This window comes from Giraffa tippelskirchi, chromosome 11 (genome assembly GCF_054371585.1).
Source record: "Giraffa tippelskirchi isolate mGirTip1 chromosome 11, T2T-mGirTip1v1.2.pri, whole genome shotgun sequence".
NCBI classification, from domain to species: domain Eukaryota; kingdom Metazoa; phylum Chordata; class Mammalia; order Artiodactyla; family Giraffidae; genus Giraffa; species Giraffa tippelskirchi.
Window position 1 is genome coordinate 30,618,795 of NC_137285.1, and position 523,785 is coordinate 31,142,579.

Genomic DNA, 523,785 nt, shown 5'->3' on the forward strand with positions numbered 1-523,785 from the left:
GAACTAAAAGAGATACATGAATGAAAATAGGCTCTTTTTTGCAAATACTATATACATTATATAAAAACCATGCTAATGGCTTCTAACATGATAAGAAATGCTTTAGCCACAGGTCACAGAAAACTGAAAAAAAAAATAGTTTTCAATACATTTATGAAAAGACAAGTGATTCACCTTCAGTTGGACCAAGTAATGTCTTTTCACTGAACAAATTACTTTCTGGTGTAAATTAAATGTGCATCTGGAAACTCTATTAGCTCTTTAAAAATAACATAGAAAATTATATACATTCTGGAGTTGCAATATTGGTTTACTAAATGGGGTTTACAGTGGTGGACTGAAAGAATTTCATGCATACATAATGTACAAAGTTTTGTTTCTTGTTTCTCCCCAAAAGTAAATCTCATGTCAATTTAATCTCTTGTCATTTAGAGAAACCTAGCTAACCTAGGCGGAGAAGGCAATGGCACCCCACTCCAGTACTCTTGCCTGGAAAATCCCATGGACGGAGGAGCCTGGTAGGCTACAGTCCATGGGGTCGCTAAGAGTCGGACACGACTGAGCGACTTCACTTTCACTTTTCCCGTTCATGCACTGGAGAAGGAAATGGCAACCCACTCCAGTATTCTTGTCTGGAGAATCCCAGGGACGGTGGAGCCTGGTGGGCTGCCGTCTATGAGGTCGCACAGTCAGACACGACTGAAGTGACTTAGCAGCAGCAGCAGCAGCAGCAGCTAACCTAGGAAAGTAAGTTTTTATTCATCAGTTAATACACATGCATATTCTAGATTCTAAATTCAAACTCTCTTTAGGATTTTCTCTATCATTTGATAACAAACTACAGCTATGGTAAAAACAGTATTATTCTACCACCAGCTTTACTGAAAAGCTAGTCGTAATCTAAAATATTTCTCTCTTTATCCCTTTCTTCTTTAATTTTCTATTTCCTCCTTTTCTCACCTTGCCCCCCCCCAAAAAAACAGCTAAGAGTCCTTAGTATGATGATTCCATAGACAAAATATAGACCTCAGAGTTGCTAGGTGGCTATAAAGGGCTCAAGTCCTTTGAGATACAAAGACTAATATAGTCAGACTTCTGGCTGACTATACTAGGACCAGACCCAGGAGGCTTTGGGGATTTTTCACTTTATAATTGGAGGTTTGTACACTTTTTTACTGCCTTCATCCAATGCCCCCTCCCTATACCCCCCAACTCTCCACCTCTGATAACCACAATTCTGATCTTTTTTTTATGCATTTGTTCATTTGATTGTGTTTGAAGTATAACTGACCTAAAACGCAGTGTTAGTTTCAGGTACACAACATAGTATTTTGATATTCCTATATATTACAAAATGATCATCACAGTAAGTCTAGTTAGTTATGTCACCATACAAAGATGTCACACAGTTGTTGACTTTATTCTCCACACTGTGCATTTTACACTGGTGACTCATTTATTTCACAACTGGAAGTCTGTAGCTCTTAATCTCTCTCATCCATTTCTTTCCTTCCTCACCCTCCTGACCTCTGGCAACCACCTGGTTGTTCTCCGTATCTATAACTCTGATTCTGTTTTGTTATGTTTGTTCTTTTGTTTATTTTTTAGATTCCACATATAAATGTAATCATACTGCATGTCTTTCCCTGTCCATTTATTTCACTTAGCTTAATACCCTCAAGGTTCATCCATGTTGTCACAAATGCAAGCTTTCATGCTTCTTTATGGTTAAATTGTATTCTATTCTATGTATGTACAGCATCTTCTTTATCCATTCATCTATTTATGGGCACTTAGGTTGCCTCCAATGAACATAGGAGTGCACTTTTGTAATTAGTGTTTTCATTTTCTTCAGATAAATACCCAAGAGTGGATCATATGGTAGTTCTATTTTTAATTTTTTTGAAGCATCTCCATACTATTTCCCAAAGTGGCTACACCAATTTATATTCCCACCGACAGTGCATGAGGGTTCCCTTTTCTCCACATCCTCACCAACACTTGCTATTGTCTTTTTAATGATTACCATTCTGTCAGGTGTGAGGTGAATATCTGCGGTTTTCAATTGTATTTCCTTATTAATTAGTGATTTTTGACATCTTTTCCTGTGTCTGTCAGCCATCTGTATGTCATCTTTGGGAAAATGTCTATTCAGGTACTTTACCCATTTTAGTCAGGTTGTTTTTTTGATGTTGAGCTCTATGAGTTCTTTGTATGTTTTGAATGTTAACCCTTTATCAGGTATATCATATAAAAATATCTTCTTCCATTCCACAACTGACCTTTTTGCTTTATTGATAGTTTCTTTCAATGTGCAAACGTTTTTTAGTTTAATATAGTTCCATTTGTTTATTTTGCTTTTGTTTCTCTTGCCTAACGAGGCATATCCAAAAAAATTACTAAGATCGATGTCAAAGAACTTAATGCTTATGATTTCTTCTAGAAGTTTTATGGTTTCAGGTCTTACATTTAAGTCTATAATTCATTTTGAATTTATTTTTGTGTATGGTGTGGCAGAGTATTGCAGTTTGATTCTTTGGAATGGAGTTTCTACTTTCCCCAGAACCACTTATTGAAGAGATTAACTTTTCCCTATTATATAGTCTTGCTTCCTTCGTTGTAGACTAATAATTATATAAGTGTGGATTCATTTCTGGGCTCTCTATTCTGTTCCACTGATCTTTGTGTCTTTGGGCTTCCAACCTATACACTGGCCTAGTGAGCTGGGTGCAGGCGGCCACTCAGAGTCAGCCCAGGTGACAACAGCAATCACCAAGTATGACCAGAGAATAGAAAATGAATCTTTCCTTGCTGCTTAACCTGGCGACCTGGATTAACAGCCACTTCACATCACATGCTTCACTCTTAATTTGAGATGGCAGTGTGGACAAACATAGGAAGACAGGCAGTCAATAAAAAAAAAGAAGTACCCACAGGTGCCAATGTCCATTCGAACTCAATCATGGTGGGTTTGAGAATGGGAGAGCTCTACAAAAGATTAAGAGGAATTTATTAACTCATTCCTGATCGACATTTATAAGAGAAGAGAGGCATAAGCAATGTTTACTTGGTGTCAGAGAGACTCTTAGCATCCAAGTGGACCACATGCGACTCTTATCATCTCAGTCAATATTCATCCCGTGCTGCTTACAAGTTCATGGACTGTACAGTATAGATTCTATTAAATATATTTTTAGCACAGTTGTTAGTTACAATAGAAATTACCTGGATATTAAGACCAATGGACTAAAGAAGGGAAATTCACATTTAATACATGTGACTTATTTCCTCATCCACTGGCTTCATCTAATCACACCAAAAACCCTGGGAAGGAGTTTCACTATTCCCTGCTTTCTGGAAGAGGAAACTGAGAAGTGACAAAATCTACTCAGAGTCCACAGGGCTCAATGGGACCGCCCGCCTCGCAGCAACTACGCAGAACCTGCACTGGGCTTGTAGGCATGGTGTAGGGACCAAGCCTCAGGAAATGCTGAGTGAGGCCTGTGGTTGTGGTAACTTCAAGAAAAGGCAAAATCAGGAAAACACTGCTTTCCAATTTAAATGAGCCTGTTTGATTTTTGCTGAATTGATACTTAGCTGTATGGATAAGCATTACAATTAAGCCCGTGGTAGATGTCATTCACAAAATAACAGCCACATGGGAATTCTAAAAAGGAAGCAGTGGTCACTTAGTCTGCAGGCTGCAGATGTGTGATTGGCAAGTGTCCCTGCCCTGAGCTGCCCCGTAATGGCATTTAGAATCTTGCTCGTCATATATCCTCCCCAAATGGTAATATCCCCTCTATGCATCAGGAGACGTTTATATCACATCCAACAAAATCTTGTCCAACTCTCACAGCCTGAAAATGGCTTCGAAATTGTCCTTTGGGTTAAAGATGGAAAAATATCACAGACGCCAGTTCATAAACACACAGACAATATGGAATGACATATCTTATAAATAAATAATGCTTCTGGCATTTAAAATTCTTTGTCTCACTCCCATAATTTGAGAAAGCTTAAAGCAGACATGCATTATACACACACACATATGGTGTCCAGGTAATTTCATACTTACTCAAAAACTGTTGGTATGTATCCAAATACCAGGCAGCTAGGAACGAGTTAAATGTTCTTCACATAATAAAAATTCTAGGGAATTCCCTGGTGGTCCAGTGGTTCAGACTCTGTGCTTTCATTGCCATAGAAACTTTACAAAGTGTTTCAGCTACAGTAAGTTTAAAAAATTAAAATATGTACCAAAATTTTTTGTTATACTTTAAAAAACTTCAAATCCACAAAAATATGATAAAAGTAGTACAGTGAGCACCCATATACCTTTCCCCGGGCTTACCCATTAACATTTTCCCACATTTGCCTTTTCTCTCTCAACAAACTCACACACACACATATGTTTTCTTCAGAAATGATTTGAGAGCAAATTGCAGACACCAGGACTCCTCCCCCCTAAACACTTCATCCTGACTCTCCTAAAAATTACATTTTCTTAACCCCTGTATGCATTGGAGAAGGAAATGGCAACCCACTCCAGTGTTCTTGCCTGGAGAATCCCAGGGACAGCAGAGCCTGCTGGGCTGCCATCTATGGGGTCGCACAGAGTTGGACACGACTGAGGTGACTTAGCAGCAACCCCTGTATGATTACTAAATTCAAGAAAGTTAACACTGATAAAATAAGGCTATCTAATATAACATCTATATTCATATTTTATCAATTATCCTAATTGCATCCTTTATAGAAAAAAAATATTTCTTTCCTAATCACACTCTTGAACTCAGCAGCCACAGCTCTGTAGCTTCCTTTAAGCTGAAGACAATGACTTAAGTTTAGAACGTGGGCCCGTTGAATCATATACAATATTCCTCAAATTTTGGTTTGTCTGATGCAAACACAAGACTGCTACAGAAGTTGTCATAGAAATGCACCAGAGGAAAGCTCACTGCTGTGTTGAGAGAGGATCTCTTTGTAAAGTACTGTTCCCATTTTTGTTTCTTTTTCTTTAAAATTGTGACTCTCAAGACTTCCAGTTTTCACCCATCCCTCTTCTTGTAAATGTCCTCAGTTCAGTTCTGTTGCTCAGTTGTGTCCAACTCTTTGCGACCCAATGAACCACAGCACACCAGGCCTCCCTATCCATCACCAACTGCCAGAGTCCACCCAAACCCATGTCCATTGAGTCAGTGATACCATCCAGCCATCTCATCCTCTGTCGTCCCCTTCTCCTCCTGCCCTCAGTCTTTCCCAGCATCAGGGTCTTTTCTCATATCCTCAGACAATCCTTAAAGACTCACATTTATCTATCCTAACTTTCAGAGTCATCTCTGAAGCCTTACCCAAGCCACGCTTCAGCTTCCCCGGCCAGTTGGTGATTGTTCCCAGGTTCCTTTACCCTCAGAGTTCCAACATTCTTCTCCAGGTGGAGGGTCTCTATTGCTGTTTTCATCCATCCTTCTCTATCAGTGAGAAATGCCCTCTCCGTGCAACAAAGAGAAGGACCAAGTAACCATGTCTTAAACAGAGAAGAATTTATTTTTCTCACATTAACAGTCCAGCAGTCAGTGCTTATGGCACCAGATCAGCTCTCCAGCCATGCCATTAGGGTCCTGGGCTTTTCCTGTATTTCCCGCTCCGCCATCCACTGTGCTGGTTATCATATTAAAGGTTTATCTCCTAACTCATGGAAAGACGGCCACTGTTGCTCCAGACATCAAGTCCAAGTGGCATGTAGGTCCATCTTTCCACAATAGTTTTCCCGGAAATCCCATTAGAAGAATTCTGATTCTCAGATCTTATAGGTCAGGATTTGGTCCCATAGTCATGCCTAAATGCCAAGGCAGCAGAGAACCTGGGGAGCAAGAGTAGTCTTACTATTGAGACAGAGGTGTCTTTTTTGGTACTGAATGTACCATCAACACAAAAACAATGGGGATTCCAGTATTAGAGGGAAAGGGAAACGGACAGCCAGTCAGCAACCAACCGATTCCCTGACTCCTCCCAAAACTGTAGATTCACTCATTCCCTCCTGCTCAATCTTATTCCAGGTTTCTTGTCGGTTTTCCTTCATTTCTCTTCTCTCCTCTATGGCCCCTTGAAAAATGAACTTTCATGCATGTGTATTAACATGTCACCTTCCTCCTTGAGTCAAATAATATTACAACCACTGGTACTGTTTCCACCTTTAACAGGTGAGGAAAGCTGAAGTCCAGGAAGATGAAGAACCTTGCTAAAATTTGCCCATCAGCTGAGAGGCACACCCAAGAGCAAAACACAGCCCTACTGGCTTTCAGTATTGTCACATCTGCCTCTCAGAACCCAAGGTTCCTATCTTCCACCCCGCTGTTTGGCCCCTCTTGCACATACCTGAGGTATTTAAATATAAAGTTCTCCATGAGGCTTCATCAATTCAGTTGTTTATTTCTGGAAACTTCTCCAAAAAGGAAAAATAATGAGAGAACCATGTTTTTCCCTTTTTACTTTTTTAATTTACTCTCTAAATGTGAAGGAAGGAGAAGCCAGGGTGAAAAACCATTGCCTTCCTTGTAAATTATTGCTCTTCTGAACCCTGAGTCTAAATTTGCAGGGCTATCAGCTCCAATATGTCTGTCAAGAAGCAGTGGGACTATGTCTATTTAGATGCATCATGCTTGTCTTTGACCTTGTGGGGAAATATCTTGGCAACATATGCACTCTGGGCAAATACCCAGGGCAACATAAATATAAAGTACCCTGATGAAGCAGCTAGCACCTCATCCCTGCACTGAAAGGTTTCAAAAGAGGGACAGATCACCCAGAATAGAAATGTTCAGAGAGGGAGTCAGTTTGAAGTTGTAATTGACCTTGATTATGAAGGGCAAGACATGGGTGAAAATAAGATAGGCAGCATAACTGTCACAAGACAAGAAAGAGAAGCAGAAATATGAGTGGTTTTGAGGGGCTCCTAGGCTTGTCAATACATGGGGAGCAGCAGAGGGGCAGTGGTTAAAAGCACATGTTCTGAAATCAAACAGTCCTGAGTCTGAACCTCAGTTCTGCCATGTCCTAGTTGTGTGATCCCTGAGCAACTTATTCCTCTGTGCCTTACCTTCTAGATGGCAAAATCATGATAATATTAATAATGATTCAATGGCATTGTTATGAGAATGAAATAAAATATGTAAAGCTCTCAGTGCTAGTCCCTAAAATTTAGTAAATCCTCAAAAATATGAAAGGAAAGTCTTCTGATCAGAGTGAGAAGGTCTATACATTGGGCTCTTGGGTTTAAGAAAGTAGATTGTGGCCAGTTGTAGTTGCTTTGACTCTAAGACTAAATTTAATGCAAAGGAAGCCATTAAAAGTGTATCAGCCGGATGAACTTACTCACAAAACAGAAAGAGACTCACAGAATTAGAGGATGAACTTACGGATGCCAGGGGGAAGGATGGGGGGAAAAGGAGTTTGGGATGGACAGGTACACACTGGTATATTTAAAACAGATAACCAACAAGGACCAACTGTATAACATCGAACTCTGCTCAATGTTATGTAGCAGCCTGGATGAGGGGAGTTTGGAGGAGAACAGATACACATAAATATATGGTTGAATCCCTTTACTGTTCACCTGAAACTATCACTACATTGTTAATTGGCTATACCCCAATACAAAATAAAATGTTTTTTTAAAAAGTGTATCAGTCAGATGTGAGATAATCCAGATTGGAATCACAGCTGAGACAATGGGAGTGGAAAGGAGCTGCTGGGTAGAAAGGTCGTTAGAAAGTTGTTTAATTGCCCTTGACTTCGAGTCTGTTTTTTTTGCCGCACTGGCAGTGTCATCAATAAACTGCTCTCAGTCACTGAGCAGAAATCAAATCGGATGGTTGGACAGTAGACAAAAAATCGTGTCATAGTTTGAGACATAGGCTAGAAATGTAAAAATACAAGATTTAGGACTCCCAGCTATTCTGTGTGTTGGGAAGTACGTGCGCTCACTCAGCAAATGCTCGCTGGATGTTTATTATGGCAGAACCATAAGCCTTGAGCAATGCTTACAATAGCATCTCACCCAACTAAAGATCACTCACCCTAGAATCTCCAAAACTTTAATTCTTGAAAACCCAGGCATTAAAAAAGAAAAATGAAGTCTTCTTTTTCATGCCCTCATTCATAGCTCACTGGCTCACACTTTACACAGAGGTCTACATGTCATGTCCAAGTATCTGCATTTTTAGCCACAGCAGATTTAAGTAATAAATTAGAAATGGTAATGAGTGCACTGAGACTACAGAGCAGACACACTAACGATAGTTGAAGTGACAGCTGGTAAAGAACCGTGGAGGAAGAAACACAAGAAGCTGAAAGAACTCCAAAAGCACAGGAGTCAGTGGTCAAAGTTATAGGACACAAATGCCCTCAAGGGCCCTAACGCATCAGTGTCTTAGCAAGTCCAAGCTCATACTCCTGCCGCGTGACAGGCCAATAAATCGAGAGACGGGTCATTGGGATAAGGAATAGTGCCTTTATTCAAAAAGCCCCCAGACCAAAAAGATGGTGGACTAGTGCCCCCAAAACCTTTCCCAGGTTTCTTTTATAGAACAAAAAGGGGAAGAAGTAAAGTTAAAAAGGTGGTAAGTTGTTGCAAACCTTTTCTGGTTCTAGCCAGATTGCAGAAAGGATATGTTAATTTCTTCTTTCCTGTAGCCATTCACTGGAGGATCTGGTCAGGATGTTTCCTGTGAGTTTAACAAAGTTGTTACAGCTTAACCCTCAAGCTTAACCCTTAACCCTCAAGGTTCCCAGAGATGGGCCATTATGAATACTTTAAGCTGTAGGCAACATCCCTTTAGTGATTAAGTGTAGCAAAAGCCATACAAAGTTCAAAGTAAAAGAAGCCCTTTCAATATGGAATCAGAGTTGTTCTTCTCTGTTACAAACATGATAACCCAAATTCATTTGGTTTCAACAGATCTCCAAACTTTTAGAAGTTAAGTGAAAAAGTGAAAGTGTTAGTTGCTCAGTTGTGTCCAACTCTTTGCTATCCATGGACTGTAGCCTGCCAGGTTCCTCTGTCCATGGAATTCTCCAGGCCAGAACTCTGGAGCAGGTTGGCATTTCCTTCTCCAGGGTATCTTCCTGACCCAAGGATCAAACCTGGGTCTCCTGCATTGCGGGCAGATTCTTTACCATCTGAGTCACCAGGGAAGCCCTTAGAAGTAAAGCTACACACCAAAATAGAATCAGACACACCAATACAGACTTTTCTGACAAGTTTTGCTAAAAGGAGGAGATACAAAATAAAGATGCACCTGGTGTGAGGAATGAAATGTGTTTTCTTTCGTCTTGTATTTAAGAAGGGGGACACAGCACATTTCAGGAAAGAGGTACAGATGGACGTGGTTGAGAGAAAAGGGAGAATCATCAGATCCATCTGGAGCAGGAGAGAAGGATGGAAATGGGGGAGTGGTGCTGACTTTGGACTAGTGTGAAGAGAGTGCAAAAGAGGCACAGTGTGCAATGTAGGCTCAAGGAAAGAAGGAATGAAATCATCGTCTAGGGGACGGGAGAGTGCATAGAACAGAGATCTGCTGCCACATGGCATCAAGGCCCCCTCCCATTCTATTGGAAGGAAGAGTAGTGTGCCTGGCACATTTGGGGACCACAGACAATTTTGCTTTTGAGTCAGTGCTCTGTAAGCTCTGCAGTCAGACTGCAGTGAGGACAGTCAATAAGAGGGGCATAATTCTTGAGAAATTGAGTGTCTAGTTCATCTGGCCCTGAATGAGTTATAAGAAGAAACTGGACTAAGACAAGATCACGAAGAGATATTGAGTACCAGGATTTTGTCAGGATGTTGCTGCTGCAGCTGCTAAATCACTTCAGTCGTGTCTGACTCTGTGCAACCCCATAGACGGCAGCCTACCAGGCTCTGCCATCCCTGGGATTCTCCAGGCAAGAATACTGAAGTGGGTTGCCATTTCCTTCTCCAGTGCATGAAAAGGAAAAGTGAAAGTGAAGTCGCTCAGTCATGTCCGACTCTTCGCGATCCCATGGACTGCAGCCTACCAGGCTCCTCCATCCATGGGATTTTCCAGGCAAGAGTACTGGAGTGGGGTGCCATTGCCTTCTCTCGATGTTGCAGAAACCAGTAATCGAGAAACCAAGCACCATACTTGGAAAGTTGGAGAACTCAGGTTTATTATGCTGGCAGGCCCAGAGGAGTTAGCACTCTAAGCTCTGAGTCCCAAACAAAGGGGTTGTAGAGTTTTTATGTACCTACTAGAGTAGGTCAACTATATAGTAGGGCAACACTAGCTGCTAATAGGCTGATTTAAACTAAGGGGTTTCACACGCACGGGAATAGCAGTCAAGACAGGGAGGGGGATGCCTGACCTTTACACGGACAGGTGTGATCAAGCAGGTTTGCAGAGGCTGGGCAATTGCAAAGAGCAGGACAAGGGTGAGTGAGATAAACTCCAGTTCCTAGTATTGTAAGTCCCCACTTTCTGAGACTACGTGACCTACATGAACCAGACTTTGTAAGGAGCAAGCTGAGTTACAGAGGCAGAATGAGCAGGAGGTAATGTAAAATTTTAATGTTTCCTCTTCAAGGACATTGGTGATGTCATTATTTTTGTTTTACTTGTTTTTTGTGTTGTTTTACTGTTTCAGCTTTTTGAGGTATAGGCAATTGAATTTTTCAAGGATTTTTGTGTATTTCTCAAAATCTCAAATTTGACGTCTAAAACATTCCTTTAAATGATAATTTCTTTTATTTATCTGTTTATGTTATTCACAGATTGAGGGAATGAATTCAAGCAGCCTGAAAATATTTTGCTCCCAATTCCCTTGATTTTGGCAGAATACTCTTAAATTATCTATCCAATTTTTCAAAACCTCCAGAGATTGTCTCGGTAACCCCATCCACTGTTTAATGATTCCTGTAGCTAAGAGATGATTCCTTATAACTAACTTGAATGTCATCCCTGGCATCAGAGCACAGAATAAACGCAGCCTCTTCCCTGCGTTACTTGCCAAAACAACAGCAATAACAACCTTCCAAGAGACACAACAGCTGCAGTGGTGCCTCTGTTTGGTAATGTCCACCCACTTCTAAGATCTCATGAAAGCAACCAGAAAATCTCCACTAGGAGGTAAACAAGTCACAAAAGTAACAAACTGCCTGCCTGCAAGTGAGCACATGTGTTCTAGGCTACTGAAAAGGAATGCTTTCCCCACTGGTGCTTCATCAACACCTACTTTCGGGTTTCTCAATCTGGGCACTGTCGACATTTTAGGAAGAAAAATCTTTGAGGGAACTGTCCTGTGCATAATGGGATGTTTAACAGCATCACTGGACTCTACTTATTAGATGCTAGTAGCACTTCCTGCCAAGTGGTAATAATATAAAATAAATCTCCAGACTCTGCCAACTGTCCCCAGGCTACAAAATCATCCCTGATTGAGAGCCACTGGCTTGGTCCTACGTCTTTTCAAAAAGTCTAAAGAAAACCAGCTGATTACAAATCAGTGTTTTTTCATCTATAGCCAATAAACCAGATTTTCATGCATTTGAATGATCTGTAAATAGCTTCAGATTTTTTTAAGAAGAAGATATTTTTTACTGAAGTATAGTTAATTTATAATGTTTCCAGTGTACAGCACAGTGATTCAGTTATATAACACATAGCTCTGTAATTACATAATATATTTATTCAAGAATCCTCTATTACTACTGGTATTTTTATTTGTTTTGTTGTTGGATATCTGAAATAGTTATTAATAGTTAGCATTTGGGCTTCCCTCGTGGCTCAGCTGGTAAAGAATTCACCCACAATGCAGGAAACCTGGGTATTTAAGATAGAAATTATAAAATAAATGGGTTCAATATATGGCAAGTTTGTACTTGGTTTTCCCTGTTTTGTTTTTTTAAGTTTTACTTCCTAACAAAGTGTTTTAGCAAACTCCCACTACACTTTTGATGCTGTGGGTAGTTACTCCCAAAATAGGAATATTGCATATTTTCCATAGAGTATAAAAGGGATTTCAAATGTTGGTAATAAGACACAGAATCCAATAAAACTCTTATCTTAGTGTTTGCCAAGTCATGGCTATTCAGAAATACTATAAACAATTAAACACACCAATTATATTCACCTCCTTTAATCTGAATTTAAGTTTGCAGAACTGCCTTTAATGCAGTGAGTGCACTGATTCCAGAGCAACAAAGCTGACATTTTCCATATTAACATTTAATGTTGTTATAGAATAAAGGCTATAATTTCACTGAGTTTCTGTTTTCCATAGAAAATGAGTTCCCCTAGACACATCCATAAGTGGTTGTAGATTTCTGTCAAGGTCTGTCAAAAAGTAAAAGCTAACTTTTATTCAACTAAAGATAAATCACTAGAAACTTACCTTCCAAGTCATATTTATTGAAATATTTAAGATTTTAGTTTTGATAGAGGGATTCAAGATTTAAACATGACCCAGGCCAGATCATGTCGCTCCCTCCCAAATTATAGCCAGCCCCATCATAACTACTTTCTATATGGAAACATTTGAATGCAGAATTCCCAAGAAAACCAAGGAGAGATAAGAAAGGCTTCCTCAGCAATCAGTGCAAAGAAATAGATGAAAACAATAGTATGGAAAAGACTAGAGATCTCTTCAATCAAATTAGAGATACCAAGGGAACATTTCATGCAAAGATGAGCATAATAAAGGACAGAAATGGTATGGACCTAACAGAAGCAGAAGATATTAAGAAGAGGTGGTGAGAATACACAGAAGAACTATACAAAAAAGATTTTCATGACCCAGATAACTATGATGGTGTGATCAGTCACCTAGAGCCAGAAATCCTGGAATATGAAGTCAAGTAGGCCTTAGGAAGAATCACTATGAAGAACGCTAGTGGAGGTGATGGAATTCCAGTTGAGCTGTTTCAAATGCTTAAAGATGATGCTATGAAAGTGCTGCACTCATTATGCCAGCAAATCTGGAAAACTCCACAGTGGCCACAAGACTCTTAAAGGTCAGTTTTCATTCCAATTCCAAATAAAGGCAATGCCAAAGAATGTTCAATTGCCATCATCTCACACGCTAGCAAAGTAATGTTCAAAATCCTCCAAGCCAGGCTTCAACAGTACATGAACCATGAACTTCAGATGTTCAAGCTGGATTTAGAAAAGGCAGAGGAACCAGGATCAAACTGCCAACATCCGTTGGATCATTGAAAAAGCAAGAGGGTTCCAGAAAAATATCTACTTCAGCTTTATTGATTATGCCAAAGCCTTTGACTGTGTGGATCACAACAAACTGTGGAAAATTCTTCAAGAGATGGGAATACCAGACCACCTGACCTGCCTCCTGAGAAATCTGTATGCAGGTCAAGAAGCAGAAGTTAGAACTGGACATGGAACAACAGACTGGTTCCAAATCGGGAAAGGAGTACGTCAGGGCTGTATATTGTCACCCTGCTTATTTAACTTATATACAGAGCATATCATGCAAAATGCCAGGCTGGATGAAGCACAAGTTGGAATCAAGATTGCCAAGAAAAATATCAATAACCTCAAATACGCAGATGACACCACCCTTATGGCAGAAAGCGAAGAAGAACTAAAGAGCCTTATGATGAAAGTGAAAGAGGAGAGTGAAAAGTTGGCTTAAAATTCAACATTCAGAAAACTAAGATTATGGCATCCAGTCCCATCACCTCATGGCAAATAGATGGGGAAACAATGGAAACAGTGGCAGACTTCATTTTGGGGGACTCCAAAATCACTCAGATGGTGACTGCAGCCGTGAAATTAAAAGACGCTTGCTCCTTGGAAGAAAAGCTGTGACCAGACAGCATATTTAAAAGCAGAGACATTACTTTACCAACAAAGGTCCGTCTAGACAAAGCTTTGGCTTTTCCAGTAGTCATGTATGGATGTGAGAGTTGGAACATAAAGAAAGCTGAGCAATGAAGAATTAATGATTTTGAACTGTGGTGTTGGAGAAGATTCTTGAGAGTACCTTGGACTTCAAGGAGATCCAACCAATCAATCCTAAAAGAAATCAGTCCTGAATATTCATTGGAAGGACAGATGCTGAAGCTGAAACTCCAGTACTTTGGTCACCTAATGCGAAGTACTGACTTATTGGAAAACACGCTGATGCTGGGAAAGATTGAAGGCAGGAGGAGAAGGGGATGACAGAGGATGAGATGGTTGGATGGCATCACCGACGAGATGGACATGAGTTTGAGTAGTCTCCAGGAGTTGGTGATGGACAGGGAAGCCTGGTGTGCTACAGTCCATGGGGTCTCAAAGAGTTGGACACAACTGAGCGACTGAACTGAACTGATACGGAAACAAGGACAGTTTCCTCAAAACCACATTACTAAAATGCTTCACTTCACTTCTTCTTTGACTCTGGCCCTTGAATTACATTACTGTTATGGTTCAGTTACTAAGGTGTGTCCAACTCTTTTTGAGACCCCATGGAGTAGCCTTCCAGGCCTTTTTGTCCATGGGATTTTACAGGGAAGAATACTAGGATGGTTGCTATTTCCTTTTCTAGGGGATCTCGCTGACCTAGGGATGGAACCTGAGCCTCCTGCATTGCAGGCTGATTCTTTGCCTCTGAGCCACCAGGGAATTACATGGGGACTCACTTAAGTCAAGGAGAAGTTAAGATCACTGAACAAAGTCTGGACCATCTGTCTCTTCTTTGTGCATTACCCAGACCCACAAAATGCAGACAAGGCACATACATATTTTTAGTCATAGGAGAATAACAGTAATCTGCTCTTTGGCAGAGAAAAAGAAAGTCACTGATTTTCATTCAGCGCTGTGTCTCACTTGGCAATCAGCACGTGGAGCGCTCCCTCAGTTTTTCCATCCACTTAATCCCATGGATGGAGGAGCCTGGTGGGCTACAGTCCATGGGGTCGCAAAGAGTCGAACACGACTGAGCAACTTCACTTTCACTTTCACTTTCAATCTCATAGGGGGCTTCCCAGGTGGCGCTAGTGGTAAAGAATCAATTTGCCAATACAGGCAAACTTAAGAAACACAGGTTTGATCCCAAGCTCAGGAAGATCCCCTGGAGGAGGACACGGCAATCCACTCCAGTATTCTTGCCTGGACAGAGGGGCCTCGAGAGCTACAGCCCATGGGGTCACAAAGAGTCGGAAACGATTGAAGTAACTTAGCATGCACACAATCTCATAGGATTTCCAAGAAAAGGAAGACACTTAAGTGCTTCATCAAAAAAAAGTCTCTGCTGTTGCAATTAAAATTATAATGCATTTTTTCCAAATTGCTTCATATTTTGACTGTAATATTTATTTGAGTTCTTATGCACTAGAGTAATTTTTCAGTTAAAATATGAATTTTTCAGTTAGGGTGCTTTTTAAAAAAAAATCATTTATGAATTTCTTAAATTATAAGTGATTTTTGTATGATATGAGAGTATTTAAATTAAAAAGCTATAATCACAAAGATCTAAATTCAGGTATCTCGAAAAGCAAGATGATACATTTGTGCCAATATTAAGTACCAGCTTATCTATGCTGACAGAGCCAGTGCCTCGTCACTGCCCTGCTGTCACTGTCATCAGATGTCCCCTGCGTCACAAGTGCTCTGCTAGGTCTTTTTCATTCAGTTCTGAATCTATCCCTACACAGTCTCTGTTGAAATTATTAATATTCTGATCCCACTGCATAACCCCTCATAGCTCAGTTGGTAAAGAATCCGCCTGCAATGCAGGAGACCCCAGTTCACTTCCTGAGTCAGGAAGATCCCCTGGAGAAGGGATAGGCTACCCACTCCAGTATTCTTAGGCTTCCCTTGTGGCTCAGCTGGTAAAGAATCCGCCTGCCATGATTGACCTGGGTTCGATCCCAGGGTTGGGAAGATCCCCTGGAGAAGGGAAAAGCTACCCACTCCAGTATTCTGGCCTGGAGAATTCCATGAACTGTATAGTCCATGGGGTCACAAAGAGTCAGACATGACTGAGTGACCTTCTTCTTCACAATGCATAAATATATCCAGTGAAAGTGTTAGTTGCTCAGTTGTGTCCAACTCTTTACGACCCCATGGAATGTAGCCTGACGGGCTCCTCTGTCCATGGGATTCTCTTGGCAAGAATACTGGAGTGGTTTGCCATGCCCTTCACCAGTGGAATCTTCCTGACCCAGGGATCAAACCAGCATCTCTTAGGTCTCTTGCATTGGCAGGCAAACTCTCCACCATTTGAGCCACCAGGGAAGTCAGATATATTTAATATTTCATTTACTATATTCAGAAAGTCTTCAAAAACGTATTTAGAAATTCATCTACTCCTAAGCCACATACTTTCCCTGTTATTAATAGCAACACATGCACTAAATCCAATTTTCTTAAACTTTTCTGTCTCATCTGTTCACTCCTTATCTGAAAAGAGCTTGCTACCAAATTTAGGACTAAATTTAAAAATAAGCAAAAAATGATTCAAATGAAACCACTCAATGTCCTTCTGCTGCCTTTCTCTTCCTTTGATGCTTGGTGAGTGCATTTTACAAATTCACACACGCTCAAGATGAACGTAAACAGAGACATGAAAAGGTGTTTGCTTACTCCATTTAAGCTCCACATCCAGAAATGACTGAATCTTCCTTATTTGGATCCAAACGGCATAGAACCATCTGAACAGAGATTCAATGAAGAGGAGCGCATCAGGATTGTGGAATAGATAGTGTAAGGCATGTATGGCAAAGCAGACTCAATATTATAAGTTTATATTTGGAAAAGTCATTTTTATTCCTATCTTAATAATTTCAAAAAACAGAACTGGACCAAATTGTTTTAACTCAGAATGAATTAAAGACTTATATGTAAGACGGGAAACCATAGAGGAAAAATCATAGACGGGAAAACTCCTAGAACAAAACATAGGCAAAACCCTCTTTGACATAAATCATAGCAATATTTTTTTGAATCTGTCACCTCAGGCAAAGATAACAAAAGAGAAAATAAACAAATGGGACCTAATTAAACTTAAAAGCTTTTACACAGCAAGGGAAACCATCAACAAAATGAAATGACAAACAGGGACTTCACTAGCAGTCCAGTGGTTAGGAGACCACACTTCCACTGCAGGCGGCATGGGTTCAATCCCTGCTTGGGGAACTAAAATCTCACATGCCATATGGCATGGCCAAAAATTTTTTTAAAAAATTGAAAAGACAGCCTGCTAAATGGTAGAAAATATTTGCAAATGATATGACCGGTGAAGAGTTAATATCCAAAATACACAAATAGTTCATACAATTTAATATCAAAATAACAACTTGATTTTTAACATTAAACAGGTGCCACCCCCCCCTCCACCCTCACATATGAGTGAGCTCGGGCAATTCCTACAACCTGGCCTGTTCTCTTCTTCCCCAGTACCAAGCCAGCCATGATCCTCAGTCAACAGTAAGAATGCAAGAAAGTCCTTTCTTGACTGTTCAATCTATTCTGATTTTTCTTTATAATTGACTATTATTCTAGAAAGTCTCAAAGATGTACAAACGTGGGAAGGATAATAAGCAATGGAATTATCTTGGATTCTACAATAATCTTTGAGCTCATATAAATGGAGTTTTAAATCTAGAACCTCCACACCTAAAGGAAGTTCTTTTCCACAGCTTCAGAAAATGCCAGTATTCCCCGCTCTTTGCCTTTGTTCTTTGCCACGTTTCCTACCCGCAATGTACTCGTCACCCCTCTTTTCTGTGAAAGGTCTGCCCATACTTTTTGTTGAGCTCAATTCCCCTTTTCTTTTCAAAAAATTTTCATCCAATCATTTAAAAAAAAAACAAGACTTTCTTGCATTCTTACTGTTGACTGAGGATCATGGCTGGTTTGGTACTGGGGTGAAAGAACAGGCCAGGTAGTAGGAACTACTGGAGCGGGTTCATATAAATCTGGAGTTTTAAATGGCAAAAGTAACGTATGTCCCTCCACACAAAACCCCGCACACAGATGTGAATAGGAGCTTTATTAAAAACTGCCAAAGCTTGCAAGATGTCCTTCTGTTGGGCGAATCATTAGAATGAATCAATATGGTTCCTTCAGACAATGGAATATTATTTAGCACAGAAAAGAAATGAGTTAAGTCATGAATAGACATAGAGGAACCTTAAATGAAGTTTATAAGTGAGAGAAGCCCATATGAAAAGGGCAGGAAGCATTTGATTGGATGCTACATGCTACAGGGCACAGGCCTGCCCTCAGGAACCCGCTCCAGTAGTTCCTACTACCTGGCCTGTTCTTTCACCCCAGTACCAAACCAGCCATGATCCTCAGTCAACAGTAAGAATGCAAGAAAGTCTTGTTTTTTTTTTAAATGATTGGATGAAAATTTTTTGAAAAGAAAAGGGGAATTGAGCTCAACAAAAAGTATGGGCAGACCTTTCACAGAAAAGAGGGGTGACGAGTACACTGCGGGTAGGAAACGTGGCAAAGAACAAAGGCAAAGAGCGGGGAATACTGGCATTTTCTGAAGCTGTGGAAAAGAACTTCCTTTAGGTGTGGAGGTTCTTGGAAAAGCATTGGCCTCAGGCTAATGCTCAAGGTGAGGCAGCATAAGGAAGGTGGGACCTGCCAGGATGACAAGAAGTAGGTGTGTGGACTGTGGGGAGTCACTCCGTGCAGGGCCTTGTGTAAACCTCTCTCCCCTTCCACATCACAGTAGCTCCCGGCAGAGCGCAGAATGTGCCCTGCGACCTGGGCTACTTCCCCTGCGGCAACACCACCGAGTGCTTACCTCAGCAGCTGCAGTGCAACAGCGTGGTGGACTGCGAAAACCACGCGGACGAGGACAACTGCGGTGAGCAAGCTCCAGGGCCACAGCGGGGCAGGTGGGGTCACATCCTGGCAGGAGCAGGAGGTAGGACCAGGGGTCAGGTCACAGCAGGACCCAAGGGCAGGAGAGCCAGTCTCAAGTTGCTGGGACTCTTGAAATAGAAATGGGAAAAGAGAAATGAAGTTGAAAATCAAAATACATGTCACTTAAGGAAATCTTACGTTTATTTTATTAGTTTAAAATATTTATTCTTATAAGGAAGATGTGGTATTATATATAATACAATATACACACAACAGAATACTACTCAGCTATAAAAAAGAATGAAAGAATGCCATTTGCAGCAACACACGTGGACCTAGACATGACCCATACTAAGTGAGGCAAGCCTAACAGAGAAAGACTAAAACCATAAGATATCACTTATACGTGAGATCTAAACTATGACCCAAATGACCTTATTTACAAAACAGAAACAGACTGGTAGACATAGAAAACAAACTTATGATTACTGAATGCATAAGGAGATGGGGGAGAGAGCAATTAGGAGAAATGAACAGATACACACTATTTATAAATAAACAACATGGACCTACTCTATAGCACAGGGAATATATTATTTATCTTATAATAAACTATAATGTAAAGGCATCTGTTAAAGAATATATATATATAATCACTCAGTATGATGATTTTTATGTGTGTAACTGAATCAGTTTGCCGTATACCAGAAACTAACACATTATAAATCAACTATACTCCAACATATTTTTTTTAATCCATTCTCTTCTATGTATTAGTATCACAGCCAATATTTCAAGAAAATAGTGATTGTGGCACATGGTTAAATCTAAGCCATAGACCTGCTCAGTTAATGTCTTAGAGAAAGAATAGTGTAATTGTGAGGATGGGCTCTAGAAACAAGGTTGAGTAGTTGAAAACTGGTGCAAAAATAGCCAGTTATTAACCTTGAAGGCATTTCTTAACCTCTCTTAGCCTCAATTTCCTTGTGTTGAGAATTGTACCCACACTAATAGAATTTGAAAAACTCCATGGACAAGAGCAGCCTGGCTGGCTACAGGCCGAGGGATTGTAAAGAGTTGGACACAACTGAGCGACTGTGAACACACCCACAAGGGAATTTGAGCAGATTGAATCAAAAAAGCACAGATATGCAGCAGATACTGTTTGTCAGCTGCTGTTTCTTGTTCTTATCATTTACTTGGTACAATTATGAAGGGAAAATGAGGCCTCCTAAAACAGACAAAATCAGTAAGTCCAGCTTACCTCTCTCTTAACTAATAACCATATATATGACCTTATAAAGCCAAAAGTAGGGCTTCTAGACAGTTAAAATTTGGCTTTCAGTTGGGTTTTTGTTCAAATTTCTGAAGTTCTCAAAAACACAAATTTATAAAAAGAACTTCAATTGGCTGGATCTGGGGGAGGGAGGAGGAATGGGCCTTGGTTAATAGTGTAAAATAATGAGATTTCTCGCTCATGGAAAAATAAAGAACCATTTTTAGGGGGCAAAGACATGCATACACAGTTTTGCGCTGCATAAACAGCTGATACCTCGCGGTTATCACTCCCTGAAGTATTACAGGCCTTTCAATATTAATTTTATTTTATTTATTTATTTTTGGCTGTGCTGGGTCTTTGTTGCTGTGGAAGCTTTTCTCTAGCTGCAGAGAGCAGGGGCTCCTTTCTAGTTATGGTGCAAGGGCTTCTCACTGTGGTGGCTTCTCTTGCTGTGGAGCAGGAGCTCTAGGGCAAGTGGGCTGAGTAGTTGCTGCTCCTGGGCCCTAGAGCACAGACTCAGTAGTGGTGAGCCATGGGATAAGTTGCTCCACAGCATGTGGGGATCTTCCTGGACGAGGAATTGAACCCCGATCTCCTATACTAGCAGGCAGATTCTTCGCCACTGAGCTACCAGGGAAGTCCCTATTACAGACTTTTTTTTTTTAAGGCATTGCCTTGAAGGAATCAAACTTCTCGGTCTGGAGAACTGTCTCTAGGTGGTGGCAGTAACTCAGAACTGAGCACACTGTCTAAATCTGAGCTTAGGCTGCAGTTGCCTTTGTTTGGGATGGCTGTGCAAATGTTTTCCTTCTTTAAATATATGTATATATATATATCACCTTGTTAAAAATAACTGAATACTATGTTATTTTTCAGACTAAGAAAAATGTGTACTGCCCATTGCCAACCACTCCACCCTCAAGCTGCTCGCAATTTCATGCAGAGTGACAGGAGCTTTCCCCCCTCTATTGAAATGATGGCAGGAAGCAGAAGGAGCACTAAATTCACCCCCAAACAGCTTTGCAGGGAAAAGGATTTAGAAAGTTTTGCCTTTGAGTTAAATTTAAAAAGACCAAGTAACGAAAGTAACAATCTAAAAGTATTGAGCTTTCAACTGAGAAAACAAGCACACACCCACACAAAACCTAAAAGTTGAGAATTACATTTTAGTTTCTGGACATACAGAGGACTTAAGCCTGGGAGACAGCCTCTCAATAGCTCTGAGAAATTGCTCTGAAGACGTAAGGGAGGGGGTGGGATAAAGAGGAGTTTTTGCAACAAAGACCAGGTAGTTGGAACATCAAAATATTACTGCTAATTAGAGAAGACCGGATATCTCAAATTAATGAATTCAGCCCTTTTTTGTGTTTGGGAAGATGCAGGAGCCTGGGCTTATTGAAATCGTTCCTGTGATATGCACCTTGCCTATCTGGGGCCAGTATCCTGCTTTTCTCCATCCTGAACCCCCTCAAGGTACAAGTCAGGTGAGGGCTGCAGTGACTGAAGCCTTGGTGGCCACAACATCCTTTGTTTGCTGATATGGCAGGTGACATTCTTCATTCAAATCCTTAAACTCTAGCAGTTTCTCTGAATCTGGATGGAAGCAGTATCGCATAGGAGTTTTAAGATCAGGCTCCCAGAGACCCAGGCATAAATTCTGGTGAAACATTTTGTAAAATGGGGATGATAAGAGTATCTGTGTCTGTGGGCTGTTCAGAGACTTCAGTGCGATTCTGTATCTAAGATGGTGAGCAGAGCACCTGACAGACTGACAGATAATTTTGTTGTTGTTCAGTCCCCAAGTCATGACCAGTTCTTTGCAACCCATGGACTGACTGCACCATGCCAGGCTTCTCTGTCCCTCACCATCTCTCAGAGTTTGCCCAAGTTCATGTCAAATCCCTTATGATTATACAGTGGAAGCGACAAATGGATTTAAGGGATTAGATATAATGGACAAAGTGCCTAAAGAACTATGGACAGAGGTTCATAACATTGTACAAAAACAGTGATCAAAACCATCCCCAAGAAAATAAATGTAAAAAGGAAAACTGGTTGTCTGAGGAGGCCTTACAAATAGCTCAGAAAAGAAGAGAAGTAAAAGGCAAAAGAGAAAAGGAAAGGTACAACTATCTGAATGCAGGGTTCCAAAGAATAGCAAGGAGAAATTAAAAAAAAAAAAAAGCTTTCCTAAGTTATCAATGCAAAGAAATAGAGGAAATCAATTGAATGGGAAAGACTAGAGATGTCTTCAAGAAAATTAGAGATACCAAAGGAACATTTCATGCAAAGATGCATACAATAAAGGAGAGAAACAGTATGGACCTAACAGAAGCATAGATATTGCAAAGAGGTGGCAAGAATGCACAAAACAACTATGCAGAAAAAAAATCTTAATGGCCACAATAGTGTGATCACTCACCTAGACCAGACATCCTGGAACGCAAAGTCAAGCGGGCTTTAGGAAGCATCACTATGAACAAAGCTAGTGGAGGTGATGGAATTCCAGCTGAGTGTTTTCAAATCCTGAAAGATGATGCTGTCAAAGTGCTGAACTCAATATGCCAGCAAATTTGGAAAACTCAGCAGTGGCCACAGGACTGAAAATGGTCAGTTTTCATCCCAATCCCAAAGAAAGGCAATGCCAAAGAATGTTCAAATTACCGCATAATTGCATTCATCTCACACGCTAGTAAAGTAATGTTCAAAATTCTCCAAGCCAGGCTTCAACAGTACGTGAACCATGAACTTCCAGATGTTCAAGCTGGGCTTAGAAAACACAGAGGAACCAGAGAACAAATTGCCAACATCTGTTGGATCATGAAAAAAGCAAGATAATTCTAGAAAAACATCTACTTCTGCTTCATTGACTATGCTAAAGCCTTTGACTGCGTGGATCACAACAAACTGGAAAATACTTAAGGAGATGGGAATACCAGACCACCTTACCTGCCTCCTGTGAAACCTGAATGCAGGTCAAGAAGCAACATGGACATGGAACAATGGACTGGTTCAAAACTGAGAAAGGAGTATGCCTAGGCTGTATATATATATATATATATATATATTGTCAACCTGCTTATTTAACTTCTATGCAGAGTATATCATGTGAAATGCCAGGCTGGATGAAGCTCAAGCTGGAATCAGGATTGCTGGGAGAAATATCAATAACCTTAGATATACAGATGATACCACCATTATGGCAGAAAGTGAAGAGAAACTAAGAGCCTTTTGATGAAAGTGAAAGAGGAGAGTGAAAAAGTTGGCTTAAAACTCAACATTCAAAAAATTAAGATCATGGTATCGAGTCCCATCCCTTCACGGCAAATAGATGGGGAAACAATGGAAACAGTGAGAGACTTTACTTTGGGGGGCTCCAAAATCACTGCAGATGGTGACTGCAACCATGAAATTAAAAGATGCTTGCTCCTTGGAAAAAAAGCTGTGACCAACCTAGACAGCATATTAAAAAGCAGAGACATTACTTTGCCAACAAGTGTCTGTCTAGTCAAAGCTATGGTTTTTCCAGTAGTCGTATATGGATGTGAGAGCTGGACCATAAAGACAGCTGAGTGGTGAAGAATTGATGCTTTTGAACTGTGGTGTTGGAGAAGACCCTTGAGAGTCCCTTGGACTGCAAGGAGACCCAACCAGTCCATCCTAAAGGAAATCAGTCCTGAATATTCATTGGAAGGACAGATGCTGAAGCTGGAACTCCAATACTTTGGCCACCTGATGTGAAGAACTGACTCATTGAAAAAGACCATGATGCTGGAAAAGATTGAAGGCAGGAGGGAAGGGGATGACAGAGAATGAGATGTTTGGACAGCATCATTGACCTATCATTGACCTGTCTCCGTCATTGGGTCTGTCTCTTCATTCTTTCTGGTGTTATTTTTCCACTCTTCTCCCGCAGCAGCTTGGGCACCTACTGACCTAGGGAGTTCATCTTTCAGTGTCACATCTTTTTGCCTTTTCATACTGTTCATCTGATACTGAAGCTGAAGCTCCAATACTTTGGCCACCTGATACGAAGAACCGACTCATTGGAAAAGATCCTGATGCTGGGAAATATTGAAGGCAGGAGGAGAAGGGGATGACAGAGGATGAGACGGTTGGATGGCATCAATGGACCTGTACTCAATGGACATGAGTTTAAGCAAGCTCTGGGAGATGGTGAAGGACAGGGAAGCCTGGTGTGCTGCAGTCCATGGGGTCTCAGAGAGTCAGACACGACTAAGAGACTGAACAACAACAAAGATGTCCATTGAATCGGTGATGCAATCTAGCCGTCTCATCCTGTCACCCTCTTCTCCTTCTGCCTTCCATTCTTCCTAACATCTGGTTTTTTTCCAATGAGTCAGCTCTTCGCATCAGGTGGCCAAAGTATTGGAGCTTCAGCTTTAGCATCAGTCCTTCCAATGAGTACTCAAGGTTGATTTCCTTTAAGATTGACTGGTCTGGTCTCCTTGCTGTCCAAGGGACTCTCAAGAGTGTTCTCCAACACTGCAGTTCAAAAAGCATTGATTCTCTGTCGTTCTGCCTTCTTCATGGTCCAGATAATAACCCTCCATAAATGCTCCCTGGTACATCAATCAGTCAGCTGTGGGTATGTCACAAGCCCAGTGTCTTAGCTCAGATTCTGTGGCTCAGCAATCCCTGCTGGGCTCAACTGAGATCAGCTGCACCATCTTCCTGCCTCTGCTGGGCTTTCTTGATGCCTCTGCAGGCATCTGTGGGTGAACTTTGTCGCCATGCTTGCGACCTGGGCTGAGACAGCTGGGGACACTGGCCCTTCTGCAGATCACATCATTTGATCATCCTGCTGGCACCAGTCCTTTCCCAATAGAAGGAATGGAGCCCTCCTCCTGCCAAGAGCAGCTCAAAGTCAAGTGCAAGGAGCTCAGACAGAGGGAGGGCAGACTAGAGCTAAGCTTGCAAATTTTGCCACAGTCAGTATTACATTAGCTTTTCCTACGAACATTAGTATTGACTCGCAGTGGCTCAGAGCCCCCCTGCATGACCTTAGGAAGTTCTGTTAAACAATTTAAATATTTCAAGGAGTAACCATGATTTATCTGCTTACTTATCTTATTAAAACAGCAGCTGATGTTTGAAGAAGTGGTATTTTTCGACACTATTTTGTAGTTATGTGTGTATGTACAGTGTGTGTCTGTGTGTGTGTGTGTCCTTTTGATTCAGAGATATTTATTCAGGAGGTGTGTAAGTTTTCCCCTATCTCCTGAAAATATAACTGCAGTTTATTTTGGGGGGAGATAAATTATGCAGATTTCTATATTTGGTCCTTCAGAATACTCAGTACTCTGAAACCTGGTGAATTTTAATAGAATGTAATACTAGGAAAGATATTAAGGTCTATTTGTTTCTCTCTTTTTTTTTAATTGGAGTGTAATTGCTTTACAATACTGTGTTAGTCTATTCTGTACAATGAAATGAATCAGCTATAAGGGACATGGGTCCCTTCCCTCTTGGACTCCCCCCCAACCATTCCCCCATCCCACCCATCTATGTCATCACAGAGCACCCAGCTGAGCTCCCTTTTTTTATAGCAGATTCCTACTAGCTATCTGTTTTACACATGGTAGTGTGTATATGTCAAACATAAATCAGGAAAAGTCTATTTCTTCATATGTAGAATTTAATTTTGATAAAAATCATGGGCATGACTCTTGTGGAAATAACACTTAATGAGACATGGACACTGTCACGGGCTTCCCAGCTGGCCCTAGTGGTAAAGAACCCACTTGCCAATGCAGGAGATATAAAATATGTGGGTTCAATCCCTGGGTTGGGAAGATCCTCTGGAGGAGGACATGACAAGAATACTCTGGTATTCTTGCCTGGAAAAATCTCATGGACAGAGGAGCCTGGCGGGCTACAGTCCATGGGGTCGCAGAGTCCAACACAACTGAGTGACTGAGCGCAATGGGAACCAAAATCAGGTTGGAAATGGATTCCCTGTTTGGTTCCTTCTTTCCTCTCTCTTTTCCATCCTCTCCCTCCAGTATTTTTCTACTCTCTGCAGGTCTGTGACCCATATGGTTCCCCTTCTACTCCTCCTTTCCAGCTTCCCCCCTTCCTTCTTTTACTCTCTCTCCTCTTCCTATTTCATCCTTCTGTTGTCCTCCATTCTTGGCTCTTTCAAACCAAACACACCACAGTGTTCATAAATTAGACTTTATTATTGAATTCATTTCATTAAGTTCATAAGCTGCTCGTTTCAAAGATTTTAACACCTTTACTTCACAAGAAAGAATCCAAGAACTTGTTTTTAATTTCTAAGTAGCTATAAAAAGATTCCTACCACCCCTACCCCACCCTTGGGCTGAGTAACCCAGAAGGGTGGTTTGTATCTTATGATCAGTGGATTCTTTGAGAATCAAGAAAATCTTCAGTGTGTGTTAGTCACTCAGTTGTGTCCAACTCGTTGCGACCCTATGGACTGTAGCCTGCCATGCTCCTCTGTCCATGAAACTCTCCAGGCAAGAATACTGAAGTGGATTGCCATTTCCTTCTCCAGGAGATCTTCCCCACCCAGGGGTAGAACCCATGTCTCCCACATTGTAGGCAGATTTTTTACCATCTGAGCCATCTATAAATCCCCTGAAGACTATAAAATGTTGTGTATTTGTGTACACATGACTTTTCAATGAGAAAAGTGTCTGTAACTTAATCAGCTTTACAAAAGGTATAGAGTTTTTAAAAGGTAAAAAGCTTCCTTATTCCTGTTATTGGCTAAAACAGAAATCTCCTAAAAAGTAACAATTTCATTATGAATTGGAATCAGTTTCTGCCAATTAGCACTTCAGATTTGTTCCTATAAAATCAATAGGTTGTGTGCATAGTTCCAAATAATTGCAACAGTAACAACTTTTCCTTACCTTCTTTGATTTCTTTTTAAAATAGAAGCAAAGTTGTAGGAAGATTCCTTACCCAGGCACCAGAAGGCTCAGACTCAGAACCTGGAAGTGCCTCTTGCTGTCTGTTACTTGGGTGAATCATTTCTTTAGGCCCAGTCCCCTTTCTTACTTGTGAAACTGGAATAATAAATTTGTTGTGAGGATTAAGTGAATTATCTGGGTAGAAATGCTTGTCATGTAACGAGCACACAGTAAATCTGGGCAGACCAGAGTATTGACTACCATGCTTGGCAATTACTCTGGAAATTCACATCTTTGAAATTCTGTCCCGGGAACTGTTTATATTTGACTGGACTCCAAACGTGCTTCCCTAGTAGCCCAGTTGGTAAAGAATCTGCCTGCAATGCAGAAGACCCGGGTTTGATCTCTGGGTTGGGAAGATCCCCTGGAGAAGGAAATGGCAACCCACTCCAGTATTCTTGCCTGGAAAATGCTATGGATAGAGAAGCCTAGCTGGCTACAGCCTATGGGGTAGTAAAAGTTGGACACGACTTAGTGACTAAATCACCACCCACCCACCACACCAGAAAAGTTCTGGTTTGCAGTTGTGAAGGGAAGTATGAAGCAAGTTGAGACAAGGTAGTATAAGCAATCTGTCCCCAAGGTTCTGATAATATGTCATCTTAGGGATCTCTGACATGAGCAGGGAATTGTGTATACCACTAACTTTTATGAAAAAGAAATATTCAGAGCATGGATCAAATAACTTCTAGCTACATGTACATATAAATACCTTAAACCTTAGCATGTGAAGATAAACAGCATTTAGTTTAATCAATTATTATAATTATTAAAAATACAGGTGAGATTTGAAAAGCAATTAATATCTGAAATTTTTATTAGACAAAATAAGAGTATGCTCTTTTAAAATCTTTGTTGTTCATCATTGTCAACATTTAAAAGTCCACACGTTCAGTTTGGTAAATATGGGAAAAATCATGATCCACCCTTATGAAGACATGTATTTGTAACAAATACTGTGTTAAACTATTACTGGTCTTCTTATGCCAAAATTAGATAATGCTCATGAAATTCACCTAAACCAGAAGGTCTCCAAATGTGTTTCAAAACCAAAGTCATCGGCAGCACCCAGGAAGCTGTTAGAAAGGCAGATTCTCAGTCTGCATCTCAGCTCTACTGACTCAGAAATTCTGCCACTGGTTCTGCAATTGCTCTATAAGATCTTCATGTCATTCAGGGACACAGTAGACTTTGAGCACCACTGACCTAAACCCAAAGGAGCAGAAAGTAAGGCATGCACTGGAAATAGTAGCCGCAGCAAAACTAAACCAAAATCAAGACTTCAGTATGGCATGCAAGCATTCTTACTTGCTAAGAAACTCCGTTATCACAATCATTATGAATTTGTTTTCATTTCTGTAAGACAAATTGCCACTCTGCTAGTGGCAGTCATCTAGAAAAACCAAAAAACTGAACTATGCTCAAAACCTCAAAGATGGCCCGTTGGGATGCTTCTGCTGTCCACACGTGGGTGGGTTGGGACTTCCCGAAGAGGATGTCAGAAGTTCACACCATCTTTACAGTCCAGGTGATAAAAATTATGAGATGTAGTTATTTCTTCCTGCTTCTTATTAATTTCCTTCACCAGCTGTATTTTTTCTTTGTTTTATAGTATCTAGATAATTTACGCTCCCTAGCCTGTCCATTTTTAAGACATCCACATTTAAATTTGGTCCAATGCTAATTAAATCAAGCCAGAAAGTTAGTTCTTTTCAGAATATGTAAACCTCATGCATACTTGAATAAGCAGCATTAAATGTATTTGTAATCACGTAACATATAATATCTTAGATATAAATAAAAGGAAAACCCACAGATACAAATCACTTTTAGAGTGATTATTTACAGCTTAGTATTTGTAGAATAAAAACAATTTTCTAGCAGAAGGGGGCACATTTTTCTTAACTAAACATTTTAAAAGATACATCCTTTAAAAAGTAGCTCCAAAAACCTCTCCTGTATTCCCTTAAACAGTTTAAACATTGACACCATTAATAATTATTAAAGTGGAGAAATAAGTCAAACAGAATTAGTGACAAAATTTAGAGAAGTCGCTAAAAAAATGAAACAGCATCAAATAAATTAAATTTCCCATGGATTGGAAATCCATGATTTCCCATGGATTGAACTACAATATAAACTGATTATATTTAGAAAGAACTGTTACTTTTGTATTATCACAGATATTCTAAACAAGAAGTCTTATTGGGCAATAAGTTCCCAGTTCTTTTAGAAAACCTATAAAAAAAGGATATAAAATATTAAAAAATAAAATATCTCAGTACAACAAGCATAAGATATCAAATCACTGAACATTTTTCATGGACCCAATGCATGAAAAAAAATTAACCAAGTTTTTGATATAAAATGACAAAAATTTTCACTTGAATTCATAGGAATCCCTTTCTTTCTAAAATATTTGGGCAATACAGAATTTGTATACATATGTCTACTAGATGGTTATGATGAAGTTCACATCTTTTTCATCTATCCCAGGAATTGTTTACATTTGACTGGACTCCAAACCAGTGAAGTCCTAGACAAAATTGAATGTACCATTTTTATAACTTTAATCCTTTCTGATAAGCTCCAACATGGAAATGTACAAACTACTCTCATTCATGCATTATTTGGGGAAACTTCCCTGGTGGTCCAGTGGTTAAGACTCTGTGCTTTCACTCCCAGGGGGCATGTGTTCAATCCCTGGTCAGGAAACTAAGATTCCCACATGCTACAAGGCGTAGTTAAAAAAAGAGGGGAAGAAAGTTATTTTCGTTCATTTCAAATTGAATTCTCTAAATTTGCAGTAAAAATGAAATATTAAAATAGCATCAGATTCACAGATGCTTTGCAACTTATTGATTACACCAAAATTTTTATTTTAAAGGAACTCTTTGCATTTCCAGATTGGAATTTGCTAGCAGTTCTTCTGTCTTATAAATAAATGACAATACAAAGAAGGCTCCCCATCACAGTCACACTCACCCAACTTCATCCCCCTTGGAAGCAGGTTGAATCACTCTACCATGAAGACCCAAGTTCAGATGCTCACCTTGATAGACTCAGAGCATTGGCCCTGCTCTGCACTTTAATAGCCTTTTATACAGGAGAAGGATGAAAACGTGGTTCCTCTGTTTCCATATTTGTATTTCTTTGCTCCACAGGGAAAATGGAAGCTTCCTCTAATACATGTTGGGTGATGAAGTAGGTTAGCCTGCACTAAAAACTGATGTCCACTCAGAACCTCAGAATGTGATCTTACATGGAAATAGGGTCTTTGTAGATATAATGAAGTTGAGGAGTTTCTGGTTTCCCTTGGTGCAGCCCAGGCAGACCCTTCTCCCCTCCCTTTCTGGTCCAAATCTCTTGTTCAGTCCGGGAATACTAAAGCCTAGCTCTTCTTTTTGTTTTTCCACAATCATTGTCAATGCTCAAACCTGGGCCTTTGACAATTAAATACTAAAAATTTGATTCCTTTGTTTCCTGCAGACATCTGCTTCATTTCTTCTGCAAGGCAATGAAAGTGGAAAAACCTAGCCTCTTGCTGCAGGAAAAGGGCAGACTGCAAGGCATTCAAAGGAAAGGAAACTAACATCCCAAATATTCGCCTGTCACTGGCTGGCACTAATCTATAAGAATTAGATAAACAGTATTTATTTATGGGTATGATGGTGATGAGATATACTTTTTAATAGGATTATAAGAATGTTTGAAGTGTATTCAAGTATTCTTTTAATTTTTAATTGGGCCTTCATTTAAAATTCTGAGTTGCTAAATATTCCTTCATTTCTTCAACACAACTTTTTACAGAGCTGTCAGAATGATGGCAATGCCAGTCCGTTTGATGTAGAACTTAGCTGTTCTCATTTTAGAATATTTCATCAGAGTTGTGGGTTTGTCTTTTTTAAGGCTAAAAACACAGGAGGAAAAGTGGCACACATCATAAATACATGTATTGATAAACAACTATGCATTGCATGTTCAAAAATGGCTGTTTTTCTGTTTATTATTCTCAAAATAGCATTAGAAAAACCTAAGTATCTGAACCCTTGGCTTTTCTTTAAATACAAACCTTTTTAAAACCTCAAATATGTTTATCTATGTTTATCCAACAATTCTTCAAAGTTTGAGTTAACTACACAAAAACTCTCAGCTTAGAATGCTTCCTTTGAGATAGGACACAAAAGGCAGTTTCTGTAGTGGTTCAATTTCCTTTAAAATATCCCCACAATAATATCACACTCAATTTCTTCAAAGAGTTGCCTCTAAAGGTACTCAGAAATAGAGTCACAGATGTAGAAAACAAGCTCATGGTTATCAAAGGGGAAAGGAGTGGGGGGTAAATTGAAAGATTGGGACTGGCAACTGATACACTATTGATATAATAGACAACTAATAAGGACTTACTGTGTAGCACAGGGAACTATACTCAATACTCTGTAATGGGAAAAGAACCTTAAAAAAGAGTGGATATATGTATATGTACACTGATTCACTATGCTGTACACCTAAAACTAACACAACATTGTAAATCAATTACACTTAGCAGAAATTAATTTAAAAATGAAAAAGAAAACTATAAAAACAAGATGAAAAGACAACCCACTGAATGGGAGAAAATAATTGCAAATGAAACAACTGGCAAAGAATTAATCTTCAAAACATACAAGCAGCTCATGCATCTCAATATCAGAAAAACAAACCCAATCAAAAAGAGGGAGGAAGATCTAAACAGACATTTCTCTGTAGAAGACATAGAGATGGCAAGTAAACACATGAAAAGATGCTCAACATTGCTCAGTATTAGAGAAATGCAAATCAAAACTACAATGAGGTATCACCTCACATGCACTAGAATGGCCATCACCAAAAAAAATCTACAAAGAATAAATGCTGGAGAGGATGTGGAGAAAAGGGAATCCTCTTGCATTGTTGGTGGGAATGTAAATTGATACAGCCACTATGGAGGACTGTATAGAGATTCCTTAAAAAACTAGGAATAAAACTACCATATGACCCAGCAATCCCACTACTGGGCATATACCCTTAGAAAAGCATAATTGAAAAGACACGTGTACCTCAGTGTTCATGGCAGCACTATTTACAATCGCCATAACACAGAAACAACCTCGATGCTCATCGGCAGATGAATGGATAAAGAAGTTGTAGTATGTATATACAATGGAACATTACTCAACAATAAAAAGGAGCACATTTGAGTTCGTTATAATGAGATGGATGAACCTAGAGCCTGTTATACGGAGTAAAGTAAGTCAGGAAGAGAAAAAAATATATCATATATTAATGCATATATATGTGATCTGGAAAAATGGTACTGATGAACCTATTTGCAGGGCAGTAATAGAAATACAAACATGGAAAACAGACTTATGGATACGGTGTGGGGGGAGGAAGGAGAGGGTGGGAGGAATTGAGAGTATCATTGACATGTATACATTGTACACATGTGTTAGTCACTCAGTCATGTCCGACTCTTTGCAACCCCATGGACTGTAGCCCACCAGGCTCCCCTGTCCATGGACTTCTCCAGGCAAGAATACTGGAATGGGTTGCCATTCCCTTCTCCAGGGGATCCTCCCAGTATGTAAAATAGATAGCCAGTGGGAAACTGCTCTGTGGGCACAAAGTTCTCAACTCGGTGCTCTGTGACAACCTAGAGGGGTAGGTTGGGGTGAGGGGTGGAGGGGAGGTTCAGAAGGGAGGGGACATATGTGTTCTTGTGACTGGTTCGTGTTGTTATATGGCAGAAGCCAACACAATATTGTAAAGCAATTATCCTCCAATTAAAATAAATTTGAAAATAAAGGTACTCACAAAGAAGCATACCTATTTCTTCCAGCAAACTATTGTCATTCAAATTCAAGGAGCTCTCACACTACTGGTTTGATGAATTGGTCTATCTGACCAGGTGAAGTCAGGTCTAAATACCCCATGGTCTATTCTAATGGCCCAGGGACCATTAGAATGGACCTCTACTCTAGGGATCATTACTTCCTGAGAAAAAGATGCTCCACTGTGTCCCCCAGAATGGGTGCTGAGAATTGAGGAAGTATATGAGAGTCAAGAATGTTCCACTTAGCATAAATCTAAACTGAATTAACTAACCACCTATTCATCCATTCTGGTTTTCCTGGTTGGCTCAGATGATAAAGAATATACCTGCAATGCAGGAGACTCGCGTTCGATTCCTGGGTTGGGAAGATCCTTTGGAGAAGGGAATGGCTACCCATTCCAGTATTCTTGCCTGGGTAGTCCCATGGACAGAGGATCCTGGCTGGCTACGGTACATGGGGTCATGAAGAGCCGGGCATCACTGAGTGAATAACACTTATTTCAGCCATTCATCAGTGAGACTACATTGTAGGCAATAGGACTTATGCCTTCAGTTTCATAAGACAAGAGGCATGGATCCCTCAACTTTTGAATATTCAAAATCCATACTTGAAAGGAACCCAGGAGTGGCCCCTGCAAATCTACAGGATGGTTTGGAAAGCATGCTCTGGCAAAGGTGGCCCTGCAGGCTGGTGAAAGATGCCGAGTCCTAAGCTCCACCCCCAGAAATGTTGGCGCGGTAGATAGGAGCAGGACCAAGAAATCTGCATCTTGGGTATATAGAACACTTGTTAAAGTTTTGAAATGACTCACTTCCCGATGCAGACAATTTTATTATGGAATTCAGAACCTATTGAAAGTGATTTATTAGCCTAGAGCAGTGATTTCCAAACAAGAGCAGACATCAAATCAGCTGGAGGGCTTGTTAAAATGCAGAATCCTGGGGCCCATCTACAGAGTTTTTAATTGAAATTCCCTTGAGTAGGGTTCAAAACTTTGCTTTTCTTTGAAGTTCCCAACTGATGCTGAACTACTTGTCCTGATCTGCACTCTGAAAACCACTCAACCAGATATGTCTTGTGCAAACGCAAAAGCAAACACTTCCCAAAAGTTATTAAAAGATAGAGCTATGAAAGGGTTGGGCTTCCCTGCTGGCTCAGATGTTAAAGATCTGCTTGCAATCTAGAAGACCTGGGTTTGATCCCTGGGTTGGGAAGATCCCCTGGAGAAGGGAATGGCAACCGACTCCAGTATTTTTGCTCAGAAAATTCCATGGACAGAGGAACCTGGCGGGCTACAGTCCATGAGGTCGCAGAGAGTCAGATGTGACTGAGCAGCTAGCACTTTCACTTCACTTTCATAAAAGGGTTAAACAAAATTAAAGTTATTTCTTTGAGCCTGAGTTCTCCTTTCATTGTATTAACCTGAATTATTAATTCCAAGGGGGGTACAGGATCCCCAAGCATATTTAGCCACAGAACTCTCTTCTCAAAGAGAATCCTGGGAAACTGTTTGAGGACAACCTAATATAGCACCGTCACAAATTATGCAGTGCCTTCAAGAAACTTAGACCTTTCTCATCTCCCTCCAGACCTCATCTCTTGACACCCCCTCCACCCCACCCCTGATGCCAAGGATGCCAGGGAATCTGAGAGCATGGAGAAGAGAGATGTATGCTCCAGAATTCAAGTTGATGGGTCTCACCTACTTTTTCATAAAACTAAATTGTAACTAATATTTGATGCTAATGAAATAGTAATTTACTGTTTTATGTACTTTATGAGAGTTAGTAAGAGTCATATTTTAACTATACTAAAAGGACCTTAGAAGTCACTGAGGCAATAAAATACATAGGCTAAGATTAATTCCTATCATATTCTCATAAGGAGATAAAATACATATATAAATAGTCACAGTATGAAGCAGATTACAATAAGTGTAACAAGACATATGAGCAGTGTGCCCTTAAATTACAGACGACTTGCATTAATCTTATTAACAATCAGCAACTTTACTAAGGAAAAGAACGTGCTCATTCTGATTGATAGGCCTTTTCCATTGTTAAATCTAACTCTTCTCCACTGCCATGTGAGAAGTGCTCGAATCAGAGAAAATCCCATAATTCAGTTCTCCCAAAACTCGCTGCAAGACCCCCCCACAAGGCATTAATAGAAAATATAGACCCCCTACTGACCAAATAAATCAGAATCTCCAATAGAGAAAGAAGCCTGAAAATCTGTGTTTTTGTTAAGAGCCCCAGTTCTGAAATTTTATTATAATGTAAGAGAGACTGGGTTTTCTCTGAAGTGTCTTTCAGGACAGAGACCCATTCATTCATTCATCAAATTAATAAATACTTATTAATGCAGCATGCAAGACCAGGTTTTTCTTGGTCTATGGCACTCATTTTTATTCAGAGCATCATTACATGTTTTTAGCTTTAAAAAACTATTTTTAGTAAATATATATATATCTGATCAATTGTGTTCATATTTCACTACCCACACATACTGGAAACCATATGCCCTAACACAGTATCTTCTTAGTACAGTTTAGTTTACTCCATGATACTTCAAGAAACACCAGAGAATCAATTTCAGTGGGATCATAACTCAAGCATGAAAAACCACTCTGCTCACTGTCTCATACATCCTTAAAATATGAAAGATATAGGATTTAAAATATAGAAACACATATGCCAAAACCTATTTTCTTAAAAATGCTAACTTTCCAACCTTGCAATTTTGGCTACGTTTTCTATTCCTGCCTTCTGGTGAGAGGAAGTAATGGATGGGAAGAAGAAAATGCTTTGGGAAGGCAGGAAGGAAGGTAAATGCTAATTATGAAAAAGCTTGTTTGTTTGAAGACGTTACTATTTAAAAAGAGAACTCCCTACAAAATATATGCTCTGACTTGGGGAAATATTATATAAGCCGTCTTGTCCTGTTTCCTTCTGCATTCTCAAATTCCACATCACCTCTCTTTCTCTTTTCCCTCTATTTTCTGTGCTCGCTCTCTCTCTCTTTCTCTCTCTCTCTCTCTCTCTCTCTCTCTCGTGTGTGTGTGTGTGTGTGTGTGTGTGTGTGTGTGTGTGTGTGTGTGTGTTGAGGTAGAATGAGATAGAAAAGGAGAGAAAAGAATAGGATTAGAAAGGGACAGAGCAGAGAAGCAGCGTAAGTACTAAATTGTTACAAATACACCGTGTATGGTGAACCCCTTTAGGACAGAAGGGTGAGAAAGTGATGCTGAAGGACAAAGTACTAGGAAAAGTTGCTAATGCCTGTGATGTGAAGCATTGCACCACCTATTAATGGTAAAAGTGCCGCAAGTTGAAACAGCTCACTTGTAAAAGCTCACTTAACTATAGGCCATGCTGAAGAACCAGAGCAGAGGAAAAGCAGCATCTTCTGGCTGTCATCCAACCACCCCGTCTTAGGAATGTCATAGCGGCAGTGAGACACCACCAGTGGAAGCAAGCCTGGCTCTGCCATGCCTTCACGTCACCTGAGTCCCATCGTTGTGTGCTGAGGTCCAGGTGGGTGGGTCAGGACAGGAACGTGAGCATGGGTGCCCCAGACAGGTCCTGGCAGCCTGTGAGGTTGAGTCGTTCAGACTTCCACCCTCCAGCTATAGATACAAAAAAACTCTTCCATAGAATAATCAGTGCCTTGACACATCCAAAGCCAAAGGAGTTCTCTTACCCATGTGTTTTATCTGTAACATTTATAAATGTATAAAATTCATAACATTAGTATGAAAATTCAGTCAGTCAGTTTAGTCGCTCAGTCATGTCCGACTCTTTGCAACCCCGTGAACCACAGCACGCCAGGCCTCCCTGTCCATCACCAACTCCCGGAGTTCACCCAAACTCATGTCCACTGAGTCGGTGACGCCATCCAACCATCTCATCTTCTGTTGTCCCCTTCTCCTCATGCCCTCAATCTTTCCCAGCATCAGGGTCTTTTCAAATGAGTCAACTCTTCACATCAGGTGGCCAAAGTATTGGAGCTTCAGCTCCAATATAAGTATTTCAGCTTCAGCATCAGTCCTTCCAATGAACACCCAGTACTGATCTCCTTTAGGATGGACTGGTTGGATCTCCTTGCAGTCCAAGGGACTCTCAAGAGTCTTCTCCAAGAGTCTTCTCCAACACCACAGTATGAAAGTTAATCTACTTTAAAAAATTTTTTAGTTATACCTTGCATGCATGCTAAGTCACTTCAGTTGTGTCGAAACTCTGTGCGACCCTATGGACAATAGCCCACCAGGCTCCTCTGTCCACGGGATGCTTCAGGCCAGAATACTGTAGTGCGTTGCTCTGCCCTCCTCCAGGAGATCTTCCCGACCCAGGGATCAAATTCGTGTCTCTTACATCTAACTTGCATTGGCAGGCGGCTTCTTTACCACCAACACCACCTGGGAAACCCAGTTATACCTTAATGATTCACAATACTTCCATTGATTCCATGGCTAACAGTAATGATGAACTTAAATGCTGTTTAATAACAGCTTCTGATTGTCATTTAAATGAATTTTTGTATAATCCACACAGTGCTGATGTAAGAGCCTGTAGAATGGAAGTGAAACAGGCAAGAGAACAATAGGTAACAGCAACAGCTAAATATTTCAAGGCAATGTTGTATAAAAGTTGAAATTTCTATAAGGAAAATATAAACTGATTAAATCATATTTGAGGCCTAGAAACGTTTACAATAATTTTATTATTTTAATCCTTCAGTTAGTCTTAATAATTCTCTTTCTTAGCCGGATCACTTAAACTTCTCAGAATCAGTTTTTCCATCTGTAAGTGGAGCTGGCAATAATGACCAAATAGAGATACCATGAGAATAAAATAAAAGTAGAATACAGTGTAGTATGTACTTACTAAATGCCAGTTCTTTCAGTGCTAAGTGCTAATATTCAATTTCTCTGTTAAAAGATCAGAGAATTTAAATTTCTCACAGTAGCATCCTTTCTTGTGTCTAAAGACATAAACTCAGTTTTTAAAAGTAAAAACTTGCCTAAAAAAATCAAATGTAGCTAACTCAGGACAGGGCAACAATCCAATGCCATAGACTTCAAAACCTGACAACCAAGGAAAGAAATAGATGTTTCTGGAGCCCAGTAGAGCAGAGCATTCTGCAAGGCTCCTGACCCCATCCCCAGAACCCATATGGGCGATGCAGTAAGATGCTGGAAATTATCCCCACCATCCCTGCAGGGAGCCCACTGAACCACACCACACTGAAGTGCACGCGTTCAGAAAACAAACATCACTGCTTTGTTTTCACTAATGAGATTACACCTGAGTTCCCCCAAATGGTTAAATATCCAGTGCCACTTAAACCATGTTTTAATTCAATAATTAAATCAGTCTCTATATCTATCAAGGTCGCATACAAGAAACTCAAGGTATGTCAAACAGAAATTAGATGCTTACAAAATTCTCAGACAGGCTGGAAATGTAGGCATCAGCAAAGCCCCTACGATAGCCCCTAAATAGCCACTGAATCCAAGAGCACAGCATCAATGATCCTATCTGGAGATAGAGACACAGCTGGTCACATCCCCAATGCCCTGCCACAGTTATGGCAGAAAGTGAAGAGGAACTAAAGAATCTCCTGGTGAAAGTGAAAGAGGAGAGTGGCAAAGTTGGCTTAAAACTCAACATTCAAAAAACTAAGATCATGGCATCTGGTCCCATCACTTCATGGCAAATAGATGGGGAAACAATGGAAACAGTGAGAAACTTTACTTTGGGGGGCTCCAAAATCACTGCAGATAGTGACAGCAGCCATGAAATTAAAAGACGCTTGCTCCTTGGAAAAAAAGCTGTGACCAACCTAGACAGCATATTAAAAAGCAAAGACATTACTTTGCCAACAAGCGTCTGTCTAGTCAAAGCTATGGTTTTTCCAGTAGTCATGTATGGATGTGAGAGTTGGACTATAAAGAAAGCTGAGCACTGAAGAATTGATGCTTTTGAACTGTGGTGTTGGAGAAGACTCTTGAGAGTCCCTTGGACTGCAAGGAGATCCAGCCAGTCCATCCTAAAGGAGATCAGTCGTGAATATTCATTGGAAGGACAGATGCTGAAGCTGAAACTCCAATAATTTGGCCACCTGATGCGAAGAACCGACTCATTGGAAAAGACCAAGGAAAAAAGGAGGAGAAGGGGATGACAGAGGATGAGATGGTTGGATGGCATCACTGACTCGATGGACATGAATTTGAGCAAGCTCCAGGAGTTGGTGATGAATAGGGAAGCCTGGTATGCTGCAGTCCATGGGGTCGCAAAGAGTTGGACACAACTAAGCAACTGAACTGAACTGAAAGTAACTAGCAAGCCTCCAACAAACAAGTAACCTCATTGGACAGGGGAAGGCAGCTGCTTATGCTGGCCAGGGAGGTTCAGTGGGATGGGGATTTAGGGGGATGCAAATGCAAATTCAACTAAACATGTTCAAATATCTCATTACAATTCCCAGGGTCCCTCTCTTTTCAAATCAGAGTCTTAGTGTTCACTTAAAATATAGGACAAGTGCTTCCCTTATGGCTCAGTGGTAAAGAATCTGGCTGCCAATTCAGGAGACATGAGTTCGATCCCTGATCTGGGAAAGTCCCATATGCCACAGAGAAGCTAAGCCCATGAATCAAATATTGAGCTTCTGCTCTAGCACCAGAGAACCACAACTACTTAACCCATGTGCCATAATTACTGAAGTCCACACACCCTACAGTGCGTGCTGTGCAACAAGGGAAGCCACTGCAATGAGAAGCTCAGACACCGCAGCTAGAGAAAATCCTGTGCACAGCAACAAAGACCCAGAGCAATCAAAAGTAAATAAATAAATAAAAGAAAGGACGAAATGCGAATTCAGCTTATGTTGTAACCTTAGCAACCCATTAGATTTGAGTCCTATCTGAGTCCTGAGGCCCCAAAAGATAAAAGGTTGTCTTAGGGTAGTTACGGCAGCTCCCTGGTTCTCTGAACCTTCTTGAGCTGATGACATCATACCCTAAGATTGTCATTTTCTCTCTTTAATCTCTCCAGGGCTATCCTCATAGTCACTTCATTCCACAACACTTGACATTTCTTGTTTTCATTCTGATGAGTTACCATAGCAACTGCTTTGCCAGAGTTTATCTTTTGAAGAGGTACGTAAGCCCAGGAAGCCATAAGTGATCATTTAAACAATCTTTTTTGTCACACTGTGCCATAGACTATGAGAGTACAATTTGTTATCTTCAAAACCATTCAGGTCAGATAACCAAACCAATGTTATTATCCTTGAGATTGTTATCTGCAAACCCTTCTGGAAGGAGAAAACAGAAACCACTGTGGAGTTTGGGAGGCTTAAGAAAAAAAGAGGTTTCACACGGAGAAAAACGTGTTTATAGAATTATTATAAAGAATATAGAAGCAGGAGTGGGGAGAACACTACCATACTTGCAAGCCCAAAATTAAGAAGCATCCACTATTGCTCATCAGCCGGAACGATGGTAACCGTACCACCTGCAATAGGCACCCACAAGATGGAGTCTACAAACTTCCAGTCTCGCGAGAGTGAATCCCACTGGTAGAAATACATCTGTAAGAACTGAACTTCCTGGAGTCTGGAAAACAGAACTAAGTTACCGGCTTCTGAAGAACGACAAAGCATTCTAAGCTGAATGGTGGGAGAGCAAAAAAAAAAAAAAAAAGGATGCGTTAAATCTTCACAGTCGCAACAAGCTACCATCTCTATTCACCTGAACAAACTCAGTCTTTAAAGTTTCCTTCCATTCCTCCTGTTACTCTACTCACAATGTCAAGGGTCAGCGAGGCACCTGGTTTCTGGTCGTTCAGAAGCTAGAATTTGCTGTTTCTGGGATGTATCTTTGGTCCATCCAATTACTGGCACTCAGTTGGAGTCTCAAGCTGATGTCTGCAGATGGTAAACTTGAGGTACATCAATCATCTCCTTCTAAGATATCATAATGATGTCACTGAGGCCTTTGTTCCACCAGAACAAGCTGATGTCTGCAGATGGTAAACTTGAGGTACATCAATCATCTCCTTCTAAGATATCATAATGATGTCACTGAGGCCTTTGTTCCACCAGAACACTGGCCCCCGTGTCTTTCTTCATTTCTCTCTCTCTCTGTCCCCTCCAGGCGGCTCAGCCTCTTTTCTTCCTTCTTTTACTTTCTTACCGGTCGACTCTGTACCCCCAAGTTCCAGCCCATCTAAAGGGCCACAACAATTGGCGTGCCAGAACAGGGGCTTGGGATATGGCAGGTCGGACAGGGTGACCCCGGAAAAGCTCTTTGAAGCTGGTAAGTACTAAAGACGTGGGTATTACGGCGAGCCTATTCAGGGTGTTAAATATTTTCGACATAGATTTTTACGGCGGGAAAGCCCAATCACTTTTTTACTTTACTTTATCACTTATTTAAAGCTCAGGGATTTTTAGTTTTGCACCAGGAAATAGAGACTGGCCTTCAAACAGTGGTTGAATGTAACCCTTCGTTCCCTGAGGAAAGCGATATTAATTTAGAAATTTGGCACCAGGTCAAAAAGAATATTAAACAAGCCGCCAGAAAGGGAAAAAACATTCCTACAGATTTCTGGCCTTTAAGGGCTCCTATTGAAACTATGATTCTGCCACTTCAAGCTAATCCTGGCCCTCCTGATATTCAAAAACAGGCAGAACACTTATTACATAAATATAAACTAAATTATAAAACCTTACAAAAGGCCCAATTAGAACAACATAATATATTTACAAACCCTCCCCAGGTTGTTCCAAGCTCTCCCCGTATGCCAGCAGACACCAATTTAAGAGCCTCTCCTTTGCTAGAACCTAATGATTTTAAGCAACGACTCCCCTAAGCAATCTCCTTCGCGACAGAGGTTTTCTGAATGGCTGGCTTCTCAGTCACAGGTCTCTGAAGCCGATGGTTTTTCCATTTTTCCAGTTTTAAAAAATTCTGATGCTCAAGGGCACATAATACCTCAATAATAAGGCTATTAACTTTTATCACATGCAACAAATGAAAAAAGGCTATAACTATGTACGGCCCACATTCTCAAATACAGTGCCCTCCTTTGTTGCATGAGCAAATAAAAGCAGTGGCCCTTAAGGCTTGGGAGTGAATTACTCCTTGAGGGGAGCCTACAGGTAGCTACACTAAAATATTGCAAGGACCTAATGAAACGTATGCTGATTTTTTAGTTAGATTACAAACTGCTATTTCCCGTACTGTAATTGCAGAAAAAGCTAAAAGACAACTAGAGAAACTACTTGCTTATGAAAATACAAATCAGGAATGCCAAAAAGCCATAGCTCCTATTCGGGAGGCAGAGACTATTATACATTATTTGAAGACTTGTTACAATCTAGGATCAGAAACTCAAAAGATGCAAATGCTAGCTGAAACAATGGCTGCTGCCCTTAAAAAGAGAAATGAAAGATGTTTTACATGTAGAGATAAAAGCCATTTAAAAAGGGATTGCTCTAAGAAGGTTAATAATAACCCCCCCAAAATCTGCCCTCGTGCTGTAGAGGAATGCATTGGGCCAAAGATTGTAAATCTAGATTTCCTATTCCAGGAAACTCCAAGCAAGAGACGCCCCCAGGTCGCCTCCAACAATAACCAGGGACAAATTCCATCTTTTCCCTCAAACAGTCCCCTCTCCAATACCTATTCTTGTACCTCCGCAGAAGGATCCAACAAACTCACATAGCTTCCTCTTCAGAAAATTGGACTCTAGGGGGCCCCCAGCCTTCAAAACAGAGACGAAACAACAAAAACCCCTGGAGGAAGAAATTCCAATACAGGTCATGGCAGCTCTAAAGATCTCCAGGAAGCGCCACCATCGGCGACATCCACCTTATAACCTCCCCACTTGGGGACAAATAAAAACCCTTACTAATCCGAGCTGAAAATTTGGTCTCTCAACAGGGAATGCCGCAGAATCCAGAAAACATTTTCCTAACCATGCTTAGCTTGGTCGCTTGTGCCACCCCTTTGCCCGAGGCAAATTAATCATTCATACCCAACCCCTTTTTTACTACAGGTGATAAAATGGATGGAGAGAAGATCAATTGTTTCTACTAATGACTCTATACATATGCCTTCTTCCTAGAGCATTAAAGGGCCCTCACACCCTGAAGTAGAAGAAAAAATGAATTAACATTTCTGTAGGTTATGAAGTCCTTCCTTTGTGCATGGGACCAACAGAATTCCGACAAATTTGGGCTTTCGCCCTGCCTCCCAAAAAAGACTTTGGGACTTTGCTGAAATTGTAAACCATGGTTACACTACAAAAACCTTAGGGAAAGAATTAGGGAAAGAATTCATTACCATGACAAAGGACTTCTTGAGTGACTTAACAGAAAAACCTCCCCACCTCACCTTCAAATCAATAAACAGATTGGGCCTAAACTACGAGACACCTGGAAACCTGTTGCGAGCACCTAAAAACTTGAAACTTGGAACAGACATTTTACAAGGACATGCTAGTAAGACTTTACCTCCGTAACCTGTATTAATTGCTAACTATATACTTGTTAAAAAGTGATTCCCTTTTGATTGTGATTGAGATCCTACTCAATATTGTGTTACTCCTGTTCAATCTAATTATAGTACCTACAACTGGGTACAAGTCAAAATTCATTTATGAAACATACATAATAATGCCTCACTGTATGTACAAAAAGAACTCCTTGTTACCTTTATTAAAAACATCTGCCTTCTTCCACTTATCTAGAGACTTTAGCTGAGCAACTAGCAGTTTAATTATCTAGGCTATACCCACGAGGTTGATTTCAAAATATTATTCACAGCATCAGGTCTGAAACTGTAACTTTGGTGTTTGTCTTGGCAACTTTATTTGTTGTTTACCATTGCCTTTCTATGAGATTGGTTGATACTAAACAAACTCATATGGTCAGGACCTTTTTTACAAATGTAATAAAACAGAGGGAGTTGTCAGGATACATTTAACAGGAGGCTTCCTGTGTGCTGTTTTCAGTCTTGCACGAATTCTATGTTCCTTAACAGCATCTGAATACAGGTGTCAGAGAGCTGGCAAGCCAGGTTTTGGGGACAATAGAAATTCATGTATCTCATTCTTATGGAAATTCCATACGGTGAACAGCAGCCATTTACAACTCTCTTCCCTTTATTAAAGTAAAGTAACTTTTACAACCCCCTCTCTTGAGAATGATTCTAGCCTCTGGCTTTCTGGATGACTTGTTAAATTTTTCCCTGTCTCTGCTAAAAAGGGCTATCTTGTAAGAGAGTATATATATTATATGCCCACAATAGGTTAAATAAACGCCTTTGTTCCACCAGAAAAAAAAATAATAATAATAATGATGTCATTGAGATATCATAAAAATATCATCGGGATATCATTATACTGCCTTGCTACTTGTGTTTATTTTGAAATCCTTCATAATAAAGAAGTGTTCAAACTAATAAGTAATACTAAAGGATGGAAACAGCTATAAATATAATCTTTAAATAGCATAATAGCATATCTTCTTTCCAATTTACTTTTAGTGAAACTTTAAAAGGAAGCCTGATTTTACAAGCGTACATAACACTTATGTTAGAATACCTTTTCTTTCCTAACATAACACTTATGTTAGTAATCTTCATGAAAGAGTTAATGAGCCGTGGAAAATAAGAAAATAACCTGGAGATGGAGGAAAATTGTACAAATTATATTTAATCAGATAAGAGCATATTCAAAAAATTTTCTGATTTGAGCAGACCATTCACCAATCCAGAAAATTTAGGAGAAGTAGCAAGATTATATGGAGAAAGATGATGAGTTCAATTTGGTGAATGTTGTGTTCTAGGTGCTTGTAGTAAGCTGACTCCATGTTACACAGGATAAAGAGCAGGCTGGAAATGTAATTTGGAAGTCCTCTGATTAGAAGGAAAACCATGGATGAGGTTAAGTTCACCAAATCTAGGCAAAGTTGCACTATCTGGACTCAATCTCAGGTTTGAATTATACATATGCAGCAGAAATAACTTATAAAATAGATGCCAGACTTAAATTTAATCCTAACTTGCATAAGATAAACTTTTATCACTTCTATCACCTGTTTATATGTTTGAAAGTTAGTGTTAGTCCCTCAGTCGTGTCTGACTTTTTGCGACCCCAAGCTCCTCTGTCCATGGAATTCTCCAGGCAAGAATACTGGAGTAGGTAACCATTCCTTTCTCTAGGGGATATTCCCCACCCAGGGATTGAACCCAGGTCTCTTGTTTATGTTTATGCATTCTTAAAGAGTCCCAACAGCATCCTGGAAAAAGCTTAGTACCTTTGGGAAGGATCCCCTTTAAACCCATCCCCAACCTGCAATGGGATAAGGCTGGTACCCTCTGCAGATGGTACAGAGAAATTGCTCCTGCACCCCAACTCACATCCTTTCCATCTCATGACTGGCCTCATGGTCTCAGGTTCAAAAATAACTGCAAGTTCATGAGGAATTTTGTGAGGAAAAATTATTTTTTTCCTCCCACCAAATGAAGATTTTTTTTTTTTTTTACTATTTTTGGTCTCATTTTTTTTTTAATGAGACAAGAGTTCATATCAAAATCAGAAAATATAGATGAGAAAATATGTAAGCCTTCAGAGGATAATCACTCAACATTATCCATGATACCACAGTGCCTTAAAAACAGAATGAGATCATGCTGGTCATGTTATTTTTCCTTTTTCTGTTTAACAACTATGGCTGTCCAGCTCCAATATCAGTCTACATGATTGAAGAGACTGAGGGAAGTTAAAATGAAGATGCTAAGAACAGTGTGCTGTGTTTCAGTACATCTAAAGTACTGTTTGTTACAGTTATATTTAAAATAGATAACTCACAATGACTTATAGCACATGAAACTGTTCAATACTCTGTAAAAACCTAAATGGGAAAAGAATTTGAAAAGGGATAGATACATGTATATGTATAACTGAATCACTTTGCTGTACATGTGAATCTAACACAACATTGTAAATCAACTTTATTCCAATATAAAATTAAAAACGTGTGGCTCAAACACTGTTCTGTGAAGAATCACCTCTAGTGCCTATTGAAACCAGAGATGAGGGGACCTGTGAAATCAGGATCTGTAGGTGGGAGGCCAGAAATTCTTCTTGTTGTCAAGCTCCCAGATGATCTTTCTCTGTTTGTCAATCACTCATTTCTTTTTTAAATTAATTTTTATTGGAGTGTAGTTGATTTACAATGTTTCATTAGTTTATGCTGCACAGCGAAGCAATTTAGTTGTGTACAGGCAAATTCTTTACCATCTGAGTCACCAGGGAAGCCCTGGATATGTGTGTGTATATATATATATATATATATATATATACACACACATATATATCTACTTTTTTTAGATTCTGTTTCCAAAAGGTCATTAAATTATCTTAAAGAGAAGACCTGTTTTCCCCAACACTCCAGAATATTTCTATTCTTGAACCTTTCTGTTCTCTGATCTTTATTTTAGGAGACATCAATGGATGGTCTACACAATTTGACAGATACTATGGCAATAACTACAAAATGACTTCCTTGTATCCCAGTATTGTGGCAGAAACATCTGAATGCTGTAAGTAGTTAGAAGGGCTGAGCATTCTTGTCTATGGGCTTATAGTAAGACATCATGTTCTTAAAAGTTGGATGCAACGTTTTAAATGTTTTTATAAAGTTAATTGCAGTTTTCTATTTGCAAAATTATAATTTTCTATTAGACATACAACCTGAAATTGAGAATTTTATTTTTAAATGACTTGGGGATCATAAGTCCAACAGGACTAAATCATGCTAGGTACTGATGTGAACAAAATTAATGTCAGTGCATTGGGGTTTCTATTTTACATGTCCCCTTTTCACAGTCACTGTAAACTCTGATATAAAAGCAACTCCAATTTAAAGGAAACGGAAACAACAGCAGAGAAGCTGTTGGGATTTTCACATTTGTAAGTGAAAAAGCTTCTGGGGTCTAAGCCACACTTTACAGCTACCAAAAAAGCTTTATTTGTTATAATCTACATTTAGTCACATACCAAAAACTTACAAAAACCGTGGAAAGGATTGTAGGAGGGTATAACATTGAGGATAACTCTGTAATTTCTAAAATCAGGAAGATCGATATACATAATTCTTTTTAAATAAATTGAGTTTAGTCTAATAAAATATTCATGTATAAATATGTGCCTTAAAGTTGTAATTTCAATCATAGCTTTCAAAACCCTGGTTAAAAGGAAGGGCTTCGGGAAAAGAATCCTTTACTACATTTTCCACTTTATGTTCTACCACAAATTGTAAAGTGCAGCTTTTTAATTTTTTAAAAATATTTTTTGCCTTTTCTCCTCAAATAAAACTAATAAAAAACTATCAATCCCCACTTTAAGTGGATATAATCCCTCCTCTTAATCTCTCAGGTCACTCAGCAATCTATCTTAGCCACATGTTGTCTTCTTGTCAAAATATGGAAACCACGGAACTTCCTTGGTGGTTCAGTGTTTACAACTCTGCACTTCCACTTCAGAGGGCATAGGTTCGATTAGGGTTCAGGAGCTAATCTGTGGTCAGGAAACTAAGATCCCACAGGCTGCATGGTGCGGCCAAAACATATATAGAGAGAGACCGGATTACTTGATCATGAAAAAGCTTTTGGAAAGGGAAAAAGTTAACGGATATAATTTACTACTAATATTACGCATAAAACTAATGGATTAAGCCATACAGTCTCAAAATATCATTTTTATTTTTGCTTTTGATTCATTCTATATCCTTTTCATTTCTTAAATTTTAATTGAATCTCTTTATATTTTATATTATTCCCAAAAGGATGTTAGGCAATTTTCAATAAAAATAAATATGGCTATGAACAGACTTAACCCATTAACAGACATAAGAGACAAAAATTCAATGGTAAATGGGATAAGGAATAGAGAAGGAAAATTATATAAGAAATCCTCACTGAGAAAAGTTACTACCTAGTTCTTAATTTTGTAGTCATTAGGTCAAAGAGGGAAAATAATGGGTTGCATAACTTTCATAGACTGGTCTGTAAAGCAAAAACAAACAAATGGGGAAAACAGATCAAGTCAGCAAGAGAAATAAATTTTTTACCAGATGATGAGCTCTGGGAGAAATGTTCCCTAAGTATTCTTACATAAGAGGAATGCAGCTACACAAAGAACGATGCTTCAAAAAGTACAAAGGCAGTTTTTTATCTGTTCTTAGAAATGAGCAAACATATAATTTTTAATTAGAATTTTCAAGAAAGATAGGGGTGGGGTGGTAATTTAAAATTCAGTATCTTTTTTCAAACTTAAAACCAGTGTAAAAATTAAATGTAAAGCATAGTGTAAAATTAGGGGGTGAAACTTAAATTAAGGTTCCTACTATATCACTTTATTCAATTTTATTATAAAAAGTATTTATTGGAAACTTAACTGAGAAATTTAACTGGCTTATAATACTTTATGACTGGATGAATGTGAGGAACTCACATTTATAAAATCACCTCTCAAGAAAAATATATCCATCATAACAAATATATTCATAAAGCTTAAATTTGAGGAATATGGAAAATATAGAGATTTGGAAAGAATTATTTACTTAGCCATAATTTCACCACTCAGAAGCTACCAGCATTAACTTTTATTTTTATTTTATTTCCTTCTTTTTATTTTAGCATAGTTGAAATTTCCTGTGCATCAATTCTTGTCATATTTTCAGGTAGCATTTTAGCATAGTCAGGTATTCATATTATAAATCTTTCAAAATACCATAAAATTTTAAGTGATATAATTTGCTTCATGCTTCTTTCCTGGTAGGATATTTAGGTGCTATTTTTTCACTTTCCTTATCAACACATATGAATTATCAATCTTAACTCAGCCTATAAAAATAGGGAAAAAAACACCAGATTAATGCTATCTTCTCCACCTTCTATTTTTACCCTTTGTACCAACTCCTCAGGCCCTTCACCTCCCCTCCAAAAGCTCCCTGTCCCCTCCCAACAATACACATGTTAGCACAGGAATTTAGATAGAATTAGTTTTTAGGGATCCATTGCCAAAATGGTCACTTACAACCATAAGACTATTCAAAACTTCTTGGCACAGACTCTGCTGACAAACAACACAAAACCTAAATTATGATCGTAAGCTCTCAGGATTCTATAGGGAATCTGCAGAGTTGTTTGAAAGGAGACAAAAAGCACCTGTGCCCACATATCTGAGCAAAGGAATACCTGACTGTTTCCAAGGCTGGAGCCCGCTGTGCACATTTCCCACCATCATCCACCATTCTTGCCACCAGAATGTCGTCTTTGCCATCAAGATGCTTTTCCACTCTCCAGAAACTTTCCTGTAAAGGTTCTACACTAAAAGTCTGCAAACAGAAAGTTCTCACAAGAAGTTTTGTCTGCGCTACGATGGTTTAAATGTTTTTAAGTATTACTATTTTTAAGTAGGTAATTATATAAAACGTATTGTCTTTCTGGCTTCTTTGAGGAAGTTGGTTGACTTGGCCACACATGCTCCTATGGTAATAGGGCAACAGTTAGGAGAAGCTGTCCCACTGGGACTCCAGGATGTGATCTGTACCATCTTTGCCTGCCTCTGTAGATATTCAGGTCTATAAGTTCTGCTCTAAGCACAGGATTTCAAAGTAAATGTAAAAGAGAATATGCCCCATTGCTCTTGATGAGGAATCGTCCATTCTTCATCAAGTCAGGGATCAGACAATGTCTGTAACACTGAATAATACTCCCATTTAAGCTATATGAACACACCACCCAAGTCCCTAATAAACCTTAGCAATATCAGGTCACATCTTTGAGGCTATTGCTATGGCTCACATCCCATTTTCCCTCTCTTTCAACTCCCATCAGTGAAAACAGAATAGCTATGCATAAAAAATATTCACTTCCTTAAGTGAAGCAGTAGGCATCCTTACAGTCCTACATAAACGAAAAGAAGTCCTTTGAAGAGTTTCTGAATTTAAAAAGAAAATCTACCAGCACCGTAGTTCACAGTCAAGTTCTTTTTCTTGATAGTTAAAAACAGCTTAGTATTCCATTAAAATGAACACTTTATTCTTAAGTAGCAGCTTTAAAATGAACATTAAAGCCCATCACACACTGTCGTGTCACCTTTAGACATAGCTACTCTCCAAGGATAAAATAAGAGCAGATGACTTCATTTTCCAACAAATGGAGAAGAGCAAGCTGCTACTTTTTTTAATGCATGGGCTGTTAAATGTGTATGTTTCCTTATTTTAAGGTCCTAGTATCATTTTAATGTTTAAAGCAAACTTTTGGAACCTTAATTTAAAGCTTTGCACAAATTGCTTACATAAGACACGACATACTTTTGTGTATGATTTTCTCATAGTTTTCTGTTTCTTTCTTTTCATTCCCCTCCTGTTCCTGGTCCTTCATTATCCCCTCTCCTTACTACATCCTCTTTATTCAGTGGTTGGTTCTGCACCCATCCAATGTATTTGCCAAGGTTTAGAGCTTGAGTGTGATGAGATCAATTTACGAGCTGTTCCATCGGTTTCTTCAAATGTGACTTTTATGTAAGTAGAAAAAAAATGTTTTCATTCTGACAACCAGTACAGCACCTGTAAAACTGTATCATAATTAAGGCATAATCATCATTATTAATAATGCATTGTCATTCAAGATGATATCATTGTTCCTTGGTCAATTATAATGATTGCTGATATTTATTTGTATTTATTAAATGATAGATCCTACTCTAAGTTATTCTCTGTACCCACTGATTCAGTCCCTCACAACAATCTTATGAAGCATTTAGTACCACTATGTTGTATCTGAACAAAAGATGCCATCAAGTGTTTGTGCTACTAGAGAAAAAAAGCTACGATCAAACTATTATATAAAGCTTTCTTAACACCAGAATTGACACATTAAAAGAGTCAATTTTTTAATTATTGGAAATAAATTTTAATACACTCATGTATAAATAAAAATATAAAGCAAGTAAAATAAATTGGCATCCAACCCCATTACTTCATGGCAATAGAAGGGGAAAAGGTGGAAGTAGTGACAGATTTCCTCTTCCTGGGCTCCAAAATCACTGCAGATGGTGACTGCAGCCATGAAATCAGAGGACTATTGTTTCTTGACAGGAAAGTGATGACAAACCTAGACAGTGTGTTGAAAAGCAGAGACAGTACTCTGCCGACAAAGGTCTGTATATCAAGGCTATGGTCTTCCCAGTGGTCACGTATGATTGTGAAAGCTAAACCATAAAGAAGGCAGAACGCCAAAGAATTTTTGATGCCTTTGAACTGCAGTACTAGAGAAGACTTCTGAAAGTCCCTTGGACAGCAAGGAGATCAAACCAGTCAATCTTAAGGGAGATCAACCCTGAATATTCACTGGAAGGACAGAGGCTGAAGCTGAAGCTCCAGTGTTTTGGTCATCTGATGCAAACAGATGACATTGGAAAAGTCCCAATGCTGGGGAAAGATTGAGGGCAGAAGGAGAAGAGGGCATCGGATGATGAGATGGCTGGATGGCATCACCAATGCAATGAACATGAACTTGGGCAAACTCTGGGAGATGGTGAGGGACAGGGAGGCCTGGCATGCTGCAGTCCATGGAGTCATAAAGAGTCAAACACGGCTAGGCCACTGAACAGGAACAACAAAATAAATTGGATAAAATATTCCATCACTTCACATTTAAAATCTAACTCTTCTGAGTCACATTTCATCCAGAGACTTGCTGTTCATTTTTTCCCTAAATAACTCATACTTAGCCATGTAAAAGAAAATTATCCTCATAATAAACAACTTATTGATCCAGTCCTACTTTGAATACAACAAACTTCAGCAACACAAACACACACATTTGGCTGAAACTTTTAAAAGAAATTAGCAAAGGATAGACATTTTAATCCAATACTTCTGCTGAGTTTTCTGTTTTCATACAGATGTTTTAGTGCCTTACAGCTCTGACTTTTGTATATATGTGGATGCTGCTGCTGCTGCTAAGTCGCTTCAGTCGTGTCCGACTCTGTGTGACCCCATGGACAGCAGCCTACCAGGCTCCTCCATCCCTGGGATTCTCCAGGCAAGAACACTGGAGTGAGTTGCCATTTCCTTCTCCAATGCATCAAAGTGAAAAGTGAAAGTGAAGTCTCTCAGTCGTGTCCGAATCTTAGTGACCCCATGGACTGCAGCCTACCAGGCTCCTCCATCCATGGGATTTTCCAGGCAAGAGTACTGGAGTGGGTTGCCATTGCCTTCTCCAATATATGTGGATGAGATAGGAGCAATTCTTAAGGTGACAAATGTTGGCAAGTCCTGCCCTTTTCAACCCAAATCACACAACACTGCAACTTATATGCTTGACATATTCAAGGAACAGGGAAGAACTCCAGCTCAGAGTTCCCGTACACAATGGTATAATCAAATTAACAGAATCTGGGGAGCTTACCCAATTTGTCAATGAGCTGAGAACACCAGACAGGTTAAGCCACAAAGATATGTTTTCCAAAGGAGGTGACATTCTCCTGTATACTAAGGACAGCATTCAGTCTCACCCTAGACTCATCATAGCTATTTTCATAGTAACTAGTCCTACCAGCGGAGAAGGCAATGGCACCCCACTCCAGTACTCTTGCCTGGAAAATTCCATGGACGGAGGAGCTTAGTAGGCTGCAGTCTATGGGGTCGCTAGGGGTCGGTCACGACTGAGCGGCTTCACTTTCACTTTTCACTTTCATGCATTGGAGAAGGAAATGGCAGCCCACTCCAGTATTCTTGCCTGGAGAATCCCAGGGACGGGGGAGCCCAGTGGGCTGCCGTCTATGGGGTCGCACAGAGTCGGACACGACTGAAGCGACTTAGCAGCAGCAGCAGCAGTCCTACCAGAAAAAAGATATCTCCCTCCCCCCCAAAAAATGTCTGAGGTCTTGTGGAGAGTTTCTGTGATTTAAATTATGACTAGAACTCCTAGGTATAAAAATTTATGATGAGTTTCTTCTAGTTTTAAAGAAAAAAATTATCACTAATACTGCTTGTATGAAAATACTAGCAAATTCAAATCAATGAATACTCTGACGTTGGCAATCTCATTTTTTGTTTTCCCACAAGTAGAATTTGAATATATTTTTCAACAATTTAATTAATTTTTGTAAAATAAAAAAGAGGAAGAGGGCTGGAGGAATGGAAGTAGATAGAGCAGTGACTAAGAAGAGAGTGTAAGTGCCCCTGGAGGCATCCTAATTCAACTTAGAAAAGGCTGTCCTGGCTCAAAATACATATACACATGCACCCAAACATATAGACATTTATAAAGAGATGTATACAGATCTGTGAGCTGCCAATTTTCAACCCTTGATATAAAGAAAAGGCTGGAATCAGACCTTTTTTTCAAATTGAGGCATAGTTGCTTTACAGTATTATGTTGTGTGCTGTGTGCTAAGTTGTTACAGTCATGTCTGACTCTGTGCAACCCTATGAACTGTAGCCTGCCAGGCTCCTCTGTCCATGGGATTCTCCAGGCAAGAACACTGGAGTAGATTGCCATTCCCTTCTCCAGGGGATCTTTCTGACCCAGGGATCAAACCGGCATGTCTTACCTCTAACCTGCATTGGCGGGAGGGTTCTTTACCACTAGCGCCACCTGGGAAGCCCATAGTTTTGTGTTAGTTTCTGCTATACAACAAAGTGAATCAGTTATATGTATACATATATCCCCTCCCTCTTGAGCCTCCCTCTCACTCCCCATCCTAGCCTTCTAGGTCATCACATAGCACCAAGTTGAGTTCCCTGGGCTATACAGCAGCTTCCCACTAGTTATTTATTTTATACATGGTAATGTGTATATGTCCATCCCAATTTCCCCCCACCCCTACATTCACACATCCATTCTCTACATCTGCATCTAGAATGGAATCTGATCTTCATGAATGATTGGGTACAGAAGGCAAAAGAGAAGAAAGGATTCAGGGTGACTCCAAGGTTTCTGTCCTGAGTAACAGGGTGATGGGGGAGACTTGGTGACAGTTATTGGAGAAGGCAATGGCAACCCACTCCAGTACTCTTGACTGGAAAATTCCATGGACAGAGGAGCCTGGTAGGCTGCAGTCCATGGGGTCGCTAAGAGTCGGGCACAACTGAGCGATTTCACTTTCACTTTTCACTTTGATGCATTAGAGAAGGAAATGGCAACCCACTCCAGTGTTCTTCCCTGGAGAATACCAGGGACAGGGGAGCCTGGTGGGCTGCCGACTATGGGGTCACACAGAGTCGGACACGACTGAAGCGACTTAGCAGTAGCAGCAGCAGTGGGAAAGATTAGAACTTCAATTTAGTTGTCTTTTCAATGGAAGATTAAAGATCACTCCATGGAAATTGCTAACAGGCATTTGGAAATGTAGGAGTCAAGCTCAGGAATTCATGTCTATAACATTTCATTAATATTAAAATTTAAAATACAAGGCTCTACTATATTAAAAAGTATTTTGATCCATCCTGTAAAGTGAGAGAATTAACACCTACCTCTTTTTATCTCAGTAGGGTATTATAAAAATACAGAGAATGCTACTTGTGAAATATTCTGCATCATTAGAAAGAAGTAGTCTATAAGTTCTAGGCACTATTAATAAAAAACTTAACTTCCTGAAACATTATTCAGTGTTGGAGTCCTTTAATGGACCGGAACCTGGTGGTACGGAGTTGATGATAAGAAAGTAAAAGAAAGAAAGAAAGAAGCTGATATTCTCTGGTTTACGCAGAATACCAATAGGGCCTCTTTGCTCCAGAGAACTAGCCTGAAGGAGAGAGAGAGAGAGAGATGAAGAAAGACACGGGGACCCAAGCTCTGATGGAACAAGGATGTTTTATTCAACATAGTGTGGGTATATATACTGTCTTACAAGGTAGCTTTCTCAGTAAAGATAAGGATCAAAAATCTTACAAATTACCAAGGAAACATCAGGCTAGAATTCACCTCAAAGAGAGAGTGTCGTAAATAATCACTTTCCCTATCAGAAACGAAGAGGGTCGTAAATAGTTACTTTTCACCATATGGAAAAGCTAAGGAAGGAAATGCATGCATTCCTCAGTCCTGGGAGGGCTTGCCGGCTCCTCTCCCCCTGCATACAGGAGCTAATAAGGAACAGAGGATTTATGCAAGACAGAAAACAGCACACAGGAAGCCTCCTGTTAAATGCTCCTTAACAATTCAGGAGTCCTTAAAGGAGCCACCCCTCCTTCTAGAGTCACCCTCTCACTCAGGAGCGATTAGCCTCTTCCTCCTGGGTTCTCTCGTAGAACCTCATTTGTATCTCCTTTAAGTATATCAAATGTTCTCCCGCATGCTATAGTAATCGGGGTCCTAATCTCCACCAGAAAAAGGAGAATGCCATAAGCTCCATGGGGGCCCTACAGTGTGGTTTTTCTACATAACTTCTAAGTTCCTAACAAGTACAATAAGCTCTAAACAGTGTTTCTGAGTTGAATTTACAAGTGAATCATTACAATAAAAAATAGTCCTGAGCTATTATCCAAAGAAGCATCTTTATTTGTAGATAAAGTATGTTATTTGTCATCCAAATAGAGTATAAGCTTATCCAGGACAAGGATGTTATCTTTTTCCAAAGTACAATGTAAGGCATTCAACCCAGGTTTGTTGAGAAAATAAATGAATGAACGCAATTTTGGAAGCACACTAAACTTTCATCAATAACCTTAAATCAAACCCAAACATTTAGCAGTTAATCTTTATGCAACACAAACATTTAAACAGGATATAAAGCAGAATTGAAGCTCTAAGCCAAGTGAGAAGTCTTAGTAGAAAAAGAATTTTCAGTTAGCTGATATAAGGAATGAAAGACCATTTGGTGATAACCCAGCAGCTAAGAGTGATTTCAAGAGAAGGTTACTAGTTAATCAACCTTTGACATTCAGTCATTAAAAAAAAAAAAAAAAATCACTAAATGACGGATATGTATAGTCTAGAACTGTGTTTCTTAACCTTTTTTCTTTTCTTTATTGCCTCCCTCCCTGAGGCTTTTTAGACATTTTTGTCGTCTTCTGTGATGTTTTAATACTTCAGATATACTGTGTATATGTTTACATATACTAGTTCTTTATCTATTAAAAAAGTAAGATTTTTTTCACTCCCTAAGAAATTATTTTCTTAATTTTCTAATAATACTCATGTTGAGAATACATGGTTTTCTATATTCTAAAATAGGTTTTTCTCCAAATAGTTTCCAAAAATGTGTTCTCAAGAGTCTGAGAAGCTATTTTTCTTTAAGAAGGATTCATTATCAAGTTCAGGCAATACTGGTCCACATCAACACAAGTAACACTATTCATGTCTTTTGTATGAAGTTGTCTCTCCACTGAGTCCTTTATGTTGACCATTGTTTCCAAATGTTTGTCCCACAGCAGATCAAACTCCCGTCAATAAGGTGTATTGCTCATTTCTTAATGAGCATCTGCTCCATCATAATAGACAAGTGCAGTAATAACAGTGGCACCATATTATTAGAGGTCATGTAGTCCAAATACATTCTTTCACTGTTAAAGAAACTGACATGGAAATATTGTGTATGTTTCATGCCAGGGACCATCAGCTTCAATGGTTGGGATTTTTTGTTTGTTTTATTTTGTTCCTACCATATTATATTTTTTAAACAATTAAAGGTTAGGTCCTTTTCAATACAACCAAAATTATGTGAACCTGGCCTGTGTCAAGCTGCTTATAAACTGTAATACAAGTAGAAAATTTTTTTTTTACAACTTATTAGAAATTGCATTGGGATTACTTCTTGAATAAAGATGGTTCAACTATATGGACCAATGGACAGTTTCCTTTATAAATAATTTTTAAAGGAAGCAAAGGTAGTGGAATGTGAAAATTGAAATATTGAGGAATATAATATTAGGTTCTTGAATATGCTTTAAACAAGAAAACACTACCCTTATTGTCACTCAAAAACTGAGATGCGTTCTGTTTGTTAAATGAAAATAGAAAAGAACATAACTGAAGATTATTTTTCCAGTTTTATTGTTTCAAGTTTTTGTCAGAATTACAATATTGTAACTTAAATTTAAGAAACTTATCTCTAATAATTCAAAATCAACAGTTAGTCCTAGTTCAACTGGCACTATGAAGAGAAGCAATTCCTAAGACCAAAGGATGGTAAGACCCTGAGCTCACCTCCTCTCATGGGCACAGCAAAACCCTCATTATCTGCAGAAGAACCATCTGTGAAAAAGACTGGAACCTACCAGGAAAGACCATCTACAACTAAAGTCAGAAAGAAGTAACTACAACAAGAAGGGAAGTAACAGCAGAGACTTCATATAATCAAGACCCATAACCCCAGGGGATGACCCACAAATGGGAGAACAACTGCAATTGCAGAGATTCTCCTAAAGTGACCAAGGGGTCCAAGCCACACATCAGGCTCCTCAATCCGGGAATCCTGTAGCAAGAAGACAAGTTCCAAGAACACTGGTCTTTGAAAGCCATCAGAGCTTACTTTCAGGAGTCCCAGAGGGCGGTGGGAAATAAAGACTCCACTCTTAAGCAGTGCATGCAAAACCTTTCCTGCTCAGGAACCCGGGGCAGAAGGAGTAATTTAAAAGGAACCTGGATTAGTCTCACCTGCTGATCTTAGAGAACCTCCTGAAGAGGCAGGAGGCAGCTAGAGCTCACTCTGGGGATGTAGACATGGGGGCAGCCATTCTGGGAGCTCATTCTACCAAGCAGACCCTGGTGCTGGCAAATGCTATTTTGGACTTGGAAGCAACCTAAGTGTCCATTGACAGAGGAATGGATAAAGAAGATGCGGTACATATATACAATGGAATACTTCTCCACCATAAAAAAGAAGGAAATTTACCATTAGCAACAAAATGGATGGTCCTTGAGGGTATTATGCTTAGTGAAATAAGTCAAAAAAAGACAAATACTATATGTTTTCACTTATATATGGAGTCTAAAAAATAAAACATATTACCAAATATAACAAAACAAAAAGACTCACATGTATAGAAACCAAGCTAGTGGTTACCAGTGGGGAGAAGGAAGGGGGCAGGGATTAAGAGCTACAAACTACTGTGAATAAAATAAATGAGCTACATCACAGGGAATATAGCCAATATTTTCTAATAACTATAAATGCAATATAGTCTATAAATATTTTGTATGTCTATGTTGTATACCTGAAAGTAATATAATGTTGTAGATCAGCTGTAACTTAATAAACCACTAATTAATTAAAATAAAATAAAAATATCTCTCAAACAAAAATCTCTTTAAAAAATTTTAAATGATATGAATACAAAAGTGACATTATGAAGCAAAGTGTTTCCTGAAAGCTGGTCTTAAAGTAAATAGAGTTTATAATTGTTCATACTGTTGTTAAAAGTAAAGAAAAAAACTTTAAAACCCAAAATTTACATTTATTTCAGGTCACTCAAACGGAACTTAATAAGAAAGCTTCCTCCTAATGTCTTCAAAAAGTACCATGGTCTTCAGACTCTGTAAGAAAAAATTTTAATTCTTAGTATTAAATTGACTAATGTTTTTTGGCATCTGTTTCTTCCTACTTCTGCAGAGACCAACACTACACCTCTGCTTAAGTCTAACCACTCTTTGGGGAAGTATTTAACTGTTAGCTGGAGACTACCAGGTAACATTGTTTTTCTGACTGCTTCTAGAAGCCACCTTAGCAAACTCTCAGATACCTATCCCCAAAGAAACCAAAGCATGTGTACTGTGAATTCTCTTACCACCCTCCCCCAAGTGAAGACACTCAAGAGACTTTGCTCTCTGCACCTCAACGTCAATCTTAGAGAAAGAGGTTAGTACCCTTTACCAGGCCTGCCCTCATGATTAGATAGGGAAATTTTTCTTCCATATGTTTGCAAATCCAGTCTCTACCTAAGATAGCAAGTTGTTGTGGTTTGAAACCTCCAAGCATGTTGTTTTGTAGAATTAATTCCATGTTCACATCTACCTCACTGAGTTTTATCTGACCTGCTGGCTTCCTGTCAATCTAAGATTACCTACGTACTCTCAAAATCTGTAATGGGTTTACATGTGTTCCCCTTCCCATGTAAACCCATGGCTGATTCTTGTCAATGTATGGCAAAAACTATTACAATATTGTAAGTAATTAGCCCCCAACTAAAATAAATAAATTTATAAAAAAATAAAATAAAATAAAATAAAATGCAATTGTTAAGCAAAAAAAAAAAAAAAAAAATCTGTAATGGCTCTGGTGATGGTTGCCTGTTATTTAGGTCAGTTTTGTGGCTTAATTATATTGCCATAGGCTTAAACTGCTGGGTTTAAGTATTCTATGCCTGAATTACACTATGTAGAAAACATCTCAGAGTTCCTGGTTTCATTTTCACATCTACATTGGTTTTGGGTTTGTGTTTACACCATAGAACCCTGGTACATAGATATCATCTATCGGTACTTTTTCTTTAAGATAATAGAAATAGAACAGAATCAGAAGAAAAATTATCCATTTTGTTTGATGAAATGTTCTCAAAGCTCAGATTATCTAAAGAAAAAGATTTCACATCAGAAAACTGAATTCCAACAAAAGACTTTTCAGAACTATATTCTAGATATTAATCAATCAAGAGAGAAGAGGTTTTCGAGTTTAAGCCTGATACACAAACTTGAAGAGGACACTTTCTTCCTGTTTCCTGATCTCTGGAGTAGGAAGAATTTTTCTGATCTGGAGCACCATCTTGTGTTCACATGGTTTAAAAGGAGTCAGGGCTTCAACTCTCAATATCAGAATTCAGTATGTTGGCATTTTTATACAATGAACTTTAATTCTTGAACAAGCAATTTGTTCCAAGTAATAGATCAAAATTGCTTAATTACCAAAAAAATTGTAATTGGTGGCTAGAGATATACTTTGATTCCACCTCCAGGCAATATATGGCTTGCCAGGTGGTGCTAGTGGTAATGAACCCAGACTGTCAATGCAAGAGACGTGAGAGACATAGGTTCAATCCTTGGGTCAGGAAGATCCCCTGGAGGAGGACATGGCAACCCACTCCAGTATTCTTGCCTGGAGAATCCCATGGACAGAGGAGCTTTGTGGGCTACAGTCCATTGGGTCACAAGGAGTCAGACTCAACTGAAGCGACTTAGCATGCACTCACACCAGGACAATGGTGACCCGCATCAGAAGAAGGAAAGAAGTCAGGCTTAAAATCCTTACTTCCTCCTTGCTACAACCTGGGGCCGCTGCTTATGAATGTGTGGAGCTTAACTGGGTACACGGGATGCAAGGGCTTGTGGTCCAGGTTCTGTTTCCTGACTTCCTGTTAATTCCAGGCCCAACCTTCAGCATGACTTCAGTGAACTCTGCAGCCAGCATCCTTGCTTGGCCTTCCAAGCTCATGTATAGTCTTCTAGACCTGATTTTTTTGTATTTCTGTTTTTCTCTTTTGTGGTATGTACATTTGATACATTTTCTCAAACACTTTTTGGAGCAAAACTTCGGTGTCAAATAAATACGATTCAAGTTGACTTGCTTGGCCAATCTATGATGAACGTGGCATATGGTTTGGGGTCTTAGTAATGTCACAGCCTTGTAGTTTTGCCAGGGTTGTGCTGAATACTATCAAGTTTATAGAATTACAGCAGGAAATATCAGAATGTTAAAAAGGCTTCTAGGCCTCTTTGATTAGTAAGTATCTTGCTAGGCCCTAAAACTGAAGTTTCACTCATTGAAAATTCAACTGTTAAATTTTAGGCATCATATGTCTAAATTTACAACTAGAAGCTCTAAATATACCAGCCCAGTAATTTATGAACTTAATCAAGAAACAAAATTACATATATCCAGCTTCACTATTTTGTCATGTTTACCTTTTTTAATTTTTAAGAATTCTTGACATTTCCTCTTTCTTTTTTAATTTTTTTTCAAAAAATGTATTGAACTATAGTACAATGTTGTGTTAGTTTCAGGTGTACAGCAAAATGATTCAATTATATATATATATGTAAACATATATACTCTTTTTTTACATTCTCTTCCTTTATAGGTTATTACAAGATGTTGTGGTAACATACACAGGACATAAAATGTACCACCTTAACCATTTTTAAGTGTACATTCAGAGGCATTAAGCACACCCGCATTTTTGCACCACCATCACCACCATCCATTTATAAAACTCTTTTCATTCTTGCAAAACTGAAACTCCTTTTCCTCATGTGTTCCCTTTAATAATCATTTTCACAGGTGCCTGCAAAACCATAAGATCAGATCCATATCTGTCTATGCTTTCCGAGGACTGTACAGTCTTACTAAACTGTAAGTACCAGGGCCAATTAGTCTTCCCATTCTGTGGTGGCCTGTGGACCCAACCCATCCCACTGCACATGGCCCTGCCGCCCATGACGGCGTTCAGGGCATGTACAGACAGCAGACGTTGCTGCAGAGCATTGGGGCCAAAGGTGTGGGACCCTGAGTCACATATGCTGCACCACTCACTGGGGTGTCAACTTGAGAACTTATTTTCCTTTCTACGCATCAACTCCCTCTACCGTAAAACTGAAAACTACAACAGTACCTACCTCAGGGTTGTTGCGAGGAATGATGAGAAAAATCAGAAGAATTAGGCACACAATATGCATCAGCCATAGTGATGGGAATGAGGACTGAATGAACTTTATCAACCTGAGAAAACCTAGTGATAGCTAAATTTATGAAGGAGAAAACCCAAAGTCGTGCTTTTCCCACTAATTCTCCTTGTACAAATATATAAAGCATGATAAGTTTGAAAGAACAAAGTTTTTTTAAAAAAATTATGGTAAAATATATATAGGAAAGTTGCCATTTGAGTCATTTCTAAGGATATAGTTCAGTGGCATTCAGTACATTCACACTATTATTCAACTATCCATCTCCAGAACTTTTCAACTTCCCAACTAAGACTCCACATCCATTAAACACTAACTCTCCAAGCCCCTCTTCCAGCCTCTTGCAAATACCATTTGACATTCTGTCCCTATGAATCTGACTACTCTAGGGACCTCACAGAAGTAGAAACAGGTAATATTTTCCCTTTTGTGTCAGGCTTATTTCATAACATCTTAGTCTTAGCATTATGCCTTCAAGTTTCATCCATGTAATATATATCACAATTTCATTCCTGAATGTAACGATAATAAGGCTGGATAATATTCCATTCTGTGTATCACATTTTTTATTTATTGACTTTGATAGATGGACACTGAGATCATTTCCACCTTTCAGCTGTTGTGAATAATGTTGCTATGGACATTGATGTACAAATATTTCTTTGAGCCCTTGATTCCATTCTCTTGGGTGAATGCCCAGAACTGGAATTTCTGGGTTATATGGCAATTCTACATTTGATTTTCTGAGGATCCACCTCATTGTTTTCCACAGCATCTGCACCATTTTACATTCTCATCATCAATGCACAGCTTCCAATTCTTCTACATCCTCATCAACTCTTGCTATTTTCTGGGATTTTGTTGTTGTTTTGAGCTGTGTAGTTTTTAATAACAGCCATCCTTACGGGTGTAAAGTGGTATCTCACTGTAGTTAAGAGCACAGCTTTTTAAAATAGTCCTTCTCAGAGTTCCATTTCATTGCATTCTACCAAGCAGCTGACTCCCAGGAGTTATTGAAGGGAATTATGACCCAAAATCACATAAATAAATGTTTCCTGTATTTCTATTTCTGGCCCCTTGCTTTCTATTCTATCCCATTTTTTAATTCTTAACCTAAGAAAGTGGTCAGATTCCTCACTGGTGGTATCAGAGTTTGGGGTTGAGTCAAGAAGGCCACCCAATCACTTAGTTGCAAAATGGAAGAGAGTCACTGGACTTCCAAAGTCTTAACAGTAACCCCTGTAGCCGTGTCCTCTTCCCCTCCGTCCCAACCCTGCTCTTGCGTGTCATAGCAAATTACCCGAAGTCAGTACTGGACTCACCCTTATCCTATTTCTGACTACCTTTCTTTACAATCTGTCATGAATCTATTCAAAACTTTTAAACATATCTGCTTGGTATAATGTTCAATGGATATGGAGGGGGCTCTTGAAAGATACTGGAGAGTAAATGCAAGAGTGTCTTCCATCCGCTCCTTGGCTTCTTCCTGCCACTAGAATACCGTCTGCGTGTAAAAATGTCACACGGTCCTGGGTTTTCATGGATCACCACCAGATTCTGCTCGTCACTCATCCATATTCATTACCCTTCAGAGTGTGCTGGTTCTTCAGCTAGACATTCTAGAGGGCGATACAGAGAATGAGAAGTCAGACCTGCTGGCTTTCAGCACGTTACACTCTGGTATTTCAGATAGAACCGCGTGCTTCCCCTGGGGAGAGGCACCCTTGCTTTCCAGAAGCTTACAGTCTATGTTGGGGAAACAATGCCCACATATACATCACAGTTAGAGAATGGCGAGGGATTTACTTTCTTAGGACCCAAACTTGTGTTGTTCAGACCACAGCGGCTATGATGGTTGTCTGAAAGCAGTGATCATTTCAGGCCCAGAGCAGTGGATGAGGACTGAAGAGGACTGGGTGAAACAGACAGCACAGGGCTTTGGGGGTGGGGATGGACCAAATACATTTACTTGGGGGACTTCCAGTGACTCTTAAGGGAGCCTCTGAAATACTTTCCATCTTCCCATGCCCAACTGGGGCTCCAGGCTTGCAAGGGAAGGAAAGAAGTGGCTAGAATGTGGGGATGTTATCCCATGCTACTCCCAAGCAAAAGTCAGATCTGCAGGGTGGAGGGGGGAAAGGAAATTCTCGACAGGAGAGATTTCATAGGATATCAGCTCCCTGATCTGTCAGAGTGGAGAAAAGAAGAGAAATCAGTGCAGTTCACATATCAGAAGAAGTGGAATTGGGTTTTCCTGGTGGCTCAGACGACAAAGAATCTGCCTACAATTAAGGAGACACAGGAAGTCTGGGTTGGGAAGAGACCCTGGAGAAGGGAATGACTACCCACTCCAATATTATTACCTGGAGAATTCCAAGGACAGAGGAGCCTGGAGGGCTACAGTCCATGGGGGTCACAAAGAGTCGGACACCACTGAATGACTGACAACGTAACACACACAACTGCCCAATTTGTCAGAGTGAAGAGAGAGTCAATGTGGTCCATGTATCAGTAGAAATGGAATTGAATGAACACTTGCATAGGAATCACAGGCAGTGAGGAAACAGAGGAGACAAGAAATTGATGTGGGAAGTTGAACAGAGACATGGTCCTGACAATATGCACCAAGCACTTCTGACACGCCTGGCCTCAAATGCTCAACAACCCAATGAATTAGGTCCTGATGTTATTTCCACTTCAGAATTGGGGAAAATGAGGATTTCAAAAGTTGTTTGCTTCAGGCCACACTGTTAACAAGCAGCAGAGCTAGGAACCAAACTGTCTGACAGCAGATTCAGAGCAGAATTGCTGAGCCAGAGAAATTGATACAGAAATAAACATGTAAGACAGTTTCTCTGCCATTTTAAGCCAAAATGGAAGGAGAGGAATTTTGCACACATTTCAGTCCTGGACTCTTGCTACCACTGGCAAGCTTAGGTATTTTGAGAGTTTCACCTCCACTTTCCCAAATCAAAAGGACAAAGTTAAATGGAATTAGATTAAATTAGTTTGATTAGATTAAACTAATTTGATTAGATTAATTAGTTAAATGGAATTAGATTTTTGCAAATATTTCCCTTTATTTATTTATTCTGTTGGGTTATGTGTGTTTGTGTGTGTGTGTCTAGAAGTTTTCTTCAGGGGAAAAAAAAAACACATAAAGACTCTAAGGCCTCTATAAAAGAAGAGAGGTGATTTTTTTTTAATGTTTTTTATATTGAGGTTAAAGTTACAAAATATAAAACATACAATTTAATCATATTTAATTGTACAGTTCAGTGGCACTAAATACATTCACATTGTTGTGCATTCTCACCATCATCCATATCCCTAATTTTTCACCTTCCTAAACTGAGACCCTGGCCCCATTAAACACTAACTCGCCATTCCCCTCCCCACCCCTCACCCCTGGCCCTTGGCATCTACCAGTATACTTTCTGACTCTATGAACTGACTATTCGAGCTTGATTCCACTTATACAAGAGGTGATTCTGAAAGTTATTAAAAGCCGGTGTTTGCTCTTGCAAAAAAAAGAAAAAAGAAAAACGCATAAGCAATCAGTACAACAGAAGGAAGAGAGCATTCACTCTGCAGAAGAGTGAGAAGTCAAGTCTCCTCAGAGTACAGTGGGTCAGACTCCCCGCAGCTGCTCAGTGTCTTTTCTCCAGACCCGGTCCCTGCCCGCCCCCCCGGGACGTCTCCTCTGTCCCCTCTCAGCCTCTTCACAGTGACCCCTCAACTTGTCACCCTCACACCTCTTGCCTTTGCATAAGTCATTTCCTCTGTCTGGGACTCACTCCCACGCATACTTTGTAGATGACACACCCTCATCCAAATCTCTTCTCGGTTGAGCCTCTTTCCATTAGGACTCACTGTCCCCTTTCCCCTCCAAACTCCACAGCCCCAACCAGCAGTCAGCGTCTTCTCTGCTGGAAAGTCAGAGTGACTGTATGTTCTAGCTCTTTCCCTTCGCTGCTGTACTGTTCACCTGCTCAGATGTTATCTTCCTCAGAGAAAGGGATTAGAGACCAGCACACTGTCAAAACAATCTGACAAATAGATGAATAGATAGATTGATTGACTGACTGGTTGACGGTTGATTGATACTCGAGAAATTAAAAACTGGATATGAAAAGGTAAATGATAAAGAACTTAAAGAGTTCCAAAGGCAGGAAAATGGCCTGATGAGAACAGCATATAAGAAACTTTAAGATGAATGACTATTGTTCCTCCTGTCCTCACTGTAAGATATCAAGAAGATAACAGATTTACTGTTATCATTTCTCTGTTTTCAGGTATCTCAGTCATAACAGAATAACCCTCTTGAAGCCTGGTGTTTTTGAAGATCTCCACAGACTAGAATGGCTGTATGTTTCATTTCTGTGGCATATTATGGTATTAGTCTTTATGTTGGAAAAATATATAAAATGAATCCATTTTTTCTTCTGGCTGGCAGGATAATTGAAGATAATCACCTCAATCGAATTTCCCCACTAACATTTTATGGACTAAATTCTCTTATCCTCCTGTAAGTACTAAAAATTTAAGCAAATATTTCAACTGAAGGAAAATACATGAATAAAAATGATGACTTTGAGTTTAATAGCATTTTATTTGGAATTAGAACCTGAAAAAGACCTTTCCAACTAAAAACCATCTCCTAGTCCTATTCTATGAGGCTATTCTATAGTCGTAACAATTTTATAAGATCTTCTGTCTTCTAGAATGTCAGCCCATCGAAACTGAACTCAGCCTCACAGTCATGTTGCATTCCAATATTCTTAAGCACACTAGTACTATGCTATAGAGTAAGTCCCCTACATACAAACCTTCAAGCTGTGAACTTTTAAAGATGTGAACATGCGTTCCGTCAACATCAGACGTGAGTGACATTGCAGCTTGTCCTCCATTTCCTGTTGCTGATAATCCTTCAGCTCTACCATCTCCCACCTTCTTTCCCTCCTCCAGACAGTAACTCTTCTTCCCTGTTCAATGCCAGCCTCTGTACGCCAGCTGTAGTACTACACTACTATACTTTTCAAGGTACTACACTATAAGATCAAAAATGTTTTCTTTATCTTTTGTGTTTGTGATGTAGTATTTGTGTGAAAAGTATTATAAACCTATTACAGTACAGTACTATAGAGCTGATCGTGTTAGTTTTTGCCTAGGCTAACTTTGTTGGACCTACGAACAAATTGGACTTAAAGAACATGCTCTTGGAATGGAACTCATTCATATGTAAGGGACTTAGTATATTAATCTTGGTAAAGAAAAATAACGTTCATTGTAAATCACCTTCTTTTCACTACCCACAATTGAAGGGTACGGGTGTTTTCTTCAGTCTGCTGGTATTACTGCTTTTTCCATATGACAGATATCATTTGTCTAATTTTATTACTAACAAGCACTTAATTATAACAATACTTACCAAAAAATTAGAGTAAGAATGTATCTAACTTATTAGATGTTCACAGCTTCCTAAGAATAATGATAAACCCACATTTCATTTCAGTTGAAAAATGAAACAAAAATAGGACTCCTTTCTGATTCTCTTTTTCAGAGTACTGATGAATAACGTCCTTACCCGCTTGCCTGACAAATCTCTTTGTCAGTACATGCCCAGACTGCACTGGCTGTAAGTTGCTGTATCTTTCTTTTTTAATTTTTATTAAAATATAGTTGATTTAAAATGTGTTAGTTTCAGGTGTACAGCAAAGTAATTCAGCTATATATATGTGTGTGTATATACATATACATATACATTAGATTCTTTTCCATTATAGGTTATTACAAGTTATTGAGTATAGTTCCCTGTGCTATTCAGTAGGTCCTTGTTGGTTATCTATTTTATATATAGTACTGTGCATCTGTTAATTCCAAACATTAATTTATCCCTTCCTTCCCTGCTTTCTTCTGTGGTAACCATCAGTTTGTTTTCTATGTCTGTGAGTCTATTTCCGTTTTGTAAATAAGTTCATTTACATCATATTTTAGACTCCACACATAAGTGATATCATATGATATTTGTCTTTCTCTGTCTGACTTACTTCACTTAGTATGATAATCTCCAGGTCCATCCATGTTGCTGCAAATGGCATTATTTCATTCTTTTTTATGGCTGAGTAGTATTCCACTGTATATATGTACCACATATTCTTTATCCATTACTCTGTTGATGGACATTTATGTTGCTTCCATGTCGTGGCTGTTGTAAATAGTGCTGCTATGAACATTGGGGTGCATGTATCTTTTCAAATTAGAGTTTCTGCAGATATATGTCAGGAGTAGTGTTCCTGTATTATATGGTAGTTCAATTTTTAGTTTGTTGAGGAAGCTACATGCTGCTCTCCATAGTGGCTGTACCAATTTACATTCCCACCAACAGTGTAGGAAGGTTCCCTATATCTCTTCTTACAGAAGACAACTAACTTTTCTGTTTTTGCCCAGCTCATTTTGGATATCGGGCTTTTCTCAAATGGTACTTGTCAATATTGTGTCACAATTCCTCAAAAATTTTATCATGACTTTTATTAAACATTCCTATTATCTAAACTAACTCCCCTAAGCTTAGTTCACTTTGGAGCTCAGTCATGTCCAACTCTTTGTGACCCCATGGACTGCAGCACGCCAACCTACCTGTCCATCACCATCTCCAGAGCTTGCTCAAACTCATGTCCATTGAGTCAGTGATGCCATCCAACCATCTCATCCTCTGTCGTCCCTTCTCCTCCCACCTTCAATCTTTCCCAGCATCAGAGTCTGTTCCAGTGAGTCAGCTCTTCGCATCCAGTGGCCAAAGTATTGGAGTTTCAGCTTTAGCATCAGTCCTAACAATGAATATTCAGGACTTATTTCCTTTAGGATGGACTGGTTGGATCTTCTTACAGTCCAAGGGAATCTCAAGCGTCTTCTCCAACACCACAGTTCAAAAGCATCAATTCTTCTGTGCTCAGCTTTCTTTATAGTCCAACTCTCACATCCATACATGACTACTGGAAAAACCATAACTTTGACTAGATGGACTTTTGTTGGCAAAGTAATGTCTCTGCTTTTTAATGTGCTGTCCAGGTTGGTCATAGGTTTTTTTCCAAGGAGCAAGCATCTTTTAATTTCATGGCCGCAGTCACCATCTGCTGTGATTTTGGAGTCCCCCCAAATAAAGTCTCTCACTGTTTCCATTGTTTCACCATCTATTTGCCATGAAGGGATGGGAATGGGTGCCATGATCTTCATTTTCTGAATGTTGAGTTTTAAGCCAACCTTTTCACTCTTCTCTTTCACCTTCATCAAGACGCTCTTTAGTTCCTCTCTGCTTTCTGCCATAAGGGTGGTGTCATCTGCATATCTGAGATTATTGATATTTCTCCCAGCAATCTTTATTCCAGCTTGTGCTTCATACAGTCCAGAATTTCACATGATATAATCTGCATATAAGTTAAATAACCAAGGATTCAGTATACAGCCTTGACACATTGCTTTCTCAATTTGGAACCAGCCCATTGTTCCACGTCTGGTTCTAACCGTTGCTTATTGACCTACATACAGATTTCTCAGGAGGCAGGTCAGGTGGTCTGGTATTCCCAACCCTTTAAGAATTTTCCACAGTTTGTTGTGATCCACACAGTCAAAGGCTTTAGCATAGTCAATGAAGCAGAAGTAGATGTTTTTCTGGAACTCTCTTGCTTTTTCTATGATCCAATGGACATTGGCAATTTGATCTCTCGTTCCTCTGCCTTTTCTAAAACCAGCTTGAACATCTGGAAGTTCTCGGTTCACATATGTTGAAGTCTAACTGGGAGAATTAAGCATCACTGTCCTAGTGTGTGTGATGAGCGCAACTGTGCAGTAGTTTGAACATTCTTTGGCATTGCCTTTCTTTGGGATTGGAACGAAAACTGACCTTTTCCAGTCCTGTGGCCACTGCTGTGTTTTCCAGATTTGCTGGCTATTGAGTGTAGCACTTTCACAGCATCATATTTTAGGATTTGAAATAGCTCTGCTGAAATTCCATCACCTTTACTAACTTTGTTCGTAGTGATGCTTCCTAAGGCCCACTTGACTTTGTTCTCCAGGATGTCTGGCTCTAGGTGAGTGATCACACCATCATTGTTATCTGGGTCATAAAGATCTTTTTTGTGTAGTTCTTTCGTGTATTCTTGCCACCTCTTCTTAATATCTTCTGCTTCTGTTAGGTCCATACCATTTCTGTCTTTTATTGTGCTCATCTTTGCATGAAATGTTCCCTTGGTATATCTAATTTTCTCAAAGAGAGCCCTACTCTTTTCCCATTCTATTATTTGCCTCTATTTCTTTCACTAATCACTGAGGAAAGCTTTCTTATCCCTCCTTGCTGTTCTTTGGAACTCTGCATTCAGATGGGTATATCTTTCCTTTTCTCCTTTGCCTTTTGCTTCTCGTCTTTTCTGAGCTATTTGTAAGGCTTCCTCAGACAACCATTTTTCCTTTTTGTATTTCTTCTTCTTGGGATGGTTTTGATTACTGCCTCCTGTACAGTGTTACAAACCTCCATCCATAGTTCTTCAGGCACTCTATAAGATTTAATCCCTTGAATCTATTTGTCACTTCCACTGTATAATCATAAGGGATTTGATTTAGGTCATACCTGAGTGGTCTAGTGGTTTTCCCTACTTTCTTCAATTTAAGTCTGAATTTGGCAGAAAAGAGTTCATGATCTGAGCCACAGTCATCTCCTGGTCTTGTTTTTGCTGACTGTACAGAGTTTCTCTATCTTTGGCTGCAAAGAATATAATCAATCTGATTTTGGTATTAACCATCTGGTGATGTCCACATGTAGAGTCTTCTCTTGTGTTGTTGGAAGAGGGTGTTTGCTATGACCTGTGCATTCTCTTGGCAAAATTCTATTAGCCTTTGTCCTGCTTCATTTTCTACTCCAAGGCCAAGCTTGCCTGTTACTCTAGGTATCTCTTGACTTTCTACTTTTGCATTCCAGTCCCCTATGAAGAAAAGGACATCCTTTTTTGGTGTTAGTTCTAGAAGGTCTTGTAGGTCTTCACAGAACCATTCAGAGTTCTAGAAGGTCTTGTAGGTCTTCACAGAACCATTCAGCTTCTTAGGCATTAGTTTTTGGGGCATAGACTTGGATTACTGTGATACTGAATGGAAACTCTTACTAAAATAAAATATCTCCAAAAAAATGAAATACTTTGGAGGCAGGAAAAAGACAGAAGGGATGTTGTGACATTGTATAACATCACCTCTTCTCTTTGTAAGTCTGTTCACCCATTCATTTGGTATAGACAGACTAAGTGACTTTAGTTTCATCACTTCATTCCTACATGTTGTGTAACAAGAATATGATATTTAGAATTTATTTTTGAAGCCTCATCACACAGAATATTTTCCATGGAATTTTTCACACAGTAGCTTTGCTGGTGGTACTTAGCATCAGTCCACCTATGCAAAATTCAATTATCCAGTAAATGTGGCTAAAAGACAGGTAAAAAATGAAGAAGTGAATCCAAAATATCTCTTAAAAATTTGATCCATAAATTGCATATACTGTGTCATATGAAAATACCCTCTGTCTTTTATTTTATAGGAGATTCCAAAAGTTTGGTTGACGTTTTAAGCTCACAGCAGACTAGAAGCCCCACCTTGAAAGTAGAAGGGGAAGTTAGTAAGTTTTGGTTTTAGTGAGAAGTAACAACTATCAACCTAATAACAAAGTAGCAGCAAGAAATGCTGTAAAAAGCAGACCCTGTAATTCAAAACACACTAGTTTGGAACCATCTAGGGAAAGAGAAACATCTCCTAAAGCATTAATTACTAAGTCCAGAGGGCATCTGTGTATGACAGTATAGTATCCTCACTAAAGACAAAGAAAAGGGCAAATTAAGTGCAATATCCTTTGTGGTGATTAAATTTGGGTTCAAAAGAATTCATTAACTGCTATTACATATTCAGTAATCTCAACTTAATAATTAAGTAAAATTGAACAATATTTACATGAATAAATTAGCAATTAAAAGTGCATGCATTGATTGAAACGAGAAGCAAATGTGGGAGATTTTATAATCATAGAATAATAAAACTTTCCTTTGCTTTTAAAAAGGTAGGAAAATGTACATTTCAGATAAAAATAAAATGATCAAGATTTATTATTAAAGAGGTAGACTTTCAAAACGTTTATAATCTTTATAAAAATTATAATCTCTAAATTTTAGCTATCCAAAAAACTCACTCCACATGCATCCCTGATAGTGAATACTATCCCAATTTTAATGCTAGTAATAATTTTTGCTTTATAAGTATTCATTTTAAAATTAATTATAATGTCTTTATCTTGCACATGCACTTTCATTTAGCAAAGTATAAACTAGAAAATCTGTTGGATGTGTTAGCAAACATTAAATATAAATAAAATAAAAAGAGACATGACAGCCTAGGAGAATATGCCTGCAAGACATACGACAGACAACAGACTAAAACCTTTAATATGTGCATGCATACTCAGTAGCTCAGTCATGTCCGACTCTGAAACTTCATGGACTGTAGCTAACAAGGCTCCTCTGTCCATGAGATTTCCCAGGCAAGACTACTGGAGTGGGTTGCCATCACCTACTCCAGGGGATCTTCCTGACCCAGGGATAGAACCTGTGTCTCTTGCATCTCCTTCATTGGAAAGTAGATTCTTTCCCAATGTGCCACCCAGGGTTGGCCAAACCCAATAGCTCTTTTAAAGCAATAAAAAAAAAAAACAACCTATAAACACCACAATAAAAGATGTGAAATTCAAAAAGGAAGAAATATAAGTAGTAAACAAGCATATGAACAGATGGGGCAATAGCCAAGGTTGAGCTGATGATCCCAAGAGTAAAGTAAACTTTCATTTTGGGATGAGACTAAGAAAATTTATACATAGGGAGAAGAAGCTAATATAAAGAATTTGAAAATATAGAAACCAATAAGGATGTGTTATGGAGCAAGGCCCTGGAAACCATGGAAAGGACAGACAATTAAGATGTGATGAACACACACAGGTACAGTAAAGATGAATGCACCCGCCCTGCTTCCATCAACACAGTGCAATTTCAAGATCATAATATGAAGTATAGAGAAAATATAAATATCAGTTATATATATTATATATTGTAATATATAAAATATATATAAAGTATAATATAAATAAAATAGATATTATAGATATATATTATACAGTATATTTATGTTATATATATTATAAATATATATATAAAGAAAATAGTATATATTACAATTCCATTCCAACAATGCTGTGCTGAAGGTATAGAAAGCCCCAAGACAATATTGCTCCCTCTCTACCAATGAGAAAGAACTTTACAATCTACACAATCATAATTTTCTCAAGCCCATCAGAAAGCTATAGTCATAAGGCAAGCAAGTTAACTGAATTCTAAGGCATGACCAGGAGAGATAGGACATCTACAGTATTTTGCCTTTAGCAGAGCACAAGGTGAAGACCTGATTGTCATAAAGCAGGTACAAAGAAAACTGCTAAAACTGTAATAAGCCTGTAAAGGTTAAGTGTGGGATAGTGTAACCCTCTGGATTAGCTGTGAACCCCAGACTCAGGGGAGTCAGCTACTCCTAACAGGCTCTTTTCCTCTGGACTCCACCAACTCACAGCAAAGCTATGGGTGATTAAAGGAACTAGACAGTCTTCTTTGGTGGCCCACAGGCACAAACCACTCCTTCTCCCTGAGATGCTTCCCTCTTAGGAAGCAAAAGCTTTATGATACTGGTGTGTGTGTGTGCTCAGTCATGTCCAACTCTGCGACCCCATGGACTGTAGTCTGCCAGGCTCCTCTCTTCATGGAATTTCCCAGGCAGGAATACTAGAGTGAGTTGCCATTTCTTCCTCCAGGGGATCTTCCAAAACCAGGGATCAAACCCGCAGTTCTTGCACCTTCTGCATTGGCAGGCAAGTTCTTTACCACTGAGCTACCTGGGAACCCAAAAGGGTGATAGAAGCCAAAGCTCTCTACTCCAGCAACAGGGGCAGATAAGCCTCTCCAGCCCAGGATCCTGTACTGTTACAAAGTAGGCTGGGGCTTCTGGGTCATGATTGATAGCAATGCTGAGAAAGTCCAGTCCTCGAAAAGAGCAAGAACAATCCTTGTCACATTATAAAGCAATCAATAGAACCAGACCTAGAGATAACTCAGATGTTACAGCTACCAAACAAGGAAATTAAAATACTTATGATTAGGACCTCCCCAGTGGTACAGTGGTTGGAACTTCCCCTTTCAATGCAAGGGGTGCAGATTTGACTCCTGGTTGGGGAGCTTAGATCCTACATGCCTCATAGCCAAAAACAAAACAAAACATAAAACAGAAGCAGTGTTATAATAAATTCCATAAAGACTTTAAAAATGATCCACATCAAAAAAGTCTTTCTTAAAAAACCCTATGGTTAATCAGTTAATTGATTTATTGGAGAAAGTAAGCAACATACATGCACATATGGAAGATGTCTGCAAAAAAGATGGAAGCATTAAAGAGAATCAGGGAATTACTTCAACAGGCTTAGCAGCAGGCTGAATACAGCTGAGCAAAGAATCAATGACCTTGAAGATAGATCAATAGAAAGCTTTCATTTGAATCAAAAAGAAAAAAGAACATGAAATACAAAGCCAAGAATCCAGAAGTTACAGGATAATATAAAATTGCCTAAAATTGCATTAAAGGGTCACCAAAAAAAACAAGACAGAAGATGTCATCAAACAAAGCTTGGGTCTGCTCTCCAGACGTATAGCAAGGTCAATCTACTGACACCGGAGGCGGTCAAGGAAAGTCCAACATTATTGCAGGTATCAAGCAAGGAGAACAGACAGTTCATGCTCAAAAGACCCAAACTCCCTGATGGCTTTCAAGGAAGGGTTTTTAAAGGCAAGGTGAGGGATAATATTGCAGAGTGCATGATCAACTGAGGTTCAATTCTCTGATTGGTTGATGGTGAGGTAGCAAAGTGGTGTTTCAGGAATCTCAATCATCAACCTTCCGGTTCCTGTCAGGCTAGGATCTATATGCTGGTGGTCAGCAGTTAACTTCCTCCACCTGGTGGGGGTGACTATCTGCAAAACAACTCAAGGACCTGGCTCAGGATGTTATCTACAGCCCTTGAGGAGGAAATTAATGTCCCTGACTTTGTTTTATGGCTAACAGTCTTGCTTGACTGTTTTCCTTTGTTTCTGCATTTTCTCACTTCTCTAATTAAATTTGTTCCTTGGAATTCGAGAAAGAGGGTAAAACTTTTCTAGAAACAAGAGGCAAGTCAGGAGACAGAGGGTCCTGCTCAATTTTAAAGAAATATCTAAAGAGATAATGACCAAGAATTTTCTAAAATAACATAATGAACCCCCAAAAATCTAAGAACCTCAGAGAGAAAAACAAACAGAAGTAGAAAGGAAAAAACTTGATAAATGATAATCAAGTTGCTGAAAACCAAAGATAAAGGAAAAAAGCTTGTGGCAACCAGAGAAAAAAAGAGATATTATAATACATGCTGCTAAATGAAGATAAGAAATGCAGCAGTAACTTTTTTAAAAGCTGGAGGGGCTGTGTTAACATTGGAGAAAAAGAGCCTTTTGAACAAAGACTATCACCAGGGATAAAGAGAGATATCACATAATGATAAAGGGCTCAATTCAGGAAGAGGACACAATAACTTAAAAAGGAAGGCAGTTTCAATATGAATAAAGTGAAACCATTAAACTACTAAGAAAAATAGCTAGGTGTCAAAAGATGTCATTTAAAACTAAGAAATCTACCAGTATGTGGATATTTGATATTCCTAAGATGAACATTAATAAATAGCATATAATTGATCGAAATCCTATGGTGAGAGACAGATGGAAGGAAAGACAGGAAGACAATATATACTAATTTCATCATTTGTAATAATAGGAATTGTTAAGTACTAGTGTTACTCTCTAAGAAAAAGAAGACAGAGTGTATTGGATAAAGTTATAAAGGTAACCAGTAGAATATACAAAGCTCTTTAAATATTAGAAGAAATTTAAGCCATTTGTTCAAAGATTTTTTAACCTATAAAAACAATGTAGGGAGGCCGCTGGCAACAGGCTTGAGTCTGGTTTGCATTTCTTTGGCGAGGTCGAAGCAAGAGAAGCCTGCAGGGGACGGGAAGGAAAAGGGGCCTGTTCCTAAACAGACGAAGGTGGAGGCAGCCGGTGGGCCTTCCCCTTTCAACTCTGACAGCCCATGTGGCCTCTCTGAAAGTTTAATCTCGCCCATCAAATCCGAGACTTTTTTCAAGGAATTCTGGGAGCAGAAGCCCCTTCTCATCCGGAGAGATGACCTTGAACTTGCTGTTCACGCTCTCAGATCTGAAGAGTCTGTGCAGCCAGGATATGTACTATGGAAGATTCGAAAATGTCTACAGGTGTGTCCATGGGAAGAAGAAGGTTTTAAATCAAGAGGGCAAAGTGCACTTTCTTCAGCTGAGAAAAGATTTTGATCAGAAAAGTGCAACCGTTCCATTTCACTAGCCTCGGAGAATTAAGGATGAGCTCTGGAAGGTCTAGGAGAAGCTGGAGGAAGTGCTACTTTGGCTCCCATGTGTACATAACCCCCGTGGGAGATCTCGGCCTGCCGCCCCACTGCGATGATGTCGAGGTTTTCATCCTGCAGCTGGAGGGAAAGAAACACTGGCGCCTGTACCAACTCACGGTCCCCACCGCGGGCGCGGGAGTGAAGCGTGGAGGGCGAGGACAGGAGTTCACTTTGAAGCCGGCAGATCGGCGCTTTCCCAGAGGGACCATCCAGCAGGCGGACACGGCCAAGAGGCTGGCCCACTCCATGCACGTGACCATCCCCACCTCCGGAGCAGTTCGTGGGGAGATTTCCTTTTGTACGCCGTTTTGCGGCTCGTGTTTGATACCACAAAGGCAGACGGGGAGCTCCGGCCTGGCATCCGCCGGCGGCTGCTCCCACGGGTGGAAACCACAGCTGTTGCAACAAAAAGATAAGATGGCTTTCTGAGGATGCCTGCAAACCAGCTAGAGGACAGCAAAGAACAGCCTTCAGCAGACATGAGGAAGGATGTTGCCATGAATGGATTCTCTCCTTACTATATGGGAGGTGGAGCAGAGCTTTTCAACACCAGGTGGACAGTTACCAGGGTTGGACAACACAGTGAGACTGCAGCTTAGAGACCACGTTGTCCTCACGGTAGGACCTGATCAAGATCCATCTGATGAAACTGGAGAAAAGATGGTTTACTCTATCATTCCTGAAAGAATAGGCGAGAGACACACAAGATGGGAAATGAGGAAACAGAGTCTCATGGACTTTGCTTTCCTTTATTACGTATGGATGCACTGAAGGAAATTTGGAACAGTTCAGCTAGTTCTGTCAAGGGTAGCTTACTACAGATGAGGAAAAGCAAAAGCAAAACCTAGTATTATCCCTCTGCACAGAGTGTTTAATCCAAGCAGTCTGGTCCTTTCACTGCTTTTTAATATTGATATGTATATATAAAACAGTAGACGCTTGAGTCTGCCAAGATTTGTGTGCTAAGGAGACCCTGCTGCTTTGAGCCAAGGACAACTTTTCTTACCTGTGTATCTAATAAGATTAGACATAACTTTTACAGGTGATCAGTTGGCCATATGTACTAACAGGTACATAAAAGAAAGAACAGCAAATTACTAAATGTCCCAGAAGGTGACAAAAACCATACTTCAACAAGTTTATTTAATCCAGTGTGGTAGAAAACAGCTCCAATAATTGTATTATTTAAATTAAATATATATATATATAATAATATTTTTAAATAGCAGGCGAAGGTCAGATATATTAGCTTTGTCAATGAATGTAAGTGGCCTAAAATTACCTACTAAAAAGAAAAAAAGATTTGCAGATTGGTTTGCAAAGCAAAACCTAACTCAACACTATTTACAAAAAAAAAAAAAATGCAACTGTAACTAAGTGATTAAGTGATTAAGAAAGATTAAAAATAAAAGACTGCTCCAAAGTATGCCATGTAAATGCAAACCAAAAAAAACAAAACAAAACAAAAAAAACAGGTTTTTTTTTTTTTTATAGTAGAATTCTGGCCAATTTGGATTAAGCAGTACAAAGAAGGACATATAAATGCTGTAGTGTGGGACTTTGCTGATGGTCCAGTGGTTAAGAATCACAATTCAGGGGACTCAGCTTTGGTCCCTAAGCAGGGAACTAAGATCCCACATGCTGTGGAACAACAAAGCCTGCACACCTCAGCCAGAGAGTCTCTGTACTGCAAGGAAAGATCTCGTATGATGCAATGAAGATCCCATGTGCCACAACTTAAATCCTACACAGCCAAAGGAATAAATAAATATTTTTTAAAAAATAAATGCAATTTCCAATATAAGCTATTATATTAGGAGTATATAGAGTTGGACACGACTGAGCGACTTCACTTTCACTTTTCACTTTCATGCATTGGAGAAGGAAATGGCAACCTACTCCAGTGTTCTTGCTTGGAGAATCCCAGGGACAGGGGAGCCTGGCGGGCTGCCGTCTATGGGGTCGCACAGAGTCGGACACGACTGAAGCGACTTAGCAGCAGCAGCAACAACCAAAACAAAAGAAAAATAAACATATATAATTGGTAAGAGATAAGAATCCACCTCTTTTATTCCATGAAAGATCAAGTAAAACCAAAAAATGATAGGCAGAATTAAATAACATTGTTAACGAGTTAACTCTGATTGGCACATATCAAACTGCCAAGTCCCTTCTCAACAACAGAACTGATTTGTTTGGGGTGGCCGTGTACCCAGCTGAAATATTACTTTCCCAGACTTCCCTGCTCCAGACAGAGTCACATGACTAGGTTCTAACTAATGAGAAGGAAGAAGTATCAGGTGGAACTTCTGGGAAATCCCCTTATAGAGAAACAGGCAGACCCTTCCTTTCTTCTCTTATCCAGAAAAGATGGATATGATGGCTTGAGCTTTAGAATCTTCTTGGACTATGAAGACAAGGGCATATGAATGGTGAATATGAAAGATCTTAGGTTTCTAGCAACTTGGTAAAATTACCAGTCTAGCCTTGGACTATATAACCTTAGATTTAAAAAAAAAAAATCCTTGTGATGTTATGCTGTAATAGTTGGTTCTCTGTTTTACGTGCATGCCTGCACGAATGCTTGTTCAGTCGCTAAGTTGTGTCCAACTCTTTGTAACCTCATGGGCTTCTCTGTCCATGGGATTTTCCAGGCAAGAATACTGGTGTGGGTTGCCATTTCCTTCTCCAGGGGTTCTTCCCGACCCAGGGATCTAACCTGTGTCTCCCCCATTGGCAGGCAGGTTCTTTACCACTGAGCCACCTGGGAAGCCCTCTATTCTATGTAGCTGCACTTAATCCTAATAGATATAAACTTGAAACTGAAAAAAGGCTGAAAAACATTCACCAAAGTTGACCATATATTTTAGGACATGTTCAGTTGCTCGGTCATGTCCAACTCTTTGCAACCCCATGGACTGCAACAGGCTAGGCTCCCCTTTCCTTCACTATCTCCTGAAGTTTGCAAATTCACAAACCAAACTCAGAAAACATAGGATTAGCCCCAAACAAGAAGAGGGTCATCGCACACTGGGTGTAGGAGACCAGGTGCCCATACAGGTAAATTACAGATGTCAGGCAGGTGCCCATACAGGTAAATTACAGATGTCGGGCAGAAAGGCAAAGGCTTTTCCTGCCTTCATTGCCTAGATTTTCTCCGTGAAAGAAGAGCCAGAAGTGTTTAAAAGGCGGGGAAGGAAGTAGAGGTAGAGGAGATTTGCATGTTTACAATGCCACTAGGGTATGAGAGAGGGAGCTGAGCAGGAAAGATTGTTTTTGTTTTCTGTTATTGTACTTCAGGTCCAAGAACCAAATTTTCATTTTCAACCAGTCCTGCTATATATAAAGGAAAAAATAAAATGGTTAGATTCAGAGGTTCATTAAGTTGGAAAATGATCCAGTAATTAAGTAAGCAAAACACCCCCTTGAGTCACTTAGAGCTTGAAGCCCTGGCACAAGCAGCAGATTTTTATACCTGAACCCTGAGTATCAAGAACTAATACCTCTAATTTTAGGAAGAAACCCAAAGCAAATTCACAAATAAACATTGAAATAAACTCAACATTGAATGTAACAATTTAATCAAAATTCCCTAGTTTATGCCTCTTACAGATTTTTACAAATTAGTAAATTAATATGAACATTAAATGAAATATTTTTGCTACTTTAATAGAAAAGAAAGTTATAAGTGTAGCTAACAAGAAAAGAACATCAACTGTCCTAAAGATATTTTGTGAGGTTCAATAGAGACTCACCCCCTTGGTGGTAGATTCATGGTAACAACAACAAAAACAGGAAAAAGAAATGAACAGTTTTTGTCACTGACAGCCTATGTAATGGAAGGCCAAAAGCCTTGGCCAAACCTAATGACCCAATATATGTGCTTCATTTCCAACTTAATAAAATAATATAAGTTTGTCTTTAAAAGGGTAATCTAGGATCAACATTTAAGATTTTAATACAATATTCCATATAATACAGAAATCCTGTTTATAGAATTCTTACGGTATGTTATGGTATATGCCCTTGGTAAATCACTACATCAATAAAAAGCTTAGTCTCTGTACACCAGGGCTGTGAGCTTAAATTTGAAATGTTTCGTGTCCTTCAACCAGTAAATCTGATTTTGCAATCTAATGCCAATGAGAAAAACCCTATGCCTGACTTCAAATATATCTCTCTGACTTGCTCTTCTCTGTGATAAATACATGCTTTCATCCCATTGACTTGATTTCTAGAACCTTTACATGCTGGCCTTCTGGATTTTTCAGATAGACTTTGATTTGTCTACATCTATTTTTATTGCAGTGTCAAAATAAAACTGACTATCCCAGATACAGCCTCACCAGCGGAATAACGGCACGGCTATTAATGCTCATGATTGTAGTAGCTGTGTCATAGTTCATCTCATGTATTTTAGTCCCAGTTGTTCCTGAATGGCTATACACGGTATGCTGACCAGTCAGCAAAGTGTTTGGGTAAAAGGAATAGATTTAAGAGCCAGCATCTATTTCTGAAAGTGTATTCCTGAGCTCAGCTTACTCTGTTCCACAAACTTCCTAACGATAGATAAAAGACAATAGAAGAATACCTTAGTGATAACTCTGAAGTAGAGATGATAAAACATCAACTATTTGACAAGTTTTGATGTTCAGACCAGACTCCTGTTGGTGACCTAGCATCACACAGCAAGGGAGCTCAAATCAAGTCTGCACACAGCATCCTGAATTGGGAGTGGACAGCCAAGGGCAGCTGTGGGTCTCCGTCTGCACTGGCCTGTGTGGCCATACACTAAGACAAGAGAGGGTGCTCTCAGTGGTAAAAGGCTGTTCAGAATTTTTTCTGGGGAGTGTTTAGGCAAAGGAAGTAGAGGTTAAACTTTATTTTGGCAGTGGCAACTTCTGCAACAATAGTAGGATCTTCTGAGCAAATAGAGGCACGCCACTTAGAGTGGTCATGGGTACCTCTGGACCTCTGGACAGATGTTTAATATGGATCACCATTTAGTATCTGTTTATATAGTTGGTGGGGCTTCCCTGGTGGCTCAGTGGTAGAGAATCCACCTGCAATGCAGGAGCCTCAGGAGACAAAGTTTCGATCCCTGGGTCAGAAAGATCCCCTGGAGAAGAGCATGGCAATCCACTTCAGTATTGTTGCCTGGAGAATCCTATGGACAGAGGAGCCTGGCAGATACAGTCCATAGGATCACAAAGAGTCAGACATGCCTGAAGTGACTTAGCACACATGCATGTAGTTGGAAGTGTTTCATGTGATTTTTTCATTCTCTTCACATTAGTTAGGATAACATAGGTATCCATATGACTACCTGATACAGATGCCACTCAAAGCATTTTTACTATTAACACAGAAAAAAAGAAACATTATATACAAATATATCATTTCAGCTATTAGGTGGCTACATTTACATTATATGAGAATTTATATGAAACAAACAGTATGTGGGGGAAAAGATATTTTATGAGAAAACTTAAATAATTCTTAACCAATTGATTTCTGTCTGATTTAGTTTTGTCACTTTTATTTTTATATTTCAGGGATTTTGAAGGCAACCATATCCATAATTTAAGAAATTTGACTTTTATCTCCTGCAGTAATTTAACTGTTTTGTAAGTAATGTTTTGTCCTTTTGAAGTAATGTTTTATCTCTTTACAAACAAAATGAATCATTTATGTGAACAGGCTCTGGTATACACATGCATAGTCATTACAGCAAATGTTCCCTCTCAGTTTGAAGTTGTTTGAAATGGAAGCACATTGGCAAAATTACTGAAGTTCAAACCAGACGTAACCACAGATTTACAACATATCAGTACATGAATCATCACAATGGTACTATCTTACATGAGACCTACTTAAGTAATAAGTAGGTCTCAAACTTCAGTAATACCCAATTTAGTGGAAAAAAATTCTCATAAACCACCTAAAATCTGTCCTTGGGTGGCAGTTTGAGAAATACCAAGATCAAGTCCTACTCTATGAGAATTATTACTGCAAAGATTGTGGGAAAAAATTAATTATAATTTTTTCAAAACCTGCAGAATATTCACATCTGTGAGGATATGACTGTGACACCCACCAGGATAAACCTTAGAATGTTATCAAATATAATTTCTCTTATGCCACTCGGTCTTATTTTAAATCCATATTGCTAGCTCATAACACAAGATCGGTGCAGAGATGAACTGTCAGGCCTTCCAGTCTGATTCAGCATCGCAAATCAGAGATCTTCGGAGTTGGTCCAGCTTAGCGTAGACATCTTCCAGCACCTCCACTTGAAATCACAGCAACTACCCAATGCGCACGAGTGCTATTGTGGTGTTGGGGGCAGGGGTGTATTTTGTTAGACAGACATGCCACGGAGACTGCACAGGCGACTCTAAGACAGTTGTGCTGATACTCAGACTGTATTCTCAGGGGTCGAGATTTTCATTCTTACCCCTGTGGAGCTCTTCCCTAAAACACTTTAAAATGTGAACAATATTTTACTTTTATCATCATTAAAAGATTTGGGAAATTTAAGATTAAAGCGAGCTTGGATAATTTATCATACTATTTCAACGTATCTTGATATGGAAATGCATTATACATAATTATCTTTGTTTTTGCAGGTTGTTAATCTCCTCTCCAATAAATTACCTCCAGAAGCTACATCTTTTTTCTTTTTACTTTCAGGGTAATGAGGAAAAACAAAATTAATCACCTTAGTGAAAATACGTTTGCACCTCTCCAGAAACTAGATGAATTGTAAGTTTGATTACACACATATTTTGTAAGTTTGATTACACATATAGCACTATTTCTGTATACCTTGAGCCACAAGTATTTCAGGAATTCTGAAAGCTTAACAAATATGTGTTAAAGGAAACTATAACTATTTGAGGAAAGTGAAGCAAAGGAAACAGCTGTGGAGGCGAATAAAGCCAGGGGAAATTAATAAATAAAATATATCCTACATCACTTTAACCCTGCTGCTAGAGACGGATAGCAAATTTATCTTTAAGTTTTTTAGAGAGTGAGGATTCAGAGATCAGAAGATAAAAAGACATCACTTTGCTGGTTCTGAAACCAAAGGATAATCTTGGATCTATAAGATCAGACACTGCCATGGATAACAACATCCAAACCTGTAATAACGGTCAAGAGAGCAGCTTGAGGTAGCTATTTATAACGTCCCTTTTTAAGATCAATGACACAGTTCCAAAGGGCAGTAAAGCAAGTCTCTGATGAATCAAAGCCTTGTGGTTAAGCCACATAGTAGTTGATTCTCCAAATAAAATATACTTAAGACAATGGAGGAAGTACATGCTCTTCAGACAGTTTTTTTTTTTAATGGCTTAATTTCTTCAATTGGGGTTTTGTTAAAGTCTGGGCTAGCCACTAGTTTGATTTTGTGTTTTCTGAAAAGAATCTGGAGTGTGAACAGAACTACATGTTTTGACAATTAGCTGGGCAGAACTTGGATTCATTAAAACTTTTCCATAAAAAATTAAAGAATGTAACTAAAATGTTGCTCAGGACACCTTACCTGCATACCAAGACAAGTGGAGGAAACACACATGCCACAGGCGAAAACATCCCTCAGGAAACAATCCAGCATTCTGCTCCAAAACTTCAATAAACAAGCCATTGAAACCCCAACATTTTTTTCCATAATCATGGGCTTGAAACATTTTATGGTAGACAGTACCAATCATTCACAAAACACACAAGAAAATCTCAGTAGGTATCAGAACCAAACATCTGCTATAATGACTCCCGGTGTCTGGCAAATGAACTATATCATCAGCACATAGGAAATTATTTTATTCTCAGCAGTGGGGAGCAGTGCATGCAGGTGACTCAAAAGGTATTATCTAGCCATTAAAATACAAGCTAGTCAAGGGGTCTGTACTTTTCCTTGTTTTATCTTGCTTGCAACTCCAATCTGAATACCAGAAGGCAGTTTCTCCGAATTCTAACTTGCACAGTGGCCCTAAGGTGTGGGTGCAAGAAAGAATAAAGTCAGGGGAAATTAACAAATAAAATACATCCACACTGCTCTAACCCACTGCCAGAGAAGGACAGCAAATTTATCTTTAAGTTTTCTAGAGAGTTGGGATTCAGAGACCAGGAGATAAAAAGATACCATTTTGTTGATTCTGAAACCAGTAGTGAGCATGGGGCAGGACAGCTTAGTCCTCAGTCAGTGCTCATCCAGGTTCAGAGGTAAAAGAAAGAGCAACAAAGAGGCAGAGAAGGTCCCCACACCAAGAATTAGTCCTACCTAAATCCTGTCAAATCTCATGCCTGAAAAATCAGATTTACAAGGATGAAAATGGCATGTTTTCTAGGAGGTAATGGTTTTAAATGAATGAAAGTGAAAGTGTTAGTTGCTCAGTCTTTTCTGACTCTTTGCGACCCCATGGACTGTAGCCCATCAGGCTCCTCTATCCATGGAATTTTCCAGGCAAGAATCCTGGAGTGGATCGCTATTCCCATCTCCAGGGAATCTTCCTTACAGAGGGATCAAACCCATGTCTCCTGAATTGCAGGCAGATTCTTTACCATCTGAGTCACCAGGGAGGTCCCTTAAATGGATGGGTCTAGACCTAAAATGAGTGACTCTCCCTTTGAAAGAAGTTGTGCTACACTCTGTGCCCCTCTTTGCTTGATCCCACTGACAGAATTAATGAGGGCAAAATTAGCAACAGTCAGATTCACTCCTCAGAGTAGAGTTTAAACAGTTCTGGTGAGACTTCCTGGTGGTCCAGCGGTTAAGACTTGGAGCCTCCACTGCAGGGGGTATGAGTTCCATCCTCTAGTCAGGAACTAAGATCCCACATGCCCCACTGTGTAGCCAAAATTTTTTTTTAATTTAAATAGTGGCGGAAACTTTGCTACATGTTTGATTTATTATTACTTGTGCTTTTTTAGTTTTCTTTTAATAAGATTTTTGTATTTGCTGACTGTGGTGGGTCTTCTTCACTCCGTGGGCTTTCTGAAGTTGTAGCAAGTGGGGACTGGTCTCTAGCTATGGTATGTGGGCTTCTCCTCACTGCAGCTTCTCTTGTTGAGCACTGGCTCTAGGCACGTGGGCTTCAGCAGTTGCAATGTGTGGGCTAAGTAGTTGCAGCTCTTGGGCTCTAGAGCACAGGCTTCAAGAGTTCTGGTGCACGAGTTTAGCTGCTCTGAGGCATGTGGGATCCTCCTGGACCAGGGATCGAACTTCTGTCCCCTGCGTTGCAAGGTGGGTTCTTAACCACTGAAACACCAGGGGAGCCCTAATTTGTGCTTTTTTAAAAAAAATTATTTATTTTAATTGGAGGCTAATTACTTTACAATATTGTGGTGGTTCTTGCCATACATTCACGTGAATCAGCCATGGGTGTACATGTGTTCCCCATCCCGAACCCTCCCTCCCACCTCCCTCCCCTTAATTTGTGCATTTAAAGCAACTACTCAAGGTGACAAAGTGTTTCCTGAGTCCATTCAGAAATGGACCTCAAGTCCAGTTAAGTTTAGACCAACTTTCCTAAAACAAAACTGTGAAAATTGTCTTTGTTCTTGTCAGTTAGGATCTAAGCCAAATGGTCCCCATTACATGACTGATGATGAAAGAACTATTTGCCAGAATTTGCTTTAATAGCCAAAGCCAGCACTCTCACCAGAAAGAGCTGAACATGGTAGTTCAAGATTTAATACTCTAGTGGACTCTTCTAAATCTGTGTTTCACATTGCCTCACTAGCATGATCGATTTTCACTTGACTTCCCATACAAGGAACTGGAATCATCCTGCCCCTTTTACTTAAATATGAAAACAGATCTTCAGTCTGTTAATAGTCTGCCAGTAGGGATGGAAAGAATAGCTAGTCCAAACTAAGCTAGATGCTGGGAAATCCAGATCTTGCACTGAAAGAGCTCACACCCTTCAGAAGAGAATGTAGGGACAGGAAGTTTTAATATGATGCTGTAAGTGCTGTACATGTTCTCTGTGCTGCACATGGCAGAACAGAGACAAGAACGCCTAACTCCCCCAGTCATGAAGGAGTGACATGTGAAAAGAATCTTTTTTAAAAAATATAGTTGGGCTTCCCAGGTGGTCCAGTGGTTAAGAATCCACCTACCAATGCAGGGGACACGGGTTCAGTCCCTGGTCCAGGAAGATCCCACATGCCAAGGAGAAACTAAGCCCATTGTCCACAATTACTGAACCAGTGCTCTAGAGCCCATGAGCCACAACTGCTGAAGCTGGCACACCTAGAGCTCATGCTCTGCAGCAAGAGAAGCCACCGCAATGAGAAGCCCAAGCACTTCAACTAGAGAGTAGTCCCCACCACCAGCACAGCTAGAGAAAGCCTGTGCGCAGCAACAAAGACCCAGCACAGCCCCCAAAAAGTATAGTTGGTTTACAACGTTGTGTTAGTTTCAGGTGTACAGCAAAATGATTCGGTTTTGCATATCTATTCTTTTTCAGATTCTCTCCCATTATAGGTTATTACCAGATATTGAGTATAATTCCCTCTGCTATACAGTAGGTCTTTGCTTTTTTTCTGAGCAGAATCTTGAAGGTGTTCACCCAAAGAACCAGAAGTAAAGCTTTTTCCAGGTAGAAGGAGGCACCCTTGCAAAAACCTGGAGGTTAGAATACTGAGGTACATTCAGGTCCTGGTGAAAGCCAATTTAACTGAACAGAAAGTGGTAGGAAACTAAGCCGGACAGTACAAAATATTTAAAGACTTTTTCCTATCACACTAAGCAGTTTTGATTTTATCTATTATGCAGCAATGAGCTATTGAAGAATTTTTAAAAGGAGATGAAATTTTTGAAAGATTCCTTTGGTTTTCAAATCAGAGAATCTATCCACATAGACAATTCACCCATAAATATGTAAATAACAAAAACTGTCCAAGGATCAGGTTACAATTTGAAAATAGAACATTTACAGCAAAGACATTTATAATTTTGATTATATTACTTGTTTTTAGTTTTAAAACTCAATCTAAAACTGCCTTGCCCTTTCAAATTTAATAATCTAACTTTTGATTTATAAGCACTCCAATTTACATAGCAATTAGATCTACATCCTTACCTCTCCCTGTGGCAACTAATACAACTTGAGGATAGATAGGGAAAGTGGGTAGACTTTTTCTTAGTTTCTAATGATGACATTGGAGAAATCAAGCCTATCTTGTTTAGAAGAATTCTAGGCCTTCCTCACGAGAGTTGCTACTGTCAAAGCTACCATAAGAGCTGGTACTGTCCAAAATCTTCTCACAGCTAAGCTACAAAGTCACACCACAGTGGACAGCCCAACCTCTATACATATATGAAGTATCCTGCCCCAGGAGGATGTAAGACCTGGTGTATATCAGCTATGGAAGAAACTGGAAACTAAAATAATCCACTTTCAGTTAAAAACCATCATCAACTGAAACAAAAGAAAAAATTAAGTCTCCAAACCATATTTCTACTTTAGCACAGAAGGAAGGAAAGAAGAATGGAAGGGAGGGAAAGAGGGAGGTGGCAGAGGGGAAAACAAGAAAAGAAGACAGCACAATATTAATTAAATTAGAAAACTGGATCTATTAGAACCAGATCGAATACCATGAAACATTGTCTTTGAATGATGAATAAAATGAGGAAATATTTTTATCTTTTACCATTTCATTCCCTTGTTAAAGTTTTGGCTTCTATTAGTTTCCTGGTGGCTCAGTCAGTAAAGAATCAGCCTACAGTGCAGGAGACCCGGGTTCGATCCCTGGGTCGGGAAGATCCCCTGGAAAAGAACATGGCAACCCACTTTGGCACTCTTGCCTGGAAAATCCCATGGACAGTAGAGCCTGGTGGGCTACAGCCCATGGCGTCGCAAGAGTCGGACACAACTTAGCAACTAAACCACCACCACCAATTAATATAACTCACTAATAGCATTGTTTGAAAGTTGTATAATGGTTTTCTAATAAACCACAGAGCTATGGATAAAGTCTTAAGAAAATAACATGACATGTTTGCAATTATTTCCCTAGGGATTTAGGAAGCAATAAGATTGAAAATCTTTCTCCACGTATCTTTAAGGATCTGAAGGAGCTCTCACAAAGGTAAGATTTTTGTCTTTTAATTTGTTTTATTTTCTAAAATTGCCATTAAAATGCACATCAGTATGTGTGTTTACCATTTGAACCATTTTTAAGTGTACAGTTCAGTGGTATCAAGCTCATTCACGCTGTTGTGTAACCATCACCACCATCCATTTCTGGAACTTTTCCTACTTTCCAAACTGAAGCTCCATACCTATTAAACACTAACTCCCCATCGACACCCCTCCCCAACCAGCCTCTATCACTATCTGATCTCTATGAATTTGGCATCTCTAGGTACCTCATATAGATGGAATCATACATACCTTGTTCTTTTACAACTGGCTTATTTCACTTAGCCTAATGTCTTCAAATTTCCTCCATGCTGTAGCACGTGTCAGAATTTCTGAATATTATCATCCATATTAGCAATCCATTATGTGTGAATACCACATTGTATTTATCCATTTTTCCATCGATGGACACTTGGGTTGTTTCCCTTTTAGCTGTTATGAGTAGGGCTGCTATGAACATGGTTGTGTAAATATCTGTTAAAGAACTTGCTTTCAATTCTTCTGGGTATATAGCCCCAGAAACAGTATTACTGGATCATATGGTAACTCCATTTTTAATTTTTTGAGGAAGCATCATACTCCTTTCTATAATGGCTGCACTATTTTACATTCTCACTAACAGTGCACAAAGATTCTAATTTCTCCACATTTTCAACAGCACTTGTGATTTTGTATTTTTTTTTTTTTAATAATAGCCAACCTAATGGATGTGACATGGTATTTCATAGTGGTTTTTATTTGCATTTCTGTAATGATTAATGATGTTGGGCATCTTTTCATGTGCTTATCGGTCATTTGCACATCTTCTTTGGAAAATGTCTATTCAGGTCCTTTACTCATTTTTAAATTAGGTTGCTTGGTTTTTCATTGTTAAGCTGTGCATGCGTGCTGAGTCACTTCAGTCATGTCCTACTCTTTGCAACCTTATGGACTGCAGTGTACCAGGCCTGTCTGTCCATGGGATTCTCTAGGCAAGAATACTGGAGTGGTTGCCATGCCCTCCAGGGATCTTCGGAGAAGGCAATGGCACCTCACTCCAGTACTCTTGCCTGGAAAATCCCATGGATGGAGGAGCCTGGTAGGCTACAGTCCATGGGGTCGCTAAGAGTTGGACATGACTGAGCGACTTCACTTTCACTTTTCCCTTTCATGCACTGGAGAAGGAAATGGCAACCCACTCCAGTATTCTTGCCTGGAGAATCCCAGGGACGGGGGAGCCTGGTGGGCTGCCGTCTGTGGAGTCGCACAGAGTCGGACACGACTGAAGCGACTTAGCAGCAGTAGCAGCAGCCAGGGATCTTCCTGACCCAGAGTTCAAACCTGCGTCCCTTATGTCTCCCGCATTGGCAGATGGGTTCTTTACCACTAGTGCCACCTGGGAACCCCTGTTAAGTTGTAGGATCATATATATTTTAGATAGTAAAGAATTTCAGATATATGATTTACAAATACATTTTCCTATTCTGTAGGTTGCCTTTTCACTCTGCTGATAGTGTTTTCTGATGCACAAAAGTTTTAGATTTAGATGTAATCCAATTCTTATATTTTTTTCTATTGTTACCTATGCTTTTGGTATCACATATACAAGAAATCACTGCCTAATCCAATGTCATGAAGTTTTTCTCTTATGATTTCTTCTAAGAGTTTTATAGTTTTAGCTTTTATATTTAGGACTTGGATCCATTTTGAGTTAATTTTGTACATTGTGGAAGCTAAGGGTCTAAGCTCTTTTTTTTTTTTTTCGGCATGTGAACATCTATCTGGTTTTCCCAGAACCATTTGTTGAGAAGTTTGTCCTTTCCCCATTGAACAGTCTTGGCATGTGTTAAAAATTATTTGACCACACATACAAAAGTTTGTTCCTGGGCTCTCCATTCTATTCCATCATCCTATAAAACTGTCTTTATGCCAGCACCACACTATTACTGATTACTGTAGCTTTGTAGTAAGTTTTGAGTCAGAAAGTAAGACCTCCAACTTTGTCCTTCTTTTTCAAGGCTTATTCAGGTTCCCTTGAGATTCCAAACAAATTTTAAGATGGATATTTCTATTTATTCAGAAAAACTGTCACTGGAATCTTGATAGACATTACACTGAATCTTTAGATTGCTTTGGATAGTATTGCCATCTTAATGATTTTAAATCTTCCAGTCCCAAAACACAGAATGTCTTTCCATTTCAGTTCAGTTCAGTTCAGTCGCTCAGTCGTGTCTGACTCTTTGTGACCCCATGAATTGCAGCACGCCAGGCCTCTCTGTCCATCACCATCTCCCGGAGTCTACCCAAACCCATGTCCATCGAGTTGGTGATGCCATCCAACCATCTCATCCTCTGTCGTCCCCTTCTCCTCCCGCCCCCAATCCTACCCAACATTAGGGTCTTTTCCAATGAGTCAACCCTTCGCATGAGGTGCCCAAAGTATTGGAGTTTCAGCTTCAACATCAGACCTTCCAATGAACACCCAGGATTGATCTCTTTTAGGATGGATTGATTGGATCTCCTTGCAGTCCAAGGGACTCTCAAGAGTCTTCTCCAACACCACAGTTCAAAAGCATCAATTCTTTGACGCTCAGCTTTCTTCACCGTCCAACTCTCACATCCATACATGACCACTGGAAAAACCATAGCCTTGACTAGACGGACTTTTGTTGGCAAAGTAATGTCTCTGCTTTTAAATATACTATCTAGGTTGGCCATAACCTTCCTTCCAAGGAGTAAGCGGTGTCTAATTTCTTTCAACAATATTTTGTTTTCACACTGCAAGCCTTTCACCTTTATTCAGTTGACTGGGGCTTTTTGGCTGCACTGGGTCTCCACTGCTACATGAGCTTTCTCTGATTACGGCAAGCAGAGGCTACTCTTCATTGCAGTATGGAGGCTTCTCATTTCAGTAGCTTCTCTTGTGGCTCAGTAGTTGCGGTGCATGGGCTTAGTTGTTCTGTGGCATGTGGGATCATCCTGAATCAGGAATCAAATCCATGCTCCCTACATTGGCAAGCAGATTCCCAACCTCTGGACTACCAGGGAAGCTTCTATTCAGTTTATTCCTAAGTATTCTTCTGATGCTGTTGTAAATTGAATTATTTTCTTAATTCTCTTTCTGGATTGCTCAGGGTTGATATATAGAAATGCTTTTGATTATTCATCATTGTCTGATTATTGTGCATTTGTTTTTTATTTAGCAATTTAGTTGAATTTGTTTATTAGTTCCAACAGTTGTGTGTGTGTGTGTGTGTGTGTGAAATCTTTAAGGTTTTATACACATAAAATGGACTTCCCTGGTGGCTCAGATGGTCAAGAATCTGCCTGCAATGCAGAAGACCCGGGTTTTATCCCTGGGTTGAAAAGATCCCCTGGAGAAGGAAGTGGCTACCCACTCCAGTATTCTTGCCTGGAGAATTCCATGGACAGAGGAGCCTGGTGGGCTACAGTCCATGGGATCACAAAGAGTTTGACAAGAATGAGTGACTAACACTTTCACTTTTCACACATAAAATAATGTCATCTGTAAACAGAGATAATTTTAATTCTCACTTCCTAATTTGGATGCCTTTTATTTTATTTCTTGCCTAATCCTTCTGGATAGGACTTCTAGCACTATCTTCATCTCTTTCTTCCTAGCCGTAAAACCGTTTACTTTTAACTTCATGCCTCATAACTTGCTAACAAATATGCCACTATTTGACATGATTTATTGTAAAAAGCATTCAATATGGTTTCATTCCTTCAAATTTTGACTAAATGAGATTCTTTTTCTTTTATTTAAACCACACCTGATGATAGGCAAAATCTGAAGTGGTGTAGCTTCCCTTTGGGAAACCTGCAGGTTCCCTGGCGGGACCATCCTGGGCCACCCCACCTTCATGATCATGTGCTCTCAGCTTTCTCTCTGTCACTAAGACACTTGCTGAGAGCCATGCGTGGTTCTAACAGTTCTATCTACATTAATCCATGTGAATGTCTGATGAGCCCTATGGTACAAATGTCACTGATGCACTTTTTTGCTAATGTTTACAAGCAACCCTCAGTCAACAGGTATACTTCCTCTTTACTCAAATCCTTTCTAGAAATGACCAATTGCTGCTTTTTTTTTTTATTGAAACAGGAATCTTTCCTATAACCCAATCCAGACAATTCAAGCCAACCAATTTGATAATCTTGTCAAACTCAAGTCTCTGTAAGTATACACCTATGGGGATAGTTTTATGATACATTTTTTACTTATATACTAATAGCTAATAAATTCTATAAAATAAAATTAATAGAGTCTTGAAGCAGAAGAAGCTTTATTCCCAGAATGTTAGTTAAACTCTACAGAAACTATATGAGTATGTGCTGAGCTATAAACAAACAGATGGCTATTAGTTTAATCTTTCATATCTATGAGCTAAAAATTAGATAATCACTTTCTATGTTTCTATAATCATTAGGAGCTTATATTGGATTGTTTGTTTTGATCCTCTGAAGGCATCTATGCATATTTATTCCTTCATTAGCACAGGAGGTATCTAAGAGTTTATTATAACTATTGTTATCCCAAGATAGAATGCTCTAGATTATATAAATCTTTACTTGCAGCACACACGCACAAACACACATACATAAATTATATTAGGATCTATGAATTGCCTTAAGAAGGTGTGCTTTGGTTCTTTTAAGTGTTCCCTCAGTAAAATGTCATTTTATTAGAAAAAAAATTATTAAAAAATTATTAGAAAAATTTCAAGAATGTAAAATCCCCCTCTCTGCTATTGCAATATCATCAAAAGGCAATGTTTATTCATTTATTTCACAAATATTTGTTGAGTAGTTACTATGAAAAAAGCATCGTGCCACAACCTACTAGAAGCCAAAAATTGAAATAGGAAAGATATAGACTCAATGTAAGTATTTAGATTGTGTATAAATAGCAGAATCAAAAAGGTATTGGGGGGAAAAAGGGTTATTATGGGATCACATGAAATCATGTGTGTGAAACTTTGGAAAATTGTAAAGTACTATAGAATTTAAAAAATCTTTCATGCAATGAAAGGAACTGGGAAAGTGCCTAGGGAAGGCTAAGTATGAATGTTTAGTTCAGAATAAGTGTTAAATAATTGTATATTAAACGGTCCTTCACAAAAATTCATTATACCCTGCATAACATATGTTTTTTGATAATTTGATATTTTAGCAGCCTAAACGGAATTGAAATTTCAAATATCCAACAAAGGATGTTTAGACCTCTCATGAATCTCTCTTACATGTAAGCAGATGTTTTTCTTGTTCTTCACCTTGGTTTTAATCTTTTAGGTTTCCACCTGTATTGTGCTCACACCCCCATATGCAGTGCATCCAGTTTATTAACATTTCCTACTGACTAATTTGCCTAAACAATAACTAACTTTTAAAGCATAGATATAGGGTGAGGTGATTTTTAGTTGTCCATGGTTTGGTCTGAGAGAATGGAAGGAGATTTGTTTGGGTGTCAGACAACAGGAGTGTGGAGGGAACCCACTCAGGCTTGTAAGCTCTAATGACCTCTTGTGACACTCACAGATATTCATGTTTGTCCACTGAGCTAGCAACTGGTGCACATGGCATAAATGCAACCAGATGAGGAAGTAGGAAGTCACATAAACAACATCAAACAATTATAAATAATTCATGTAAATGGAGGAAGGAAGAGAGAAAGCCTCCTCAGTGAAAATCGCCCACAGCGTCAGTGCATGATGGAGCAACGGTGTACGGATAAAATGGCAAACTTTGAAAAATCTTTTATTCAAACATCATGTCTCATCACGCCATCATTACATGCTTTAGAAACATTTTCTTTAGTTCAATGTAATATATAGCAGTATACACACACACACACAAACACACACACACACACAATAATAGAGTGATCTCCATGCCAAGGTAATTAATTCTCAATAATCTAGAAAGTGTCATGGCAGCCACCACCACTCTATAATCTTGCTTGTATTTTAAATCTAACAGAGGACACTGATTTTTTTTCCATAATTCCTCGGAGAGCAAAGTTTCCTTGGTTATGCACAATATAAAGGACTCTGAATAAATCGAGCAAACAGAGTTTATTGAAAGAAAATGGTGTAACTCATAAAACCCAAGAAACAACTCAAAGACTAGACTTGAATTGAGCAGATCATGGGATCCAGGCAGCAAGAGTTAAACAACAGGACTACAGACTGCAATTGTCAAGTTTTTATCTTATTGCTACAACTGTTTATACTATAAAGATCATTTATACTTTTTGCCAGAGAACATGGTTTTAGGGCAAATGGATCTAATTTGAATACTAAATTTTTGCACTTAGTAGAAAGTTTCCTAGCAGATAATTTGCCCCCATTAAAGATCCATCTCCTCATATGGTGATAGCAACACCAACCTCATTGAGCTGATTTAAGAAGTTATTCCTGATTTGAGAAGTTATACTTAGAAGATGCTCAATAAATGGTGTAGGTGTTGGTAGTACACAGTAGTAATTACTGATTATCCAGGTGGAGTCTTTTATTAACAAGGGAGGTCTCTCTACTGATGAAAGAATTCATTCAACAAATATTTATCAAACACTTTATCATGTACCAAAATCTAGTGTGAGAATAAACGTGTTAGCAAGTAGTTACAGATCATACAACTTCTATAATAGAAAAGCCATAGAAGCACAGAGGACAAAGCCTTTAACTCTCTTTCTCCGGGTTTGAAAAAGCAAAATCAATTGCGTCAACACAGGAGTTATACACCAAGCACTGAAAACCCAGTAACAGTTTCCTTCAGTGGATTATCTTGATCACGTGACAACAATTGATTTACATTCTAAAATATGTCTAATGCTTGTCTGTTCATTATGCCCATTTACTGCTCTCACCCACACATTCTTTTATAGTAAAATCAAGTTAATAAGAATTAAACTTAAGTTTCTTAGTAAAACTTTAGTGTCCCTAATGTTTTACTTTTACTCCTCTGAGACTGATGTTTAGACGTTTTCTTTTTACAGAGGAAATGGAGACAATAGATATTAAGGTAGAGTGACACTTCAGTTTAAAGTCTTATTTTCCCTTCTCTTTGCACAACAGCTATTTTAAGAGATTTCAGTACTGTGGCTATGCACCACATGTTCGCATCTGTAAACCAAACACTGATGGACTCTCATCTTTAGAGGATCTCTTGGCGAGCATTATTCAGAGAGTGTTCGTCTGGGTTGTGTCTGCAGTTACGTGCTTTGGAAACATCTTTGTCATCTGTATGCGACCTTATATCAGGTCTGAGAACAAGCTGCATGCCTTGTCAATCATTTCTCTCTGCTGTGAGTATTTCCTGGCTGAAGAGGAATTACAAGTTTTGAAATATATAAAAGTGTTACTATTAGAAAATAAGTAACCAGAGTACTAGAATCATAGGATGTTAAAAATTTCTCCCCTTTGCTTAGATGTTTTCTAAGCATTCAATGAATTGCTACATGAAAATAAAGTGATAAGAAAGTTTTTAAAGTAAGAAAACTCAGTCACCTTACACAGATTAATGAAGCACTCATTCATTAATTTTGTCTGATAAGGAAGCATTTGTTCATTTGCTTTCTTCTCTAAAGGTATAGTATTTTGTGAGTTAGCCGCTCAGTTGTGTGCGACTCTTTGTGACCTCATGGACTGTAGCCGCCAGTCTCCTCTGTCCACAGGATTCTCCAGACACGAATACTGGAGTGGGTTGCCACTTCCCTCTCCAGGGGATCTTCCTGACCCAGGAATGGAACCCAGGTCCCCTGAATTATAGGTAGATTCTCTACCAGCTGAGCCACCAGGGAAGCCGGTGTAGTATTTTATGAAAGCATGTAAAATTTTTCACTGTGAATAACCTTGAAACCTTTCATCGTCACATTTTCGCTCCCAGAGCTCTGTTTATTCTTTGTGTGTGCGTCCAGTTTGGAGACACTGAGTTCAGACATTATTGTTCTTCTGGTCTCTGAGCTTCTAACATCTTTTCCATTCATAATTTGAAATATTTAAATAAGAAAGTGTTTTAAGTAGTATTAAATTTTTTAAGTTGTTGAAACGTGATTGCAAGGTAGTATGTTAAATGAAGAATATAAAAAAAAAAGAAATAAAAGCAAGAAACTAGTCTTCCAGTTGCTTATAATCTGGGTCAAGTGGCCTATAATTCACCCATACTCCCTCAAGCAAACATCCATCTACGTGGTGTTCTGCTTTTTATGAGTGCTGCGCTATGTCTTACCCCTATACTCATTCAAAGTCTAAAGCTGAACTGGTTTTTCATTGCAAACTGCCTAAGAAACAGAACTCAGAAATTGTTAACTACTTTGCATTGTTAGCTATAAAATTTTGAGTTCACTCAATTTCCCTGGTAAAGGCTAGAATATAACCTCAGTATTTAAAGATTAAGGCTAGCCTTGTGATTTATACCGTGATGTGATTTTAGGATCACTGGGTAGAATGCTTGCATGGTCAAAAAAAAAACAAAAAAACTCTCTTTATGATATGCAATATTTACTTAAAAAAGAAAATACACCAAGAAATGTATCACATGAACAGCTGATCTGGAGGAGTCTGAAAAGAGACAGAGAAAGATGTTAACATGGGAAGAAAGAATCAGAACAGTTTTGCTTAGACCACCTCTGGAGAAGGCATTTAAGCCCCTTAAAATTATACTAACTACAGAGCACCTCATAATTACTCATATCTTCTAAATTATAGACCTCAAAATTCATAGTCATTACTCTATCATAGCAGGTTCTGAAATACTTTCTCTGGGATTTTGAATGACTTCCTAAACTGGGAGAATTTCAGTGGAAGAAATGAACCAAATTATAATACCCCTATCTTGTCCATAATTGAATGCAGAACATAGTTGCATTTTACTCATTTATTCAGCATTTCTAGGTGATGAGACTAGGAAAGAAAACAAAACAGACAAGAACCCTCCTCTTACAGACCTGTGTGTTAGATAAAAGCAGAGACATGCTTACATATTTAGCTGCAGAGGATGCTGTAAGCATGGTTATCAGAGAGTTGATGAAATGGTCCTCACCCATAAATGAATTCTTAGAATACATCTTACCTCCCCCGAAGATAGAGACACTTGTCTATTTGGGGCTAATGTTAAAAATATTACTGTTTAATGATAATTCCATTTCACCTATTTATTTCTCTCCATTTGTTAAATTTACTGATTCCTGCAGGTGCCGACTGCTTGATGGGAATCTATTTATTTGTGATCAGAGCCTTTGACCTGAAGTTTCGAGGAGAATACAATAAACATGCTCAGCTGTGGATGGAGAGCATTCATTGTCAGCTTCTGGGGTCCCTGGCTATCCTGTCCACAGAAGTATCTGTATTACTTTTAACATTTCTGACACTGGAAAAATATATCTGCATTGTGTATCCTTTTAGATGTTTAAGACCTGGAAAATGCAGAACCATTACAGTTTTGATTCTCATTTGGATTATTGGGGTTATCGTGGCTTTCATTCCACTGAGCAATAGGGAATTTTTCAAAAACTACTATGGCACCAACGGAGTATGTTTCCCTCTTCATTCAGAAGATGCAGAAAGTACTGGAGCCCAGATTTATTCAGTGGCAATTTTTCTTGGTAAGAAATTCTGTATTAAAAGCGTTTTCAAGGACTTGGCAGTCCAGTGGTTAAGATTTCCCTTTCCAATATAGAGGGTGCAGTTTCAATCCCTGGTCAGAGGGACTTCCCTGGTGGTCCAGTGGTTAAGAATCTGCTTTGCAATTTGGAAGATGTGGGTTTGATCCCTGGCAAAGGAACTAAGATCTCACATGTTGTGTGGTGCCATCAAAAAATGAAAAAAAAGGATAGCAAAAACAAAATCAATCCCTGGTCAGGGAAATAAGATCCCCCATGTCTTTCCGCCAAAAAAAAAAAACAGAAAAAAATATTATAGCAGATTCAAGACTTAAAATTAGTATTTTTTAAAAGCCCCTTTATTTAAATGCTAAAATAAGTCACAATATGAATCTCATTATGCCTTTTAACATTTACATTTTAATTTCAAATCTTCTAGCCAGAATGGACACTGGGGGTGGATTTTATCAAAACTCCCTAAAGGGAATTTTTTTCTAAATTACCACTTTATCATATTAATTCACATATGATGTACTTTAATAAAAGACAAGACACTAAACACTTGCATTTTCAACTGTTTGCCTTTATAATATGAATAGATTCAAAGGAGCAACACAGGTCTTTGGCTTGGGAGTACACAAGTTGTTTCCTTTTGAAAAAATATTCTCAAAGTATAATTTAAAGTAACTGAATTACAAAAAAATAGATTAATTTAATAAGCCCAGGATATTCACTGAATCACTATAATCACTACAATCTAATTTTAATGTCATTTTAAAATTAAGCATTTCATCATCCTTATAACTTCAACAATATTTAAAATTTTTAATTTATGATTTTTGCACTTCAGTAATTTTTATAAAGAACAAAAAACACATTGTGGTCTGTGCCTTCTCCTTTATAATAACAGCTAAGGGTATGTTTGTTTTGAAAGAATGCTCACATTTATTAATAATAATCTTTGTGTTCTTATTAGGTATTAACTTGGCAGCATTTATCATCATAGTTTTTTCCTATGGAAGCATGTTTTACAGCACTCATCAAAGTGCCGTAACAGCAAATGAAGTACAGAATCAAGTTAGGAAAGAGATGATCCTTGCCAAACGGTTTTTCTTTATTGTATTTACTGATGCATTATGCTGGATACCCATCTTTATACTGAAATTTCTCTCATTGCTTCAGGTAGAAATACCAGGTACAAATTTTTTCTTCCTTTAATGAAATAATAAATCTGTTTCTACAGAATTCCTCTAGAAGAATATTAAGATCCCTAACAGTAACTCATTTCAAGAATCATAAGTCAGAGATACATGTAGTTAAAACTCTGTTCATTGATCAAATGCTTACTAGGAGAATGTTGCCTGGTTCTTTTTTTCCTAAGCCATTCCCTTTTATTTTTAATGTTATTTACTTGTGAATTAAGTTTTTTTCTTAAATGAAGTGAGAACTGGGTTCAATTCCTGGGTCAGAAAGATCCCCTGGAGAAGGGAATGGCCACCCACTCCAGTATTCTTGCCTGGAGAATTCCATAGACAGAGGGGCCTGGAGAGCTTCAATCCATGGAGACAAAGAATTAGACATGACTGAGTGATTAACACTTTCTTAAATGAAATAGTTTTCTTTTTTAAATGTTCAATGTGTTGAAGTGTAGTTGACTTACAATATTACATTAGTTGCAGGTATATGACATAGCAATTCAGTATTTTTATAGATTACACAACATGCAAAGTAAATATAAAATATTGACTATATTACCTGTACTATTCAATACATCTCTGTGACTTACTTATTTTATAACTGGTAGTTCATACTTTTTAATATTGTTCACCTATTTTTTCCTACCCCCAGCCCTCTCCTCTGTGGTTACCACTAGCTTATTCTCTGTATCCATAAGTCTGTTTTGTTTTGTTATATTTGCTTACTTGTTTTGTTTTTTAGATTCCACATACAAGTGAAAACATACAGTATTTGTTTTTCTCTGACTTATTTCACTATGCATAATACCCTCCAGGGCCATCCATGTTATTACAAATGGCAAGATTTAATTCCATTTTGTTAAGATTGAGTAATATTCCATTGTGTTTATATACCACATCTTTTTTATTCATTCATCTGTCAATGGCCCGTTAGGTTGCTTCCATATCATTGAGAATAGTGCTGGAATGAACATTGGGATATATAAATCTTTTTGGATTAGTGTTTTCATTTTCTTTGGATATATACCAAGGAGTGGAATTGCTGGATTGTATAGTAGTTCTATTTTAAATTTTTTGAGGGACTTCCATACTATTTCACATTGAGGCTACACCAGTTTATAGGTCTGAGCTTCCCTGGTGGCTCAGATGGTAAAGTGTCTGCCTGCAATGTGGGAGACCTGGGTTCAATCCCTGGGTCAGGAAGATCCCCTGGAGAAGGAAATGGCAACCCACTCCAGTATTCTTGCCTGGAAAATTCCATGGACTGAGGAGCCTGGTGGGCTATAGTCGACGGGGCCACAAAGGGTCGGACACAACTAGTCGACTTCACTTTTTGTTCACTGCACCAATTTATATTCCTATCATCAGTGTACAAGGGTTTCCTTTTCGCCACATCCTCACCAACATTTGTTATTTCTTGTCTTTTTGGTGATAGCCACTCTGACAGGTGTGAGGTGATATCTCACAGTGGTTTTGATTTGTATTTCTCTGATGATTGGCATTGTTGAGCATCTTTTCATGGGCCTGTTGACCATCCATAAGTCTTCTTTGGAAAAATGACTATTCAGGTCTTCTTCCTATTTTTAAACAGATCTGTTTTATATTGAGTTGTATGTGTTCTTTATATGTCTTGGATATTACCCCTTGTCAGTCACGTTTTTTGTAAGTATCTTCTCCCATTCAGTAGTTGTCTTTATTTTTGTCAATGGCTTCTTTTACTGTGCAAAAAGTTTTTTAATCAGGTCTCATTTGTTAATTTTTTGTTTCCCTTGCCTGAGGAAATAGAAACCAAAAAATATTGCTAACACTAATATCAAACAGTCTACTGCATATGTTTTCTTCTAGTTTTATGGCTTTAGGTCTGACATTTAAGGTTTTAATCCATTTTGAATTTATTTTTGTATATAGTATAATGTGATGTTCTACTTTTATTCTTTTCAGTGTAGCTGTGCACCTTTCTCAACAATCACTTATTATAGAGACTGCCTTTTTCACATTGTATATTCCTGCCTCCTTTGTCATACATTAACTAACTATAAATGTGTGGGGTGGGGCTCTCTATTCTGTTCCATTGACTGTGTCTTTGTTTTGTGCTAGTGCCATATTGTTTTTTAAAAATTGTGTATTTAATTTTGGCTTTTCTGGGTCCTTGTTGTAGCACATGGGCTTTTCATACACAGGCTCTTCATTGTAGTACATGGGCTTTCTCTAGTTGCAATGAACAGGGGCTATTCTCTAGTTGCTGTGTATAGACTTCTCATTGAGGTGGCTTCTGTGTTGTGGAGCATGGGCTCTAGGGCATGCAGGCTTCAGTAGTTGTAGCATGCAGGCTTAGTAACTGTGGTGCATGGGCTTAGTTGTTCCATGGCATGTGGCATCTTAGTTCCTGGACTAGGGATTGAAACAATGTCCCCTGCCTTGGCAGGTAGATTCTTTTATTTTTTTATTTATTTGTCTGTGCCAAGTCCTAGTGCAGCATGCAAACTCCTGGTTGCAGCATGTGGGATCTAATTCCTGGGCCCACTGCATTGGGAGCTCAGAATCTTAACCAATGGACCACCAGGGAAGTCCCAGCAGGTAGATTCTTAATCACTATAGTACCAGGAAAATCCTCATGCTCTTTTGATTATGGTAGCTTTGTAGTATAGTCAGAAGTCATGAAGTATGATACTTCCACTTCTGTTCCTCTTTCTCAAGATTGCTTTAGCTATTTGGGATCTTTTGCGGTTCCATACAAATTTTAGTATTCTTTGCTCTAGTTCTGTGAAAAATGTCACGGGTATTTGGATAGGAATTGCATTGAATCTGTATATTGTACTGAGTAGTGTGGACATTTTGACAATATTAATTCTTCCAATCCATGAAAATGGTATATCTTTCCGTGTATTTGTATTATCTTCAATTTTTCTTATTTCCTGAGGTAAGCTTGTATTGCTGGGCTTTCCAGGTGGATCGGTGGTAAAGAAACTGTATGCTAATGCAGGAGACATGGGTTCAATCCCTTGGTCAGGAAGATCCTCTGGAGAAAGAAATGGCAACCCACTTCAATATTCTTGCCTGGGAAATCCCATGGACAGAGAAGCCTGGCAAGCTACAGTTCATGGGTCACAAAGAGTCAGATACAACTTAGTGACTGAACAACCACCACAAAGCTTATATTGATATAACCTGTCCTCTTAGAGCTATTTTTGTTGCATCCTAGAGATTTTAGATCATCTTGTTTTCATTTACATTTGTCTATAGGTATTGTACTTATATGATATCAATTGTAACTACTTTGTCATTTCTAATTTTATCATTTTGATTCCTCTCTTTTTTCTTGATGAGTCCAGCTAAAGATCTGTCAATATTTTTTTCAAAAACAAACTCTTAATTTCACTATTCTTTTCTATTGTTTTTAGTCTCTATTTCACTTCTTTCTTCTCTGATCTTTGTTACTTCCTTCTTTCCACTAACTTAGGCCTATGTTTGTTCTTTTTCTAGTTCTTTTAATTAGAAAGTTAGGTTGTCTATTTGGATTTTTTTATTTCTTGAGGTAGTGATGAATCACTATAAACTTTCCTCTTAGAACTGCATTTGCTGTAGCCCATAGATTCTGGAGGCTTGTGTTTCTATTTTCATTCATCTTAAGATATTTTTATTTCCTCTTTGATTTCTTTGTTGACTCATCAGGTTTTTAGTAGCATGTTGTTTAGACTACACGTTTGTGTTTTTCCACTTTCTTCGTGTAATTGGTTTCTAGTTTCATACTACTGTGGTTGGAAAAGATGCTTGATATGATTTCAGTCTTATTAAATTTATTAAGACTTGTTTTGTGGCCTAGCATGTGATTTATCCTAGAAAAGGTTATTTGCACATTTGAGAAGATTATTAATCTGCTGTTTTTAATGGAATATTCTGTAGATATTTATTAAGTCCATCTGATATAATGTGTGGCTTAAAGCCACTGTTTCCTACTGATTTTCTGTCTGGATGATATAGCCATTGATGTGAGTGGGGTATTAAAGTCCCTTACTATCTTGTGATACTGTCAATGTCTCCCTTTATGTCTGATAATATTTGCTTTATATATTTAGGTGCTTCTGTCTGTGTTAGGTATCAGTTCAGTTCTGTCGCTCAGTCGTGTCCGACTCTTCGCGACCCCATGAATTGCAGCACGCCAGGCCTCTCTGTCCATCACCAACTCCCGGAGTCTACCCAAACCCATGTCCATCGAGTTGGTGATGCCATCCAACCGTCTCATCCTCTGTTGTCCTCTTCTCCTCCTGCCCCCAATCCTACCCAGCATTAGGGTCTTTTCCAATGAGTCAACTCTTCATATGAGGTGGCCAAAGTATTGGAGTTTCAGCTTCAACATCAGTCCTTCCAATGAACACCCAGGATTGATCTCTTTTAGGATGGATTGATTGGATCTCCTTGCAGTCCAAGGGACTCTCAAGAGTCTTCTCCAACACCACAGTTCAAAAGCATCAATTCTTCAGCACTCAGCTTTCTTCACCGTCCAACTCTCACATCCATACATGACCACTGGAAAAACCATAGCCTTGACTAGACGGACCTTTGTTGGCAAAGTAATGTCTCTGCTTTTAAGTATGCTATCTAGGTTGGCCATAACCTTCCTTTCAAGGAGTAATCGTCTTTTAATTTCATGGCTGCAATCACCATCAGCAGTGATTTTGGAGCCCCCCCAAAAAAAGTCTGACACTGTTTCCACTGTTTCCTCATCTATTTCCCATGAAGTGATGGGACCAGATGCCATGATCTTAGTTTTCTGAACGTTGAGCTTTAAGCCAACTTTTTCACGCTCCTCTTTCACTTTCATCAAGAGGCTCTTTAGTTCTTCTTCACTTTCTGCCATAAGGGTGGTGTCATCTGCATATCTGAGGTTATTGATATTTCTCCCGGCAATCTTGAGTCCAGCTTGTGCTTCCTCCAGCCCAGCATTTCTCATGATGTACTCTGCATATAAGTTAAATAAGCAGGGTGACAATATACAGCCTTGACGTACTCCTTTTCCTATTTGGAACCAGTCTGTTGTTCCATGTCCAGTTCTAACTCTTGCTTCCTGACTTGCATACAGGTTTCTCAAGAGACAGGTCAGATGGTCTGTTATTCCCATCTCTTTCAGAATTTTCCACAGTTTCTTGTGATCCACACAGTCAAAGGCTTTGGCATAGTCAATAAAGCAGAAATAGATGTTTTTCTGGAACTCTCTTGCTTTTTCGATGATCCAGTGGATATTGGCAATTTGATCTCTGGTTTCTCTGCCTTTTCTAAAACCAGCTTGAACATCTGGAAGTTCGCGGTTCACGTGTTAGGTATATATGTGTTTATAAATGTTATATCCTCTTCTTGGGTTTACCCCTTTTCATTATATAAGTGCTCTTCTTTGTCTTTGGTCTCAGACTTCTCTTTAAAGTCTATTTTGTCTGATATGTATATTGTTAAACCAGCTTTCTTTTCATCTGCATGGAACATCTTTTTCAATCTCTTCATTTTCAGTTTATGTGACTCTTTGTTCTGAAGTGACTCTCTTATAGATAGCATACAGATGGTGCTTGTTTTTTAATCCATTCAGTCACCCTATGTCTTTTTTCTGAAGCTTTTAGTCCATTTACATTTAAAGTTATTATTGGTGGTTATGTACTTATTGCCATTTTGCTACTTGTTTTCTGGTTGTTTTTATAGCTTTCCTTTTTATCTTTTCACATCTATCCTTGATTTTCTTTAGTGCTATGTTTGGATTCCTTTCCCTTTGTTTTTTTGTGTATCTATTGTTGGTTAATGGTTTGTAGTTTCATATATATATATATACTTTTAATTCTACATTTTGTTATTTCCCTGTGAATTTTCATTTTGATATCTATTTTACAGCATTAACTGTTTAAGTTATACTTGATCTTTATTTTACAACTTTTGTGTTTTAATCTTCATACTAGTTCTTTTAAATAGTTGATCCACTGCCTTTTCTATATATTTATGTTTATCCATAAGATTTTTTTCCTCATTTATATTATTTTTTTATTATGGCCTTCTTTTTTCACTTGGAGAAGTCCCTTTAACAATTCTTATAAGGCTGGCTTAGTAGTGATGAACTTTTAAATTTTTTCTTTTGGGGAAACTCTTTAATGCTCTTTCAATTCTGAATGATAACATTGCCAGGTACAGTATCCTTGGTTATAGGTATTTTTCTTTCAGCACTTTTAATACATCATGTCACTCCCTTCTGGTCTGCAAATTTCTGCTGAAAAATCAACTTGTAGGCAACTCCTTGTCTTTCTCTTGCTGCCTTTAAAATTCCCTCTGAATCTTTAACTTCTGCCATTTTAATTATAGTATGCCTTAGTGTGGATCTCTTTGAGTTCATTTTGTTTGGGGCTTTATGTGCTTCCTGGATCTGGATATCTGATTCCTTCTTCAGGTGAGGGAAATTTCAGCCATTATTTAATCAAATACATTTTCCCACTCTCTCTCTCTCTTTTCACCTTCTGGGACCCCCTATAATGCAAATATTCGTATACTTGTTGTCTCAGAAGTCCTTTAAACTATCCTCATTTTTTAAAATTATTTTTTCTTCTTGCTATTCTAATTGGGTGATTTACACTATTCTGTCTTCCAAGTTCTTCTGTATCACCTAATCTACCATTGACATCCTCTAGTGTATTAATGGCTCAAATAAATTACACTCAGTGTGCTGAAATTCTAATAATTCCATGCTTGAGATGACCAGAAGGGAACACAGGTCAAGATGATTATCAAGTAATTGCTTCATTTTTTCCAGAACATAAGAAATTTTTATTCCTGGAATACATAGCAATTTAAGGAACATTATCCCAGAGTGTGAGAGATGATAAGGCACTCTTGATATTTCAAAATAAGGTGCACCACACTCATTAGGATGGTTGTTCTCAAAAACAGAAAATAACAAGTGCTGGTGAGGATGTGGAGAAATGAGAACTCTTTTACTAGTAGAATGTAAAATGGCACAGCTGCTATAGAAAACACTATGGTGGTTCTTCAAAAAATTAAACATAGAATTTCCATGGGACTCAGAAATTCTACTTCTGAATATATACCCAAAAGAACTGAAATTAGGGAGCCACACATTCATGCAGCCAAGTTCAAGGCAGCATGATCCACAGAAGCCAAAATGTGGAAATGAAGCAACCCAAGTGTCCCTCACTGGACGAATCTTACACCAAACATGTTATATATGCACATAGTGGAGTATCACTCAGCCTTTAAAGAGAGGGAATTTTGACATACGCTACAGTATGGAGAGATTTTGAAGACAGTATCCTACTGAAACAAGCCAGTCACAAAAGGACAAATACCGTACGATTCCACTTATATGAGGTAATTAGTGTAGTCAAATTCACAAGGACAGAAATTTTGTGAATGGTGTTGACAGGGATGAGGGGGAGGAAGGTATGGGGGGTTATTGTTTAAAGGCACAGAGTTTCACTGTGGAAAGATGAGAAAGCTTTGGAAATGGATGGTAGTAATGGTTCCACAACAATCTGAGTATAGTTAATGCCACTGAACTGTACACTTAAAAATGGTTAAAATGGAAATTTTTATGCTATGCATACTTTACCACAATAAAAATGTATAATATGGCAAAAAAAACCCACTACAATATTGTAAAGTAATTAGCCCCCAACTAAAATAAATAAATTTATTTTAAAAAAAATCCTGCTAACTGTATGTGTATTGCAATATACACTCACACTTTAAAAATTTATAAACATACAATTTTAATTTTGCTTTTTCCAGGGTTAGTGGTGATAGTGCCTTACATTTTACAAGTAAAAGAGGGAACATAGCATAAATTAAATCATAAAGAAAATCTGAGTATTTGGTAGTTACATATATAATACAGCAATTTTAAGATAAGTTTAGCCAAAGATGTTTTTACTGAAATAAATATCTAGTCAAAAGCCTAAAAATGCATACCAGTTTTTCAAACCAAATAAATAGCAGAACTATACTAAAGATAAGTCTATATATTCTGAGAAATACTACATGCACTACCTAGTAATTAAAACACTTGCAAAGGTATGATCTAAATACTAAACAATATTGTTTTTCCTAAAATTGAATCATATCAGATAATATGTAACCACCCAGTTTAAAAAAAAACAAAACACATTTCTAGCTACTAGAATTCTTTTGTTGATGTAGTCAGGAAATTACTTAGCCAGAAACCTGTTCCTTGAAATGTCAGTTCAGTTCAGTCGCTCAGTCGTGTCCGACTCTTTGCAACCCCATGAACCGCAGCATGCCAGACCTCCCTGTCCATCACCAACTGCCGGAGTCCACCCAGACCCTGTCCATTGAGTTGGTGATGCCATCCAACCATCTTATCCTCTGTCGTCCCCTTCTCCTCCTGCCTTCAATCTTTCCCAGTGTCAGGGCCTTTTCCAGTGAGTCAGTTCTTCACATCAAGTGGCCAAATTATTGGAATTTCAGCTTCAGCATCAGTCCTTCCAATGAATATTCAGGACTGATTTCCTTCAGAATGGACTAGTTGGATCTTCTTGCAGTCCAAGGGATTCTCAAGAGTCTTCTCCAACACCACAGTTCAGAAGCATCAATTCTTCGGTGCCCAGCTTTCTTTACAGCCCAACTCTCACATCCATACATGACTACTGGAAAAACCATAGCTTTGACTAGATGGACTTTTGTTGGCAAAGTAACATCTCTGCTTTTGAATATGTTGTCTAGGTTGCTCATAGCTTTTTTTCCAATGAGTGAGCATCTTTTAATTTCAAGGCTGCAGTCACCATCTGCAGTGATCTTGGAGCCCCCCAAAATCAAGTTTCTGTTTCCATTATTTTCCCATCTATTTGCCATGAAGTGATGGGACCAGATGCATGCTCTTCGTTTTCTGAATATTAGGTTTTAAGCCAACATTTTCACTCTCCTTTTTCACTTTCATCAAGAGGCTCTTTAATTCTTCTTCACTTTCTGCCATAAGGGTGGTATCATCTGCATATCTGAGGTTATTGATATTTCTCCTGGCAACCTTGATTCCAGCTTGTGCTTCATCCAGCCCAGTATTTCGCATGATATACTCTGCATATAAGTTAAATAAGCAGAGTGACAATATACAGGGTGAAATGTTAGCATCCCCTCAAATACTGGCACCCTGGAAAAACATCCTGGAAATACATGTAGACTTGGTATTTAACTATGTGACATCGGGGGAAAAAATTAATACTAAAAAGACAGCTGGGGGAGAACTAAGGAAAAGTTGTTTCCATACCTTGTGACCATCCACAAAAACTCAAGGAATTTCATTTTTCTCTTCCAGGAACCATAACTTCTTGGGTAGTGATTTTTATTCTGCCTATCAACAGTGCTTTGAACCCGATTCTCTATACGCTTACCACAAGACCATTCAAAGAAATGATCCATCAATTTTGGTATAACTACAAACAGAGAAGATCTATAGACAGCAAAGGAAGTCAGAAGACATATGCTCCATCATTCATCTGGGTAGAAATGTGGCCTATGCAGGAGATGCCTTCTGAGTTAATGGAGCCAGTTCTTTTCGCAGACCCCTCTGAATTATCACTTATTTCTCAGTCAACTAGACTCAATTCCTATTCATAACTGATGGATACCAATTTCTACACAGAGAATACTGTGAAATGTTTCATGATGGATTTATGAGTATAAAATAAATGCCACAAAATAATTTATAATAATGGCTAAAATCAATTCGCTTAGAAGGACATGAGGTTATTTGGGAGAAATCAAAATGACTGATGCCTGTGTAAAGGGAAATAAATTATATTGATAATGTGTATGTATTAGTACATATTTTGGATAGGAAATTAAGAGATATATATTTCAGAAAGGTCCATTTGTTCTATTAGCATGCATTTATTGAGTACCCACTATGTGCATGGCACTGTGGCAAATTCCTGGGAGCAGATAGTAAAAAATCTTATCAATTTGCAATGTTAAATTGTATAACCACAAGAATATATTAATACAAAGTCCACCTGCAACTCTTAGTTTAAGGTACAGCTTTGCCTGTCTTGAAAACATAAGGCTCATGGACACTTTTAAATAAAAGTTCAATGTTTTCTAATAATCAATATACTAACATCAGAGAAAATGTCTCATTATTTGCAAAATACAGATGGTTTGAGAACTCATTTTACCTCTCTTCAAGTCTTCATACATTTGAGAGGCAATACACATTTATTCCTATGGAAAAAAAGATGCTCTGATAATAACTCAAAACAGCACCTTTCTATCAATTTCCTGCCCAGTTGTCTTTTTGCTTTAAATGAGTACCACTATATGAGATTCTAAAAAGGTGATAAAAGTATTGCAAAGGAATGAATCAGAAAAGCTAGAATGAGATCAGTGGAACAGAACTGAGAGTACAGAAATAAAACCCTCATATTTATAGTCAATTGACATTCAACAGATATGCTAAGATAATCAAATGGGGAAAGAACAGTCTTATCAATAAATGATGCCAGTACAACTGGATATTACCATGCAAAAGAATGAAGTTAGACCCCTACTTTATACTATATATAAACTTACTCAAAACAGATCAATGATAGAAACATAACATAAACCACTTAGAAGAAAATATATGGTAAATCTTCAAAATCTTGGATTTGACAGTGGATTTTTAGATATAACATGAAAAGCATGAGTAAGAAAAGGAAAAAATGGATAAACTGGACTTCACCTAAATCAAAAACTTTTGTGCATCAAAGAACATAAACAAACACAATGAAAATACAACCTTCCAGAATGAAAGGACATTTTTACAAATCATATATCTGAGAAGCGTTTAATGTCCAAAATATATAAAGAACTCATACAACTCAACAAAAGACAAGCAACTCAATTTTTCAAATGGTCGAAGGACTTGAATAGATATTTCTTCAAAGATATACAAATGGCCAATAAGCATGTCCAGTATTACTAATCATTAGGAAAATACAAATCAAAACCACAATAAGATAATACTACAACTAACTAAGATCATGGCATCTGGTCCCATCACTTCATGGGAAATAGATGGGGAAACAGTGGAAACAGTGTCAGACTTTATTTTTGGGGGCTCCAAAATCACTGCAGATGGTGATTGCAGCCATGAAATTAAAAGACGCTTACTCCTTGGAAGGAAAGTTATGACCAACCTAGACAGCATATTAAAAAGCAGAGACATTACTTTGCCGACAAAAGTCTGTCTAGTCAAGGCTATGGTTTTTCCAGTGGTCATGTATGGATGTGAGAATTGGACTGTAAAGAAAGCTGAGCGCTGAAGAATTGATGCTTTTGAACTGTGGTGTTGGAGAAGACTCTTGAGAGTCCCTTGGACTGCAAGGAGATCCAACCAGTCCATCCTAAAGGAGATCAGTCCTGGGTGTTCATTGGAAGGACTGATGTTGAAGCTGAAACTCCAATACTTCGGCCACCTGATGTGAAGAGTTGACTCATTGGAAAAGACCCTGATGCTGGGAAGGATTGGGGGCAGGAGGAGAAGGGGATAACAGAGGATGAGATGGCTGGATGGCATCACCAACTCGATGGACATGAGTTTGGGTAAACTCTGAGAGTTTGTGATGGACCAGGAGGCCTGGTGTGCTGCAGTTCATGGGGTTGAAAAGAGTCGGACACGACTGAGGGACTGAACCCAACTGAACTAGGGGGTTACAATTTTTTTTTTTAAATGGAAAATAACAAGCATTGGCAAGGATATGGCGACTGAAACCTTTCTGCTGCTGCTGCTGCTGCTAAGTCGCTTCAGTCGTGTCTGACTCTGTGCGACCCCATAGACGGCAGCCTACCAGGCTCTACCATCCCTGGGATTCTCCAGGCAAGAACACTGGAGTGGGTTACCATTTCCTTCTCCAGTGCATGAATGGGAAAAGTGAAATTGAAGCCGCTCAGTCGTGTCCGACTCTTAGCAACCCCATGGACTGTAGCCTACCAGGATCCTCCGTCCATGGGATTTTCCAGGCAAGGGTCCTGGAGTGGGGTGCCAGTGCCTTCTCCGAAACCTTTCTACATTGCTGGTTTTGTTTGTGCATGCATGCTCAGTCATGTCCGACTCTTTGTGACCCTATGGACTATAGCCTGCTAGGCTCCTCTGTCCATGGAATTCTCCAGGCAACACTACTGGAGTGGGTTGCCATGCCCTCCTCCAGGGGATCTTCCTGACCCAGGGGATGAACCCACATTTCCTGAGTCTCCTAAATTGCAGGCAGATTTTGTACCCACTGAGCCACCTGGGAAGCCCCTACATTGCGGGTGGGAATGTAAAATGATGCAGTCACTGTAGAAAACCATTTGGTTGTTCCTCAAAAGTTTATCATAGAATTCCCATATGATACATCAATTCACTCTTGGGTATAAACCCAAAAGAAAACAGGACTCAGATACTTGTTTGCAAATACTCATCATAGCATTATTCATAGTTGCCAAAAGATAGAAGCAACCCAAGTGCCCATCAACTGATGAACAGAAAAACAAACTGTGGTGTACACACACAATGGAGTATTATTCAGCCACAAAAAGGAATGAATTCTGACACATGCTAGCATATAATGAATGTGAAATAAGCCAGACACAAAAAGTTGAAATAACTGTATGATTCCACTTACATGAAATACCTAGAATAAGCAAATTCAGACAGAAAGTAGATCAGAGGTTACCAGGGTAAGAGGGGTTAGAGAGAAGATGCCTGAAAAGTACAGGGTAACTTCTTGGGCAAAAACAAGTTCTAAGGGCTTCCCTGGTGGTCCAGTGGTTAAGAATCCACCTGTCAATGCAGGGGACATGGATTTGGTCCCTGCTCTGGAAAGACCCCATGTGTTGTGGGGCAACTAAGCCTGTATGTCATTACTGAAGCCAGATCTGAGTCCTTTGTGTTCTTACATGAAATAGTACAAATAGTTTTTTACATGAAGAATGTCATACTTTCAACAAAAATATATATATTTACATATTCAAAGAGATTTATTATAAGGAACTGGCTCATGAGATCATGGAGGCTGGCAAGTCCAAAAACCTGCAAAGCCAATATCCCAGTTCAAGTCCAAAGGCCAGAAGCTACTATAGAACAAGGAAAAGTCAATGGCCCAGTTCAAAGGTCACCAGGCAGGAAGGTCCATGGTTCTATTGATTGCATGAGGCCAGCCCACATTATGGAGGGCAATCTGTTTTATTCAGTCTACTAATTGAATTGTTACTCTCATCCAAAAACACCCTCACACAAACACCCCGAATGTTTGACAAAACATAAGGGTACCCTGTGATCCAGTCAAGTTGACACATCAACTATCACATATGGGGAAAGTAAGTAAAATCACAGCCTTTAATACTAATAAGCTTAACCAAGAGATAGGTAGCAAGGCATAGTATAGACAAGCATATTAGTTTTGGTGTCGGAGACCCTCAGGCAACTTATTTCACCTCAGCCTGTTTTCTATTCTATAGATAGGAATAATATCACTTTCCTCAAAGAGCTAACATGGATATATGAAATAATGTTTATAAACCTAACATTGGCATATATTTCATACTGACAATTTTTGAAACTAAACACACTATTTTAATACTAAAAATTCCATTTTACTGACATCATCCTCTTGAGGCTCTTAAAAGTTTACATCAGTCAGAACATTAAGTTGTCCTCTGAGGTTTATGTAGATCTGGCAATGAACTACCAAGTTTAAAAATCTTTTGTCTTTAAGAAAATGTTTGTTTTGACCTCCTTCCCCACCTCTCCCATGAAGTTGAGCAAAAAGAAATATAAAAAGGGATGATTTTTTTTTTAAGTCACTCTTGAAAATAAGATGAACTTCTCTGTGGACGACACATGGCAACAGAAACTGTGATCAGAGCTGAGCTGTGGGCCTGTGGGCTCCAAACAGTAGCAGCTATGCGTTTTTCAAGAGCAATTAAGTGTCCTCAGAAGGCTCACTGCCTGAAATCGGGCTTGTTAACTCAAGCAAATGGCAATTAAATAAAATTAGAAATCAATTAACATGATTTGTCTACCTTAGAAAAACATGTTGGCGGGTGGGGCAGGCAGGGAGAGGAACTCACACAAAGACCAAAGTAATACAGATCACATTTATGATACAGCTAAACTAGGGGAAGTTACAGAGAATCTTAGCATGAGATGAAGCAAATAGATCAAAAGAATGAATGCAGAGCTCAGACCCAGTCATATATACAGTAACTGAATGACATATAGCATCTGAAACATGGTATTTGGAGGAACAGCTATACACATACAAAAATAAATAAAACCCAAGAACTAAACCACAAGCAAGAAATTCAGGTGGATTAAAACATCTAAACATTAAAAACAAACCTTTTTTAACTTTTGGAAAGATGTACAGGAGAATACCTTTATGACATTTCCTAGACAAGACTCAGAACACACTATTATGAAAGACTGGTGAGATTACATTGAAATTAAAAATGTTTATTTAAGAAGACTCTATGATCAAATACAAGGATACACCACAGACTTCAAGACAGCTGAAACATACGTAACAGAGCATTATGTAGTATGCAAAATATGTAATAGCTATAAATCCATAAGGAAAAGACCAAACATAACAGAAAAACGGGCAAAAGGTATGGCCTGCGAAATCACACCGCATTTTCTCAATGTCCTGTACTTACACGAGGCAGCACTATTCAGTGTGGGGGACTATCTACAAGAAATGAATATCAGAAGAAGACCATTGGGGCCCTCTGGACGCTGGTTACTACACACACAAAGTAGTATTTTTTTATTTGACATACAGTCCATAATATTAGTTTCAAGATAGTACTTTTAGTGTTTTGATAACACATATATGCATTAAAAACATAAAAACGCAGACTAGAATATGCAACCCCTCTAGGACAGAGGTTATCTCTGGGGAGAAGGGATGGAATCAAAAGGTAATAAAATGAGTTTCAAATGCATCTAACACTTACCTATTAATATGTTCATAGATCTAAAGAAAACATAACCAAATGCTAACATTTATTAAATCTGCATGGTGGAAATAAATGGGTGTTCTTTAAGTGATTCACCTTTCCTCTTAGGTTTGAAATATTCAATAAAGTTTTAAAATAATGAACCTGAAGAAATGAAAACAACATTTGCTTTGAACAAGCTTATTTTTATAGATTTCAAAAATGGCAATTTTCACAACACATAAGAAAAATATTTTTCTAACATCAAAATAAGCTTCTCTTTGGTATAGCAACACACCACAAGTGTTATCTTTAACATAAAAAATTAATCAAGAACTGTGACTTCATATGTTAAATAAAACTATCCTTTGCCCATCCATGTGTCCCCTTTCACAGGCCCATTGTGGGGCTTGGAAGTGTAGTTCTGTGCATACCTCCACAGCTACAAAGAATTAAGATGCTGCATCAGATACGTCCAGAAGTCACACAACAGAGAGTAAATTGGCTTAATCACTGACACATATCACACAAACTCACCAAAAGAGAGCACGTGTGCACAACACAGGATATGAGACAAGTAAAACTGAGCACCGTCATGAAGATCAAATAATACGAAAATAATTACATCATTTAAATTTGATGCATTTTTTAAAAGTACTTGTTTAGAATTATTACATTCAGAATTTAAAATTATTACCTGCCAAGCTCCAAAAGTAATAATACAGAGCCATAATTTTGAAAAGGCACTTTAAGGAGAACAATTAAACATACAAAACAGTGAATATGAGAAATATCCATAAAAGCAGCTAACCTCAGAAACAGAGGAAAAAAAAAATGTATTTTTTCAAGATAGGCTTCAGTAAAAGTTTTTTTGAACAGCATCATAGAGGGGCAAAAAATATTTATCATATATTTTTAAAAGTTATCAAAGTTCAAATTGCTGTTAAAAAAAAAGATAACATTTTCCTTCAAGTCAGCGAGGTTCTGACTCAAAACACTTTTTCAAGAAACAATTAACATCTTTATGCTAAAATTAAGAAGAAAAAGCAGCTTTTAATTATGCTGTCCACTCTTATTTAACAAACATTTAATGACTGTTGTGTAACAGTGTTTTAGGTTGCTGGAAACATGGAAGTAACTAAGACACAATCATTGGTTCTAGGGAACTTAGCCCAGTGGAGCTAAATCTAACATCGGTAACATGAAAGTTTACCTTCTTTGGGCCATAAATAAAGCTCAACTTCAAATTCTGCTACTCTTGGCATCTTCTTGTAAATAGAAGAGCATAATGGTCCACCTAGTTTGCTACTGGTAACACTGTGGCATTATTATCTACTGACTAACTTTCATAAAAGATTCTTTGAAAGTTCAGAGAACAGAAAGTGTTTAAAGATAAACAAATATGAATCAGCCTCAAAAATAACATCAGCATTCTGTTTTCACAAAATGAAGAAAACCAAGAAAAATTTCATCTCCAGTATCCAGAACCGTGCGATTATCCAGTCCCCATGGTATATGTGCAAACATCATAAATGAGGAGGTATGCATTATTACAGTCAAATCAGTTGTCAGGCTTCAAGGAATCATAGCCTTCTTTCAAGAGGTCCCGCCATGTTTTAAGGAAACGTGCATTTTCTGTACATTTGAAGGCAAGCTCTTCCACTTGAGCTGATACTGCAGATGTGGCTTCCAGAAGTTTGGTTAATGAAAATAATGCCTGAAAGTTTAAAAAAAAAAGTCAAACAATATAAGTTTATTTTTTAAATTCTCTCCCTATTTTATGAACCTGTCTGAAAATAGCTTAGACTCTAATGCCCAAGTTCTTTTCTTTAAAAGTTAAAAATCTTCAGACTAAGACACGCCAGCTCTTCAGTGGAACCTAAAAAAATTTTCTACATTAAGTAAGCTTTGAGGACATATGTCTACTAGAAAGATATAATGTATGAGACATGACCAGTCAGCATCTTTTTCGGGTGATAATACACTAGAGTCTCATCTAGCTCAACAAGACGACTTGGGCCCGTTGACACCAAGTACCAGAAGTATTTGAAGGACTTATGATACAGCTTTTACTGATGGGAGGAAGGGACTTGCTCTGCTATTTTTATCTGTTTAACACTGCAGACCATGAAATCGTATGAACCAAAGAACAGACACTCTGAGCTCACAATTAACATCAACAAAAACAACACCCATGCAGAAAACACGGCACTCTTGGTGGTAAACTCACTTCTTGATCAAATGCTTTCTTCACCCACCGTATAAAATAACACTGTTCCTGGGTAACAAACACATCAGCACTGCATTCTACACGCTCACTTGGAACCAGCCTGGTTCAGCAAAGATGAAGCTGTGTCAGCATTTCATCCATCTTTTTTAAAACAAATACTTGCTGAGGAATGAGAGAATAACGGAGTTCAACCCGTGGTTTGCAATCTGCACAGGAGGATCTCCCGGTTAAGACGACACCCTACAGACTTCATTCACTTGACCTTAAATCGAGAAACCCGACTGTGTGTGATGGGTGGCGGGGTGGGTGGGTGGCTGTGAGTGTACACGCGCGCCTACAAACTGGAGGCTCAACAGGAGTCGTCCAGACCAGGAATCCCGGCCATCAGAGGGACGGGTCTTTGTACCGTTAGGGGAAGCAATCTGGACCACGGGGCGGGGACTAACCCATCATAACTGGGTCCGCCCAGACGGATAATCGCCTAGCCAGCAGGCTCTGGGCAGGCGGCCAACTAAACAGGGCGAGGGGGAGGGAGACGGCTCAAGTCCCAGCAGAGGAATCCCTGTCTGGCCCTCAGCCCCGCAGACGAGGCAGGGCGGTGGGTTTGTGAACTGCGCCGTTTCGGGTTACAGCGCGAGAGCGGAACCAGACCTCCGGGTACAAAGACCCGGCGCGGGCGCGGAGGGAGAGGGATGCCCGCGACTCCCGACGCGGATCTCGACTACGAGCGGGACGCGGCCCAGACCCGCCGGCCGCACTCACGTCTCCGATCTGCAGCTCCACCTCTTCCAGCGGGTCCACCAGTCGGCCGCTGCTCATGCTCGGAACCGGCCAGCCCAAGCCCCCTGCGGCACCGGGGGAAGATGCTGAAGACGTATCTGAAGACGAAGGAGAAGGGGGCGGCGGCGTCGGGGAAACCTGCAGCCCTTCAGGGTTCGCCATAGAGCGGGGCTGGGCGACTGGACCGGACTTGGGAGGCCGAACCAACACCAACCGTCTTTCAACCGCTCGCGCCCAAAGCCCAGCGGGCCCGCCTCTTCTCGGCTCTCCGCCGGGGACCGCCAAGCCTTGTCACTTTCTCGGGACAGCCAATCAGATACCAATGAGTTCGCCTGCGGCTGCTCTCAGCTCCAAGGGAAAACCTCCCAACGGGCTCCCAGACGCCGCAGCAGAAGACCACAGCTCCCAAGGTGCCATGCGCGCCGTCCCGCCTCACCGTCTTGGGGCTCTGCGCGCGATTCGCCCTAGGATCTGTGGTTTCCCCCTCCCCAACCATTCCGGCGCCCTTAGCGCACGCCGGGTGAGAGGCCGCGCAGCCTGCAGCCGCGGGCGGCGCTGGGACTTGGAGTCCCTTCCCTTGCCTCTTCGGCCCGTGACCCGGAAACGCCTCGGGCGTCGCATCGCGTCACGTCACTCGTGGCGCCCGCGCACAGCAAGATAGGCGGGAGCGTGGTGGAGCTGGAGTGTTCCGCAGAGCAGGCAGGTGGTGACTGTTCGCGTCCCGGCCGGCGATGGCGCCCCCAGCGGCTTAGAGGTCCTCCGCCCAGACGAGCCAAGGCCATCCTCCTCCCCGGCGTCCGCCGGCGTCCTGTCTGCTGTGAACATGCAGGTGCTGCTGGCCAGGTTGGCCTGCCCGGGTGAGCGGGGTCTGCGGGCGCGGGTTAACAGAGCAAGGTCGCGGGGCAGTCCGAGCCCGCCTCGCTAGGAAGGAACTCGGGCAAGGGCGCGCGGTCAGCGCCAGGTGGATCCTGGGTTCCTCCCCGGGCTTGTCCCTACTGAAAAAGTTGACAACTAGGGCAGAGGTCACGGGCGGAGGAAATTTGTCAACGCGGCTCCCGAGCTGAATCTTCCCCGAATCGCGGTGCTGACCCTCTTCCCAAAGCCCAGATGTTGTTCTAGACTTGTAACAGCCTTGTTGGAAAATGGGTAAATTAGCTATTACACAGGTTTTCTCCTTGGTCCTCGCCTAACTTGCGTCTTGCAGCCGTCCTACTCCTTTCTTAAGAATTTGAACTGTGTTTTGTCACACTGACTTTTATATGGTACCCAAGTCATCAGGTTATCTCTGGAGCCGGGAATTTTTCTGTGTTGTCTAAAATTAACCCTACGGCGTATCGTGTTATGGTTGCCCCTAGAACCATCATGATGATTTGGTAAAATACCTCGTTACCTCCCCTTTCACCTTAAAAAAAAAAAAAAAAAGTAGAATGATGTTGTTGAACGGTTTTTGTTTGTTTTACTTAAAAACAGTTTTAAAAATAAAAAAAAAGTTTACTCCAAGACATCTCTCAAAACTGACTTAATTTTTTTCTGTAGTTTATTGGAATTAGACTTTGGTTCTAGAATAAACAAGTGTACATATTGCAGATTCACAGTTCTTATGTAAATTTCACAAAAGTAGAATTTTGTCAAATTTGTCTACCATGTATTAAATAATTAGAATTTAAAAGTTTCTATGGCACCCCACTCCATTACTCTTGCCTGGAAAATCCCATGGACGGAGGAGCCTGGTAGGCTACAGTCCATGGGGTCACTAAGAGTCCAACACGACTGAGCGACTTCACTTTCACTTTTCCCTTTCATGCATTGGAGAAGGGAATGGCAACCCACTCCAGTGTTCTTGCCTGGAGAATCCCAGGGACAGGGGAGCCTGGTGGGCTGCCGTCTATGGGGTCGCACAGAGTCGGACACGACAGAAGCGACTTAGCAGCAGCAGCATTACTGGTGCATGTATTACAACACCTAATGTGTAAATACTGTGACTGAAAAAAATGCACAACGTTAAAGGTTGAGGATTATGTTTTACTCAGCAGGCACAGGGAGCACTCAGCCCAGGAGACAGCCTCTTAAGATAGCTCTGAGGGACAGTTCTGAAGAGGTAAGGTAGAAGCCAGGATACATAGGAGTTTTTGCAAAAACAAACAAGCTGAAACACACAAAATAGGTAGTTGGAACATCAAAAGATTACTGCTAATTAAATATATATATATATCTCAAGTTAATGAATTTAGTGCTTTTCTGTGTATGGGCAGATGTGAGAGTTTGGGCTCACTGAAATCATTCCTTTGCTGTGCATCTCCACTATCTAGGCCCAGGGTCCCGCATTTCTCCTTCCTGAATCCCTTCAGAGTACACAGTCAGGGACGGCTGCAATAGCTGAGAGCTTGATGGCCACAACATCCTTTGTTTACTCATACAGCAGGTGATATTCTTTGTCCACAGTGCCTCCTCTAAGTCATAAATTTGACCAACGTTTGGGAGTCATTTCATGACCAGTTTTTGTCCCTTGGTGCTAGGAAGGTTCATTCCTAGATCAGGAGAAGATTCTGTTGATAGGCCACCCAATGTGTTATTTTTGGATCAGGCCCTGTTGATAATCTAAAATTCTCTGGAGTGCCTGTCTCACTAGTGTATGATGATCCAGTAGATGTTTTCCCTTGTCGTTTCTTCCCATATCTGAAGTTGCACTGTTACAATTATTCTGTGTAGAGTTAATCTATATGTAAATTGTCTTAAGACATTAATTTTGTTGGAAGCCTGGTTAAACACTGGATGATGCCAAAGGAAATCTTATGAAATAGAAAGGATATAAGTTATTCAGCTAATAACATTAATAAGGTCATAGTGCAGCAGAGAGAGGGACAAGTCGTAAGTAATTTGAATCCAACAAGAGAGCAAATTAAAACAATGATTAGTATAACTAGCTGTAGTCTGGTTGAAATAAGCCATCCAGTCCACAGGAGAACCAGCTGAACAAGCCAAATTTTGGAGGGATCACGTAGAGAGAAAGATTATGTTTCATCTTCGTTTACAAAGGTATACTTTATCAACTTGTTATAGATAAGTGTAAGAGGAAAGGTTTTTCAGTTCAGTGATATCATCTGAAAGTTATCAGGAATTTGTATTTGCCAAAAAGTCATTTTTATAAATCTCGAAGATTTTCATTTTACAAAAGCATCAGAGTGAAGCAATGATTGTCTATAAATGACAAAATACTTAAAATGACATGGTTAAAGATCTGATTACAATGCAGTTGACAAGAAACTTGGATATTTCTGTGACAAACAGCATTTTAAGATAATAACTAGAATTACGATTGATAGCATTATATTGATAACTGGACATACCAGACTTCTGCGAGTTCTTTATAAATTTTAGAATATCTGTATTAATGACATCTAACCTTAGATGGCTTTACCACCACTTATGTGACAATGTTTCCCATGTACGTTAACATAAATAAACCTAATTAGTTTAATATCGGAGAAGGCAATGGCACCCCACTCCAGGACTCTTGCCTGGAAAATCGCATGGACGGAGGAACCTGGTAGGCTGCAGTCCATGGGGTTGCGAAGAGTCGGACTCGACTGGGCTACTTCACTTTCACTTTTCACTTCCATTCATTGGAGAAGGAAATGGCAACCCACTCCAGTATTCATGCCTGGAGAATCCCAAGGACAGGGGAGCCTGGTGGGCTGCCGTCTATGGGGTCGCACAGAGTCAGACACGACTGACGCAACTTAGCAACAGCAGCAGCAGCAGCAGTTTATATCTCTCTTTGTGCTATCAGGGTTCCTTTGAAGTATCCCAGAGTTAGTTGAAGGTGAAAAGGACTTTAGTTAGAATTTGCTATTTGGGAAGTTTGCCAAAAATATCAAAAAGGTTTCAAAACACTGGTCAAGTAGGATCATAGGTCATTGTGAAACAACACTTATTCACTTAACCAAAGTGACAAAATATTTCAAAAGCAAAAACAGATCATTTAGAGGCACAGAAACTCAATCTGTTATCAAAAGCAGGGAAAATGTTGTTCTCTTAACAGAGAGAGAAACCAAGACCAGTCCTACTCCAGCCTACTTTTAATTACAAAATCCATTTACGTTATTAAATTTAATCTAATCCTAGCCTGACCATTTCCAGCACTCCTTTTTCAGGGCCCCTTTTCTATAGACCTTCCACAACTTTCTCTATTCTTATTAGTTTGTTCCTTAATTTTTTTATCCAGAAATAACTGACTCTAGGACAAAATCACCCTTACATTTCCAACAGGTTCATTTCTATTCTTCAATCTTCTTTTGCCGAAAACATACATCCTACTTTTCTTATACACTGAAATACTTCCCTTGATAGTTTTAGTAGCTTTGATTACATGTTATAGTTTTAACCCTTAAAAACCTTAATCTTTAGCAGAAACCTAAAAGGAACAAGTGATTGTGAACTGTTTGTGAAACCAGCATTTCCCATTTAGGATATTCTATAACTTCTAGAAACATATATCTTCTCATAACACAATTTCTTTCTTCTATGTGATTCAAGACGTGTCCAATAAAGCCAAAGATCTTTAGTTTCCCTCTTGTGAGGAAACGAAAGTAGGTCAATTTAGACCTGTTTAGCAATTAATGTTCCAATATTTTATCTTATTTGAAATGACCTGGATATTCAAGGAATTCCCATCATTTAACTTATCAAAATTAAAATTACCAAAAATCTGAAGAAACTATTTTAAGATAAACATACCCAAAACAAAAGAATTCCTAAAGAGTTCACCAGAAAATTCTTATCTCATTTACCTTTATTTGGTAACTTAAAGTCATATCAAGTTTTACTTTTTTTTTCACATTGACAAACTCTATTACAGAAATGACATGAACTTACTGACCTTCAGTAAACTTAGGTATAATAAAAGTAAGACATGTCTGTATTGACTAAACCAATGAGCTTAAGATAACTTTAATATCAGATATTAATTTAATATTGAATATTTTCTAGACCATGTGAACCCCAAATTCCCTCCAACAAGTTTATTTTATATTTAGAAATATTTAGTTTGTAAGTACTTACTTGAAGTCAATTAAATAGAGCTCTTTTATGAGTTTAATTTTGTTCATATTTTCCAGTTAGAGAGATCTCATATGTGATGTACACCCAGACACATAAACAGACAAAACTAGAGATCGCATAGCTTCACTCTAAAGACTTAGTTGTGAATCAGGTATTACCATATAAACTCACAAGTTTATAAGTAACAGTTGTTTGCTCAGATTAATACTTCACTATTTGTGGAAAGGTCTTCAGATTTATATTTGTCCTTGATAAACCCTTAAGGAGACTAAGAATTAGATTTTGGGTGAGGGAACCTTTCCAACAGTTCGAGTTTTAAAAGGTCTTTTTCCCATTTTCCCCCCTCCATTTCAGGTTTTATTTGAGTGAGCTAATTAGGCTCAGTCTCAGTTCTTTGGGAGCTGTATTTACATTTCTGATCTGTAGAGACTTGTAAGATACAGTAGTTCCTGATATTAAAAGATTGATTTGCCCAACTATACTTACTTTGATTTGCTTTTGTATCAGAGTTTTCCAGCTAAACTGAAAATCAAAAAAGAGTCCTGGGTTATAGAACTTTAGGATTTAATTGGTCATGCCTTCAAAAACTTGCATAAGGCATTGACAAAGCCCTTCTTCCTGAGTACACAGGTTAGACCCAGAGCAAAATGTCTATTATTATTTTTTTAGTCTCTGAATATTAGTTCCCAGTTTTTACTTTATATTGTCTTGGCTCAGGTAACCCTATTGGTTTCCTTTCATACGTTTAAATAACATTTCCTGAGGGCCAGATTGATATACCCTGTCTTATAATACCAAGCAGAGGAAGCTCAGTGAAACATGTCTATCCCACAATATAATTCAGCAGAAGAGATGTAAACATCTTATATAAAGCCTATTTAGATGTACGAATTTTTATAAACTTTCATCTCAGTTCTGTCAACTTATATACCTTTAACTCTGGTTCCCATTAGAACCTAGTCAACAAGCTTTGGTCTTAAAAGGAGTCCTAGAAGCTTTCCTTTCTTTTATTCTCCAACCATTTTATATATTTTGTATAAAAGACTCTCAGATCCCTAGTGAGGAATTGAGCCAAGGGACACAAGCCCTCTTGTCAGTCTTGTAACTTGACTAATATGTCTAACTGTTGCCCCAACTAATTGTTGGTCAGGTAGCTAAGTACAGTTTTTTTCCCAGCCTTTTAAGGGTATATATTTTTTAAACTGGCTAAATAGAACAGACTTGTTTGGGGCTCATTAATACTGGGAACCAACAGGGTGTCCATTTGGCTCATCCATCTTTACTTAGTGTTGCATCAAATCCTTTTGCTTTAATCCCGTTAACATCTGTCTTATTTATCCCATTTATTAATAATCATCTATATATTTCTTTATTTGGGGGGAACAAGTACCTTAAAAATTTCCACCTTGTTGAGAAGAAGTCTGTAGACTTCCCTTTCAGTTTTTTTTTTTTTGACTTTCATCTTAACATTAATTATTCTAATGCTTTTATTAGCATCTATAAGACCCTTTGAGGGGAAGCAGAGACCACAAATAAGTCTTCCCAAACCTTTTTTCTTTGTTTTAAAGGAGTTCTTAGGTTAATCATTATATATGTTTTCTCACCCTCTAATTTGCTTTTTTCATGGGTACCAATAAAACAGTGCTTGTTATGAGAGCTCTCTAAAAATTTACCAATTTAAAAGTTTTTCCAATTAAAAGATCATCATGTGGCCATTAATGAGCTATATCTTAATAGTTACTCAAACCTATAAGATGCAAGAGGCTTCCCCACAAGAGAGTGTGGAGAATGCCACCTAAACAAGATCCAGAAGCTTTACTCCCCAAAATAGTCTAAGAAAATGAAGGCTGACACAATAAAGGTAAGATTGCAAAGTCCCTGAGAGTTGGCACAGTGGACAACTGACTGTGCAGAATCTCAGTCTGTTTGATTAGTTGACAGATGTACACCATATGTGTACCTTCTGGATGGCAGAGACCAAGTTTCAGGACACACACACACACACACACACACACACACACACACACACACACACCCATACAACACCAAAGATCACACACACACACACACACACACACACACACACACACACACACCCATACAACACCAAAGATCACACACACACACACACACACACACACACACACACACACACACACACACACACCCACACACCCATACAACACCAAAGATCACACACACACACACACACACCCCCATACAACACCAAAGATCAAGTAGGCGTTTAGGCACAATAGGCAAAGACATAGAAAGATGATGCAAGTTCCTCCTAGAGGACTTTTGTTTCTTTAAGGTTATGTTTTATTCAACAGACATGAGTGCATGCTCAGTTGCTAAGTCATGTCTGACTCTTTGCGACCCCATGGGCTGTAGCCCACCAGGCTCCTCTGTCCATGGGATTTCCCAGGCAAGAATACTAGAGCAGGTTCCCATTTCCTTCTCCAGGGTATCTTCCTGACTCAGGGATTGAACCCGTGTCTCCTGCATTGGCAGTCAGATTCTTTACCACTGAGCCACCAGGGAAGCCTGATATGATCAACAGACATGCTGAGGACTTAAGCCCAGGAGTCAGCCTCTGAGATAGCTCTGAAGGACTGTTCCCGAGAGTTACAGGAAGAGCCAGGATATATAGGAATTTAAGGCCGAGAGAGTAAAAACAGAAAAACCAGGTTGCTGGAACATCAAAAGGTCACTGCTAATTAGAGAAAACTAGACATCTCAAATTAATGAATTAAGCACTTTTCTCTGTATGGGAAGATGTGAGAGTCTGCGTTCGTTGCAGTTATTCCTTTGACAAGCATCTTTACTCTCTAGGGCCAGCACCTTGCTCTTCTCCATTCTGAATCCCCTCAGGGTTGTACTGTTGGAGGCAGCTGCTATGGCTGATGGCTTGAAGACCACAACATCTTTTGTTTACTGAAATTAGCAGGTGACATTTTTTGTGCACAATATGCTTTATGTTTTTCAAAAATATCAGAGTAATCAGGTGCAGTCTGCCCTCCTCTTAATTTAATTGAAATCATTCTTGGGTCAGGTGCTATCTGAATCCCACCAAAATTACTATTTCTATTTCCATTGGGTCTCTAAATCATTGCTGTTTTCATGGCCTCATGTTAGGACTACAGACATCAAAGAGATGGACACAGAATTGCCATCAGTGTGATTCTGTATGGTAATATCATGAGTTCTCTGAACTTTTTGACCTCACTTCTCTACCAAAATTTAGCCAAGGTGTCTAAGTATTTAAATCTCTAAAGTTAAGTGTCAGATTTGTATTCAAAAAAGGGGTAAAGATTGTGACTTTTTTTAACCCCCTGAAGGAAATTAGACTACCCAGTTCCAGATATTTTTAAGAAAATTATTAGCTGTATAAGCAATGGAATTACAATTTTGTCTGGTACCAAATCAACAGATTCAAAAGCAAATGATAACTTCTGTATACTGAATTACAATGCATCAAAAAAAACTTGTTTTTTATAATAAATAAGTATTCTTTTAAATGGTGATAATACTCTATTTGAACTCTGGAACTGAGCTCTCCCATAATATCTTTATTTACCGTTTTTTTTAAGATTTAGTAAAGGTGAAGGGATAAGTAGATTTTAAAAAGTTATTCCCAATATTATAGTTTTTAATATGCTGTTTGCAAATAGAGAAAATTAATACCTTGACTTTTTTTTGTAAAAGAGTGACTCTCAAAAAACAGATTTCTAGGCTTTAGGGTTCAGTGCTTCAAACCTCTTGCCCTCCTGCGTTCATTGTAATCTAATTGATTGTCTGATGCTAGGTTTTACTTTTAAAAAATTCATTTTATTGGAAAGAATGAAGCATAAAAATAAATCAGTTATGCAGTTGAGTGCTTAAGAATATAAATAATTAGCCTTTGCCAGGCTGACATCTCCTTTTAATCAGAAAAGAAGGAAAGTGAGAGGAGGAAGGGAGGGAGGAAGGAAACAGCTTGTTTCAGGTCCTATAACTTCAGAGACCAGGTCAAGTCCAGTTGTAGCCTCAGAGTTGGACTGGTATTGGAAGGATAGAGACTGGGTTGGCTGGGGTCACCTGAATTTCTCTCTCTCTGCTGTAAATGAGGATTGTAGCTGCCCCACATGTCTCATAAAGTCATAAAGAGTACCGAGTGGTAATAAAATTAAAAATTCATAACTGTTCTATATGCCCATGAAAATACATTTTATTATATACTCCAAATCCAAAATGCAAAAACTTTGTTGAGATTTATTGTTTGTTTATTGTTCCATGTTTAGAAACTCATTCACATGCAGACAGATGCTTCACTATAAGAGACAAAAACTGAGAAAGGCCTCATTGTTATCATTATAATCCAGGAATTAGTTTTAGGAAAATAAACCAGAGATTTGAAAATTCCTGGATGACAATTACAATTGTAATTAGGGAGGTACCTATTGGGTTAACAAATGTGTATTAGTCACTTGTTATTAGGAAGGTACCTGTCAGGTTAACAAATGTGTATTAGTCACTTGTTATTAGGAAGGTACCTGTCAGGTTAACAAATGTGTATTAGTCACTTGTTTTGTGTGAGACATACTGGGTCCTGCACAATAGTGTTTTCTAGGCAAAGACTGACAATAAACTTCAGAGCTGATGAAGTAGGGAGAGTTCATAACTTGCTGAATTCAAACACAGAGTAGACAAACTCCAGAGTCTGTTCACTTAGCCCCTGCCTTATTCTGTGTTGTCTTTTTTGTTTGTTTCTTCAGTTATTAAATGTTATATCTTTCAGCAGCTTTAGATTTTAAAAAAAAAATCGAGCAGAAGGTACACAGAGTTTCCTTTTAACTTTCTCCCGTTCCCTGATAACATCTTGCATTGGTGTGGTACATGGGTCACACTGGGGGGGCCGGTGCTGATACATTAAAGTTCAGAGTTTATATCAGGTTCACTCTGTGTGTCGTCCATTCTGTGGGTTTTGACAAATGTGTAATAACACATATCCTCCATTAATAACATCATCATGCAGAATAGCCTTGCTGCCCCACAGATCCCCTTTTTTCCACATATTATCTATCCCTTCCTCCCTCTTTTTGAACACCTGACACCCACTGATCTTTTACTGTCCCTTTTCCAGAATGTCATGGAGTTGGACTCATAAAGGATGTAGCATTTTCAGTATGCGTTTTCATTTCTTCCAGGGTCTCTTCATTTCTTTTTAGCACTGATTGCCATTCCATTGTATGGGTGCACCACAGTCTGTTTATACACTCACCTATTAACGGACATCTCCCAAGTTTTGATAGTTATGAATAAAGTTGCTATAAACATTCAGGTGAATCTTTTAAATTCTGGATATTTTATTGTGATAAGAACACAACATGACATACACACTTTTGACAAAATTTTAAATATATGTTAAATCCCATGGACGGAGGAGCCTGGTGGGCTGCAGTCCATGGGGTCGCTAAGAGTCGGACACGACTGAGCGACTTCACTTTCACTTTTCACTTTGATGCATCGGAGAAGGAAATGGCAACCCACTCCAGTGTTCTTGCCTGGAGAATCCCAGGGACGGCGGAGCCTGGTGGGCTGCCATCTATGGGGTCGCACAGAGTCGGACACGACTGAGGTGACTTGGCAGTAGCAGTAGCAGTATTGACTATAGGTACAGTGTTGTACAGTAGAGTTCTAGAGTTTGTTCATCTTGTTTGTCTGTGGATTTTTGTATGGATGTTAATTTTCAACTTATTTTGGTGAATGCCAAATGCAATAGGAATTGCTGGATCCTATGTTAAGAGTATGTTTAGCTTCAGAAGCAAGTATCAGAGATACAAAGGAGTGTAGGAAGAGTTGATGGACTACTTTCTTTGCTCAGCCCCTGCAACGAGCACTAGGTTTTCAGGATAAATCAGACCCTCTCTGCCTTTGAGGAACCCGTGAACTGAGAGGAGACAGATAAGACAGTCCTGTACAATGTGTTACAAGAGCAAGGAGGGGCTTAGAACTATCAAGAAGAATTTTCGTAATTTCCAAAGGAAGTTTAACCAGAATAGAAAGAAAATTCCAGGCAAAGAGGGGATTGCCCGACAGTTCAGTGGTTAAAGCTCTGTGTTTCCACTGCAGGGGGCACAGGTTCCATCTCTGGCCTGGGATCTAGGATCCTGCATGCCTTGCTGCCCAGCCAAAAAAAAAAAAATTTTTTTCTTAAAATTCCAGACAAAGGAAATAGCAAGTTGTCCACTTAAGAATGGCTAAGATAATAAATCCTATGTTATGTATATTTGACCATAATAATAATTTAAAAAAACAGCAAAATAGCAAGCAAAGGGCCCAGTGGTGTGAAAAAAGACAATATTTGGAAATATGTTTAATAGATTAATTCTGGAAAATAGTTTCAAAAGATAAACTGGGTTCAGATAGTAAGAGATCTTGTATGCTCTTCTAAAGAGTATATAATTTATCCTGCATTCATTCATTTTTTTCAGAGTATCAAATGATTTAATTATAAAACTTAAGCTACTTATTCACCTTCTAAAAAACACAAACATGAGAATAAAACAAATACACCCAAGACTCACTAGCCCTTGCAGGATAGAAAGAAGCCCTGGACAGAGAGTCTGCAAATGTTTTTCCCTACACCCAACTCTGTATTTCCTCATCCATTGGAGGGTCCCATGTTTTGACACCTCTTACAGTGGAAAGGAAGCAGAAGCTACAAGAGTTACATAAAGTGGGTGGCAACAATCTTATAACTATCTGGCGCTAATAGCTTGTACACTCTGATTTGCAACTTTGAGAAACAATATCAAATAAGCATTGTCAAATACCTACTCCTGGCCAACCTTTACTATCATTCTTTTAAACTACATCTTTGAGACTCATTGTGTTAATTCATTGTAGCTTCTGCTTATCCTGAAGCACAGATGCTAAAATCCCTACACAGTCTCTTAAGTAACAAAAGTTACTTTCAGGACAACCCCAAGGTGCTGTGGTAGTTCTTAATATAGCTGTAGTGCCTGGTGGGTGTCATCCCCTAGGACAGGCTGGCCAGATGGCAGCACCATGCGGGGGCCCACACAGTCACTTTCCTACAGCCCTGCTTGCTCCCTCTCCTATCTGAACACCACCCCACAGTCAGCGTTGAACCTTGAAGTCAGTGAGGACCTTGGCTTCTCTTCATTCTGAAGTTGAATGAAGTAACTGTATCCAGTTCTTCACCATTAATTCAAAGGAGCTTCTAAAATATGTCAGGCATGTTCTAGGGAAGCCTTCTGGGATGGAGCTGGAGGGTCTTGGCTTCCAGGCTCGGGGAGGTTGGGGGGCAGGGGGCAGCACTGGCACAACTTCTTTTTTCTGGGCCACCAGGAATTCATGAATTGCTCATTCTGTTTGTGGCCAGAAGATATGGTTTAGTTTGGGATCCACCACCTCAGAAAGAATTCTGTGCACTCCAGCTTCCAACATCCCTGACTGAACCACACTCTGCCTCAGACCATTTTACAGCTGGTTTTTGTTCATAGTAGGACTCCATTCTTGCTTATCCAGATGTGTTGACAACAAAATTATCCGCTTTCTGCCTCAGGTTTTGGTAAGCTGGCTTGATGTCCATCTGGGCCAGGCAGTCCTGGCAGAAGCTGTCAGACAGGCCCTGGCTCTTGAACTACTCCAAGATGAGCGTGATGAGTGCGAGGTCCCGGAGAGGCACTGAGGCCGGGCTCACGGGGCCGCCGCTCCTGACAGTGCCCGTCACGCCATCGCAGTGCCCATGGATGCTGGCCCGCGCTGCCACTGCCCACCGCGTGTGTGTCCCCACCACCTGCCACAGCTGTACCTCGGGCCTGCGAAGGAGACCGAGTATGGCTTCCTCTCAGAGACAGAGGGCCTGGGTCATGTAGAGGTGGCAGAGGTGGAGGAAGGGCTGGCGGGGGGACCGCAGCATGGCCTCATTTATTCTCTTTTTTCAGATTTATGTATTTGGCTGTGTAGGGTCTCAGTTACTACAGGCAAGATTTGGTTGTGGTGCACAGACTCTCTAGTTGTGGCACATGGGCTCAGTTGTGGCATGCAGGCCCTCTAGTTGTGTTGCATGGACTCCAGTTAGTTGTGGCACATGGGCTTCAGAGCACGTGGGCTCAGTAGGTGTGGCATGGGCATAGTTGCTCTGCAGCATGTGGGATCTTAGTTCCCAAACCAGGAATGGAACCCACATCCCTGCATTGCAAGGCAGATTCTTAACCACTGGACCACCAGGGAAGTCCTGCATTCATTTATTCTTGAAACATTTTGAGAAGGGGCATTTTCACTTTCCCTTTTATTCAACATTGTGTTATTTTAATACTTACGTTGGATTATAAAGTATTTATTTAATAAAAGAGTTTAAAGGAGGGGGAAAAATGAGTATGTTTAGCTTTGTAAGAAACTGCCAAATTGTCTTCCACAGTATCTGTACCATTTTGCGTTCCCAAAAGTAATGAGTGAGTTCTGCTGCTCCACCTCCTCAGCGGTGTTCTCCATGTTCTGGGTTTTGGCCATTCTGATAGGTGTTTCTGATAGGTGTTAGTTTGCAGTTTTAATTTGCAATTCCCCGATGAAACGGGGTGTTTAACATCTTTTCCTATACTTATTTTCCATCTGAATATCTGTTTTGGCCAGATGTCTGTCCAGATCTTTTTGCCTGTTTTTAAATTGAACTGTTTATTTTCTTGTTGAGTTATTGATATATGAGTTCTTTGTGTATATTGTATGTCAGCCCTTTATCAGCTGTGTTTTCTGCAGATATTTCCTCCCAGCCTATGGCTTAGCTTTTCTTTCCTTCTTGTTGGCCTTTTAATGTAAATAATGTCTTATTTAACAAATAAGACACTAATGTTTATGTCATTTTTTGGTCTTATAGATGTTTGAAATTTTAGTTAAATGATTTTATGATTTTTGAGATTTTTGAACTATAGTTAGAAAAACTTTTCCAAATCCAATTTTCTTTTTAAAAATTATAAATGTTTTTCCCATAATCCCATAATGTCTTTCCCATAATAGTTTTATTGAGATGTAAGTTATATACCATGATGTTACATCATCTGAAGTATACCATTCAGTGGTTTTTAATATGTCCACAAAGTTCTGCAACCATCACACAGTGTTAGAACATTTTCATCATCCCAGGAAGAAATCTCATATCCATTAGAAATCAATCCCAACTCTCCAGTCCTAGGCAACAACTAATTTATTTTCTATTTCTATAAATTAGTTTATTCTGGATATTCTATATACATAGAATCATATAATATGTGGTCTTTTAAAATATATATATTTATTTGACTGCACTGCGTCTTAGTTGTGGCAGACAGGATCCTTAGTTGCAGCATGTGAACTGATTCATTGTGGAATGTGAACTCTTAGTTGCAGCATTATGGAATCTAGCCCCCTGACCAGGAGTTGAATCTGGAACCCCTGCAATGGGAGCACAGAGTCTTAGCCAGTGGACCACCAGGGAAGTCCCTAATGTGGTCTTTTTGTGGCTGGCTTCTAGTCACTTTAACTTAATGTTTTCAAGGTCTGTCCATGTTTACTTCTTTCTATTGCTGAATATAATTTCAGTATCACTTTTTATTTGTCTATTCACTAATGGACATGTGGTCATTTCCACTTTGGAGCTGCTGTGAATAATGTACCTATGAACATTCATGTAGAAGTTTTTGTATGGACATGTTTTCTTTTATCTTGAGTATATACCTAAGAGTGAATTACATGGAAACTATGCTTAACATTTTGAGGAAATGACGGACTGTTTTCCAAAGTGGCCACTCCATTTACATTCTCATCAGTAGTGTAGGGGAGGGTTCCAGTTTCTCCACATCCTCACCAACACTTGTTGTTATCTATCTTATTGATTATAACCATCCAGTGGATATCAACTGGTACCTTATTGTGGTTTTGATTTGTATTTCTCTGATGGTTAATGATACTGATCATCTTTTCATGTGCATATTGAACATTTGTTTATCTCCTTTGGAGAAGCAGCTATTCAGGTTCTTTGTGTGCTTTTAATCAGGTTATTTGTCTTTTTATTACTAGAAATAAGTTCTTTGTATATGTTAGATACAAGCCCCTTATTAGAGATATGATTTTCAGGTATTTTCTCCCCTTCCATCAGTTATCTTTTCTCTTTCTTGATAGGATCTTTTGAAAACAAAAGATTTTAATTTTGATGAAGTACAGTTTTTCCATTTTCTCTTGTTGCTTGTGCTTTGGTGTCATAGCTAAGAAACCATTGCCTGATCCAAGGTCACAAGCATTTATACTTTTTTAAAATCTTTTCTGATAGCATGAGGAATTCTCAATAATATATCCTTTATCCAACTTAACTTCGTATCCATAAAATAATCATCAAATGTAAAGAAATTAACACTGATACAACAGTATTCACTAAACTGCAGATTTTATCCGGATTCTTTTTCTGTTCAGGACCCGGGCCTGGTCCCCACCTTGCTTCAGTTGTCGTGTCCTCTCATGTCACGTCTGCTTCAGTGTGGCATGTCCTCTGTCTTTTGTTGTGTCTCATGACCTTGACACCTTCAGTGTGGACTGGTCAGGCATTTTGTTGGACGTCCCTTGATCTGAGTTTGTCTGGTGATTTCTCACAATTAGATCAAGGCTGTAGACTTGGGGGAGGTGTGCCACAGAGGTGAGGAGCCTTTCATCTCTTATATACGTATACATACCTTTCTCATCACATCACATCATGTGATACTACTATGTCTTATCGTGGTAATGGTAAACGCGATCACTTGGTCAAAGGGTCTGTCATAGTTCTCCACTGTGAAGTTAGTATTTTTCGTTGCCACACTTTACTCACTGGAAGCTCAGCCCACACTCAAAAGCAGAGAATCAAATAATTTGTGGATTTATCACTGTAATCCTTTATACTTTTTTCTATTAAAATCATTGATCAAATGAAATTCATTTTGATATTAAGAAAGAGCTAACTTTCTGCCAGTCTCTGACCGTTTAATGAAGAACTATTTCTTCTTCTTGATTTGAAAAGGCATCTTTAGCATATCCAAATCCTTATGTGTAGTCTACCTTTTTATGAACTCTATTCTGTTCCTTTGATGATTTTATTCCTTCTCCCATGACAGACTCCCATAGCTCCATATGTAAGTTTTGGTAGCATTCAGGGCTATTCCCAAGGAAGGATTCTGTCTTTTTATTTTTATTATTATTAAGGGAAGGATCACTGTGGAGAGGAGTACTAGTGAAGGGAGTAAGAAATTGAAGATCCAGGAGTAAAGGAGGGTATTACTATGTAAAGTAGGAATATTTCTAAGAAGATGGGAAGGAAAAGCATCATTGTCCAGGTGGAAGGATCCGTCTACGTGAAGAGAAAAGACCTTTATTGTAACCTGAGTGAATGAACAAAGGTCCAACACAACACAGATGACTTTAGAGCTTCTTGCCGGGAGCTGAGACAGTCCCACCTAACGAGTTCTCTCTTTCTGTGAGGCCTGCTGTGCTCGGTCTCAGTTAGGCACGGAGGAGAGAGAGGTGCAGGTTTAAGGACAATGGAAGTTGAATCAACATTCTTGCAGAGAGATCTTGGCACACTTGTGTTTACTTCCATAAAATTCTTATTTGCTAACTCAAAGAATATATACAATAAGTTGGAAGGTGGGTCCCCTTAATTTAAAATGGAGCCAACCCTGAAGTGCAGTTTGCCCACATGGTCCCAGTATAACCATTAGTACCTCCTCTTGGTGCTCACCACTAAGAGCTTCCCTTGCGGCTCAGCTGGTCAAGAATCTGCCCACAATGTGGGAGACCTGGCTTCGATCCTGGGTTGGAAAGATCCCCTGGAGAAGGGAAAGGCTACCCACTCCAGTATTCTGGCCTGGAGAATTCCATGGACTGTATAGTCCATGGGGTCACAAAGAGTTGGACATGACTGAGCGACTTTCACTTTCACTGTAGTGCTCTCCAAGTATCTGGTTTAGGTGGTAAATTATACGGTCATCCTATTTATAGGTGAAGCTTGACATAAGGTAAATTGAATAGATTAGTTTATTAAAAAGCTTTTAAAATGTTCTAGTTTGTGAACATCGCTTTATGAGGAAAAGCCAACTGAATTGTCTACCTTGGAAAGAGAACAATCTGCTTCAGTCCTCTCCCAGCTAAGGGCTCTGCAGTGTAGCTTTAACTGTTCACTGACTGAATGTCTGCAGTGTTGATGTGGCCAGAAGATAAACAGGTTTCCAAAGAGAAGGTGTCACGTGGACTCTCACAGTTACCTTAGTGGGGGAGTTTCCTGGCAGTCCAGTGGTGAAGACTCAGCACTTTCACTGCCGTGGCCCTGGGTTCAATCCCTGATCAGGGAGCTAAGACCTTGTAAGCTGTGTGGCAAGACTAAAAAAAAAAAAACCAAAACAAAAAAAGATGGTACTTTAATGATCACCTGGTAACCCTTTACTTTTTGAATGAAGAAACTGAAATCTATAACAGTTGAGTGATTCTTTAAGGTTTTAGGGCTAATTAACGGAAAACTCCAGTATTCTTGCGTGGGAAATCCCATGGATAGAGGAGCCTGGCAGGTTACAGTCTATGGGGTTGCAAAAGAGTTGGACATGACTTAGTGACTAAACAACAACAAACAGAAAACAGATCAGATCCCTAGTCCTAGATTTTGTGTGTGTGTGCTTTAAAAATTTTTTCAAACTACTTCTGAGAAAAACTACTTGAAAAAATAATACTGTTCATAATTTTTGTGCAGCATACCAGTGCTTTCATGCCATAAAAATTAAGAAAAATTACCTACCTCTGTGTGCTACACAATGGTGTTCAACTTCTGTTGTGCCTCGAATTACTACCCACTATACTGTTTATCCCCGGGATCAGGACAAGCGATGGGAAGGTAAGTCATCATTTCTGTAAAATTGTTGAGATCTTTCTAGAAACTTTGTATCATTTTGTGGAAGTAAATATTGATATTATATTTTTCATAATAGCATAATATTTTATAACTTTATCAAATCTGTTACCTATTAATATTTAGATAAGCAAATATTTGCAAAGTTACACTAATAGATCTCAGTAATAAAAGTTGATTTATGGAAGCTGAAGTGAGATAACACCCTCAACAGAACTAAGAGAACATTCTACTGAAACAATAATATACTTTGTATAGCTCTCGCAGGAAGCAGAGGGGCAATTTATATAAATAATGCTGTAACTCACAGACTTAAAGAATGAACTTATGTTTGGATGGGGGTGTGAAGGGGAGGGGAGAATGGGGGGAACAGATAGTTAGGGAGTTTGGGATGGTCACGTACACACTACTATATCTAAAATGGATAACCAACAAGAATGTACTGTATAATGCAGAGAACTCTGCTCAATGCCTTGTGGCAGCCTGCATGGGAGGGGAGTTTGGGGGAGAATGGATTCGTGTATATGTATGGCTGAGCCCCTTTGCTATTCACCTGAAACTATCACAGCATTGTTAATCAGCTATACCCCAATACATAATAAAAAGTTTATTTAAAAAAATAATAATGCTATAAAGGATAGTGAGTACTCATAACCCAACCTTGTGATTTTATCAGGTCGTAGTCATCCCAGAATTGTCATGCATGTTTAAACCCTCTTCACTCCCAGGAGTGAACATGGAGCGGTTTGCGGAGGAGGCAGACGTGGTGATTGTGGGCGCCGGCCCTGCGGGGCTCGCCGCGGCCGCACGGCTCAAGCAGCTGGCTGCCCAGCACGAGAAGGACATCCGCGTGTGTCTGGTGGAGAAAGCTGCTCAGATAGGCGCTCACACCCTCTCAGGGGCATGCCTGGATCCACGAGCTTTACAAGAGCTGTTCCCAGACTGGAAGGAGAAGGGAGTATGAAAAGCTGTTATTTATACCGAGTCTCATCTTGACTGTATTTCTGTGTCCAGATGAAAGGAATATGGAGACCCCTTTTCACCTGGTTCTAGCTCTTAGAGGATAACTGTAGATAGGTTTTTAATTTTAAAAGGGCCAAAAAAATTGACTAACATCAAATACAATGAAAGATTTTTAAATTAACTCATTTTCACATAATGCCTTTGACATGTTGTGTTTGTGTACTAGATTTATGAAAAGCATTATCTTGAGAAGGTCTTTGAATAGAAAACAGCTTTTTGATTTTGAGAGTAGTTCCTAATTTATTCCATAGGTGTTTATGTCATTGTTCTTATGTTTATGTTCTTAATAAAATGTTCCATAGCTTTCCTATTTTTTTTAATATCTAAAGCCAAAGAGGGTAATTTAATCTAATTTTCTAAAGAAATACAGTAGTAAAGACCTCTTATAACCTAAGCAGACACGTCACTGGTGAGATATGCAGAGAACTCAGTGCTAGTCTGACTGCACTCATCATTTGTGTGACCTTGGTTACCATCTTATACTCTGCGTATCTCGGTTTTGTCTTCTGTGAGATGAGCTATGTTATTCCTGTTCAAAGTATTCAAGGTCAGAATATTTAGTATCTGTGAATACTAAATATTCTATATAAACAGTTGCGAAGACTGTTAACAAACAAAATTCACCTGAGTAAATCTAAAGGGCAAATCGGCTCCATTTAGTGATTCTGAGCAACACCCCATCTAGCAAACAGAAAGGAGCTCCAAAGAGCAGCAGAAAAGGAGAGGTTTTGACAGAAGAACGCAGATGGGGCACAGAAGTCTTAAGCAAAAGCACTGTTTCAGGCACTGTTGCCTCCCAGGCAGGGGCTCCAGGAGGACGCCTCATGCCTCACGAGGACGGGCGGAGAGGCTGAGACTGAATGAGGTTAGCGCTGCAGCTGGGTGTGCTGGGGCTTAGCACAAGGGACAATGCTCTTCCTTCTAAGGTGGCAAACTCCTTGAAACTTGACATGCTGTAATTATGCCTAATTTCTCTCTTCATTGTATTTCAGAAATAGACATCATTGACTTAGTATTGACAAAATAGCAATTCTAATATTAATAGAAAAAATTTTCATATCAAAGCCTTTTATAGCCAGGCAGATACAATCCATTCCATACCTGTTAGTTGTCTTTATTCAAAGAAAAATAAAGCCTGTCTTGCATGTCTGTTGAGCACCGGAGCCAGTACCTCGCCTGACCTTCACAGAGGCAGGAGACAGGAGGCCAGCCTCCTTGAGGTTCACTTCAAAGGTGGCTCCGAGGCCCGCAAGACAGACAGTCCTGAGATGCAAACTGGCTTATTTAGTTTTTAAAAAGATTCCCATGTACCTCAAAGAGACAGAAGGTTTATAGTGTCAGGTTTTCCAAAGGAAGTGATGGAAGAAAAGTAAGAAAGACAGTTCTCTTTCCTTTTTGACACATTATGTTATTATTTTGTGTTTACCCTTACAGATATAAACTCAAAACACCCTTTTCTCTCCTCCTTTTGTTTCCAGGCTCCTCTCAACACTCCTGTAACAGAAGATAGATTTGGAATTTTAACAAAGAAATACAGAATTCCTGTGCCAATTCTTCCAGGTAAAGAATGATAAATATTGTGGACTTACAGAATTCCACGGCAGAAAGGAAGTACATTTCATCTGGTTAAATCCTTTCCTTTTTATGGATGAGAAAGCAGAGGCCCAGAGACCTGAAGGACTTGCCCAAAATTAAACAGCTAGCTTGTGGAAAGGAAAGCAGGACCAGAGCCCAGTGCTTTTTTTGTCTTGCAGTCTAGGAGAATTGAGATAGTCTTGTAAAGCAACCAGGAATTTCTGATTTAGTTCTGTAACGTTGTTTTCAATTTAATAGTTTGAACTCTAGACCAAAATTGTTAGGAAATAAATTGAAATTATGGCCATAAGATGATGTGTGTATATAATGCAGAAATTAGACCTTAGAATTTCTAAATTTAGTATTTAGGTTTTTGAGACTTCCCACTAAAAAGTCAGACTTCTGAATCCAGCATCTGTCTGTAGGTCTCCCAATGAACAATCATGGCAATTACATCGTGCGCCTGGGCCATCTGGTGAGCTGGATGGGGGAGCAGGCCGAAGCCCTGGGTGTGGAGGTGTACCCTGGCTATGCGGCCGCCGAGGTTTGTGCTACTGTGTTCCTAATGCTGATGGGAAGTGGTCTCTTTTTCTTTTGAAACTAAACCAAGAATGATACAGAGGTAAACAGGTAAATATTTTCAAAAAGCCATAGGGATATTAGAATTGTAAGATCAGAAGAAATCTTAGCAGGATCAATCCAAAGAGTACTTGAAGGCCTGGTGTTGTTCCACATCAGGTGACTGGTCAACATAGGATGAAAAAAGCCTCTGATGTACGGATTGTTGCTAATGCTCTCTTCTGTAAATTGAGTAGACATTTCTTTACTTTCTTATAGTGTGTAGAACAAATCTGTGCCTCCTCCAAGGACAGCTTTCCAATTATTATGCCCTGCTCTCCTGCCCCATCTTCACGGGTGATTTTTTTTTCCAGGTTAAATATTCTCAGTTCTTACAACCGCTGTGTTACGTATTTTGAGTTGCTGCAGTATTCTCATTGCGCTCCTTTGAATGCATTCCCTTTTAGTGGCACCCAGAGTGATTCAACTACTTCAAGCCTGGTTACAGCAAGGCGGGTTACCATGTTCAATCTAGAAACTGTTCTTCCAATAATTCCTTCAAAATAACTCTGGTAACTACATCACACTAGAGATTCTCACTACTTGTTGGGGAAATTATTAAAAATAAAATCTCCTGCCAAACTAGAAAAAAATCACCTCTACAAATTATAAACAAGAGTGAAGCAGTTTTATTACTGAATGAGCATTAAACCAAGACTGCAGTGCAATTACAGGCCATCTGCTAGGGAGGTTGCCGAGACAGAAAGAACTCTTAACCTTTTACTCAGCCAGACAGATACAGTCCATTACATACATGTTAATCATCTTTCTCCAAAGGAAAAATAAAGCGTCCTATATCTTTTTGACCGGCAGCAAGTGACAACATGGAGGCAGGCACGTAGCCCAGACTGTCCCCTAGAGACAGGGAGACTGGACACTATCCTCCGTGGTCACGTGTCAGATGTGTCTCTGAGGACCCAAGAAATACTGCTGAGATGCTGACCTACCAGGAGTCTTATTTAGCTTTTTACATCATTCCCATGTATCTAAGAGAGACAGAGAAAGAATTTACAGTCAAGTTTTCTAAAGGAAATGCTGGAAGAATCTGGATAGGAGAGGGAGTTCTCCTTTTTGTCACCAGTGAGATTAAAACCTTCTTTGTTTTTCCCATTACAGTAGATGTAAGCCAAATAAAACACATGGCCTCTGCACTACACGCCCTGCTGCTAGTTTCTGTGTTCCCGGTTCATACACGTGGATGTGGGTTTGCATTTCTCCTGAATGCTGCTGCTGCTGCTAAGTCGCTTCAGTCGTGTCCGACTCTGTGCGACCCCATAGACGGCAGCCCACCAGGTTCCACCGTCCCTGGGATTCTCCAGGCAAGAACACTGGAGTGGGTTGCCATTTCCTTCTCCAGTGCATGAACGGGAAAAGTGAAAGTGAAGTCGCTCAGTCGTGTCCGACTCTTAGCGACCCCACGGACTGTAGCCTACCAGGCTCCTCCGTCCATGGGATTTTCCAGGCAAGAGTACTGGAGTGGGATGCCATTGCCTTCTCCGTTCTCCTGAATACACTGTTCTTAACGGGAATCACTGTCCAAGCCACAAGTAGGTGGTTTGTGGCATCCATGGTTCACACACACACACTCACGCACACACTCTCAGAGTCCCCAGCAGCTCTCTTCTCCTCCCCACTTTCCTGCTCGCCAAGGCCATCTACAGGTCCAGGCCACAGCCCTGTCCTCGCGGGGGTTTGTCTTCAAGGTGTCACGTGCATTGCCACTGGTTCTCGTCTCACCTTTTCACTCGCATGCTTTCTGGCCTGAGGTTCTAGTTCTTTCCTGTCCAAAGAGCATCTTCCTCTGGAAGAAACAGATACCAAGGCAGAGAGAGAATTGTTCCTTCTCATCTTCGGAATCACACTTTTGACCGTTTTCCCTCTTCCTTCGTGGTCCAGAAATAAGCTTTAATCACCCCCGGGCTGTCTTCAGCCGCACACTGTTTTGTCTTGTTCGAGTGTTCGCTTTTGGGGTCTGGGCTCCTTGGGGAAGAGGCTTTCCTGACACTGTCCTCAGCCCCCCCAACTGACAGTCCACAGTGTGTCACAGGCCCTGAGTCCCGGCTCTGTACATGTGCCCTTGACCTCTGAATGTGGCAGACGGCCTCCCATTGCATCTTCCTGGCTGCTTGGTGTCCTCTCTGTAGCTCTCCCATTCTTCATTGTCAGGTCAGGACATTTCCTCCGTTTCCAGCTGTTGGAGCTGAGTTCTGTTGCATCTTGAAGGGAGTCCCTTAAAAGCACATCTCTTGTTTTTGCTTGAACATTCTTAAGCCTCTGTCTCTATAATCTAGAGAATAAGTTCACCTTCTAAAAATTGAAGGCCGTTTGTTGTTTCTTTGCAAGGCAGTTATGAGTCTCTAGGTGATAATGAAATGTGTTTTCGTTTTAGGTCCTTTTTCATGAAGATGGCAGTGTGAAAGGAATTGCCACAAATGATGTAGGGATACAGAAGGATGGTGCACCAAAGGTGAGCCTGTGGACAGTTCTGTGCTCAGCAAACTGACAGTAAAATATAAAGTTAACTCACACTCAATGATCTAGTCTTGCTACAAACTGCACATTAATTAAGTGTATGTTAGTGTTTAGTTATTAATGTGGAATTTTGTCTCAAAATAAACATCTTTGATTTAAACATAATTTAGATAAGTAGATATAACATGTTTAAGAACAATATTCTTAAAAGGTAAAAACATGATTCATATAAATATAAAACAAACACGGGTCACAGATATTATTTCATTCATTCATTCATGAGGGAATTGGTAAGGTGTTATAGCTAGTTCAAGAAAAATCAAAAAACATACACACATGGGTCAGCTGCTCAGCTCCCCTCCACAGTCGTCCACTTCTGTGGACAAGAGTCATTTGCCTCACTACTGTCAGTAATGTTGACTGACAGTCAACATTTGACATCTTTTGGTAAATATAAGACTGATTGCCTTTCTCACTTTCAGAATATGCCTGAATGGCCTTCCAGTTTTCACAGCTCATTATTTTTGAATTCGTAAAAGAAGAGCTCTTAGTACATGGATCTCAGCTCTGTTAGGTCCCTTGGAAAGGACAAGGAAAAAAACACCTTCCTTTCCTATAACAAGAACAAAACACAGATTAACATCTTGATAAACAAAGTTGCCTATTCATGTTTGTTTTTTGTCTTAATTTCTCAGCTAGATTAGAAGCTCCGTGAAGGCTGAGATCATGGAGGGTTATGCCAAGGCTGGCACAGTGCCAGGTAATGCCAGGGCCTCAGGAAAGATGGGTCACCTCCAAGTTAGTCCTTTTCTCCCATTATACAACAGAACTGGGCATCTAGTCTAGCATTTCCCCCAGCAGGTCTTCCTGCTTCTCACTCCTTCATGCTTAGAGAGAAGCATGTGCCCAGGTTCTCAAGTCTTAATGCCTCACTGTTCCTCCTGGTGGCTTACCTGGCTGTACAGAATCATGTGAGGTCTTGGAACTCAACCTGTCCTATTGCAGAGCCAAGGAGCTGTCTTATAACTGGCCCCAGGGATTCTGATGCATAGCCAGGTTTGCCGACACCTGTCATCTCACCCTGCTTCTCAAAGTGTGGCATGTGCCTGCAGCACAGAAAGCCAAAACTCTGAGAACAGGATTTATGACAAAGTAAGGGTTTATTCCAGAATGCCAAGTAGCATGGGGAAAGAACTCCCTCAGATCCACTCCAGCTTGGTCTTTGAGCTGAGGGTGTCTTCAAGCAGAAGAATAAAGAAGTTAGAATTGGAAATTCCCTGGGGGTCCGGTGGTTAAGACTTGGCAGTCTCACTGCTGAGGGCCCAGGTTCAATTGCTAGTCGGGGAACTAAGAGCCCACAAGCCACAGGTGTGGCCAAGAGGAAAAAAAAAGAAGCTGGGATTAACCACTTCCTCTGACTGGGGAGTCAGGATGTCTCTGGGTTATGACTCGCTGGCCAGGTGCTCCGTGCCTCCAGGGTTTCTGGGCTCCTCTCGCACTGGAAAAACAGCCTGAGTTTGTACGTTAATGATGGATCTGTAACAGCAGTTGTAGTACATTAAAGGTATTTTTATAATAGCCACTGTGGTCACCTGACTCTGGTCGATTGGTGTTCAGAGAGCACAGGGTGAGGTCAGAGGCGACAGAAAGAGATAAAATTCTGGTTTGAGAAACTTGGTTAAGGGAACTCAGTTTTCTGTGTTTATTTTTTTTGCTTTTTTAAGTAGTACATAGTATTTTTTATTGACTGTTAGTGAAAAGAGTGTAAGCCTTGTCCAAGACGTAGTTTGGTAGAGAAATGACTGCTATTGTCTTTTTCCTTTTTAATTTTTATTGGAGTACAGTTGCTTTAAAATGTTAGCTTCTGCTGTACAGCATAGTGAATCACCTATATGTTTACATATATCCCCTCTTTTTTGGATTTCCTTCCCGTTTAGGTTACCACAGAGCACTGAGTAGAGTTCCCTGAGCTATACAGTAGGTTCTTATTAGTTGTCTGTCTTATACATAGTATCAGAAGTGTATATGTCAGTCCCAGTCTCCCAATTTATTTCACCTCCACTTAGCCCCTTGGTAGCCATATGTTTGTTCACTTCATCTGTGTCTCTGTTTCTGCTCTGGAAATATTGATAAGATCATCTATACCATTTTTCTAGATTTCACATATATGCATTAATAGACAATTTTTTTTTCTGTTTCTGACTTACTTCACTCAATACAACAGTCTCTAGGTCCATCCATGTCTCTGCAAATGGCACAGTCCCATTCCTTTTTATGGCTGAGTAGTATTCAATCATGTATGTGTACCACATCATCTTTATCTGTTTAGACTCTGTTGATGGACATTTGGATTGCTTCCATGTCCTGGCTGTTATAAATAGTGCTGCAGTAAACACTGAAGTTCATGTGTTTTTTCAAATTACGGTTTTCTCTGGGTATATGCCTAGGAATGGGGTTATTCATATGGTATGAATCATATGGTAGTTCCATATATGGTAGGTACCATATAAATGATATGGTAGTTCTATTTTTAGTTTGTAAAGGACCCTTGATTCTGTTCTCCATAGTGGCTGCACCAGCTTACATTCCTACTAACAGTGTAAGAAGGGGAACTTAGTTTTAAGGGGACTTAATAATAACAAAAGAATATTGTTTTTCCTACATTCTTTCCTGTGTTATGGCTATTCTTTTCTATATTATGATCAGTTAATTGTAAATTGCCGTTTACTGTTTAAAAATTTATGTATTTAGTATTACGATGACATTGAAGCACACAAATTCTCCCATTCTGATACTTTCTTTTTGTGTGTGTTCTTGTGGTATTTGTCCAAATGTATATTTTTGTGTTCTGTGCTTTGTAATTGTAAAAACACTTTTATATCTTATATATTGTATATATATAGATGTAACAGCATAGAGGAGTACAGTGGAATCTCAGTAATGTGAGCTACAGAGTCTAACTTTTTCAGTTTGTCTTCATATGGCCTTGTGGGAGGGGAAGAACCTCTGCTGTTCGGCTCTTTTATCCCGGCCTGGCTGGGCTTCCCCCTGCCCTTCTCATGGCTCACAGACAACTCGCCTGGCAGACCCGGTTCTCTGTCCTGTCACCCAGCCTCCTGGTGGGCATGCTGGCACAGCTGAATAGCTTCCTTCTGGAAACGCTTCCCTCTTTTCACCCACCTTCTCCTGGTCTTCCTGGTGTTTCAGAAGGGGTTCTGCCTTTGCCTGCTCATCCTCTGCCACCCCCACCCTGCCCATCCTCCAAGTATCTGGGCTCTACACTTCACTGTGGGCTCCTCTGCCTATATTTTCTCCATAGTGGCCTCATTTGGTGACACAGCTTTAAACACCTCTCCCCCAAGTCCCAGAATCATTGTCCAGCTGCTCATTCAGCAGCTCTAATCTTAACTCTGTCAGGCTTCTCACTGTCAGAATTCTTTTTTTTTTTTTTAATTTTTATTTGTTTGTATCACTTTGGCTGCTCTGGGTCTTTGTTGCTGCGTGAGGACTTTGCTCTAGTTGCAGCAAGTGGGTGCTACTCTTCATTGCAGTGCGTGGGCTTCTCTCGTTGCGGTGGCTTCTCGTTGCGGAGCACGGGCTCTAAGGCATGCAGGCCTCAGTAAGTGTGGCTCCCAGGGTCGAGAGCAGAGGCTCAGTAGTTGTGGCACATGGGCTTACTTGTTCCGCAGCATGTGGGATCCTCACGGACCAGGAATCGAACCCGCGTCTCCTGCATTGGCGTGTGGATTCTTTACCGCTGAGCCACCAGGAAGCCCCCTGTCAGAATTCTGATGTGGATGTTTTCACATTTCGGAGGTTAAGTGACCTGCCCAGGGTCAGACCCCTGTTAGGCAGTGGGACTGGGATTGGAATAGAGGCGGTATGGCTCCAGGACTGCCCCTTGCACACGCAGGGGTGTGTTGCCTCTAAGAGGAAGCGGAAATATACTGAGGAGTACTTTAGTTCACTGAGATTGAATTGTTGTGGTGTAAGTTAAGCTGGATAAAATGCATATCTATCTGGAAGCAGATAGGGTTGGACCTTCATTTTATAAAAATTCGGATGACTTCTTAAGACAAGAAAAAAAAGTTAGAAAGAAATCTAGATTACAATTACAACCTAGGTGTAAGGTAAGCCATCCTATAACAGAAATTGGAGACCTATAAGAAACAGGCCTTTTTTAATGACTTAAAAATTAAGCACTCTATACCAAAAATACCGAAAAGTCGGCAGATAAGCAGTAGATTGGAGGAAATGGTTTGAGTGCCAGTGATATCAAAGAGCACTTCTACATTAACAAGAAAGAAGAGAACACGTTAGAAAAACGGGCAGAATGTTAAAAAATTACAATGGACAGAAGAGCAGAACCAGGTGAGCACTGACCGGGAGGCAGGTCCTTAGACGTCTCTTGTCCAGGGTCCGCGCCTCCCAGAGACCCTTCCTGCTCCCCCAGTCACGCGGCTCTTCCCCGGAACCCCTGCCAGCGCCATGCTCTCCTCCATACGTGCAGTCGCACTTGGTCCTTGTACACCGACGTAGTTACTGATATTTAGTCCTGCCCCTGTGCCTCGCCCCAGGGAAGGAACGGTGTTTTTCTGTCATCTCTTCCCCAGTGCCTAGCGTAGAACCTGGTACACCAGATGCATTCCGTTAATATTTCTTGAATCAAAAAGAAAAAGATGCTGAAGAGAGTAATCAGGAAAATGCAAATTAACATAGCAGTGCGTTAGTACTACCCTTAGCAAAAACATGAGAAAAGGTATGGGCTTGCCAAGTGGCTCAGTGGTAAAGAATCCACCTGCCAATACAGGAGGTGCAGATTCGATCTCTGGGTTGGGAAGATCCCCTGGAGAGGGAAATGGCAACCCACTCCAGTGTTCTTGCCTGGAAGAAGCCCTGGTGAGCTACAGTCCATGGAGTCGCAAAGAGTCAGACACAACTGAGCACACACACACATCCTGTCACTAGCGGGAAATAGGGGAAGTGTCTTCTTACCTACTGCAGGCAGGAATGTGAATTGTTCAGACTCTGGGGAAGGCATTGTGGGGATAGCTAGTAAAATTAAAGTAGGTGTGTCCAGGAGTAGCAGTGCCACTCCTGGAAACCTAACTTACAGGAACAAAAGCACCAATGTTGTAAGGGCACGTATACAGGGTGTATGTTTTATAACATGCTATTCATCACAAATGACCGGAAACTGGGAATGTCTGTTACCCATTAGCAGAAGCACCAACCTGTGGTGTTCCCACGTGGAAAGATTTGAGCCACACAGTGACTTGGGAGATTTCCATGAAGTGTTATGGTGAGAAAAGTAAGATGCACAAAAGGTTGGATTGTATGATCCTATTTTTGTGAAATCAGGAACCAGAAAAGTTTGGGTGTATATGTAAGATCTCAGTATATAGGTGTGTGTATATATTTGGGTAACACTCTGCACGCTAGGTTTTTAACGTGGTTTATGGATGATGAAGTATAGTAAGAGGAAGACAAAAACAAATTCAGAGGTACTAAGCAGAGTCATTTATGGGGTGCATGTCCGTGTGGATGATGCACAAGACAAGCACAGAGTTACCAGCAAATGCGAAAGGTGTTCACACTCCCAGTAATGGAAGTTCCTGATTTACCCCCCGCCCCCACATTTCTCCTTTGGTAACCATAGGTTTGTCTTCAAAGTCTGTGAGTCTGTTTCTGTTGTGTAAGTAAGTTCCATTTGTAAAAATTAGATTCCGCCTATGAGTGGTACCATGTGATAGTTGTTTTTCTCTGACTGACTTAGAATGATCATCTCTGGGTCCATCCATGTTGCTGCAAGTGGTATTACTTCATTCTTTTTTGTGGCTGAGTAATATTTCTTTGTGCATATATACCACATCTTCTTTATCCTTTCATCTGTTGATGGACATTTAAGTTGCTTCCATGTCTTGGCTAATGTAAATAGTGCTGCAGTGAATATAGGAGTGCTTCCATCTTTTTGAATTAAGAGTTTTCTCCAGATATATGCACAAGCGTGGGATTGCTGGATCATATGGTAGCTCTATTTTCAGTTTCTTAAGGAATCTCCATGCTGTTCTCCATAGCGGCTGCACCAGTTTACATTCCCAGCAACAGTGCAGGAGACTTTCCTTTTCCCCACACCCTCTCCAACATTTGTTATTTGTAGACTTTTTGATGATGGCCCTGCTGACTGGTGTGAGGTAAAAAATGTTTTTTAATTATAGAAGTTTCAGGTATCCAGTGTTATAATTCAACATCTGTATACAGTGGAGAGTGACAACCCCCCCAAGCGTGGTCACCATCTGTCACCACACAGTTGACCCCCTTCATCCATTTTGCCTTTCCCCCTCACGTCTCACTATATTCATTTGTAGGTAATGGGAAGAGGGAGCATGCTCTATTTGTTTGTTTGTTTTAATTCTTACAAACTTAACCATTCAATCAAGTACTTTTGACGTGAAAAAGTAAGTATAGTAAAGACACAAGATATTGATTGACTGCCTTATAAATTTAAATTCCACTTATAACAGTAATTAGTTTTACTCCTAAAATTATATGTTTGTACCTTCTCTTCTATATCCGAATCATAGTTCAATTCAAAACCAACCAGAATGGGAACATTTTAAAAACTGTCAAATGTTGCAATTTAACATGTTCTTCTTTCTTAGACAACTTTCGAGCGGGGACTGGAACTACATGCTAAAGTCACAATTTTTGCAGAGGGCTGCCACGGACACCTGGCCAAGCAGCTGTACAGGAAGTTCGACTTAAGGGCCAACTGCGAGCCTCAGACCTATGGAATCGGGCTGAAGGAGGTACCTGCATTTGCTGGTGTAATTTTGATGTAGCAAGATGCAGCTTACACTCGTTTGTATTGTCATGTAATTATCATTAGTCAGAAGTGTTCATAATGACTGAAAATATTTGGGATATTTTTCAAGGGGCTTCCCTGGTGGCTCAAGACAGTAAAGCATCTGTCTGCAATGCAGGAGACCCGGGTTTGATCCCTGGGTTGGGAAGATCCTCTGGAGAAGGAAATGGCAGCCCACTCCAGTACTCTTGCCTGGAAAAATCCCATGGATGGAGGAGCCTGGTAGGCTACAGTCCATGGGGTTGCAAAGAGTCAGACACGACTGAGCAACTTCATTTTCTTTCAAGGGGCTAGAGAATATTACTAATTAAATTGCACTATTATATAAATTGTATCTGCATGTTCTGTTCTATCAAATATTGATTGCAATAAGGCTTGAATTTGAAAATATTTGTGATGTTAATTTTTTTTCATTGTAATTCCATTTCTCTAATAGGATTTGACCTGTTATCCATATGCTCTTTGTAAGATGACCACATCCTATAAGAATCGCTTATTCAAAATTATAATGTAAAAATAGTTTATGGAATACCCACTCAATATATTTAATCTGCAGCATACATTTTTATTAGGTTAAATGTATATTTTCTCAGTTTATCCAATCTCTAGTCTGTTTTCCCAAACCTTAGGTTTATTAACATAAAAGTTTCATTATAATTCTTTTGTTAAAAATATTTTTGGGGGTAAAACTCAAGTTCTGTACATAACTAGATTTGTTATATTGTGAATAAGGGCTTGTTTTGGCAGATTGCTTCCCTTGTGGCTCAGTTGGTAAAGAATCCACCTGCAATGCAGGAGACCCTGGTTCGATTCCTGGGTCAGGAAGATCTGCTGGAGATGGGATAGACTACCTACTCCAGTATTCTTGGGCTTCCCTTGTGGCTCAGCTGGTAAAGAATCTGCCTGCAGTGTGGGAGACCTGGGTTCGATCCCTGGGTTGGAAAGATCCCCTGGAAAAGGGAATTCTCCAGTATTCTGGCCCGGAGAATTCCATGGACTGTATAGGCCATGGGGTCACAAAGAGTCGGACACGACTGAGCGACCTTCCCTTGGCAGGTTGCACTTAACACTATGTGATGTCACATAAAATCTGATTTTTAGATAGTATTTCACATGGAAATTGTTGTATAAAATTTAGACCTTACCCTTCTGAAAGTAGGATGATTGATTTGCTTCAGTTGGGGAGAAGGCAGTGGAGGAGGAAATAAACTTTTCTACGAAAAATAACATCTGTCCTGTAAAGTAACAGCTTTGATATGCAGGGCTCAGTGCACTTTATGAGGCAAACACGCCCGCGTGGCCCCACCTGGATCCAGGCGTATGTGGCTACGAGCACCTCATCCCCTCCATGGCGTTTCCTACAAACGTGAACACTCTACCCGTTTGAGAACCTGATTAATGTCTTAAAGCATTCCTGACTTTCCTAACCAGCTTCTTTACTTCCATTCATCCCTGCAGTTTGCTGGGATGTTTGAAATGCCTTTTATGTGTTTCTCTTATTACAGTTTTCCACTGTAACTTCATAAATAAAACATAAAACTTAGCAGGCTTTGTACATGTGGTGACATAAAATATCTACATAATATACTAGGACTTTTTTTTTTTTTTTAAGTTATGGGTTATTGATGAGAAGAAGTGGAAACCTGGGACAGTGGATCACACCGTCGGCTGGCCCCTGGACAGACACACCTACGGGGGCTCGTTCCTCTACCACCTGAATGAAGGGGAGCCCCTGGTAGCACTTGGCTTTGTGGTGAGTCACATGCCCGTGATGGGCAGTTCCACTGTGAGAGTCAGTGCTCCTCAGTGTTACAAAACCAGGGTGTCAGATCTGGAGAATGTAAAAGGCTAATCACTTACAGCTTCCTTTCTGCTTTTATCCATGCATGAAATGCTGATGGCCATTGTCAACATCAGTCCACTTCTGCTACACGCCAGACCCTGTGCTGGCTGCTTCCCTGGGAATCCTGTTGCATAAGATTCCCATGAAGTCTGTCCATCCTTATTTTACTTATGGGAAAACTGAAGTTCATATAGGCGAAACAATCTTCTCAAACACACCCATTAAGTGACAGAGGCAGGACTCCCACCCAAACCTGTCCTACCTGAAGCCCATGTCCACTGAGGCATGCCATCACTGGAAATGCAGTCCACATCGGGTTTGAACCTGTAACTTTTTAACAGGAACCTTTTCTCCCTCTTGGTCACTTACATCACTTGCAATAAATTATATCTTGAACACTACAGGGAATGGAAAAGCAATATGAGTTACTGCACCTTGCCATTAGTTGCAACTTTATAGTTCAACGTCGATTAGACTTGTATATGATACGTTAAATTTGTGCACTACTGGTGTGTTCAGTGTATTCCTTTTGTTTATTTTTTATAGTGATTTAATCTTAGAGCAAAAAAGGCTTGGTTATTAATTTCAGCATTTTGTAATACCATGTAAAATATAACCTCTGATATTTCTTGCCCTCTTTATAAGTATGATTATATTCAGTTTCTTAATTTTTGCCTCAGTGTACTGCATAGAGCTTATTAGTTGATTTCTAGAGCTGGTGTTGATAAGTGAATAATAAATTATTACAACTCCTTTTGTAGACACATAATGCATGACACCTACCTACAAATATTTTTTAATTTTGATTTTGATTTAGAGAGTACAGTGATTTATTAATATGTTCTAAGTATTTTAAGTTTTGCAAGTTATAAAAACATGGCATCTATTGTTTGCCCTTCTTTTCCAAGGAGATTTTATTCCAATTATTTAATTATATTTGGATCATTGCATATATTTCTCTAAGTCCTTTGAGAATAAGAATTTTAATGTATATGTTTTCTGATAAATAATTGCTCATACTTCATCTTGATATAATTTGACATAGCAGTGTCTCATTTAAATATAAACATTTTAAGGTTGGTCTGGACTATCAAAACCCATACCTCAGTCCATTTAGAGAGTTTCAGAGGTGGAAACACCACCCCAGCATCCAGCCAACATTGGAAGGTGGGAAAAGGATTGCCTATGGAGCTAGAGCACTCAACGAAGGTGGCCTTCAGGTAACTCTGCCTTCTTTTTTATTCCTGTTTCTGTATTGGTGAATGCAATGTTGAAACATGAGGTCACAACTCTAGGTAAAGAATAGAAAGTTATCTCATAGGGAGAAAATTTAAGTAATCAAGCAAAGCACCCTAGTATTTATAAAACTGTACCTGGACACCAAAGTTAAATAAATTATACCATGGATTTGGTTTTAAGGATATACTTGTTTCTAGAGAAAAATTCATAGGCCGGTTTTGTTTGTTGGTTTGTTTTTAACCAGAAAATTTAAACAAGATCTTCTCCTTTATTCCTTAGCTAGCTGCCAGGAAACTCAAGGACAATAGTAGCTTTCAGCAAAGGTAATTAATTCATCTCAACTACCTAGTAATATCCATGCCCTTTAAGTGGCCTCTGTTAAGTTTTTACCCTTATTTGTCCTATTTTAGTATATGTTCAAAATTAGAACTACTTCAGAAATTGGATATCTTTTTAAATCTATTATAAAAGTAACAAATAGATCATAGAAAATTGAGAAAAGTTGATTTAACCTTAAGTGAAGTTCTAAATAAATTCATAAAGTCAAGTAAAATCACAGCCAAATTGTGAATGGAATTGCTAGAGTTCTGAAATAGCACTGTCCTTAAGTTCCATTGCTACAGGATTACCTCTCATGAGGTTTTTATTTCTAGAGTAGTTACTCATTTGCAGTAATTTTTGTTAAATTGCCTGTGTTCAAGCCCATTAAACTCTTTTGAATAATGTCCACAATAGCTACTGCCACCCTAATGCTACTCTTTAATTTGTAATATAAAGACTTCTGTATACTCAACAGTACATACAGATTTGTATTTACATCATCTGCCTTTTCGCATCAATGTCCCGGATGATCTTTAGATGTACAGAAAGAGATGATCCACCCCCGCCCCGCACACACACACACTTCTTACCTAAGTTTTCTGATTTAATTAGAGATTTGGAAACTCCTATTAAGTTTCTGAAGACCCTTAAGATGCAAAAGTTGAGAACATTGGATTTTATTTTGAGTATTACAAGTATTATTTTGAGTATAACAAGTATTACATGACTTTTTATTTCTCTTTCCTCAGTCTGTACCAAAGCTTTCTAATTATTTAGCCCTGCTCAACAGTTGTCCCAGGATACATTTCTCAGTACAAGTTTTCCTGGGCCCCTAGCTCCTTGACAAGATGCTCGGCTCCCAGTAACTCCTCCCACACAGGTTGGGGTCCTCCCGGAACTGAAAAACAGGCATTTCCCTTGGGCCATAACACTTAGGACTTAAGCACCCATTGGGAGGAATTTACACTAGCAATCCATGTCCTTTTATTAAACTTCAGTCTTCTTGTTCTTGAATCAAATTTAGGAATAGCAAGGCCACAACCTTATTTGAGAAAAGCGTTGTCATGATCCAGGTTCCTGACTGTTCTCTCTGTTTTCAGCTCCTGGCATTCTTTCTGTTGTCTGCTCTGTGATCCTGATTTTGTGCTCTTTTGTCTCCGTGGTTCTGATACTGAGTTGGTGTGAGAACCCCAGTCATGCACTGACCCCCACACGTACTGTGAAAGGCCCTGCCCAACCCTTCTTTTGCCAGCACTCCCTTTGCTTGTCACCACCTCTCCCTCGAGGTTAGACTTCTGTAAGTGCCAGGAGCTGGGGCAGCATGCCCTCGGTGTGGCGGCTGGTGGCAGGGGTCTCCCTATGGACCTCCTCTCCTCGGGGTCCCAGTCAGCCTCATCTGGCAGGCTGTCACCACCCACCAGTTTCTCAGCAGAGACTCATGGGGTACTTTAGGAAGGTTCCAGAGAAGGAAATAATACATGACGAGGAAAGAGCCATGCCACCGACTGTCTCTTTTTTCATTTTTACTCTGTAGATTAGATTACAGTACATTTTCCTGTGCTAACTATCCACAGCTTAGCTGCTACATTCTGGGACTAAACCAAAACATCACCACCTTTGATTACATTGTTTTTCATCAGAAATGTATACTGAGGGCCAAACAATCATCTTAAAATTTATTTTGGAAATTCAGTTTACTCTTAGGTTATTATTTTAAAATATATATATTATTATATATTTAATAATATATATATTTCTTATATATTTAATAAAAATAATATAATATATAATTATATATGTTTATATATTATGTTATAATAATATATTAATATATAATAAAATAATAAAAATATATATTTAATAAAAAATATATTATTTAGGGTAGTACCTAATTGTGGTGATGCCATGATTACAATCTCGGTTTCTATCCCTGAACATCAAGGTAAAATAAAAGGGCACGTAGAGTTAAGATAACATTCTTGGTAAATCCTGTGTTACCCAGAATGGCTATAAAAGCAAATCACAATTTACATAATGGTCTTTCAGGTTTAGAGACTATTTTTAATTATGACATGTATATGCATTAATATTTTATTTAAGTGTTGATGCTCTGGTCTTGCATATGTCTCATGCAGGTAAACACGGGGAGGGAGATGGAAAAATCCTTAATAGAGTGACAGCTCTGATCCTCATTTTCAAGGAAGGGGAAAAACTGCTTTTGCTCCGATTTTTCCTTTCATTATATTCATTTTCATGTAATTTTTTTTTTTCAGTTTTTCTCTACAGGTTTAAGAGAGTCTATAATGTGGAGTATTTAGTTTTAGAGTGTTTGTTGAATCTGAACTAACAAATGTGCTTTCTTTCTTTCCTCAGTCTATACCAAAGCTCACCTTCCCTGGGGGTTTACTTATTGGTTGTAGCCCTGGTTTCATGAATGTTCCCAAGATCAAAGGCACTCACACAGCAATGAAAAGTGGTATTTTGGCAGCAGAATCTATTTTTAATCAACTAACTAATGAAAATCTCCAATCAAAGACAATAGGTAAGAACTTCCTATGTATTCTCAGGTTCTTCACAGGGACATTTAAAAAGAAGCTATTTAAACATACACTCAGTGTGCAGATAGAGGAGGACATAAATACAATTAAAAATCTTGGTCTTTATGTTTATTTCACTGGATACTGAAAGATGCTTACTGTGTCTGTCCCTTTACACAAAGCACTAAGATGCGTGCTGCGCAAAGAAACCTGTGGCCCACTCACAGTGAGCGGGGTTTTTACGGCCACCTTCCAGTTTATGAACGTGGAAAGTAGAGCAGTGCCCGAGGTGTCCTGGCCCCAGGAACACAATCAGCATGAGGGCCCCACATCACATCACACGCGTGCCCAGGGAGACCCTCGCCAGCACCCCCAGATGTTGCTCCTGGGCAGGCAGAGGAATCATGGCTGCAAGCTCCACAGGCCTGGCCCAAGGACCCCTCAGGAGACCCTTCACCTGAGGACAGCCTCTTCTCAGGCAGTCTCATCTCTTCCCCAAGAACAGCAGGACCTGCCCCACCCTCTGCCTTCACCTCCTTTCACTCTCCTTTACAGTCCTGTTGCTGCTTCTCAGGTCCTGGGAGCGCCAGGCACCCCTGAGTTCCCTGCATCTCTGCTCAGATCTCTCTAGTGGCTCCATGTTGATCAGTGAATCTGCAGCACACACACATATGTACACATACACATATGTACACACACAGACAGCCCTCCCAGCCCCAGCCCCTCTTTCCGTATGGTATTTTCCACCTTTCGGCAGAATTGATCAACTTTATCTCCTGCCTCCTTGATGGAATGTCAAGAGCAGGGGCTTCATTCCCTGTGAACCACAAACAACAGTAGCAACTCAATACTTGATTTACGCTGTACTGCGTAGAGTCCAGTAACCTGATGCTTGCCCAAGTAGGTTGCACCTTCAGTGTCCTGGAGACGTGGCGGCCTGGGCAGGGGGAGGGGGAGGGGCTGTGGGGGACAGAAGCCTCACCAAGGGTGTGTCCCAGGGGTGCTCTCACTGCACACGGGGTTCCACACCGAAGGGTGGAGTGAGCAGGTCACTGAGACCAGGTGGAGGAGCAGTGGGGCTGCCCACCGTGGCGCTCACAGGAGGTAACCAGAACTAAGACATCCTGTTAGAGGTTAAATGCAAGCCCTGAGCTTTAGGCATTGTCAGGCATTGTCATTTCCTAGGGCTGTCACAACAAAGCACCACAGACTGGGTGGCTTGCTTATTCTGAGTCCCCCACACCAGCAACTGGAAGTGAAGGTGTTGGCAGGACCACTCCGTCTCCAGGTTGGTTTCCAGCTTCCGGGAGCCCCTGGCATTCTTGGCTCCTGGCAGAGCAACTCCAGTGCCAGAGTCCTGCTCCAGCTGGTCCATGGGTTCCCTCAGGATGGACGGCGTCGGCAGAGAGAAGAAACAGCGAGACTAGGCAGCTGTGAGGCAGCGTCTGAGCTTTATTTTTCAAAGGGAGCTTTTTATATCTTAAGTTGTACATAGAGGAAAATGTAAAATGTAGAGTCATGCCAAATTAGCTCAACGGGTCAGCAGTTTTTTGACCTTATCGAAACCAGGATACTTGTTTGTATATCTTATTTACAAAAGTCTCATGTTGTTTACATCATCTTCTGGCCTGGAGGCCTGCTAACATCTTATGACTCTTTATTGATAAGGGTTGATCAGCCAGAACACTATTTCTAAAAGTATTTTTGTATCAGGCACAGAACGTGCCAGAGCTACATTTTTTTTTAAAGAATACAGACACAGTGGATTGTGACAAAGAAAGGATTCATTAACTCAAAGTTTCAAAGTAAAACCTGTTTTTTTTTAATCTATCTTTTGCCTTGAGCTTAAGGGAAAAGAATGTGGTCCCATAAAGTCATGGTACGGCAGGCTGAAACAATGTAGCACCAATGTCAGTTCTTTCACAAAAATCACCAGCTAGATTAACAACTGTCTTATTATTTTTATATTAAGGCTAAACCTTTATTTTTATACGTCTCTAACTACTATACCTTTATTATATAGGCTCAGGGCGTTAAGAGCAAAAACAGAGCAAGTAAATATAGACCGAATAACAGTTTTATAAAGTAATATTTCTTATGTTTTTCTAATAGGCTTTCTCCCCCTCGAAGGGCTCTGTGCCCATTGGGGCCTTTTATGCGTTCAGGCTCTCAATGCTGTTTATTGTTGAGGAGTAGTCATGTATACTAGTTCTAAAGGTACAGGCACATTTGTCAAGCAAACTAAGATGCTAGCAAAAGGAGCTTAGATTAAAATACTCTTTTTTATGAATAATTTTATAGAGTGCCACCATTTGGGGGGGCATGTTGATTAGAGTTTTAAATTGACCTGGTTAGGAAAGGATCAGGGAAGGCCTCCTGCCTAAGTCACAGAAATTAGGGAGCAGTCTATTATAGCAAGCATCAGAAAGATATCATCTTTAAGGTGAGCGCCAAGGCAGCTTATCGAAATCCCTGAGGCCTGAGTTGCCTTGCTCGTCAGGTCTTCTCCTCAGGACCTTGTCATGGGTGGGATCTCGTGTGCTGGCTCCCGGCACTCCAGCCTCTGCCCTGGCTTCCCCTGAAGTCTTCTCTGTGTGTGTCATCTTGTTAAAACACCAGTCATTGGACTGAGGGCCCAGTCCACTCTAATATAACCTCGTTTTAACTCATTACATCAGCAGTGACCCTATTCTGACTCCATCTGAGACAACCCAGCGTGACCCAGTTGGAGACAGCTCGGGGTTATGACATCAAAATACCTTTTTGGGTGGGCACAGTGCAACCCATAGCAGGTAGAAGGGTTTCACTGATCAGTTCTGAAATTTCTCACTTTCATAAGTAGCTTCCTTTTCAGGTTCACTGAATTTTGAAACTTACTTCCCATGCTACCAGTGTGGCCTTACTGCCTTGCCTGTTAATACCACATCAAATGGGTATCTTTTTGGATGATGTCAACATTTATGCATAAAAGATTCTTCAAGTGTAGTCTTAACACGACCACTTGCTTTTTGTAATTATGTAAGATGCGTCACTTATTTTGGTAGCTAAGTACCTTGACAGTAAGACTCCTTGAGGCAATTTAACACAATATTTCATGTTTGTTTGTTTGTTTTTGAATAAAAAGGGCTTGATGTAACTGAGTACGAGGACAATTTGAAGAAGTCGTGGGTGTGGAAAGAGCTCTATGCTGTCAGGAACATCCGACCATCCTGCCACAGCATCCTGGGTGTGTACGGAGGGATGGTCTACACTGGAATCTTCTACTGGATATTCAGGGGGATGGAACCCTGGACTCTGAAACATAAAGGTAATTCTGGCCCCTATGAGCATGAGCATTAGTTATTAACTCAGGAACGGGATCCAGTCAGTGGGAAGAAGGGGAATTTTCTTACTTTACTGTTCTAAACTTGCCGTATGAGAGAAATGAATTCCATGTCATTAAGAAAACAGGGTAACGTTGCAAGAAGGCTAAAATCTTGCTTCTTCAGTATAATATTTTTAAGTTATTAAATGTCTAAGGAAGTACTTTAAAATTAGTTCTATTTTTACTAAAAATCTTCCTCAAAACTTTGGAAGGGTCTGACTCAGATCAGCTCAAGCCAGCCAAGGACTGCACACCTATTGAGTATCCAAAACCAGACGGGCAGATCAGTTTTGACCTTCTGTCATCCGTGGCTCTGAGCGGTACCAACCATGAACACGACCAGCCAGCACATCTGACCTTGAAGGACGACAGCGTGCCTGTAAGCAGAAACCTGTCCATATATGACGGGCCCGAGCAGCGATTCTGCCCTGCAGGTCAGTACGCTCGTTTCCATGTGTGCTCCCAGTATCTGCTGTAACACATCAAAAACAGGCTTCCGTTATTTTAAGCAATTTCTCCTCCTATTGCTTAGAAATTGTAAATGACTCCTACATCTAGATTCCTTTCGAAAACCATTATTCTTACGGTTCTTAGTCTCATTAGCAATTTAGAGTAGGGATTTCTTAAGCCTAATTTAGATGGCGTTTCTCAGAAAAAGCCTTTTGTTTACCCTCAGCCCAAGGTGAGGGTTGTGGGGAAAAGCACCAAACATCTCTCTCCATATTCATGCGACTTAAAAGAAAAATCATTTTTGTCACAGCTGCTCCCATCTGTATGTGTGTATGCTCATGTGTTGTTTAGTTGCTAAGTCATGTCCAAATCTGTTACCCCACTGACTGCAGCACACCAGGCTTCTGTCCTTCACTCTCAGTTTGCTTGAATTCATGTCCATCCAGTGATACTAGCTAACCATCTCTGCCACCCTCTTCTCCTTTTGCCTTCAGTCCATCCCAGCATCAAGGTTTTTTCCAGTGAGTCAGCTCTTCACATCAGGTAGCCAAAGTATTGGAGCTTCAGCTTTAGAATCAGTCCTTCCAGTGCATGTTCAGGGTTGATCTCCTTTAGGATTGATTGGTTTGTATGCTGACATAAACAAGCATATACACATACGGTATGTATGTAGATATCCTAAGATACTAAGATTTTGGCCACATGCAGCTGAGGGAAATGCTTCTAGACTTTAAATCCATCATACTGTATCTTTTAGTGCTAAGCTTTCAACTAGAATTATAGTAGGAACTGGTCTCCAGTGGTGGTGAGACAGTACTCAGGTGTGTGAAAACCAGTGTACTCTGGACAGGGACAGGGCCATGACTGTCTCTGACTTTTCACTTTTAACCCTGTCATCTCACTGGCTTGTAAATTGAGGGTAAGAGCTGATCTTTGCAGCTGTAGCCACATACATATGAGCAGACTTCATTTTATTGCACTTGGTGCATGTTGGGCTTTTTAAAAATTGAAGGTCTGTGGCAATCGTGCATTGAACAAGCTGACTGGCGCTGTTTTCCCAACATGTGCTCACTTCACATGTCACATGAAATTCTTGCAAAATTCCACACTTTCTCACTATATTTGATATTGAGATCAGTGCTCTCTGATGTTACTACTGTGACTGACTGAAGGCTCAGATAGTAACACTGTAATGTAACTGCTACATACACTGTAAACAAAACCCCCACGATGCACTCTCTTTGTATTGTGTTGTCTCCTGTGCAGGCCTGTATGTAACATCACATTCAGAAACTGCTCAAACCCGAGTTCCCTTGTTAGTTACACCAACTCAGCCACGTGCTGCCACACCTTCTGCTTTAATCGTTATCTGATTTAAAACAGCAGCAAATGTACACACCCAGATCTTTGTAATATTCTCTGTGGGTAAATGTTCCCTCAGCATACCTTGTGGGTTTCTGTGGCTAGTTTCTCCAGGACCTCAGCTTCTACTTTGAAGTTAGCTACTGCAGCGTGTTGTCTATTTTTCCTCACAGGAGTTTATGAATTTGTCCCTGTGGAACAAGGTGATGGATTTCGGCTGCAGATAAATGCTCAGAACTGTGTGCACTGTAAAACATGTGATATTAAGGATCCAAGTCAGAACATTAACTGGGTGGTACCTGAAGGCGGTGGAGGCCCTGCATACAACGGAATGTAAACTGCAGCTGGCTTCAGGGTCTCTAAAACAGACGGCAAACTAACTTCCAGTATTTGGAAGTTCGCAGGTGTCAAAATATCTTACAATATATTAGTGATCAGTATTCAAAAAATAATTGCCAGTGAAATCATTTTATACTATAATTGTCCCATAAAGATTATGAGTATTTCTCTTAAATAAAACTTTGTTAAGTGCTGAAGCATCTATTTACTTCTCCAATTCTTCCAAGATTCAGCACCAAAAGCAAGATACACCATCAGCCTGTAATGTACATTTGACTCGTCAAGTTCAACACTTCACATAAAGTGTGTATTATGTTGTAGACCAGAGGCTGGCATCCAGCCCATCACTCCACTCTTCTTACAGTGTTATGGAGCCCAGCAACACCTCCTGGTTTACATGCTGTCAGTGGCTGCTTCTGAGCTCCAAGTGCAGAACTGAGTAGCTGAGAACAGACAGTAATGTCTGACTCTTCAGAGATGCCTGCCAGCCCGGAGCCTGTACTGCAGAGAGACGCATCAAAGAACTGAGAAAAACAAGACACAGACTCAAGCTTTTGTCTGTTTATTCAAACACAATGTGTCTTTAGGAGTTTAAAAACAAGCTGGAGACACCATTATCCTTTGAATAATGCAGAGTCACTGAAAAGGGAATCGACGCCATTGTAGTTTAACACTGGTAAATTAAAGAGTAAGTCCCTATCCATATTCCTGGACTGTAAACATGGGGAACCGAAGTATCAGAGGGAGCACAGGAGGGATCACACAGAACAGACAAACCGTTAAACTGTCTTCCTCGCTCATACCATCAACGCACGCTTAAGCAAAACTGAATTCCTCATCAAGCAAACATTTTTGCATAAGCTGCCTTCTCTTTATCTTTCTGTGCCTTTATCTTTTGCTTGACTTTCAGCAATTCTGCCTGGATAGCTGCAAAATAAATATAAAGCATGAGTTATTTCTCAAAACATCCAAAAAATTAGGTTGACCAAACATGCTTTAGTATGGTTTAAAAAAAAGATAACACTCTTCTGAAGAGTAACTGAGCCCTATTAACAGAGCATAATTTAGAAGACTGTCCACCAAGAGAACTACCAATTACACACAGATGTGCCTTCTCCATCAGAGGCGGCTCTAAAGTGCCACCCCCGTTTCATTTTAGCAAAAGACTCAAGATATACTTCAACATCTAGACTGATGATCACTATTTTTAGTTGGTTTATTTGGAAAGCTTATTTTTGTTGCAGCTTTCTGAAACTTGCCTACAACATATCCAGTAGCTATTCAGGATATGGCCACATTCAGCTTAAGGAATGGTCCCAAACATTAATTAAATCTGCCATAAATACTATCTTCTAATGCTGCTCCTTCATCTAGCATTACAGGACAGTAAAGCATATAGTCCAGATACGTGCAAATGAGTGTTCTGGACAGAGACTAGACTAAGCTGAGGGCGGGGCCCTTGACTCATTCATTGCAGTGTGATTGGAGCCTGGCCCCATAACAGGCATCTGAACAAATAAATCTCTTTAATGGCAAAGGGTACAGTGGCTCACAAGCATAAATTCTTAAAAGACAAAGTGAACTTTACTCCAAAAACTGCCAACTTACCTTTATCTTCTGGTGCTATCTCCTGAGCTTTCTTAAGATCAGCCTTTAATTGGGAGAGAAAAAAAAAAATAGATTATGATTCATGAAAGTGGTTTTGTTTTTTTTTTAATTAAAATTTAGAACAAAGTTTTACCAATGCTTGATCATATTCTTTCAATCCTTGCCATCCTTGGGCTCTACGGTACAGTGCTTTGGTATTTGATGGGTCTATCTCAAGGGCCTACAAAAAAATTATAAAATCAGTATTTTTTAATCCAAACATTGAACACTAAATATATATCCTCGATTTCAATTTATTGCCTGTGAGCTCCAAATTGATTCTTCACCGCTTTGTGACAACAGCGCTAGACCCGGAGAGCCTCCTCTGCCTGCTGACACATTGTTTGGTCAGCAGAGGGTGCTAAGGGGATGTGGGCAAGGAACCTGTGTCCCTTTCAGGCTCCTGCAGGCAGGCTCTTCAAGCACCCAACCTCCCTGCCATCCAGTGAGGCAAGGCCACCCCTTCCATAAGGACTCTGGATCTCAGCCCAGCCCAGAGGGAGCGGGCACTCCTATGTTATACATACAGATGCATATATAAATACATATATACCCGCTGTTGCCCTATTCCTCAGGGTTCTCTTTACTAGCCAACCTCCATTACTCCAATTCCCCCTTATATCTATTCTATAGTAAGCTTTCTCTACAGAAATTCCTGTGTAATACCTATCTTCCGATTGGGCCCTAGCTGATAGGAAAAATATTCTGAATAAAAATTTGTATATACTCATTTAAGCTGACATCCAGGTTTTTTCCAGGAACATGAGTAACTTAATAGGCTTCTCCTCTGAAACAAACGTTTTAAAAATAATATATTTATTTATTTAACATCTTTTAAAGGTCAGCACTCGGATTTTATACTACTTGCCTCAAAAAGGTCAAAAAAGCAATCCAGAGTGAAGAACCACCTTGGCTTCTGCTGCCTACTCCCTTCTAAATATACTCTGGTACCTTGTTCCACCTACCCCATAAATTGGGACCTCATTTCATTTCTGCTTGCTTGGGCACAGCTGACCTGTGTACACTGATTAATGGGCAATATACATAAAAATGACTGGAGGCGGTCTTTCTGAAATGTATGTTCTCGTTTGAAAAACTTGATCAAACACACTGTCCTAACTGCTGTGCTTAAGGAGGGAGTGGGACCACTTTCCAGCTCTCTCCGTCAGCACTGCTGACATCTCCATGAAGGCAGGCAACCTTCCTGTGTGTTCCAACAGCACTCATCCCCCCTAAAAGAGTCCTGACAACCCTAAACTGAAACTGACTCCCTCCCCCACCAAGTAAATTCCTTGATGGGAGGGACTGTCTTTCAATCAAAACACCTAAGTGCCTGTCAGCTGCTTAATCTGTGCCCAACACTGCACTTAAAATGCTTTACACACATAACACAGTCTTTATAACAATCCCAGGAGGAAAGTAGTATTTCCACTTAACACAAAGAAATTAAGACTCTAAGAACTTCCTCAGAATCAAAAAGTGACAATGGTCTAAGAGAAAAACCACGTCTGCTGACTGACTCCACAGCCACATTCTCAATCATTCCTGGGTTTATCTTCCAATGTCTGGCACATAATAGGTGCTCAATAGTTAATAAATGAGCTGAGAAAGACAGTATCTTCATGGAAGTTAAGTGATCTCGTGTTATAAGCTAAGTGAATGGTTTGAGAGGAAGAACTAAGATCCAAAATATTTAGATGTAAGAACATCAACAGACTCACCTCCAAACAGCTATCGACTGCACCCTGCCAATCGGACATCTTCAGTTTGCAAGCGCCAATATTCAGCATGCAGCTCAAAGCGACAGGCTGCAGCTTTGCTCCATCTGCGTCCTCAGCAGCAGCCCTGGAGCCTTCCACATACCTGGAGAGCACCCCCGTACAAGCAGCAAGCAATACCCCATTAAGACACTCTGCCTTTGACTCACTCATAACTTGTGTCAGTTTCGATATAAAAGTTCACCAATGCTAATATTAATATTCTAATGACCATCTTTTTATTAAATGCTTTCCTTTAGAAGATTTTTTTATTCCAACTTTTTTTCCCAAAATGTTCAAAGACACCAACTTAAGAACAATCCCCAAACCTAAAGATTATATATACTATTAACACTTTTCTATTTGTAAAATTAAGGTTTTTATCAACCACTTTCCAATGTAATTAGGTTTAGGAACTAAGGTTGTCATTGCAGGAGAGGGACTGGACTGGGAAAGGTGAGGAAACCTGTGGTGGTAACTCTGACTCATCTTTTACTGTAGTTCCCAACTAAAAGGGGCCCTGAAACAATATATATACCTGGCCCCTATAGTCTAGTTTCTAGAGTCTCTCTCAATGAAAAGAATCTGGGCTCCTGACAAATTCAGATCTGGACATGAGGTTAAATAGAAGATGAACCATCTTCTGGCAGAAAAGCAGGCAAGTGCTCACAGACCAAGAGGAACATGTCAGATGGGTACAGCCAAGGGGCTTCCACTGGGCAAATCTGAAACCTTACAGCATCAGAAAGAATGATGGGGACAGTATCATAGGCTGAATTGAAAAAAGTAATCCACACATCTACAGTAATACTAAAAAAAAGGGTAAGGAGTCCTTCCAAACAGAAGAATGACAGCTAGTAACTGCAGAATGACTGGTAAAATCAGAAAAATCACAGTTCTGAAAGCCTCAGTGTAGTAACTGATTCTGGCAAAAGTCTTCAGTGATGCTGAGACCAGTGGATGAAAGCCTAGAAACTTACAGTCATACAATCTCACGGCATCACTGCACAGAGGACGTCTTATTTATTAAAAAGGTAAAGGTCTTTTATAATAGAGACGTATGACTAACACCACTTTAACCAAGAGCCAGAACTCAAAATAGGCCAAACTGCCATGTGCCTTCAGGACATCACACATAGGATACAGACACATCATCTATCCTCTTGCTAAAATATTTAACCTCAAACTAATCTGGTGGAAGCAATAAACACATACAGGTGATATTCCCTAAGACACCTGGCTTAAGACTCCACAAAATGGAAATGACTTAAAAAAGGTGGAGATTAAAGATTAGAGAAGCCTTAGAGACATAAAAACGAATGATACGATGGATATCGGAGTTAAAAAAAATTTGAGACAACTGGGGACATTTGCATATGGATTACATAGTAGATAACAGTATATCTATATTTGGGAGATGTTTGCATGCATTAAGGCTAAGTAAAAGAATGTCCTCATTTTGGGGGGAAATGCTGATACTTGCTAATATATTGAGGGGTAAAGTGTCATGGTATCTACAACTTCCTTTCAAAATGATTCTGCAAAAATAAATGTGACAGAAGTTAAAAATTGCTGAATGCAGATAAAGGTACATGAGTATTCATATATTATTCTTAATTTTTCCGTATTCTGAAATTTTTCAATTAAGAATCTGTAGGCAACTAAAAAAATGCAACTAAAATTTCAATATACCTGGTTAGTCTGCACCTAATAGGCCAAAAATACAAAAAGCAACTCTTGAATTTCACTTTGTAATTCAATTTACAAGTTCTTAAATGCAATTTATTAAAAATGTTTTATTACCTTAAAACTTTTGTGTATTTTTTAACGGCCATCTGCCAATTCTTGGATTTGAAAAACGTATTTCCAATGTTTTTTAAGTCTTCTGATATTAATAAAATTTTATCTACCTGTAAAAAAGAAAGAATGCAAATATGTGGGGTTTGAGTATGTAATGCAGTTTAGTGTTAAGTTCTATCTTTAAGAGAGATTGACAAAAAAAGCTCAAAATTTTAGCACTGGGAATTCCCTGGTGGTGGTCAGGACTCTGCGCTTCCCTGCAGGGGGCATGGTTCCACTCCTGGTCAGGAAGTGAGGATGCCACATGCCACACAGCATGGCCAATAAATAAGTAAATTAAAAAAATTTTTAGTACTAAACTTTCTTGGCAGTTTAATTAGTTTGGCCAATCTGAAAGTGTTTGTTAGCTGCTCAGTCGTGTCTGACTCTTTGAGACTCCATGGACTGTAACCAACCAAGCTCTTCTGTCCATGGGATTCTCCAGGCGAGTGGGTTGCCATGCCCTTCTCCAGGGAATCTTCCCAACCCAGGTATCCAACCCCAGTCTCCTGCATTGCAGGCAGATTCTTTACCATCTGCTGCTGCTGCTAAGTCGCTTCAGCCGTGTCCGACTCTGAGCCACCAGGAAAGCCCAAAATCTGAAATTACTCACATCTTTTAAATCCACATCTGCATCCTCAGGGAAATCTGGGTGACTGTCACCAGATCCATCCTTTGGGAATACTCCCCAATCATCCCCTTCTTTCAGTTCTCCACATTCTGCAATAACGCACAACTGTAAAAATAACCCTCAATTGTAGAAGCGCACTACTACATTAATGATGATTTTTAAAAGGTCTGGGTTTAAAAGCTCTACAGCTGCAAGTCACGTGCAACACTGTCCACGTCGCTTCCTGGTAGGCGCACCTGCTGTGACTGCAGTAACGCACTTTACACACTGGCAGGAGCACAGCAATGTCCATACGCTATGGAAGCACTCACTGCAGCCAGGAGCTCGGTGTACAGAGAGTGAGTGGACAGTCTCACCATTCCCTTAGGTACGGCATGTGCTTTCAACTGACTCTTTCCTTCGCACACTGAGGGACAGCACACCTCCCGCAGGTCTGACTCTCCAGTTTCCACTCCCAACCCTGTCGACGCAGGGTGTCTGATGGCTGTGTTGATCCACAGACATATACGACAAAAGGCTCTTTGGAGTGACAGGATCTACTCCAAACCCTTATGTGATTTATACAGGATGAGAAATCAGGCCAAGGAAAGTTAAATCATAAGAGCAAGGCTAGACCACAAGTTACATGGCAGAGAGGAGACCAAAGGACTCCTGGTCTCCTGCTCTCTCTGTACTCTGCACCCGGACACACACCGACTCAAAGTTCTGCAGGCGTAGGAGAGTCCAGTTATCAAAATCAGCAAGAATGAAGTTAAAATAATAAAAGTCTCTTTTTAAACTGCCCTCATCTTTCCCACAGTAGAGAACAGCTTCAAAGAAAAAGTGGCAGGTCCAGGCTTCTAGAACAAGAGCCTTCTGGACATTTTTCAGCTAACAATCACCCTTTTTTTACTCACCCTTCTCTAATCCAGCAGCTAAGATAATATTACCATCCTGTTACTCACTTTGGCAGGTTTTTCACCTTTCACCTCCACATTTTCCAGAATCTTTGCCACACCCATTCCTTTAATCACTTGGCCAAACACTACATGCTTCCCATCCAAGTGCGGGGTCGGAACGGTGGTGATGAAGAACTGGGAGCCGTTGGTGTTGCTGCCCGCGTTGGCCATGCTCAGCAATCCCTCCTTGTCATGCTGTGGGAATAAACCATAAAGAAAACCAAGATGAGAGAGTTCCCGCTCTACTCTACCAACCATTCACAGAAAAGTGGGGGGTGGCCGCTGGAACACCACTCAGAGCACACAATGTAGAGTGATTTCACTTCGTTATCAAGTGTGACTTTAATTCACAAAACATGAGAGTACTTGCCCACTTTTTAAACTTTAAGGAGAACTTATGAAACCACATTAAGATAACAGAAACAACAGTGGGGGCAGGGGTGGTACTCCTCAATTGATCATACCGAGAACATGCTTGGACTTCATCATTAACATGAAAATGCCACAGGAGGGAACTCGAGTAATTCTGCTTCACCCTGTCTTATGACTGAGGCACTTTTTTTCTGAAAGGCACTCAACAGTGCTCCCACTTTCGGGCCTACATTATGATTCTCTCTTCACACGTCAGACAAGTTAGGTCCTCTCCTACTCTCTACCCTTGTAACACTCATGTTAGCCCTCCCACCTGAAATGCCTTTTACCCCTGAACCCAAATCTAATCCAGCTTTCAAGACCACCACATGTGTCAAAGAACCATGTGTCCATGCAATAGCCCCTTTTTAAACTTTTATTTTTATTTTTGGTTGCGCAGGGTGTTTGTTGCTGTTGTGCAGGTTCTCTCTCGTTGTGGCGAGTGGGGGCTATTCTGCTGCGGTGCTCAGGCATCCATGCTGGCATCTCTCATCTCAGAGCACAGGCCCCAGGTGCACAGGCTTCCCTAGTTGCAGCACCCGGGCTCAGTAGTTGTGGCGTATGGGTTTACTCGCTCTGTGGCATGTGGGATCTTCCCGCGTCGGGGATCAAACTTGTGTCTCCTGCACTGGCAGGCGGATTCTTATCCACTGCACCACCAGGGAAGTCTACTCTCTTTCTTCTGATGAACTTTTCCATCACATAATCTAAGTTTTCATCCTTCTGATACTTTCTTTCTCCCTTTAAGTCTGGTGCTCTCCCCACAATATTAAATATTATTAACTTTATTTCCTCAGCTTCCTCATGCCTTCTTCCTTACTCACTCATATCCCTCCCTCAAAGGCATCTGTATTTTAGTTCTTTCTAACCAAATCTCAGCCACTTGTCAAGGTCCAGTCTGCCTAGTTCATGCACCCATTCCCTCTTGATGTCTTCCCTAGTAATCCAGACCGTAGGAGTCATACCTTTCTCCTGTACTATACACAGAAAGTCTTGGTCAACTTAGCATTTACTTGCATATTATTACACTATTCTCCAGTTGTCCTATGTGTTTTAATCTTGCCTTTTTGGCACAATTTTATTCCTTATCATGAAGGTCTTTCCTTTTTATAAATTCTTTGGTGCCAGTGACTATATTAGCTGTACAAAATAAACTGCTTAAAACATTGATGACATTTATTCTCAGATGATCCTAATCACCTTGCTCCTGTTCCCCATTTCCAAAAACCCATGTTTACTTTTGCTCTTACATGTCCATTGTCATGACTGAATGATACCACACACCCTGACCGGGACCCCAGGGTCACTGAAGTTAAGCAGGCACAGGCACTGAGGTCCCTTAGGAGCCTGGACATTAACCAGATCCACTAGTCTGCAAATGCTCTGATACCCCGGACATTAGCCATGGTTTTGCTGCTCTTCAAATTTAGGCATGAAGATGCACAACTTACCATCCCTCTAATGGGAACATTTTTCCTGGAAACAATTTTGCCATATGCTGGCCACCCATGAAAACTCACTGGCTTTACTGCAATGTATAAACCTGGATCACAATGAAATAGCTGTTGTATTTTTGCCAATAAAATCATTGCTGGATGAGTTTTTTTTTTTCATATTCAAGATGTATATTTACAAATATGATACCTTTCACAAATAAAGGAGATCTAAGCACATCTGCAGCATTTATCCTAACTTGACAAGAATCCCAGACACATGACAACCTTTATTAGCAACACACATTTTTGTCTACTTTACCTTATAATGGAAATTTTCATCTTCAAATTTTTCACCATAAATGCTTTCTCCACCTGTCCCATTCTGATTTGAGAAGTCTCCACCCTGAATCATAAATTTCTTAATAACTAAAAAAAAAAAGGAAAATCAGCATTAGAAATTACAGTACAGACGACTACAGCAATGTTAATTAATGAATGTGTGACAATAAAGACAACTTCTCTCCTGCTCTCCCCACCTATACGCACAACTTCAGACTCTTAAAAAAGGCTTTCCCCTATCCAAGTCTCCACTAACACTCAGAGAATTAGTTCGTATGGCACCTCCCCTACAACACTGTCAAACCTCAAGACTGGATCTACTAATTTTTCTCCCCTAGTACCTTGATTCTACCTTTCTTTTATAATATGGATCATAACGATCTGTCTCTTCTGGCAAACAATTAAGAGCAGCAACACCGTTTTTCTTCTGTGGTAACCATGTGCATGGCTGGGCACATAATGGTTACTCAAAAATGCCACTGAATAGACCAATTATTCCCAAGAGGCTTGTTACACTGTATTGGAATTCCTTCTGCAAATGTTATTACTTAACACTGCCACCACATTCAGATTCCCCAGACCTCTGTTATCTGCTTGTATGACACTAATGTAGTAAGGAGACACAGCTGGACGATAAAGGAAAAAGATAAGGCAGAGCCTGGAAGAATCCATGTGTTTCCTTATGCACCCTCCTTATGTGAAAGGTCACAGGGTGCCTTCTTCCCCCCAGCAAAGAAAATGCAGCAACACGTGTCAATGTTGCTCCCCAGGAAAGCCCTTGAGAAACTCAGCACCCAAGGTTTCTACAGGGGCTGATCAAGAAGACACCCTCTACCTAGCAGATACCAAAATTCCACCACATCCTCAAAAGGAAAGCAACTGCTCAGCATAAATCAAACTGTACAGTCTAGGCAGAGTAAGCCACCTTACGATTCAGAGAATGGTTAAGTGCTCTGACTTCAGGCAATTCCACCCTTGCAAGTAGACTTTATGGACAGCAGTCTCAGGTCTGCAATGTTAACTCTTCTCCACGGACACTTTATTAGAATACAGGCAACTCCTTGATTTACTGCACTTTGCAGATACTGTGCTTTTTGGGTTTTTTTTTCCAACTTGAAGGTGTGTAGCAATTCTGCATCAGTAAGTCTATCAGTGCCATTTTTCCAACAGCATGTGCTCACCTCACATCTCTGTGTCACATTTTGGTAGTTCTTACAATATTTCAAACTTTTTCATTATTATTTGCTACAGTAATCTGTGACCAGTGATTTTTGATGTTACTACTATAATTGTTCTGGCATTTTTTTTTAGCAATAAAGTATTTTCCGATTAAGATATGTATTTTTCTCCAGATACAATGCTACTATGCACTTTAATAGACTATAGTATCCTGCACCAGAGAAGGCAATGGCAATCCACTCCAGTACTCTCGCCTGGAAAATCCCATGGACGGAGGAGCCCAGTAGGCTCTAGTCCATGGGGTTGCTAAGAGTCGAACACGACTGAGCAACTTCACTTTCACTTTTCCTTTCATGCATTGGAGAAGGAAATGGCAACCCACTCCAGTGTTCTTGCCTGGAGAATCCCAGAGACGGGGGAGCCTGGTGGGCTGCCGTCTATGGGGTTGCACAGAGTCGGACACGACTGAAGCAACTTAACAGCAGCAGTAGTATCCTGCACACATAACTTTTATATGCACTGGGAAACCCGAACTTTGTAACTTGGTCTATTACAACATTCACTTTATTGCAGTAGTCTGGAACCGAACCTGCAATATCTGCCTGGTATGCTTATATTTGGGGCTTCCCAAGTGGCGCTAGTGGTAAAGAATCCACCTGCCAAGAAAGAGACACAGGAGACGCAGGTTCAATTCCTGGGTTGGAAAGATCCCCTGGAGAAGGAAATGGCAACCCACTCCAGTATTTTTGCTTGGAATATTCCATGGACAGGCGAGCCTAGTGGGGCACAGTCCATGCAGTTGCAGAGTTGGATCTGACTAAGCACAAATACACATACTTGTATTTTGGTATTTTATTAAGTGAAGTGAAGTCGCTCAGTCATGTCTGACTCTTAGCAACCCCATGGACTGTAGCCTACCAGGCTCCTCCATCCATGGGATTTTCCAGGCAAGAATACTGGAGTGGGTTGCTATAAGTAAATCAACAGTTTAAGTAATCTAAAATCAACGTTAATTTTTTCTTAATCAAGTTTCTTTAAATACTTCTATAACTACAAATTAACTTATTTGTTTATTCATTAAATAAATACTGAGTGCCTACTCAGTAACGATGCTAGATGCTGAGGACAAAATGGTGAGAAGATGCAGTTCCTCAAACATGGAGCTACTGCATGGGGAGTACCAGCAAATCATCACTAAACAAAAGTATGACAACACAGTGTGAACGGTCACCTTTTCCTCACATGTCACAGCAGGTATCCAAGATATGGAATCTTTAAGTCAGCAGCAGTCTTCCCAAGCAATCCTGCCCAAGAAGTAGGCATAACTTTTTGTCACCAGGCAGTCAAGCTACCCAAGCTCTATTTGTTTACCATGGCCTCATCCTGGTGAAGCAAGGGTAACCCATTTCTCAATAAATAAACCTTAGGACCCTCCCATAATTACTTCCACCTTTCACAGCCCAACATCTATGAAACTGACCTATAGTCTCAGATGTTAAAGCATCCTTTTGGAAACTAACAGCAATTTTTAACTCTCACCCTCTACTTAGCGTTTTCTTCCCTAACTCCCTAAGGAACAGGATTCAATTACCTCTAAGAAGAATCAGATTCACAAAATGTATACATACTTCTATGGAAAGGACATCCTTTGAAATGGAGAGGTTTCCCAGTGGTGGGTCCAATGCCTTTTTCTCCTGTACACAATGCACGAAAATTTTCTGCAGTTTTGGGTACAATATCTGCAAACAATTCTAAGACAATTCGACCAACTGAAAGAAAAAATAAAATTGTGTCAGTATGCAAAACAACTAAATAAGCACATGATAGAAGAATTGGCAAAATTATGGTGACTAAAAAATACCAAGTTCTTTTTGGTCATTTTTCCAATATTCTAATTTAGTCTACCTAAATTGAGTATCATATATCCAGATGACTTTAAAACAACTACTTTACTACATCTTACAAAGGATCATAAACACAGTAGCCAGAAGATTAGCAGCATATAAGGACACCGTCATCCTCTGTCGCCCCCTTCTCCTCCTGCCCTCAATCTTTCCCAGCATCAGGGTCTTTTCCAATGAGTCGGCTCTTTGCACCAGGTGGCCAAAGTACTGGATCTTCAGCATCCATCCTTCCACTGAATATTCAGGGTTCACTGATTCAATGGACATGAGTTTGAGCAAACTGTGAAGGACAGGGAACCCTGGCATGCTGCAGTTCATGGGGTCACAGAGTCAGACACGACTTAGTGACTGAACAACAAAGGACACCATCATCTGATTAATTTTCCCTGACACGTACGCATAATTTTAAGTCACCAAATGACCAATAGAAAAAAATGAAATAGCCTCTGAGTGGTCATGCTGGCCAAGTTTTAGGTATAGCTGTAGTCTCTGTGCTCTGTGGAACCTGCCTAGTGCTGCCTCTGCAGCAAAACCTGAAAAAGTTCCCACGCTAGACAATTCCTAATGCAGGCAATAAAGCTAGCACTAAATTTCAAAACAAAATGAATGCACACCTAAGTCTGTGTGTGTTTGCCTGCCTTCTCAGTAAACAAAGAATGTTGCAGCCATTAAGCCATCACATTATGCTGACCTGACGCTGCCGAAGAGCCCTGAGGGAGCTCAGTACGGAGACAAACAGGCTGCCCACTGCCAAGCCCACCTAGCAGTCAGTCGCTGCAGCCACCCTGAACAGTGCACCCTGTGGAGACTAAGGATGAGAAAACACAGGATACTGGCCCCAGATAGCTGAGAGGCACATCAAATGAATGATTTCAGGGAGCCCAAATTCTTACATCTTCCCATACAGAGAAAAGCCCTAAATTCCTTGAGATACCTGGTTTTAATTAACTAATTTTTTTTTTTGATGTTCCGACCACCTGGTCTTTGTTGCAAAAACTTCTATATACCTTGACTCCTTCCTCATCTCTTTGAACAGCGCTGATACTAAGTCCCAGGCTGAAGGCCTCAGTTTTTTCCTTTAGAGCAGTTGTAACGTGTTCCAGAACACAAGCAATTAAGCTACAAAGCAACGTGCTAATTCACAAGACCTGAGGCGCCTCCAAGCTGCTACTGTAGCCTAGGCAACCGCACCGCCACACAGATCTCATTTTCCCGATGCCAAAACGCAGAAAATGTCCACCAATCTGAATGGATCCCTAACTAAAGAATCAGTAGTAAAAAGAAAAACACGCAAAAGTCGCTTTAATTTATAGATAACATGGCAACTGCTGACATACATCACGTGGCAAAAGACACAGGGTGACGGGAGCCCACCAGACGCTAAACCTGGGGTTTTCTAAACAGGTTTTCGCCCTACAAACATAAAATCATCTCGTTTTGTGCTAACTTCACGGTGCTAGGTGGCGGGCAGGTGCGGCCAAGTCGGGACAGATAAACCCAAAGGCTTCCAGCATTCCTCGAACAGAAATTTCCAGAAACTTCTCATGCCCCATGGTACCGGTACAAGGTCACGGGCGCAACACAGCCCGGAGGCTGTGGACCACTCCAGGTCCCAGTGTGGGCAGCCGGCCCCCACCTCAGAGCAGCCCCCCTGCCCGAGCTCCAGCCTCAGGGACCCCCGACCGCGGGCGCCCCGCCTCCTCACCTTGCTCCCCGCCGATGTCCACGTCGAAGAAAACTCGGGGGTTACTGGGGTTGGAGGGCTTAGCCTGGGGGGATGGATGCGACATTGTGGCCTTAGGACGCGTGTACGACCGCCTCGTAACACCGCGTGGTCACCGTGCAGCTCCAACCCTAAAGTCACAAGGTCCGCGAAGAACGGCGCCGCTCGTGAGCCGCTTCCGGCTGGGGCCCCGAGTACGCGGCCGACTTTCCGGCGCCGCCTCTCAAGTTCCGGCGGCGCGGCCCGACTTCCGGCCTCGCTGCCCCTGGAGTCTGCTGGCGCTTGAGTTAGTGTGGCCGGCTCTGCGCTTTCTGAACCCGGTTTCCCCTTTTTTCTTGACCCCGGTTTCCTGTATTTTTGTCGTTCACTGAAGCTGCAGGCCCAGTTGTTTTTATTCCTGTCGCTCGTGTTTCGGGAGAACGCTGTCAGGCTGTCAGCCCGTTCCAGCTCGGGGCTCCGCTCTCAGCTGAGGGGCCGGCTGTCTGAAAATCCGTTTATCTGGGAAACAGGGCTGGAAATGCTCACATCGGGGGTCGTCGGAGAGTGGAGACGGTGGCCCTCAGCACCCACCTGGCGGCGCAGCTGGCGGCGGCGAGTCGCTGATCCCTGTGCGGTGGCGGCCGTGTTATAATTCGATTCTCGTACTTGGCCATGTGAGCGGTGCCAGGAGGCCGGGCCGAAGATTCCTGGTTCAGCTGCCTTGTAGATCGCCCGCTTTCCCTGGGGGGCTGTATTCAAGCTTCTGATTTCGCTGCATGACCCCACACTCACTGCTTGATAAAGCTTAATTCTGGAGAAGAGTGGTGCTGTGGTCCTTACCACTTCATAATATTCTAATTGTTTACCGACCTATTCGTCTGTCTTCTCCCATTGGAGTTAAACTCCACGAAGACAAGAATTTGGTGTTCTTTTTTCTAACCTCAACACTTCTCACAATGTCAGGCCCTGAGAATGTTTATGTGAAAATGTCAAGAAATTTCATTTTCATATGCCTTTATGTACAATGCAAGAAGAGTTTCTGTATCAGCTCCTCGTGCTGATCCTTTAAAATTCCAGCCCATTAAAGTTAATGTAAAATGTTACTTTTTTATGCATTGATGGCCTTCAGTTTCATGGTGTTTATCCGTTGTGGTTCCCTGAAGATCCAGAAGAACTTACTTAGCACATAACCTCTGGGCAGCTTGATAAGAGTCAAAATAAATTATTCCTTAATCCAGTCTCATTTCAGAACTACAAATTGGTAACTGACTTTTCCCCACAAATATCAAATGATTAAATAAAAATTTTTATTCTGATCTACGAGCTTAAAATCAGCTTTTAGCTTATTCCAAAAGTAGTCACTTATGCACTATAATCTTATGTTATTATGATTGATTATCATTACCATTAACTAGGCAGCATAGGTAAGCACTTCTACTTGGCTATCAGACTTTTGGGGTTGAATCTCTAACAGCGGTTTGTGATCGTCGAAAAGTTACTTAGCCTCTCTGTGTCTTAGTTTCCTTATCTGTAAGTTAAGATAATATGTATTTTCTAATGTTTTTATGAGGATTAAATAAGTTATTTAGGTGTTTTAGTTTCAGACACATAGTAAGTACTCAAGTGTAAGCAATTATTAACCATAAATAGCTAATACTTTATTATAATTAGTAATATCAACATTGATATTACTAATAATACTATATTACAGTACTTACTAATATCAAAAGTTACTAATATCAATTTTGAATAATACTTCAAAATGAAAGAAGCAGAGGTGCTTTGAGGATGCCTCTGCATTGTCAGAAAATGCAACATGATTCTTTCTGTTATACAGGTTTCTGGGTGTAAACTGCTACTGCTACTGCTACTGCTAAGTCGCTTCAGTCATGTCCGACTCTGGGTGTAAAAGATGAATCCAAATGTTACTCTCACTCTGTCTAGATTTTTCACAGTAAAGTAACAACTTTATATAAACTGTCATATTCCTAGAACCAACTCGATTAACAGAATCTACCTTTGAAAATCTTTCCAGAACTGATAAATCTTTATCCTAGAATACAACCTGTCTCATTGTCAGTCTGCTTAAGACAGGGCTCTGAGTTCTGAACTCTTGCCCAATGTGTAGGAAGGAACAGAGCCAAGACTATGAATTATTTATTTTATATATATATATGTATATATACATAATTTGTATAACTTTCTTTTTATATTGGAGTATAGCCGATTAGCAATGTTGCGATAGTTTCAGGTGGACAGCAAAAGGACTCAGTCGACTATGCACTATTTCTTAAGGCTAAGGACACAGTTTCATCCGGAGAGATGGAGGGATATTATTCCTAAGAGCCCTATTACTGTTTCTGTCTGTTCCTAGTGTGGTAGGATAATATTAACAGATTGCCTCCCCTAACCAGTATTATCTTCTTTTGATGTTTTTGTGCATGACTCCACCCTAAACAAGCAGCTAGGCATCCTGTGCTTATTTATTGCTTTAAGGGAAAGATGCAGAGAAAGAAAAGAAACCAGAGGAGGGAATAAAAGGAGTCCATCCTGGCTTTCATACTGCAAAAGGCTTGGCTTACAGGAACAACAACAACAACAAAAAACTGGCGGAGCAAGAGATGTGGATAAAACATGTTCTGTAAGAGCATGGCTTTCCACTCACAGAAAAAAACTGAAACAAACTCCCCTCTTGTGCTGGAGAAAGAGGAGGTTGTGGATGGTAGAAAGTGGGGAGAAAGAGGAAAGGTAGCAGTGGATCGGTTTAAATGGTCCCTAGCTTGGAGAGTGAGCAAAACAACATCCCTGTACTTGTCAGTGTGCCCTGGAAGTTGTTGCTGCTGTTCAGTCTCCCAGTCATGTCCAGCTCTTCATGACCCCATGGACTGCAGCACACCTGGCCTCCCTGTCCCTCACCATCTCCCAGAGTTTGCCCAAGTTGATGTCCATTGCATCAACTATGCCAGCCAGCCATCTCATCCTCTGATGCCCTCTTCTTCTCCTGGAAGAGGAGACACCTTCTTTCTTAGACGGGAGCTTGCAGAAAGGAACTCTGAGCCCAGTAGAGGCTGGGAGAACCAATGACTGGGTTAGCATGCTGAGTTTCTCACTGTATGCCCACGTAGACAGATGACATTGGGAACCAGAGGTCCCAACCTAAACACTTGCCGCCACACTGCTGCTGCTGCTGCTAAGTCGCTTCAGTCGTGTCCGACTCTGTGCGACCCCATAGACAGCAGCCCCCATCCAGGCTCCCCCATCCCTGGGATTCTCCAGGCAAGAATACTGGAGTGGGTTGCCATTTCCTTCTCCAATGCATGAAAGTGAAAAGTGAAAGTGAAGTCGCTCAGTCATGTCTGACGCCTAGCGACCCCATGGACTGCAGCCTACTAGGCTCCTCCGTCCATGGGATTTTCCAGGCAAGAGTACTGGAGTGGGTTGCCATTGCCTTCTCCTGCCACCACACTAGACATTCTCAAATTTAGATCCAACCCTGGTGTTGGGAAAGGTGAGGTACCAGAAAGTGGCAAAGATTATGGTATCACCAACCCTTTGGAATAGACGATTCAAAATTGAACTTAAAGGTGAGTTATCGAAAAATAAATTTATGTTTATATGTTTGCATGGTTATAGGCTGTGACAAGGACACAGACAACTTTGGAGTAACACCCAAACATGTTGTCAAAGACAAGAAATCAGGAAGGACACCAGGGTTTGGGGAGAAAGCTTCAGGATCTTAGATGTTTAAAGTCAGGCACTGACAGCAAAATCGGAACTGGTCAACACGTAACTCTTTAAGGAGACAACACAATTCTGCTCCTGAAGGGGAGGGCTGGTGTTGATGAGGTGGTAATATGCGGGAGAGAGAACTGACTTAGCGCCCCTGCTCTGAACCACATAGAGAAACGGCTGATTCCACTAAAAGAACAATCAAGAACGGAAGAGCAGTTCACAGACTCTGCCTATTATTATATGTATGACAACTGTGGGTTTTCTGACCTGGAACATTGAACCAATGGAAGACAGCAGAGGCCACCAGGGGACAGCAGAGTCTATGCCACAAGCAGAAATTATCCCACAGGCAGAAATGGTGCCTGGGACTCTGGGCCTCAGGACTCACAGTGTGACAAGATTCTTCTTCTAGGTGCTGGAGGTGACATGCGAAAAACAGGATTGATGATCAGTCGACAATAACATCAAGTAAGAGGGCTATGTCTGTTCCTCTTCTGAGGAGAAGTAAGATTAATTTTAACTATTTTCAGTTGCAAAATGTGTAGTTCTCTGATAGACCAGAACCAATGATACACTGATGTGAACCCACAAAACCACTGTTGAAATCCAGCTTACATTTATCTAAAAGGACTTCCTAGACATGGATTTTATAATTATCACAAAAATAACTTAGCACCTACTGTTCACTGCCATATGCCAGGCTCTGTGCTAAGTGCTTTACATAATTAATGTTACTCAGTTTTCAACATAACTGTGTCATAGGTGATCTTAACCTCATATTATCAAGCAAATAAGTGCCAGTGAGGTCACAAAAGTTGCCCGATGTGACTCCAAAGCCAATTCACTATGTGTTGGGTTGGCCAGAAAGTTCCTTTGGTTTTTTAAGTAAAAATAAAAGACACATTTTTCATTTTCACCAAAAACTTTATTGAACAATATAGTCACTGTTTGGTTCCACTACCTTCTGTCACTTTTCAGGCAACTTCGTAATTCCATATTCCCAAAACTTTCTCTCTTTTTGGGCAAAGAACTATTAATAGCAAGCCAGGGCTCTCTGGCTTAGATGGTAAAGAATCTGCCTGCAATGTGGGAGACCCACATTCAATCCCTGGGTCGGGAAGATCCGCTGGAGAAGGGAATGGCAACCCACTGCAGTATTGTTGCTGAGAAAATCCCATGGACAGAGGAGCTTGGCTGGCTACGGTCCATGAGATCACAAAGAATCAGACACAACTGAGTGACTATTAATACCAGGTGCCTTTTACAGTATTCCAGGGAATTGAAATTTTTTCCATTAAGAGAATTTTGTAAAGACCAAAATAAATGGAAATTCAAAGGCTCAGTGAATACAGGGGATGAATTCGTAGCCAAGCTGTAACAGTTTTTGCCTGGTCATCAAAGAAATACATGGCCTTGAGTTATCCTGATGGAAGATTACGTGTTTTCTGTTGACTACTTCTGGGCACTTTTCATGAAGTGCCTTCAGTTGGTCTGAGGGTAGTACTTGTTGGAATTAATCCTTTGGTCTTCCAGAAGGAGTTCATAATAGAGGACTCCCTTTCAATCCCACCATATACACAATATCACCTTCTTTAGATGAAGGCTGGCCTTTGGTGTGGTTGGTGGTGTTTCATTTTGCTTAACCCACTATCTCTTCTCTTCCATATTATTTTTAAAATGTATTTTATTAGTTTGGGCTGTGCTGGGTCTTTGTTGCTGCACAAAAACTTCCTCTAGTTGTGGCAAGTGGCGGCTACTCTTCATCGTGGTGTGTGAGCTTCTCATCACAGTGCCTGGTTTCTCTTGTTGCAGAGCACAGGTTCTAGGTGCGAAGGCTTCAGTGACTGCAGTGCATGGGCTCAGGAGTTGGATTGCTGGACCACCAGGGAATCCATGTTCCACATTGCCAAGGTAAAAAATAGTCAAGACCTAAATGTTGAGAGTTATGTTTTATTTGGTGGCAACTTTAGGACTTTAACCCCAACAGACAGCATTTCAAGTGACCCTAAAAGAACTGTTCCAAGGACGCAGGGGTAGGGTGAATCAGGTTATACAGTAGTTTGTAACAAGGGGCAGGTAGTCTGAACATCAAAAGATTGTTGTTAATTAAGGAAAACCAGATATTTCAAGTTAAGGAATTCAGTGGTTTTTTTTATGTATGAGTCTGGGCTTACTGCAATCATTTCTTTTATGCGTATCTCAGTTATCTGGATCAGTATCTTGTGATTTGATTTTTTTACATCTTTAGTTTTTCATTTGGTGTAGGGAGGGGTGGCAGCTTGAGGTGGTTCGCTGGCTGCCAGATGGCAGGCATTGTTCTTCCTGGGGGTACTCTGAGCCCAGAAATTTACCTTTGGAAGGCCAAGGATAGCCGATGGCTATGGCATCCTTATTTGCAGATACGGCAGGAAATACACCATTTGACAACATTATGTGCATTATCCACTTTTCATTGCCCGTCATGATATATTTTAAAAGCAGAACATTGTCACTGTCTTTAAGTAGAGAATCGCATGCAGAAATACAGTCCAGAAGGTTTTTTTCACTTGTGTGGCAACCAAACATCAAAGCAATTATTAATAACATAGCCAAGTTTGTGCAAACGATTTTCAACTCTTGATTTGGGTACTATGAGTATGTCAACTGTCTCCCGCATGGTATAATATTGATTGTTCTCAATTAAAGATTTGATTGCTGTCAACTTCAACCGGCCTACCTGACCGTGAAGTGTTATCCAGAGAGAAATCTCTGGGATGAAACTTCAAAAAGCACTTTTGACATGTTTGACTAGTCACAGCACCTTCTCCATACATGACACTAATCTTTTTTTGTGTTTCAGTTATGTTTTTAGCTTTCTTCAAAGGATAAAGTATAAAATGCCAAAATGTTGCTTTTTCCTTCAATCTTAAAATGGGTACACAAAAATTCACCAAATCTGGTAAGTTTTTTTTAATGCATGCTAATATGAGAGCTATCACGATACCATTTAACAAAATTGTTTTGAATGAAGTTAAAGACAACTAAACACTACTAGAGCCATTTTCAGAAAAAAACGAACAACATTTTGACCAACCCAATACTAGAAAGATAAAACCTAACACTCTATCTTTAAACCTATAAGTTTTAAATATTGTGTAAGAAACACCAAGATATATAAAGGGCTTTGAGCTCCTCATGACGTTGATGCCGGACTTGGTTTACTCCTGCATAACTCAGTTTTGACCTGATATTATAAAGCAGTTTAGGCTCCTATACATTTTGTAAGTTATTCTGTATCTATAGAATATGTTGTTGCTGTTCAGTCACTCAGTCGTGTCCAAGTCTTTGCAACCCCGTGGACTGCAGCACGCCAGGCTTCCCTGTCCTTCAACATCTCCCTGAGTTTGCTCAAACTCATGTCCATTGAGTCAGTGATGCCATCCAACCATCTCATCCTCTGTCATCCCCTTCTCCTCCTGCCTTCAATTTTTCCCACCATCAGGGTCTTTTCCAATCAGTCGGCTCTTCACATCAGTTGGCCAAAGTACTGGAGCTTCAGCTTCAACATCAGTCCTTTCAATGAATATTCAGGTTTGATTCCCTTAAGGACTGACTGGTTTGATCTCCTTACAGTCCAAGGGACTCTCAAGAGTCTTCTCCAACACCACAGTTCAAAAACATTAATTCTTCAGCGCTCAGTCTTCTTTATGGTCCAGCTCTCACATCTATATTTGACTAAAGGCATTCCTGATAATACCAAAAACACAGAATGAACTACCTCCCAATTCTTTCTCTTATTTTGACCCTCAAAAACAAATAAACAAATGAACATACTGTTATGTCATTTTTATAGGTGGCCAGAATAGTACAATCTATTGAAGGGTATCAGTTCAGTTCAGTCGCTCAGTCGTGTCCGACTCTTTGTGACCCCATGAACTGCAGCACGCCAGGCCTCCCTGTCCATCACCAACTCCCGGAGTCTACCCAAACCCATGTCCATCGAGTCGGTTATGCCATCCAACCATCTAATCCTCTGTCATCCCCTTCTCCTCCCGCCCCCAATCCTACCCAGCATTAGGGTCTTTTCCAATGAGTCAACCCTTCGCATGAGGTGGCCAAAGTACTGGAGTTTCAGCTTCAACATCAGACCTTCCAATGAACACCCAGGATTGATCTCTTTTGTGATGGATTGATTGGATCTCCTTGCAGTCCAAGGGACTCTCAAGAGTCTTCTCCAACACCACAGTTCAAAAGCATCAATTCTTCGGCGCTCAGCTTTCTTCACCGTCCAACTCTCACATCCATACATGACCACTGCCATACATGACCACTGGAAAAACCATAGCCTTGACTAGACGGACTTTTGTTGGCAAAGTAATGTCTCTGCTTTTAAATATGCTATCTAGGTTGGCCATAACCTTCCTTCCAAGGAGTAAGCATCTTTTAATTTCATGGCTGCAATCACCATCAGCAGTGATTCTGGAGCCCAAAAAGATAAAGTCTGACACTGTTTCCACTGTTTCCCCATCTATTTCCCATGAAGTGATGGGACCAGATGCCATGATCTTAGTTTTCTGAACATTGAGCTCTAAGCCAACTTTTTCACTCTCCTCTTTCACATTCATCAAGAGGCTCCTTAGTTCTTCTTCACTTTCTGCCATAAGGATGGTGTCATCTGCATATCTGAGGTTATTGATATTTCTCCCTGCAATCTTGATTCCAGTTTGTGTTTCTTCCAGCCCAGCGTTTCTCATGATGTACTCTGCATATAAGTTAAATAAGCAGGGTGACAATATACAGCCTTGACGGACTCCTTTTCCTATTTGGAACAAGTCTGTTGTTCCATGTCCAGTTCTAACTGTTGCTTCCTGACCTGCATACAGGTTTCTCAAGAGACAGGTCAGATGGTCTGGTATTCCCATCTCTTTCAGAATTTTCCACAGTTTATTGTGATCCACACAGTCAAAGGCTTTGGCATAGTCAATAAAGCAGAAATAGATGTTTTTCTGGAACTCTCGTGCTTTTTCGATGATCCAGCGGATATTGGCCATTTGATCTCTGGTTCTTCTGCCTTTTCTAAAACCAGCTTGAACATCTGGAAGTTCACGGTTCACGTATTGCTGAAGCCTGGCTTGGAGAATTTTGAGCATTATTTTACTAGCATGTGAGATGAGTGCAATTGTGCGGTAGTTTGAGCATTCTTTGTCATTGCCTTTCTTTGGGATTGGAACGAAAACTGACCTCTTTCAGTCCTGTGGCCACTGCTGAGTTTTCCAAATTTGCTGGCATATCAAGTGCAGCACTTTCACAGCATCACCTTTGAGGATTTGAAATAGCTCAACTGGAATTCCATCACCTCCACTAGCTTTGTTCGTAGTGATGCTTTCTAAGGCCCACTTGACTTCACATTCCAGGATGTCTGGCTCTAGGTGAGTGATCACACCATCGTGTGATTGAAGGGTATAGCTTCCTAGATTTCAAATTAGAAGGATTTTGAATTTGACTATGTTTCGTGAAGCTAGCGTTTAATGGTTATCATATTCTTTATGCAATTCCTGCTGATTGTTTTGTGGTTTCAGCTAGGCTTTGGTGCTGTGCTGTGGCTTCATCATCAAGATGGCAAGCAACAATGGGAAAGGAAGGATTTCTATGATGGTGAGAGAAGAGTCATTCAAGTGCCCTGGACTGCACACCAGAAGCAAAGAGTTGACTTTTTTTGCCCACAGAATGGAGTATCTCACCTTCCTAAGAAGAAAGGTTTCAGAGAGGGTTTTGACTTTTTTCAGATCACAGCGGTGGAGCTATTTAAATCCTGGAACTATGATGATTGTTCCATAAATTCACACAACAAAGCACCATCCAAAAAAGGTCAGCTTTTACTGTTAATATAAAACTGTGAGGCTGGTGTTTGGATCCCTTTTCACAGAGGAGGAAACTGAGTACAAGACATTAAAGAAGTGCCCCAGACCATGATGTTGAGCTGTCAGGCCATGAAACATGCCTCCTAGGTCCCCAAGGGCATTGTTCTTCCTCTATCTGGATGTTTGGGAATATCTGCCAATAATAACAATTTTGTTTTTGTCATTAGTGATGACAGTTTTATCATTGTTGCTTTTGAGAAAAAAAAATGAGCCAACAGATTCAGTCACCTCTTGAATAATCCCTTAAAAGTGACTATTGGATCACATTGTTGAAAGGAGGCCATGTATTCAGGTCATTAAAAAAATAAAAAAGCTTTTAAGCTTCAAATGGAGAATTTAGATCATAATTATTTAGTGCACAGCTAAACTGCAGCTAGATCTAGGAAAACAGAATTCCTCTGTACTCAGAATCTTGATACATGTTGGATGAGGACTCTATTCCTTTGATTTACTTTTATAGCTAATGAGATACTCAGATATAATAGAGTGATAATATTTGCTGAAGTATTTCCACTAGTAGTACAACATCTACTGGGAAAAAAACTATCGTTATTCAGCCAACATTACTGAGTACCTAATACCTGCTGGGCTAGCATATAGTTATAAGAACAACAGAGTTGTTGTTTTTAAGGAGTTCACTGTTTTCTAAAAGAGACAAATCATTATAATATATGTACAGTTTATGTATAATAATTCATATACATAATAATATGTATTATACTCAAGACACTGTGGGAAAAAATCGGAAGATTAGACTTTGGAGATCTCTAACAATCTTATAGGGGAGGTGCCATTTGATCTAAGTCTTCTTAAATTCCAGAAAATACTTCACCAGGCTAAGAGACTAGAGTCTGGGGACACCTGTTAATATTATACATATAGCATGGCCTAAAAATGATTTCCATTTAAGAAATTAAAAGCCAGAGAAAGAAGAGAAGCTGTTATTCCCAAAGCATGGGGGAGAACATGGTGGAAGGTTAATAGCAGAACATCTGATAAGAGTAAGACCTAGATGCTCAGTTCACTGAGGAAAAAGATAGTACAGACTGATGGTCTAAATATATCAAAGTCAAATAGAAAAAAAATTCTCCATGTACTCACAATTTCACCCAGACTTGCTCAAAACACAAATATAAGCAAAACTTGGCTATATATAAATACATAATTCTAGAGTACACATAGTATTTTCATTCCTTCTCCAAAGTCTAATAATGTTTGAGAGAAGTTTAAATAACACCCAAACTCTTTAATTGTTCAAAGACTAACTCATGAGAAATTTTCATTTGTATGTGGAAAACTTTTCCTTCTAGTCATGCTCTTTCCCTAAGGAGTTTTTTTTTTTTAATAATTAATTTTTACTGGAGTATAGTTGATTTCATTCTGTCTGTCCACTGATGGATGAGGATAAGAGGCTTATGGAAGCTTCCTGGTGGGAGGGAATGGCTATGGGGAAAACTAGGTCTTGCTCTGGTGGGCTCAGTAAATCTTTAATCCAATTTTCTGCTAATGGGTGGGCCTGTGGCCAAACTATGGTAGGGGCAATGGCAGTAATGGCAACTTCTTTCAAAAGGACTTATGCCAGCACACCGCGGCTCCAAGGACTGTTGTAGTCAGTGCCCCTGACCCCGTGGCAGGCCACTGTTGCCCACACCTTTGCTGCAGACTCCCAAACACTCACAGCCAAGTCTGGCTCGGTCTCTTGTGGGGTCACTGCTCCTCTGCGTCCTGGTGCACACAAGGTTTTGTTGTGCCCTCCAAGAGTCAGTTTCTCCAGTCCTGTGGAAGTTCTGAAACCAAATCCCACTGGCCTTCAAAGTCAAATTCCCTGGGGGTTCTCAGTCTCTTTGCCGAATTCCCAGGTTGGGAAATCTGTTTTGGGCCCTAGAACTTTTCCAAAAAGGCAAGAACCTCTTTGTTATAATTGTTTCCCAGTTTGTGGATCGTCAGCTCAGTGGCTCTACAGTGGAGCTAACAGGGATCTCCTCCAAGAGGACTTATAACCTCAGATTAACAGATGACACCACTCTTAGGGCACAAAGCAAAGAGGAACCAAACACCCTCTTGATGAAGGGGAAAGAGGAGAGTGAAAAAGCTGGCTTAAAACTCAACGTTCAGAAAACTAAGATCATGGCATCCGGTCCCATCACTTCATGGCAAATAAGTGGGGGAAAAATGAAAAGAGTGACAGACTTTACTTTCTTGGGCTCCAAAATCACTATAGATAGTGACTGCAGCCATGAAATTAAAAGACACTTGCTTCTTGGCAGAAAAGCTATGACAAGCCTAGACAGTGTGTTAAAAAGCAGAGACAATACTTTGTTGACAATGGCCCATATAGTTAAAGTGAAAGTGAAGTCATTCAGTCTTGTCTGACTCTTTGTGACCCCATGGACTGTAGCCTACCAGGCTCCTCCATCCATGGGATTTTCCAGGCAAGAATACTGGAATAGGTTGCCATTTCCTTCTCCAGGAAGGAGAACCATACAGTTCTCCTTATAGTTAACCATATAGTTAAAGCTATGGTTTTTCCATTAGTCATGTATGGATGTGAGAGTTGGACCACAAAAAAGGCTGAGCCCCAAAGAATTCATGCTTTTGAACTGTAGTGTTGGAGAAGACTGTTGAGAGTCCCTAGGACTGCAAGGAGATCAATACCTGTCAGTCCTAAAGGAAATCAATCCTGAATACTCATTGGAGGGACTGATACTGAAGCTGAAGCTCCAATACTTTGGCCACCTGAGGCGAGGAGCTGACTCTTTGGAAAAGATATTGATGCTAGGAAAGATTGAAGGCTGGAGGAGAAAGGGATGACAGAAAATGAGATGATTGGATGGCATCACCAACTCAATGGACATGAGTTTGAGTAAGCCCCGGGAGTTGGTGATGGACAGGGAAGCCTGATGTGCTGCAGTCCATGTAGTCAGTAAGAGTTGGACATGACTGAGCGACTGAACAACGAACAACAAATAGTTGATTTACAATGTTGGATTAGTTTCTGCTATACAGCAAAGTGATTCAGTTATACATATACATGTATCCACTCTTTTATATTCTTTTCCAATATAGGCCATTAAAGGGTACTGAGTACAGTTCCCTGTGCTACACAGCAGGTTCTTATCTATTTTATGTATAGTAGTATGTATATGTCAATCCAAATCTTCCAATGTATCCCTCCCCCACTGTCCATCTTGGTAATGATAAATTTGTTTTCTATATCTGTGATTCTATTTCTATTTTGTAAGTAGTTCATTTGTACCATTTTTAAAGAATCCATGTATACATGATATCATGTAGTATCTGTCTTTCTCTGCCTAGCATTAGTTCATTCTTTTTATGGCTGAGTAATATTCCATTGTGTATATGAACCACATCTTCTGTATCTATTCCTCTGTCAATGGACATTTAGTAGATTTTTAAAACTGTTGTTTTTGTTTAGTCACTAAGTCATGTCTGACTCTTCGTGACCCCATTAACTGCAGCAGGCCAGGCTTCCCTGTCCTTCACCATCTTCTGGAGTTTGCTTGAACTCATGTCCACTGAGTCAGTGATGCCATTCAACCATCTCATCCTCTGTTGTCCCTTTCTCCTCCTGTCTTCAATCTTCCACAGTATCAGGGTCTTTTCTGATGAGTCAGCTCTTCACATTAGGTGGCCAAAGTACTGGAGCTTCAGCATCAGCATCAGTCCTTCCAAAGAATATACAGGGTTGATTTCATTTAGGATTGACTGGCTTGATCTCCTTGCAGTCCAAGGGACTCTCTAGAGTCTGCTCCATCACCACAGTTCAAAAGCATCAATTCTTCTGTGCTCAATTACCAGATAGTTATGGGGGGTGGGGAGCCCAAGCAAGAGCTGAGGAAGAGTGTCAGCTCGGATGCAGGCCCAGGCTCCCCATCTGCCCCTGGCACCCCAGCACATACCCCAGACCTGTGGTGCATCCACGAGGCTGGGCTCCAGGGAAAATACCCGGGTCACTGAGGCTCTTCTCCCGGTGCTGGGTGAGGCAGTGACGGTACTCAGGCACCTGATGCTCTACGTGAAGCCTCTTATCCAGGTAGGTCATGAGCAGATCCCCCCACCACTGGGACCAGCATGCTGGGGAGGAAGGTCCTCTGCCCGCCAAGCTTCCTCATCTACACCGTGGACCCTGTGCCAGCAGATGGGAAGCTAGGCTCTTCCCAGGCCTGAGCCCTTGGCTGACATCTGCCACCCTCCCCACCGTGACCTGGGTGGTATGAGGAATGCTTTTCCTCTGGCTGAGATGGAGATGGTTTCCAGCACAGATGACACAAGGACTCCTCTGAATGGAAGTGGTGAAGGAGACCCCTAGAGATGCCAGTGCAGGTCATGTCCCACATGCTGGCCCGCCCCTCTGCCTGTCATCTCCATGAGCTGCACATTTGGTTCTGTGGACGGAGGGCCAAGGACAGCCCAGAGTTGAGCCCCACGGGGAAGATTTTCGTAGAGAGGGGCTGCTGGGATTCTCTATGGGCTTAACCCCTCAACTCCTGGGAGATGCGGTTTTCCTGTGGACCTGCTGGCCACTTCATCAATGTCTACCTGGCAGGTGACTACATGAGGGACACCCCAGGAGGGCTGGGCAATGAGACCACAATCCAGGTTCCCAGTTTAGCCTGGCCCTGGCCATCCGGAGCCACCCTAAGTTTGTGATGGGGGTCTCAGTCAGCATGTTGACCTACCCCTTCCTGCTGGTCAGCGTCTCATGGCTGTGAATGACTGTGGGTTGCATGCCAGGCTCCCTGCTCACTCCCCAGTGTTCCAATCCTGGACCCACTGCTGGAAGGACCTGAGTGTGCAAGGCCAGCATGTCTGAGGCTCCAGTCTGCTTTTCTGCTGGATGGCATCAGGATCGTGCTTTGTCCTAGAGTAAAATGAATCATGAGAAAACAACAGAAGGGTCTCCGTTCATTTCCAAGGCAAACCATTCAATATCAGAGTAATCCAAGTCTATGCCCCAACCACTAATGATGAAGAAGGTGAAGTTGAATGCTTGTATGAAGACTTACTTACAAGACCTTCTAGAACTAATATAAAAAACAGATGTCCTTTTCATCATAGGAGACTGGAGTACAAACGCAGGAAGTGAAGAGATACCTGGAGTAACAAGCACGTTTGGCCTTGGAATACAAAATGAAGCAGGCAAAACCTAACAGAATTTTGCCAAGACAATGCAAGATACCTGGTGATAGCAAGCACCCTTTTTCAACAACACAAGAAACAACTTTACACATGAACATCACCAGATGGTCAATACCAAAATCAGACTGATTATATTCTTTGCAACCCAAGATAGAGAAGTTCTAGTCACAAAAGCAAGACTGGGAGCTGACTGTAGCTCAGATCATGAACTCCTTATTGCAAAATTCAGACTTATATTGAAAAGAGTAGGGAAAACCACTAGGCCTTTCAGGTATGACTTAAATCAAATCCCTTATGATTATACAGTGGAGGTGACAAATAGATTCAAGGGATTAGATCTGATACACAGAGTGCCTGAAGAACTATGGATGGAGGTTTGTAACGTTGTTTAGGAGGCGGTGATAAAACCATCCCCAAGAAAAAGAAATGCAAAAACACAAAATGGTTGTCAGAGGAGGCCTTACAAATAGCTGAGAAAAGAAGAGAACCAAAAAGCAAAGGAGAAAAGGAAAGATATATCCATCTGAATGCAGAGTTCCAAAGAATAGCAAGGAGAAATAAGAAAGCCTTCTTAAGCAAACAATTCTAAGTAATAGAAAAAAACACTAGAATGGGAAAGACTAAAGATCTCTTCAACAAAATGAGATATACCAAGGGTACATTTCATGCAAAGATGGGCACAATAAAGGACAGAAATGGTATGGACCTAACAGAAGCAGAAGATATTAAGAAGAGGTGGCAAGAATACACAGAAGAACTATACAAAAAAGGTACTAATATAACCACAATGATGTGATCACTCACCTAGAGACAGATGTCCTGCAGAGTGAAGTCAAGTGGGCCTTAGAAAGCATCACTAAAAAACAAAGTTAGTGGAGGTGATGGAATTCCAGCTGAGCTATTTCAAATCCTAAAGGATGATGCTGTTAAAGTGCTGCATTCAATATGTCAGCAAATTTGGGGAAATCAGCAGTGGCCACAGGATTGGAAAAGGTCAGTTTTCTTTCCAATCCCAAAGAAGGACATGCCAAAGAATGTTCAAACTACCACACAGTTGCACTCATTTCACATGCCAGCAAGTAATGCTCAAAATCTTTCAAGCTAGTCTTCCAAAGCATGTGAACCGTGAACTTTCAGACGTTCAAGCTGGATTTAGAAAAGGCAGAGGAACCAGAGGTGAAATTGCCAACATCCATTGGATCACAGAAAAAACAAGAGAATTCCAGACAAACTTCTGCTTCATTGACTATGCTAAAGCCTTTGACTGTGTGGATCACAACAAACTGTGGACAATTCTTAAAGAGAGAGGCATACCAGACTACCTTTCCTACATTCTGAGAAACGTGTCTGCAGGTCACGAAGCAACAGTTAGAATCAGACATGGAACAATGGACTGGTTCAGAATTGAGAATGGAGTACGTCAAGGCTGTAATTGCCACCCTGCTTGTAACTTACTTGCAGAATGCACATCGTGTAAAATGCTGGGCTGGATGAATTACAAGCTGGAATTGAGACTGCCAGGAGAAATATCAACAACCTCAGATATGCAGATGACACCACCCTTATAGCAGATCCGGAAAAGGAACTAAAGAGTGTCTTGATGAGGTGAAAGGAGAGTGAAAAAGCTGGCTTCAAACTCAATATTCAAAAACCTAAGATCATGGCATCCAGTCCCATCACTTCATGGCAAATAGATGGGGAAAAAATGGAATCAGTGATAGACTTTATTTTCTTGGGCTCTAAAATCACTGCTGATGATGACTGCAGTCATGAAATTAAAAGATGCTTGCTCCTTGGAAGAAAAACTATGACAAACTTAGACAGCATATTAAAAAGCAGAGAAATCACTTTGCCAATAAAAGTCTGTATAGTCAAACCTGTGGTTTTTTCCAGTAGTCACATATGGATGTGAGAGTTGGACCATAAAGAAGGCTGAATGCCAAAGAATTGATGCATTTGAACCGTGGTGTTGGAGAAGACTCTTGAGAGTCCCTTGGACAGCAAAGAGATCAAACCAGTCAATCCTAAAGGAAATCAACCTTGAATATTCATTGGAAAGACTGATGCTGAAGCTCCAATACTTTGGCCACCTGAGTTGAAGAGCCAACTCACTGGAAAAGTCCCTGATGCTGGGAAAGATTGAAGGCAGGAGGAGAAGGGGACGACAGAGGAAGAGATGGTTAGATGGTATCACTGACTCAATGGACATGAGTTTGAACAAATTCCAGAAGGTAGTGAAGGACAGGGAATCCTGGCATGCTGCTGTTCATAGAGTTGCAAAGAGTTGGACACGACTGGGTGACTGAATAACAATGACAACAAACATAAATCTCCCAAAAAACCATGCTGTCTCAGCCTAGTCACCGTGGTAAGGCCCGACCATCTCCAGGCACCTGTTAGACCAATGGAGCAGCACCTAGAAGGGCTCCAGACCAGCTGGACTCCGGTTTCCATATTCCCTCTGTGTCTGTCAGGAAGCAGGGTTGGGTGGGGTTGAGGCTGTGTCCAATGGATTGATGACTGTTAGGCCCAGGGAAGTTGAGGTAGGGCTGGGGAATTGTGGAAGAATCCCCTACTTTGCAGATTTCCTGAGTGTGTCTTGTGCAAGGGACCAGAGAATGGCTTGTGGAGGCCCAAGTTGGATGAGCAAAGGGTTGTGAGGTCAGGTGCCACTTCCCCCATTCACATCTCTGGGATCAGCCCCGGCTCTGATCCTGCTGGCCAGCTGGGACCTTTGCTCTCTTGCTTTGTAAATAGAATGTGATCCCCTTTCATGAGGCCACCAGCCTGTCCAGGTCTTTGCTGGAAGCTCACTTTATTTTTCTCAACACTGGTGGCACCTTCTGAATGGAACTCATGTGACTGCTCAGAATGTGGTCCCCTCGTCAAATGCTTGTCTGTTTAATGGTGATACCTTTCATGCAGGATATGGTTACCTATGCAGTTGTGAATACCCAAGGGTTAGGCAGATCAGTGACTCTAGTCCTATCCAGTGTAAAGCTCCTGGGACTTCCCTGGTGGTACAGTGGATAGTGATCTGCCTGCCAGTGCAGGGGACATAGGTTCAACCCCCGGTCAGGGAAGATCCCACATGCTGTGAAGCAGCTAAGCCCGTGTGCCACAACTACTGAAGTCCATGTGACTAGAGCCCATGCTCTATGCAGAAAGAGAAGCCTCCACAGTGAGAAGCCCGTGTACCTCAATGAAGAGTAGCCATGGCCCAGCACAACTAGAGAAAGCCCAGGCTCAGCAACGAAGATCCAGCACAGCCAAAATAAATAAATAAATAAATAAAGTTCCTAATAAGATTTGACCCTTTCTCCCTCAAATAAATATATTGATGATGATTTAGGGAAAAAAATAACCAGATATTTTAACACCTTTATGCGAAATGTAAATGATAACGGACTCAGACTATGGGACTTCATGAGCTAAAAGAAGCACCTTCATAATTTATAGTAAGGCACATTTTATTGTTTAAAATTATTTGTATATTATGAAATTTGTAGTATTTAAAATTTTAAACAGCTGATTTTAAAATTCTTTGGGCATCTTTATTTTAGTGGAAGATAGTTAATTAACATTAAATTGAAATTTTATTTTTTTAATTAAAAAAATTTTAACTTTTTATTTTGTCTTGGAGTATAGCCAATTAACAGTGTTGTGATAGTTCAGGTGCATAGCAAAAGGACTCAGCCATACATATACATGTATCAATTCTCTCAAACTCAATTGTCTCAATCAATTTCCTCAAACTCCCCTTTCATCCAGGCTGCCACATTATATTGAGCAGAGTTCTCTGTGCTCTACAGTAGGTCCATGTTGATTTATCCATTTTATCTATATTTATCCATTTTAAATATAGCAGTGTGTCATGTCCATCCCTAACTCCCTAACTATCCCTTCCTGCCATCCTTCCCCCCTGCCAACCATAAGTTCATTCTCTAAGTCTGTGAGTCTGTTTCTGTTTTGTAAATAAGTTCATTTGTATCATGTCTTTTCAGATTCTACATATAAGGAATGTCACATGATATTTTTCCTTCTGATTTACTTCACTCAGTATGACAATCTGTAAGTCCATCCATGTTGCTTTATTTTAGTGGAAGATAATCAATTACCATTAAGTTGAAATTTTAAATAAGCACTACTATTTGTTGCATGCTGATGTGTCACAAGTGTTCTGTATACTTTATTTACTTTTTAAAAAGTAAGCTGTACATTAAACAGAGTGAAGTAAGTCAGAAAGAGAAAGACAAATATCATATATTAATGGATATATATGGACTCTAGAAAGATGGTACTGATGAACCTATTTGCAGGGCGGCAATGGAGAGGCAGACAGAGAACAGACTTGTGGACACCGTGGGGGAAGGAGAGGGTGGGGTTAGTTGAGAGAGTAGCCTGGAAACATATACATCTCCATATGTAAAATAGACAGCCAGTGGGAATTGCTGTGTGACGCAGTGAGCTCACACCTGGTGCTCTGTGACAACCTAGAGGGGTGAGAGGGCGGTTCAAGAGGAAGGGGATGTATGTATACCTATGACTGATTCATGCTGATATACGGCAGAAACCAACACAATATTGTAAAGCAATTATCTTCCAATTAAAACAAATTAAAAAAATTAAGTTATACATTCAAAGAGTACAATCAAAAGTCGGAAAAGACATACTGAAAAGTTATCTGGACACTCAAGAAATTCTTTAAAATTTCCACCAGGAAATTGCAGCTTTAGAGAAAATCAATGCTATTATTTTCTTGAGTGTTTTTCTTGAGCTTTTTTGTGATTATACAAACAAATATGTGAGTGTATGTGTATCTTTATTTCCATCTTGTTTTTACATACTGTTCTACATCTTATTTCTCCTGATTAGCAGTATATCCTGCAAATATCCCATTTGGGGACATAAATATTTCCTTGTTCTTTATTACAGCATGATATTTGATTGCATGAGTCCATCAGAACAAACCTTTATAGATGGAAATTTAGTTTTTTTCCACTCTATTCTTATTATAACAGCACTGCAATAAATATTTGTATACAGTTATCAGTTTGCTCATTTACAAGTATATCTATCTATTTAATAAATTCCAGCTAGAGGAATGCTTGTCAGAGGTAGGTATATGTATTTGATAAATATTGTTAGATATTGCCAAATTGTTTTATGTGGTGGTTGGATAAATTTACACTCCCCCAAGCAATGTATGAGAGTATCTGTCTCCACCAGACTCTCACCACCAAAGGTGTTATTAATCTTTTTGTTATTTGCCAATCAGATAGGAAAGAAGTGCCTTATTTGTGCTTTAAATGGATTTTCTTATTAATCCCTATAACAATAAGTACTATTACTAACACCATTTTATATATGAGGAAATTAAGGCTTATGGAAGTTGGGTTACTTGCTCAAAGTTACTCATATAAAAGGTAGAAGAATCAGGATTAAACTCACTCTTGTCTGTGTCTTAAACAAAACTCCTAACCCTTAAGGATCACAAGCCAATAAATAACCTTAAAACTTAAATTATATTTCTCATAATTATTTTTGATGATTCAGAACTTAATTCAAAAGGTACAGCAGAATATCACAGTATTTTAGTGTCAGCATTATCAATATAATTATCACTGAACAATAGTTGTATTGTCCTGGTTTAAAAACCATCCTTGTGGATAGATGCCAGGTAAACCGGCTTTAGTAGTCTCATATGCCATCCCCAAACATGAAAAATTTCATCCCATCCTCCAAAACTTCAGCCCTCAGAATCCACACTCAGTGTCCTGGTTTCATAGCTAGTTGAACACAGAGGAAAGAATTTATAAAAATTGAAATAAAACTTCATTAAGCCTAAAATGTTGATGTCACAATAACTGGAATCTAAAAGGTAACACAAGGATTCCACAACACCTTTCTTCTCCATAGTCAGAGTATTTGGCAGGTATAAGTACAGGTCTTCCTCACAGATTGATGGTGTAAGTCCGCAAAATGAACAACCGAAACCACATGACTATTCCCTGCCAACTTTTGACATTATTAGTGAGAATGTGCGTGGGGTGGAGAAACCAACTAGATGAAAATCATGTGCTCACAGCGTTTCAGGCTGCAATTTGGAGACGTCACACGTGCCCGTCCTGGGTGTGGGCTCACAGCGTGTGACAGGTCTGACTTGTTTGCAGCTCTCAGTGGTGTGTGTTTGAGGTCTCTGCCTGCCCAGAGAGGTTTCGCAAAGAGGAAACACTGTTACCTCAACCTCAGCTCAGAAGCACCAAAGTCTGCCCTAGAATCTTCTGGGTGGCGTTTCATGTCAACAAAGACAACAAGGAGCACTTACTAAATGGTGTGGAGGCAGATGGGGGTCCATCTAGAAAAACAACAAAGTCAGACATATATCTTACGTCTTATACCCAAATGAATTCCAGATGTATAAAAGATTTACATGTAAATAAAAAGAAAATTTACCTCAAATGGGAGAGGGCTTTTATGACACGACACTCAGAACCCATAAAAGAAAATATTAATGAAATAAACTTTCAATTTTTAAAAATTCTGTATAGAAAAATCCACCATAAATAAAGTAAAAAGCAAATGATAAACTGGAATTATTTTATTTTGTCGACTGAAAAGAAATACACAATGTGAGAGTTGCAAGGTAAGTTTTATTTCGGGCAAAATGAGGACTATAGCCTGGCAGAGAGCATGTAAGATAGCTCTGAGAAACTGATCCAAAGAGGTAGGGGAAGAGGTCAGTGTTATATATGACTCTGGTGGAAAAGGGTACACAATCAAGCACACATTTTGGCAGAGGGTTACTGCTAGTCACAAGAAGCAGATGTCTCGGTTAATGATTTTAGTGCTTTTCTAGATATGAAATGCAACCATCAGGCTCATAAAGTCATCTCCTGAAAATATCTAACTCTCTGAAGGCCTTTTCTGGCAGTTTTTCCTAGCACAGAGAGTGCCTCATTTCTGATCTCCACACTGAACTCATTTCAGGGAGTGTTGAAGGTCAACAGCTGCAGCAGCACATGATATAACCTTTGTTAAAAACTGCCAATTTGTAGTTGAGAATTCCAGCTATTATCACAAACCAAGTACTCGCCAATTTGTAGTTGAGAATTCCAGCTATTATCACAAACCTAGTACTCATTTCTGTAATGTACAAAGAGTTTCTACACATCAATAAGAATAAGAGCAATACTTTTAGAAGAGTGGATGAGGAATATGAACATCCAGTTCTCAGAAATGGAAATTCAAATGGCTCTTATACTGATATTCAAATTCTCACATGAGAAAAAGAAACACAAATTAAACAACATTGTGATTGTCAAAAGATTCAAAAGCTCTTAATGGCCTCCATTGGCCAGGCTCTATCGGAAACTTGTATGCTTATGCATTATTAGTGAAAGTAATTTGGTCATATTCTAGTATTTATCAGAACTCAAATGCTTATTTTCTTTTACCCATCAGTACTTCTAAGGGAGTGTAGTTCTGAAGAGAGCAGTCAGGAAAGGACTCCATGAAAAGGCAATGCCTAAAGAAGTGAGGGAATGAGCTATACTGATGCGGTGGAAAGACTATCTGAGGCAGAGTACCAACTGCTAAGGAGGTGGAGGAGGGCAGGAGAGGAGGGTGGGGAGAGGGAGGCAGGCCAGTGGTGGAACCCCAGGAGAGCCAGCGTGGCCAGCCTGGAGAAAGCAAGCTGGGGAGAATATGGAGTACGTGGCAGAGGAGTTTTGGAGAAGCAGGACAGAGAGGATCTCACAGGTCATTTGAAGGACTTCAACTTTGACTGTAAAGAAATGGAGAAATGACTAAGATATTCTGAGCAGGAAAGTGACCTGATGAAACCTACATTTTTTTAGCTGAAGTTGATTTACAATGTTGTGTTAATTTCTGGTGTAAAGCAAAGTGAGTCAGACATATATTATATGTCATATATGATATTGAGAGTCGATTCTTAGGTAGGTTGATAAGAAGTCCCGGGGTCCCCGAGGAGGAGGAGGAGGAGGAGGAGGAGGAGGAGGAGGAGGAGGAGGAGGAGGAGGAGGAGGAGGAGAGAGGAAGGAGTCTGGAGTTCTCAAGGAAGAGAAAAGGGCAAACTTTCTTTTCTACATTGCTTTGTCTTGGTCAATATAACAGTGTATCTTGCTCGAGGACATGTTTCTCCTTAACAAGAACCTTCTGACTAACCTTGTTATCTTAAGATATATGCTGTGGGAGTGGGTCTGGTGAGACCTTTCTATTGTTAATTCTAATCTTATTAATTTAACATGTATGTTGTGAGAATGGCTCTGGTAAAAGTATATAAGGCCTTGATAAGACTAGTGCGTGGGGGCCACTCTGCGTCCCACTTCTGACGTCTATGTCAGAAGTTTTCTCTGTCCCTTTTTCACTTTAATAAAACTCTGCTACACAAAAGCTCTTGAGTGATCAAGACTGGTCCATAGTCCTAAAGCTAAATCTTCTTTGGAGATGACGAATTCAACACAGTTCATCATAAGCTATCACTATATCATATATTACATTATATATATCTTTTTCAGATTCTTTATCATTTTAGGTTATTACAAGATATTGAGTATATTCCTCTGTACTATACACTAGGCCCTTGTTTATCTATTTTATATATAGTTGTGTGTATATGTTAACCCCAAATTCCCAATTTATCCCTCTTTCACTTTCCCCTTTGGTAATCATAAGATTGTTTTATATCTCTATGTTTTGTACATAAGTTTATTTGTATCATTTTCTAAGATTCAGCATATACAAGTCCATTCATGTTGCTGTAAATGGCATTATTTCATTCTTTTTTATGGCTGAGTAATACTCCATTGGATATATGTACTACATCTCTTTCATCCATTCATCTGTTGATGGACATTTAAGTTGTTTCTGTATCTTGACTACTGTAAACAGTGCTGTTATGAACATTAGGGTGCAGGTATCTTTTCAAAGTAGTGTTTTCATTTCCTTTGGATATATGCCCAGGAGTGGGATTACAGAATCATATTGTAGCTGTTTTTTTAGTTTTTTTTAAAGGATCTTCCATATTGTTCTCTAAAGTACCTGCACCAATTTACATTTCAACCAACAGTGAAGGTGGGTTCTTTTTCCCCACATCTTTGACAATGTTATTTCTGTTCTTTCCAATCATGGCCATTCTGACTGGAGTGAGAGGGGACCTACACTTTTGATAACTCACTCCCGTTGCCATGCTAAGAACAAGGGAGTGGGATGGAGCAGTTAGGAACAATGGTGTGAGGTTAAGAGACAACAAAGGGTTGAATCAAGATGACAGCAGGAGAGGTGTGGGATATATCCAGAATGTGGGTATATTTTGAAGGTAGAGTCACCTAGATAAGTGACAGATTCTATTTGGGGTCAACAGAAAGAATCTAGAATGACTCTAAGATTTTTGAACTGAAAAACTCAGAAGAATGGCATTGCTATCAACTGCAACGAAGGCATCTAACAGAGGAACAGGTCAGGAAGGAGCTCAGATGTCAAATCACGGACAGGACCACGCTGAGGTGCTCATTAGACACAGAAATGGAAATACCAGCTCAACAGCTGGCTACATGAATCCGGGGTTTGGAGGAGAGATCCGGCCAAAGCTATACAATTAGGAAATCAGCATGTATAAAATGGCCATTGAAGCCTGAGAACTGGATGAGAGCACCAAGTTAGTGCACACAAAGAAGAGAAATGAAAAAGAATCCTCTAGCACATGGACGCAGGAGTGGTCAGAGGAGCCACAAAACAGACTGGGAAGGAGCAGCAAGTGAGGGAAGAGTGGAACCCAAGTGCCGAGGCCTGTGAACCAGACAAAGGAGGTCACCAAGGGGGTGGAGCAGGAGGAGGAGCCGGAGAGTGGGTCACTCCAAACGTCGGAGTGACACGGGTCATCAAGGAACCTGACCACACACAGTTTTGGATGGCAATATAGTCAACATGAGACTGTGATGGATTCCAGAAAGCAGAGAATCAAGCCTTAAGATGTTTCTACCACTCATCCAAAAAAAAAAGAATGAAATAATGCCATTTGAGTGGCATGGATAGACCTAGCGATTACCATACTAAGTGAAGTAACTCAGACAGAGAAAGACAAATATTAATATATGATATCACTTACATGTAGTATTTAAAATAGTGTTAGAAATGAACTTATTGACAAAACAGAAATAGACTCACAAACATAGAAAACAAGCTTACGGTTATCAAAGGGGAAAGGGGGGAGAGAAAAACTAGGAGTTTAGGATTAACAGGTACTTAGTATCACACATAAAATAGGTAACCAACAGTAACCTACTGTATAGCAAAGGGAACAACATTCAGTATCTTCTAATGACCTACAATGGAAAAGAATCTGAAAAAGAATATTTATTTTTATTATATGACATAATATTTATGTATAACTAATATTTATATGTATAACTGAATCCCTTTGATGTATATCTGAAACTAACACAACACTGTAAATCAACTTTGACTTTTAAAAATTATTTAAAAAGTGCTTATTACTACCAACTTATAAGAAATATAGGTGAGAAAGGAACAGACTGGACAAAGTCATGAGGATGCAGGCAATCAAATCCAGAACATGGGGACTTCCACAGAAAAAATGACCTTTGTAAAACAAAACAAAAAAATTTACAAATGGCATGAAAGAAGGGGAGGTGGAAAAACTGTGAGAGATGAAAAACTGCCTCTAAATACAATGTGTTTAGAGACTGAGTTGAGTCAATCTATTATTTAAAAATATTTTTGAGACAATCTAGGAAATTCAAACTCTGATTATGTTTTTAGATTTGTTTTACAATGTTGGTGCTGTGACTGGGATTTTTTACAGTCATTATCTATTAGAGATGTATTCTGGAATATTTACAGGTGAATGATATGATGTCTGGGATTTTGGTTTAAGATTTTCCAGATTTAGGCAAGGAGGGTGCATGAAATAAGATGGACAAAATGTTTACAATCACTGAAACTTGGTAATGATATATGGGGGTTCATTATACTATCTCTCTACCTTTGTGTATGCTGATATTTTTCAAAATAATTTAAGAAGACAGAAGCTAAATTCAAGAAATATAGATAAACAGGAACAGAGAGATAAAATGATAGCCAGAAGGGAAGGACATTTGAAAGGACTTTTGTATTTTTTCAAGGTGGGAGAAATGAAAAAATACTTGTACGTTCTGGGGAAGGTGAAGCAAAGAGAGAAAATGTGATGATGCAAGAGAGAAGGGAGGATGGCTGGGGCAAAGTCTCTGAATAGACAAGGAGGGATGAGGTGTAGTGCAAAAATGGAAAAGTGGACAGGTGACCCTCAGTAACAGGAGGCAAAGCAGCACGGGGCGGAGGGCAGTGGGGGGTGTGGCACAAATGTAAGAGGCCAGACAGACAGGAGGCAGGTACTGCTTGAAATTCCCTTCCAGAGCTTTCAGCTCCCTCAGTGAAACAGAATGCAATGTCATCAGTCAAGAGTGAGGCAATGGATTAAAGATCTAAATGTAAGACCAAAAACTATAAAACTCCTAGAGGAAAACATAGGCAAAACACCCTCTGACATAAATCATAGCAGGATTCTCTATGACCCACCTCCCAGAGTAATGTAAATAAAAGCAAAAATAAACAAATGGGGCCTAATTAAACTTAAAAGCTTTTGCACAATGAAGGAGACTATAAGCAAGGAAAAAGACAGCCTTCAGAATGGAAGAAAATAATAGCAAATGAAGCAACTGACAAAGAATTAATCTCAAAAATATACAAGCAACTCCTGCAGCTCAATTCCAGAAAAATAAATGACCCAATCAAAAAGTGGGCCAAAGAACTAAACAGACATTTCTCCAAAGAAGACATACAGACAGCTAACAAACACATGAAAATATGCTCAACATCACTCATTATTAGAGAAATGCAAATCAAAACCACAATGAGGTACCATCTCACACCAGTCAGAATGGCTGCTATCCAAAAGTCTACAAACAATAAATGCTGCAGAGAGTGCGAAGAAAAAGGAACCCTCTTACAGTGTTGGTGGGAATGCAAACTAGTTCAGCCACTATGGAGAACAGTGTGGAGATTTCTTAAAAAACTGGAAATAGAACTGCCATACTGTTGAGGTCCTTTAATGGACCGGAACCTGGTGGTATGGAGTTGACAATAAGAAAGTAAAAGAAAGAAGGAAGAAAAGAGGCTGATATTCCCTGGTTTACACAGAGTGCCAATATAACTCTAGGACAAAGAGTTAGCACCGTCTACGTAGGCTCAGGGCGCCCTCCTGAAGAGGTCTTGAAAGCCCGGGCAAGTAAGTAGACACAGCGGACACTTGTACTCCATGGAAGCAGCCTGAAGGGGGGGAGAGAGAGAGAGAGAGAGAGAGAGAAATGAAGAAAGACACGGGAACTGATGTTCTGATGGAACAAAGGCATTTATTAAACATATTGTGGGCATATATATACTGTCTTACAAGATAGCTTTTTCAGCAGATAGGGATCAAAATGTTACAAATCATCCAGGAAACTTGAGGCTAGAATCCGTCTCAAAGAGAAGAGGTTGTAAATAGTTACTATCCATATCAGAAGGGAAGAGAGTTGTAAATGGTTACTATTCAGTGTATGGAAAGGCTAATGAAGGAGATGCATAAATTCCTATTATTCCGGGAACCATATGCAGCTCCTCTAGCACCTGCATTCAGGAGCTAATGAGGAACAAAGGATTTATGCAAGACCGAAAACAGTATACAGGAAGCCTCCTGTTAAATGCTTCCTGACACCATACGACCCAGCAATCCCACTGCTGGGCATACACACCGAGGAAACCAGAATTGAAAGAGACACGTGTACCCCAATGTTCATCGCAGCACTGTTTACAATAGCCAGGACATGGAAGAAACCTAGATGTCCATCGGCAGACGAATGGATAAGGAAGCTGTGGTACATACACACAATGGAATATTACTCAGCCATTAAAAAGAATACATTTGAATCAGTTCTAATGAGGTGGATGAAACTGGAGCCTATTTTACAGAGTGAAGTAAGTCAGAAAGAAAAACACCAATACAATATATTAACGCATATATATGGAATTTAGAAAGATGGTAACGATGATACTATATGCAAGAGAGCAAAAGAGACACAGATGTAAAGAACAGAGAGTTGGACTCTGTGGGAGAAGGCGAAGGTGGGATGATTTGAAAGAATAGCATTGAAACTTGTATATTATCATATGTGAAATAGATCGCCAGTCCAGGTTTGATGCATGAGGCAGGGTGCCCAGGGCTGGTGCACTGGGATGACCCTGAGGGATGGGATGGGGAGGGAGGTGGGAGGGGGTTCAGGATGGGGGACACATGTACACCCATGGCTGATTCATGTGAATGTATGGCAAAAACCACCACAATATTGTAAAGTAATAAGCCTCCAATTAAAATTAAAAAAAAAAAAAAAGAGTGAGGCTGGGGGACTTTCCTTTTCTCTGGCTGGATTCCATGAATGAGCTCAGGGGAGGAAGAGGTAGGATGTTCAGGCTTGTGGTCATGCCAGGTGAGTATTGAGATGCGAGGGAGAGCCCAGGGCATTGAGAGTTATATTCTTCAGAGCAAAGCTAGGCTGCGGCAACAAAGCAATCCAACATTAATTCTGCGACTTAAAGCAGATTTTATTTCTATTTCAGGCAACAGGCACAAGTGACCATTCCAGGTCACTGGGTCTCAGCTTCAGATGATCCTTTAGGGATGGGAGGGAGGGGCCTTCTCTTGTTTGTCTTTCATGACAGGGCTTTATTCCCTTCTGAATCCTGAAGACTGAGAAGCTGCTGCTGCTGCTAAGTCACTTCAGTCGTGTCTGACTCTGGGTGACCCCACAGACAGCAGCCCACCAGGCTCCCCTGTCCCTGGGATTCTCCAGGCAAGAACACTTGAGTGGGTTGCCATTTCCTTCTCCAATGCATGAAAGTGAAAAGTGAAAGTGAAGCCGCTCAGTTGTGTCCGATTCTTAGCGACCTCATGGACTGCAGCCCACCAGGCTCCACCGTCCATGGGATTTTCCAGGCAAGAGTACTGGAGTGGGATGCCACTGCCTTCTCCAGACTGAGGAGCAGGCACATCTTTACCTGTTATATGGAGGGGGAAGAAAGCATGGGGAGGAAGCACTGCCCTTGCTTTAAGGACCTAGCCTGCAGGGGCCGCACATCACTTAGGCTCACTTTGATGTTCTTGTTTAGTCACTAAGTTGTATCCGACTCTCTGTGACCCCATGGACTGTAGCCTGCCATGCTCCTCTGTCCATGGGATTCTCCAGGCAAGAATACTGGAATGGGTAGCCATTTCCTTCTCCAGGGGATCTTCTGGATCCAGGAAAAAGAACCACCCACTCCTGCATTGGCAGGAGGATTCTTTACCACTGGGCCACCTGGGAAGCCACATTCCATTGGTAAAATGTTAGTCCTATGGCCACATTTAAATCAAGGAAGCCCAGGAAATGTAGTGTGTATGGCCAACTACATGCTCAACTACAATTCTATCATTTTGGAAGAAAGAGAATGGATACAGCAGGTGGATAATGACAATATAGTGCAGGGGAGTGATATACTAGCTGACCAAGGGGTGCATCTAAGCTAGGAGGAGTAACAGGCTCCAAGGGGATGAGGCATGACTAGGTGGGTCAAGGGGCTGTGGTTGTCAGTGCAATGACAGGTGTTAGGGACCAGAGGTGGCAGGGGTGGTACCAGAAGATGCTGGCTATTGGGAATATGAAGGACTTACTATTACAGGTGAGGTCAACCTTTGATAAAGTCAAAATCCCAGAACAAAGGAGGTCAAGGAGCCGAGGGCTAGGGAGCTGCAGGCTGAGCCAAATGGACATTAAAGTGACTTCAGTCATGACAGGGACTGCTCTTGGAGACGACTGGGCGCAGCTGCTAAAATCTCTGTGAAATGAGGGCAAAGGACAGTGAGGCAAATCTAATGACGTCAGATTCAAAGCTGGGTGGGGGGAGGGGAGCACTTTGAAAGTGGCCTCGAGGGGCAAGGAGACCCCAACTCCACCTGCAGGTGGAAGGGCACAGAGGACGGGATAGAATAAGGCCCCCGGGAGAAGGCTCGGGAAGCCATAGTCCCCTCGGGAGGCTCGGGTTTGGGCGCAGCAGGCAGCGGAGGGACAGGCTGGGTTGTGCAGGGGGAGGGGTGCGCAGTGAGCACTGGCGTGGGTGCAGCGGAGGGAACCTGGCTCAGAGCTGCCTGGGATTAGAGTCCGTGAGACCCCTCGTAACCTGGGGGTCCGCTGTCTTCCTGTGGCGGTGACGTAAATACGCGGTGAGGAGGGGATCATAGGATGAATATTGATGGTTGCAGGGTAGTAACCTGGGGCGCCTGGGGTAGGGAGAGTGAGGTCTTTCCAAGAATTCCGGGGCCATCTCTTAGCTCCTGCCACTGCCCCCAAGGTGGGAGAAGGGGGGCCCTGAGCACCCTGCAGAGGGTGGATGCCTCTCTCTCTCTAGGAAGGGTGGGGCTCTCCTTCGACTCCTGGTTCACAGTCACTGAGGATTTGGTGGCATCTCCCCAGCCTCCCTTTGGGACTGAAGCCTGAAGGACACGGACCCACCAAGATCAGGTCTACACACCCGCGTGCGCGCGCACGCACACACACACACACACACACACACACACACACAGGTCTACACAAACACACAGTGTGCAGAGGCTCGGGCTGGTTTCTAGTTCACGGCGACACCCACCAGCCTCTCTGACCGTCCACCATGGTGGAAAGTGGGGAAAGGAGGATGGGCCTCCATGTGAGAAAGTTCTCCAGGCAGCTGGACTGAGCCTGAGGGGATGGACAGACAGATGGACCCAGGGCCTCCACTCGCAGATTCCTTCACCACTTCACCACCAGTTAGTCTTTGTGTTTAACCTGTTCCCTATTTAAAAGACCAGCTAAGTTCTTGACATTTAGGCAGTAGACATCCTTTTCATTATTAAAACAATTTTTTTTTTTTTTTTTAATTTTGGCTGCACAGCATGGCTTGCGGGATCTCGGTCCCCTGACCAGGGACTGAAAGTGCCAAATCCTCACCTCACCGCTGGACCGCCAGGGATCTCCCCACACATCCTTTTTAAAAGAAAAATTTAAAAGATCCCTGATGTTCAGTGAAAATAGTATTTCAGGAATCCTCATAAGTGGAAAAATTTTAGCATTTTTCTCAGGGACTTAGGAAATCAGAAGCATAGATTTATCTCCTCTGGCTCTCTGAATGCATCCACACTGGGAGAATCTGTTTAATATCCAGGTCATTTTGTCTTCTCTTCAGTTAATAAAAAAAACAAATCAAACAGCTTGTCAAACCTGCCATGAGGTATAATCAAGCCACACTTTATCATCTAGTTTTTAAGGAACTATAATTCCTTTGAATCTTTTCCAGGAATCTACCCCCAATTCTTCCTGTTGTGTTTCCAGTTTATGAATCAGGTCTTTCATTCATTTATTTATTCAGCAAGTTTTCTTTCCTTAGCAATGGTTCCAGCATAGCTTCGTCCTAGGCACTTAGGAGGTTATAAAGGAAGTCTATTTCCAGTTTGGCAAGGGTTTACAATCTATTTTGGATGGCAACAGAAAAAAAAAGGAAGGAAGGAAGAAGGGAGGGAGGGAAGGAGGAAGGAAGTGTGGAAGAGGGGAGAAAGAAAATGGTCAAAATATATGTGTCTTAAGTTCAGAAAGAAACCCATGTGAAACCCATGAAACAAAACCTGTAAAACTTCATTGTGGGACATGAAACAAGCCTTGCAGAGACAGACAGATGTGCTGAGTTCCTGGATGGGAGGACTCAGTATTGGAACAATATCAAATATGCCCAAATTCATCTAAAACTCAGTGTACAGCAATAAGAATCCCAACCCAGATTTTTACAAAATTGACAAGTTGATCATGAAACCTTGATTTGGGAAAAGTAAATAGGAGCCAAAAAAGTTTTTCTTAGGAAAATGAGAGTGAGGGACTTACCCTTGACAAAAAAATCAAAATCTATTGAGTTGGCCAAAAAGTTCATTCTGTTTTAAGTAGAAGTAAAAGACATGTTTCTTATTTTCAAGAACTTTACTGAACATTGTATTCGCTAACCGAATGAACTTTATGGCCAATCCAGTACAGTAATGAGAGGGTCATGATTGACTGGAAAGGAAAAAAAGAGCATAGAAGAGAATAGAAAGACTATTAAAAACAGTTGGAAGTTAATGCTAACTTCTAATAGTGAGTTTTTCACATGCGGACACCAGTCTAATTTTTAATGTTTAGAACACAGTGATTTTTAAAAATGACTTGGAAGAAATTATAATGCTGTAACAAAATTCCTTCCATTCTCACCTACTTATGTCAATAGCGTTTCTCAGTGTTTACATCTATAAAAACGAATGAAAAGTAAGTTTAATGTTGAATCTGTCTCATTCGTGCAATGAGTAATTTTTATCCATAAGAGTGAATAAACTGAATCTTTCCTTTCTCCATTATTGAGAAATACATTTATAGTAGAATTTTATTTTTTATGTTTAAGACACAAATCTATGTCATATTGATAAATTTTGTATTAGCCCAGATAATTAATATAAATTTATACACATATTTTGTTACAGAGTATAGTAATTGAATAAACAAATATTTTCAAGTATAAATGTCTTACATTAAGATAAAATTATGTGGGAGAAATGAAATGGAAATATTAGTTCAAGGATATCAAAGAATGATACAAGATCTTTGGCTGTTAAAGAAAAGGTATCATATTTTGGGGACATAGATTTCATTTTTATTTTTTTGTATATTGATGTAATTGATTCTGTGGCTTTTTTTCTACAATAGTTTCTATTGTGAAACTATAGCATAGTAGTTAAAAAGATAAAATACCAGTGCCAGACTGGTGGTTTCCAATCATTGCCTAGTTGTACATTAGCTATGCTCAGCTACTCAGCTGTATCAGTTTTCTTATCTGTAAAATGGGAGTAATAACATGACTTCCCTCACAGGGATGTTGCCAAGGCTAAATGAGCTAGTAACAGGAAGATGCTTAGGACAAAGCCTGGAACACAATAAGTGTTATGGATGGACTTGCTATTATTTTTAAGAAATAGTGTGCCACAGCTAAGAGTATCAGAGATGACTGATCTTTTAATAAGAAATATTTGATATGTGAATTGGTGTTCAATCTGCTTAAATAACTAATAATAGCCATGCTATATGTTATTATTTATTCAACAAATATTAATAGTAACTTGGCTGTTGGTTTGTGTTGGTCTATGTGATGCATCTTTTTTAAATGCTTTATATTTTTTAAAGATATTCACTCTATTTATTTATTTATTTATTTGGTTGTACCAGGTACTGTGCTTCCCTGGTGGCTCAGACAGTAAGGAATCTGCCTGCAATTCAGGAGACTTGGGTTCGATCCCTGGCTCAGGATGACACGCAGGATCTTTAACTGCGGCATGTGGGATCTAGTTCCTTGACCAGGGATCAAAACTGGGCCCCTTGCATTGGGAGTGCAGTCTTAGCCACTGGACCACCAGGGTAGTCCCTTTTATAATCTTCATAGCTACTAAAATAAACAAGTAACTTCTCTAACTGCTTAACGTATAATATGTTTAAAGAAAATATACGAATCAAAATTTAATTCCTTCCAGCAATTAATCTGAAATCATATTTTACTGCCTACTTGAATCCAAATCTTCCTTTTTTTTTTTTTTTTGCATTCCAGTCCCCTATAATGAAAAGGACATCTGTTTTGGGTGTTAGTTCTAAAAGGTCTTGTAGGTCTTCATAGAACCATTCAACTTCAGCTTCTTCAGCATTACTGGTCAGGGCATAGACTTGGATTATCGTGATATTGAATGGTTTGCCTTGGAAACGAACAGAGATCATTCTGTCAGTTTTGAGATTGTATCTAAGTACTGCATTCGGACTCTTTTGTTGACTATGATGGCTATTCCATTTATTCGAAGAGATTCCTGCCCACAGTAATAGATATAATGGTCATTTGAGTTAAATTCACCCATTCCTGTCCATTTTAGTTCGCTGATTCCTAGAATGTCGATGTTCACTCTTGCCAACTCCTGTTTGACCACTTCAATTTGCCTTGATTCATGGACCTAATATTCCATGTTCCTATGCAATATTGCTCTTTACAGCATCGGACCTTGCTTTCATCACCAGTCACATCCATAGGTGTTCTTTTTTGCTTTGACTCCATCCCTTCATTCTTTCTGGAGTTACTTCTCCACTGATCTCCAATAGGATATTGGGCACCTACCGACCTGGGGAGTTCATCTTTCAGTGTCCTATCTTTTACCTTTTCATACTCTTCATGGGGTTCTCAAGGCAAGCATACTGAAGTGGTTTGCCATTCCCTTCTCCAGTGGACCACATTAGGAGATCAGTCTTGAGTGTTCTTTGGAAGGACTGATGTTGAAGCTGAAACTCCAATACTTTGGCCAACTGGTGCAAAGAGCTGACTCATTTGAAAAGACCTTGATGCTGGTAAAGATTGAGGGCAGGAGAAGGGAACGACAGAGGATGAGATAGTTGGATGGCATCACCAACTCAATGGAATTGAGTTTGGGTAAACTCCGGGAGTTGGTGATGGAAAGGGAGGCCTGGTGTGCTGTAGTCCATGGGGTTGCAAAGAGTCGGACACAACTGAGCGACTGAACTGAAACTAAACTAAATCCAAATCACAACTCATGAACTCCTCTAACATTCTATAGAGACAAAAACAATTTTTGAAAGATTGAAAGGTGAAATAAATTTAAGGAAGGCTGGCTTATATCAACTTACTGAAATATTGAATAAAAGTACAAAGTCGTCAAATCACCTGCATTAAATTTTCTAGTTGGACTCCAGTACTATTTATGTGGCATTATTATATAAAGATAACATCGAATGACAACATAGACACGCTTTTTCAACTGAATAAAATTTAACTATATGCTTGGTGAATGCCATTGTAGGTGCCAATGGATCCATGTTAACTTTTTGAAGCCACTAGTTTTCTGTTTTTTTTTTTTAATTGAAGTATAGTTGATTTACTATATTTTGTGTTAGTTACAGGTGTATCAAGCTACTCAATTTATATTCAATGTACTGCAATAGTAAAGCACTGGGGTACTCCTTGGTAACCTGCTATGGACTGAAGATTCAGCCAGTGCTTTCCAGTCTATACCATTAATGAGTTTTACAAAGTGTTTTACTCACTACAAAGATAATTAGCTGTGCTTTTTTAAAAATTACTTTTTATTTGTCTGCTATTGGGTCTTAATTGGGGCACATGAGATCTTCTTTGTACCGTGTGGGATATTTTTGTTATGGCTGGAGGGCTCAGTAGTTGTGGTATGTGGGTTTAGTTGCCTCACTGCATGTGGAATTTTAATTCCCTGACGAGGGATCGAACCTGTATCTCCTGCATTGGACAGAATCTTAACAACTGGACCACTAGGGAAGTCCCTGAGCTGTGCTTTTGACCTTAAATAATGAATAGAACCTCAATTATTTTTGGAAGGAAGGCAGACAGAGAACAGCAATGCTTAAACTCTTTTGGGTTTGGGGGCATCAAAGAGAATGGGAAAAGTAGGGACTCTCCCCCAAATAAATGCATATTCTTGCAAAACTTTGTGTAGCATTTCAGGGGATCTGAGTGATGTTTCTCAAAGTATTGTCCACGAACCCTCTGCATCCAAATTTCTTGCGATTCTATTTAAAGGTCATTTCCTGAGTCCCACTCTCACTAGATTGGAATCTCACAGTATCAGGCCCAGAAATAGGACATTAACAATGTCCACAAGTGAGACTGTTTAAAAATAAACTTTATTTTTTTTATCAAAGGAAAACACACACACACACACACAAACACATTCATATGTATCATTTAAAAAGTCAAACAGTATTAAAAGGCTTATAATAAAACCCAGCAACCTCCTACTCCACCCTTCCCCTCACCCAGGTCCAGCCCTATAGGCTGCTGCCTTCAACTTTTCTAGCTAGTTTCACTGATATCTTCCTGCATAACTTAAAAAAATTATATGCTCTGTCACTATTTCTTGATTTTCCAATTTAAGACTTTGTTTCTTGACCTCCTACTATTGTGAAGAAATCGACTCTCTCTCCCTTACCCCAACTCTACTTTTTTTCTTCCCTCCCCCAATACAGTCACACATGATTTTTGTTAAATCAATAGCTGATGTTACAGTAGTGGGACTACACAAATACTGTTCACTCAGTGACCAAGAGCCAAGTAACCCATTGCAACCACACTTTTTCTTTTCCTGCCCAAGCATACTTTTGTTTCTAAATTTAATAACTGCCTCATTTTATCACTTATTTGGTTTTCCAGCTACCATTGTTCATTTTTCCCCAATGCTCCAGCATCCGTGCACATACTTATAAAGAATATATTCCTGGACTTCCTTGGTGGTCCAGTGGTTAAGAATCTGCTTGCCAATGCAGGGAACACGGGTTTGATCCCTGGTCCAGGAAGATTCCAGGTACCATGTGGCAACTAAGCCTCAGGGCCATAACTACTTAGCCCATGTGCTGCAACCACTGAAGTCCAGGTGCCCTAAAGCCTATGTTCTGCAATAAGAGAAGCCACAGCAATGAAGACCCAGCACAGTCAAATAAAAATTTACATAACTAAGTAATTTTTTCAAAGAATATATCCCTATGCTGGAATATTTATGTTCTGTTTTTCATAGCTGCCTCTTCCCTTCTCCTTCCTGTCCTGGCCTGGCTGTTTTCTAGAACCCTGGGTCGCTCCTTCCTGCCACCTTAACTGCCTTTCTTCCTAGTATTATCTTGCCTTATCTTTCCTTTTCTTGTTTTAACTCCCTATTTTGCTAACTTACCTCTTTCATCTGCCTGAGCAAGAACAGAGGTGCCATGTTTAAGAGCGCGTGTATCTAAAAATGTGTGTATTCTACACACAGTAATACTGAGTTATGGTTTAGTTTGGTCAAGGGTCCTAGGATGAAAACAGGCTTCCCTCTGAAAGTTTAAGGTGGGGCTCTGTTGTCTGCCACCATCAAGAGCGGCCAGGAATGACTCGATGCCGTTCTGAATCCTGCTCCATTTTTTCATGATTAGCTTTTCTCTCTGAAAGTTTTTACAATTTTCTTCCTTACCCAAGATGTTTAGGATTCAAGAAAAATGTATTGTTCTAGGTGGGCCCTTATCCATATGGGGACGCCTACCCTTCAGTTATGGGAAATTTTATTATTTCTTGGGTAATTTACTCCCCTCTGTTTTCTCTGATCTCTTTTCTGAAGGTCCTATTAGTAAGTTCCTGGATAAATTCTGTAACATTCTCATCTTCTTTTCGATTTATCATTTTTTCCAACTTTATCCCTCAGTTCCTTTTACTGAGTGTTTTGTTTACATCATCATATATTTAATTTTTGAGAGCACCTTCTTGTTGAGTGTTCTTTTATTCATCGCTTGTCATTTTTGTGTTACAGGCATATCTTCCTTTGTCCCTCAGATGCTATTCATCAATTACAGGGTTTTTTTTTTAATTAATTAATTTTTGGTTGCATTGGGTCTTTGATGCTTTCTGAGGGCTTTCTCTGGTTTTGAGGAGTGGGGGCTACTCTTTGTTGCAATGCTCAAGCATCTCATTTGGCGGTTTTTCTTGTTGTAGAGTACAGGCTCTAGGGTGGGCAGGCTTCAGTAGTTGTAGCATGTGGGCTCAGTAGCAGTGGCGCATGGGCTTTGTTGCTTTGAGGCATGTGGGATCTTCCCAGACCAGGAATCAAACTCATGTTCCCTGCACTGTCTGGCGGATTCTTACCCACTGTGCCACCAGGGAAGTCCCATCAATTACAGCTTTGAAGTCTCCATCTCCTTGCATTCTCTCTGTTTACCCCAGAACGCTTTTTCGCTTCTGTGTGTATTTTCCTTACCATGTTGCAGGTGTTCATCACACAGTTTGTGATTCCTGGACTTTTGTTCATACTGAAGAGTGAAACTCTAAACATTTTACGAAAGATTGTTGGTGTGGAGTACTGATTTGTGAAATCCATGAGCAGATGCTCTAGTAGAACACTGGCCTTCCACTGGGCTCCCACCATCGCAAACGTCGGGAGAGCTTTTCTCTGCCTCCATCTCTCTCTGTGAGCCAGGCACTCACCTGATGCCCCTCTTTGGTCTGTGGATGGATGGACAGGGCCTGGCTGTGCAGGGTAAGGACAGAAAGGACCTGGGGTCTAACTAGTTCACATGGAGACCCTCACCCATCCTTCAGGGACCTTAACCTGCCAACGGCAGAGGCTTCAAGAATCTCTAGGGGGACAGGCATCTTCACTCTTGGGTTTGAACTCCTCCTCTGATCAATTAGTTACTCCTCCTTCATCCACTTTCCACCTTCAAACACTTGTCCTTGGCCAAATGTTTGCGGAAATCTCTCCCTCCCTTTGTTTTTGTTCCTCACAGACCAACACCTTTGCTATCATTTTAGTGAGCTTTGAAAAACTGAGGAGTAGGGCAAAACATTTACTGGCAAATCATAATTGTAAGCAGAATTCTAAAGTAATTCTTGTGCAACAAACACTGGCAAAAGCACAGGTGGATTGGAAAGCTGGATGACTACTGGCTAACTACATGAACTAGATAAATTCCGATAGAATTAATGATTTAAGAACAATAAACTATACTGTTTGTTGAATTATTGACTTAGGTGTTCATCAGATCCACAAATAAAATCCCTCTGAAACAAACAAATGAACAAAAGAGGGGAAAATAAAAGAAAAAGGAAGGAAGGTAACAAATATATTATGTGTAGCTATTTCTATCTACCCAGGTTGCTGGATGAAAACATGACTATATTCATCTTTGTACTTTCCTGCGTTCTCTAAAGTTTATGCACTGTGTTTGAGTGTGAATGAGTGTATGACAGAGGGTTTCTATATCTCTCCCAAGACCTCACCTATGGAGGTGAAATAAAGTCCACAGAATCTGAGATAAGTGCATTAATTTAAGAGGCTTTTATTGAGTGCTGGATCAAAGCTACATACCTTAGAGGCATTAATAATCAGGTAAGTGTTACCTGAAAAGAAGCTATCTTTTTAAAGTTTGGAAGAAGGAGGCATCTTGTGGGCAATTTTTTAAACCAATAAGTAAAAATATCACATCAACATTTTTACATTTAATTTGTTCAAAAACCCACATGCCTGATGCCCACTATCTCACAAGATCCACGAATGGAGCTGGAGGTACAAAAATCCATAATCCTCTGTTTCATTAATAGTTGTATTCAAGGGACCTGGTCCATTTGGGTAATATTCCTCCAAATGTAGGAAAATACGGAATAAAAAGTTGACTTTTCTATCTTTAAATTTATAGTAAAATTTATTTCAAAATTATTTTTACCATTCCTTTATTCTTACCTCCTGTAAATAATTTGAAAAAATTATGACAAAAATATGAAAACAACAGAACAGGTCCATTGGTGATGACTGTTTTATGTGGTACACTGAGGGTTAAGCAGGTAGGGTCTCAAATGATAAGCAATCCAGGACAGAAAACAGGACCCTCTCTTATATGCTGCTTTTGGCTTCAGATACGAGAACCATTTTCTCATCAAGTGGGGAAGGTTGGGACTACTATCAAATGAGGGACAAGGATTGTGCCTCAGTGATGTTATCAAGGGCCACACCTCTCTGCTCTGGCTGGTTTCATGCTCAGGCTACAGAACAGCTATAGTGTTACATGTAGACACACAACATCCAAAAGAAGAAAAAACCCCACCTCTCTCCTTATAGCTCTCTAGAAAGAGTGAGGAGACTTCCAGAACGTCTCCTTCTCCGCCAGCTCCTTTCCCTCTTGCCTCCTTGCCAGAATAGCCTCCCATGCCCCATTAGCTCACCTTGCAAAAGCAATGGGATTACCTGTAGATCATTCAGACTCAGTTTGGGCATAGTTGGCTTGACCTGAGGCACCCTGGGCCGGGAGAGGAACAGACACCTGAACAAGACTGGGCTTCTATTGGGAAGAATGGGTTAACAGGTATTGGGTAGGCTGCTGCTGCTGCTGCTGCTAAGTCGCTTCAGTCGTATTCGATTCTTCACAACCCCATGGACTGCAGCCTACCAGGCTCCTCCGTCCATGGGATTTTCCAGGCAAGAGTACTGGAGTGGGGTGCCATTGCCTTCTCCGTTGGGTAGGCTAAGGGACCACAACAGTCTAATTGTAGAGGCAACACACCTGAAGCAATTTACAGAACTCACACTGATGCCAGGGAATGCACGCCAGGACTCAGGATGGACTAGGACAAGGAAGTCAGCCTTATCCACCTTAGTGCTATTGTGTATCTCCAAATGTTCAGGATATTGTTTGATTTCCTCCTCCTCTTGATGCCTACAGGAGCAGCCAGTGGATGTATTTTCCAAAACAGAGTGCGCAAGGTGGGGTGGGTGTGATGAATAGAAGGACCAGTGCTGGAGCCTGGGATGATGTCAAGCCTTAGGAAGAGGCAGTGATCCACAGATAACAAGGGGCTCATGGGACTTCGAAAAAGGCCCGAGACGGCCAAGAGGAGAAATAATGAAAGTGAGGTGCTAGAGCTGTCCAGAGTGGCCTCCCAAAACTCAGTTCATTAGGATTTTTATAACACTTTAAAAACCAAGGCAAGAGAAGTGTGGCCAAAACTAGGATGAGGAACAATGTGGTGTTGAGAGGAAGCAAAGTGAGAAAAGGGCACCATTTCAGTTCCTTTTTTCTCCCCTAAGAACGTCCTTAATAGCTTTAAACGCACACTTTTCTTTTAGAGCTGCCCAGTCAGGTCCAAAATTGAAGATAATGGTGGGACAGGCTGAGTTTTTAATTGCCTCTGGTGAGTGTTCCTGCACCCTAGGATGAGGCTGGGACAGAAACGGCCCTAAAAGTGAGGAACAAAAGTCATGCCAAATTCCTCTACAGTATGCTGTTGCAAAAGCTGCTATGCACACCGCAGTGTCCAGGTTTTACTTTCAAGAATAAAAGACTTGACTTCCCTGGTGGTCCAGTGGATAAGAAGCCACACTTACCAGGTCACTCAATGGTAAAGAATCCACCTGCCAATGCAGGAGACTCAGGTTCGATCCCTGAGTGGGGAAGGTCACCTGGAGGAAGAAATGGCAACCCATTTGAGTGTTCTTGCTGGGAAAAATCTCATGGACAGAGGAGCCTGGTGGGCTACAATTCACGGGCTGGGAAAGAGTCAGATGCTACTGAGCACACTCAGCCAATGTAGGGGATACAGTTTTCCCTGGTCTGGGAAGATCTCACATGCTGCAGAGCATCTATGTCCCTGCACCACAACTACTACTGAGTCTGCGCCCTTGAGCCCTCAAACAGCAACTACTGAAGCAAGAGAGCCTAGAGCCCATGCTTCGCAACAAGAGAAACCACCACAATGAGAAGCTCGTGCACCTCAACAAAGAGTAGCCCCTGCTTGCTGCATCTAGAGAAAGCCTTTGTGCAGCAACCAAGAACCAGCGCAGTCAAAAATAAAACTAAAAGAATAAAAATTAAAGAAAAGAATAAAAGACTTTTTCTGACCAAGGACATGGTAAGGGAGGGTGGTGTTTTGCAGGCTATGTATGACCCAGACCTTGTCTTTATAATAAAGTCATAACAAATGAGACCAATACCTGGAATACCAGATACTGACCAATACTGGCAGTCCTGTGGGGTACATGCTTTCAATAAACAGAGAGAAACAGCAGAGCTGCAAATCAGGGGTCTGTGCACACTCCATGGTGTGCAAGGATGAACCAGCAAGAACACTGAATCCACCATTTTAATGGTAAAAATCTGAAGGAAAAAAACAAGTTTCAATTTCTACCACCTTTCCCTTACCTTTGTGAAATTTCATCGCATCTTCACTCACAGCTACTATCCCACCAAGGCTAGAAACCTATGCAATAAAAATTGATAATGCAAATTAAAATGGGCCCAGGAGAGATATTTTGAACTATTTCTATTCATGGAAATACATTTGAGTCTTTTTAAGTCTCCAGTAGTTCTCCCTCAAACAAGTCTGAGGTGAAGCACTGAGAGTCTGCTGCTCACGCAGGACATGCAGGAGGCTGAGTCGGATCTCAGCTTCGTTTTTGTTTTTTCAAAGCTGTGGAGCCAGCGTTATAAGGCTAAGGTCCTTCACACCCCCAGGCTGCAGTGCTCACGGACATCAGGTGGGGCCGAAAGGTAAGTGAATTCAGGTACCATGGTAAGTTCTCCCTTCCCCACATCAAACGTCGTCTGCCGTTGGTATCAGACTAGGATGTGGTCTGTTAAATATCAGGAGTGCAGTTCCTTGTTATAAAATAGCGTAAATTCCTAAATCCATGTAGTGAATTCCACGTGCTTTTTAATTTCACGTGCAACTTTTTATGTAACTATGGAAATGGTGGCCCAAGACGCCAAACAGCAAATTATACGACCACATTTTTTTAAATCAATTAAAAATAAAACACTCACAAAAGCAAGCCCATACGGCAGATGTACCAGTACCCTGGGTGTGGTGAGAGTCCAGTCAGCCCGCAGAGCCGCGACCTGGTGCTCCCCCAGCGTACGCCTCCGGTGAACGAGCCCGCGCACCTGCACAGGCAGGACCCAAGTTCAGGGGCTTTGTCTCCAAACAACAAAGACCCGCCCAGCAGCTCTCCAGCCGCTTCCAACTGACCTCTGCAGCCGCGGGAACCCCCGCATCCCGCAGAGCCGCGCGCCCCCGCCCCACCCCCACGGGCCGCTGTTCCCCCCGCGGCCCCGCCCCCCCCGCGCGCCACTACCACCGACCCGCCTCCACTCCGGGCCCCGCCCCCGGCCCCGCCCCCTGCGCCCCTGCCCCGACCCTCCCGGCCCACCTGAGCCCTCACCCGACTGGTCCCCCTCCCCCTTAAGCACTGCGCCCCTCCCCCGCTAGGTCCCCTGTAAGCGTCGTGCCCCACCCCGTGGAGGCTCCCGCCTCCCACGTCCCCCCGCCCCGGCCCCTTTAAGCGCCACCGCCCCCCCCGACCCCCGCCTCCCGCGCCCCTCCCCCGGTCCCCGGTTCCCGCCCCCCGGTTCCGGGGCCGGGCGGGGTCCCGGGGCCAATGGCGGCCGCGCGGCGACCGCGCTCCTCCTGCGCTCCTCCCGCGCCGGCGGCGGCTCCTCCCGCGGGGAGAACTGTCAGCGCGCGGCGGCGGCGGGCCAGCCCCGTCATATGACCGGCCGGCGGTCCCGGCGCCGAGCACAGCTCCCCGCGCCGCGATGGCCCCGCCGCCGCCCCCGGCCGCGCGCTGAGCCGGGCCGAGGCCGCGGAGCCGCAGCCGCAGCGGAGCCGCAGCGCCATGGCCCCGACCCTGCTGCAGAGGCTCTTCAACAGGAAGGGCGGCGGCGGCTCCGCGGCGGCGGCTGCCCCGGGCCGGGCGCCCCGGGAGGGGCCGGCCTTCAGGTGAGGGGCCGCGGACAGGCGGGCGGGGGGCGGAGGGGAAGGGGATGGGGGAAAGGAAGAGGGGACGGGGTCTCCCGGGCCGCCGCCGGCCCCGAAGCCCCCGCCTCCGGCACCGCAGGCCCTGGTCCGCGCGGTCGCGGGCCCCCTTCCCGCTCGCGGTTGCCGGGGCTCCCAGGGTGCCGCCCGGGGGTCTGGGGGCCGCGGTGGGGGCCGGGGCGCCGCTCCAGCTCTATTGTGTCCGTGACTCTGCTCTGAACTTGGAAGCGTTCGGCGGCACGAGCGCGGCACCCTCCTCCTCCCTGGCCGGGGGACCGGTTCTCGGACGCGTGGATGGGAGCGTGTCGTCTCCCTGTTGGGGGGGCCGGCGGCGCGTGGTGTGTGCGGGGCCCGAGATGCTCTAGGAAGTGGCCGAGGGAAGGGGGCTAACAAAGCTGGGGCGTGTGTGCTCGGACCTGCCCTCCCAACACGCGCCCCCGGAGACGCGCCGCTCGCCCGGGGGGCGCGCTGGCATCTTGGGTGCCTTAGGTTGATTTCTCTGGTTCGTTTCCCCGACAACCTCGTGCGGCGGCTATGACCATAATTCCCATTTTACAGCCAGGGAGACGTAAAGTCGCAGAGAACCGAGCAGCGTGTCTGGTGTCTGAACTTGCATTTCATCCGAGCTGTGTGACCAGACAGTCCAGTCTGAAATCTCTAGGCTCCTCTGCTTTCAACGGCTCTTTTAAAAGAGGCCTTCTTATATTGCCTTTCAGCACGCTTACGTTGAGAAGTTCATTTCTTTCCCCGTAACTGTTTTCCAGCAAGTATTTTAGTGAGCATCTACTTCCAATCCTGACCCTTTTCGGCTAAAATGTCTTGCAGAAAGAGTTGAAAGTCTTTCTATCTGTGCACTAGGTCTAGAGTTAGTGTAATAAGCCTTTTAAAAGTTTTAAGTGAAACTTTGAATACATTTTGGACTAAGTTTTATGCTCTAGATTTTGCTTTTCTTAAATTCCACTAGCTGAAAGCACACACAGCCTCTGGTTGCAGTTATGTGAATATTACCAGTATTTAGTGTCTGTGGTGTGTGTGTGTGTGTGTGCGCGCACTGTTGTTTGGAAGGTAAATTGTGAAGACTTGACACACCTTCGTTAAATTCTGCTGTGTCCTGCAGGTGAACTGAATCGTTACGATTCGAGTAGGGCATACCCCTTTCACTGCTGTGGGTCCCAGTGATGCTCTGTTGCTTCTGGGAAGGGTAGAATTACTTCAGGCTCAGGGTGTGTAATTTCTTCTCTTCCTCCCAGTAACCCAGACTTGGGGCAGGGGGCAAAGCCTGGAGGGAACAGGGCATGAGTTACAGCTATCTTTGCTTGAGCAGCCCTTGTCTAAGGTGTGAGAGCCCCAAATGCCTGGCCATGGTTTGCCATGCTCTCTGCTCGCTTGCCCAGCAGTGTTTCCTCCATCCACAACTGAAACGGAGTGTATTTTGAACCAAAAAATACTGTGGCTATATTTAGGCCCTGGCCATATTAGGGAAACTGATTCTAACTTGGTGGGAACATTTTCAGTATAGTGTTCTGACTTCCTGTCAGTGTCTAGTGAAGAACACAAAATTGAGCCGGGGACTGGTGATGGGTTTTGTCTTTGTTGACTGCCTTAGGATTTTCTGTAAGTTTTGGAGGTAAATGTGTTGGGGAGAATTGGTGATCCCAGGACCCTTCAGCAGTGTGTCTGCTGTGGGCTCACCTTGGAAAAGGTGAAGTAAAGACACAGGAAGATGAGGGCAAATCAACCATGACACGTCACATTGACCCGGGGCGCCTGGGCAAGTCTTTCCTCCTGCTTTCTCACCTGACTTAACTCTCAGATGCTGTGAAGCTGTCCTGGGAAAGCCTCCTGGAAAATGTTCCCCTCCTGTCCTGTATAACATTTAACCAAATAGGAGCTGGCTTGTGCTTTCAGGGGAACAGGTACCTCAGATAGGCGATGAGCTGCCGTTGGGGGCTCTGTGGTTGTATAGATTTCCAGAAGTTAAGGTGTAAACCTTAGCTTAAAACTGTAGCACGCCTAATATGAATTTAGTATTTTTCAGTACGTTTAATTACAGGAGGTAACTTGTAGATCTTGAGAAGGAAAGGAAGATTCAGGTAGGCTTTGGGGGCAGTTTTGTAGCATAGATTGCTATATATTTGGGGGAAAACCTATGTAAAAATAAGGTCCAGTTTATATATATATATACATATTTTTGTTTTAGAGGTTTTCTCTATCTTCTTGCAGTGATGGACTTCCGCTAGTTATTTTAGACTTTTCCCCTCTCCTCCGCGGTCTTGCCCTGGATAGTGCTCTTTTAACCCTGGGCCTTGCCACGGCCCTGACTTCCCAATCTTTATGTCCCTCCCGTTCTCTGGAATTTATTAGAGAGCAACTTTGAGGACCAGGGTAAGCTACTTACCTTGCAGGTCTTTTTCAGATCTTTGTACTTCCTGGGGCTCCACATGCAAAGAATCATCACATTCGAGATTCCTTCTTCCGTGTAGTTCTCTGAGGATCCTGACAGGAAGCCCTTTTCATAGCTTTGAGGAAAGAGCTTGCTAGGAAAACAGGAAAAGAATCAGAAGAGATTGAGTTTATAAGTTTGAGAGAAGGAATTATGATTATGGTCTTGAAATTGGAAAGAATTCTTTTTTTTGCTTTCACTTTTAACTAATACACACACACACACACACACACACACACACACACACACACACACACACACACACACACACACACACACACACACACACATACACACACACACACACACACACACACACACACACACACACTTTTGAATTTGTTCCAGAAGGATAAATTAGAACAAAATGAGGTTATGTGTCTGGCAGCTCAAATAAGAAATAGAATTGGGTTCCTGGTTGCCTTGCATCTCAGGTCAGCATGTTCATTTTAGGAACTTTTAAAAGCCAAGGTGTGTCCACCACCTTCTTGGATGTCTGGTTCAAGTGTGAAATTTTATCTTTTTTTAAATGTTTCTGGTACATTAGTGGACCAGTTTCCGCCTCAGATGTGTATGCAAGATGGAGGCAGAAAAGATCATGGATTATCCAGTGTCTTATTTGGGACTAGGTAGATAAAGTAAGCATGTGGGTCACCTGGGACATGAGGGGTCAAGAGAGCACCTCAGCCACTTGGCCAGTGACTGTGTAAGTGCTGGGAAGAGACCCCACCCTCACACCCCTCCAGTCCTGAATATTTGAGGTCACATTGTCTAGTTCATGCTAATCCACGTCTTCCACGTTTAAGTCACCTGCTCCAGGGTTAGTATAATTTAATCCACTTATCGTTATCTGAGAGGGTCTGATGCTTAGCTCCTGGGTGTGTGACTTTGAGTTCCACCTGTACATACCGGGGTAGGACCTCTAAGGACAGCAGGTCCTACACCGACATGCATCAGCAGCAGAGAACACACTGGAAACTGTAACAGGAAGATAATTCAGACGCTGATAAGGAGCACACTCTTGCGTTAAGTACCGCACTGAGGACACACTGTTCTCATCCTCTCTGTGACAGAGGGCCTGGCCACGAGTTACTCTTCCCTCTAGCAGGAGGGCTTCTTCTCCCCACCGCCCCTCGCCCCCCGCCCGCCCGCCAGCTTCCAGGATGCTAGCATCTAATGAGATTTTCCTGGGGTAAGGGAGGAATCAGAGAAGGCAATGGCACCCCACTCCAGTACTCTTGCCTGGAAAATCCCATGGACGGAGGAGCCTGGTAGGCTGCAGTCCATGGGGTCGCAAAGAGTCGGGCATGACTGAAGCAACTTAGCAGCAGCAGCTGCACCAGCAAGGGAGGAATATTCTGGAAAGAACACAGATCGCTCCACTACACCACATTTTTAATGATCTTTTTAATAAGACATGTGACGCATAAATTATGCAATTCGTCAGCACACCCACCCCACCATATCACCTGGTGCTGAGCTGGGCCCTGGAGGGTGTTAAGAATTTGGGGTCAGAGTCCAGCTCATATGGTGGGTTCCGTTCAAATCACCTGAAGGAGGCCGTCATTTTCATCCTGCTTTGTGCCACCGTGTGTGTAGAGACCCACGTGGCTCTCTGTTTCTCTGGGCCTCAGTTTTTGTCATTTGTAAGTAAGGTGATTACACCCTTCCTGTGTAATAAGGTTGCTATAGGGAGGTAATATATTTGAAAATCTTGTGAAAAGAGTAAAATACAGTACATAACGATTTTAAGTATTACCAAGGGCCTCTTAACTCATGGAATTCAGTATTACTCATATTGAGGCCTTACAAAAACTGAACTGTTTTTCGGAGGCTGATTTCTCCTTTACTTAGTTGGGATACTTGAGACAGAGCTGAAGCAACTTGTTATTCCTTCTCTTTTTTACCTTGATGGTGTTGGTCATGAAACAGATTGAATTTTCAGAGGAGTGCTAAGACACTTATCAGACCTGGATGAAGGTGGCTGGGTGATCAGTATTGGCTTTAGGAGTGTGGTGTGTTTTTCAGAATTATTTGCAAGTTTTTCCTGTCAAGAATAAAATCTTCTTTAAGTGGAAAGGAAAAATTTGTTAGGTGAAGTGATACAACTGGATGGCGGATGGCACTCTGCAGCTGCCAAATCTTTATTTTTTGACTCTATGTACACATACATGTACATGTGTATTTATGTGTGTACATGTACGTGTATGTGGGCATGCAAAGGTTTTCTCTAGAAAAAGTAAAAACAGTATAAGCTTGTGAATAGTATTGAAGGTAGGTGTGGGACCACACACGTGGGAAGAGGGTGAGCAGCCCTGCCACCAGGATTTTAACAGCAGGGGTCAACCAGTGGGTGAAATTTTTATTTGATTTTTCTCTGTTTTATATTTGGTTGGTATTTTGGGTTTTGCTCTAGTGAATTTGTGTTACTTTTGTGATTTAAGTTATAGTAAATGTTAAGTAGGCTCTGGGGTATTTTCCATTGTGAGGTAGGGATTAAGTGTAAGATTTGCTGAGAAACCCAATTTGGATAAAAAGTCTTTATAGATTTTCTCCTCTTTGCTAAAATAACTGGTAGTTCCTGTTATTAACAGTAATATGCTGTGAATTTTAATACACTTAACACCTAAGTTCTTGATGATCCTTAGGAGGCCAGTTTAATTGGTGAAGTTGATAATTGAAGGCGATATTCGTGTGCACAATTTTTACTAGTGGGGCAAGGTTCCTGCCTCCCCCAACCTCAGCCAGCATGGTGTCCACCAGGGCTCAGGAGCCGCAGTCAGGTCCTCAGGTGATCACCTGGATCAAGAGAGATCTAATTAAGGTTTATTTGAAGTGTGTTTGGAAAAAGGTGACACAACCTTTTAGATTTGGGGGAAGCTTGAGTAAGTTTAACGGGCTGGGATTGGATGTTTTTAAAGCTGAGAGACGTATTACAATTTTAAGTTCTGAATATGAATTGATCATGTTACATGTTGTCATTTGACTTAGCAGGTGGTCTTGAGAGATGGGCTGGGCACACAGTCTTTTAAAGCATAGAGTGTAGAGGTAAAGAGGGGCTGACTTCTGCCACCATGGATTTGGGTTGTGTTTCCCATGGTCTGCCCATCAGATCGGCCTAAGGAAGCCCCTGCAGTTGTTTTTCCTTGGCAAAGGAAGTCGTAAAAGATTGTCCTTGTGCTCCTGAAATGATCTGGCTGTTGGTGTGAACTCCTGGTGGGTGAATCTGATTTGAGAACTGGTGCTGTTGCGATTTCCCCAGACACTGTTTTTCTTGGTGTGGGCACAAAAGAACACACGTTTTATCCTGATTGTCCAAGTCCCTCGCTGGCATGAACGATCAGGCCTGCACCATGAGATCACGTCCTTGGCCGTAAAAGTCAGTCTTTCCCTTCATGGATAAGAATGCTGAAATATCTGGTGAGTTCCTACTTTTCAAGTGTTCTTCTTATCTCAGGTTTGTGAGAAATGATTATTATGTAAAAGAGGAAAAACAGGATGGACTTTTCCAGCTAACTGGGCACGTAATGGTGACTTCCCTCAACCCCACCCTGTCTGCAAGTGGAACATCCATGACTCACCGCTCAGGCCACACAGACACTCTTTTGCAGCATGTGCGGGTGGGGGCAGGATGGGGGTGCAAGGGGTGGGCTGCCGGCTGCCGTCCCTCTGTGTTCAGCCAGAAGTGTCCAGCTGCCTCTGTGATGGGCTCCTGGGAAGGACAGTGTGCCGTCTCACACATCATGCTCTTTTTCTTATTGCACTGTATGTTTGTGCCGAAATAACACAATATATTAAGTGCAATAAATGCAACCATTAATACTCCAGTGTTTTGGGTATGTGTTAAATGGCGGGTGCTTTCTGTTACGTAAGATTTCAGTATTAATGTGAGTCTGGATCCCTCGCTGTCATGTTTCTCTCTCTTTAACTGTGTGCTTTTCATTCATAGATACATTTGGAATATTTTTTCTAGTTTTTTGTCCCTGAATCTTGCTTCATATGTAGATCATGCTCTGGAATTTGCACCCAGTGTTGTGTTATGAAGAGATAGGTGCCTGCTTTATGAAGATGACTTTATCACCACACTTAAGACATTTTCATCATCATATAGGAGCATTCCTATATTTGAGGTAATACACCTTTAAATCAGTGACGACTAATGTCTGATTATTCACGGATATCTACTTGAAAATGACTACCATTTCATGCAGAGTGGTCACTGGAGCAGTAGAAATTCATCCCCCAGAGCTGATGGGGTTTGAGGGAAAACCTGCATATCTGGTGGAACCTCAGCCTAGTTTCTAGTGAGGATAGTTGTATGTTGGATATTAATAATGTAACCATGCATCACATGTGGACAGCCAAAGTAAACTGTGTGTTGATGATAGAAGGATTTTTCTAGGGAAATTGATAGTCCATTTATTTGAATATCCCCTAGGTTACATTGTGTAATCCAGCAGTCCCCAACCTTTTTGACACCAGGTTTGGAAATCGCAGAAGGCAGTTTTTCCACGGACCAGGGGAGTATGGGATGGTTTGGGGATGATTCAAGCACATTACATTTATTGTGCACTTTATTTCTATTATTATTACATCAGTTCAACCTCAAATCATTAGGCATTAGATCCGGGAGATTGGGGATATCAGTAATGGATATCAGTAGAAATGGAACATATACGTGAATTTACTTGACAATTTAGCACGACCTAAGAAATATACTAACTTTAGAAGTATCTGGTTTTCCTTGAAGAAAGTGTACTCAAGACCCTGTAATGCTAAATGCTACACTCCTGAGATTTACTTGTCAAACAATCACTGTTTCATTTTATATATTTGTGACCTACTCTGACAAAAATGTGTGTATTTAAATGTTTTATCCATGGAACTTTTCACAGAACATATTTTCATTTATTTTGATGGTTTAACAAACAGAAAACTAGCATTTGCTTACAAGTACACATATGTCAGTTAGATGGAATTTGGATTTTTGCATTTCATTGGTGAATTTTGCTCACTAAACTTTTTGTTCAGTTGTCATGGCAACTGTATTCCTTCACAAGTTGGAGACAAGTTAGACGTAAACCTGCATATTCCTCAGAGATGAAACAGGTGTTGATTTAGGATGTGTTAGGAAGAAGCAGCAAATCACCAGTCTAATCAGTTCTGCCTTTAACACCTTACGCTTACTTCAGATTGCAAACCATCTTTCCCTGGTGTACCCAGAAAATTGAGCGTTTTCTTCTGTCTTACGGTTGAAACCTTTGGGGTAATGGGAGGACATTAGTGCGTTTTATTTCATCTAGCTCTTATTTGAGTATCCTCATTTATTCAGGTTCTCCTCTAAAACAGGATTGAGGAATAGCAACAAAAATAATCATTTAGCCAATTTAAGCATACATTTGAGTAATTGAATGAAACAAGAAAACATCCATGTTGTGGTTAGATATGGGAATTCTAATCCTAGCCTTCGGTCCTAGCTGTAGTGCTTAGTGCAGGGCTTGGCAGGAGGGTGTACTTAAATGCTTGTAAGAGGAATGAATGAATGAGACTTTTGCAAGCAGACAATCCTTAAAGATTCTCTGGTATTCCAGAACCTGATCTCTTGATATACTATGTTTTTTTCTTGATGTTTCTGATATGCGTTGTGTCATTTGTCAAAGGAATCTTGTTATAGACAATGCAGTTTCCTTCTTTCCATTAATATGAATGAATTCTTTTTCTGTTATAAAAATAATGAGGTAAATACTCTAAAGGCACCTGCCCTCTCCTTAAAAAACAAAGAAACATAAAAAAGACACTTAAGGGACTTCCCTGGTGGCTCGGTGGTAAAAAAATCTGCCTGCCAATGCAAGAGACATAAGTTTGATCCTAGATCTGGGAAGATCCCACGTGCCATGGAGCATCTAAGCCCATGCACCACAACTATTGAGCCTGCGCTCTAGAGCCCAGAGATCGCTGCTGAGCCACGTACCACAGCTACTGAAGCCTGTGCACCCTGGAGCCCATGCTCCACAACAAGAGAAGCCTTGACAATGAGAAACCCACACACTGCAGCTAGAGTGTAGCCCACACTCACCACAACTAGAGAAAGTCCACGTAGCAACGAAGACCCAGTGCAGCCAAAACTAAAAATAAATAATAAAATGATCAAAATGACACTTAAGTAATATATCTGAGACTCCATAGTTGTTGAAAGCAGCCTATAGGAAAAGTATTTAATAATATCTGTACACCTCTGAAATTACTAGCAAACTGTTTGCTATAAAACTGTTCTATGCTGTTTAGCATTATTAAATTTTTTGTGTGGCTTGGTAAAACTGAAATACATGATAGAATGATAAGCTAAGTGGCTCTTTCAAACAGAAGATACAGCACGTGTGGTCAGTCACTTCAGTCATGTCTGTCTCTTTGTGAACCTATGGATTATAGCCCACTGAGACCCTCTGCCCTTGGGATTCTCCAGGCAAAAATACTAGAGTGGGTTGCCATGCCCTCCTCCAAGGGGTCCCCCAAGCCAGGAATGGAACCTGAGTCTCCTGCATCTCCTGCCTAGCAGATGGATTCTTTACCACTGAGCCACTGGGGAACTTAATTCTAAAAACAATGTTGGTATTCTAAATCCTCAGAGATGGTGTCTGCAGGCTGCAGGAAGTAAGTGCTTTAGAAAAAAAAAGATGGCATCTTCTTTGCATTCCATACGTGATGTTTCCAGCTGAAAAACTCATTTAAAATAGGTTTATAAACCTGGCATGCCCTTTAAGAAGAGATGGCCCAGACTGATGTGTCATTGGCGATGGCCTCGGTGAGTGGGGAGGGAAGCCACCAGCAAACATTTCCCTGGCTTAGCAGGCAGTGCTGTTTGCTTTAGGCTGGTGCACTGGTTGCCAGGGCCGCACGAGCCTGCAGAGGGCCAGAAAGCTGCCTGGTCCCTTCCGTGTGTGCAGGGCCCCGTGGAGACCCTAGGAACACCCAGTGCCACGCGCTCCTGAGAAACAGCGCACAGATTAAATTACGATTGTGTTCAAGGTTGACTTTCAAATGCACCTGATTAAAAATCAAACAGTATAAAATGGTATACATTGAAATACAAATAATTTTCTCATTTCACACCCCTAATCTCTCTTTCCAAAGGCTGCCCTTATTATTTTTTATATTTTTATTTCTTTTTATTTTGGGCTGCACTGGGTGATTGTTGCTGCATGGGTTTTCTCTAGTTGTAGCAAGTAGGGGTTACTCTTCATTGTAGTGCGTGGGCTTCTTGCTGTGGTGACTTTTCTTGTTGCAGAGCACGGGCTCCAGGGTGCTGTGGATTCAGTAGTTGCAGCATGTGGGCTCAGTGTGTGTGGATTCCTGGGCTCTAGTTGCACAGGCTCAGTAACTGTGGCACATGAGCTTAGTTGCTCCTTGGCATGTGGAATCTTCCCGGACCAGGAATTAAACCCATGTCTCCTACACTGGCAGGTGGATTCTTTACCACTGAGCCACCAGGGAAGTCCAGGCTACCCTTGTTATACCAGTTTCTTTTCGTTTATCCTTCTGGAAATATTCTATGCAAACACACAAAAACATCACCTTCCTATACACACCGTCCAGCATGTTGCTAATACCTGCCGAGTTTCCGCTGACTGAATGCACATGGAGGACTTTATTTAACCCAGTGGTTCTGCAGTCTGGCTGGGCATTACAGGGCCCCAGGAAGATTTAAATGCCCAGACCATTCTCTGAGATTCCAGTTTCATAAACCCTGGTTGTCTATGGTCTGTCTTTATGAACACCCTGCTTGGGTACTTTTAGTCTGCAGCCAAGTACACAGTCCTCTATTGATGTATGTTTAGATTGTTTTCAGGCTTTTTTTTTTTATTAGAGATGGTGAACTTCCTGGTCAGAAGATGTTTATGCAGAAGCTCAAGTATCTTTCTCGGGTTAGGATCCAGGGTGGAATTTCTGCCAAATCACTCTCCGGAGATGCTGCACCTGCCTACGCTCCTAGCCATGTAACTGTGTGTAATGCTAGAGTGGCTGTCTAGTGGAGGTAATTGAAAGTGCCCTGAAGAAACCGTGCCTGTGGGTGGACTGTACCTTCTGCCTGGGAGTTGTTGACCCCCTGTCTAGCTTGTACTTTGGGGTCTGAATGATTTAAAAGAAAAATGTTCCCTGCGTTAAGGTGTTAGAAAAAGCAAAAAAAACTTTCATACCTGGAGATATTCTTTAAACATGATTCTTATGATAAAAATCTAAAAGAATTATGATAGTTGTGTAACAGCTGGAAAGTAGCTAAATTGTGATGTTAGCTTCATAGGATATTATATGATGATGACATGATTATGGGGACTTTATTAATATAATTAAATTAAGTATTTTAATACAATATATAAAATATATTAACGCATATTTAATATAGCAACAAATACATAAAATACTAAATATTATATATCATATTGATTATAACATGCTACATAATATACATAAATAATGATATATAAATATACATGTAAAATGTTATAATTAATAACATAGCATTATTATAATCAAATGTTAGAATATGGTAAATAAAAAACTCACATCAGTTCGTTCCTACAATATGAATATATTAGTAAAATAGGTAAATGTATGACCAAGGACTAGAAAGAAAAACAGAAAAATACGAAGAGCTGATGTGATGGGATAATGACCTTGTGGATAAATATTCTTTTTAAAAAAGTCCTTTACTATTATAAAATAGCATGGGCAATAAATAGAAATTAAGAAAAATTCTTTTATAATGCAAATAGCCATTTGTGGTATTAAAAATATATTTTCGTACTCTAAACCTCGTTAACTGTGGACTGTCTGTGTAGGTGGCGTGTCTGCAGTCTTTTAAGACGCCTGTAAGTAGCTGCTTCTCCGGAGTGTTAGAGGAGCCCCTAGTGTCTGTGGAGGAGGGACCATTGCCTGTGCACTAGGCACCATGCTGCCCCGTCTTTGCTTACATCCTCTTGCAGTTACCCTTTGACAGTGGGTATTTTATTAGCTAACTTCTAGATATATAAAGTTGTAATAATTTACAGATAAAAACTGAGGCTTGCTGGAGATCAATGTCTGGTTAACTAGTGGCCCTGGGAATTTAAAACCCAATTCAGTACATGGTCTGTATTCCTTTTCTACAGGTTAACATTTGAAGTTCCTAAGAAGTTTATAAGGAAGTGTGAGGTCTAATATTTCTAGGGAACTTCCCATTTAACTGTGCAATGATAGATACCAAGTTTAAAGCTAACTGGTAGTACAAAGCAGTTAGTAGATCAGGACCAAGTGTACTGTCCTGTTCAGATGGCAGGAAGGGCTGAGGGCTCTTAAGTCTGGCTGCTTAGAGGCTGCTTCACCCAGGAGTTAAGACCTGAGGGGTAGGACTCAGGCTGGAGAGGCTGAAGATGTGTTACCTCGGTGGTGTTCCTGGGTTAGTGAATGGACCAGATTCTTTGAAGTTGGAGTGCTTCTGGGAGGCAGGATCCACTGGCCAAAACATGCAAGGCCTAGCAAGCATTATATACATGTTCAGTTTTAAATTTTGGTGGCCGCAAAGAATAAGTGGGGGTCCTCAGTCTATACTTGGAGGGTTAAAAGAAAGATTAGGGAATCCGTTGTGGGTTTGTATTCTTGAGTTCAAAGCCAGCTTCCCCCACATATATTGTAGGGCACACCTGTCTTAGTTTTTTCTTCAGTAAAATGAATGTAAAATGGCTTTTCTTGCAAGGTCTCGAGGACTAGAGAGTGCACGTCAGTTACACCTGCTGCACAACACTTAGCGCCTGCCAGGCCTTCCATTCACAGCAGGTCTTGTCACGCTCAGAGTCCAGTGTTGTCTGCTTCTGCTTCCAGCTCCTCCAGCTTCTTCCCTGTGTTAATCCCGACTCTGGGTGATCTCCAGACTGTGAGGAAGTGGCAGGTGGCTTGTCTTCATCAGGAGGTGGTGTTCCTTCCCCGAAAGCACTGGGGAGCCACTGTAGGTGTGAGCAGGGGGGGTGGTGAAGCAGCACAGCACAAATACTTAGGCTTAAACTTTGGTGCCGGATCCAGGTCAGTTCAGTTTTACTGTGTGGGATATTCCTTAGTCTCCCCCGCATCCCCAGCCCCAGGCTTCCCATCTCTGAAGGGAAGAACAAAATGGATACAAGCCGGTAATGTCACGGTTCCCCTTTATGGTTCCCCTCCCAGCTCGTGGCAGAATCCATACGTGTAGGGAGTTCACTCTGTCTTTTTTTAAACTCTTAAGAGTCTGTTACTCACATTTTTTTTTTAAGATTTATTTGTTTATTTTCGGCTGTGCTTGGGTCTTCATTGCTTCTCACGGGCTTTCTATAGTTGCGGTTACCAGTGACCGGGGGCTGCTCCGTTTTGGTGTGTGGGCTTCTCACCATGGTGGCTGCTTTGTTGAGGAGGAGCATGGGCTTCAGGGTGTGTGGGCTTAGTTGCCCCACGGTATGTGGGGTCTTGGTGGACCAAGGATCACACCCATGTCATCTATACTGGCAGGCGGATTCTTAACCACAAGACAATCAGGGAGCCCCACTGTCCCCCTTTTGAAGTAAAGACTTTTTCAAGAGCAGTTTTAGGTTTACAGTAAAACTGAGAGGAAGGTCCAGAGGTTTCCCCTTTACCCGAGTGGTACTTTTTTTTACCAAGGGCCAACCGACCTCCACACACCATCATCACAAAGCCCTTAGTTAACTTTCAGGTTCATTCTTGGTGTTGTATGTTCTGTGAGTTTGGACAAAGGTGTAATGACACATTTCCATCGTTGTAACATCATACAGGGTATTTTCATGGTCTTAAAATCCTCTGTGCTCTGCCTCCTCCTCTCCCCTCCCACTCCCAGGTATCTCTTTTCATAGCCCAGGAGTTCCTTTTTTTCCCAAAGTCATTTTCCAAGTTTTGTGAAGAGCTGAAGAGTTTCCTAAAATTGCAGACCTGTGCCAAGGAGAGGAGATTGCATTTGAACACAGGTTAGATTTTTACAAATAGGAAAGGGGGTGGACAAGGAGAAAGAGGAATTTGTCTCAGAAACTAAATGAAGGGAAAGCTTGCAGTTGTCTATAATCTCACCTAACTGAAGCGCTAAGTACTGACCCTAATTGCAGTGGTGGTGGAGGTAGTGGGGATCTTAGTTTCAAAAACCCACGCCCTCTGCCTCCTCAAGCTGACACTGTTACAGGATACCTGGTGCCTGGAGATGCAGCCCAGCCACAGTACACAGCCTGTTCAGCATCCTTTCTTCCTTCTTCGAAGCCACCTCCTTCCCACCCCGGTGGTGCTGGACTTTGTTCTCACAGCTGATGACTGCCCGCTGCTCCGAATGCTGCAGCGAGGATGGAGTTTTACAGCCTGGACCATAAAAGTCAATATTGTGTTTAACACAACGGTAGCCACGTGAGTTGTCCGAAGCTTGCCTTGACCGCTAGCATGTTCGGTAGCTCTTTTAACAGCAAAGTTCTTATGTTGAAATGAGCACTGGATTATCAGGATTGTCATGGCCCAATCAGCAGACTGTGGTAGGTAGCATCCTGGAGGGAAGTCTTGCCGTCTGTCCTGTGTTAGACTTCCACTCTCTCCCCGTGTTTTAGAAACCTTTGTGTGCAGAGCCCTTGGGCTCCAGGACCCAGAGGTACTGTTGGGGAGGGTGGGGGTGGGCACAGTTATCCTTGAGGATAAAATAACAGGATTGCTCCTCCCCATCTGAACAAATCCAAAGTATCGTTAAACTGTCAGTTACTACCCCTCTGCTCAGAAGATTCACCTTTTCTTCTCATCCTAGAAATATCTGAGCTGTGGGACCTTGACCACCTCTGCCCTGAGCACTGGGACAAGCAGGCTTAAAATTTTTTTTTTTTTTTTTTTTGCTGGCTGACATTCTCAGTGAAGGTCTTTCCTCACCATCAGATTAATTCCCACATGGCCTTTTGGGGTCAGAGGAAGAGGTCGCTGACCTACATTGGTTTAGGCCCTGAGATCCGCACAGCTGGGTTTCTCCATCAGCTCCTGTGTGGTTCAGAGCCCGGCCCAGTCCAGCTTCCCAGGATTTAAGGCTGAGATCAGGCATCAAAGTTTGTAAGTAATTATGGGCTTATCTGTCTTGCACTGCGTTCTCTGCACGTAGTTTCCAGGGGGACCTGACTGGTATGCATGGAGGAATGTGCTTGAGGCATGTTTCAGAGGAAAAGGGAGACGATGTGAAAGGGACAGGGAATTGTCAACAAAAAGAGTAAGTAATTCTTAAAAAGGAGTAACATATAACATTACGTGTAGGGTTTGAGCCTAAGTAACCCGGGCAAGTGGTAGCATAATTAATGCAAGCAGAGAGATGACTTGAAAAAAGGAAATGTGTCTGTTTGTTTTTGCACATGAACTTGAGGTGCTGCTGAATACCCCAGTCACGATGCTCAGCAGACAGTGATTGTCAGGGGATATTTTAGGCCAGTATTTGCCGAAGGGGCCTAGGAAATCTACATCTCTCTCTTTAGACTTTTCTTCTTTCTTTTTTTGTAATTAAAAACATTGAGGAACTTCCCTCGTAGTCCTGTAGTTAAGGCTCCATGCTTCCAGTGCAAGAGGTGTGGGTTCGATCCCTGGTCAGGGAACTAAGATCCCACATGCCTCATAGCCAAAAAATTAAAAAGCTGTGAAAAAATTAAGGTATAATTGGTATATAACGTTTTATTAGTTTCAAGTGTACATCGTGATTTGATATTTATGAATACTGTGAGGCAATCACAGTAAGTGTAGTTAACATCCATCAGCTCATGTAGTCATAAAAATTGTTTTTTTCTTATCACGAGAACTTATAAGACCTATTTTCTTAGCAACTTTCAAATACGCAGTACAGCATGAACTGTAGTCACCATGCTGAGTCATAAGACTTCTCTTTCTAGTCCCTCCCTCAAAATTACTTTTGTCCAAATTCTATTTGCTCTTCCCAACCCAGTTCAAATGCTTCCTTCACAGTTTTGCTGAGCCCCAAGTGGGCACACCCCTCCCCCCAGCCCCTGCACTTACTGTTGCTTTGTTTGGTCTTTATGCCACTGACAACATTCTACCAGCTGGTTTTCTAATTAACCAGACATGACCAGATTATACCTTGCATGCAGGAAACCTCATATGTCCCTGTAGCGCACAGCACAGAACTGAGGATGCTGATTGGAGCTCAGTCAATGTTTAAATATACTTAGTCAAGCCTGGCTTTTTTTAGGTAGTATTACTACTTAGAGGAATATAAATTTATGAGCCATTCTATGGAAGTTCCTTTCTGTGCATAAACTTGCCTCTTTAAAGCTTTTAAGGACATCTCCCCGGGCTTCCCTGCAGAGTTTAACCAATAAGCGCGTTTATCCTGTCTGTGTCTGCGTTTCACCTCTTCTCTTCTTTCTTTCCAGTTACGGGGTTATTTAATTTTTTTTCAACCTTAGAAACTCTTTTCTATAGACCATTTTATCTTTTTCTATACTAGTTCCAGCTTAGATTTCTGAGGTTCATCGCCAAGAAATGTATGATGTATTCTCTTAAGAAGATACTTTCGTTTGAGAGCTTGGGTTTGTCATCAGAATAGCTTGAACGCCATCATTCCCTAAACTGACCAGACCTTTGCTCAAACTGAAACTCATATACTTATCTGATGTTCAGAGAACCTGAAAGAGCTTAGTGTGTGTTCCCTTTAGTTGGACATTTTCAGCAGGAGAATGTCTAGTGCTGTCGACACGTGGCCCTGTCCCTGGCTGTCTCTCTCTAGATGAGCCATGAAGAGGTTGAGTTCACTCTCCACCCATCACTGAAAAGACCACACTGTTTACACTGCTCCTTCCAGAGAAATGTTTGCTTATCCCTACTTCTGTTTTCTAGTCCTAATCCAACTCTCTGTCCAAGATAAATATTCTGCTGGCTTCACGCTGTTTTATCCTCGTTAAAAATGAATGACCAGATACCTGCAGTTCATAGGGTGAAAATGTTAATCGTGATTCAGACTCGGATGAATAAATGAATGTTTGTTTTGCTTTCTCATGTCATAGTTTAAAAAAAGAAGCCGCCTAAGTTTACTTGTGCATCAATGGCATACACTTACAACTTCAGGGGGCTCTCAGATGTCCGTTCCTTCCATTTGAATTTTGTGGATGTCAGTTTTGAGATAAGTGGGCTGACTAGCACTTGAGAGTTATGTATTTCACCCATAAATTGTGGCTGCTTTCATATGGTATTGAGTTGACAGTGGTTTTTAAGTTTTTTTTTATGATTTTTAAATTTATAATTGAAGGATAATTGCTTTATAATATTGTGTTGGTTTCTGCCATCCATCAACATGAATCAGCCACAGGCATACATATGTCCCCTCCCTCTTGAAGCTTGCTCCCACCTCCCACCCCATCCCACCCCTCTTGGTTGTCAGAGCACCAGATTTGAGCTTTCTGAGTCATACAGCAAATTCCCTCTGGTTATTTATTTAAAATATAGTAATGTGGTTTTAATTTCCCAAAGAACATAGCTGAGTTTGGGAGGAAGCTCCAATAGTCACCCTCTGCAGCCTTTATTCCGTGAGAGTATTGCCCCCTGTCTCCTAGTGACAAGTTACCCAGCATCAGAGGAGTTGCAGTTTTGATCTTCAGGGCTTCACTTCTCCTTTTGACTTTTTGTGGTTTCCTCCTCCTGATGCTATACCCTTAATTTGCCACGTTAATTAACTCAGATGAGGTGATTTCTTAGTGGGGCATGGGGACAGGAGGCCCAAGGGGGAAAGATTATTTTCTGAGTACTGCTTCTCAAGGCCCTATGGTCGCTCTTATCCGCATCTGTGATTTGATCTTTGCACCTGAGGCAGAGGCACCTTTGGGTCCAGATGCCTCGGGGCGCGAGCCCGTTGGGGATTGGAGCAGCTTGTGGTTCGATGTTCGATGATACCGAGGAGGTCCTGCCATGAGGTCCTGTTAATGGAATCATCTCTCCTCCTTGGCAAAGACTAAGAAAGACATGTTTAGCCCAGGAAATGTAGTGGTGGTGGTTTCAGAATAGTAACAAGCCACGCTGGAGGGTTAGGATACTGAAGTTAGGAATCACATTGAGACATAAACCGGTTTCCCTCATGGATTTCTTTTCTAAAAATCATGCTGAGAGAGAGGTGAGTATTGGTTAAATGTGCTGTTGACTGTTGAAGACCAGTGTTTCAGAGAAAGTATCATTACTTAATTGTAATAGTTCACATTTATGTGGATTTTATTTTCTAAGTGGTCACATGAATTTCACAAAACAGGACGTGGGTCCCCTGGACTAGGAGGTAGGTGCCTGTGCAGGGTGAGCCAGGTTGGGGACACTGATCTCTGGGCTCCTGCATCGTGCCACGGCCAGTGTTTATCCCTACAAGTTTGGCCAGGTCCCTTGTTTTTTTTTAATTTTTATTTTATAGTGGAGTGTAGTTAATATACAATATTGTATTAGTTTCAGGTGTATAGCAAAGTGATTCGGTTATATATATACGTGTATCTATTCTTTCCTAGATTCTTTTCCCAAGGCAATGGCACCCCACTCCGGTACTCTTGCCTGGAGAATCCCATGGATGGAGGAGCCTGGTAGGCTGCAGTCCATGGGGTCGCTAAGAGTCGGACACGACTGAGCGATTTCACTTTCACTTTCCACTTTCATGCATTGGAGAAGGAAATGGCAGCCCACTCCAGTGTTCTTGCCTGGAGAATCCCAGGGACGGGGGAGCCTGGTGGGCTGCCGTCTATGGGGTCGCACAGACTCGAACACGACTGAAGCGACTTAGCAGCAGCAGCAGCAGCAGCATAGAGTATTGAGCAGAGTTCTCTGTGTTATATAGTAGGTCCTTGTTGATTAACTATTTTATGTATGGTCGTGTGTATATATTCATTCCAAACTCCTAATTTGTCCCTCCCCCACTTCCCCTCTGGTAACCATAAGATTGTTTTCTATGTCTGTGAGCCTGTTTCTGTTCTGTAAATAAGTTCATTTGTAACATTTCTTTAAATTCCAAGTGTAAGCGGTATCATATGATGTTTGTCTTTCTCTGTCTGACTTCACTTAGTATGATCATCTCTAGGTCCACCCATGTCACAGATGGCATTATTTCATCTTTTTAGGGCTGAGCAATATTCCATTGTATGTATGTACCATATCTTCTTTATCCAGTCCTCTGTTGATAGACATTTAGGTTATTTCCATGTCTTGGCTGTTGTAAATAGTGCTGCTGTGAACATTGTGGTACATGTATCTTTTAGAATTTTGATTTTCTCTGGATATATGCCCAGGAGTAGGATTAGAGGTGGGAATAGACGGTAGATCTGTTTTTAATTTTTTAAGGAACCTACATACTGTCCTCCACAGTGGCTGCACCAATTTACATTCCCACCAGCAGTGTAGGAGGGTTCCCTTCTCTCCATACCCTCTCCAGCATTTGTTTGTAACAATTCCCTTGCTTTGCACTTGTTAAAAATTGTTATGAATTTGTAACTGAAATGCATGTTATGTTTTTTAATTATCTTGAACAGGTATTCTTTTGTGTGTCCTTGGACATGAGGCCTGTGCTCTCTCTGGTATTGAGGTGCTCAAAGCTATTAGCATGTGACTGTTCAGATTCAGGCCTAGATTTCTGGGTGTGGCTGGGCTGGTCCTGCTTCTCCTCGCTGGCCCCCTGCCCCCACCCTCCTTACGCCAGTCAGAGTGAACCTGTCTCAGTTCCTCCGGCACTTTCGAGCGTTCTCTTTGTAAAGCTCTCCTTGGGCGGACTTGCCTCCTGCCTCCACCTCTCAGCCGTGGGCTCGTGCCCAGTGCAGGGCAGGAGCGGCCGTGGGCTCCGCAGCCCGACTTCAGCTCTGTGGCACCGACGCTGTCGCCACCACACAGCTGTGTGGTCTTGGGTGCTTTCCTGAGCCTTGCTGTGCTGGGCTGCCGTTTCCTTGCTGGCCTGGTGGGACCAGCACGACTGCTTCGTGGTGCAGCCATGAGGCTCAGATGGGGCTGCCCTTGCAGGGTGAGAGCCATGCCTGGTCTCTGGTAAGTGCTCTGACCACCACCCCATGGGACAGCACAGCCCTGCCAGGTCGTGCCCATCACCACGCTCAGCACCCCATCCTGCTGGGGTATGGCTTTCTGTGCCAGATTCTGCCGTGACCCCGCAGGGTCGAGGGGACATGCTGCACCTGTGGGCGGTTCATGCCCTTTATGGGGTGGTGGGGGGGCGGGGAGGACAGTGCCCAGCGCATTTGTACATTCGTAGGTCCTTAGGAAATCAATAAATAAGCAATAACCCTGTTTGTTTAATGCCTTTGACCTCGGCCTTTCATCCCTCTTGTGAAGATCATCTTAGCATTTATTGGTAGCTTTGGATGAGGAGAGAAATGATAGAAAAGACCAGCTTCTGGTTGGGACTGGGATTCTTTGGGAGCTTCTGGGGTTGGGACTTTGCTGTTTTGGGCCCCTGCTCCCTGGGAAAGAGACAGTGCACATGGACAGGCTTCCGGAAGAGGGGCTGTGTCCTCGGAGCCAGGGTTACAGTGGGGTCTTGAGAGAAGCACCAGGGCTGGGTGTCCCTCATGGGGTCACGGCCGCCCCGTCCAACTTGCAGGGTTTTCTGCCTTCAGCTTCTGTCAGCTGTCAGGGGTGCTCCTATAGCCCGGAAGCCACTTGACTTTAGTCAACAATGAAAGCAATGCAGAGGGAAAGCTTATGCAAGGAGAAGAGTTTCTGGATGCAAGTAACGGGAGAGAAGCGTTTTCAGCTCCAGGGATGGTGATGGTTCACCCTGGAGCCCCACTGGTGTTCTCGGTGCACAGAGAGCCTTTCTTAGGGGGAGGTGGGGGCTCACTGGGCTGCCATGATTCCTTTGTTCAAGGCCATTGGAGGTCTGGCCCCTGATTAATTGCTGTAAGGTGTGTTGGATCTTCAAGGCTCAGTGGTGAACAGCAAAGACTGACTCTGGACAGGGCTTCCAGGGCAGTCACTTGGAGGACAGGTTCCATCTCTGAGCTCGCTCCAGCCTTCCTCCACCTGCTCGCTGGAGTGGCGGTAATAATCATCCCTTGTGGGGGGCCATTCACTCCACTGTCCTGTGGAGGCAGCTGGTGTGTGTACACTGCTTACAGTTTGTTCACACAGGGGCCTGATTCTTTCCAAAGAAAGTAAGGTGGGATGTGTAGCAATCACGAGAGCCTTTGTGTGTGTGTGTGTGTGTGTGTGTGTGTGAGAGAGAGAGACACAGCAGGCTCTTACTGCTTGGAAGTCCTTTTCACATAGTTACGATATTACAGATGCTATTCTGTTATGAAAAACAGCTAGTTCATGTGTTTATCAGAATAATGGGTATATCCTAGGGTGACCTGGGTTTTGTACGGCGGCAAGGTGCCCTGACCACCCTCTATGATGATGCCTCTGTGTGTGTCCGAACTCTAAAAGTTAACTCAGGAGCAAGCTTCACATCTGTTCCTCGTCTTCCGTATTTTGGGTATGGTGAACAGTTAAGAGTACAGAAATGAATGAGGTACATCCTGCCCTTGAGCTGTTCAGTCCATGGAGGTTTATTCCGCAGGTTCTGTTGTAACACGTGTAACAGGAATTCACAATGTGCCAGAGAGCAAAGGCTGGGGCCTCACAGAAGCACCCAATAAACAACTCTTACATGACCCAAGATCTCTAAGCTCGGTAGGTTCCTTCATTTTTCAAGTGTTTTTTTCTTTTTAGCACTTTTTTAGGTTTTATGTCTCCATTTGGAGAGTTAGATACTGAATATATATATTTAAGTCATTTTGATGCTTGAGCTCATAATTTTTAAATTTTTGTTGTCCTTCCATCTTATCTGCAGATGATTGTCTAAAAGTAAAAACCAAGTTCTCATGATTCGAATGCGTTCACTATGAATAAATAGTTCCCTGCAGACCTGACTTGGGGCTGGATGGGGTGGGGATGAGCATTAGGTGGGCCACGGCAGTGGACTGGGACGTGGCGTTTTCTGCAGGACTTTGCGGTTTCTCCCAAGCCCCTCAGGCTATGTTGCTTCCGTTCCCCTCACTAACCTCGTTTTTACTTTTTGGGACCCCCAGATACCCCAGGCTTCAGATGTTTCTTTCGCATTGAGAGCCTGTAAGGACTTCTTATGTTGGTGTGTTTGCGATACGAGGAATTTTGCTAGTTATAGCCCGTGACGATTCAGATGCAGGAAATGCTTTTGGAAGGTCACTGCCTCCATGGGTTCACGGGGCACCAGGCCTCCCAGCCCCACCTGGCACATGACCTCAGTAGTGACCTTCGCACTCTGTGCCACACGCCCCCACCCCACACTGTGTGGAGTGAGGGCTGCAAATGTCTGTCACCTCCCTCGCTCTGGATGTCTTACACAGAAGTGCTGCATGTGATGAAAGCTGTTTGTGTGGGTGGATGGGGGGTTCTGATGGGGCCTGAGCAGGTGACAGAAGACACTGAGGCCCAGACAGCAGGGCCTTCCAGTCTTTTCCTTCTACTAGAGGAGGCACAAGTGAGTATGGGCTGGGCTCTGGTTAACAAGCATTCACCCCGCACCCGGCTAGTCTTGGGGACACACGGAGGACTGAGACACGAGCTGCCTCTGGAGCTTGTGGGGAGCAGAGGGGGTGGCCATGGAAACCACATCGGTACCAGGACAGTCGCTCCTCATCGCTCTTGGATTCCGTGTGTGCAGGCTCGCCTGCTCACCAAAACTTGTTTATAGCCTTCAGGTCAGGGCTCAGGATGTTTTTCTGGTCATCTGGGGACACAGGCAGGTTGGCAGAACCCTGCAGCCACCCGGTGTGCGCATTCCCTGCTGAGGGCAGATGAAGCAGTGCTTGCCTTTCCTGCCTGCTCTCATACTGCAGACACATGAAGTGTGCAGTCAAGAGTCCAGGTAGGGTTTTTTTCCTTTGCAGTTTTGTGCTTTTCATTGGTGATATTTCTTTTCGAAATGGCCCACGTGCATTGTGCCTGAGTGCTGTCTCAAGTCCTCATGCAGGACGGCTGTGATGTGCCTCACGGAGAAACTGTGTGTTAGGTGAGCTGCGTGCAGGCGCGAGCTCTGGTGCTGTCGGCTGTGGGTTCAGTGTTAATGAAGCAACAGTGTATATTAAATAGTAGAAACACACATAAAGTAAGGTTCGGTACTAATCAGTTGATGAAAATCTTGTGGCCAGAGGTATGCAGGCACCTAACCCTGTATTTCTCCTAAAAGCAACTGTTCATCATTGACTGATTCCGTCTTCATGGAGCCTGTATAGAGCTCAGGCACCATGAATGACCTATCTCCCACACCGAGAGGTGGAAAATGGGCCTCAGATTCTAGAATGAGTTGGACTGATGAGGTGGGGTCAGAGCCATGGCTTTGCAGGGCTTGAAGGATAAAAGAGTAAAGCCCAGATTGGGCTTGTACAGGGAGACCCTGGAAGATGCCATCGTCCAAGTGCAGGCCTGGGGGACGGGGTGGCTGTAAGGACAGGGCTACAGGCACAGGCTCCTGGGAAACTTCAGGGCAGATGCAAGGCTACCAGAGAAGGCAGAGCCCCAGCTGGGCAGGGGTGGCGAGACCAGTGCCCAGGCATGTGGCTGTGTGCTCATTCCCTGAGACTTCATGCGCTCTGAGACAAGATGGGGAAACTGGAAAGTCTGGGTGTAGACGCGGGTGTGCAGAAACTGCTGCACGTGTCTGATGAGTGACCGGTTCTCCCCAAGTAGACAGGTGTGCTGTTCTGGTTTACAAGCCCCGCCCCTTTGCACCTGCACAGGATGGGGAGCCAAAATAAGCCAGGTTTATGGGTTAGATTCAGGGAGGGGAGAGGAGGAGGGCGGTGAGCGAGTGTGGACTGGGTCACAAGGTGCCCCATCTTCTGCAGAGCAGGCTGAGCTCACACTACCAGCTTCCTTCACGCTCGCCCAGCACCCACGGTCCTGCAGTTCCCAGTTCCCTCATCCTGTGACTGTCTGGGTGGAGGCCGGGGGCGGGCACACTGTGGTTCGTACAGAGGTACCAGCTGCTCTCGGTTCTCTTGCGAGGGGTGGGGATGAGTGGCTTCCTCTGATGGTCTGAGAGGTTCCTGCACGAGCCTGGCCTTCCAAATGCCCCATGTCTCAGACTAGGTTTCCTGCCTTTTCTCAGGGTTGGAGCTGGAGGAGTGGCTAGTCAGACACGTGCGCACCACCGGTCATGGGCCAGCCTAAACGGAGACATGCTGGTTGTAAAATCCACCGTGGAGTCCAAGGACAGGGTGGATTATTAGAATTCAGCTCATCTGTTCCTTTTGTGCTTTTCTGAAATGTGAGTCTTAGAAAATTTTAAATTACATATGTGGCTTCCCATAAATTTCTACAAGACAGTGTTCCATTGCCCTTTGAATTTCTCAAACATAATTTGAAAGCACTGTTCAGTGGTACTACTTCTAAAGACCAGATTCTTGGGTCCACTTGTGTTTGTTAATTCCATGGAAGTTGTACCCGAGTGTAGCTGTTGGAAACAAAAGTACAGTCGTGAGTACAAAAAAATCTCTCTGGGAGGGGAAACTTCTCCCTAAGAAGTGTGTTCTTTCTTTGTGGAAATTCTTGTGTAATTCTGTGTTACAGTTAAGATTCACTACAGTTGTACTGGATGCACCGTAACTGACAATCTTTAAGAACTGACATAAAGGTTAGTGTTGTCTCGTGCTTTGGATTACTTACGTTTAGTCAGATTTTTAAATATGTAATTATTCTTAAAAGGTCTTATTTTTTACCTTTGAAAATTATTTGCCCACTTATTTATTCATTTATCATTTGTCTGCTGTGGGTCTCAGCTGTTGAATGCAGAGTCCTTGTTGCAGCACTTGGGTGTCTCTGTTGTTGGGGCTCACAGGCTTAGGTGCCCCTCCGTATGTGGGATCTCAGTTCCCCAACCAGGGAGGCAACCCGTGTCCCCTGCACTGGAAGGTACATTCTTAACCACTGGACCACCAGGGAAGTCCCATAAATGTGTGATTATTTTTCACAGGAACACCTGACTCTATGCCGCTTTGAGCCATAATGAGGTTTTCTTGTCCCTGAGAAAGTGACTGTTTTCAGAACCTGTATGAACAGCGGAGAAGGCAATGGCACCCCAGTCCAGTACTGCCTGGGAAACCCCATGGACGGAGGAGCCTGGTAGGCTACAGCCCATGGGGCCGCGAAGAGTCAGACACGACTGAGCGACTTCACTTTCACTTTTCACTTTCATGCATTGGAAAAGGAAATGGCAACCCACTCCAATATTCTTGCCTGGAGAATCCCAGGGACGGGGGAGCCTGGTGGGCTGCTGTCTATGGGGTCGCAGCGTCGGACACGACTAAAGCGACTTAGCAGCAGCAGCATGAACAGCGATGTGTGAGGTAGCCTCAGTGAATATGACAGAAAAGAGGTTATTTCTGACTTCAGAACCACTTACCAGGTGCCTTCTCTCTGCTGGGTGTGAGCTTAGCTCCACAAGTAAAACACAAAAGAAACGAAAGTGTTGCTGTTCACATTCTCAAGGAGTTCCTCACCTGGTTTAGAAGTTCGTAGCCAATGTTAATATCCTGATGCATGGGAGGAGGAGAGAGGAATACCTGACTCTAACAGCTAAAGCATTACAACCTGAAGACTGTTCATCACAAAATGCAGATCCAGGGTTACTTGTGTAAGCACCACTTGCCTGTGTGTTCCTAATGGGGACTGCGCACTGCTGGAGCCTCTTGTCCTGCACCATGACTGTTACCTGTGTGAGATGCAGGGGCTGTGGTTCACGGTGCAGCTGAGGGTTGATTGCAGCAAGGTTGTGGGAGAAATTCTGAGCTGCTGGAAACGGACAGCCTCTTTCAGGGGCACTGTCACTGAGTCCGTCCTGCCTTCCTGTGTGGTTGTTGAAGTATCCTTAGGAAAAGAGTCCTTATGAGGAGTGTTTACAGGATAGATCGTCCTTGGTTTGGGTCCTAAAAACTCTCGCTGGATTTGACTGTTAGGAGGGGCGGTCAGTGTGGTTGGAAGGACCTAGGAGGTGGAAAAGGACTTGATCCATGGAAGAAAGAATGGCTTATGTTCCCTTGAAAGCTAATTAATCATAGATTTCATTTTCTAGCTGTTACACTAATTTGTTCTAGAGTTTATCGTTCCCAAGGGGCTCTGCAGTGAGTTGCTTTGGAAGGCTTAATCGCCTGCAGCTTCCAGAGAATTGGCCCCGTTTGGGAAGGCGACTGACTTTCTTGGATAAAACTATGATTTACCAGATGTCATTGTGGCCACAGTTATTCATCTTTGCTTCATGTTGAATAATACAATGCAGTCATCCATGAGCTTAGCTGCCCAGACAGGACAGTGAGTGCTCTTGGGCAGGCATGTAGAAAGTAGGACACCCCACATCCATCTGAGCAGTATGGCTTTTCAGGGAGACTTTCACAGGCTCACAGTGAGCATCCTTAGCCACCTTCCTATGAGTAGAGTGAGTGTCAGCATCACCATTATTTCCAGCTAAGGAGACAAGCTCACAGAGTCATGTGGCCCAGAGTGATGAGGCCACAGCTGAACACAGCCCTCTGCCCTGCAGACCTTACCTCGTGAGATCATCCGGCTGCCATACCTCCTGGATCCTGGTCCCCAGCTCATCATGAGGAGCTGACTCAGAGAAATGAGAGGCTGCTGAGTCAGAGCTGACAGCCTTTCTCCAGCTCTCTCCTCATAATTGACTTCTGTCGACTGCCAAGCAGCCCTCTTAGTCGGCAGCTGGTAGAACTCTCAGAGCACTTGAGGAGGCTTATGCATGTAACTCGCCAGTGATCCAATTATGTGAGAAGCGTTTCATTTTAGCTCTGTTACAGTATCACTGTTTCATCTCTGGCCAACCAAACCAAAGAATCGGCGAGAAGCACCTTCTGTCACTAAGTTAACTCTTTTTTAAAAATATATTTCTTTATTTGACTGCGCCGGGTCTTAATGGCAGCACCTGGGATCTTTAATCTTCCTGTGGCATTGCGATTTTTGTTGCGGCATGAGAACTCTTAGTTGTGGCATGTGAGATCTAGTTCCCTGACCAGGGATTGAATGCGAGTTCCCTGCATTGGGAGCCCATAGTCACTAAGATAACTCTTAGCCTAACCTCTAATAGGTTTCCTTGAATAACTCTCATGACCTTTATTTTGCACTGAATGGATATGTAACCAGCCAAGAATGAGAGGGATGCTGGTAAGAAAGCTGTTACAATAGTCTTGGCAGACTCCAGGCTTGTACCCTGAGCAACCCAGCATCTGCTTCAAAGCGTCAACGGAAAAGTTCAGCATTATGTTCAGATAGAAGGGAGAGGAATATAGATGCAAGTCCTTTCCTAGGTACTTTTTGAGACTTGTTTCTCATGAGTTACACAGTTTGGGTAAGAATTACGCCAGTTTTGACAGGGAGATGGGAGGGAGCCCTGAAAACTTTGTCCTGCAGAGCTGGTTTCAGTCAGATACGTGGAGTGAGCCGCCGTGCTGGACAGGAATTCCTGCAGCTGCCCGTATGCCCTGGTCACATGCTTTGGGGGGAATGATTCTGAGCCAGTGCCTCAACCCTGGGGCTCAGGCCTTTACCTCTTTCCCGACCCTGGGCTGCCGGCACTTTGCTCAGGTCCACATGCCAGTGACAGCCTGGCCTGAAATCACAGTTAAACTTTACAAGTTGTGTAATCTCGCTTTGCTAATATGTTTCCAACTTCTGGAAGTTTTCAAAGGAATAGCATGTGGTAGGTGTTAATTTCAGAGAAACAGGGGTGTGAGCTGTAAAAGTCATAGGGAAAAAGGATTGTAGACTGAGGTCTGATACTGGATCTTAAAAAAAAAAGTGATGAAAGTTTTTATCTAAATTACTGGTTATCTAGCTGATTCCAGAAAGAAAGAAATCATTTCTTAGGGATGAAAAGACAAGCAGCACTCCTCTTTGTGGGTGGAGAGCTATCCTGGAGAGCCTTCCGACCTGGCATCAGTGCGCATGGCCTGGCCACCTCTCCTGGTAAAAGCTGAGATATGAAGCAGTTAGAGCCCCGGCCTTGCTATAACCCTCCTCCTCAGAGAAGACTTTTCACTTACTACCTAGGGGGTCTGCTGGAGTCTCGTCTCTCCTTTCCTTATCTTTATGTTGTCAGCATCTTGTACTTGGTTAGGTACATAGCCTTTAAATAGCGCTTCTTTTGAAAAAAGTGTCATCCTCTTGGGGTGGCAGGGGGTGGGAGGGAAGCTCAAGAGGGAGCAGATATATGTATCCTTGTAGCTGATTCACGTTGTTGTACAGCAGAAACTACAACATTGTAAAGGAATTATCCTCCAATTAAAAATAAATAGAAATGAGGAGCAAGGAACATTGGAAACAAGGCAGGAAAACGTTGAATTATTTCCAGGAGATATTCTATGTAATATAATTATATTCCAGAAGATATATCCAACTGGAGATACCAATCCCAGTTTGTTTATGAGAATGAACTGAAAGATTGTTAGGATTATTTAAAAACTTTCATAAGGTAAGAACAGGAGAGGACCATGAAATCTAACAGCACTTGCAACAGAAATAGAAAATGCTTGAGAATAATTCCAAAAAATGTTTAGCATTATGAGAAGAAAGAAACCCAAGAATTATTGAATAATGTAGCAGAAAACTTAAATAAGTGGAAAAATATATCTAGTTCCTTGGGACATCTTAATATTGTGAAACAAGCTAAGCTATTGGTATTGTGAAACAAGTTAAACTATCAATTTAAGACTAACTCAAATAAAATGTCAGTGGTTTTGTTAAAAAATTTGTCATTGTTATGTGTGTTGTATTGCTGCTCGGTGCTAAGCTGAGTCTCCAAATAAAGGGAAACTGGGGGGTTTTGTTTTTAGTTAGATGTTTTAACAGAGTCTGTAGCTACAGCTCTCCTTTTGCTGGTTCATGTAGATGTTAATGGTAGCGATCACTGAAGGAAAAACTGTGAGGAACCTAGCCGTCTCACAGGGTGTGTGCTTTGCTTTTCCTTCCAGCCGTCTGAAATTGTTGGGACTCTGACAATTTCCTTACCATAAAGCCTGCAGCATTGTTACAGAACAAAGAAGTCAAGTGATCATTACTGGTTTGGCAGCAAGAATTTAAAAACATCAAGTCTCTTTACCCATGGTTTGTAAATAATGCATAGCTATTGTCGAAAAGCAGAAAACAGAGACTTTTAAAAGGAAAAGCGTGCTAAGTCCTGCTATGCAAAGACATTCTGATGTTTTTCTTGTTCTTTTTTCTACTTTTGGTTTTTGAAAAGCACAGTAGTTATCAAAGAGCATACACCATTTTGTATTGTATCCTATTATCTTTATTTAGCTTTGTAGCATAAGAACTGTTCTGTGTTTCACAGATTTCATGAAGACATGAGCCATGCATTCATTCTTTCCGTTGCTGAGAGCCTTTTATTGATTGGCTGGTTTTTGGCTGTGCTGGGACTTCATTGCGGTTTGTGGGCTTTCTCTAGTTGCTGTGAGCGGGGGCTACTCTTCGTTGCATTGTTTGGGCTTCTCATTGCGGTGGCTTCTGTTGTTGCGGAGCACAGGCTCTTGAGCATGGGCTTAGTTGCTCTCTGGCATGTGGGATCTTCCTGGATCAGGGATCGAACCCATGTCGCCTGCACTGGCACGCAGATTCTTATCCGCTAAACTACCAGGAAAAGTCCTGAGAGCCTTTTCTGTGCCTCAGAGTGCCGGGACATGGCAGGGGTAATAACCTGGATCACGATCAGGGCCACTCATCACCACGAACTCTCAAGTGACTTTATATCTGAATCTGAAAGCTCCATTCTCTTGCAGCTGCTTCCTCATTTTAAATCAAAGCAGTCGTATGGGTTGATTTTATTGTCTGTTTCACCTAACTTTGTAAGGATCAAAAAGTCCCTCTGTGTAGGAGTCAGAGCCTCAGCTGGGCATGGTCAGAAGAGCGGGGCAGTTCACGGTAGGCAAGGGGACCCACGAGAGACCTGGCCACCGGGGTGCATGGAACAAACCCCAGCCCCACCGAGGACAGAGTTAGTGAGAACCTGTACCTGTCAGTAGCCTGCGGTTGATCCTGGAGGAGAGACCTGGACTTGACTGATGAGCCAGTGACATCTGGCTGCTGCACCTCCTGCTCGTCCCCATCGGTCCTCAGGTGGGGTGAGTGGTGTGGCTCACCTGTCACTGGCGGGGATGCCTCAAGTCCCAGCCCCGCCTGGATGCGTTCCCCACCCGGCTAGCCTGGTCCCTCGGCCCGTCCATACTCCGTTCTTCCTGGCTGCTAGAGAGATCAGTGCTGCCCGCTCCAGGACTGACAGAATGCTGCTGGAGCTGTGCTTGGCACGTAGCGTTGTGAGACTGATCAGCCAGTGAGTCACCCCGTCCCAGCGTCTGTCTGTGCTCTGCCGGCCTTCCCCAGCACAAGCTTGTCAGGTGGGCTGCTGTGGTGTTAGGGTGGGGCTGCGGGCTGACTGCTGTCCTGAGGACGTGCCTAGGCTCAAACGGCCGAGTGCTGAGGGACATGGTCTCCATCCTGCATCTGTGTTCAGAGCCTGTTTCTGGAAGGCACACTGCCTCACTCCCTTACCTGAGTCCATGTTCTCTAGCCCATCAGGGGCCTTCTTTTCTTCAAATTTGATTCTTTAATTAATTTTTTTAATTTAATGAAGTGTAGGTGATTTACTGTGTTGTGAAGGTTTCAGGTGTACACCGAAGTGATTGAGTTATACATACATACATGTGTATATATTCATCTTCAGATTCTTTTTCTTTATAGATTATTACAAAATATTGACTATAGCTCTCTGTGCTATATGAAAAGTCCTTGTTGTTTATCTATTTTATATGTTGTAGTGTGATTCTATTAATCCCAGACTCTTAATCTATCCCTCCCCCATCCCTTTTCCCCTTTGGTAACCATAAGTGTATTTTCTGGATGTGTTAGTCCGTTTCTGTTTCACAGATAAGTTCATTTTTGTCATATTTTAGATTCTACACATACATGATATCATACAATATTTGTCTTTCTCTGACTCACTTCCTTTAGTATGATAATCTCTAGGTCCATCCATGTTGCTGCAGTTGACATTATTTCATTCTTTTTTATGGTTTAGTGGTATTCCATTGTATATATGTACTGTATCTTCATCCATTCATCTGTTGACGGACATTTAGGTTGCTTCCATATCTCAGCTGTTGTGAATAGTGCTGTTACATATATTGGGGTGCACACATCTTTTCAAGGAGAAGGAAATGGCAGCCCACTACAGTATTCTTGCCTGGAGAATCCCGTGGACAGGGCAGCCTGGTGGGCTGCTGTCCATGGGGTCGCACAGAGGCGGACACGACTGACGTGACTTAGCAGCAGCAGCAGCATCTTTTCAAATTAGAGTTATCTCTAGATATATGCCCAGGAGTGGGATTGGTGGATCATATGGTGTTTCTGTTTATAGTTTTTCCAGGATCCTCCATACTGTTCTTCATAGTGGCTGTAGCAATTTTTCATTCCCACTAACAGTGTAGGAGGTTTCCTTTTTCTCCACACCCTCTCCAGCATTTGTTATTTGTAGACTTTTTATGATGGTCATTCTGACCAATGTGAGGTGATACCTCATTATAATTTTTATTTACATCTCTCAATAATTAGCAATATGGAGCATCTTTTCATGTGCCTGTTGGAGGCCTTTTTAAACAACTCCGTGTTGAATGAGAATGTACAGATGGAAAAGTGTACATGGTCTGCCTGCTGCATGGTCACATTAGCAGATCAGGAAACAGAGTTTACCACCATCCTGTAACTTTTCTGGTGTCTCCTGCTGGGGACCACCCTTCGAGAAGCCCTGGTAGGAAAGCTTGCCCTTGGTCATTCCTGGGTGTAGGAAAGACATCAAGGAGGGAAGGAGTTACCCCATCGGCGGCGGGGGGTGGTCTGTCCTGTGGGTCCGGAACCCCGCCGCCTCCTCTTGGTTGATTCTTTCTTCCTTTACATCAGGGTAGCATGAAGAGGCAGAGGGAGATCCACTAAATAAGAGTCATGAGACTGGACGTTTGGGGGAGCTGCAGTAGACCTTCACTTTTTCTCTCTCTGAACCCATCTCTCAGCTGTGGTTTGAGTTGATTTTTCATTACACACAGTGATCACTGTTCTTTGTCACCTGACGGGCATGCTGTTTAGGGTTGCAGAAACGCACGAATACCTACCTAGAAACTTCCTGACCTTCATTCTCCCAACTCTGAGTCAGGGAAGGGGGTGGATCTGTCCTCAGCTGCCAGGTCCTATGGGTCAGAGGTGGCCCTGGAGCATCGTGCTGGGAGGACTGGAGGGAGGTCCTGGCCCTGGGCAGAAGGGCTTCAGTGGGGGTCTGGAGTACCAGGTACCTGCCTCGCATGATCAGCGTGGCTCTTCTGCTCTTCTCCTGGATGGCTCAGTCCTGGGCTGTGAGAGTGGAAGTGGGTACAGCTTACAGACTTGCACCAGGGGTCTCCCTTCTTCACACACATCCGTGAGTTCACGCCCCCACTCCACTCCCCACTTCCTTCCAGTGGGTGGAACTTCAGGAGGGCCACGAGAGCCAGCTAGTGACCTTGGATTCTTCTCCCAGCGTGTGAGCACAGCTGGACCACATGGGCAGACGGAGAGCTTGGCTGCTAGAAGAGCCCATGATAAGTGGTCTCTTGTGTAGTACTTACAGCTGACGAGCAGGATGTCTTATCCAGTGTGGTGGTGGTGTTCAGTCACTAAGTTATTTCTGACTCTTTACAACCCCATGGACTGCCTCACACTAGGCTTCCCTGTCCTTCACCATCTCCCAGAGTTTGCTCAAACTCTTGCCCATTGGTCAGTGATGCCATCTAACCATCTCATCCTCTGTCTCGCCTTTCTCCTGCTGCCCCCTTTCTTTCCCAGCATCACGGTCTTTTCCAATGAGTCAGCTCTTCGCATCAGGTGGCCAAAGTGTTGGAGCTTCAGCTTCATCATCAGTCCTTCCAGTAAATGTTCCTAGTTGATTTCGTGTGGGATTGACTGGTTTGATATCCTTGCTGTCCAAGGGACTCTCAAGAGTCTTCTCTAGCACCACAGGTCGAAAGCGTCAATTCTTTGGCGCTCAGCCAGTGTGTTAACAAGTGGCTGTGGGGGAGCCCATAGAAGAGGGTGCTCCCATTTCAGGAAAGAGAAGACAGAGGTCAAGGGAGGTGGGGCTGAGGCGGGGAACAGGGTGCTGCCTGTCTCACCCACTCATCCACTGCTCACATGGCTTGAAGAACGGATGTGACGATATCATTACTACTTGTCTTCCCATTTATTGAAAAAACTTTAAAGCTCCTGTGTACATGTAAGGAACTTGAGAGCCATAGACAGGCATTCCTTTTAAGTACAGTGGTGGTGGTTTTGATATATATCCCTGCTTTATTACATACAATCTGGTTTTAAACTGTGGAATTAGGGTTATTTAGGGGGGGACAGGAGAAGGCAATGGCACCCCACTCCAGTACTCTTGCCTGGAAAATCCCATGGACGGAGGAGCCTGGTGGGCTGCAGTCCATGGGGTCGCTAAGAGTCGGACACGACTGAGTGACTTCACTTTCACTTTTCCCTTTCATGCACTGGAGAAGGAAATGGCAACCCACTCCAGTGTTCTTGCCTGGAGAATCCCAGGGATGGCGGAGCCTGGTGGGCTGCCGTCTATGGGGTCGCACAGAGTCGGACACGACTGAAGCGACTTAGCGGGGGGGGGGGGGGGGACATAAAATGTTAAAATACCATGAGTCATATTGATTGGCGTGAACACAAGATGTTAAAACTTCTAAAAGACCTTGTGCTGTAGTAGATGAGAGAGAGGGAGAAAGAGGGTGTTTGGAGTTTGAGCAGAAGTTCCCTCTGGTTAGAATACCTGCACCACACTGAAAGAGGCAGGTGGCTTATTTTAGCTGGATTCATGCTCCAGTTTTTTTTGCGGGGGGGGGTGGGGGTGGAGGGTGGGTCTGGGTAATATTTATTTACGTATTTATTTGGCTGTCCCAGGTCTTAGTTGTGGCACATGGGAACTTTTCTACCTTTGGTTGCAGCAAGTAAACTCTTAGTTGTAGCATGTGGGCATCCAGTTCCCAGACCAGGGATTGAACCTGGGCCCCCTGCACTGGGAGTGTGGAATCTTAGCCACTGGACCAGCAGGGAGAGTCCCCCATGTCCTAGTTTTAATGTAAATATTAAGTGATATTAAGGCAATTAAAAGGTCATATGTAAGATCTGCACAAATTAACATCCAGACCCAGTTTTTCATCTTCAAAATTTCTAGTTAGGATCGTGAGATGCATACATTTCTCTATTGGAAAGAAGTTGTGTGTTAGTGTTAAAAGGGTGTTTTTAGAAAATCACGCAGAATTTAGGCCCAGAACATCTTCATGGAGAGGCTGGGAGTCTCGCTGGGGAAGTGGTTCTCCAGCGGGTGGTTCCCAGGCCAGGAGTGGCTGCATCCTGGGAACTTGTGAGAATCACATTCCCAGTTTTTAGCCCAGAACCAAAACCACTGAATCAGAAATGGGCTGGGGGGGATGGTTGGCCCAGCCCTGGTTGTTTGTGAGCCTATGAAATGTGAGCACCACCCTGCCAGGGAGGTGGAGGCTAAAAGCTGCGCTGACCAAATTAAGGCAGAAACACTGACTATTGAAGACACAGCTCAAGTCTTGATAGAAACACTACAAGGGCCCGTCTTGGTCGCTCCTCTCCCTCATCCTTGCATGTTAGTTACAAGCTGAGTGAGAGGTTAGAGTTTATGTTGGAGGGAATTCTTTCCTAATGCAGTTCCTCCTTGTTTCATCCTTCATAACCATGTTGTCATTTTCTTCTCTTATTATTCTTGTCGTTTAAAAATGTTCACATCATCCTTTGGATCGGGGATACATATGCATTGTTTTAACAGTGTTTGAAACCTTGGGAAGATGTAAAATGTTGGAATGAATGAGCAGCTTTGCAGCTATCTGCTGGGAAGGTGTATATACAGAATACATAGTTACAAAGGGTTTTGTCCTTTCCTCAGGGCCTAGATAAATATCTTTCAGAGACTGAAGTTTTAAAAGTGAAATGTGTTTTTTAATACGTAAAAAGTGGGTTGTGTTCCCTGCAGTGTTTGTTCTACATGTTTTATAAAATCTAGTTACTTGGGCTTTTTCAAGGCTCCACCTCATCAATGTAGGATGATGCTTTCATTTCCGCTGTGATTCTGGACAAGGCGAGCCAAGCCCCAGGTGAGTTGAAGGCGTTGACCTAGGGCCTTGCCCACGTCTCAGGTGGGCGTGGTGGTAAAAGGGGCTTCCTTCTGCCCCTGCCCGCTGGGACAGGTTGGTGCTACACGGGTGCTCTCTAGTCCTCTTGTGAAGAAGAGAAAGTTATTTTCCAGACAGTTGAGAAGAAAAACAAAGAACCCCCGATCTCACTGAGGCCATGAACTTAAGCCTTGAGCTCAGAATGTGTTTGTCTTCCTGCAGAAGTGGCTTTACTTTCTCCTAACCTGGCCCTGTCTTGGCATTTGAGCCTGTGTCACAGAGGAGGTGGTCACCATTGTAGATGCATTACAATCTCTCTCTCTCCAGAGGAGGGTGTGGTTAACATCTTCTGTGGGTTTGTCGCAAAGGAACGTTAAGGTCACATACACAATAAAGTCTTAAGGTAACTGAGACCTCTGCCGTGCAGTGTTAGACCTTGTCACATCGCTGAGTGGAATACACGTGGCTGCCATGTGTCAAGACACTTAAAGCCCTCTGAAGCCTGTCGATGAAAAATTAATCAATAGTTGATCTAAGAAAGAAATGGAAAATTTTATTCGAGCCAACCTGAGGATTATAACCTGGGATATGGTCTTTCAGAAAGCTCTCGCATCATCATCCGGTTAGTGGTCAAGGCACAGTTAGATGTGTTTTTGAGACAAATGGTTGAATGTCAGATGATGTGTTGATAGTTTGCACAACCCAGATCCACACATGCAGAGTTAGTTGAGGGTCATTCAGACCCCTCACGGGATTAGGAAGGAATGTCGTCTCCTGAGGAGGTCTGGTCGGTGGAGACACACCATGCACTGACGGTGAGCGGGGAGGTCAGCACAGGCAGAGGAGCTTTTTTAAGTTTTTCTTGTCTCGCCATGAAGTATGAATTTTATTTCATCAAACTAAAGACCCAGCCAAGGGTTCATCAGATTTTAGAACTTTTAGTGTTTTCTTCACCCTGGTTTCAGGATGACAAGAGGAAAATGAATTGGGACAGTCCAGTTTTAGTGACCAATGCTTTTTATTTCTTCTAAAAGAAAAATCTTACCCATAAATTCACAGTACTGTGGAAAAATATTGATATGCATGATATATCAATGTATATCATATGAAATATAAATGTGTATCACATAAAATAGCATATATATCATAAGACATAAAAAATGTAAAATATGGAAATGTGTCATTTATCAATGCATTTTATGCATACTTATACTTTATATAAGTATGTATCATAAACTATAACAAAAATATAAAATGTTTCATAAAAATCATAGAAATAATGTGCTATATCAATATGTCATTAAATGCATAAATATAAGTAAAGTATATATCATGTAAGATATATCACATAAAATATAACCTGAAAATATAAAATATGTATCATGAAATGTTGAAGTATGTGGTATATTAACATATATCATAGCTACATCATATTGATATATAATACCATAGTATTATTCTCATTTTACAAATGCAGTACATTCATGTCATAAGTAGAAACTGAACTGCCTTTGTTCTTGGATTCTGCTGGTTCGGGGCTCTCTCAGTTTGGATGTGCTTAGGAATTAGGAATCCAGTGCAAGAGTTTTGGGGGTTTATGGCTTCTCGGTCATTACTGTTTTTCTTTCATAAATAAATTAAATTCGACATTGGTATTAAAGCCAGGATGTATCCCTTCCCTCACCCCACATCTGCCCCTGTGCATCAAGCCCTGCAGTGGGTTTGCTGAGGGCCGCCGTCTCTCACTTGCTCTGGGCAGGATTTTCAAGGTTGCAGAGCAAGACCTGTCAGCTGACACTTGCTCACAGGAGAGCCATTAAGAGGGTGGTGGCCAATGTCAGGACAACCTTGCAGCTGCAGGCCAGTCACCGGGTTTCACCCCAGCCATGTGAGCCGTGTGCGGAGATCTTGTGATCAATTAATTGGCTACTTCATAATCTCCGGCAGGGCCACTACGGAGTGAGTCAGTCCGAGCCACTCAGTCTGTTGAGAGTCTTGTCTTTTGTAACCCGAGCTCCAACCCAGTAACAAAAGTAGGAAGTGGGGCTTGGACTTGTTGGATTCTAATGGCTTTGCTGAGAGCCTGCTTTACAGAGTAAGGCATGCATCTGACTTCCTAAATTGAGGGGCTTCGTTTACGTAACAAGTGAATGTTCCTTTTTTTTTTTAAACTTCTAAAAGAGGAAATTAGAGGGTTGCTGCCAAGAAGCTAGTGTCACCTACCTCCTCTGTACAGGGAGTACGGGTATCATAGGGACAGCTGATCACTGCGGAAACCCCTCCAGCCATAGGACCTTCCAAATTCCATGAGGACAGTCGGAACCACCTGGAAGAGGGCTGACACGCGGGGAGATGTGCGGTTGCTCGGCCAGGACCACAGCCCAGCCAGGGCGCTGGCGGGACGCAGGCCGGGGTGTGAGTGATGGGCGGCCACACAGGACGCTTTTCTGCACAAGGACTCAGAAGCATGCCAGAGTGGGCAGGAGCCCTGATGCCCCGGAACTCAGCAACAGGTTTGAAACTTGCGTTCTGTCTCAGAGTCTCAGAGAAATCCTCACTGGGCACTGGGGAGGTAAATCATGGTGATCTGAAACTTGGGTTTGCAGACAAGCCCTGTCCTTGACAGAAAAGGTACAGGCTGGGTGTTTTCTAGCAGCCGTTTGGGTCCTGCTGCCCATGTGCTCCTGAGCCTCCCGTTGCTCCTGTTGGAGCCACCAGGAAGCAGTGGGTGCTGCCTGTCCCGTATGGAAGCTTGAACAGTGCAATCTCAGGGCTTACTGAGAAAAGGAGGCGCAGCCCCAGAGGACCAGCACATTGACATACAGGGCCCAGATGCCTCACTTCTCAGTCTGGCTGGTGGACAGAGGGCTGGGCGTTTCTGGCTGGAGGTGGGGTGGTGAGGGAGAGTCTAGGCTTCCCCTTCTGGAAAATCCTCTCCATGGGAAGGAAGATGTTAGGATGAACCAGTGTTTGTAATGCAGCCCATCAAAGGAATATGTATTATACTTGCTGTTTAATTGCTGCTTAATTGTTTCATTCATTTTGGAAGAATTCACAAATTTTATTAGTGATGACTCTTAGTTGAAACATTAAGGAATTTTAGTGCATATCAGTGAAACAGAACAATACTTTGGAAATTTCATTTCATTCCAAAATATTCAATAAGGCCAGAAAAAAGAAAGCTCTGATTCTCGTGATTAGTACAAAAGTAAGTTTCCAAATCCACTTAAGTGTTGTTACTTTTTTCCTTATAGAATTTTTCTCAGCATTAACATGGCTCATCAACTGTTTACCCCATAAATATAGTTCTTGGTTGTTGACTAATAATCAGGATATGATTTCTGTCATGTAAAAATCATGGTATTTCTTCAGTGGAAACAATAAAATGGTACAGAGTTCACTGCAGGATAAGTGTCCATAGTTGGAAACCCCGTGCTGTCCACTCAGTATAGAGATGTGACTGTTCAGATTAGAATCTCACTGTTACACCATCTGTGGTGTTTCCTGTGTGGAAAGGATGGCTGAGTGACAGCAGAGCGTGGTGGATCCACACTTGGTCATCTTGGGTGTGGATCCAAATCTGATCCTGATCCCAGCTCTGCTGCCTGGAGGCTCTGTTAACCCTGGCTGGTCCCCTGCTTTTTCTGCATCTCATTCTCACCTGTTCAGATGTGTCGCTGGTTCGGATTGCTTTTGAAATTCTCTCCTCCTCTAAGATTCTACAGGGTAGCTTCGGGACATTCTGAATTTCCTATTTTTGTTATTCAGACAATTCTCGATTCCCTGAGTAGGTATGTGGAGCACTGGGGGTGGCACCCACATGAGAATTTGACACTCAGGGCGTCACCAATTCTTGCTGAACTTTTTAAGTTTCTGGTAGGAGCTTCTGCTTCTCACTCTCGGTGAATTTGCTTTTTTTCAGTAGGATTTTAATCATTACTCTTTTAAATGACATTTTAAACTTAACGAAACCTTTTCACATGCATTGTCTCCTTTCCTTAATTTTAACTTCCTTTAGATTTACTTCCTAGATGCTGAGATGGTTTTAGACTTCTGTACACTGATGATGTGTGTCATTTAGTTGGAATTCATCCCTGGTCACACCAATTGTCTTGGCCCCGTTTCCACTTTGTCTTCCCCTTTTACAGTCTTGAAAAGGTGGCCGTTGTTTGCAGGATGGTGCTTTTTTTCCTGAATTTCTCTAGGAGTCGGGCCGGTCTCGGGTGGAGTGAATTATTGATAGGAGCTTGTGCCCCAAGGATCTGGCTCCAAGTGCTCACGAGGTACCTGTGTGGCCAGGTCAGGTGGCAGTCAGCCAGGTGTGACTCCCAGTGCCCGCTTTGCTCTTGGGTATCTTAGATCAACAGTTTCGAGTGGTTGTCTTAGCTGAGCACACTGATAAGTAGTTTTCTTTCTTTCTTCTTCATTTCTCATGGTTTTCCACTTAGTCAAAGGTGAAGAGATAGATTCCATAAATGCAGTGGGAAGGTTCCAGGTACCTAACAGTGGCACCCAGTAAACCTGGCATGATGCAGGGCAGAAAGAAGCACTGGATCTTCCTGCTGTGGCTCTTGTGGAATGAGAGATATCAGGATAGAAGTCGTCCCACCTAGACCTTCACTTCTACTGTCTTTAACCTCTAGAATGTCAGAAATTGGTTTTCAGTATATTTCACAAAATTCCAAAGTCAGCACAAACCTGTAGAGTTTGATGAGGCATCTTAAGTGGTTTGCCAATAAAACATCCCTTGCTGAAACTCAGTTCAAATCTAGAACTGTGAACTGCAATGTGGGGCTTCAACTGCAATGGCTTCCAATCTGCTCTCTTAAAGATGCTAATAACTTGACTTTTCAAACTTTCCTAGCAAATTAAATCCATCCATTGAGCTGTTTATATGCAGAATCTGGGAGGACTTGGCTAGCTTATCTTGTAAATTGCCTAGCTTATCTTGTAAATCTTATAAATTGCTGTTTCTCCGATGGCATGAGAAAAATTGATACAGCCTTGCCTTAAAAAGTGTGTCCCCAAATGGATAACCAACAAGGACCTACCGTATAGCACAGGGAACTCTCCTCAATGTTATGTGGCAGCCTGGTTGGAAGGGGAGTTCTGGGGAGAATGGATACATGTTTATATATGGCTGAGTCCCTTGCTGGTCCACCTGAAACTATCACAAAATTGTTAGTCGGCTATCCAATTCAAAAGTAAAAGTTTAAAAAAAAAAAAAAACATGCCCCACAGGTGGAGAGGAACTGAAACAGCCCTTCAGAGTCAACGGTGCTTGAAGTTTCACATCTTGACATTTGGGTTCAGAAGAGACCCACTGTGGCTGCTTTAGTACCACCAGGAGGGAGGGAGAGAAGGAGTGAATATAGATCTCTGATAAGTCTGATTCAGATGAACCTATTTTATTAAAAAAGATAGAGGCTTCGCTTGTTTGTGGAAGATGCTTACGGAGAAAACAAGTAATAAACCAGGGTGGTTTTCCCCAGCACATGCCTCATGGAGATGAGCTGCCCACAACCATAAAGCGGTCTATGTTTAGAGTAGTTAAGAGTTCTGAAGGTTTTAATAAAAGGCTTCTAAAGGGGATATAAGGCAAGGTGGGCTGAGGCGGGGAGTGTTTGTATCACACTCTTCACTGAGAAACACTGTGCAAAACTTCCTGCTTGGGAAATGAGCTGCTGGACAGGTTGAGTGCAGGCGCAGGCACAACCCCGCCTCCGTCAGCTGACGGCCCCGTGCTGGTGACCAGCCCCACAGGGAGGCTGTGGACCCGGGGTGCCTCTTCCCGATGCCCTGGGCGTCACGACCGCAAGCTCCCTGCTTCCCTGCCCTTTCCGCTGACTTCATGTGCCACGAAGAGTTTTCTTTGACTCGTTAAGAGAGTTTATTTCCACTGGTTGATGGTTGGAGTTTGGGGATGTAATCTGAGGATGAGTGAACGGTGGAAGGAATGCAGTGCTAACGTGGTGTTGGGCAGAGGCATGTTGCCCTAGGTTCAGAGAACGTTCATCTTTTCTCTGATGCCCATCTCTCGGGGGTGAGTCAGGACAGCCTCGGGACGGGGGCTGCTGCGTCCACGCTGCCAGCTAACTGACTTACACTCAATCTGGGTCTTATTTTGAGGACAAGCAGGGTAAAGCCCTGTTAGTCACTGTAGGGAAGTGTGTTGAGAGTGCTCCAGGCAGAAGACAAATCACTTTGGCTCTGGCGCCCACAGGCCAGATGCTGGGTGGCCGCTGAAGGGTCCTCCCCTCCCTTCGCCACTGCCTCCTGCAAGCTCTGCTCAGCCAGATGGACAGGGGAGGATGAAGTGGCCACGACTGCGGGGTCTCCTGTGACTCCTTTGTGGGTCAGGCCATGGCTCAGCCTCATCCTTTCATTATTACAGTAGCAGAAGCTGCATAACCTCTGAACAAGGGGAAGCAAGCCCTGGCGGGAGTCCGTGAGAGCCATAACCCGTGACCTGCGGATACTGTAATTAGACTCCCAGCTAAGACTCACCAAGGGAACCCAGCCGGCGGGATTCCCGGCAGCTCTCCCCCACTTTTACGGGATCCCGAGTGTATGTGGGATGTTGCGTTTCAAGTGTTCATCCATCAGTCAGACTTCTACATCTTGCAGGGTTTGTTCCTCCTCTTAATCTCTCATCTTTCTTAGTTTAGAAAGGCTTTTCTAAAAAAAAAAAAAAACAGCCCACTACTCTCAGGTCTTCACAGAACAGATGTGAATTAGAATGCTCTTTTTTTTTTCTCACTATGTATAACATTTTCTTTCACTTTCATTTCTTACCCTCCCCAAAGGTAAACAAAAGAAAAAAATTAAAAAACCAAAACCTTGGTAGAGCTAAGCTAGTTTTCCCACTTAGTGATTTTTTTTTTTTTTTAATTAAATCTCACCCCTCATGTGAGAACGTAGACTGTGACACCAGACTTAAGGCGAGTGCCTGTGAGCTGGGATCTCTCTGCCTTGCTCTCACGATCTTAGGGCTCATCTCCCCTGAAAGCCACTGTGTCTTCGGGACATCACCTCCTCTCTGCGTGTTTCTATTTTCTCTTCTAAAAGAAATTAAAGTGGTAGATTAGGTGAGTGATTCCCCAAAGATGTGTTTTTTAAAGTGCAGGTTCCTGAGCCTCACTTCAGAGCCACTGGACCAAAGTCCTAGAAGTGGAGCTGGGGAAGCTTTGTTTACTAAAAAGGAACACAGAGATTTTCTGGGGTGGTTCTAGTGATGAGTCAGGTCTGCCGCCACCAGATGGGGTCCCCTCCAGCTCCGGTATCCTGATTGTCAGGGACCAGTGGGACCCAGAGATGTCAGACAGATGTGAGGACATCCCTTGGCAACCACGGGAGTCAGAATGATCTCAGCGATCGTTTTTTTCTATCTGGAGAGCAAGCTGTGTGGGTATTTAAGCAAGCGTGTTCTCAGCAGTGGGAGGAGCAAGTATAGAGATCCCAAGGCAGGAACATGCATGCTGTGCACCCTAAACAGTGATGCCCGAGGGATGCAGATTGCATGCGGTCCTCCGTGGGGCAATGAACGGGCGGAGGTGTGCGGGTGGTCCAGGCTGCAGCTGCACACATGTGGGCGGGAGGCGGGGGCTGTCTGTCCCCCAGAGTCTTGCCCACTGGCCTTTGCTTGATAACAAATATTCCTGCTATTGGAGCCTCTCTTCTTTGTATCTAACCATTGTTCTCTCCAGGCAGTGACTACTGCCTCAGTGTCAACTGCTTTTACGACAGCTGGTGGAGGACGGGGCGGTGCTGCCGAGCACGGACAGGCCCCAGGGGAGGTGGCTTGCACTTCTGCTGAGCAGGGACAGAGACCTTCAGTGGCTGCATCCAACACTCAAATAACGTGTCCTTGGTTCTTACTGTCACAAGAGATTCTCTAGCAGAATACATGATCCTCAGAGAACAATGCTATAGCAAAGTTTAAAACCAGTCCTTATTACTCAAAGTTCCTACATTTTGAAGTCCCCTTGAACATTGATTTTTTTTTTTAAGATAGACTGTGTTTCAGAGCAGTTTTAGGTTCACTGAAAAATTAAGCCTAAAGGACAGAGCCCCTGTCTCCTCCCTGCCCCACACTCACACCTCCCCTGCTGTCAGCATCTGACACCAGGGTTGTATGTGTGTTACAGCTGAGGAGCCTGCAATTGACATATCATCCTTACCCCAAACTGTGCTTTACATATGAGATTCACTCTTGGTGGTGTTCGTTCTGTGAGTTTGGACAAATGTATAAGGATGTGTACCCATCCATATGCTTCCCTGGTGGCTCAGTGGTAAAGAATCCGCCTGCCAACATAGGAGATGTGGGTTCGATCCCAAAGTTGGGAAGATCCCCTGGAGAAGGAAATGACAACCCACTCCAGCATTCTTGCCTGGGGCAGAGGAACCTGGTGGGCCATAGTCCATGGGGTTGCAAAGAGTCAGACACAACTTAGTGACTAAACAACAACCACAACAACCCATCAGTATAGCTTCATACAGAGCAATCTCACTGCCCTAAAAGTCCTCTGTGCTCTGCCTATTCCTGTCACCCATCACCCACCCCCAACTCTGGCAGCCACTGAGCTTTTCACTGTCTCTATAGTCTCGCCTTTTCTAGAGTGTCCTTTGGTTGGAATCATAACAGTACATCGCTTTTTCAGATTGGCTTCTTTCACTTGGTAATTTGCATTTTAGTTTCCTCCATGTCTTTTCATGGCTTAATAGCTCATTTCTTTTTAGTGCTGAGTAGTGTTCCACTGTCTGGATGGACACAGTTTGTATATCCATCCACCTACTGAAGGATGTGTTGGTTGCTTCCACGTTTTGACAGTGGGATGACTAAAGCTGCTGTAAACATCCACCTGCTGGTTTTTGTGTGGGTATGTTTTACTCCTTTGGGTAAATATCAAGGGGTGTGCTTCCTGGGTTGTAAGGTAAGAGTTTGTTTTGTTGTAAGAAACCACTAGCTTCTGGACTGGCTGTACCATTTTGCATTCCCACTGGCAATGAGCGACAGTTCCTGCTGCTCCACATCCTCTTAGCATTTGCTGTCTTTCAGTGTTCTGGCTCTCGGCCACTCTAATAGGTGTGTGGTGCTGTTTCGTTGTTTCAATGTGTATTTCTCTAATGACATACGATGTGGAACATATTTTTCTTATGCTTATGTCTTTTGTTCTCTGTCTATTCAGGTCTTTTGCCAGTTTTTAAATTGGGTTGTTTGTTTTCTTATTTTGAGTTTTATGAGTTTGGGGTATATTATGGATCCACTAGTCCTTTATCAGTATTATCTTTTGCAAATATTTTCTTGCAGTCTGAAGCTTGTCTTCTCTTGTTGTCTCTCATGGACCAGAGTTTTTAAACTTAATGAGCTCCAGTTTATCACCTATTCCTTTCATGGCTTGTGCCTTTGTGCTGTCATAACCATGCTCAAGATCATCTAGATTTTCTCCTGTGTTTTCTTCTAGAAGTTTTACAATTTTGCATTTTGAGTCTGTGATCTATTTTGAGTTAAAATTTTGCAAAGGATTAAAGGGCTGTGTTGAGATTCTTTCTTTGGCTTATGGATGTCCACTTGTTTGGTACCATTTGTGGAAAGACTGCCTGTTTTCCGTTGTGTTGCCTTTGTTCCTTTGTCAAAGGTCAGTTGAGTGTGTGCGACTCTATGAGTCTGTGTCCTCTGCTCTTCTTTATCGATCTGTTTGTCTGCTCTTTCACCAGGACCACACTGTCCTGTTTACTGTGACTGTAGTAAGACTTCAAGTCAGGTAGTGTCCTTCCTCTGACGCTGGTCTTCCCCTTCAATATCATGTTGGCTGTTCTGGGTCCTCTGCCTCTCCATGTAAGCTTCAGAATCAGTTTGTTGATATCTAGAAAATAACTTGTTGGGATTTTGATTGAAATTTCATTGAATCTATAGATCAGCTTGGGAAGAACTGATGTCCTGAGTCTTCTATTTATTTAGAAGAATAAACTCTATCTATGAACAACTCTGTCTATTTACTGCTGCTGCTAAGTCACTTCAGTCGTGTCCAACTCTGTGCAACCTCATGGACAGCAGAATACTGGAGTGGGTTGTCATTTCCTTCTCCAAGGCACACATGCATTCTCAGTCACTTCAGTCATGTCCGACTCTGCGACCCCATGGACAGCAGCCCACCAGGCTCCTCTGTCCACGGGATTCTCCAGTCAAGAATACTGGAGTGGGTTGCCATTTCCTTCTCCATCTGTCTGTTTAGTTCTCCTTTGATTTCTTTCTTGATTTCTTGGCTTCTTTCTTAATTTCTTGCTTCTTCCCTCCCTCCTTCCTTCCCTCTTTTATGTACCACAAGTCGGGTGGAATCTTAGTTCCCTGACCAAGGACTGAACCTGTGTCCCTTGCAGTGGAAGCATGGAATCTTAACCACTGAACTGCCAGGGAAATCCTTCCTTTGATTTCTTTTTTTAGACTTTTGTAATTTTCCTCCTATAGATCTTATAGGTATCGTGTTAGATTTATACCTAAGAATTTCTTTTGGCAGCTGATATAAATGATACTGTTTTTTATTTTTAAATTCCACTTAATTGCCAGTATATGAAATGTTAAAGTTTAACAGAGCATGACTGCATTCATGTCAGGCTAGCTGTTTCCTCCTTTTCCTTATAAATGCCTCCATTTTTTCTTTTATATTGTTACTAAACTTACTTTTAATATTTTTCTTAAATATTTTTTCTGATTATCAAAATAATACAATTTGTTACAGAGCATTTAGGAAATGCAAGCAAATATAAAAATGAAAACCCAACTTAGCAAGGGTGCTGTCATACAGATTTTTACTACTATTAATAATTTTATTTGTTTTCTTGCAGTCCTTTTTGGTAGGTGGATATAAGCTGCATTGTATTAACTGAACCATATATGTGTATTATATGTATGTATAATTTGTTTTTTCACTCAGTGTTATACGATGACACTTTTACCATGTCATTGAAATGTTTTTAAGACAGTTTTTAATGATTTTTTAAGTATCTTGAATGGACAACCTCAAACACTTTGGGTGTGTCCTATAGTGGATATTAATATTTATTAGTTTTTGCCTGTTACAATGCAGAGAACAATCTATCTTTGTTCAAATTTCTGACAGTTTCCTTGTGAGAGAATTTTCCTTGGAGATGTTCCTTGTAGGAAATTTGAAGGAGACCCATTTTCCTTCCCCAACAGAATTTGAAAATTGAGAGATAGAAATTGGTTAAAATAAGTGGGAAATAATGTTGTGTGTGGCAACAGAGGCCATGGGCTGTTGACCGCAGAGTCCGTGCCGCCCGCCCACCTGGTCCTCCGTATCCTGGGACACCCCGGGCCTCGGCCCACAGGACAGTCCCTGTATACCTGATGCCGGGAGCTGAGGAGCAGGTCAGCGCGTGCTCTGCAGGCGGGTGGATGCCAAAGAGGGAAAGACAATTGTCCATCAGAGCTGATTCCTCTCCCCTGAGAGGAGCAGTGGACAGACAAAGCAGTCAGAAGTGTCCTCTCGTCAGAAGTGTCTTCTACTTGGAAACTTGAAGCAGAGATAAGGAGAACCCCCCAGTCCTAACATCTTACATAGATTAAATCGCTTCTTAGAAGATATGAAGAAGAGTTTTTTCCTTAACTTTTTTTTGTTGTTGTTGCTGTTTTCGCCATTCATTCCTCACCTGTTTATTTAAACATTTATTTGTTTGGCTGCTCGAGTCCTAGTAGTGGCACATGGAATCTTCAGTTGTGACCTACAAACTGTTAGTTGCGGCACGTGGGATCTAGTTCTCTGACCAGGGGTTGAAGCCGGGCCCCCTGCATTAGGAGCACAGAGTCTTAGCCCACTGGACTGCCAGGGAAGTCCCTTCCTTAATGTTTTGAAAAGCATTTTATCCATGTATCTTCAGAGATTGTATATTCACTTGGTTCAAAAGAAAAATATCTATCTGAAACTTTTTGCTCCCCACCTCTTGTTTTTTCTTTTCCATCTCATTCCAGTAATCAATTTTATTAGTTTCTCACAAATTCTTTTTTCCTCATTTAAAAAACCCTTTTCCACTTTCATTTTGTTATGAAACATTTCAATCATACCGAAAGTACAGACTGTGCTATATTAACTGTATGTGTAACCGTGACCCGGTTTTCTTAAATCTTAACATTTTGCCACTTTTGCTTCACATGTATAATTTTTTTTAAAGAACCGGACCATTAGGGAAGCAGGTGATGATGCTTCCTGTATCCTCCTTCCTGCGGCTCCGTCTCCCTCTCTTCCTTCCAGAGGTAACTGCCATCTGAGCATGATGGTTCTTATTCTGTGTATCTGTTGTTTACTGGCTGTGGTGCTCAGTCGCTCGGTCGCGTCTGACTCTTTGTGATCCCATGGACTGTAGCCCGCCAGACTCCTTTGTCCGTGGAATTTTCCAGGCAAGAATACAGGAGTGGGTTGCCATTTCTTCCTCCTGGGAATCTTCCCAACCAGGGGATCGAACCAGGGTCTCTTGTGTCTCCTGCATTGGCAGGCAGATTCTTTACCACTAGCACCACCTGTAAGCCTATTACTGGCTATGATGTATCCATAAATAATACTGGGTTACATGTATTTAACATAAAATGGGTATCATACTGTACATGTTATTTCAGAACTGATTTTTTTATACAGCTGGGTGTTTTTGAGATTCATTTGTATCAATCCATGTAGCTCTACTTTGTTAATTCTGAATTCAGTATAGCATTCCATTCTCTGAATAAGCTATAGTTTATGTATCTGTTAGCCTATTGATGAGCATTTCATTTTTTTTTTTTTACAAATTTTACTATTATAATCAATGCTGAAATGAATGTATCACCATGTCCCTGTCTGCACGTTGGCATTAATTTCTTAGGGTGAGTGCCTACAGAGGAGTAGAGTTTAGGTTTTAGGGCTTAATGACTCTTGTTTTATTCGATGTTCTCCAGAGTGGGTGTCCCGTCTCCTTTCTCACCAGCAATGCGTGGCATCCTCACTGCCCCGCATCCTTGGAGGTGGGGAAGGGGAAACAGAATCTCATTTTCTTTTATCTCATTACTGACCAGGGGATTTTTGCAGAAACTAATGCCTATGGCCAAAGATTTTTATTTTGGACAGCCAAAAATTAATTCTGTTATTTCACTAACACTTTGTGAGTTATTAAATTCAATAGTTACACACTGTAAAGTCTTTACTGACACACCTGCAAAGTCTTCTCGAGCATCATGAGTTTCATGTTCACCTTCAGTGTCAGAATCAATCACTAGGGTTTTTTGTCATTTTGTTAGTCTAATATTCACATCATCTGAATCAAAACTATATTCTGAAGAGCTGTCATCTCCTGAGACACTAGTTATATGTCACTCAGTCAGAGAAAGTACCTGCATAAAATTCACTAAAAAATTCTTCTTCACTTAAAAGTTTATGATGTGTCATTTTTGAAAATTTTACATAATAAAGCTTGTGTGTACAGTATACACAAGGTTGGAACAAAAACCTAACAGAACAAAATACGAATAAGAACAACAAACATTAGTTGCATTATGAACACTTGATCCCTTTTATGTTCTAACATCTTTCACACAGTGATTATAATTGTATCACTCTCTAAAAACATATTGATATGTCTCCAGTCAATAATTTTAAGGAAAAAAAAGGACGTATTAATATGTCTCCAGTCATATTATCAGGATATAATTCATGTGCCATACAACCCACCCATCTGAAGTCTTTCTATACCTCAGTTAATTTGCTGGGTCCACAGAGTTGTAAAGTCCTCACCACATCAGCTTCAGAACATTTTCATTAACTTTAAAAGAGACCACCCACCAAAGTTAGCTATCATCCTCTAGTCTCACTACAAATGGTTCTAATCAACGATGAATTTACTGTCTCTATAGATCTGCCTCTTTCTGGACATTTCCTGTAAGTAGCATCATACAACATGTGATGCTTTGTGGTTATCTTCTTTCATTTACCATCATATTTTCAAGATTCACCTGCATTCTGGCATGTAATGGCACTTCATCCCTTTTTAGTGCTGGATCATATTTTATTGATCATGGGCTTCCCTGGTGACTCAGGCGGTAAAGAGGAACAATCCAGGAGACCTGCAATCCAGGAGACCCGGGTTTGATCCCTAATTGAGAAGATCCCCTGGAGGAGGGCATGGCAACCCACTCCAGTATTCTTGCATGGAGAGTTCCAAGGACAGAGGAGCCTGGAGGGCTACAGTCCATGGGGTCACACAGAGTTGAACACAACTGATCAACTAACACTTTCACTTTCAAGCTGGAGTTTGTTCAGTGATGGAATAGTTTTGGCTCTCATGACTAGAGCTGTTATCTGGACTAGTTTTTATAGGGACTTTTTTTAATGAAGAAAGGGTAGTTTAGATGCCAGGAACAGTAGGCAAAGGTCCTGGGTGTCCACCTGGAGCAGGCAGGTGGGTGAGAAGTGGCAGGGGCCCTTTCTCCAGCCCCGTTGGCCACATGGCTCAGGGTTCCCCACTGCTGTCTTGGGGTCACAGAGAACTTGTGGCAACAGACATGAACCACGACCCCTTCCTCACTCAGGGCCTTTCTGCAGCATTCTTGCATGTTCTAGCCTCAGGTACCAACTGCTGGTCTCTCTCTAGGACAGTACCCCAGTGCTGTCTTTTGCAAGGCTTGTCTTACCCACCTGGCCGTTTCCAGGCCGGTTCATCAACTATCTTGGCCATATAGTTAAAAACCAAGCTTAGGAGGTGTTGGTGCAGCTCCTGACCTCAATTGTCTGCTTCATCCCACACATGTTCACAGCCGGGAGTGGACCCTAAGGTCAGGAACTCCCTTTCAGAACCAGTGGAGCAAAATCCCACTTCTGTTGAGCTAACCTAGCTCCTTCCCTGGGAGAACTGAATATTCTTGTGAGTTTTGCCTTCAGTGCTCAGAGCTATCCCTCCTCTTCCTACATTTTAAAAATTCAATTTGCGTAAGTGATATCTTTTTACATTTCTTTTGTGTGGAAGTCAGCCAATATGTATCTTTCTTTCCCCTACAGAGGGCAGCCTGCCTGTCCCAGGATCCAGGCCTGCCCTGTGAATTTGGCTGTGGGCACACACCCACCGTCTGCGGCAGCTGCTGGGGTTCCATGGGGTGGACGGAGAGCGAGGGGTTTAATTTGCCCCATCCATGTCCTCTCCACTTGTTTCCAGTCTTCTGCTTTTATCAAACACACTGCAATCACATGTTTGTGTCTGTTTAGTTCCAGAAGTGGGGTCAGGGGTCCAAGGCTATAAACACTGGGGACCCTGAGAGCTGTGATTAGTTACCCTCCATCTGTGGTCGCACCAATTTGCACCTCCGCCTGCATTTCTCTTGTGTGGGGTGTCTTACCTTTGAGTTTGTTTTTTTTTTAATTTGCTTTTTTCTTTCCAAGAGTGAGAATTAGCATCTTTTCCTATGTTTAAAGACCATATTATTTTTGTTTTTCTGTAAACTATCTGCATTTGTTGCCCACCTTTCCATTGGTTTGCAAATCTTCATTGATCTCTGACTAGTCTCGATATGTTAGGAAGATGAATCTTCTGTTATATGAGCTGCCGATTTTGTGTGTGTGTGTGTGAACCCTTTAAAAAATTCTTGATCACATTTTTCTACATAATCGAGGTCGTACTCTATACATAACCCTGTGTTCTGTTTTTCAGTCCTAACACTGTGTCATCAGCATTTTTTATTTTTCAAACATAGTGCATTTTTACCCTCAGATGGAAATACAGAGGGAGGTTTTAGGGTGCAGAGCACATCACCCCGAGTTGTTTGCTCGTGATGTGGAGCTGATGACCCAGCAGCGTTGGAGGAGTACAATTTGGGGTCAGGAGACACTAGTTTGGGTTCCATCTTTGGCACTTACTGGTTCCAACCTTATTCAAGTCTCCTAACTTCTGTGTAAAACAGAACACGGGACACCTGTGAAGGACACCTATGAAGGCCAGCTCAGGTACCTTCTGGAAGGAGGTTAGGCTGGTATTTCCCATGTGCCATGCAGCTCTCATCACGAGCCTCTCTGTCTGCACCCAGACCTCAGGCCTTCTGGACTCAGTGTCTCAGACTTCAGACCTTCTGGAACCAGCATCTCTAGGCTCTGAGATTATGCAGTAAAAAAGGACAGTTCGTTAATACGGCGGAAATCAATTCAATACGGGCCTGAACAGTAATAGCAAACTGAAATCTGTAAATGGGTTTGATAAATGAGAGGGGGCGTTACATTCTTGGAAACTTTGTCCTGTCCTCAGGGGAGGCAGGGGTGAAAAAGAGCAGGAAAGTGTGGTCTGTGGATGCTGAGAAGGGAGCTCAGTAAATGCCATTGTCCAAGGCCAGACTATGAGCTTCCCTAATGGCTCAGCGGTGAAGAATCTACCTGCAATGCAGGAGACGTGGATTTGATCCCTGGGTCTGGAAGATCCCTTGGGCATGGCTACCCACTCCAATATTGCTGGCTGGAAAATTGCATGGACAGAGGTACCTGGTGGGCTTCAGTACATGGGGTTACAAAAGAGAGAATGACTGAGCAGCTGAACACACACAAGGCTGGACTACATATTTGAAACTGAATCGGACTGCTTATAATTCAGTAAGGTGGTTTCCCTGTGGAAGTCCACCCACTGCCTTGGGCTTCAGCTACCAGAAGCTTTATAGAGCAAACTGTCATTGAGGTTATTTGTCTTAAGACAATACTAGACTCTTTGATGGGTTTTAAAAGAATGAGTGTTCCTGCTGTATTCCTGTTTCATTATTTTAAGTTTTTCAAGAGAGAGTGCGGGGAGGGACTTGCTTGCCTCTCCCTTTCAACCACCAGCGTCCTACTCCAGACTCCACCAGTCTCACAGTTACAGATCTTCTAGACAGACTCTGTGGGAATACAGTGAAATTCAGAGTTTTATCCCTTTTAGAAATGCACATGGCAGCGTTCTGTACACAGTACTCTGTACTTCTTTTTTCCAGTTAAAGGGACGTCCTAACGCATACCATGTTACTGCCTGAGGAGCATCCCCATTCGGGGTCGTGTCCATGTAGCCCCCATTGTAGGGACGTACCATCCCACACGGACACTTTGTTCTGGTCCTTTGCTGCTCTGAATGGTGTTGCTGTGCATCGCTTTTTGTACATAACCATTTTGGACCAATGCAAGTTGATCTGTAGGATTAATTCCTACAAGTGGAATATCTAGGTCAAAGAGTATGTGACTCTGTGTGTTAGCACCTCTCCCCGCCCCACGTCTCTCGTGCTCTTTCCCACCTCCTCTTTTCCCTTATTTTGGCCTCTGCCCCGCCGCCCAGCCTTCAGCACTACTCTCTGAAGGCTCCCCCACCTACTCACCTATACCCATCTCTTAATAGGTATAATATTTTATACCCCCAAATAGGGACAGTTTGTGTTTAATAATGTTACTTTCCCATTTTGTAAACAAAAGATCTTATGGAGAGTCATACTTTCAACCTCTGAAAATCTAGGAAAATTGACCTTGAGAAGCCTCTAGGGAAAAAGAATTATTTCCTTATCAGTGTGCAAGTTAAATGGATATATGAGGCTGTGTCTTGACTGTTTGAAATTCATTCACCTACCTGTTATGAGTAGAGAGTTTCCCTGGGTGGAGGGGAGGATGGGAAACCTTATGTTCAGAAAAAGATATGCAATCATGTTGATGCAAGGTAGCTCTGAACAGAGCTGAAAGTTACATCTCAGCCCTCCTGGAACACAGAGATGCGTGTTGATGGTTTGGGTTATGCTGTCAAGAGCGTGAAAGAATTAGCTCAGGAAATACTGAATTCATGCTTGGGGATGGATCACAAAGCTTCTCCCCCCCCCGCAAAAAAAAAATCGGATAATTTGTAGCTTCTAGATACAAGAAAAGAATTAGTGCTCTTCTAAGAATTAAAGGAACCCTTTTGGAAAATATGAGTCATAGTTAGAGATTCTGTAAGTTTTTAAAGAGGAGAAAAAGTAGACCCTGTTAATAATAACAGAATCTGAGAAGCCAGCCGGGTGGCATGCTGGCTGGACCAGGGCCCCTCGGTGACTCCTGCCCACTCGATGTCTCTGTAGCCTTGAGAGAACTTGGACTTTTCACCTTCGTATTTTGCCAACATTTTTGGAACATTCTGTCTGTTAGAGATGTGTTTGTGCTGAGAAGCCTGCTTCTCTATCACAGTGCAGAGCTCATCAAGGAAGGCCAGGGTGCCATGCAGTCATGAAGGTCAGTCCACGAAGGTGGCTTTTCTGTTTTCTCTTGTCCTCTCTGGCTGAGGACACCTGTTATGCTTTGTACACTGCACACCTGGTAGATGGTTTGTGTCAGAGTTGGAGGGCTTGGAGGTCATTCTGGCTGCAGCTCATCACTTACGAAGAGGGGGTGCCAGGTTGGAGCTGAGGATGTTGCCTGGGTCAGATGCTCCATCCCGCCTGGGGGCCACGCAGGGTGGCCAAGGCTGGAGGCCTGGGTGGCGGTTCCGCGGGCACCACACAGACTCCACTTGCTTCCGAGTTCCACCCGACATGACCCTGATATCAGGAAGGAGGGACAGGGTTGTCTTTCCTCTTGTGTCTCATAGTTCCGTTTATAGGTCCCAAATATGCTGTATGATGACTCATGACGTTCTGTCATTGCTGTGGGAACCTAGTTGGTGAAGACTGCGGTTTGAGCTTGTGACAGGAGTGGTCATTCATAGTTCTGTCTTGGCGGGAACCACGCTCCCAGCCACCAACAGCCTCCCCAGCTGCCAGCTTGCTGGAGCCACTCATATCCAGGGTGTTGTGGAGACTACTGACCTGCCCTCAGGCATGGCAAGCATCACACTGGACAACAACCTTTTATCCTACAGTCCTTGAATCCTGAGATCTCTGAAGAAAACCTTTGGGACCCACCTGAACTATATATAAGACTATTTATAGTCTCTCGATAATCCACTTGGCATAAATAGTCATCACTTGGACTGGTGAAATATTAATTTGTTTCATGTTGGTGTTTGATTACAACTCAGACCCTGGAGAAGTTGTTATATAATATGTGGTATAAACGTCTTTTGAAAGATAAAAAAGTCTGAATTCTGAAACATCTGGCCCCACCCAAGGATCTCAGCTAAAGGACTGGGTATCTGAACACACTTTTGATTCTCCGTTACAGTTTTGCAAGTACTTTCATTCTTATTCTCTGTCTTCCCAACAGCTTTGTGATGCGGGTGAGGGCTGCGTTTTAGAAGGGCTTAGCTCTGGAGTCAGCGCTTTCCCAAAGTCACCTCCAGTGAAAGTAGCCAAACTAGGTGGGAGCTCAATCTTTCCTGAAGGGTAACCCATGTCCCAGGCATCATGTTGTCTGTGACTTGGACCCACTTCTCACCCCTACTAGGCAGACTCAACCTCTCATTCCTTCTAGGGATGTTTGTCTATATTCCTGTGACAGCAGCATTTACTGATTGGTTTGTACGTTGACCTTCCCCTGTCAGATTGTGTTTTGAAGTGGGCACCGATCTTGTTGATTTCTCTTCCTGATGTCTCTCATGGCACCTGGTCAAGCCAGCACCCAGTGCCCGGAGCTGCTGGGCAGATGGACAGAGTTTGCCAGCCTTTGTTATCATCGTGGTCGGCTTTGTTGGTTCTGTGTAGTTTCGTGTTCCCTTTTTTTGAACCATTTAAAGTTCCCTAGCATACCTGACTCTTTTTTAAAAAAATAATTTCATTTGTTAATTTTTGGCTGTGCTGGGTCTTTGTTGCTGTTTGAGCTTTTGCTAGTTATAACAAGGGGGGCTACTTCCTCTTCATTGCGTTTCATGGGCTTCTCAATGCAATGGCTTGTCTTGTTGCAGAGCACAGGCTCTAGACATGTGTGCTCAGTAGTTGTGACTCCTGGGCTCTAGATCATAGCCTTAATAGTTGTGGTGCATGGGCTTATTACTCCAAGGCATGTGGGATCTTCCCAGACCAGGGATCGAATCCCTGTCTCCTGCGTTGGCAGGCAGATTCTTATCCATTGCGTTCCCAGGGAAGTCCCCACATACCTCAGTCTTAAAACATCCACATTCTGAGATCACAAGACGGCTCTGTCAGCTCTGCCTGTGACCTTTTCTTTGATGATCTTTGTTTCTTCATGTGAGAGTCAGAGGAAGGGCATCTCCGAAGTGTCCTTCTCTCATAGACTGCGGTTCCACTGGACATACTGAGCCCACCTCCAGCCTGGTCCCTGTAAACATTCAGGCGAGGAATCAGATGCCCAAGCTGTGGGTCCCAGGGGACAAATTGGTGCAGCAAACCGGATACCTCCCACCCTGGTCCCTGCTGGCTTGACTCCTGGAAACCCTGGTGTGCTGGTTGGGGCCCCTCTCCACTTCCCAAAAAGTGGTTTTCTCAGGTAGTTTTGGATCTCTCCTTAGACGGGTCCGATGGCATCCTTCACTTTCTCAGAAGGTTGAAATAGCATTCAGCTCAGTGGTTGTGAAGCCAGTTCATTCCTTGACATGGCAGTCAGGGTCCTCGTCAGGTTGTCCTCAACTTCCCAGGTCTGTACAGTCCTCTTGCAAGAGAAATAGTCCAGCCACCCGACGCTTGAATGCTGTGCCTCTCGACTGTGTGTCTGTCCTGCTCCCGGCTGAGGAGCCCCCTGCTCACGACCGTGTCCCATCCTGGCCCTCTGCACCCTTCGTTCCTTCCCCGGTGCAGACGCTGCTCTTCCGGGTTGTCTCCTGGTTGCTCTCCTGCGGTCTGTGCCCTGCCTGGTCCTGTTGTTTTCTGTGGCTACCCACGTGGTTGCTTCTTCAAGTTCCTTGAGAACAGGGACATTTCTTATTTATCGTATCCCCCTGAGGGCCAGCATCCTTGGACTTCCCTGGGCTTGTCACCACAGCTCGGACCTCTGTCCTGTCATCGCAGAGCCGTCTTCCCTGAGTCTTGTGTCCAGATTCCCCTCCTCCCCGGAGGACACCTGTCATTGGATGAGGGCGCAGCCTGGTCCAGGATGGCCTCAGCTCAATGACATCTGCAGAGACACTGTTTCCAAACAAGGTCATATCCACAGGTACCAGGAATTAGGATCTGGCCATCTCTTTGGGGGGAACACAATTCTGTTTTCTCTACTCAAAACCATTTGAACTACTACTGCTTGTCACCTTTCAAGTGAGTCGTTGAGACTCTGGTCACTCGCCTCCCACTCTTGATCAGCAGTTCCAGAGATAAGACCTGGTCCAACCGGGCAGATCTTCGCATCCTGGAATTCTCGAACTGAAAAGGGTTCATATAAGTCCTTTTGTTTAAATTTTATGGTTGGAAAAGGTAGACAAACCAACTTATTTTCTTGTGCTTCAGGTCTTACAGCTGTGACCATAAAGCAGACATGTGCTACTGTGTTCCCTGATGCTAGGGGCACTGTTTCTCCCTTGTTTTTAGCAAAAGTCAAGAAACAAGGTGTTTCTGATCAGTCAGTGCCTTTAAAGTACCAGACAGATATTTTAAGGCAAGGGCCCAAGGCTTGTTTTCACCCCGAGTCCTGCAGAGAGTCACCCTCAGCAAAGTGCCAGGAGCTGCGGCTGGTGCTTCTGGAGGCTGCATGGTAACTGGAGGTTGGAGTGAGTGTGGGCATGCAGGGAATATGGATGGGTTGTGGTCACAGGTAACTCCATGGTGGCAGGGAGGAGCCCTCGGGGTGCTGGAGGTTTCCACACATCCTCACGACAGGGGATGCAGAGCCATAGTGTGACCCCAGGCCTCCTTCTGAAATACCATTTCACCTACGTTTCCTGTCCCAGGTGACTCTCAACTATTATTCCCTCTGTAGCAAGTCACCGACATATGAACGAGTTGTGTTCTAAGAGCGGGTTCGTAAGTCCAATTTGTTTATAAGTCCAACAAAGTAAGCCAAGTAACACAATCGGCTGTGTAGTAGACTGTAATAATATATATTTTATATATATACATACATATATATACAGTAGAGGTTTATAATACTATTCACACAAACACATGAAGAACAAACATAGAAAATAAAACATTTTTAATCTTACAGTGCAGTACCTTGAAAAGTACAGTAAGTAGTACCAGCTACCTCACTCCTGTTTTACACCTGCTTGTGGACGTCCTGGGCTTGAAATAAATATACAATATATACTCTATACAGTACCATACAGTAAGGTACACAAAAGCACAACCACTTGTAGAGAATGCGTGCAGGCGACAATGTACACCAGATACGTGAACTCACTTACGTGATTGGACATGTGAAAGCACAGTCACATCTTTTGAAAGTTCACAACTTGAAGGTTCATATATAGGGGACTTACTGTACTAAGTTCAGAGATGGGGAATGTCAGAATTACAATTAGGTGTTAAACCAGTGACAATATTCATGTGAAAGTAGAATAGAGTTTTCCTTGTATTTTAGAAAAAACTTTTTAAGGTATTTGAGTCAATAAGTCGGATAATCTGACAAACATCTTTTCTTCCCATATCTTTTCATCTTTTTAAATTAAAAAGCATGAAACAATTTATAGGGCATTATAGTGAAAGTGAGAGTAGCTCAGTCTTGTCCAACTCTTTATGACTCTGTGGACGTAAAGTCCATGGAATTCTCCGGGCCAGAATACTGGAGTGGGTAGCCTTTCCCTTCTCCATGGGATCTTCCCACCGCAAGGATCGAACCCAGGTCTCCTGCATTGCGGGTGGATTCTTTATCAGCTGAGCCACAAGAGTCTTTATGAAATTTTAGTTCTTCCAGAGGGGCTGTCTTCAGTTTGATTGATATTTGAGTCAGTGTTACCCCTCAAAAATAAGGGCTGAACAAGTTGCTCTGTAATGATAATTTACAAGTTGTAAATGATAATTTACAAGTTGCTCTGTAAATGATAATGCTGTCTTGGCAAAATATCATTCTTGGGGGAAAATGGATTGAACAAGAAAATACAAGACAATTAGATCTTTGTCGATTTTCACTTTTAATGACTTCAGCCTGTGTGCTGTGTTTTTAGTAATTGCAGAGGATGTTTTTAATAATGATCTCATGTGAAATGTTGTGGTTTGAGTTACAGGCACTGGGAGTTGTTGGGCTGGGGTGACAGAGAACTGGCTGCAGGAGCTGTGCTCCCCAGGAATGGCTGCCTGACGACTCCCCTCTTTTTCCTTCTGTGACCAAGTCCTCAGGTCGGCTCTCAGCTCGTGATGGCAAAAAATAGGCCCCAGCCGCACAGCCCAGGTGGGGGTCAGGGGACATGTCTGACCAGCCAGGCCTGGATTGAAAGTGGGAGACAAATGATTTCTGAATCAAACTCGCCATGTTGTATAAAAACTAGAAGGAAAGATGCTGGGCCTGGCAGCTTAGAGCTCGGGCTGTTGAGAAGGTGCAACTAGAACTTGATACTTTGGGGGCTACGGTTTAAGACAACAAATCTGCTCCCTGAAAAGCACGTGTTCGTTATTACCAGGGCCTGAAAAGGAAAGGACCAGTGATGCGCAGTTTGTGGTTGGGGACCAGACACTGTAGCAATGTCCTTAAAATACCGTGACATCAGCAGTTCTTCAGGGAATAACCGCCATTCTGGAGCACTTAGCTATGTCAGGCTCTGTGTGAAACACTTTCACGTAATCCCTGCTTCAGCTTTGTGAGCTTGGTGTTAACACTCTTATGCTGATGGAGAAATGGGATCTCGGAGAGTTTGAATCTGAAACCGTGTGTGTCTGACTCGGCCCTGCCATACCATCTCTTAGTTTTACAGTGTACTTTGTCTGTCCATCAGTCCTCTAATTCTCCATCTGTCCCCCACCCTCTTAGCTCAGTGCTGTCAGCACCTGGCACCCTGCTGGCCTCCATCCACACCGAACCATGTCGGTTCTGCCTCTAGATGTACCTGCCGCCAGCGTCTGTCCCCCCTTCCCTCTGCCTCAGTTGCCATCACGCTAGAGCCTTCATTTGAAGGCCCTAAACTCTTAGAATAAATTCTACTTGGCCTTCCTGCTTCTAGTCTTAATCTTCGCTAGCCCTGCTTCCCCTCTAGCTGTGGACCAACCTCTCGAAAGTGTAGAGTGAGTTTATGGACCTGTTGGCCTTGGCCACTCGCTGTCCTCGGAGATGAGCTGGCCTGCTGTCTCCCACCTGCCTCTCCAGCTCTGTCTCCCTTAAATCCTAGGGACTTCCCTGCACCTCCCCCACCACGTAAACCTGAAAATATGAGTCTTATCACATCCTTTTCTTTCTTGCACTTAGTCAATCTGTAGTTACACATTTATAGATGACGACTCACCCAGTATTCCTCACTGAACCATGTCCTCCCTGAGGGCAGTGATCAACCCTGCTTAGTTAACCAGCTGCTCAACCTCTAGCTTCGAGCACAGTGACCACAGGTACCCAGATCTGTGTTGAACAAATGGGTTAACAGACTTATATCTGAAGAGACCAAAGCAGTGCAGCCCTTTGTTAGTCTTCAAGTTCTGATTTCACTTGTGGCTCAAGAACAAACCTGTGTTTGGAGCCGTTTTGTCTTGATGGCTTTTGGTTTGCTTAGGAAAAAAACACGCTCCCTTGATGGCTGATTGTCAGTATCAGCAATTCAGTTCCTGTGCACTGATGCACTTGGTTTTCCAAACTTCCATGTCAGAACCAGCCACAGTAGAAGAAAAGACTAAGTTCCAGGCGATGTAATTCCTCTCGGTCTGGCCTGAGACTGGGCGGGTGGGAGAGGAAGAGCGAGGGCTCTCCTGACTGCTTCCAGATTCCCACCTGATGGTGCAGAGGTGGGAACACTCCAGGCCCTCCAACCTCGGCCATGCCTCCCCCCTTAACCCAGGCATCCGGTTCAGCTGTCTCCACACACCTGTGCCACTCCTGCCTGCCGTCTTTGAGCAGAGTTTGCTTTTTTTTTTAATTTATTTTTGATTGTGCTGGATCTAGTTGCGGTGCACAGGTTTCTTGTTGCACCGGCTTCTTGTTTCAGAGCATGGACTCTAGGGCATTCAGGCTTCAGGAGTTGCAGCACTGAGGCTCAGTAGTTGTGGCGCACGGGCTTAGTTGCTCTTAAGTCATGTGGAATCTCCCCGGACTAGGGATCGAACCTGTGTCTCCTGCACTGGCAGGCAGATTCTTATCCACTGGACCACCAGGGAAGTCCCCAGAGTTGCTTTGGAAGGAGAAGTTTTCTCTCCAGTGATTTATTATCTCAGTAGCCCTCCCAGCCCTGGTCACGGGCACTGGCTGGTCAGAGTCTGCAGCCAGGGCTGTGTGCCCACAGTCTGCGAGAGCTCGCCTGCTGGTATCTTCCACGTGCACGTGCATGCCGGCTGGGAGCCTCGTCTTCCTGTGACCATCCTGAGTGTTGCCACTAACACTACTCCTTTCTCTCTTGTTAATCCACAGTTGGTCATGTTCAGAGCTGGACCTGAACGAGATTCGCCTGATCGTTTACCAGGACTGTGAAAGGAGAGGCAGACAAGTCTTGTTTGATTCTAAAGCTGTTCACAAGATGGAGGAGGTGGCAGCTCAGGTAGGAAATGTGGATTTGCTTTCCTCTTTTGCAGCTGTGCTTTAACCATCTCTCTGGTCAGTCCAGCATCTGCTCTCTGGGCTGAGTCATACAGCCTCATTAGTGATTCAGAGGAAACGGGCAGAGGTTCCTCAACCACCCCAGTTGCATACTTATTAATACACACAGGTGAGACCATCAGCCAGTCATCATGCAGAGCTAAGCAGCTACTATAGATGTTACCAGAAGTGAATTTGCTAGTGAGTCACAATCCAATAGGTTTTTGATGCCAAATATGTGCTGTATAATGAGAAAACTAAGAAATCTAAAATTCATGAAGCATTTGCCTGTAGAGAAGGTCTGATATTTACCATAGACAGTAAGAGGTGATATGTAGCACTGGGATAAGCAGAAGTGGGGAGCTTTCCTCGCCACAAGGTTGCAGGATACTAGCAAAAGGGCCTGCGTCTGCAAAAGGGCCTGTGTCTCAAGCCTGCTTGACCAAGGAAGTTTATTTATTTTCTTTTTTTAGTGGAGGGCAGAGTGGTGGTAGTGGTAATGGAGGTGATGATGGTGATGGTGGTGGTGATGGTAATGATGGTAGAGATGATGATGCTGGAGATGGTGGTAATAGTAGTGGTAGAGATGGTGATGGTGGTGGTGGTGGTGATGGTGAAGATGTGGTAATGATGGAGGTGATGGTGGTGGTGGTGATGGAGGTGATGGTGGTGGTGGTGATGGTGGAGATGGCGATGCTGGTGATGGTGGAGATGGTTGTCGTGGTGGGGATGGTGGTGGCAATATGATGGTGGGGTTGGTCGTGGTGATGGTGATGGTAGTGGTGATGGTGATGATGGTGGAGATGGTGGTGTTGATGGGGCAGATGATAGTGGTAATGATGATGGTGAGGTTAGTGGTAATGGAGGAGGTGGTGATGGTGGTGGGATGAGACATAGGGCATCTGGGGGTGGTAAAAATGAGGACAGAGTAGCCCTTGATCCCTTGGAACCAGAATGGGAACTGTAGAGCAACGTGTCTGGTGGGAGCAGAGTCTGGTCCTCCCTGTGAGTCTTCAGGATGGCTGTCCAGTGTACTTCTGACTTGTCGCCTTTCAGCAGTTATCCAGATGTCTACAAATTACATCCTTTTCTGTTCCTTCTTTTCATGTTCAGTAACCTGCTACCTGTATTGACTGAATCCTGGCACTTTAGAGAATGTACAGCTAAGTAACTGAATAGTTTATGTCACAGTCTACGTCTCTTCAGGGCTGAGATCTCTTCCTGCTTCTGATAAGGTCATTTCTATAGGAAGGAAGTGTTTGGTTAAAGGCAGTTTAGCTGGGCAGACCTCATGGTGCTCTCACGTGGAAGTCGGCCAGGTAGCTAATCATTACAGTAGTTGTCAGGCTTGTTAGGTAAGTGGGGGGCTGGGGATGAGAAGTCTCTCAGGTGATTCCCTGAGGCTTTCATGGTAGATTCGTATGGAAGGTCAGGCGAGCTGGTACTTGGCCCTTTGGTGAACAGCACGCGGTTTCCCTCTGATTTCCCGCATCATTTCCTGTTTCCCTGAAGGCATTGCACAGATGGTATATTTGCACATCCACACTCTGCCACCTGGGCTCTTGATGGTGGTAACAGGTAGAGGGAAAAAATTCTCACTGGTTGGCAAAAGGAACCGGAATCGTGTCTGTAGGGTCAGTGATGACCCTGGGATATCAACAGAAGTGTCCTGGAAAGTGCTCATTTATTAATAATTACAGAGGCAGCTGGGCCCGGGTAGGCTTGGAAACTGGCTGAGGCTACCGAACAAGTCCAGTCTGGGCTCTGCTTACTGGACTGGGTGCCGTCACCACCCACGGATGCTTGGCCAGAGGGCCTGGTGGTGTGGGACAGGTGTGGGTCATGTGTCGCTGCAGGATCATGTGCCTGGCTTCAGCGGCATGAGGCAGCGGGTAGACCTGAAGAGACCACTGACTGTGTGCATATACTCAGGGAGGACCCCACATCCTGGGCCTCCATCCCTGCCCGTGACCACTGGGGACACATGCTTCCTGTTCCCCTTCTGCCCTCCCCATCTTCAGCCTTCCCCCCCACCCCCCACCAGCAGGCACCAAGCGTCAGCAGTTGCCAGCAGGCACATGACTGCAGGCATTTGCATTCGACCACCAGTGTGACTGTCACATTGCAGATTAGATAAGCTGCAGTTGCATTCATGGTTGTCCAAGCAAAGCTGCACACAAAAAGCAAATAAGACTGAGGATAGAAGCCACGCATCACAGAGGGGCAGGCTGCATCTGTAGGGGGAGTGTGTCTTGGCACAGGAGGATGGAAAATGTTAGTACAGGTGTATCTTTATTCCTCTGTGTCACTGTCATAGAAACTGGCCCTGGACTCCATGTAGGAAATGTGTGGAGCTCATGCCCCACGAGCCCTGACCTCTAGAGGCCGTGTTGCTTCACGTGCTGGGTGATCATAGGAGCCCCTGTTCAGTGCTCTGCCTTCATCTTTCACAAGCCCGACCGCGTGACTTTCTCTGAAGCAGTGCAGGAGGGTGTGTCATGAAAGCACATGCCCGGACTTTCCAAATGAATCCTTCTGCCTTCCTAATTCCATTTGCCTGGTGAAAATTTAAATTTGAATCAAGGACTGTATCCTCATCAGTGTTCTAGGCTATGACTCTACAAAGTACTCCAAAATCCTCTAATAATCAAAACAGAGGTCAGGTCTCATCGATGATTTTCAAGTATGAATTGAAATGTCAATAACAGCTGCATTATTAAAAGAGAATATTCTTGGGAAATCCCCTGGTGGTCCAGTGGTTAGGACTCAGCACTTTCATGGCAAGGGCCCAGGTTCAGTCCTTAGTTGGGGAACTCAGATCCCTCAAGCTGCACCATACCTCCAAAAAAACATAATGACAATAATAAAACAAAGAGAATGGTTTTTTAAAAGTAATTTTATTTATTACATTTTTGGCTGTGCTGCGTCTTTGATGCTATGCAGGCTTTTCTCTAGTTGCGACAAGTAGGGGCTACTCTTTAGTTGCAGAATGGTTTAAGGAAGGGCTCCCCAGCGAGTGTGTGTGGGGAGCCTGGTACACTTGGTGGTGGTGTGTTCACCCTGCCTCTCCCTCTTCACCCAGAGAACGGAGGACCTCCCTGCGAAAGTGCCGGCCAAAAGCTGCCCAGGAGGCGGCCCTGCTGCTCATGGCCCTTCAGGGGGACCTTTACCACATGCCAAGGAGCAGCTTCCCAAGTACCAGGTAAAGCTGCCCCTGTGACCGCAATAGCCCGAGGGCTGAAGTCACTTACTGTCATTTCCCCATGGGGATCACGGTGCTGGAGGTGCCCGCTCCTGCAGTAGGAGTCTGGATCCAAAAATGTGTCTCAGGTGTTTTAGGTCAGTGCTGTGCTCACACTTTGGCTTTTATCTCTCCGTAAAAACTAGAGAAAAGTGGAGCAGGGGGGATCCAGTTGTTAACACAGACCACACGAGGAAGGAATATTGCAAAGGGAGTGATCCCTCCTGTTTTTCTTGCCCGGTTGTCAGAACTGGGCTAAGGCACGTGTTTTCCAGTTTTGTCAGAAGATTCTGAGGAGTCTGGGGATGTGGGTGGACATCTTGAGAAAATAGCTCTGGCCAGTAGAAGGAAGAAAGCTGCTTATAGGAGCAGATGGAAAGGCAAGACCTAAGTTGATTGTGTTCCTGGGTGTTCATTGGAAGGTCTGTTGTTGAAGCTGAAACTCCAATACTTTGGGCACCTCATGCGAAGGGTTGACTCATTGGAAAAGACCCTAATGCTAGGTAGGATTGAGGGCGAGAGGAGAAGGGGACGAGAGAGGATGAGATGGTTGGATGGCATCACCAACTTGATGGACATGGGTTTGGGTAGACTCCAGGAGTTGGTGATGGACAGAGAGGCCTGGCGTGCTGCAATTCATGGGGTCGCAAAGAGTCGGACACGACTGAGCGACTGAACTGAACTGAACTGAAGTTGATTGTGAAGAATAGAGGACTGGTAGCATTTTTATGTTGTGTGTGTGTGTGTGTGTGTGTGTGTGTGTGTGTGTGTGTAAGTAAGCAGAGGATAAGGGTTATTGCAGAATATTGGCCAACCAGGCATAAGGGAAGTTGTTTCATAAATATGACTTGCAGTAGGGTACTACTTGTGGAGGATATATCAGTTTTTATTTTTATTTTTCTAGTCATGTGAGTTTTTCCACCATGTTGCTAGAACAGCAAAGCCAGGGAAGGTACCAGCAGCCACAGGCATATAGAATGTTGTTCTTTTCACGACCAGGATGGTTGCATGCGTCCGCCCATATTTGACAGAATCCCGGGTCTCAGAGCAGTGTGTGTGTGTGGTTACAACGGCGCAGAGTCAATTAGCAGTGAGTCGAGAATCACAGTTTGCATGTGGACCTTGAGCTTCAAGAGAAAGCAGATTAAGAAATGGAGGTGGTGGGTCGAAGTTACTAATGAAGAACGTGAAAGCCTGTCAGTTCTGTCTGCATGTAGTGAGAAGGGGTTGGTAGGAGCCTATTAAATTAGATGGATTGATTTCTGTTTCTCTTTCCTTCTCTGCAAATACGTGTAAGTAGATGTATGTGTGTGTCTCTCTGTGTGTGAATATATATGTGTATGTGTGTGGATTTTAAGTTAAAAAAAGAAGGGAGTGTTAAGGGTGATGCCACGTTTTTGCTTGAGTAGAAAGCAAAGCAGCCAAGAATCTGGCTGGTGGCCCGAGTCACAGGAGGTGGTGGTTTGGTTTTGGTCAGGCAGTGCGGGTGCTGCTGGTTTGGTTGACACTCATATCCATCCTCCTTATCGTGTGTCACCAGCATTTACAGTAGGAGCTGAGCATCCTCTATTCAAGTGCATCCACTCACATACCATCATATTTCACAATATACAGATTTTGTGCCATGTGAGTGAAGGCATTTGGCTGCTGGCTTCCAGAGTCCCAGGCAAGTCAGGGTCCAGAGATGAAGGTGTCGGGGTTCCCACATGTCAGATAGAACCAGAATCGCAGCAGTGATTGTGGACGTGGGCAGTGATAGGAGGGCCCTCTAAGGAACAGTTCTGTCCAGGGGATGAGTCGGGAAAGCAGAGATTTAAGAAGGAGAGCAATCAGCACATCAGATACTGTGAGACATTTAATAAAACAAACTGGGAAGTGCCCACTGGATTTCACAGAAGGCGAGGCCATCACTAGAGCTGTATGAATAGTTGTGGGGGGAGGCAGTGCTGTTCACCCTCTGTGCTGGCAAAAGGGATGCAAAAGACTGGTCAGAGGTAAGGGTTCAGATATTTTAAAAATATTTATGTAAAACTTTAGAGGGATCAGACTGTCTATCATCTCTTGGACCTCACCTGCCCCAAGGGGCATTTTGTTCAGCAGTGTTAATTTTGGTCAGATAATCCTGGACTGTTATTTCTTTTCAGGATGTGTTCTTAGTACCAAGAGAGCAATCACCTTGTCTCTTTCATCACCTGATCTTTCTACTTAGCCTTTGTAAATGGAGATGAGGAAAACCTTTGTTTCTCGTAAAAAAGATTCAAAATGAGCTTCAGTAAAATGCTTGGGTCCTGTGTGAGGATATCATGTATAAAGAAGAAATCATGAACATTAGTGATTATTTGGGGAAAAAAGTAGGTCACCATTTTTACAATCACTAAGGTTGTAAAGCTATCAGGTGCAGCTTTGAGAAACAGGTCTAATTACCAACAAGCTGAGCGTTATTCTCTGTCACACCATGCATGATGCTGTGGTGGTTCCTTTCACTTCCAATAGTACACGCGGCCCGCCTCTGATGTCAACATGCTTGGGGAGATGATGTTCGGTTCGGTCGCCATGAGCTACCAAGGCTCCACCCTGAAGATTCACTACATACGGTGAGTTCTGGCACCTTCAACCACACGTGAAACATAGCGTGGGGATGTTGACTCCTAATTCAGACGTGCTTAAAGAAACTTACACAGTTAAACACTAGACTGTCATCTGATATTGTTAGCACTTGATATTTTTTATGCATCTTTAACAGTTAAAATAGACTTTTCCTACATGACTCTGACCTTGAATCAGCTTAGCAGAACAAAATTCTAAGCTTTAACTAAGTACTGTAAGTGAAAAATGCGTACCAAAGTCTTCTGACTATCTGCAAGATTAGTAGTAGCAACACTTTCTATCAGAATTATTCAAATATTTTAAGTTTTTCAAAATCTCATAAATTTTCCATTTTCAGATTAAAATTTTAGTCATGAAGTTTTCCTTTTGCTGAGGTACATATTTTTTTCTTATTTTTTATAAAATCATTGAATGAATACCAAGTTTATTTTTGTTTCTAGGGAACGGTGTCTAGAATAAAAGCTTCTGCGAAAAACAAAATGCGACTCCATTAAAGAATATGTCCGTTGTCTGCATGTCAGAACAGAATTTAGCTTGCTTGAGGCACAAGCTATATGATTTATGAAAGAAAGCCTTTCCCGATCCTGCATATCTAACCGTCTGTCTGTTCATCCTGTGCCATGTGGCAGATGAAAAATGTAACCTGAGAGAAAACAAACTTTTACTTTGAAAGATTCCTGCTAAGTGAAGTTTGTTGATCTGAAATACTTGCTCCCAAGGAAAATGTCCCCCAGAAATCTCTCCATGTCTGTCTTCTAGGGTTTTAACATCCTTGGGATTTTAAAATGATAAAATTAGAAAAAAGAAATCTAGGCACCCCATTGATACAGTGATTTGAAAAATACGTGTCTCATTCTTTGTCAAATAAAATATAAAAATGAATAAATGCTTCAGAAAAAGCAGAAATAAAAGCAAACAAACAAAAAAGCATCTCTCCCTGCCCTGTTCTTTTGTCTTTTCCTCCAGTTCTCCTCCGCAGCTGATGGTTAGTAAAGTCTTCTCGGCCAGGATGGGCAGTTTCTGTGGGAGTACAAACAAGTAAGTGCGGGTTGTCCCCCCACCCCACTGTTCCAAGTGGCTGTTTCTGGGGTGTCCCCCCTCCACCCCACATTGTTCCAAGTGGCTGTTTCTGGGGTGTCCCCCCTCCACCCCACATTGTTCCAAGTGGCTGTTTCTGGGGTGTCCCCCCTCCACCCCCTGCTATTCCAAGTGGCTGTTTCTGGGGTGTCCCCCCTCCACCCCACATTGTTCCAAGTGGCTGTTTCTGGGGTGTCCCCCTTCCACCCCCCATTGTTCCAAGTGGCTGTTTCTGGATGGAGTCACTCCTTGTGACTCTTCTTGAGATGAGAAGCAGGACGAGTCCACATTAACACAGGGTTTTCAAAGTGGCTGTTGTCCAGTACAGAGTGAGTGTGAAAAGACCCTGGACCTAATCAGTTGGCCTTGAAGACAGATACTGTCTATACATATATTTGGGTTCTCCACCTGTTACCCTCTGTTCCTACTGACAGACACCAAGTTTTCATTTCCTGCAAAATGAAATGTGAAGGGGAAAAAAGGAGGGGCCACAGTAATGGGCTACGGTATCCCCAATATTATTTTATTTTAAAGTCTCATCGGGACTTTTCCCTGGTGGTCCAGTGGTTAAAATTTCGCCTCCAATGCCGGGCGTGCAGGTTCGATCCCTGGTCAGGGAGCTGGGACCCCGCATGCCTCATGGCCAAAGAACCAAAAACATTGTACAAAAGCAGTGTTGTAACAAATTCAATAAACACTTTAAAAATGATCCACATTAAAAAAAAAATCTTAAAGCCTTGTCTGTTAGTTTCCTCATTTATTTATTTCTAAAGGAATGAGGCATAGGGTGAATTTGCCAGGCTGAGAGGCCCCTGAGTGGCAGAAGGGGTTGTCTGTGCTCACTGTCTGAGCCATCTGTGCCACCTCTGCGGTTGGTGGGGACTTGGGTCAGGCAGTGTTTTGATTTTCGCTCCTGAGTTCCTCCCCCAACTCTTAATTTTGCTCTTCTGTGTAGACTAAGAATATTTCAGTGTCTAACTTAACTCTTACCTTGGCACATTTGTTCATGTATTTTGAATTTTCCAAGCAGAAATATTTTATATACTTCTTTTTTTGAATGAAATAACAAAACATTTGTTATACTTGGGTAAGTTTGAAAGAAATGTTTGTTATAAATTAAAGGGGTATTCTTAGGGGTCAGGTAAAGGCTGTATTTTTTTTTTTACAGTCTTCGGAAATTAAAAGTATGTTCCTCTGCAAATTTTGGGTGCCTTTGAGTAAGTCTGCTTACTTTTCAGCCCAGTAAAGAACTTATATTTTTGAGCATTTTAAGACTGGATTGTCAAGACTTAAGCATAGGAATTAATGTTTCTTTTTTTGTGAGATATTCTTTTTCAGATCTTTGCTACTACCTGAACATTTATTATACTAACTCCAATAAAATACTGAGCTCAGATTTAAGTAAAAATGATTTTTGCCTCATTATGCTATATTATCCTCAAAATCTTTTTTATTTCACTTCTTAGTAAATACAATAAATTATTAAAATCTGCTTCTCTCACACATATGTTGTTGTGTTAGTCACTCAGTCATATCTGAGTCTTTGTGACCCCAAGTCTTTGTAGCCCATTAGGCTCATCTGTCCATAGCATTCTCCAGGCAGGAATACTGGAGTGGGTTGCCATTCCCTTCTCCAGGGTATCTTCCCAACCCAGGGATAGATCCTGGGTCTTTTGCATTGCAGACAGATTCTTTACCATCTGAGCCACCAGGGGAGCCCTCTCACATGCTTATTTATGAGTGATTCTGATTTTTTAGTTGTGGAATCAGACTCCTATAAAAATCATAATTTCCATTATATGGTCCTCCTGAAAAAGGTTGCCGAATTTCTCATGGATGTTAACTAAGAGTTAAAATGAATTTCATTTTGAAGGTTTATGTGAATTTACCCTTGAAATAAATAGCATTAGCCTTCATCTTAGTCACCAAAACAAGATTTTAGAGTTTCTTATTCCCCGTTATATAATGTGAAATTGTATATTTGGATTGTAAATGTTTGGACTGTGTCATTTAGTTTTATAGGTTGAACTACCTCCCACAACCTTTCTTGTCTTCTAACAAATTCCCCTGAAGATTAATTCCCTCCAATAGATCTGAGAATTTATTAATTTATAAAGAAAAATCTGACCAACTGGTGGATATTCTGTACCTGAGAATCTGTTAGCAAACAGCTGTATTTATCTCTTGATGTTTCTCTCCTGTCTCTCCCTTCCATCCCCTTCTGGACTTAGCTTGCAAGACAGCTTCGAATACATCAACCAAGATCCTAACCTGGGGAAACTGAACACAAATCAGAATAACCTGGGTCCCTGTCGGACCGGAAGTAACCTAGGTAAACTCGACCACATAGATGGGTCTTGCTTTCTGGGCCCCCCTGCTGCGGGTGTGTGTTTTGCTTTCTTTTGAGTTTGCGGTGTTGTTTTGTTCTGGCAGTATCTTTAATCTGTGTTTATTTCTGTGTGTACCTTGTCCGCCCCTGTGTTGTCTCCGCCGCAGGTGCGCTGCAGGGATGCGGCAGCAAACTGCCCCCAGGGGCGGCCGAGGGAGGACCTCTCCGGCTCAGCCGCAGTGCCTCTTTCTTTGCAGGTTTGTGTGGAATGCTGAGCACGGTGTGACCTGCACACATTAATAAATCCTGGGCAGGTTCTTAGAACCAAATCCTGTTTGGCACCTCTCTAGAAATCCAAGGGGCTCTTGAGATAATTAGTTCCAAATGCTGCCAAGTTCCCCATGTTCTGAAACTTCCACCCGTGAACCCCTATTGTAAAAGTCTCTGTTAATACCCCAGTGTAAGCTGATTTTGATCCAAAACGAGCCCTTTGTATTTCTAAGAGGATAATATCTTCTGATCTTCCTCGGCCTCTTCTGCTGCTGTGAACTGTTTTCTTTATCATGGCATCTTTAGTCCATTTTTCACCTGCATCCTTACCTGCACAGTCTCTTCAAAAGTCACTCTAACAACAGCATGGAAGACCAACCTCACTCACTTTCTCTCTCTCTCTCTGGCACTTAAGTAGCTCAAATGCATTTTCCAGCTTCTTTACAGGTGTAATTGTCTCCCATTTCTCTGGGTGGGTATATTCTGAGCAGAGCCTGGTCTTCTAGCTGAGGCTGTCTGCTATCTGCTGTAGGCTGGCATGATTTAAAAGTGTGGAAGTCTTCACTGCTAACTTTAAAGGTTGTGTTTATGTCAAATGGTATGCTTCATTCCGTTTTTCTTTGTAGCCCAAAATATGCTAGGCACCCTATTTAACTGACACACACTCTCCTACCTACTTCAAAGTGAGGATAACGTGTTTGTTTATACACTCTCCTTAAAATTATAAAAATAAGCAAGCTTCACAAAATAGCTAGCAAATATAACACTCAGGCAGGGCAACCTTGTGCACTATAAAGCTAACTAGAGCCACATGTCAGCTACCTTCTAACTCAATAAGGAAATAGTTAAGACCGATCTGAAGCATTCCTAGAAGCCTGTAATCCTTTACAGTGTTTTCTTTTTTTTGTTAATTTTTTTTGCAGTATTGTTGCTTTATAATGTAGTGCTAGTTTCTACTGTACAGCAAAGTGAAGCAGCTTTATGTATACATATATCACCTCTTTTCCAGATTCCCTTCCCATTTAGGTGACCACAGAGCACTGAGTAGAGTTCCTTGTGTATACAGTGGGTTCTTATTAGTAATCTATTTTACTGTTGATACTGTGTATAACATAGAGTGTTTTGTAAGTATTTTGTATAACATAGAGTGTTTTGTAACACTCATAGAGTGTTTTGTAGCAAGGCTACAATAATTCTGAATCTAGGTATGTATGGAAAAGAGGTGGAGGAAAAAATAGTTGAAAATAAATATGTGTTTTCTATCTACCACCAGAATGAGTTATAAAACAGAGAAACATTTTTCAAATTTATGAAATGGTTTTCACGTAGTTCTCTAGGTTGCCAATAGTTGTTACTAAAACTGATTATAAAGCATTTTGAAATTTCTTAATATTTTGAAATACATCTTAATATACTGAAAATACTTAAATACTATTTATTTAAGTAATTTACTTAATATTATTAAGTATTAACTAATGAGGAAAATGCCTCAAAATACCTACTGGAGGATGCGGTTCACTGTATCAAGTGCGCACATAGTTTATGATTCAGTTAGAGGTGAGTATCACTCAGAAAAGTCTCTGTGCTGCAGTAGGACAGGCACCCGATCCTGCCTCCTCCCCCTCGCTCCTCTCCCCTCCTCCCTCCTCTTCTCCCCCCACTCCTCCTCCCCTCTCTTTTCCACTCCCTCTCCTTCCTTCCTCCTCCCCCTCTTTTCTCCTGCCCCCCCCCGGCCCCCCACCTCCTCTTTCCTCTTCCCCCCTCTCCTCCTCACTCTTTCTCCTCCCGCCCTCCTCCCCTCTCCTCTCCTCTCCCCCCTCTCCTCCCCCCTACTCTCCCCTTCCCCCCCTCTTCCTCACCCCTCTCCTCTTCCTCCCCCCTCTCTGTCTTTGCTGCACTGAATTCTACTTTCCCGTTCTTCTCTATGTACACTCACGCCGGTCCTCACTAGCCATCATAAAAATGAGGGTAGTTGATTTGAACAGCCGGGTGACCAGGTTTCCTTGCCTCCCGCAGCACACAGCACCCCAGTTGACATGCCGAGCAGAGGACAGAACGAAGACAGGGACAGCGGCATCGCCCGGTCAGGTACGTGCATTTCTCCTCGTTTGGCATCGCCCGTGGGTGAGCACTCTAAGCTCTGGGCCTTCAGGGGCAGTGTCCAGGCATGATGTGCACCAGGATGAGCCCTGGTGGTGAACACGCACTGAAAAGTGTCCCTTTAAAAAGAGAGACGCCTCCTTGAGCCAGTGGTCCTTGCTTGCTGAGTGCTGAGGATCAGGTCAGGGGAGGGACAGCGTCCGTGGGTGTCACTCTGACCATGACTGTGTCAGGGCTGCCTACTGACCCGTTCACTCCTTCTGTCCTGGAGACATACGGCTCTAGATTTTATCTCCTGTGCCTTTTCTCCTTATGTCAGGCGGTTATTGACCAGGGTTCTTGGCCTCCTTAATCAGTAGAAATTGACAAGAGACCAGATACAAAATTCAGAAAAGGCTTTATTGGACCCCCGCTGCAGCAGGGGGTAGCGAGAACAAGTAACAGGTGCCCTAGCTTGCTCCAGGAGAGGAGAGGGGAGTGAGTTGAGCTCGGTCCTTACATGAGGTGAGGGTAGGAGTGCGTCGAGGGATCAGGCTGGAGGGGTGGCTTAGGTGGTCTGCCCACCCCTTAGGTGGTGGTGCGTGCAGAGGGCATGCACAGTACCCTGCTTTTACTGCCAACACTCTGCTTTTGTTCCTGGATCTTCAGAAGTTGCAGTTAGATTTTTTGGTCTTTTTGTGTCTTTTGTTCATAACGTGCCCCAACCTCACATGCACGCAGTTATTTTTAGCCCCTTCTAATTTCTTTGTATCTGTTGAGACATTTGTCCAGGCCCGAGCACTACAGCAAAGGGTCCTGGGTTGCAGCCTGTCTCAAAGCCTTCAACTTTCCCAAGACTGCTTTTAAGAGCTCTTGGTTTCTGCTCTTATACCTGATCCTGCTGTTGATTTTGATTTGTGGTTCAGATCAGAGATAGATTCCTGGCAGTGAAAGAAGGGTGGTGAGTGAATGGTGTGGAATTTGAGGGTTTGGGGGTGTGTGGGCTGTGCCCACTGCAGACTCGGGGCTCCTGCGGTGGCCGGTTGGCGCTCCTTGTGCTGAGCCTGGGCTGGGCTTGCTGCCATGAGTCATTCCCGTCTCTCCCCGGTCCCTTCCGTGTGGTGCCGAGCCCCTCACCTGCTTGGTATAGCCCTGCTCCCAAGTTGTTAAGTGAGATGGAATTCGTGACCGAGTCCACCTGTTTGGCTAATATATGTCATGTGATGAAAAGTACACAACATTCTGCGTATGATTGGTTTCAGTGCGTTGATTTACTTTGGGTTTCCTGATCTCATCTTAGGTAAACTTGGTCAAAGGTGTAACTGCCATTAGTTAGACCTGTGTTGTTTTTCATTTGTAGCAGTTTTTACACAAACGTAAAACCTGGGATGCGGCGCTTATGGAGTGGTAAGAGAATCATCTGACTTTGTGTTCCACGGGGCTTGGGATCTTGGGATGATCTCCATCCATAGGGGGCGCGGTCAGCATCAGGAGGGTCTTTGAATCACATCTTTCCATCCGCCTCTGGAGGCTGAGAGTGTGCGGTGTGATGGTCTTAGTGTCCCAGAGCCCAGCCCCTGGAGCCTCTCCAGTCAGGCCTGGCCAGGGCTGGCTTTTGTCTTGGTCGAGTCTCCAGGCAAAAAGAAGCAGGAACCACAGTAGAAGCAAGGCCATGCTCCATCCCAGTTGCTGCCTTAGCAGCTCATAGAATTTGGTGTATTTGTCTTTATGTGGTGAACACCCAGGTGGCACTAGTGGTGAAGAACCCACCTGCCAGTGCAGGAGATGTAAATGACATGGGTTCGATCCCTGGGTCAGGAAGACTCCCTGGAGGAGGGCATGGCAACCCGCTCCAGTATTCTTGCCTGGAGAACCCCATGGACAGAGGAGCTTGGACAGTCCATAGGGTCGCCAAGAGTCGGACACAACTGAAGCGACTTAGCACGTTTGCGTGCACACCTTTGTGTAGTGAACACTCTTTGCCCAAAGATGACTAGTATTTGACCGAGTCCCACTCTGAGCCCCGAGGTCACAGGGTTCCCACTGTAACTTTCTCTTACGTGTCTGTTTCTGCTCCTTCTTGTTCCAGAAAAGACTAGAGAGACTGGGGGAAGCTGGTGCCAACAGAAATTTGGCACCTCAGGCAGAAGTGTGGGTGTTCCTGGGTAGCTTCTCGGTTTATCGTGTGTTTGGTGTGAAGGTTGACGTTGCGCACATCAGAATCCCCGTAGGTTTGGTAGTCCTTTGACTCTAAATCACTCCTCAGATGAGTCTTTTTTGGCCTCAGAGAAGCAGGAACGTTGAGGGGCTGAGTGTGCATTGAAGTGAAAGGTCCATAGCAGCCGCATCTGGGCGTTTTCTCGGGAGGAGGAGGCCGACGTGAACCTGGTGCAAACATGAACTCTGACTTCCCTGGTGGCTCAGCTTGTGAACCAGGCACCTCTCCTTTGAGGCTTCCAGCCTCCTGTTGCAAGGATGGCAGATGTGGGGCTGCACAGGGCCCCGAGGGGCCTTCTGCTTCCCTTCCTCCTGGGAGCCGCTTCGAAGTCATCGGGTGCTCCCAGGGCGGGTCTCCCTCCACCGAGGCCTCTTGTGCTCCTCAGGCCTCTGCTCCTTGCCACCCACGCTGTGTGGGACCAAGTGCTCGTACTGAAGCAGAGCGGGGACTCCCACAGTTTGACCTGAATCAGCAGAAGAAGACGCAGAAAATTAATGACATTGTTTATTCTCTTTTTCCTATAATTTGTTAACTTCCTATCTTACTAGTTGAGAGATGGGGAAAATAATAGATTTTTATTTTTTAGAACAGTTGCTGATTTGCAGAGCAGTTGAGGTGATAGTAGGGAGTGTCTATGTACCTTGCACAAGCCTCCCTGTTAGTAACATCTTAGTTAATAAGATGGCACGTTTATTAATAGTTGTCATGTCTGCTTGGCTCCACTCCGCTCTGGCAGTTTCTCAGACTTTGTTTTGGTGACCTTGATGGTTTCAAGAACTAGCAGTCAGGTATTGCATAGAATGCCAATTGTTAGAGTTTGTTTGATGTTTCTCACGTGACTAGACTGGGGTTCTGGGTTTTAGGAAGATAACAGAGGTAAAATGTCATTTTTAAAAAATATTTTTTTTGGCTGTGCCAGCAGTTAGTTGCGGCACTCAGAATCTATGATTTTTGTTGCTTTGTGTTCCGTGTGTGTATCCGTGGCTCTGTACATACTGTCTGTGGTGCCTGCACCTGTGTTCAGTTAAACGTGAGTTGGTGCTGGTTTCTCTGTTGACCGTTATCCATGAGCATGGGGACCATCCCACCCTTCCCACCTGGCTTATCCGCAGACAACCCTTCGATAGCCAGACACCCAGCTCCCCTGCCTGCCCTGCATTTAGGTGACAGATTCATTGCAGGCCACACACACCAGCGTCTGAGAGCTTAACCTGCCCTCCTTGGGAAACGCCTTTTTACACTAGAGTGCCGTGCTTGTGTGCAGCTCCTCTGAGCTTCGGTCTCACAGATGTCCACTCGTGTCTAAGGTTCCCGAGGCCGACACCTTGGGAACGTGGGGAACGGCTGCAGCTGCACGTGCCAGGCAGCAGAAGCTCCGGGATCACAGCCGACGCCGGCTCATCCCCGTGGTGAACTGGCTTTCTGACGGCTGCCCCAAACTCTGAACATCACACGTCACACCTGAAGAAAAAAAGCTTTTTTTTTTCTTCTTTTTAAATCATTCTCTATAGAGGGGAACCTGGTCTGGGATGAGGAGTCTGAGAGGACTAGGCACAGTTCCCCCGCGGAGAGTCACCGGGACTCTGTGTTCCCGCTCAGCCAGCCCCCCACCCCCACCCCTGCAGGCCGAGGTCACAGGAGGGGCGGATCTGGACACCGCCTACATGCTCATTGTGCGCAGTGTGCGCTGGGAATGCAAAGCGCCGTCTGGGTTTGAACTCTGGGAGGGCCCTCTGTTAGAGAACTCACTCATTTTGCTGGTTTCCACAGTCACACCAGCTCGGCACAGTTGAGGTCTTTAAGAGGAGGGCTTGGAAGGATAGCGCTGATTCAGGCTTGACCATCTATACTGCGGCTTGGGCAGAGCTCAAGTTCTTCAGTTCTTTGTGCTTCTCTTATTTCAGGCCAGACCCTTGATGTGCTCCAAGAACAGATGTTTCTCTTCACAAATCTGTCAATTCTTTCACATTAGCTCTTTCCTTTCTAGACTTGTATTCATCTATACCTGTTTAAGAAAAATTAGAATCAACAAGTAATGCACACTGCAGCCAAGACCCTAAGAGATCTAAGAATATTTCTGAGAAAAGATGTGTGATACTGTCAGGGAGAAATTTTAAAATCGTTGTTAGAGGAATGCATGTATATTATCTGGAGAGAGAGAAATATCGAGTTCCACAAATAAATATGTAAATTCAGTGTAATTTTAATTAAAATCCCTTGTGAAGTTGGGCAAAATCACTTTTATTTGTGTGGAAGAGCAAAGGACCAAGAGAGTGTTTATGCTTTCCAACATCCTTTGTAGATTTCATTCTTAGAGTTCAGACTATGGCTAAAAAGACATGGGAAAGTTAAACTTGGCGTATAAATGTAGAGTGAGTAGGTCACCAGGGCTAGGCTAGAATTTGTATCCTAGATGAGGGATTAAAATGTAAGGTATTTTTGGTCGAATAATTTTCATGCTAAAGAGAAATGAGCTATGAAGCCATGAAAGGACAGCGGCAAACTTAAAAGCTCATGACTAAGTGAAAGAAGGCAGTCAGGAAAGGCTGATGTGATGGTGTGCTGTGTAAGAACCACTGTGTGACATCGGGGAAATGACAAAGCCATGGAGACAGTAAAGAGATGGTGGTTGTCAGGGCTTGGGTGGGAGTAGATGGGGGAAGGACAGTGAACCTATGCTGTGTGGTGCTGTAGTGGTGGGCGCGTGTCATTATTTGTACAGACAGCGTGGACTATGTACCCAGGAGTGAACCCCTGTGAAGCTATGGACTCTGGGTGGTCAGTTGCCGGAGTCCAGCTCCAGCAGGTCCAGGGGTTCCCTCAGGAAGGACGGCTTCGGCGATACGAATGAGAAGACACAGCGAGTCTCGGTGTTTCCAAGTGTCTACTACTTTATTGTTTTTTAAGACAGCTTTTATATTTTTAGTGGTATATAGAAACAAATGTAAAGTATAGAGTCATACCAGTTTAGCTTAAGGGACATACCAACTTAGCTTAAGGGACATACCAACTTAGCTTAATGGGTATATCTTAATGGGCCTATCAAGTTAGTTCAATGGGCCAGCAGTTTCGACCCTCATCGAAGCCATTTGCATGTCTTTAGTTACAAAAAGCCTCATTTTGTTTACATCATCATCTGGCCTGGTGGCCTGCTAACACCTTGTGACTCTCCATTGATAAGGGTTGATCAGTCAGAACACTTTTGTATCGGGCACATCAGGAAAGAATTCATCAACAGGAAGTTTCAAGGTAAAACCTGTTTTTGGTAATTTACTCTATGCCTTGAGCTTAACAGAAAAGAATGTAGTTCCATAAAGTCAAAGAACAGCAAGCTAAAATTCAGCTCTAAGTAAGAATCATCAGTTAAATCAACAATTGTCTTATTATTTGTATTAAAGCTAAACTTTTATTTATATAAATCTCTAACTATTATGCTTTCATTATATAGGCTAAATACTTTAAGAGTAAAAACATATTGAGTAAATATAGATTAAGTAACTGTTCCACAAAGCAATATTTTTTATACTTCCTAACAAGCCTTTTTTCCTGCGAAGGGTTTTGCGCCCATAGGGGCTTTCTGTACGGAGGCTCTCAATGCTGTTTTATTACTAGGGAACAGTCATGTGCGTTAGCTCCAAAGGCACAGGTACATTTATTAAACAAACCAATATGTTAGCAAAAGGAACTTAGATCAGCATACTCTATATCCCAGATAATTTTATTTAAGGTGCTACCGTTCAGGGGCTTTGTTGATTTGAGGTTTCAGAATGATCTTTTTTAGAAGGGAATCAGGAAAGGCCTTTTGCCTAAGTCATAGAAAATAAGAAGAGGTTTATTATAGCAAGTGTCAGAAAGAGAGATATCATTTTTAAGGTGAGCGCTGAGGCAGCCTCTCGAGAATCCCTGAGGCCTGAGTTGCTCTGCTCGTCAGTCCTTCTCCTCATGACTGTGTCATGGGTGGGGATCTCGTGAGCTGGCTCCTGGCAGTCAGTCATAACAGACATGCCCTCTGGTGGGGATGCTGACCTTGGGGAAGGCTGTGCATGTGAGGAGCAGCGGGTACATGGGGAACCTCTGCACCTTCCACTCCCATTTTGTGGTGAACCTGAAATTGCTCTAAAAATGAAGTATATTTTTCTTCTCTTTTTCTTTTTTTTTTTCGGCCGCACTGTGTGGCATGTGGGAACTTAGATCCCTGACCAGGGATGGCATCCGTGCTCCCTGCAATGGGAGCATGGGGACTTAACCTCTGGACCACTAGGAAAGTCCCCTGAAGTCTATTTTTAAAAACTGGTATGTTTTGAAATCTTGATGGGAAGAACATTATCTTTTCATTCAGGGGGTTTTAAAGAAATTTTATTAAAACTGAAAAGTTACTTGTGGTGCTTTTGAGGACCCTATGTAGTCTTAAAGTAATTCTGTGGTTTGGGAGCTAAAATGTGTTAGTCAGAATTTAATTTGCCAATTAACTTTTTTGGTTTATTAAAAAAGACATCTTCCTATCAGACAATAATTGACCTTTTAATTGCTTCAATTCTTCTGTGATTAGAAACACAACTGCTGAACTTGAAAGAACTTTATATTTTTCAAGTGTTTAATAAGCAGAAACTCTTAAGAGAAGTATTATTAGTGTTACAGTCAACAAAAACTTGTCGTGTACTGTTTTAGATGTAGTACCCTTTGTATCAAACTGAGAGAAAGGGTTCAGGCTTAGAGCCACACTTCCACCAACACCACCACCACCGCCGCCACTATCACTGCCATTGTCACCACCGCCACCACCACCATCACCACCACCACCATCACTGCCATCGTCACCACCGCCGCCACCATCACTGCCATTGTCACCACCACCACCGCCATCATCACCACCACCACCACCACCACCTCCACCACCGTCACCATCACCACCACCATCATCACTTCCATCATCAAAATAAAACTGTGAAAGTGTTAGTCACTCAGTTGCGTCTGACTCTTTTTGACCCCATGGACTGTAGCCTGCCAGGCTCCTCTGTCCATGGGTTTCTCCAGGCAAGAATACTGGAGTGGATTGCCATTCCTTTCTCCAGGGGATCTTCCTGACCCAGGAATCGAACCTGCATCTCCTACATTGCAGGCAGATTCTTTACCATCTGAGCCACCAGGCTTCCCTATCAAACATAAAAAAGACTTAAAATGAAGAGGTGGGGAGAAAATCCCTATACTCTCTTGAAAGTTTTGACCATAGGAAGCTTTTTAACAAATTCAGGTTTTGAACTCTCTAGAAATTTTTTTTCTAATGCTTTGTGTCTGCTGTGCTTGTTGATCAAGACAGACATCATGCAGCAACTTTTCTTGAGAATCTTATGCACCAGACATTTTTGTTGGATGTGAGGAGAGCTCAGTGATCAAGTAGACACGCAGTTTATATTCAATAGAGAAGACACAGAGAAAGACAATAAAATGTAGGCAGGCTTCCGTCACCACCAGGGTGCTCGCTCAAGGAACGCCTCTCCTGGAAGCTGAAGTCTCAGTTGACTTGAGCGCCTTGCTAACTTGCTTGGTGAAGACCAGAGCAGAGAGCATGTTAGATTTTGGGGGCTGCTGGGGCAGAGCCTGGGGGTGGAAACAGGCTTTGCAGGTTTGTGTGTGGGCAGCAGAAAGACCACTGTGTCCTGGGAACAGAGGGAGGCTGGATGCAGTGAGGGGAGAGTCTGCAAGCTGAGCTTGGAGAGAAAGGTCACATTAGGCTGATCTGGTCATATTAGCCTGTTGTAGTTTTGGCGAGAGTGTGTCCAGAAACAAAGACACCCCATCTGTTCTGTCCAAGCTGTGCAAGAGATGGAAGACTTGGGGCCTCTGCAGCTTCCTCCGCCCAGGTGTCTCCTGCAAGTGAGGGCTATCTGGCAAGTCCAAACCTGCTCTCTAGACCCAAATGTCGGCTTGCAGTCCTGCCTCTGCACTGTCCCAGGAGTGCTGTCAGGTCAGAGAGCACATGACTCCATTTTCCAGCAGCATCAACCAGCCAAACTCACAGTTCTTCCCACTGAAGGAATTGTAGCAGCTTCTGAGTGTTTGAGTTTGCATTTCCTTTTCTAGTATTGAGTTTGCTCCTGTGGACTCACCACACTCTGGTTGTGTTTTGTAATTCCTTGGGGATTTTTGCTTGCTGCTGCTTTTCCCATGGAGAGTAAGCTCCCCTAGGGCAGAAACCCAGCTACTGTGTCATGCTGACTGCTCCATCCCCAGCAGCCTGAATCCTGCCTGGCATATAGGAGATGTTCAGTGGATCCTTGAATGGGGGGGACATGTTCCCCATATATACAAGGAGGAGTACATACAGATTTTTTTAAAGAGACACACTCCGATGATCTAGTCATTTTCCTGGGGAACATCTGATGTGCCCTTTCCATGACTGTCTCTTGCTGGATTTTAGTTTTAGTTGAGATGTACCATTTTCACAAGGGTGTTCTCCAACCACTGGCTGGAGAATAAACCTTTGTCCTGGTTGCTTAAAGAAAATCGTGTGAACTTAACACTGTCTGATATCATCTTGCTTATTTACCCCATGCTTGCAGGCTTGTTAAGACGTCTCTGTGCTGTAACTTTCTGCCCCAGGCCGAGGTGGTGCCAGGAACTTAGTAGGTGCTCAGTCAAAGTTGAGCAAATGGATTTAAGAGTTTCAGGGCGTTGTCACTTCGAATCCAGATTTTGTCAGATCATCAATACAGTAAGCTCTCCAAATAGCACATGTATTTCCAGAGAAAGCTGAATGCTTATCTTGAACAACACAGGTCAAGAAGAGCCAGCAGTTGACATTTTTAAGCCTATAGATGTATTCTTTTTTCTTACTGCTAATTTCTGTAGGGATAAATAGACACTCGTTGAAGAGCCCCCCTCTGTCAGGAGGGCGGAGATGTAAGCATAAATTATTTTCTTATTCATGTGCAAAACTCCAAAAGTCTTTGCTGTCTGTGTGCATTAGCGTTTGTGCTAATTATAAAAGTATTCTAAAAAGAAGAGTGATACTAAAAATATTAAGAAGTGTTAGACATAGCACTTTTAAAGCTGAAGCTGAGGCTGTGAATAATTTAACTGAAAGTCGCACGTTTTACAACCGACGCACCAAATGGAGAATTTCTCTACCCAGCTTGTGGAGCTGGTAGGAAGCATGGTGTCGGCTGGGACCTACCCCATGGAACTCCTGTACAGAAGCTCTTTGGTGTCCTGGAGATGCCAGGCCCGCAGTGAAGTCAGTGAACCAGCCGCGGAAGCCCACGCAGCCCTGGGGATGGGGACCAGCGCCCCAGCAGCATCCAGGCTGCACTCCCTTGCAGACCATGGTCCAGCCTGTAGCCACACGCACTAAATGGGGATTGAATCCATCCTTTTCTCATGAAAATGACAATAGGTTACAAGGCAAAATGAGGCTTGTTCTTGTGTCTGAGAATTGTAGCTGTATCATTTGCTAAAATGTATGATTGACTATGGGCTTCCCAGGTGGCACTAGTGGTAAAGAGTCTGCCTGCCAATGCAGGAGACCCAGGAGATGCCGGTTTGATCCCTGGGTTGGAAAGATCCCCTGGAAGAGGGCACGGCAGCCCACTCCAGTATTCTTGCCTGGAGAATCCCATGGACAGAGGAGCCTGGTGGGCTACAGCCCATGGGGTTGTGAAGAGTCGGATATGATTGAAGCAACGCAGCACGCACACGTGATTGACTACAGACACTACAGTACTTTTGCATAAAAATCTTACCATGTGATATCAAAATGCATTTTAAAAATATTTATTTTATTTATTTGGCTGTGTTGGTAATTGTGGCACTTGAGATCTTTTTTTTTTTAAGTTGTGGCACGTGGAATCTTGAGTTGCAGCATGTGAACTCTTGGTTGTGGCATGTGGAATCTAGTTCCCTGACCAGGGATTGAATCTGGGCCCTCTGCATTGGGAGCACAGAGTTTTAGCCACTGGACCACCAGGGAAGGCCCCAAACTATTTTTCAGGAAATGTTGGAGAACGCTCAGCCAGCCCTTTAGCTTATGTTTTTATCACAATTATTATTCAGTATTTTATAGCATGGATAAAGGGAACATCCTCCTTGGTTTTTATTATTTTAATTTTTTACCTTTCTTTTTCATGTCTCTATTACAAGTTCTCAGTTCTTTTCACAATTAACTATTCAGAATTAATGACCTTTTAGTAGTACTCTGAAATGTCTTAACCTGGCCCACCTTTTCCAAGAATTGTCAGAGAGTGAGTAGGTAACATTTCCTCTATGGGCACTGGGCTGAGTGTTTTACATGTATTGATTTGTTTAATGCTCACAGGAACTGTATGAAATAGGTCAGTGGTTTTTAAAGCTTTCTTTTGTCTGCTGCCCACACTAATGCATTTCACATCATGATCCAGTAACTAACATCTTTATATATGACAAACAAAAGTGTCATAAATTAGTGTTAACACTGCCCTCTACTCTATTTTCATTCATGCTTCTTTTTTAAAATACCAGTTTTGATCTGCTAAATAATTTATAACCCACTAGCAGGTTGCAGCTCTCACAAAACATACTGAGATGTGGTCCCTTACTGCTCCCGTTTTATGGATAAGAAAGCTGACAGGTTAAGTGAACCACCCAAGTGTCCCAGCTAGTGAGCCACAGAGCTAGGATTGAAGGAGAGCTTGGGTCTTACTCCTCCTCTACTGAACAGAAGAATCATGCAGCTGAGGACTTCCAGAGGGTTTCCCAGGTGGTGCAGTCGTAAAGAATCTTGCCTGCTAATGCAGGAGACCCAGGAGACTTGGGTTTGATTCCCGGGACAGGAACATCCATGGAGGAGGGCATGGCAACCCACTCTAGTGTTCTTGCCTGGAGAATCCATGGACAGAGGAGCCTGACAGGCTACAGTCCATGGGGTCACAGAGTCAACACGACTGAGCACACAGCATGAGCATGACTTCCAGAAGAAAGTGGTCCTCAGCTCATCCCATCCTGCTTTTGTGACAGGGTGGGAACAAGTATTTATAATACAAGTGCTGCATCTCAGTGGTGTCCTCCACCTGCCAAGAGGAAGCTGAGCTATGCTCAGCATAAGACCAGGGACCCTGAGATTTGGGAATAGGGAACAAGGATCTTCTGGATCTTATAGGGGATTTTGAGAACTTGGGGGTGGGGCAGACATGTCTAATTAGGATTTTTTTAATTAAGTAGTATTCTGTGACTTTGAGGAAAAACTCTATCTCCCTTCAAAATTCTCAACAGAATTACCTACTCACTGATACTTGAAATGGTGATTTGATTTTGGAGGTGTAAGGCCAGCCTCACCTGGCAGCACTTCAGTGCAGAAGTGCCGTACGTTCAGCAAACGTTTGTTAATTGTCCATTGTGTCCTAGGCACATCCTGGATACAAAGGATCCACAGATGAATAAGCTCTACCTTTCCTGTGCATGTTGACTGAATCAGAAGAGCATCTCATGGATGCTCACAGCACCTCTGCTGTGGACAAGGAAGCCTGGATTGTCAGCTTCTCACCCTTGTGGCTGGGGGTTCTCTGGTCTTGCAGCCGTCAGCTCCATGCAGGGCGACCATGTGCTGCACAGTGCCTGGCACATTGCAGATGCTTGATGCTCAGCCAGGCAACCCTTGCAGGATTTCTGAACTCACGTTGGGGACTCAGGCTATTTCCACCTGCCTGTAAAAGTAGAAGTAAAAACATGATGGTTCATGTGGAGAAGCTGCCTTCCAGTGGTGTCCATGAGCACGGTATATATTGTGCTTAGTGAAGTCAGTACCTGTGTCTGAAAATGTCGACTGGCTGTCTGTCACATTCCATTCCCTTCTCTACCTGACCCAGTAACTTGGGGAGGTAAAAGGAGAAAAAGTCTGCCTCCTCCAGCATTCCAAACCCACAGAGCTCCGCCCAGCAACGGAGATTTGAAAGAAGCCCTTTTGCCTGCCCTGAGGGGGACCAGTCAGGTTTGTGTCCAACTTAGGGAGGCACTGATATTACATAACAGGAAGAAGCAGAGAGGCTCGAGGCAAATAAGTAGTCCAAGCGGAAAAAACATTTAGGACTAGCTGTTCCACTTTCATGAGACTTCCCAGGTGGCGCTAGTGGTAAAGAATCCGCCTGGCCAATGCAGGAGATGCAAGAGACCTGGGTTCAAGCCCTGGATTGGAAAGATCCCCTGGAGGAGGAAATGGCAACCCACTCCAGTATTCTTGCTTGGAAAATTCCATGGGCAGAGGAGCCTAATGGACCCCAGTTCATGGGGTCATAAAGAGTTGGACACAACTGAGCACATGGGCACATGAGCATATTCCTCTTTCACAGCTAGGGAGTGGCAGTGGGCCGGGGCTGGTGGCAAATGCTGCGTATTTGGGGCTGGGGGTGCAAGAGAGGCAATGCTGTCTGGAGGAACTACCTTTCTGCCTGGATTTCACCTCTGAATGTAGAGTGAAGAAGCAGTCAAGAGAGGTTAATGTGTGTGAGTAAACGCTGTGTAGGGCACTGGTTACCCGGCAGCAACAGCAGTAGTTCTGTGGAACACTGTATCAGAAATCTGCAGTTTGCATTCTGAGTGAATGAGTAATAATTGTTTGCATTTGTAAGTGAGGTCTGGTCATGCATGCAAGGCTCTGTCTGTGGTCCCTGTTCCTTTTGACTTGTTTCCCCTTTTATGGGAGAGGGGAGGCCGGTCTCCCCCTGCTGGGTGTGGCCTATAGAACCTGAACAGTTAGGTTCCTGGGCTGTGGGTTCACGCAGGCTCCTTGAGTTCAACTCTCACTTTCTAATCTTCTTCTCGCAGCCTCCCTGAGCAGCCTTCTGATCACACCGTTCCCATCTCCAAGCTCCTCCACCTCCTCATCCAGCAGCTACCAGCGCCGCTGGCTTCGGAGCCAGACCACAAGCTTGGAAAACGGCATCATCCCCAGGAGGTGAGCTGGGTTCCCCTTGCTGCGAGGGGCACCCAGGTGGGTGGCCGGTGGTGCCCGCAGAAACCGCGTTCACCTGCCGTCCCTGGGAAAGGGTGGAAGCTTTCCACTCAGCTTCAGCTCAGCCTGGAAGTTTACAAGTTGAGGGTCCAGGAAAGACACTGGGAATATCCAGGTAGATTTGTGTTTTAAAGTGAGTACATGCTCTGTTTGAAATGGCTCCCCTCCAGGGGTAGCTTGTGTAAGTGAGAAGGCTGGAATAAATCTTGGCTCATGGTGACACAGTATGGTCTTTGAAAATGTATGAACCCAAGAATGGTGACATACTCTTTTTTTTTTTTGGTAAAACTTAAATTCTTAAACAGTCATGAGTTTGCTTTTGAATAGAGATGGTACCAAGATATCCTCTGCCTTTATTTCAGTTGCTTTCAGATCTAAAGTTTAGTTATATTGCAAAATGGACATTTTTGACTTATGATGATATTACATCAATAGCTTCCATTCTCTTCTTCGTACAACACACAACTTAAAGGGAATGAGGATGGTTGTCCCTATAAAATCCAGACGACAGTCGGTTGACTTAGTAAGTTGAGTTGTGAGTAGCATGTATAGGGTCTGTGAGGGAGTGAAGAGTCAGCTACACACCTGCATTTCAGAAGTTCATGAAGACGCACAGGTAAATAATGGTATAAAGAAGATAACCGCTTAGAGAAGGTAGAGTGTTTAGAGCTTGGGAGAGAGAGGCAGCCTCCTCTCTCTAGGGGCTCTCTAGGGCCCCCCTCTCTCTAGGGGCTTGGGGAACCTTCATGGAATGGTGGTCCTAAAAGAACAGGCTGAGATATGGGTGGCTGAGACATGTAGAGAGCGTCAGGCTGCTGGCACCCTCTCTCCCAAAATTAACATCATGTGTTAATGTTTCTTTTTAAAAATTTATACTCTAGGCATTTTGAGAACAACCTATAAAACAAGTATAAGGCTTTTCCGTTAAAAATATTTTACTTTCAGGACTTTCCTGGTGGTTCAGCAGTTAAGACTGCTCACTCCCAATGCAGGGGGCCTGGGTTCAATCCCTGGTCAGGGAACTAGATCCCACATGCCACAACTAAGTCTAGGCACAGCCAAATAAATAAATATATTAAAAATATTTTACTTTCAAAATATAATATGAACAATAGTGATCCATGACTATTAACATAAACTTGTAAATTGCAAAAAAAAAAAAAAAAAGTTTTGGTGCAGTAATTTTATATTATATAATCATTAGTAATACTTCATATGATATATTGACTTAAAAGATGTTTCTGGCTCACTTTTTTGCAGATTCATTTGTTTAGGTCATCAGAATTTATATGTCAGTTGGCATAATTGAAAGCAGTGTTAGCTGCTCCTTTCAAATGCAAGATGGCAGATAATTTTCGATAATTTTTTTATTTTGGGAAAGCTCATTTTGTTTATTGTAACAGTTACTGGAGCTATATAGATTTTAACAACATTGAGATAAATTTTTAATAAACTTTAAAAATATAAATTTTAATACATCTAGATCAGATAATTCTTATGGAGAAGTTTTGCTAAAGATTTTATTCTTCACACATATCCATTTTGTATGTCTAAATTCAATTTAAATGTAAATTTATACAAGATTATTTTAACATTTCCTCTGCCAATTCCTGCAACTTATGGAGGTCTTACAAGAAATTAGAAGTGTCTTTGTGGGTTGCATGTAATTCAGAATGCCTGTTTATGCCTTCTATACTATTTGTCAATTATATGGAAAATTAACTTTAAAATGGGCTTCCTTATTAATAATTTCATCATCTAAAGCTTCATCTATAAAGTAATGGGTATTTTCTATCCAGTGCAACAATCTCTATACTTGATTTCTATTTCTGTGCTTGTGAGTTTTTCCTTAGCAATGTTGCAGCAGTTTTCAAAATGAGAGGTTACAAACTCTTTGAAGAACTCTAGTAAGTCCCTGATGTATTAATACTTTACTGCATTGTCCACTGTAGGCCCTTCTTTGTGATAATTTACTGCCCTGGGGCTCAGGACAAAGAGCTGAGTATTTGTGCAGACTCCACAAGGGTGGGGTCTGATGATGGACAGACAAGCTGCCTCCACTGTGTCTCGCCCAAGCCTTTTCCCTCTCCCACAGCCATGACCTCTGCTGCCACCCCCAACCTGGGCCCAGGTCCCAGCCTTGCCGCCTTGGGGCCTCGTGGCACCTGGGTTCTGGTTGTGTGGGTGTGTGCGTGACCCCAGGCTGACTGCCCGGCGTCCAGGCTCCCCGTGTGCTCAGCTGCCTGGCGTCTGTGTGCATGCCCATGTGCGTGCGTCATCACTCCATCAGGCTTCACGTAGAGAGCACAAGTCACAGGTGACGCAGTTAGAGGTCAGGGTCACACCCACTGAATGTTACCTCGAGCTTCAGCCCTTCTGGGAGCAGCCCTGCGAGCGGGCACAGCCTGGGCTGGCCCTGGGCTTGTCCTGTCTGACACCCAGGATGGCAGAGCTGCAGGGACTCGGCATTCATCACTGCCTGTGAAGATCCTTCCGTTACAGGGGTGTCGCCCATCTCCCTGTGGCAGCACCCTTGTGGGAGTGGGGATTTGTCTCTGACCCTGGACCAGAGAACAGTGGGTACCAGAGATGTGATTGCTTCTGCTCTGAGGGAAAAGTCACAGCAAAGACTTCATTCCAGAGAGATTTCTGAGTGGCCAGGGAGTATCTTCACAGTCCATAGGGCTGGTTGCTCGTGGACACCTGTACCTCGGGGCCCTGCCATCCCACATGGGGAGCTTTGGTGACTGGAGACAGGGCGGGCGGAGTCAGGGGGTAGTTTACCAGCTGATGCAGACGTGCTGCCCGAGTTTTGGCTTCAGTTAGGATCTTGAAGTATTCATAACGTATGTAAATGCTGTTCATAAGTGTCAACAAAGTTCTATTTGGATTTTTTTATAAGAAGAAAAATTCAGTGTATAGCTTGGTCTTCCCTTGACTTGAAGGCCTGTCAAGCTGTGTGATTGCTTCCTGCCCCATCCCTCAGTGCTCCAGCCGGGTGACCCCAGCAGACGGATCAGACGTGGGGCCAGAGCCCTGGGCGTTCCCGGTGTCCAAGCAGTAAGCCAGGGCCAGCAGACAGAAGTCCTGGGCTCTGATTGCAGCGTGGTCATTGAAAAGCTTTCTTTTCTGAAGCAAGTCAGTCACTCTGCCTCAGTTTCCATGTTTGCAAAATGGACTGCGTATCTCACCTAGTGCCCTGACGATAAAACTATGGTAAAGTATTTGTGTGCATAGTTAAATGTTGAAAAACACTGTGAAGCATGCTATCATATAGGTTGATCTTAAAAGCATATTTACAGTATTACTCAGCCATAAAAAGGAAGGAATGTGAGTCTGTTGTAGTGAGGTAGCCTGTTATACAGAGTGAAGCAAGTCAGAAAGAGAAAAAAATTATCATAAATATCATATATTAATTCGTATATATGGAACCTAGAAAAATAGTACTGATGAACCTATTTACAGGAAAGAAATGGAGGTGCAGTCATAGAGAACAGACTTGTGAGCGTAGCAGGGGAAGGAGCAGGTAGGACAAATTGAGAAAGTAGCATGTGTAAAATAGCTAGTAGAAAGCTGCTGTATAACATAACACAGGGAGCTTAGCCTTGCACTCTGTGATTACCTAAAGGGCAGGGATGAGAAAGGCAGGGAGTTTCAAGAGGGAGGGGATATTTATATAAATATGACTGATTCGAGTCATCGTATGGCAGAAACCAACACAACATTGTAAAGCAATTTTCCTCCAATTAAAAAAAAATGATCACAGGCTTAAAAAAAGTGTATTTGTAAATACCACATGACCTGATTTATTCCAGTTTGCATGGCCAATCCAAGACCACTACAGACTGAACGAAACTCAGCTGCTTTAGAGGTTAGAGGAGCAAGTGAGAGCCAACACGCTGTTAGAGCTGCGGGTGATTCTCAGAAATTCAGCAGGTGGCACCGTCTACTGTGCTGACTGGAGTTGGTGACTGTTTTCAGGGTGGAGCTAGAGCTGACTCAGACATCTGAAGAGGGCTCGATGGTCACTGCAGTTTGATTATTAGAGACCACATTGACCAAGACATGCAGACTGATGTAGGCATTTTTACTTTTGCAAAAAAGAGGGAAGTAGGAGATGACAAAGGAGAAAGGGTTGCAAGAAAGGATTGGTGTAACATAAGCTCAGAATTTCCTCTACAGAATACAAATAAACTGGTGCAGAGAATCAAAGTTATAAGACAGGTACTGTGGAAAAGAAGAGGGAGCATTGTATGAAATTAAGTAAAATCAGAAGAGCGCCTCAACCGCTTCTTTCTGCCAAGCAAATAATTAGGATCTAGGGGTTTCTCAGAGAAAGCAGTTGCTGGTTTATTTTAATGCATAGCATTTACAAGAGCACTAGGAGACCATGTCCTTCCCCTGGCTTGTCTGTGAGTGAAGTCTTTTACCAATTTATCAGCCACACCAATGACACGGTCCTCTGAGGTTCAAACACGATGCCTGTCTCCTTTCCTTTAAAAATGAGATAGCTTTCCTGACCATAAAACTTCTGATGTGTGTATGTTTTTAAAATGTGGGTATGTTCGAAATCTGCTGTGAGTAGAGCACTAAATAACAAGTTAAAAGACCGGGAATGAGGCTGGTTGCCTTGAGTTCTGCCAGCAGACGTGACCATCGGGGTGTAGTTTGTAGTAAAGGACATAGAGGAGGCGGCGTCCTCCTGTGCTTAGCAGCAGACAGAGCTGAACACTAGAGTCAACGAGAAAGAAGATTTACTGCAAACCTACCTTGTGCCTGGCTAGGCGCTTTCATTTGCAGTGTGACGTCACTTGCTTCGGGACTTCTAAAGGTGGCGCTAGTGGTAAAGAACCCGCCTGCCAGTGCAGGAGACGTCGAGATGCAGGTTCTATCCCTGGGTTGGGAAGATCCCCTGGAGCAGGGCATGGCGACCCACTCCAGTATTCTCACCTGGAGAATCCCATGGACAGAGGAGCCTGGCGGGCTACAGTCCATAGGGTCACAAAGAGTTGGACATAACTGAAGCGACTTAGCATGAATGCACATCCTTTGCTTTGGTGTCTTTATAGAAAAAAACAAAATGATTTAAAAAATCTTTCACTCTTGCAGTTAGCAACTACATGGTCATATGCTGGTTTTTTAGAATAAAAGAGAGACCTGGATTGGCTGTATTTGTGAGGTTCACCTCTTACAACAAATTGAATACATATTCAGTTTGTTGGCTTCGTGCTTCTCTCATCCTAGAAGCAGAGTCTTTGCACAGAACGTTAAGTTGGTCCAGGTGCTGACTATAGTAGAAGAGAGGGGGGGTCTTTCTTCTTGGGGGATTTCCCAGAGAGTGTTCAAGGTCGCGTGGCTTAGTCTCAGCATTTATAGGAGCAACTTCATCTAATAGTTTTAGTAACCTTGGGAAAGCAAGCCTTGGCTAATAGTAAATGTCCAAACGTGATGTCCTGGTCACACAGTGGACCACAGAGGACCTTCCCTTTCAGAGATTCTTATCTACTGGTATCTGTTAGCCAAAACTGAGGGCCTGTGTTTTGAGCCAACAGATGTTTCACACCCCTTCCCAAATACCACCAGTCTGATGTAACACAGTCCAAGGGAAAAGGACTAAGAGTCTAATAAGAGGGCACTTAAAATTACTTTCAGCTCTCACTGAAGTTTCTTTTCATGTTGGGATAACACTGAGTATCAAGTGGAGGTTTTCATTTTCACAATAGAATCTGACGGAGGAGGACGGCTTAGCAGGGGATGTGCTCTGAATTAGGACCACATGCCCTGATACTGCCCGGGTGTCACCCTGGCTTCATGGCTCATTTTCACTGTGGTCCACTGATGCAGGGCGGCTCCTCAAACCCTTTCTCCTTCCAGGTCAGTGGATGAGACGTTCAGCTTGGCCGAAGAAACCTGCAGTTCCAACCCCGCCATAGTCCGGAGGAAGAAGATTGCCATAAGCATCATATTTTCACTGTGCGAGAAGGAAGAGGCACAGAGGAATTTCCAGGACTTCTTTTTTTCTCATTTCCCCCTGTTTGAATCTCACATGAACAGGCTGAAGAGCGCCATTGAAAAGGTACTGAAAGTGCAGTGCATGGCCACACGGGGCTGTAAGGGCGGCGGGCTCTCTGCACTGGATCACTTTGCCGGGGCGCGTGGATTGGTGGCAGCAGTGGTAGACAGATCCAGAGCCACACTGATGTCAGTCAGCAGGTGCTTGTTGCTTTGGGAAAGGGAATTTCTGCCTCCCATGTGGACTGTAACCTTGTCTCACGAATAAAGCCTGGTAAGTGATTGTGAAGGAATGCCATCTCAGCGTAAAGTGGCTTCTTTTCTCTCCACTGAAGGCCATGATTTCCTGCAGGAAGATAGCAGAGTCGAGTCTCCGTGTCCAGTTCTATGTCAGCCGTCTGATGGAAGCTCTGGGGGAGTTCAGGTAAGTTGGCAACATTTGGCAAACCCAGCAAGGGGCATTGTGGAGCAGCAACCTTGAACCTCCACACGTGTGGAGACCATGACTCGGAATTCCGAGTTGGGGGCAAATTCCGAGTTGGGGGGCTGGCAGTTATTGGTTCTTTTAGCAGCTCCTTTCTTGGAAGCTAAGGCCCAAAGGAACAAAAAGCTTAAGTCACCAGCACCAAGTAATCCTCATGACTGCCTGAGGGACAGTCTTTGATCTGATTGTTTCTACCAGAATGAATGGAGAAAACTGATGTTCATATGTCTTCTGTCATCTCACAAAAGCCCTCAGAATAAGCACTCTTAGCCCATTTTACAGATGCAGAAACTTGAAGTCCAGATGCTGGCCCAGAGCACAAGGTGGGAGAGTGTGTGTGTCAGGGACATTACACTCCAATTTGTCAGGACTGTCCTGCGCACACCCGCTGTCCTCCCTGTGAGGGTCCTCCTTGGGACATAAATCACATGATCACCCTAGTGTGTCTTTGCTGTGTGTTCCTAATTGACAACCTTTGTACCCTGGAGACCAGCTTTCTAGAGGTCTTGCCCCTCGTGTCAGGCAGAAAGGTGGTCTGCTCTGGGGGCAGGTGGGATTCACGGTCACCAGGCTGAGCAGGGTTGTTGCAGCACTCCTTAGGGCCGGCTTCTTGGGCGGGGAGTGGAAGCCCCCTGTGAAGCAGTCACGAGCTAATGAATGAATCCAACTGTTCCTCTCTAGCTGCAGAACAAAAATGTTTACAATTCTTAGAACGTTAGAAGGTTTCTGTGATGATTAAGGTAAAGGCTGGTGAACTCAGATGCTGCCGCTTGAAGCAAAGTCTCCATCCAGTCTTTGCTGAGCCCTGAGTTATATGTAAAGTACTCCAGTAACACGTAACTCATTATTTGGGGTTGCTCAGACCAAGTCAGATATTTAAGGAATATGTGCAGCTGTGTGTTTCGGAGGCAGTGTGGTGACTAGTGAACCTCCTGCAGTGTAGGCACCCCAGGGCTGCTGTGGCAGACTCCAGGCTGGCTTGTGCTGGAGCATCTGCACACTTGTTTAATGAAAGGTCCAGATCTGAAAGCGCAGGATCAGAGGCCTTGCTGTGGGTGGATGGGTCTTGTTCTTACTTTAGCAAACCGCTGCTCAAAAACGATGACAGTATGGTGTGTTAGTGCTTGGAAGCCTTGGTTTCAGTAGGTGAACCCCAGGTCCTTGTGGCTGTAACTTGTCCCTCCTGCCTGCTCAGTGTTTTGTGCCAAGGCAGGATCCTGTGTGTCCCAGCTCCTTGATGCACATGGCCCCAAACTAAGGTCAGAATATGCCTCGTGTATATTCACTGGGGAGAGAGGATGTGTCCTAGCCTCAGAGGCAGAAAGATGGTCTGCTCTGGGGGGCAGGTGGGATTTATGGTCAACAGGCTGAGCCAGGGCTGTTGCAGTGCTTCTTAAAGCTGGTTTCTCAGTGGGGAGTGGAAGCCTAGGCTAAGTCGATGTGCTCCCTGGAAGGACCCCTGTGAGCCACATGGGCTGGAGCAGAGCCCCCGGCACCAGGTCCTCATTGGAGTGTGTGTCTGCTGCGAGGAACACAGCTCCTCTTAATCTATAAAGTGATACGACTAGACTCATCAGTTTCCTAGCAGCTTACTGTCCTAAGAATTTGATTCTGTTAGTCCACGTAAGAAGCTAGTAAATAATATAGTGAAGAAGAGACGTGTTTGTCGCTTGTTCATCTGAAGTGAATAGAGTGCTTTGGTTCAGAGAAGGAAAGTGCTGACGAGAAGTTGGGAGAGTTGAGTTGCCTCTGGTCACGTTTTCAGTCTAGCATGTTTGATCTTTCTTCCTTATTTTTTTCTCCTGTAAAAATTGCCCTAGATTCTGACGCAAGGCATTGTAAACGATATTTTACATCAGTGTTTAGTATACGTTTCCTGTAAAGGGGTGTCTGCTGCAGCTGCTCAGCTTTGCACCGAAATAGGGAAATAGGGAATCGATGAGCATGGCCATGTGCCAGTAAAGCTTTATTTATAATAAAGGTCAGATTTGACCTGTACATTGTGTCCTAGTTTACCAACCCCTGTTTTATATTATTTTATTTTTAGTTTTCTTTTTAAAACATTTTATTATTGGAGTATAATTGCCTTACAAAGTTGTGTTAGTTCCTGCTGTCCAACAGTGTGAATCAGACATTAGTATACATATATGTCCCCTCCTTCTTGAGCCTCCCTCCCAATCCCCCGTCCCAGCTCTCTAGGTCATCACAGAGCACCGAGCTGAGCTCCCTGTGCTATACAGCAGATCCCCACTAACTATCTGTTTTACATATGGTAGTGTATGTATGTCAGTGGTACTTTCCCAGTTCACCCCCAGTCTCCTTCCCACACTGTGTCCGCAAGTCTCTTTGTTTGTGTCTCTATTCCTGCCCTGCAACCGCCCCGTGTTATATTCTGCTTTGAATGCCTTAGGAGCTACATAGATCCAGATGACTGTTTTCTTCTGGGTTCGTTTATGCAAACATCATCCACCACGACACCTGTGACAGTTCCATGTTCCCCTTCTCTTCTTTAGAGGGACAATCTGGAGCCTGTACTCCGTGCCCAGGATCGCTGAGCCCGTGTGGCTGGCCATGATGTCCAGCACCTTGGAGAGGACCCAGCTGTGCCAGCGCTTCCTCAAGGAGTTTACGCTCCTGATAGAGCAGATCAACAAGAACCAGTAAGGGCGGCCCACTGGGGCCTTGCACGGCAGTTCCTCGCCCGTGTACGTGCTGTGGGTGACTGCGTCATCCTGCGTTGACTCACTTGGTTATGTTTTCTCCCATTTTGCCAAGGTTTTTTGCTGCCCTACTGACTGCAGTCCTAACCTACCACCTGGCCTGGGTACCCACCGTCATGCCCGTTGACCACCCACCCATCAAAGCCTTCTCCGAGAAACGCACCTCTCAGCTGGTCAACATGCTGGCCAAGACACACCCGTACAATCCTCTCTGGGCGCAGCTGGGTCAGTACCTGATGTGACCATTCAGAGGCCGTATGGGGTGGAACTGCAGAAACAGCAACGTTTTCGGTTGATATTAGCCATAGAACCCAGCGATTCCCAGGTATCACTGGGCCAGCAGAGAACAAGAGACTGGCCCACAGGTTCTACCTGTAAAACAGGACCCTCGCCCCACCAGAGGCGAGGTCTTTAAAGCCGTGCAGGCCTGCTGGGTCCTCCCACATGGCAGCCACAGCTCCTCCTCCAGTGGGCTTCCTTAATGTTGGCACCACTGACATTTGGACCAGAAAATTTTTTGATGGTGGGAGGAAAGGGCCTGTCTGTGCCTGGTCAATTTTTTTTTGTAATATTCATTTATTTGGCTGCCCCAGGTCTTAGTTGTGGCATGTGGAATTTAATTCCCTAACCAGAGATGGAACCCAGGCCCCCTGCATTGGGAGCATGGAGTTTTAGCCACTGGACCACCAGGGAAGTCCCTGGTCGGATGTTTAGCAGCATCACTGGCCTCTGTTTACCAGCTGCTAGTGAAAACCCCTCTTTCAAAGTTGTGATGATGAAAATGTCACCAGACATTGCTGAGTGTCCCGTAGGGGGCAGGACACCCCCTGGTTGAGGACCACTGCCCTAGAGAGGGTGGACTGGATAGGAGGAAGGTCAGAGAAAAAAGAAAGTAAGCACACACTGTGATTCCATTACCTTTTAAGTTTGAGTGGAGGGCAGAGACCTTGTCTGTCTTTCCACTGCCCCCTGGGCTACTTCCTCCGAGCTTCGCGCTCAGGCCTGGTGCAGGGACCTGGCGTGCCATGTGGCGGCTGGCAGAGCATGGGCTTGTGAGACCAGGGCTCAGGGTGGGAGAGGTGGGTGCCAGAGCCTCTCACCAGCAGAGCCTGCAGTGACCAGTCAGGCTTACATACCCGCTCTGTCCCAGACCCCGTCTGTCGGCTGGACCCAGGGCTGGGGTGACAGGCAGCTCACTCTCAGGATGCCTGCTACCCATGGAGGAGGCAGGTTGTACTGAGAACGTCCTGAGCGCTCCTTTGGTGGGGTGGGCAGAGGGCAGTGTGGAGAGTGAGGGCCAGGGCCAGATGGCTGGACTAAAACCCTGCCTCCTGGGCAAGTGGCCCAACCTCCATGCCTGTGCTTCTCCATCTGTGCTATGGGAAATGACGACTCACGGCTACTGTGGGAACTCCACTGCTTATCTGTAAGTGGACTTGTCCATTCTGTTGTTGCAGATGTTAATATGGCAGGGGCCCTGGGAGATAGAGGAGTGAGTAGAGGGGACTTTCAAGGAAGACACACTTGTTGTTCAGTCGCTGTGTGTGACTCTTTGTGACCCCATGGACTGCACACCAGGCTTCGCTTGTTGTTCACTATCTCCTGGAGTTTGCTCAGATTCACATCAATTGAATCGGTGATGCCATCCAACCATCTCATGCTCTGTAGTCCCCTTCTCTTGCCCTCAATCTTTCTCAGCATCAGGGTCTTTTCCAGTGGGTTGGCTCTTTGCATCGGGTGGCCAAAGTATTGGAGCTTCAGCCTCAGCATCAGTGCTTCCAATGAATAGTCAGGGTTGATTTCCTTTAGGATTGACTGCTTTGATCTCCTGGCAGTCCAAGGGACTCTCAAGAGTCTTCTCTAGCACCACAGTTCAAAAGCATCAATTCTTTGGTGCACAGTTAGAAGGGCAGCATTTTCCAGAAAAGAATTGCAGACTGGGGACAGGCACAGCAGCCTTGGGAAACAGCATGTTCTAGTAGTAGTGAAATGAAAGCTGTCACGGTGAGCCACACTCTATTTCAGGTGCTTTCCGCACATACTAATTAATTAGATTCTCATTCTCAACCTGTTGTTGCATCCTCACTATATTACAGATAATAAGGCTGTCTTTCTCCGTGCCCTGGGTCACGAAGTGTGTGAGGAGGAAGGAGGGTGTGTTTCCCATGTTAGGGGGATCCTGGGTGCAGATGAGTTACTTGAAGGATTTACGGGTGTCCTGAGTGGATTTACTACAGCCCATCAGCACAGGGGAAGGAGCCGGGAGCCCACCTCCTTCTGGGTCGTCGGGTTCTTCCCAGGGAGGACCAGGCACTGCCGTTCTGGTTATGGACAACAGGCTTGAAGCAGGATACTTATTCAGCAGTGACAGAAGGGGGCCAGATGTTTAGAAAGCATGGTGTTTCTTGGTGCCCAGTCACCCATTTTAAAGGAGCATGAATGGAGTGGTGTACATTTAACGAGATAAGTATATTTCTACTTAGCTGTGCTTTCCGTGTGAAGTTTAACTAATTGAGATCAGTTCCCTGTGTTCAGTATAACGAGGCAGAGTCCCTTCCTCTGGGCTCACAATCTTCTTTCAAAGGAGAGCATACGTTCTCGGAAGTATCCCCCAGCACCCCAACAATCCAGCAGGGCCTGCTGTGGACAGACTGGTGTGAGGACAGGGTGCAGCCTGGGGTACAGTCACAGGGAAGAGCTTTGTGAAGTCAAGCGTAAGTGATGGTTGGGTTTCCAGTATTACAAAATGTCGAGGACTTCAGTATTTTGACAGGGAAACACACTTATTTCCAATGATTGCTATTATTATTTTTATTAAACATTCACCAAGTCACAGTAAACAGGAAAACATAAATGGCCGGGAATATGCCTGGTGCTAATGTACTTTTAATCACGGTTCCTCAGTCACAGAGAAGGTCTGTCTTGAATGATTTCAAGGCCCATTGGAGAGTTTGCCAGGACGGGCCCACCTGCCACCCAGCTCCCCCCGTGTCCCTGCTCGTCTTCTTGATGAACACAGGGGCCGAGTTAACAGTAGCGTCGTGTGAATCCCTGACATGGCCATGACACTCCACAGCCACGGCAGACGTGATCACGGGAAGTAGCAGTAATGTGCTCTTAGTCGAGAAAGTTTTCTCAAACAAAAGTGCTTGTCCAGAGAGCAACTGCAGTTCTGAGTTATTTTCAATTCTTGCATGGTTTCTCAGTCAGTTGCAAAAGCTTCCAAGGTAAAGTTCTACTAGTTTGTAACTTAGTCCTTTTACAGAGGGGATCGTGTGGTTACACTTCTGTCTTGCCCATTACCTGTTCTCAGAGTCTTACTCTGGGAGTCCTCTCAAGGGGAGAGGACCCACCTCTGATGGGTCCTATCACTTTCTCCTCAGTCTTAACCTTAGCTGTATGATTAATCTTATCTAAGAAATGTCTCCCCTGTCTCCCTCTAGATGGAGTCCAGATCCCTGAGTTCCTACTTGTAACTGTCACCATGTATCTCCTCTTCTATACTTAGGGTCTTTCCACATTTTGATTTATTTCAGCATTCCGATTATTCCCAAGGTGGTTTCTGACTCAGGGTTGCTCCTGCAGAGATGTAAGGGAGATAAATCTATGTGAAACACTCAGCGCTGTGCCTGCAGTCAGGAAGTGTTGGCTTTTTGTTGTAATTGTCAGTATTATCAAAGTACCAGAGATACACCTTACCAAGAATAGTACTCAGATTTTATGAAATGCAGTCATTTTAATGGTCAGACACTGGACAGACACCTGTAATGAGAAGCCTATGCTGCTGGTTCTCAAAGGCTTGCCTTTCTTCTACCTTTGGCCAGTTTTTAATCAGCATGTCAGGATATAACTTACGGCACATTTTTCTCCAGTAGAATTTTCATATGACCTAATAGAAAAAAATCAGATTCATTATTCATGACCAAGTGATTTTGTCTTGTTAATCAAATTGATTCCACTTGATGCTCATGTGTATTGAGCAGACCATTTCATTAAGTGTTTTGAATTGATTCACTGCATTTCTGCTCAGAGATCCCAGAATTTGGATGTAACCCCAAGGCTTATTGTCCTCAGATTCTTCTAAAAAAGATCTCATCATTCTAGTTTCCCAAATAAATGATTTGGTTTGGTCACAAATCAAGGGCTTTGGCTTTAGCCATCCTTGGGGAGAAGGGAGCCAGCTGGCCCACTGACCTGCATGGTAAGACCCAGCCTGCAAATGGGGGACTGTGTGCATGGCACTGAACCCAGTATACACACTGGTGCTATACCCAGTGTACACACCCATGCTGCACCCAACATACACCAGCACTGTGCCCAGCACACTCCCATGCTGCACTAGCACACACCTGCACTGTACACTGGTGCTGTACCCAGCATATTCTTGCCCTGCACCCAGTAACACCAGTGCTGCACCCAGCATGCACCAAACTGCCTGTGAGTGCCCAGAGCAGGGCTGCTCCTGACCGGCCTTCCCAGGCAGACATTCCATCCTACAGGGAAACGAAATGATGGTCATTCTGGGAATCACCTCTGTGCCTCAGGTGTGTGAAGTGAGTCTGGTCTGGGAACACATCATCCGTGTTTCTCCTGTTCAGGCTGACACAGCCTTGACGCGCTCACCCAGGTGACTGTGTCTTTGTGTCCACTTGGCCTCTAGGCGACCTTTACGGAGCTATCGGCTCTCCAGTGCGGCTGACGCGCACAGTGGTGCTGGGGAAGCAGAAGGATTTGGTGCAGCGCATACTGTACGTGCTGACCTACTTCGTGCGGTGCTCAGAGTTGCAGGAGAACCAGTTGATGTGGAGTGGGGGCCCAGCGCAAGGCGAGCAGATACTGCATGGGAGCAGCATCACCACCGCCCTGGAGAAGGGGGAGGTGGAGGAGTCCGAGTACGTGGTGGTCACCGTGAGGAGCGAGCCCGCCCTCGTGCCGCCCACCCTGCCCGTGACCACAGCCGAGGAGTTGGCTGGGGTCCCGGTGGGCGCTGACCCCAGAGACCTGTGTCCCCAACTTGATGGAGAAGGAGGCGGGGCCCTGGAGAAGAGCCTGACAGCCCACGGCGCGTGGAGACCTCAGGGCGCATCGTGCGCGGACGAGGAGAGTAAGGAGCCCCCTCGAGGCGGCTCTGGGAGGCTCCCCAGCGGTGCAGGTATAGGCGCGGGGCTGAAGATGAGCCCTCCACCCATCAGGGCGGAGCCTGGAAGGGAGATGCCCAAGAAGCTGCCAGACCGGTCGGCGGCCAGGCCATGCCCTGATGGACGTCTCCGGGACAGGCCGCCCTGGGAAAAGGTCACCTTCCACATCGGGAGCTCCGTGTCTCCGGAGTCGGACTTTGAAAGTCGCACCAAAGCAATGGAGGAGCGGCTGCAGGCCTGCAGGTGTGCGGAGCCAGAGCCGGCACAGGGACCCCCGGCCAGACCTGGGGCAGCTGCCGACCCAGCCCAGGAGGGCCAGGACCAGTGCGCCCCGACGTGCTCCCGGTCCCCTGGGGTATCTGGGGGGGCCAGAGATGTCAGGACCGAGGCTGCCGCGGAGGTTGCTGGGACGCCGGCTGCACCTGCCGCCCGGTGCGCACTTGCCAGCCCCACAGGCGCACCGGTAAGGCTGGGGGGTGGGAGGGGGGAGGACGCAGATGCGCCCGCGACGAGCGGGTGCACAGCTCCTGTGCCCAGTGGCGATGCCAGCTTCAGGGTGGAAGGTGGCCTCCCGCGGAACGAGAGCTCCGACAGCGCCCTCGGAGACAGTGATGACGACACATGTGCAGCGGCCTCTTCGGACCTGGGTCCCGGAAGTGATCCTGATGCAGACCATGACCAGAGCGAAGGGTCGCTGGAGGTGGAGCTGCCGCTACCCAGGTAAGGCCACCGGGAGGCCGAGGGAGCTGGGTCAGATGCTGCCTCTCTGGCCACTGAGGGATGTGGTGGTGGTGGGGAGCAGGGTTTGTCATCTCTTGCCATCCTCGAGGAAGATCTGTGGCCGTGGATGCCCAGCCTCGGAGGGCGGAGGGTGGACGTGGTGGTGGGTTACACCCCCGAGCAGCTCTTCCCCTGCCTGTCTGGTCAGGGCAGCTTCAGGTGGTTGGGAAGCGGCACCTCTTCCTAAGGCAGCATCAGCAGATGACCTGGTCTGTAAAGCAGTAACTGGAGATTTGTCCCTTCCCTGTCCTGGCACCACCCTATGCAGGTCTGTGAGTTCCTGGAGCCAGACTTTGCCAATGACACCCCGCCCCCCATCCCCCACCCAACACACAGTTTTTCTTTTCTCCCGACCCAGTGCCTAGAGAATGAGATCTGTGAGGCACAAGAACAGACTCACAACCAGCCACCAGAATATCTGATTTTTCCTGCTCTTCCTCTTTAGGAAAGTTCCTTTTCCCTTTAACTCCCTTCCCTTCCCACACCAGTGACCTGCTTCCCAGAGGACCCCTTATGTGACCGTCCCTGGATCTGTTTCTCTCACCTGTGTCCCTGGGGCTTTGTTCCCACTGCAGTGCAAGAAGGGAGCACGTTTGCATTGTGTGTGCTGATGGCTGCTCTTGTTTTAGGTCTCAGAGCATCAGCAACCCCAATGTGAGAAACTTTGGCCGCTCCCTCCTGGCGGGATACTGCCCCACGTACATGCCAGACCTGGTGCTTCACGGGACCAGCAGCGATGAGAAGCTGAAGCAGTGCCTAGCAGCTGATCTGGTCCACACAGTCCAGGTGAGTGATGCCAGCTGGGAGCCTCGGGCTGCCAACCAGGGAGTGAAGGAGAGGGCAGCCAGGTGGGGTGGGCAGTCACAGGTATAGTCATGGGATTGTTGCTACAGATGTAGCCAGGGTTACGAGAACCAGCGAGGCTGCCGAGGCATCTGGGGATGTGCAGAGCTGGAGGCTGTGAGCACCACAGGGCACAGCAGTGGGGAAGAGAAGAGGGGCTGCCTGACTGTCAAAGCACAATGGAGTGGGGGGACTCCGACATCCCACTCCTCTAGCCTCTGAGCTCCTACAGGGCCTCCTTTGGGCTAAGCCCAGCTAGAAGCCACAGAGTGAGGAGGTCATAGCTGATGCAGATACAGGCCTGCAGTCTGCAGAGCTCACCTCTGCACAGGACGGGGAAGGGCACAGGGTGAATCTAGAGGCAGGTGGGGCAGGCCTGGCAGACAGAACAGTCAGCACAGATGGTGACAATTATGTGCGTCCCAGGGAGGACCAAAGAGATGTCACATGTGTTTTGCTTTTTAACTGATCCTTACAAGTTCCTAAAAGTAATCTATTTTAACTGAATTGTCATTAAGTTCACTTTGATGGCTGTATGAGGATGACTGTATAAAGATTAACACATCTTATGGAAAATTGCCTTGTGGCTGCCTCATAGTGCTTCTTCACTATCTGCAGCATGACGGGAACTAAGCAATGGAGGAAACCGTGTCAGTCTGACGGACCTGTTTTTAATTGAGCCGCTACTGGACAGACGTGCAAAAAAATAGCTGTTTTATATTGAAAGCATATTGTATCTTGGGCAGTGGGAAAAGTCCTCTTTACATCAGGAAAACTGGAATTTGGCTGGTTACTTTCTCCTCACCCAGCAAGTACTTTTCGAGAGGTAGAACAGAAGGCAGTGCATGTAGTCTTTGGCCTTGAGCCTCTCCTCTGTGAAGACCAGACTTCCATCAGGCACAGGCCAAGCAGGCTGGAGGTATTTGTGTGAAATGGGGAGAAAAGTTTGATGGTGAAGCAGCTGCACTCACACCCCTGAACAAGGAAGGGGGAGGTTGGCGGGAGGGACCTGAGGCTGGGGGCCCGCCCAGTGCAGGGACTGGCACCAGGTTTGTGACCCACCCTGCTTTGTGCTTGGGCACCACCCTCCCCAGGCCATCCCTGCAAGGAGACAGTGCTGTCGTACTGTGTCTGCATAGTCCTCAGGAGCACTGTCCTTGTCTGTGATCTCAGAGGTCCACACGTCAGTGACCTCAGAGAAAGGAGATGCCCTCCTTGGACAGCGCTCTTTCTAGGTCATCTGAGCCACACACACGTTTAGTGGCCACCAGGAGCCGTGAGGCAGGGCATTTGAGGCCCATTATATCTACTACTGTGGGCAGGAATCCCATAAAAGAAATGGAGTAGCCATCATGGTTAACAAAAGAGTCCGAAATGCAGTACTCGGATGCAATCTCAAAAACGACAGAATGATCTCTGTTCGTTTCCAAGGCAAACCATTCAATATCATGGTATTCCAAGTCTATGCCCCGACCAGTAATGCTGAAGAAGCTGACCTTGAACGGTTCTATGAAGACCTAAAAGATCTTTGAGAACTAACACCCAAAAAAGATGTCCTTTTCATTATAGGGGACTGGAATGCAAAAGTAGGAAGTCAGGAAACACCTGGCGTAACAGGCAAATTTGGCCTTGGAGTACAGAATGAAGCAGGGCAAAGGCTAATAGAGTTTTGCCAAGAGAACTCACTGGTCATAGCAAACACCCTCTTCCAACAACACAAGAGAAGACTCTACACATGGACATCACCAGATGGTCAACACCGAAATCAGATTGATTATATTCTTTGCAGCCAAATATGGAGAAGCTCTATACAGTCAGCAAAAACAAGACCAGGAGCTGACTGTGGCTCAGATCATGAATTCCTTATTGCCAAATTCAGACTTAAATTGAAGAAAGTAGGGAAAACCACTAGACCATTCAGGTATGACCTAAATCAAATCCCTTATGATTATACAGTGGAAATGACAAATAGACTTAAGGGACTAGATCTGATAGACAGAGTGCCTGATGAACTATGGACAGAGGTTCGTGACATTGTACAGGAGACTGGGATCAAGACCATCCCCATGGAAAAGAAATGCAAAAAAGCAAAATGGCTGTCTGAGGAGGCTTTACAAATAGCTGGGAAAAGAAGAGAAGTGAAAAGCAAAGGAGAAAAGGAAAGATATTCCCATCTGAATGCAGAGTTCCAAAGAATAGCAAGGAGAGATAAGAAAGCCTTCCTCAGCAATCAATGCAAAGAAATAGAGGAAAACAACAGATTGGGAAAGACTAGAGATCTCTTCAAGAAAATTAGAGATACCAAGGGGACATTTCATGCAAAGATGGGCTCGATAAAGGACAGAAATGGTATGGACCTAACAGAAGCAGAAGATATTAAGAAGAGGTGGCAAGAATACACAGAAGAACTGTACAAAAAAGATCTTCACGACCCAGATAATCACTCACCTAGAGCCAGACATCCTGGAATGTGAAGTCAAGTAGGCCTTAGAAAGCATCACTACGAACAAAGCTAGTGGAGGTGATGGAATTCCACTTGAGCTATTTCAAATCCTGAAAGATGATGCTGTGAAAGTGCTGCACTCGATATGCCAGCAAATCTGGAAAACTCAGCAGTGGCCACAGGACTGGAAAAGGTCAGTTTTCATTCCAATCCCAAAGAAGGGCAATGCCAAAGAATGCTCAAACTACCGTACAATTGCACTCATCTCACACGCTAGTAAAGTAATGCTCAAAATTCTCCAAGCCAGGCTTCAGCAATATATGAACCGTGAACTTCCAGATGTTCAAGCTGGTTTTAGGAAAGGCAGAGGAACCAGAGGTCAAATTGCCAACATCCGCTGGATCGTCCAAAAAGCAAGAGAGTTCCAGAAAAACATCTATTTCTGCTTTATTGACTATGCCAAAGCGTTTGACTGTGTGGATCACAAAAAACTGTGGAAAATTCTGAAAGAGATGGGAATAGTAGACCATCTGACCTGTCTCTTGAGAAACCTGTATGCAGGTCAGGAAGCAACAGTTAGAACTGGACATGGAACAACAGACTGGTTCCAAATAGGAAAAGGAGTACGTCAAGGCTGTATATTGTCACCCTGCTTGTTTAACTTATATGCAGAGTACAACATGAGAAACGCTGGGCTGGAAGAAGCACAAGCTGGAATCAAGATTGCTGGGAGAAATATCAATAACCTCAGATATGCAGATGACACCACCCTTATGGCAGAAAGTGAAGAAGAACTAAAGAGCCTCTTGATGAAAGTGAAAGAGGAGAGTGAAAAAGTTGGCTTAAAGCTCAACATTCAGAAAACTAAGATCATGGCATCTGGTCCCATCATTTCATGGGAAATAGATGGGGAAACAGTGGAAACAGTGTCAGACTTGATTTTTTTGGGCTCCAAAATCACTGCTGATGGTGATTGCAGCCATGAAATTAAAAGACACTTACTCCTTGGAAGGAAGGTTATGACCAACCTAGATAGCATATTTAAAAGCAGAGACATTACTTTGCCAACAAAGGTCCGTCTAGTCAAGGCTATGGTTTTTCCAGTGGTCATGTATGGATGTGAGAGTTGGACGGTGAAGAAAGCTGAGCGCTGAAGAATTGATGCTTTTGAATTGTGGTGTTGGAGAAGACTCTTGAAAGTCCCTTGGACTGCAAGAAGATCCAACCAGTCCATCCTAAAGGAGATCAGTCCTGAGTGTTCATTGGAAGGACTGATGTTGAAGCTGAAACTCCAGTACTTTGGCCACCTCATGCGAAGAGTTGACTCATTGGAAAAGACCCTAATACTGGGAAGGATTGGGGGCAGGAGGAGAAGGGGACGATAGAGGATGAGATGGTTGGATGGCATCACCGACTCGATGGACATGGGTTTGGGTAGACTCCGGGAGTTGGTGATGGACAGGGAGGCCTGGCGTGCTGTGATTCATGGGATCGCAAAGAGTCGGACACGACTGAGCGACTGAACTGAACTGAACTTTTGGCACTACCATGTGTTTATAATCATGTATGCAGCACCCGTGAGGTTTTTCATCCACCCATGTCGGTTTCATCTGTAAGAACACTGGTGCTGCTCACTGAACCCTTCTCCCATGGAGCCTGGGTTCTGCTCTGACAGGTGTGCCAGGAGATCACATGTAAACCCACAGGGCTATTCTCACCCACCCATCCTCTAGCAAGTCATCATCCGAATGCCCCAGACCTGCTGGCCACCACTGTGAAGACACATCCATAGACTGATTGTCCTCCCTGAACCTATTGTCTGCAGAACCATTCATGGCATTTTGTATGTTTTCCATAGGCTGACACATTCAGATGTTTTGTGTATTAGGTTTCCATGGTGACCATCTAGGTCTATAATTCTTACATTTAAAAAAACAAAACCATGTTTCCTCTGCTTGTGCTCTTAAAGACCTGTCATGTCCCATTTTCTCTTCCTTTCAGAGGTAGTATTTTCACACTGCAGCTGTTCTTGTCTCTGCAGACTATGCAGTCAGCCTGAGAGATGGAAAGTTATTAAGCCTAATAACCTACATTGTGTCAAATGGTGGGAACGTCTCCCATGCAGCCCACGTGGGTGTTAATAGGGAATTGCAAGGGTCATAAAAATATCTTCAGAAGAATGTATCCAATCAGCATTAGTGGAGTTCTGATTTCACTTGGCACATTCATCATAATGAATTTTGCTTTTGAAGTAAGTGTTCCATTTAAACTTCTCAGACTGGGATCCTGCTCCATGGCAGTGTTTAAATAAAAACAGCCTACTTTCAACTGCCATTGACAAATATTTGTTGGAAAATAAATTAGGAAGTTTAGGAGGCGGAACATTATATTGAATGACTGCTCCACAAAGCCTAGTAATTATTTAAATTCTTAAGCATGTTGCCAGAGAAAAAAGCAAAGATCCAAGAACAAGAAGAGGCGCCGAGTTAGGAGTGAAATACTGGCTTGTTGAGGAGGAAGAGCTCGGGATAAATTGCTCTCTCATAATTTACTTTCAAGAACCTGGTTTTTGGATTTTAATAATTTCTAGTATTCATGCCACACTTCATCCAGCCTTGAGATTCATAGTTGTTTACAGAGAAGGATTTTTAATAACTTTTTAAGAGCAGTTGATTTCCATTATTGATCTGTTTTCGAGGCCTGTGTGTGACAGGGTTGTGAAATCTGTCTTATGTAAATACGCACTTCTGTAACCTCAGTGGACCGAGTTGTAGTTTCGTCTCTCACTGAGGTACTGCGTCTGGAGCTCCCAGTACTAAGAATTTCTTTTTGTGCATTTCCTCATCCTAGACTCTTATGAAAGAAAGAAGTATTAACTTTATTTCATTCATTTCCATTTTTGTTACCGGCTTCCACGTGGTAAGATTCTAATGGCCTTTAAATATTTTAACATGTGTTCTTATTTAATCCACCTACTACCTCTGTTCCATCGTTTGAACTGTTTCTCTGCCTCCTAATGCATAGATTATACAGCTGCCTTGAATTAGGCTGAGGTCATACTTAGTTTCATTTTTTTTCCTGCCGCATCTGAACGTGAATTCTTTCTTCTGTTTTCCTTTTGACTTTAAATGATGAAGTGGGAGAGCCAGCTTCACTCTGCACCCATGATTCTCAAGGAGCTTTCTGTCCCCCCTTCTTTTCAGCTGTGTCTTGTCCGCCTGTGGGTACTGCTGACCCATGGGTTCTGGGTACTGGGCCGGGGCAGCTGTGAAGTTGCAGGGAGTGGAGGTGGTGGAGGAGATGGACTTGACACTGATGCTGTGGTGTTACCACTTGTTCGATGGTCGTCAAGTAAATCTGTTGGCTTTGCTAGGCTTCAGAAAAGCATATTTAGAGGAACAGAAAAAATGTAACCCAGCAGTTAAGAATGCAGCTTCTAAAGGCAGACAAACCTGAGTTTGACTCATGGCTTACCACTTGTGGCTGTGTGGCCTTGGGTAGGTTTCTCTCATCTTCCAAGCATCTTTTTCATATTCTAGAAAATGATAGTACTTGTAGGTCTGATTGAAGACCGTGAGATGATGCATGTCCATTGTTGAGCACAGCGCCCTGCACATTCCTGAACATCCGTAGCTAATAAAATGACACCGTGAACGTGCTTTGTAAATGAGTTTCCCAGGATGCTCACGCTCTGGGTGATGAACAGAAGCAGTGCCCATTCATTCAGTGCTACCAGCCGCTGAGTTCCCTCTGCCATGACGGTCCAAGGAGCAGGCCAAGCCACTTAAAGCTCTGCAGGGTCGGGTCATCGAAACCAAAATTAGCATCACATGTTGTTTCTTTTAAGAAAAACTGTATGCCAGGGCTTCAGGCATCTTCAGAATACTCTCTAAAACGAGGAAAAGTTGGCTATGACAACCTCTTTCATTTAAGAGTAGCAGCAGGTTGACTCCAGAAATCAGTAGTGCAGATAAGGAGCTTTACTAATGGCTTGGCTGTGCTGTGAGCCTCACATACGTAGTGGAGCCCATGCCACACCATCAGCCAGTGAGGTTATGAAAGAGCAGTGAGTCACAAGGACCGATAAAGCATTGCCTTAGTAACAAAGACAACACTGAGGTGGCCCGAATCAGCAGCCACCTTCAATCAATGGTGTTGTAGAGGAAACAGCCCTGCAGAACACATCTGCTGTTTGAGACAAAACAGCTCGGGTCGCCTCCTTTCCTGGGTGGGGTGGTGAGCATGGTGGGGCCATGGGCCTTCAGCCCTGACTCACTGTTGGGGGGTGGTGTGTGTACACATACACAGGTGTCTGTATAAATGCGCATGTATAAGCATGCACACTGGGTTATGACGTTCAAACGTATTTCTTGCTGCACGTGGTGATTTTAAAAAATACTTGAAAAAACTACTGGTATCTAGGTATCGCCAACTCCAGTCTGAAATCTTGGTGACCCCCTCCCCTCCTCAGCGCCCCTCCACCTGCAGCCATTACCTGCATGTGATCACTTTGCACACAGCCGTGGAGGGCTCCTTCTCAAATAGGGATTTGATTGGTTACTCTTCTGCCCTTGTAGGGACCCCATTTCTTTAGAGAGTGAAATCTAGTCTCCTTAGCTGGGATCGCCCCTCATATGTCCTTCACACATGCACACACATGGTCACACTGTCGACCAGCCTTTAACCCCCCTCCTCTCTTCCACCTCCTGGCCGTGTGCTGTGTTCCCTCTGTCTCAGGCACCATGGAACCAATTTCTGTGCCATTTGCAGACCTCATCCTGACGTTGCCCCTTCTCTGAAACCATTCTAGTCCCTTTGCACATGCCACTTGCTTCCACCTCCAGCATCTTCTGCCAGGCTTGGAGTGCCCGAGCAGGAAGGGGGCTTCAGTCCTACCGGTCCAGCACCCAGTCCAGGGACAAGTAACACAGTGTGGTCCCCCTGCGCTGGTTAGAGGAGTGTGTGTTTCTTCAGGTGACACTGTGCTCTAGACTATGACCCTCCTAAAACAGAGAGAAGTGATGGACTCTGCATTTAAGATATAAAGAGGAAGACTACTGTGCTTAGATGTGATGCCTGAGGCCCTTTGTGTTCTTTTTCTTTACCTAAAGGAGAATAAAAAGCTCTCAAAGGCATCATTGCTCTTGCATTTTGTAAATATTAGGCACATGGCTAATTTTGATGTTTTCCCCAGTTTTTTCATTATGTGCAAAATATTTGGACATCTAAGCCATTCTCTGCAGAAAAAGCTACCAGCCTTCTTACATTTTGTCTTAGCATCATGCACATCCTCCCATAACTTTGTTCTGATGATCCCTTTTGACATCGAGCATCTCTCCTCGACTTTAAACTGTTTCCATCCTCAGCAAGTGACTGGCCTAAAGCTTAAGGCGTCCCTGAGGCTGTACCCTGTGTGCTCAAGGCTGAGGCTTCCCCGAGCCCCTGCCTCCCAGGACCCCTCAGCAGTGCCCATGGTCCAGAATGGTTGATTCTCTCTCCTTCTCTACTTTATCACAACTCTGAAGCCTTTAGAGACAACATGGCGCCTGTTTCCAGAGACACATACAGCACATAAAACAGAACAACTCCAACATGATGGACTTGCAGTCAGGACGAGGGGGCTTACGCCGAATGGGCAGGGGCGTTAGCTCTCCTCCCACAGTCCGGAGTAGCTGCTGAGTAACTACGTTTAAAATGGTGATGGTGATAAAAGGAAGGAACTGGAACCCTTAAAAAGATGGTCTGATATGATACCCGACTATTTAGATTCGTAAAAGAACTAAAGGGAGCTGCTAAAATGGAAAAATGCAGTCATGGAAATTAAAACTCAGGGGGGTAGTCTAATGAGCAGAACAGATTAAATGCAGCCAGAAGGGATTAGAGTTTGTGAAACAGTGACGAGATACAGACCTGCCCCTGTGACTGTAACTCAGAGACAAAAGGACATGAAAAAATGCAAAAAGAGCCAGTAAGAGGCGTGGTGGCTTGAGTGAGACGGTTTTATGGTGTATACAGGAGGCAGGACAGAGAAACAGTACTTGAAGAAAGAATGGCTGCTATCTTTCAGATTAGATGAGCCCAGCCCACTGACATGAACACATCCACACTGAGCTGCAGGTCATCAAAGAAAGGAAGCTTGTCATTGGCCAGAGAGGAGGCCTGGCTCTGTCCTTCAGGAAATTGAAATCCAGCACGTGACTGAAGACATAAACAGTGAAAATAGAGGCCACTGTCAGGACGGGAGGCAAAGAATGCATGGATGGCTTCCTGGAGGAGGTGACATCTACAGTGAGGATAAGCAGAGCTAGAATGAGGGGTCCAGGCAGGACACAAGGACCCTGTGCTCCCCCAGGGGCTGCAGACTAACTGCAGGCGGAGCCAGCTTTACTGCCATAGGAGCTTCTGTCTGTCACTGTAAACTACTGTCAGGAACGCCTGGGTGCTGAGCATTTAGCGTTCAGTATTCTAGGTGATATTATAGACTGGAAGAAGTGTTTGAGAATAGTGAGTGGTAATAGGATTCTGTTCTCTGCATGAATGTGAGACTAAAAGTGGTTTTTTGTGTGTTTTTTTGTATGGACCATTTTTAAAGTCTTTATTGAATTTGTTAGTGTTGCTTTTGATTTATATTTTCATTTTTTGCCTGCGAGCCATGTGGTATCTTAGCTCCCCAACTAAGGGTTGAACCCCCATGACCCCCCCCCCAACCTGTCTTCCCTCCCTGCCCCTGGATTGGAAGGCAAAGTCCTAGCTACCAGGGAGGCCCCAGACTGAAGGTTTAAAAAGAGAAAAAAACTGGCCGGCCAGCCACATGTATTTGCATCCTTCTGTGTGCCCTCAGCCATCCAGAAGTGGGTGGATTGGCCAAGGACTACCTTAGGTTACTTAAATCCTCAGTTCTAAGGATGTTGGGGGTATGGTTATGTAGGTGGGCCTTGGCCTCTAGAGAGATAGGAGAATAAAAACAGGATCTGAGGACATTGAACCAAGAGCAGGTGCTGAGACTATGAGCCTCAGGGCATTGATTATCTGCTTTTTCTCTGTGACTAACCCAAGGCCTATTGAAACCTTGTAAGGACAAAGACTAACAGAGTCTTGTCAAGAGAACACACCAGTCATAGCAAACTCCCTTTTCCAGCAGTCCAAGAGATGACTGTACACGCGGACATCACCAGATGGTCAAAACCGAAATCAGATTGATTTAATTCTTTGCAGCTGAAGATGGTGAAGCTCTGTACGGTCAGCAAAAACAAGACCTGGAGCTGACTGTGGCTCAGATCATGAGCTCCTTATTGTATAATTCTGGCTTAAATTGAAGAAAGTAGGGAAAACCACTAGGTCGTTCGGGTATGACCTAAATCAAATCCTTTATGATTTTACAGTGAAGGTGATGAATAGATTCAAGAGATTAGATCTGGTAGACAGAGGGCCTGAAGAACTATAGATGCTTAGTGTCACTAATTGTTAGAGAAATGAAAGTCAAAACTACAATGATGTTTCACCTCACACCAGTCAGAATGGCCATCTTCAAAAAACCATAAACAATAAATGCTGGAGAGGGTGTGGAGAAAAGGGAACCTCTTACACTGTTGGTGGGAATGTAGATTGATACAGCTACTGTGAAGAACAGTATGGAAGCTCCTTAAAAAACTAAAAATAGAACTACCATATGACCCTATAATCTCATTCTTGGGCATATGTCCGGAGAAAAACATGGTCCAAAAGGATGCATGTACCCTAATGTTCATTGCAGCACTTTCACAATAGCCAAGACATGGAAGCAACCTAAATGTCCATTGACAGAGGAATGAATAAAGAAGATGTGGTACATATATATACAATGGAATACTACTCTGCCATGAAAGAATAAAATAATGTCATTTGCAGTAGCATGGATGGACCCAGGGATTATCATACTAAGTGAAGTAAGTCAGGCACAAATATGTGATATTGCTTATATGTGAAATATAAAAAATGATACAAATGAACTTATTTACAAAACAGAAACAGACTCACAGACATAGAAAATAGACTTGTGGTTACCAAAGGGCAGAGGGGGAAGGGATAGATTAGGAGTTGAGGATTAAAATATACACACTACTGCATATAGATAAAATAGATAAGGAACAAAGACCTATACTGTATAGCACAGGAAACAAGTCAGTATCTTATAATAATCTATAACGGGAGAAAATGTAAAAACAACAATTTGTATTCATATATATGTATAATTGAATAACTTTACATCTGAAACTAACAGCACTGTAAATCAGCTATTTTTCAAAACTTTTTTTTTATAAAGAAGTCACTACATAAAATGCTAGTGGTATAATAGCGGTACATGGAAAAGAAATATGTTAATAGTTGTGTGGATGACTTAATAAGAACTGAATCCAATCTAAAAATAAAGAAATCTGAATAGAGAATTGTTCAACAGAGCCAGCATGTATTAGATATTTAGCGCATGCCTTGCATTTTGTTATGTTCATTTCTGAGACTACGGAAGAAAATGTGATTTCTCTCCTTGAGTTACTTACAAAGTCACTGAGTAGACAAACAGATGTGCAGTCAAGAAAGAGTTAGAACAGTGTGATTCCATGCCAGACAGTGGATATGGGGAGTCTCATTGTGGGGCGTAGGGGAGACGGGGCTAGGCCAGGCCAGGCCCCTGAAGAACTGGAATGTTTAGAAGGGAGCCCAGAAGATGTTCTGGCTGCAACCTGAGTGAGAGACGAGCTTCATCTCTGCCTGGAGAAGAGGGTTCTGAGAGAGCCTAGAGGGGAATGTGTGCAGGTGGAGGTGAGCCTGAGGGAAGCTGCAGGGATGCAGAGACAGGTTTGACCAGGAAGCGTTGTGGCTGGGGCCCACGCCAGGGTAGGTTTCTGAGTCAGTGAGGGTTTGGAGATGTGTTTACATGAAGGGGCGATGTAGGGTGTAGGGAAGCAAGGGGATGCACCCGACAAGTGGTAGGCGCTACACTACGAGTTTCACGCACATTTTGTCACAGAAACCCTGAATTAAGTATAGTCACACGCTGCATGGTGGTTCATCCGTAAATAATCCTCCTGCCAATGCAGGAGATACGAGTTCAATTCCTGGGTCAGGAAGATCCCCGGGAGAAGGAAATAGCAGCCCATTCCAGTATTCTTTCTGGGAAATCCCATGGACAGAGGAGCCTGGTGGGCTACAATCCATGTGGTAGCAAAGAGTCAGACACAACTTAGTGACTAAACAACAACAACACACTCTGCAGATGTAGAGATGGAAGCCCCAGAGAATGGGGTCACAGCTAGTAAGGAATGGAGTGACAGTCAAGCCCAGTCCTGCCTGCCTTCAGGGCCTTGGCTCCTGGATGAAATATCCAAACCTGAAGAAGGGAGCTGGAGCGATCAGGCTTGTGAGAGGTGTTTGAACTATTCAGTCTAATGGTTTACAACATTTGTCAAAGTGCTTAATTTCTCAAAAGCATGCTCCGTGCATTCGTTACTGGTAAGTGTATTTGTGTGTACCCTGGGTTGCATGTGAACCTGATAAAACTGAACTTAAGAAACCTGCCTGACAGATTTCACTATCAGTTACTTCTCTATATTCAAGTTACAGCTCATAAGTAAAAGTAATAAAGAAGCGTCATGTAATTCAGTGTTTCCTTTGTTTATGGTGGTTCTGCATATGCCATAAGTAGAGCCATTACGAAGAGGAGTTTTCTGTTGAATACCAGGCAGGGCAGATGTGTGTGTGGGTGAGAGTTCCTGTGATTATCCAGGCGGGTCTTCTGGATCTCGGAGTTCTTTAAATTCTGCAAGCTTAGAGACCAACTAATAAACCAAACCTTAAAACGTTTACACTGCCCGTTACTGCCCATAAACGTTACTCTTTAGTGGGCTGTTTCCTTTGGAAAGATACATGTCAGAAATCTCCAGAATCATCAGAACTTGCGCTTCAATGCTCTGACCTTAGAGAAATTTAGATCAGATCAGGACTGGGCTGTCAGTTGCCCTGGTGGTCCTTAGGTGATAACTTGAAATGGTTGCAGATGACATTTTTTATCTCTCTCCAGTATTCTTTTTCTTGAATATTTACATTTCCTTCTATTTCTGTCTTCCTTTAAAAAAAAATATTTAGTCTTCAATAAATGAGTAACTACTAAATGACATAGTTAAATGGAGACAATTATGGTGACCTGTGGATGTATTTAGGGAAAGTCAAAGTGTTAATTGCTCAGTGTTGCATGACTTTTTGTGACGCCATGGACTGTAGCTCGCCAGGCTCCACCATCCATGGCATTTTCCAGGCAAGAATGCTGGAGTGGGTAGCCATTCACTTCTCCAGGAGAACTTCCTGACTCGGGGATGTTCCTGAACTAGGGATTGAACCCAGATCTCCTGCATTGCAGATAGATTCTTTACCATCTGAGCCACCAGGGAAGCCCATTTAGGAAATTACATGTTAAATATTTAGTAGTCTGAGAATGTATGATTCTTTTTTTAACTTTTATTGAAGTATAGTTGATTTACAGTGTGGTGTTCATTTCTGCTGTACAACAAAGTGACTCAGTTATACATATGTGTATTCTTTCTCATATTCTTTTCCATTCTGGTTTGTCACGGGTTATTGATATCGCTCCCTGTACACTTCTTTCTTTACGTTGCTGTCCTGACAGCGTTCCGTGGTTCTGTGTCCCTGGATCCCACACACGTGACACTCAGTGCTGTGTATGGGGTCACAGGTGCTTGCCTTCCCTGTGACTGCCGGGCTCGACCTGGTCTGTCTGAAGTCCGTCCTTTCTCAAGGAGCTGGTCCTGCTCTAGGGGCTGAGAGTCCAGGAGAGAGGAGTCAGCCGCTCCTTCAGGGAGTGGGCTCTGGGCTCCCTGTCCATTTGTCCCAACCTTCGGACGCAGCTCTCTTTAGTCTGTCCCCAGTTTTCCAGTGGTGATTTAAAAACGGCTCATGCTTGCATTTTCTCTCACCCGTTTAGTTCTTCCTCTTCGTTGTGCCATCTCCTCTGTTGCTCCTCTGCTGTTTCTACCCCCAGGTCTGCAGCCTCCCAGGGTCACTGGTACCCGGACAGTCTTCTATCCATCACGTCCCCCGTGAGCCTCGCCGCCCTGCTGCCAGTGGCTTGCTTCTGCAGGCGGAGCTATGTGTGTGGTTGTCGGTGGTGTGCGCGGTGCTGCGTAATCTGCAGTCCATGTGCCTTCCTTGGATCAACACACTGCTCCCCTTCCTGCCATGAGGGGTGGGAAGTTATTTAGGAAACTGAGTGAGTTGGAAACTAGGGCCCAAATTATCCACTACAGATAGTTCATCCAACTAAAGCTAGACTTTTATACCAACTGTCTCAGCCTCCCGGCCCCCTGCTCACAGGGAAGTCTCGGAGAAGGAGCCCTTGAATGACCTGGCTTGGGTCCGCACCTTGATAGAGGGAGGTGACTGAAATCCAGTGAGAGGAGATTGGCCTGCCTTCCTCTCACTCTGTGTACATGGGCATATGGACTTTAATGATTATATATATATTTTCAGGGGCTTCCCAGGTGGCACAGTGGTAAAGAATCTGCCTGCCAGTGCAGGAGACGCAGGAAACATGGGTTTGATCCTTGAGTCAGGAAGATCGCCTGGAGTATGAAATGGGAACCCACTCCAGTGTTCCTGCCTGGAGAATCCCATGGACAGAGGAGCCTGACGGCCATGGGGTCACAAAAGAGTCAGACACAACTGAGTGACTAAGTACATATACCTCATATACACACACAGCACATATACTTTCAGAATGTAAGTCCCTTGAAGGAAAGGTCTTCCTATATATTCGTATAGATCTTTTCTGTGCGATAACCAGCACACTGTGAATTTCTGATAAATGCAAAGCATTGAAGGAACTTGAGCTCAAAATGCAAATCTTTTAAATTTCCAAATTTTCATTTGCTTTGATCATAAGGACCAAGTCATTGTCCTCTTGCTGTGAATTTGTGACACAGGGATTGAGCAAGAACTTGCCGGAACTTACAGAGGAAGTTGTGGCAGCCGTGTCTGTACTTTCTGTTTTGGAGAGTGTGTACAAGGGTAGGAGTGAGGTGTCACAAGACCCTGTGGGTGAGAGTGGGAATTTGTGGTCATTATGTGTGTGGGCATTTAGACTGTTTGGTTAAAAAGTCTAAGAAATGAGAGCCATCCTTGGGAAACTGGGCTCCATTAATTCAAGAATCTGTTCTGTCACATTCTTCGTTCTTCACGTTTAAGAGTATTTGTATAAATAAATGTGGGCCACTAGATTTTGCCTGATTTGCTATTCTTTTCAATGGGGAAGTATTCTGAACCATGAAGGTTTCCCTCCTGGATATAGTAGAGGAATAAATGTTGGTCCCAACAAAGTTCTCATTCAGCCCATCAGTCACTTCTTCCCCATCCGTGAGAAAGAATGCAGAGATTGAATGAAAAAGCCTCAAAGAAACCAGATCACCTGTTAAATGTAGAGTATGGCACCCAACATCTTGGGTTTCCATCAGTAGGCTCCCCAATAATAGTGCTGTCTTTTAAAAAAAATTTTTATTTATTTGTTTATCTATTTATTTTGGCTGTGCTGGGTCTTCCATGTTGTGTGGGCTTTCTCTAGTTGCAGTGAGTGGGGGCTGCTCTCTAGTCTTGGCAAGTGACCTTCTCATTGCGGTAGCGTCTCCTGTTGTGGGGCACAGCCTCTAGGGTGGGGGTGTTCAGTAGTTGTGGCACCCTGGCTTAGTTGCCCCATGGCATATGGGATCTTCCCAGACTAGGGAACGAACCAGTGTCGCCTACATTGGAAAGCGGATTCTTAACCACTGGACCACCAGGGAAGCCCTAGTATTAAGTCTTAAGTACATTCATCAGTGGCCACCCTTGTACTTTTTGGCCTCGTCTCAATAACATAGCTCCCTAGTCCTGTCTGATTTTAGGTGGTTGTTGGAGTTGATTTATGTATGTAGCACGTGATTCTTGAGTAACTATCACTTCATGATTAAAGCTATATTTTGGGGGGAATATTAAGTCACCCTTCCAAACCTCGTGATGGGAAAAATGGCAGTAGAATTCTACACTGTATTCTGACATTCTCCATTGTAAAGGGAATGAGCAGGGGCTTCCCTGGCAGTCCAGTGGTTAAGACTCCATGCTTCCACAGCAGGGGTGCAGATTCGATCCCAGTTCAGGGAACTAGGGTCCCACAAACCACACAAACAATAAAGGAGAGTGCAGTCTTCCAGAAGGAAGTGGACTTTCACGTCCTGGTTTGGAGTGAGGTTGCGGGCCTTTTTGTTTACCTGTGAGCATTTGAAGATGTTTATGGGTCCCTTCTGGGTGTAGGAATAAAATAATGATGGACTGCAATTTTATCAAGTTAATGTTTAATTGGCGATGTGACGGCACTCTTGAGTCCGTATGGAGCTCCGGGCTCCTGGGGCTCCCACCATCACCTACTTTTTATTTTTCAATTGGAAAAAAATTGATGTACAATGCTGTGTTGGTTTCTGCTGTACAACAATGCAGAATCAATCATTGGCATACATATATCGCCCTCCCTCTTGAGCCTCCCTACTGCCACTGTAGATCATCATAGAGCTCTATAGCTCCCTGTGCTATACAGCAGCTTCCCACCAGCCATCTATTTTAGACACCTGGAAGCGTGGTGAGGAGCTGACCCCCTGTGTCTGTCCTGCAGCATCCCGTGCTGGATGAGCCCATTGCTGAGGCCGTATGCATCATCGCAGATACAGACAAGTGGAGCGTCCAGGTGGCCACGAGTCAGAGGAAGGCAGTGGACAGCACGAAACTCGGCCAGGATGTCCTGGTGTCAAGTCAGGTGTCCAGCTTACTGCAGTCCATCCTGCAGCTCTACAGGCTTCACCTCCCCGCCGACTTTGTAAGTATGCGTTCTCCAGTCATCAGAGAAATGAGCTATAAAAACACTTTTCTATGGTATTGTGGTTATAAAGTCACGAGTTCCTGTGATTGATTTTAGTATAATTGGATGTTAGCATCAGTGGAAACAGCATGTGATACAAAACCAGCACATGGGCTGGATTCAGTAACAATAGTCCTTCCAGAAACAGAGCATCGAGACATCATCTCTTTGAACAAGTTACATGAAAAAGTAGGTCTAATGTGGAGGCAGGGGTCAAGCATACAGGGAAATTTAAAATACCCTCCTTGGGGAAACTTATTGGTTTTTCCGTCATCAGTTTGGTGCCAAGCCAGCGAACTTTCCAAAGGGACTGTCATTCCGTCTGGTCAGGGACAATCCTCCCAAAGTTGATATGGATAAAGTAGGATATTGTTTGTGTCAACACTTAAAATGTTGAAGCACCGTAGCCATAGGGGATGGTATCAATTGTTCCTTTTTGAATGGGATTTTGCAATCACTTTGATAACATTATATTTAATACAGACAGCAGACAGACCCCCTGAACTCCTAGAAAATGATCAACAGTTCTCCCCAAGTCTCTGGAATAATATGCACAACAAATTTGTGTGTGTGTGTGTGTGTGCACGTGCATGTGAGAGAGATGAAGAGAGAACATACTTAAGGAGGGAAGGAGCCAGGTTTCCAGGGCAGAAAAGCGTGTACCAGGAGGGGAAGAGCTCTAGGAGCTGGGAGGGACACACCTGAGATGAGCTCACCTGCCTTCTGAGCTCCTCCTCCCTCCCCTGTCTGCACTCAGCCCTGCACCAAACAGCCAGCATCTCCCTGCCAGCCTCCGGCCTCCACAAAAAATGCAGAGCTAGTAACAAGCAACTAGGTTGCTGGATGACGGTCAGCTCCCTGATTGCTCAGAAGGGTTATTTCCCTGAGTTCTTGTGACCAGACCTACAGGTGCACCACACCCCTTGGAAAGCCAGGACTCCTATGTCCTTGGAGGTGGGCTTTGAAACACTGAGGTGGCAGTGTGGCATCACAGGGACATCACGAGGGTCACATCTGGGCTTTGCCTCTGGTTCCTTGAGCACCTCAGGATGTCCGCTTTCTCCTCTGTGAACATGGTACCTTTGCAGCCAGCACATGAGAGCCTCGCTGAGGTGTGCTTTCTGCCTGGCCAAGCCCAGGGCGAGCTGAGGCTCCTTTGCAGCCAGTGGACAATAGTGGACAGTCAGTGGGCTTTCATTGGCCTGGACTCAGACCCAGGCTCCTCTGCTTCCCAACCATGTACCTTGTCGAACCTGGGGAACATCAGAACCTGTCCCATCTGTTTGTGGAAATTAAGTGAGCTAATTCACTTAGCTGGGGCTAAGTGAATTACTGGGGCTAATTCACTGGGACTTCCTCTCTGGATCAGCGGTAAAGAAACTGCCTGCAGTGCTGGAGACCCAGGTTCGATCTCTGTGTCAGCAAGATCCTGTGGAGGAGGCATGGCAACCTACTCCAGTATTCTTGCCTGGAGAATCCCATGAACAGAGGAGCCTGGCGGGTTGACACGACTGAAGCAACTGAGCACAATTCACCTAAAGCACTTGGAGTAACAATGGATGTTATACACACTCATAAGACAGCTTCTATTGGTGTGATTGTTAAGAATAACTACTTATGTGAAACAGTGTTCACGGCTGTGAAGACTGACACCACCTATTCACTGAAACCTTTATTTGGGCTTTAAACGGCAGGACCTCTGTCCCAGTGGTGACCTAGGAGGCACCTGTGGCTTCTTACAGCCTGACTCTTGTTCTGCACTTGCAGGCAGTCTTTCCTTCTAGTAGCAACGTGCATCATGCTGATGTAGAGGCCGAAATCTGCTTTTCTGTAAGAAAAGAGATACATTTGATTATACAGTTTTTTTTACTGTGTTAAGTATTTACCAAACTTATATATTTTATTATGTAATCCATATCTCTCACTACAGTTGACATCTTAAGTTATCCCAGCAGTGAATTACCACAGTTAATTCTTTTTTACTTAATTTAGACATGTTATATTTAACCACAAAATCAAGATCAAAGAAAATTTCATCTGCAGTTTAAAATTCTTCTTAAAATTCACTTGAATGAAACATACAATTAATTTCCTGTTGGTACTTTGACTATGGAAAGAGAAAGTAGCTATTTAAAATTTCAGAAATTAAAATTGAAGAAATCCATCTCAGAAAGGAAGGAGCAGATCCCCAAATAGTTCAATTTCATAATCAGGCTTTGTAAAAAAAAAAAAATTTCTAAATGCTTGGATTTCAAGTTTCATGTACATTCAACATGAACCAACATTCTCTTTATTTCCATATTGCAACACACAGTTTTCCTGGGAACTATGAAAATGCGGCAAATTCACTATTTTAAACCATAAAGGATTCAACATAATGTAGATGTTCCTTTTAATATTTTATAATGCTCTTATTAAAACTTTGTATTTGCTCCATAAGGAACTGAAACTGAGCAGGAGACCCCCCCCCCCCCGAACTCTGCCTCCTTGGGGGAACATTTCCATGAGAGTTGGTGAAATCCTCCTTGCTTTGATTGTCACTCTTACACACCAGTTGTGTTTCATCCACACAACACAATGCGCTTAAGATTTTAAGCCAATGGAAAAGATTGCATCTCGGATGCATACTTTGTCTATGTCGCTGATCAGCCCAGATGGTCAAGATCAACGCTGTCAAGTGCATCTGTTCATCTTTTTACCTTGAAGACAGCAGGCGTAATGGTCTAGAAGAGAATCACGTCAGATGGACCCTTGCCAGAGCCCTCAGGTGACTTACTGAGGTGCCTGATGACTGCCTGCCAAGCGCAGAAGCATTTGCCTCTGGTGCAAAGCACAGATGGTGGCTGTTCTCTAAAACACGAAGTTGGACAGAGTTCCAAGGGTAGAGATATCTTGAAAATAATTGCCTCTCTTTGTTGTTATTAGAGACCTAGTTAAAATACACTCTTGAGAGACAAGAAAAGTTCAGAATAACCTTGTTCCAGTCATTCTTCTGGGAATGAATTGTACCAAAATAATCTGAGATATAGAAAATAACAACAGAGATGCTCTTTATAAAAAGGCATTGGTAAAGAACTTTTAATAACATGGGGAAGGGATTATTAGAAAGTTTTTTGAAAGCAGAGAATAATTGTACTTATAGAATGATTTCAATATGTAAAAAGCAAAAGCTTTTTTAAAAAGACTAGTAGATATATATGAAGATCTTAACAGTCATTGGAAAAAGTGAACTTTCTTGTTTTACAAAAATCTGTTTTTTTTATTTTTTAAAATTTATATTAGAATACAGTTGATTTATAATGTGCTGTTAGTTTGAGGTGTGCAGCAAAGTCATTCAGTTATACATATACATGTGCTAAGTCATGCCCAACTCTTTGCAGCCCCATGGACTATATATAACCTGCCAGGCTCCTCTGTCCATGGAATTTTCCAGGCAAATGGAAAACTGGAATACTGAAATAGAGTGCCATTTCCCACTCCAGGGGATCTTCCTGACCCAGGGATCAAACCCAAGTCTCTTGTGTCTCCTGCATTGGCAGGCAGATTCTTTACCACTAGCACCACCTGGGAAACCCTCTACATATACATGTGTATATGTGTATCCATTCTTTTTCAGATTCTTTGCCCATATAGGTTATTGCAGAGTACTGGGTAGAGTTCTCTGTGGTATACAGTAGGTCCCTGTTGATGACAAAACATTCCTCCGAATGGTAGGGTTTGCACTGGCTTGCAATCCCTTAAGTATATTTTACAGAGATGAGATCACAGTTGTGTACTTAGAAAGGATGGAGGGAATTCCAGCTCTTGAATCACTGGTGGAGATCTGAGTCCCCAACTCATTGTGAGTGTGGTTGGCTTTGCAGTGCATCATGCACCTGGAGGACAGACTGCAGGAGATGTACCTGAAGAGCAAGATGCTGTCCGAATACCTTCGTGGACACACGCGTGTGCATGTGAAAGAACTAAGCGTCGTGCTGGGGTGAGTCCTGTGGAGTACCACCATTGCCCCCGGGCTGTACCCACTGACCCGTCCAACCCCTGCCTCTCCCCGGGGACACCAGAGTCTCACACCTGGAAACAGACTCTCGGACCTTTCAGCTAGAGGTCCAGGGTCAGCTTCCCCCCAGAGTTATTTTATCCTTGAAAGTGAAGCATGTAATCCTCCTCCAGCTGTCCATCTCTAGCCATTTCACTAGGATGTGGGAGTCACGGGCTGCTGGACAGTGGCTATACACTCCTCGCCATTTCTGGGGAAGGTGAGGAAGGCCGCCCCCCTGGACTTGGGACCCGTCTGCATGTCCCAGGTGGCCGGACTCTCTTCCCTTTTCCTGTGAGCCCATCAGAAGAGGAGGTGTGCATGTCATCCATGTCCTACATCATCTTCCAGAGGCTGTTTGCCCTAACTTCTCCAGGGGAAGAAATTCTTACTTGCGTTTTACTCTCTGCTCATTTTTTCCACAGAGAAGTAACAAAACACCATAGTCTAAATAGGGCCTTGTTCCCCCTTTTCCTGTGATGACGATCCCCCCAATTTGGGACAAGAAAGCACTGTATATAAAACGTCAATCCCCAAATTCTCCATTAGGTCTGCCAGTCAAAGTTGTATTATTTCAAGGCTCAGGCCTTCGCATTCTTGCTGGACTTCTCATGTCAGACCCAGGATATGACTTACTGTATTATTCCACTCTCAGCGTTTCCTGCCATACTTTTTTTTTTTTTTTAATGTACTTCACTTTAAAAATATTCTCCCCTTTTGAGGCATTTGCAGTTTTTGCTTAGATCTCTTCACCAGCCTCACAGTAGTCCTGCCTCGTCGGGTTTCTGACGTGGGATGTGCAGCTCTTATTTCTCAGACGCTTGCCTGGCCCCTGACTGATGGGTGCCCAGTATCAGCACCCACCCATGAAGGATCCACCCTGAAGGTGGATTTGCTTCCTTGCGTCAGGCCCCTCAGTGCCTTGTTGGACCCCTTCTAGTCCTTCCTCACCCCCCTCCTGCTCTCAGGCCAGCAGCACTGCAGTGCTGGGAACTTGCTGTCACCCTGAATGTCACTGCTGAAGGCAGGGAAGACGCCACGAGCTCATGCCAGCTGCCTTCTTAGGTTCTATTTTTAGTTTTTAGATTTTGGAAACAAGGGACAGCGTTAGAACATGTTTCAAGGACCGAGACCATCCTGGCTTTTCCAGGACACACAGCGGCCCCCTGCCTGTGCTCCCCCACCCTCACTGACTCTACCTCTGTTCTTAGGAGGTGGCTTCGATGTCTGAGTGTCGAGTGCGTGCTGGGCGGGGGTCTCGGTTGTGTGAGCCATTGAAGAAAGCCCAGGGGTTTTGAAGACATTGTCACCATCTTGGGTTCCCGGAGACTTACTTGGACCCAGTGCAGACTCAAGGTCCAGTCCTGGAGTGCTGACTGGAGGAGGTGTCATGCAGAGGCTGCACAGGGATACAGGCCCTGGTCCCATGCACACAGCTGCCACTGCACCATCAAAGCCTCCAGGACCTCGGCAGGGCTGGACTCAGGAACAGGCTCACCATCTCCCTGCCTCTTTCACTCTGTTCTGATTGCCCACCAGGTGGGCCTGGGATCTGGCAGTGGGATGCTCCTATAAATCCTGCCGCTTTAATGTAACTACCTCCCCTCTCTCCACGTTCAGAATCGAGTCCAACGACCTGCCTCTGCTGACGGCCATCGCAAGCACTCACTCTCCTTACGTCGCCCAGATACTCTTGTAAGCTAATGCTCAGGACAGCTCCTCCTCGAAGAAAATCGGATTCTCAGCCAGAGGAGGAAGATTGGCAGCTCCCTGCGACCATGAGGCGCCAGCAAGGTGGACGGAGGCGGTCCTCCCCGCAGTGTGCTGTGTCAGGGGGAGTCGCTTCCCTGGGTGCTGGCTGGAAGCCATAGGTTTACTGACACCAGGCGTCTGTGTTGTCATGGGCAGTCAGGCCTCCAACACCCTTGAGTCAGCGTAGGCGCTGAGGGCACAGCGGTGTCCAGAGACCTGAGAGCAGGCCTGAGCAACACAGGCATCATCGCTGCTAACAACATCTCAGAGTGCAAGCATGAGCTCCCCAAGCTGGAGGAAGCGATCCTGCTGTCCTGGGAAGGCGGTCAGCACGGGGACCCTGGACACCAGGTACCGCGGTGTAGTGAAGCCTGCGTGTACCGCCTCCACTCCAGTGGCTTTGGTGTCACCATCTGGCAGAGAGCACGAGGGGACTGGCTGTGGGGAGCAGAGCTCCAGGGACCCACTGCTTCCAGCCTTCCCCCAGTTTCCTTGTTTGAGATGCAGCCACGGGTAGGTTAGGGATGGACTGTTGGTGCAATAAACCCGAGAATCAATGTAGCATCCTCGTCCCATCCACATATAGTGCACAGCAGCGGAGGGCACAGTCCGACCCCACTCGCTTCGTCCAGAGGCTTCAGAGCTCTCAGCAGCCTTGTCAAAGGGGCCATTTACCAAAGTTATTTCTATAAGCTCTAGAGCATTTTTGTGGCTAAATCCCTCCAGCTAAAGCCACCTTCTTCCTGTAACAGTTAATGCAGATGACTATTTATACTTTAAAAGGCACAGCTGTCCAGGTGGGAAGTGAAATTTGCAACAGTTCAGGATGACTTATGAATCAGTTTGAATATTTCTAAACAATCCATCTACGAGCTCAATTTTTACTCTATCATCTCTGTGCCTTCCAAACCCTACATGCTTTTCAAAACACCTTCCCAGAAGTTGACTGCCCTGTAGTATAAAACCTGCCACAAGGCAGCATTGCTTATGTATGAGCGTAGTTTGCTTTTTAAAAATGCTGAGTTTTCAGTTGATACAAACTTTAGTTTACTGATTGTGACGCAGGCGATGTCCTGACATCCAGGGTAAAGGAAAAGACTAGTAAATTGGTGGTTAAAAGGCAGGGCTAACCCTGTTAACAGCACACCTGTTAACACCTGCAGACCTTGAGGATGTTCATTATAACCAGGCTCTGATCTCCTTCTCCTTTATAAATTGATCCCAATCCTTTCCGTGTAGCTTTTGCACGTAAGAATATGAAACGACTTCCCTTTCAGGAGTTAGAACACTCTATCTTCAGATTTGCTATGTGATAAAACCCTAATCCCAAACCCCAAGTTACATACGTCTCTGTCTTTATTCTTTGACAAATGTGAGTTGTTTGTTTGAAAGAGCAGAGCAGCAGGACCAATGGGGAAAAACAGGTGTGTTCTTTCTTAGGCATGGTTGTTAGGGATAGGTCAGAACTACGGCCTTCCCTCTCTTTTTAATAAATCATGTGTTGGGTTTTTTTTTTTCCCTTTGTTGCTCCACTTGGCTTGTAGGATCTTAGTTCCCCAACCAGAGATTGAACCTGGGCCCTTGGCAGCGAAAGCTCAGAGTCCCAACCACTGGACCATTGGGGAGGTACCCCTTCTCGCTCTTTTTTTAAGGATGTGAAGCGCAGAGGGTCTTGAGACTCTAAAAATCTTTAATTTGTATTTTATGTCTTTCTCTCATAAAAGTGATGTCCATTTTATCTACGTTTTCTGTTTTCCTTTTGCCTGACGTCCGAGATGAGACGGGTATTTAGAGTCCCTGGTTCCATGACACCATGGTGGTTGTCGCGGATCTGGCCCATGGCCGCCCTCTCCCCATCTGTGTCCCTTACGTGTGATGCACTGTGCTGAGCGAAGTCACAGCGTCCCCTCTGCAGCGGCTTTGAGCATCCCCCAGTCTCTGACTCCATTCTCACTGGCATGTTCTGGACACTTTCCCTCCCCTGCCACCCTCCAGGGTTTACAGACAATAACTAGATGCAAAATCAGTGCAGGTAGCGGCCTGTGGAGCATTAGACCCAGCCCAGGGAAGCTGAGCTTCAAATGGTCAATTCTAAACTTCACACAGAAAAGATGTGGCCCAGCCCCTGGCAGCCGAGAAAACTAGCTTTGCCTCTGCATGCCCCCCTCCCCCAGAAGAAGGTGACGAGGGAGACCCCTCAGGATGCCAGGCAGCCTGCCCCTCACGGCTGCCGCCTGCACCACAGACCAGGAATGTTGCTGCTCTTCTGTAAACCCTCCGCCTCTCAAGAACATCCACCTGTTCTCTCATAAACGCAACCTCTTCCCAAAAGTGGAAAAAGAATCTCATGGAACTGGGTGGAAACACGCCGGACACCACCCCGGGACCGGGTTTGTCTCAGCCACAGAGGTGAGGAAGGGACCCACCCTCGCCCAGGCCCACCTCAAGAAAAAAAATTTTAAAAAAATGTACAAATAGAGAAAACTACCTCAGTTGACAGGATTCCACCTTTAGGGTTTCTTCAACTTTGACGTCTTACCTGTTGAGTGTACCTTTTGTAGCATCTTGCTTGTCCAGGCGAATGGGAGGCAGACGGAGCGGGTGTGCACCAGCGTTAACGTGCGGGCCTTCCTCCAGCATGTCGAGGTTTAATTTTTCGTAGATTGACGAGTGATATGAATGTAAAGATACTTGTATACGTTTAAACATGACAATGAAAACTTAAAATGTAGCTTCCATTACTTGTGCATAATTCCAAAGTATTTTATTTTTATCAGTGTTAAATAGCTTTTTGTACAGGCTCCAATCCATTTTTCTGAAGTGTGCTGTTTTTTAATGAAAGTAACGATAAACTTTTCACATCCCATGGAACTGCCGTTTACACATCGCAACTTTTTAAACTTATCATATTTTTCAAAGTTAACTTTTTTCGAGGGAGGAAAATCCCCGCCTGCTCAACGATACTAAACGCTTGTTTTGGCTCTTCTAATTAGGTCCTGAGATTTTATAAAATTCAGTCTGTAGCTTTTTAGGTTCCTCACTGGAGTTGGTTGTACATAAAAATAAAGAATATAAAGTGACCCTACAGTTCTTTTAAATATCTGGATTTTTCCACTTACATGTGCTTTTGAAAGTATTTTGTTCATGCATACTTTCACCAATAAATTGAAAAAGTCTTGAGCTTCTTGGTAAATGTGAACCATTTGTTTTCTATTGTGCTTTGGGGGCAGGAACCTTTTAATATAATATTTGCCTAAATCAAGCAGCCCCCCTGAATGTTAATTTTTAAATGTCCACATTTGGTGAACCATAAATCTTTGAAGCAAGACTGCAATATGCTTAAATTTAAGTGGTGTTTTAAAAGGAGAAAATTCCAGGATTGATCTGTTATCATTGAAGTTCCATTACAACAAATTGATAGGACTTTGTTTTTGATCAGTTAAATAGATATCAGTATCAATGTATGGAATTCTTTATTCTTAAAACTTGTTCACATATTACTTTGATCCATTTTTCTGTGGCATCTGGTGCAATAAACCTCTTGAATTTATCTTGAACACTTTCTTGGTACTGCCTATGATTTGTCTGTTTAATCAGACTTAGACATCTCATTTCCAGTAATTCACGCTGAAACAAGCCCACTCTAAATGTTAGTGACTCTCAGCAGGGGTGTTTGGTGAGCATGTAATGGGAGAGGGCTCCGGGGACAGAGTGGGTGGAGCAGAGCAAATCTCCCAGGGATAGAGGAAATCTCACGTGCTGGACACCACGGAATAAGGAGTTAGCCCACCTCCTGTGTGACTTCAATATCCTGCTGCCATTCATGTGGGTGAAAACCTGTTTATAATGATTTAAGCTGAGAATTTAATTCTGCTTTACATAAATGCACAACATACTTCTCTCATGATCTTAATATATACCTAATTTTCCAGGAATGCCACTGTTGTATAAACTGAGGCAAGATTTTACTTTATAAGGTTTAGGATGGTTAATAAGAACTGACATACATTTGAAAAACCATATTACCAGTAGCTGTGTTTCTCATGGAGTTTGTCATCAACACAGTCTTCTGATCGTTTCTGCTTATAGCTGCTTAGAGCTGTTGCCTTCACAGAGTTCCGTTCGGAAGCAAGTGTCTGCTTTGTTGATTATATTTTCTAGACTACTAGTGTCCCAATATCTATGTATTAAACTATATATTAATATAAGTTGTAAAATAGTACCACTAGGACATTATAGTGGTTTGTCATAAATTATGTGTGTAAGTAAGTTATTCTGTTGATGAAAACTATGCATTTTATTTTAGGAAAATAAAGGGCATTACAAAATATTTACTATGAAATCTATCACTAATGCATACAGCCTCAAGAAAAACATGCTGTTAAGTGTAACTTTTGTAGCAATATAAGACCACGTTGAATCATGTCATTTTAAGACTACAGTTCAGTCAGTTCAGTCGCTCAGTCGTGTCCGACTTTTTGCGACCCCATGAATTGCAGCACGCCAGGCCTCTCTGTCCATCACCAACTCCCGGAGTCGACCCAAACCCATGTCCATCGAGTTGGTGATGCCATCCAACCATCTCATCCTCTGTCGTCCCCTTAGCCTCCTGCCCCCAATCCTTCCAGGCATTAGGGTCTTTTCCAATGAGTCAACCCTTCGCATGAGGTGGCCAAAGTATTGGAGCTTCAGCTTCAACATCAGACCTTCCAATGAACACCCAGGATTGATCTCTTTTAGGATGGATTGATTGGATCTCCTTGCAGTCCAAGGGACTCTCAAGAGTCTTCTCCAACACCACAGTTCAAAAGCATCAATTCTTCGGCGCTCAGCTTTCTTCACCGTCCAACTCACATCCATACATGACCACTGGAAAAACCATAGCCTTGACTAGACGGACTTTTGTTGGCAAAGTAATGCCTCTGCTTTTAAATATGCTATCTAGGTTGGCCATAACCTTCCTTCCAACGAGTAAGCGTTTTTTAATTTCATGGCTGCAGTCACCATCAGCAGTGATTCTGGAGCCCCCAAAAATAAAGTCTGACACTGTTTCCACTGTTTCCCCATCTATTTCCCATGAAGTGATGGGACCAGATGCCATGATCTTAGTTTTCTGAATGTTGAGCTTTAAGCCAACTTTTTCACTCTCCTCTTTCACCTTCATCAAGAGGCTCTTTAGTTCTTCTTCACTTTCTGCCATAAGGATGGTGTCATCTGCATATCTGAGGTTATTGATATTTCTCCCGGCAATCTTGATTCCACCTTGTGTTTCTTCCAGCCCAGCGTTTCTCATGATGTACTCTGCATAGAAGTTAAATAAGCAAGGTGACAATATACAGCCTTGACGTACTCCTTTTCCTATTTGGAACCAGTCTGTTGTTCCATGTCCAGTTCTAACTGTTGCTTCCTGACCTGCATACAGGTTTCTCAAGAGACAGGTCAGATGGTCTGGTATTCCCATCTCTTTCAGAATTTTCCATAACTGTTAAATATCATAAATTGCACTTTTAGAAATATTTAGAAATTAATCTCCGTACTTGGGTTAATAGGTATAAATCCAAACTTTAGAACATAAATATAAAATGTCCCCATTTTCAGCTGTCTATCTTGATGAGAAAGCATTGTTATATTGTGTATAGGTTTTTGTGTTTAAAATGCCCCCCAAGTCTCCCAGTGCTATTGCCAAAGTTTTGTTTTTCCAAGGCTGCTTCCAGTGCATAGTCCTGGTTCTCACAACATAAGGATGGCAAGGGGGCTGCATATCAGGTGAGTATGGTAATAGGAGCCACGCACATGTGGCTGGTGTGAGGCTTACTTTGGAAGCTTGACTTTATAATTTGCTCCAACTTATTTTCCCTGAAGAGAATTTACATCAAGTGGGGAGAGGGCTTGAGTACTTACTGAAGCATCACCCACAAGAACCCTGGGGGATCATCCAAAGAAAGACCTTGGGGAAAAATTTTCTAAGATATCTCTGGAATTTACAAAAAAGCATGGCTGATAAAAAAAGATTATTTTGAATGATGTAATATTTTGTTTATCTCTGGCAGGGAAGAGGTTTAACCAAGTGATTAGTTACCATCACCAATCATGAGTCAAGTACTCTGTCATGTGATACCTGGCAGATGACATGAACACTCACCTTGGGATTCTTGCCTGAAACATACCACCCAAGAAAATACCAGGTATACCTGAATTAAGAGAAATTCCACAGAACTGGTTTAAATCCTTCAAGAACATCAGTGTCATGAAAGACCAAGGCTGAGGAGCTGTTCCTAACTGAAGGAGACTGTGAGGCTTGAGAGCCAAACGGAAGAGCTAATCCTGAATCAAACATTGCGTCAGGGAACATGACAAAGAGCACCATTGGGTCAACTAATAAAATTTGCTTATGAACTGTAGATTAGGTAACACTGTGTCAGTGTTAAGTTTGCTATACCTTATCATTGTACCATGGTTACGTGCGAGAACCCCCTCATTCTTAGGAAATGCACCCTGAAATCTTCAGAGGTAAAGCAAAACCCTGTCTGAAACTTACCTTCAAATGGTTCAGTAAAAACAAAAGTGTGTGTGTGTAGAAAGAAAGCATTAGAGCAAATAAAATTACCAACCAATGATTCTGGGTGAGGAGTGTATCAGCTCACTTTGTACTGTTCTTGCACCTCTTCTGTAAGTTTGAAATCATTCCAAAGTCAGTCTTTCAACAGATTTTTTTAATGCATAAAAACATCTCAATTGGATTTAGCAGGATGCATTTGGGATCATTCCATGATCACGCTAGTTCTACACAAAATTAATTCACTGGTAGAAAATCACGAATTAAAGCCTCCTTCACACACATTGCAATAAATCTCACTTGGACCCAGCTCAAAATTCAGACCATATAGGAAGGTCAGCAGCCAAATGCTCCCTTCTTCAATTCAGAGCATCCCTGGGGCAGGACCTACTGAGGACTTCCTCAGTTCCTCGCAGAGTGTTTCAGATGGATGTATAATTAATTGTCACACAGACAACTCCTGATGAACAGATCTCTGGCGCCAGAGGGAAAGCAATATTCTAGGGCAGTGGCAAGGAGCCTTTCTCCTAGTAGAGAACAAGAGTCTCAGTGTATCTGAGCTAGTGTGGAAGCTTCTTGTCACACTCAATATTGAAATGCTGGATGGCTACAGAGAGGATTCGCTGTGGGATTATGCAGAAGGACCTCAGGAAATGCTTGTTCATTTGAATATATGTTTACACACTCTCCACTTGACTCTCATGGTAACTCTACAAAATATTCAGGGCAGATAAAAACATCCCCATTTTATGAATGAAAAAACCCACATTAGGAAATCATGCAACTTGTTCAACGTTCAGACAGTAATGGGGAGAAAACCTTGAATTTGAACTGGGATATCCTTATTCTGTTGACCAGTCTGTGGGGTTTTAAGGATTGGTTATAGATTTACCTCATTTCATAGACTGAGTTTTCTCAGGTTTTGGAAACCAAGCAGATGGCTATGCTCTCTAGGTTAAACCATATGATATATAAGTGGTTCTAAGGACTAAGCCACGCACCTCCTGTGTAAAATTTGAATAATGCTCACCTATATAGACATCACTGTGGAAATCCAATGTGAATTAAAAAACATTTTGATATGTTGAAAAGAGAGATAAAATTGATTATTTGTAGTATTACTATTAAATGAAAAGTAAAAAAGTAAGTGAAAGTGTTAGTCATTCAATAGTGTCTGACTCTTTGCGACCCCATGGACTATAGCCCACCAGGCTCCTCTGTCCATAGGATTCTCCAGGCAAGAATACTGGAGTGGGAGGCCATTCCCTTCTCCAGAGGATATTCTCAAGCCAAAAATTGAACCCAGGTCTCCTGCATTGGCAGGAAGATTCTTTACCATTTGAGCCACCAAGGAAGCCCATTACTATAAACAATAAGTTTATACTGTCCATGGAATTCTCCAGGCAAGAGTACTGGAGTGGGTTGCCATTTCCTTCTCCATAATGATCCGTACCTCCTCCTTTTTCGGTAGCTTCGGTAGCTTCGGCAGCTTCCGCGGTCTGGACATTATCGGCAGGGCTGCCTTGCTCTGTCGGAGGAGGACGGCCCGTTTGGAGTTTCTTTGGCTGGTGTCCTCATAATCCCCCATTTGCCAGGCAATAAAACCACGACTGGAGCTTCCTTCCGCATCCATAATAGAAGGATTGGGTTGCCTGAAACAGGAACAGATTGGTTAGTCCTCACGCTGGAAGGATGTTAGAAGTAAGGCCACCAGTTTTCAGATGCTTGAGACTCATCTGCTTCTGTTGTGATCGTGGTGATTTCTAGCCACAGAGCTTGAAAAACTAAGGCCCCCAAGCCCTGAGCCGGCTTCCTGAGAAGTTTCAAGACTCTGCCCCTCTACTCCCCCAGGGAACTACCTTCCCAGGTGAACACTTATCTAGGAAGGTTGTTGCCTGGGTACCATGACTGCTTCTGGCATCCTTCCAAGCCGAACAGGCCAGATGCTGGGAAGCTGGGGGCGAGCCAGGCCTTGAGTTCTCCCGCAGGACACGCCGGCCGGGTCTGAGACCTCAGGAACTCAGGGAAATGCCAGCTTGGTGATGGCAGACTCTGGCTTTGGACAATGCGCCACAGCAAAGATCCTGGCTTCATTCTCCTTTCCCAATCCAACACCCCTAAACTAGAATACTATCTGAGGACTGCTTTCCCATGGTAAAGGGCCAGGTCTAGGGGCAAAGACAAGAGGATCATGGGATAAGGACTTGCCATGGGCTTCCCTGGTAGCTCAGATGGTAGAGAATCAGGCTGCCAAAGCAGGAGACCCAGGTTCGATTCCTTGTTGGGGAGATCCCCTGGAGAAGCAAATGGCAACCCACTCCAATGCTCTTGCCTGGAGAATTCCATGGATAGAGAAGGGCTACAGTCTGTGGGGTCGCATAGAGTCTGTGGGGTCGCATAGAATCTATGGGATCACAGAGAGTCCGACATGACTTAGCAACTGACACTCTCATTTGGAAGAAAGTTGGGGCTTCTTACCGCCAGCGCCCCCCTCCCACACCGTGTGCCCAGGGCCTCTTGGCCACTGCAAAGCTCCCTTCTTAGACCCTGAGTCTTCTGGCTTCCTCAGCTCTTTGGGTCAAGGTTCAGGGCAGATCTGTGCGACCCTCACTCCTGGCAAGTCCAACACTGGGGAAGTAACTTGAAGATGACTAAGACAGGTGGGTCCCAGAACTTGTGGGGGTTGGGGACAGGAGGAGAGGCAGTACTGAGTGGAGCTGAGTGGAGGGGGAGTGGGCACTTCGGGGCCCACCAGACCCCTCCTTTCTCTCCACAACCATAGTCACCCTTTTGCAAGCTCGCCCCCAGACACCCCGCTGCTGGCAGGCAGGACGGAGCCCACTCCCCAAGTCCAGCACACAAAAGGAAGCGGTGGCTGTCTGTTTCTCCATTTAATGCTCTGCCCTCGGGGCCTCCCAGGCCCCTCCCACAGGTCGTACTCTCCGCACTGAGACCCCTGTGCTCCCAGCCGCCCCCACCTTCAGCAGCTCAGAGGAGGACTCACCTCCAGACCTCTGGCCTTGTCCCGCACTTTTCCTTCTCCCTGTGACCACCCTCTCCTTCCGGGACAAATGGCAGCTACTCCTTGACAACACCTCTTCTCTGAAGGCTTCCTTCACCCCTTTTTGTTGTTCAGCCGCTAAGTCAGGTTGGACAGTTTGTGACCCTATGAACTGGAGCACGCCAGGCCTCCCTGTCCAGCACCATCTCCCGGAGCATGCTCAAACTCATGTTCATTGAGTCAATGATGCCATCCAACCATCTCATCCTCTGTCATCCCCTTCTCCTCCTGCCTTCAATCTTTCCCAGGATCAGGGTCTTTTCTAATGAGTCGGCTCTTTTCATTAGGTGACCAGAGTGTTGGAGCTTCAGCTTCAGCATCAGTCCTTCCAATGAATATTCAGGGTGGATTTCCTTTAGGATTGACTGGTTTGATCTTCTTGCTGTCCAAGCGACTCTCAGGAGTCTTCTCCAGTACCACACTTCAAAAGCATCAGTTCTTTGGCCCTCAGCCTTCTTTATGGTCCAACTCTCATATCCGTACATGACTACTGGAAACACTTTTGACAGACCTTTGTTGGCAAAGTGATGTCTCTGCTTTTTAATATGCTGTCTATGTTTGTCATAGCTTTTCCTTCAAGGAACAAGTGTCTTTTAATTTTGTGGCTTCAGTCACCATCTGTAGTGATTTTGTAGCCCAAGAAAATAAAATATGTCACTGTTTCCACTTTTTCCCCATCTATTTGCCATGAAGTGATGGGACCGGATGCCATGATCTTAGTGTTTTTTTGTTTTTGTTTTTGTTTTTTTACTGTTTTCCTCCTTTGGTAGCACATTATGTTTGACTTATTTGATGGAAGCTGGTAGAATATACTTATTAATACATTGCTATGCAGGAGGTTCTCCTCTTCCAATTTTGGAGAAGGCAATGGCACCCCACTCCAGTACTCTTGCCTAGAGAATCCCATGGACGGAGGAGCCTGGTAGGCTACAGTCCATGGGGTCGCTAGGAGTCGGACACGACTGAGTGACTTCACTTTCACTTTTCCCTTTCATGCACTGGAGAAGGAAATGGCAACCCACTCCAGTATTCTTGCCTAGAGAATCCCGGGGATGGCAGAGCCTGGTGGGCTGCCGTCTATGGGGTCGCACAGAGTCGGGCACGACTGAAGCGACTTAGCAGCAAAGAACCCAGAAGTGCCTCCTTCATCACTGCCTCCCAGGCCCATTACCCTCCTGAAGCATGGCTGGCTCAGGGGATCTGTGATGGATGAGAAGGGAGGGGATCAGAGCTGAGTTACTTTAAGGCCTGACTCTTCTTCTGCAGCCGCTTCCCTCCCACCAGGGCAGGTGTGCAGGCATGGATCCTTCACCCTCCTGTGTCTCAGTTTTCTTTTTCATGACTACAGAGTAATTTCCAGGGACAATTTCAGAAAAGCGTAATGGGAAAGAGAGCTGCTGGTTAGAATGTATGGAACAGGCACTGTTTACCATTTCTACTAGCGTAATTTTTAATATAGAGTTGTTCCAGATGCATCTTTCCCTTCCCCACACTCATGTTATATCCTCTCCTTCAAGAAATGGGTTATTCCAGGGTTGTAGTTCCTTCTAGTGGAAAATGCTACTTAGAAACCAAGATCTGGGTGCAGGGCATTCCTCTTACTATTGAGGTGCCACCGCCACACAGCTTTCCTAGACAGCACGGCGCTTCGGAAGGCTCACTGCGGTTTCCTCCCTTCCCAAATGTGTGATGCTCTCCTGCTGAGGGAAACCTGGCTCCCATGCTCTTTATGCACTTGCTTATTTGATCAGTCTTCCTGTCTGTCACCAGCATCGCACTGCTATCACCCCCTCTCCACCTGGGCCTGCCCTCCTCACCCCTTCTGGAACGCAACATGCTACCTCAGAAAGCCCCCCAACAGGTACCCTTCTCATCCGGCTCTGAACCGCGATGGATCCCCAACTTCTCATTCTGGAGTGACAGTTCCTCTGCTAGGCTACATCAGTGTCTCTAACAAATTGTAGGCGGAAGGGAGAGAAAGGCAGGCAGATATTTTGGAAATATTCCCAAATGTCTATAAGAGTACCTGTATATGTCAGATTCTTGAATAAGTGAATTTTTTATCACTACACCTGGATAGATTGACCTTCAGTGCAGCGATCATGCTTTGTGTCAGTAAAAAAATGAGATATAATAATTCACATGCCATAACATCCACGTGTCTAAGTAAACAATTCAATTTTTTTCATCATATTCACAAAGTTGCGCAACTAACACCACTAACTAATTCCAGTTATTTTTATCACCCTAAAGAGAAAAACCTATGCCCATTGGCAGTCACTCCCCATTTCCCCTTCCCTCCAGCCTTTGACAACTACGAACCGACTTCCTATCGCTATGTATCTACCTATTCGGGACATTTCATATAGATAGAATTGTATAATTATGTGCCTTTTGTAGTTGTCTTCTTTCACTTAACATAGTGTTTCTAAGGTTTATCATGTTATAGTATGCATCAATACTTCATTCTGTTTTATGGCCAAGTAATATTCATTTTGTTTATCTATTCACCAGTGGATAGATACTTGGGTTGCTTCCACCTTTTTTCCTGTTAAGGATAGTTGCTATTAAACATTTACGTATGTTTTTGCATGGATATATATTTTCATTTATCTTTGGTAGATAGCTAGGAGTAGAATTGTGGCATTGTATGGTAATTCTATGTTTAAGCTTTTTGAGAAATTGCTGTTTCCCAAAATGGCTTCACCATGAAACTAATACAACATTGTAAATCAGCTATACTGCAATAAAATTTAAAAAACCAAAAACCCAAGACTCAAAAAACAAAGCAAAGTGGTTTTGCCATTTTATGATGCCACTGGCAGTGTAAGAGGGTTCCAGTTTCTGCACATCCTCATCAACAGCTGTCATTGCCTGTCTTTTCTATTTTCACCATCCAAGTGTAAAGTAATATCTCATTGTGGTTTTTATTTGTATTTCTCTAACAACTAATTACAGTAAACATTTTTTCATGGGTTTATTGGCCACTTGCACATCTTCTTTGGAAAGCTCTCTATTCATCCTTTGCCCATGTTTAATTGGGCTATTTGTCCTTTTACTGTGAGACTTGTGAGTGTTCTTTGTATATTCTGCATACAACTCCTCACAAGATATATGATTTGAAAATATTTTCTCCCATTTAGTCAGCTGACTTTTCACTTTCTTGATGGTATCTTTTGAAACATAAAAATTACTTGTCTCATTTGTCTATTTTTTTCTTTTGACTCTGTTCTTTGATGTCGTATCTAACAAACCATGGCCTATTCCAAGGTCATGGAGACTTATTCACATGTTTTCCTCCAAGAGTTTTATAATTTTAGCTCCTACATTTAGATCTATAATCACGTTGAGTTCATTTTTGCATATGGTGTGAAGCTGAGGTCCAACTTCAATTTTTTGCATGTGAATATCGCCACACCAGTTTTTGGAAAAAAGTATTTCCATATTGAATTATCTCAGCACCCTTATTAAAATCAGATGACTGTAAGTGTAAGGGTTTATTTCTGGACTCTCAACTGATCTACATGTCTCTCTTTTTGTCTGTACCACACTGTCTTGATTACTATAGCTTTATAGTAAGTTTTGAAAGAGAAAATGTGAGTCCTCCAACTTTACTCTTTATCAAGATTGTTTTGGCTATTCTCAGTCCCTTGCATTCCATTTAGATTTTAGAATCAGTTTGTTAATTGTGCAGAGAAAGCTGATATCTTGAGAGAGATTGCATGAATCTGTAGATCTATTTCAAGGATACTGCCATCTTAAAAGTGTTAAGTCTTCCAGTCCATAGACTTTGTGTCTCTCCATTTATTTGGTCTTTTCCTTCTTTCAGTGATGTTTTGTAGTTTTCAGTTTATAAGTCTTATGCATCTTTTATTAAATTATTCCTAAGTATTTTATTATTTTGATGCTATTATGAATGCAATTGTTCTTAATTTCATTTTAGATTATTCATTGCTAGTATATAAAAGTACAATTGATTTTTGTACATTGACATTTTATCCTGTAATTTTACTGAACTCATTTATTAGTTCTAATAGATTTTAGGGCTTCCCTGGTGGCTCAGACAGTAGATAACCTGCCTGCAATGCAGGAGACCTGGGTTTGATCCCTGTAGCAAGAAGATCCCCTGGAGAAGGAAATGGCAACCCACTCCAGTATTCTTACCTGGGGAATTCCATGAACAGGGAACCCGTGGGCTACAGTCTATGGGGTCACAAAAAGTCGGATACAACTGAGTGACTAACACTGAATAGATTTTATGCAGATTCCTTAGAATTGTCCACATATGAGATTATGTAATCTACATAGTTTTACTTCATTTCTAATCTAGATGTTTTTAATTCCTTTTCCTTACCTAAGTGTCCTGGCTAGAATCTCTCCTATAATGTTGAATAGACATAATGTGAGCAGTTATGTCTTCTTCCTCAACATAAAGAAAAAGCATCTAGCCTTTCACTATTTAAAATGTTAGTGGTGGAGTTTTTGTAGATGTCTTTTGTCAAATTAAGACTATTTACTTCTATTCTTAATTTGTTGAGTGTTTTCATCATGAAATAGTGTTGGATTTTTAGTCAAATGCCTTTCTGCATCTATTGAGATGATCATGTAGTTTTTACCCCTTGTTCTATGAATATAGTGTATTACACTGATTGATTTTCATATGTTGAGTCAATCTTGCATTTCTGGGACAAATGCCACTTAGTCATAATGTATAAACCTTTCTGTATGTTGCTGGGTATGATTTTTGTTTACTGGTATTTTGTTAAGGATTTCTGCATATATATTCATAACAGAGTCTGGTCTACAGCTTGCCTCATTTACTGTCAGGGTAACGAATAAATAAGGAAACATTCCTCCTCTTGTATTTGGAAGAATTTTTGAAAGAGTGGTATTAATTCTTCTATAAATGTTTTCTAGAATTCACCAGTGTAGCTATGTAGACTTAGTCTTTTTCTTGTGGAAAGTTTTTTTTTATTATAATTCAATTTCTTTACTTGTTGTATGATTATTCAGACTTTCTATTTGTTCTTTAGTTTTAGTAATTTGTGTGTTTCTAGGATTTGTCCATTTTCTCTCACTTACCTAATTTGTTAGCTTATCATTATTTATAGTAATCCTTTTTATTTCTGTAAGATCAGCAGTAATGTCTCTGATTTTGGCAATTTGAATCTTGTATTTCCTTTTTTTAAATTTAACTACGGTTGGTTTACAATATTGTGTTAGCTTTGGTTATACAGATTCTTTTTCATTATAGTTAAGATATTGGATACAGTCCTCTGTGTTACACAGTAAATCCTTGTTGCTTATCTATTTTATATTCTATTTTATATGTAGTGATGTGTATCTGTTAATCCATACTTCTAAATTATCCCTCCTCCTCCCCTTTCTCTTTTGGTATCCATAAGTTTACTTTCTTTATCTGTGAGTCTGTTTCTGTTTTGTAATATAAATGATATCATATAGTATTTGTCCTTCTCTGTCTGATTGACTTCATGTATAGTATGAATCTTGTATTTTTAGTCTCACTAAATATTTGCCACCGATGTTATATGTTCAGAGAACCAATTTTTGTTTTATTGATTTTATCTATTATTTTTCTATTTTCAATTTCATTTTTTTCTGCCCTGTATATTATTATTTTTTCCTTCTACTTGCTTTAAGTTTAGTTTACATTTCATTTCCTAGAGTTTTGAAATTTAAGATTTGATTCTTTAGATTTTTCTTCTTTAAATACAGTTATTTACACCTATAAGTTTCCCCCTTAGAGGGGGAGTTTCCCCCTTAGAGTTTCCCCCTGAGGACTACTCTATCTGTACCCCATAAGTTTTCAAATGTTGTGTATTTGTTTACATTCATCTCAAAGCATTTTCAAACTCCCTTGTGATTTTTTTCTGACTTGCAGGTTAAGTTTGTGTTTAATGTCTATATACAAGTAAGTGAATTTCTTAAATTTCCCTTTTTATTGATTTAAAATTTAGTTCCATTATTATCAAAATACATATTTTGTATGATTTTACTCCTCTTATTGAGGCTCATTTTATAGTGTAGCATACGTTATATCCTAGAGAAAATTTATGTGCTCTTGAAAGCAATGTGTTTTCTGTTGTCGTGAGATGGCGTATTCTATAGATGTCTGTTAAGTCTAGTGTTTTTCAAATCTTCTAATTCCTTGTTGATCTTTTGCCTAGTTGTTCTATTCATTATAGATAATGGCGTATTGAATTCTCCAGCTATTATTGTTGAACTGCTTACTTTTCCTTTTTGTTCTGTCAGTTTTTCCTCTTTTTTTGGCTCTGTTGTAGGTGCATATTTGTTTATAGTTTTTATGTCATGGAAGACATTAAGATCCTTTCATCATTATAAAACGTCCTTCTTTGTCTCTTGTAAAAATTTTTGTCTTAAAGTCTACTTTGTCTAATATTAGAATAGCAATTCCAATTCTCTTTGTTTACTATTTGCATGATAAACCTTTTTTCCATTTTTTAAACTTTTGATTTGTATTTATTTTTGCATCTAAAGTGCTTCTTTTTATACTTGGAATGTAGTATATATTTGGATCATTTGTTTGCCAATCTCTACCTTTTGATTGGAGTGGTTAGCCCATTTACACTCACTGTAATTATTGATAAAGTAGGATTTCTATGTTATTTCGTTATTTGTTTTCTATACACCTAATGTTTTTGTTTCTCCATTTATCCATTCTTCTTTTGAGGCAAATGAGCCTTTTCTAGTATGCTATTTTAGTTCTCTTGTTATGCCTTTATTGTATGTTTCTGAGGGGCTTTTTTTAGTGATTGGCATGGGGATTTAATTAATATCTTAATTTAAAATAACCTAGTTTCAATTAATTCCAACCTAATTTCAATCATATACAAGAACTTTGTTTCAACATAGCTCGGTGCTCTTCCTCTTTGTTTGTACTATTATCATAAAATTTGCATCTTTCTAAATTATAAGCCCATCAACAAAATTGTATAATTACTGTTCTATGCGCTGTCTTTTAAACCATATAAAAAAACGTTAAAAGGCAAAATGCACTAATGCTGACTTTTAAATTTACCTATGTGGTTAATCTTTACCATTGCTTGTTAATTCTTTTATGAATTTCAGTTGCTGTTTATTATCCTTTCATTTCAACCTGAAGGACTCTCTTCAGCATTTGGTGTAGGGCAGATCTGCTAGTGACAAAAATCTCTCAGTTTTTGTTTTTCAGGAGTGCGTTAATTTCTCCTTCATTTTTGAAGGATAGTTTTTCTGAGTATAGAATTTTTGGCAAACTCTTTTTTTCTTTCAGCACATTGAATGTGTCATTCCACTGCCTTCTGGGTCCCATTACTTATGCTGAGAATTTAACTGTTAATCTCGAAGATCCCTTGTATACAATGGCTCATTTTTCTCCTGCTACTTTCAAGATTCTCTCTTTGTCTTTGCCTGGTCTCTGAGTTATATTACTTGAAGTTTGCTGAGCTTCTTAAATATGTCAATTATTGTTTTTTTATCAAATGTGGAAAGCTTCTGGCCATTAATTTCTTCAAATACTCTTTCTGCCCCTTCCTTTCTTTCTCCTATCCTTCTGGGATTCTCATTATGCTATATTGATATAGTCTCAGAACTCTCTTCCTTGTTCATTTTTTTTAAATTCTTTTTTTCTTTCTTTTCCTCAGACCATATAATCCCAGTTGACCTATATTCAAGTCTATCAATTCTTTTCTGACAGCTCAGATCTGCTATTAAGCTCCCATAGTGAATTTTTAGATTTTAGTTATTGTACTTTTCAACTCCAGAATTTCTATTTTTCACATGTACAGTTTCTGTCTCTTTATTGATATTCTCTCATGGGCTCTTGATTTTCTTTAAATTTTTGAACGTGGTTTCTGTGAGGGTAGGGTCCAAGTTCAGTCCAACACTTCCTTTGTGTTCCCAAGAAATTCCTTGTGCTCAGTACAGGACATGCTGGCAAGCTCACAAGTCATACTGGATGCAAAGAGCTCAGAGCACAGTCAGTACTACCTGTTACCTTAATCTTGAGCATGTGAAACTTTCTCAGAACTGCTTGGCTATGCATGTGTCAATGGCCCTCAGGTACATCCCCAACTTTGTGTATTTCAAACTCCAAGGAGTAAGAGTTGGTGTCCTTCTTCTATGGCACAAAGTGAGGTGAATGCAGCACACTGCCCATGACAGCTGCTGAATGGACCCACTAGCTATGGAGGGCTGTTATAATGCAAGGAGATGAATATTTGTATACTCTCTCCTCTTGAGGTAGGTAAACAAGGTGCCATTTGAGCCTAGGTGCTGTTGTCTGCTCTTATGAGCTGTGCTAAGTCACTTCAGTCTTGTCTGACTCTTTGGGAGCCTATGGACCATAGTCTGCCAGACTCCTCTGTCCATGGGATTCTCTAAGCAAGAATACTAGAGTGGGTTGCCATTTCCTCCTCCAGGGGATCTTCCCAAACCAGGAATCGAGCCTGCATCTCTTATGTCTCCTGCATTGACAAGCAAGTTCTTTACCATTAGCACCACCCGGGAAGCCCTGTCTGTTCTTAGTGACCTTGAGTCATGCGCTGGTCTCTTCCCTGGTTAGCACTTACCTGCATGTTAACCTCAGTCACCCTCATGTTCTATTCTATCCTCTGCCACACCTAACCCACCTACTGAAACACTCCCTTAGTATTTTGAACATATTTGTAATAGTTGACTTAATTACACTTATATCTGTGCTTCCTTGAACACAGTTTCTACTGACTGCTTTCCCCCCTGAGTTTTAGCCATAGTTTCCTGTTCCTTGTCTCATTATTTTTTGCTGAAAATTTGGCATTTGAAATAGTACAGTGTGCTAATTCTGGAAATAAGATTTCCTCCCTTTCTCTAGGGCTTGCTGTTGCTGCTTGGTTTTTTTGTCTGTTCTGTTTTGTTTGTTTTTTGGTGGTAGTGGTGGTGACATTGCTGTTGTTTAGTGACTTTCCTAGACTACTTTTTAAAGCTGTCATGTGTGCCTCCTAAATTTTCTGCTTGGTTAGCTTAGTGGTCAGCTAAAGATTAGAAAGAAATTTCCTTCAATGCCTCAAATCAGTGGGTTTTCTGGCCTTTATATGTGTGTGGGCATATCTTCAATGCCCTAGTAGGCAGTTTACAACTCTGCCCTAGTCTTCATTTCCTGCCTTCATGGAGCTTCCAAGTCAGCCAAAGGTGAGCAATTAGGACATACTGGGGTCCTTCCTGGGCGTGTGCATTGTCTTCCAGATTTCTAGGAATATGTTACAGTTTTTTGAAATCCCCTAGGGACTTCTCTGGAGAAGGAAATGGCAAGCCACTCCAGTGTTCTTGCCTGGAGAATCCCAGGGATGGGGGAGCCTGGTGGGCTGCCGTCTACGGGGTCGCACAGAGTTGGACACGACTGAAGTGACTTAGCAGCAGCAGCAGCAGGGACATCTCATTTCCAAGTTTTTCCGTTAAAGATTTTTGATCAGCTTCTTGTTTGCCCCAATTGGTGTTGCCCTCCTCCCTGCCTCAGGCAGCTGTGACATTAAATGATTATTGCCTTGGATGGGTGCCTGTGAGATAGAGCTTTTCACACAGAGTCAGGACAAATAATGACAAGTCCTGAGAATGGAGTATTTCCAGGGAATTTTAAGACAGATCATAACACGAAACAAAAAGACAGTCTCCTGAATGGGAGAAGATATTTTCAAATGATACGAACAATAAGAGATTAATAGCCAACGTGTGTAAATAGCTCATACAACTCAGCACTGTCAAAAAAACCAAAGGACCAGATTTAAAAGTGGGCAGAAGACCTGAATTGGCATTTTTTTCTAAAGAAGAAATACTGATGGCCAAAAGGCACATGAAAAGATGCTCAATGTTGCTAATCCTCAAGAATATGCAAATCAAAACCACAGTGAGATATCACCTCATACCTGTCAGAATGGCCATCATTAAAATGAACAGAAATAACAAATACTAGAGAGGACATGGAGAAAAGGGAAGCTGGTACACTGTTTGTAGGAATTTAAACTGGTGAAGCTACTGTGGAAAACAGTATGGAGGTTTCTCAAAAAACTAAAAATAAAACTACCATATGACCTAGAAATTCCATTTCTGGGTATATATCTGAAAAAAAATAAAATACTGATTAAGAAACATACATACACCCCAATGTTCATTGCAGTATTGTTTACAAGTGCCAAGATACAGAAGCAACCTAAGTGTCCACTGACAGATGAATGGATAAAGAAGTGGTGTATATGTATATATGTACATATATACACAAGGAAATATTACTCGTCTATTAAAAAAGAGCAAAATTTTGCCATTTGCACCAACATGGATGGCCTTGGAGGGCCTTATGTTAAGTGAAATAAGTCAGACAGAAAGACAGAGACTGTCTGATATCACTTATATGTGGACTCTAAAAAATATGACAAACGTGAGTGTAACAAAAGAAGCAGATTTACAGATATATAGAACAAACAAGTGGTTATCAGTGGTGGAGGGCAACATAGAGGCAAGGGAGTGGGAGGTACAAACTACAGGATGTAAGATAGGCTCAAGGATATATTGTATAATATAAGGAATACAGCCAATATTTTGCAATAACTGTAAGTGGAAAGTAACCTTTAAAAATTGTATAAAAATTTAAAAATTAAAAAGATAAAGAGCTGGAGTTGGGATTTCAACCAGCCAGTTAAAAAAAAAAAAAGATTGTATATAACATTTCTCTGAGTAGGAAGCTTTTCAAGGAGCTCCAAACTTTTGTTTCCCGTTCAGTGACTGGTTGTCTGATAGTTTTCACAGCCACCATGGTTGTGAGGCTGTTGGTTTTTTCAAGGATACCTTGAAGCTGGAAAGAGAGAATGGTAATAGAGCAATCAATTAAAATTTAAAATGCCACAACAATCACGTTTCTTTCCAAGATTTAACCATTTTTCTTAAATATATGTTCCATGAGCTATTTGTTTATTCATTTCCAATGTTTTTAAAAAGGCGATTTTGATGATTTTTTGCCACCACTTTTCTTTCATGGAGGAAATATATTTTTGGAGGTCCGTTCCTGAAGTGCTTTCCAAACTGAATTATTTTAAAATGAAATGGAGGCTCACTATTTAAGGAAAAATTGTCTGTGCCTTCTGTTTCCACTTCTTCATTTGCCTCCGCTCCAAATACTGCAGTCTGTTTTGTGTTGCTGCTATTTCTTCATGATGATTCTGACCCCAGTTGACAGCAGCCTCCTGTGTATCTGCTATCTTCCCAGAAGCATTTGTGATTGTTGACACTGTCCTCCTCCTGACTTCCTACTGGGCTTTCAAAGCGCTTCTCTTTATGCTTCTCCTCTTACTTCTCATATTACTTCATCTACCTTTCTTCTGGAAAAATTTTTCATTCTTTTTGCTCCTTTATCACTGGTATTCACCAGGATTCCAGTCTGATTCTCATCTTCCTGATACATGACCACCAAGCTCCAAACTACGGAATAGCCTTTATATCTGAAGAGCCAACCAACATCAATACACTGTTCAGTTCAGTTCAGTCACTCAGTCAGGTACGACTCTTCGTGACCCCATGAACCACAGCACGCCAGGCCTCCTTGTCCATCACCAACTCCGGAGTCCACCCAAACCCATGTCCATTGAGTTGGTGATGCCATCCAACCATCTCATCTTCTGTCGTCCCCTTCTCCTCCTGCCGTCAATCTTTCCCAGCATCAAGGTCTTTTCAAATGAGTCAGCTCTTTGCATCAGGTGGCCAAAGTATTGAAGTTTCAGCTTCATCGTCAGTCCTTCCAGTGAACACCCAGGACTGATCTCCTTTAGGATGGACTGTTTGGATCTCCTTGCAGTCCAAGTGACTCTCAAGAGTCTTCTCCAACACCACAGTTCAAAAGCATCATTCTTCGGTGCTCAGCTTTCTTTATAGTCCAACTCTTAATACACTGATGTGTACATTATTTATCTTCAGCTCTAAAAATGAGTACAAATTCCCAACTTCTCACTGAACATGGTACCAGGAATCTCATTATAATAATGATAATTTATCCATGTATTGAGACATATGAGGTTCCACGTACTGTGCTAGCTGTTTGATATGTATTACCTCTCTCTCATCTTTGTTATACTCCAGTGATAAATATCATTTCTTGCCTTTTACATCTGAGGTTAGACTAAGTATTTATCCAAGGTCAAGCAGTTAAAAAACAGTAGAGCTGGAATTTGAACTCAGAGTTTTCCGATTCTAAACATACAGAATTACCTCATCTGTAAAATGGGGATAACATCATAATACTTACTCTTCGTAAGGACAAAGTGAGTTAGTATTTACAAAAATTCGATAGTAAGAATTCAGTAAAATGTTGGCCTTTTATTTTATTATTTATAGGATTCTGCCTCTTAACTCATCTTCGCATCTCTCTGTTTTCTCTCTTCCCCCAAATATCCTCTCCTTCCTACATTCCCTTTTTCAGTCAGTGACATAATCATACTCACAGATACCCAAGTAAGGTGCATCAGAATGCCTGGGACTTTCACATCGCCCCCATCCACCCACATTTACTTGGTTGCCAAGCCTCACAGGGTCTTCCTCTAAACTGTCTCACCATCCCCATATCTCACTCAGGCTTCCATCATTGTGATTATTCCAAGTTTGCTTAACCTGTCTTCCTTCCTTTGGGCTCTCTCCTCTGCTCCACCCACTCAGCAAACAGTTTTCTACAGCTATTACATATCTCGTATTCTTTCTAACACAAAGGCCCAATTATATCACTTCCTTACTTAAAAATTTAAAACAACACATTGTCACCTACAGAATTAAGCACAAAATCTTTCATCTGGAATTCGAAATACTGCACCAATGGCCCCTGTACTGCAACCCCAGTCTCACCTCCCGCCTCACCCCAAACTAATGTCCTGTGCTCTAGCCACATGGGACAAGCTCTCATCCCTGGGCACACCAGGAAGGTTCACCCCTCCCAGCCTTTGTTTATGTAATTCCTTCTGGCTGGAATTCCTTCCCTGACTCCACCTCCATGCTCTCCTAGTGATTACCCATGTGTGTGTGCTAAGTTGTTTCAGTTATGTTCGACTCTTTGAGGCCCCATGGACTGTAGCCTGCCAAGCTTCTAAGTCCATGGGATTATCGCGACAAGTTTCCATTCCCTCCTCCAGGGGATCATCCGACCCAGGGGTTGAACCTGCATCTCCTGGGATTCCTCCATTGCAGTCAAATTCTTTACTGCTGAGTGATCGTGGAAGCCTGTTGATTCCCCTCCCAATCTTAAAAAAAATGTAGCTGTGCTGCTTCTCCTATGGAGCATTGCTGATTGGCTATCTGACCTTCAACACTGTTCATGCCTACTTGACTTCCTGAAGGGAAGGAACCCTGTCCTACTTGTTGTGTCTTCAGCATCTAGCAGAGTTCCTGGCATAGAGTATGTTTCCAGTCCAGTTTGCTTGCTGCTATAAAGGTAAAAAGGCCAAATGGCTGTCTGAGGAGGCTTTCCAAATAGTTGATAAAAGAAGAGAAGTGAAAGGCAAAGGAGAAAAGGAAAGTTAGATCCATTGGAATTCAAAGTTCCAAAGAATAGCAAGGAGAGATAAAAAAAAAAAATCTTTCTAAGTGATCAGTGAAAAGAAATAGAGGAAAACAATAAAATGGGAAAGACTAGAGATCTCTTCAAGAAAATTAGAGACACCAAAGGAACATTTCATGCAAAGAGGGCTCAACAAAGGACAGAAATAGTATGGACCTAACAGAAGCAAAAGATATTAAGAAGACGTGGCAAGAATACACAGAAGAACTATACAAAATAGATCTTTACAACCTAGATAATCATGATGGTGTGATCACTCACCTAGAGCCAGACATCCTGGAATGCAAAGTCAAGTGGGCCTTAGGAAGCATCACTCTGAACAAAGCTAGTGGAGGTGATGGAATTCCAGCTGAGCTATTTCAAATCCTAAAAGATGATGCTATTAAAGTGATACCCTCAATATACCAGCAAATTTGGAAAACTCAGCAGTGGTCACAGGGCTGGAAAGGGTCAGTTTTCATTCCAATCCCAAAGAAAGGCAATGCCAAAGAATGTTCAAACTACCACACAATTTCACTCATCTCACATGCTAGCAAAGTACTGCTCAAAATTCTCCAAGTCAAGCTTCAATAGTACGTGAACCATGAACTTCCAGATGTTCAAGCTGGTTTTAGAAAAGGCAGAGGAACCAGAGATCAAATTGCCAATACCCGTTGGCTTATCGAAAAAGCAAGAGAATTCCAGAATAACACCTACTTCTGCTTCATTGACTATGCAAGCCAGGCTTCAGCAACACGTGAACTGTGAAATTCCAGATGTTTAAGCTGGTTTTAGAAAAGGCAGAGGAACCAGAGATCAAATTGCCAACATCCGGTGGATCATCGAAAAAGCAAGAGAGTTCCAGAAAAACATCTATTTCTGTTTTATTGACTATGCCACAGCCTTTGACTGTGTGGATCACAATAAACTGTGGAAAATTCTTAAAGAGATGGGCATACCAGACCACCTGACCTGCCTCTTGAGAAACCTGTATGCTGGTCAGGAAGCAACAGTTAAAATTGGACATGGAACAACAGACTGGTTCCAAATAGGAAAAGGAGTACGTCAAGGCTGTATATTGTCACCCTGCTTATTGAACTTTTATGCAGAGTACATCATGAGAAATGCTGGGCTGGAAGAAGCACAAACTGGAATCAAGATTGCTGGGGAAAATATCAATAACCTCAGATATGTAGATGACACCATCCTTATGGCAGAAAGTGGAGAAGAACTGAAGAGCCTCTTGATGAAAGTGAAAGAGGAGAGTGAAAAAGCTGGCTTAAAGCTCAACATTCAGAAAACTAAGATCATGGCATCCAGTTGCATCACTTCATGGGAAATAGATGGGGAAACAGTGGAAATAGTGGCTGACTTTACTTTTGGGGGCTCCATAATCACTGCAGATGGTGACTGCAGCCATGAAATTAAAAGACAGTTGCTCCCTGGAAGAAAAGCTATGACCAACCTAGACAGCATATTTACAAAGCAGAGATGTTACTTTGCCAACAAAGGTCTAGTCAAAGCTATGGTTTTTCCAATAGTCTTGTATGGATGTGACAGTTGGACTATAAAGAAAGCTGAGCGCAGAAGAATTGATGCTTTTGAACTGTGGTGTTGAAGAAGACTCTTGAGAGTCCCTTGGACTGCAAGGAGATCCAACCAGTCCATCCTAAAGGAAATCAGTACTGAATATTCATTGGAAGGACTGATGCTGAAGCTGAAGCTGCAATACTTTGGCCACCTGTTTCAAAGAACTGACTCATTGAAAAATACCCTGATGCTGGGAAAGATTGACGGCAGGAGGAGAAGGGTACAACAGAGGATAAAATGGTTGGATGGCATCACTGACTCAGTGGACATGATTTTGAGCAAGCTCTGGCAGTTGGTGATGGACAGGGAAGCCTGGTATGTTGCAGTCCATGGGGGTCACAGAGAGTCAGACACGACTGAGCGAATGAACTGAACTGAACTGATCAAGGTACCAAAAGATGTTCTGTCACCACCTCCAGCCAGGAAGCCTGTGACTGCATGGAGGGTGGGATTCAAATTCACACACTCTTGTGTTATTTTGACTTTTTTAAAACTGTGAGTATGCAATTTTTTAATAATAAAAGATGTCTACATTCTCCTTAAAAACTGTTGGTTATATTAGGAATGATCAAAATTTTCCTAGCAGGCTGGATGCAGAGAAATGCAGCAAGAAGATAAAATAGATTCCAGCACTGGGTTAAAAAATGACTGCCTGGGACTTGCTTATATAACTGTCTAGAACCTATGGGACAAACTGAACTTTCATGTTGACACTTGTGCCAGAAAAAACACTCTGGGTGGCTGAAGAGGGGCCCTGTGAGGGCGGCGCTCTGCTTAGGCTCCTGGGTTCCCGCCCTTTTGTCTGAGCTGGGCCCACAGGAGACTCCCAGGCAGTCACTTTGATTCATGATCCAGCAATTCTATGAACTCTCAGTCTGTTCGCCAAATAACCGGCTTGAATTAATATGTTGACTTAAATTGATCAAAGCAGCTGGTTCTTCTGGAGACTGACCACTGGGCATCAGTCTTGTCCAGGAGCAAAGCTTTTTCTACTGTTTGGACATCTGGGTTCCCTCTGGTTGAATAAAAATAGCTCTAATAAGTGGTAAAATGACGGTCTTTTCGATTCCAAAGTTGAGGAAATAAATGGCTGTTTAAGTCCTGGTGAGTCAGTCTGGTTGCCTCATATATACCCGGGAGACAGTTATTCACTTGAATTTTAATAGAGAAAGATGTGGAAACTTCCCTGTCGGGCTTAGCATTTTCCTTGTAGCATCGTAAAGTGATATAGCTCTGTGCATTTCTAGCCCATGTAGAGGCCTGGGCTGTATATGTACAGTGGCTTAAAAGCATAACAACCTGTTTTTCCAGCAAGCTAGTTTGCTTAATTGTGTGCTTTCTTGCAGGGTCATTGATTTCTGCACCTTTCCATTTCTGGAAGTACTCAAAAGCCATTGATGGCACATGGAAATTTTTGAGAAACATTTAGAAACCATTCGGCAGGATCTCTTCTTTCTTGGAGAAGAGCCCTTCTATAGGACATTTGCAGGAAAACAAGACCCCAGTGTTTTAAAGATCCTGAATGGCCCTGATGGCTCAGGTGGTAAAGAATCTGCCTGCAATGTGGAAGATCTGGGTTTGATCCCTGGGTGGGGAAGATCCCCTGGAGAAGTGAACAGCAACTCACTCCAGTATCCTTGCCTGGAGTATCCCATGGACAGAAGAGTCTGGTGGGCTACAGTCCATGGGGTCACAACGAGTCAGACATGACTGAGCAACTAAGTATAGCAACTAAGCATAGCACAAAGTCAGAATCTGCCAAGGAATTACAATTGGAGCTTTAAAGATGTTTAAAATTGTGTTTTTCTCTTCTAAACTGGCCTTCTGCATTGATGAAGAGAGTGTTGCTCCCAGCCAAGGCGGTCACATGTCGTACGACTTCGGAGACAGACAAAAACATCCTGCAGAGCATACACTTAGGAGAGGTCATATAGAGCAGAAATCCCCTGAATCTTGCCAAGAGAACTTATCTTGAAGGGGTGATACCACGGAGGCAGACCTTGGGAGATTGGGGGCTGCAGCTCAGTGTTAGCTGTGTCATCAGTTAGCGGACAGAACTTATTTCTTACCCATGGACCTTCCTTTTCTCTCTGCCCTATGGAATCATACACGAAGTCCAATAGAATCACACATGAAGTCCTAGAGAATCATATGTGAGGCCCTAGAGAATCATACATGAGGGTGTTGTGTCTTGCTTTCAGAAACAGCTGTCTTAATCCTCTGGGGTAACACTTACTTGAACCTGGATCAACAGCTGTCATGGAGATGATTAAAAACCATGAAATTATCTTGATGTTTCATATTTGGACAAACAAAGAGTGCATGGGTATATTTAGCAATTCTTAATAGAGAAAATTTTTAATGCAAATGGAATTTATCCTAGGTTGGTTGTTGCCCAGGAGATTCTTATTGAGTGGAAAGAGAGACTTATTTAAAAAGCAAATTCTTAGTAATTCATACCCAGAGCTGCTTATAAAGACTTGTCTAGAAGACATGTGCCAAGTTTACTCATTTAATGTTCTGCCTTCAAGATGCTGGGAAAATCAAGCTTCTACCTCTGAGTAGCAACTTAACCAGTTTACATTAAAGGTCCGAGGTTAAATGTAACTGAGTGATCAAGATAAAGTAAGGTGACAGACAGCCTTACAGATGCAAACGCCACCTGCATGATTGGTCCTATCTTCAGACAAGAGTCTGAGCCCAAGCTTTTTGAACAGACACTAGTATGTGTACAGCAATGTCCCACACAGAAGGCTAACAGTCTATGCAAGATGGATCCACATCACAGAAACGAAACATTGGTGCACGGATACACAGTTGCTTATTTACCACTGTATCCGTCAATGGCCACTAAGAGGTTATTTGATTACAATAAACTTCTAGTGTTAATATTCATGCATGATGAAATGCAGAAGATATATTTTTAGCCTGTTTGAATCTTTTATTCTTTTTTTTAATTATCATGTTTTAATTGGAGGATAATTGCTTTACAGTATCCTCCTGACCTCTGCCATACATCAACATGAATAAGCCACAGATATACCCATGTCCCCTCCCTCCTGAACCCCCTTCCTGTCTTTCACCCCACCCCACCCCACCCCACCCCACCCCACCCCTTTAGGTTGCCACAGAGCACACAGGGTTGAGTTCCCTGTGTCATACAGCAAATTCTCACTTGCTACCTATTTTACATATAGTAGGGTACATGTTTCCATGCTATTCTCTCAATTTGTCCCACCCTCTCCTTCCCCCACTGCATCCACAAGTCTGTTCTCTTACGTGTAGATCAAATAGGTTCATCAGTACCATCTTTCCAGATTCCATACACATGCATTAATATGCAATATTTGTCTTTCTCTTTCTAACTTACTTCACTTTGTGTAATAGGCTCTAGGTTCATCCACTTCATTAGGACTGACTTGAATGTGTTTTTTTTTAATAGCTCAGTAATATTCCACTGTATATGTGTACCACAATTTCTGTATCCATTCATCTGTCAGTGGACATCTAGGTTGCTTCCATGTGCTAACGACTGTAAAAAGTGCTGAATAAAGCATTGGTTTTATTCTTGCCTAGTAGTTCTCTCCTTAGCAAAATAGCAAAAATGACTACAATCAATTTTGCATCATTAGTAATCCACCTACTGTATAGCACAGGGAATGCTGTTTGATATTATGTAACAACGTAAATGGGAAAAGAATTTTAAAAAGAACAGATATATGTATATGTATAACTGAGGCCTTCGGAGGTGGTGCTGGTGGTAAAGAAACTGCCTGCCGTTGCAGGAGACATAAGAGATGTGGGTTTGATCCCTGGGTTGAGAAGATCCCCTATAGGAGGGCATGAAAACCCACTTTAGTATTCTTCTCTGGAGAATTTCATGGACAGAGGAGGGTTGAGGGGCTACAGTCCATAGGGTCACCAAGAGTCCGACATGAGTGAAGCGACTTAGCATGCACACATTCATAACTGCATCACTTTGGTGTACACCTAAAACTAGCACAACATTATTAATCAACTATATTCCAATGTAAAAGAAAAAGGTAAAAAAGAAACAAGTCAAAACCAAATTTATTGAAAGGAGGTCTGTATATCTACAGGCATAAATTATTTTGCAAAGTAGATAGGATTACTTACATTTATAAACAAGACTGTGAGATTCACATTAGCATGAAACATACTGTCTCAAGGATGAAAATGAAATTGCTTCCCAGAGAAATGTTGGGGAGAACACAAGAGGCGTTTCTCCAGATTGCCAGCATAACCATTTCAGACATAGGAACATTGCTTGAATGCTATTTTTAAAAGACAGAAAGAGATAACTAAATGTAAGAATATTTATTTTCCTTTAGGTAGAAAAAAAAAAAAATCCACTCTCTTGGGCCCTCTTCAGGAAAGAGAGCATGTAAGGCTTGTGCAGTTCTGTAAAATTATACACACCATATGCTTCCAACCTCAAACTCTGGTTATTTTGGTTTGAGTTACTGCTTTTATTCCATAGGAAACACAAGTACTTTACCCCAAAGGCCTGTTAAATATTCTACCACTTGGCTGGAGTAAAGAATTAATTGGAACAAGAGAGGTCTCTCATGACCCTAAGTGGACAAACACTTTTTCATTATTTTGTCAGATTGTCTTCTCCAAGCTCCAGAATGTGAAAAATACTGTCTTTGCCACAGTGATGTCACCAGCACATGGCTGGCTGTCCTTATGGGTGCCAGCTGGGTTTCCAGGCACATGGACCACGCAATCAAAATCAAGCATGTTGTCTTCCTGTGCCGAACAACACAATCCACAAGGTTCCTGTTGCCAAGAGTTTGTCCGTGACGTGGACCTACACAGAGGTGTTTATTCATTTTAGTTCAGTATTTTAAATAATTTATTTAAAGTGACTATCACTCGTGCCCACAGCCTCAGAGGCAGACGTCCAAAACCTTTCAGCAAAGCAGCGTGTTAGACTGTTCTAGGGTCCCCTGTGAAGAACGCTGGATGCAATCCCTGATATTGCTGCAGGTATGGGCGATTTTCTGTAGGAAACCTAGGAAGTCCTGCCTGTTTCAGCAGCGCAAGGCATCTCTCCAGGCTGGTACTTCCCGGGTGATGCTTGTTTGTGTCAGGATCAGAAAACCACAAGGGGAAGAAAAGGCAGCAACATGTACTTCAGCTGCTTGGCAGCCTTCCTGGGGAGGGCTGATTGGGAGGCTATAACAGTATTGATTCAATTTAGTTTTGGACAAGTTTATATATCCAGATGGTGAAGCCTGACCTTCATTAACTAAGGATAAATTTGATACAATTTTGCTTTAGTTACTTTGGAACTTAAGGATACACACAATTAGACAAAATAGTTCAAAGATTCCGAAGTACCCATCACCACCTTCACACACTCATCAATTTATAGCTTATTTTATTAAACCTCAATTCTTCCTATTAATCCTCCACCCCTGCAACCAAGACAGCAACTCTGAAAGATTACGTTTTCTTAACATAATCACAATGCCATTATTTCTCCTAAGGTCTTAATAATTTCACCAAATGTTCAGCATTGAAAATCCTGGTTGTCTCCTCAATGTTATAATTTTTTAACAGCCCGTTTGTTATAGAAACAGAATCCAAATAAGTTTCACACCTGCAATTGCTGAAGTCCTGTATATTTTCTTTAATTCATAGGTTCTCTTTCATCTCTTTCCTCCTCCATCTCCTCCTCCTCCTTGTACTTCTCCTCACTATTTGTTGAAGAAACACATTTTGTTTCTATAAAAATGTTTCCATTTGTTCTATGAAATTTCCTACACCTGACATCTTCATGTGGTCATTTAACATTTTCTGCTGTCATCTTATTTCCTATCCATTGTTGGTTGCATTTAGAGGCTTGATCTAAGGCTGGGTTTGGGGGCAAGACCAGCTCATTGATTTGTTAGAGCTGCCATGACCCAATGCCGCAGATGGGTGGCTGAACAGCAGAAATACGCTGTTCACCATGGCAAGGCTGGATGTCCGAGATCCGGGGTCGGCAGGGCTGCTCTCTCCTGAGGCTGCTCTTCTTGGTGTGTAGATGGCCGTCTTCTCCTTGTGTCTTCCCGTGATCTTTTCTCTGCGTGTCTGTGTTCAAATCTCCTTCTTATAGAGACACCAGTCAGACTGGATCAGGGGTTAACCTAATGACGTCATTTTAATTTGATTATGTCTTTGACATCTCTCTCTTCAGATACAGTCACATTCTGAGGTACTGGGGGTTAGGACTCCAACATGGGAATTTTAGGGGTGAGTAATTCAACCCATAATAACTTTCTATGTGGTACCCTTCCTTCAAGAGGTACATAAAACCAGATTGTTTATCTTTTTGTGGCTTTGGCAGCCACTGATGATCAATGCCGAGATCATTAATTTGAGTTTGCAAAGTGGTGATATATCCTAATTCTGGTGTTCCTTCTTCATATATTAGCTAGATTCCTCTGTGCTTTTTAAAGTTGCTTCATCTTCTCTTTGGTTTGCAGTTTTATTGGAAAGGCAGAATTAATATTTGATTCTTTCTATTTATTCATTTTCAAAATAATAGGTTGCTTCACTGAAATCCTCCAGTGTGATCAGTTTGTTGTGGTTTTCTCAGAGACACTTTGAACTCATGGATGTTCACATCTGTGTGTATGAAAGTGTGATGGATAGTAATCCACTGTGGTTATTACCTTTCCCTCAAACTGTCGTATTTTTGGCCAAGGGAGGCTCTTCAAGCTAATACAGACCAGGGATCTTGGCCTTCCCCAGTCAATAGAAATTGCTTAGAGGCCAGACAAGAAATTCAGGCAAGGCTTTATTGAGGCCTCTAGTGCAGCAGCAGGAAGCGAGAACGATTAACAGTTTCCCTCGATGGCTCACAGTGCGGGGGGTGGGGTGGGGGTGGGGGTGGGGAGCATCAAGCTCTTTCCTTATGTGGGGTGAGAGTAGGGGTCTGTCCAGGGTCAAGGTGGAGGGGTGGCTTAGGTGGTTTACCCACCCCTGAAGTGGCACTATGTGCAAGGGGCATGCGCAGTACCCTGCTTTTGCTCCCGACACCCAGTTTTTGCTCCTGCCTCCTCAGAAATGGCAGTTGGGTCTCTTTGTCTTTGTATCCTTTGGTCCAGAATTTTCCACAACTGCATGTGCCCACTGTTGTTTTCGTCCCGAGTAGTTTCTCTGTATATTATACCTTGAGGAGAGGTGTGTCCAGGAGCAAGCACTGCAGCACAAGGCCCCAGGTCCCAGCCTGTCTCAGCGCTTGGCCCGAAGTTCTCAGACAGGACTGCAGGGGTCCTGGAGCACTTCCTTGTAGGGTGCAGCATGAGGTGCCAGGCTCATGTTTTCCATTTCCTTCTCCAGATCCAAGAAGTTCCCGTTCCTTTTGGTGGTTTCCACTATTTAGTGTTTGAATAGGAGAAACTGAGCACCAGGGGAGTTCACTACTACTGGCTGGCTCCCACGTTCAGGCCTTCATAGTGAGTGGAACTATGAAAAAATACACATGCGAACACACAGGATCATACATACATGTACAAACACATCTTCCAGTCAAATTCAGGGTTTGTTTTATCTTCATATCTGCATTTCCTCTTTCCCACTCCGTGAATCCTGGTCTCAACCGTAGCAGGAACAACTAAGAACACCGCATTATTGCCCGCTCACTTTTGCCCATGACACATCCACAACAAGGTCAGGGTCACACAGCTAACACTCCCAACAAGCTTTTTGCAAGTTCATTTTGTCCTTAGATTTGTACTCCAATAACCATGTTTTAAAATCCCTGGGAAGGACTTCCCTGGTGGTCCACGGATTGAAAATCTGCCCGCCAGTGTGGGCAGGGTTTGATCCCTGGTCTGGGAAGATTCCACATGCTGTGGAACAGCTATGGCCGCATCCCAGCTACTGAGCCCACGTGCTGCAAATACTGAAGCCTGTGCACCTAGAGCCCTTGCTCTGAGACAAGAGAAGTCACATCAGTGAGAAGCCCTTGCACTGAAACTAGAGAGTAGCCGCTGCTTGCCACACCTAGAGAAAGCCCACGCACAGTGACAAAGATCCAGTATGGCCAAAAATAAATAAATTGAAATTAAAAATTAAAATAAAAGAACCCCTGGGAGTATTTCTTCTCTATGGGTTAAACTATCAACTGGGTACATATTTAGTTTTTTTTTTTTCATTTTATATATAAACTAATTTATTTTATAAATAAGAACTAAGATAATAAGGTATATACCTTGTAGATAGGGGATTTCCAGGTGGCGCCAGTGGTAAAGGACCCACCTGCCAATGCAGGAGACCCAAGAGACGTGGGTTTGATCCCTGGGTCATGAAGATCTACTGGAGTAGGAAATGGCAGTTCACTCCAGTTTTCTTGCCTGGAGAATCCCATAGACAGAGGAGTCTGGTGGGCTACAGTCCATAGGGTTGCAAAGTGACATGACTGAAGTGACTGAAGTGATTTAGCATTCACGCACGCACCTTGTAGGTAAGAGATGCATGTGTTTTCGAAGTCAAGCCAAGTGTGACACCAGCACTACTTTCCTGTTTTTCTTGTCACCATATGTGTCTAAGCCAGAGAAAGGGCTGGTTTGTGTCATGGCGGGTTTCGAGGAGGAGGTGACACCTGAATCATGTCTTACCGAACAGCTGCAAAGAGCGACTTAGATTCTCAGAGAAACTGTCCCTTAGTTCTGCTCAGGGAAGAAAGCATTTGTTCTGCCGCCCACCATGTAATTCTTCTTTGAATTTTAATGAGTTAGCCTTTAGGCTGCTGGACAGAAAACAACGGCTCTGCTCTGTTTCAATTCTGCCATCTTTCTATTTTGCTGCAGAGGCTAGAAAAGAAAGGTTTTTTGCCAAATGTGTGGTCGTATGCTCCAAGGTAGTTCATCTGGATGTGTGAAGTTCCATCTAGCATTTTGGAAGCTAAATATAGCAGTGGTCTCAGTCAGTCCACTACCCATCCAATTATTCACATAAACTGGAAATCGAAAACTGCCACTGATTCCATCATTATGTTCACCCCCCACATCCGATACCTAAGTCTTGCCAAATCTACACCCCATGATAATCCTGGAACCTGTTTCCCCTGTCTGTCTTGCCCTCTTGTTTCCCTAGATCACCATCCTTCTCTCATAGATGCCTGGCTGTCCCCCTGTCTCCGCTGATTCCCCCTATGCCCACCCTCTACTCGAAACATAAACCTTACTTCATCACTCTGGGTATTGTGTAGAAGGATGGATGGGTAAAATGTAAATCCCTTCTTGGGGATGCTCTAAAGTTCAGAATGCAAGAGTGAAATGGTCCTGGTCTGACTCCTAACTCCTCTGGTCTCACCTGTCCCTGGATGTTGGGATTTAGCAGCACTGCAACACTCATTGCACCAGTTGAAGCCAGGCTTTGGTACTGATACCTGCTCTTCTTGATGAAACACTCCTTCCCTGCATCCCTGCTCATCCTTTGCTATCTAATCTCACCTTTTCAGACTCCTCTACAGAACGTTCCCCTGGCCCCATCCTTACCCCTGTTAAATGCATAATAACCAGGGTGGCTGTACCACTCATCTGGCTGTGTGTTAGAATTAGTGATGTGTCTATTTTCCCCTCTACACTAAAGCTGCTTGATAGAAAGGACGGTGCTCCAAAATGATTTATTGATTTACTGATTCAATAAACATGTGGTCCAATTAAAGATGATAAACCAAAGTGGTCAGAAAAAGATATTTCTTCTTCTTCAAATATCAATGGGACCATTTTATTTGGGATAAAGTAAATTTCAAGAAAAATGCAAATAAAATGCTGAACAAAATCTTTCCTTCTGACTATTAACTTCAAAACATCCTAGCTACAGGGACCCTTGGATTTTTATTTCATGGTCTTCAAATATTCTATCTGAGCAGTACACCTTTCTTCCCCATCACTGAATGTTTGGGGAAACACTTCAATCATGGAACTTGATAACACTGATGAAAAATGATGCACCAGATGATAAATTCAAAACCACTAAAAGCTGATGTCTTTCCAACTCATATTGTTTAAACTGGTTTGACTACTATCGGAAAGATAGAAGGCAGAAAACGTTTTAAAGCAAAAAACTTTTAGTAAGTTTGTGTTTTTTAAAGCAGAAAGCAAATAATATATCTCCAAAGAGTTGGGTGCCCTTAGACAAAATTTTGTGGAAAGGAGTAAGATTGGAACTAATCTATTTTGATGTGATCGTGGTAAAAATGAGTAGCAATATTTAAGAAAGTGCCTCATCCTACAGTTATCTTGATACTTTCACAAAATGGGGAAGGAAGCCATTCTCCTGTGTATCAGATCCACGCTGGTTCCTTACACACTCACACACCATCCTTAAGACAAACCTATGTGTTCAAAGTTACCATTTCCCCTTTTGTCCTTGAAACTGAGGTCTGAGAGCATCTATGTTCACAAGATGGAGGAATTTCGCCCAACTCTGTAAGCATCAGAAAACCTGAAAATTATGAGCAGGTTTAAAAGAACAAGTGAAAGATAGTGAAAAGCACAGAGGATGGTAAATGGTGCATGTAAAATGGTGTTTATTCATCTGGTCATGTAGACAGAAACGATATTAATGACATTTTTTAAAATTAACTTATTTATTGGCTGCACTGGATCTTAGTTGAAACATGCAAGATCTTCATTACTGCATGCTGGATTTTTAATTGTGGCATGCAAACTGTTTAGTTGTGGCATGTGGAATCTAGTTCCCTGACCAGGGATCGAACCTGGGGCCCTGCATTGGGAGCATGGAGTCTTAGCCACTGGACCACCAGGGAAGTCCCCTACATGATATTACTGGTCTTTTGTAAACCACTTCTAGGGCTTCCCAGGTGGTACTAGTGGTAAAGAACCTGACTATCAATGGAGGAGACAAAAGAGACTTGGGTTCCATCCCTGGGTCGGGAAGATCCCCTGAAGGAGGGCATGGCAACCCACTCCAGTATTCTCGCTTGGAGAATCCCATGGACAGAGAAGCCTGGCGGGCTACAGTCAATAGGGTCACAAAGAGTAGGACATGACTGAGATAACTCGGCAGTCACAAACCACTTCTACAGATATTGCTAATGAGGTAGGAGGTAGAGGGGCCTCCGGTTAACCTGCAGATTGCATTCTGATTCTTTGAGATAAACTACCAATGGGAATGACACATCCTGATTGGATGAAAGACAAAGCTGCTTACCACAGCCCCCTCATTTTTGTGATGGAAAGGACTTCCCAGCCCAACACATGTGCAGAGGGGGTCTCAAGTTGTCCTCTAGTAACTATATCATTAGCATTTTTGTGAGTTTTTTTGGGAGGGGGGAATCAAACCATTTTATTGGGGGCCTTTGGGGGAAGGTGGAAAAGCTGATAGAACAATGAGATCCGATGTCTTTCTGTGAGCTATCTACCCAACTTCTCAGCTGCTAAAAGAGCATTGCGGTTTTGATCCCTGTGGGTTTCACTTGGATGCTCGTGGAAAAGATTCAAAATGGCGACTGGCAGAAGCCCAGATAAGGAATTACAGGTGACACAATTGTAGGGGAGGAAACCCCAGAAGACTAACCCCATAATTATGCATTATTTATCTGAGATGTATCAATACATTTTTTAGATAATGATACAGTTAACATCACCATGTGAAGTCATTAGGGTTTAAAATTGATCAAAGTTTCATTATACAACTTATATACGTGTATATATGGTGTTTCATTACACAATCACCAGTAAGAATTCATCTGCCAGTGCAGGAGACACAAGAGACACGGGTTCGATCCCTGGATCAGGAAGATTCCCTGGAGGAGGAAATGGCAACCCACTGCAGTATTCTTGCCTGAAAAATCCCATGGACAGAGGAGCCTGGCGGTCTACAGTCCATGGGGTCGCAAAGAGTCGGATATGACTAAACACATATACATGCACATGATTGTTGTTATCATTCACACTTTGCTGATAGGTTTTTGTTCCAGCTTTGTGTATATTATAAGTGTAAAGTTTTAAAAAATAACGCATGGTGAAATTTTGAGCGAAGAATTTTTCAGTGAATTTTATGCAGGTACTTTATCTGATTGTCCGAGCAACACATAACTAGTGTCTCAGAAGTGATAGTTCTGATTCATACGATGTGAATATTAGGCAAATAAAAAGACAAAAGACTTTGGTGATTGATTCTGATACTGAAAGTGAACATTAAACACATGGTGCTAGAGGATGCACCTTTGCTTCCACAGAGAGTGGGTTGAAGGCAACGTTTCATGAAAATTAGAAGACTTTACAGGTGTGTCAGGTGTAACTATTGAACGTAATAACCCATAAAGTGTTAGTGAAATAATCTTTGGCCAGCCAAAGGAAAAATCACCAGCCACAGGCATTAGTTTCTGCAAAAATCCCCTGGTCAATAATGAGTTAACCACCTAAGCTACCCCTATACGGTACACCTCACTCTGAGAATTCACCCCTGTGCTCTCCCACATGTACTGTGCTTCTAATAAATGCTCGACCTACTTTGCAGTCTTGGTGTCTTTGTCAAATTCCTTCTCCAAAGAGGACAAGAACTGAAGTTCCTTTCTCTCAATGAACACAGTAATAGCAGAATGTTTGAAATGACTGCAGTTAGGGCATATTTGCCAGTGGGAGGGATGGGGGAAGGGATAGTTAGGGAGTTTGGGATGGACATATACACTCTGCTATATTTCAAATGGATAACCAACAAGGACCTACTACTATATAGCACGTGGAACTCTGCTCAATGTTATGCGGCAGCCACAATAGGAGAGGAATTAGGGGGAAAAATGGATACACGTATATGTATGACTGAGTGCCTTTGTTGTTCACCTGAAACATCACAACACTGTTAATTGGCTATATCCCCATATAGAATAAAAAGTTAAAAAACATCTTGAATCAATTATAGCAAAATGAAACAATCAAAACACTAACACACCTTGCCCCTTTTTTTTCTGTACTCTTTTCAGCACATCAACTGTCTTTGCCTTTGTCTTTGCCTAACATCTGTATTGGATTGCAGGCCATGCTTGGATTTCAACACCATAAGCTATTACTTTAGGACCAGCAGCTGCTCTTTCAGTGACACTGGTCTCCTGAAACAAGCCCTAAGAGCCACTGTTCTGATATATGTAATGCTGAGAAAGGGAAGAAAACAGGCCAGCAAGTCAAAAGTGCCTCTTCTGCACACGCTTTGGACTTCAGTGTCTTTCAGAAGTTCCACAGAGAGTAATTTGCAGTGAAGGGTTCTCTTCTGACACGAACTGAATTTTCTCCACCTGGACATAGTGATTGCCCAGTGAGTTTTCTTCTTAAGAATAAGAGCACTGTCTCTTCTTTCACTAACTTTCCTTTCCAACACAGCTGTATCATATTCTTCTGCTCTATGTGCTCCATCCCGGGATGAATAATAGCCTCTCAGCCAACAAGAAACATTTATGTGCAGCCTGTGCTTCTCCCTTGCAACAGGTCCTACAATGAAATGATCGGCCATACATTAGGCTGCGTCTGTCCTGTCTTTCCTGATAGAATATAAGGAAGGCAGGAAGGATGTCTATCTTGCTCACTCCTGAATCTCCAGTGCCTGGCATGAGGTCAGCAGCTGGATATTTACTGAATGAATAAATGGGCCTCCACCATCTGCGTGGTCCCACCGTGGTGACCAGCATGGGAGCTCCACGCTGTTTCTACTGCACCAGAGCTTCCTGAGAGGCCTCCCCCTGCTCCACCCTGCTGGAGAGAACTCTCAGGGGAGGAGGCTAGGGGTGGGTGGGTCCAGAGGAAGAAGCACAGAGGCAGTTTTTAGGTAACAAAAATAAGAATGAGTGCGGATAATCTCAAAAGAATACAATGAAATATTACTCAGCTATTAAAAAGAATGAAATAATGCCACCTGCAGCAACATAGATGGACCTAGAGATGATCATACTAAGTAAAATAAGCCAGACAGAGAATGACAAATACCATATGATATCATTTATATGTGGAATTGAATATATGATACAGATGAACTTACTTACAAAACACAGACTCACAGACATAGAGAACAGACTTGTGGTTGCCAAGGGGGAAAGGGGGTGGGGAAGCGTTAGATTTGGATTAGCAGATACAAACGATTATATAAAGAATGGATAGGGGACTTCTCTGGTGGTCCAGGGGCTAAGACGACAAGCTTCCAGTGCAGAGGGCCTGGGTTTGACCCCTGGTCAGGGTATTAGATCCCACAAGCCACAACTCAGAGTTTGCATGCTGCAACTGAAGATCCCACGTGCTGCAATAAAGATCAAGGATCCTGGGTGCTGGAACTAAGACCTGGCGGGGCCAAATAAATATATTTTTTAAAAGGATGGATAAACAACAAGGCCTACTTATAGCACAGGGAGCAATATTCAATATTTTGTGATAAACCAGAATGGTTTGTGAGTCACTTTGCTGTACAGTAGAAATTAACACAACATTGTAAGTCAATTATACTTCAATAAAACAAAAATTCTAAAAATTGCAGCACTTTGCTCCTTAATGCTCACGGGAATTCCTCCAAAGTGCCAGTCACCAACAGCCTTAAAAATAGAAAGTTGTCAAGATTTACGGAAGTTTTGAGGAAAACAACTCCAAGAGAAAAGCCAATATTTGTGTACCAATATATTTTTAAATAGTGGCTGTCATTAAGTCTGTGCTAGTTTAACAACTGGCTTTGGCAGTATTTCATTATGAAAGAAAACAGGCAATTTTCTATACACCCCTTAATTCATGCCAAATACAGGCACACCTTCTACCTTTCTGAGTAAACAGAAAGCCCTGTTTATTCAGGTCAGTGCATATTTCTTTAGTACTGAAAGTCCTAGTTTTAGAAATTTTTTCAATTTAGGAACCCTAACTACTAAAACTCAACTGAGTTTTTATTTCTCTCATTTTATAATTCATTTTCATTTTTATCAAATAATATGCTTGTACATTGCACATAATGAGATGCTAATTTTTTTCCATTTGAATGCACTCATTTAGGTACATATGCATAATACAGATAAATAGTACTAAAGTGAATCACAATATTGTGGGACTTCCCTGGTTGTTCACTAGTTAAGAATCTACCTTCCAGTTCAGCAGATGCAGGTTTGATCCCTGGTTGGGAAACTAAGATCCCACATGCTGCAGGGCAATTAAGACCCTCTGTCACAACTACTGAACCTGCATGCCCCAGAGCCTGCAAGTTACAATTAGAAAAGTCTTTGAGCTGCAATGAAAGATCCTGCATACTGCAACTAAGAATGAACACAGCTTAATTAATTAATTATTTTAAAAAATCACTACATTATACACCTGCAACTTACATAATATTGTAAATCAGCTATACTTCAATAAAATGAATAAATAATAAATAAGTAGTACTAAAATGTTTATAATTAACAATACTCCCCATCTCTCTCTGCTCCCTGTCCCAGCATTGTCTTATCCAAAATCACCCACTTTCAGCTCATTTGCTTCTTCAGGACTTCACTCAACATTTGTATAAAGTAAGTGCCCTCTTTGGGAGCCCCTACTTGCCCTGCTCCTCCCCTGGGCTCCTGCACGTCCACTTTCCTGGTCTTCTCTTTTACCATCTTGAGAATCTTCTTTGCCTCTCACCTTTGTTGGGTCTCTTGTTTCTTTGATCATATGCCTTTCTTTTTCCTGGGCTTTCCCTTATTATTTTGCTAGATGATATTCTCCAGTTGCTTCTTAGGAAACAATGCATTTTGGGAATACATACATGAGTGAAAATGTCTCTTTTCTATCTCCACATTTGATAGATGGGCAGGGTATAGAATTCCAGGTTGACAGTCACATTCTAGCAGACAGAGCAGTCATTGACCAGTGTCTTCCAGAGCCAAGGATCCCTGGCAAGAAGTGTGATGCCTTATTGATTCTGGATCCTTTGTACACGTCCTAGTCTCCCTCTGGAAGGCTTGGCAATTGTCTTCATCCCAGAAGTGAAGTTTCACAGTGACATATCTTAATACAGTTGTTGTCATTTTTCTTTGATAGAGCCTTTCAATCTGGATATTCATGCTATTCCCTTCTGAGAAATTTTCTTACATTATTGATTTTCTTTCTTCTGTTTTCTCTGATCTCTTTTTAAGGTCTATTAGACACTAGGCTAATTTAATTTTAATTTCTTTCTTCCTTTCTTTCTTATTTTTTCCTTTCTTCCTTTCTGTCTCTTGGACTTTCTGTTCTACTTTTGTGAGATTAACTCTATAGTGTGAAATTTCTCTCCCATACTGAATCTCTGTACTGATTGTTTTTCCTAACAATGTAATAAGAATTTTAATAGGTTTATTTAAACTTATTTATTTCAATGTATTTCATTTATTTAACTAATTGAGAATGTTTCTTAACAGAGTGGCTTGATTTGCTCAGGATACCTTCAGGTTAGTCTGCTGTCCAGGTGACCTAATTCCATTAGCTTCCTGTTTTACTTTCAAGAGTGTCCTATTTTAGGAGATAAAATATATGGTCACACTGTTTACTGAGCATTTACTATATGCACCAAGTGCTGTTCTAAGTGTTGTATGTGTAACAACACATCTATATAAAACATCTACTCCAGAGGAGTAGACTCTGTTATAATCATTTTACAGATTGGAAATCTGAGGCATAAAGAGTTTAAATAACTTGTCACAGGTTTCACAGCTTCCAGGTGTTAAAATGGGGGCTTGAATGTGGGAAGTGTCTTCAGAATCCCCCCTTTCCCCTCTATGAACTGTATTTATTTGTTTTGTTTTTTTTAAATAAATTTATTCATTTTAGTTGGGGACTAATTACTTTACAATATTGTAGTAGTTTTTGCCATACATTGACATGAATCAGCCATGGGTTTACATGTGTTCCCCATCCTGAACCCCTCTCCCACCTCCTTCCCCATCCCATCCCTCTGGGTCATCCCATTGCCCCAGCCCTGAGCATTTGTCTCATGCATCGAACACGGAATGGTGTTCTGTTTCACATATGATAATATACGTGTTTCAATGTTATTGTTTTTAAAAATATTTTATTTATTTATTATTGAGGTGTAGTTGATTTACAGTATCATGTTAGTTTCAGGAGTACAGCACAGTTTTATATATATATACAAACACATGTGTGTATGTGAATATATATATTCTTTTTCATATTAATTTCCCTTATAAGTTGCTACAAAATATTCAGTAAAATTCCCTGTGCTATAGAGAAGGTTGTTGTTGTTTATCTATTTTATACATAGTAGCATGTGTGCATTAATCCCAAACTCCTAATTTATTCCCTCTACCCTCTTTGGTAATCATAAGGTTATTTTCTATGTCTGTGGGTCTATTTCTGCCTTGTATATGAGTTCATTTGTATCATTTTTCTAGATTCCCCATATAAGTGGTATCATGTGCTGCTTGTCTTTCCATGGTTTATTTCACTTGATATGACACTCTCTAGGTCCATCCATGCTGCTGCAAATGGCATTGTTTCATTTTTTATGGCTAAGTAATATTTCATGGTATGTATGTACTATATCTCTTAATCACTATAGATTCCACTTCACAACTGCTTGCAATTCCTTATTTGGGGGATATTAGGCTATTTCTGACTTTGCATTGCTGCAAACACTTTTGGACTCCTTTCTAGCTAAACCTCCTTCATTTTTTTCCTGGAGGAGGATAAATTCCTGATGAAACCAGCTTTTCTTGATTCTCATTTCAGCACTCTTTCAACTATGCCATGCTGTGCACCTCCTGAGAATGGGAGCTGACAAACAAATCCTTTGATTATAGGAAGGCAGACACAGGAAAGCCAACATGCTGAAAAGAGCTGTGACCCTCAAATAAATGAAAAGTTAGGGGACGTTGTAGTTAATTTTGACTTTTTAAAACTCATGTTGCTCCTCTCTTCTTGACTGACACCTAGTTTGGTCACCCTCACCTTAGAATCTGCAGCATCCTTGACACCCACACCTGTAACCCCACCGTCTACTGACAGTGGCTGTCCACAGGACTGTGAACCAGTCCTTAAGACATTAGTCCTGAGACAAATGATACATTGGCAAATAAATGGCAAAGAGGCAACTTCATAGTGACATTAGGGCATGGTCATGTTGGCAGTGCCTTTCTGGAAGGAGGTTTGCCTGTGAATGAGTCTGTTGATTTCATAATCTCAGCAAGGCTTTCATGTGCATGGATAACAAGTTTACCTAGGGAGGCAACCAGGGGTTTTCCTAATGTTCTCCTTCTAAACCCAGCTTAAATTTCATCTCACTCAGGAAGTCCTCATGACCAAAAGTCCTCCAGTTTTTCCGGCTTGAGCTGTACCAATCTGTGCCATTCTGAGTAATTAAGAACAGGGATTTTGTCTTTTAAATCTGATTCACCAAGTACTGAGTACCCCTATATGTCAAACTCTATGTTAAAGGTAAGGAAAAGAAAGCAGGATACTGCTATGCTCTACAAGTTTCAGTAACGTGTAACTTTTACAGATTTCACTTCTCAAAACAAAAAGTCCCGCTGATTCACTATTTGCAGTACATTCTCTTACAAACTGACTCTTAATTTGACTGTAAACTGTTCTCCCACTTCCTATCTGTGCTTTTTATTCTTCTTATTGAAATTATACATACTGTTTGTATATATTGGAAAACACCCAGCTGCAAGAAGAAGAGACCACATAAAAATGAGTTAATCATCAGGTCTCATGTTCAGAGACACTTATGTATTTAAAACAAAAGAATGTTTCCTTTAATTCAGAAGGGAAAAGAATAGTCAACCACACCCGGTTATTGTGATCATTCTCCATCAGTGGATGTTGTATTGAAATCTTTTTACATCTATCTGTCCTGAAAGTCTGTGAGTGACTTGGGCACAAGGACCCTGCTTATTACTTTTTAAATTTTGAGAACTTGTCACATAGCAGACCTTCATCTCAAGTTTGCTGAAGTATGTTTTTACCTGTCTTTATTAGTAGTAGTGAAAGTCACTCAGTGGTGTCCAACTCTTTGCGACCCCATGGACTATACAGTCCATGGAATTTTCCAGGCCAGAATACTGGAGTGGGTAGCTTTTCCCTTCTCCAGGGGATCTTCCTTACTGAGGGGTCGAACCCAGATCTCTTGCATTTACATTTGTAAATGAGGCTCAAAATCTTGGATCTCCCCCACCTACCTTCAAGGTCAGGACTGCTAGGGGAGCTTTATTCAAATAACAACGACAATTTTAGATGCAATAAATTGGATAGCACACCATTGATTCAATAACAGATTAACTTGGGGGCAGAAAGAGAGTCATTACATCTGTAAACAACTACCATAAAACACATCCTGATTTCAAGAAAGTTGAATTTTCCAAGTATGCGAGGAAATCCTGTCATTGTCCTTGACTGGACTTGTGGTCTCAAAATCAGAGCAGTCTCTTGGCTCTATTATGTCAGCCGACAAAAATTCTTCAGTGCTGCTTACATGCCCTCAACTCATTCTTCTCTTCCTCCAATGTTTTTTCTGAGACCACTGATAACTTCCAAATATTTGCCTGTTATTGTTTTCTTGGATTTCCATTTCCTTGTATAAACCCTCCTCTTTGAGTTCTTCCCTGCCTTTTATAGCCTCCCATTGTCCTCAGGTCCCTGCCTCTGAGGCTCTTTCCTTCTTCCATGTTGCTAACTCACCTTTTCCTCTGGTGTGGGTGCCCCCAGGCTCATCTCCTTCTTCTTTCAGTCCTCACAAATCATTCTCAGGCCTGACTGATGATCAGAATCGCTTGAAGAGCCTTCTGAAAAGATTCAAGCTCAGATTCCAGCCCAGATCTGTGGAATCAGTCAACTTGGACCCAGATATTAGCTCTGTAACCCATGTTTGTGTACCTTACTTAGCATCTGAAGCTCAATTTCTTCTCCTGTAAAATTAAGATAATGCTAAAATCTTTCATCTGATCTCTGAATACATTCTTACTGCTCGTTGTCACAGCAAACATCATCTCTTCTCATTTATTTAAAGCCTGCGTTCCTTTGAAAGCTGAGCTCAAATCCTTTCCTTCTCGCAACCCTCCATCATCACAGCTGATTTTGGATTGTTTACAGAGAGCACTGAAAACTCAAGAGTGACTTGATGAAATGAAATTGTTTCCTGGCTGAGCTTCCTACAACTATCTTGTCACTTTTCAATTTTTTTCTCCACTCAGCACTTCAATATTCCAGAGTGATCTTTTTAAAAAAATTGGATCACATTGTTCCCTATTTTAAATCTTTCAATGAATCCTCTTTTTAAAAATGTATTTATTCATTTATTTTGATTGAGCTAGGTGTATGTTGCTGCACACAGGCTTTCTCGAATTGAGACAAGCGAGGGTTACTCTCTAGTTGCCAATGCGGGGGCTTCTCATTGTGGCGGCTTCGCTTATTCAGAGCACAGGCTCGAGGCACATGGGCTTCAGTAATTGCTGCACAAGGCCTCAGTAGGTTCATGGGCTTAGTTGCTCACAGCATGTGGAATCTTCCCAGATTTGGGATTGAACCCGTGTCCCCTGCGTTGGCAAGTGGATTCCTATCCACTGTATTACCAGGGAAGTCCCCAGTGACTTCTCTTTGTTCTTAAGCTTGTTCAGCACTGTGGCCGCAGAGTCTAGCAGTGCTTTGAATACAGGAGATGCTGGATTTATTGAGTGAATGCAGTTGACTGACAACAGAACATGCAAACAGTCGGGGAGGCTAAACACAAACCTTGCCCAGGAAGGAGATGGCTCTTGGCACAGCTGAGAGAATGCAATCAGGTGGGCACACCTGGACCTGTTAGAATCATCCTCTTTCAGAGCCTCTGCCAAGCCTGAGAGTGAGGCCAGAAGGTTTTTAAGCAGCAATTGTGCTTAGTGTCCCAAAAGTGCAGAAACACTGACCTCCAAAAATCTAAGAAGAACAAAGACATTATTAAATCTGCGCTCCTGTACGAGCAATGCCGATTGATCTCTTTTCCCTTAGAAATCTGAATTACATGTTCCAATAGATGATAAGCCTAGGTTTTGCTCTTTTCCTGTAACTGAACATACCTTGTGCTAGACATGTTTCATTTAGGTTACCAGCTGCCTTAAGAGAGTGTCAGTTCAAGTCATTGTGTGACTTTAGTAGGATTACATTGATTAACTAACATGATGCATTATGGTGGTTTCCAGGCCAACAGCATGAAATGAGGGGCTTTAACCAAAAAAGTTATATTTTTGTTCTTTCATTGAAAACAACTATTTATATAGTTAAAGGTCCCACCCTCCAACATCCAGATGCTGTTCTTAACAGGCTGGTTCCCTTTTCCCCAACGTGCTCTCATCTCACTTGCCCTGCCCCATTCCTCCCCTTAATGAAATCCCTTACTATTATACAGTGGAAGTGAGAAATAGATTCAAGGGATTAGATCTGATCGACAGAGTGCCTGAAGAAGTATGGATGGAGGTTCATGACATTGTTCTGGAGGCAGGGATCAAGACCATCCCCAAGAAAAAGAAATGCAAAAAGGCAAAGTGGTTGTCTGAGGAGCCCTTACAAATAGCTGTGAAAAGAAGAGAGGCGAAAGGCAAAGGAAAAAAGGAAAGATACACCCATTTGAATGCAGAGTTCCAAAGAATAGCAAGGAGAGATAAGAAAGCCTTCCTCAGTGATCAGTGCAAAGAAATAGAGGAAAACAATAGAATGGGAAAGACTAGAGATCTCTTCAAGAAAATAACATTTCATGCAAAGATAGGCACAATAAAGGACAGAAATGGTATGGACCTAACAGAAGCAGAAAATATTAAGAAGAGGTGACAAGAATACACAGAACAACTATACAAAAAAGATCTTCATGACCCAGATAATCATGATGGTGTGATCAGTCAGCTAGAGCTAGACATCCTGGAATGCAAAGTCAAGTGGGCCTTAGGAAGCATCACTATGAACAAAGCTAGTGGAGGTGATGAAATTCCAGTTGAGCTATCTCAAATCCTGAAAGATGATGCTGTGAAAATGCTGCACTCAATATACCAGCAAATTTGGAAAACTCAGCAGTGGCCACAGGACTGGAAAAGGTCAGTTTTCATTCCAATCCCACAGAAAGGCAATGCCGAAGAATGTTCAAACTACAGCACAATTGCACTCAATCTCAAATGCTAGCAAAGTAATGCTCAAAATTCTCCAAGTGAGGCTTCAACAGTACATGAACAGTGAAATTCCAGATGTTCAAGCTTGATTTAAAAAGGCAGAGGAACCAGAGATCAAATTGCCAACATCTGCTGGATCATCGAAAAAGCAAGAGAATTTCAGAAAAACATCTACTTCTGCTTTATTGACTATGCCAAAGCTTTTGACTGTGTGGATCACAACAAACTGGAAAATTCTTAAAGAGATGGGAGTACCAGCCCATCTGATCTGCCTCTTGAGAAATCTATATGCAGGTCAGGAAGCAACAGTTAGAACTGGACATGGAACAACAAACTGGTTCCATATTGGGAAAGGAGTATGTCAAGGCTGTATATTATCACCCTGCTTATTTAACTTCTATGCAGAGTACATCATGAGAAATGCTGGGCTGGATGAAGCACAAGCTGGAATCAAGATTACCAGGAGAAATATCAATAACCTCAGATATGCAGATGACACCATCCTTATGGCAGAAAGTGAAGACAAACTAAAGAGCCTCTTGATGAAAGTGAAAGAGGAGAGTAGAAAAGTTGGCTTAAAGCTCAACATTGAGAAAGCGAAGATCATGGCATCTGGCAAATAGATTGGGAAACAGTGACAGACTATATTTTGGGGGGCTCCAAAATCACTGCAGATGGTGACTGCAGCCATGAAATTAAAAGATGCTTGCTCCTTAGAAGAAAAGCTATGACCAGCCTAGACAGCATATTAAAAAGCAGAGACATTACTTTGCCAGCAAAGTAGTAGTCATGTGTGGATGTGAGAGTTGGACTATAAAGAAAGCTGAGCCTCAAAGAATTGGTGCTTTTGAACTATGGTGTTGGAGAAGACTCTTGAGAATCCCTTGGACTGCAAGGAGATCCAACCAGTCAATCCTAAAGGGAAATCAGTCCTGAATATTCTTTGGAAGGACTGATGTTGAAGCTGAAACTGCAATACTTTGGCCACTTGATGCGAAGAACTGACTCATTTGAAAAGATCCTGATGCTGGGAAAGAGTGAAGGTGGGAGACGAAGGGGATGACAGAGGATGAGATGGTTGGATGGCATCACCGACTCAATGGACATGAGTTTGAGTAAACTCCGGGAGTTGGTGATGGCCAGGAAGGCCTGGCGTGCTGCAGTCCACGGGGTCACAAAGAGTTGAACATGACTGAACAACTGAACTGACTGTGTAGATAGTGAAGATTTTCTGTGCTTATTAGGAGTAAAAATTCACAAATGTGCAAATAAACCTATAGCACATAAAAAAAATTAAAAAAAAATAACCCTGTTATTGAGTGAGGTAAGTCAGAAAGAAAAAAACAAATATTGTATATTAATGCATGTATGTGGAATCTAGAAAAGTAGTATAGATTATCTTATTTGCAAAGCAGAAATAAAGACACAGACTTAAAGAACAAACATATGGACATCAAAGGGGGAAGGGGCGAATGGAATGAATTGGGAGATTGAAGTTGACATATATACACCACTGTGCTGAAGTGACTTAGCACACATACATGTAGGTACAAAGGAAATCAATCCTGAATATTCACTGGGAGGACTGATGCTGAAGCTGAAGCTCCAGTACTTGGCCACCCAATGTGAAGAGCTGACTCATTAGAAAAGACCTTGGTGCTGGGAAAGATCGAAGGCAAGAGAAGGGGATGACAGAGGACGAGATGGTTGGATGGCATCACCGATTCAATGGACATTAGTTTGAGCAAGCTCCAGGAGATGGACAAGGACAGGGAAGCCTGGTGTGCTGAAGTCCATGGGGTTGCAAAGAGTTGGATATGACTGAGTAATTGAAGAACAATGCAGGTATAAAATAGATAATGAGATAATGAGAACCTACTGTATTGCAAGGGACCTCTATCAATTCTCTGTAGTGACCTAAATGGGAAGGAAATACAAAAAAGAGGGGATATAGGTAAACATATAGCTGATTCACTTTGCTGTACAGAAGAAACTAACACAACATTGTAAAGCAACTCACTCCAATAAAAAGAAATTAACTCTATTAATAATTTAGGAGGAAACATTAATTAATTGATGTAAATATGCTTACCATGGGCTCTGATATCTGTGGCTTAGTTTGTCAATAGCAGCTTGACTGAAGTCTTCATACTGTAAAAAGAAGAAAATTAATGTCCCCTGATTCCAAGGTCACTGGGCATGAACGTGTCTGAGTGTCTGGATTCCTAGTCAAAGAGGAGGTCAGGTGGAGCAATTAAATACGAAACGCTAAATTCAGTTGAGGAAAGGTGGTCTTTTGATTCTTCAACTGAGAAGAAAAGGTACAAGAAGTAAAATAAATCTGACCCTCCGTGCTTCCCCTGCCCTCTCTATAAAAGGACAGGTGTTGGGTCTGCAGAAGAGTGTCATCTTCAATCTCTAAACATCTCATGATTCTGTATCTATATGAGCAGGCACTCAAAACCAGGACTTATCATTTATTTTTTGTGTTTCATAGTAAGTCCTTGTTGGTTACCAGTCTTAAATATTGCACTGTGTACATATCCATCCCAATTCCCTAATGATCTCTTCCCCCCAACAACTATAACATGACATCATTTAGACTCAGCTTAGCTTTTTTTCACATCACCTTACCCTCATGTGAAAAGATGCTCAACAGCACTAATTATTAAAGAAATACAAATCCAAACTACAATGAGGTATCAACTCACACTGGTCAGAATGGTCATCATCAAAAAGTCTAGAAATAGTAAATGCTGGAGAAGATGTAGAAAAAAGGTATCTTCCTACACTGTTGGTTGGAATGTGAAGTGGTGCAGCTGCTAGGGAGAACAGTACGGAGGTTCCTTAAAAACCTAAAAATACAACTATCATATGATTAAGCAATCTGACTCCTGGGCAGATATCTGAAGAAAATTATAATTTGAAAAGATATGTGCACTCCAATGTTCATTACAGCATAGTTTACAATAGACAAGTTATGAAGCATCTTGAAAGTCCATCAACAGATGAATGGTTAAAGACGTGGGACATATATACAATGGGCTATTACTGAGCCATAAAAAGAATGAAATACTGCCATTTGTAGCAACATAAACAGACTTAGAGATTATCACATTGAGTGTAATAAATCAGACAAAGACAAAAATCATTTGATATCACATGTGCAATCCAAAAAAGTTATACAAATGAACTTATTTACAAAACAGAAACAGACTCACAGACATGGAAAACAAACTCATGGTTACCAAAGGAAATGGAAGAGTGGAGGAAAAAATTAGGAGCTTGGGATTAACAGATACAAACTACTTTATATAAAATAGATAACTGACAAGCACCTATTGTATAGCACAGGGACCTATACTCAACACCTTGTAATAACCTATAATGGAAGATAATCTGAAAGAGAATCTTATCATCTGTCTATCTATCTATCTGTCTGAACCACTTTGCTGCACACCAGAAACTAACACAACACTGTAAATCAATCTTAAATACATCAATAAAAAATAAAAAAGGGGAAAAAGTAGCAAAATCATATCATAATGTTAACGTTAGATAAATCACCTGGTACTCTTTTTTTATCTCCCGTTTTCTTCCCTTTTCCTCAAGCTTTGGTTTATAATGCCTTTCCTGATCAAGAGTTGTGTTGGGAAAACAGATCTATTTAAGTCATTTCTCAGTGATGAAGACCTAAAAATTTTATCACTTCTACATCTTTAATGTCCATGTGTAAAATAATAAACAAAGGAAGGGACAAAATAAACAAGATTTAAATGCAAGGCTAAGCCACTATTCTAAAAGTTTGAAAAGTGATATTCTGTGTTTAGGGCTTCCCTTGTGGCTCAGTGATAACGAATCCTCTTGTCAATGCAGGAGACGTGGGTTTGGTATCAGGTTGGAAAGATGCCCTGGAGAAGGAAATGCCAACCCACTCTAGTATTGCTGCCTGGAAAATCTCATGGACAGAGGAGCCTGGCAGGCTACAGTCCATGGGGTTGCAAAGAGTCAGACATGACTACTTAGAGACTAAATAACAACAATCTGTCTGTAATGGTAAAATCTTTGTTTTTAAACTGATTTCTTTTTTTAACTTTTTATTTTATATTGAGGTATAGCCAGTTAACAATGCTGTGATAGTTTCAGGTGGACAGCAAAGGGACTCAGCCATAAATATACATGTATCCATTCTCCCCCAAACTCCTTCTCAACTGATTCCTGACACATATTCCCTGAATATTGATCTTATCAATTGACTTATAAATAATTTTATTATCAGTTTATGGGCAAATTTCCCAGGACTTGGATAATCTTTAATCTTTGTTCTCATTTTTAGTAACTCAAAGTTTCAGTGCTTTAATCTGGAAAGACTTTCCTTAAGAAACACACAACGCATTCATTAGCCTCTCACCTTACCCCATTTCTCCTATACTTATCAGCACATAATGTCATAGAAATTTATCTGAAATAAGCTGACCCTTCTCTGTCTTAATTAATGAGATTCATTATGATTTATTTGGACAGTTGTGCTCACTTTGTTATTTAATGAAAATCAGAATCAGAAAATCTTTTTTTTTTTACTGGTCAGTTATTCATAAAAGTAAAGCAAAGACTGATACAGAAATGAATTCAGCACCTTCATAGAAACAGGTAACAACTGAGTGGTATATGTTCTACACTAAGGAGATCAGTAAGAATCTTCGCAGTCATTTTGCATGCTTTCAACTAGCAAAAATAATAATAACTTGAAATTGGATATTCCCTATCAAGCAATCTTTAAATAAGTCTAGGTATTAAGGAAAAAGAAATATCTGCTAATTACATTTAGATACTGTGAATTAGGCACAATTTCTCAAATGAGCTATTAAATTTAAGTGAAATTAATTACAGACATTGGAGTCCATTCTAGTTAATAATGAAAATCATTGCTTAATATTTTCACTTTTAATCCCAAACCACCTCTCCTCTAGAAGTGACATTACTGAGGAATCCTCTTACTTTCTTGCCAGGCTTAACTCAGGATGTTTTTCCTAATATAGCCAATTGTGACTTTTCTTACCAGAAAGGACTATCTCCCATCTCGGTAACTAGGAGGACTTTCTCTTCAGTAGGATGAGTACAATGGCCATGCATTTCAAGAATAGCATAAACACTAGGGTTTCTCTTGCCATCCTCCTCCTTGGTAACATAGAGCTCTTATACCAAACAGTGGACTGGAAAATCCCCTAAGCCTACCTTTTCTTATGCTAATGTAATTTTTTCTTCACTTGCCTTCATTTGCAAAATATTAGTGTTAACCCCTTAGCTGCTTTTCTTCTCATAGCCAGGGAGAAGCATTCTCATCATTGGTGCCTAGTCACCAAATTGCATAATGCTGCCTATTCTCAACTGGAACTATTGAAGAGAGAAAGGGGGCATCAAGCCTTTGTGTGGATAGAGCATTTGAAGCATTCATTTTACATTCAGAGCAGGAGGAGAAACAAAACAGTTCTCCCTGAAAAATGTCAGTGTTTAAGGCATGGATTCTGTGATGCATTTTTATTACTAGAAAGCAAAAAGTGAACAACAATGCAGAGGCCCATACTTCATTTTATGCCAAAGGATATGGAGGCTTGAGCTGAGTGCCAACATAAATTATATCCTGATCTCCCCTTTTTTTATTGCACTGCTTTTAAATAATTTGAATTAGTCCATGAAATTTTAGCAAACAGACTAAACATTAAGATTCCTGTTTTCTTTGACTCTGACCATAGTATGTGTTTTCTGTGGAGTATCCAAATAATGACAAACATATTCCATTATGTTTCTAAAGTGCTTATCATAATACAATTTAAAAATTCATGTAGGTAAGAAAATATAGTATAGTGAGGCATTAATAATACTAGATCCCTCTTCTTTAGACTTATTGTACTAGATACTATGCTAAGTGCTTTACACATTTATCTCACCTAATCCATTTGACAATACTCTAAGATTATAATAATATTACATAACATTATTTTCCCTGTGAAAATTCTAAAGACCCTCAAGATGCTCACTCACTCCCTTATATATACACCTTCTTCCAGATATCCAGCCAAATACTAACCTAGGTACTGCTGTGAAGGGATTTTAAGGTGTAATTAAGATTCCAAATCAACTGACTTTAAGAAAGGAAATTTCTCCTTGGTGGCCCTAACTTCATCATTCAAGCTCTTTAAAGGACCTGGGCTCCTCTGGGCAAACGGGATTTGAAATGTGAGAGGGATTTGGACATGAGGGAGGGTGTCTGTTGCTGGCTTTAAAGATAGAGGGGACCATTGACAAAGGGATGTGGGCAGCTTCTTGATGTTGAGACTGGTCCCTGCCTGACAGCTGCAGAGTAATAGGACCTCAGTCCTATCGCCACAAGGAACTGAAATCTTCCATAAACACACGCACTTGGAAGAGCCCCCAAACCTCAGATTTGATCATTGTCACAACTGACACTTTGAAATTCAGCCTAGTGAGTTCTGAGCAGAGAATCAAGCCTAGACTTCCCTGGACTTCTGATCTACTTCTGATCTATGATTTGCTTCTGTGAGCAAATAAATGGTGGAGAAGGAAATGGCAACCCACTCCAGTATTCTTGCCTGGAGAATCCCAGGGGCGGCGGAGCCTGGTGGGCTGCTGTCTATGGGGTCACACAGAGTCGGACATGACTGAAGCGACTTAGCAGCAGCAGCAGCAGCAGCAGCAGCAAATAATGGTGTTGCTTTAAGATGTTGTTGTTTACTGCAGCACACCAGGCTTCCATGTCTTTCATTATCTCCTGGAGTTTGCTCAAATTCATGCCCATTGAGTCAGTGATGCCATCCAACCATATCATCCTCTACTATCCTCTTCTCCCCCTGCCCTTAGTCTTTCCCAGTGTGACTCAGCTTTTCACATCAGGTGGCCAAAGTACTGGAGCTTCAGCTTCTAACTTAGTGGCAATAGATTATGCTCAACAGAAAACTAATGCAATGTCCATTGTATCAATGGGAAAACTGAAATATTATAAAGAATAGATTAGCATACAAATAGGGGAAAATAAAAAATTCTTCAACTGGCTCTTTTTCCATCTTCAGTTTTTCATTAAGACCACACACATAGATTTGTCTTGAAAAGCTTTATAAATGCTAACTGCCTTATTTATCCTCAGAGAGAAGGCACATTTCTATTTTTTTTTTTTCTGTACTTCTCCAGGGAGATTAATGTTTTCCTTATCCACATGATAATTCAAGATACATGAGGACTTCTAACAAGACTAGAACTTATTCTGTTGGGAATTGTTAGGATTTGTGATGAGTAGCCAATCATTGTCCATAGTTGGCGCATGGTCCCTACCAGGGTCTGAAATACGAGTGGACTCAAATATTCAAGCTACAGGAAAGCTACACAGGAGGTTCTCAAGTCTCTGCTTGTGCCCAGGCCACAGTTCCTGAAATATAATTAGGTGCCTGGTTGGCAACCATTCTCACCCTCGGAGTTTTCTAATGTGTTGGCAGTGTTGTTAATTCAAAGGTTAGGAAGTGTGTTCCTCCCAAGTTAATTGTCCAATTAGCTTTACAGTACAGAATTGCACTAGGGGTGGTAGCCCAGGCGTTGTGAACACAACAGTATAACTAAGTTTCAGCAAAAAAATAAAAGCTAAGTAGTCCTTGAATCACTATTGAATAACCTAGGAGGAGAATAATCCTCAAGCTCACGCACACTTAAAAGCTTGTTACACACACACACATACACACCCCACTTCTGCAACTTGGTTTCTTATCAAAGCCTCTGCATGAAAAAAAACAGAATTTCAGTCTCCATTTCCCATCATTTTTTCACGATCTTCTAGGCCGTGCTAAGCACTAGGAAGAAGGCTGGGGATGCTGTCAATACAAAGTCAAGTGAGACAGATCTCACACCTCAAGTTGCTTACAGCCATTTGGGATGTGGCTGGCACTGTGGAGACCAATAGTCACACTAAAAACTTCAACAATGATGACAACACAAAGAAACTTCCTACGAATTCCTCCCCAACTGCAAGAGCCCACGTGGGCCCCAAAGCACTTATTTTCAGTGCCATTTTCTTTATGTCCAGAGATAGTGGGACCACATTCCAAGGGCCTCTCTATTGAATGGGTTGTTTTCAATTTGCTCAATTAAGATTTTGTGAGTCCTGGGAAGAGAATAGCTAGCTCCAGATTGCTATGAATTCTAGGCACTTTTGTCAACACAGCCGATATACTTCAGAAGTGTTATATATGAATAATAGGGAAAACTATAATCCTAAATTTATAATGATATTAGAATTTCTTCCAAACATCTCAAAAAGCCAGGATAAACGCCAGATTCAGAAAACATATGTCCTGGTATTTTAGCCACCTGTGTTAGGGATATTAGATCAAACCCAAGTTTCTGAATTCTTGACAGTATATTTAAAGAAGCCTGGTTGTGGAGTTGAATATCAAGTTTACTAGAACCCATTCTAATTTGTACATTTTTCTTAGCTTTGTATCTTGTTCGCAACATCAAATAATATTTGTTGAAAACCTATGGAGTATGCTTAATACTAATTTTAAGAAGTGCAATATTTTTTTAAAAAGGTTATATTTTTATTGAAAAGCATACTCAACACGTATGTTAAGCCCTACAGAAGCTGGTAACCACCATGGTGCATTTTTAGCCTTCCTTAATTAGAAATAAAATCACTCACAAGGCTCTAAATTGCATTGAGTTTATTTCCTTCCTTCTTTCCTTCCTTCCCCCACTCCTCTTTCTTTCCATCCTTTCTTTTGTTTTCACATTTCCACATCCTAACAAAAGAGGTGAGGATCAGGATGTCTGTTTTTTTCCAGTTCACCAAACATTATCCATAAAGTCACAGCCAGAAGGAGGATGTCCACACGACTGGAAAGCCAGTTACCTGGGGCTGGGGAGCCTGGAGATGTGTGGAGAGGCATGTCCCAGATACCAACCTGCTGTTCACAGAACCGCTTTGGACGCAGCACAGAGAGTGCACGTCAATGATACCTAGCTCGCTTTTTGTTTTCATGGTCTGTTCCAGGAAGGAAGCAGTGAACTTAAAATTTATTTTCTGGGAGTTCAGATACAAGTAAGTTCCTTCAATCTATTTGAGGAATCCTATAGAAAGCCGTGACTTTCCTGGTGGCTCAGTGGCAAAGATCTGCCTGCAATGCAGGAGACACAGGTTCAATTCCTGGGTCAGGAAGATCCTCTGGAGGAGGACATGGCAACCCAGTCCAGTATTCTTGCCTGAGAAACCCCACGGGCAGAGGAGCCTGGTGGGCTACAACCCATGAGGTTGCAAAGAGTCAGACATGACTTAGTGACTGAACAGCAGCAAGAATAGAAAGCCAAGTTTTATGAAATGGGGAAATTTTAACACCTGTGTATCAGGAAGTTAATGTTAATATGGGGCTAACCAAAAAGTTAGTTCAGATTTTTCCATAATATCATGTGGAAAACCCAAATGAACTTTCTGGCCAATCCAATATAATATTTTCCAAAAAATGGAGGGTTATTTGGGCTTTGTAGCCAGGGTTTCTCCTTGCTCACAGATGGTCACTATGTGGCCTTCCCAAACTAGCGGCTTCCCATGGTATCAGGAAAGCCACTACTTTATACAGCACTGAAGGATGAAAGGTGCTAATGTAATTATTTTTATATTAAACAACAAACTGTTAGGACTCAAATAACTTGTGAGAACTAAACACACACACACCCATCTGGGAAAGAAACATCAGCCATTCCAAGGCACACCTAATTTTAGAAAAGTTATTTTCTACTTTGCTTTTATAACTTGGTTGAAAAGGAAGCTTTGTTATCTTTTAAAAGTCTTCTGTGTTGCTAACAACATGAGTGTGAGATCTTAGGAATTTTGATGAGACTGTGATTCACCTAAATGAACCCAAACATAAATGAGAAATTTGTGATGAAAAACACCCCCAAAATTCTGAAATGTGTGTGGGGGAGTCTACATACTGATCAACTCCATACCAACAATACTTCTCTATTTTAGGTAAATTTGAAAAATTTCCAGGACACGTGGTGTGAAGGTGGGATTTGGAAGAATGCACAGGGTGAGGCTGGAAGGAAGTTTGGGAGGAATTCTCACTTTTTTTCGAAATTGCCAAAGATAATGTTTGATGATATGTTTTGAAACACTATAAAGAACTTACTACATAGAAACTTGAAGATAATAAAATTAAAAATAGAGTTAACTATTTTATCCTGCAGTCCCACTTCTGGGCATATACCTGGAAAGCACCACAATGTGAAAAGATACATGGACCCCAGTGTTCATTGCAGCACTGTTTACAATAGTCAAGACATGGAAGCAACCTAAATGTCCATCAACCGAGGAATGGATAAAGAGGATGTGGTACATGTATATGTGATGGAATATTACTCATGCATTCAAAAGGATCAAATAATACCATTTACAGCAACATGGATGGACCTAGAGATTATCGTACTGAGTGAAGGCTGACATAGAAAGACAAATATCATATTATATCATTTATACAACAAGGAATTACTGTACAGCACAGGGACCTATACTCAATATTTTGTATTAACATACAAAGAATTTGGGAAAATAGATATATGTACATCTGTATGTGTAACTGAATCACTGCTGTACACCTGAAACTAACACTCTATTGTAAATCTACTATACACCAACAAAAAGCTTTTCAAGATTTAATAAAGAAATAATACAGAAAATAACTATTACTGAGCTCTTTCTCATTATATCAAATAGGTGGGTTGTATCTACTACTGATGACTCATTTTGGTGTTATGAATGAAGCATCTTGTGTGCAAATGATGCAGAATGGGGTACCGGTAGACACTTGAGGCCCTGTGAAGAAAGGACAGGTGCTTACGAGACAAAACAGCTGGGACTGACCTGGCCAGACCCTGCAGCATGGAAAAGTGCTCCCCCAGCTAGGCACCTCCCACTGTGGCCCCAGTCCCATGCCTGACTTGGTTTCCCCTCACACACGCTGGACTCCCACTAGGTCCCTGAACCCACAGCCTAGGCTGGGATCCTGGTTCCATCACTGACCCCCTGTGCAGCCTCAGGCAAGGGGCCTCAGCTGTCAATACCTCCATTCCCTCCTCTGTAAGGGAAAAAGAATCATAGTACCTCCCTCACACAGTAAATAGTCAAGAGGAGCTCGTTTTTTAAAAATCTGTTTTACTGGAGTACAGTTTATTTACCATGTTAGTTTCTGCTACAAATCAAAGTGATTCAATTATATATATATATGTATATGATCATATTCTTACAGCTTATTATAGAATATTGAGTATAGTTTCCTATGCTATACAGTAGGTCCTTGTTGATCATCTATTTTATATGTGGTAGTGTGTATAATTCCAAACTTCTAATTTATCCCTCCTCCATCCTCTCTCCTTTTGGTGACCGTAAGTTTGTTTTCTATGTCTGTGAATCTGTTTCTGTTTCATAAATAAGTCAATTCCTGTCATACTTTAGATTCTACTGTTTTTTTTAATGGATCTGGTGGGCCAAATCATATGTGTTGTTTATACAACAATAAGGAGACCAGGACATCCCCGGTAGTTCAGTGGTTTGGAATCCACCTTCCAACTGCAAGAGATGCAGGTTCAACCCTTTGTTGGCAAACTAAGATCCCACATGCCTCAGTGCAACTAAACCCATGCAGCACAACTAGAGAATTGATATCACATGATAAATTTCTTTCTCCATCTGGCTTACTTCACTTAGTATGACGATCTCTAGGTCTACCCATGTTATCGCAAGTGGCACTACTTCATTCCTTTTTATGGCTGAGTAATAATCTGTTGTATTAACACAACAGGTGTAGCACATCTTCTTTATCCATCCATCTGTTGAAGAACATTTCAGTTGTTTCCATGTCCTGGCTATTGTAAGCAGTCCTGCAATGAACATTAGGGTGCATGAATCTGTTTGAATTATGTTTTTGTCTGGATGTATGCACAGGAGTGGGATTGCTGAGTCTATCTTCAGTTTTTTCAGGAAACTCCATACTGTTCTCCACAGTGGGTACAACAACTTACATCCCCACAGAAACAGCTCTTTTGTGTTTACTTTCTCTAAATAAATTCATGGTGAAAAAAATGTTTCATAAAGAAATCAACCAGAAAGAAAAACACCAATACAGTATACTAATTCATATATATGGAATTTGAAAGATGGTAACGATAACCCTATATGCGAGACAGAATAAGAGACACAGATGCATAGAACAGTCTTATGGACTCTGAGGGAGAAGGTGAGGGTGGGACGTTCTGGGACAATAGCATTGAAACATGTATATTATCATATGTGAAACAGAACACCATTCCATGTTCGATGCATGAGACAAATGCTCAGGGCTGGGGCAATGGGATGACGCAGAGGAGTGGGATGGGGAGGGAGGTGGGAGGGGGGTCCAGGAAGGGGAACACATGTAAACCCATGGCTGACTCATGTCAATGTATGGCAAAAACTATTACAATATTGTAAAGTAATTAGCCCCCAACTAAAATAAATATATTTATTAAAAAAAAAAAAAGAAATCAACCTTGGATCAATTTATTGAACAGCTATCAAGATCGTTAACAGACATTCCCATGTCTACCAAACTCAGAGAAGCCCTCTGTGTTCATAACGCAGGAATTTGGATCAAACAGGAGGCAGGAGTTTCAAAGCCTCAAAAAATTTCCTTTTTATTATATCACACTGCATCCCATATAAATATATTACCAATACATCCTCATGGTTCTCCTTAATACCTTCTACACATCGTTTAAGGTGTGATACTGTATGATATATTGGCTCTAATATCTGTTATGACTAATTGATTTAATATGGTCATTGGGATTATACCTAAGAAGAGTCAGTCCTCAAGTCCAGTATCACATTGTTTCTGTGGGAAAGCCAATTGTCTTAAATTATCTAGCCATGAGGGCAGATGCAGGTGCAGAAAACAGGCATGACAAGACCTGGATTAATGCAAACCCATGGGTGGGATACATGCCCACCTATGAACCACTTAGAGAAGCTCCTCAGTTTGAAACCAAAGGTTTCAATAGTCTCCACATATTTTTAAAAATATTTATGTATTTACTTGTTTATTTATTTATTTTTGGCTGCTTTGGATCTTAGTTGTGGTGCATAGGCCTCTCTCTAGTTGTGTTGCAAGGGTTTAGTCACACCGAGGCATGTGAGATCTTAGTTCCCCAACCAGGGACTGAACCTGCATCTCTTGGAAATGGAACGTGGATTCTTAACGACTGGACTCCCAGGGAAGTCCTGGTCTCCATATATTGTCGTATAAACAACACATATAGTTTGGCAGAGACCAGATCTATTAAAAAAACAAAAATGTACTGCTCTTAAATCTATGAAAATAACAAAAGCAGTGATCTTCACTGGTTTATTACACATGTATCATCATTGCATTGTGGCCCCACACCAGAGTAGGAAATAGCTAAACACACAAAGACCCAGAAGAGAGACCTGGTGTTGTGATTTTTACTGACCTCTGCAAATGTGGGAAAATTTTTCAGGTGTCACCAACATGGAAGTTATCTCTCTACCCAAATCCAGATGACCTACAACCCCTTTCCAGTGCCTCCAAAGAGGAGAGACCAAGACCGGGCAGGAAGCAGCTGCCCCAGGCATGTCACCAAGTCCACTGCATATGCCTGAGCTTTCTTAGCAGCCGGTCTTACAGGAACCTGGAGCAGTGAATTAGGAAGAACAGCTGTTCAAGCTATAAAAACCCACTAGATGAAAGTTTGTGATTAAAATCCAGGTTCTGAACTATTGCAGCGGGAGCCACTGAAGAGTCTCTGCAATCAGAAACAAAGTTCCACCTTGGTGGGACTCTTACAGATGCAGATGGTGGGGGATGAGACTGAAGACCACCAAGGACAGGCAGCCAGAGAGGGAACAGGGCATGGATGGAAACGCTGCCCTGGGTTACATCGCATGAAGGAATGGTCCAGCTCCTGGGTGAGGAGACTTGAATTCACGGCACAGGCACTCACATTTTACTTGTGATTAGGGACTCATCTCTAGGCGTAGAGGGTGAGTGTGTGTGTATCAGCTCAAATGTCACTTCCTTCTCATTGATCGGAAGGGGCTGCCTGGAGATTTGCAAAGATAAGGAGTCCGAATCTGGGGCTGTCCTGGATGTAGGGGAAGAGGGCAATGGAGCCAGGCCCTGGGTGTGGAGTTGGGCGGGGGGTTGAGGGGGAATGAACAAACTTGGTGACAAATCCTAGGCCTTAACTGGTAGCTAAATGTATGTGGTTCTTGACCTGTAGGTACAGTCATTCTCAGTGCATCTTTTTGTTCTCATGATAAAGTTTTAAGTCCACGGAATCCTTTAACCCTGGTGGTCCAGTGGTTAAGACTCCATGTTTCCAATTCAGGGAGTATGGGTTCAATCCCTTATCAGAGAAATAGATCCCACATGCTGCAGGGTACAGCCAAAAAAAAAAAATCAAACCTAGGACAGATACATCTTTGAAAACATTTACTGTCAAATGCTGGGGCACAGCTGACAAGCCCTCACAGGCTGGACCAAACAAGGCCAGCTTCCACGTGAGCCCTGGGTAGGGAGAGCTCCGTCTGGCTCACAGGCAGTCCCACCAGATGATGAGGACCACACAGCCATGCAGGGCCAAGAATTAGAGCTGTCTGTGACATTGCATCCAAAGAAACGGGACAAATCCCTTCCTGGAAGGCTAAGCTGTGGCTGACGTGGGTCTTGTATTCACAGCTCCACACACTCAAGACAGAGACAACTCGAGGGCTGTGCACAAAAGCCAAGCATCACCTGAGAAAAACCATGAGGCCACACAAGCTCTGGACTCTCTTCAAATCAGCTGCCTTGCTCTTGGAGCATTCATTTCTCACTAGTGATCACTTTTGATATTGAACCAAGTTTCTGATCTTTGTCTTCATTGCCTGAGTGGAACAGAGTGCAGTTGAGGAACCTGAGCCCTCTTTCTGTGTCACTGGTACTGGCTGATGTTAAATACAAAACCACAGTCCTAACTACTGACATCAGGGTGTTAACCTCTTGCCGGGCACTGTGCTGAGTGCGTTCCTTGTGTCCTTGTATTTATAACTCACAAAAGAACAAGACTGATACCTGATACCTAGAGAGTCTTTTTTTTTTTCCCAGAAAAAAGTTGAGATTTTTATTGTAATTACATGGAAATTATTTTTATCATTCTGATAAATTTATGATATAGAATCTTTATGATTCAGTCTTTATAATATTGAATATTTCAATTCACAAACATGATATATCTCTCCACTTATTTACATCCTGTTTCAATAGTTTTATAATTTTTCTCCATGTGTAGAACACCTTTCTTTTTATTGACATATAGTTGATTTACAAGGTTGTACCAGAACATCTTTTTTTAAGATCTATTCCTACATACTTTATATTTGCTGATGATATTGTAAGTAGTATCCTGTTTTGCTACATTTTCTGTTTGTTTCTGGTATATAAAAATAAAATTGATATTTACACCTGGATTTTGTGTCCTGTTGACTACCATATTCTCTTATACTTTGAGATATTCTAGGTAGACAAACATACTAGCAAATAATGATAGTTTTACTTCTTCTATTTAAATCTTCACACATTTTATACCTTTTTTTTTTTTCCTTACTGCCATGGTTAAGACCTCCAGGACAAAGTTAAATGAAAAAAATCAGGATTTGGGGCATCCATGTCTTGTTCCTGGTCTTAAAGAGAAATGCTTTCACTGTTTTATCAAGTATCACTATTGTAATAGCCTTTTTTGTAGATAATCTATATCAGATTAGGAAGTTCCCTTTTATTCCTAACTTAAGCTAAAAGTGTTTTCACTTTTTGGATTTAGTGTATAAGTAGGAAAACCCTATGTCAGGAAGTTAAGAAGCATACAAGACATAGAGCCTTGCTGTGTGGCAGACACTGTGCCCAGCAGTTGGCAGATATTTTCTTCATGACAGCCCAGTAAGGCAAACGCTCGGGTTCATGATGAAGAGACACAGAGCTCTTGAGGAGCTGGCCCAAGAGCTCTCACAGCTAGGAGGTGGCAGGAGTGGGATAGGAATTCAAGTGGTCTCAGGAAGTGGGCACCTAAATACCACCATGGAACAGAGGAGGCTCGGAGACCCAGGGAGGTGAACTCAGAGCCCAGGGTCACAGAGTTGAACTTGATCAGAGGCAGGAGTAGAACCCACGCTGTCTGACTCCAAAGCCTGAGCTCCCAGCCGCTCTTGGGTACTGCCGAAGGTTGGTCCAGAAAAAGGCTTTAACTTTGTTAACCATTCTGTATAACACTGTGGGCTTCCCAGGTGGCTCAGTGGTAAAGAATCTGCCTGCCAAAGCAGGAGATGCAGGTTCGATCCCTGGGTTGGGAAGATACCCTGGAAGAGGAAACGGCAACCCAATCCAGTATTCTTGCCTGGATAATTCTATGCACAGAGAAGTCTGAAGGGCCACAGAGTTGCAGAGTTGGACACGACTGAGCACGCATGCACATGAGGTGGCACTAACTGCCTGAGGAATTAAGGCAATTGATACATATTGAATTTGTTGCTGCGTCATTGATACATATTCAATTTCCAGGCAAAGGCCTGCCTGGGAAAAAGTCTGAAGCCTCAGATTTTGCTTCTAAAATCACCTGCGCTCTCTCCTGTTTCAGAGGAGACTGGCTGTGCTCACGCCTGCATCCACATCACCAAAGGGAGGGAAGGCAGGCTTTCTCAGAGCCCTCCCACCACCTGCCCTGGATGGCCTGACTTAAAGGCACGATCCGCACAGTGGGTTTTGAATCTCTGGGGCTGGTTTCTAGGTTTGTGGATGACATCCAGCACAGACTGCTGCTTTACCACCACCCACTCACAGAGCCGCTCAAGAGTGGGGGAACGTGTGTGAATGTCACCGCATAGATGGGAATCTGGATGCATGCCAAAGCCAAGTGCAAATGCTTTTGGATTGCCTCCGGCTTCCTTCTCTTCACACCCCTCCTCTCATGTATTCAAGGGACTTAAAGAGGGTGATGGCAGCCAAGTACTTTTATCCACACACTCATTTTTCTGCACAAACTCCAATCCCATTGCTTCTCAAGGACAAGTCCAGGACACAACGTTTCCTATGGAAGCAAACTCAGAAAGCATTTAAATCAGAAAACAGTTGGTAGGGAGGGCAAGTGAAAGCTGTTATCATTTACTGTACTGATGGTGAAACAGAAGCCCTACAAATATAATGATTTTTTTTCCGATTCCTAGATCAATACTTTTGATGTGAAAAAATTTAATGTGAAGAAGTCTTGGAGACATATTTAATATTATGGATACCAAAGAGCTGTCACTTAGAGTTTTTTTTGATGGTTCCTGGTGTTTATGCGAAAGCAAGTCTTTCTTGGAAAATCTGACATACAGATTTTTCAGTACATGATGGAGCATTTCACTAGTAACAGTCCTTATGACATTATACCCAAGACTAGAAATCACAGTGAGGTACTTAAAACTTTTTCTGTTTACTTGATTTTGACTGTATTGTTATCTGCTTCAATTCATTTTAATAATAAATTAGTTGTAAAATTAGTCGAAAAAAATAAACTGACTATTCATAGGGAGAAAAAAAAAAAGAAAACAATGTTTGAGGAGGAGCATAAATTTAAGAGCAATACCTTGATGTGAAAGCCAGTCTGAAGCCTTGTTTTGTTGATAAAATCGTACTCTGGTATTCCCCAGCCAATTTCACCAACATACTCAGGTTTATATTTAGCTGGCAAGCTTCTGTTCGAGGCAGGCCTCCATAAATATCTGAGATCTCCAGTTTTTTCTAATGCAGGACGCTTTTCTCCTATATAGGCAGTGTGCTGAGCAACTTGAGGGAGGTGATCCTTTACATAAGCTGGGCCTTAAAACAGAAAGAAAAAAACCCTGAAAACCTCCGCACTTTATTCTGAGATGCTTTGTTTATTCTAAATGGTGGAGATAATAGTAGCTAATGATTTTGTGCATTCACTAATGATTGTGCACATTTGCTATGTTCTAGGTGCTGCTGTAAGCTTTTTAGATATGTTAATTCAATCATTCCTTATAATACCCAAATGAAGTATGGGGTATTATTTTCCCCAGTTTATAGATGGGGAAAACGAGGCCCAGAAAGATTAGTTACTCGTCCAGAGTCATAGCTAACAAGCCCTTCACTCCTTGACAGGCTGTCTCACAGATTGAGCTCTTAATCACCCCACTACACGGCTTTCTTTATAACCGACTTAATACAAACATGTTCTTTTTTTTTAAATTTTATTTTGTTGAAATAGTTAATTCACAGTATTGTGTTAATTTTTTCTACACAGCATGACCTTGTTGTTTATCCATCCTATACATAAAATAGTTTGTCTGCTAATCCCAAACCCCCAATCCATCCTTCCCTGCTCCAAGTCCAGCCTGGCAACAACAGGTCTGTTCTCTAAGTCTGTAAGTTTGTTTCTGTTTCATAGATGATGTCATTTGTATCATTTTTATTCCATATATAAGCCTTTATATATAATATTTGTCATTCTCTGGCTTACTTCACTTAGTATGATAATCTCTAGGTCCACCCATGTAGTTGCAAATGGCATTATTTCAATTTTTGTGGCTGAGTAATATTTCATTGTGTATATGACCACATCTCTGTTCATTCGTTTGCTGATGGGCATTTAGATTGTTTCCATGTCTTGGCTGTTGTGAATAGCTGACACATTCTATACACTAAAACTTCTCACTTATACCACATTTGCAGGATGTTGGTCTTTAGACATTGGAGTATTTTATCTAGAGAGATAAAATCCTGAAATGAGGATTAGAAAATTCCCCAAATTTATTAGGAGCCATGGGAAGATGGAGAAAAACTGTCAGTTTAAGAGGCCCAAAGGCAGGGGCATTAAATAAATATTGGCATTTTAAATGAAAGACAATGAACAAAAAGGAATCAATGAATTGTGGAAGTGGGCAAAACAAGCGAAAACAAGAGATCTGGGAAAAGATCGCTTACGTATAATTGGTATTGAAAGTTGACGATGTAAATGTGTAAAGTGAAGCCAAGAAGGGTCTGATTAGAACAGACAATGAACTGTGGCCCAGGAAGGGTCTCAGAAGACCCAAAAGCAAAGTGGCTGAAGCACTGTCTGGGCAGATTGGAGACACAAAAAGGAGTATCACTCCTCTTACTCAAGGGAAGCCCAGACTTTGGAGACAGAGGTTTTGCTATGGTCATGGTGTCACTTGGTGCCTTCTGGCCCCAGGGCCCCTCTGGTTTTGTCTTGGGTCATTGAGCTCAGGGTTTTCAGAGAGTACAAATGATCGGGGATTTGACTAAGTGCTCTGATGGAGAGGTCAGTATGGTAACAAATCTCTGCCTAGAAAAATCCTCCAAGCTCTCCAAGGAAACTGAAGATGAGAGAGGTGGGACTTCCCTAGGGGTACATAAGAATCTGCCTGCCAGTGCAGGGGACGTGGGTTTGATCCCTGGTCCAGGAAGATCCCACATAACACTGAGCAACTAAGCCAGTGCATCACAACTACTGAGCCCGTGAACTGCAACAAGAGAAGCCACTGCAATGAGAGTCCCCACTCACCGTAACTAGAGAAAGCCCGTGCTCAGCAATGAAGCCCCAGTGCAGTCAAAAATAAATAAATCAAAATAAATACCTTGATGCTGGGAAAGATTGAAAGTGGGAGGAGAAGGGGACGACAGAGGATGAGATGGTTGGATGGCATCACCGATGCAATGGACATGAGTTTGAGTAGGCTCTGGGAGTTGGTGATGGACAGGGAAGCCTGGCCTGCTGCAGTCCATGGGGTCTCAAAGAGTCAGACAGGACTGAGCGACTGAAATGAACTGAATTAATTAAAAAATTAAAAAAAAAGAAAACATGAGAAATGGCTCTCCAGACACAAGACCCGGGCAGATGATTCCCCAGCTTCCTAATCACCGTGCTCCCTGGGATGCCTGTGTGTTGACTGGCTCGTTTCCTGTGATGAATCCGTTATGACTGCAGGTTCTCACTCAGGCAAAAAGACTCTGTAATAGAGTGGCCCGAGCATGAAAAACTGTTTTCTCTCCCAAGTTAACCAGTGCTGAGAGCTCACCTACAAAGCTCCTGCCATAAGCACAAATTTGCAATCTCCTCCAAACAGGGTGAAATTGTGACTGTATTAGTCTTGCTGGAATTTCAGGGTATGCTTAGGCCGGTGTTTTCCCAAATGTGAAAGTGAAAGTGTTAGTTACTCAGTAGTGTCTGACCATTTGTGACCTCATGGACTGTAGCCTATCCAGCTCCTTTGTCCATGGGATTTCCCAGGCAAGAACACTGGAATGGGTTGCCATTTCCTTCTCCAGGGGATCTTCTGGACACAGAGATCGAACCTGGGTCTCCTGAATTGTAGGCGGATTCTTTACCATCTGAGCCACCAGGGTAGACCGGTGTTTTCCCAAATGTTCCCCTAATGCTGCTCCCATGAGTGACATAACAATGCCTGGGTGGGGGCGGGGGTGCTCCACCATCAGGTACATTTGGGACAATGTCCGTTTGCCTTTGAGAGATTCCTAGCCTACAAAAAGCATTTTAAAAGTTCTGAGAAATCCTGCACCATGTTTGCAACAAAAAATCCTGTTCGCAATTATGTTACCCAGCTTTTCCCAAACTAATTTAAACGTGTATATTTTTTTCCATTGGGTCACCTCTACACGTCCTGCAGATACCAGCAGAATTGGGGAAATAATGATCCTCTTTGTAATGTTTCAGTTGTTGCTGAAATTTTGTCATCCCCTCATGCCACTGCCAATGTGAGAGCAGATGTCTATCTGTAGTTACTCCTCCTCACTCAGCGGTCCGCAATACATTTTTTAAAAGAACACTTTGACAGCTGAGTCTAAACACTTCATTTTAGACAGAATTGTGGAAAGTGCACGTGCTTTGCAAGTCAAGCGTGGGGAGAGGGGCTCCCCAGAGAATCAAGCTTCTCTGTGACTTTTCAGTCGAGCCACTGGACTTTCCTGACCCCTCTTCTCCTGTGTGCTTTGGAAATAGCGTGATACAGTGTGCGTGGTTCAGGAACTCCTGGAACAGTTCTCCCAGGCCGGCGAGCTGACACAGGCCCCCACCTTCACAGCAGAGCCAGCTGATACCACCATCCTCAGTGGGCCAGGTTCACAGCTGTCCCCTGGAGCCAGCCCAGGGCTCACATAACCAAAAGATTCACTGTCACTGCCCCGCCAGCAATGCAGACATGGGGTTACCCTGATGGGCAGCTCCATAGGTGTCTGGCTTTGTGTGACTCATTATTCTGAGTCTCATCCTCCAGAGCTGAGACTCTCTGCTGGATCCAATTCCCTGCCTAAAGGCCAAACTCCCAATTCCTGTCCAATCCACAGTCTCTTTATTTTTCCTTCAACAACTAAGATGTCTGTTCGACCACTGTTGCTATATTCCTTAGGAAGTTCCTATTTGTTTCTCATACTGTGGAAAGTGCTTTTGGATCGTTCATTCTCTCCCCAGAACTCCACCTCTCATTTGCCAGTCATGAAGTTGTCAGCTCCTGGGTTAATAAAATCGTCACGTGCCCATCTGTTTTAGAGGTCTCGTTCACACCAGAAGACCAGCTCCAGTGGATGACCCGCAGCTGTAAAGTTTGAACAGAGTTGCCCAGCATTGATCCTCTGCCCAGAGGCTCACATCATGATGTGGGAGGGAGATGTACTTCCTTTCACACCTGGGCCAACTTCACGAGTTCTCATTTCTTCATCTTCCTGCCCTGGAGAAACTGTGATCTTAAGAGCAGAGGGTAGATCCTTTCTCCCCTGTACATGCCCAACATGACCTGCTCATTAGTGTCTGAAATTCTAAAGTTACAGTTGAGGATGTAGTTTACAGCTAAACTACTTTAGGGTCAAATCCTGACTTTGTCTTATGCTGGCTTTGTGACACAGGGAACATTATTAAGCCTCTGAATTTAGACTCCTCATCTACAAAATGAGAAAAAATACACACGCTCCAGGGTTTACAACAGCCAGGACAAGGACAAAAACTAGATGTCCATTGACAGATGAATGGAGAAAAAGATGTGGTACAAATATACAATGGAATACTACTCAGCCATTAAAAGGAATGGAGAAGAAAATGGCAACCCACTCCAGTATCTTGCCTGGAGAATCCCATGGACAGAGGAACCTGGCAGGCTATAGTCCATGGGGTCGCAAGAGTCGGACACAACTGACTAGAGAGAGAGAGAGTAAAAGAAATGAAACGATGCCATTTGCAGCAACATGAATAAACCTAGAGATTATCATACTAACTGAAGAAAGCAGATAAAGACAAATATCATATGATATTACTTATAGTTGTCATCCAATTTAAAAATGATACAAATGAATTTATTTGCAAAACAGAAATAGACTCACAGACATAGAAAAAAACTTATGGTTGCCAAAGGAAAAAAAGGGGAGGAGGGATAAATTGAGTTTGAGATTGACGTATACACACCACTATATATAAAATAGATAATCAACAGAAACCTAATGTATAGCACAGGGAACTATGTTCAATATCTTTTAATAACCTAAAATGGAAAAGAACCTGAAAATAATATAGATATAGGAATCATTATGCTGTACACATGAAGTAACATAGCATTAAAAATTAATTTAATTTTTAAAAATTAATTAATTTTTAAAAATTGTTTTAAAAAAGAATAGTGACGCCTGTCTGATGGCCTTGTTGGAGGGAGAGGAAATAATTTTATTGAAAGAAGTGCTTATCTGATGATCTGGCACATAATATACATCAGCATGACTATTTGTGTCTCTTCCTCTTTCTTGTTTGTTCGTTTCTCATTTTAATTTGACGCTTTGTCTTACCTGTATCATTTTTTAAAGTATATTTTAGGAACTTTCACTAATAATTTATTTCTTATTGTGAATAAACTTCAAAGCCGTTCCTGAGAGCTCTTCTAGTTCAGAGGTTGACAAACTTTTCCCATAAAGGGCCAGAGAGGAAATATTTTTCACTTTGTGTTTGGGGCATACAGCCTCTGTCTCAACTCCATGGACACTATGTAAACAAATGGGCACATGGCTGGGTTCCAGTAAAAGTTTATTTATAGACATTGTAATTTTAATTTCATGTAATTTTCACATCTTACAAGCTGTTATTCTTCTTTTGCTTCCGACCCCCCACCTCCAACCATTTGAAAAAATAAAAAACATTCTTTGCTCGCTGGTGGCAGGACAAATTTGACCCAGAAGCCATAGTCTATCAGTTTCTGAAGATGAGGGACAGGAAGGAAGCAGATGCCATGGAGGCCGGCAAGAGCCCAGATCGGAAAATCTGATGGCTTTCCAACAAGTGTCACCTGCTGCCAACACCTGGAAAGACCATGGCTGTGGCATGTGTCAGCAGAGAAAGAAAGTTCCATCCTGAGGCAGGCGTTTCTTTCTGATTTCTCTCCTGCATTTGCAGTGTTTCAGTTAATTAATGAAGTAACTCATTTATTCATTTGTTCTCTCACTGACTTATGCATTCATTTATTCAACAAATATTTATTGAACTATATGCCAGGCACTGTTCCCAGTGTTATGCAAAGAGCAGCGAACAAAGCCAAGACCTGCCTTCAAGAAGCTTCTCTTCTGAGAGGCAGGTGATACTAATAAACCGTCCTTCAGCATCTCTCATCTGTCTTGTAACCTTCTAACTAGTCTCAGCTCTCATGTCTCCTAACAAACATGAAATGGTTTTCTCTGGTGCCTATATCTTTTTTCATCCAGATTTCCTAGGATGGCTGACTAGTGTCTTCATAAACTAGAGTCTTACCTTCCTTCACCTTTTCTCATGATCAGAATTCATCTTTCAAGGCTTACTGTGAGTGCTGCCTTTTCTGGAAAACATCTCTAATCCTACCAAGTCCAAATTAGACACTCAGCATGCTGCCTTCACAGTAGTTTCTATCGATTTCATCTTTAAAAATACTGTATTAATTGGATCTACTCATTTGTAAGCTCCTAGAGGGTAAAGGGGAGAAGGCGGTGGCACCCCACTCCAGTCCTCTTGCCTGGAAAATCCCATGGACAGAGGAGCCTGGTGGGCTGCAGTCCGTGGGGTCGCTAAGAGTCGGACACGACTGAGCGACTTCACTTTCCCTTTTCACTTTCATGCATTGGAGAAGGAAATGGCAACCCACTCCAGTGTTCTTGCCTGGAGAATCCCAGGGGCGGAGGAGCCTGGTGGGCTGCCGTCTATGGGGTCGCACAGAGTCGGACACGACTGAAGCGACTTAGCTTAGAGGGTAAAGGTTTTTATTTATCTTTGTAAATACTTAAAAACTTTTTAATTGAAATAGATTTGACATAAATCTGTATACATTTAAAGTGTACAACATGTTGAGCTGATACATTTATATACTCTAATATGATCGCCATTGTAGTGATAATTAGCACATCTATCATTTCCTTTCAGTGCCTGGACTAAACTAATTAAAACTAGTCTTAGCAATTTTGATGATAATACCATATTGTTGTCCATATTCACTATGCTGTACATTAGATCTCTAGGCTTACTTGCTATTCTTTGAGTTTGTACTTCTTTTTTTTTAGGTTTGTACCTTTAAACAACATCTATTTTATTGCACCTATTCCTAGCCTCTGGTAACCACAATTTTACTCTTCAAGTGAGTAACTTGTTTAGATTCCACATATAAGTGATATTATATAGCATTTTTCTTTCTCTGTCTGACTTATTTCACTAAGCATAATACCCACCAGGTGGCAAATGGAAAATGTCCTCTTTCTCATGCATATAATATTTATTTATTATATTTTTATATGCATATATTTATTTATTTATTAGATGCATGTAATCTCTATAAAAGTCTTAATGACCAACACAGTGCTTGGAACATGTAGGTCCTCAAGAAACATGTGTTGAATGCTGAAAAGAATTGTTTATTGAATAAAGAAATTAAAGAATTCCATCAAAGGGCTTCCCTGGTGGCTCAATGGTAAAGAATCTGCCTGCCAATGCAAGAAACACAGGTTTGATCCCTGGTCTGGGAAGATCCCACATGCTGCAGAGCAACTAAGCCCAGGCACCCCAACTTCTGAGCCTGTGCCCTCAAGCCTGGGAATCACAACTACTGAGCTCACCCACCACAACTACTGAAGCTCGCACAACCCAGAGCCTGTGCTCCACAACAAGAGAAGCCAGCGCAGTGAGAAACCCACACACTGCAACTAAAGAGTAGCCCCCACTCTCTGAAACCAGAGGAAGCCCATGCAAAGCAATGAAGACCCTGCGCAATCAAAAATAAATAAATTATATTAAAAAAAAAAAAAGAATTCCAGCATAAGATGGCAAGTATATAAAGTCATACTGAGGGAAAAGCAAGTGATTCTCTAATTTTCAGAACTCCTTAGACTCTCCTAGTCTGGACTTCATGATACAACAGTTCAGGGTGAGGTCAGAGAAAGAATTGCTTTTCACAACACTTATTCTGAATAGTTGGAGGCACAGAGAAGGGTGGGTGCTCACAGGAATATCATTTTATCCCATAATATGGCCTCATGAGGCTAATTCTCCACCTCAGTGACCAAAACGAAACACACCAAGGAAATTAATCAAAAGGTATTGAGTGGAACATGGAACTGTTTTAATACATATATTTGAAAATATGTTGACAATATGGGCATAAGCAGGTCACTGCAAATGAACCATGCAGAACAGCAGGACTTGTTGGGGGAATCACACCAAGACAGAGGTCAGAGGGCAAGATGTGAAATACTAAACTCTTAGGGAGAGTCCCTTGGACTACAAGGAGATCCAACCAGTCCATCCTAAAGGAAATCAATCCTGGGTGTTCACTGGAAGGACTGATGTTGAAGCTGAAACTCCAGTACTTTGTCCACCTGATGCAAAGAGCTGACTCATTGGAAAAGACCCTGATGCTGGGAAAGATTGAGGGCAGGAGGAGAAGGGGACAACAGAGGATGAGATGGTTGGATGGCATCACCGACTCAATGGACATGAGTTTGGGTAGGCTCCGGGAGTTGGTGATGGACAGTGAGGCCTGGAGTGCTGCAGTTCATGGGGTCGCACAGAGTCAGACATGACTGAAGCGACTTAGCAGCAGCAGCAGCAGCAGCGACTGAACTGAGCTGAACTGAAGGGACACCTGTAACACACAGGCATATGGGGAAAGGAGAAGAGACAATAATAGAGATTAACTGCTGTAACTGCTAATATACACAGGATTCTCCATTTCCAACTATTAGCACAGGATGGACTCATGGACTGAAACATTTTAAAACCATATTTAAATCAAATTCATGCAATTATTCAATAGATCTAAGCACTGAGTGAACTGAAAGACTCAATTTGTCGATATGTATTTGGAAGACGGCAGAGGGGAAGACTCTGAGCTTACCTCCTTCAACGGGCACACCAAAATTACAACTATTTAAAAACCAACTGTTGATGCAGAAAACCAGAAGACAAGCAGAAAAGACCGTCTACAACTAGAGATATAAAGAAGGAATCATAATTAGATGTACACAAGGGAATGAGACATAGTATCCCCAGGGAGGTGACCCATAGATGGGAGAATAGTCATGAATCGACTGGGGTACCATACAGTCTAAAGAGACCATGTTCTCCTTCAGAAAGCGTTGTCTGCTCTCAGGACAGATTTTATTATTCCCTGAAACTGTAAAGTACAGCTTGATCCGTGCTTCATGTGTGAGTTCAGGCTTCTCAGCTATTTTAGGAGCTTCCTGTCTCTGCTCATCAAGTGGTCCCAAGTTAGGTCCCTTAGAGACTCCAACTGTCTTCTATTTGCTTTGAAACTTCCCTAGCATCCTAGACAGTGCAGAGTACTAAGCGAAAGCTTGGTAATGTTTGTTAAAAGAACAGCTACTTTATCATGAACTTGATGATATAATCCAAAAGTATAAAATTCCATGTTTTTCCTGGTGAGCACAAAAAGAAGGTAAGATCAAAACTTTGGTAAACATCTCGGGCCTTTCACTTAGAAAATAAAACAGCCACACTCATCTTGACAAAACTGCAACCGGATGATTCTCCACATGTTTATCTCGTGTGAAGAGAAAATCTAAGTAGACAATAAATAGGTTTCATTTTGTTTCGTTTTGACTTGGAATTTTCTTGTATAAATGTGCACAAAATTGTTGATTTATTATAAGGAATTCTTTGCCATTCATGAAAACAGGCTCAAGATGTTCCCATGAGAAAAGATATTAACAAGACATACATATTTAGAACTAATTTTAAAAACCTACCGGAAAGCTGCACTGCAAGTAACAGGAAATTCATTGCAAATGAATTAAATAATAAGGGAAATTACTGTGTCATATAGTAAGATCTTCTGAGGTTTAAAGAATCCAGACTTGCTTAATGCTGTAGCCCAGTATTGTTTTCAGAAGAACAGGCTTTACCTAGATCTGTGCTCTGCAATCCCAAGGGGACCAGGCCGCCTTCAGGCAAGCTCCCCTTGAGGCTCCAGGGAAGCTGTCACAGCTGCAGGTATCATATGCAGGTACCGTAATACCCAAGGGGTGGGGGGGAGGGTGTGATTCACCAGTGGAGAAGCCCTTCCTCAAAAACCCAGGTGAATTATTCTCTCATTTTATTGGTGGGAATTGAGTCATTTATCTCTTCCTAAAACCAAGCTCTGGCAAGAAGACTGGGATTTCAGTGACTGGCATGGATGAATCAGGGTTTTACTCCGAGCCATATGAGGCCAGAGTATGTGACTAAACAAAACGGCGGCTCCCTGTAAAGGAGGAGCGTGTGAGGCCTCTGACATGCCTGCTACAGAGCTTTGGGAAACTCGTCACAGGAAAAAAAGGAAAACACACACCCAATGCAACTTTTTTTTTCTGCTTTGCAATCCACTTTTTACAATTTTATTTATTTGCTGCAAGCAGGCTTTTTTTAGTTGCTGCAAGTGGGGCTATTCTCTAGTTGCGGTGAGCAGGCTTCTCACTGTGGCTTCTCCAGTTGTGGCGCTCAGACTCTAGAGCACAGGTTCAGCAGTTCGGATGTATGCGCTTAGCTGCCCCTAGGCATGTGGTAACTTCCCAGGCCAGAGATAGAACCCATGTCCCCTGCACTGGCAGGCAGACTCTTAACCACTGGACCACAAGGGAAGTCCTAAAATCTACTTTTAATAACACATAGCATTATTTGAAGTGGCTACTTTACTGTCTGGTTCTAGATCACATGAATTATAATTCATTTAGCGTTTATGCTCTCATGCTTGAAGATATGACTTTACACTGAAACAAAAAAGTGGAGGCAAGCCAGGCACCCCAAGTGAACTCATCTTCACACAGTGCAAGTGAGAGAGGGCGGTGTTCCTCTCAGACCCTCCAAGCTAGAGCTGAGGTGGACAAACTGTCCTATAAGAGGCTGGAAAGTGACTGTTTCAGGCTCTGGGGTCTTGCATGTCTGTCACCGCATGTCAGCCCTGACTTTGCAGCAGAAACCATAGTACGTAGACGACTGTGTATCTGTATTCCAACGAAACTTGATTTATGGACACTGAAATTGAAATTTTACATAATTTCACATGTTACAAAGAATTCTTCTTCGAATTTTTCAACCACTTAGGAAATCAAAACCATTTTCAGCTGTAGTTAAACCAGGGGATGAACCAGATTTGGTCCACAGGGCACAGTTGAAGACCGCTGATCTGGAAGGGGTCTCATATGTGTCTTCTATCTGACACTTTCTCCATGCATGGTTTAGACAGAAAGCTTCTCTATTTGCTAGAATCAAATAGTTGGTTACATCACTGTGAAAATAAACATCTTATTGAAATGACTATTTTACATCAAAAAGGTTATGTTTCAAAAAAAAATAATAATGTTTATTTATTTGGCTGAGTTGGGTCTTAGTTGCAGCATGCGGGATCTTCCATCTTCATGGCAGCATTCTGGATCTTTAGTTGCAGCATGTGAGATCTAGTTCCCTGACCAGGGATTGAACCCGGGCCCCCACTTCATTGGGAGCTCAGAGTCTTAGCCACTGAATCCGCAGGGAAGTCCAAAAGAGGTTACTTTTTATTTGTACAAAAGGTCTCAGAAGAGAGCATTGCTTTATTCTACTTTCCTGGTGTTAATTTGGCCCCATCTCATTTCTAACTCTGTGATTGTTGATTTTATTAAGAGTTGCATAAGTGACCAGTCAGGAGATGTAAATATAGTTAACCTGCTGGTGCAGATAAAAACACAGAAAAGTAGGTGAGATGATAAATGATATAGATAGACTAGAAATAATAACATGAGTAAGAATGGCACTGGTTTTACCCACCCCTGGAAGAGCTGAGCGGATATGCATTGTTCTGTTCATGCTCTGAGTAATGATGGTAATTACTGCCTAATCCAGAGAGAGGAGCTTAACTTAACACAGGGCTGGGTAGACAGCTGCTATGGGTTGTAAAACATACCATTGACTTAATACCAGGTTTGCTTCAAAAAGAGAAAAGAAAAGAAACTTACCACTTTAAATGTAGGCATTGATACCAAAGTACATCAAAATTACAGAGGAATTAGAATGCAATTTATGAAATTAACACTTTTAGCCTCAGTGAAATATGGCCATTCCTTCTCTATCCCCCGGATAAACAGGACACCAGGAAAGGATTGTTTATTTCTAGATGGCCATAAGTGACTCCAGTTTAGACCAGGGCAATTTAGACTAGAAAGTGGTATTTCACCACCTTGTGAATTATATAATAAATGAGTAAAGATAACTTTAAGGGGACGTCCTGGCAATCCAGTGATTAAAACTCAGTACTTCCAGTGCCTCCACTGCAGGGGCCATGGGTTCGATCCCTCATTGGGGAACTAAGATCCCACATGGCCCATATTGCATGGCCAAATAAATAAATAAGAATGGCTTTAAAATGACCAAAAGTAGGTTGCAAGAAAAACATGTGAGCCCCCTATTGGGATTATTGAGAAATGTTTGATTATGAACACCAGGTAAGCAGTAATCAACGGATTGGCACTCTCTAAATTTTTGTATCTTTTAAAATTTATTTTTTATCAGAGTTGATTTACAACGTTGTGTTGATTTCTGCTGTACAGCAAAGTGACTCATTTATATGTATATACATATATATATGTACATTCTTTTTCATATTCTTTTCCATTTTTGTTTATCCCAGGATATTGAATACAGTTCCCTGTGCTATACGGTAGGACTTTGTTGTTTATCCATTTGATACATTTTTTAAAATCCTTTTTTGGCCCCACCCAACCAGGGATCAAACCCATCCCCCCTGCAATGTTAGCATGGAGTCTTAACCCCTGGACTACCAGGCTCCCTGTATCTTTTTATTACACCTTTGCACTTTTCTCCTCAGCCAGCCAGGGGACTGCTTGTGTTCCCAGGTACTAGTCAAGGGGATTGAAATGAAACAAGTCCTCGTTTATTCCAAGAACAAATTCACAATACTGAGGCATTTTGCTTTTAAAATGAGTTTGTAGCATATGGCAAAAGTGACACTGCTCTCATCTCTAGGTCCAGCCCTTAGAAACTGGCAGCTACCACTTCTTGCCTCTTGAGACACTCACTTCTGAAGCCCTGGTCCCCTTTAAGAAGTTCAAGGCTGCATGTTGTGAGGAAGTCCAGGCCACACAGGAAGACCAGGGGCAGCCTTGGTCTGACGGCCCCAAAAAGGGTCTAAGTAGCCAACGAATGTCAATGATGATGCCTCAAGAGGATTCTTGCCCATAGACTGCATCCTCCTAGGTGAGACCCTAGATATCACGCAAGCAGAGACTAGCCACCCTTTTATGCCCTTTCCCAATTTCTGACCCAAAGAATCTGTAATCTGTGAACATGATACAATGATAGTTTTATGTAAAAATAAATACATGGGCTTGTGAACAGGCAAAATATTAGACTTCACACATGAGAGCAGAGCTTATACATTACAAACTAATTTAAAGTTTCTTGTCAGCCCACTTCTGAATGTCCGCACTTTGGGGATCTATTCTTCCCTCCTTGTGAGCAAACATTTTCTTCTTGAATCAGTGTGGAAGCGCAAACAGAGCCTTTGAACTAGGGAAAATGGCATTAGGACTTTGGTCCTGGTATGGCTACCGATACTGGGAGGACCTGGGAAAGTCATCACATCTTCCTTGGTTAATCCAGTTTCTTCTTGCTTTTAGCAACTTTATTGAAGTGTAACTGACATACAGTAAACTGCATCTTAAGTTTTTTAAATTTATTTTTTAATTGGAGGATAATTGCTTTACAATGTTGTGTTAACTTCTGCTGTACAACAAAGTGAATCAGCTTTATGTATACATCCACCCCTTTCCCTCCCTCTCCTCCCTCCATCCCACTCCTCCACAAATGTTGTACATATATGAACAGGGGGTCAGAGAGATACAGAACATCCAGTTAAATTTGAATTTCAGATAAACACTAAGTAATTTTTTGCACAACTATATTCCAAACATTGTATGGTACATAATTATACTAAAAAATATTCTTTATCTGAAATTCAAATTTAGTTGGGTGCCTTGTATTTTCACTTGATAAATCTGGCAATCCTACCCATGAACTATCACCACAATCAAAATAAAAATCATATCCCATCACCTCCAAATTTCCTCACACTGCTTTATAAATCCTCTCTTTTTCCCACCCCTACCCTTTCCCATATCAAGGCAACCACATATCTGCATTCAGTTACTATAAATTAATTGCATTTTCTACAAGTTTATATAAATGGCATCATACAGCATACACTCTCTTTTGTCTGGCTACTGACACTAAGCATAATTATTTTGAGATCACTCATATACCAATTGTTTATCCCCTTTTTATTGATAAATAGTATCTTGTTGTATGAATATGAAACACAGTGTATTCATTTTCCTGGTGATGGACTGTGGGGTTGTTTTCAGTTTGGGGCTGTTGCAAATCAAGCTACTGTGAACATCTGTGTACAGACCATTGTGTGGACATATGCTTTCATTTCTCTTAGGTAAAACCTGAGAATGGAATGGTTGGGTCATACGGTAGGTGTATTAACCTAAAATACTGTCAAATTGATCCCCAAAATGGTCATTAGTTTTATATTCTCACCAGCAGTGTTCTACTGAACACTGCAGTGTTCTCTGCATCCACACCAAAACACAGTAGAGTCTGTCTTAAATTTCTGCCCTTCTAATAAGTGGGTGATGCTATCTCATTGCAATTTTGGTCTGTGCTTCTGTAACGACTAATAATATTGAGCATCTTGTGCTTATTTGCCATCTGTATGTCTTCTCTGATAAAGGGTCCAAGTCTTTTGCCCTTTTTTATATGTGCTGTTTCTTTATGGAGAGTTTTGAGAGTTATTTCTGGAAACAAGTCTTTTATCAATATGTATTTTGCAAATACTTTCTTCTAGTCTATCATTCTATTTTTATCCTCCTAACAGTGTCTTATGGAGCATAGAAGTTTTAACTTTGATAAAGACCAATTTATAAATAAGCTCTTTTATGGATCATCTTTAAGATGTTGAGTCTAAAAAGCTGTTTACCTAACCCAAGGTCACAAAGGTTTTCTCTTATGCTTTCATTAGAAGTTTTATAGTTTTAGGTTTTTCATTTAGGTTTATGATCCATTTCAAGTCATTTTTTGTATATGTCAGGAATTCCCTGGCAGTCCAGAGATTAGAACTCTGCACTTCCACTGAAGGGGGGCCTGGGTTTGATCCCTGGTCAGGGAACTAGGATCCCATACGTTGCATGGTCAAAAAAAAAGTATGTATATGATGAGAGACATGCATTGAAGTTCAACTTTTTTGTATGTGGCTATCCAATTATTGTAGCAACACTTGTTTAAAAGACTGTCCCTTCTCAAGTCAGACCGACAAAGACGAACATCATATGATATCACTTATATGCAGAATCTAAAAAAATGATACAAATGAACTTATTTCTAAAACAGAAATAGACTCCCAGACATAAAAAACAAATTCGTGACTACCAAAGGGAAAAGAGAGGGGAGGGATAAATTGGGAGTTTGAGATTGACATGTACATAACTACTATATGTAAAACAGATAGCCAACAAGGACCTACTGCATAGCACAGGGAACTAAACTCAATATTTTGTGATAACTTAAATGGGGAAAGACTTTGAAATAGAATAGATACATGTATATGCATATAACTGAATCACTTTGTCGTGCACTTGAAGCTAACACAACATTGTAAATCAACTATTGTTCAATATAAGATAAAAATTTATAAAACATATTTGAAATAAAAAAATAAATAAAAGACTATCCTTTCTCCAATGAACTCCCTTTGCACCTGTATACACACACACACACACACACACACACAGCATTAGTTAACTGGGTCCCTGTGTAAAATATATTTTTTACTCCGGGCTGCAGTCAGGAAAGTTTGAAAGCCACTGATATAATGGTCACCTGAATTACTTTCTTCCCTCTGCTTTGGTCTCTTAATCATACCTATCACCTATACATTCAGTCCTTCCTATTCTTCAATTTTCCCTGTTTGTCTGAAATTTCATTTTCTGTGGAGTGTATTTATGATCGTCTCAGGACACCATTGTTGTCACTGCCCCTTCAACTGTTCCCTCTTCTTTGTGGTACAGGGAAGTGATGAAATGCTTTATTCTCCCCACCAAGTTTATATCATATAATTTACACTCTGCCCTTTCATTCAATATGTCTCGAGGCTTGCAATTGGTTTACAGCAAACCATTTCCTTTTTCATTTATTTTGCTTTATTGGGTGGTTTCTGGTGTGGGACAGAGAAAACGGACCATACTTTATCTGAATTCTATTGCAGACTAGGTTAGTAACCTTCTCAAAGACTGCTTCTCAGGCTGTTTCTTATCTGAAAAATGAAACCACATCTAACAACCTCATGCAGTTGTAGTAAGAATTGGGAGCTATGGTGTGTAAGTAAGCTGTGTCTATACATGAACCTGGCACATAGCACTTGCCTGGCAGTAGCTATTACCATATTATCCACATTCTAACCATTTCTGCTATTTCCATCACCTTTTGCCATCCCCATGTCTTCTCTATTAATGCTAATAAACAAGATTAGGCCTGAGATAACTGAATGCAATGCCCTGAACTGTTATAGTGAGAAGTGTTTAATGATATTAAACAGGAAGTATCGTGGTGCTAAACAAATGAACATCAGATTTAACCTTGCTCTAAAAAGAAATATTCTTCTTCCACAAAGAAGACCTTAAAATCTTCCTCCCACTGTCAAGGTGAACAGAAAAATGTTCCTCTCTAAAGGGAAATGAGATTCAAATTGGACCCTGTTTAAGAGCTATCATCTTGCTCCAAAATCACTGCAGATGGTGACTGCAGCCATGAAATTAAAAGACGCTTACTCCTTGGAGGGAAAGTTATGACCAACCTAGATAGCATATTTAAAAGCAGAGACATTACTTTGCCAACAAAGTTCCATCTAGTCAAGGCTATGGTTTTTCCAGTGGTCATGTATGGATGTGAGAGTTGGACGAGAAGAAAGCTGAGCGTCGAAGAATTGATGCTTTTGAACTGTGGTGTTGGAGAAGACTCTTGGGAGTCCCTTGGACTGTAAGGAGATCCAACCAGTCCATCCTAAAGGAGATCAGTCCTGGGTGTTCATTGGAAGGACTGATGTTGAAGCTGAAACTCCAATACTTTGGCCACCTTATGTGAAGAGCTGACTCATTGGAAAAGACCCTGATGCTGGGAAAGATTGAGGGCAGGAGGAGAAGGGGACGACAGAGGATGAGATGGTTGGATGGCATCACCGACTCGATGGACATGGGTTTGGGTGGACTCAGGGAGCTGGTTATGGACAGAGAGGCCTGGTGTGCTGCGGTTCATGGGGTCACAAAGAGTCGGACATGACTGAGTGACTGAACTGCACTGAACTGACTCTTTCAGTCCTTTGTGAAGAAGGACAGGAAGCTATGAGCCTATTCTATATGTGTTATGTTTTTTTCACTAAACACCAAAAATAATATAGGAGCCACACTATGAATTCCTAGATTCCTAGTCTAGGTAGACCCTACTTGATCATCAGTAGTTGAAATTCTGGTAGCCTGTATAGTTGTTCTATTTTTGTACTATATCACCACAGTAATAATTTTAATCATTTTTATTTATACACAGCAAGTGTCTAGATGTTCTTCACCATAATTAATTAATTATTATTCATCCTAATCATAAAAGTTGACCTCACAGAGAAGTCACAGGTCAAAAGTGTTTTGATACTTCTTTGCAGAAACTTAGTTAAAAACCCATCAACTGGATGCTTGTATATTTGGATGTTCTAAGAAAATATTCATCTGAGCTTTAACAAGTCTGATGCTGCACTTTCCAAAATGGCAACCATGCTAGTGGTTTTGGAAACTTGTTAAGGGTCCAGTCCAAACTGAGATATGCTGTGAATTAAATTCACATCCCAGATTTCAAAGACTTAGTACAAAAGAGAGAATGTAAAACTTTCTATTTATAACTTTTGACATTGATTTCATATAGAAATGATAACCACATGGACATACCAGATTAATAAAATACATTATTAAAGTGATTTCACCTGATTTAACTTTTAGAATGTGGCTTCTAGGGGAAACTGTAAGTATCTTGTAATAACCTATAAGGGAAAAGAATCTGAGAAAGAATATATAACTGTGTGTGTATAACTGAGTCACTTTGCTGTACACTCAAAACTAGCATAACATTGTAAATCAACTACGCTCCAATAAAAAACAAAATGTGGTTCCTAAGACATTTTGAATTATATATGTGGGCTACATATGATTCCTATTGAACGGTGTTGGTGTGGAGTTTGGAAACCTGTGAAATTCTACGGTACTTAAGCTGGTGGATCATTATAAATGTGGCTCCTGGTGAGTGGGGAAATGTCTGCAATGTTGCAATGTTTGTTTGTTAGAGAGGGCGGGGTCTCCAGGGCACATAACTGGCTGAAGAGTCAGACAGAAGTGGTCTGGAAGGGTCTATTCAGGTGACCAAAACGAAACTGCAGTGAGCAACCGTGTTTATGTAGGGGAAGAGCTGGTGGCTTGGCTATGTGGCTACGTGACCACACCCTGTCCCTGCAAATACTGTGTGACTCATCCCTGAAACCTGCCCCCCAGGTTTCTGTAGCTAATTGCTCACAGTCAGATCCCTTTTAAAATGAGATTACACTCCAGACAGGACGTGTTATACATGCTGACAGCTCAAGAGCATCTACGTTTTCACTCCACGTAATACTCATGTTAGGTCACATGATGGCTTCAAATGAAGCAGACAGCATGACAGGCAATCTAGGTGGTGACAAGCAGAAACCCTCGGGATCTGCAGTCGTTGGGATCACACAGACACAAAAGAACCTTAAAGACAGAAGGTTTTGAAGTTAGAGCCATCATGTGTGTGTGCTAAGTCGCTTCAGTCGTATCCGAGACCCCACGGACTGTAGCCAACAAGGCTCCTCTGTCCATGGGATTTCCTAGACAAGAATACTGAATGGGTTGCCATGCCCTCCTCCAGGGGATCTTCCTGACCCAGGGATCAAACTCATGTCTCTTATGTCTCTCTCCTGCATTGGCAGGTGCATGCTTTACCACTATTGCCACTGGGAAGACCTGGTTAAAGAATCTGCCTGCAATGCAGGAGACCTGGGTTCAACGTCTGGGTCGGGAAGATCCCCTGAAGAAGGAAATAGCTACCCTGGTGGCTCAGACAGTAAAGAATCTGCCTGCAATGCAGGAGAATCCACATTTCAGCTGCTGTTCAGAGCCTCTGAGAACCGGTCATTAATAGTTGCCGGTTGTGGCTTCTGCTTTGGAGACCAGGGCAAAATTCCCATGTAAAGTAAACAGACGCCTTGTCGCATTAGTGATATATTAATCCACTTGGGTTGCCAGTAGGTTTTGGCCACTACATTAATACAGTCCCAAAGCCAGTTATTGCACCCACAGTATTGGCAGAGACATACACATTTCCAGTGTTTGGGGGCTGGGAATGGTCAGCAGGTATAACCTCATACCCTTAGTTTAGGGCTACCCCCAAGGCTGGTGTTCATCCAACTGCCTAAATATTCCCAGCACAGAAGCACATTCCATTTTTGGACAGGTCAAATTATTCTTTCTTATGTTGAACTGAAATACGCCTTCCTGTAATATGGTCTGAATTCTGAATCTTAGTTACTAATCCCTCTCTTGGGGGACCACCTGTCAGACATGGAGAAAGGCTCAGACTAAGTTCTTTTGCAAGTCGGGCTCCGCAGTTCCTTACAGTTTTCTTTGTGTGATGTGATCCTGGTGTCTCCCCATCCTATCATCAACATCTCCCTTAAAACATGCTGCTCATAGGAACTTCCCTGTAGCTCATATGGTAAAGAATCTGTTCACAATGAGGGAGGCCTGAGTTCGATCCCTGGGTCAGGAAGATCCTCTGGAGAAGGGAATGGCAACCCACTCCAGTATTCTTGCCTGGAGAATCTCCATGGACAGAGGAGCCTGACTACAGTCCATGAGGTTGCAAAGAGTCAGACATGACTGAGAGACTAAGAACAAACACACACACACTGTTTACAATAGTCAAGACATGGAAGCAGTCTAAATGTTCATCAACAGAGGAATGGATAAAGAAGATGTGATGCGTATATACAATGGGATATTAGTCAGTAATAAAAAGAATGAAATAGTGCCATTTGCAGCAACATGGGTGGACCCAGAGATTGTCATACTGAGTGGAGTAAGTCAGATAGAAAAGGAGAAATATCATATGACATCCCTCATATGTGGAATCTAAAAAGAAATGATACAGATGAACTCACAGAACAGAAACAGATTCACAGGCTTAGAACAAACTTATGGTTGCTGGGGAGAAGGGAAAGATAGAGAGTTTGGGATGGTCGTGTACACACAGCTATACTTAAAATGGATAACCAAGAAGAACCTACTGTATAGCACATGGAACTCTGCTTGGTGTTATGTGGCAGCCTGGATGGGAGGGGAGTTTGAGGGAGAATGGATACATGGATATGGATGGCCGAGTCCCTTTGCTGTTCACCTGCAAGTATCACAGCATTGTTAATTGGGGATACCCCAATATAAAATAAAAAAATTTAAAGAAACATGGTGTTCCTCACAACTGCTGCTACCATGTGGCCCCCTTGTCTGTTAAACAGAGACCCTGGATTAACCAGCTTTGTCAGCAAGGAGGCTCACCTCTGGGCTCAACCTGAGTTTATAGTCAGCTACAAACTCTGCATCAGCCAACCACACCATGATATACCACACCATGATATACCACACCATGATATATCTTTTCTTGTGTTACTAAATTTTTAACCATAAGTACAAGGTTCATATTTCTTTCTGTTAAATTATAATCTTGTTGGTTTCAGTTCTAATTCTAAAATATTATCATTTGCAACCTGAATTATCATCTAATTTTCACTCTCTTTCTCCTAGATTGATTCCTTCTGCAAACTAAACAGTGTGCTTTTCCTCTGTTCAAATCACTCTGAAAACCATTGAGTAGAATGAGCTAACCTCTGCCTCCCTCGATCAATTATTAAACATCAAAGCTTGAAACGAGAATAAAATGTCCAAGTGAAGTGTCAGTTAAATATTGACTCTCACTCGCCAGTTTTACTCCAGCGTGTTGCAGCTGAAGTAGCCTGAGAAATAAAAATGCTGCGGTCACTGTAAATAATTCCTAGGGAACATTTAGAATCTAGTAGAGCTATTTGAAATATATATCCCCATTCTTTGATATGTGCAGAAGGAGACAGTCTATGAAGAGTAGAGAATAATTAAAAGCTTTAAACATGATCCCAGATTTATTGAAGTATTTAGTGAGTACTAATACTACACTGGGAAACATGATAAAAAAATTTTTGCTTTTTCGCAATTTTTTGAGGTAATTATTTTTATGTTTGCGAAAATTATTCCTCCAGTGGTTCCTTAAATCTATGAAAAGTGAAAATAATTATAAAGACAGATTTCATAAAGCTGTCCTACTTAGCAGAGAGTATTAATAGAGTTTACAGGTTATACGAAGAAATATATTCCTGAACTCTATGTATGAGCTACATGACTCTGTGAAACGTGAATCTGAAATCAGATAATATCAGGATCACAAATATCAGCATTCAGCTCAGGGAATGGTTTCTGAGATGGGGGGTGGGGTGCGAAGGGATGCATGTAGGATCTTAGTTCCCAAACCAGGGATCGAACCTGGACCCCCTGAAATGAAAGTGCAGAGTCCTAACCACTGGACCACTAGGGAAGCCCCAGATAACATATGATCTGCTACTTTTGGACCACCTGGAGAAGAAAGGTAGAAAATAGGCTTCTGTTTACACCGGTGAGGCCACTACTGGGTAAGAGGTGTGTGTGTGTGTGTGTGTGTGTGTGTGTGTGTGTGTGTGTGTGTGTGTGTGACTTTTTTTCACTTTTGACATGAATGACCCAAGCTAATCAAGCACCTTAGAATTTTACAATAATTTTTGGTGAAGTGATGGCGATGCAAAATGGCACCAAAGGTTCCTGTTTATTTTGAACCCCACCTTCAAAAGCAGTGCTATGCACTGGTACATTACTGCTTTCAGGAAAGCAGATTAACTGGCACATTTGAACAGGGGGTCGGGGGTCCCAGGGCTACAGTTATTACTGAGTAGCCACAGGTTCTTCTCAGGAACCAAAATACCAAACTTAAATGTTTTTAAAATGAGAGATACAGAGAAACTGGAACGCCGTGCAGTGCTGGTGGGAATGTAAAACGGTGAAGTTGCTGTAGGTAAGGGTGATGAGTCTTCAAAAAATTTAATACAGAATGACCATGTGATCCAGCAATTCTACTTCTGGGTGTATACAGGAAGAAGTGAAAGCAGGCACTATGACAGGTGTTTGTACACCCGTGTTCATAGCAGTGTTGTTTACAACACCCAAAAGGTGAAGCAGCTTAAGTGTCCATAAATGGCTGGCTGGCTGGACAAAATGTGGTGTATACATATCCTTTAGACTTCCAGGGCTGCCATAACAAAGTACCACAGGCTAGGTGGCTTAAACAACAGAAATGCATTTTCTCACAACTCTAGAGGCTGGAAGTCCAAGGTCAAAGTGCCTTCAGGGTCAGTCTCTGGTGAGACCTCCCTCCTTGGTTCTGCAAGTCCCCTTCTCTCTGTGTCTTCCTGCGATCTTTCCTCTGCACACACAGCACTCTGGTGTCCCTCTTCTTACAAGGACACCAGTTCTCTGGGATCGGGGTCCCATCCTACTACTTCATTTAACCTTAGTTACCTTCATGAAGAACCTATCTCTAAAGAAGTCCACATTAGGATTTGAGGATTCAATACATGAATTTGGGGGGAGGGGGGGAACAGTTCAGAGGCTGATGACCCCACACAATGGATTATTATTTGGCCTTTTTAAAGGCAGGAATTCTGACAGAAGCTGCTGCGTGGATGAACCTTGAGGACAATATGCTTAATGAGATAAACCAGTCACAAAAAGACAGGTATGCTTCCACTTCTATGCAGTAACTAAAGATAGAACTAAAGTTCTATCTCTTTCTAAGAAAGAAATTAGAGGGACTTCCATGGTGGTCCAGTGGTGAAGAATCTGTCTTCCAATGCAGGAGGTGTGAGTTCGATCAGGTCAGGGAACTAAGATCCCACATGCCTTGGAGCGACTAAGCCCGTGCTCCACAACTACTGAGCCTGCGAGCCTCAATCAGAGAAGCCCTCATGCTACAATTAAGATCTGATGTAGACAAATGAGTAAATAAATATTTTTTAAATGTAGAATGGTGGTTCAGAGGCTGGGGAAGGGGAAATGGAATGAGTGATTTGTGGGTACATTTTGCAAGATGAAAATGTTCTGAAGATGGATGATGGTTATGATTGTTTAGTTCAGTTCAATCGCTCCATCATGTACAACTCTTTGCAACCCCATGGACTGCAGCACGCCAGGCTTCCCTGTCCATCACCAACTCCCGAAGCTCACTCAAACTCATGTCCATTGAGTCGGTGATGTCATCCAACCATCTCATCCTCTGTCACCCACTTCTCCTCCTGCCTTCAATCTTTCCCAGCATCACGGTCTTTTCCAAGGAGTCAGTTCTTTGCATCAGGTGGCCAAAGTATTGGAGTTTCAGATTTAGCATAAGTACTTCCAATGAATTTTCAGGACTGATTCCTTTAGGATGGACTGGTTTGATCTCCTTGCAGTCCAAGGAATTCTCAAGAGTCGTCTCCAACACCACAGTTCAAAAGCATCAATTCTTCAGTGCTCAGCTTTCTTTATAGTATAACTTTCACATCCATACATGACTACTGGAAGAACCATAACTTTGACTAGACCTTTTTCAGCAAAGTAATGTCTTTGCTTTTCAATATGTTGTCTAGGTGTGTCATAGCTTTTCTTCCAAGGAGCAAGTGTCTTAATTTCATGGCTGCAGTCATCACCTGCAGTGATTTTGAAGCCCAAGAAAATAAAGTCTGTCACAGTTTCCACTGTTTCCCCTTCTATTTGCCATGAAGTAATGGGACCAGATGCCGTGATCTTTGTTTTTTAAATGTTGAGTTTTAAGACAGCTTTTCACTCTCTTCTTTCACTTTCAACAAGAGGCTCTTTAGTTCCTCTTCGCTTCTGCCATAAGGGTGGTGTCACCTGCATATCTGCATATCTGAGGTTATTGATATTTCTCCCAGCAATCTTGATTCTACCTTGTGTTTCATCCAGCCCAGCATTTTGCATGATGTACTCTGCATAGAAGTTAAATAAGAAGGGTGACAATATACAGTCTTGACGTATTCTTTTCCTGATTTGGAACCAGTCCATTCTCTCATTTCCAGTTCTAACTGTTGCTTCTAGACCTGCATATAGATTTCTCAGGAAGCAGGTAGTCAGTATTCCCATCTCCTTAAGAATTTTCCAGTTTGTTGTGATCCACACAGTCAAAGGCTTTGACATAGTCAACAAAGCAGAAATAGATGTTCTTCTGGAACTCTCTTGCTTTTTCGATGATCCAGCAGATGTTGGCAATTTGATCTCTGGTTCTTCTGCCTTTTCTAAATCCAGCTTGAACATCTGGAAATTCACGGTTCATGTACTGTTGAAGCCTGGCTTGAAGAATTTTTAGCATTACTTTGCTAGCATGTAAGATGAGTGCAATTGTGCAGTAGTTTGAGCATTTTTTTGGCATTGCCTTTCTTTGGGATTGAAATGAAAACTGACCTTTTGCAGCCCCGTGGCCACTGCTGAGTTTTCCAAATTTGCTGGCATATTGAGTGCAGCACTTTCACAGCATCATCTTTTAGGATTTGAAATAGCTCAGCTGGAATTCCATCACCTCTACTAGCTTTGTTCACAGTGATGCTTCCTAAGGCCCACTTGACTTTGCATTCCTGAATGTCTGGCTCTAGGGGAGTGATCACACCATTGTGATTATCTGGGTCGTGAAGATCTTTTTTGTATAGCTCTTCTGTGTATTTTTGCCACCTCTTCTTAATATCTTCTCCTTCTGTTAGGTCCATTTCTGTCCTTTACTGTGCCCACCTTTGCATGAAATGTTCCCTTGGTATCTCTAATTTTCTTGAAGAGATCTCTAGTTTTCCCATTCTATTGTTTTCCTCTATTTCTTTGCACTGAGAAAGGCTTTCTTCTCTCTCCTTGCTATTCTTTGGAACTCTGCATTCAAATGGGTATATCTTTCCTTTTCTCCTATGCCTTTAGCTTCTCTTCTTTTCTGAGCTTTTTGTAAGTCTTCCTCAGACAACCATTTTGCCTTTTTGCATTTCTTTTTCTTGGGGATGGTCTTGATCCCTGCCCTCCTACACAATATCACAAATCTCCATCCATAGTTCTTCAGGCACTCTGTCTATCAGATCTAATCCCTTGATTCTGTTTCTCACTTCTACTGTATAATCATAAGGGATTTGATTTAGGTCATACCTGAATTGTCTAGTGGTTTTCCCTACTTTCTTCAATTTAAGTCTGAATTTGGCAATAAGGAGTTCATGATCAGAGCCACAGTCAGCTCCTGGTCTTGTTTTTGCTGACTGTATAGAGCTTCTCCATCTTTGGCTGCAAAGAATATAATCAGTCTGATTTTGATATCAACCATCTGGTGATGTCCATGTGTAGAGTCTTCTCTTGTGTTGTTGGAAGAGGATGTTTGCTATGACCAGTGTGTTCTCTTGGCAAAACTCTGTTAGACTTTGCCCTGCTTCATTTTGTACTCCAAGGCCAAATTTGCTTGTTACTCCAGGTATCTCTTGACTTCCTACTTTTGCGTTCCAGTACCCTATGATGAAAAGGACATCTTTTTTGGTTGTTAGTTCTAGAAGGTTTTGTAGGTCTTCATAGAACCATTCAATTTCAGCTTCTTCAGCATTACTGGTTGGGGCATAGACTTGCATTACTGTGATATTGAATGGTTTGCTTTGGAAACGAACAGAGATCAGTCTGTCATTTTTGAGATTGCACCCAAGTCCTGCATTTCAGACTCTTTTGTTGACTATGAGGGCTACTCCATTTCTTCTAAGGGATTCTTGCCCACGGTAGTAGATATAATGGTCATCTGAATTAAATTCACCCATTTCAGTCCATTTTAGTTCACTGAATCCTAAAATGTTGATGTTCACTCTTGTCATCTCCTGTTTGACCACTTCTAATTTACCTTGATTCGTGCACCTAACATTCCAGATTCCTATGCAATATTGCTCTTTACAGCATTGGAATTTACTTCCATCACCAGTTACATCCACAGCTGGGTATTGTTTTCACTTTGGCTCCATGTCTTCATCCTTTCTGGAATTATTTCTCCACTCTTCTCCAATAACATATTGGGCACCTACCGACCTGGGGAGTTCATCTTTCAGTGTCCTATCTTTTTGCCTTTTAATACTGTTCATGAGCTTCTCAAAGGTAAGACTACTGAAGTGGTTTGCATTCCCTTCTCCAGTGGACCACGTTTTGTCAGAACTCTCCACCATGACCCGTCCGTCTTGGGTGGCATGGCTCATAGTTTCTTTGAGTTAGACAAGGCTGTGATCCATGTGATATGATCGGTTAGTTTTCTGTGATTGTGGTTTTCATTCTGTCTGCCCTTTGATGGATAAGGATAAGAGGCTTATGGAAGCTTCCTGGTGGGAGAGACTGACCGTGGGGGAAACTGGGCGATGATTGTGAAACCATGTAAATGTACTTAATGCTGCAGAACTGCACATTTCAAGGTATTTACCATTTCATATTTTTAAATTTTTTAAGTGTACCATTTTACGTATGCTCATTTTACCACCATTTTTTAAATAAAAAATGAGAAGAGTACTCTTAAACATTCATGCTTTAGCGTGTGACACTAAATGGCGCTTACTCTTGGTGAGTCTCTTTGTCCTAAAACAAGTACACTTACTATGCTGCCATGATGTGCCTTCAGTCCAACAACCAATGATCTGATTATTTGTTTACACTGGTTTCTACATTGTCCCTTCAAATGTAGAGGATGGCTATGTCAACCCTGCCATAGAATCTCCTAAATTTTTAGCATGAACTGTGGCTTAATTTTTCTCATATGTCTGTGTCACAGGGACAGTAATAAAATTATCTATTTACTGAATTATTGGAAAATCATTTCGGGGACTTCCAAAGCTCTACAAGAAAGCAAATAGTTTAACAACATTGTTTTATGTGAGCTGACTCTAGCAAAATTGGAAAGTCCCAGCCTTGTTTTGCCCTTGGTCGCTTTCCTTCCTTCAACCAATATACAAATGCAGAGAATGTCTGTTTTCTGACATACAGTAGATATTTGTGAACTAAATGAATAAATGTGTGAAATGCAGGTTATAGGAAGAATTCCCTTACTGAACAAAGGGAGAAATCCAATGTCTCATCCAACCAGCTCAAATATGGACTCCAAATCAGCACATTTTGAAATAGTATCATATTCTTATCAGAATAATGCAGCTTTTAAAATACAGCTGAAATTTTTCCATTTAGAAAGAATCTTTTTCCAGTGTAGCAAGGCATTTAGAAATGAGTTGATACATGGCAGAAACCAGCACAATAATGTAAAGCAATTATCCTCCAATTAAAAATACATTTAAAAAAACAAACAACGACAACAAAAAAGAAATGAGATTTCAGTACTACTTAGTCCCTTTAATGAAGTCAAAGCCAGGAATACTGGTATGGCTTCTGGGTATCTGTCTTAAAGTCTTTGCAAATCCTGTAATACAAAATTTCCAAGTTTTGCTAGATTGAGGGAAGAGAAATAATCTATGAGAAAGAAAAGAGTTGGAACAAAGAAATTCAGCTTTTTATAATGTTTTGCATTGTAATTTACATATAAATGTGAATAATATATATTAAGATGCTGACAAAAGATTAAAACCTAGCACTTTATGTGATTAGACTGATTAATGTTTAAAAATTGTAGTGACTACTTACTACATATGCAGTGTTATGTTGTCCAGTGAAGCTAAGGAAAAGGCTAAGACTTGGTCCAGCCCTCAGAGAGCTGATAATCTAAGCAAGGAGTGGTTGCCACTGAAGAAGCAGCGTGAAGCTGAGTGACGCTGCCCTGAAGTGAGGGGAAAATTCAGAGGTGGGCAGGAGCCGTGAGAAGTAGTCACGACAGAGAGAGAGCAGGATAATTAGTGTAGAAATTCCACTAGGAGATTAAAGACAGAAAGGGAATTTTAAGGGAATTTAGGAGACTGTTAAGCTAATGACCACTCAAGGAAAGAACCCAGTAACCTAGCAACAATCTACTCTACCCTGAAGGAAGGTGCATCCAAGCACCAGGAACAATCAAGCCACAAAGCCTGATAGTTAAAACACAAGACAATAGATATGGGGTCTGAATCTTGTTACATGAAGTCAGGGAGTTAATTATCCTTGAAGAGCAGCATTTCTGTATATAGCCAAGATAGGAATACAGGTCAAAGGGGAAAGAAACTAAGTGAGAGGGGACATTATACTGAAACCTAAGATGAATTGCCATATTTTATTATTAGTTATCACTCTTCTGCTAATATACATATGATTTAAATAGTGCCATGAAAATCCCCATTGGACAGTATAGGGTCAAAGAAGAAACTAATGATGTAAGCCTTGACGTTTATCCAAAAATGAGGAAGAAAGTGGTCCTCTCACCTCCTAATTTTTCCTTGATTATAAAAGTGTAGCCCTCTGTGTTCTCAGGGCTGCGCTCCCTTGCTTGCCTGCTTGTATCTCTCATAAGCGTCCTGTGCTAATAAACTCACTCTTTGCCTATTGCTTTGCCTCAAGATGAATTATTTGTGCATCAAGACCAAAGAACCTGAGCTTTCATCAGGACAAAAGTCCTGACACTAGGTGAGTGGTTTCAATCAAAAGAAAGTGGATTTAAATTCCCTCCTAAGTCAGGGATTGTGGGTTTAAATCCCAATCTGAGATGCGGCTGTGTTTGGGTCCCACCTGAGAAGGAGTGCAGCTTCTGTCAGGGGAAATATGGGTCTTGAGCAGAATTTGGACATGTTGATGAAGTCAACACACAAGTCTGAAAAATTAGAATTTGTAACTTTAAAATATAAGTATGGGACTTCTTTGGTGGCCCAGTGATTAAGACTCCATACTTATGATGCAGGGGGCACAGGATCAATCCCTGGTTGGGGAATTAAGGTCCCACGTGCTGTGCTGCATGGCCAAAATATTAAAAAAGTAATATACAATCAAATACATGATGAAATGTGGGGATGGGAATCCATTCAATGTTCCTGTGACCTGTGAAGGGAAAATGGAATGAAAAGCAGATTCCCAGCATCACTGCCAACCATCTCCATTAACCAGACCACTATGACATGAGCAGGTTCACATAGAACCACCTTGGAATTTTCCACCCTCTGCCAATGCTGGCTAGTCCTTACAGCAGATGAAGAAATCAAATCAATAACCAGGGACCAGTTAGCTGCCCTCTATTTAATCCGCTTACTACTGCAGCATTCAAATTACAAAATAACAGTGCCTTTGCACCATCAGGTGTTACTTTTTCATATTAATTACTATTGGGGAAAATGCAATAATTTAAAAATGACAGCTCTTTTTCTAGTTTCCAATTTTCTACTTAACAGAAGAGGGAAGGAGATTCATTCTGCTATTGCTTCTTTTTTCCTTTTCCTTTTTTGTTAGGGAGACTTTCTAGATTGCCATCTTTTCTGTTTAATTTTTCCACCTTTTCTCTGGTAACCCCTTGTAGTCGCAACCTAGCTACTTCATGCTTGCTTGTCAGTTAAAAATGCTAGAGTGGGGAATCCTGCTGGGCTCTCAATTTCTCATTTTTACAAGAGAAATTACCCCCCCACCCCTACAAGGAGATGCTGGGTGAGCAGCAGCTGGGCCAGCAGTAAAAAGAGAGGGATAAATGCATTGCTTTTAAACTTGTATAATTCCCTCCTGTGGCTGCCTGCAATGCATATGCAGTACCTTACTTTTCCATTTCCACTAAAAAGCAAATCTCTCCCCTCCAAAGGAGCATGAACAGACATAACCACCTCCCTGGGAAGGTTTGAGGTGTTGGGTGAGCAGAGTGTAGACTGAAGGGAGAAGATGGAAACTCTTTGTCTGAAATCTATTTCTGATGCCGGTCTCAGCAATGTTCGATTAGTGACCACAGAAACCATAGAGAAAGGAGAGGTAGAGATATTTTGGATAAGAAAGAGATAGGCGACACCTCAGAGGACTCCTGTGCTTTCCACAAACATACATCTACTCCCGGCAAAGCGAACACAGAAAGGACTTCCCTGGTGGTCCAGCGGTTAAGAATCTGCCTTGTAATATAGGAGACATGGGTTCAACCCCTGGTCAGGAAACTCAGATCCCACATGCCCTGGGGTCCCCACGCCACAACTAGAGAGTCTCTGTGCCACAAAGAAGATCCTGCATGCTGCAACTAAGACCCAGTGCAGTCAAATAAATAAGTACTTCTTAAAAAAAAATTGAGCACAGAGAAGAAACTGATGTGTTCCCTCTGCCTTGTCCTTTTATGCTGAGATAATTATTGACCCCACTTAGAGGTTTCAAAGGTATGCAGAATGACTCTCTAGATAGAACGATTGGTCCAACGTGTAAGTTAGTGCCAGAATAATGTAATAAAGGAAAATGCCAGACTGTAAACTTCTCAAGGACTTGTCAGTTCATCAGTACCTTCTCGCCTTCCTTCCAAAGATATTTTTGAAACTGTGCTCTACATTAGGCTGCCCTTGGTGCTAAGGTCATGTCCTGTCTCCTTATCCTCTGAAGTTGGAACCATAAAGAAGGTGAGTCCCAGGAGTCCTGGTCCCCCAGCTCCACAGGAAAGACTCTGCCTGTGATACAGCCACCATGCATGGTCAGGAAAGTGATTCAGATGCTGGAAGACAAGCAGTAGATCAGAGGAAATGGTCAAGTCAATGTGGGTTTGAAAATGGTGAAGATAGAGTCTTGGGGCAGTAAGACACAGGGAGGTGAGATGGAGTGAGCGTGGGGTGAGCACAGGAATTAGCTGTGAAAATCCAGGATGCTGGCTACTCATCCAGGTGCGCTTTAGGGATGCACCTCTCCACTTAAAGTGGGCTTTCCTGTTGCAGGATAAACTGGAACCCACAAGGATCAGCTGAACCCCAGTGGGTCTCTCGCAGCCTCCAAGCCTCCACATTGGAGGCTAAATGCCACCTGGCCCAGGAGTCAGTGAGAATGAAGGAGGCATGGAAGGTTAGCCAAGGTCAGCGGCCACAGCAGCACCTGGTGGCCCAGACATGCTGTCGACAGCTTTTCTTCTGCCTTCTGATCTCACACTAAACAGCTTCCTGACTAAAACTGTGGAGAAGGAGGTTCTGGGAAATGTAGTTCCAGTTTCCATAAGCGACAAGGCACAAATCCAGTTGTTTAGGTTGTGGCAAGCTCAGAATAGCCAATGGATTATACTATCCTTCTTGTTCGCACTTTACAACTTGAAAGTGTGAAAGTGTTAGCCCCTCAGTCATGTGTGACTGTTTGTGACCCCATGGACTGTAGGCCCCCAGGCTCCTCTGTCCATGGGATTCTCCAAGCAAGAATACTGAAGTGGGTTGCCATTTCCTTCTCCAGGGGATCTTCCCAACCCAGGGATTGAACCCAGGTCTCCTGTACTGCAGGCGGATTCTTTACCATCTGAGCCACTAGGGAAGCCCTTACATGACTTACCCAAACCTAATGTTAGGTAGGACATTCCTATTGCTGATAGAGACTGGTCAAATACACGGACAACTGATCATTGAGAGCAAGGGGGAAAAGAAGCCCAAAATACAAAAAGGAAAAAAAAGATCTTATTATTATTTTTTGCCTCTAAACAAGTGTCTATGGTTTTTCCAGTAGATATGTATGAATGTGAGAGTTGGACCATAAAGAAGGCTGAGCACCAAAGAATTGATGCTTTTGAACTGTAGTGCTGGGGAAGACTCTTGAGAGTCCCTTGGATAGCAAGGAGATCAAACCAGTCAATCCTAAAGGCAATCGATCTTGAATATTCATTGGAAGGACTGATGCTGAAGCTGAAGCTCCAATACTTTGGCCATCTGACACAAAGAGCCAACTCATTGGAAAAGACTGATGCTGGGAAAGATTGAAGGCAGGAGGAGAAGGGGATGACAGAGGACGAGATGGTTGGATGACATCACCAACTCAATGAACATGAGTTTGAGCATGCTCTGGGAGATGGTGAAGGACAGGGAAGCCTGGTGTGCTGCAGTCCATGGGGTCACAAAGTGTCAGACACAACTGAGTGATTGAACCACAACAACAAGCAAGTGTGATAGCCCAGAATGTTCTCGCCCCTTTTGTAAAATTTGAGGCCACCTTGGGTTACTGGAAACAGTTTAGGATAGATTCAGGATCTTCTGCTTGTGTTTATGATGAACTCATTAGATGATCTGGTACAAGTGGTCTATTTTATTTTATGTTTTTCTCTCAACAGTATCTTTGCAGTGCAAAAGTTTTTAAATTTCCAAAGTCCAACACAGTTGTGCTTTTGGTGTCATGTCTAACAATCCTCTTTTCCTATATTTTCATAAATAACTTTTTAAAAAATTATTACATTTTTTATTGAAATACAGTTGATTTACAGTATCATGTTAGTTTCAGGTGTACAACACAGTGATTCAGATACGTACATATATTCTTTTATAGGTTCTTTTCCTTTATAGATTATTATAAAATATTGAGTATAGGTCCCTGTGCTAAATAGTAGGTCCTTCTTGGTTATCCAGTTTATATATAGTCATGTGTACATGTTAATCCCAACCTCCTAATTTATCCCTCTCTCCATGTTCCCTATAAAGAAAATGTGGTATACACATACATGATGTGAAATTTGCTCAGTTGTGTCCAACTCTTTGGGACCCCACGGACTGTAGCCATGTATAAAATGGAATATTAGTCATAAGGAATGAAATAATATCATTTGCAGCAACATAGATGGGCCTGACAAATCTTATGGTATCAATTATATGTGGGATCTGAAACAAAAAAAAAGATTCAACTGAGCTTGTTAACAAAACAGAAATAGGACCACAGACATAGAAAACAAGTGGTCTTTAGTCAAGAGAAACAGCAGCCCCAGATGAGACAGAGGCAGAGGCCAGTGAACATACACGTCTGGAACTGAGCAAGATGTCCTCAGAGCAGAGGTGTGCATCTACCTAGTGAACTGTATGGCAGAACATGGTCTTGTTCATCTTCCTCTGAGTGCCAGGGAGGAAGGTAGTAATGGCCTACACAGGAAGGAACTCTTGCTCGGTGCCCTGACAGCACCAACAATTCACCATCCTGCTTTGTGCAAAATTCAGATAATGAATTCTATCCACATCTACAAGTAAATGTGTTGGAGTTGAGGAGGCTGGCCAGGGTGGGGCAACAGCTCAGGGCCAGAGTTAGGGCGACCCACTCATCCAGTTTCAGCACTGAAAATCCAGTGTCCCAGGAAATCCTTCCTCCTGGGTAAACTGGGGCTGCTGGTCATCCTAAGACAAGGCACGTGTGGCTGGAACAAGGTCTCAGCCTGGACCACAGGACAAAGCAAAGCCAGAGTGCAGAGGACATGTCAAGGAGGGGGTGCTAGCCTCCTGGCTGTTGGATTTTCCGGCTGGGGTGGGGCTACAGTAAGTCAGGCCTGTACTGGAGCTGAAGTTCAAAGCTCTAGTCAAGATTCCTTAAATTAGTAGGAGTCTGACAAAGGTAAACAAAGACCAGCTAAGGTTTGTGAAGATCTCTGTGCAGCTTTTGTTTTGTTCTTCATTCTTCCTCCATCTCTTTGTAACTACAGAAGAGAAGAAGATGAGGGAAATGGGGAGGGTAAGATACAGCAGTCATTAGATGAAGGTGGGAGCTGATAGAAAGCCCCATGTTTGTGATGCCTTAGGATGAACAGACAGCAAGAAGAACCATCATGGTAGAAGTTGTCTTTGGAGCCCACTTTTATCTTCTCAATTGCATCTGGTCAAGATGTGAGAAAAAAGGTATTCCCGAGCTTAGACCCTCTGCCTTTGTTCCGGGTGGGGTGAGGGTCTTTTCCTTTCCATTTGTCTTTCACCTACTCTATCCCACTTTCTGTGAACTCTGAACTTAAATACATGGTCCTAACTTTTCATACAGTCTCAGCCTTTGGGCACAATCTCAGCCTCAAACATCTGTTTCAACTCCCAAACATTTTAGCTAAGACACCCTGCTTTTTTTTTTTTTAGGTGATTCCCAATGATGAAGTGAGTGTTTATAGATATAGTTTTTGTCTGTTATATCATCAGACAAAAATGATTAGACAAATTCCCACCCAAATTTGGAGATCATGTTTGAGAGATAGCCCAACTTAAAATCATGGCTGAGTCTTGCAAAGCCATCCTCCAAGGCTGTGTGACTTAAGTTGAAGAAAGCCAAATAAAGATGCTCAAACCCCAAATCACAGAAGCAGAGGATTTCAATCTCCCGCATCGATTGTGGACAAGCTGATTCCTCTAAGCCCTCTAGCTGGGGAGCAGTGGGAACTATTTATTTAACAATGATTGATGGGATTCTTGACCAACATATAGCATAGTGTAAATAACTTCCTACTTTATAGTCCTCGCATCAGAAATCCATACAATCAGATGGTCTTTCCACAACACTTCCCCTATGACAGGGTTGGGGATTTACTGCAAGTTCTCATTCAGTCTTTTCTGAGTAATTATATTCCAAGGTCAATGATAAGCTATAACTTGGGCGGGGGTAGGGGTGTCATTTCAAGGAAGTCTGTGCATGCATGCTAAGTCACTTCAGTCGCGTCCAACTCTGAGACTATGGACGTAGCCCACTAGGCTTCTCTGTCAATGGAATTCTACAAACAAGAATACTGGAGTGGGTTGCCAGGCCCTCCTCCAGGGGATCTTCCTGACTCAGGGATCAGACCCGCATCTCTTAGGTCTCCTGCACTGGCAGGATTCTTTACCACTGGCATCATCTGGGAAGCCCCTCAAGGAAGTCTAAGACATTGAAATTGAGGGAAAAAAATCCCTGTGACCTGGAACTGAAAACCTTAGTTTTTAATCCCAGCAAACAAGAGGATCTGACAGTCCTCAGGTCATTTCCACTGTGAAAGCATGCGTGTGAGTGGTGTGCATCCAGGCACCCACTCGCCCTCTAGGAGGTGCCAGGAGGGAATATGGTCCAGTGGTGGGACCCATGTCCTAAGTGGCTGCACCGTCCCCAGGAAAGGAAATGAATGAGATCTACCTCGTCAGTTCCGAGGATTGTCAAATCAAAGACGTGTGCTTTTAAACATCTTTACTTAGCCCACGTAACCAGCACGTCTACTTTGTTCCTTTTCCACACTGTGAAAAGAATGTGGCTACTTAGCTTGTGAATTGAAGTTTGAAAGAGTCTGGAAATCTCTAAAAGAAAGAGATGTGGGTGGTATTATTTACTTGTTATAAACAAAGAATTTATCTGACCCGATTGCCATTAGCATTTATTCACTAATTTTAACATCAGATAGCTTTGTTTGCATGTTTTGACTATTTAGATTCCTAACTATCCTATTATCATGGCCATAATCCATTGGGCTGAAAGACATATTTCATTCTATATCATCATTTACAGAATGAAATAACACACACTAATTTGAACTATATAAATGTTCCTATCTTTAAAAAAATTGAGTCTTTAAATTACACTTAGAAACCTTTATATTTAAAAAACATGCATGTGAGAATAGATACATGGATACGTATAACTGGGGCTTCCCAAGTGACTTAGTGGTAAAGAATCCTCCTGCCAGTGCAAGAGACTCGGATTTGATCCCTGGGTTGGGAAGATCCTCTGGAGGAGGACATGACAACCCACTCTGGTATTCTTGCCTGGAGAATCTCATGGACAGAGGAGTCTGGTGGGCTACAGTCCATAGGGTCTCAAAGAGTTGGACAAAACTGAAGCAACTTAGCATGCATGCATATGTATAACTGATTCACTTTACTATACACCTGAAACTAACACAACATTGCAAATTGACTATAATATAATTTTTTTAATTTACATTTAATTAGAGGATAATTGTCTTACAATGTTCTGGTGATTTCTGCTGCACAGCAACATGAATCAGCTATATGTATACATATATCCCCTCCATCTTGAATATTGCCCCCTCCCTTCAAGGTCGTCACAGAGCACCGAAATGAGCTCCCTGTGCTGTACAGCAGCTTCCCGCTAGCTATCTATTTTACACATGATAGTGTATATATGTCAATGTTACTCTCTCCATTCACCCCACCCTTTCTTTCCCCCTCTGTCCACAAGTCTGTTCACTGTGTCTGCATCTTTATTCCTGCCCTACAAATAGGTTCATCAGTACCATTTTTCTAGATTCCATATACATGTGCATTAATATATGATATCTGTTTTTCTCTTTCTGACCTACTTCACTCTGTATAACAGGTTTTAGTTTCATCTACCTTGCTACCACCAACTCAAATTCATTCTTTTTTATGACTAATATTCCATTGTATATATGTACCACAACTTCCTTATTCATTCATCTATTGATGGACGTGGAACATCTAGGTTGCTTCCGTGCCCTAGCTATTGTAAATAGTGCTACAGTGAACATTGTTATTTTTAGTTGGTAAGTTGTGTCTGACTTTCACGACCCCATGGACTGTAGCCCACCAGGCTCCTCTGTCCATGGAATTTCTCCAGGCAAGAATACTGGAGTGGGTTGCCATATCTTTCTCCAAGAGATCTTCCCTACCCAGAGATGAAAACCGTATCTCTGGAGTTGCAGGCAGATTCTTTACTGCTGAGTCACCACAGTGAACATTGGGCTAAAACGAATTTTTTAATTAAAAAAAGACAAAAAAAAACAACGGTTGTGAGCTGAGACTTCTGTTCTAACTAGAGGCCAGTTAGACCTCCAGCCTTGGAGGAACTGTGACTTTCCAGGGACAGAGGAGGAATAGTTCCTGCTGCCCGAGGGGCTATGTGTGTCCCACAAGGTGTCATGTCAAGAATCTGGGGCTTTCTGCATTCATAAATGTCTTGACAAGTGGTTCTTCTATACATTACATTACAAGAATAAGTGTCCTAACTCTGGAACTGGTTAGTTCAGCGTGCCCTGCAGGGATGTCTTAGTATTGCTTGTGGAAAGTGGATGTGGCTCCCATTTCCAGGCACACCAAGTCTCCCTGTTCCTAAGTGGCCCCCGCCCTCCCCCAACTGTGTACTGGGGAGCGTCCATTGTTGTCTAGTAAACCTGGGAAGTGCTGCACTCATCCGACCCACTTGGGGTTCCTGGCTCTGCCTCCGGTCCCCCCCCTCCATTCCCAGGCAGGTCCCTTGACCAACAAGAATGAGGCTTGGAAATAAACCCGAGCTCGCCTTTCCTCCTCCAGAAGCTTTCCTCAGGCTCCCAAGTCCTCATCAGGGAAAGTCAGTCCTGCTCAGCCCCGGCTTGGAAATGGGGTGCTGGAGCTCCTTGCCAGGTCTGTGCAGTTCAACCCCGGATACAGAACTTCCTCCTCTCAAATGACTGCCTCTCCTGCAATTCTGTAGTTTCCAGAAATTATTTCCTAATTTTAGAAAGTGCTGCCTCAGAGAAATGATTTGACCACTGTCAGTGTTTCGAGGTCACTTTCAGACCGCTGCTATTCTTAAAGTGAAAGTGAAGTCACTCAGTCTTGTCCGACTCTTTGCGACCCCATGGACTGTAGCCTGCCAGGTTCCGCTGTCTGTGGGGATTCTCCAGGCAAGAATACTGGAGTGGTTTGCCATTTCCTTCTCCAGAAGCACCATTATTCTTAAAGGAATGGGTAATCTTCTACCTGTCTGGGACTCTTCCCTGGGGTGTAATTGTTAAAGATGATACCTGTGGGTACTTTCCCGGCAGCACAGTGGATACGAATCTGCCTGCCAGTGCAGGGGATATGGGTTTGATCCCTGGTCCGGGAAGATTCTATGTGCCGTGGAGCAAATAAGCCCATGTACCTAGAGCCTGTACTCCACAACAGGAGAGGCCACTGCAATGAGAAGCCTGAGCCCGCCACAACTGGAGAAAGCCTGAGCAAAGCAATGAAGACCCAGTGCAACCAAATAAAAATAAGTAAAATAAATAAACGAGTGACTGAAAAAAAAAAAGATACCTGTGGTCAAAAGGGCCTTTTAGTAGGAGCTGTGAAAGGTTCCACCTTTTCTGAGATAACTGCTAGCCACTGGGGCTAGTAACATAGCAGGCACTTCACCCTTTATCACCTGCTGAGAAGCACAATTCACTAGCATCTGCCACAGCGGGCTTCCTCCTGCAGGGGAGGAGGGAAAAGCGGAGGGATGCACGACTCAAGGGAGACAGACAAAGAGAAAGACTTTACACTCAGAGCCCCCAGGGTGACCTTTCCATCCTTTCTGACCACAAAATGACGGGTCGTTTTCCTAACCAAGATCCTGGGAATTCATGCAGTTTAAGGAAGAATGCCAAAATCTGCTACTCTATATTATGCAACATTGTAAATCAATCGATACTTCTGTAAAATTAGTTAATTAATTAATTTTGTAAAAACCTACCATTCTCCCACAACATTGTTGTAATGCAACTTGCTTTCCTTGGTATTATTTAGATCAGGTTTATAGGAAGATACAAAAGGCCAATAGTTAGCAGCTTGAAAATGTGTATGTGTGTGAACTCTAAGTATTAGCACCACAAATAACTTCCTGTTCTGAGCCTTTAGCCAGCAGCTGACTAGTTTATATCACTAGTAATCTGTGATAATAGATTATAGGGACAGTGGTCTAAGTACTCTGTGTGCATTGACTCACTTAAAACTCCTAGCAGCCCTATAAAGTAGATATTAATATTGCTGTTTTACAGATGATATAAATGAGGCACAGCGAGATCAATACCTAGTCCAAGGTCACAACAGTGACTAGAGGGGCCAGAAGGGTTCAGGTCCTTGCTGTTCAAGGTGTGGTCCCTGTCTCCTGACAGCTTAATAGAAATGCAGGCTCTCAAGCCTGGAATCAGAAATCTACATTTTAACAAGGCTTCCCAGGTGATTCACATGCACATTGAAGTTTAAAAACCATGAGCTTAGATAGTCTTGGATTTTTTTCTCTCTGTGCCCATTAAAAATTCACTTATGGCTTAAGACTTCAGGAAATAATGTGTACTTGGCTGCTTTAGTATAAAAAAAATAGGATTGTAAGATGATTTTTGAGTCCTCTCCAAGATCTTCTCAAGAAAATAGCATACATTATTTTTTAAGTCCAAAAAGTTATTGAATTCTTATTATATCAGGCATTCTCATTTCATTAAATCATCATAGAATATGTCATGAAATAGATACTGTGCTGTGATTAGTTGCTCAGTCGTGCCGGATTCTGTGTGACCCCATGGACTGTAGCCCACCAGGCTCCTCTGTCCATGAGGATTCTCTGGGCAAGAATAGTGGAGTGGGTTGCCATGCCCTCCTCCAGGGGATCTTTGCAACCCAGGGATAGAACTCAGGTCTCCAGCATTGCAGGCAGATTCTTTACTGTGAGCCACCAGAGAAGCCCAAGAATACTGGAATGGGTAGTCTATACCTTCTCCAGGGGACTTCCTGACCTGAAATAGTTACTACTAGCCTCAAATTACAGATGAGAAGACTTGGGCAGAAGTGTTAAGAAGAAAAGACAATGAAGGACTGTGAGAGAGAATTTGCAAATGATGCAACCAACAATATACAAACTGTTCATATAGCTCAATATAAAGAAAAATAAAGAACCCAATTAAAGAATGGGCAGAAGACCTAAATAGACAATTCTCTAAAGAAGATACACAGAAGGCCAACAAGCGTAAGAATAGATGCTCAACATCACTAACTATTAGAGAAATGCAAATCAAATCTATAGCCATCATCAAAAAATCTACAAACAATAAATGCTGACGAGGGTGTGGAGAGAAGAGCACCCTCCTATACTGTTGGAGGAAATGTAAATTTGTACAGCCACTATGGAGAACAGTATGGAGTTTCCTTAAAAAACTAAAAATAGAGCTACCATATGATCCAGCAATACTACACCTGGAAATATGTCTGGAAAAGAGGAAAACTCTAATTCAAAAAGTACTTGTACCCCAATGCTCATTGCAGCACTGTGTACAAAAGCCAAGACACGGAAACATCAGTGGAGGAACAGACAAAGAAGATGTGGTACATATTTACAATGGAATACTACTCAGCCAAAAGAGGAAGGAAATAATGCCATTCGCAGCAACATGGATGGATCTAGAGATTACTGTACCAAGTGAAGCAAGTCAAAGGTGAATCATATGATATCACTTATATGTGAAATCTAAAAAAAAAAAAAGATACAAATGACGTTATTTACAAAACAGACTAACCAATGTAGAAAAAAACATGGTTACTAAAGGTGAGGGGAGTAGGGGAAGGGATAAATTAGGAGGTTAAGATTAACATATACACACTCCTATGTATAAAATAGGCTTCCCTGGTGGCTCAGTGGTAAAGAATCCACCTGCCAATGCAGGAGACATGGGTTTGATCCCTGGGTTGAGAAGATACCCAGGAGAAGGAAATGGGAACCTATTCCAGTATTCTTGACTGGGGAATCCCATGGAGAGAGGACCCTGGCAGGCTACAGTCCATGGAGTTGCAAAAGAGTCAGACACAACTTAGTGACTAAACAACATATGTAAAATAGATAACCAATAATGACCTACTGTATAGCTCAGGGAGCTATACTCAATATTCTGTAATAACCTATATGGGAAAAGAATCTGAAGAGGAATGTATACATATGTGTAACTCAATCACTTTGCTGTACAACTGAAACTAACACACCATTGTTAATCAATTATGCTCCAATAAAAAGAAAGAAAGAAAAAAGGTTAGGAGGAGTGAGGACATGACAGCTCCATTGACAGCTCTGCTTCTTGAAACAAGCTCCTCATGTTGATTTCCTAGCAGGTGGCACAGTGAACCATCCACTAATCTTTGACGAAATAGTTACTCTTTTCAAACCCTGTCTCCAAAACACAAAACATTTTTTACTTAATCCTGAGCACAGTTCTCCATCATTTAAGGTAGTGATATTAATGCAACCTAAGAGAGTATCAACTCGGGAAAATTAAGCCAAAGCACAGAAAACCAAATCAGCTCTTCTTTAGTTCATGCCATAGAGTTGTGTATTGTCTAAAAAACAAAACAAAAAACTAGAGTATGAGACAAAGCTTGCCCTTAGAAGTTTTCTTCCAAGGGCTTGGTTTAGATGCTTTTCAGAGTGATGCCAGCCACTCAATTTTTTTTTTCTGGAAATCACATTGGTGATGATTCACCTGGCCAATTATTTAAGGTAGGATTTATTTGAAACTGCTGTCACTTGTAGATAAATTTTGATTCAGGCAAATCACATGCTACAATTACAGAATAAAATGCAGATTAGCCAACAAAATGTGTCAGGCCCATTAAAATGTGTAAGCTTTGTCATGAATTAGTTTTTTACAATGTGACATGTTTGCTTCCTGAATTACAATGAGATTTAAGCTGAATTTCCAGGAGGACTGTTTGGTTCTTTCTTCTAATAGGAAACCACTGGCAGTTTTGTATGAAGTCATTTTCTATTTTTAAAACAACTGCATTTGAGACATAACTATGAGTGTGACAGTTTCACAAGGCAAAAAGCGAGGTGAATAAATGGGTCCAAAAACCAAGCTAATGGAGTGAGCTTTTCAAAATCACATACACATTTATGTACTTCTTTCACCACTTATAGCTTCATTCATCATAATGATTTTTGGCCATTTCCTAGAGAGTATTTCCAATTCTAATATATTTCTAACAGAAGTCCCATGGTGGAATTCTGCAATATTCCTGGTTTACATGTACAGATTTTCTGGTAGATCTCTGATGGCTGAATAAATACATTAATATATTTACTTAGTAATCTGGATATAACTTGGGCTTCCTAGGTGGCTCAGTGGTAAAGAATCCACCTGTCAATTCAGGAGATGCAAGAGACATGGGTTCGACCCCTGGGTCAGGAAGATCCCTCGGAGAAGGGAATGGCAACCCAATCCAGTATTCTTGCCTGGGAAATTCCACGAATGGAGGAGCCTGGCGGGCTACAGTCCATAGGATTGCAAAGAATCAGACACAGCTGAGCATGCATGCACCCGCCTGGATACAACGTACATCATTCCTCATACAAACAAGAAGCAGGCCGAGGCTGTCCTCCTTCTGATCAAGACTATGTGACCTTGAGCAGGTCACTCAGTTCTCTGAACCTCAATATTCTCATCTGAAAAATGATAGGTTAAATTAGATTATCTTTTATGGGACCTTTTTAATTTAATATTCCAGAGGAATTATTCCATCAGTCTCTCAATTTGGACCAAGTAGAAATTTATTTTAAAAATCTTAACAGAAAATGTACCTTTTAAAATATAATTTTATAATTTCAAAGCAGCATGGGACCTGGAATTGAGTAAACAAATAGTATCATTTGTTTGCAAACAGATGTAAAAATACATAACCATGCTCTAAGATACTTTAAAATCACTTCAGAATTTTGTTTATGATATTAGTTTTCATAGTAAGGCCATTTTAATGCCAAAATAACTATCTATAAAATCTCTTCACTGTGTAATAAAACTTAGCAAATTGACAATAAAACTTGCATGAAAGAACAAGCAGGAAAATAAAATGTTTCAAAAATCCAGACAATAAAAGTACCCCCCATCAGATTAAACTCACAGTTATCAAAAACATATGGATTCTAAACATAAAAGTGATGTTTGACTTTGGGGGAATTGGTTGGGAAACAATAAAAAGGAACATTTTGGGATGATGAAAATATTCACATTCTTGATCTAAAAAGTAAATGCATTGGTGTGTTCACCTTGTAAAATGTTATCTAGCTGGACACTAGGTGAATGTATTTACTCAAGTATATGTTTCATATTAACTTTTTAAAAAAGTTTTAAAAGTTGGCCCTACTGACACTTTTTTCCACAAGAATCTCTATCCCTTTATTAGTTGTAGAATAAATAAAATCTAAGATCCATCCATCATATCGGAGGCAATTTATTCTCTAATTATGACAGTCAAAAGAAAGGAGTAGGAAACAAAATTTAAGAAAGCACAGGGAGTAGTTTGTGAAGCATCCCATGAGGGATGGTCCTCCATCCCAGCCTCTTCTACCTGACTCCTCAAGGCCTTTGGAACTGGATTTCTGTCTCCTTTTTATGTCACACTACATTCCCAGGACATCTGTGGTGAATATTTAAATAGGAAAATGGGGCAACCTACGATGTTCTAACAAGAACAACAGATTATACGTATCTAGAAGACAAAAAAACATCTTATTCCTGTTCATTTTTGTATCCTCCGAAGCTCATGGCCAACTTTTTAGTATTCAATAAGGATTCAATTTCTATTTGTTACATTCAATTTCAAATATATATGATAAAAATTTAGAATCAAAAATATTTTTTAAAGGGAAAAATATTAAAATTGGGCAGAAAAATAAAACATAATGGGTCAGCAAATTAGTTCGTTAGTGGCAGGACATTAAGTAAATACACATGAATCATCTCGCAGAATAATGGAGTCTCACTAGAAATGAAAGAGATTGAAATTAAAACAATTATAGCTATCAATAAGTATGAGGAGTGTTACACTTATAGCAAAAAGGGGAAATCTGATTTTAAAATTAAATTGAAAGTGCAAGTGTTAGTCGTGTAGTCGTGTCTGACTGTTTGCAATCCCATGGACTGTAGACTGCAGGGCTCCTCTGTTCAGGAAATTCTCCAAGCAAGAATACTGGAGTGGGTTGCCACTCCCTTCTTCATGTGATCTTCCCGACCCAGGGATCAAACCTGAGTCGCCTGCATTGCAGGCAGATTCTTTACCATCTGAGCCACTTGGGAAACCCCAAAATTAAATTAGGCTTTAGTAAAAACTCTATAAAACTTTTTAAAGTGCTCTGAAATTGTCCTCAGAATTTCTGTAAAACTTCTCAGCTATTTTCTCATCCTCTGATAACCCACTTAGTTTTTCTCACATATCAGCATTCAGCATAAATTTTAAAATGATTTCTCATGATATTTGATTGCTTTTTCATTAATTATTAATAGTGACAAAATATTTTCCATGTTTTTATTGCAACTATACAATATTTGATGTAAAGTATGCAGCACATCAACTTTTTATTTGCCTAACCAAAGTTCATACCCACTTACACCAATATCTTTACAAGAACATGAGCTTCTCATTGAGATCAGTTCCAAATTCAGAAAGAAAAGAACTAACTCCCAACAACTTAGAAAGGTCCTAAGTGATGGGTCTTGGAGAAATTTAAATTGTAACCTCTGATCTGCGTATGATGTGTTGACCACAGCAGCATTCAAGCAACAAAATTGCCTGAAGAGTTGGACCTCAAGAACCAGATTCCAATTTTGAAAAACACAGAGGACAGAGGAATACATTATATGACATGACACAAGGCAAATTCAGAATGTTGGGTATTTCTGCTGGATGACAGACCCAGTCTCTGCAACAAGAAAAGAAAGAACACTGTACCAGCTTATTATTGCTGTTGTTCAGTCGCCAAGTCATGTCTGACTCTTTGCGACCCCATGAATTGCAGCACACCCAGGCCTCTCTGTCCTTCACCTTCTCCCAGAATTCACCCAAGTTCATGTCCATTGAATCAGTGATGCCATCAAACCATCTCATCCTGGGCTGCCCTCTTCTCCTTTTGCCTTCAATATTTCCCAGCATCAGGGTCTTTTTCAATGAATCAGCTCTTCAAATCAGGTGGCCAAAGTACTGGAGCTTTGGCTTCAGCATCAGTCCTCCTAAGGGTTGATTTCCCTTAGGATTGACTGGTTTGATCTGCTTGCCATCCAAGGGACTCTCAAGACTCTTATCCAGCATCACAGTTTGAAAACATCAATTCTTCAGCCTTCTTTATGGTCCAACTCTCACATCCATACAAGACTACTGGAAAGATCATAGCTTGGACTATATGAACCTGACTTTGCTTTTCAATATGCTGTCTAGGGTTGTCATAGCCTTTCTTCCAAAAAAGCAACCATCTTCTAATTTCATGGCTGCAGTCACCATCCACAGTGATTTTGGAACCAAAGAAGAGAAAGTCTGTCACTGCTTCCACCTGTACCAGCTTATAGGACATCAAAGGAGAGAACACAACCAGATGAAATGTGTGGATCCATATTTTTACAATCAACTGTAAAAATGCATTTTAGAGGCAATAAGGGAAATATTACCATGGACTAGTTATAACATGCTGTCAGAGGATAGTTTTATATTTTGCTAGATGTGATAATGACAATGTGGCTATGTAAGAATATGTTCATTTTGGGGGGAAAATGCACACTGAAATATGTGGGGCTTCCCATGTGGCTCAGTGGTAAAGAATCCCCCTGCCAATGCAGGAGAGGTAGGAGACTCAGGTTCTATCCCTGGGTCGGGAAGATCCCCTGGAGAAGAAAATGGCCATTCACTCTAGTATTCTTGCCTGGAAAATCCCATAGACAGAGAAGCCTGTCTGTGGGGTCTCAAAGAGTCAGACACGACTGAGCAACTTAGCACGCATGCTTGTGAAATATGCAGGATATAATAGAATATCTGAAATTCACTTTAAAATATTTTAGCAAATGAAAAAGAAAAAAACTATGTGATCAAATGTGGGAAGTTTTTAATAAATTGTTGAATATGAGTGACAGGTAAGTGAAATATGTTCTAAAATATTCATAACAAAAATTTTAAATGTTATAGTCAGAAAGATTGATATATAACTCTCCATTATCAAAAATAAATAACATTGATTTTTAAAACCATTTGCAGACTTTAAATACAAATATATTGTTCATAGTATTTTATACAATCCTCTGAAGTCTCTGGCCCCAATAAGAGTTTGTCTCTTTCATCACCTAATTCCACTCACTGTAAATATACCATGAGAAAATAACAGAGAAGGAAAAATACCCAAAAGTATTCATGCAGCTTTAAAACAGAGGAAATTTGGAATTTAAATATAAAATATAGGAGAACATGAAGTGAATTATTATGCATCAACATAATGTAAAGCCTGAAGCCTATCAAAAGTGATAAGAATTTGAGCTATGTAGATACATGGAACCAAGTACATACTGACACAGATTATAAGAAATTTTAAGGATCATTAAAACTCTTTCATGGTTGCAAGTGACAGAAAAGCCAACCCAGGCTGGCTTAAGGAGAAAAGGAAATCAACTGGCTGATGGAAATGAAAAGTTTAAAAGACAAGAAAATCATCGTAAAATGAATTATAGACAAATGAAAACACAAAACAGTAAAAAATTTTAGAAGAAAACAAGGACAAAAATCTAGGAGATTCTGGATTTGGTGATGAATTTTTAGATACAATATCAAAAGCATAATGAAAGAAAAATTGATTATTAAAACTAAATTAATAAATGTTAAATATTAAAGTGGTTTATTAAAACTAAAACTTGTGCTTTGCTCTGTCAAAGACTATGTTAAGAAAATGAAAAGACAAGCCACAAACCAGGGGAAAATATCTGCAGAACATTTATTTGATGAAAGACTTGTCTCTAAAATATATGCAGAACTGTTAAAACTCAACAATAAGAAAATAAATGATTATTTTATAATAGGCAAACATTATGAACAGACATCACATCAAAGAAGATATTCAGATGGCAAATAAGTATATGATCATTGGCCATTACGGAATTATGAATTAAAACAGCAGTGAAACATAACTACATCTGGTAAGAATGGCTAAACGTGAGAACAGAAAAGACCACCAAATGCTGACATGGGTGCAAAGTAACAGGGACTCTCACTTAACTGCAAGCAAGACCACAAAATGGTACCGCTGCTATGCAAGACAATTTGGCGGTTTCTTTTCTGTTTTGTTGTTGTTGTTGTTGGAATATAGTTGCTTTACAATGTTGTGTTGGTTTCTGCTGCACAACGAAGTGAATCAGCTATATGTATACATATATCCCCTCCCTCTTAACCCTCCCTCCCACTCACACCCACCCCACCCCTCTAGGTCATCACAGAGCACAGAGCTGAGCTCCCTGTGCTATACAGCAGCTTCCCACTAGTTATTTATTTTTTCACACATGGTAGTGTATATATGTCAATCCTTCTCTCCCAGTTCGTCTCACTCTCCCCTTCCTGCCCTGTGTCTACACATCTGTCCTCTATGTGTGCATCTCTATTCCTGCCCTGCAAACAGCTCATCTGTACCATCTTTCTAGATTCCACTCATATGCATTAAGATACGATATTTGTTTTTCTCTTTCTGACTTATTTCAACTTGGCAATTTCTTACAAAGCTAAACAGAGTCTTACCATATGATCCAGCAATCACATTGCTGAGTATGTACCCAATTGATTTGAAAACATATCCATGCAAAAGTCTCATAGAAGTTTTTTTTTTTCCCCAGAATTGCCAAGATGATTAGGTAAACAAATTGTGATACAACCCTACAATGGAAGGCTATTCAGCGATAAAAATAAGTGAACACTCCGGCCATGAAAAGACATGGAGGAAATTTCAATGCATATTTACAAGTGAATGAAACTAATCTGAAAAGGCTACCCACTGTAAGATTCCAGCTCTATGATATCCAGGAAACGGCAAAACTTTAGAGAGAGAAAAAGGATCAGTGGTTGCCAGGAACTCAGTGAGGGAAAAGGGGGGATGTGTAGGTGAAGCACAGGGACATTTAAAGGGTTGAAAAGTAGTGTCGTGGTGGGTACGTGACCTTACGAAGTTGTCAAAACCTGTAGACTTACAGCACAGAGAGCAAACCTTGGTGTACGCAAATTTAAAAAATCATTTAGGAGTCTGGGGGATTTTAGAATAGAATTCAGACAGTGACAGGAGAATAACTGTATTACAAATATATAAACAAGTCTCACTGGAGGGAGTGGGTGAAAGGAGCTGACCTTTAGTAACTTTGACCTTAAGTAACTTTGGAAATGAGCAGAGCCCTAAGCCCAAAGGCAAAAGGAAGGTAAGGAAGCATTGTACTCTAGCTGACAAGTTTTCTTCTTCTGGAGTACTGGTTAGCAATTCTGATATTTGTATACACATATATAGGGCTTCTCTAGTGGCTTAGATGCCTGCAATGTGGGAGATCTGGTGGAAATTGAACAGTTAAATAAATGGGTGGCAAAGAGTGGGAGCTAAGCTTCTCATGATTGCAGTGAGAATTTACAGATAAGCAAGGGATATGCTTAAAAATAGGCTTGTGATTTTAAAATATAAAGGAAATAAGATAAAATGTGACAATTCCTTGCAGAAATCACAAATAGTCATATTCTATCTAACTACATTTAAAAAACTGAAGTATAGTTTATTTACAATGTTTCATTAGTTTGAGGTACACAGCAAAGTGATTCCATTATACATATACATAATTCCACACAGACATACCATCCAACTCATTTAAAGCAAGTTGAAGGAACAAAACGCCAGCCAACATTTTACTAAGCTTACGTCTTGCTCAAATTTTTATCAATCAAATATGTCAAGTTTCTAAAAATACAAGAAACTTAAATCAGTAATAATGAAAATATGATCACTATTGTAATTTGTATTAACATCAAAGCAGCCCCAGTTACACAAAACATAAACTGCATGATATGAAAAAATTCCTAAATTAGTGAGAACAGGACATCACAAATCTCAAGGCAACTCAGCCCAGGCTGAATGCATAGTAAGAGCAGCAGAATCATGTAGAATAAGTGTGTGTGGTTCTTTCATTCTCAAGTCCATTGTCATTTTAGTATCACATAGGTGAGCTATTAAGGAAGCTTCCGTCTCCTTGTGAAAGATACAGAAAAGCCCTTTACCTGTGAACACCATCCGCTTCCCCACTGTGGCTGATACTGGTTCTCGAAAGGTTACACACGCCATGGCCAAGGTTGTAGCTGTGCTACTGGATTTTCTTTCTCAACTTCCTCAGACCAATTTATCTGCACCAGAAAGAGCCAAAGACTCTGCTGTCTCTCCTTTCCCTGTCTCTGACCTGGACTAGGTGGTTGCTAAGGACTCATTATGACGGGAAGGCAGGGTGTTCCTTCTAACACTGTTCAGTATTCCAGCCTCCAGGAACAGACAGACACAGCCGCAGCATCCCCAGGAATGGTGCCCAATCATCTCTTCCCCTTATCTGTCAACATCAAGTCAAGAACAGACCTGTTAGCATACTAGAAATAGAGCAGCCTTATGGCACCCATGACCTGGCAGACTCAGTCAACACCATCTTTCAACATAGCCCCCAAAAATGTTGTGCAGAAGGGTGTTATCACAAAACCAAACAAAAAAATCACAAACTCGTGGTTAAAAGCTTTTGAGGAAACCTGGCTAGATAAAATACAAATAAAAACTGTATTAATAAATGAATAAGATAATTGTTTATGTATTTTTCCCCACATTTCAGTACTTCCTTAAACACAATCTGTGCCTCAGTCACATAGGCTATTTGTGGTGCCCATCGTGTGAGATGCTCTTTCGTTCTTCTGAGCCTTTACCCATTCATTTGCTTTTCCTGTAATATTCCTTTGGGAATATCTCTTGTCCTCTGAGAGGCAGAGTCCACGTCTCTTCTCCCAGGAGGAGGTCTGCAGACATAGCTGACCACTGGCTCCTTCATGCCCCTGTAATTTCTATGGCATTTTTTTTTTATACCTACCTGTTAAACTCCTTCCACTTTGTTTTTTGTCTATTTTCTCTGCTTCCAACTAGACTCCAACTCCCAGTTCAGGGGAAAAGCATCTTTATTCATATTTCAATTTTCAGAGACTACTAGATAGTAGATATTTAAGAAATGTTTGTGGGATGAATAAATCAACCGCTAATTCCAGCCTTGCTGGAAATATAATATTGACCATTTGATAATCCATGGACTATAAACTCTAATGGCAATTTTGAATTCAATCTTAAATATATAGCACGCATTCTTTACTGAAAATGTAATGCCTTTTGTTTGTTGAGAGAAATTACACTAAGAATACTCTATGTTAACTATAGAGAGGGTTGCTAGCTGGCTAGCAAAGGTATGTGCCCCCTGGTCTCCCTCCAAGTGTATGCTTTAGGACTTCCCTGGTGGCTCAGTGGTAAAGAATCTGCCTGCCAATGTAGGAGACATGGGTTTGATCCCTGATCCAGGAAGATCCCACATGCTGCACAGCAATTAAGCTCATGCGCCACAACTGTTGAGCCAGTGCTCTATAGCCCTGAGCCCATGTGCTACAACTATTGAAGTCAGTGCAATGAAAAGTCCACACACCACAACTAGAGAAAAGCCTGCACAGCAACGAAGACCCAGCACAGCCAAAAACAAATAAATAAATAAAATTTTAAAAGGGGCTGCTTTAATTGTGGGGAGCTGGTCTCTGTCAGAGGTCAAGCCCTCCCTGGGCAGCATGGTCAGAAGACTCAGTGAGGTGAGGGGATAAAGTCATATGTTTCCACCTGTCATGGGACCATTTTTCACCCAGTGAGCCAAGGCTTTGTTGAGCCCTTACCACAGTTCAGCTTCTTCCTCTGCCCAATCCTGCTTCAGCTTCTTTCTGTCCACGGGTATAGATCTCAAATAACCATCTTGCCCACCACCAGATTGCAAAGAGCATGACTGGAGAATGACCAGACCACATAGATGTGTAACAGAAAAGAACAGACCTGACTCCATATTGGATCTGTGCCTTTAGCTTTAACCCTTGTGCTCTGTTGCCTGTACTGTCTTGCTGGCTCTGACCTTTGTGAAAGAATGTTGCCTCTCGCCTAAAATATAGCCCATTCTCAAGGTTCTGATCTTTAAAGGTATAACACTCTTTCATTCATGTAGAGATTAAAAGTTGCAGAACAGAGAATAACATTTGTCTTGTTGGAGGTTTATAGGAACATTGTGACCTGACCTACCTGGACAATTGCAAGAACAAAGGATTCTAGCACCAAGTTTGCAACAACCAGTCACAACCTCTCCCCTTCAGTATAAAAGTAGCCTGAATTCTATCTCAGCTAAGATGGTTCTTTGGGACATGAGTCCACCATCTTCTCCATCTACTGGCTTCCTGAATAAAATCGCTATTCCTTGCTCCAGCACCTTGACTCTAGATTCACTGGCGTGTTGTGCAGTGAGCAGGAACATCTTCGTCTCAGTAACAGATGCACATGCACAAGTGTGTTACACAGGAGGGCTTTTCATTTTAACCACTCAACCCTTTAACCGGAAGCAATTTTTTTTCCTCCAGCACAGGCAAGTCAAGTCAGTCTTTTTTGCTACTAGTCTTTGATCTGTTCAGCATGGCACTCTTAATTTCTGCAGTTGCAGAGGCTTTTCTACTCTTCCTGAGGTTAGCCAGTTCTTGTTACTATAATTGAGGGCTCCCTAACACCAGCTGAAAGCTTTTCTCTGAAAATTCCCTGTTTGTGTCCTTGGAACTACCGTTTTCCAAGACAGTCAAGTTTGAAACCTCCTAGGGGTAGACAGGTGGAGAAGGCAATGACAACCCACTCCAGTACTCTCGCCTGGAAAATCCCATGGACGGAGGAGGCTTGTAGGCTGCAGTCCGTGGGGTCACTAGGAGTCGGACATGACTGAGCGACTTCACTTTCATTTTTCACTTTCATGCATTGGAGAAGGAAATGGCAACCCACTCCACTGTTCTTGCCTGGAGAATCCCAGGGACGGGGGAGCCTGGTGGGCTGCTGTCTATGGGGTCGCACAGAGTCGGACACGACTGAAGTGACTTGGCAGAAACAGCAGCAGCAGGGGAAGACAGGAGCACACCCTCACCATAGTTTTGGGTTTTTGTGATGGTGAGAGAGAAGGGAAGGAGGAACCTGAATGAGGAAAAGTAATTCTTTAGTAAAATACACTTTTGTCCAATGACCTCCGGTTAACCTACCCTGGAAATTCAGGCTTCCACTTTGCCTTAGAGACTGTTACAAACTTTACAGTCTGTTGTGGGCTTAAGGTCAGCAATTCTGATGGCAAAAAGCTGTAGGGAAGGAAAAATAGAGGAGAGAATTAGTTTTTCTCTGGGAGACTATTTCACCAACTCAATACTTATTTTGGTTCATTTGCTGTATTTTCTTAGTGATTGAGTCACTTTGCTGTACATGAGACTCTAACACAATATTGTAAATCAACTTAACTTCAGTTAAAAAACAAAGGAAAAAATTGATAAAAAAATGTAATAATTAAATGAAATATTTCCATGGTTCCAAGACAAAAATCCCTAAAATAAAGGATATTTAGAGAAGTCTAGCTTTTATTCTTGCCATCTACATCTTGTTACCTCTTTTTCCTTAAAGGAAAACTTATAAAAACTAAAAGAAAAAACAGATTTATAATCATATCCTCCCTTTTCTTAGAAAAAAGAGTAGCAAACCAAACACATATTTTTCCACCTTCCTTTTATTCAACTAGACCTCTATTTAATGGTTATCTGGGCTGTTTCCAATCTCTTGCTCTTATAACACATGTTATAAAGTGTATGCTCTGTTGCTCAGTTGTGTCTGACTCTTTGTGACCCCATTAACTGTAGCCCACCAGGCTCCTCTGTCCATGGGATTTTCCAGACAAGAATACTGGAGTGGGTTGCCATTTCCTTCTCCATTATAAAGTATGAGTTTGTGCAAACATTTTGTTACATATTTAGCAGTACATCTTTGGGGTAGAATCCTGGAAGTGATTCCCAGACCAGAGGGTAAAAGCGTATATAAGTTAGCTTGGTATTGCCAAATTTCTCCCCTCATAAGGGTTGAAACATTTTGTTTTCCACCCAGCAATATTCGAGAATTCCTATTTCCACACACTACCCACAGAATGTTTTATCAAACTTCTGGATTTATGACAGATAAAAAATGGTCACATAGTAATTAACATTCCTATCTTATCAGCAAGACCGAACATCTTTTCCTATGTTTAGGAGCTATTTGCATGGTTTTCTAAAACCCTTCTGGTCATAGCTCTTGTGTATTTTTTACTATCAGGCATTGGGCTTTTTTTACTTGTATAAGAATGAGCTAACATTCCAAAGAAGGACAATAGACACACCGACAGATACTCACAGAATCACGGTGAAGAAGGACACTGATAGTGACAGGCATACATTGAATTCCCAGTTTGTTCCCAGAGACATGGGGATAAAGGGGTGGGTCACCTGTCGTTCCTGGGGCAGAGGGTGAGGCTCACATCTGAACTGTCTCAAACAAAGCTGAGGATCCGGGCATGGAAAGGAGGCTGGGGGATGGGGTGGGCGGAGAGAGAGTTCTGGATAAAGAAGACAGTTTGAGGAAATGGCCCAGAGAGGAGACACAGCCCACAGAACTGTGCAGGGCACAGAGAGTAACAGGTAAGGAGGCTGCAGGGGCTCTGCCAGGCCCGCCCGGAGAGGAGACTCTACTCTGTACGCAGTGGGGATCCCCGAAGGTTCAAATGGACAGAGACTGCTCAGTGTTGGGTTTAAACAGAAGACGCTAGGCTGGGTACAGACTGAGCTTTAGGGAGCAGCAGGCGGGGTTGGAAGTGGTCCAGACAAGTGCGGGTGAGGCTAAGGCAGAGGTGACAGAGCGACCGGAGAAGGGATGCATTAGGGAAACGTGCTGAGTCAAGGTTGTAAGGAGTCGGGAGGACCCGGGTTCTCCAGCCTCAGTGACAGTGAGTAGTAGGACCACAAAATAAAACAGAGAAAACAAGAGACAGAAAGAAAACCAAGGCCAGTAAGTAGAGCGATGGTGTTAACTCAGTGTGGACATGGCAGGCTAACTGAGCAGCTAAAATGAAGCCCACATTGTCATCAAATATTCTGACAGCCTCTAAACTCATTACAGGGGATTAAAGACAGTTTCCCACAGCTACCAGATGCACTTCTATTAGAGAAAATCCCTATTGTTTATTAGTCAGCAGCAGCCTCCTCTGATGACGCTCAGGGTTTACTGCTGGCACAAATCAAATGTTGGCTATTGTCTTACTTTGCTAATATAACAGCTACTCAAGAGTTGAAAACTGTTTCATGGTACAGCTGCAGACGCCAGTGCTGAGCCCTGCAAAAACTCCTGGTCCAGCATTTGGCAAGGCATCAGGCTATATATTTAATGACAGCAAGGGACACAAACTAGAAATTCCCATAATACAGCAATGGAACTTCCCTCCAGGTGAATATATGTCAGAACTTGCTAAAATTACATACTAATGTCGAAATATCCTATTACTAAGTACACTTTGCAAAGTGGGGAGCTTTGCCACCCCTGCACCAGTGAATCTTTCTTTATACCATTAAGTGCCAAATATTTTTAGGTCCTTTCCTTACATTCCTGTTTTTAGGCAACAATCTGGGAAACTCACACAAAAGAGTCACACACCTGGCCTCAAATGTCAGCAATCTTTCATGTGTCATTGGCAAGCTGATTTTCTGTAATGAGAATAATTGTGCCTGCTATAGGGCAAAGGGCATAAGGTATATAAAAGGCTTGTTCTGGTACCGAACGTCTAGTATATGTGCAGTAAATATTCACTGCAATATTAGTCTCATCACCTCCCCCTTACACTGGCCTCTCCCCAGTCTTCCCTTAGAAATACACATGATGAATATACATTTAAAGTGTGACCATAATGGACACTGAGATTATCATATAATGTGAAATAAATCAGACAGAAAAAGACAAATATCATATGATATCACTTATATGCGGAATCTTAACAAATGATACAAATCAACTTATTTACAAAGCAGAAACAGACTTGTAGACAAAGAAAACAAACCAGAGGATAGCAGGGGTGGGGGGGGAGATAAATGAGGAGTTTTGTTGTTGTTGTTCAGCTGCTGAGTTGTATCTGACTCTTTTGTGACCCCATGGACTGTAGCTCATCAGGCTCCTCTGTCCATGGGATTTCCCAGGTAAGAAATACTGAAGTGGATCTACAGCCATACCACCCTGAACGCTCCCAATCTCATTTGATCTCGAAAGCTAAGCAGAGTTGGAGCTGGTTAGTACTTAGATGGGAGAAATACTGGAGTGGGTTGCCATTTCCTTCTTCAGGGGATCTTCCCAACCCAGGGATCCAACCCGTGTCTCCTGTGTCGGCTGTCAGATTCTTTACCACTAAGTCACCAGGGAAGCCCAAAATTCAGAGTTTAGGATTAACATATACACAGTATTATATATAAAATAGGTAAGCAAAAAGGACCTATTATATAGCACAGGGAACTCTACTTAGTATCATGAAATAACCTATAATGGAAGAGATTCTGAAAAAGAATATATATATGTGCATAAGTGAATCACTTTGCTGTTTACTTGAAACTAACACAACCTTGTAAATTAACTATACTTCAATAAAATAAATAAATAATGAAAATAAGTAAATAAAACAATAAAGTGTGACCACCATAACCTTTCTTTTTATATTTGGGTTTTCAAAGCCAGTTCATGAAAGGGTCTGTATTTTTCCCCCTCTTCATGCAGCTAGAATTCGGGTAAGTTGGCACTAGCAATTCTATTTCCTGCCCCTCCAATCAACCCAACTTCCCATGGTTGTAGTTAATACAATTAGGGATTATCGCCCACATGTTTTTCCTATAAAAACATTGTTTAACAAAATTAAAACCACAAAACATTAGAATTGCTATCGCCTAACTGCTATAGTCTACGTTGAGAAACAATAAATAATTAAACCAGTGCTTTAGCAGCCATATGGCGATGTCTGACAAATGTGAGAATTGTTACTGTGAAACGGGGCCTCAGCTAAGACGCCACCCCCAGGCGCAGGGGAGCTGGATATGGCGATGTCTGACAAATGCGAGAATTGTTATTGTGAAACGGGGCCTCAGCTAAGGCGCCACCCCCAGGCGCAGGGGAGCTGGAAGCAGAACTAGGACAGACTCACCGTCCTGGCCCCCGGTGCAGGGTGCTCTTCTCCCTGCTTGGTGTTATACAGAACCTGTCATCTCCTTTCCGCGCGCATGGTGCAGTGGACGCCAAAAGCCCTTGGAGTTCTGCTCTAACGTTCCTGTGGCCTTCCTTCTGCCTCTAGTTGAATTTTCTAGTGAAGGCTTTTTAGTGAGCAATGAACAAATATCACCAGACACTTCTAAATGTGCCAGATACTATTGGCTGCACAACAATTCTATGACACGAAATGTTTATCCCGGATTTATTAGTGAGGTTGGCAAATTCCAGAAAGTTTGCTATCAAAGTCCGTTTGATAGCTATCAAAGTTTGCTATCATTCTCTGTACCTAACAGAGAATGTGGAGTCCCAAATCTGGTTAATTACTTCTTAGTCAAATAAATGAAATCTAATTTTGATCTTCAATAAACATATTTGTCTCCTGTGATAAACCATACTGGAAAAGAATAAGAAAAAGAATGTATATATAGTTATCACTGAATCACTTTGCTGTACAGCAGAAATTAACACAACATTGTAAATCAACTATACTTCAATAAAATTATTTTTAAAGAGCACAATATAATAATTTCTAATAAAAATAAATAAACATTTCCCAAAACTATGAATATGGTTACTTTGAATACAAGTGAAAATCTCCCATAAGTAGACACTATTCTTTCTGTGTGTGATTGCAACTTCTCAACCCGTGATAGTAACATTCCATCCTAAATGATCCTGGCTAATAGTCTTCCACTTTTGTCTTTAAAAAAAGGAAAAAAAAAAAAAATATATATATATGTATATGTTTAGCTGCATTGGATCTTAGTTGCAGCATGCAAATTCTTTCAGTTGCAGCATATGGGATCTAGTTCCCCCATCAGGGATGGAACCCAGGCCCCATGCAATGGGAGCCTGAAGTCTTAGCCACTGGACCCCCTGGGAAGTCCCCCCACCTTTGTCTTTGAGAAAATCAATCCCCTTCCAAACGTCTCCTCTTCCCCTTCCAATAGCACAAATCTCCTGAGATCCTCAAATGCCCATACTTCCTCCTCTGTGTTGCTAGAGGCTTTAAGTTTTACTGTGGCTATTGCACAGACTCATCTTTGTGTAGGTAAGTATGCCTCTCCACAATGGCCCCCCCCAAAGTGAAGTTCTGCTCATCTCTGCTCCCCAGCAACCTTAGCCTCCTGAGGCACTCTCTGTATTGCCACTCAGATGCAGGTTCTGACACAGCAGGAAGGAGAAAATTCCTTCCTCTACAAGATACTCCCTTGGAAGGCCGCCAACAGACTTTCTTGGACCCCAAAGGGCAACACAATCTGGGATGAAAGCTCTTCTGATTTTTTTTTGTCATGCTGGTGGAATCCTAATCCCCTGACCAGGGATTGAACCCAGGCCCTCAGCAGTGAAAGCACTGAGTCCTAACTGCTGGACGGTCAGGGAATTCCTCTTCTGATTATTCAAGGAGCACACTACGGACTGGGTGGATCAGGGGAGGCACTGGTGATGTGGAAACTCCTTCAATACCCCGGGCTTTTGTTGAATCCAGTGCATCGCGCCACGCTTCATCTGTGGTCTTGATGAAGTCTTCCTCCTGCCTGGATACATCTACCTGTGGGAAATTCTCCCATCAGCACTTCCCTCCAGCCAGCTCCTTTTTTCCTACCCTCATCCAGTCGGTCAGACACACTTCAAGCTATTTTCCTGAGACTCTCCCAGCTTCCTTTGGAAACACTGAATGATGACAGGGGAATAGCAGAGGGAAGTTTTCCCCAGAGAACAGCCAGGAACCAACCCATCTTACCTTTCTGAGCAAATGTATTTTCGCCATGGACTATAAATATTTATAGTTAAGGGGGAGAAAAGCAATTAAATGTCATTTAGAATGATATGTGTGCTTCTATGGGTTCTTCTTAAATTCCTCCTTAGGATAAATGTCTGAAGTGCAGGGTCTCATTTTCATCTAGTTTCCTGAGACTAAGCTCTACAGCCTGGGATTGATTTCAGTGTCTGACCTTTGATACTGGAAGAGAAGATGTAGCTCCTCAGTATTTGCCAATCATTTGGCAAATCATGACACAGAGCCTTCAAATATACAGATCCGCAAAAGGGGTCTTATAATTAAAAAAAAAAAGAAATCTAAAAACAGCATATTACTCAGTCATTGAAAAGAATGAAATAATGCAGCAACACGGATCAGCCTAGAGATTTTCACACTAAGTGAAGTAAGTCAGGGAAAAACAAATATATGATATTACCTATATATGGAATCTAAAAAATTGATAAAAGGAAACTTATTTACACAGCAAAAACAGACCCACAGACATAGAAAACAAACTTATGTTTACCAAAGGGGAAAGCAGTGAGGAGGGATACTTTAGGAATTTGGGGTTAACAAATACACGTGACTATATATAAAACAGATAAACAAAAAGGACCTACTGTACAGCACAGACAATGGTATTTAATATCCTGTAATAATCCACAATGGAAAAGAATATGAAAAAGAATATTTATTATATAACTGAATCACTTTGCAGTATTAAACTTGAAACACTGTATAAATCAGCTACAGTTCAATAAAAGTTTTTTAAAATAATAAAATAGCTATTATCTTTCATTTGAAATGGATTATACACTGGTTTGGAGAAGGCAATGGCAACCCACTCCAGTACTCTTGCCTGGAAAATCCCGTGGATGGAGGAACCTGGTGGGCTGCAGTCCATGGGGTCACTAGGAGTCGGACACGACTGAGTGACTGCCCTTTCACTTTTCACTTTCATGCATTGGAGAAGGAAATGGCAACCCACTCCAATATTCTTGTCTGGAGAATCCCAGGGATGGGGGAGCCTGGTGGGCTGCCGTCTATGGGGTCGCACAGAGTCGGACACGACTGAAGCGACTTAGCAGCAGCAGCAGCAGCATACACTGGTTTATAGTAAAAATATTCGGTCTAGTCTTAAAAAAAAACTACCCTGCTTTGAAATTTTTCATTTTTTTAGCAAACCTCATTTAGGTTTAAATGGGAAAATAACTTTTCTCCTTATATATTTTCTTAGAATCTTTCACTTAATCTTTTTATTAAACTGAAAGGAGTACACCAAGGCTGTATATTGTTACCCTGCTTATTTAACTTATATGCAGAGTACATCATCATGTGAAATGCCAGGCTGGATGAAGCACAAACTGTAATCAAGATTGCCAGGAGAAATATCAATAACCTCAGATATGCAGATGACACCACCGTAACAGCAGAAAGCAAAGAGGAACTATAGAGCCTCTTGATGAAGATGAAAGAACAGAGTGAAAAAGCTGGCTGAAAACTGAACATTCATAAAACAAAGGTCATGGCATTAGGTCCCATCACTTCATGGCAAATAGATGGGGAAACAATGGAAACAGTAACAGACTTTATTTTCTTGGGCTCCAAAATCACTGAGGGTGGTGACTGCAGCCATGAAATTAAAAGATGCTTGATCCTTGGAAGAAAAGCCATAACAAACCTAGACAGTGTATTAAAAAGCAGAGATATCATTTTGCCAACAAAAGTCCATTTAGTCAAAGCTATGGTTTTTCCATAGCATATGGGGCTTCCCAGATGGCACTAGTGGTAAAGAACTTGCCTGCCAATGCAGAACTAAGAGTTGTCAGTTCAATCCCTGGGTCAGGAAGATCCCCTGGAGGAGGAAATGGTAACTCACTTCTTGCCTGGTAAATCCCATGGACAGAGAAGCCTGGCAGACTACAGTCCATGGGGTCGCAAAGAGTCAGTCATGACTAAAGTGGCAACACACACATGGTTTTTCCAGTAGTCACGTACAGATGTGAGAGTTGGACCATAAAGAAGGCTGAGAACTGAAGAACTGATGCTTTTGAACTGTGGTGTTGGAGAAGACTCTTGAGAGTCCCTTGGGCTGCAAGGAGACCAAAGCAGTCAATCTAAAAGGAAATTAGTCCTGAATATTTATTGGAAGGACTGATGCTGAAGCTGAAACTCCAATACTTGGGGCACCTGATGCGAGAGCTGACTCATTGGAAAAGATCCTGATGCTGGGAAGGACTGAGGGCAAGAGAAGTGGGTGACAGAGGACGAGATGGTTGGATGGCATCACTGACTCAACAGACATGAGTTTAAGCAAACTCGGGGAGACAGAGAAGGGCAAGGAAGCCTGCAGCCTATGGGGTTGCAAAGAATTGAAGGGTAGCAACTCAGCCACTGAACAGCAACAATGTAGCATTTTAAATCATTCTTTCAAACCTCTAGGGAAAACATGTCTAGGAATAGCTTGGGGGGGTGGGGTGGGATGATAACATCTAGGAAAGGACACATGAATGGGTCCTCCTTGATGAAGAAGTTGAATCCACCCCTGCACCAACTCCCACACCATCTTTTAATAGATGGGAGAAGTTAATGCAAAAGCAAGGTAGTATGTTTTGTACTGAGGAAAGTTAAAAGTGTGGTGGGGAATGGATCTGGGGGCTCTTGGACTAAAATGAAGTGTTTGGTAGCCTGGGGATGGTCAGTTGAGGGCAGGGTACATGAGGGCTGGGCTTGGTTATCCAAAAAAATGGCGAAGTCTAATTTCAGCAAATGACCTCTTTTAATTTCAAGTTGTTTGTTATCTCGGACTTTGCTGCATGTAATTCCATTTGGCAGCATGTGTTGGTGGCCTTGCCGGGAAGTTGAAGAATGCCGGACAGGGCCCTTTGTAGAGCAAAACTCAGCAGGAAATGTACCTCAGCCTGCAGGAGCGTAAGGATGGGGGGGAGGTAATTCCAGTGAGAGGAGACACATGGGAAAGTGAACCTTCAGGGTATCCTCTGAAATCTCAGAATGGAGAGAGAGCAATGTCTACAACCTGCAGGAAAGGGGTTTTTATTGGGGCATTTTATTTTATTTAAATAAAGACATTTTATTTTATTTAAATTGTACTTATTTACTGTATTAATTTATCATTTAAAATTTATTTTAATACAAATTCATATTTATAATAAAATAATGTTAGTTTAATTCAATTTATTTAAAGACATATTTATTCATATTTTATTTATTGTATTTATTTAATTTATAATTTTAATAAGTTAATTGTAATATAATACAAACTTATCATTTGTAATAAATAAAATAACTAATTTAATTTAGCTAAATAAAAGCATTTACTCAATGGCTGCTATACAAAAGTCTACAAGAAATAAATGCTGGAGAGGGTGTGGAGAAAAGGGAACCCTCTTACACTGTTGGTGGGAATGCAAACTAGTACAGCCACTATGGAGAACAGTGTGGAGATTCCTTAAAAAACTGGGAATAGAACTGCCATACGACCCAGCAATCCCACTGCTGGGCATACACACCGAGGAAACCAGAATTGAAAGAGACATGTGTACCCCAATGTTCATCGCAGCACTGTTTACAATAGCCAGGACATGGAAGCAACCTAGATGTCCATCAGCAGACGAATGGATAAGGAAGCTGTGGTACATATACACCATGGAATATTACTCAGCTATTAAAAAGAATACATTTGAATCAGTTCTGTTGAGATGGATGACACTGGAGCCCATTATACAGAGTGAAGTAAGCCAGAAAGAAAAACAACAATACAGTATACTAATGCATATATATGGAATTTGAAAGATGGTAATGATAACCCTATATGCGAGACAGAATAAGAGACACAGATGCATAGAACAGTCTTATGGACTCTGAGGGAGAAGGTGAGGATGGGACATTCTGACAGAATAGCATTGAAACTTGTATATTATCATATGTGAAACAGAACACCATTCCATGTTCGATGCATGAGACAAATGCTCAGGGCTGGGGCAATGGGATGACCCAGAGGGATGGGATGGGGAGGGAGGTGGGAGGGGGGTTCAGGATGGGGAACACATGTAAACCCATGGCTGATTCATGTCAATGTATGGCAAAAACCACTACAATATTGTAAAGTAATTAGCCCCCAACTAAAATAAATAAATTTATTTTTTAAAAAAAGCATTTACTCTATTTACTTAAAGATATTTTATTGGGAGTTCTGAAGTAACTGCTGAGCCCAAATTCTGACAACCTGAGGATTTTGGGTGCAGACACCCCATAGTAATGTGTAGCAATAATCCAAATCAAACAGCAAGCCAAAAATAACTAAAATATTTGAGAATAATTACTTTTATTACTATAAACATTTTAAGTGATCAGGGAATTGATTATTTAATCATCAGGTGTTTTATTCTCAACTTTATAAAATGTACCAAAGCAAGAGTATTTTTAAGTTAATGAAATCATGTACACATTATTTAGTTTGCATGACTCAGTTTCTTAATATAAGCTGAAATCAATTATACTTCAATAAAAAAATTAATTTAATTTAAAAAGTACAAAAGCTGGGGACTTACCTGGTGGTCCAGTGGTTAAGACTCTGAGCTTCCACTGAAGGGGACATGGGTTCAATCCCTGGTCAGGGAACTAAGATCCCACATGCTGTGTGCGGAGGTCAAAAAAATAAATAAAATAAAAACTTTAAAAGTAAAAAAATATAGAGGCTGAAAACTATGCTTACAGCAGCCTGTACTAGAGTTTCTTATACTTCATAATTTTGGGGTCATTTCAGGTGTGAAAGGGGAAACTCTGAGGATGAGGCCTGAAGGGGCCTATGAAGCAGAGATGGTTTAAAACTGTCCTGAAGAAAAAATAAGGGAATGAGGTGGGGGATGGCCTTGAGAGGAACAGGGTAGAAGGTAGGGGGAGTGTCTAGAAGGGGACAAGCAGGCTATTGCCCTGGTGCTGCATAGCAAATGACTCCAAAATGTAACGGCTTAAAACAACTACCATTTATTATGTCCATGTTTCTGTGGTCAGGAACCAGGGAGCTGTCTGGCTGGGTGCCTCTGACTTAAATTCTCCTGGGAGGTCACCACCCAGGTGTTGCTAAGGCTGAGGTCTCAAGTGAAGAATCGGTGTTAAGAGCATGTTTGCAGGCAGAATTTGGCTCCTTGAGGGCTCCTGGGCTATGTTTGTGCCTCTCCATGTGGCAATTAGAGCCAGACATCCTGGAATGCAAAGTCAAATGGGCCTTAGGAAGCATCACTACAAACAAAGCTAGTGGAGGTGATGGAATTCCAGCTGAGCTATTTCAAATCCTAAAAAATGATGCTGTGAAAGTGCTACACTCAATATGCCAGCAAATTTGGAAAACTCAGCAGTGGCCACAGGACTGGAAAAGTCAGTTTTCATTCCAATCCCTAAGAAGGGCAATGCCAAAGAATGTTCAAACACAAGCACAATTGCAATCATTTCACACAGCTAGTAAAGTATTGCTCAAAATTCTCCAATCTAGGCTTCAACAGTACATGAACTGAGAACTTCCAGATGTTCAAGCTGGATTTAGGAAAGGCAGAGGAACCAGAGATCAAATTGCCAACATCTGTTGGATCATAGAAAAAGCAAGAGAATTCCAGAAAAACATCTACTTCTGCTTCATTGATTACTCTAAAGCCTTTGACTTTCTGAGTGAAAGGTGCTCAGTCATGTTACATTTCTGTGATCCCATGGACCCACGATCCCCTGCTAGGTCCCTCTGTCCATGGAATTCTCTAGGCAAGAGTACTGGAGTGGGTTGTCATTTCACAACAAACTGGAAAATTCTTAAAGAGATGGGAATACCAGACCACCTTACCTGCCTCCTGAGAAATCTGTATGCAGGTCAAGAAGCAGCAGTTAGAACTGGACATGGAACAACAGACTTGTTCAACATTGGGAAAGGAGTACATCAAGGCTGTATATTGTCACCTTGCTTATTTAACTTACATACAGTGTACATCACGTGAAATGCCAGGCTGGATGAAGCACAAGCTAGAATGAAGATTGTCAGGAGAAATATCATAAATCTCAGATATGCAGATGACACCACCCTTATGACAGAAAGCAAAGAGGAACTAAAGAGCCTCTTGATATAAGTGAAAGAAGAGGGTGAAAAGGATGGCTTAAAACTCCACATTCAAAAAACTAAGATCATGGCATCTGGTCCCATCACTTCATGGCAAATAAATGGGGAAACAATGAACAGTGACAGACTTTATTTTCTTGGTCTCCAAAATCAGTGCAGATGGTGACTGCAGCCATGAAATTAAAAGATGTTTGATCCTTGGAAGAAAGGCTGTGACCAACCTGGACAGCATATGGAAAAGCAGAGACATTATTTTGCCAACAAAGGTCTATATAGTCAAAGCTATGCTTTTCCCAGTAGTCATGTATGGTTGTGAGAGCTGGACTATAAAGAAAGCTGAGTGCTGAAGGATTGATGTTTTTGAACTGTGGTGTTGGAGAAGACTCTTGAGAGTCCCTTGGACTGTAAAGAGATCCAAACCAGTCAATCCTAAAGGAAATCAGTCCTGAATATTCACTGGAAGGACTGATGCTGAAGCTAAAGTTCCAATACTTTGGCCACCTGATGCAAAGAACTGACTCCTTGGAAAAGACTCTGATGCTGGGAAAGATTGAAGGCAGGAGGAGAAGGGGACGGCAGAGGATGAGATGGTTGGATGGCATCACCAACTCAATAGACATGAGTTTGAGCAATCTCCGGGAGTTGTGGATGGACAGGGAAGCCTGGCATCCATGGGGTTGCAAAGAGTAGGACACGACTGAGTGACTAGACTGAACTGAACTGAACTGAACATGGCAGCTGGCTATCTTCAGATGGAGCAAGAGACAGGGAGCCACAGCCATTGTGCGATCTCCTCTTAGAGGTGACATCCCATCCCCTCTGCCATATTCTGTCTGCTGGATGCAAGTCAGTACTCAATGATGCTGAAGGGTAGGGCATTCTACAGCAGCACAAATACCACGGAACAGGGATCACTGGAGCCCTAAGAAGCTGCCTGTGGACCTGTAGCCAGTGAGAACCCCACAGTGGTGGTGTAGCTTGGGGTATTTCAAGAGCAAGGGTGTTCACTACAAGCTTTCAGTTGCTTATAGAGCTGTTTCAGCCTCTTAAACATCAAAACCAACTCTTGCACCATCCATCAAGGGCTGGGAGATCAACCCACTACTGAAGAGGTGGGGTCATCAGGTGGTGTGGGTGTGGAAGGAATGGGGTTGGGGGGTAGAGCACTGGAAGTTACCCAGACTTGGATTTGCTTGTCTCACTCTTTTTCATTCTTGTGTTTTCTGAGGCCTTTTGGAGTATTCCACTTTTAGTGATCAGGATCTTATCAGCCCTGTTAGATCTTTAGTATTCTGGAACCTACCATTGAGAAAGGTTAAAAACATTCTTCATGTTTTTCTAAAGCAAGCATCAATTCTTGTACATTTGAAAGTAATTTTTAAGAGCTATAAATAGCAGGCTGTTATTGTTGACTAAATAATCAACTCCTAAATAACTCTTAATGTACTCTAAAAGTTAATTAATCCTAACAGGAAAGGAAAAACTCCCAAATACATAGATACACATGTACCTTTATTTATGCTGAAAACCATTTATTCATCTATTTAAGCAGCACTTTTCTTCCTTAATTGTATATTTAAAAAATTCCTCCCGATTGTCTCTGATTTTGTTAAAACCAAAATTTACACTAGACTTTAAAATTGAAAAACATTCTTCTCATTCCTGCCTTGTTCCATGACTTGATTGATTGCATTTTTATCTGCCAGTGCTTATCATCCATTCCTAGAAAACGGCAGCCTCCGTCAACATCTATCTCGGGTCTCTTTATCTGTCATGTCACAGAGTCACATTACAACAGACGCTTGGTAATCTGAAAAATACCAAGATGCTCCTAGATAACTAGAAATCCCACTGGGTAAAAGTCCCTGCACTCACCAGACAAGCCCTGCAGGAAAAACCAGTCTGGAGACCACAGGAACAAGACCGACGTTTAAAGCATAGGATGCCCGCCCTGCTACGGGATGTTCGGTGATTATTTGTCCTTTTTTGTGGTTCTGTATGATGTGAAATAAGTTAAAACGTACAGGAAGAGAGGGTTGCACACATGAGAACCATGATAAGACAGCACATCATAGAGAACCTGACAAAGAGGAAAAGTATTTAAGAGCTCCAACTTCCAACACGTGGCAAAGAGGCCGCTTACCTGGTGGCGCACTTACCTTCTCGCAGAGATGCTGCTGCTGCTGCTGCTGCTGCTGCTAAGTCGCTTCAGTCGTGTCCGACTCTGTGCGACCCCATAGACAGCAGCCCACCAGGCTCCCCCGTCCCTGGGATTCTCCAGGCAAGAATACTGGAGTGGGTTGCCATTTCCTTCTCCAATGCGTGAAAGTGAAGTCGCTCAGTCGTGTCTGACTCTTAGCGACCCCATGGACTGTAGCCTACCAGGCTCCACCGTCCATGAGATTATCCAGGCAAGAGTACTGGAGTGGGTTGCCATTGCCTTCTCCCGCAGAGATGCTGGTTCTTCTCAGTGTGATGTTTGTGGTCCAAAGCGTAATCTCTTTATCTTCACTATGCCCCATGAACTGGCTCAGGTAGCCCTCCAACATCCTCCTCCAACTTCCAGAGCGTGGTGCTGGAGGTCAGACCTGGCCTCGGTCTCAAAAGGAAGAGATGCCTATCTCGAATTAACTCCTAACTGAGAAGGGGCTGGAAGGGAGCTCCCCTTGCGCGGGGTCGGGGTCGCCGCCAGGTGCGCAAATGCAAGGTCAGGACTGTGTTTGGCCGCGGGGCTCCCCCGAGCTCCGGCTTCCCTAGCAGGGCATCCAAAACCGCGGGTTTCCTGGAGATGTCCTAAAGGAGTTCCATCCACAATGGTGACCTTTTGTCTTTCCTCTTTGACCAATCTCAGAACTAGTTTCCTTTCCGCTGGCATTTCTAAACCACGAGTACTAGGGAGGGGGTGCCCCCAGACTCCCTGCACGGTCAACCTGCGGAAGGACCCTCATTGAAAATGCCTACAGTTTACTTATGAGGATACCGTCAAAGAAGTTTGTTTACAATGATAACTAACAATTTTAAGAACCAAGATAATTTATCAGATGATAAAGAGTTCAAACATCAGAATATAAAAGGCAAGCTTTTAGATTGAAATAGGAGATTCAAATTACTTGAAATATAGATGTCAACCGTTCACCAAATACACTGGTTATACTTATAAAAAATTACCCATCACTGATTTTCACTGAAAGAAAATATGAGTTCTCTTTTGTAATTTTTTTCAAATGATAGAGATTTCTGAAAAATCACTGTCAAGAAAGATAAAGTAACATCAGTCTGTCACATTTCAGTGGGGTCTACATCCAACACAGATTAGTTTTATTATTATTATTATTTAATAACAAGAAGGTGGAATTTCCTGGTCGCTCAGTGGTTAGCCCTCTGTGCTTCTGTTGCAGGGGGCACAGATTCGATTATTGGTGGGGGGAAGTAAGATTTTGCAAGCCTGGCAGGGTGGATCAAAAAAAAAAATCAATTAATTAAAAAACAAACAGAAACAAGAAGGCACAGCTGGACCTGTTAAGCTTTGGTTTTGTATTTTCTTTCTGTCCAAGACAGAAAAGTCTTGGACGGTTTTGATTTCCTGAAAGCACGACAATAAATAGCTTTAAAAACTGTCGCGACGAAGTAAGAAAGACGCTTGAAAATGTGTGAATAATATTGAGATTCGGAGACACTGATTAAAGAATGGAATGCCAACCAAGTGATTTTAAACAGTCACCAAGTTTGATCCCAACTTAGGATTTTCAGTCAACATTTCTTGAAGGTATTTATTCTTCAGAATGTTCTGAATTTTTATGATTCTTTGGGAATATTGGTCACCTGTTCCCAATTTTTTATATTAGGTCAGGATCTACTTAAAAATGAGTTAAAAGCCACATGAATTTTGTGTCTGTCTGGAAAATAGGGTTTGACTTCCCCAGATGCCTTGGAGATCCCGAATATATACCATGTTACAGCCCTGTTATTTTATCTGTCACAGAAGAGACAAAAGTAAATTTAATATTGCAGAAATCTTGGTAGGGAGTGGGCATTGAAGTATGGGCTACTTCTGATTCCTAGAATTAAAGCTTCTAGGTGAAAAAAGATAGTATTTTGATAACACATTAAGTAACATAGACATTATTTTTAAAACTGTGTCTCACTGAAAGATACCCATCCATGTCAGCACATTAAATTTTTTTTTTTTAATCCAGCTGGGAAGGCAGTGAAAATAAAGTTAACAGTGGCATTAATCAAACCTCTCATTTTTTTTAAACCTCTCTTAATTTTGACAGAATCTGGATTTCATTCTTCGTACTGGATGGTACTACCACCATTCTGCTTTAGTTTTCAACCATTTGTGCTTCCTGATAAGCCCGGCAGGCTTGAGAAGTGGCAGACAGGTGTGACTACCTAAGTTGGCATGCTGAGCCAAAGAGGGAAGTGATAGCATTTTTACTAGACAAAAGGTGTATGAAATTCATGATAGCCTGACTATAATAATAGGAACAAAGAAAGGTGGTGAAAAAAGGTGTATGGATTAGGGAAAAGGGTCACTGTGCATAACAGTTAAAACCTTCAGCCTAGACTCAGACTTAAGATTAGACAAATATTAATCTGTTGCTTAAAATCTTTAAAAATAAATAAATAAATAAAACCTTAAAGATGCTTCCAAGAAAATGCTTTTCTTTGCATTTCTTGCAGAAACATAAAAACCAACTGGCTGTATAGCAGGGTAACAGAGTTTTAGTAAATGTGGTTTGAATTATGATCAGATGAATGAAGAGTGCTATGTTTTCTGGGGGAGGTGTGTAGTACATAAATTTTTTTTTATTGCGTGAAACTGTTTAAGGTTTGAGATGAGCTTGGGTGGGGAGCTTTGTCCTTCTTGAAAATCTGATACCGCTAGACTATAAGCTGCTCAAAAGAAAAGATTACATCTATCAATTCCCTGTGTCCCACCACAGCATAGACAACAGGAGCTAAGATATACTGTTGCCTGAATTACTAAAGCATCACATTCAGAAGCACTTTCATCATCAAATGCAGAGCAGAGGCCATTAACGCCATGGTTATTTCCAAAATCTCTTGCTGCTAATTAATGAAATCTTATCCACCATGAAATGTAGCATCTATTTAGAATGATGGAAAGAGAGTATCTTTGTTTTATTGTCATTTTTATTCCATCATTTATTTGTTTCTGTAATAGCAAGAACATCAGCCTTGAATTCATTGCTCAAGTTTCTCTCCCAGCCAAGTAAAACCGTCAGCAGTGCTGGAAGAGATGTGTTAAGCCCTGGTCCCCAGCTGTGTGCCAGAAGACAGCAAACCAACACACATTTACTGCCGCAGCTCTGTGGCCCGTTCCTCTCTGTTTCATAGCTGTTTAATATTTACTGAGTGTGTCAGCTCCATCCTTTCATTTCCTGTCTCCAGAGCAGCACCTTGCCTGGCGCTCCCTCACTCTTCCTGCTCCTTCTTCCCCACCCCCACCCTTTCAGCTACCTGCCACCCATCCCACCGCCTCCCCCAACTGAGGATGCTAGATCAAACAAAACAGTCCTCCCTGGCCACCACTTGATTTCCTAGGGTCCTCCTCAAAGACTCAGGTGGAGGGAAAGATGTGAAAGAGAGGAGGAATTCCGGACAGACATTCAACCAGGTGAGCACCAGGTGAGAGAAAGTGTGGGACGAGGGAGCAGACTCCAGACATCACCTTTACCCTGGCAGGGGTGGGGGGTAACTCTGGGAGGGCCAGGGACACAGACTGAAGGCAGAAGGCTCCCAGTGTCTTGATCTCTTTTCCTTTTCAATGTTCCCACGTTAAAATAGCAGACTTTGTGGACAAATATAAATGTCCAGCTTCTCTCGAAAAATTGGAAGACCCGGGCCCACATTCCTGCAGGGTAATAGTCACTTAGTGCTAAGCAGAGCTTCCCACATCCCATGGCTTAAGGAGACCCTGGACACACAAGCGCACACACACACACAAATACATACCCACATACACAGACATGTACACATGTACATACACACAGACACAGCATACACATAGGCACACACATTAAAAATCCACATGCACACACACGAATACATAACCACAAACACAGGCATACACACATGTACATATACACATACACATACGTACACACACACAATGCATACCCACATACACAGGCATACACACATGCACATACACATATATACACACATACACATATGCATGTACACATACACAGACATAAAAATCCACATGCACATATACAAATACATACCCACAAACAGATATACACACACATATATATACACACATGCAAATACATGCCCACAAACTTACATGCACTCACATGCATACACATATGCACCCATCCACACACATACACAGTATTCACATACACACATGCATATGCACATACATGCACACATGTCCACACACATGCACACACATATACATACAAACACATCTCTTGCACATGAAGATTTATCTACCTAATGCCACAGACTGTAACTATCCAGTTGTGCCAGTAAAGCAGACTGAATGGTGAAAACCTTGGGGCTTAGAACTGGGCTCCTCCACTTTCTAAACAAGGTCTACAACCTTGTAGTCTTTGCTTTCTGTAGGGGGCTGCCATCTGTGCTCGCGTGAATCAGTCATTTGTTATTTAACGATTGGAGTGAACGTATCGAGTACACACTGAACTGTGAGGCTGCCTGGTTTTTTTGGTCGTTCTTTTGGGTTGTTATCTACTCTCTTAAGGTACAAACAGACACGAATGAGTAATATGTTGATTTCCAAGTTTGTAGTAACACCTAGGAGAACACAAACTTGGCGGGGACGCAGTACCCAGCACCTCACGTCCTTGGGTTCCCCTGGCCCACACCTCCTCCTTCAGGTCCCCTCCAGGCGTGTAGTAGCATGGGTCCAGCAAGCTCCAAGTGCGTTTTGTTTCCGAGTTCCTCTCCACTCCCCATCACCCAGAGCCATTCCTGGGAGACGTGGACATGCTATTGTTGCCCGGGACTCACTGTCAGCAGACAGAAGCCCTGCATGGCACAGGGACAGGCCAGCAGAGATGCTTCTCTCTCTCTCCCTCCTTCCTTTCCTCCCTTCCCTCTTTCCTTCCCTTTTTTTTTCTTTTCTTCAATTAGAAACAGATTCATACTGTAGTCATTCTTATTACAATTTATCACCATGTCAGCTCAACTCTTTCTCTAAAATCCATATACTAACGATCTTCCTCTCATTCCCATGCCTCCCCCACCTTACACGGATGTGATAATGCTGCCCTAACACCCATCAGTTCCAAGAACCCAGGGATCCTGTGTCCATGCTCCACAAGCCCGTCTGGCTGCCACTGTCCGCTCACCCCAGACCGCACTCTGCCTCTTCCTCTTCTGCTGACACCCCTCCCTCTCCAATCCTCTAATCCCCAACCTTCCTCAGGGCACTGAGAACAGAAAGCAGCTCTGACATTCTCTACTGAAAGATAGGCAGTTAGCAGAGGGACATCACACACATCATGGGGAACAACTCGAGACTTGGGTTTCAAAAACCTTGTCTGTGAAGCACAGTGGCCACCCTCTTCTCAGCACCTCATCTGCCTGCCTCTGTCCTTCCCCAGCTGAGCGGCTGAAACCCCGAGACCCTCCTGCCTCCTCCCCTGGGACCTGACATCTCTCAGGGTCTTGTTCCCCGGCCCCTCCCAGCCTGCTCTCCTCACTCATCCAGAAAACGCTTCAAACCATAATAATCTCTACAGCATGTGCTCCGTTCCCCCCGGAGTCAGCATTTTTAATCATTCAAGACAATATTGAATACCCCAGGCTGAGGCAGCTCAATTTAACTGATTCCCCCGACCCAACAGTTCCACAAGAGAATCTGCATGACTGAAAAGGCATATCAAAGCCTCCCCCATCTCATAAAGTTTGGTTTTGTCTGAAGACCACATTTAAAGCCATCAGAAACGTGGAGGTCTGGGATCAAAGCATCTGAATGCTTTTCTATTTCAGGAGCAACCTTCCTTCAACCTCCTTAATGAGGGGCACATTAGCAGGAGCTCCGTGAAGGATTTGGTTGAAAGAAAAGCATGTACTGAGCCCTGATGCACGCATGTCTCTGGCATCACCTATGGGAGGAATGACATCACAGGGGGTGTTCCGTGGTGCTTTGGTGGCACCACCCCACTCTTTCCTTTTCTTCCTCTTTTGAGAACTTCCAAATGCCACGGAAAACTGAACCATGTGGAGAAAACTCCGCATCCAGAAATTTTAGCTCTTATAGTATCTATTGCCACAAGGAGTAAGGACAAAAAAAAAAAGAATTCATGAAATGTGAGGCTTGTATGGTGAGCATCAGTGTCAATTACATTCTGATCAGATTCTGAATTTCAGGTGGATTCCAGTGAAGAGATATCCCTCCCAGTCCTGGGTACTGTGCATTTTTCAAGCCGAGGGTAAAGAAAGCTTTCTCTGCAGAGGCTGGCGTCCAGCTTCCAATATTAATTTATGCCACAGACAGTGGCCAATATGCTGCTCACACCTGTGTCAGACAGGGAGCGGCTGTGTGTGTCAACTTAGATCTCCCCAGCTCACAAGCATAACTTGTGCTCCAGCACACCCCTTCCCCCTTCCTCATTTCCTTTTCCTTCCCAGAGGTATGTTTTATTTCACTGTAAAATGCTTGGAGACTATGGACCATATAAATAATAAATGGAATGTGAGGATGGAACAGAGTTGCTCCTCCTGACTTTGGCTCCCATCCCAAAGCAGGCAGGTTTAGGGGTGCAAAAGCTGCTTCTTTGACAGGCTAGTTCCCCCTCCCCTTTCTTAGAATCATCATTTTGTTTGCTTATTGGGATTTTTGTGTGCCTGTTTGGAGATGAGGAGAAGTTCACAGCCTTCCATCTCTATGGTTCTTGGTGAATATGCTCAATGTAGAGCGTCTATGAGTGTGAAATATAAGGAATAAAGGCAGAGATGGGAGAACAGTAGAAAAAGGCATGGAGTATAATGGGATAGAATTAAATAAAGTCAACAGTAAGCAGGTACCTATTTTGTGCCAGGCATTGCACGAGGGGATGTGGGAATGCACAACTATTGAGGACTGAGACACTGGCTCCATTGCCAAGGGTGTGTGAAGCCTCTTACTCCACCATCAACATAGCAAGTTGATAAATGCTGGGAGGGAGACGGTAGTATAGAGAGAAATCTGTTTCAGTTAAAAGAGATGAGTCTGGAAAGACTCCCTGGGACTTCCCTGGTGGTCCAGTGGTTAAGAGTCTGCCTTCCAATGCAGAACTCATGGGTTCAATCCCTGGTGGGGGAACTAAGATCCCACGTGACTCGGGACAGTGAAACCAGAGCACCACAGCTCAAGAGCCCGTGTGCTGCAACTGTTGAGTACGCGAGCTCCAGAGCCTACAAACCACAACCGGAGAGAAACTCGCATGCTGCAACAAAGACCCAGTGCAGCCAAAAGAAAAAAAGAAAGGCTTCCTGCTTGGGCCTTAAGTAGGACTGTAAAGATTCGAGGAACAAGCATTGGATGGAGAAAGTAGAAAAAGCAGAGGTATAGAAACAGAAGAGCAGCAGGTGGACTTGGGGATCTGCGGTGGGTGGAGCGAGGTTGAACCTAGATTGGAAAGGAAAGAAGAGAAGCAATTCACACCCAGGAGGCCCTTCATTCTGGGCCCTTTCAAATAAATTTCCATCTAATCTTCTACAGAGACTTGTGAAATAAATATGATTGTTTTCACTGTTCAGATAAGGAAATTATAAGGTTAAGTAGAAGCACAGAGATGGGACTTGGATCCAGGTCCTCTGAGTCTGTGGCCAGAGCCTGGTCTCAGGATTTGATATTTATCTGTGAAGATTTGGCATCATTGAAAATTTTTCCAAAAAGGAGAGATACAGTCAGATCAAGAAGGAGAGAACAATCCTCAGGATGTTCAGTTCTTGCAGTTATAAAAGGGCTTCCAGGACTTCCATGGTGGCCTGGTGGATAGGAGTCTGTCTGCCAGTGCTGGGGATATGGGTTCGATCCCTAGTCCGGAAAGAAACCGCATGCCACAGAGCAACTAAGGGCCTGCACCACAGCTATTGATCCTGTGCTCTAGTGCCTGTGAGATGCAACGACTGAGCCCCCATGCTGCAACTACTAAAACCCATGTGCCTAGAGCTTGTGCTCTGCAACAACTGAAGCCGCTGCAGTGAGAAAACTGTTCACAGCAATGACGAGTAGACCTGCTCATGGCAACTAGAGAAAGCCTGCCCAAAGCAATGAAGACCCAGCAGAGTTGCCCCTCTCCCCAAAAATGGGTCTCCGGAGCAAGGGGTCCAGGCGGGGCAGCTAACGCTAAAGGAGCAGTGTTCTCATTTCCTACCTGCCCTTTGCTGTCATCTGAAGTTAATCCGAATTTTTTAAGGATCTGCTGTGTACAGCAGCTCCCTTTAATTCCTGAAAGATTAATTACATCAGAGACACCTATTCCACACTTAGTGCCAATAAAACCACTGAAGCATTCAGTGCGGAGCCCCCATGCTTGGCTGTGGGTTAGAGAAACCAGGAGAATCATTTAGAAAAGCAATTTGGAATTATAGTCCTAGCCCTAAAAGCATAAATTTTTGGAAATTTAGATTAAGATACTACTTCACTTGAAGCAAACTATGTAGCCAAACAAATTTATTGTCTCATTAGGTAATCATAGAAAACAAACAGTCATAGTACATTCAGTTAATGACACATTATGAAGCTACTAAAATGAAAGATACCAGGAATTCCCTGGTGGTCCAGTGTTAAGACTTTGTTCTCTCACTGCTGAGGTCCAGGTTCGATCCCTCGTCAGGTGATTAAAATGTCACAAGCCACGTGGCATGGCAAAATAAAACCAAAATAAAATAAAATAAACCAGCACCATGTCAGAATACAGAAATAATAATATTTATGATGTACTGTTACATAAAAAGCTGAATATATCATAATTTTTTAAATATCAGTTTATGAGTTAGTAACTACAGGAGAATAATATGGAAAGACTCATTGTATTGACTTGCTGAGACATTACATTGTCAACAAAGATCCATCTAGTCGAGACTATGGTTTTTGCAGTGGTCATGTATGGATGTGAGAGTTGGAGTATAAAGAAAGCTGAGCACCGAAGAATTGATGCTTTTGAACTGTGGTGTTGGAGAAGACTCTTAAGAGTCCCTTGGACTGCAAGGAGATCCAACCACTCCATTCTAAAGGAGATCAGTCCTGGGTGTTCATTGGAAGGACTGATGTAGAAGCTGAAACTCCAACACTTTGGCCACCTCATGCAAAGAGTTGACTCATTGGAAAAGACCCTGATGCTGGGAAAGATTGAGGGCAGGAGGAGAAGGGGACGACAGAGGATGAGATGGTTGGATGGCATCACTGACTCAATGGACATGGGTTTGGGTAGACTCTGGGAGTTGGTGATGGACAGGGAGGCCTCGTGTGCTGCGGTTCATGGGGTTGCAAAGAGTTGGATGTGACTGAGTGACTGAACTGAACTGAACTGAATTACTTTACAATACTGTAGTGGTTTTTGCCAAACATTCACATACATGCCATGGGTGTACATGTGTCCCCATCCTGAACCCCACTCCCACCTCCCCCCCATCCCACCCCTCAGGGTTGTCCCAGTGTACCGGCCCTGAGCATCCTGTCTCAGGCATCGAACCTGGACTGGTGATCTATTTCACATATGGTAATATACATGTTTCAATGCTATTCTCTCAAATCATCCCACCCTTGCCTTCTCCCACAGAGTCCAAAAGTCTGTTCTTTACATCTGTGTCTCTTTTGCTACCTTGCATATAGGGTCGTTACCATCTTTCTAAATTCCATACATATACGTTATTATACTGTATTGGTGTTTTTCTTTCAGACTTACTTCACTCTATACAATAGTCTCCAGTTTCATCCACCTCATTAGATCTGATTCAAATGTATTCTTTTTAATAGCTGAGTAATATTCCATTGTGTATATGTACCACAGCTTTCTTATCCATTCGTCTGCCGATGGACATCTAGGTTGCTTCCATGTTCTAGCTATTGTAAACGGTGCTGCGATGAACATTGGGGTACACATGTCTCTTTCAATTCTGGTTTCCTCGGTGTGCATGCCCAGCAGTGGGATTGCTGGGTCATATGGCAGTTCTATTTCCAGTTTTTTAAGGTATCTCCACACTGTTCTCCATAGTGGCTGTACTAGTTTGCATTTCCAACAACAGTGTAAGAGGGTTCCCTTTTCTCCACACCGTCTCCATGTAATTCTTGTTTTGAACATCTTCTCATGGTATTATTTTCTAAATGTCATGGTTGCCGGCAGAAGTAGCTAGGGTGAAAGGGGACAGAAGGCCAAACCTATCCTAAGAACAGTAATATCAGGTCGCAATCAGTACTTCTTACGCCAAGTACTAGCAAAAGAAATGCAAATTTCAGTTTGTTATGTTTTGCATTGGATCGTTATTTATACTGTTAAACCAGAATGAGGTCAAGAGGAGAAGCAAGCAACAGAGGGTGAGATGATTGGATGACACCTTCGATTCAATGAGCATGAGTTTGAGCAAACTCTGGGAGATGGTGAAGGACAGGGAAGCCTGGCGTGCAGCAGTCCATGGGGTCGAAAAGAGACAGACATGACTGAACAACAACGACAACAACAATAAAATAAATATCTTTTATTGAATGAAGGGAAGATATAGAACTTCTTTTTAAAAATGCATAGCTTGCATTTATAAGCAGGAAAACATTTACTTGATTTTTTTCCAACTCTGTATGCCTTCATTTTCCTGAATGGATTGAAGGGCAGCTCTGCCTAAAGCCAGAGAAATGAATAAGAGCTTTAGGTGTGTGATTATACAACTTCATTCCAGAACCACAGCTATTATAGGATAAAGAAAACAAATAACTATAGAGAAAATAATGAAAACATGGCTAAGAGTGGCTTCTTTCCAGTTAAAAACATAATTAGAAATCAGAGGACAATATACTTCTTCATTTTAACTGGCACATTTCTGAAAAATAATAATATAGGAACATAATTAGGAACAACTGAAATAATAACTTGAACAGTATTTTACAAAGCATGGTCCTACCCATTATCTTTAGTTTTACATGAAGTAAAATACTGACCCACCTATAGCTAATCAGACCTTTAATTTGCCTTGAGAATTCGATTTTAGGACAGTGATTGCAATGAAAATACAGTAGTGCAAATGTCCTTGTGATAGGTACTCTATAGCCTAATACATCTTTTTGAAAATTTTATTTTATTGAATTATAGTTGATTTACAATGTTATGCTAGTTTCTGCTGTATAGCAAAGTGAGTCAGCTATACATGTGTTGTTGTTGTTCAGTCAATAAGTCATGTCCAACTCTTTGTGACCCCATGGACTGCAGCACACCAGTCTTCCCTGTCCTTAAGTATCTCCCGGAGGTTGCTCAAATTTATGTTCATTGTGTCAGTGATGCCATCCAACCATCTCATCTTCTGTCTCCTCCATCTCCTCCTGCCCTCAATCTTTACCAGCATCAGGATCTTTTCCAATGAGTCACTTCTTTGCATCAGGTGGCCAAAGTATTAGAGCTTCAGCTTCAGCCTCAGTCCTTCTAATGAATACTTAGGGTGGATTTCCTTTAGGATTGCCTGGTTTGATTTCTTTGCAGTCCAGGGGACTCTCAAGAGTCTTCTCTAGTACCACAATTTGAAAGCAACAATTTTTCCATGCTCAGCCTTCTTCATGGTCCAGTTCTCAATCTGTACATGACTACTGGAAAAACCATAGCTTTGACTATACGGGCTTTTGTTGGCAAAGTGATGTCTCTGCTTTTTAATATGCTGTCTAGGTTTGTCATAGTTTTCCTTCCAAGGAGCAAGTGTCTTTTAATTTCATGGCTGCAGTCATGGTCCATAGTGATTTTGGAGCCCAAGAAAATAAACTCTGTCATTGCTTCTACTGTGTACATTCTTTCTCAGATTCTTTCCCATTATGATTTATCACGGGATATTAAATAAAACTCCCTGTGCTATACAGCAGGATCTTGTTTACCCATTCTATTAATAAATTTAATAGTTTGATCTGCTAACCCCAAACTCCCAATCCATCCCTCTCTCACCTCCCCTCTCCCTTGGCAACCACAAGTCTGTTTTCTCTGTCTATGAGTCTATTTCTGTTTCATAGATAAGCTCATTTGTGTCATATTTTAGATTCTACATGTAAGTGATGTCATGTGGTATTTGTCTTTCTCTGACTTACATCACTTAGTATGATCATGTCTAGGTCCACCCATGTTGCTGCAAATACATAGCCTAGGGACTTCCCTGATGATTCAGCGGTTAAGACTCTGCACTTCCAATGCAGGGAGCCTGGGTTCGATCCTTGGTCAGGGAACTAGATCCCATGTGCCGTAACTAAGTTCACATGCCACAACTAAGACCCAGCACAGCCAAATAAATATTTTTTTAAATGTATAGTCTAATACATCTTGAACATCAATGTAGTCTGTGAGAGTTTATGTTCTAAAAGGAGTAACATGAATGTAAACATAGCTCCTGGGACAGCTCAGCAAGGAGGACAAAGGGAAAAAAACAACAGCAGGGGTGAGAGAGCTGCCAATAGACACACAGATGTGTACAAACACAATACATGTGACACTTCCCTCAGCACGGGACTCCTGTTAGAGGCTGGTGAGTGCTCAGTCGTGTCTGAGTCTCTGTGACCCCATGGACTGTAGCCCTCCTCTGTTCATGGGATTTCCCAGGCAAGAATACTGCAGTGGATTGCCACCTCTTCAGAGGCTGGGAGCCAGGTCGATTCTTTGCCACAGACACCAGACAGCAAGCTTTCCTGAGACTGTATATCCTGAAGAATGACTGTGAATCTAGGCATGATAAAATATGGGGTCAAATATCTTTAACACACTGTGGCCCCTGGTTAAGAGTTGATTTTAAAATGCAGATGAGTTTTGTGAAAGCCTCCACGGATCACTTTGGGGAGATAAAGCCAGTGCTGGGAGGGGCGACCACCTCAGGGTTCATTGAGGAGATGTAGCTGATGGCCTCCAGAAGATGAGGCAGAGACTGGAGGGGCACCATCCCCCTCTCCACGAGGGGTGTATAGACACTTGGCTGCAGGGGCTAACCTCAGTCTTTGGGGTGAGAGAGAGGAGCCAAGCATGAGCCTCCTCTCCAGTCATTCCCAGGCCCATGCAGACCTAAGGTGGAGTGCAGGCCCCCAGGTGTGCAGAGCTTGGCACAGTGTATCCTGCCTGGCCTGACTGTTGCCAAGGGCCCCAGGCACTAGGTGGACCGTGTTAATTTCCAGAAGGAATTGAGTATGTTCTGAAGTTGCCATAACAGCGATTACAACGGATTTCCAACTTTCCCAGCCAGGCCAGATAAGGAAACGGACGTGGGTTGGAGCTTTAGGGAGGAGTCCAGTGTCAGGGTGGGGTGAAGAGGGATGGAGCCAGAACCAGAAGCCCAGGGTTTAGGGCCGGGCACCAAACAGGAAAGAGATTATTCTCCAGACATGGGAAGAGACTGAAGAACAAGGGCCTTGTAGACCTGGAAGATAAGCATCTTCTGAATAGCTGTGTTTGGATGGGGCTGTGAACAGTTACAAACCTGAGGGACTTAGGGGCGGCCAGAGAAGTGCGGGTCATCCTGGGTTTAATTCCTTGCAAAGTAAACCAGCTAATATATGTTCTATCTGTGAAACGCCTTGGCAGGAACAAGATGTAAATCCTACCCCTAAGTCTCCTCAGTGGAGTAGTATTTAGTACATAGAATGTATCTGTATATGCTGACTGCACAGGAAAAGCTGGGGAGAGGCACACAGCCAGAAACCCCCAGACTGAGGGCAGCCTCGAGAGTTTGGCCTCTGCTGGGCGGATCCGGCCACTGCACAGGGCACCTCCTCTGTCCCCTCCGAACCCTCAGGCCTGAAGCCAGACCCTCAGCCTTCCAGCAGCCAGAAACCCCCAGACTGAGGGCAGCCCCGAGAGTTTGGCCTCTGCTGGGCGGATCTGGCCACTGCACAGGGCACCTCCTCTGTCCCCTCCGAACCCTCAGGCCTGAAGCCAGACCCTCAGCCTTCCCTCCCCAAACACAGACACTCACTCACCCTGGCGCCGGGGACACAGCTGGCCCTTGGTTGGATCCTGAGACACTTGCCTATGGTGGGTGGGAGAGCTGTGGGTCCTCCATGAATCCTCTGAACCAAATGACAGGTTGGTAAGAGAGCTGAACCCTTAAAAGAGCAGAAACACCAGGAGCGCCATGGGAATGGAGGCCTTCCCTCCAAGAGATGGTGAACGTCCTATGACTGATGGGGGGAGCGGGGGGGCACAATGTCAGCAGAAATGTGGTGTCACAGAGGCTGACAGCGACCAGAGAGCAACAGTGGGCAAGCGCCACCCACATCTGCAGGGGCACCGGGATGGCACACACCCAGGTGTATGGGCAGAGAGCCAGACCTCAGCTGCCTGCTAATGGTAGACCCGGCTACCCAGGGATCGTGCGAGCAGAGAAACAGGTGCGGTGATTCCGATGTGAGGAACTGCAAGCAAAATGCTAGTTTAATTCTCTTTGAGATACTTATCCCTTGATTGTCCCCTGCCAGGCTGCTCTGGCCTAGGAAATATGGATTACATGGTTTTGAAACAAAGATAATCAGCTTTAGTTGCAAAAGTAGTTTAAATTATTGTATTTTTCCTCATTAATATGTCACGGAGAAGGCAATGGCACCCCACTCCAGTACTCTTGCCTGGAAAATCCCATGGACAGAGGAGCCTGGTAGGCTACAGTCCACGAGGTCGCTAAGAGTCGGACATGACTGAGTGACTTCACTTTCACTTTTCCCTTTCATGCACTGGAGAAGGAAATGGCAGCCCACTCCAGTATTCTTGCCTGGAGAATCCCAGGGATGGTGGAGTCTGGTGGGCTGCCGTCTATGGGGTCGCACAGAGTCGGACATGACTGAAGCGACTTAGCAGTAGCAGAAGCAGATTTTTAAAAAATTGAAGTGTAATTGATTTATAATATTGTGCTAGTTTTAAGTGTACAGCAAAATGATTCAGTTATACATATATTATATACATATATACACACATTTCTAATTCTTTTCCATTATAGGTTATTACAAAATACTGTGTATAGTTCCCTGTGCTATACAATAGGTCCTTGTTGGTTATGTATGTTATATATAGTAGTGTGTATCTGTTAATCCCAAACTCCTCATTTATCCCTCTCCTCACCCTTTCCCCTTTGGTAACCATAACTTTGTTTTCTATGTCTGTGAGTCTGTTTCTGTTCTGTAAATAAGCTCATTTGTATCCTTTTTTTAGATTCCACATATCAGTAATATCATATGATAGTTGTCTTTCTCTGTCTGACTTATTTAGTATGATAATCTCTAGGTCCATCCATGTTGCTGCAAATGACATTATTTGATTCTTTTTTATGGTTGAGTAATAATTCCATTGCATATATGTACCCCAGCATCTTTATCCATTCATCTGTTGATGGGCATTCAGGTTGCTTCCATGTTTTGTCTGTTATAAATTGTGCTACAAAGAACATAAGGGGGTATGTATCTTTTTTAGAGGTTTTGTATTTTCTGGATATTTGTCCAGGAGTGGGATTGCTGGATCACAGGGTAGCTCTGCTTTAAGTTTTTAAAGGAAACACCATACGATTTTTCACAGTGCATTATGCACTGTTTTAAAATACCTATTCCATGCTAGTTATTATGATAGATAGGGTATTTATACACACAAAAAAGGTTTCGCTATCCCCCTTTTAAGGCAAGGAAATTGACACGCAGGTGAACTGAGACTCAAACTCAGGTCTGCTGGCGCCTTGTTCCTGAACTTGCTTTCCCCAGTGTTTCCCCACCTTCTCCTTAAACTTCTCCCAGGGAATGGGGAGGGAGGTGGGAGCGGGGCTCTGGAAGGGGAAAACATGTGCACCCATGGTGGATTCATGTCAATGTATGGCAAAACAAATACAATATTGTAAAGTTAAAAAATAGATACATAAACTAATTAAAAAAAAAAAAAAACTTCTCCCAGGGAAACTCTGGTGCCTCATCTCACTTTCTTGATTAGTCTTGAAAACTGATTCACTGTCCATGATATTGTTCCACTTATGTTCAGTTCATTCAGACTGATTGCTTTTTAATTTATCTATACCCAATAAGTTGATAAAAACGTATGAAAGAGTTACCATTTGGGCTGAGTTTATCTATTTATGACTCAATCCCACAAAGATAATCACAGAATAAGATGTGAGAGTGGCTTTGCAAGCCAAGTTTCAATGCTTTTGTTTTAAAGATCAACAAAAGGGAAGGTATTGAGAAAAAATAAGAGGTTTACAGCCTGAAAGCTGGACTGACTCAGTAGTTATTCAGTTTCATTGTGCTCTAAAAATAAATAAACTTGTGTTTAGGAGCTTGGTATTTTCCTTGCCTTTTTTCATTGAAGCTTATTCCTTAAGCTTTAGCTTTTATGTGTTTATTTAGGTGGTTGCAGGGATAATGTCAAAAGACAGCCTTAAGAGTGTTAACTTGGATATTTGTCATTTATGACTATGTATTATTAATAGGAGTTGGTGAATAAATAATGAACAGCAAGATGAACAATGAATATACTCAAATCAACAAAATTGGTTTGAGAAATGGTTGGAAGAGAGTGACTGATGCTTCGGGTGTCAGCGGTTTGCATCCTTAATTTTATCAAGGCAAAAAGATCTTGTGGAAACAGAAATATGTATTAGAACATCTTAAAACATTTCAAGTAAGTTGCCTCTAAAATCTTTCAAATCAGAAACTCATATGGAAACAAAAGTGATCTATGAGTAGCTTCGCTGCTATTCTATCTCAATTGCTTATTTAGTTTACTTATTCACTGCTTATCTAATTTAGTTTAAAAGAAATTCTTCCATCATGTCTTCTGTTTTAATTTGAAAGATGACAAGTCAAGTAAGCTAAAAAAATAATTATTGAGGTGTCAATAATTATAAATTATATATTATATATATAATTATATATATATATATTTTATATATAAAAATATAATAAATTATATTTCTGGTGTCAGTTATCTTTTTGAAATTCTTCATTGTTTCTTATTTAAAAGAAACACAGATGAATGATTTCCCTCTATTTTACCCAAAAATGATTACTGGCATGATTATTTTAAAAAGCATTTTTGGCTTTTCATGCTAACTTTTCCTCTAACATTTATGTTTAGGGATTCTCCCCCAAAATTCTGTTATTTTAATCATATTGATAAAATTACATTACCCCCAAATTTATGAAAACTATGTTAAATATTAATAAAAAGTTCTTATATATGTATTCAGAACTTTTAGACATGTGTATTGCTTTTTAAAGCTTTTTTCATTAAAATGTCTTAGTCTAATTCCAATGAGATAACTCTCTTTTACCTGCGAGGTTGCATAGATTTTTCAAATCTAGTTCTAAACATAGAAAGGATATGGATCTGTACCAAGGGTATAAATGGAAGCATTGCTTAGTTCTCAAGTTACATTAAGTAACACAACATTGTGTTTTCTGTTTGGTCCTAGTGTATATATATTTGCATTAATAATGCATGTAGTTATTTGCAAAAAGAATTTTATTTTCTTGGGAAGACATTTTTGGTCAGGGACTTTTTTAGAGTGTTTCAGTTCATAGCTGCTCAGGTAAACTGAAGCCACCCCTGCACTTACAGGCTTGCCACTACAGAGTACTGAGCAATTTGACGAAAGTGTCTCGCTGGTTCCTCATAAGCATATATCCTTTCAGAACTTTATCTTAATCCTTTTGATTTTGAAGAGAGAGCAGTGAATAGTCTTGAAGTTCATTGCCCAGGAATTAAACCTGTGTAACCCTGGGTCAGGAAGATCTGGAGAAGGAAATGGCAACCCACTCCAGTATTCTTGCCTGGAAAATCCCATAGACAGAGGAGCCTGGTGGGCTACAGTCCACGGGATTGCAAAGAGTCAGACACGACTGAACGACTTCACTAACCTGCATGAAAACCAAGAGTCCTAGCCATCAAATCACCAGGGGCTTGAGGCTAGAAGCAAAGCGGCCCAGGCTCTTGCCCCTATTTGAGGACAAGAAAGTTTCAGTGAGGCAAAAACTGTAAAAACAGGTACAAAGTTAATTAGGAAGCACAATGCATGGGAGAACACACAGGAAAGCAGCTTATCCAACTCAGAAGCAGGGCAGAGATACAAACCCAGAGAGGAAGGGTACAGGACCCTCTCTAATGAGGAGGAGCACAGTAAGTCAGTCAGAACCTGGGCAGAGACGCACACTTGGAGAGGAGTGCAGGTGTGCTGAATGAGAAGGAGCACAGTAAAGAGGTGATGTAAATCCCTTATGTAGGACAGTTATTCTGGGTCATTGTTTACTTTTGGCCAATTATCTTGTTTCTTTCTTCATATCTGACTGATCCATGGATCCTCCCCAAGCTGCATGTACAACATTTTGCTAAGATAGATCCCCCCACAGAGGCCTATGGGTGCATGTCCACACTTTTTATGGGGTGAGGATCCCTCCCTTTTCCTTCCCCAAGAAGCCTTCCTGTGTAAGTACCGACAGGAAAGTCTTCCTTGACCTCAGAAGTGGGTACCTTATCTTTGTTTTAGCAGAGCTCAGCTTTTTACTACTAGCTTTGTCCTTGGAGAGTCTGGGTGAGAACCAAGCTTGAAAAACACCAGGTGTCCTGGCCCTAAAGCCCACTGCCTCCTACCTCACTTTGAGTTCCTTATAACAAGACACCATAGACTGCATCTAATCAACAATAGACACTTATCGCTCACAATTCTTGAGGCAGGGAAGTCCCAGATCAAGGCATCAGCAGATTGCGTTTCTGAGGAAGGCCTGCTTCCTATTTCATAGGTGGCTGTCTTCTCTTATAAGGGTGCTAATCCCACACTTGAGGGCTCCACCCTCCAGATCTAATCACCTCCCCAAGGCACAACCTTCTACTATCCCTGCACTGGAGATTGGGTTTCAACATATGAATTGGGGTGGGGGATGCACAGACATTCAGTCTGTAGCAAACTGAGGTGGTTTTGACTTTTTGACAAAGTGGAGACCCAACTGAAGCACATATTTTAAAGAGCGGGGTGGGGTGGGTGGAATTTACTCTACCTTCTGAGTAGACGTCTTGGATATTTCTAGCTAAGTTCATCCTAACCTACATTTCCTACCATGAGGAATAGTATCTTTTCATAGTAAATAAAAATTGATTCCTAATGAATTTATTCATGTAGTCAATATTCGAAAGGCATTTTTCTCTAGGGAACATACGTGTTATAATGACTGAGGATATTTGTATTTTAGAGACAGAGTATTCAAGCACTTTATTGCTTTCTTGTTTTTCTTCGTGTGGTTGGAAATGAAATCACATCATGTTAATTATGTGTTTAGAAATCATTAAAAATATATAAGCCAAGGGGACTTGTATCCCTATATTCATTATGATCAAATATGTTATAGCTGAAAGGAAGTCTAAGATTTAAAAAATGAAGCTACTGGTTAAATTACTGTGAGATAGAGAAAACTCATTTGGGAAAATGATTTGTGTTGTTTTCTGCGAATTGTGTCAGACCATGAAAAATTCTACCAGAAAAAACAGCTTGAGAAATAGATGTAGATGTAGAGAACAAGCATATGGACCAAGGGGGAAAGGGAGAGAGTGGGGTGAATTGGGAGATTGGAATTGACACATATCCACTATAGATATACGTATAAAATAGATAATTAATGAGAGCCTCCTGTATAGCACAGGGAACTCTCCTCAGTGCTTTGTGGTCTACTCTGTGTTCTTGCCTGAATGGGAATGAAATTAAAAAAAAAAAAAGATATTTAGTTACATGTATGGCTGATTTACTTTGGTGTACAGCAGAAACTGACACAACTATACTTCAGTGAAAAATTTTTTTAGAAGAAAAGACTGCTTGAAACTATTGAATATGAAAACAAAGCTGATCTAAAGAATTTATTGGAGAAATGAGCCATTGCTTTCTTTAGTGGAAAAAAAAAGCTATGTCTGGATAAATAAGATGCCAACAAAGCATGCATACTGGCTGTACACACCTTGTATGATCAGCCCAGTATTGAGCTGCTTTGTGCACAAATGGTCTCCTCGCCGCCCAAGGAGTTATGTTGCTCCTTCTAGGCTAGACCATACCTCCCAACCCCCACAACCTGAGCCAACACCCTGCCTTTCTTTCCCAAACCCAAGCAGCTCCTTTGTCCTCATCTAGTATTTTCTGGATAATTTCCCCTTCTCATCTGACCTAATGAGTAGACTCAGACAGATCACTTACACCAGTCTGAGACACTCCTAAGACAGTTGTGTAGGCAAGATTATAAATGAAGCTAGATTGCTAGATGACTGGAAATTACCAAATACTTTTCCAAGGAAAAGAATTGATGACTACTTTAAGTTTTTATTACCACATCTTTGGGATAAGCCCTTCCCTCATAGCCCTGAGAGTTATGAAGGTCATCCTGAATTAGTGACTATAAATCTCTGATAGCATCTTTATGTGTTTTGCCCCTCCTCTCAGAGTGAGGTAGTTGCCATGGAAATGATGACAATGGCTAAATTCAGCCAGAAATATTTGCTGTATTATGTGCCACAGGGTTCTTTTCTTCTTTCAAAGCAGGAGAGGAGTATTCTGAAGAGTGAATAACATTCTCAAGATGTGTAATGCCCTCCAGTTAATGGCAAGGGTCACATATTGAAATTTTTGCTGTATGTTAGACTGTGTTGTTGTTGTTATTTAGTAGTTAAGTCATGCCTGACTCTTTTGTGACCCACCAGGCTCCTCTGTCCATGGAATTTCCCAGGTAAGAACGCTGGAGTGGGTTGCCATGCCCTTCTCCAGGTCATCTCCCCAACCCAGGGATCAAATCCACATCTCCTGCTTTGCAGGTAGATTCTTTTCTGTTGAGTCACCATATTATCCTCTAGTAGAAGCATGCAGGCTTTGTTGCTCTGCAGTGTTGGGATCATCCTGGACCAGGGATCAAATCCATGTCCCCTGCACTGGCAGGCAGGTTTTTCAACCGCCAGGGAAGCCCCTATCCTGATATTACAGGTAAAGAAAGTGAGGCTATGAGAAGTTAAATAACTTTTCTAATGGTTTCTTAGATAGGAAATTCAAATGGGAACAAATCCAATATCAGGGTCCCATCTGCCACATGGCCTCCAGTCATCATGGCAAAATATATATCTTTACTTTCCTCATTGTTCACTTCTCTCTCAATTTTCCTAGATGGCTTTCACCTTTATGGTTCCATATAAATAGTCTTGTCCAAAATCCTACATTTTTTAGTAAAGTTTAAAAGTTTTTAGTTCTCCAAGATTCCAGTTACATTTTACACAACTTTTATTTCCCAGAAACATGACCAGTTAAGTGGTAGCTCAGTGGTAAAGAATCTGTCTGCCATGCAAGAGACCCAGGTTCAATCCCAGGGTCAGGAAGATCCCCTGGAGAAGGATGGCTACCCACTCCAGTATTCTTGCCTGGAGAATCCATGGACAGAGGAGCCTGGGGTCACAAAGAGTCAGACACGACTGAGCTACGAACACTTTCACTTTTTCATGACCAGTTATGTAACTTGAGAAATATTTTGCTATAAAACACCTATAATTGCTGAAAAAATCTAATATAGGGCCTTCCCTGGTTGTCCAGTGATTAAGAATCCACCTTCCAATGCAGATGACGCAGGTTTGATCCCTGGCTAAGCCTGTGTGCCACAACTACTGAGCCCACAAGCTCTGGAGCCCATGTTCCACAATTAGAGAGAAGACTGCATGCTGCAACGAAGGGCCCGCATGCCACAACTAAGATCTGATGCAGTAAAATAAAACAATAAATGAATATTAAAAAAAAACACCCTAGTACAGAGTTGATCTATAAGTGATATCTGCAGGAATAAAAACTGAGCAGTTAGGATAAGAGTTGTGGGTGAAGCAGTGCTGTGGAGGTGGGTTTTGGTATGGCAGAAAATGTGCTTTCTTAGATCTTAGGAATATGGATTTAAATGTCCGAAAGATGTGAGGACTCGACTCACACAAGAAAGAGAGTTCAAATCAATAAATCTGCATGAGTTCAGGACCACCAAAAAATTACTTCTTAGTGAAAGTATGAAGTGTAAGAACAAAAACAAAAACAAAAACAAACTCCAACTAGCACATGGAGTTAGCAAAGAAACTCATCAGCTTGGACTCTGAGCAGAGGAAACTAATGTCTCCTGAGAATCTGTAAGCTTCTCCCAGCTCTGCTCTGGTTTAGGGTTTGAATTTATACCAGGGGTCCACAGACATTGTCTGTAAAGGCACAGAAAGGGAATTAGCAGCTTTGTTGGCCATGTAGTCTTTGCTGCAGCTCTTCAACTCTGTCCTTGGAGACGGATAGTTGTTGTTGACAATATGTCAACAAATGGGTATGTCTATGTTTCAATAAAACTTTATTTACAAAAGCAGATTTTTGTTGAATGTTGATATACTATCTGCCTGAGCAAAGTATCTGTAAGTTGAAAAATTGGTATAAATTTGGTCCTGTCTGAAGATAGGCTCTACTGGATAGGTACACCTAAGGCTCCTGGAAGAAGCAAACATAAAGCTGTACTAAAGGGACAGCTGGTCTGCTCAGGCTGTGAGGGCTTCCCCTGAGGAAGGTGAGCACCGATTCCTGAATACAATGCACACAAGGAAACAGCTTACGATGACTGCGAGTCAGCACGCGCAACACCCACAGAGGTTCAGCTTCCTAAGACCACCAGCCAACACAGAACTGTTATTAAATAGAGACCGTGTGACTCAGACAGTAAAGAATCTGCCTGCAATGCGGGAGATCCAGGTTCTATCACTGGATTGGGAAGATACCCTAGAGAATGGAATGGCAACCAACCCACTCCAGTATTCTTGCTTGGAGAATTCCAAGACAGAGGAGCCTGGCACCATATTCCATGGGGTTGCAAAGAGTCAGACACAACAGAGCAACGCTTTCACTTTTTCATACAGTAGATATAATGTGATTAAGGGCATAAAAGAAAGACTCTAAAATATGAAAAAAATGGACTTTCTTGGAAGTCCAGTGCTTCCAATGCAGGGATTGTGGGTTCAATCTCTAGTAAGGGAATGAAGAGCCTACATTTGTGGCCAAAATGAATAAATAAATAAAATGAAATGTGAGAAAATAATGAGTCTATGAAAAACCAACACATAGATTTGAAAGAAATAATCAAATACAGACTCTATAAATATAAAAAGCAAAAGTAATTGAATTGAAATACCAATAGAAAAGTTAAAGAGCAGAAGTAAAACTAGGTGAACTGTAAGTTACATTTAAGGAAATTACTTGCACTCTAATGTGGAGAGATGAAGAGACATAGATTAGAGTAGAGAGAAAAATAATAAGGCCTAACTCACGAGTACCCTTATGAAATGTTCGTATCTCTTACAAGAGAGAATCAAGAGAATGGGATGCATGGAATATTTAAAGAGATAATATCTGAAAAACTTTTAGAATTGCTAAAGACATAATCCTCAGATTCATGATTTACAGTGAGTCCTAAGCACTATAAGTAAAAATATATTTTAGTGAAGTTTCAGAATAAAAACAAAGAGAAGAGTTTAGTTATTTTTATTGAAGTATAGTTGATTTGCAATGTTGTACCAGTCTCTGTCATACAGCAAAGTGATTCAATTAAACATGTATACAATTTCTTTAAAAAATTATCTTCCATTGTGGTTTATCACAGGATATTGAATATAGTTCTCTGTGCTATACAGTGTGCCCTTGTTTATTCATTCTAAATGTAACAGTTTGCATTTACCAAACCTAATCTCTCATTCCATCCCTCTTTCTCCCAATTGCCCCTTGGCAACCACGTATCTGTTCTCTATGTCTGTGAGTCTGTTTCTGTTTCATAGGTAGGCTCATTTTTGCCATATTTTAGATTCCACACGTAAGTGATATCATATGATTTTGCCTTTCTCTGTCTGACTTACTTCACTTAGTATGATAATCTCGAGTTGTATCCTTGCTGCTGCAAATGGCATTATTTCATTCTTTTTTATGACTGAATAATAGTCCATTGTATACATGCACCACATTTGTTTTTATCCACTCATCCAAGGGACTCTCAAGAGTCTTCTCCAACACCACACTTCAAAAGCATCAGTCCTTTGGCACTCAGCTTTCCTTATGGTCCAACTCTTGCATCCATACACAACTACTGGGAAAACCATAGCTTTGACTATATGGACCTTTGTCAGCAAAGTAATGTCTCTGCATTTTAATATGCTGTCTAGATTTGTCACAGCTTTTCTTCCAAGAAGCAACTGTTTTTTAATTTCATGGCTGCAGTCACCATCTACAGTGATTTTGGAGCCCCCCAAAATAAAGTCTGCCACTGTTTCCATTGTTTCTCCATCTATTTGCCATGAAGTGATGGGACTGGATGCCATGATCTTCATTTTTTGAATGTTGTATTTTAAGCCAGCTTTTTCACTCTCCTCTTGCACTTTCATCAAGAGGCTCTTTAGTTCCTCTTTGCTTTCTGCCATAAGTGTGGTGTCATCTGCATATCTTTGGTTATTGATATTTCTCCCAGCAATCTTGATTCCAGCTTGTGCTTCATCCAGCCCAGGATTTTGCATGATGTATTCTGCACATAAATTAAATAAGCAGAGTGACAATATACAGCCTTGATGTACTCCTTTCCCAATTTGGAACCAGTCTGTTGTTCCTTGTCTGGTTCTAACAGTTGCTTCTTGATCTGCATACAGATTTTTTTCTCATCTCTTTGAGAATTTTCCACAGTTTGCTGTGATTCACACAGTCAAAGGCTTTAGCATAGTCAATGAAATAGAAGCAGATGTTTTTCTGAAATTCACTTGCTTTTTCTATGATCCAACAGATATTGGCAATTTGATCTCTGGTTCCTCTGCCTTTTCTAAATCCAGCTTGAACATCTGGAAGTTCTTGGTTCATGTACTGTTAAAGCCTAGTTTGGAGGATTTTGAGCAATACTTTGCTAGCGTGAGAAATGAGTGCAATTGTACAGTAGTTTGAACATTCTTTGGCATTGCCTTTCTTGGGGGTTGGAATGAAAACTGACCTTTTCCAGTCCTGTGGCCACTGGTGAGTTTTCCATATTTGCTGGCATATTGAGTGCAGCACTTTCACAGCATCGTCTTTTAGGATTTGAAATAGTTCAGCTGGAATTCCATTACTTCCACTATCTTTGTTCACAGTGATGCTTCCTAAGGCCCACTTGACTTCACACCTCAGAATGCCTGGCTCTGGGTGAGTGATCACACCAGCATGGTTGTCTGGTTCATTATGATCTTTTTTATATAGTTCTGTGTATTCTCGCCACCTCTTCTTAGTATCGTCTGCTTCTATTAGGTCCATACCATTTCTGTCCTTTATTGTGCCCATCTTTGCATAATATGTTCCCTTGGTATCTCTAATTTTCTTGAAGAGATCTCTTGTCTTTCCCATTCTATTGTTTTCTTCTGTTTCTTTGCATTGATCACTTAGGAAGGCTTTCTTATCTCTCCTTACTATTTGGAACTCTGCATTCAGATGGATGTATCTTTCCTTTTCTCCTTTGCTTCTCAGTTATTTGGAGGCCTCCTTAGACAACCATTTTGCCTTTTTACATTTCTTCTTTTTGGGGATGGTTTTGATCACTGCCTCTTGTATAATGTTGCAAACCTCTGTCCATAATTCTTTAATACCGTCACTGGTTTACAGATACCTAACATTAAAACTTGGGAGTCATTGCCCAAGGGAAACCTCAATTCTCATATTCAATCTGTCACTGCAGATTATTACATTTTTTAAAATATGAAATTATTCTTATGAGTTCACTTAATTCAGATATGTTGTCTCTCTATTCCTGAAAAAGTCAACAGCCTCCTCACTGACCTCCCGAATCCCAGTCTCCATCTCTTCTGTTCCAGTCTGAAGATAATCGCCAGGTTATTAACACTTTCCTCTTGGTAGTCACCTTCCTTGCCTTTTCACTCTTCGTAAGTAAAAGTCCAGCTTTATCACGTTGGCACAGAAGGTCCCCATATACCAGACCTGTAGTTTGAACTCACTTTATCAATCTCATAACTTCCCCCCTAGCTACTTCTCACATCTTATTCTGGGCCATTCTGGTTTGCTTTCCTTACCTATATTTTCATTTCATGTCTTGTGTCTCATCTCCTGAGAACCTTGTTTGGTTCTTACCAAGACTAAGGTGTTGTTAACTGTATGAGCCCTTGTAAGTAACATACTTAATATTGTAAGAAGAGCTTTTAGGGATTCAGTGTGTGTGTGTGTGTGTGTGCTTTCCATATCTTTACCTAAATAGAAAGCCTGAACAGAGGGATGGCTCTAACACAGAGGACTTCAGAAAAATGGGCAGAAACTCAGGGTGTTCTGGGAAAGAAGGAGCCCTATGGTCCCTCAGATTGCATCCTTAGAGGCTGAGATGGCTGTCCTGGGTTTCATGTCTCAGTTTCCCAACTAGACTAAAGTTACTTGATGATTAAACACAAAATCAATAACATCCTTCATCAGGTTTGCACCTTCTTTCCCTTTCTCTATATCCAGTCCTGGATTCACAGAAGATGGTTAATAAATACTGGCTGGATTGGGAAACAGGCAGCATTTTTGAGTATTTGTACCACAACTCAATGACTCTTCCTCTTGAACTGTAGAGCATCCTTTGGGAGCCACCTCTTCAAGGGTAATGATGCAACACCTCTGAGCAGACTTTCTTGTCCTTCATTCTCTCCCATGCTGCTCCTTGCTAGAACATAGTACATGCTTAGTCATGTCTGACTCTTTGCGACCCTACAGTTGGACTGTAACCCACCAGGCTCCTCTGTCCATGGGATTTTCCCAGCAAGAACCCTGGAGTGGGTTGCCATTTCCTCCTCCAGAGGATCTTCCCAATCCAAGGACCAAACCCGCATCTCTTGCATTACAGAAAGATTCTTTAGTGCTGAGTCACCTGGAAAGTCCCTCCTAGAACATGTTTCCTTCTAATAAAAATTAAATGCTGGCTCTGGCCCCTTCCTCTTTCTCTTGAGATGCTTTTGAAATTAAGCAATGGCAGAGGTCTTTAGGAAATGTGGATTTATGTTTTTAATTTCTACCGAACCTTGATATACTGTTTTGCAATATCAACATTTTCTCACCCCCTGTAGGAGCTCATTTGTTTCAATGTGAACATGATATGTATACTAGTTTCTTCAGTTGTATTTATTCCCTACCAAGCAAACACCTGAAGTGCTCAATACAAAGTAGAATATTCTTGACTAACAATTTCAATTTTGTCTCCATCTTGCTATTTTCTGACATTACCAAGGGTAGTTTCCACCCATCTCTCACAATCTACTGAAAGGCTTGGGAACCACGATAGCAGAAATTGTGTGTTTAAAGCCACAGGGAATAAAGCATGCCATATTTTAAGCTCCAATACTCTAAAGGGAGGACATGGCTACTGCCTCTTGCAAAACTCCAGCAAAGAGGTGGCATTTTTTTTTTGGTAACAACAATTAATCATGACAGAAGGACTCAGATGCGGGGAGAGGACAGATGGTTCTTGTTACAACCTGCCCCTAACCTGAATTACCATGCCCGGCCATAAATAGAATGTTTGTACCAAAACTATGAGAGGAAAAGAATCATCAGAGAGAAAAATCTCCAATATGTTGTGCTATCAAATGATTTAAAACCATGGTGTAATGATGAGTACATGTGTAATACAGTGAATACAGCAGAGTCAGGAAAACTTTGGCCACAACAAACATCAGTTTTCATCAAGTATTTAATTGATTCAAAAGTAATATAGAGGGCTTCCCTAGTGGTTCGATGGTTAAGAATCCATCTACCAAAGCAGAGGACATAGGTTTGATCCTGGTTGGAGAAGATACCATATGCCACAGGGCAACAAAGCCTGTGTTTGGCAAATACTGAAGCTCGCCCACCCTAGAGCCCACGCTCCAAAACAAGAGAAGCCACTGCAACGAGAAGCACCACGCCACAGCTGGAGAGTAGCTTCTGCTCATTTTCTCAACTAGAGAAAACCTGTGTGCAGCCACAGAGACCCAGCACAACCAAAAATAAATAAATTTGTAATATAGACACTGGCAAGTGATAAGATGCAAATATGTTTTAAGTTGTTTTTTAAGACTTACTTAATAGTCCTATTATATTGTCTGGAGAATCTTGACAATTCCATCCTAAACTTATGTCTAAAAAGTTTTAATAGTTCACTAAGCTTTGAGCTCCATGGAGTAAACTTTTCTGAATGGGGATTAAGTTTTAGTGCCTTGCTGTCGTTGTTTAGTCACTAAATCATGTCCGACCTTGGTGATCCCCTGGACTGTAGCCTGCAGGCTGCTCTGTCCATGGGATTTCATAGGCAAGAATACTGAAGTGGGTTGCCATTTCCTTCTCCAGGGGATCTTCCCTACTGGGATATTGAACCCATGTCACCTGCATTGGCAGGTGGATTCTTTACCCCTGAGCCACCTGGGAAGTCCAAGTTTTAATGCCTGGATGCTTTCAAATGTAAAGATACACATACATTTTGGAAGAACCTTAAATTACTAATATCAACCATGTGATAGATGTGTGAATATTTTGCTGACTTTGTAGACATTTCTCAGCTTCTTCATATATAAATCAGGTGAAATTGTCCTCAGTATGGCTGTATGTAATGTAATATAGTGTATAGCGAAGGATGCTCTAAAATGGAGACAGGCTATATATCATTTAAACATGTCCATCCCCGTGTCATCAGGATTTCCAGTGTCCTGAAAGATAGGAGTGAGCAGTCTGTGTGTCAGAGCCCACGTGTATGTGGCAATTACTCATCTCTATGAATATTTCAGAGAGGAGAGGGCTGCCAATGGAGGATTCACCTCTTAAGAACTCTGGCTGACAAGCTGGAACCACTCAGTGTGGACCGAGGCCAGGCCTCCATGGTCAGCACTGATCCTGAGCACGGCTGGCAAGAAAGAACCACCAAAGCAGACTTCATCTGTTGGCCCTGTGGATCAGTTCCAAGGAACACTTTTGTCTCTGGATGATCCAAGCATGGCCTGATAGGCTGAGAATGCAATAATTGGTATAATTAGCCAATAATTTTGCAGAGAAAAAAGTTATTAGTGACTACTAGCTAACTACTTTGCATGCTAATGTTTTAAGGGGGAAAAAAAAAGAAAATCTTTTGAGGCTTGTTTTTTTTAATGTATGAGTTATTTCTGGCTTTGGTTGTTGCCAGAATACTGTAAAGGGGGTTGTGTTAGGTAGTGTCATCAGAGAATCTCGTGAGGAGGCTGGTAGGACACTTCTGTGGTTTCTGGCACCTCAGTTCAGGTCGCCCAGGGTGACCTTTCCTTGAGGTTCTGTGGAGGACAAAGGACCAGGGGAGTGGAGTAGCCTGGGATTTGTAGCTGCTATTTTGTGCCCACAATGAAGGAGATTCCAAACACTTGCCACTTCCCATGATTGACAAGCAACACAGCTATTTCTATAAATTCAACCAAACACAATGTATCAATGACATACTTGTTGTGAACAAAAATGAAGGAAGGCCCTGGCGTCAGCCCTTCCCAGGCCCTGAAAACAAACGTTGAACATCCCCAAAATGTCAGTCAGTGCCCTTCCTGTTAACACTGGCTACCTGAGAATTCTTTCTTCTTTTGTCATCATGAGGGAAAGAACTTATCTTCTCTTACTTCTTCTTAAATTTGGCCACATCAGGAGGCATGCAGGACCTTAGTACCCTAACTCAGAATGGAGCACATGCCCTTGCATTGAAGGTGCCATGTCCCAACAACTGGACCACCAGGGAAGTCCCAGGTATTCTTCTTCTTTTGTGGCCCAGAAGGAAAAAAAAAACTGCTTTCCAAATGATCTTGTGCAGGAGGCAGTTTGGGAAATGGAGATATTCCAGCATCTGGTGGCTGGTTGGAAGGTCTCTACTTAACCCCCAGGAACCAGTAGGGGAGTAGAGTCCTTTGGTGTAGCTCCATGGGGGCTAGTAGTTCTGGAAGGTCTGTTGGAGATCTAAACAGCATATTCAACATTAACATGTTCTTCTAAGCTCCAAGCGAATTCACAAATATCTCCCTCAAGAGTAAATCCAGCAGTTGGTGGATTGAGGACACCTGGATTTGGACGTTTCCCTAGCCCATCCTCTCCTTGGGGAATATTTTCCCAATGTTCCCCAACCCTTCTTTGTAGTTATTTCTTCTTCTTCTTCTTTTTTTTAATGTGGACCATTTTTAAAGTCTTTATTGAATTTGTTACAATATTGCTGCTATTTTATGTCTTGGTTTGCTCAGCATGAGGCATGTGGCATCTTAGCTTCCCAACCCAGGATCAAACCCACATCCCCTGCCCTGGAAGGTGAAGTCATAGCCACTGGACCACCAGGGAAATCCCTGTAGTTATTTCTTGATCTTGTCTTTCCTGTTATGGTGTTTTAATGATGCTCATTATTAATCTTATAAACTCAGAGTCCTAAGTTCTCTAGAGAACTGCTTCGTTGTAATGATCTAAAAGTACACTTAGAATTTTAGTGCAAAGATGTGCTTTGAGAATGACAAAAAAAATAGCGACTTGTATTGGCTTACTACTTCTAAATGTAGGAAGATAAACTATTATTAATAGCTGCACACCATTTCCTATCTTTTCAAGGCCTTTGCTAGCCTCACAATGGTGCTGCCAGGGAAATACTATTAATACAGAGCAAAAGGAGAGCGGGTGGGGGACACTTTTATCTTGGAGCACACACCCCATTTGTCTTTTGTGCTGCCTTTGTCCTTTTCCTGAAGCCATATAATGTAATACCTACAGAGGGAAGCCACTATGTTTAGGAAAAATAAATTGTCTTCTATTATTCAATTTAACAATCATTCAGGCTCTCTCAACCAAAAAAAAAAAAAGGGAAATTCCACGATGAGCATTAAATCCAAAACATCATTGTTAGTCATTGATACCTAACCATACTTGCTAGTTTAAAGATGAGAAGAAAGGGGCTTCCCTTGTGGCTCAGTGGTAAAGAATCCACCTGCCAGTGTAGGAGACATGGGTTCGATCCCTGATCTGGGAAGATCCCACATGCCTCAGAGCAACTAAGCTCAAGCGCCACAAGTACTAACCTTTGCTCTAGAGCCCGGGAGCTGTAACTTCTGAGCCCACATGCCCTAGAGCCAGTGCTCTGCAACAAGAGAAGCCACTGCATTGAGAAACCCACGCACCACAATGAAAAGTAGCCCCTCTTGCTGCAACTAGAGAAAAGCCCGCACAGCAACTAAGACCCAGCACAGCCAAAAACAAATAAATAAATAAAATTATTTTTTGAAAAACTAGAAGAAAGAAAAGCTCTCCTCTCTTTGCACACCATATTGACATACCCTGTCTCCCAACCCAATCATTTTCCTCTCTGGGAAGTAATCTGGACTAGGAACCTGTCCAAAATATGCCCTAGAGTGTATTGAATTTCAGGAGAGGTTTTCTGAAGGCTCTTGGTAATAAAAAGTTCCACGGATTCTGACACATATATGGATGGATCAGAACTTTTCTAGTGCATTCCTTGCCAGCATCACTGAATTCTTCAAAACAACTGGATTCAAATATCAGAAACATCAGGTCGCCAAGTTCTGCCATTGTTTTAATCAGTACCTTGATAAAAAATTGCATGTAACAGGAACTCCAACTAGCTCAAGCAAAATGAGAATACAATATGTTAGTTTACAGAAAACATGAAGGCAACTGTAAGAGAGGGTTGGAGGGACCAGGGGCTCAAGGTTTGGAACTGGACACAGTGACCCCAGGAGCCATCTGTCTCTCATCCCGAGTTGTCTCTGCTGCGCCCTGGTCTACAGAGGCTCTACCTGAGATGAGGGAAGATGGTCAGAGAGCCCTGGGGTTACAGTCATCAGCTCTGGGTCTACGAAGAGGGAAACCTTGACCCTTAATGCGGGAAGATCTGGTTGAAGAATCCCTATGGTCTGGCTTAGGGGCAAGATATTCATACAGCTAGCCCTTCATGGCCCTGGGGTGGTGGTTGCAGACATGCAGTGGAAAAAGGGCATATATTTTAGGACATCCACAGAAGAAGAAAACTAACCAGGAGGACAAGGATATTCAAGCTGGGAGACAGGTGACAATATTACCTACACGGTCCATTCTATCATTTCTATTAAGGATTTATATCAATCAAAGGGTCAGGACAAGAAACAAGAAATGCTCGTGTTGGGTAATGTGAAGAGACCTTAATAAGGAGACTGTTTACAAAGGTGTGAGGAGGATGCAGGAGGACATAGCAATGCACCACTCTGGGATGGTAAGAGCAAGGGTCTTGCCAGTCTTCAGTCTGGACAAGGCATGTGGTCCAATGCTCCGTGCAGTGACCACACTGGGGTGTGTTCCCAGGAATAGATACTCCACACCCTTGCTGTCCCCTCCCTCCCATCTCCTGCCAGTACACCCTATTGGCTGAACCTATGGAGAGGCCAATGACTAAGGGAGCCCGAGGATGTCATCCTGACAGGTCAGCCTGCCGCGCAGAGGCCAGAGTCAAAACGAGTGATGATATGAACCCACAGAACAGATGTTCAGCACAGCCTTACATATATACGTAGACAGACAGGCACACATACACATACATTTAAATTTTTTTAATTTTATTTTGAGGCTTCCCAGGTGGCACTAGTGGTAAAGAGATGCTAGTCTGCAGGAAATGTAAGAGATCCTAGTTCGATCCCTGGGTCGGGAAGATCCCCTGGAGAAGGGCATGACAACCCACTCCAGTATTCTTGCCTGGAGAACCCCACAGACAGAGGAGCCTGGCTGGCTACAGTCTACAGGTTTGCAAAGAGTCGGACACGACTGAATTGGCTTAGCACACACGCGTGCACAGCTGATTTACAATGTTGTATTAGTTTCAGAAGGACTTCCCTGTAGCTCAAATGGTAAAGAATCTGTCTGCAATGGGTTCGATTCTCCCAGGGTTCAGTCCCTGGGTCGGGAAGATCCTCTGGAGAAGGGAATGGCAACCCACTCCAGTATTCTTGATTGGAGAATTCCATGGACAGAGAAGCCTGGTGGGCAACAGTTCATGGGGTCGCAAAGAGTCAGACACGATTGAGGGACAAACACACACACACATTAGTTTCAGATGTACATCAGAGTGATTTACTTATACATTTACTGAATCTTTTTCAGATTCTTTTCCCTTACAGGTCATTACAGAATATCGAGTAGAGTTCTCTGTGCTCTACAGCAGGTCCTTGTTTATTACATACAAACATATTTAGTATAATAGTAACAACAATGCAATTGAATATTCAATAAATATTATTCTACACTGTGTGTGTGCATAAGTTGCTTCAGTCATGTCTGACTCTTTTCTATCCCATGGACTGTAGCCCGCCAGGCTTCTCTGTCCAAGCGATTCTCTAGGCAAGAATATTGAAGTGGGTTGCCATTTCCCCCTCCAGGGGATCGTCCCAATCCGGGGATCAAACCTGAGTCTCTTATGTCTCCTGCATTGGCAGGTAGGTTCTTTACCACTAGCGCCACCTGGGAAGCCCTTATTCTACATTACATATTATGTATGTATTGGGCTAGCCAGAAAGTTCATTCTTTCTGTAAGGTGGTTTGGGAAAACCTGAACGAATGTAATTCCTAGAAGAAATTCAAAGGAATGGTGTCAAAATGAAAGCTTTTGGAGGCAGCCTAACTTGGATTTGAATCCCCTGCTCTAATCTCAGTCACCTCACCTTGGCACACACCTACCATGAGTAACCAAAGAACTTACATTTGCATAGGGGGGGAAAGGAGGGGTCAGCTGAATTGGGAGATTGGACTTGACATATATACACTGCTGATCAGTTCAGTTCAGTTCAGTTCAGTCGCTCAGTCGTGTCCGACTCTCTGCGACCCCATGAATTGCAGTACGCCGGGCCTCCCTGTCCATCACCAACTCCCGGAGTCTATCCAAACCCATGTTCATCGAGTCGGTGATGCCATCCAACCATCTCATCCTCTGTCGTCCCCTTCTCCTCCCGCCCCTAATCCTACCCAGCATCAGGTAGGTATTTTATACACAGTATCAACACTGCTGATACTGTGTATAAAATAGACAACTAATGAGAATCTACTGTATTGCACAGGGAACCATATTCAGTGCTCTGTGGTGACCTAAATGGGAAGGAAATCCAAAAAAGAGGGGATATATGTATATACATAGCTGAATTACTGCTGCACAGCAGGAACCAACACAGCACTGTAAAGCTACTATACTCCAATACATTTTTATAAAAGCAATTATATCTGCAAACAAGATGAGTCGTAGACCAATGTTCTGTAACTTCTACTATATATAAAACCAACATTCGAATGATTAGCTCCAATTAAAATAGTGATACCATGACTATCAAGCAGAATATAATTCGACTCATGTTTTTGAAAGTTCATTGGTATTTTGTAGTGAGTGCTTTGGGCTTTTGATTATGTTCATTCACAGACATTTGGATAAAGCTAAAATTTATGTTTAACTCTTGGAAGCAGGATAAAAGAACTCTGGTGAGTGGGACTAATTTTTTTTTCTGTAGTCTACCAGTTTTTGTCACTAACTAGGCCTTTAAGCAAATAGTTGGCTTCTAGTTTCTTTGATGGTACCATAGGGAGATGATGGTGATGTTAACATCTCTGAGTACTATGTACTGTGCGCTTCACACATGTTAATTAAGACTAAAACTATGACTTAGGTACTGTTATACCAATTTTACAGGTAAATAACCTGCAGCTCAGAGAGGGTGATTAAAACAAAGTCACATTTGCAGCCACTATGAAGAACAGTATGGAGGTTCCTCAAAAAAACTGGAGTTGTTGTATAATCATGCAATCCCATTGCTGGGAATATATCCAGAAAAAAACTCTAATTCCAAAAGACACACGCACATGTATTTATATATAAGAGAACACTACTCAACCATACAAAAAGAATGAAATAATGCCACTTGCAGCAACATGGATGCAACTAGATATTATCATACTGAGTGAAGCAAGTCAGAAAGAGAAAGATAAATATCATACAATATCACTTATATGTGGAATCTAAAATATGAAAAAATGATTTTATCTATGAAACAGAAACAGACTCACAGACATAGAGAACAAACTTGTAGTTGTCAAGGGGGAGGGGGTAAGGGAGGGATGGAGTGGCAGCTTGGGATTAGCAGATGCAAACTATTACACGTAGGATGGATAAACGACAAGGTCGTACTGCACAGCACAGGGAACTATATTCAATGTCCTGTGATAAACCACAAAGGAAAAACTATGAAAAAGAATATATGTACCTAAGTACAACTGAGTCACTTTGCTGTACAGCAGAAATTAACAAAATATTGTAAATCAACTATATTTCAATAAAAAAATTAAAAACAAGATTTAGTTCAGTTCAGTTCAGTCGCTCAGTCGTGTCCAACTCTTTGCAACCCCATGAACTGCAGCACTCCAGGCTTCCCTGTCCATCACTAACTGCCGAAGTCCACCCAAACCCATGTCCATTGAGCCAGTGATGCCATCCAACCATCTCATCTTCTGTCGTCCCCTTCTCCTCCCACCCTCAATCTTTCCCAGCGTCAGGGTCTTTTCAAATGAGTCAGCTCTTTGCATGAGGTGGCCAAAGTGTTGGGGTTTCAGCTTCAATATCAGTCTTTCCAATGAACACCCAGGCCTGATCTCCTTTAGGATGGACTGGTTGGATCTCCTTGTGGTCCAAGGGACTCTCAAGAGTCTTCTCCAACACCACAGTTCAAAAGCATCAATTATTCAGCACTCAGCTTTCTTTATAGTCCAACTCTCACATCCATACATGACCACTGAAAAAACCGTAGCCTTGACTAGACAGACCTTTGTTGACAAAGTAATGTCTCAGTTTTTTAATATGCTGTCTAGGTTGGTCATAACTTTCCTTCCAAGGAGTAAGCATCTTTCAATTTCATGGCTGCAAGCACCATCAGCAGTGATTGTGGAGCCCAAAAAAATAAAGTCAGCCACTGTTTTCACTGTTTCCACTGTTTCCCCATCTATTTGCCATGAAGTGATGTGACCAAATGCCGTGATCTTAGTTTTCTGAATGTTGAGCTTTAAGCCAACTTTTTCACTTTTCTCTCTCACTTTCATCAAGAGGCTTTTTAGTTCTTCACTTTCTTCCATAAGGGTGATGTCATCTGCATATCTGAGGTTATTGATATTTCTCCCGGCAATCTTGATTCCAGCTTGTGCTTCCTGCAGCCCATTTCTCATGATGTACTCTGCATATAAGTTAAATAAGCAGGGTGACAATATACAGCCTTGACATACTCCTTTTCCTATTTGGAACCAGTCTATTGTTTCATGTCCAGTTCTAACTGTTGCTTCCTGACCTGCATACAGGTTTCTCAAGATTACACTTCTAATAAGTGTCAAATCCACTTTCAAATTCTGGTTCCAATTCTTGCCCTGATGGCTGTAGAATACTAACTTCCACTTGATTGTTCTTCTGACCTATTACTTTAATTCTGAGTAAATATGTTTATGTTACTAGTATACAGCATACAGCAACCTATAGTTGATTTCACAGTTATTTCAGATTATTTTTGTAATTGTTCTTATTTCTGTTAGTTGAAATACACACATAATGTCTTGTCACTAGAATATTAACAGAATAATCATTATATTAAGAAAGAAAATTCCCTTTTAGAAAAAACAACTTTTTTCATCCACAAATTGAATATACCTCACTATTTAAAACAAAAATGTGGGGTTAAATCCAGATGTTCATTTTTTAAAAGATAACATATATATAAATGATAATAATAAACAGTTTTTCTTTTCATGAGTTTTTCTCTGAGGATAGTGTCTTGGTGGAGGAGGATTCTTCATTATTTTTTAACCCGAGGTTTGAGGTTCATAATAGTTTTTATAAATTAGTCACATTATTTAATAAGCTTAAATGCTACTTTAACCCAGCTGTATTAGAAATGTATAAATGAAGTTTTCTTTTACAGTTTTAAAATTTGTAAAAAAAAAAAAATTTCCTTCATTAAAACAGACTTCATTATGCTCAGAAGACCCGAGTTCACTGCATGAGTCACTTAGACTTTATATTCAAGCATGATGTGAGAGATCTTTAATTACCTAAACAAAGCCTCTTAAGTAACAGAGTGGTGGTTATTGACATCTAGGAGAAAAAAATAAAAGCAGAAAAAAACCAAAGCCCGGAGGCTCCAATTTAATGGAACAGAGCATCATCCTCTCAAATGTACTCTTGAAAGTGAGATGTGAAAAGTTCTATGTGGTAGCAAGCAAGTGGGACTTTCATTTTCTTGTTCTTTTTGTCAGAGGGGATGTGATCAGGAATCTCAAGTCCATAAGTAAATGACAAAGCAAAAAATTCAAGGTATCTCAAAATATTTTCTTAAATATGAACTAAAGCAGAGGCCTGGTGAGACAGATCTTTCCAAGTTAAATCTAACCTTTGTTTTTAAATTTTGCTTCAAAAATTAAACAGAAAGAAGAATAAGAAAAAAAAACAAGAATGAACTGTATAGGAAACATTTCTGTGAAATGAAGTTTTCAGTGTCTTATATGTTTTATTCCATGATTCTTGTGCAGGAATTGAGAGGACCAGAGGATGCTCTGAAATCCAAGAACAGTGTCTGCCCTGGAATGGATCCCCAGTACGTATTCTTTAGACAAATGAAGTCCTTAGCAACCAGCAGTGTCCAGAATAGAACACAATGATCTTGGGCCTACATGAACTTTGTGATTTTCAAGGTGATGGGTGTGGGGAATTCCCCTGACCCTCCAATTGTCCTGCCCCAAATGCAAATAGTGTCCCATAGGGGAAATTTGGGGGTTTCAATTCAAGGGCTCTTTTCTTGCTAAATGCAAATACCTGAGGTCATGAGTCATGTTTAGTTGCTCAGTCTTGTCCAACTCTTTGCAACCCCATGGACTGTAGCCCGCCAGGCTCCTCTGTCTGTGGAATTTTCCAGGCAAGAATACTGGAATGGGTTGTTATTTCCTGCTCCAAGGGATCTTCTCGACCCAGGGATCGAATCTACGTCTCCTACATCTCTTGCATTGGCAGGCGGATTCTTTACCACAAAATCACCTGGGAAACCCATTGCTAAATGTAAATACCTGTCATGAAGGTACTTATTTAAGCATTTAGGCACTTCCTGGTGATCCAGTGGCTAAGACTCCATGCTCCCAGTGCAAGGGTTTCCGTCTCTGGTCAGGGAACTAGTTGCCACATGCTGCAACTAAAGAAGGAATACCCCAAGTGCTGCAGCTAAGAACCTACACAGCTAAATGAACAAATACGCTGATCATCACTTCATCTTAAGCTGAATGAATTCCTAAGCCTGGCAGTTTTTAGCTGAGAATGGATGGGGGCAAAGAAGTGAAGGAAGCTTGAGGAACGCATGGATAGGATGATAAAAAGACAAACTTCTCACTTCCCCAGCAGAGACAGAGACGGTCATAACACAACTCAAACAAGACCTGGTCACTAGATAAATATCTCAAATTGATAAACCAATTTTTCATCTAAAAACCAACTGAATGCATTGAAACATGTTGATTTTCAGTCCAGGAGACCTGGGATTTTTGTTGTTGCTGTTTGGTTGGTATACTGGTTGATTTTACCAGTGAGGGCTCTACCCTGCCTTTAAAACACAATTTTTGGAATGCTAAATTTCATTTTCATCTTTGCTTTAAATTGATGCTCTGTATAAGTAAGCATAGGCTTCCCAGGTGGCACTAGTGGTAAAGGGAATGCAGGAGACATAAGAGATGTGTGTTTGATTCCTGGGTCAGGAAGATACCCTGGAGGAGGGCATGGCAACCCACTCTAGTATTCTTGCCTGGAGAGAGGAGCCTGGCAGGCTATAGTCCATAGGGTGGCACAGATTTGGGCATGACTGAGGTGACTCAGCACACACACATGCATAAATAAGCATATGAAAATTGCCCCTACTTCTATTTCTTTCTTTTTTTTTCCTACTTCTATTTCTTTGTCTCTATTTATCCCTTTAAAAATTTTGCAGTTTATTGTAAATTTAGGTTTGGAGCCAATTTTTTGATTCTTATTGAATACAATGTAAGCATATACTCATGTTAGTAAATAATATTGCTGCTGCTGCTGCTGCGAAGTCACTTCAGTCGTGTCCGATTCTGTGTGACCGCATAGACGGCAGCCCACCAGGCTCCCCCGTCCCTGGGATTCTCCAGGCAAGAACACTGGAGTGGGTTGCCATTTCCTTCTCCAATGCATGAAAGGGAAAAGTGAAAGTGAAGTCGCTCAGTCGTGTCCAACTCTTCACGACCCCATGGACTGCAGCCTACCAGGCTCCTCCGTCCATGGGATTTTCCAGGCAAGAGTACCGGAGTGGGGTGCCATCACCTTCCCTAATAATTTGTTTAATAAATCTTTTATTACTGAATACTTAGATTGCTATCACTTTTTTTTTTTCCACACTGTGCAGCTTGTGGAATCTTGCTTCCCTGATGAAGGATTGAACCTGTTCCCCTCCTCCTGCACCCCCACCCCACACCCCACACTGAAGGCCTGAGTCCTAACCACTGAACTGCTGAGGAATTCCTTGTTATCACGTTTTTATTATTACTGTAAACAGCGCTGCAAATAACTCGATTATTTTCTTCTAATCAATTTCTGGAAATGAAATGATGAGACAAGAGGAGCCTAGGATTCTAAATGTATGAAGTGTTATAATCTTGGGACTTCCCTGGTGGTCCACTGAGTAAGACTCCACTCTTCCGACTCAGGGGACCCACGTTTGATCTTAGGTCGGGGAACTAGATCCTGATGCTGCAACTAAGACCCTGTGTAGCCAAATAAATAAATGAATATTTTTTCAAAAAATGTTAGAATCTTGATTTTCCCATCTCCTCCCATCCCTCCTTGTTGAGACACAACAGAGGTGTGTGGTGCAGCTGGCTTACGCGAGTATGCTTTAAAAATTGTGCTTCTGCTCTAATCAAGGAGAAAATAATCCTAAAGGAAAAAATCAAGGCGAATGTAAATCTCGCCATTCACCTTTCCTTTGTGTGTGTGTTTTGCTTTGTTTCGTATTTGGACCTGACAGTGTGGGTGGCGGGTGGTGGGCCAAATATGAGCCTGGAAAATATAAAGGGTCTCAAGACTAGGAGTGGGAAGTTAAGAACGGTATTTGAAAAAAAAAAGTGTCAGGGAGGATGTGCATCAGTTATATGAAAATACACCATTTTGCATAAGGAACTTGAGCATGTTCAGATTCTAGTATCTGCAGTGAGACAGGGAAAATTTGAAGGGGCAAATTATATATGCTTTAGATGAAAATTTTTACAATTATTTTTAAACTGTGTTTTCTACTCTTTGGATTATCTGTTTGATTACTTTTCAGTTTATTTTATTTAATGATACATTAATATAATTAATGTATATTAATAAATAAAACAATTAACAGAATGGTATTTTGAAGTGCTGAAGTGTTACCTTCAAATATGTCACATACAATCTAAGTAAAAAAAATTGTCAACTACATTTTCATAATGAATCTGTTCATAATCAGAAAACTAGGTTTCAGGAGCCACTGTGGCTCTGAATTGGCAGGTAAATAATTGATTCAACTTCACAGTTTAAGCACTTACTAGGTATGAAATGAAACTTTCAAATCTCCCTAGCCCCATCCCCTTCCATTTGTTTAGTACCTGACAGCATAATCCGAGATGAAATTCTTGGTTCCTGGTATTTTAAGTTATATTCATATTTCTATTTCAATGGAGTTTTTGATGGTTTTTAATCACCTGGGAGATAGATTTGAAACAGTACAATTTTCTCTTTAAATCGTGTGCTTAACTCTTGTCAATGTTAATATATTTTATCTGTGCACATCAAAGTAAAGCTATGAATAGGCCATGCCTTGGGAGATAAAATGTTACAGATTTCACAGACACTGTCAGAAACTGCTGTCTTTCTTTCATATTTCGTTAATTCAGCAGAGTTCTCATGTATCCTAAGCATAAATGATGGTGTAATTTTTTGAGGTAAAAATGCTGTTCTCCAAGAAATCATCTTTTCTGAAGATTCATTAGACTTTGTTTAAAAACCATAGCTTTGAGGAGCAGTCATATTTTGAAAACATGTCAGCTTGCCATAGTCATCATCCTTTTCAATTCAGGAAAAATGATGAAAGCTAGGACAAATTGACTTTAATTAACATTCTCATCCATCTCTCCAGAGTGCATTATAATTTCCATTACTTTTAAAGTGCTTCTGGAACCACAGGGGATGACGTTCCCCAGTCTAACTGCATAGTTACATACAAGTAAGTGCAGTAAATGCTATTATGGTATTTTGACTTAAAAAAAAAAATTTGGTCACACCACCCAGCATGCAGGATCTTAGTTCCGCAACCAGGGGTTGTTGAACCCATGTGCCCTGCAGGGGAAGCTCGAAGTCTTCCCACTAGGGAAGTCTGGTATTTTGATTTAAGAAACTCACTGAAGCTAATCAAAGCTGCTTGGTCAAAAAACTAAGGATTAGGTCCTGTCTATATGTTATGTTTTATGAACAAGTTAGCTATCTACACATTTAAGAGTACAAATGAAGATAGATTATCTTTTGTGTGAAATAAAGAGGTATGCTTAAAAGAGTGGTTCAATTACAAAAGTTCATGCACTATTTCTATAGAGTGTGGAGCGATCGTATAGTTTGGATATGTGTAGGGCAAAGACGTCAAATGGTTTTTGTGGTACAAATCCTCCTCAAAGAAACCAGAACAATGCTTGACAGCTGGGGGTAAACAGGGCTGAAATCTCTCTGCATCTACCTGGAAACAATCTATCACTCATCCTGTTATATAAGAAATTATTACTTTTTTTAAAGTATACATTTGAACTTGGCCACTCTTTTGGCTAATATCACTCTCCCATTGTGGTCCTTGAAGAAGAAAAGTTGACTCACACCATAGTATCACAGTTCCCAGTTAGGTCAGGTGCCCCCAGATCATGCTGTGCTGTCTTTTCATAGTCCCTGGCCACAGATCCTTAGAAATCCTAAACACTAGGAATGGATAAAAGAGATGTGATACATATACACAATGGAATACTACTCAGCCATAAAAAATGAACTAATACCATTTGCAGCAATGTGGATGGAACTACAGATTATCATATTAAGTGAAGTAACACAGAAAAAGACGAATACCATGTGATATAATCTATATGTGGAATCTAAAAAGATAATACCAATGAACCTATTTGCAAAACAGATTTCAAATACAGACTTACGGTTACCACAAATGAAAGGCAGAGAGAAGAGGGATAAATTAGGATTTGGGGATTAACAGATATGCACTACTGTATATGAAATAAAAAACCAACAGGAACCTACTGTAGAGCACAGGGAACTCCACTCAATATTCTGTAATAACTTATGTGGGATATGAACCTGAAAAATAGATATATGTATAGTATATGCATATGTATACCTGAATTGGACTTTCCAGGTGATGACAGTGGTTAAGAACCTGCCTGCCAATGCAGGAGATATAAGAGACCCAGGTTCAGTCCCTGGGTAGGGAAGATCCCCTGGAGGAGGGCATGGAAACCCACTAAAGTATTCTTGCCTGGAGAATCGCCATGAACAGAGGAGCCTGGAGGTCTACAGTCCATGGGGTCACATAGAGTCAGATACAAGTGAAGCTGTTTAGCACACATACACATAACTGAACGACTTCGCTCTACATCTGAAACAACACAACACTGTAACTCAACAATACTCCAATATAAAAGACAAATTAAAAGAAAAAGAAATCCTAAACACTGAAAAAACCCACAATACCTCATCTCCTCATGTGATTCTAAACAAAAACAACACCCATTTATAAGATAGCGTCTAAAAAGTTCTGCTTTTCCTTTTGACACTTTTTCTTTTTTCTTTCTTCTCTCCTTTCTCTCTCCCTCCCTTTGGTTTATTTTTTCCTTTCTTTCTATTGAATTTTTTCAAAATGTACTTTTAAAAATTCCCCTGCTATAGTGCCCTAAATATGTACTTGTTTCGTTAGTCTATTTGGTTACTCAACACTCCGTACAAAGGAACACACCTCAAAATGTCCCTGCTGGAGCCCCTACTAGCCATCTCTAGTGTAAATTTCAACAATATGTCTAAATGTCTCTTCTCACTCAATTCATGAAGTGAGTCCACTGATGCTCTTTTCTTCGTCCTTCAAAATGGAAAAGAAACCAAATGAAATGCATAAACTTGGTTGGAATCACTGGCAACAATAAAAAGGTATTTTAGGGGCAACTGAGTGACTGATGATAGACCAAAATTTAGATATTATTGGATTAAATTTCTTAGAAATTATACTGGTATTGTGATCATATAGGAAATGTTCTCATCAGTAGGAAGTGTACGTTGAAATATTTAGGGGTTTACTGTCACTGTCATGCTATTTGTAACTTGCAAGTTGTTCAGCAAAAAAAGAAAAAGTGTGTGTTATATTTATATATATAGAGAGAGAGACAGAGAGAGAGAGGAAGGGAGAGACAAAGACAGAGATAGAGAATGCCAATGTGTGACCCAAATGTGGTAAAATATTTACTTTTCTTTCAACTTTTCTATAGAGGAGAAATCACATAATCATTCAAAGTAGAATACCAAGTATCAGAAAAGACACAGTTGATATTATGTGGAGCTAATATTTTGGGGTTTTCCATGGTCTGTAAGATAGCTGGAGGACTATGGTTTTGATTCATTAGATTCATCAAAGAAATCTGAGACTTAAATATCATTTCAGTCATTTTAAGTCATTTAGATAAACGGATTTAAGCACACATGTGTGTGTGCTCAGTCCTAACAGACTCTTTGCCACCCCATGGACTGTAGCCCACCAGCCTCCTCTCTCCATGGGCTTTTCCAGGCAAGAATACTGGAGTGGAGTGCCATTTCCTACCCCAGGGGACCTTCCCGACCCAAGGATCCAACCCATGTCTTCTGAACCGGCAGGCAGATTTTTTACCACTGCAACACCTGGAAAACCCGCTTAAGCACACATATGAGCTCACAAAGACTTGAGTTCAAAAGCCCTAGAATTCACTGTCCAAATGCCCATTGCTTTCTGAGGAAGTCCAACTCTTTAAAAGCTAGCTAACTGGATTTTTTTTTGATGAATCTCTTTTACAACATCAGCTTTCTAGGAGCTCAGAAACTGCTAGGAATCAATAAAGCAATATTTCTTTTACTCTCCCACTCAATAAAATATTATTGCTTCCTTTATTCATCCAATTATTAAAAATTTAGTGACTGTCTGCTCTCAGCCAGGGCCAGCGTTAGGTTCAGAACACACAAAAAATTCATGAACTCTGCCCACAAGAAGTTTGGGGTCACCTGGAGAGGCAGTCGTATGACACATGATCAGAGAATAATGTAAAAAATGCTGTAATTATGGTACATATAAGCTGCTTTGGGACCACAGAGTAAGAAGCCGTCTATTGCCTGGTGGACGGGTAACGGTAGTGAGGAATCAGAGGATAAACATTCAATAATAAACAATAACCGTAGCAGCAACAATAATTGTGTTTCTAGACCAGGAAAGTCTATAATAACTGTACTTAAGAAGAGGTAGAGGGGGGCTTCTTTGGTGTCTCAGTGGTAAAGAATCTGCTTGCCAAAGCAGCAGACATGGGCTCTATCCCTGATCTGGGAAGACCCAACATGCCTTGGAGGAACTAAGCCCATCCACCAGAGCTACTGAGCCTATGCGCTCAAGCTTGTGAGCTGCAAATACTGAAGCCTGTGTGCCTTGAACTTGTGCTCTGCAACAAGAGAAGCCACTGCAATGAGAAGCCCACACACCACAAGAAGAGAGTAGCCCCCACTCTCCACAAAAAAACCTGTGCAGCAACATTAATCTATTATAGTCAAAAATAAATAAATAACATTTTTTAAAAAGGATTGACATTTATTTAGGAAAAAAAGAGAGAGAGATAGAGAGGCTTCCCTCGTGGTCCAGTGGTTAAGAATCTGCCTGTTAAGGCAGTGGACACAGGTTCAATCCCGGGCCCAGGAAGATTCGACATGCCTCAGGGAACTGAAGCCCTCAACCTCTAGAGCCTGTGCTCCACAGCAAGAGAAGCCACTGCAATGAGAGGCTCTTGAACTGCAATGAAGAGTAGCCTCCGCTCACTGCAACTAGAGAAAGCTGGTGCAACAAAGAGCCAGTGCAGACAAAAATAGTAAATAAAGAAGGAGTAGAGAAGGGTGGAGTTGGCAGAAGTCAACCCAAATTACCAGTAGGGAAGGTGCCTGGACATATCAATACAAATCTCGGGAAAAATTTTAATAGGTCTGCCAGGCTAAATTATTTTGCTATGACCATAAACTCCCTTCCCAGGTGCTCCTCCTGTGTTATCTAGATGATACTGTTTTTTTCCATTTAAATAGGCCCCGAGGCTCATGAACAAGCAAGTGGCCTCTGGACAAGCAGCTGGTGTGTAGCAAGACAGAATCTAGGTTAGGACTCTTGTGTCCATCTTGTTATGTAACATTACGTACCCACAGATTTTTGCTTAGGAAGATTCTGAAGGAGGAGTAGGAATTTCACAGGCGAATCTTGAAGGGAAGGAGCTCTAGGCAAGAGGTGAACACACAAGGCATTAAGGAATTAAGAGAGTTTGGCAAATCCTTGTAGGCCTGGTTGTTAGGAATGATTGGAATAGAAGCTATCCTGGTAGAGAGTTGGGGACGAGAGAAAACGTGACAGAGCTCTTGAATAAGATACAGAGGACCTGGGACTTCCCTGGTGGTCCAGAGGTTAAGAATCCTGACTTGCAATGCAGGGGACGAGTTTTATCCTTGGTTGGAGAACTAAGAGCCCACCAGCTGTAGAGCAACGAAGCCTGAGTGCGGCAACTACTGAGACCACACGCCACAGCTGGAGAGTCCACACACTGCAATGAAAGACCCCCACATGCCTCAACTAAGACCCAATGAAGCAAAAAAAAAGATATAGGGGTTTGAATCTCATGGAGGAAATGTTAAAAAGATGCTGGTGGGATTCAGCTTTCAACCTTGTGATTTTATGATCAATTTGTCTTTTTCAAAGATCCTTCTGTGCAAAGGCCCGGGCAGTTTCTAACAGGAGGGGAGCCCCCCGAGGGGCAGGAGCCAGACACTGGCCAGGTACCCACTGGAAGTTGGAGCCTGCCCTTCGACGGGAGACAGCTGCAGGATAAAGAGGTCTTATCCTTGCCTGCTGTTTTCTACCCGGTCCTTCTTTCACCATGACTAAGCACAGTATCTTTTCATTATAATCATAAAAAGCATCATGGAAACGTTCTTTTAAAAAATGATGGCTAGGTATCACGTTTGCAAATGGTGTTTGGGAATCAATAGTTTCCTCTGCTACTTCCACGGGAATTTTCTCAAATTCCCATGTTGCTCCTCTGGAGGTATTTTGTGTGTGTGGGTGGGGGGTGGGGTGGGAGAAGGAACTAGAGATTAGGAGATAAGGTTCAGGGGGAAGTAGAGGTGTAGGGAAGATTGGATTGCAAATTCAACATAATTTAATATAAGTGATTCAGCATTTTTTTTTTCCCCCACACCATGCCTCTTGTGGGATCTTAGTCCCCTGACCAGAGATTGAACCCATGCCCTCAGCAGTGAAAGCACAGAGTCCTAACCACTGGATCACCAGGGAATTCTCTGATTCAACATAATTTTAAGGATAGAACTTGGGGGCTGAAAGTGAGTCAAAGATGGTTCTTGGTTTTGCCTGAGCAACTGAGTGGATGGTAATGTCATTCTCCAAAATACAGGTGTATTTGGAGAGAGATTTTGAAATAAAGATTTTGAGTTCAAACTTGAACATGCTAATTTTGCCTAAATGGGGAAACATGAGCATCTTAATATTGTCTTACAATTTATGAACACGGTATTCTTCCCCATTTTCCTTAGACATTTTTTATTTTTTTAAGTTTCTTTTTAACTGAAGGATAATTGCTTTATAGAATTTTGTTGTTTTAATGATCAAGTTGGGTTTTGTATTCCAGGGGTACAAGGATTCTTCAATATATACAAATCAATCAATGTGATACACCATCTCAACAAACTGAAAGATGAAAACCATATGATAATCTCAATAGATGCAGAAAAAGCCTTGATCTCTCTTGTAGTAGAGCTTTTGTAGTTTTCTGCGTATAGCTCTGCAAGTGGTTCATCTGTTTCTCTTGGCTGTGTCTATTTTGAGGAGCCTGTGTACATCTCTGTGGAGACGTCCTGTGGGCAGGCCTGGGGGTCTGGAGTATTGTCTGGGTGGGAATTTGGGTTTAATATAATCATATTTGTTAGGACTGTCATATTTCTCAGGGACAGAAGAAAATAAGATTGAGGATTAAAAGTCCCCATGATCACTATCAAATGGTTAATTCTAGTGCTTGTTTTAAATTTAGGAAATAAGTTGAAGAAGACCTGAGAACACCACAGTGATGACTGAACACATGGGTTTTGGCACCAGAGAGCATGTGTTTAGCTCCTGGCTCTGGGACTTTAAGTCCCAGGTCCCGCTAAGTGTAAAGCGTGTTTGGTAACAGTGCCCACCTCGCAGGGTCACTGGAAGATTAATTAGGGCAGTGCACCTAAGGCCTGAGGACACAGAACAGTGGTTGGCATAGTGAATCCTCAATACCTATCAGTAACTATTATTAGTTATATAACCGAATTGCCAGAACCCCATTTGGCGGACGCCTTGGAAAAACCTTAATGGTCTTTGAGAGTCCTGGCATTGCTAGGTAGTGACTCTTGATCTTCACAAGAAAAGATGACTTTCATTGCCTGTGCTAATTTCTCTTGCATAATATATGCCTAGGACTTGGTGACCTCTTTCCAAAGATGAACTGCATGTAAGAAAGAATATATAACATCTGAAATTTCCTGATAAAAACTCTTTGTTTAGAAACCGCACCTGCTTGTGATTTTTGACATGTGTTTCCAACATTTCCCAAATGAAGTGTGAGAGTTGTGACTGGATAGCACCACAGACTCACAATTTCTTTCTGAAGGAAAACTAGGAAAGTGCTTGGAACTCATATCCTGATTTCTATGCCTCCTCACCACCAGTGGTTGCCTAGCCTTGTTCACAGGGGTTACTCCCCTGGTTTAGTCTATTTCAGGCTTTGCATGAGTTGGCTCAAACTTGGACCCAGAGTTCTTCAAAAGAATCCCACTTCAGGGCAGGACAGAAGTTGTGTAGTGACAACTGGATGGACATTGCTTTGTGCTTTGTTTGATGTGGAGTGGCGGCTAGCGGAGAAGGTGGGGAGATGATAGAATTGAAACTCTTTCAGAAAGTATTTTTTTCCAATTCCCATTTCATTGTATTTAAAAGAAAGGTCAAAGGAATGTCTTAGCCAGGAAAAGGGGTATACTCTATTATTGACAGGTCCCAGGAAAGAGACCCACAGCTAACTTTGCAACTGATATAGTAGCATCGACTGCAACTGCTTTAATCACACAGAGGAGCTGAACAGGCACTCCTCTGAAATCTCTTGTGGTCTTATTGTCAGGAGAGAGCCAATGGGTCTGGGACCCAGTACCCGTGCTGCAGGTACTTGTGCGTCTGTGCTCAGTAGCTCAGTTGTGTTCAACTCTGTGTGACCCAGTGGACTGCAGCTCTCCAGGTTCCTCTGTCCATGGGATTTTAGAATACTGGAGTGGGTAGCCATTTCCTCCTCCAGGGATCTTCCAGACCCAGTGACCGAAACTGTGTCTCCTGTATTGCCAGCAGATTCCAGGAAGCCCCAAAGCCTGTAGTGCTTTTGTGTTCACAGATTGCTATAGTTCTTGATGGAAGTTGTATTTGGCTGCAGAAAACATGTGTTGAATGTTGTGGTTTCTTTTTAATCACCATAAAGATAAATGGGGGGGGGTGGCGTGTAGAAATGTTTCAAATTAGTTTGTATAGATTCTACTGGATTACACAGCCTGTAACCCTGCTATTAACCTTGGGCAGAGACTGTGGAGAGCTCCAGGGGTATTGTTCTTTATCCAGTGATGGGCCAGGTAAGGCACAGATTGATTTGATTTGAAAATCTATTAAAAACATGGGAGTTGCAACTGTCACAAACATATCACTATGGGAATGTATATTGGTGCAGCCACTATGGAAAACAGTATGGAGATTTCTCAAAAAACTAAAACTATAGCTATCATATGATCCTATAATCCCACTCCTGGGCATTTATTCAGAGAAAACCATAATTCAAAAAGACACGTGTATCTGTGTTCATTGCAGCACTAACTACAATAGCCAAGATGTGGAAGCAACCAAATGTCCATTGACAGATGAGTGGATGAAGAAGATGTGTTATATTTTTACAATGGAATACTACTCAGCCATAAAAAAGAATGAAATAATGCTATTGGCAGCAACATGATCGCAACTAGAGATTAACATACTAAGTGAAGTAAGTCAGACAGAGAAAAAAACAAATATCACATGATATCACTTATACATGTAATCTAAAATATGATACAAATGAACTTATCTATGAAACAAAAACAGACTCAGACATAGAGAACAGACTTGTGGCTGCCAATGAGGAGTGGGAGGGTAGAAGTAGAAGTTTGGGATTAACAGATGCAAGCTATCATATATAGAATGGATAAACAACAAGGTCCTACTGTAGGGCACGGGGAACTATATTCAATATCCTGTTATAAACCATAAAGGAAAAGAATCTGAAAAAGATTGTATATATGCATATAACTGAATCACTTTGCTATACAGCAGAAATTAACACAGTAAATCAACTGTACTTGAAGAAAATAAATTACAGAAAAAAACCAAACACACTACTGTAAATATTATCTTAGTCTGTAATTAAATTGGATCTCTGGTTCACTTGATCTTACTATACATACTTTTTAGTCTTTTAAATGTGAGGTGCAGATTTATATGTATTAATGTTTGGAATCAATAATTATGACATTAAAAAATGGTATAACAAAAAAGGGATAATAACACACAGATATGTGCTCAATCATATCTAACTCTGCAACCCTATGGACTATAGCCTGCCAGGCTCCTCTGTCCATGGGATTGCCCAAGCAAGAATACTGGAGTGAGCTGGCATTTCCTCCTACAGGGGATCTTTGCGACCCAGGGATCGAACCCATATCTCCTGCTGCTTCTGCCTTGGCAGGCAGATTCTTTACCGCTGAGCTACCTGGGAAAACAGTATGCAGACTAATAGATGGTAACTATCCCTTGCTTTTTGAAATGGAAATAAGCCTGGTAATAGATTCAATACGTGTAAGAGTCAATTGTGGTTTTTTATTTATTTGATAAGAGCAGAGATCCTTCAGATATGGGGTTTGATGCATCTGACAAGCAGCCCCTATTCTCCCCTGTGGAGCACAGGAGGCTCTCTTTCTAGAGACGGCATCCCTGCCTGGCTCTGCCAGCATTCTCAGCCTTGTGAAGCTGCTGATTGTCCCCAGTTGGAACCTCTGCCCCAGATAAAACATTATTTACATTTGAGGCTCTGGGCTCCTTGCAATAAGTAATTAAAACTCATTACTAAAAGAGACTAAATAAAAGAACTATATCTAAGTTAAAAGTTCTGTATATAGAGTCAATTTAGGTCAATGTATTTTTAACCTAAAATCTTTCTTTCCTGTAATTTGAAGGGCCATATAAAAATTCTTTGACTAAAGCTATGTATTTTCAGGGGAAGGGAGAGATGAGACGGAGTGTTTACTTTTATAAATCCTGTTTTGAGTCATTGTCATAGTAATCTAGCAAGGAAGATAAGTTTAAGCTATTTTATAAAGGTAGAAACTAAGACTCAGAGAGGTAAAGCTGTTTCCTCAAGGTCGCAGAGTTTCTATCAGAAAAGGCTTTCAAATTCGAGACTGTCTGACATTAGATTCTGTTTCCCTTGTAAAGCTGTATTTTATTGACTCCACTGGGGAGAAAATGACATTTTCTTCCTCTGCAGCAACTAAAGTTCTCCTAGTCCAATCACTTCTGTGTTATCTCCTGTATCAACAATCCTGTCTCTGACGCACCCAGCCAGGTTGGGGCAGAGTGCTGAGGGTTTTCGCCAGTCTTGAACCTGATTTAATCACCTCTGGATTCCTACAGACAGCTATGCCACAGGCTCATTCCTGGTAGGTGAGATAAGTGTGAGGCGAAACCAAACTCAGTTTTACATGTCTTACCAGCACTTATCACTGGTCATACTTATGTGATAAGCACAGTGTTCATATAAGAACATGAAGAATGGCCAGGACCATCATGATGTGCCCCTCAAGAGCTTGGAAGTTTCTCTTCTTCTGAGCTGCGTCTCTTCTACTATCTTTGCTGCTTCCTCTGTCAGATCCCAGCCAATGTTTAGAGGCTTTTTTCTTGCTTGTTTGGTTTTTTTTTTTTGCCATTTACTTGTGCATTCCTCTTTTAGATCTCTAACTTGATATAGCCTCATATTGAAGGTTCCTCCTAACCCTCTATAAAGGCAATATACCCCACCTCCTTTAAATTTTTGTGTTGCAAAATAATGCACCCTTTGATGTTAGGGGAAACACTAACTGGAACCGCCCACCCTGGCCAGGCACAACAGTAACCATCTGTGCAAGTGATTTTATGACAGGAGGTCTTGGTAAGGAACACGGAACTAAGAAGCCACCACCAACAGGAAGAATCCACGAAAGGTCAAAAGGAGACGTCGTGTGTCCTACCACCTCTTGGACTCCTCCTTGCTGGAATCCATCTTGTCTGCGTGGTGCATGGGCCACCAGGAATCACACAGAGTCCGAATAATTGGTCAGAGACAACCCGGAAACCAATCCCATCACCGTAAAACTCTAGACTGTGAACCATGCGGCAGAGCAGTCCTCCTGGGTTCCCTGATCCTCTGGTTCTCCACCCTCACACCCTTTCCCAATAAAGTCTCTCGCTTTGTCAGCCAGTGTGTCGTGGCTCAGGTGGTAAAGAATCTGCCTGCAATGAGGGAGATGTGGGTTCGACCCCTGAGTTGGGAAGATCCCCTGGAAAAAAAAAAAGGCAACCCACTCCAGTATTCTTGCCTGGAGAATCCCATGGACCAAGGAGCCTGGTGGGCTACAGTCCATGAGGTCGCAAAGAGTCTAACACAACTGAGCGACAAACTCTAAGGTGTCTCCTTGGACAGTTTATTTCCAAGTGTTAGACAACAGCCCCCTCTCAGGCCCTTGAAGGGGTCCCCACCCTGCAACACTGACAGTTAAAACTAAAATGCAGTGCAAAGAAATAGCCTTCTTTTCCAAATGGCCCTAAATGCATGCTTCCCATGCCCTTGTTTGCCCTTCACTTCCTTTGCCTGATTTAGATTTGCAAGCTTAATGCACAGACTCTCCCCTTTGTTTATGTACATATGGTGCCTAGCACTAGTCTTGGGTTTAACAAATACTAAACAATCATGACTTCAGAATGATTATTATTAGTATTGGCATTTAAAAAAATCACAGCTGGTCAAGAATATTGAATTTCTTTTTTCTCACATGACCTTGACAGGTTTAGACGCTCCTAGAGCAGACAGCTGTATTATAGCTCGCTTGCCTGCCCCTTGCATACTACTTAGAGACCAGGGTTGGGGATAATTGTAGCTGCTTTTCTTTGTTGGAACACATTTACAAATTCTGCACTGCATACCAGTGTTCTGGTGGATGTAATTTTAGTGTATGTAACCACCTTAACATAACCAGAGAAACCCAGACCCAATAATACACAATGTTTCATTATGACAGAATTATCTTGCGGGATTCACTTTGCATGTTTGAAATGGAAGGGTTTTGTTTTTTTTCCTCTTTGCATTATCAATTTAAGCATTCATGACAACCAACATGGGCTTTTAAAATCTATGCATTAAACACTCATTGACTGTGTGATGGCATTTACATTGTTAGGTTTTAAAACGAAGTCCTTAATTTTACCGATTATCAGGTGTTAAAACAACTGTGAATCTGCATACTTTACCCAAATGCTTTTAGAGGTCTCCTTAAAATTGGCAAACTGATTTTCGGACTACAATTTCACAGGGCGATTCATAAAAATAAATGCCAAACCCTAGGCAACAATAGAAGGAATTGACAGTGGATCATAAGTTTAACAACGCATTTCCTTTTAGAAATGTCAGCATCAGCTTTCTCACAATCTGTGAGGAAATACAGAAGTCTGTGCTTTCCCACCGGCCCAATAGTTCAAATGCAAACACATCAGCGGAAGAAAGTGGTTTTGTCAGTGTGGGGGATGCAATCATGATAGAACAGCTTTATTTGTTAACCAGACTGTTCTCTGATTAATATTTTTATAAAAAAAAAATTTGTGGTCAAAGCAGAACCAAGGTCATTATACATACATTTGGGAAAATGGTTTCTTTCTTTTAGAGTCAGTTCTAAAATATCCACACATTAACATGACACCTACATTAGCCTCTTTCTTAGTCATAAGACAGCATCCTTAACTCTGAATTTACTAGGATTCCTAAAAAATCAAACCTAAGAGTCTGAGTCTAATTGTGCTTTTGATACACTTCATCTGACTTGTTCCCTGAGCTCTCTGCTATGTACACACTGTTTCTCCCTGGGCTTGTAATTGTGTTCTCCACCTGGGACTCTCTGGAATGCTATTTGCAAGTAGATACAATATTACCTAGTGGAATATGCTCATTGAAAGCAATCTAGTGCCTAACTATAGCCTTTCACTCTTCTGAGATTCAAGTAACTGCAAAACAATGTAAATAAACATTGTTTGGGAGAAGGGGGATGTATGTGAGGAAGCTCTTTAGAATTCAACCTGCTTCAGCTCTCAGCCTTGCTTCCAGAGGGTTGTAATCACCAGACACAATGGTAACCAGAGGGATCTCCTGTCTTAGAACAGGGAAGCTTCCTGGATCCTA

At 41.9% G+C, this 523,785-nt stretch overlaps 8 protein-coding genes, 2 non-coding genes and 2 pseudogenes across 36 annotated transcripts; 4 read left to right on the plus strand and 8 right to left on the minus strand.

The window, feature by feature from the left end:
* Positions 1 to 8,495: 8,495 nt before the first annotated feature.
* Positions 8,496 to 40,881, minus strand: LOC145526323 (uncharacterized). 2 transcript variants are annotated; one of them, XM_081541719.1, is made up of 5 exons: positions 40,744 to 40,881; positions 28,100 to 28,289; positions 18,781 to 18,970; positions 16,605 to 16,672; positions 8,496 to 8,729 (listed from the first exon to the last, which is right to left on the minus strand). In XM_081541719.1, the coding sequence occupies exons 2-5, from the start codon at positions 28,140 to 28,142 to the stop codon at positions 8,677 to 8,679; spliced, it is 354 nt and encodes a 117-aa protein (XP_081397845.1). In that variant the 5' UTR covers positions 28,143 to 28,289; positions 40,744 to 40,881; the 3' UTR covers positions 8,496 to 8,676. The 2 variants fall into 2 exon arrangements, 1 of the variants encoding a protein (XP_081397845.1); XR_014068851.1 differs by lacking the exon at positions 28,100 to 28,289.
* A 63-nt stretch (positions 40,882 to 40,944) lies between these two features.
* On the plus strand, positions 40,945 to 108,891 carry RXFP1 (relaxin family peptide receptor 1). 9 transcript variants are annotated; one of them, XM_081541680.1, is made up of 17 exons: positions 40,945 to 40,979; positions 46,449 to 46,550; positions 50,434 to 50,539; positions 58,430 to 58,501; positions 61,237 to 61,308; positions 65,933 to 66,004; positions 66,094 to 66,165; positions 67,201 to 67,275; positions 81,788 to 81,859; positions 82,926 to 82,997; positions 88,260 to 88,331; positions 92,490 to 92,561; positions 93,558 to 93,629; positions 95,461 to 95,690; positions 97,578 to 97,988; positions 98,962 to 99,180; positions 108,498 to 108,891. In XM_081541680.1, the coding sequence occupies exons 2-17, from the start codon at positions 46,505 to 46,507 to the stop codon at positions 108,797 to 108,799; spliced, it is 2,037 nt and encodes a 678-aa protein (XP_081397806.1). In that variant the 5' UTR covers positions 40,945 to 40,979; positions 46,449 to 46,504; the 3' UTR covers positions 108,800 to 108,891. The 9 variants fall into 9 exon arrangements, with proteins under 9 accessions (XP_081397806.1, XP_081397809.1, XP_081397803.1 ...); XM_081541677.1 differs by lacking the exon at positions 40,945 to 40,979 and adding an exon at positions 41,057 to 41,255; XM_081541681.1 differs by lacking the exon at positions 40,945 to 40,979 and adding an exon at positions 41,057 to 41,255 and having other exon boundaries at positions 98,962 to 99,167.
* Positions 75,405 to 77,175, plus strand: LOC145526351 (ribosomal oxygenase 2 pseudogene; annotated as a pseudogene).
* Positions 108,892 to 113,641: 4,750 nt separating the features above from the next.
* Positions 113,642 to 117,542, minus strand: C11H4orf46 (chromosome 11 C4orf46 homolog). 4 transcript variants are annotated; one of them, XR_014068848.1, is made up of 3 exons: positions 116,819 to 117,542; positions 116,401 to 116,534; positions 113,642 to 115,859 (listed from the first exon to the last, which is right to left on the minus strand). XR_014068848.1 is itself a non-coding variant. In XM_081541718.1 (2 exons), exons 1-2 carry the CDS (start codon positions 117,312 to 117,314, stop codon positions 115,704 to 115,706), a joined length of 336 nt encoding a protein of 111 aa, XP_081397844.1. In that variant the 5' UTR covers positions 117,315 to 117,542; the 3' UTR covers positions 113,642 to 115,703. The 4 variants fall into 4 exon arrangements, 1 of the variants encoding a protein (XP_081397844.1); XR_014068849.1 differs by lacking the exon at positions 116,401 to 116,534; XR_014068847.1 differs by having other exon boundaries at positions 116,401 to 117,542.
* A 264-nt stretch (positions 117,543 to 117,806) lies between these two features.
* On the plus strand, positions 117,807 to 159,325 carry ETFDH (electron transfer flavoprotein dehydrogenase). Of its 4 annotated transcripts, none has more exons than XM_081541689.1 (13): positions 117,807 to 118,009; positions 134,965 to 135,105; positions 135,849 to 136,078; positions 137,622 to 137,703; positions 138,144 to 138,262; positions 140,726 to 140,803; positions 147,471 to 147,617; positions 149,286 to 149,426; positions 150,593 to 150,736; positions 153,450 to 153,618; positions 156,738 to 156,920; positions 157,190 to 157,415; positions 158,963 to 159,325. In XM_081541689.1, exons 1-13 carry the CDS (start codon positions 117,976 to 117,978, stop codon positions 158,970 to 158,972), a joined length of 1,704 nt encoding a protein of 567 aa, XP_081397815.1. In that variant the 5' UTR covers positions 117,807 to 117,975; the 3' UTR covers positions 158,973 to 159,325. The 4 variants fall into 4 exon arrangements, with proteins under 4 accessions (XP_081397815.1, XP_081397813.1, XP_081397816.1 ...); XM_081541687.1 differs by having other exon boundaries at positions 157,190 to 157,411; XM_081541690.1 differs by lacking the exon at positions 140,726 to 140,803.
* LOC145526352 (biorientation of chromosomes in cell division protein 1 pseudogene) lies at positions 129,452 to 130,736 on the minus strand (annotated as a pseudogene).
* Positions 159,326 to 159,674: 349 nt separating the features above from the next.
* On the minus strand, positions 159,675 to 173,122 carry PPID (peptidylprolyl isomerase D). 2 transcript variants are annotated; one of them, XM_081541698.1, is made up of 10 exons: positions 172,915 to 173,122; positions 170,934 to 171,074; positions 168,107 to 168,213; positions 165,947 to 166,135; positions 164,985 to 165,107; positions 164,336 to 164,442; positions 162,497 to 162,638; positions 160,870 to 160,956; positions 160,737 to 160,779; positions 159,675 to 160,055 (listed from the first exon to the last, which is right to left on the minus strand). In XM_081541698.1, exons 1-10 carry the CDS (start codon positions 172,997 to 172,999, stop codon positions 159,967 to 159,969), a joined length of 1,113 nt encoding a protein of 370 aa, XP_081397824.1. In that variant the 5' UTR covers positions 173,000 to 173,122; the 3' UTR covers positions 159,675 to 159,966. The 2 variants fall into 2 exon arrangements, with proteins under 2 accessions (XP_081397824.1, XP_081397825.1); XM_081541699.1 differs by having other exon boundaries at positions 164,336 to 164,438; positions 164,981 to 165,107.
* Positions 173,123 to 182,475: 9,353 nt separating this feature from the next.
* On the minus strand, positions 182,476 to 216,041 carry LOC145525203 (uncharacterized). Its single transcript, XM_081538038.1, has 6 exons — positions 215,727 to 216,041; positions 215,394 to 215,495; positions 215,189 to 215,308; positions 214,568 to 214,625; positions 187,244 to 187,425; positions 182,476 to 182,676 (listed from the first exon to the last, which is right to left on the minus strand). Exons 1-5 carry the CDS (start codon positions 216,039 to 216,041, stop codon positions 187,265 to 187,267), a joined length of 756 nt encoding a protein of 251 aa, XP_081394164.1. The 3' UTR covers positions 182,476 to 182,676; positions 187,244 to 187,264.
* FNIP2 (folliculin interacting protein 2) lies at positions 215,778 to 342,888 on the plus strand. Of its 8 annotated transcripts, XM_081541727.1 has the most exons (19): positions 229,052 to 229,601; positions 229,811 to 230,025; positions 230,513 to 230,703; positions 276,233 to 276,359; positions 279,480 to 279,599; positions 282,132 to 282,232; positions 283,212 to 283,283; positions 285,554 to 285,654; positions 287,938 to 288,009; positions 301,010 to 301,139; positions 307,071 to 307,272; positions 307,544 to 307,632; positions 310,206 to 310,352; positions 310,468 to 310,637; positions 315,073 to 316,270; positions 316,960 to 317,116; positions 333,301 to 333,501; positions 337,407 to 337,522; positions 339,200 to 342,888. In XM_081541727.1, the coding sequence occupies exons 4-19, from the start codon at positions 276,339 to 276,341 to the stop codon at positions 339,276 to 339,278; spliced, it is 2,976 nt and encodes a 991-aa protein (XP_081397853.1). In that variant the 5' UTR covers positions 229,052 to 229,601; positions 229,811 to 230,025; positions 230,513 to 230,703; positions 276,233 to 276,338; the 3' UTR covers positions 339,279 to 342,888. The 8 variants fall into 8 exon arrangements, with proteins under 8 accessions (XP_081397847.1, XP_081397849.1, XP_081397850.1 ...); XM_081541721.1 differs by lacking the exons at positions 229,052 to 229,601; positions 229,811 to 230,025; positions 230,513 to 230,703 and adding exons at positions 215,778 to 216,143; positions 285,819 to 285,908; XM_081541720.1 differs by lacking the exons at positions 229,052 to 229,601; positions 229,811 to 230,025; positions 230,513 to 230,703 and adding exons at positions 253,221 to 253,381; positions 285,819 to 285,908.
* SPMIP2 (sperm microtubule inner protein 2) lies at positions 335,203 to 452,904 on the minus strand. 4 transcript variants are annotated; one of them, XR_014068854.1, is made up of 7 exons: positions 452,722 to 452,904; positions 403,932 to 404,164; positions 388,312 to 388,370; positions 388,099 to 388,136; positions 384,817 to 384,999; positions 347,341 to 347,539; positions 335,203 to 335,371 (listed from the first exon to the last, which is right to left on the minus strand). XR_014068854.1 is itself a non-coding variant. In XM_081541729.1 (5 exons), the coding sequence occupies exons 1-5, from the start codon at positions 452,783 to 452,785 to the stop codon at positions 335,324 to 335,326; spliced, it is 603 nt and encodes a 200-aa protein (XP_081397855.1). In that variant the 5' UTR covers positions 452,786 to 452,904; the 3' UTR covers positions 335,203 to 335,323. The 4 variants fall into 4 exon arrangements, 2 of the variants coding, with proteins under 2 accessions (XP_081397855.1, XP_081397856.1); XR_014068853.1 differs by lacking the exon at positions 384,817 to 384,999; XM_081541729.1 differs by lacking the exons at positions 384,817 to 384,999; positions 388,099 to 388,136.
* Positions 374,826 to 374,897, minus strand: TRNAW-CCA (transfer RNA tryptophan (anticodon CCA)). Its single transcript has one exon. It is a non-coding gene; the product is annotated as a tRNA-Trp (tRNA).
* TRNAE-UUC (transfer RNA glutamic acid (anticodon UUC)) lies at positions 425,528 to 425,600 on the minus strand. The gene has a single exon. It is a non-coding gene; the product is annotated as a tRNA-Glu (tRNA).
* Positions 452,905 to 523,785: the final 70,881 nt, after the last annotated feature.

Bases quoted from the DNA above. Each gene is read 5' to 3' on its own strand.
- LOC145526323 (XM_081541719.1), bottom strand. From the start codon at position 28,142: ATGACTTTGGTTTTGAAACACATTTGGAGACCTTCTGGTTTAG. The intron at 18,971-28,099 runs GTGAATTTCATG...TTCTATTTCAAG, and splicing joins TTGGAGACCTTCTGGTTTAG to AGTCCCAGCAACTTGAGACT. The intron at 16,673-18,780 runs GTAAGCACTCGG...ATCTCTGTTCAG, and splicing joins GTTGCACTGCAGCTGCTGAG to ATGGTTCTATGCCGTTTGGA.
- RXFP1 (XM_081541685.1), top strand. From the start codon at position 46,505: ATGACTTCCTTGTATCCCAGTATTGTGGCAGAAACATCTGAATGCT. The intron at 61,309-65,932 runs GTAAGTACCAGG...CTCTGTTTTCAG, and splicing joins CTGTACAGTCTTACTAAACT to GTATCTCAGTCATAACAGAA. The intron at 88,332-92,489 runs GTAAGATTTTTG...TTATTGAAACAG, and splicing joins CTGAAGGAGCTCTCACAAAG to GAATCTTTCCTATAACCCAA.
- C11H4orf46 (XM_081541718.1), bottom strand. From the start codon at position 117,314: ATGGCGAACCCTGAAGGGCTGCAGGTTTCCCCGACGCCGCCGCCCCCT. The intron at 115,860-117,134 runs GTGAGTGCGGCC...TTAAACTTTCAG, and splicing joins TGGAGCTGCAGATCGGAGAC to GCATTATTTTCATTAACCAA.
- ETFDH (XM_081541687.1), top strand. From the start codon at position 117,976: ATGCAGGTGCTGCTGGCCAGGTTGGCCTGCCCGG. The intron at 137,704-138,143 runs GTAAAGAATGAT...ATCTGTCTGTAG, and splicing joins TCCTGTGCCAATTCTTCCAG to GTCTCCCAATGAACAATCAT. The intron at 150,737-153,449 runs GTAACTCTGCCT...TTCTTTCCTCAG, and splicing joins TCAACGAAGGTGGCCTTCAG to TCTATACCAAAGCTCACCTT.
- PPID (XM_081541698.1), bottom strand. From the start codon at position 172,999: ATGTCGCATCCATCCCCCCAGGCTAAGCCCTCCAACCCCAGTAACCCC. The intron at 166,136-168,106 runs GTAAAGTAGACA...TTATTCCCACAG, and splicing joins ATGAAAATTTCCATTATAAG to CATGACAAGGAGGGATTGCT. The intron at 162,639-164,335 runs GTAATAAAACAT...GGTGCTCTCCAG, and splicing joins AAATACACAAAAGTTTTAAG to GTATGTGGAAGGCTCCAGGG.
- LOC145525203 (XM_081538038.1), bottom strand. From the start codon at position 216,041: ATGGCGCTGCGGCTCCGCTGCGGCTGCGGCTCCGCGGCCTCGGCCCGG. The intron at 214,626-215,188 runs GTGAGTGTTTTA...TTTATTGCATAG, and splicing joins TGCCGTATGGGCTTGCTTTT to GTTTCTAGCCTTGGTGGGAT. The intron at 187,426-214,567 runs GTAAGGGAAAGG...ATTTTACTCTAG, and splicing joins TGCGATGAAATTTCACAAAG to GACAAAGCACGATCCTGATG.
- FNIP2 (XM_081541720.1), top strand. From the start codon at position 253,221: ATGTGCGGTTGCTCGGCCAGGACCACAGCCCAGCCAGGGCGCTGGCGG. The intron at 307,273-307,543 runs GTACTGAAAGTG...TCTCCACTGAAG, and splicing joins TGAAGAGCGCCATTGAAAAG to GCCATGATTTCCTGCAGGAA. The intron at 337,523-339,199 runs GTGAGTCCTGTG...CTCCACGTTCAG, and splicing joins GAACTAAGCGTCGTGCTGGG to AATCGAGTCCAACGACCTGC.
- SPMIP2 (XM_081541729.1), bottom strand. From the start codon at position 452,785: ATGGCGTGTGTAACCTTTCGAGAACCAGTATCAGCCACAGTGGGGAAG. The intron at 404,165-452,721 runs GTAAAGGGCTTT...TTCTGTTTTAAG, and splicing joins GAAGCGGATGGTGTTCACAG to GCCCAGCTTATGTAAAGGAT. The intron at 388,371-403,931 runs GTATTGCTCTTA...TTCTTTTTACAG, and splicing joins AGACTGGCTTTCACATCAAG to TATGAAGACTTCAGTCAAGC.